General features: G+C 40.9%; 3 protein-coding genes, 1 long non-coding RNA gene and 2 pseudogenes across 10 annotated transcripts; 3 read left to right on the top strand and 3 right to left on the bottom strand.

The window, feature by feature from the left end:
* Positions 1 to 3,681: 3,681 nt before the first annotated feature.
* Positions 3,682 to 56,134, bottom strand: CDADC1 (cytidine and dCMP deaminase domain containing 1). Of its 4 annotated transcripts, none has more exons than XM_062194211.1 (10): positions 55,924 to 56,134; positions 55,120 to 55,214; positions 44,965 to 45,036; positions 39,631 to 39,808; positions 34,304 to 34,873; positions 26,333 to 26,382; positions 20,296 to 20,465; positions 17,554 to 17,743; positions 13,091 to 13,151; positions 3,682 to 5,379 (listed from the first exon to the last, which is right to left on the bottom strand). In XM_062194211.1, exons 1-10 carry the CDS (start codon positions 56,003 to 56,005, stop codon positions 5,306 to 5,308), a joined length of 1,542 nt encoding a protein of 513 aa, XP_062050195.1. In that variant the 5' UTR covers positions 56,006 to 56,134; the 3' UTR covers positions 3,682 to 5,305. The 4 variants fall into 4 exon arrangements, with proteins under 4 accessions (XP_062050195.1, XP_062050194.1, XP_062050196.1 ...); XM_062194210.1 differs by having other exon boundaries at positions 44,965 to 45,039; positions 55,924 to 56,133; XM_062194212.1 differs by lacking the exon at positions 55,924 to 56,134 and adding an exon at positions 43,268 to 43,462 and having other exon boundaries at positions 44,965 to 45,039; positions 55,120 to 55,133.
* An 8,977-nt stretch (positions 56,135 to 65,111) lies between these two features.
* LOC133762341 (uncharacterized) lies at positions 65,112 to 68,359 on the top strand. The gene is made up of 3 exons (XR_009866268.1): positions 65,112 to 65,171; positions 67,212 to 67,304; positions 68,175 to 68,359. It is a non-coding gene; the product is annotated as an uncharacterized LOC133762341 (long non-coding RNA).
* Positions 68,360 to 71,577: 3,218 nt separating this feature from the next.
* Positions 71,578 to 73,434, bottom strand: MLNR (motilin receptor). The gene is made up of 2 exons (XM_062195340.1): positions 72,570 to 73,434; positions 71,578 to 71,915 (listed from the first exon to the last, which is right to left on the bottom strand). Exons 1-2 carry the CDS (start codon positions 73,432 to 73,434, stop codon positions 71,578 to 71,580), a joined length of 1,203 nt encoding a protein of 400 aa, XP_062051324.1.
* A 5,108-nt stretch (positions 73,435 to 78,542) lies between these two features.
* FNDC3A (fibronectin type III domain containing 3A) lies at positions 78,543 to 265,732 on the bottom strand. Of its 4 annotated transcripts, none has more exons than XM_062194208.1 (26): positions 265,666 to 265,732; positions 246,735 to 246,872; positions 221,080 to 221,155; positions 171,937 to 172,013; positions 157,571 to 157,808; positions 152,805 to 153,074; positions 151,922 to 151,980; positions 136,725 to 136,882; positions 134,231 to 134,290; positions 132,645 to 132,783; positions 128,208 to 128,261; positions 126,486 to 126,610; positions 124,586 to 124,760; positions 121,891 to 121,977; positions 116,318 to 116,456; positions 114,828 to 114,896; positions 113,491 to 113,609; positions 111,459 to 111,564; positions 111,196 to 111,371; positions 103,446 to 103,559; positions 102,219 to 102,368; positions 101,829 to 102,112; positions 101,515 to 101,727; positions 91,857 to 92,023; positions 91,016 to 91,143; positions 78,543 to 81,110 (listed from the first exon to the last, which is right to left on the bottom strand). In XM_062194208.1, the coding sequence occupies exons 2-26, from the start codon at positions 246,831 to 246,833 to the stop codon at positions 80,796 to 80,798; spliced, it is 3,597 nt and encodes a 1,198-aa protein (XP_062050192.1). In that variant the 5' UTR covers positions 246,834 to 246,872; positions 265,666 to 265,732; the 3' UTR covers positions 78,543 to 80,795. The 4 variants fall into 4 exon arrangements, with proteins under 4 accessions (XP_062050192.1, XP_062050190.1, XP_062050191.1 ...); XM_062194206.1 differs by lacking the exon at positions 265,666 to 265,732 and adding an exon at positions 264,819 to 265,088; XM_062194207.1 differs by lacking the exon at positions 265,666 to 265,732 and adding an exon at positions 264,154 to 264,268.
* A 66,397-nt stretch (positions 265,733 to 332,129) lies between these two features.
* LOC133762098 (E3 ubiquitin-protein ligase FANCL-like) lies at positions 332,130 to 333,461 on the top strand (annotated as a pseudogene).
* Positions 333,462 to 484,504: 151,043 nt separating this feature from the next.
* On the top strand, positions 484,505 to 484,652 carry LOC133762591 (U2 spliceosomal RNA; annotated as a pseudogene).
* Positions 484,653 to 487,587: the final 2,935 nt, after the last annotated feature.

Below are 487,587 nucleotides of genomic sequence, written 5' to 3'. Positions count from 1 at the left end.
GGGATCACTTTTCAGTTAAGTTTCAACACTTAAGAATAACTGTGCATTAATTACAGAATTAAACCAATAGTATTAAGTAGAACAGACCAAAAAAAATACTAAGAGGGATATCGTATTAAGTTGTTCATCAACAGTCAGGGCAAGGGCTGATCAAGTCACTGCTTCTCATAGTGTCCACTTCACTTTAACAGGTTTCCTTTTTGGTGCTCGGTTAGTTGTCACCAATCAGGGAGAACATATGATATTTGTCCCTTTGGGACTGGCTTATTTCACTCAGCATAATGTTTTCCAGATTCCTCCATCTTGTTGCAAATGACCAGATTTCATTGTTTTTGACTGTTGTATAGTATTCTATAGAGTACATATCCCATAATTTCTTTATCCAGTCTACTGCTGATAGGCATTTAGGTTGATTCCATGTCTTAGCTATTGTGAATTGAGCTGCAATAAACATTAAGGTGCAGACAGCTTTTTTGTTTGCCAATTTAATTTCCTTTGGGTAAATTCCAAGGAGTGGGATGGCTGGGTTGTATGGTAGGGTTATATTCAGATTTCTGAGGAATCTCCAGATTGACTTCCATAGTGGCTTAACCAGTTTGCATTCCCACCAACAGTGGGTTAGTGTCCCTTTTCCCCCACATCCTCTCCAGCATCTATTGTTGGTAGATTTCTGAATGTGAGCCATTCTAACCAGGGTGAGGTGAAACCTCATTGTGGTTTTGATTTGCATTTCCCTGATTGCTAGTGATCCTGAACATTTTTTCATGTGCCTGTTGGCCATTTGGATTTCCTCTTTTGAAAAATGTCTCTTGAGGTCCTTGGCCCATCTCTCAAGTGGGTTGTTTGTTTTGTTGTTGTGGAGTTTCTTGATCTCTTTGTAGATTCTGGTTATTAATTCTTTATCTGTTGCATAGTTTGCAAATATTTTTTCCCATTCTGTCGGTTGCCTCTTCACTCGTCTGACTGTTTCTTTTGCAGTACAGAAACTTCTCAATTTGATGCAATTCCAATAGTTAATTTTGGCTTTGACTGCCTGTGCCTCCAGGGTCTTTTCCAGGAAGTCTTTGCCGGTGCCAGTATCTTGTAGGGTTTCTCCAGTGTTCTCTAATAAGTTGATGGTGTCGGGTCGTAGATTTAAGTCTTTAATCCATGTTGAGTGGATTTTTGTGTAAGGTATAAGGTAGGGGTCTTGCTTCATGCTTCTGCATGTGGAAATCCAGTTTTCCCAGCACCATTTATTGAATAGACTGTCCTTGTTCCAGGAATTGGTTTTAGATCCTTGATCAAATATAAGTTGGCTGTAGATGTTTGGGTTGATTTCTGGTGTTTCTATTCTGTTCCATTGGTCTATCCATCTGTTTCTGTACCAGTACCATGCTGTTTTGATTACAACTGCCCTGTAGTATGTCCTGAAATCTGGTATTGTGTTGCTTAACCCTCTATGCCACAATATCAGCCCCTTAAAAACAGTTTGCTACAGTGGAATTTGCCATGCTCAAATATCAGTACCTGACCACAAGAAACCTTGGGGCGGGGAAGGAGTGGCACGATGATACTGTGAGATAGCCCTTGGCTCTTATAGTTTTTGGTAGTTAAATACCCACTTGATGGTTTCTATGTCAGTGGCTTCCACTGTGGGGCTAATTTTGGCTTTTATGTGTGTGTGTGTGGGGGCGGCTTTCATACTGCTGGCACTGAGTGGGTAGAGGCCAGGGCTGTGGCTGATGTCCTACGATGCACATCAGAACCTTAGAACCAAAAAGAACCAAAAAACAGAAATCTAGGTTGCACCAGTGAAAGTAAATATAGGAAACGTGCAAAAGTAAGACTTTAAACCAGATCTCAAAAGAGGCTAAATTCCATATGACTAACACTCCAAGTGTTAGCAACTTAATGCTGCATATTCAGTACATGGGCATTTGTTATACCTTCATAACTTAAAATGATGGCAAAAAGATAAAACAGGCACCGGCGCTGTGGAGGAAGCTCCTGGCTCCAGATCAGCTCAGCTCCAGCCGTTATGGCCGTTTGGGGAGTGAACCAGCAGATGGAAGACCTCTCTGTCTCTACTCTCTGTAACTGTCTTTCAAATAAATAAAATAAATCTTAAAAAAAAAAAAAAAGATAAAACAGACTTGAGGAAAGCTTCCCAGGAAGTGAAGGTCCTAGATGGAGGCTCAGGCCTAAACAACAGGAGTCCAGCCTCAGTTAATGCCAGGGCTCGGAGAACTGGCACTAATGCCACCTGCTCTAGTGTGTCGCAAGCAGATCCTAAAGCAGAACTCTTCAGGCATAAAATGAGGGAGACTTATGAGTGAATGGTATTTGTTTTCAAACTCAGTAAGTGGAAGAAGAAAAATATAGAACAACCAAATAAAAGAAAATCTTCAGCAGTAATACTACAGAAATATGTAAATCTGGATCTACTTTGCATGAGAGATGTGGAGTAAACCAGGCAAATGCCTAACCCCCTCATGTCACTGTATTCTAGGGTCACTTAGGGAGTAAGCAGAGCTGTTCTTTCCAAATTATGAATTGACTACTATTGCTCAGTCTGAGAAATCAAAATTTCCACTTAAGCAAAAAACAACGTCGTCCTTAATTTCAGAGATTGCAGAGTTAAAGCTTCCTGTGCACAAATCAGCAGATTGGAGTCAATACGGCTCCATGCAGCTTCTGCACACCAGCTCGTGTGCATCCCCAGCCACCTTGCTTTCCCATTGCCGGGGTGACCGTCCAGCCCATCACCTCCTCTCGGAAGTGCATCTTATCCCTGCTGTTTACCTGGCAAACGCTCGGACCCCTTCCAGAGCCGCCTCTGCTTCTGCGAGGCCTCCATGGCTTCCCAGAGCACGTGCAACTCCCCAGATACTAGCTCTTCCTCCAGTTACTCCCACGGTGGGGGTTCTCAGCTGTGGAGGTCTCCAGATCCACCTACAGCCCCTTAGAAACCCATCTTGCTGGCCCACCCCCGGGGAGTTGGAATCAACAGGTCAGGTTGCACCCTAGCACCCACATGTCTGCCAAGTACCCAGGTGATGCTGATGCATCTGGAGCAGGGAGCAAATGCCAAGAGTCTTGTGTTGTATCACTGGGTTTCAGGCTTGTATCTTCCATCAGACCGAGCACCTTGAGATCATGGAGCATTTCTTATACTTCTTCTCCCCAGGCTCTAGCCAGCATCTAGCAGTCGTTCGTCTGATCAGCAAGTGTTCACGAATGACTGTTAAGTGCCAGGTACTGTTCTAGCACCAGGATTCAGTAAAGAAACTTTTCAAGGGTAGGCATTTGGTACAGCAGTTAGAATACTGCTTAGGACACTCACAAGCCCTAGCAGAGTGCCTGGGTTCAAGTTCCTGCTCCGCTCCTGATTCCAGCTTCCTGCTAATGCACACCCTGGGAGGCAGCAGGTGATGGTTTAAGTTCTCAGGTCTCTGTCATCCATGTGGAAGAATCAGGTTGGGTTCTGAGATCCTGGTTTCAGTTTGGCCAGTCCTTGGCTGTTGCTGGGGAATGAACCAGCAGATACAATATCTCTGTCTGTCTCTGTCTCCCTTTCAACTAAATAAAAGTAAGTAAAATTTTAAAATTTTCTCTCTCTCCTCTCTCTTTCACACACACACACACACACACGTAAAATCTCCATGCCTTCACAGAGCTTATCTTCTGGTGCTACACAGGAAACTCTCAATAATTGTTTATTGAAATTTGACCAGTTGTACAGGAAGAAAAAAATGACATTACGATGACCATTTTGATGCTGTTATGGGAATATCAACTTCCCATTTCTTCTGATATCCCATCCCAGCATCCAATATGTAAATTCATAAACATGGCAGTAGGAATATACCAGGACTTTTAGTCTCACAAAACATGTGGCATAGATAACATTAATAAAAAAAAAAAAATCTGAGAACTTAAACATATGTAGTTAAGCCATTCAGGGGCAAAAAGCAGTTTCAGTGTTTCTATATTGATAAACAGCTAAACTAGTGGTTTTCAAGTTAGCATCGGTTCTCACTGAAGTGCCACCCTCCCTTCTCCCCCTCCCCGCTCTGTGGATGGCTGTGTGTGATGATTCACCGCCCCGGGGAGCCAGTTCTACCAGCTGTTCTACCAGCAGCACCATCCAGTCAGTACTTGCATGGCCCTGTGTGTGACTCCGAGAGATGGGGAGGAGGCCCCGTTGCCCGTGTTTTGCCTTGAAAACGAAGGGGACAAAGGCAGAAGCAAACTGGCCACCTCCACTGAGCCACGAGAGCTGATTCTCACGCAGTGCCCCACCCCCCAATCCTCGGGAGGGGCACAGCATGTCCCTTCATCGTGGGATTGATTTTCTGGAAGTTTCTCAGCAAATAAAAGTGAGAGAAATCACAAAGAGCAACGCAGAAGGTAACAGAGATGACCATGCTTACTTGGAAGGCGTCAGCATCCTTGAGGTCTGCAAACGTTCTAAAAAGTCTTCCTTTGTAAGATCAAAGCCAGGGGAAGGTGCTGGGGTGGGCACACTGATTCATGGAACTTAAAAGGCTTGTTTCAATATTCCAGACTCACACGTCTCTTCTGTGTTACCATCATAACCAAATTTGGGGCTTCCTGTTAGTGCTTTCAGCAGTTGGTGAGCTTGGATGGCAGTGCTGTCTCTGATAACACTCTTCCTACTGCTACCTCGTGTCAGTGTGGTAACTGGACCCCAGTCCAACAAATCATTATGATTCTACACATCAAAAAATTTCAGAGAAATTAACGTTTTTAAAAATATCCTTTAAAAATGGAGACCAAGTAAACCAATTTGTATGAGTCAATCCCAATTAAGTAAATTCAGATTAATAGATAGCTTTGGGCATAAATATGACCTTTAGGTTAGCTATCCAATGACTCTTAAAAGGTGACCAGATTGTCACTTATTTCCCTGGGGCAGTTTACTAAGTGTTACCCTCATAATCCAAAGGAATTATTAATTCTCAAGAGGCACGTAATTCCTTGCTGAGGTGTGGCCTGCAAGCTAGCCCCTTTCAGACAGGCTAATATACCGCCAAGGGAAACAGAAATCAGCTCCTATTGGTGATTACATTGGTCTCATTAAATTATTGCTACTTCTTTTAGTGTAGCACTACAATATTCTGAAAAATACACAGAAAAATTTAGAATAAAAATATTCTCATCAACATCATTCATGTCCTCATAATAAATTAACTTCCTTAGAAAATGTCAGTTATTTACAGGATCCACCCTTATTTTCTGAAGTGAATTTCCGAAGCACAGCAGCAGACTCCTGAGGCCTCCCCGGCCGTGTGGACAGGGCTCAGTGGTTCCCGAGACACAGCTTCTTGCTCTGGTGCTGGTCCTCGTCCAGATGGCTGGCTCGCAGCACGCCATCTAGCATTTGAGAAGAAGGCCGCGTGAGGAAACCTCGGCAAACACACCCGTGCCTCCTGCAACCTCACAGGCTGGGAGAGCAACGCACGCTCAAGTTAAAGGGACGCCACTGATCTGACCTTCAAATTCTCAACTGCTCTCTCCAGGTAACTCACTTGCAGGTAACACCGGGGTTCATTCAACTGTGAACTCTAACCCATAAAATAATAAATATCCATAATATTTTTTGGTCTGGAGGAGGGCTGAAGTCCTTACTGTTAGGCTAGAGAAATCGCATGACCTACTTACCCTCCAGAGAGAAGAGGGAGGCCCTGTGGGGCAGGCAGAGCGTGGGGACTCTGCTGTTCAGCGGCTCACTCCTCTCCTGGAAGGGATGGTTTTTCTGCCTGGGCAGGTGAGGGCAAGGGGCTGGCTTCTGTTTTTAGTGACTTCATTGGCACCAGAACTGTGCATATTTAAGGTGTACAACTTGAGTTTGGACACCTGTGAAACCACCGCCAGGGTGAAGGCATGAACAGGGCCAACCCTGCAAGTTCCCTCCTGCTCCTTTGTTTCGTGGCTCTTAAGGGACCTGTCTGTCCTCCCTGCTGCTAAAGCGGCCACTTGGGACGCTCAGGCCTTCCCAAGTCGATCTGGAAAGCCTTCTCTCTCCAGCAATTTTCTTATTATGTAATATTTGCAATGAACAAAAAGAATAATGGAATACAGATGGAAGTGCTAATAAAATAAATGCTGGAGAACCTACTGCCCACAAAGAGTTAATCTTGTTTAAATGTACACCAAGTGAGCCACACTGTTGGCATGGGGGAAGACAGAAGAGCCTACTGCCCAACCTACAACCAGAACTCTACCAGCCTGCGTGTGCCTTCCCTCGTCCCATCACCTGTCACCCACTCGGAGGCAACCACCATCTGGATTTCTGTATTTATCACTCCATTGCTTCTCTAAAATAATTGCACCTGTACCTAGGTAAACAATCCATCATTTGGTTTCTTTCTGGACTTCACATAGGTACTGTGATATATTTAGTCTTCTGTAGCTTGCTTTTTTCATTAAACACTATATTTCTTTCTTTCTTTCTTTTTTTTTTTTTGACAGGCAGAGTGGACAGTGAGAGAGAGACAGAGAGAAAGGTCTTCCTTTGCCGTTGGTTCACCCTCCAATGGCCACCGCGGCTGGCGCGCTGCGGCCAGCGCACTGCGCTGATCCGATGGCAGGAGCCAGGTGCTTCTCCTGGTCTCCCATGGGGTGCAGGGCCCAAGCACTTGGGCCATCCTCCACTGCACTCCCTGGCCACAGCAGAGAGCTGGCCTGGAAGACGGGCAACCGGGACAGGATCGGTGCCCCGACCGGGACTAGAACCCGGTGTGCCGGCGCCGCAAGGCGGAGGATTAGCCTACTGAGCCGCGGCGCTGGCCTAAACACTATATTTCTAAAATTCACCCATGCTGAAGAATGTTGCTATAACTTATTATATATAATGTATAATATATGTGTATGTAGTCATCCATGTGAGAATGCACCATAACATTTTTATCCAATGTCCAAAGACAAACATTTGTATTATTTACAGTTTTTCCCTTTAGGAACAATGTTGCAATGAATTCTTTATATTTCTATTTTTTTTCAAAGGTTATTTATTTATTTGAAAGACAGTGTGGGGACTGGCTGTGGCACAGCAAGTTAAGACACTGTCTGCAATGCCAGCATCCCATATGGGTGCCGGTTCAAGACCTGATGCTCCACTTCCTATCCAGTTCCCTGCTGGATACGAAAGCAGTGGAGGATGGCCCAAGTCCTTGGGCCCCGCACCCACATGTAAGACCTGGGAGAAGCTCTGGGCTCCTGGCTTCAGCATAGCACAGCCCTAATGGTTGCAGCAATTTGGGGAGTGAACCAGTGGATGGAAGATCTCTCTCTCTCTCTCTCTCTCTCTCTCTCTCTCTCTCTCTCTCTCTCTCTCTCCCTCTCCCTCCCTCCCTCCCTCTCTGTAACTCTGCCTTTCCAATAATAAACATTTTTTTTTTTTAAAGATAGTGTGACAGACAGAAAGGGAGAGACAGAGACACAGTCATGGAGAGGCAGTTTTCATCTGCTGGTTACACTCTCTAAATGCCCACAACAGCGGGAGCTGGGTCAGGCCAAAGCCAAGAGTCAGGAACTCCATCCTTGTTTCCTACATGTTTGGCAAGAACCGAAATAATTGGGCCACCTGCCATCTCCCAGGTGCATTAGTAGGAAGCCGGATCAGAAGCAGAGGCAAGGCTCGATCTGATAAGGAGTGTGGGCATCCCAAGTGGCAGATCACCCCATTATGGCACAATGCCCACCTCTGTTTCTGTCTCATACACAACATGCCAGAGTTTCTTTAGGGCAAAGAGTTAGAAGTGCAACTGCTTGGGCATGGGGTATATGCATATTCAGCTCTACAATGATAATGTCAAATTATTTTCCAAGGTGGCTGTAAAATTTTTAGTCCACCAGCAGTATACAAAAGTTCCTAATGATTCACATCCTCACCAACTTTCATTTTGTAAATCTAGGGTATAAATCATTATTTCAGTGTGACCTTAATTTGCATTTATCTTATTTTTAATGAGTGTGATCCTCTTTTAGGTATTTATTGGATATTTATATTTCTTCTTTGTGAAACACCAGTAACTATTTTTTTCCTGCAAGGGAGCAGTAGACAGGATAGGACGACTAGAGGCTATTTTAGTAACTTTTTTTTTTACCCATTCTCTATTAGATTTCTTATTAATCTGTAGGACTTCTTTTAAAAGTCTATTTTACTTTATTTTATTATTTTATTTTATTTTAGAGGCAGACAGAGAAGAGAGAGCGAGCGAGCGAGCACTGCCATCTGCTAACTCAGCTCCCAAATGCCTATAGTGGCTGAGGCTGGGGTGGCGCCAAAGCTGAGAACCAGGAAATCAATCCAAGTCTCCTATGTGGGTAGCAGGAGCCCAACTACTGGTGTCATCACTGCTGCCTCCAGGGTCTGCGCGGGCAGAAAGCTGGAGTCAGGAATCAAACCCACATACTTTGGTGTGGGATGCAGGTGTCTGAACTAATAGTCCCTGTAGGGCTTCTTTGCATATTCTAAATTAAATTCATTGTCATGTCTGAAAAATACCATCTTCCAGTGGATGGCTTGGCTTTTCACTTTCTTTATAATGTCTTTTGGAGAACAGATGTCTTTAATTGCACTTATTCTAATTTCTTACTTTTCCCCTTTACAATCAGCGTTGTGTCCTACGTAAGTTATCCTTTTACTCCAGGTCATAAAGATCCTCTGTGTTTCTTCTAAAACTTGAAAAAAAAAATCTACCTTTTCCACTTGTCTTTAATTCATTTGGGATTGGTTTCTGTGTATTACATGATTATGAATTCAGTATCCTTTAGTTCCTATATTGGTAAAACCCATTTCCCAGCATACTACACTAAATGGTCTATTCTGTTCTATGCCTGGATGGCCCCTCTGTTAAGGATGCTAAGTGTCCCACCCTTAATGCGGCAGCACCCCACATTTAAAAGCTACACCACTTAAAATGCCAATGGCGTGCCCATTAGTAAACAGTGCCTTAGTTGATTCACTGAGATTTTAACAATAATTTTATTCCATTTCTCCAAAGTCTATCTGACTCCTCAAATTTCCCTACTCACCTTTTTAATGGCTTATTTCTTGCTCATTGTTCAACAGCATCTTTTATTACTTAAATATTTTATTTGAAATATTTTTTACTTAAATATTTTCCTCGAAAACTTCAAAACATGATGTTTCTGAGAGTCTAAATACGCTGTTTGTTTCTAATCACTCTAACTCATGGTAGCATCCTTTCTTCTGTGCCTGGGAATTTTCAATTATGATCTCCTATTTTATGATAGCCTGCAGACCCACACTGGGATTGGGTTCTTTCTGAGAGCATTTGCATTTGCTCCTGCTGGCAGTCAGCAGGTACACCTGCCCAAGGAGTTTTCCAGTTTCCTTTGAGGGCTCCCAGCTAAACGTAGGTGCCTCAGGCTTAGTCCTCTGGCCTTGCAGTACACCTCATAATTACTCTCAACATCATAGCCTGTGTGGCCATTTATTCCCCAAGGTAACGCTGCCTTTGAGTTTGCTTACAGTTGCTATTCAGATTCTAGCAAAATGTTCCTCTTATCTCTCTCCTTCTTTTCAAGAGGATGTGGGTGTCTGTATATTCCCATCACTTTCTAAGTAGCACAGTCATTGTTAAGGGCTATCTGGATTCTGACCCCATGGCATGGAAGTCAGTCATGCCACTTGCCTCCCTTCTTTTGTATCCTTGCTGTGGGCACCAAGAAGGCATGAAGTAACAAGTCCCCTGGAGTTGGACAAACTGATTGGTCAGAAGGCAGTCCCATCTACCAATAAAGCTGGAATTTCAACTTTCATCTGTCTGATTCTTAGTTTTATTTCTCACTGAATCAAAAATTGGAAAGGAATCACATACATGGTATGAGTCCAACAGATGAATCCAAAGAAACATAAAGTAGATTAGTGGGTACCTAGGGCTGGGGGAGGGGAGGATGGGCAGCAATTACGAGTATGAGGCCTCTTTCTAAGGTATTGAAGAATTTTCTGAAATTAGGTTGTGGTAATGGTTGCACAATTATAAATATATTAAAAACCATTTACTTTAAAAGTTTATGATACATGAATTATATCTCAATAAAGCTGATATATAATTGAAAAGTAGATATTTATTGATATAAAACATTTTCAAAACTGCTTACATAAACTTACTGTTCAGTAAACTATTACAAAGCAAACAAATGAGGTACTTCAAAACATTTATGGAAAAATGGAATCAAAGATAAGTTGAGGTGGGCATTTGGTCTAGTTCTCAAATATCTGTGTCCCACATTGGAGGGCCTGGGTTCAATACGTAGCTCAAGCTCCTGATTCCAGCTTAGCACTAATGCAGAACCTGAGAGGCAGTGGTGATGGCCCAAGTAGTTGGGTTCCTGCCACCCACATAGGAAACCTGATTGAGTTCTCAACTCCTAGCTCCCAATTTCAAAGCCTAACCCTGCCACTGTAGACATATGGGAAGAGAACCAGTGGATGGAAATATACTGTTACTCTCTCTCTCCAATAAATAAGCAAAAAATATTTTTAAAAAGTTTATTTTGGTACAAAAATATTTAGAAACTCATGCATATGAGGGGTCCTCAAAAAGGTAATGAAAAATGCAATTATGAAAACCCTATGCATGGATTTAAAAAATGTTTGACCAGAATAAATTTATTTTTTTACTCGACTTTTCTATGAACATTTTTAAGCACCCTTGATTGCTTAACCATCATCTAGGTCACAAAGTAAAACATTCTTAGCCAACCAGAGACATTCTTCTTGTTCCCTTTCAGTCTCAGGCTTTAGGCCACAGCATGTCTTCCTTTTCCTTAGTGATTTGGGTATAATCAATCCTGGACACAAGCCCTTTGGCCAGGGCTGGGCTGGGGCAAAGCCAGGAGCCAGAAAAAGAATCCAGGTCTCCCATGTGGGTGAGGGGAACCCATTTACTTAAGGCATCATTGTTGCCTCCCTGGGTCTGCACTGGCAGGAGGCTGAGTCAGGAGCCAGAGCCAGGAATCTAAGTGGGGCATTCCCATGTGACATGCAGGCATCTTAACAATTAAGCTAAACACCCACTCCCCTACACTCTTATTAATACCTTTTGATGAAAAGATGTTCTTAATTTGCATGTAAAGTAACTCATCTTTTTATGATTAGTCCCACTTTTTAAAGGTTTATTTACTTATTTGAAAGGCAGAGTTATATAGAGAGAAACAGAGACAGAGAGGTCTTCCATCCACTGATTCATTCCCCAAATGGCAGCAATGGCCAGGGTTGGGCCAGGCTGAAGGCAGGAGCCAAGAGCCTCTTCTAGGTCTCCCACATGGGTGCAGGGGCACAAGCACTTGGGCCATCTTTCGCAGCTTTCCCAGGTACAGTACCAGGGAACTGGAGTGGAAGTGGATTAGCTGGGACATGAACCAACACCCATATGGGATGTCAGCATTGCAGGTGTGGCTTAACCAGCTATGCCAGAACACCAGCCCCAATTAGTCCTTTTTATACCCCTTCTCTAGTAACAGGAAATCATTAGTTGGCCTCCTCAAACACTGTCATCAAATATACATTCTTTAATCATGTGCACATATTTTCTATCCTGGTTAACTTTAAAAAAAAAAAAAGATTTTTCATTTGAAAGGCAGTTACAAAACAGGGAAGAGAGAGAGAGAGAGAGAGAAACAGAGAAAGAGAGAGAGAGAATCTTTCACCCATTAGTTCACTCCTCAAATGGCCACAACAGCCCGGGCTGGCCCAGTCCAATGCCAGGAGCCAGGAACATCATCTGGGTCTCTCATGTGGATGGCAAGGGCACAAGCACTTGGGCCATCTTTTGCTGCTTTCCCAGGTACATTAGCAGGGAGCGGGATTGGAAATGGAAATGGAACTGGCTCCCATATGGAATGCCAGCATCATAGGCTGTGTCATAACTCACAGCATCACAACGCTGGCCCCAGATGGTAAATATTTAAAAAGAGGATAGTGTTCTGGTACAGTAGGTAAGTCACAACTTGCAATGCTGGCCTCCCATATTGGGGCACAGATTCAAATCTTGGCTGCTCCACTTCTGATCCCTCTCCCTGCTAAGGTGTTTGGGAAGGCAATGGATTATAGTCCAAGTGTTTGGGATCCCGCCATCCATGTGAGAAACACCAGCATTGAGTTCCTGGATCTCGGTTTTGACCTGGTCCAGACCTGGTTGTGGTGGCCATTTTGGGGAGTGAATCAGTGGATGGAAGATCTTTCTCTCTCTCTGTCACTCTGCCTTCCACATAAATAAATTTAAAAAATTTTAAAGAAAGAAGTTACACATTTTTTCTACATATTATAAACAACAAATTTACTATTTGAATAAAACAAAGTATTCAAAACAGAGAATCAAGATATTCTCATAGAAATTATTCTCAGAATTTTATTTTTATTTTTCAGTGTAATCAAATAATTGTTAATATCAAGGAAGCAGCATACTTCCATTTACCTAGAATTCAAACAATTAAGTAACATAGCTACTATTTTTAAATAATATTGTATAGCATTAACTAATGTTCAAAATTATGTACCTAAGGAATTATAAGACCTCCCAAAGATTCCATAACATCTAAAATATTCATGTTAATATGCATATAATACAGCCTTGAAGACTAGTAACATCCATTCTGTGACCAATCTGAGCAAGTGTGGCTGTACTCCACAGGAATGCATAGGTTAGGATCTTCCTTACTTGGTACTAGACTCACCTGTCTATATAGTTCTGTATATTCTATATAGTTCTCCTTTCTTACAGTGCAAGAAGCTTTTGTTATGGTACAGAGGAGTATAACTGTTTACTGTTTCATATATATTTAATTTATAAATTCAATTTATACATGATTATTTGTATTAAATTGTAGACTCATATAGGAGTAATGGTCAACCAGGACTTTCTACAGCACCTAGTTTATGGCAGATACGTAAATGTTGGTGAATAAATTGAATGGTAAAATTCTAACCTGCAAAAAGAACACATTTTATCTATTAAAACAATTTCCATCGTCTGGTCATTAAAATTCATTATCTATCCTTTCTCCTCAGTTAACAAAGTTAACCTCAAGATAGGTCATACAAAATACTTACTTTCTCTCCTTCCAGGCTCATTTTGTTCAAGACCATAAGCTCCTGATGGATTCAGTTGCCACTGTAAGATCAAAAATATCTTATTTATTTGAATGGTTCAAAAGGACTTAATAAATTGCATTTCAGCATCCTACTTTTAAATATCAAAACAGCTTTAAAACATACAAGAAAAAGGAGTTAGCATGTGTATATCAGCAAAGCCCTAATAATGCTGTCCTGAGAAGTCCTGGGATCAGAATCAATCAATACTCTCAGAGAAGGGACGTTAGAGACCCTGTCCATTCATTTTGCAGGTAAAGAAGTGGGAGACCAGAGATCGCAGTGACTGCTCCAGGTTAAACACTAACTAGAGGTGGTGACAGAATTAGAAGCTGGGTCCACGGATGCCTGGCATTGTGGAATTTCGTCACATTCTGTATCTAGGTGCTACAGAATCTTTAAATAGCTAGAGAGAGAGCCTAAGTATTAAAGAAGGAAAACACAACCAAGATCACTCTGCTTTTAAATACAGTTATAGAAGCTTTTATATTGTATCATTTTCTATCAGCCATCTGTATCTTCTCTGAGTTTCCCATCTCAGCCACTCAGAAAGAAAGGGAAGCCTGAAGGCTCACGGGTGTCATCGAGAAGACTAGAGCAGCAGAAAAGAAAAATGCAAGCGGCAGCTGCTAGCGCTCCGTTCTTGCGTGGGTTGACACTCCGTCAGCATCACTAGTGACCTAGCCACAGGGCCCTGCTAGGCCACTGTCTCCAGAGAGGCACAACCAAGTATGAACTGCCCGGGAGCCTCTTCCACAGCATGGATCAGGTCATCAGATCGACTACTCGATATCCTGAGCCTTGCGTGGGGAAGCAACCCTAGATAAACATTTTATCATGCATAGGAAGTCCTTAGAAAAAGCAAGACACCTGGAACTCTCTGGTCACTTAAAGAAACAGACAGCTAGAGCTAGCACAAGAGAGGACCTATAATGAGTGACCACACGTACACACACACACACACGCATACACACAAAACAAGATACATATGCCCTTTAAGCAGTGGAAGATGGCCTCAGTCCTTGGGCCCCTTCAGCCACATGGGAGACTTGGAAAAAGCTCCAGGCTCCTAGTTTCGAATCAGCCCAGCTCCAGCCATTGTGGCCTTTTGGGGAGTGAACCAGTGGATGGAAGACCTCTCTCTCTCTCTCTCTCTCTCTCTCTCTCTCTCTCTCTGCTTCTCTGTAACTCTGCCTTTCAAATAAATAAATAAAATCTTAAAAAAAAAAAGTCAAATCACTAAATCTATTAATTTCGGCAAGGTAAAAACTAATAGGCCGGCGCTGCAGCTCAATAGGCTAATCCTTCGCCTTGCGGCGCCAGCACACCGAGTTCTAGTCCCGGTCGGGGCGCCGGATTCTGTCCCGGTTGCCCCTCTTCCAGGCCAGCTTCTCTGCTGTGGCCAGGGAGTGCAGTGGAGGATGGCCCAGGTGCTTAGGCCCTGCACCCCATGGGAGACCAGGAGAAGCACCTGGCTCCTGCCTTCGGATCAGTGCGGTGCGCAGGCTGCAGCACGCCGGCCGTGGCAGCCATTGGAAGGTGAACCAACAGAAAAAAAGAAAGACCTTTCTCTCTGTCTCTCTCTCTCACTGTCCACTCTGCCTGTCTTAAAACAAACAAACAAACAAAACTAATAGCCCTGAATTTATATTTAAGGGTATTCATAAAAAGTTTTTTCATAATTCAAAAACTTAGAAAAAATCCAGGTGTCAAAAACGGGAATGGCTAAGTAAGTTGGGTCTATAGGTTGGAATACTGTATAATTATTGAAAATTTTTTAAGGTTTATTTATTTTGAAAGTCCAAGTGAGAGAGAGAGAAGGAGATATACACACACATACACACAGATCTTCTAACAGCTGATTCACTCCACAGGTGGCCACTACGGCCAGTGCTGGGTCAGGCTGAAGCCAGGAGCCAGGAGTTTCTTCTGGGTCTCCCACATTGGTGGCAGGGGCTCAAACATCTGGATCATTTTCCACTGCTTTCAGGGAGCAGGATCAGAAGTGGAGCAGGGGCCGACACTGTGGCGTAGTGGGTAAAGCCGCTGCCTGTAATGCTGGCATCCCACATGGATGTTCCAGCTACTCTACTTCCAATCTAGATCTATGTTATGGCTTGGGAAAGCAGTAGAAGAAGTCTCCTGCCACCTGTGTGGGAGACCCAGAAGAAATTCCTGGCTCCTGGCTTCGGATTGGCGTAGCTCCTGCTGTTGCAGCCATTGGGGGAGTGAACCAGCGGACAACCTCTCTCTCTCTCTCTCTCTCTGCCTTTCAAATAAATAAATCTCTAAAAAAATGATAAAATAAAAAACAGTAAAAATTTATAACTTACACCCACACAGAAATTGTATATTATATTATTATATTCTTAAAGGTTTAAAAATTTTTTAAAGATTTCTTTATTATTTATTTGAAAACCAGAGTTACAGAGAGGCAGAGACAGAGAGAGAGAGAGAGGTTTTCCATCTGCTGGAAAATCTAGATGGCCACAACAGCCAGAGAGCTGGGCCAATCTGAAGCCAGGAGCCAGGAGTTTCCTCTGGGTCTCCCATGTGGGTGCAGGGACCCAAGGTCTTAGGCCATTTTCTACTGCTTTCCCAGGCCATAGCAGAGGGCTGGACCAGAAGTGGAGCAGCCGATCTCAAACCGGTGTCCATATAGGATGATGGCACTGCAGGTGATACTACTCCATAGTGCCAGCCCCAAAGGTTTAAATATAAAAATAGACTATCCAGCACTTTCCCTATATATAAGTATATTCATGTACATATACACACACAGTATAGAGAAGTTCAGGCATTCCAGACTCAAACTGATGTACATAATGTGAATGTAAAGCTTAAATTTATGGACAGTTCTTCCAAAAGCTTTATTACCCACTACAAATTCTAAAATATAGATGTTACATTTAAACACCCAGATTAAATCATTAGACAAATCATAAAAAGCAACATATGATTCTGGACAGAATCCCTTTGCTATATAGGACACTACTGGAACCACTGAACCTTGTTTGGAATCTTTGGATTAATGTTCATAATGTATCAACGTTCACTTCCTGATTTTGGAGTGACCATTTGGCTCAGGGGTTAATACACTGGTTGGTATGCCATATCTCATATCAGAGTTCCTGGCTCGAGTCCCAGCTACTGGACATCTGTTCCAGTTTCCTGCTAATGCACATCCTGGGAGGCAGCAGGTGATGGCCCAACTATTTGGATCCTTACACCCACATGGGAGACTTCTGTTGGAGTTCCTGGCTCCCAGCTTCAGTCCTGATTAATCCTGGCTATTGTGGGCGTTTGGGGACTGAACCAGAGGATGGAAAATTTCTGTCACTCTGCCTTTCAAGTAAAGAGAAAAATCTAAAAATACATTTTTAAAAAGTCCTGATTTTTATAGCTCTTTTTTTAATTCATGAGAATTTTTAAAAAGACTTTTATTTTATTTATTTAAAAGGCAGAGTTACAGAGGGAGGGAGGGAGGGAGGGAGGGAGAGGGAGGAGAGAGAGAGAGAGAAAGAGAGAGAGAGAGAGAGAGATCAATCTTCCATCCACTGGTTCACTTCCCAGATGGCTGCAGGACCAGGTGCTGCAGGACCAGGCTCCTGCTGAAGCCAGGAGCCAGGAGCTTCCTCCAGGTCTCCCACATGGGTGCAGGGGCCCAAGGATTTGGGCCATCTTCCGCTGCTTTTCCAGGCACATTAGCATGGAGCTGGATTGGCAATGAAGCAGCTAGGTTTCGAACCAGCATCCACATGGGATGCCAGTGCTGCAGGCAACGGCTTAACCTGCTGTGCCACAGCATCTGCCATGGCTCTGTTGTTAAGTGGTTATTCCTTATTTGAGGAAACACAGGTGATCTGGGAGCATGTCAACTTCTGGAAACATTTTCACTGTTTTGTTTTTGTAACTTTTCTGTATGTTTGATATTGTTTCAAGATTTTTAAAATCAAGTTTTTAAAAACTTAAATAGTAAAGAAGTATAAAGTGTTAAAGTTCTGTTTTCTGTGCATTACCTCAGTATGAAATTCTATTTCCTCTCATTTTCTTTTCATAAGATGTGTGTGTGTCTGTGAATACATCTCCCCGCCTTTTCAGTAATCTTTATACTATTTTCACTCCATGTACCAGAAAGAATGAGGGACGAGGGGGATCAGAAATTTTCTTTTATCAGCCACCAGATGGCACCAAAGGGCCCATTAGCTCAAGATGTGCAAGGTCAATGTGCAACTCTATACAGATAGAAATTCTTAAGGCAGAGACCCTTGCCTAAACATTTGCAGTGAAGGAAGTGCCTACACATAAAAAATAGACTCAATAACCTGTTGAAACTTTTTAAAAGAGTGGGAGTCACTAATTTTCAATACACAAGGTTCCAGACAACATAATGGTAAGTACACTTAGGAAAAAAATTCACTTACTGTGAATTTGCTAACACCCTCAAGTTCCCCAAATCTCATATAAGAGATGTCTGCCTTCTTTTTTCCAACATCTACATCGCCTGCATAGATTTGTTTTATTCCTGCACCTTTAATTAAAGGCACACACTCATCACATGGGCACTTGGTCACAAAAATCATGCTTCTTTCTTCTGGTTTTATTTCTTGACATCTACAAAAATTTACAAAATATCAGGAAGGTAGGTACTGAAGGTTAAGATTTTAAACAAATATTTAAGCACTAAACTTTAGCTATTTTAAAATCATTTGTAACACTGAAAACATAACCATCATCAAGTCTGAATTAGTGATTGCTTAAAATATATAAACCCATAAAATGTTACAGTACAACCTGAACATAATTTTTATGAATAAAATTAATTTATCGATTCTAAGCCATTGGAAAGATGTTAAGTATCATTACAGAGTAAATGAAAAACAGAAAGGAACATATAAAAGAGAAGAGAGAGAGAAAAGAATACTTTGTGAATAAGTACAGGTTCAATATCTGTTATTTGAAATGCTTGGGGTGCTGGTGTTTGGCATAGTAGGGTAAGCCAATGGGCATCAATTTGAGACCCATCTGCTCCACTTCCGATCCAGCTCCCTGCTAATGCATCTGGGAAGGCAGTGGAGGATGGCCCAGGCACTTAGGCCCCTGAACCCATATGGGAGACCTGGAAGAAACTCGTGGCTCCTGGCTTCAGCCTGACCCCTGGGCAATTGTGGCCATTTGAGGAGTGAACCAGTGGATGGAAGATTACTCTCTCTCTCTTTCTCTTCTCCTCTCTCTATAACTCTGCCCTTCAAATAAATAAAAAGTAAATTTTGAAAAAATAAAAAGAAAAAGAAAGAAATGCTTGGGACCAGAAGTGTTCCACATTTTGAAGTTTTTTTTAGATTTTGGAATATTTGCATAGACTTTACCTGTTGATTATCTGTAATCTATAAATCTGAAATCTGAAATTTTCCAAAATCTAAAACTTTTGTTTCAGGTTGGTGTTCAAAAAGTTATTTTTATTTTGGGTTTTCAGATCAGGCATGCTCAGTACATACCTCTTTGTAATACTGAAATCAGTAGTTAAAACTAACACCTGTCTTAAGTTCCATTTATATACTAAAGTTCAAGTTCCGTTTTGAGTTACAGTTCCCTTTCTCTTCCCCAATTTTTATTTTATTTAACACTTATTTAATTTATTTAAATTAATAATTTTATTTAATTATTTTACTTAAATAATAATTTAAATAATAATTCTATTTTTTTTTTTTTTTGACAGGCAGAGTGGACAGTGAGAGAGAGAGACAGAGAGAAAGGTCTTCCTTTTTTTCCGTTGGTTCACCCTCCAATGGCCGCTGCGGCCAGCACGCTGAGGCCGGTGCACCACGCTGATCCGAAGCCAGGAGCCAGGTGCTTCCTCCTGGTCTCCCATGCAGGTGCAGGACCCAAGGACTTGGGCCATCCTCCACTGCACTCCCGGGCCACAGCAGAGAGCTGGACTGGAAGAGGAGCAACCGGGACAGAATCCTGCGCCCTGACCGGCTCTAGAACCCGGTGTTCTGGCGCCGCAGGCGGAGGATTAGCCTATTGAGCCATGGTGCTGGCTGTTAAATAATAATTCTAACAACAGCCCTTAAATGAATTTGGTTCACAATAAAGCTCATATATTCATAAATATAAATACAGAAAGTGAAGATCTTGATGTACAAAAACATGAGAGGCTAAGCAAGGCCCTAAGGACAAACTTCAAGCAGTTTCATACTGGGTAGGGTGGAAGGTTGAGGAAGGGAGGGGGAGACAGAGAGAGACAAAAGGGAGAAAAAAGACTTTGAATAAATTGGAAGGCCTGAAAAATCAATGGCAACAGCCTCAGGTCCAGCAGCACAGATCAAGCTTTACCAAGGTTATACTTCTGAAAAGATTATTACTTGGAATTTGAAAAAGAAAAAAATTACAACTAAAATAAAACTAATTTCAAAAAACCTTGCTATGTTTTAAAGTACATGTAAGGGGCCAGCGCTGCAGTGCCAGCATCCCATGTGGGCACTGGTTCGAGTCCCGGCTGCTCCACTTCCAATTCAGCTCTCTGCTATGTCCTGGGATAGCAGCAGAAGATGGCCCAAGTCCTTGGGCCCCTGCACCCGCATGGGAGACCCAGAAGAAGCTCCTGGCTCCTGGCTTCGAATTGGCTTAGCTCCAGCTGTTGCAGCTACTTGGGGAATGAACCAGTGGATGAAGACCTCTCTCTCTCTTTCTCTCTCTCTCTCTCTCTCTGTGCCTCTCCTTCTTTCTCTATGTAACTCTGACTTTCAGATAAATAAATAAATATTAAAAAAAAAAAAAAAAAAACATAGGGGTCAGTGCTGTGGTGTAGCAGGTTAACGTCCTGGCCTGAGGCGCCGGTATCCCATATGGGCACTGGTTCAAGACCCGCCTGCTCCACTTCCAATCAAGCTCTCTGCTATGGCCTGGGAAAGCAGTAGAAGATGGCCCAAGTCTTTGGGTCCCTGTGCCAGCATGTGAAACCTGGAGGAAGCTCCTGGCTTCAGATTGGCGCAGCTCTGGCCATTACACCCAATTGGGGAGTGAACCAGCGGATGGAAGACTTCTCTCTCTCTCTCTCTCTCTCTCTTTCTCACTCTCCTCTCTCTGTGTAACTCTTTCAAATAAATACATAAATCTTAAAAAGTAAAAATAAATGAAGTACATGTAAAAGGATTTCTTACCTAAATGTCAAGGCATTCTGTTCCGCGTGTATGATGTATCTGAATTTCCTTATTTCTCGGTCTTTCTGCTTGTCATCCATGTGTGGAAAGTCAGCATACTCAGATCCGACAGGAAAAGCATTGTAACCACATCCAACGAAGTACATAGCACCTGTTCCATCACAACTCCTCTATGAAAGTGAGCAAACAACCACAGTTAGTTTCAACATTCTGAAAAGGCATGTGGCAAGGTATTTTTAAAGCTTGCTGTCATAATTTGTATAATGAATTAAATTTTTTGTGACAAACTGAGCCATCAAGTAAACATGATTATCAGATCCTCCTACTGCAATGTGGTGTTGTCAAAGCTAAATTCCAAGAAGGCTGATGACTTCTTCAGTCTATAATCTCAAGGCAGTGCCGGGATTTAGCAGTTAATTAAATACTCTCCCTGCTTAATCCACAAATGGTTTCACTTGATTCTGATGACTACCCCTACACTGAATGAACATAAAGTCTTGGAGAGCAGAAACCATGTTTTACACTTCTTTTCTATCCCTTAAAGTACACGTTAGAATATTACATAAATAGCAGGTATTCAATTATGAGTTAATTTCCTATATGCTCTGTGCTATGCTACTGGCTAACAAATCAGAAATGTTAAAAATACAGTCATGCACAGCATAACAGCCTTTTGATCAATAATAGAACACACACATGGGCGCTGGCGCTGTGGCATAGAAGGTTAAGCCTCTGCCTGCAGTGCTGGCATCCCATATAGGCACTGGCCTGATTCCAGACTGCTTCACTTCTGATCCAGCTCCCTGTAAATGTGCCTGGGAAAGCAGCAGAGGATGGCCCAAGTCCTTGGGCTCCTGCACCCATGTGGGAGACCCGGCAGAAGCTTGCGGCTCCTGGCTTCAGCCTGACAGCCCCAGTGGCCATTTGGGGGGTGAACCAGTGGATAGAAACTCTCTCTCTTTCCTCTCTCTGTATCTCAAATAAACAAATAAATCTTTAAAAAAAAATAGAACACATACATGATGGTGGTCCCCTAAGTTATAACACCTAGCAACATCACAGCCACCTTGCTTTGTATAAGTATATTCTATGATGTTTTTGCCCAATGATAAAATCACCTGAAGATACATTTCTGAGAACATATCCCTGATGTTCAGTTGTACTTTGAACAGACAATCTCTGTTGCTAGGCTAAAAATGTGCTATTATGACTTACTTGGAAATGAAAAATGTACTTTTTAAACTCATTAATATTGACAGCCTCTATTATATGTATACATTATGTTATCATAGAACCTTTTACTTCAGTGGCTTTTACCCTTTTTTTTTTGTTAATGGTATATTAGTTGTTAATATGAATGTTTTTATCAATTATTAGAATGTAATATTTTATCAATGGTTTGATAATAGTGTTTATAATGGTTCAGAATATGCTATCATTCTCATTAAATTTCAATATACTGTAAGTATTCAAAAGTATTAACAAATCATTACTGTAGAATCTTTAAAAAATCAGGTTGTCATAGTAAGCCAGCAAAGGATTAAAAATAAAGTACTATCACATTAATAAGTTGTCCTGGAGCATCCAGTAGGTATCAAACATCACGCTGAGTTTCAGATGCATTGTTTCATTTGATCAATCCTCAAAACAATAGAGAAAGTACTATTATTATCCCCATTTCACAGACAAGGAAAATAAGGCCAGAGGTCATAAAGCTAGTTAGTAACATAACCAAAATTCAGGTCCAGGTTGCCTGAGCTCAAATTCATCTTTTTGTTTTTTACTTTATCATGCTGCTTGCCTAAACTAGAAATAACTAGAAACTTAAATCTACACAGAGTAGGTAAGAAGCAGATGTTAAGCCAAAGGCTGTGAGACATTCACGTAAACACAAATGAGAGTTCCAGCCACAGGCCAGATCTGTGCTCAGTGCTGCCAACGGAGCTGTAACTACACAGAGACCCTGTCCCCATGAAACTGATGAGTGTCACAGCAGGTTGTGCAGAATGCTATAGAAATTTTTGGTACAGGAACCTATTCTAGTAGGAATTAACATTTGGGGCAGAGATAACTTGCGTCAAAGGTATTTTGGTGGCCAGTACTGTGGTGTAGTGGGTTAAGCTGCCACCTGCAGCACAGGCATCCCATATGGGTGGTAATTAGAGTCCTGGCTGCTCCACTTCTGATCCAGCTCCCTGCTAAAAGCCTAGGAAAGTAGCAGAAAACAGCCCAAGTGCTTGGGCCCCTGCACCCACATGGGAGACCCAGAAGAAGCTCCTGGCTCCTGGATTTGGCCTGACTCAGCTCTGGCTGTTTGGCCATTTGGGGAGTGAACCAGCAGAGGGAAGCGCTCTCTCTCTCTCTCTTTTTTCTCCCTCCCTCTCTGTCTGATTTCTGACTTTCAAATAACTAAATACATCTTTTTTTTTTTTAAAGGGTATTTTGAAGGTAGAATCCATAGCATTAAAGTGATTTGAAGTGATAGAAGACTTCTCTCTCTCTCTCTCTCTCTCTCTCTCTCCTCTGTCTGTAACTCTACCTATCAAATTTAAATAAGTAATAAAATATTTTAAAAAAAAAACCTGATTGCAGGATGCATTTGCTAGACTGAACCTGAGGAATTTATGAAACATGAAAACCAGTTGTCGAAAGCACTTGTCATCAAATCCATTATTTTATCCAGCTATACAGCTACTGATCCCTTCATTTGTCACACTCCTAACCCATCTCCATTACTCCAAGTCCTCAAAATATCTCTTATATTAATTTCCTTGTTTTCTGTCTAACATCACTTCATTTTTTATAATGTAAATCTGGCCAAACCATTTCTTCACTTACAAGATCCTTGCAGGCCAGGCGCTGTGGCGTAGAAGTTTAATCCTCCGCCTCCAGCACCAGCATTCCATATGGGCACCGGTTCTAGTCCCGGCTGCTCCTCTTCCAATCCAGCTCTCTGCTAGGGCCTGGGAAAGCAGTAGAAGATGGCCGAAGTCTTTGGGTCCCTGTACCCACATGGGAGACCCAGAAGAATCTCTTGGCCCCTGGCTTTGGATTGGCCCAGCTCTGGCCATTGCAGCCATTTGAGGAGTGAACCAATAGATGAAAGACCTTTCTCTCTGTCTCTCCCTCTCATTGTCTGTAACTCTACCTCTCAAATAGATAAATAAAATCTTTTTATAACAAAAAATCCTTATACTACACTGTCAATACAGAAGTGGCTAGACACTTGTAGTTAGTCTGAGAGGTGTCCTAAATGTAAAATACACACAAAAGTTTGATGACAATATAAAAACAGAATATTTTATTAATAATGTTTACATTGATTACATGTTGAAATGACAATTCTTACACATTTTATGTTAAATAAAATACATCTTAAAAATAATTCATTTGTTTTATTTAATTTTTAATTTATTTGAGAGAGCCAGAGAAAGAAAAAGAACAAGAACAAGAGAGCTCCTATCCAAATGCCCACAACAGCTAGAGCAGAGTAGGAGCCAAAACTGGGAGCAGAGATTCAATCCAGGTTCTCCCAAGTGGGTGGCAGGAACTCAGTTGCTTGAGCCATTACCTCTGCCTCCCAGGGGCTACACTGGCAGGAAGCTAGAGTAAACGGCCAAAACTAGAGACAAGAGTTGAACCCAAATACTCCAGTATGGTATGCAGATGTCTTCATCCACATCTTAGCTGCTAGGTGAAATGCTCATCCCTCTTTTGACTTTTTTTTTTTTTTAATTAACTTATTTATCTGAAAGGCAAATTTACTTAAAAGTCAAATCAGGGTAGGGGGGCTGGGGAGAGACAGACATATAGGGGCAGTGGGAAATTTCATCCACTGGCTAGCCCTACAAATGCCTGAACAGCCAAGGCTGGGCCAGGCCAAAGCAAGGAGCCAGGAACTCCATCCAGGTGTCCCACACAGGTGACAGCAATGCAAGTACTCAGGCCATCATTTGCTGCCTCCCCAGTGTGTTAGCAGGAAGCTGGATCAGAAGCAGTGTCCTGGACCACCACACAGCCTGAATTCTGTTCAAGGCCTAGATTCTGGAGACCACCGTATGGCCTGAATTCTGCTGAAGGCATGCTTGGCCAGATTGCAAAGGTGATCAGTTGAGTTACGTCAATGGCGAAGGTCACTTGTCACTTGCCATGATGCTGAAGCAGCTGAGGAAATGCTGTGGGCTCCAGTAAACAGCAAGTGGGACGTTCGCCCCAGTTAATAATCAGTCCCCCTCAAGACCTCTCCCCACAGGGATTGTTCTCTTAATCCCAGCTTCCAAGCAAACAAGTCCTTGCTGTAAACACCGAAACTCCCCATTGTTCCTGTCTCACTGTGTTTTAACTCCCTCATCATGAAATCCTGTTTCCACAAAGCTGCACACTTTTTACCATTAATTGATCACATCACCATTGATAATAAATACTTGGAGTGACCAGACATCTGGGCCTCTGCTTCTACCTCTACCTTTGGCAGTAGACAGAGTGTCCCTGGTTTCCCCACATTAAAATCTTTAATCTGAGTCGGCTTCCTTAATGTGTGGGGCTTTGTCACTCTTTTGGGTTAACTTGACACCCTGCCATGCTGAGGCTGAACTTGACCCCAGGCACTCCAATGAGGGATACAGGCATGCCAAGCTACATCTCAACCCGTATGCCACAACACCTGCCCTTCTTTTTATTTTTCAAATGTGGCTCCTAGAAAATCTAAAATTATGTATGAGGGCATTTCAAAAAGTTTGTGCAAAAATGGAATTAAGAGATGAGTTCATTTTGGTGCAAAAAATTTTTGAAATCTCTATATAGTTTATTTTCATTAATATGTATTTTCCATGAATGTTTTTGAAGACCTTTCATATGTGACTTGCAATTTGTTTCTACAAGCTAGGGTAAAACAGTGTCTATAGGCTAAATTCTTTACATGGCATAAATGGTTCTCCAAGGTCCAGCCCAATTTTTTTCCCATTAGCTCTCTGGACCCCAACAAATCTGTTGCATTTTTCATATTCTCTCTCACTCCCTACCTTTGCATTTCTCCTCCTGGTCCTCTTAACTTGCTCTGACGAGCACCTATCCATTCTTCAAGATTAATTCAATGTTACTTCCTCTAAGAAGAGTAACTCTCCAAGTAGAGCAATGGTTCCTCCTCTGTGTTCTCATGTTATCAACTATAATTACATTTCTTTTTTTTTTTTTTTTTTGACAGGCAGAGTTAGACAGTGAGAGAGAGACAGAGACAGAGAGAAAGGTCTTCCTTCCATTGGTTCACCCCTCAAATGGCCGCCACAGCAAGCGTGCTGTGCCGATCCGAAGCCAGGAGCCAGGTGCTTCCTCCTGGTCTCCCATGCAGGTGCAGGGCCCAAGCACTTGGGCCATCCTCCACTGCCTTCCCGGGCCACAGCAGAGAGCTACACTGGAAGGGGAGCAGCCGGGACAGAACCAGTGCCCCAACTGGGACTAGAACCAAGAGTGCCGGCGCTGCAGGCGGAGGATTAGCCTAGTGAGCTGTGGCACCGGCCTATAAAATTACATTTCTAAACGAATCTCTGTTTTATTTCTCCATCTCCCTCATTAGGATAAGAGGCAATGAAAGCCAAAAAATGTGATTATATTCTCAGTGTTCACTTTGGCAATGTCTAACCTGTAGGCATCCAATGACTGGTTTGCTAAGTGAATGACTCTATCTAGAAAACTATAGTGGGAATTAGCAAATGTTTGTGGAACTTAACAAATGCACCATTACAAAAACATTAATCTCAACGGGCCAATAAAACACAGTGCACACTGTTATTACACACTAGAAGAGAGGAGCTTCCTGGCTCCAAACACAATGAAAAGATAAGGAAATGGAAAAGCTAACTGCCTGGTTTGGTCAGTTTATGCTGTATATCTGTGTTGATATATTGCTGTACCCCATAAAAATGTATAAGTATTACATGTTAATCAAAAACCTGGACATTTTTAATATAATGCACTGAACACTGAACAATGTTTAAACACAATCCAGGCTAAATATTTAAAGAATTACTTTCATACTCACAGATGTCCCTTCTGCCCAAATGACTGCTCCAACTCCTGTTTTGTGATCCTCTGAAAGATATATGCCACTTAATTCAGTAAAAATCAATGACCTGTTGCTTCCCAAACAATATTTTTCCAAACATAATAAAAGCATATATTAAAATATACTTCATAAATTTAGTAGCAATCCTTGACATCACTAATTCCAGAAGAGTATTAAAATGAATACTTCTGAGTATGAAATAAGGGAGCTAGGTACCCAATACCCAGACAGGGCGACTATCAACTCAGTCATACATAATGCGTACAAGAGTTCATGGAAAATGTTTATTATGAAAAAACTATGCATGGGGGCAGGTGCTGTGACACAGCGGGTTAAAGCCCTGGCCTCAAGCACCAGCATCCGATATGGGTGCCGGTTCTAGTCCTGACTGCTCCTCTTCCAATCCAGCTCTCTGCTATGGCCTGGGAAAGCCGTAGAAGATGGCCCAAGTCCTTGGGCCTCTGTACCCACGTGGGAGACCCGGAAAAAGCTCCTGGCTCCTGGCTTCAGATTGGCGCAGCTCCAGCTGTTGCAGCCATCAGGGGAGTGAACCAGCGGATGGAAGACCTTTCTCTCTGTCTCTAGCTCTCTATATAACTCTGTCTTTCAAATAAATAAAATAAATCTTTTTAAAAAATGCATGGATTTCAAAATTTTTTGAACCAGAATGGACTTATTTTTTAATTCAATTTTCCACAAACTTTTAGAAGTGACCTCAGACACAGAGACTACTAAGATGGCAGTGCTCAGAGGCAGATCACTGCAAGACTATCACTGGAATTAAGTCAACTTCATTGATTCTCCACTAACAGTTTCTAAATGACTACTTCTAACAGATGACAAAATCAGTTTTTCATTTAATGGATTTAGTATAACAACAGTTCACAACAATCAAATTTATCTTCTCTCAGCATAAAACAGTGTAACAACAGAAAATAAATTTTATGGAACTGTTCTTTCAGAAAAAGTTCAAACTTTGAGCAGTTAAAACTGGCTAAGACACCCACATCCCACATAGAAGTGCCTGAGTTTGATACTGGGCTCTGGCTCCCGATTTGAGCTTCCCATCAATGCAGATCCTGGGAGGCAGCAGTGATAGGTCAAGTAGCTGGGTCCCTGCCTCCCAAGTGGGAGACCTGGATTTAGTTCCTGGCTCTGGCCCTGGTCCAGCCCCAGCTGTTCTGGGCATTTGGGGAGTGAAGTGGTGGATGACAGCACACACACTCTCTCTCTACACTGTCTTTTTCTCTGAATGAGCAGATGGGAGTTCTCTTTCTCAAGTTAAAAAAAAAACATCTGTATGGACTTTCCCATCTACAGCTGGAAGATGCATGGGGGAAATTTTGATTTAAACAAAATGCTCTTCTTTTCCTGACCTTCCCAGTTTACCTGAGGGGAAAAAGAATGCCATGCTAGTGACATCATGCTCATTTTTAAATCAAATGGCAGAAGGTATAAACATAAAGTTTGCAGAACCAGAACTTTTGCAACAAGTAAAGCTGCACTTAAAACCAGTAGTCTGAAGGAGAAATTTTTTAAAAAAGAAACTCTCCATATTAAGGATTTACTGAAGATTCTTTTTTTCTTCTTTATAAGGATGAATTTCAAATTTCTAAAACAAAGAGGAATTATGAAAAACATAGTATTTAACAAAATCTTTTAAATAAAGATTTTCTTTCATTTTATTTTTATTTAGAAAGGCAGAGAGACAAAGATCTTCCATCTACTGGTTCTGTCCTCAAATACCTGCAATGCCCAGGAGTGGGCTAGTATGAAACCAGGAGCCAGGAGCCTAGAACTCCATCCAGGTCTCCCACAGGTGTGGCGGGCACCAAAACACTAGATTCATAACTGCTGCCCCCAAGGACAGCATTAACATCATGCTGGATCAGAAGTAGGGCCTGGACTCAAACCCAGGCAGTGCGAAATAGAATGCGGGCATCCCAGGTGGTGTCTTAATCACTGCACCAAATGCCCTCCCTGAAAATCTTGATAAGGGACTAATACAGTTAAATAGATGCGTTCGCACAGAGGAAGTAGCAGCTATCTGGAGATTAGGTGAGCCCAGTTTCACCCTATAGTTTCCTAAAAAGTTAATCCTTCCAATGACAACCTTTTTTTTTTTTTTTTTTTTTTTTTGACAGGCAGAGTGGACAGTGAGAGAGAGAGACAGAGAGAAAGGTCTTCCTTTTGCACTCCTGGGCCACAGCAGAGAGCTGGCCTGGAAGAGGGGCAACTGGGACAGAATCCGTTGCCCCAACCAGGGCTAGAACCCTGTATGCCAGTGCCGCAAGGCAGAGGATTAGCCTATTGAGCCACCGCGCCAGCCCCAATCACAACCTATTTAAAAACCTATTTTTGGCTGGCACCGCAGCTCACTTGGCTAATCCTCCGCCTGAGGCACCGGCACTCTGGGTTCTAGTCCCAGTTGCTCCTCTTCCAGTCCAGCTCTCTGCTGCAGCCCGGGAAGGCAGTGGGAGGATGGCCCAAGTGCTTGGGCCCTGCACCCGCACGGGAGACCAGGAGAAGCACCTGGCTCCTGGCTTCAGATCGGCGCAGCGCCAGCCGCAGCGGCCATTTGGGGGTGAACAAACGGAAGGAAGTTCTTTCTCTCTGTCTCTCTCTCTCACTGTCTAACTCTGCCTGTCAAAAAAAAAACCAAAAACCAAAAAACTATTTTTTCCAGTTAAACTACGAAGAAAATTTGTGCCATTATGATATTAAAAACCAGGATGTCTTATATATGTTAACTTAAAAAAAGTTACAATACCATAACAAAATCCCCCATCTCCAGTTTCAGCAAGCTCAGGTTTTCAAACTCTATCATAAAGTATTTGAATAATTTATGTTAAGCACTTTTTAATCCATGATCTCATTTTTACCCTAAAGACCAGACAGATAAAATTTCCATTTCTAGATGAGAAAACATGCAGAGAACTTCAGTGATTAAAATTGAACCCTGTACCCACTTGCCTTTCCTCCACTTCTCCCTTTGGCATTAATGATTCAGCAACAAAGATTTCCGTTTACTGGGTGCCCCCTGGGCACCACGCACCACAAAAAGGCTGAGTATTCGGTGGTGAGGGAAATGCTAGTCCCCATGGCGGTGGGGAGGACTGTGACGAGGAAACACACAGGCCATGTGTGCTCCGCTCTGAAGGACATGCCCATGTGGCTAAGGCTGGGCAGAGTATAGGATGATGGCATCCATGGGGCGGGAGCAAAAGGAATGTTGGTATAAACAAAGTTTGGTTCCTCCCTAGACTTTTAGGGTTAAGTTGACAAGGAGAGAATATTAATCAATGGCTTTATGCTAATTTCTAAGGTAACTGGCACAGGTTATAAACACAAGAATACATTAATAAAACCAAAGCTTGGATTGTGAAAACAAATTACGTATCCAACCCTTAGCAGGCCAGACAGGATGGAGAATTGTAAATCAGGCCTTTTGATGGGTTTTTGTCCCTGCCTGTTACCTGAATACCAATCTGATTGTCAATTTTTTTTTTCCTTCAAAATTGTACTTGAAAATCCCACTAAAAAACCTACTTTGGGTTTTTTCTTCTCTTGGAAGCCCCCCTCCATGCAGCTCTGGCTGGAGGCCTTTGCCTCTAATAAACCTATGTAAATCTCAAAACAAAACCAAAACCAAAGCTTCACTGTGAGTTTTAAATAACATTTGCATTACGCTAAAACAGAAAATTAAAACCTGAACTATACATATGAAGTCTGTTTTCCCTGATATCAACAACTAAGTAGTTTTCACATTATGTTCTCTTAGCCTCAGATGCCTGTTAGTTTTAGTCTGGGGACAAACTAAACTGTTGGCAGGGTGGGGTTGGGGAGGTGTGGGGATGTGATTTTTCCATCAGCTCCACTGCCCAGCCCAAGTTGGTTGCAAGAGAATACTCCTTACCAAACAGGGATACATTTTCATCCACATAAAAAGGAGTGAATTTCACTCTAGCTCCAAGGTTGGTGACAAAAGAAGTAATTTCTTATGTCTTTTTAAGGCTGTAATTTGTAGAGAAACAACTGTTTCCCATGATCTGGTCATTCAGTTTTCTCTGTAAATTCTGATGGACAGGGAGACTTATGATCACTGAGCCCAACTCCTGGGCCTCTTTGATCACAGGGAGAGAAATCCTCAGCCTGTGGGTGTGGAACCCAGGCATGGCTACCTAGCCCCAGTCCTGGGTTTATCCAGGCGTGTCCCACAGGTCACTTGAATCAGTCTCTCCAAGAGGCGGGCAGACTCAGGAGTCTGCATTTCTCATGGGCTCCCTGCCAATTCTTACTAAAATTACTAACATTTGAGAACCATGGGGTTATGAATTCAACAGTTAACTTTCGTGCCTACCACAGGCCTGCTTTCATCAACACTGTGGTCCAGAAGGGAGGCACAACCCTTGGTTTAATGAGAAAACAGGACACAAAAGTGGACCACAACTCAGTACTTAAACAAGGTGGATCACAGGTGATGCCTTACTACTCTTTCCAAGAGCCTTAACATTCTTTCACATTTTGTTATCTCCAGGCATCCTAGAAATAAAATATTAATGCACCTTTTGTGTGTCCTCTTATTCATCATTCAAAAAATGATTATTAAGCACCTACTTTTAATTTATTTTAGAACTCTGTTAGAGGTTTTAGATTTCATTTTAATCACTTTTTTTAAAATAATGAAATGAGTCAATGAAATCAAACTGAATAGTGTGGATTAAAAGTTTAAGTAATGGGGACACACTATATCAAGAGGATATACAGATGCACATATGAGTCAGCTAGCTCAGTCCCTGACATGTAGTAGGTGCATAATTAATTGTCCTTATTACTGACCATCAATGAAGAACTGTGGTCCAGAATTCCTTATCTTAAATCTCTTAGCTTTTTAACAATTTGGTGACTGTCCAAACCTGACTTAAATTGAGTTCCTTCTAGTCCTTATTCTCCATAGTGCAAATACTTATTTTACTTTACGTATATTAATGTGTTGGACTATAAGGCACTGTCCTAGATCCCAATGAGAGTGCTGTATGACAACAGTATATGCAGTCTATGCACCATTATACACTTTTTAAAACCTGAAAAATGTTGAATTCCTTTTCATCTGGTCTCAGGGGCTTCTGGATACAGGATTGTGGATTGTTTATCCTTGGATATAAAAATTTCTTTTTTTTTTAAGATTTATTTTATTTATTTGAAAGGCAGTCACAGAGAGGCAGAGAGGGAGAAAGAGAGAGAGAGAGAAACAGAGAGAGAGGCCCTCCATCTGCTGGTCCACTCCCCAAATGGCCACAATGGCCAGAGCTGAGCCAATCTGAAGCAGGTGCAGGGGCCCAAGGACCTGGGCCATCCTCCACTGCCCTCCTAGGCCACAGCAGAGTGCTGGATCAGAAATGGAGCAGCTGGGACTAGAATTAGCGCCCATATGGGATGCCGGCACCACAGGTGGCGGCTTTACCCACTATACCACAGCACCAGCTCCCTAAAAATTTCTTTTACCCATTCAACATATGCTGTGTTTAGTGCTAAGGAAAAAATGATTAAGACACAGTTTCTTCCCTGAGAGGTCACAGTGGAGTAGGAGTGTGGGACAGCCGAGTTGCATTCTCTTCAGGATTTGAGTTTCAGACCAAAACCAAAAATCATCCACAGTCAAAAAATTAACCTTGGCGGGGTTAAGCCTTTGCCTGCAGTACCAGCATCCCACTTAAGTGCTTAAGTCCTGGCTGCTTCACTTCTGATCCAGCTTCCTGCTAGTGTGCCTGGGAAAGTAGAGGAAGATGGCCCAAGTACTTTTGGGCCCTTGCACCCATGTGGGAGACTCAGAAGCTCCTGGCTCCTGGCTTCAGCCTGGCCCAGCCCCAACCATTGCAGCCATTTAGGGAGTAAACCAGTGAATGGAAGATCTCTCTTTCTCTCTCCTTCGCTCTATATTTCTGCCCTTCAATAAAAAAAAAACAATCTTTAAAAAAATTAACCTTGAAAAATCATTTAAATTGCCTATCAAGTGTATAAGCTTGGCTTTGTGTGCAGAATTCTATATAGAAATTGTGGATAAATTTGTAATTTGAAATGTAACTATATAGTAACACAGAGTACCAAATAAAGAATATGGATGTAAACTTATATCGATGCATACTGCCTCTTTTAAATACTGGACTCACAAATGGTATAATGTGGTGTTCTCCTATGAGAAGCAAGAGTTACTGAGATGAAGTAAAAGGATAGCAGATTCTTATCTCCCAGAACAGAGGCAGCTCTCTGCTGAATTCTAATTAGTGAAGGGGAATTACTAAGTTATACTTACAACAGCTGCCCCCATTTATGGTCGTGTCTCCAGAATGGTTTATAGAAAAATCCTTTACATAGCTGGCATTAGCAAAGGAACTAACGCATAACCCATGATATAAAAAACTAGGTTAAATCAGACTCGTACAAATACAGTTGTTTGGGACCATATGTAGGTACTTCCAAAAGTAATAGAATCAAAAGATATGGCTATTTTGATGTAAAAAAAAATGTATAAAATTAATGCAGTCTTTTCACAAGGGGCATTTTCTATTAAGTTTTTGGACACCCCATGTATACTTGTATAAAATCAAATTCTTTAATAAGAATTGAGTAATTATTAACCCTTGCAGAACTTTTTAAAAACATAGACCTAGCCCACACTTGGCTAGGAGCCTATCTTAACAAAGCTGGGTTAGGGGAGGAGCATCTATGGTTCATGCAAGTTTTTTTTTTTTTTTTTTGACAGGCAGAGTGGACAGTAGAGGGAGACAGAGAGAAAGGTCTTCCTTTTTGCCGTTGGTTCACCCTCCAATGGCTGCTGCGGTAGGCACGCTGCGGCCGGCGCACCACGCTGTTCCGATGGCAGGAGCCAGGTGCTTCTCCTGGTCTCCCATGCGGGTGCAGGGCCCAAGCACTTGGGCCATCCTCCACTGCACTCTCTGGCCACAGCAGAGAGCTGGCTTGGAAGAGGGGCAACCGGGACAGGATCGGTGCCCCGACCGGGACTAGAACCCGGTGTGCCGGCGCCGCAAGGCGGAGGATTAGCCTACTGAGCCGCGGCGCCGGCGGCTCATGCAAGTTTTAATGGTGGTGATGCTGCCAGTTGACAACCTCTGTTCTTCTGAATTGACTTCGACCTGTGGTCTCTTGTCAGACTATGCTTAGAACCAATGACATCTGTTGGACCTTTTCTGGTTTTCTCTTTTTCTTACTTGGGATAATTTTTAAATCTTACTATAATTCACAACGCAGACAAATATTAACTTTCCTTCTCCCCTTCTCCCCCTTATCACAAAGTTGCATTTTAAAAAGTGATGAGTCTTTGAAAAGTCTCACATCTGGGAAGATGTGAAAATACCATTCCATAATCGGAAATAGATGGATCTTCATCACTATAAATTCCCAAGTAACATTTTGTTTTCACTTAACACAATGTAATGAAGTAAAAATGTTGATTTCTCAATGAGACATAATAGCAATCAAAAGAATCTGTCACAATCAACATTCATTTACCTTGATTCTACCAGTTATTCTGAACTCATATTTTCTCAATATTTAGAAAAGTTTTTATTTAATAGAAACAAAATACTCAAGATTTAACAAAAAATGATTTTGCTTTCTTCTCTTTTGTCTTTTTGTCCAATCTTTAGAGGAGGGCTCAATGAAAAAGGAATCACACAAGCAAGGGGCTAGACACTCAGGCCCTGATTAATAGATGTTGTATTGCATTTAGGCCACAAGGAATCCTAAAACTGCTCAGAGTATCTACTCAGGGGTCTCACTAATTTCACTATATCGAACAAACAGCAAAACATCAGTATCTAAGAGCAAATGAATTCTACCACTCATGAGGTGAATACCACTTTACTTCTGAAACAAATACAACCCAAACCAATCAGCCCCAATTTATGAACTAAGCATGTAACTCACCAGTTCGATATGCCAATAACCTGGCCTGAACCATGCAGTGCCTTGCAATTTCTTGTGGTAAACTTTGATTGTGAATCTCATTAATCTGTTCTGGATTGCTACAATAAAATCCGAAGTGTTTAAAGCTGGGCACACTGGAAGCTACTGTGGCCAAAAGCAGGATAAGGTCTTTCATATTTTGCCTTAGATTGCTAAAGTATGGGTTTTCACACAGGTTCTCCAAACCTATTGTCATTAGTATTTGCTTATGCATTTCTTCATTTGAAACCAAAAATAATATTTCATATTCTTTTATTCTTTCTTGTTTACATTCAGAATAAAAGTCAGTGTTAGCATCTGGTAATGTTTTTGTAATCTTTTGAATAAAGTCACATTTATAAGAAGTCTCCTCTACAAACTGCACCATATAACACACCAAAGGTTGAAGTAGGACACACACATGGGCCCTGCTGTTGGACTTCAATCTTTCCACGGCTTTGGCATCTAACTTTGCATCTTCAGAGCTAGAAGCCTCAGTAAGCAAACTTATTTCTGGATCAGCAGGCCAATATGAAATTCGGTTAACTCCAGCTGAAATACAAAATAGGAAAGGCAGTTATCTGATATAAGATGAACTGTATGCAGTAAATCAAGAAGTTCCAACAGAATTAACGTCTTCACCTATTATACAGTATACAGCCTCAAGGATGGCAAATTACCATCCATAGGTGAAACTCGGTCCATGCCAGTTTCTGTGCAGCTTGCAAGGTGAAAATGGGTTTTATATCTTAAAAAATATATATTGCAAAAAACAAAAGAACTATTTCGTGACACAGGAAATGATAGGGAATTCAAATTTCAGTGTCTATGTATAAAGTTCTATTGGAAGACAGACAAATTCATTCACATACTCTTCGGCTGCTTTGCACGGCTGGGTTGAGTACCTATGACAGATACCAGATTTCATCTAGGAAAGACTTTGTTTTTGTTTTGTTTTGTGACTGTGCACAGAAGTCAACAGAGGAACAGCTCATGTTTTCTAGCCTTCAAAGTAGCAGATGAACTAAAAAGTTCAAGTTAGAACAAAACTTGACCAAAAGTTCAAGTTAAACAAGTTATATTTCCATCTATTCCTTGCTACTCCTGAATCACTGTAGCTTGGACTACAAAGTGATTTGGAAGACTGCAGTTATTAACAGTGTTTCCTCTGGCTGCATTTCACCTGCCCTCTGTTACAGTTCTCAACCCATTTCCCAGCCAGCAGTGAGAGTGAACCTTTCCTTTTTAGCATCTTAGTTGCTTCTAGTAATCCTGATCCAAGAAGAGGGCATGAATAATCTTTACACAAATGTTCCTGATTTAGTGGAAATGCTACAGCAGAGGTTCTTGAAGTTTTTGATCTCAGGATCCCCTTATATCCCTTAAAAATTACTAAGGATCCCAAAGAGCTTTTATTTATGTGAATTATAGATGATAGTTACCATATTGGAAAATTAAAACAAATATTTAAATTATTTATTAATTCATTACAATTAATATTGTATATCCATTATACATTACTGTGCCATAGACTGCCACTTATATGTGGTTTTGCTTTCTGATTTCAGTCACCACAGTCAACCATGCCATTGTATTATCTCACATCAGCACAAGAAGGGTTAATACAATGAAGTAAGATGTTAGAAAAATTTACCATGTACAAGGTGGTTTCAGGCATTCACTGTGAGTTCTTGAAAGTATTCCCTACTTCCTTGTGGATACGGGGGACTGCTGTAAATAACATAGCTTTATAAGAAAAAACAATGGGCTGCTGCTGTGGTGCAGTGGGTTAACACCCTGGCCTGAAGTGCCAGCATCCCATATGGGCGCTGGTTCGAGACCCGGCTACTCCACTTCTGATCCAGCTCTCTGCTGTGGCCTAGGTAAGCAGTGGAAGATGGCCCAAGTCCTTGGGCCCCTGCACCCAAGTGAGAGACCCAGAAGACCTGGCTCCTAGCTTCGGATCAGCGCAGCTCTGGCCTTTGCGGCCAAATGGGGAGTGAACCAGCAGATAGAAGACCTCTCTCTCTCTCTGCCTCTCTCTGTGTAACTCTTTCAAATAAATAAATATTCTTTTTTAAAAAAAGAAAAAAACAAAATCCTGTATCTCCTAAGACAACAAAAATTAGTGAGAGTAATGGCATTTTTTAAAATTTTTACAAATATATTTAACATTTGGCTTAACAGAAAACAGTTGGAGTCTTAGATTTCCTTCTGTTTCCAACCTTTTGTAATAGGCTGTTTTCATGTGGCCTTATACAGATATGAATTTGAAAAATAAGTACTTTAACAGCTTTTTCAAATAACTGTGAATATTCTTCTTTGACACTTCAAAAAGTTGACGTGGGACAATTTCTTAGGGGCTAGTTACTACATGAGATCTGACACCACACCATCACAAGATCTTCTGTCACACTGAAGTCCATCAGTCTGTCTAGCAATTAGAGTGACTCCTTTACTCAAGCATGGTTTGTAGCATCATGTGCTTATTGTTTGGAAATCACTGATTTACCGATTTTCAATTTATTCCCATTCATGAGCATCGCCACCAATTGCATCAAAAGAGTCTAAATGTTGGGAAACTGTCAAGCTCAGAATGATGGATATTAATTTTTAAAAACTCTCACTTTTGCTTGAAAGCCCAAATTTTATCACTGCAATAAATATTGTTAGTCGTTTCACTTCTTTTTTTTGAGAAAATGTCTGCAAAATAGCCAGACTTTAATAACCAGTTCATAGTGTTCTTTGAAAAAAGTGGATAATTCAGTTTGCAACACAAAACAACCTCATAAGTGGTTTTCCTCAAGGCAGTATTTATACTTAGTTTTGAAACTAAAGTGCTTTATATCCACATCTTCCCACAGAATATTAAAAATACGTGTACTCGAGCAGACTTGCTTTGTGAAGGACAGTTCATGAACAAGAGTCTTTCAGGCCCTGTGCAGTGGAGGAAGCTGGACAGCCACCATTTCCAGAGCTGTGGGCCATGTTTTATAGCACAATGTACACAGTCCTTTGCCTTTATTTCATAAAGTTTCATACAGAAGAGAGAAGAGAGCATGTCTTTACTTGAAAAGCTCTGGATCAAGAATTCGGGTTGGGGGGAGTGGGTTATCAAAGGATCATTTGAAATTTTCTGCAGTATTAAACTAGTGCTTAAAAAGAATAGATAATAAATTTCTAACAAAAAAAGGGCTGGGATTTAATAAAATTAACCATTCCTCCTGTTTCACTGAGGATGTTCTTATATGACATTAATTTCCTTCAAGTATAATGAGGAATACAATGTATACCAGTACAGTTTGGCATCTCTGCCTTGCTTCATGATTTGGCACCAAGAGTTTCATCACTGTTTTTGGATCATTGGTGCAAATATAGTATTATCATGGAAATGGGGTTGACCTCATGGACCATCAGGTGTCCACTGGCAGCATGCTGAGAGCCACTGGGCAGAGGGAATGCTTGCTTTGTAAATGAGGAAATAGTGACTGTAAGTGAAATCAACAGCCTGAGATTCAACTACACTCCCTTCCCAATATAACTAAATAATACATGAGCATCTGAGGTCACTGGGAATGCTTTCAGCCATCAGCTCAGGATAGAGGCTACCATCTTTATTATTCATTCTTCTCCCTGGACTCCAGAACAGACCAGTCAACAATGTTCCGGCTCTTTCACATTCTTTCCTTTCTATAGCAATGCTGCCAAATGAATCCTATGTTATATCCTGCCTCATGCAATGTGCTACTGATCAAGCTTCCAATCTCTTTATTTCTCCCGGTTCCAATTCAGTAACAACAGCAAACATAATTTCAATCATGTTACATCCTGCTCAAAACTTCAATGGCTCCACATTGTAACAGGAATTATAAGTCAGTTGAATATAAGTGGATAAAATGAATATTAAATCTGTCTGGCTAATTGGGAAAGGAGAAAAATATGTCATCACTACTTTATAACTATCTTCTCGACTGGTAACTGCAGTGGGAGAGACCATACAGTTGGACCACTATCACAGATAACTACCAGTTTGAAATATTTGTTGTAGACCAGGAGGTTTCTAGTCCCATGACCATTTCTTCTGGAAGTTCTTCCACTGACCTAAACCTAGATTTAATCATCACTCATAGGACTTTGTTGTAAATAAAAATAGCTTTTTCTAAAAACAGGTCTAGGGTCCCTGTTCTGTAAGATAAAGTCTAAAACATACAGTTTTTAAAAGTTCTCCACTAAGCCCCAATCCATCTGCTACTATCATCCAAGAACACTAACCCGAGAACTTCACTATATGCGTTTTGATGACTACATTAGTGCTGTTCCCCATGACTAGCACTACATTCTTCCTACTTTGCATCTCACTCACCAAGAACCAGCTAAGCCCCAGCCTGTCCTAACGTGACAACCTGCAAGGATCACTATTTTTCCTCTGTGATTACACATCACTTACTAGTGTATTATCACTTATTTGGTGCAAGATGATGTATTCACATTAAATTGTCATCTCGGCCACCAAGTAACAACTTGAGGGAAGAATTAGGAACTACATTAGTGTGCTTGTTTGATCTGCCATTGTGTCTATGTACAAGATAGGTTTTTAAAAATATTTATCTATTTATTTGAAAAGCAGAGTGAGAGAGAGGAAGAGAGATCTTCTGTCTGCTGGTTTGCTCCACAAATGGCCACAACAGCCACAGCTGGGCAAGGCCAAAGCCAGGAGCCAGGAACTCCATCCGGTATCCCATGTGGGTGGTAAGGACCCAAGTATGTGGGCCAGCATCCACTGCCTTCCGGGCACATTAGAAGGAAGCCCCAGGACTGATCTCAGAGAAAAGCTCTTAATCCCTAACAAAACCTTATCTGCACTTACCATTTTCAAACAAGCAAAAAAAGCAGGAAGCCATAGGACTCTGATATGGGATGCTAGCTTTGCTAATGGTGGCTTGACCTGCCACACCACAATGCCAGCCCCAAGATATTCTTTTCAACAGAAGAAAGGTATGCTTACTTAGTTGTAAAATAGAATCACAGAGGAACACAGAGGTTGATGAGTAGCCTCATAGGGCACACATGGATGGCTACACATTCAAAATCTGTGCTCTGCCTTTCAAAATGCAGGCCTTGGGAGATAGCTACCCAGCCAGGGACTATAGACTTCATGTTTTCTGATTTTTTTTCTTACCCTGTGTCACACAGTTTTCACATATTATTTTTACTTCCAAATTACCCCTGTGATATTTAAGCAATTCATCCACAAAGATTGCTCTCAGAGAAATGCTCTTAAACTCCAACAAAACCTTATCTGCACTTACCATTTACAATCATTTTCAAACAAGCAGAACATGGTTTTCTGGAAAAATAAAGATCACAGTTTTTCAGCCTTGACCCATGTTTAATAAGAGCAATTTGCCCAGCATGTAAATCTTCACTAGAACAGTGGAGACCAACAATTTTCATGTTTTTCACTACCACAAGACCAGTTCTCTTCACCTGCATCAAGATATAAGATAATAATTTATTAGTTATAACATCTAATGATACCATGAATTGCACTCAATTTATTAATAAAATGAAAGTTCTTTATCTGAACACATTTTGTGCAAAATTAACAAATTTCTCCATTAGGCATAAAATTTCTGAAAGTTCAGTGTTGACTTTGGATCAGAAGTTTTCTAAACCAAGGCTCTTACTAACCAAACAATTAAGCATGAAATTATCAAAAACTTATTCTAGCAAGAAATGAATACTTTTAACCTATTAAAGGGCAAAAACCAAATCAAGTTGCTTTCTTATGGCATCTAATCTAAGATTATATAATATTAAGCTTCAGGATGGTAAAAATGAAAAATCTGGAAAATCCTCTGATTTTAAATATGGATAAATTCAGAGAATTTACATGACTTTCTAAAAGACTCACAATGGTAAAAGGCAGCACTAAAGTAGACATCATATTAACCTAAAGTATTTAAATACTGACTAAAATAAAGATAGTTCTCACGTGTTTGGTACTATGGTAAAGCTGCCATTTAGGATGCCTATCTCCCATTCGGAGTACCTGGTGTGAGTCCTGGCTACTCCGCTTCTGATCCAGCTTCCTACCAATATGCACCCTGGGAGGTAGGAGGTGATGGCCCAAATACTTGGATATCTGCCACCGATGTGGGAGACCAGATGGAATTCCAGGTTCCTGGCTTCACCCTGGTCTCAGCCCTGGCTGTCGCAGGCATTTTTTGGGAATGAATCAGTGGACGGAAGATCTCTACCTCTTTGCCTTTCAAATAAAATGAAATAAAAAATTTTTAATAAAAAAAATTCTCAGTTTCTTTCTAAATACCAGCTGCACTAGTTCTTAGCACTGTGGCAGTTTACCCTGATGTGGTTTGAGTTCATATACTACAAATATTTGGATAAATTGTAACAACAAAAAAAGGGAAGACATACCTTTAGGTGTCAAAAGGGAAGAGAGGACTCAAAGCCAGAGCAGTGAGCTTGACTCTGTTTAGTGGAATTCTTCAAAGGGGACTGGGCCGACTCTCAGTTAAGTCCTGAGGCAGGGGACTGGCTGGGGTTCTAGAGTTCTAATGGACCTCTTTGAAGGAAGTTTTCTGTTATTTGAGCCTAAAGTGTGCCAACTTATACAAAATAGTCCATGCTATTTTCCTGACCAAAGACTCCAAGTAAGGAATGTAGACCTGATCCTTGGATCCAGGACCGATTGATACAACAATGACTGGCACCTGGGCTGAGGATGGGTTAGCCCTTAGTCCTCAACCCCTCCAAAGGGATTTTACCCTATATCAGTCCTGCAACAGAACACATCTGAAGTCATTTTAATGGTCAGACCAAAGCTCTCTTAACTAAAGTAGTCAAGTTTCAGTTCCAGTTATGAATATGAAGAAGGATACTTTGTTAAATGCCTAAAAACAAAAAATAGAGATTTCATGGAATTCCCTTTCTGAGTCAAGCAACCATTTCCTAGCTATTAGGACATTTAAGTGGAATACAAAAATCTTTCCTTTATAAAGTATAAGAACATCGATTTTAGAGTTTTATGTCCCTCAAATACAAAGTACAGGTTACCTACTTCTAGTTTTCCAGCAAGTTTGTTTAAAACAAAAATAGGCATCCCCATTAAGTTGGTAGGTACCAATGCCATCTTACTAGTTAAAGTGATCAGTTTAAGTTCATAATTGATCATAAAGATAGGACTAAGTGTCAAAGGGATTACATTAATAAGACCAGTGTCTGCTAATAATAATTGATAGAATTAAAAAGGAGAGAACGATCCAACATGGGAAGTGGGATACACATCAGACTCATAGAATGGCTAAGGCCCTAAACAGCACTCTGGCCTCAGAATCAGCCCTTAGGGCATTCATATCTGGCTAAAAACCTCATGAGGGTTTCTCAGGCATGGAAAGCCAAGGCACTGTGGCAAAAAATGACCTAAATGAAAGATCTCTGTGAGTGAGATCCCAGTGGAAAGAACGGGCCATCAAAGAAGGAGGTACCTTTCTCTGGAAGAGAGAACTTCTACTTTGATTATGGCCTTGTCTAAATAAGGTCAGAGTCTATGAACTCAAGAGGCTTCTATAGCCTTGCAGTTCATGACATGGGCCTCAGGTGATTACTGACGTCATTATAAGAGTGTCAACTGTTAAATCAACAATGGGAGTCACTGTGCACTTATTCCTCATGTAGGATCTCTGTCCTTAATGTGTTGTACTATGCGAATTAATGGGAAAACCAGGATTCAAACAGTACTTTATACTTTGTGTGTCTGTGTGGGTGCAAACTATTGAAATCTTTACTTAGTATATACTAAGTTGATCTTCTGTATATAAAGATAATTGAAAATGAAACTTAATGAAGAATGGGATGGGAGAGGGAGTAGGAGATGGGATGGTTTGCGGGTGGGAGGGTGGTTTATGGGGGGGAAAAACTGCTATAGTCCAAAAGTTGTACTTTTGAAATTTATATTTATTAAATAAAAGTTTTCTAAAAAAAAATAAAAATAGGCATCTTAGAAATTAACCAATGATACCTTATAAGATTTGGCACTACAGCTTGTGTTGTTAAGCTGATTCAACGAAACCACTGGGCTGCAACTGGATAATTTTAGCTTTAGATTTTCTAACTAGTTAAGCAGGTAGAAATAAAGCCAGAAACCTTATCCAAAAATGACTTTTAAAAATACTGTTCCTAGGCTGGCGCCGCAGCTCACTAGGCTAATCCTCCACTTTGCGGTGCCGGCACACCGGGTTCTAGTCCCGGTCGGGGCACCAATTCTGTCCCGGTTGCCCCTCTTCCAGGCCAGCTCTCTGCTGTGGCCAGAGAGTGCAGTGGAGGATGGCCCAAGTGCTTGGGCCCTGTACCCCATGGGAGACCAGGATAAGCACCTGGCTCCTGCCATCGGATCAGCGCGGTGCGCCGGCTGCAGCAGCCATTGGAGGGTGAACCAACAGCAAAAGGAAGACCTTTCTCTCTGTCTCTCTCTCACTGTCCACTCTGCCTGTCAAAAAAATAAAATAATAAAAAAAAAATACTGTTCCTAAGAAATGGAAAGCACACTTACCAAGTTATTTTTTATCAGAAAAATCTTACAGGTCAAATTTATTACTTTTTTTTGCCTAGGTTCCTTATACTTCAGAAACTTTTTTTTTTTTTCATTTTACTTCCAACTAAAGATTTTTACATCTCAAACTTAACAAAACAAAACAAAGAAAAGCCTAAGTTGCATTTCATTTTGGTACTTCCACTTACTGTACTTCCCAGAAGATTAAATCTTTTTTGAACCACTTTTCTGGATCTTAATTTTGCTTCGCTTCCCTAACATCTTGGCAAGTTGCTTAAGTAATTCTTGTCACAGGGTTTTACATTACAACATGGGCAAAAAAAGACAGCCTGTTTTGAATAAGACCTAGTATATTTACTTAAACGGTGACTCACCGTTTTCTTCATGTGTCTATCCTATGATGAACACGTTCAAATAGTCTGAAAACAAGTGTATTTCTATATTCTTATTGGGTCTCTTAGAACTAATCAGGAAATCTCCAAGAATGTATGTCACTCAGAATCATCAAGGTAAAACTTTTGAAAATACACCTGTTTGGTCTCCACTCCATACCCAGTGAGTCAGAATCTCTGAAAAACTCAAAAAATTAAAGTAACAAGAAAATGCAATGCAATATTATAAAAAAACCTAAAGTTCTTCTTTGAGCTCTAGGCTTTGATTTTACCCCACCTACTAGTTAATAGGCCAACCTGTTACTGTTTCATGAATGCTAGCTAAAGGTATGAAACTTCCGGGTCATAGACAAAGGACTTTATTATTCAGAGCACAGCAAGCAGTAGGGCATCATGCCTGCGATGGGTCCCTTCCCCTCAAGTCCCCCAGGAAGTAATGCAGATGGGCCCAGAAGGTTGTGTTACAGCAGAGAACACCGAGCTTTGGGATCCTCCTGTTCCATAACAAAGAATAAGCCAATCTGCTCTTCATCCCAGAGAAGACACTATCGCAGCCCTCAACTCTCCAGGTTGCTCACTGCAAACACAATGAGAAACGGCCCTAGTGAAGAGTAGCTAGACTTGCATATTTGGGATAACCTGCAAGATGTGTGCACGCATGTGGGAGAATCACGGAAGACTGATTCTCAAACATGTCTAGATAAACTAATATTAGGAGTCAAGAGTTAAATTTGAAAATGATTTTTTCAAAAAGCTAGGAGCATATCACAATAACTGCATTTTTTGGTTATTTTAATATTTATAGCAGAGATACACAATCTTGTAAACATGTAGATTTTTAGAAGACTATGTAAAAAACTCCCTTGGAAGTGGGAATAGAGAACTTGAGTACAGGAAGGTTTTTTTCCCTACTTTATACCATCTCCTTTCTTTAGTAACTATGGACCTAAGTATTTTTTTTTTTAAGATTTGCTTATTTATTTGAAAGGGGGAGTTACAGAGAGTTAGAGGCAGAGACAGGAGAGAGAAGTCTTCTATCCACTGGTTCACTCTCCAAATGGCCACAACGGCTGGAGCTGAGGTGATTTGAAGTCAGGAGCTAGGAGATTCTTCTGGGTTTCCCATGTGGGTGCAGGGGTCCAAGTGCTTGGGCCATTTTCTACTGTTTCCCCAGGCCACAGCAGAGATCTGGATTGGAAGTAGAACAGCCAGGACTTGAACCAGCGCCCATATGGGATGACGACATTGCAGGTGGGAGGCTTAACCTGCTACACCATAGCACCAGCTCCCTAAGTATTTTTTAATCATAAAAACTCTCCTGTTTTGGGAACAGGCATTCTGGTATAGCGGGTAAAGTCATTGCCTGCGATGCCAGCATCCCATAAGGGTGCCAGTTCAAGTTCAGCTGTTCTACTTCTGATCCAGCTTTCTGCTAATGGCTTGGGAAAAGCAGCAGAAGATGGTTCAAGTGCTTGGGCCTCTGGACCCATGTGGGAGACCTGGAAGAAGTTCCTGGCTCCCAGCTTCAGCCTGGCTCCACCTTGGCCTTTGCGGCCACTTGGGGAGTGAACCAGTGAATGAAAGACTTCTCTGTATCCCTCTCCCTCTCTCTTTCTCTGTCTCTCCCTCTGTAACACTTTCACATAAATAAATAAATAAATATTTTTTTAAAAATTCACCTGTTTTTGGTCAGTAGATACTCTGGCTGTATCTTCATTATCTCCTCTGGATCCAAGCTTTTCCTCTTCAGTCTTCTAATTAAAATCAGATTAAGGCAAAAAGTATTAGTACATATGACATAAAATTAGTTGAATAGTGCCATGTTTAAAGGCTGGTTTCTTTGGCTTTGGACAGTTCTTTCCTTTGCCTTGTTAAAAGTCTGCATTGACTTCCTACTTTGCTCAGGATCAAGTTCAGACCACCCACTGTAGTAATACAGGACTTTATAATCTGGCCCCCATGTCATTTCCCAAAACATTGAAGGGTTGGCAGTTGTGATCAGAAAATGAAATTCTGTAGTTTAAAATTACAGAATTGTGGCAGTTTTGAGCAATGGAAAAACATAGAGTGTGACCAAGACTAAGAAGAAATAAAGAGGAAAAAGGTAGATTAATTAGAATTGAGAAGATAAGGAACTATGTGGCAAAGGTATTGCACATGAGTTGTGGTAGGCAGCACAATGGCTTCCCAGTTCCTGAAGCCAGTGACTATGTATGTCACAAAGCAAGGGGAAATTAAAGTGATGGATGGAATTAAGGCTGCTAATTATCTGTTTTAAGATGGGGAGACTGTCCTGGATTATCTGGTGAGCCCCCAGTTATCACAAGGGTCATGATAAGTGGAAAAAGGAGGTAGAGAATCAGAGAGACGCATCATGAAAAAGACTCCACTGGCCATTTCTAGCTTTGAAGATAGAAGGATATAGGCAGTCTCCAGAAGCTGGAAAAGGTTAAGGAAATGGATTCTCTCCTAGGACCTCCCAGAAGAACTCAGCCCTACAGATAATTTAATTTTAGTCCAGTGAAACTTCCAGAACTGTACAATAAATTTGTGTTGTTTTAAGCCACCAACTTCATGGTAATTTGCTACAGCAGCAATAGAAAACCAACATAAGGGGGCTGGTGCTGTGGCATAGTGGGCTGGGCCTCCACCTGTGGCACCAGCATCCCATTTAGGTGCCAGTTCGTGTCCTGGCTGCTCCTCTTTCAATCCAGCTCTCTTCTATTGGCCTGGGAAAGCAGTAGAAGGTGGCCCAAGTGCTTGGGCCCCTGCACCCACTGAGAAACCTGGAAGAAGCTCCTGACTCCTGGCTTTGAATCAGCCCAGCTCTGGCCACTGCAGCCATTTGGGGAGTGAACCAGGAGATAGAAGCTCTCCCCCATCCCCAGCCTCTGCCTCTCAAATAAATAAATAAATCTTTTTTTCCCCCCCTAGGACTTCTGGCCTTGTTTTTTTTTTTTTTAACTTTTATTTAATAAATATAAATTCCCAAAGTACAGTTTATGGATTACAATGGCTTCCCCCCCCCCCATAATTTCGCTCCCACCTGCAACCCTCCCATCTCCTGCTCCCTCTCCCATTCCATTCGCATCAAGATTTTCAATTATCTTTATATACAGAAGATCAATTTAGTATAAATTAAGTAAAGATTTCAACAGTTTGCACCCACACAGAAACACAAAGTGAAAAATACTGTTTGAATACTAGTTATAGCATTAATTCACATTGTACAACACATTAAGGACAGAGATCCTACATGAGGAATAAGTGCACAGTGACTCCTGTTGTTGACTTAACAAATTGACACTATTGTTTATGGCATCAGTAATCCCCCTAGGCTCTTGTAATGAGTTGCCAAGGCTATGGAAGCCTTTTGAGTTCGCTGACTCCGATCTTATTTAGAAAAGGTCATAGCAAAGTGGAAGTTCTTTCCTCCCTTCAGAGAAAGGTACCTCCTTCTTTGATGGCCCGTTCTTTCCACACTGGGATCTCACTCGCAGAGATCTTTCATTTAGGTTTTTTTTTTTTTTTTTTTTTTTTTTTTTTTGCCAGAGTGTCTTGGCTTTCCATGCCTGAAATACTCTCATGGGCTCTTCAGCCAGATCCGCATGCCTTAAGGGCTGATTCTGAGGCCAGAGTGCTGTTTAGGGCATTTGCCATTCTATGAGTCTGCTGTGTATCCCGCTTCCCATGTTGGAGCGTTCTCTCCTTCTTAATTCTATCAGTTAGTATTAGCAGACACTAGTCTTGTTTATGTGATCCCTTTGACTCTTAGACCTATCATTATGGTCAATTGTGAACTGAAATTGATCACTTGGACTAGTGAGCTTGGACTAGTGAGATGGCATTGGTACATGCCACCTTGATGGGATTGAATTGGAATCCTCTGGCACGTTTCTAACTCTCCCATTTGGGGCAAGTCAGCTTGAGCATGTCCCAAATTGTACATCTCCTCCCTCTCTTATTCCCACTCTTATATTTAGCAGAGATCACTTTTCAGTTAAATTTTCAGTTAAATTTCTAAGATCTAGAAAAACAAATAAATAAATCTTAAAAAAAAAATGGAGGCTGGGCTGCTGAGTCAGGTACTGAAGCCAGTTTTGGATCTGATAACAAGATATCTCAAGACATAGTGCAGTTCCTTGTGAAGTTGCTTGATGGCTTGGCTTTATTGTGAGAAGGAGATAGCAGAATGTTTTGTAGAATTAAGTAGCTATAAAATGTTATTTGGCTGAGATGTGAAAGAGGCACAGTATTGTGCTAAGAAATTCCAGTGTTTCATTAGTCAGGATGTAGCCCACTCAGCCTAGAGCCATGCTTAGGGTGCCCTTAGTTATTCATACCCTTTGCATTCTGGTAAAATAAATTCAAACTTCTTCTATGAGGAGGGCCAGATAACTTTCCAAGTGCAGGTGGCTTTCTCAAGGTCAGTTTCTGGAATTCACAAAGCAAGCATTGTTTATTTGTTAGAACAGACATTTTAGTTAGTCACCGGCTCAGGAGTTTGCTTCTGTTAATCAGAATATGAAAAGAAAGCTGTATTTGGTACAATTACAGGTTGTCAGCTACTTGTATATCTAACGTCAATGAAGCAGAACTAATGATTTCATTTATTCTGATGGCACTGCTATTGTAAGGAAGCAAAATCCATATTGGAATGGAGGAAGGATGCAAAATGAAAGAGCATATTGTACTACACTTTCATAATGTTTTTTGCACAAACATGATTTTCTTTTTCATTATGCATCTCTCTGATTCTCTGCCTCCTTTTTACACTTATTTTTTTTAAATAAGACAATTTAAAAATAAATAAATAAGAGACAGAGAGAAAGGTTTTCCTTTTCCCGTTGGTTCACCCCCCAATGGCTGCTGCGGCCAGCGCGCTGCAGCCAGCGCACCAGGCTGATCCGAAGCCAGGAGCCAGGTGCTTCTCCTGGTCTCCCATGCGGGTGCAGGGCCCGAGCACTTGGGCCATCCTCCACTGCATCCCGGGCCATAGCAGAGAGCTGGCCTGAAAGAGGGGCAACCGGGACAGAATCCAGCGCCCCAACAGGGACTAGAACCCGGTGTGCTGGCACCACAGGTGGAGGATTAGCCTATTGAGCCGCGGCACCGGCCTCCTTTTTCCACTTATCATGACCCTTGTGATAACTGGGGGCTCACCAGATAATCCAGGACAGTCTCCCCATCTTAAAACAGATAATTAGCAGCCTTAATTCCATCCATCACTTTAATTTCCCCTTGCTTTGTGACATAGTCACTGGCTTCAGGGACTGGGAAGCCATTGTGCTGCCTACCACAACTCATGTGCGATACCTTTGCCACATAGTTCCTTATCTTCTCAATTCTAATTAATCTACCTTTTTCCTCTTTATTTCTTCTTAGTTTTGGCCACACTCTATGTTTTTGCATTGCTCAAAACTGCCAGGGGCTTCTCCTGTGTCTCCAGATAGGTGCAGAGGCCCAAGCACTTGGGCCCTCTTCTACTGCTTACCCGGGCCACAGCAGAGAGGGGGATTGGAAGTGAAGCAGGCGGATCTTGAATCAGCACCCATATGATATGCTGACACTGCAGGCAGCAGCTTTACTGGAACGCCACAGCGCTGGCTCCCTAACCTCACTTTTGCACTTCTTAAAAGCCCCAGATCATCTTCACTAAGCAGGACAGTAGTTCTTGAGACCCCAAGGTCTGCTACTGTCCTAATCTATCAATACATTAAACTTTCTCTTTCCTTTATCCTCAAACTTTGCATTTCTTTCTTTCTTTCTTTCTTTTTTTTTTTTTTTTTGACAGGCAGAGTGGACAGTGAGAGAGAGAGAGAGAGAGAGAGAGACAGAGAGAAAGGTCTTCCTTTGCCATTGGTTCACCCTCCAACGGCTGTCACGGCCGGCACGCTGCGGCTGGCGCACTGCGCTGATCCGATGGCAGGAGCCAGGTGCTTCTCCTGGTCTCCCATTAGATGCAGGGCCCAAGCACTTGGGCCATCCTCCACCGCACTCCCAGGCCATAGCAGAGAGCTGACCTGGAAGAGGGGCAACCGGGACAGAATCCGGCGCCCTGACCAGGACTAGAACCCGGGGTGCCGGCACCGCAAGGCAGAGGATTAGCCTGTTGAGCCACAGCGCCGGCCTGCATTTCTTATTTTGATTCAGCACTAGGGATAGGGACCAAGCTTTCGGTTACAAACCTACAAATAATTATGTTCTAAATATTTCATAAACTTTTTTTTTTTTTTTTTTGGACAGGCAGAGTGGATAGTGAGAGAGAGAGACAGAGAGAAAGGTCTTCCTTTTTGCCGTTGGTTCACCCTCCAATGGCCGCTGCGGCCGGCGCATTGTGCTGATCTGATGGCAGGAGCCAGGTGCTTCTCCTGGTCTCTCATGCGGGTGCAGGGCCCAAGGACTGGGCCATCCTCCACTGGCTTCCCGGGCCATAGCAGAGAGCTGGCCTGGAAGAGGGGCAACCGGGATAGAATCCGGCGCCCCGACCGGGACTAGAACCCGGTGTGCTGGCGCCACAAGGTGGAGGATTAGCCTGTTAAGCCACGGCGCCGGCCTCATAAACATTTTTTAATTTAAAACACATTTCCTTATAGAAACAATGTTTAAAATGATAGTCAAGCTCCAACACTAACATATGAAACCTATTTAACTCATAAGATCGCTGCTAATGTAATATTAAGGTACCCTCTGCCTAGGTGCCACTGAGTCCTTAAGCCTGCAAGTACAGACAAGACATGGAGGTCTACCCCAAACCATGGTTTGACAACTACAATCCAACCAGACATGGGTGTGGGAACAAAACTGAGAAAACACTAATATAGTGAACAATATCAGAATAAGCTTTAAGATTAGGTATAAACATGACAACCTTTCATATGTCCAAGTCAAAAATATTTCCTGGTCAGCTGGCATTCCTAAAACGTGGATTTTCTTTGTTTCCATATCCTTTGTACTCATTTCTATGTCTGTTTTTACTTTCCATTTAAAAGTCTTAAATAGAAATGGATATGTGTCAGATTTCTAAATAAGATTTTAAATAAACAGTAGCAGTTTAAGATGCTTGTGTCCTATATCAGAGTGCCTGGATTCCACTCCCGGCTCCAGTTCCTGATTCCAGTTTTCCGCCAATGCAGACCCTGAGAGCAGTGGTGATGGCTCAGTAACTGGATTCCTTCCACCCACCCATGTGGGAGAGATCTGGATTGTGTTTCTGGCTCCTGGATTCAATCTCAGCCAGGCCCTGGCAGGCCACTGCAGATACAGGGAAGGGAACCAGCAGATCAACACTCTGTCTCTTAAACAGATTACAAGTAAAATATTTAAAACAAAAGACTTATTTTTAATAAACTATAAAAACAGATCTGCTTTATTGACATTCAATATTTAAGCAGTTGATAATCTAAAAATAATCATATTCTAAATGTATTACAAATTTTTCTTGGGAATGTAAAACAAATTTGTTTATATAAATAATAATAAAAATGGCAAAGATAGGAGCCAATGTTGTAGTGTAGTGGGTAAAGAGCCACCTGCAATGCCAGCATCCTACATGTGCACTGGTTCAAGTCTTGGCTGCTCCACTTCCAATCTGGCTCTCTGCTAATAGCCTGGGAAGGCAGCTGAAGATGGCCCACATAAGAGACATGGATGAAGCTCCTGGCTTCTTGCTTCAGTCTGGCACAGTGCTGGCTGTTGTGGCCACTTGGGGAGTGAACCAGCAAAGAGAAGATCTCCCTCTCTCTGTCTATCCCTCTCTCTATGTAACTCTAGAATTTTAAACAAAATAAATCTTTAAAAAATAAATTAAGTAAACAAATGAATAATGGCAAAGTTAAAGGAACAAGATATCAAGAAAAGAGTCACTGACTCAAGGGAAAACAAGGAGTTATAAACCTGATCATTTGTTAAACAAGACACAAAGCTGTATAAAATCTTGTACTAATGTGGTTTCATAATGCTGAAATTTACTTAGCACTATTTTAATCAAAGAGCTAACTGAAAGCCTAATGAGCTATTTTTCCTGATTTCTTAATAAAGTATAAATAAACAGTAGGGCATATGTTTTTTGTGAACAAATGTCAGTAATTAGTTGGCCAATGACTTTCTACTAAAAAGTTACATTTGTAATTATTTACAGACTAAATATAACTTGTGCCTGTCAAAAAAGTACTTAATTCCAGCATATAATATACTTTTTGGGGTGTGTGTGTTTATGTGTATAAACAATTAAAATGAGATCAATCTGAATATTTTAAAAAATGAAGAGGGGCCAGAGCTGTGTTGTAGCGGGTTAAGCCACCATCTACAACGCCAGCATCCCATATGGGTGCTGGTTCATGTCCTGGCGGTTCCACTTCTGATTCAGCTCCCTGTTTATGCTCCTGGGAAAGCAGCAGAGGTTGGCTCAAGTCCTTGGGCCCTTCCACTCACCCTGGAGACCCAGAAGAAGCTCCTGACTGCTGGCTTTGGCCTGACCCAGGCCTGGAGGTTGTAGCCATTTGTGGGGTGAAACAACAGATGGAAAATCTCTCCCTCTCTCTCCCTGTAACTCTGCCTTTCAAATAAATATAAAATCTTAATAAAAAAGTTCTTCAGATTAGTATTCAATCTCTAACAAGTCCAGCTTTAAAAAAATGTACTTTTTAAAGTCTTAAATTTCTTTTAAAAATTTTATTTGTTTGAAGGGAGAGTGACAGTGAGGGAGAGACAACAGAGATCTTCCATCCACTGGTTCAGTCCCCAAATGACTATAACAGCCAGGGCTGGGCCAGACCAAAGCTAGGAGCCAGAAAGTGGGTAGCAGGGACCCAAACACCTGGGCCATCTTCTGCTGCTTTCCCAGTGTATTAGCAGGGAGCTGGATCAGAAGTAGAACAGCCAGGACACAAACTAGCGCTCATATGGGATGCTAGCATAGAAGGCAGCAGTCTGACCAACTGTGTCACAATGCTAGTCCATGTAGTTTCTAAGTACCTGCTTCTAATTTGACTAAGCCAAATTTTATATGCAAAAAAAAAAAAACCTTCCAACACCTTGGAAATCTTCCACTTTTGTAAAAGAATACTAAGCTATTACCAAGTAGAAACAATAAATGAACTTTAAAACTTCATGATGAAAATGAAGAGCTTTCTCAAAGCCATTAATAAAACAAACTTGGAGCCAGGATGGGGATAGAGAGACAATGAGAAATATAGAATAAGAATGTATAACATGTTTAATAGATTTTACTATTTATAAAATATTTAACAGAATAATTGGAGAAGAAAACTGCTCCAAGAAATATCATGAATAGTAGATTCTACTACTTCTTATAAAAATTCCTTAATACAGTGCTGATACTGACAAGATAAAAACGAAACTCCTTTGCAAGGCATAAGCTGTTTTTTTAATTAAATGATTCCTGTGTAGCCAGCACTGTGGTATAGCAGGTAAAGCTACTACTTGCGATGCTGGCATCCCAAATGGGCACTAGTTTGTGTCTGCGCTGCTCCACTTACCATCCGGCTCTCTGCTATGGCCTGGGAAAGCAGTAGAAGATGGCCCAAGTCCTTGGGCCCCTGCACCCTCGTGGGAGACCTGGAAGAAGCTCCTGGCTTTGGATTGCCCCAGCTCCAGCTGTGGAGGCTAATTGGAGAGTAAACTAGAGGATGGAAGATCTTTCTTTCTCTGTCTTTCCTTCTAACTATGAGGAAGGAAGGAAGGAAGGAAGGAAGGAAGGAAGGAAGGAAGGGAGGGGAGAGAGAAAAGAAAGAAATGATTCCTGTCTACCTCTCTGAATTATTTCCAGTTTCCTCCATCCCAAGTTCACCCTCAGATGAGGTTCAAAATTTCTCTCATTCCTCTAAGCTTTTCTATATGGAGTCCCATGGCTTGGGCAAATATCCCCTGATCCTTCACATTTCAGTACAAATATTTTCTCCCCATGTATCTTTCCTTCACATCTCCTTATAGAGCTTGGCCCTTAATCTTGGCAGCATCTCTGCTTACACTCTCTGTTCTTGGGGCTACCATCTAATTCTATCTTAATTGTTTAAATGTGTAGCTTTTTTTCCAATTAGAAAATAAAGACCATGGGCCGGCACCACGGCACAGTAGGTTAATCCTCCACCTGCAGCGCCGGCATCCCATATGGGCGCCGCTTCTAGTCCTGGCTGCTCCTTTTCTCATCCAGCTCTCTGCTGTGGCCTGGGAGGGCAGTGGAGGATGACCCAGGTCCTTGGGCCCCTGAACCCACATGGGAGACCGGGAAGAAGCACCTGGCTCCTGGCTTCGGATCAGCACAGCTCCGGCCGTTGCAGTCTATTGGGGAGTGAACCAATGGAAGGAAGTTCTTTCTCTCTGTCTCTCCCTCTCACTGTCTGTAACTCTCTCTCTCTCAAATAAATAAATAAAATCTTTGAAAAAAGAAAAGACCAGATCTTTGCTTCTTTGTATCGCTGGTGCCAAGCACACAACTTCAGCCTCTGCAAAGGAGGCATCCAACATAAAAAATAAAAATAGCGTGGTCATGAATGGCCTCCTAAAAGTATTACGGAAATTTAAGGATTTATAATCTTTCTGTGAAAAATCCAGAGCAACTTTTTAGCTGAACTACTGGCAAAGTAGAAATCATGAATCCCAAACATCTGCAGAATACAATCATAATTTTATAACAGAAAAAAAAGTTATACTTAACATAAGATTGGAAGTATCAAAATACTAACAGTGATGCTAAAATGGTGAGGAGCAATGGGTAATTTCCCTCCCACTTTTTGCCTGGCTTAAAAAAGATCTTAAATGCTTAACCTAAAACTATTTTCTGTTACTGTGACCTTAGCCCCCTATAAAAATTAACACTCTAAACTTCCAAAATTACTCAACCAAAATGGTGAGAACCTAGCACCATGCCACCACAAGTATGGATGAAAATGATGAGAACCCAGAACCTTGTTGCCCCAGGACAGGAAACAAAAGAGATACAGGATCGCTTATTCCCAATATGTTGACTTTTATGATTATGCTTACTATACATTGCTAACCTGTTTTGGTCATCTCTTATAAGATCCCCAAAAGAGACTGTTTACATGAAAAAAGAAATCAGTTACTTATTATAATTGCTGATCCTAAAGTATATATCAAGTAATAGCTAACATAGTCTCTATTCTCTATCTTCAAGCAAGTTACAGTCAGTAGGAGAGGGGAAAACTACCTAGATAAAACACCAACCATATATATTTGAGGGATAAACTGTGTAGTGTAGACAATAGTCTTATTCGTCAAACTAACATATAAATGCCATTAACACCTGATAAACATGGCACAGTGTGAGACAGTAACTATTCCATTTTTAGGTTGGAAAGACAAACTATGACAGCTATGAGATTCAAGTATCAAAATAAACCATAGGGGCTGGCACTGTGCACAGTGGGTTAGGCCGTGGCGTGCAACACCAGCTTCTCATGTGGGCGCTGGTTCAAGTCCTGGCTGCTCCACTTCCCCTCCAGCTCCTTGCTAAAGGCCTGGGAAAAGCAGCGGAAGATGGCCTACGTTTCTGGGCCTCTGCCACCCACACGGGAGACCTAGAAGAAGCTCCTGGCTCCTGGCTTCGGCCTGGCCCAGCCTGGCGTTATGTCCATCTGAGAAGTGAACCAGCAGATGGAAGATCTTGGTCTCTCTCTCCCTCTCTCTCTGTAACTCTGCCTTTCAAATAAATAAATAAATCTTTCTAAATGAATCATAAAGGCATTTCTCAAATCTCAATGCTCGCTGACTTGGGTTTTAAATGTGACAGCAACGGAAGCAATAAAATCAAAATTTAGACCACTGCTTTTCGAAGGGGAAACGAATGCTACCTGAGATTTCTGCCTTTGGGCTTCTGCTGGGAAGAGCTCCATCCAAAGACTGAGCAGCGTGAAAAGGTTGACTTTGGAAAGCCTCGGTATCTGACCTACGAGAGAGCAGACACATTACGGTTTTATTAGTGATGAAAATAGAAATTCAGCTCAACACTACGCGGGTGCTGCAGCCGTAGTTCAGCCCCTTTAGCAGGAGGAAAAGGATCAGTGGGATCAAGAGAATCAGAGCGTATATAGCAGGAAGCTTGTAGCAACCTCTCGCGGCACTTTCCAAAGTTGGGCTTGCTTTCTCCCACCCTCACCCGGTAGGAAAACTTCAGCGACTGATACACGTTGGAGCTAAGGGAACAATCCAAAGGAAGTTGTAAAAGTCCTCGCCTCTGCCGTCGTCGCGGGCCAGCTTTCTGATTAAGTATTGCTACAAGGGCAAGGGTTAGAATACGGCACAAAAATGGAGCGACCTCTCAGGGTAAAGCGGCCGAAATACGGAAACGCGCCAAGCATGACTGACGTGGAAATCGAGGGGAAAGCACGGTTTGAGGATTTCTCAGGCTCTTCAAAACCCGAGATCCCGGCTCTAGGTCTTGCGAGGAATAGGAAACGGGGCCAGAGAGCGCGACTTCAAAAGCCAGCACGGCCGAGTCGAGAGGTGCGGGTGACAGCGGCGAGGACGCGGCAACCGGAGATCCATGAGCCGCCAGGCTGGAGAAGAGGGGCGGGCAGGGGACGCGGGGCTCGCCGGCGGGAGAGGCACAGGAGAGGTGGCAGCAGGGTCCCGGGCTCTCCGTCCTGGGTACTCACCGGTCATGCTGCCAGTCTGGGTGCTGACAGACCGCCCGGGCCCCGCGCTCTCCAGATGTTGCATCTGCGCTGCTTCTTTCATCCCAAGCCTAGTGGCTTCTGCTTCCCAGGAAACCTCTCCCTGTCAGGCATGATCCTGTCCTGCGAACCACCCTGCTGGCTTCTTCCCAGCAACTGTAGAGCAACTGCCAACGCGGGCGCAGCCAGATGACGTCTCAAACTCGACCGCCCCTCCGGGCGCCTTGGGTGACGTCAGAGCGAGGCACGGACCTGGCGGGGTGATGCTGCTCTTCCCCGCTGTCCGAGTAGCTGTAGGAAGCCTATATTTGGTTGTTTGGGGTTTTTTTTTTTTTTTTGGCTTTGCCAAAAGAAGGTCATTCGGGTTGGGGTCTCAGTTGTTCAGACTGTTGGGAAGATGGCTGTATAGAGTTGAGAATTTGGGTCAGAGAGCGAAGGAGAGTTGAAATGCAGATTGTTTCTGTCCTGATCAAGGTTTCAGAGAACCAGGGCAGTGAGGCTGGTGGGAGCTGGGCGGTCCAGGATGTGTCGGTCGTCGGAGAGTGGCTGGTCCTAGGGAATTTACAAATGCCAAGGGACGCCGTAGGGCTATTCTGCCTATTATCAACAACATAAGGTATTAAGAAGTGGAACTATAGTTGGGAAAAGGGAGAGGAGGACGGAGTTAGCAAGTGGCCCCTGGAAAACCTGAACAGGCTGACGTTGAGCATTGTACTGAAGTGGCGGGTTGATTTAAAACGAAGCTGCCCCTCTTCCCCCGTGACTCAGAACTGTTTCCATCACCATCTCTGTTATCAAAATGTAGAATGCTCCCAAAGAGCAACGCCCAAAACCAGCTCTCAGACAATGAAAGCGAAAGCTGAACCTTATGAAAGTAGGTAAGTTGAGAGGATTGCAGTGTTGGTGATACGGTTGTGGTTCAGTAATATTCACGCTGCATAGTATTTCAGCAAGGACATATGCCACCCCTTACTTGAGTCTACATGGGTCATCTACAGCTTCTTGCTTGCAAATTAATGCTCTATGTATTGGTCTCCTTGTGTCCATATGCAAAAGTTGTTTTAAGGACTATATTTACAATGGCATTCTTACATCATCATTGTCACATTTACTAGATAATGCTGAAATATTTTCCAGCAGGATTATTCCCATCAATTGTTAATATTAATCATTAACAATTATTGTTATTAATGTAATTAATAATTATTAATATTAATTGTTAATGCTTGGGTCAGACTTTCAATACTTCTCAGTTTGGTTGGTGTAAAGTTGGATCTTAGAGTTTTATGTTCTCTGATTTCTACTTAGGTTGTACTTCTTGTGTGTTGATTGGCTATGTATGTTTCCTCTCCATGGCCTGTTAACAATTTTTCTACTTGGTTGTTTCTTATTTCTTACTGTTTGGTAAACATTATTTATGTATTGTGGGTATTGTTTCTTCATTGGATATATGATAAATATCTACTCATCATTTGTAACTTGCCTTTTCACTTTCTTTAAGATGTCTTGTAGGACACAATATTTTTTATTTTTAAAAATTTTCTGTTAGCAATAATTGTATATACTTACGGGCTACAGTGTTACATTTCAATACATATATACAGTATGTACTGATCAAATCAGGGTAATCAACATGTACCTTCTTTTTTTTTCTTTTTTTCTTTTTGGACAGGCAGAGTGGACAGTGAGAGAGAAACGGAAAGAAAGGTCTTCCTTTACCGTTGGTTCACCCTCCAATGGCCGCTGCGGCCGGCGCATCTCGCTGATCCGAAGGCAGGAGCCAGGTTCTTTTCCTGGTCTCCCATGCGAGTGCAGGGCCCAAGGACTTGGGCCATCCTCCTCTGCACTCCTGGGCCATAGCAGAGTGCTGGCCTGGAAGAGGGGCAACCAGGACAGAATCTGGCGCCCCGACCAGGACTAGAACCCTGTGTGCTGGTGCCGCAGGTGGAAGATTAGCCTATTGAGCTACAGCGCCGGCCAACAACATGTACCTTTACTTATTTGAAAGTCAGAGTTACACAGAGAGAGAACGAGAGATCTTCCATCACTGGTTCACTCCCCAATTGACTGCAATGGCTGGAACTGTGCTGATCCGAAGCCAGGAACTTCCTCTAGGTCTCCCACATGGGTGCTGGGGCTCAAGGACTTGGGCCATCTTTCCCAGGCCACAGCAGAGAGCTGGATGGGAAGTGAAGCAGCTGGGACTTGAACCAGCACCCATATGGGATGCCAGCACTGAAGGAGGCGGCTTTACCCGCTATGCCACAGCACCGGCCCCATTATGTACCCTTCTTTGACATTACTTTATGATTGGAGACTTAAAGATCTTTTCTTCTACTTGTTCGTAAATTATGTAGTAGGTTACTGTCGACTATAGTCACCACACTATGGTATGTAACACTAGGAATTTATTCTTTTAGTCTAACTCTGATTAGGTTCTCAAACTCCCTCCGTCTCTTCCTAAGCCTCCTAGCCTCTAATCATCCCTATTCTGTGTTCGTGCTGGTTTTTTTTTTTTTTAACATCTGCATTCAAGGGAGAACATGTGGAATTTTTCTTTCTGTGTCTGGCTTATTTCACTTAACATGATGTCGTCTGAGTCTCCCTATTTTGCTGAAAAGGATAGGATTTAATTTTTTATGGCTGCATAATATTCCATTGTGTGTATATTTATATATGTATATATACACCATATTTTATCTATTCGTGTGATGAGAGACACCTTGCTTGATCTATATGTTGGCTATGATGAGCAATGCTGCAATAAACATGCTGAAGGAGGTGTCTCTTTGACACAATGATTTCATGTTGTTTGGATGTATACAGAGTAGAGAGAGAGAAATGTTTCCCTTTTCCAAGACTTCCTCTCAGGTATTTTAGTTAAAGTGATATGTAGTTGACTATACATTGTCACAGTGGAGCTCATCTTAAAGACATCCTGTGATGGTACTTCAAAAAGTCAGTGAATAATGGCACCAAAAGATAGGTTTATTTTGGTGGAAAACCTAGAAATACATGCAAATATGGGAAATGTGTATTGTGAAAAAAAACTATGCATCTCAAAAAATTTTTACACCAAAATAAACATTTTAATTTTATTTTCCATGGACTTTTTGAAGTACCCTTGCGTGGCTGTGGATTTATTCTGAGAGGAGGAGCACGGTGGGGGCAAGAGGCACAGAGTCACCACACAGACTCTGGGAATCAGGTGAAAGTGGACCAGAGGCAAGCAGCCCACAGACTCTTTTATTTCAGTTGGTACAGCAGCTTATATAGCTGAGGCAGCCAATCCGGTCAAGGGGTGGTTTATGCCCTAACCAATCACAGCCTGTTGCCAGGCAGGCTCCATTGCCAGGTGGGTTCCAAAGCCATTCCTGAGTAACTGAGGCTCGCTTGCCGGCCATCTTGGCATGGCCTTATCATTCCACCACACCCTCGTTTCTATGGCTGGCTCTGTTGACACTGTTAGAGACTCAACTCCTGGCACTCAATTGTCCTCTCATGTGAGAAGGCAATCTACAACCGCTGTGTCTTTTGCACCCCTAGACATCAGGTGGCTACTGGTAGGTATGGTGGCCAGTGCATCCTGGAGGACAGACTTGGCCCTTATTCAGTCATTTTCAGACACAAATGTGACCATAAACCCAACACCCAGACTTTGGAAATTAAGGTTTCCTAAACAATTCTCAGAAGGCAATTCCTGGCAGCACTGAAGCCCCGAGGAAGCAGAGAAGCCTGAAACAAAATCCAGACGCCCTTCACAGAACATTCACTTTGTTGTGGAGGGCAGTACTGTCACAGAGAAATGACTTCTCAGGCATTCCGTTTATTGTCCTAAACAGTATCCTCAGAAAAGTAAACTCAGTGCCACGTAGATTAATGTGCTGCAGAGTAAGAATGTCCAGGGAGCCCCGGCAACGTCTGTGTTCTCATAAGGGGGGAAGGACTGGGGAGCCCACTTTCCTGTGCTCTCACAGGCTCACCGCCATGGGCTTCCCGATAGCAGGTGGGCAGATGCACCTGGGCAACACGGTCAATGTCCCTGATAGTGTGGTGCCCTCTGGGCTGCCAAGTTGGACCACTGGCTTCAGATGTTTTTTGAATCAGCATTCCTAGAGAGGTTCTCTAATTAGGTTTGTTAGCAATCAACAGAAGGCACTAGGAGGGACAAGGGTGAGAACAGAGAGAGCATGAGCGCTGATGGAAAAATCACATATGTGTCACACACTTATATAACAACAGTGATACAGTCACAATAACCATATTTGAATTAGCGAGGCCATTTCCTATGTTCCAGGCTCTAGTCTAAGTATTGTACATATAGTATCTCATTTCTCATTTACTTCTTCCTGCAACCTTTTTTTTTTTTGACAGGCAGAGTGGACAGTGAGAAACAGAGAGAAAGGTCTTCCTTTTTCTGTTGGTTCACCCCCAAATGGCCGCTGCTGCCGGTGTGCTGCGCCTGGCACACTGGGCTGATCTGAAGCCAGGAGCCAGGTGCTTCTCCTGGTCTCCCATGCGGGTGCAGGGCCCAAACACTTGGGCCATCCTCCACTGCACTCCTGGGCCACAGCAGAGAGCTGGACAGGAAGAGGAGCAACCAGGACAGGATCCGACGCCCCGACCAGGACTAGAACCCAGGGTGCCGGCACCGCAGGCGGAGGATTAGCCTAGTGAGCTGTGGCGCTGGCCAGCTTCCTGCAACCTTAAGATGCAGGGATTACTGTTAGCTCCACTTGTAACTTGCTCAAATAGAAATAGCTTGAGAAGGGTGGGAACGGAATATAAATATACATTATTTACTACAATCCTGAGATACAGAGTGTTATCACCATTTCACAGGTGACGAAATGTCAGGCTCTTGGGCCACCAACAGCAGCATCACTGAGGGAGCTTGTTAGAAAAGCAGAATCTGTGGTTAAGATGCCACTTCTGGGGGCAGGCATTGTGTACAGTGGGGAAAGCCTTCACCTGTGACACCAGCATCCCATATGAGTGCCGGTTCAGGTCCCAGCTGCTCTTCTTCTGATCCAGCTCCCTGCTAATGGCCTGGGAAAGCAGTGGAAGATGGCCCAGGTGTTTGGGTCCCTGCACCCTCATGAGAGACACAGATGGAGATCTAGGCTCTTGGCTTTAGCCCGGCCCATCCCAGCCCTGGCTGTTGTAGTCATTTGAGGAGTAACCGGAAAATGAAGATCTCTTTATTTTTAAAAAGAAAGCAAATGTGCTGGAGCACTTCTGAGTCAGACACTTTTTTCTTCAGTTTTATGATTTAAACACCATCAATATAGTCATGCACTGTATGTATGTTGCAAATGTTGGGTGTGTTTGTGAATGGTGCTTCCCTAACTTAGGGAGCCTGGATGCAAGCCACTACAGGAGGGGCTGGCTCTTGGGCAGGGGTACAAGTGAGGACAAGACTAGCAGCAAGGACTGGTGTTTTGGCTCAGCCGGTGAAGTTGCCACCAGCATCCTATATGGGCACCAATTTGTGTCCTGGCTGCTCCACTTTGATCCAGCTCCCTGCTAATGTGCCTGGGAAGCAGGCAATGGCAGACGGCCCAAGTGCTTGGTTCCCTGCACCCATGTGGGAGATCCAGATGTGGTTCCTGGCTCCTGGCTTCAGACTAGCCCACTGCTGGTCATTTGGAGAGTGAACCAGCATGTGGAAGATTCCTCCCCCTCCCCCACCCCCTCTTCCTTCCCTCTCCTTTCTCCTCCCTCTCCCTACCCCCTCTCCCTCCTCTTCCTCCTCCCCATCCCCTCTTTCTCCCCCTCTCCCTCTTCCTCCCCCTCCCCACCCTCTCTCCCTCTCCCTCTCTACCAAGAGACTCTGGTCTGAAACTATGATCTAACAGTACACTGCATCCCACTTGGCAGAACCCAGAAACTCCCTAGCATGATCACTCAAGCTTAAAACAGATAGGCTGCACCTGAATTAATATTAAGATTGTAATTTGTTTATTGTCAAGATTATAATTGATATTAGTTTCCCATAGGCCTTAGGTCAGCTTGACCCTAGTAACCGTGTATTCCCACTCCCCGCCTTGTGATTTTTGCCTTTATACATCCTGTTGCTTTGAGCTTCAGGGTTGAGAGTATTTTAGGACATGAGCGTGCCCTCCACCTCTGGCAATAAAGGACCAGCACATTTTATCAACGCGTGGTGCTCCTCTGTTTGCACAGGTACAACAGTATAAAGGTCTGTGACACCCTGCTATCCCAACGTGTTATAGGTTGTTGAATTATTGCAATCATGATTGGTTTAAATATTTTGCCACCCATAATGTGCTTTTTTTAAATTTTTTAATTTTTATTTTTTTTTATTTTTGACAGGCAGAGTGGACAGTGAGAGAGAGACAGAGAGAAAGGTCTTCCTTTTGCCGTTGGTTCACCCTCCAATGGCCGCCGCGGTAGCGCGCTGCGGCCGGCGCACCACGCTGTTCCGATGGCAGGAGCCAGGTGCTTCTCCTGGTCTCCCCTGGGGTGCAGAGCCCAAACACTTGGGCCATCCTCCACTGCACTCCCTGGCCACAGCAGAGAGCTGGCCTGGAAGAAGGGCAACCGGGACAGGATCGGTGCCCCGACCGGGACTAGAACCCGGTGTGCCGGCGCCGCAAGGTGGAGGATTAGCCTGTTGAGCCACGGCGCCGGCCCATAATGTGCTTTTTAAAAAATATTTATGTGGGGGCTGGTACTGTGGCGTAGTGGGCTAATCCTCTGCTTGCAGCGCCGGCATCCCATATGGGCACCAGTTCAAGTCCCAGCTGCTCCACTTGTGATCCAGCTCTCTGCTGTGGCCTGGGAAAGCAAAAGAAGATGACCCAAGTGCTTGGGCCCCTGTACCGGAAGACGCTCCTGGCTTTGGATAGGATCAGCTCTGGCTGTTGCAGCCGTTCGGAGAGTAAACCAGCAGATGGAAGACTTCTTTCTCTCTGCCTCTCTGTAACTCTGCTATTCAAACCTTTGTTAAAACACATAAATATTTTTTAAAGTGTTGTTGGTCTTATGCTTAAGTGTCTTGTCTTCCAGGTTAAACATTTTCCCTAGACTCCTAGGGCTTTCAACCCTTTGGTGAAGTATAATTGTGTAAAAATCATTTATCTGTTTCCTACCTGGATTAAAAATATATTTTAATGTTTTCAAAATTCAAAACTGCTTTAAAGTAACAGGTAAAATTCCATATGAACTTTTAAAAGATATTTTCCCCCTTAATTTGGAGGTGTTGATGATTATTTTAGGAAAGAAAGTTGTGGAGGAAGCCATAAGCATGAGAATGTATTGTAGGTTATGGAATGTTAAGAGAGATTTTCGATAAAAAGAATCTTTTAAAAAGGTTTATTTATTTATTTGAAAGGCAGAGTTACAGAGATAGTGGGAGAGAGATAAAAACACGGAGAGAGAGAGATCTTCTATCCGCTGGTTCACTCCTCGAATATGGCCTGCAACAGCCAGGGCTGGGCCAGGCTGTAGCCAGGAGCTTCTTCTGGGTCTCCCATGTAGCTGCAGGGGCCCAAACACTTGGGCCATTCTCCACTGCTTTCCCAAGCTCATTAACAGGGAGACGGATTAGAAGTGGAGCAGCCTGGACTCGAACTGGCATCCATATGGGAAGCTGGCACTGCAGGAGGCAGATTTACCCATTAAGCCACAGTGGGCCTCTTCTTAAAAGACAGTAGGATGACCTATCTCTTTGTTTCATGATGTATTTAACTGTCCTAAGTGATGGGTTCATATGCTGATGTGACATGATAATCTTTTCCATTAAGATTTTTCTGTGTTTTTTAACTGAATTAGGTAACAGATTTTTATGTATCATGGTAAAAAAGGGTTTTCATAGTACTTTAGCATTTCTTAATATTATTTGACTATTGAAACCCATTTTCAGGAATCTGTAGAAAATGCAACAAAACATTTCCAGCTGGGTGGTTTCTTTGGGAAAAAAGTCATCAAAGTGAAGCCCTCGGGCCGGCGCCGCGGCTCACTAGGCTAATCCTCCACCTTGCGGCGCCGGCACACCGGGTTCTAGTCCCGGTCGGGGCACCAATTCTGTCCCGGTTGCCCCTCTTCCAGGCCAGCTCTCTGCTGTGGCCAGGGAGTGCAGTGGAGGATGGCCCAAGTGTTTGGGCTCTGCACCCCATGGGAGACCAGGAGAAGCACCTGGCTCCTGCCATCGGATCAGCGCGGTGCGCCGGCCGCAGCGCGCTACCGCGGCGGCCATTGGAGGGTGAACCAACGGCAAAAGGAAGACCTTTCTCTCTGTCTCTCTCTCTCACTGTCCATTCTGCCTGTCAAAAATAATAATAATAAAAAAAAGTGAAGCCCACGTATTTCAAACAGCACCAATATTCACCTAATTTCCTAGGCTTAAAATGTTGGAGTTTTGACTGCCGTTTTTTGGTGGTATCCAATCAACTTCTGAGTTTTAGGAAATCAGTCACAACAGTGTTGACAGTGAGACCCGAGGTGACTTCGAGGGTCAAGTGAGCTGTTGTTGGGGCTTATCAGAGTCAAGGTTGGAGGCAGTCCTTTTCCTGGGACCTGGAGAACAGCCCGTCTTTAACTTTAATATGTACCCAATGTCCAAATCTAACCTTAGCATTTTTGCTCTTTTTCCTGTATCCTGAGTAAATGAAGAGAGGGCAGGGTGGGGGAGGGAGGTGAGAGTGGAAGGAATCAGGTAAGATAGGAGCTCCTGCAGTGATGCTCACAGTCTAGACTGACGTGGGAATCACCTGGGCAGCTGTAACAACCTCATTTGGGCATCAATGCTGCTCAAGTTGATGCACCTGAGAATCATCTGGGCATCTTGCTAAGATGCCCATTCCAATTCAGTAGGCTTGGGGTGCGGCCTGAGAATGTGCGTGTTAACAAGTTCTCCTGTGATGCAGCTGGCACTGGTCAGTACCACGTCTTCTGTAGCGTGGATCTGTCCTGGGGGTTCTCAGACCATCAGAATCATTATCACTCAGAACTTGTTGGAAAAGCCAAAACTTGGCAGTGTTGTGGTGCAGTGGGTTGACGCCCTGGCTAGAAGCCAGGGCGGCATCCCATGTGGGCACCAGTTCGAGACCTGGCTGCTCCACTTCCTGTCCAGCTCTCTGCTGTGGCCTGGGAAGGCAGTGGAGGATGGCCCAAGTCCTTGGGCCCTGCACCCATGTGGGAGACCGGGAGGAGGCTCCTGGCCCCTGGCTTCGGATCGGCGCAGCCCCGGCTGTTGTGGCCATTTGGTGAGTAAGCCATCGGATGGAAGACCTCTCTCTCTCTTGCTCTGCCTCTCTTCTCTGTGTGACTCTGACTTTCAAATAAATGAATAAATCTTAAAAAAAAAAAAAAAAGCAAAAGCTTGTGTCCCACCTCAGAGTGGCAAAATCCACAGCTCTGGGCTGAAACCAGCAATCTGTGACTTAATGCATGCTTCTGGGGACTCTGCTGCAGGTTGAGGTTTGGGAACCACTGACCTAGACAATTAAGAGTAGGGAGTGAAAAAGCCCAAGGGCTGGGCCAGTACTAGCACTGTGGCGGAGTGGGTAAAGCCGCTGCCTACAGCACCAGCATTCCATATGGACTCCAGTTTGAGTGCCAGCTGCTCCACCTCCAATCCAGCTCCCTGCTAATGCACCTGGGAGAGCAGCAGGAGATGGCCCAAGTGTTTGGGCCCCTGCACCCACTTGGGAGACCGGGAAGAAGCTCCTGGCTCCTCACTTCAGCCTGGCCAAGCCCTGGCCATTGTGGGGAGTAAACCTGCCGATGGAAGATTCTCTCTTTCTCTCCCCCCCCCCCCACTTCTCTCTCCCTCTCTGTAACTGTAAAGTGCAAATAAATAAATCTTCCAAAAAAAAAAAAAAAGCCCACAGGAAGGGCACTGCTATTGGATCTAAGGACATAGTAGTGAACCACTGATGATGGAAGTAAGACAAGAACAAAGGAAGATCAGGTTCAGCTCTGTTCCAGTCACGAACAGGTGTTACTCTCACAGGGAACATTTTAAGGACGGCATGTGTTTGCTTAAGAAAAATCCTTAGAGTGCTGGCACTGAGGCACAGCGGGTTAAGACACTACCTGCAATGCCAGCATCCCATATGAGCATGGGTTCCAGACTGGGCTACTCCATTAGCTCCCTGCTAATATGACTAGGAAAAGCAGTGAAGATGGCCCAAGTGCTTGGGCCCCTGCACCCACATGAGAGACTCAGAGTTTCTGGCTCCTGGCTACAGCCTGGACCTGGCCCCGCCCAGGCTGTTGCAGCTATTTAAGGAGTGAATCAGCACACAGAAGATCATTCTCTGTCTGTCTCTCCCTCCCTCCCTCCCTCTCTCTGTACTCTGCCTTTCAAATAAATAAATACATCTTATAAAAGGAAAAAAAACAAACCGACCACATTGTTCCATACCCCATCATCACAAGTGGCAGAAATGGTTAGAATGAGTTGACACATGCACAGCTGATGCAGATGGAAGGAAGATGTAAAACTTTCCACGAGGGGCCTGTCCGGTGGAACAGGTGCAAGAGAATGAGGTGGGAAGAAATCAAGGTCCCAAGGACAAGGAAAGGGCACTGGTATTAGCCACTGCCAACGCTGCTAACGGTAACCAGCGTCACTGCTCCACCCTACAAGTATCCCAGGCCCTGGGGATGGTAACTTGTTTCAGGAAAAGCCTGGAAATGAAAGCCCAGTGTTAAAGGCAGAAAGTGCATGAGACTGAAGAGGGCAAGCAAAGCTAAGATTACCTAGAGTGTCATGTACTCGTGGTGGGAGGGGGCCTGAAGAACAGAAGTGTGGTCTGGGGTGGTTGTGAGCCTCATGGATCCCCGTGCCACGAGACAGGAGGAAAGAGATTTGTAGAAGAGGTGGGCTGTGGCTAGCCTAAGTGCACCTGGACTTTCCCAAGAAGCATTAACATTCCAGGCATTAGCTTAGGGACAGCACAGGGCCAGCCTGGCAAGGCGAGTCTAGGAAATGATCTTCAGGAAGGGCTTATGTCATATGGTTTGGGGATGATGGTTAGGGTTACCTAAAGGGCAAAACGCGGTTATATTCAAGATGGCTGGGGTCATGCCAAGCTGAATCCTGATGTAAATGTCGGACCCCCACAGGTCTCCCAGTGCCAGCCTCTGCCACCCTGCTCTGTCTGTACTGCAGGCTACAGTTGTAGATGACATCAGGTCCTCACCTCCCACCTCTCCTCCTATTCACCCGCCCTTCCTGGGCACCATTCAGCTTTGGCTCCTCACGTGCGCCATGTCACTCTTCTGTGCTTTTATTTGAGGTTTGGAACAAAGGTCTCCATCATCTGCTTAACCAGTCCCCCTCTCTCCATCTGTGCTTCGGGGTGAAGACCCCCAGCTCTTCTCACAGCCAGGTGAGTTCAGTGCACGTTGTTCCCTGGGGAACAGATGCAAGGTGGCATAAAACACGCTGCAGGCCCTGAGGAGCATGTCTCTGCTGGTGGAGCCAGCCACCAGCCATGCAACCTGGAAAATGCCTCAAAGCTTCACACACAGCATCGCCCTCACTCAGTTCTCCTGGTCTGCCTGCCTTTTTTCAGGGGTGTGTGTGTGTGTGTGTGTGTGTCCTTATCACACAGGTGGCTGCTAATGTTTAAAAAGTGCGTGCTGCCCGGCGCCGTGGCTTAACAGGCTAATCCTCCGCCTTGCGGCGCCGGCACACCGGGTTCTAGTCCCGGTTGGGGTGCCAGATTCTATCCCGGTTGCCCCTCTCCCAGGCCAGCTCTCTGCTATGGCCCGGGAAGGCAGTGGAGGATGGCCCAGGTCCTTGGGCCCTGCACCCGCATGGGAGACCAGGAGAAGCGCCTGGCTCCTGGCTTTGGATCAGCACGATGCGCCGGCCGCAGCGGCCATTGGAGGGTGAACCAACGGCAAAGGAAGACCTTTCTCTCTGTCTCTCTCTCTCACTATCCACTCTGCCTGTCAAAAAAAAAAAAAAAAAGGATTAAAAAAAAAAAAGTGCGTGCTGTCTGAAGATGGCCTGTGTTGCCTCCTCTGCTGCTCACCCAGTGGTCACGGCTGTTTCTGTGCTCTCGGGACAGGGAATGCTGATTTTGAAGGCTGCTCAGAGTTGACCAGGGCTCTGTAACATTTTGACTTGGGAATCTTTAGAAAGTGGGCTCATGGGCCCTGAGCCATGGAGCAGTAGGTTAATCCTCTGCCTGTGGTGCCGGCATCCCATATGGGTACCGGCTCTAGTCCTGGCTGCCCCTCTTCCAATCCAGCTCTCTGCTATGGCCTTGGAAAGAAGAAGATGGCCCAAGTGCTTGAGCCCCTGCACTCTCATGGGAGACTGGGAAGAAGCACCTGGCTCCTGGCTTCAGATTGTCCCAGTTCCTGTCATTGGGGCCATCTGGGGAGTGAACCAATGGAAGGAAGACCTTTCTCTCTGTCTCTCCCTCTCACTGTCTGTAACTCTACCTATTAAATAAATAAATAAAATCTTAAAAAAAAAAGTGGGCTCACAATGACACAATCATATTACTTCCATGTTTAGGAAAACCATGTTTAAAACACAGGTCCTGCCCAACCATCAACCCTTCTGGACAAAACGCTTCTGTCCATGGCAAATGTTATGACATGTGTAAGAAGGGTCAGAACAGGGCATGTTCAAACGTTTTTAAACACTCCAACACTTTGTGCATCTCCTTGGGAATCTGGCACAGGCGGCTCTTGGATCCTAGCAGGCATTGCGCAACAGCACCTTGAACGTGTTCCACTTGTCAGAGGTGGAAATGCCCCCTGGAGAAAACAGGACCCAGTATCCCGCCTTCCCACCTGCTGTAGTCCTGTTCACTTGCGAGCTGAGTCTCAGGTTAGCCCAGAGAACAGAATTCTACATTTCACACCATAAATGCCATTCAAGGGTTGATAGATTTGGACACCGTGGCATGTGCTAATTTTCCTGGTGTCATTTGTCACTCGTGGTTGGCATTTAGCAGATGCATGGAAAATGTTTGCCATGTGACTGAATGAAACACAAACCCTTCCCCGAAGTTGGCAGCTTATCTAAGAAAAGTGGTTTGGCCGGTGGAGAGGAAAGGGGTTCTGAGACGAGTCTCTGGAAGGCCAGCATGGGCCTGGTTGGGATGGAGGAAGTGGCCAGCGCACAGCTTCCATGATACACTCCAGGGAGGGGATGGGAGGCTGAGACTAAAAACCACAACACAGTGGTCCCTTTTCAGGGAGCCCCGCCTTGGCCACCCTCAGGCCTTCCCTGGGCCTCCCCTTTATAGCCTGGTGTAGGACCAGGCCACTCTCTCTGCCAGGGCAGAAAACAACTTTGATCTTGGAACCTCTCAAATGATCTTGACCATGACCCACAGTTAAGAATGCTTTTTATTTTGTGAACCGATCAACATAACTGGAATAAAAGCTTCACAACATGATAGTTATTCTTGCTACACGTGAGGCTCTGACATTCCCTGTTCTGTTATCATTGTCCATTTCTTTCCAATAAAGAAAAATGTGACACACTACACTGATTTCACAGCCTACTAACAGGCGAGACCACACGGGACCCTCTAGGGAAGGGAAGAGTGTCCCTCCCCACGCCCACATCTGGGGACTTGCTTATGCCCAGAAATGCATGATGTAAATCCCTGTTCTCCAGAATCTGAACCCGAAAGCTCAAAGGAGAAGTCTTTTCTTCCACATCTAGTATATATGACCATCAGTGTGGTCCCCAGGGGAGAGGCCACCTCTGACAGTTCCAGAGAACTCTGTGATCAGAAAGACTGTAGCCACAGCCCCAGGTCACTGTGGTTTAGGGCTCCCAAACAAAGAAGGGGGCAGCAGCACAAGGGAGCCCCCTCCCCACTGTGAGAACCCCTACACCAGGGCTTCCCTATGTGCTTCTCACTCCATGAGGAGTTCCTGGGGAGGGAGGCTGTGGATTGGCTCTGCTATAAAATAAGTGAAGAAGGTGCTGAGCAAGCAACTTCTCTGAGCCTCTGCCACGTTACACTGTCCTGTGAGTTGTAAGGTCAGGGGGTGGGGAGATACCCAAGGGGGTGTTTTCTACCATATCTCACCACAGAACTCTTTTCACGAATAAGCCCTGTAAATCTGCTGAACACGGTGGCTCTGTGCTTCCTCCTTGGCTGGGAGAACAGGTGGATAAGAGACTGTATCACTCCTGCCCAAGTGCAGCCAGTGCCAAGGACTTGAGGTGCTTCAGCCATGTTTGGCAATCAAGGGAAAGGCGACAGAAAGCTGCCAGTATGTTGCTCACGTATTCGTCATTTGAAGTTGGAACGATTCAGAAGAAGCTGTAATGGCCTGGGACAGGAAGTAGCACAGCAACTCCGTGAGGCTACCCGAAGACCAACACGGAGTTTCCACATCGCACATGACCATGACTCCACTTCTGTGTGTTGCTGTAACATTACTGGTTATATTTTACAGCATCAGATGCTGTTCTGATATTTGTGGACTTGAGGATTCGTGAGGATCTCAGCACAAATTCCTTAGCCATTTCAACAGTCTACTGTCCTTTACCCTCGAACCTCACCAATCTGACAACCCAGCCATGGACAACGGAGCAAACTGTCTGGTCCACCTCCAGGGGACGCCATTCACATAAAGCACCCTGGGAGTGAGGCTCTTGGAAGTTGTGTGACACAGCAGTAGCTCTCTGAGAGCACATTTCTATTTCAAATGGTAAAAAACAGAGTTACAGAGACATTGATCACAATGCCCCAGCTGTTTTCTTTCGCCCCCTGACCCTGATATTTTCAGGAAGAGCAGCGTCTTGGTGTGGGAGTGGGTGAGTTCTTCAAGACCGAATTCAGACTCAGGACCTCCCCATCCTGAAATCTAAGATTCAGGCCCATCACTGGTAAAACAGGGGTGAGAACATTTGTCCCAGCATGCTGAGGCATGACAGGGCACAGCAAAGTTCTGTGGCAATGTCACTGGTAGCCATCTCGGCACCCCCAGTCCTGCAGAGGCGCTGCCCTCATGTTTCTGTGCCCAGGTTTGCCACCTCATTCAAAGCCAAGGGCACTGGGAAGGCCCCTTGGGCAGTCTAGGAGAGAAGGTGTTGCAACACAGTTGTTTATGCACAGTCCTCAAATGGGATATTGTGCCTATGCTATGATTTGCTCTGAGCCTGGAGAGAGATGGAACCCTGAACTTTGTAACTCACCTGGGCTTCCTTGGGTTTCCTTCTAAAAGTTTTTGCTGCCATATATGGGCATTAGATAACTCCTAGGATTATTAATTCTGGCTTTTGGTAGAGGCACCATCCTATTTACATCCTAAAGGTAAAAACAAAACATACCCCGATGTCAGAGGTGGCCGTGGTTAGGCATCAGCTCTTGGAGTCACTTAACTGTCCAAGGAGCAGTTGCATTTCCAAACAGGAGAAGGAAGATTGAGACAATCTTTCTGGAAACCGTGTTGTGATGTGGGATTTCATGAAGCTAAAGTGAACCGTCTTGGGAGCACACAAAAGGGAAACCAGAGCAGGTGGTGCAGTTAGATTTCCTGGCTTGATTTTTAAAAAATCATGCCGCCCATTTCTTTACCAATTTGCAATATTTCAGCTAAGTCTTCCCACTTGTTCTCCCGTAGTCTCCAGTTCCCTGCAGACCTGAAGTCCCAGGGCTGGCTTGGCTGTGCTGGCTACGCAGCCATCTTTGTGTTAGCGCTGGTCTCGGTGTAGCCAGCTGTGTCTCCGCCAGTGTCCCCTGCAGCGTCCTGCTCAGGGCCCCGGCTTCCGCACACGCCTCTGGGCCCCGCTCGGCTTTCGCGCAGCAGTCTGCGGGCCGCCGCTCTGTACTTCTTCGAGATGAGGTTGTAGAGGACTGGGTTGATGGATGCACTCAGGTAGAAAAGCTGCAGCGCAACAATGTTAAAGTACTGGGAGAAGTACATCATCCGCGAGTCTTGGGTGTTTATGTAAATGATCCTGCCAACGTGGAAAGGCAGCCAACACACTATAAAGGCCAGAACCACGACCACTGCAAAACAAGAACAGGCGCCGGAATTAGCAAGAGCACTCAAAATCAACTAAGGACCCCCTCAGACACCATCTGCGGTAATAAGGAACAGTACAATCAATTAGGCAAACATAAAGTAGCCAGATCCCTACGCCAGGAAAACCACCAGGCTGCAGACTGCAGCAATACTTGCTTCAAAACCGCATCTCAGGCTCACAAATGTGTCACCGAGGCCGGACATAAACCAGGAGCGATTTCCCCCAACGAGCCTTTTGTAGTCTCCCTTGCAGGCTCTCTGTTCGCCATCGGAAAGAACTCAGCGGCATGCCTTTCACCTTTTTGACAGCTGCAGGTGCACGGTAGCCCTCAGCAAAACAACATTCAGTAATGTCTTTGGCCTAATGCAAGGTGCCCAGTCCTATCCAGGCTACTGTCAGTGACCCGCAATGGGACTGACACCCTCCACTCACCCATCCCGGACCTCAGCGGCTGCGGAAAATGACTGCTGCAGATCGGACCTGGGTATTGGGGTTCCCCTGAGCTCCTGGGGGGCGGGGGGGACAGGAACTGGGTTTCTCTGGAAATACAGAGGTGGGGGCTGGAGTGGGAACTCGAAGGGCAGGCAGCTGGAAGAGGTGGCGCGGCCGAGCTCGGCAGGGACGCTGCTCCACTTACGCAGGACGCGGACGGTCTGCCGGTGGCCCCTCTCCCGACCCGCGGCCGCCGGGCCTCGCAGCGGGCCCCGGCCCCGCCACAGCTGCCGCGCGATGAGCCCGTAGAGGATGCTGAGGCAGAGGAAGGGCAGGAAAAAGTAGGCGGTGGTAACCCACAGCATGACGCGCAGCAAGCCCAGCTGCGCGCGGCTCGGCCGGCACTCGCGGCTGAACAGAGCCGCGGCCTCCGCTCCGGGCCCCGACGGCGGGGACGCCGCGGCGGGCGACGAGGGGGCCAGCGGCACAGTACCGTTGCGGTCCGGGGCCGCGAAGACCGCGGGGTCCTGCTCGACGCCCACCAGAAAGAAGAAGGGCCCGGCCGAAAGCAGCGCCACGGCCCAGAGCGCGGCGATGAGCGCGCGGACCCGGCGGCGGGTGACCAAGACGCGGGCGCGCAGCGGCCGGCAGATGGCCAGGTAGCGCTCCACGCTGAGCGCCGTCATGTGCAGCAGCGAGGCGTAGGTGCAGCCCTCGCCCACGTACAGCGACAGGCGGCAGAGCAGCTGTCCGAACACCCAGGGCCGCGAGCGCCACAGGCGGTACAGGTCGAAGGGCAGCCCGAGCAGGATGAGCAGGTCGGACACGGCCATGCTGCCCAGGTACAGGTTGGTGGTGGTCCGCATGTCCCGGTAGCGCCCGATCAGCAGCACGGTCACCACGTTGCCGCTCACCCCGACGGCGAACAGGCCCAGGCACACGGCCGTCACCGGCACCAGCGTGCCCAAGGGGAAGGGCGAGCAGCGGCGCTCGTCGCACGGCGGCAGCGCGGCCCACGGCGGCTCCCGCGCGTCCTCGGGGCAGTCGCTGCCGTTCCAGGGGCTGCCCATGGGCGTGCCGGGCCCCGGGAGGGTCCGGAGCCCCGCGCGTGGCCCCGCTCGGCGAGCGCTTGCTCTCCAGCCGCGCGCACCCGGACGCCTCGAGTGGCCCTTGCCCGGCAGCAACGCTGTCCGCGGGGTCCGCTCCCTGGGGCTCCGAGAGAGCGCAGTCTCCGCCCCCAGTCCGCGGCCCGCCACGCCCGGCCCGTGGTGTTCGGGGGGCGCTTCCCTCGCCAGCAGTAGGAACACCCTGCGGCCGCGGCGCGCGAGCCCTGCGCGTCCTGGGGAGCGGTTCCTGAACCCCGCAGAGGTCGGTGACTGGGCCCTGGCGCGCCGCTCTGAGGAGTCCGGACCGGGATCCTGCGAACCTCCTGGCTCCACGCCCCATTTAGACGCTGTGTGACCTTGGGTCGGTGCGGTTCTGACCCCGCCCCGGTCACTTCTGTAAATTTGCGCGTGGTGGTGGTGGGGAACTGACCAAATAATTGACTAGATCATTTCAGGGATCCCTGAAATCCACGGAAGTGATGAGCATACTTGCTTACTTTAAAGAACAAGGCTAAATACTGGTTTTTGTTTACGTGTACTCTTATTTTCCCGTGTGATGTATTGTTCTTACCAACACAATGTTTTATAAACTTAAAGACTATTTGCTAACACCCGAAAAAACGAAAATTTGGGGAAAGGGCTAAAACTGATGTAGGTGGCAGTTCACCATGGTTTGGATGTCAATAGCTGACCCCTTATTGAATACTTTAAACTGAGTGTGTGACCTGGCGCCTTCCACTTAGTCTCATGGCCTCAGCTCCTTTGGCCGTGAACAGAGTGCGTCTGCCCGGCCATCAGCAGGCAGGACTGGGATTTGGACGCTGCTGGCTCCGTGGCCGTGCCTGGGCCGCCGCCCTAGCCAGCCGCTGTTCCGTCCTGTCCCGCTGGCCTCAGCACATCTGCTCTCCACCAAGGGGGCTATGATGAAGTTCTGGGAGGGACTCCACACACAGAAAGCCCTCCCCCCAGGGACAGTCGGGGGCGGGGGGGGGGGGGGAATAGGAGGAGAACAAAGAAGGCCCATTCCCAACAGCCGGAAAAACTGCAGTGTGAGCGCAGTTCTTTCCTGAGGTGCCTGCCTGCTCTGTCACGTGTGTGCTCTTCGTTATTTGTCCTCATTACACTTTGCTAGCATGTGTACTACTGCTCTCTGTCCCACGGCTGAATTCTTTCTTGCGTGAAGACCAGGACTCTGAGCAGCAGATCCCTGGCGGGATATTGGGCGCCCGTCGCGGGGCCCTGAAGAGGACAGTGGCTTCCTCGTTCCCTCACGCAGATTCCCCTTGTTCTGGAGCCCTTCCTCACGTTGCACCTGGGCTCCTGTCTAGCTACCTTGTCACGTGGCTGAACGCCTGTCTTGCAGCGCATAAAGGCTCAGCCTCTGCTCCCTGTTCCTTTCCTTAGGGCCTAACACCTGGCTTTGGCCCAGCACTGGCTTCCCTTGCAGGGCTCTCTCCAGAGCAGGTGCCCCAGCCTGGATGGAGATGGCCCTGTCCCCTCCCTCATCGCTATGTCCACCCATCCTAAAGCCCGGCATTGAGTTTGACTTCATTAACTTCCATGGGCTCCGGCCCTTTCGCACCCAGCCACACCAGGGCTAAGCCTGCTCCCAAAGCACCGCTGTTGTCCTTGAGCGCCCTACTCCAGCCAAGGTTTTATTAGCCCAGCAGTCCCAGCACCTACCCTGCCTCATTCACTGTCCCACCCTCCACACCAGGCTTTCACGCCTCCTCCTCCTCCTCCCTACTGAAACACCCACAGGTGACCTCCTACCATGGGAGACCTGGAAGAAAGCTTCTCTCTCCTCTCACTGCCGCCCTCACCTGCCTCCCCCACTCTGCTGCGGAATGAGCCAGTAGCTTGTAGCTGCCGAGCCCGCCTTGCCCCACCTTAAGGGGATCACTATGTCAACTTTCTCCCTTGCACATCATCAGATTTTGTCTCCTCTGGAGCATTTCCATGTGTCCAGCAAAGCTTCTTAACAGTTTCTGCATTCATTGCTCCGCTTCTCCCTGTCACGATTCCTTGGCAGAGAAAATGTAGTCTCCATCTGTAGTTGATCTGATTTTCCATGGAGCTCTCAGCTGCTGGGCAGCCAGAGGAAATGAATGATCTGGCCTGAGGAAAGGACAGTCCGGTTTGACCAATTAATCAGACCCTCCAGGAAGTGTTCAGTTCTCATCGACAATGCGCCTTTTCCTGGGTTGGCTTAGGTGGAAGGGGGCGGGCAGGGAACAGGTGGCTTAAAGGTTCTTATGAAGCAGGAAGGGGTGAGGAGTGCCCTACTTCATGCTGGCTTCTGGGGTGCCAGGGCTGGCCTCTTTCATCCTGGCTGCCCTGCCAGCCTTGGAGGTAGAGGCCTCTGTCTACTCAAGGTGTGGTGCCTTTCTTTGACTCAGCCAATGCTTCAAAGGGCACCCACATCCCCCACTGGGCTCTCACAGGATGTGGATTCCTGAGTCTTTCTCATGTTGTTCATGTAGATCCAAGGCCTGAGGGTCTCCCCAGCCTGGGCTAGAGGCTCCCTAACTCCTTCCCACTCACCATGGTGACTCTGATGCAGGCTACCTGGGTTTCAAATCCACACCACCCAACCATGGTGTCGGAGTCTCTGAGTGTTCTGGATCACCCTCCATCTGTTGTATTTTTCTCTATATAGTGCATTATCAACAGGGATACTGTTGAATTTACTTAGCTATTCATTTGTTATCTCTTTTCACCTCCTAGCATTGTGTGCCAGAGTCAAGGCTTTCAGTGTGTTCATTGTGCTTTCCCTAGTCCCTGGATCAGAACCTGGTAAAAGCAAGACATTTAATAAATGTTTGTTAATTCAGGGAATGAATAGGCTTCTGCTGAATCATGGACCATTTTCTTGAGAGTTGCCAGCAGTGAACAGTGCTGATTGTAATGGGTGCCCAGTATTCATGGATAATCTGGTTCAACAGGGAAGACATACACAGAGATGGATTACCAATGGGCCTTTTCCACAACATTGCTGTATTTAAGTTTCAAGCAGGAATTGGCCCTTAGGATGTATCTGAGCCATTATTATAATGGCTTTAGAATTGCATGTTTTGGGAAGAAATTGGGACCATTCCCTGCAGATCTGACCTACTCTGTTTTCTAGTTTTCGTATAGTCACTCACCAGCTTCCTGACTTCGTATTTCATCCATGAGAGGAAGTTCTTAGACCTGGAGTATGGACATCTCTCTCTTTGGCCCCATAAGCCTTTCTCTACCCGATACTTATGTGGGCAGGAGTGGGTCTAGGTCTGGTGTGGCTATGGCCCTGTGTCCCTGGAAGCAAGAGGCTAGTATATCAATAGGCTCTTGGCCTTTGGGCTGGAGGGTTCACAGTCAGCTTTTGGCAGGTGGGATCTTAGATAAAAATAAAGCTAATACTTGCTAAGAGCAAGGTACATATATTTAATCCTGAACTACAGCACTAGTGGGTGGGAAAGGGGTTCCTATGTTACAGATAAGAAGACAAAAGCACAGAGAAGTTACCCTCATTTACTAGGGCAACCAGTAAGAGCGGTTCAGTTAACTTCTACAGTCCAGTGAGCCTCTTGGTATGTAGACCGCAGCACTACCAGTTAAAGTGCTAGGTATCATCCAGATTCTGCTCGGGAAGTGTTTTCTAGCTTATAATACAGAAGCCTCATTTTGTGGGACATGGCAAAATCATCTTAGTACATGAGATGAGCACAGCCATTACAGCACATAAATATGTGAAAGCATAACTCTGAGAGTTAGATGACCAGGATTATTGCAATCTTGGTTCTCTTGTTAACCCTTTTTTCCCCCTTTTCCTTTAGGAACATGAGAAAATGATATATCAGGATGACCTTGAGGGCATATACATTAGCTTTTTTTTTTTTTAAAAAAATTTATTTGAAAGAGTTACAGAGAGAAGGAGAGGCAGAGAGAGAGAGTCAGTCTTCCATCCACTGGTTCACTCCCCAATTGGCTGCAATGGCCAGAGCTGCACTGATCCAAAGCCAGGAGCCTCCTCTGGGTCTCCCATGCGGGTGCAGGGGCCCAAGGACTGGGGCCATCTTCTATTGCTTTCCCAGGACATAGCTGAGAGCTGGATTGGAAGTAGAGCAGCTGGGACTTGAACCAGCACCCATACAGGATGCCGGCACTGCAGGCAGCTGCTTTACCCACTACACCACAGCACCGGCCCCTTTATACATTATCTTAAAGGGGACAGTTAGGATGCAGAATTACTGCTTATGTTAAGTTTGGGGGAACTATTTTCTTTTAAAGTCTGTTTGCCTCCTTGACCAACATATACATGGATCTTCCTGCAAGGACAACTTATTCATAGTGTTGAGAAGGAGACCAACCAAGGGGATACTCAACTATGATGTGCAAAATTCATGTTTGCAATCTTCAGGGAAAAGCCAGCGGTCATATGTGCAGTTATGTCCTCTGGAGCCTGGACTCACACCTCCTGTTTGTGTGGAGTGGTGTTCTGACATCCAAAATACCTCCCCACCAGCCTAACATTTTAAAGTTTAGTGCAGCATGTGCAGGTGGGGCAGTCAGTGACTTGCTTGGCAACTCAAAAGCAATGAATGCCTGGGAGGAAGGCCAGGGGATGAAAATTTTAGTGGGGGATGAGAGGGAATGTTGAACTTTCGGGAGCTGGAGGGCAGATCCAGCAGTACCAGTACCAGTACCAAGTAAGGTTCTGGGGCCCTGGAGGCAGGAGAAAGGTGTCAGGAAATAGCTCAGAGATATAGGAAAGGTGAGGAGGGGTCAGGGATTTTCCTCACAATGGGAAGTTTACCTGGAAATCATTGTATTTTTATGCCTATAAAGGAAGCAAGATATTTAATGAATTATACAGAATCAAGTCACTGGGCTAACTAAAACTTCTGATTTCTTTGTTTAGTCCACTGTACTCTTATTCGTTTTAAGAATATGGGTTTTCTTGTGTTGATCTGAATAGTGTTGGGTAAACTGTTTAAAGCTCATTACAAGAGGGGAGAACTTAGCATTTCATTGTCTCAAACGGGCTGCAAATCATGAATGTATATGAATGCAATAAACATACCTCAAAAAAGAATGATACAACTTTTATTTTCCATGGATTTTAAAGATACTTTTGCTACATAGTTTATGTATTTTTATGAGATTATATTTCTTCATTTGTATGGAGCGCAACCTTATACAATTTCAAGATGATATGTTTGGTAGTGTATCTATATCTTTAAAAAGTTTAGAGTTTTTGGAATGTACAGTATATGAGGTAAAATCAAGATTACATTAAAAATTGTTTTCTCCTCTGCACTCATTTTGCAGTGAGGCTCAAATGGCAAGTACACTATTAAATGACATTTACTATCAAAAATAGGAATTCATTTGAATCACTATGAAAAACATAAGCCACTGTAACCTGCCACAGTGGCACATTTTACCATTTTAGACATTCAACTATATAGAAATCTCTGGGCTATTACACTCAAACTCATTTGTACTGCCAAATGTGGCACTTTTAAGAAGTTTCTAGAAAACAATCGCAATCACTGTTGTTTGGGGGAAGGTTATCACCCTATACATAAGAGATTAAATTTAAATAAAATGTAAACATACAGTATATTATAGTGACAGATCATTCTTACCACTCGGAAAGGCCAAGTTTATCCATTTCTTTTTTGAACAAAGGTTAATGTTTTTTCTACAGCACAGATTATTTGACATTAAACACTTACAATACATGCCCATTCTGTTATAAGGGAAACTCTTCAGAGATCTTCAAAGCACAAAACATACGTTCCTTTTTCAAAGACTGACAGAAGTGCTTAGTAATCACTAAAATGCTAACATCAGCAACTAAAAATTAGTGATTCTCTACCCTAAAATTCAAATAATAAATTAAAAAGCTAGTTACAGGTGTTTTACAGATAACATGTGATAAAACAAGAAATTCAGATAGTTTCATTACAAACTGTATTATTACTGGGAGTCTTTGATGTCTAGGCAAGATGTACAATGTGATACTTGACAAAATTCAACCTGATCATCCAATAACTCACAAATGCAAGCTCACAATACATTAATGAATTATGTAATTGCAAAGTGCTCTAATGCAACATTAACCACATGCAATCAACAATTTGGAACAGTATCCAAACAGACATTATACATTAAACATTAGTTTTTCAAGAAAGAAAGCAGCTTGAAGTTTACTGGTGCAAAGTAATTTTGTCTTCAAATTTGGTGCCCCAAACAAAAAAAGTTAGGTTTGATTATGAATTCTGATGGTGATGGCAGTAGTTATGGGAGAAGCAGCAAAACTTGTGGGAGTTCTTCAAAACTAGCCTGTATCAGATGGAAGGACTGAGTGTGTGCACATATATATATATATATATATATACACACACACACACATATATATATGTATTTTTACACTTGGTATGTCTAGTTTATGTATGCCATATGAATCTGAATGCCCTTATACACTTACATACAGTTTGAAGGCTCACAAAACAGAAGCTATTAGGTTTGAAATTCAGAGTTGATTTTTATTACTTTTTAAAAAATAACTATCTAAATGTCTTCTGTTTTTTTCCAGGTTCCAAGAAGAGGTACTTTTTGAGTAAACATTAAAATATTTTTAGGCCAAGTAAAAGCCTGTGCTTTCTTTATGTGACTCATCTGTGACTTCACGTGTATTTATTTGTAATGAAGAACTCCACATTTATCAAACAAGAAATTTCTTTTCTTATGCATATTCTTTCATCCAGTTTTTTTTGCTAAGCCCCTCCAGTTATTCATCATAATCCCATTTACCAAATAATTAAGACAAATGAGGAGGTAGAAATATAGCACTAGATTGCTTTCACAGCATCAGACTTTAACATTTTTTGTATAGCATGTTAGTGTAAATTCTATCCATTCCCAATTTTTCACTCGGTAATCTTTAAAACAAATAGATCAGGTTATCACTGTTAAACTCATGCTGACAGTCAAAATACTGGTTATAAATTGTTGCCTCTTACAAAGTTTATTCTATGGGAAGGCATGTCAATAAAAAAAGGAAACAAAAATGGGGAAAAAGAAGAAAAAAAAAGGAAAAAAGAAAAAAAAAAGCCCCAATCAAACACCTCCCCCCAAATTGATATTTCTCTGGCTCGTCCTCTAATAAAGTGCCAGCCTCTACCTAACAATATAAGCACTGAAAATGGCAAAAATGATGTGCTGTAGTCTCAATGCCAGTGCTAAATGCCACTGTTTTTGTAAAAGCAACACAGAAATAATTTTAGTATATGACAAAATAAAATGTAATACAGTGTTAAAAATAAAGTTATATTTCACTTGATTACAAAGTACTGAATGATAAAGGCAATCAGAATGGAAAAGAAAGCGAACAGCACCAGGATGACAGCGGCACACTGTTCGTCACTGAGTGCCCGCCGGGTCCTGGTGCTCTCCACAGAGTCCCTGTGGGCGCTGGCTGGTGGCTCAGTCCTCTGAGACATGAAGAGCACGGTGGTGCTGTAGGGGCCGACTAAGTCCTGGTGCCCCACTGGGTCTTGGCACTGGCGAATGGCACACACACGAAAGCGATATTCACAGTTGAGCTGAAGGCTGGAATACCGGAAAGTGGACTCGGGACCTTTGTAAATCTATTAATAAAATATCAGAAGGACAGGAAACAGAAAAGATGTTAGAATTAACATCTTTTAAAAGCATTTTTGACATGAAAGCAAGTGAACATCATTGGTTTTGTCTTTCAAATGACATTAAAAAAATACCTAGCCATTAAAGTACTTGTCTGTCTGCTGTATAAGAGTAAGAAAAATTAGAAAAGTTAAGGATGTGAGATCTTCCTTCACAGACGTTAAAGATGAATTAAGGAGTAAGTCATTGGAAATGTGTCCCTGAACAGCAACCTGGCTCTCAGGCTTTTCCCTCAAATATAAGTCTTTTTTTTTTTTGGTGAAATCATTCCATGAACGGAAGGATAGCATTTAATCTTACTCCCTCCATTATATCTTTGCCTAGCTGCCAATTTTCCATACAATTTCAAACATACCTGTTGAATGAAACCAATGCATAAGGCAAGCTTTAATATAGGTGTCCACAGTAAATCATTTTACAAATTTCTCAGATGAGATCATTTAGAATCACAGAGAAGGACCCTCTGCTATGTCTTAAAGGGAAATAAAAACAATGGAATTCTTTTTAAGGGAATGTGTAAGTTATTAAGATGACACATGTGGGGCTGGCATTGTGGTACAGTGGGTTAGGCTGCTACTTTGCTACACCAGCAGTGCTGGCTTAGGCCCCAGCTGAGGTCCGGCTGCTCCGCTTCTGATCCAGCTTCCTGCTAATGTGCCCAGGAAAGTAGTGGTGGATGGCCCAAGTACTTGGGCCCTTGCCACCCATGTAGGAGACCTGGATGGAATTCCAGGCTCCTGGTTTTGGCCTGGACCAGCCCCTTGCTGCCACTTGGGGAGTGAAATAGCAGATGGAAGATCTCTCTGTATCCTCCTGTGTCAGTCTGCCTTTCAGATCACATATACTGGAACTGGTCAGCCTGGGGTCTAAGCTCTCTTCTCCCAGTTCACATTCCATGAGATTTTAGACCATTACCTCAGAGCAGCAAGCATTAATAGTAATTGATTTGTAAGATAATTATGAAGATGAAGAACCGAAAGTCCTTGTTAACGCACTTACCACAGTGCCCAGCTTATATGAGTGCTATGGAAGCTATCATATCCACAAATAAGCCCCACCCCTATTACTCCAACAGAGAAAACCAAGGCTTTCACAATTAAGTGACTTCCCAATTGAGTTCCTCCAGTTAGCTGGTGGACTATGAGTCATATCAACCAACAGCTAGGTTAGCACTCTTCTTTAGCTGCCACAATTATGTCTAGGTTGTAAATCTACATTTTTACATATTGGTTTGCTCCAAAAGCAGCATGAAGATGTCCATTTCATTTTTGCTGTCTCCAGAATCTAGCATATGAGTACAGAAGGTGTTAATAAAAGGCCCCTAAATTAATGAATTGACTATCAAGTCAAAATGTGGATGCTGGGAGACATATAAAGGAACTTTAATTGAAGAAAGCCAGCCTTATGATGAATCTTAAAGAAAATGGTAAATATTAGTTCTGAGGATGCAGATAAATGTTTCAAAGGCATGGAAACGTAGTCTGGAAGATGACAAAAGGATTAACAAAACAGAAGTCTGTTTTAGGAAGCCATGTAAAACTATACACATAACAATGAGCTTAATTTATTTGGGGTTTGGTGCTGTGGCACAGTAGGCTAGGCCTCCGGCTGTGGTGCTGTAATCTGTATGGGTACTGGCTCATGTCCTAGCTGTTCCTCTTCCAATCCAGCTCTCTGCTAATGGCCTAGGAAAGCAGTAAAAGATGGCCCATGTTCTTAGACCCTTGCATTCATGTGAGAGACCTGGAAGAAGCTCCTGGCTTCGGATTGGCCCAGCTCCGGCCGTTGCAGCCATATGGGGAGTGACCCAGCAGACGGAAGACCCTTCTCTGTCTCTGTCTCTCTAGCACTCTGCCTTTTAAATAGATACATAAAATCTTTAAAAAACAGTGTGTCTGTATTATGGATATAAAAAGTGAATTTAATTATTAATATTTATTTCTTACACATTTCTGAATGAGCATGGTAATATTAGTTAGGGAAAAAGCCTCAACAAATGGCAGGAGGATGATGAGAGTTCTGGCAGAGAGAAGGAATACATTAAGTATTAGAAGTTTAGGTTTAATTCAGAAAGGGCCACTTTAGATATGTGACATTAAAACAGTGTCGAAGGAATCCTGATTACAGGACTATGTGTGAGGGATTGAAGTGAGCCAGGTGGAATAGGGGCTCTTGCTGTATTGTATACAAGTATAATAAGGTGGATCTAGAAATGATTTTAAAGTAAGAGTTGTTAGGAAAAACAATTCGTCCAAGAATTTAAATCTTGCGAAATGAGATGATATTGGAGCCTATGAGAATGATGAAATAAGGAAGAAGTTGGAAAAGAGAAGGAGGAAAGATGATGAGATCAAGTTTTCAGATGCTGGGAGGATACCAGCATCTCTAAACAGGTATACATCTTAAAGGTAACTGTAGACACAGAATTGAGGAAAACACATTAATTGCTAAAGGTAACTTAAGAAGGCTTATACATATAAGTTATTCAAATTAGCCTCAAGTTTGAGGCGAATTAGGTTAGATCTTAGAGTGTGAAATAAGAATTAAGATAAATAATACCACTTATACCTCTATCTCCATTACATATTTGGCCTTCGCAATAAAGGGAAAGTAAAAATTCTAAGTCTATATTTGGTCCCTTTGCTATGGGAACACAGATACTACTATGTATAACTAAAATCAAACAGCTCCTTACATTTGCTATGAATCAATTACTCATTTATAGATGGGGTGAGGCCAATATTAGTTAAGAGAATAGCAGCAAGAGATTAATATTTTTACTTTATATTTTAACAGAATAAATGCAGACTAAAATCTAAGCTTATGAAGTTTGTACATGCCTAGTTGGGCCAAGAACTTTGAAATAATGTCAACTACAATAGAATTTTATAGAAAAACCTTAAACGAAATTTATGAAGAGTTTCATAAGCTGGAGTTTGTCTTTATGTTAGCTTTATGACTATGTTATGGTGTGAAGAAAGAACAGTTGAGGAATGGGGACCAATAAAGGTGAATCCAATTCTTATTTGTTTGTATCTCTACCTCTATATCCTAAAAACCTACTTGGTTGGCTGGATAACTCATTAACTTCAAAATAGTCCTGTTTTCTTTCTTTCAAGGATAAGAGTGCAAGTTTCTATCAAAGGTACCCACTTTGCAAACTGTCCCTGTAGAGGAACAGATTGTTTCACTGTTGTCATTTTCTGTGTATTAACACATAACCTGATTATGTGTGAATAATATGCACAGTATTATTTATAGTGATTAAAACGAGGGGTTTCTTAAAAATTGATAGAAAATACATATTATGAAAAAACAATTCAAATTGTGTTTGCACTAAAATAAACTTACTCTTCCACAAACTTTTGAAGTCTCCTGTATAAGACAATGCTTTTAGCATACACTTTTGGACTGAGTACAGACTCAATTTAAATTTTCCCTTAGGATATATTATGTATTTCATATTTAAATATATTTATTATGACTTATAAGGCTTATGCTATCATAATTTGGTGCATATGGCCACATGTGATCTTTGTATAATTTATGGACATACTATTGTGAATAATTGTTCTCTAGTGATCAATTCAGGAAGAACAGAGAAAATCACCATAAAAAAGTACACACAGATAAAAAACCATTTAGCTCTTATCTGTGCCTTCTTCCCCTATCATTGCTGCAAATGATCTTAGAGCTTTTAGAGAAGAGGTTAAGTTTACTGTGCATATAGTCTTAAATTTAGTGTGCTTAACATCAATTTGAACTTAAAAAAACAAAAAGCCAAACAGAACTGTGAGCACCACTCCCAGATTCAAGTTGTAGGTTACTCTGAGGAACACTGTTCTTGAGAATCTGAGTTTAGGAGTTTAAGGAAGGAAGAAGTTGTACAGAATCCAATGGGCCCCAGTACAGGCAGTGTTGGTTTATTTCATCTGTCAACTTGACTGGGCTAACGGATGCTCACAGAGGTGCTGAAACATTAGCTCTGGGTGTTTCTGGAATAGACAAGCATCCAAGTCAGTAGGCTGAGTAAACAAGATACTTCTTCACCAACGTGGGTGTGCATCATCCAGTCTGTTTAGAGTCTGGGTAAGACAACAAGGTAGACAAAGTTCCCTCTCTTGAACTGGGACATCCATCTTCTCCTGCCCTTGGTCACTGGCACTGTTGGTTCTCAGATGTTGGGGTTTGGACTAGAACTATACACCACTGGCTTTCAAGCTTGCACACAGCAGAATGTGGGTATTCTTAGGATCCATGACTGAAGTAAGCCAATCCATCTTAACAAATCTATTTCTATATATCTCTATATCCTCTTGGCTCTGTTTCTGTGGAGAATGCTATTTCCTGTCATTGCCAACAGAACTCTGATTTTGGTTAGAAGTGTCAAACCCTAATCTTCCCATCCATGTACCAGGAGAAACTGGCCTCACTCTTAGCTCCAAATGTGGGTTATGGTTGGCTTAAGCCCTAGCACAGTCATTGACCTTTGAAATATGAGTGCTTTCTTTGCCCTTTTTGTGAATGAGTAGGCTCCCCCACTGCTAAGGGCAGTCACTGATGATGATGATGAGAGAAATCAAGTCTTTGATGACTGCATTAAGCTGCTGGATCACCCAATCCTGCAGCCTGCCTGCCTACCTCAGGGTTTTTCCTTAACCGAATTTACACTGTTTTTAAGACAACTCAATATAGTTTTTCTGATACATGCAACATAATGAGTTCCAACATAAAAACTGCCTTAGGTTCAAACTCCCAGGTAGAGTGGGTCTACTTTGAAAGTGGCTATTCCTCTAAATGTTCATGTAATCCAGCTATAATCACTGGAAGCATCAGTTTTTGGTTAAAACACTTACTATTTTTTTTAATGTACATATTTCTGAGAGGATTAAAGAAACAGCAGAGCTGGTGCTGTGGCATAGCGGGTAAAGCATCCCATATGGGTGCCAGTTCGAGTGCTGGCTGCTCCACTTCCAATCCAGCTTTCTGCCATGGCCTGGGAAAGCAGTAGAAGATGGCCCAAGTCCTTGGGCCCCGGCACCCATGTGGAGACCCAGAAGCTGCCTCTGGCTTCAGATTAGCCCAGCTCTGGCCGTTGTGGTCATTTGGGGTAGTGAACCAGTGGATGGAAAACCTCTCTCTCTCTCTGCTTCTCCATAACTCTGCCTTTCAAATAAACAAATCTTTATTTAAAAAAAAAAAGAGCCATTAGACATAACACTTTTGGTATAAAGTGTCTTCCTCCTAATACCTGGTAAGGTCAGCTATATAGGAAGTTAGGATGTGTATGAGACAGCAATGTTGAAAGTTAGAGAGAATGCCATTTTAGAGAATGGGAGCAAATGAAGTGCTACCAGACAAGGCATATGGTGGAAAGCAAACACCAAAGGTCTGGGCAAAGTCAGTGAAAGGTGAAACAGGGATGACGAAAGGGAAGAATGCAAAGAAACCAATTTGTTCCTAAGCTTGGTCTAAGGTCACAGGCACTTCTTATTCCTGCCAGGTTCATATGCTTCCAGTTCCCTGCCTTCCAACCTCTCCCTACTCCCCTCCTCCTTCCAGCCTCCAACCAGTAATATTATAACTTGAATAGTTTTTTTTTTTTTTAAAGATTTGTTTATTTATTTGAAAGTCAGAGTTACACAAAGAGAGAAGGAGAGGCAGAGAGAGAGAGAGGTTTTCCATCCACTGGTTCACTCCCCCAAATGACCACAACGGCCAGAGCTGGGCTAATCTGAAGCCAGAGGCAGCTTCTGGGTCTCCACGTGGGTGCAGGGGCCCAAGGACTTGGGCCATCTTCTACTGCTTTCCCAGGCCAAAGCAGAGAGCTGAATTGGAAGTGGAGCATCCAGGACTCAAACTGGTGCCCATATGGGATGCCGGCACTGCATGTGGTGGCTTTACCTGCTACATCACAGCACGGGTCCCGAACAGGTTTTTTTCATAGGCTAGATTAGAAATTCAACCACCAACTCAATAGTATTTCCCTTATTAAAAACATTAGAGTTTCTACTGCTGCAGAATAAAAACTCACTGAGACCTGGTCCCCTCCACTACATATTCCACTTTTGAGACTTACTCAAATCACACCTTAGAAGCTATGGCTCTTCTTAAGTACCCAGGCATTAACAAGACTCATTTCAATGATGCTCCTTTTAGAAAATGTTCCCAATTCTAGCTGGAGCCAATCATTCCTATTTATTTTCATTTTATTTGAAAGGGGTGGAGAGAGAGAGAAAGAGTGAGAGAGAGGGAGAGCACACAGACTTGTGAATACACTCTTTCATCTGCTGGTTTATTCCTCAAAGGTCTGCAACAGCCAGGGCAGGGCCAAGCCCAGCCAGGGCCAGGAGCCTGAAATTCAATCCGGGCTTCTCATGTGGGTGGTGGGGAGCCAAGTATCTGAGCTATCACCTGCTCCTTCCCAGAGTGCACATTAGCAGGAAGCTGGATCAGAAGCAGAGGAATTGAGACTCAAATTAGGAACTTTAATAGCAGGCAAAGTGTGACTTAATTCCTGTACCAAATGCGCACCCCAATTATTCCCCTTTTATAAAACAGGTTTTATCTTCATTATGATGCTTTGCTTACCTATGCAAAAATATCAAGATTATAAAATTTCTGCTTGCTTGCTAAATTTCTAACTGCTTTTTAAATTTTTTTTTTATTTTTAAAATTTTTTTTTGACGGGCAGAGTGGACAGTGAGAGAGAGAGAGAGACAGAGAGAAAGGTCTTCCTTTGCCATTGGTTCACCCTCCAATGACCGCCGCGGCCAGCACGCTGTGGCCGGCACACCGCGCTGATCCGAAGGCAGGAGCCAGGTGCTTATCCTGGTCTCCTATGGGGTGCAGGGTCCAAGCACTTGGGCCATCCTCCACTGCACTCCCGGGCCACAGCAGAGAGCTGGCCTGGAAGAGGGGCAACCGGGACAGAATCCGGTGCCCCTACCGGGACTAGAACCCGGTGTGCCGGTGCCGCAGGCAGAGGATTAGCCTGTTGAGCCATAGCGCCGGCCTACTAACTGCTTTCTTGAAATGTAAACAGTAACTTATTAATAAATGTAACCTCCCCCTTATTTCTAGGGTACTTCAAAGAATTTATGGAAAAATGGAATTAAAAGACAGGTTTATTTTAGTGTAAAAATTTTGAAATCCATGCGTTTTTAAAAATATATATTTTCCATGAACTTTTGGAAAATAATTCATAGTATTTACTATCTCTGTTAGGTATATAATAAATTACAAAATATAAATTCCATGGATGAAACTGAACTCTCAAAATTCCAAAACTGTAAGTTGTAGAGTTTTTATAAATATTTAAGAGACTTAAATGAGCAAGTGTAGGATGAAGTTCTAAGGGGACCAGTATTTTAAGTTTTATAGTGTGCTTACAATCTCATTTAAGTGGTAATAGGGTTAATTCAGCTTTTAAGTTGAAATTAGAATTAGTGTTGCTCTTTCATGTAGTGACATAAACTTATTAAAATTCATATACTACTCAAATGTGGGGTCCTTATTTCCTTTAAACATGTAATACAATTACATTTTCCTTAATATTAATTTTACTTCCTCCTTGGGAGGAAACCTGCTTATCTGTAAATTACATTTCAAATCTAATTATCATGTCAATTTGCAGATGGTTTAATACAGAAAAATAATCACATGCCAAACTTAATTTCTTTGGGTCTTTTTGTAGTTTCAGTTAAGATACTACATATTTCCATACTTGGCAAAACTTGAAAAAAATTGTACTGAAAATTCTTTCTATTAAGCAAAAGTTAATCTCTATTAAAACCATTATAGGGGCCAGTGCCGTGGCTCAATAGGCTAATCCTCCGCCTGCAGTGCCGGCACACCGGGTTCTAGTCCCGGTCGGGGCGCCGGATTCTGTCCTGGTTGCCCCTCTTCCAGGCCAGCTCTCTGCTGTGGCCCGGGAGTGCAGTGGAGGATGGCCCAAGTGCTTGGGCCCTGCACCCCATGGGAGACCAGGATAAGCACCTGGCTCCTGCCATCGGATCAGCGCGGTGCGCCGGCCACAGAGCACCGCCTGCAGCGGCCATTGGAGGGTGAACCAACGGCAAAAGGAAGACCTTTCTCTCTCTTTCTCTCTCACTGTCCACTCTGCCTATCAAAAAAACAAAAACAAAAACAAAACAAAACAAAACCATTATAGGGGCCAGTGCTGTGGTATATAGTAGGCTAAGCCTCTGCCTGTGGTGCCAGCATCCCAAATGGGTGCCAGTTTCTATCCTGGCTGCCCCCTTCCAATTCAGCTCCCTACTGACGGCCTGGGAGAAGATGGCCCAAGTGCTTGGCCCCTGAACTCATTGGGGAGACCCAGAGGAAGTTCCTGGCTTCAGATTAGCCCAGCTCTGGTGACAGCAGCCATTTGGGGAATGAATAGTGGAAGGAAGATCTTTCTCTGTCTCTCCCTTTGTCTGTAACTCTACCTCTCAAATAAACAAACAAAATCTTTAAAACTATTACATTAATATCAAAACAGAAGGCTGGAATAAAAAGATAATCAATAAATAAGACACAATGTAAACAAACCAGCTTAGAAGCCCCTACAAATCAAGAAGGCTGATGGAAAAAAAGGATAAAATCAGATGAAATGCTTCTAAACATTAGGCTTGAGTCTTGTTTTTATAAAAGTTTTAATGAACACTGATAACTCCTCACTCCACCTGGCTGTTACTCATCCCTTACCAGGAAAGTAACTTTGAAATCTGTCAACTAGGAAAGTGACACTTCCTCTAGGCTTTCATAATAATCTTGCCTACTGTCATATTTAGGCACTGTATTATGACCATTATTATTATTGTAGAAACTTCCTTATTCATCTTATTGGTTCTACCCTTGTCCCATTCTAGCTCCAGTCTATAGCTAAAATGACCTTGTGTCTGATTATGTGACTATCTGGTCAAAATCTTGCCCTGGCTTCTCATTTCACATAGACTAGAAGACACATTATGGCCTCTAATGCTCCACATGATTCCCTTTACCATTACTACCTGATCTCATCAACAACTTCCCTTGCCCCTTCATCCCAGTCATACCAGCCTCACTGTTATCAAACTTACCAAGCGTGCTCCTGTCTCAGGGCCTCTCCCTTCAGCACTTCCTATTCTTTTTTTTTTTTTTTTTTTTTGACAGGCAGAGTGGACAGTGAGAGAGAGAGAGACAGAGAGAGAAAGGTCTTCCTTTTGCCGTTGGTTCACCCTCCAATGGCTGCAGTGGCTGGCGCGCTGAGGCCGGCGCATCGCGCTGATCCGAAGCCAGGAGCCAGGTGCTTCTCCTGGTCTCACATGCAGGGCCCAAGCACTTGGGCCATCCTCCACTGCCTTCTCGGGCCATAGCAGAGAGCTGGACTGGAAGAGGAGCAACCGGGACAGACCCCGACCGGGACTAGAACCCGGTGTGCCGGCACCGCAGATGGAGGATTAGTCTATTGAGCCGGGGCACTAGCCACTTCCTATTCTCTTTTTACCCAGTTTTATTTTCTTTCTATTGCACTTGCACCTATTTGAAGTATTACATAGTGACCTGTTTATCTGCCTTCAATGTCTTTTCCACTAGAATGCAAGCTCCATGGAAACAAGGGCATTTTGCTCAGTGCTCTATCCTGAATGCCTGGCAGAATTCAGCGAGTACTTGTCAAATGAATGAATAATTTATTTAACTATAGTTCATGCTCAAAAGATTTTGAATCTGGAGATCTTTGGGACACAGTGTATATTGAACAAATGTTTCTGAATTAGGTAAGGACAGTCAAATCCTGCACTGGAAATACATAAAAATGAAAGAAATGCATAAATATGTATACACAGTACTATATTTTGGCACATACCTGTTTGAATTCTGAATCTTTTCCCATCATAACTTGAAGACTGTAAATAACTGGATCACCTTTCATTGGCTGTAAACACTCCCATGTAATTTCACAAGTGTGATCATTTATTTTCTCTATTTTGGGGGCTGGAAGAAACAAATATAAACAAAATCTGCTTCAACTGAGGTACAATTTGGCGCATCACAAGGATAGTTGTTTTAAACCAATCAACAAACCTTTAAAATCCAGCTATAGACTTAAAAATAAACGAAATAAAGTGAATTTTTGAAATTTCCATACAAAGTGGTTAAAATCAACAATTTATTTACAGTTAAGAGATAGGAAGGCAGATGCAGGAACAGAAAAATGACTCAATGAAACTCATCAACATTACTAGAAAGACTATTTAAATAGAGTCTTCAGACCTATAGAATTGCTTAACAAATAATTCATTCAAATGCCTGATCCATTATATTGTAATGCAAGTCTCTGGGATTAGTCCTTGGAGTACGATGAACTTTTTGGCTAAATACACAAACTGCAGTCCTTGCCAGGATAGTTTTAAAATAAGAACTCTGAAATGAATTTAAAAACATATATGCATATAAGAAATGCATGTATATGTGTTTATATACAAGACTGATTAAAAAAATCTAACTTAAGACCTTATTTTGTTTAATAGATTACCCAGCTCTTTCCCTTAAATCCAAATGAATGAGATTGTAATGACTTAAAACATTTAAATAACAAAACTATCAAATATATACTGGATATTAACTTTTATTAACAGAAAAAGCACTTTTATGAAAATATATCTAATTTATTAGCAATGAAAACAAGTTCAGGATACATAACTTACCTTTCAAGGCAGCTGGAACAGATTTTGGAGTAGTGAAAATATATTCCTGGGAGAGGGGACCTTCCCCAGCTTCATTACAAGCTTGAATACAGAATTTATAGGATGTTGACTCATTCAGTCTTTGTACTTTGTATGTATGACATGGTCCTCTGTACAGGGATACAAACCTAAAGTGAAAATAACTCTTTCATTAAATAAGCCTCAGACTACATTATGAAAACCAAAATGGTACAACTGGAGACATTTCTTAGGGATGAGTTACTCAAAAAATGTAATGGCAGGAGTGGTTTGTCACTCCAAACATATCTTTGTTTTTCAACGGATGATAAAAATCACGTAATTGGTAAAATTTTCCAATTTTGCGTTTCCTGAAAGCCTTTTGCTATATTTCATGTGCACCCACCTGTAACTATTTCTTCTTAGTTTCTGGTACTTCTTTCTCTCTCTCTCTCTCTCTTTCTCCCTTTCTCTCTCTCTCTTTTCAGGCAGAGTGGACAATGAGAGAGAGAGAGAGAGAGAGAGAGAGAGAGAGAGAGAAAGGTCTTCCTTTGCCGTTGGCTCACCCTCCAATGACCGCCGCGGCCAGCACGCTGCGCCCGGCACACCGCGTTGATCCGAAGGCAGGAGTCAGGTGCTTCTCCTGGTCTCCCATGCGGGTGCAGGGCCCAAGTACTTGGGCCATCCTCCACTGCACTCCCGGGCCACAGCAGAGAGCTGGCCTGGAAGAGGGGCAACCGGGACAGAATCCGGTGCCCCTGCCGGGACTAGAACCCAGTGTGCCGGCGCCGCAAGGCGGAGGATTAGCCTGTTGAGCCACGGCACTGGCTGGTACTGCTTTATTTCTAACTGCTGCTTTTTAATGTATATATTTTTAAATATACTCAAAATATCAACAATTTTCATTACGAATTAATTCTAACTGAAGTCTTGTTCATAGAATTTGTCATCTGTATCACAGACCTGAGCTATGAGAGTATCTGCACTTCAATCTTGCTTGCCTTCATCTGGGAAAAAGAAAATCCCTAATTCCCAGGCATAGTTTTAGCTGATTGGTGATGCTTTCTTTTTTAAAATTTTTATTAACATAAAAAGAATAATGTCATTGATACAATTCTAAGATAACCATAGTTCCCTCCTTCACTGCCTCCCCTCAACCTCCTTTTCCTTGTTCCTTTTTTACTCCTTTAATTTTTGCAGTAACATACTTTCAATTTACTTCATAATCACAGGCTTAAAGCATCAGTAACCATATCTTCAACAAGTCAAAAGCAGAAAGACCACTGTTTCACAGGAATATAGATGTTTTCTAGAGATTTACATAGCAGTATGAGAAAATAATTTCCAATAAATTTTCTACCTGAATTGTCTGACAAAAGTTTATCATCATAGATACAGATATTGCAAATATTTCATGCAAAATGCAATTAAAAGCATGAGATTATTTTGGTGCAAAAACTTTTGAAATCCATCCATAGTTCTGTCATAATATAAATTTTCCACATATTATGAAAAAGTTTTGCACTAAAAACTTTTACTTTTAATCCCATTTTCTGTGAGTTGTGGTACTCCCATGCATTTCTCCTAGTAAGTTCTCTATAAATTTTTTCCCAGGGGAGATCCAAGATGGCACATTAGGGAAGAAACTTACTGCTCTAGTCTAAGGGAAGATAGTTTAAAAAAAGTGCAGACAATTCAGTCTTAGGGAAGAGTTAAGGAGAAAAATGGCAGAGGAAACTTTATGCAAATTGGAGGGACACTGTGGAACTACGTGAAGGGTGTAGATGCATACAACTCAGGATCCCAGCAGCCCAGAGTCTCAGCACTAGCCTTAGAGAGTGAGGTAAGACCAGTAGGCAGCAGCCCAGGCCACTGGTGATAAAGTTGCAGAAGAACCTGGCATGGGCCTGGCTTGGAACCCTGAGGGGGACAGTGTACCTGCCAAACCAAGAAAAAAGAAGCATGTTTCTCTCTCCCTGATCACCCTGCACTGGCATCCTGTAACAAGCCAAGTGGGGGTGGGCGCCATTGTGGACATAGGTTAGTTAACAGCTGAGCTAGCTTGTATCTGGGCACCCAGCAACCAGCCAAGTAGAGAAGCCTGAGTCTGGCTGGGAAAACTGACAGGGGCTGGGCGCCCGTGACTATGGTAGGCTTGTGTGCTGGGACTGTGAAAACACTGTGACTACGTGGCTGGGACTTTGTGCAGTCACTGTGAGTGGCTCCACATGCTTCATGCTCCCTGATTTACTGGTGAGGGTCATTGTTGTGGGATCTGTGCTCACACCAAGGACTGCACAGATTCTCTGTATGGTTCTTGGGGCAGCACAGATGAATACTGTACCCACTGGGGTTAGCACCCAGGCACTGATCTCCTTTGGGGAGAGAATGAGTGTGAGACAATGCCAACAGAGCAGAACAAACCTCCTCTCTGATAAAAAAAAAAAAAAAAAAAAAAAAAAAAAAAAGAAGAAGAAAGAGATTTAACACACCCAACTTGGGTCACCTTGGACACTACCTTCACCCTAGAGGACAACAATACAGCACATCAAAACTTAAGGGATACAACAAAACCAGTGTTAAGAGCAAAGTTTATAGCAATTGGTGTCTACATCAAAAATTGGATTTAGGTAGGTTGTGTGTGCACCAAATAAATGAGCTATCAGTGAATCTCAAGGACCTAGAAAAACAACAGCAAACCAAACCCAGAACTAGTCAGAGTTAAGAAATAATTAAAATTAGAGAAGAAATAAACAAAATTGAAACCAAATATCTATACAAAAGATCAGCAAAATGAAAAGCAGTTTTTTTTTTAAAATAAAAAAAATTGATACACCACTGGCACAACTAATCAAAAAAAAAGAGAGAGAGAAAACCCACATTAATAAAATAGCGATGAAAAAGGAAATGTAACAACAGACACCACAGAAATAAAAAGAATCATCAGAAATTACTACAAAGACCTGTATGCCAACAAACTGGGAAACCCAGAATGGTCATATTCCTAGATACATACAACCTACCTAAATTGAGCCATGAAGACACAGAAAACCTTAACAGAACAATAATCAAGACAGAAATTGAATCATAATAAAGAGCTTCCCACAAAGAAAAGCCCAGGAACAGACGGCTTCATTGCTGAATTCTACCAGACATTTAAAGAAGAGCTGACTCCAATTCTTCTTAAGCTGTTCAACACAATTGAAAGGGAGGGAATCCTCCCAGATTCTATGAAGCCTGCCTTACCTTAATTCCTAAACCTGAAAAAGATACAACAGAGAAAGAGTACTACAGACCAATTTCCCTGATGAACACAGATGCAAAAATCCCCAAGAAAATACTAGCCAACTGAATTCAACAATACATCAGAAAGATCACTCACCCGGACCAAGTGGGATTTATCCCTGGACTGCAGGGATGGTTCAACATTCACAAATCAATGTGATACATCACATTAACAAATTGAAGAACAAAAACCGTATGACTATCTCAATAGATGCAGAGAAAGCATCTGATAAAATACAACACCCTTTCATGATGAAAACTAAGCAAATTGGGTATAGAAGGAACATTCCTCAACACAATCAAGGCAATCTATGACAAACCCACAGCCAGTGTCATATTGAATGGAAAAAAGCTGGAAGCATTCCCAGTGAGATCTGGAACCAGACAAGGATGCCCACTCTCACCATTGCTATTTAATGTAGTCCCGGAAGTTTTAGTCAGAGCCATTAGGCAAGAAAAAGAAATCAAAGGAATACAAATTGGGAAGAAGGAAGTCAAACTATCTGTATCTGCAGATGACATGCTTCTAAATATAGGGGATCCAAAAGACTCCATTAAGCGAGTTTGGTAAAGTGGCAGGATATAAAATCACACACAAAAATCAATAGCCTTTGTATACACAGACAATGCCATGGCTAAGAAAGAACTTCTAAGATCAATCTCATTCACAATAGCTACAAAAAAAACCCAGATACCCTGGAATAAATTTAACCAAGGATCTCCAAGATCTCAATGATGAGAATTACAAAACATTAAATGAAGAAATAGAAGATACAAAAAAAAAAAAAAAAAAGGGGAAAAATCTTCCATGTTCATGGATTAGAAGAATCAATATCATCAAAATGTCCATACTGCCAAAAGCAATTTACAGATTCAATGAGATAACCATCAAAATACCAAGGACATTATTTTCAGATCTAGAAAAAATTATGCTGAAATTCACATGGAAACACAGGAGACTCCAAATAGCTAACACAATCTTAAATAACAAAAACCAAGCCAGAGGCATCACAATATCAGATTTCAAGACATACTACAGGGCAGATATAATCAAAACAGCCTGGTACTGGTACAGAAAAAGATGGATAGACCAATGGAACAGAATAGAAATGCCAGAAATCAACCCATGCAACTACAACAAACTTATCTTTGATAAAGAAGCTTCCCTGGAGGAAGGACAGTCTCGTCAATAAATGGTGCTGGGAAAACTGGATTTCCACATGCAGAAGTATGAAACAAGACCTGTAACTTACATCTTATACAAAAATCCACTCAAAATGGATTAAATACCTAAATCTATGACCTGATACCATCAAATTATTGGAGAACATTCGGGAAACCCTGTAAGACATTGGCATAGGCAGAGTTCTTGGAAAAGAACCCAGAGGCACAGGCAGTGAAAGCCAAAATTGACAAGTGGGATTGTATCAAATTGAGAAGCTTCTGTGCTACAAAAGAAACATTTAGCAAAGTGAAAAGGCAACCCACAGAATGGGAGAAAATATCTGCAAACTATGCAACTGATAAAGGACTAATAATCAGAATATATAAAGAGATCAAGAAACTCAACAACAAAACAAACAACCCAGTTAAGAAATGTGCAGAGGAGTTAAAAAGGCATTTTTCAGAGAGGATATTGAAATGTCCAACAGACACATGAAAAAATGCTGATCACTAGCCATCAGGGAAATCAAATCAAAACCACAGTAAGTTTTCCCACCATCTCCATTAGAATGGCTTTCATACAGAAATCAATAAATAACAAAAGCTGGAGATGATGTGGGGAAAAAGGTACCCTAGTCCACTGTTGCTGGGAATGTTAACTGGTATAGCCACTGTGGAAGACAGTATGGAGATACCTCAGTAATCTGAATCTAGACCTGCCATATGACCCAGCCATCCCACTCCTGGGTATTTAGCAAGGGAAATGAAATCAGCATATGAAAAAGTTATCTGTACCCTCAATGTTTATTGTAGCTCAATTCTCAACAGTTAAGATATGGAATAATCCTAAATGCCCATAAGCTGAAGACTATGTAAAGAAATTATAGGATATGTACCCCATGGGATATTACTACACAGTAGTGGTAAAAAAAATGAAATCTGGTCATTTGCAACAAAATAGATGAAACTGGAAAACATCATACTTAGTGAAATAAGCCAGCCTTCAAAAGGACAAATACCACATGTTCGACCTGACCTGTGATAAGTAATATAGCACCTAAAAAGTAATCTATAGAAGTGAAATTGACACTTTGAGAAGCGGTGACTTTGAACAGCTCTTGTCTTGACTCTTGAGGAAGTTTTTTTTCTTTCCCATACTACTTGTTGAACTCTTTACCTAACAAAGGGTTAATCTTATGTGTATAAAGTTGATTGAAAATAGATCTTAGTAAAAAATAAGAATGGGAATAGTAGGGGGCCAGTGCTGCGGCACAGCAGATAAAGCTGCTGCCTGCAGTTCTGGCATCCCACATGGGCGCTGGTACAAGTCCTGGCTGTTCCACTTCCCATCCAGCTCTCTACTGTGGCCGGGGAAAGCAGTGGAAGATGGTTCAAATCCCTGGGCCCCTGCGCCCATGTGGGAGATCCAAAAGAAGCTCCTGGCTCCAGATCAGAGCAGCTCTAGCCATTGTGGCCATCTGGTGAGTGAACCAGTGGATGGAGGACCTCTCTCTCTGCCTCTCCGTAACCCTTCCTCCCTCCCTCCCTTTCTTCCACCCTCCCTTCCTTCCGTCCTCCCTCACTCTCTTTCTTTTATTTGACAGGTAGAGTAACAGACAGTGAGAGAGAGAGACAGAGAGAAAGGTCTTCCTCCCGTTGGTTCACTCCCCAAATGGCCGCTATGGCCGGCACTGTGCTAATCCAAAACCAGGAGCCAGGTGCCTCTTCCTAGTCTACCATGCAGTTGCAGGGGCCCAAGCACTTGGCCATCCTCCACTGCCCTCCCGGGCCACAGCAGTGAGCTGGATTGGAAGAGGAGCAACCAGGACTAGAACCTGGCACCCATATGGGATGCTGGCGCCACAGGCGGAGGATTAACCAAGTGAGCCATGGCGCTGGCCTAGACTCTGCCTTTCAAATAAATAAACAAATCTAAAAAAAAAAAAAAAAAGAATGGGAATAGGAGAGGAAGAAGAGGGATGGGAGAGTGGGTGGGAAGGCAGGTACAATGGGAAGAAAAACCATGTTCCTAAAGTTGCAATTATGAAATGTATGAAGTTTGTATTCCTTAAATAAAAGGTTTCTGGGAAAAAATTTTTCTCAATATTTTTGATGAGATGTTTTCAATGAAAATTTTGGCAATTGAGGAATGAATAAATTAATGCTCATATATTGCTAACAGTTTGGAAATTATAGTCAGGTTAAAAATGAAAAATTGTTTAATGATCCAAAGTAACAGTATTTCTAAGCCGCAGTAATTAGATAAGCCTTGTCTTTTAAGTTTCTGAAGTTTTAATTTTAATTATAGAGGAAAAAACCAGTCACAGAACTGTTGAAAAAAAGCTTAAAACTGAAAAACTCATGGCCAGGGAACAGTTACAGTACGTCATGAATCACAAGTGTAAACAGCTGTGAAAAATCAAAGGGAAGGAAAGCAACCAAAGATATTAAATTGATTACATTTATATTTACATTTATGACATAAAAGTTTTTAATTTGTTCATTTTTCATAGCCAAAGGCTACAAGCCGGAGTTATAGCCTACATTAATTCTTCAGATGCTAGCTGAATATTAATTAAGCTTGAAGTTCTGAAATAGAATATAACAATTTATATTTAATAGAATCTTTCTTCTATTCTTTTTTTTAAAAAAAATATTTTATTTATTTATTTGACCTACGTAGAGTTACAGACAGTGAAAGAGAGAGACAAAGAGAAAGGTCTTCCTTCCACTGGGTCACTTCCCAAATGGCTTCAACATTCGGAGCTGTGCAAATCCGAAGCCAGGAGCCAGGTGCCTCTTCCTGGACTACCATGTGGATGCAGGGGCCCAAGGACTTGGGCCATCTTCTACTGCTTTCTCAGGCCACAGCAGAGAGTCAGATTGGAAGAGGAGCAGCTGGGACTAGAACTGGCGCCCATATGGGATGCTGGCACCGCTGGCAGAGGATTAACCTACTGTAATATGTCGCCGCCCCCTTTTCTAGTCTTTTTTAAAAAATTTTTTTATTTGACAGGTAGAGTTATAGACAGTGAGACAGAGAGAGATAGAGAGAAAGGTCTTCCTCCCGTTGGTTCACTCCCCAAATGCCCATTACAGCCGGCGCTACGCCGATCCAAAGCCAGGAGCCAGGTGCCTCTTTCTAGTCTCCCAAGTGGGTGCAGGGTCCCAAGCACTTGGTCCATCCTCCACTGCCCTCCTGGGCCACAGCAGAGAGCTGGACTGGAAGAGGAGCAACCGGGACTAGAACCCAGTGCCCATATGGGATTCCGGCGCTGCAGGCAGAGGATTAACCAAATGAGCCGTGGTGCTGCCTCTTCTATTCTCTTTCAACCACATATTAATTAAACCTGTTTCCAGAAAGCCCTCCTGCGCTACTCCAAATGAAAATGTTAAAGGGGTCATTGCTGTGGTGTAGCAGGCTAAATCTCCGTCTGTGGCGCCAGCACCCCATGTGGGTGCCAGTTTGTGTCCTGGCTGCTCCTCTTCTGATCCAGCTTCCTGCTAATGACCTAGGAAAGCAATGGAAGATAGCCCAAGTGCTTGGGACCCTGCAACCATGTGAGAGACCTGGAAGAAGCTCTTGGCTCCTGGCTTTGGATCTGCTCAGCTCCGGTCATTTTGGCCTTGGGAGTGAACCAGACGATGGAATACTTCTCTCTGTCTCTAACTCTGCCTCTCAGATAAATAAATAAACTTAAAAGAAAATGCTAGAAAGGAAAGAAGGGGAAGAAGAGAATTTGAAGAATTAATTCACTTAGTAACACATATTAAAGATAAATGGTTATATGAAAAACCTGTGGCAAAGACCTATCTTCTAGAGATAAAGAGCACTGAGCACACAAAATTCTACCAAAACAAAGAGTAACATGTACACAAAGATTTTAGAAAATGATCAATATTGTTTATTTTATTTAAAGTTTTTCTGACACAGTACACAAAATTATTCCATGTTATTTATTTATTTTTTTTTGACAGGCAGAGTGGACAGTGAGAGAGAGACAGAGAGAAAGGTCTTCCTTTTGCCGTTGTTTCACCCTCCAATGGCCGCCGCGGTAGGCGCGCTGTGGCCGGCGCACTGCGCTGATCCAATGGCAGGAGCCAGGGTCTCCCATGGGGTGCAGGGCCCAAGCACTTGGGCCATCCTCCACTGCACTCCCTGGCCACAGCAGAGAGCTGGCCTGGAAGAGGGGCAACCGGGACAGGATCGGTGCCCCGACCGGGACTAGAACCCGGTGTGCCGGCGCCGCAAGGCGGAGGATTAGCCTAGTGAGCCGTGGCGCCGGCCTTCCATGTTATTTTAAATGTGCAAGTATTTCTGATAGAGTAATCATTTACAGTCACTATGAATAAATAACACCTGGCTAAGGTATAAACTTGACACACATAAAAAAACAAAGTAAATCTTAGGAAAATCTGTTTCTAGTACTCTGATTCCATCAGATATACTAATTGTCTAAGATAAATTGAGTGAAAAGTAAAAAAGTAAAATTAAAAATCTTTACAATAGAAGATTAACAGCTGTGGAGGGTATATGGCATTGCTTATATAGGATTTAAAGTGAACAAATAATCTTAAATTGGAATTTGCATAATTAATGTTACAAACATTTTGAGTAAAGGTATAATTCAAGTGCATGAAATAATTACTGGGGCAGTGTATGGCACTGGATGTAGGAAATAGTACAACATGAATATGAAAGAGGAGAGGCATGGATAACCCCTGAACAAGAGGGAGAGTAACAAAGAGCCAGGACAGTTCATTCCAGGAACTACTGAGGAGCTTGACTATAATAGTGTGCTACTGTTGTGTCAGGAATGTAGGGAAGACTGAGACATAATCCCTGCCCTCAAGGGTGGTCTCAGAGGCCTAATGCAAATCACATTTACTGTGAAACCATGTCCTGTTGGAAATAAACACTGAAGATTATTTTGTAGGCCATATTAGGTTTTGTGAAGAGAGTACATGGGTTAAAGAAAACCAAAGAATAGCTCACTAAATTTTTTCTCTCCCCATTCCACTCACAAATTATAAACTTGCAATCTACACCGTGTCTTCTGATGTTCTGAAAACATGAGACTTAAAAACACACTTAAAAATGATTTATGATAATCTTAACTATGTTTTTTGAAAACTTGCTTCTATAGCTTATAAAAATGTATATACTTGAAATCTAAGAACCTATATAAAAAAAGCAATTAAAAACACCTACCTTCCATTCTTATCCTCCATCTGAAGGTGGTACTGAACAGAATCTGTTGACAAGGTCTTTGGGGCTCCTTCTCCCCATTTCAGCTTAAGGTTCTGGTGGTTAAAGGCAACACATTCCAAACGAGGTGGATCAGGAGGGAGGGGCTTAGTTTTTAATTTTATCATATGGCTGAAAGGACCAGCTCCAAGGCTATTCAAGGCTTGAATTCGTATTCTAAGGGTCACATACACACACAAAAAATTTAGTTTTGATTATTGTATTTAAAGTTGTCTCTCTGGTCTAGGCAACAATTAACACAGTTTTTAAGAGTATACCTGTATGTTGTATCTGGTTGCAGATTGTCTATAATATAGTTTGTAACCTTTCCCACTGTCAAGGGCTGTTTATCTCCAAAGTCTATGCTGTAGGCAAGAATTTCTGAACCATGGTCACAAGGCTTTTCCCAGCTTATTGCAAGACATGTAGAAGGAGAGTAATGGGGACTTTCGACAACATCATCACTTATTTCTTGAAGACAAGTTACAATGGCAGGAACTGATGGTGGAGTCACACAGGCTACTACTTCACTGAAAGGGCCTGGACCCACGACACTCAGAGCCTAGAAATTAACAGAACTTCCAAGTTAAACAAAGACACGACCATGAAAATGCTAATGAAATACAAAACTGGAGGTGCTAAGTGGACAAGCCACTAATCACTTTTACCTGGACTCTGCAATAATAGGTAGTTGCTGGTGAAAGTCCTTTTAATTCATAACTGAGACTGGGGCCACAGTAACATATCTGCATACTTCCTTCAACTCCTCCCCATTCCAGTCGATATTCAGTGACATCAGTTCCATTACTCAAAGGAACCTTTATATTAAAAGGATAAAGATCTTAGTCTTTTTTTTTTTTTTTTTTGACAGGCAGAGTGGATAGTGAGAGAGAGAGACAGAGAGAAAGGTCTTCCTTTCTGCCACTGGTTCACCCTCCAATGGCCGCTGCGGCTGGCTCATCGTGCTGATCCGAAGCCAGGAGCCAGGTGCTTATCCTGGTCTCCCATTAGATGCAGGGCCCAAGGACTTGGGCCATCCTCCACTGCACTCCCGGGCCACAGCAGAGAGCTGGCCTGGAAGAGGCGCAACCGGGATAGAATCCAGCGCCCCAACCGGGACTAGAACCCGGTGTGCCGGCGCCGCAAGGCGGAGGATTAGCCTGTTAAGTCACGGCAGTGGCCAAGATCTTAGTCTTGATATTGATAAAATAGTTTGTGGGAAAAAATGTTCTTTACTTGAGCAAATTGAAAACTAGATTATTTTTTTAATTTCTTTAAAACATTTAAGTATAATCAAAACCCTTCTTTTTTACATTTTTATGTATTAAGACTGAATTAATGAATAAAAATTGGTCACTAATTGGTCTAAAATATAACTTTTGAATTTGAAGTAGAGGTATGACTAACAGTCATTTTATAGGGATTATTTTAAGGCAAATATACTTCAAAATAATTCCATTAAGTAATAGAAAATGTTAAACCATACAAGGACATTTTCTTTGTTAAATTCCAAAGGAAACTCAAAATGTAATTATATTAATGATTATTACTATACACAGTAAATACACTGGAGATAATAAATATAAGAAAAATAGTATTATACTAATTCCTACAAATATCTGGTGTGACATTAAGTTCACCACTGGCTGAAATATCTCTGCAGTAAGAAAAAGCTTTTGATATAATACAAGGCATATCACGAACAAGAGTTTAAATACTTGTACTGCAAATATACCTGATTCAAATGCTGCATACAGGAGAAAGAATTCCCTTTCTTACCACATCAGTTTAACTAGGATGTATTCTTTATATGAGAAGCAAAAATGAATAGTACATTATTTCATATAAACTAATCATGTATGAAAATAAATATAAATCAGTGGAAATGATGATACCTCCCAGTTCACTTGTGCACAAGTTGCAGATCTGCATGTTACTTGAGGGGGCTTGCACTGATCTGGTGGCCCAGGGGCTGTAGTTATTTCACATTTTTCTGAAAATGGTCCAAACTGGAAAAACAAACATAATCAGTGTTTCCATTTTTCACCTTTAAATGTTCACTGACTGCACAGAACTCTATGAAGAGGCACTAATGAAGTATACACGGGGTGGGGTGGGGGGAAGAGGTTCGTCAGAAAGTTTATAGACAATGTGTATTATAAAAAACCAAGGATGGACCTCAAATTTTTTTTTGCATCAGAATAAACTTATCTTTTAGTTTTTTTTTTTTTAAGGATGGCTTTTATTTATTCACTTAAAAATTTAATTTATTTATCTGAAAGGCAGAAACATGGAGAGGGCTCCCATCTGTTGTTGGTTCACTTTTCAATGCCTGCATCTGTAAAGGATTGGCTGGGACGGAGGGTGGGAGCCAGGAATACAATCCAGGTATCCCACATGTGTGGTAGGAACCCAATTATTTGAGCCATCACTGCTCCAGGTTCCACATTAGCAAGAAGCTGAAGGAGCCAGAGCCAGGTGTCAAATACAGGTACTTTCATGCAAGACATTGGCTTCTTAACCAGTAGGCTAAACACCCACTCCTAAACTTATCTTTTGATGCCATTTTTCTATAAACTTTTTGAAGAAATGAGATCTTCCCCATCTTCCAAGATTAATTTGGTTATAATATTATTCTACAAGCATTTATAGAAAGATTTAGTAACCATAGAAATGAAAGTGTGGGGAAGTTTCAGTTACTGTATTTTCTCTCTCCCCTATTTCTTTATTAACCTTTTTTTTTTTAAGATTTATTTATTTATTTGTGAGTCAAATTTAGAGAGAGAGGAGGAAACAGAGGAAGAGATCTTTCATCCACTGGTTTACTACTCAAACAACCACAATGGCTGGAGCTGGGCTGATCTGAAGCCAGGAGCCAGAAGCTTCTTCTGGATTCCTCATGTGGGTGTAGGGGCCCAAGCACTTGGACCACCTTCTACTGCTTTCCCAGGCTATTAGCAGAGAGCTGGATTGGAATACGAGCAGCTAGGACATGGAGTGGCACCCATATGGGATGCTGGTGCCACAGGTGGAGGTTAATCTACTGTGCCACAGCACTGGTTCCCTATTAATTGGTTTATTATAAGGGAAGGCCCTCCCAACAAAGAGAAGCCCAGGACCAGATGGTTTCACTGCTGAATTCTACCAGACATTTAAAGAACTAATTCCAATTCTTCTCAAGCTATTCAAAACAATTGAGAGGCAGTGAATCCTCCTGAACTCCTTCTATGAAGCCTGCATCACCTTAATTCCGAAACCTGAAGAAATGCAACTGAGTAGGATAACTTGGATCAATATCCCTGATGAATATAAATGCAAAAATCCTCAACAAAATTTTAGCTAATTGAATCCAACAATACATCAGAAAGATCATTCACCTGGACCAAGAGGGATTTATGCCCAGTATGCAGGGATGGTTCAATATTCACAAATCAATACATGTGATACATCACATTAACAAACTGAAGAACAAACACCATACGGTTATCTCAACAGATGCAGAGAAAGCATTTGATAAAATACAACAATCTTTCATGACGAAAATTTTAAGCAAATTGGGTATAGAAAGAACATTCCACAACACAATCAAGGCAATATATGATAAACCCATGGCCAGCATCCTATTGAATGGGGAAAAGTTGGAAGTATTCCCTTTAAGATCTGAAACCAGACAAGGATGTCCAGTCTCACCATTGCTATTCAGTATAGTCTTGGAAGATTTAGCCAGAGCCATTAGGCAAGAAAAAAAAAAAATCAAAGGAATACAAACTGGAAAGGAGGAAATAAAACCACCTATTTGCTGATGACATCATCCTATATATAGTGGATCTAAAAATCTCTATGAAGAGACTATTGGAACTCACAGAAGAGTTTGGTAAAATGGCAACACAGAAAAAATCAACAGCCTTTGTATTCACAATGTCATGGCTGAGAAAGAGCTTTTAAGATCAGCACCATTCACAATAGCTCCAAAAAAACACCCAAATACCTTGGAATAAATTTAATCAAGGATGTCAAAGATCTCTACAATGAAAATTGCAAAACACTAAAGAAATAGAAGACGACATTAAAAAAATGGAAAATTTTTCTAAATTCATGGATTGGAAGAATAATATCATCAAAATGTCCATAGTACCAAAACCAATTTACATAATCAATATGATCTCAATCAAAATACCAACAATATTCTTTGCAGATCTAGAAAAGATGATGCTTAAATTCACATAGAAAGACAAGAGATCCTGAATAGCTAAAGCAATCTTATACAACAAAACAAAGCCAGAGGCATCATAATATCAGATTTCGACACATACAACAGGGCAGTTATAATCAAAACAGCCTGGTGTTGGCACAAAAACAGACTTGTAGACCGGTGGAACAGAAGAGAAACTCCAGAAATCAATCCATGCATGAGGGAGCTAAAATTAATCCCTGGAGCAAGGACAGTCTCTTCAACAAATGGTGCTGGAGAAACTGGATCTCTATGTGCAGAAGTATGAAACTAGAATCCTACCTTATACCTTATACCAAAATCCACTCAAAATGAATCAAACACCTAAATCTATGACCTGATACCATCAAATTATTAGAGAACATTGGGGAAACTCTGCAAGACAATGACAAAGGCAAAGAATTCTTGGAAAAGATCCCAGAAGCACAGGCAAAGCCAAAATTGACAGTTGGGATTATATCAAGCTAAGAAGCTTCTGCACTGCAAGGGAAACACTCAGCAATGTGAAGAGGCAACCAACAAATTGGGAGAAAATATTTGCAAAGTATGCAACTGATTAAAGGCTAACATCCAGAACCTATAAAGAGATCAAGAAATTCAACAACAACAAAATAATCTGGTTAAGGAAGGGGCAAAGGACTTGAACAACCACTTGAGAAAATCAGGGTCACTAGCCATCAGGGAAATGCAAATCAAAACCACAATGAGGTTTCACCTCATCCCAGTTAGAATGGCTCTCATCTAGAAATCAACCAATGACAAATGCTGGTGAGGCTGTGGAGAAAAGGTTGGTGGGAATGTAAACTGGTGCAGCCACTGTGGAAGACAGTATGGAGACACATCAGAAATCTGAATATAGACCTACCATATGATCCAGCCATCCAACTCATAGAAATTTACCCAAACAAAAACAAATCAGCATCTGAAGGAGTTCTCTGTACCTGCATGTTCACTGCAGCACAATTCACAATAAGTAAGATACTGAATCAACCCAGATGTCCATCAACTGCTGACTGGATAAAGAAATTATGTTATATATACACTATGGAGTATTACTCAGCTGTTAAAAAAGAAATGAATTCCTATTTTGCAACAAGATGACCCCAACTAGAAACCATTATACTTAGTAAAATAAGCCAGTCCCAAAAAGAGATACATCATATGTTTTCCCTGATCCGAGGTAACTATTAATAGAGTATCTGAATGCATTGTATTTGAGTGAAATAGACATTCTGAGAATCAATGACTGCCTTTAGCCCTTGTCTCTTCCATTGAGGAACAGTGTTTTGTTTTCTTTTTCTTCATACTATTTGTTGAGTTATTTTACTTAGAGTGGGTTAACTATATGATCATTAAGTATACTGAAAACAGATCATTGTAAAAATCAAGAGTGGGAATCTGAGAGGGAGGGGAAGGAAGTGTTACAGCATGGGTGGGAAGAGCCACTATGTTACTAAATCTGTATATATCAAATATATAAAACTTGTGTTTTTTTGCAGACGATTTGATTCTTTATTTAGGGGATCCAAAGAACTCTAAGAGACTACTGGAACTCATAGAAGAGTTTGGCAAAGTAGCAGGATATAAAATCAATGCACAAAAATCAACAGCCTTTGTATACACAGGCAATGCCACGGCTGAGAAAGAACTGCTAAGATGAATCCCATTCACAATAGCCACAAAAACAATAAAATGCCTTGGAATAGACTTAACTAAGGACATTAAAGATCTCTACAATGAGAATTACAAAATCTTAAAGAAAGAAATAGAAGAGGATACCAAAATATGGAAAAATCTTCCATGCTCATGGATTGGAAGAATCAACATCATCAAAATGTCCATCCTCCCAAAAGCAATTTAAGATTCAATGCGATACCAATCAAGATACCAAAGACATTCTTCACATTCTGAAATTCATATGGAGATGCAAGAGACCTTGAATAGCGAAAGCAATTTTGTACAACAAAAATGAAGCGAGACGCATCACAATACCAGATTTCAGGACATACTACAGGGCAGTTGTAATCAAAACAGCATGGTACTGGTACAGAAACAGATGGATAGACCAATGGAACAGAACAGAAACACCAGCAATCAACCCAAACAACTACAGCCAACTTATATTTTCTCAAGGATCTAAAACCAATTCCTGGAACAAGGACAGTCTATTCAATAAATGGTGCTGGGAAAACTGGATTTCCACGTGCAGAAGCATGAAGCAAGACCCCTACCTTACACCTTGCACAAAAATCCACTCAACATGGATTAAAGACCTAAATCTACGACCCGACAACATCAACTTATTAGAGAACATTGGAGAAACCCTACAAGATACTGGCACTGGCAAAGACTTCTTGGAAAAGACCCTGGAGGCACAAAATTAACTATTGGGATTGCATCAAATTGAGAAGTTTCTGTATTGCAAAAGAAACAGTTAGGAACTGACAGAATGGGAAAAAATATTTACAAACTATGCTACAGATAAAGGATTAATAACCAAAATCTACAATGAGATCAAGAAACTCCATAACAACAAAACAAACAACCCACTTGAGAGATGGGCCAAGGACCTCAAAAGACATTTTTCAAAAGAGGAAATCCAAATGGCCAACAGACACATGAAAAAATGTTCAGGATCACTAGCAATCAGGGAAATGCAAATCAAAACCACAAGGAGGTTTCACCTCACCCCAGTTAGAATGGCTCACATACAGAAATCTACCAACAACAGATGCTGGAGAGGATGTGGGGAAAAAGGGACACTAACCCACTGTTGGTGGGAATGCAAACTGGTTAAGCCACTATGGAAGTCAGTCTGGAGATTCCTCAGAAACTTGAAAATAACCCTACCATAAAACCCAGCCATCCTACTCCTTGGAATTTACACAAAGGAAATTAAATTGGCAAACAAAAAAGCTGTCTGCACCTTAATGTTTATTGCAGCTCAATTCACAATATCTAAGACCTGGAACCAACCCAAATGCCCATCAACAGTAGACTGGATAAAGAAATTATGGGACATGTACTCTATAGAATACTATACAGCAGTCAAAAACAATGAAATCTGGTTATTTGCAACAAAATGGAGGAATCTAGAAAACATTATGCTGAGTGAAATGAGCCAGTCCCAAAGGGACAAATATCATATGTTCTCCCTGATCGGTGACAACTAACCAAGCACCAAAAAGAAAACCTTGAAGTGAAATGGACACTATGAGAAATAGAGACTTGATCAGCCCTTGCCTTGACTGTTGATGAACAACTTAATACGTTATCCCTCTTAGTATTTTTTTCTGTATGTTCTACTTAATACTATTGGTTGAACCCTGTAATTAATACACAATTGTTCTTAAGTGTTGAAACTTAACTGAAAAGTGATCCCTGTTAAATATAAGAGTGGGAATAAGACAGGGAAGAGCTTACAATTTGGGACATGCTCAAGCTGACTTGCCCCAAATGGGAGAGTTAGAAACATACCAGGGGATTCCAATTTAATCCCATCAAGGTGGCATGTACCAATGCCATCTCACTAGTCCAAGTGATCAATTTCTGTTCACAATTGATCATAATGATAGGACTAAGAGTCAAAGAGATCACATAAACAAGTCTAGTGTCTGCTAATACTAACTGATAGAATAAAAAAGGGAGAGAACGATCCAACATGGGAAGTGGGATACACAGCAGACTCATAGAATAGCAGATGTCCTAAACAGCACTCTGGCCTCAGAATCAGCCCTTAAGGCATTCGGATCCAGCTGAAAAGCCCATGAGAGTATTTCAGGCATGGAAAGCCAAGAACTGTTGCAAAAACAAACAAACAAACAAACAACCTAAATAAAAGATCTCTGCGAGTGAGATCCCAGTGGAAAGAACAGGTCATCAAAGAAGGAGGTACCTTTCTCTGAAGGGAAGAGAGAACTTCCACTTTGACTATGACCTTGTCCAAATATGATTAGAGTCAGCGAACTCAAAAGGCTTCCACAGCCTTGGCAAATCATGGCAAGAGCCTAGGGTGATTACTGATGCCATAAACAAGAGTGTCAATTTGTTAAGTCAGCAACAGGAGTCACTGTGCACTTACTCCTCATGTAGGATCTCTGTCCTTAATGTGCTATACATTGTGATTTAATGCTATTAACTAGTACTCAAACAGTATTTTTCACTTTGTGTTTCTATGTGGGTGCAAACTGTTGAAATCTTTACTTAATATATACCAAAGTGATCTTCTGTATATAAAGAGAATTGAAAATGAATCTTGATATGAATGGAAGGGGAGAGAGAGCAGGTGTGGGAGGGAAGTTATGCGAGGGGGAAGCCATCGTAATAAAAAAAAAAAACAAAACAAAACTTGTGTAACTTAAATAAAATTTAAAAAGGACAGGGAATTAGGTAAATATTAAGTCACAAAAAGAAATGATGTGAGGAGTGAAGAAAAGGGTATCAATTAAAAGGCAAGGGAAATAGTAGGCATAAAGTATATATTAAATTCTGTAATAGCTTTAGAAGGATCCAAAATATATATTCTTTGGAAATATAGAAAGCAAATATTTATTTGAGCTGATTTTGACAAATTACCATAAACCTAAAAATGTAAATTAAGACATCAGCATTAAAGATGCTAACTCAATGCATTATTGCAGCAGATGACTCATTTAAGGACTGCTAACAAAGTATGTAAGAAAAAAAAATTTTTTTTTTTGACAGGCAGAGTGGACAGTGAGAGAGAGAGACAGAGAGAAAGGTCTTCCTTTGCCGTTGGTTCACCCTCCAATGGCCGCTGCGGCTGGCGTGCTGTGCCCCGCGCACCGCGCTGATCCAATGGCAGGAGCCAGGTGCTTCTCCTGGTCTCCCATGGGGTGCAGGGCGCAAGCACTTGGGCCATCCTCCACTGCACTCCCTGGCCACAGCAGAGAGCTGGCCTGGAAGAGGGGCAACCGAGTATGTAAGAAATTTAAAAACGTGTTTACAAATACAGAACTCAGCTGGAAAGCAAGATCCAAATATTGTACAGTTTGCTAAAATCTGAAATAAAGGGAAAAAGAGACTTGTAAGTCTAGTTTTGTGATATTTTAATTACAGAATAGTTTAGAGAAACAGTATAAGGCAACTGAGGTAAGAACTGACTACTTTGTCTTTATGGAACCTGCTTTAATGCAGAGATGACACGACTCTGAGTTGAACGGAAAAACCTTTGGCTCTGGAGTCTGACAAGTCTGGTTTGTTATTTACATCTACCACTCACTGGGTGTGATTCTAGGCAAGGCTTTTCTGAGCCTGTTTCCTCAGCTGTAAAATGGAGATACTACCTATTTTATCCACTATATGGAGCCAAATGCACAAATAATAGATGTGATGCTACTTGTTAAAACAAAATACTGGTGTGACTACAATTCAATCAGTCATGGTCTTCTCACCCCCATTTTGTTAGCTGCACGCAGCCTGAAGCTGTATGTCTTTCCAGGAAGAAGATTGCTCACTGTACATTCTAATTCAGAACCTTGGTAAACTTCTCTGGATTCATCTTTTTCCACAGGAGACATTTCCACACCATAACAGGAAATGGGTGATCCACCATCAACTGGAGGGAGTCCTATGGTTGGAAATATTTATGCAGTTAAACAAGATGAATACTTTGAGCTGAAGTTTAATTGTAATTTATTACCAAAATGGAAATTACCCCATCGTAACTGTATTTCTTTTGCTTTGGGTCTACCCTGTAATCTGGGAGGGAGGCATGGGCCAGGAGGTACAGCTGGAGTCTGCACAATTAAACATTCAGAGACCTGCCAAAACAAAAGCAAAAAGAAAACAAAAATGCCCCAAACCAAATAATCAGATTGTTTTTGGTAAAAGGAAAATAACACAAAGATTGCACCAATAATTTAGAATTATAATCAACCATTAACTGAAAAGGAATAAAGTCCTAAATACATTCAAAATTCAAATCATTAAAATCAAGTTTCTTATAGGCAAATAAAGACATGTACCATGTGACTAATAAATACAAAGCAAGTTAACAGGAAAAGAATCCTAACAAACTCTTCTTTTGCTTCCCATAATTATAAAATAAACAAGACCCACAATGTCCAATACAACTTAATAGGAAATACTCTTATAAATACCACGCGCCACTGGAGCCACAACAATATTTTGATTATATCTAAAAGGGATCTACAAACATCTTACAAGGGGGGATGTTTTAACATTCTGTAAATGTTTTTAGAAGTTTAGACTCTTGACTGTACACTGTGTTTTTAACCTAACACTAATTTGTACATTAAAAAAAGATCTTTCCTTCTTTCTACCTAAAATTAATTCTAAAATCATGTAAGTTTTCCCATGTATTTTGTATCTTTCTAGGTATTTGGTACTGTTGTGTGTTTCCATGCTACATAAAGTCTTTTACATTAAAGACATTCTCTGAAAAACACTGACACAAACTCAATGTCATATTCCTTATCTATATATTATATTAAGGTTTACCTTTAATATTCTTTTTTTAATTATTATTTTTAAAAAATATTTGTTTATTTACTTGAGAGACAGAGTTTCAGATAGAGAGAGGGGAAGACAGAGAGAGAGGTTGTCCATCTGCTGGTTCACTCCCCAAATGGCAGCAATGGCTGGAGCTGGGCCAATCCAAAGCCAGGAGCCAGGAGATTCTTCTTGGTCTCCCATGTGGGCACAGGGGCCCAAGCACTTGGGCCATCTTCTACTTCTTTCCCAGGCCATCAGCAGAGAGCTGGACTGGAAGTGGAGCAGCTGCAACTTGAACCAGCATTCATATGGGATGCTTATACTATTATGTCACAGCACCGGCCCCTATTCTTTTTATTTCAAAAATTTTTTTTAACATTCTCTTCTTTTTACGCACAAATATAATATTTGGGTATTACTTTATTCAGAAAGGGACCCTACATAAACAAGAATGCTACAATGCTCTATTAGAAAAACAGAATTGGAACTGTGTTTTTTTTTTAACTGAAACAATTGGATCATAACCCCATTAGAATTCACACTCAATTTCATAATACTCATACTTTCCAAAAAATGCTTACAATTTATCTTTTATAAAGAGTACATTTATTATGCTAAATTCTATTTGAAAAATGATTATAATTGTTCCAAGAAACCATTCTTGGTTAAATTTGTTAAAACAAAAACCACTCCTATTAAAAACATACCTCTCTATAATATTAAAAATGTCTTATGTAATGGCATACTTTAAGTCTGTTTTGGTAACTGGGTCTCTCATAATAAAATAATGACTAAAATTTTCTGAAATAAGTAAATATTACAATATTAGAATCTGTTTTAAACAGTAAATAGTGTTTTATGCTCTGTACTAACATATAATTTATGGTGCAGTAAATCAGTCTGCAATTATTTTATTTCTATTTCTGCTTAGTATGGTTATTAAGCATCATCCTAAAATTTATAAAATTTTCTCCAGTAGTTTTGTATATTTGTCTTTCTAATGCTAAATACTAACCAGACAATAGCTATTTACTAAGTACTTATATGAAGTCTAAGTACCACATTAAAATACTCTGGTCACTATGAAACTAACTCCCGGGTTATAGGAATTATTTTTCTACATTTGTGGGTACATTGCAATACTCTAAATAACATCTGGAGATTCCATCCCAAGTGGCCAAACTAAGGAAAAAAAGAAAAAAAAAGAAAGAAGATCTCTACGTAAGTATTACCGCACTCTGTCCTCCATCACTGATGCAGTAAACTCGTAAACGATAGAAACAGCCTGGATTTAGTCGATCACAAAGATGTTCCCTAGTAGCACCACTGTATATCATATCCCATTTGTTTCCTGTAAAGTAAAGAATTGTGTTCAATCTGCTATAAGGTAATGTTTAACATTTTGGTGTCATGGACACAGCAGGTATCCTAGCTTCACTAAATAAGCATTTATGTAATTTGTCAGAAATAATTAAGCCTGTTTTGAGTTTCCTGGAAATGATCTAATTTTATGTGTGCAGCTTCCTAGACAAATCTGCATGGTTTTGTTAAAGTGAAATATGTAACTCTGTATAGACTTTGGCTTACATTGATGATTTGCTTTTAATTAAGCATTTTAAATGTGTTTGCTGGTCTAGTAATAATGTTACAACACATAAAGATTAGAAAGAACCAATACCATTAGAAGTTTAGCCTTAATTGAAGCAATATCCTTATTGTTTGCAGGAAGCAGCTTGCTTCATAAAAATAAAGCCCACTTAACTGTGTGATTCAAGAATAAATTTCGCTAAACATAAAGTTTATTACTAAAATTAGCTATTGGAGTTAAATTTTTTTTTTTTTTTTTGGACAGGCAGAGTGGACAGTGAGAGAGAGAAACAGAGAGAAAGGTCTTCCTTTTCCATTGGTTCACCCCACAGTGGCCGCTGTGGCCGGCGTGCTGCGGCTGGCGAACCGCGCTGATCAGAAGACAGGAGCCAGGTGCTTCTCCTGGTCTTACATGTGGGTGCAGGGCCCAAGCACTTGGGCCATCCTCCACTGCACTCCCGGGCCACAGCAGAGAGCTAGACTGGAAGAGGGGCAACCGGGACAGAATCTGGCACCCCTACCGGGACTAGAACCTGGGGTGCCGGCGCCGCAGGTGGAGGATTAACCTATTGAGCTGTGGCGCCAGCATGGAGCTAAATTTTAAAAGATAATTTTTCTGATACATCTGTGTATAAGTCTAACTGGATAAACTAACAGAAGACTTCATAGTACCTAATGACATAGTCTAGGTACGCTGAATGAGCAATGTAAAAAAATGAAAGGAAAAGAAAAAGAAAATATAAATGTAATGATATAGCTGGAGAATAGTCTTGATTCATTGTTTTTCTGGAGGTAACAATTTAAAGTGGATTGTGACAGGCAAAATCTTAACTGCTAAACAGAGGAAAAAAAGATCAAAGCCCAATGTGAAGTAAATACCTTTTTATATCAGCAAATGAAAAGCAAGAGGAAAGAAAAGATAAAATCATGAACAGTAGAAACTGATAAGGATAAATTCATCAATTTTAATATCTATTCTTACCATTAGGACCTTCTGCCATCTCCACGACATACTTATTAATGGCTGCACCTCCACTGTCTTTTGGTGGATCTACCCAAAGAAGCCAAAGTGACTATTAGGCAAAGTATATACAATAAAAAAAAAATGACAGTCTTAATAAAAAAATGTATCAAAGTCAGACTGTTTAAGAAAATAATCTGGAATGCTGTATCATTTTTATTTATTTTTAAAAATTTATTTATTTTACTTTGAAAGTCAAGTTACAGGGAGAAGGGGAAATACAAAAAGTGCGAGATATCTTCCATCTGCTGTTCACTCCCCAGATGGCCACAATGGCCAACGCTGGGCCAAGCCAAAGCCCATGGGGTTCATCTGGGCTTCCCATGTGGGTGGCAGGGGCCCAAATAATTGGGTCATCTTCTGCTGCTTTTCCTGGGCCATTAGCAGGGAGCTGGATCAGAAGTAGAGCAACCAGGACTTGATCTGGTGCCCATAAGGGATGCCAGTGTTGCAGGTAGTGGCTTTACTGGCTACCCCACAGTACTGTTCCCAAATGCTTTATTATTAATACTAGTTTTGCTCCATGCTATTGTCAGCTGCAAAATTTTCACTAACATTACCATATTTTCCCATGTTTATAAATTTGGCTCTGTATAATAATTTTTAATGGTTGCACAATATTTCATTCAGTTTAGATTTTAAGATGGTTTGAAATATTTGGGTATTTTATAAATACCATTAAGTCTTCTTATCAGTCTGAATTCTTCAGATAAGGATCAAGTTTATATGATCTTGGCTTTCCAATTAAATAGTATATAAGAGGTTCAATAAATGTTAGCTTTCAATGAACAACTGATTTTCATTTCTTCTTCTTTTTTTTTTTTTTTTGACAGGCAGAGTGGACAGTGAGAGAGAGAGACAGAGAGAAAGGTCTTCCTTTGCCGTTGGTTCACCCTCCAATGGCCGCTGCGGCTGGAGTGCTGCAGCCGGCGCACCGCGCTGATCCGAAGGCAGGAGCCAGGTGCTTCTCCTGGTCTCCCATGGGGTGCAGGGCCCAAGCACTTGGGCCATCCTCCACTGCACTCCCTGGCCACAGCAGAGAGCTGGCCTGGAAGAGGGGCAACCGGGACAGAATCCGGTGCCCCGACCGGGACTAGAACCCGGTGTGCCGGCGCCGCAAGGTGGAGGATTAGCCTAGTGAGCCGCAGCGCCGGCCGATTTTCATTTCTTCTAAAGGCCAGGATGACCCAGGTGACCAGCTACAAATTTTGCAATCTTTCAATCACACAGTGCTACTCCTGCACATAGTTTTACAGTGGATCCCCAGTTCCTCCTGGGTCTGACCTGATCTGAAGTTAGTATGTTTGAGTACATAGCTTCCACTCCCTTCAATGAATGACTCTTAAATTTCTTACTGTACTAAGTTGAGCTAACAAATTTACTCAAATGTCTTAAAAAGTACTTCATACTCAAATACAAAAGTAATAATGTATAAATAAGTAATACCTTACCCCAAGTTATTTTAAAACTGTGTGAATGTATCTTTCCTTTAACTGAAGGCTTTAAAGGTACTCCTGGCTTATCAGGGCAGGTAGTAAATTCTACTATTTCACTTGGATTACTTTTACCTTCTGAGTTGTAAGCAATCACCTGTGATAAGAGCATAGAAAAGTAAACAGTATGTTTGATACCTACTGATGACGGCCTAATGAAGAAAGCAATAAGAGACAAATAGGTATTAATAAAAAATATTTGCAGATTGTGATGGCTTGTTTGAGAATTATCTTCAACAGGGACTTGGTATATATGCAGAGTATGCAAGTATATTCCCCTTTGACACTTAATGCTGGACATACAAGTGTAAATCTAGCATTCTGATATTAAAAAACAGTAATCAGAGGAATAAGCTATAATCACAGTTCATTCTTTAGGCTTTAGGCTTACTTTATTTATTCTTTTAATAGTCTTTGGGGCTTTAGGAAGATGTCCACAATCTTTTGATCACTTTTCTTCAGAAGTTGAAGCTCAATTTCCCTTCCTTTGCATGTGAGTTGTACTTAATATACTCACACTAACAAACAGAATGTAGCAGAAATGACAGTGTGTGTGACTTCTCTATATAAAAGCCCATGTGGTGGTATGTATTTTTTTTTTTTTTGATTTATTTATTTATTTGAAAGTCAGAGTTACAAAGAGAGAGGAGAAGCAGAGTGAGAGAGAGGTCTTCTGTCTGCTGGTTCATTTCCCAATTGGCTGCAATGGCTGGAACTGTGCCAATCTGAAGTCAGCAGCCAGGAGCTTCTTCTGGGTCTCCCACACGGGTGCAGCAGTCCAAGGATCTGGGCCATCTTCTACGGCTTTCCTAGGCCATAGCAGAGAGCTGGATCGGAAGTGGAGCAGCCAGGTTTCGAACCAGCGCCCACATGGGATTCTGGTGCTTTAGGCCAGGCATTAACCCGCTGTGCCACAGTGCTGGCCCCATGTATTTTTTTTTTTTTTTTAAAGATTCATTTTACTTATTTGAAAGAGTTAGATAGAGAGGTAGAGACTTCCTAAATGACTGCAATGCCTAGAGCTGTGCTGATCTGAAGCCAGGAGTCAGGAGCTTCTTCCAGGTCTCCCACATGGGTGCAGGGGCCCAAGCACTTGGATCATTTTCTACTGTTTTCCCAGCCATAGCAGAGAGCTGGACTGGAAGTGGAGCAGCCGGGACTCCAACCAGAACCCATATGGGATACCCGCTCTGCAGGCTAGGGCTTTAATCTCTTGTGCCACAGCATTGGCCCCAGTATGCATTTTTTAAAAACAGATGTATTTATTTATTTGAAAGGCAGAATTACAGAGAAAGAAAGGGGGGGAGGGGCGGGGCAGAGAGAGAAACAGAGATAGAGACAGAATACCAGTTTACTCCCTAGATGGCAGCAACGGCCAGGGCTGGGCCAGGCCAAAGCAAGGAGCTTGTAACTCCATCCAGGACTACCACATGGGTGTCAGAGGCCTAAATACTTGGGCCATCTTCTGCTGCTTTCCCAGGCTCATTAGCACAGAGGAACAGCTGGAACCTGAACCAGTATTCTTATAGGATGCCGGTATTGCAGTCAGCCTCAGCATACCTTGCTGAACCACAATGCTGGCCCCTAAATTTTTTGCATTCTTTTAGTATTTTGATATCCTAGTATTTAGCAAACTTGGTCATATTACAAATTTATTTTATAGTAATCATATTCTATTGTTTCTTAAAAACTATAATATGATATCAAGTCATTTCCTAGGGTATATTTTAATTATTTTTGTATTGTATACTAAGAGTTCCTTAAAATATTAAAATTTTATTTTGAAAGGACTTCTTGAAAGTTGAGTTTGCAATGCTAAATCAGAAAAGAAGAATGAGACATAACAGGATTTAACAACTCAGAACCCTTCTTAGCTGGGTTCCCAGTACACAGCAGGTTTTAAATAAATGTCTAAACTCTCAAAACTTCACACAGGTATCATTTTTTTATTTCTAGGTATTTTTTTCTCTTCTAGATTAATGGTTCTCAAATTGCAGCAAACATCAGAATTACTAAAAGGTCTGTTATAACACAGACTGTTAGCTGTCTCCCCCAGACAGATTCCTTATCTACTTAGTGGTTCCAGAGAATTTACACTTCTAACAAGTTCCCCAGTGATGCTGACAGAATGGTCTGGGCATCATTTTGAGAATGTCACTGTTCTAGATCTTGTCAAGATTTTCATTTGTTTGTTATCTAATAAGCCAGTATATAACCCTTTCCTGTAATTAAATGATATGTAAAGAGGTAGTTTAGGGATATATTTTTCTTCCATTATCAACCCTGTTAATTGGGAGTACTTTTTAGATCAGTCTACTATTTCCCTGGAGATCCTATCTGTGTCTGTATCTCCCCTCCCCTGCAGTTTGAAAGTGACTTCTATGGTGAAACAGCTTCAACTGGAAATTTGGCTTGCTTACAGCAAATCAGTAATACACGTGTGTGCGTGTGTATGTGTGTGTGTGTGTGTGTGTGGGTAGTCAGTCCCTATGTGGCAATTAATATGGTGGTGCTACATGGTAGTAGAATTCTAAGAATTTTAATAAATTTAAATTACAAAGACATTAACAATTTCCTCTTTAGAAGACTTACTGGTATAACATTCATTACAGAAGCACAAATATAACTGAACATCATCCTAAGAGAAAAACAAAAATGAATGTACATACTTCTTGGGTATTTGTTAAACCTGATAAATATGAAAACTGTACTCAGAAATTAAAATGACCCAGAAGTTTTCAACAATGAAGCTAGTATAATAAAATAAGCCATAACAAATATAATTGTTGTGCACTATACTCAAATTTTCCATTATTAAATTTTTCTAAGGTTCTGAAGAAGAAATAAAATTTATCTTTGATTTTTAACAGTAAAAACTATTTACAGTAGCTTCTACCACTTATTGGAAATTATTTGACTAAATAAGCACTGGTGGGAAAATTTAAATGCTGAATTTATCAACTAACAAGTATTCTATTATGTTCTGGAGAAAACTTCTGCACAAAATTCACAAAATTTAGGCTGGCTTATCTTAACTGGATTATTAGCTAATTCCTAGCACTGCCTGCCAATAAATAGCAATATATAAGCTGATCAAGTCAAGCAGCCAATATAATACAAAGATATTACACTAGAAAAGACACAGAATTTTAGGAGTCTCCACAGTAGAAGATTCTTTAAGGCTTGCCACTGCCTCAAGTGAGCAAGAATGATATGCAATCTCCTCCCCTTTTCCTTTAAATATTTAGTGTAAAGGTCAATAGGTGGCTAAGAAAGGCAAGCATTTGTGCTGGGGATGGAGCTAGGGTGTGTGGGAGGGCCAGTTGGGTAAAGGCAAGTGTACCTCCTACTAGGAATGCAAACACCCTGAAAAAGACTTTGAGAAAAGAGTATGGGGGAAGGAAAAGGGTCAGACTCAATGCAAGTAAATATACAAATATAAATGGGGCATATTTTCTCACTGATGACAAAGATTGCTAGAAATAAGGGAAGGGTAATGGGTAGAGCTAGAAACATGACATGGGACTCCAAATCCCATCAAGTTGGCATGTACCAATGCCATCTTACTAGCTATAGCAATCAGTTTAAGTTCATAACTGATCATAAAGATAGGATTAAGTGTCAAAGGGATCACATAAACAAGACCAGTGTCTGCTAATATTAACTGATAGAATTAAAAAGGAGAGAACGATCTAACATGGTAAGCAGGATACACATCAGACTCATAGAATGGCTAAGGCCCTAAACAGCACTCTGGCCTCAAAATCAGCCCTTAAGGCATTCAGATCTGGCTAAAAACCCCATGAGGGTTTCTCAGGCATGGAAAGCCAAGGCACTGTGGCAAAAAATGACTTAAATGAAAGATCTCTGTGAGTGAGATCCCAGTGGAAAGAATGGGCCATCAAAGAGGGAGGTACCTTTCTCTGGAGGAGGAGAGAACTTCCACTTTGATTATGGCCTTCTCTAAATAAGGTTGGAGTTTGTGAGGCTTCCGTAGCCTTGGCAGTCATGACAAGGGCCTCGGGTGATTACTGACGTCATAAAAAAGAGTGTCAACTGTTAAATCAACAACAGGAGTCACTGTGTACTTACTCCCCATGTAGGATCTCTGTCCTTAATGTGTTGAACTATGCAAATTAACGGTAAAACTAGTATTCAAACAGTACTTTACACTTTATGTTTCTGTGTGGGTGCAAACTGCTGAAATCTTTATTTAGTATATACTAAGTTGATCTTCTGTATATAAAGATAATTGAAAATGAAACTTAATGAAGAATGGGATGGGAGAGGGAGTAGGAGATGGGATAGTTTGCGGGTAGGAGGGTGGTTATGGGGGGAAAAACCACTATAACCCAAAAGCTGTACTTTCAAAATTTATATTTATTAAATAAAAATAAAAAAAAGAAATAAGGGAAGGGAGAAAACTAAAATTAATCTGTGGTGTTACATTAGATTTAAAGGTATCTGTTATGAACTTGTGATTTAAAAAAGCCACATACATATGTTTATACACAAATACATAAACACACATAAATAGGTTTGTGATGTAAATAGTATAAGATTGTATATATAAATATGTAAAATATATACATAAACAAAACATATACATATAGTTCCTAGTGTTTTCCACTGGGAGGGTACCTGGGAGCAGCAAAATTCCCATAGCAATTAAGTACACTTAGCAGCCAGATTTTGACTTCTAAATACTACTAACACAAAAAAGGTCAAATGTGCTTTGAAAAATGATCAACTCCAGAGCTGAAACAGGCAAAGTACACAGTAAGACCAGAGTGTCTTATGCCAGAGAACAATAAGGGGCCATGTTAAAAGGATTCAGAAAACAGATTGTAGGGGGTCCCAAATCTGGGAATAATTTGAGCCTCACAAAATCCACACCAGTGAAATAGAACCCACGGGATAAATAGGAACCCATGAGTTCATACTGCTACAAATAAATGGTATTATACCTACTAACAAATGTAGAAGAGTAACCAAAAAATAATCACTTGGTTCTTCTAATAACAGTTAATTGATTCAGGCAAGAATTATCAGAAGGTCTTAAAACTAGTGGGTGAAAGTTTGATGCTTACATAGTATATGGTATTTAGAAAGTACTTATTATAAAAAAAAGAGAGTACCTTTATAAAGAGGAAACATGTTAGACAACACCTCCATCAACAGGCAGTTGAATAGGAAGAGGAGCAACTGGGACCAGAACCAGTGCCCAAACAGTATGTAAGCATTGCAGGCAGGGGATTAACCTACTGTGCCACAGTGTCGGCCCCTCCATGTATTTTGAAATGCTTGTTTACATTATTCAAAGAAGAGTCCCATAAAACATTAAAACTAATTTTGAACTTAAATATATAAAGTTTGAGAAGCACTGTTACACAATACAAAGTAAAACAAAACTCATTAGAAAAGATGAAGTGGATTTAAGTGTTAAAAACAAAGGATGAAACATGTATTTTGGCTTTGAAATAACAACAGCAACAAGAAAATGAAATCTTTTAAGGACTTTCAAAGCTTACCTTAAATTTATACTTTGTACTTCGTCTGAGATTTTTCACTGTGTAAGCAAGATCTTCTCCATCATATTTAGGCTTAAAACCATATCCCTGGAAAAGGAGAATAAATTCTTCATTAGATGTCCTTTGGGAATATGGGGAATAACAGACCATGGTTTCTCTTTTTCTTCCACAGTGTGCAATGTGACTAACGCTCTGTTGACTGTAATTCTCACTTAAATGCTTTTGTCAAGTGGATGGAACCAGAAATGCCACCAAGTATTTGTAGAAGGATGAAGGAGACCACTTCTCAGTAAATACAGTAACTAAGAGAAGATCATTGTGTTGAGGAAAGAATAGGAAGAGTCAGAGCCAATGGTAACTTCACCACCTGAGTAAGCTACTCCGAGAACAGGAATTTCCCACTGAGATACTGCAAGAGCTAAATAGAACTTTAACTAATTAACATATGAGTATTTAAATTGTGAATATAGCTGTGTATATGTGAATAAATGAATGGATGCTTCCACTGGCAGGTGAGAAGGTTGCTTAAGTCTGAGTCTGAGACTGCTGTTCATAGTCCCAGTGCAATTTTTAATTATTTAAAAAATTGAGATATAATTTACATAGCATAAAATTCATCATTTGAAAGTATAAAATTCGACAGTTTCTAGCATATTCACCTGGCTGTACAAATATCACCTAATCCCTAATTTCAGAATAAAGCCTGTGCTTTTTATTTAGCAGTCACTAACCCCCTTCCTCCTCTCACGAATATATTTTATCTCTATGGATTTGTCTAAATGCATATAAATAAAACCATACATGTTCTCTTTTGGGATTGGCTTCTTTTATTTAGCAAAACATTTTCACTAGTCATTCACATTATGTCATGTATCAGTACTCCACTTTTTTTTTTTACAGGTGAATGATAATCCATTGTAGAGCTATAGCCACACTGTATTTATTCATTCATTTACTGACAGACATTTGTGTTGTTTCTACTTTTTGGTTATTATGACTAATGCTGCTATGAACAATTGTGTACAAATTGTTCTATGAACATGTGCTTTATTTAATTCTGGAAATGTATCTTGGAGGAGCCAAAGCTACTTTTGACCCATACTACTTCAAAGTAGCTCTAAAAAGCTATGGAACTACATATAGAACAGAAGACACCCTAACTCTTTTTTTTTTTTTTTTTGACAGGCAGAGTGGACAGTGAGAGAGAGAGACAGACAGAAAGGTCTTCCTTTTGCCGTTGGTTCACCCTCCAATGGCCGCCGCGGTTGGCGCGCCGCGGTTGGCGCGCTGCGGCCGGCGCGCTGCGGCCGGCGCACCGCGCTGATCCGATAGCAGGAGCCAGGAGCTTCTCCTGGTCTCCCATGGGGTGCAGGGCCCAAGTACTTGGGCCATCCTCCACTGCACTCCCTGGCCACAGCAGAGAGCTGGCCTGGAAGAGGAGCATCCGGGACAGGACCGGTGCCCCGACCGGGATTAGAACCCGGTGTGCTGGCGCCGCAAGGCGGAGGATTAGCCTAGTGAGCCGCGGCGCCGGCCCGACACCCTAACTCTTGATCAGTTAGGTTGTATCTCATGAGATGAGAGACGGGTAACTAGACTCAGGCTGCACTAGATAGCTCTGTGTTGAGACTTAAAATCTGTGGCACTATGGGAAGCTGAGTAGGAACACAGTTGGAGCAGGCAGACATTATTTTTTCATCTTTTAGAGCCGCTTAGTCTAGTAGGCTGTGGTGAGATCCCTCTCACTTTATTTTTATTTTTTGACAGGCAGAGTGGATAGTGAGAGAGAGAGACAGAGAGAAAGGTCTTCCTTTTGCCGCTGGTTCATCCTCCAATGGCCGCTGCGGCCGGCGCACCGCGCTGATCCAATGGCAGGAGCCAGGTGCTTCTCCTGGTCTCCCATGCGGGTGCAGGGCCCAAGGACGTAGGCCATCCTCCACTGCCTTCCCGGGCCATAGCAGAGAGCTGGCCTGGAAGAGGGGCAACCGGGATAGAATCCGGCGCCCCAACCGGGACTAGAACCTGGTGTGCTGGCGCCGCAAGGCGGAGGATTAGCCTGTTAAGCCACGGCGCCGGCCTTGATCCCTCTCACTTTAAAACAGATGAACTGAGGTTGGCATTGTGATCCAATAGTTTAGGGTGCCATCTGTGATGATGTTGACCATATAAGTGCCTTGTCAAGTCCTGGCTACTCCACTTCCAATCCAATTTCCTGTTAATGTGCTTGGAAGGGCAGCAGAAAGCCCAAGGGATTGGGCTCCTGACAGCCACATATAAGACTCGGATAGGGTTCCAGGATCCTGGCTTCAGCCTAGTCCAGCCCTGGCCATTGCGGTCATTTGGGGAGTCAATCAGTGATGAAGATTTCACACACGCTGTCTATGTAACTCTGCCTTTCAAATAAAGAATAAGTAAATCTTCAAAAAACAGAAAGAAAAAAATATCCAAATACGTTTGAAGTGCCTTGTTCCAAGGCACAAACAAAATTACAAATTACACAAAGTCCCAACTCCTTTTTATACATCTAGCAAACAACAAAGACTGAGTTTTCCCTCACAACTAATTCCTCCGAAATTGTAACAAACCAAAGCTTCAAGGGAGTTGGGTAAGGAGCTCATTACCAGAGCAATATTTATAAGATCAGGATTAATGCCACACTCAAAATACCCTATTTAAAATATACATTTATACTTACTGAAGTTTCTTCCTCCATCTCTAAAATGTAAGAAATTCCTTCATCTGATGGTGTTCCAGAGGGCTTACTCCACTGTAAAGATAACCAAGTGACTCCAGCCTTAGTTAATACAGGACTTGCTGGCATAGAAGGGGCACAGCCTGAGGTGTAATATAACATTTCTTCACTAAAACCACTGTTGAAACAAATAGTTTTTAAGAAGCAGTGAGTAAATCATTTTTATAGCCAAAGAACAAATTTCTGATGAATTAAATTTTTTGAAAATTATATCATTTTTGCTGGTGACTTAAAATCCAAATAATATATCTTATATTTAACAACATGAATATCTTTATGGCAACCAGACTGACACCAAAAGATGAATTAAAAAGACAGTGTTGGGGGCCAGTGCTGTGGTGCAGTAGGTTAATCCTCTGCCTGCAGGTTGGCATCCCTTATGGGTGCTGGTTGTAGTCCTGGCTGCTCCTCCTCCAATCCAGCTCTCTTCTATGGCCTGGGAAAGTAGTAGATGACCCAAGTGCTTGGGACCCTGAACCTGCACGGAAGACCAGGAAGAAGCACCTGGCTCCTGGCTTTGGATCAGCACAGCTCCGGCTGTTGCGGCTATGGGGTAGTGAACCAATGTACGGAAGACCTTTCTCTGTGTCTTTCCCTCTCATTGTTTGTAACTCTGCCTCTCAAATTAATTAATTAATTAATTTAAAAAAAAGACAGTTTTGTTCAGATTTGTAAGCGGTTCACTTCTTAATTTAGCTAGTCAATTGAAAAAAATTACCTTATAGGAGAAGTATGAACACATTAGTATTTCTCTACTTATGTAAAGGTTACAACTTTTAAACACACTTTAATATAATGCCATTCATATGAAATAGAAAAATACAAATTTTTGTTGTGTAAGTAAACCTCTGTGCTCCCATAAAAGGGCAGAAGTATTTCTAGAGGATATATAATTTCAGTATTACTCTTGAAAGGTACTTGGCCTGCGGGCTGGCACTGTGGCATAGTGGGCTAAGCCTCCACCTTTGAGGCCAGCACCCCAAAGGGGTGCCAGTTCTAGTGCTAGCTGCTCCTCTTCCAATCCAGCTCTCTGCTATGGCCTGTAAAAGCAGCGGAAGATGGCCCAAGCTCTTGGGCCCATGCACCTGCATGGGAGACCCAGAAGAAGTTCCTGGCTCCTAGCTTTGGACCCAGATCCGGCTGTTGTGGCCATTTGAGGAGTGAACCAGCAGATGGAAGACCTTTCTCTCTGTCTCTCCCTCTCACTGTCTGTAACTCTACCTCTCAAATAAATAAAATCTTAAGAAAAAAAAAAAAAAAAAAGAAAGGTATTTGGACTTTCTAGCTCAAATACTTTAGATGTTTTTAGAATTCACCAGACTTTAAACAAAATACTGAAATCATATATGTTGAAAATCAATAGAAAAGCATTTTTGTCACATTAAAGATTTAATTCACATTTTAAAAGTCTTAGTAAAGGTGCTAATTTTATGCTGAAAAAGAGAGAGCGAGCAATTGAGTTTTCATCTGTTGGTTCACTACCCAAATGCGCCAAATGCCTAGCACTGGGTCAGGCCAAAGAGGGAGCTGGGAACTCAAGCTACGTCTCCTATGTGGGTGGCAGCAGCCCAATTACTTAAGCCATTATCACTGCCTCTCAGGTTCTGCATTAGCATGATGAGTCAGGAGCCAGAGCCAGGTATCATACTCAGGTATTCCCATGTAGGACATGGTTGTTTTAACACCTGTTCTTTGTTACAGATTTTGTTGGGCTGGTAACACATCTCAGCTATATCAAAAAGTGATCAAGCAAAATTGTTAGTAGATAGCCTGGATTCTGAATAATTATACAAATGAAGCTGACTGGGTAATATAACTGCATTATTTTATAAAATAATCTTACCTTGTACCATAATCATTTTTGGCTGATAGTCTGAATTTACAACCCATTGCTGGTGACAGTTTAGTAATTTTAAATTGCTTCTGTGAACCCATGTAACACTGACAAAATTCTCCATTTCCTTTTCCCTAAAATAAATGGCTGATTATTATACATCATGAACATTACTGTAAGAGATAAATTCTCATCAATTCCTTCTTGATACATACATTTTAACTAGTAACTAGTAACTACAAATCATTTTTGATACTTGTAAGTCATGGATCTTTAAAGAAGGCTAAGACACATCTTTATAAGATACAGTTCATCAAATGGAGAATTCAAACACCATACAGTAGGTATCTTTGTATAGCTTCTTGAATTAAGTACTGTGTTTTAGCCAATACTGAATCTCTGGCTGTAAGAAAACAAACTGCTTCCGGGTATGGATCTTATAATCTTTGTGGGGGACTGTAGTGGTGGAAACAGATGATTTTTGATGTGGACAACTGGCAGCTTTCCTTCACCTTTGAAAAGTCCTACACAAATACTTTAAAGTAAAGATCACTACCTATCCCCAAAGCTTCTTTAAATTAGAAACTTTGGAGATGCTACTGCTTATATTTAACACCGGAAAAGTTCTAGCAGTTCTAGAACAACCAAATTACAGAAAGAAGAGAAGAAAAATCAGGACATTTTAGGACAACAAATAACCATCAGAAAAGGATTATCTTTCTATTCCTTATTTGAGTTTTAACTGGGATGGGTGCTAAATTTTATCAAATCCTCTCATACATTTATCAACATGATATGGTTTTCTTTTTAGATTTATGCACTATTATTAATTCTTTGTCTTCTTAGCATTTCTAGAAGTTCTTGACTGTATTTCATTATTCTCTTACTATACTAATGAATCCCTAAATTATCAGTGGAATTTCTTCTATGCCATCTGGTCCTTCCTCTTCATGTGGCACAAAGAGTAGGGCAACAGAGAAGATAAGAGACAGTAAAACACTGTACTAAATAATAAAGCTCAGGATGTTTGCTGTGGTAGGCTGTATAACAGCCTCAAAGACATCCAGGTCTTAGTCCCTGAAATCCGTGAATGTTACTTTACATGGTGATATGATTGCACAACGTGACTAGGTTAAGAATTTTGAGATGATCCTGGATTATTTGAGTGGATCCTAAACGGAATTATATCAGAGGCAGAGGGAGATTTGAAGACAGAAGAGGAAGAAGGTGATGGAAGCAAATGGAGAAATGACAGTGTCTTTTAATCATGAGCCAAGTAAAGAGGACAGAGGACAGCCTACGGAAGCTGGGTAAGGCAAGGCAATAGACTCTCCTCTAGAGCCCCAGAGGGCATGGTCATGCTGACACTGATTTAGGCCCAGTGAAACCCATTCATTTTTCTGGCCTCTAAAACTGTAAGAAAATATATATTTTGTTTTAAAACGTCAGGTTTGTGTTATAGCAGCCATTTGAAATGAATATACTAATATGAAAAAAATTTTACCTCAACAAGGTAATTACCTAAGTGATAGATTTGATGGTGGTTTAGTTAAAAAACAAACAAAACATAGGGAGGATTAGTCAATGCTTCCTAAGAACACCATCAATCTACCCATTCACCACAAAAGATAATTCATACTGTTTCTTAAAGAGGAAAACACCTAATTATTGAGAAAGTATATCTGAAGATATGCATATAATTTTAACCATTTAAAGACTCAATTTACTTACCTCATCCCACTCTAAAACAAAGCTTTGGATTTTAGAACCATTGTCACTAGGTGCCTAAAACAAACACCAAAAAACAAAATGAATACAAATCAGTACTTCCATGAATGACACTATGATAATTTAATCTATACAGTCTATTTTATATGCAGATGTTTTCTATGACTAACTCCTAGAAAAATATGCACAGAAGATACAGTAATTACCATACACCCCACATTTTTAAAAAATGTAATGAAAGAAAACAAAGCCAAAGAGATGCTAAGGACATTGAACAACCTCTTTTACCATGAACTATCTTAAACTTTTATATTTTTTAAAAAATCACTTTGCCTTTCTTTCAGGGTTTTATCAGCTTTAAGCTCCTTGGTATCACTCTTATTATTTTTATTAGAACTTACTTTATAATTTAATATTGTGTAACACACCAGCGTGAAGAACTAGGATGCTGAAAAGACTCTCAGCAGGCACACGATCTGGACTGCCTGTTTACCTGAGGCAGCTGATGCTGTAATCTGCTTATCTTTAGGGGTGAAAACTGAATTCTCCTTCAACGTTTTATTTTAGTATTTACTCATCCTTGAAATCAGAATTTCAACCTTACTTCTAAGTGAATTTCTTTCTTATAATTTCAGCTCATCTCCTCTTTGCAGAACAAATGAGCACCATTGTTATTATAAATTTACATTTATAGACAATTTTAAGATTCCTCTTACACAATTTTAAGTTTTGAAACGACTCTATAGAGAAGTTCTGTGATTTTCTAGACTCTATCCAATTTTTTAATAACACTGCCAACTATGTAAACAATAATCAAGAATCAGTAAACTTTAAATAGAGTCATTTATAAAATGGAGGTTTAAATTATTGAAAACAAATTTTGTGTTTTAAAAACTGAAATTTTTATATACTTAGCATTTTCCAATTTGCTTGTTAGGTAGAGTAATAATCCACTGATTGGCATAGCAGTGGCTTTTAAAAATGAATATAGTAAGAAGGGAGCAGTAAAAGGATCCTTGGGAAACTCCAACTTACTAAACAGCAGAGAGAGAGAGAGAGAATCAAAAGAAAGAGATCACAAATCTCAGTAGGAAATATATTTCCCAAGAATCAATAACTCCAGACTGCTATAGTCTAGACGCTGAAATCTCACATTTACTTACTTTATTTTTCTTTTTTAAAAAAACTTTGGTGAGATCTTCAAAACGTCTACTTTGAAAAGCCAAGACATCCTCCAGCTGTTCTCCAGGTTCGAGGGGAAACTATTATTTGTAAAATGTTTTACCTTATTTCATTTAATCATCACAACCAAACTCTATGAAGTTCTATTATTCAAACTTTACACAAAGGAAGCAAGGGCTTCAAAGAATCCAAACAAGTAGTTCCAGATCACAAAGTCTTAAAGAGTGGAGCAGAGCTGAATTTGGTCTAATTGACCACAAAATCAGTGTTTCTACCTAGCAGGGTCTTAAGAACTGAACAGGTCAGCCTGGTATTGGCAATAATTTCTAATCTGATCACACTGGGATCACAACTTGAGCTTGTCATCATCATAAAATACTTCCCGTTCTCATCCTATATCCTACATTAACTGCCATGGGAATGCCTTTCGAGTATGTAAGGCAGCAGAGTAAAAAGATGGGGTATTCAAATTACTCAACTACTGTAAGCAAGATTTTGTTATCTTCACAATTATATAACAATAGTTATAATGCTTTCTAAGTTCCAGGCATTGTGCCATGGGCTATACAGATATAATCTGTTTAATCCTCCCAACAATTCTGATGTATCTAATATTACCCCCAGTAACAATACAATGATACTTTTCTCAAACCCTGCTGATTACCATGTGTGTGGACAGGGCTGTTTCTAGAAGCCTGAGTAGCCTGTGTGGGCAACTTGAAATGCTAACACTGTCTACATTTTGTGTAGGGGCTGTTGAGATATTGTCAAAGGTGGAAATTTCAAAATGGAATTTTATTTTTTAAAATTTTTTGTTATCTTTAGAGTTAGTGAGAAAGAGAGACAGAAAGGTCTTCCTTCTGTTGGTTCACCCCCTAAATGGCCGTTACGGCTGGAGCTACGCCGATCCGAAGCTAGGAGCCAGGTGCTTCCTCCCGGTCTCCCATGTGGGTGCAGGTGCCCAAGCACTTGGGCCATCCTCCACTGCCCTCCTGGGCCACAGCAGAGAGCTGGACTGGAAGAGGAGCAGCCGGGTCTCGAACCAGCGGCCCATATGGGATGCCAGTGACACAGGCGGAGGATTAACCAAGTGAGCCACGGCACCGGTTCCTCAAAATGGAATTTTATTTACCTTCAGAGTAAAGAGCAGTGACCTATAGAACTCTCAATCTACATGGACAGGCTGCTTCTCTAGTTGCTCTACCAAAGAAAAGGGTCTAAGCTTATTCATAAGTAAAATGCTACTGTAAGTGGCACGCTATAAAATTAGTCATAATTTTAGTCACACATGCAAATGTGTACATGTAAAGAGTTGTCCAATTTATGTACACTAGTTTTTCTTTTTAAATTTCAATTTTAATTGAAAGGCAGAGAGATATTAAAAAATCTTTTCATCTGCGCATTCATTCCCCAAATTCCTCAAGACCTGCTCTGGACCAGGCTGAAGCCAGGAGCCAGCAATTCAATCCAGTCTCCCAAGTGGGTAGAAGGGACCCAAGCACTTGAGCCGTCATCTGCCTCCCAGTGTATATCAGCATGAAGCTGGAAATTAAAGAGGCAGTGGGATTTGAACCCAGACAGTCTGATTCTGGATACAGGCATCTTAAGTGCTATACCAAACATCTGTCTCATATTTTTAAATTAGAGACCACTTAATATCTTCAGACGAAGTAGGGACTAACAAACTACTGAGCAGACAGTAAGGTCCACATTTTCAAAGGCTTTCAGAAGGAAAGTTAGTTCTGAGTTTTGCTCTTGAGGTAAGAGTAGGTAATTAAAACTAGTAGTTATAACTCAATGCAAATCTCCCTTCTAGAGAATGTTCTGAAATTTTGTGTGTGGGTGTTTCTGAACAGATCACATGGGGAAGAGAGGGCTGATGGTTATGAGGTAGAGGTCAAGGGTGCTAACATCCATGCAGAGTGTGGGACAAACAGTACAATGAGGAACTGCTCCCTTCCTTTAGGACTTCTCAATGTCCTGACAGATGTCCTTGCACATGAAATATCTGTTTATAATGATCAGGATCCAGAATTTTGGGAAAATGCAACTACTTTGTAATTTGGGAAAGATTATTTAATTTTGTTCAGAAATTTCCCCAAACTTGTATGTCATTTCACAAATGATATTTATCTATGACAATGCTGTCTGTGGTATTTGAATTACCACTTTTGTGTATGAAGCCTATCCATTACATTTTATTTTCTTATATAATTGGGCACAAATATTTTTATATTAGAATATTTATTATTCTATTAAGAATAACTTTAGGGGCTGGTGTTGTGGCGTAGTGGGTAAAGCTGCCACCTGCAGTGCCAGCATCCCATATGGACACCAATCTGAGTCCCGGCTACTCCACTTCCAATCCAGCTCTCTGCTATTGCCAGGGAAAGCAGCAGAAAACGGCCCAAGTCTTTGGGTCCCTGAACCCCCATGGGAGACCCAGAAGAAACTCCTGGCTCCTGACTTTGGATTGGCACAGCTCCAGCCATTTTGGCTATCTGGGAAGTAAATCAGTGGATGGAGAAACCTCTCTCTCTGCCTGCATCTGCCTCTCTGTAACTCTGCCTTTCAAATAAATAAATAAATAAATCTTAAAAAATAACTTTATTCTTCCTCTAAGGTATTGTTTTAATATTTTTAATTTATTTTAAAAATTTTAACTTTATTTTAATTTTACTTGAAAGGCAGAGTCAGAGAGAGACAGAGACTGACAGAGATCTTCTTCTACCTGTTGACTCACTCCCCAAATGCCACAATAGCCAGGACTGGGCCAGGCTGAAGCCAGGAGGTCAGAAATCAATCTGGGTCTCCCACATGGGTGGCAGGGATATAATAAATGAGCCATCACTTGCTGCTTTCCAGGGTGTACATGAGCAGGAGCTGGATCAGAAGTGGAATAGCTGGGACTAAAATAAGGGATGATGTTCCAAATGTTGGTTTAACCACTGTGCCAAATGCCTGCCCCTATCATATTGGGATTTTTAGAGTTTAGATTATGATTATGATTTTAGGATAAAACTAGGATATAAAGGTATCATTACAAAGTATTAAAGATAACTGTAATTATAAATCTATTTTTTGCTGTACTTATATATATATAAGAAAAAAGTGTTATTTTGTAAGAAACAAATGCCATTTAATGAATATAAAGAAAACAAAGATCTTTTTGTCTCCCCAAACAACTGAAACTTAACACTATGGTGGACAAAAAAGATATTAACGTCCAGTTGGAAATATTCTACAGAATATTCTTACCTTCCATTGCAAAGTGAGTGAATTTTTGGTCCGGTTGGCTATCCTGGGTGGATTAGGTATGTCAGGTTCACAGCTCAAGGTGGTAAAGCTTTCAGCTTCTGAAGGAGTTCCCTTTATAGAATTGTATTCTGCCTGTACTCTAGAGTGATAAAATAAAATGGTTTTACCCTTAGAATCAGAATCAGTATGTCCTACTTTGAATGGTATCATCTTTAAGCATTTTCAAGTTTGTAAGGTGCTCTCTAAATGTTCTATGAAGAAAGAACAAATATTAGAAGTAAAGGGAGGCAGAATAATAGGACAAGTGGCTTTCTTGTTTTCAACTACAACTCAAATAAATATATTTTAAATTGTGACATAACTGTATCTGTACATATATGTATTCGTTCATACATACATAAAACAAGTTTCCTGAAATAACATTCTTAACTAGCGGTGATACTCACATTTTCTGTTATATTTTATTTGTTTTTCTTTTAAATGATGACTATAACTCATCTTAAATTTATGATTCAATTATGGTTAGAATCCATAGTTTGAAAATATTAGGTTTGACAGTAGCTTGGTTTTATCCATAGGAAGTATACTTGAAGACTTAATAATTTAATAGGAATACACTCAAACCACAAGTGGTCTTAGAAATAACTGGAGTGATTAATTAAATGTATTATATTGGGCTCCTGCTTGGGAGGAGGGGCTAAATTGATCAAATTTCAGGTAATTTTACTAGAACTATACAGAGTAAAACAATATCTAAGCTACAAAATGTTGTAAATTCTGAGATTTTTAATATCTCAAATTCTTTCCAAAGCAGGATATACTAAAATCACATGAAAATAAATCTAGTACTATTTATGATTCTGCTTTATAAAATTTTCAAAAGCTGGGACAAGTTTTGAGTGCTAAATTAGATACTATGGACTTATTCAACATTCCAAATTTTAGGCCCTACCAACAGGTGATTAAAACTTCACTGTTAACAATTTTAAAAAAAAGATTTATTTGATTTAGAAGTCAGAATTACAGAAAGAGCAGGTGAGAGGGAGAGACAGAGAAGGAGAATTTTCCATCTGCTGGTTCACTCCCCAAATGGCTGCAGAGAAGAATTTTCCATCTGCTGGTTCACTCCCCAAATGGCTGCAATGGTCAGGGCTGGGCCAGGCTGAAGCTAGTAGCCAGGAGCTTCATCCAAGTTTTCCATGTGGGTGCAGGGGTCCAAGCACTTGGGTCACCTGCTGCTTTCCCAGGCACATTAGCAGGGAGCAGGATTGGAAGTGGAGCAGCTGAGACTTGAACCAGAGCTCATATGGGATACCAGCACTGCAGATGGCAGCTTAACTTGCTGTGCCATAGAACCAGCCCCTAACACAAGTTTTTTAAAGAAAACACTGAAATTATACTAACAGATAAATCCAAAGTCCATATTTTCATCCAAAATTAATATTATATTAGATTTTAAAGGAAATTATTTTAGAAACCCACAAGAGAACTCTGTAATATATTGCAAAAAAAAAAAAAAAAAAAAAAAAAATCTAAAAAAAAAAAAAAAAAAGAAACAAACAAAAAAACACGTGGGAGTTCCTTACTTTGCATGGTAATCTGTGGCTGGTTTGAGATCATTTAGAGTGACACTTGTTTCTTCTCCTCTAGGGGGAAAAGGGCAGTATTTCAATGTGTGATAAATAAAACGTTTTCAAAGGATGTGCATTATATACAATACAGTTTGTAGTATTTCATGAAATTATACTCTTCTTCCTTTACTAACTGTCACCATATTCAGTTTTCACTAAAATGAAATCTGTGCAATTGGGCTATGTGCCAAACATTAAGTACATATCTACATACTACTTTAAAACAAAAAAATGTGCTAAGCAAATCAAGTGTGTAAGTCAGACCTTTATTTTTGGAATGGAGTTAGGGAAGTTACTTAGCTTACTGAAGAAATGAAACCATTTTCAATTACTTAAAAATACATTTGCACATAAAATAATGAATAAAAGCATGTACTATTGAAAGTAAAACTACTGAAGTTTTACAAGTATTCTACTATTTCATTTTATTAGAAAATAATATGGCACCTTGTAATATTAGTTTAATGAGTAGAAAAGAAAAAAAGTGAATTGTAATTTAAAGTAAAGCGTTTCCCACAGCCATTATTCTCTTTTCAAATAGAACAGCATTCATCTTAAAAATAATCATCTGAGAAGACTACTATCTGGGAATATGGCCATAACTCAGCAGCCTATTCTCTCTTCTTTTCTTGTTTTAAATCACTGTTCCCTATTCCATTCTCTCCTTTCCACTTTATGGACTTCTTTTTCACTTTCCCTACCCCTTGTCTCCCAGGTACCCCTTCTCAAAGAAAAACCAGTAAATATGATCAGAAATAAACATGTCTCATAAATGAAAGTACACTTTAATGAACTGGGCAGTTGCTGTAGCAGCCTCAGGGAGAGACTTCACCTGGTACAGGATAAAGAAAGTGACTAATGTCCTTCTTATGCATCCTGGTAAGGTTGAAAATAGAAATAAGTCTTTCTTTTCAGCAAGCAGACATATCTAACTAGAAACAGTCACTGATAACAAAAGTAACTTTCATGTTGATGGTGCTTTATCCCCTATATACCCCTTAGGTAGGTTTACTTGTCTCATTTAAGGAAAAATGAATAAACACAAAGAAATACCAATGAAGAGGCATGGAATTTTTATAATCTTATGTAATGTGATGAGAGTAGCTGGGGCAGTTTCACTTTCCTTTCTTCTCCTTACTACTTTTTGAAAAACATACCAAGATGGTTGATGTGGCCAGTGTTCTGTGCTATGTCAACTCAAATGACTAGCCACCTCCTTTATTAAAATTATAACCAATACTTGGATTTAGTCTTTTTCCCCCATTAGAATAAACATTGTTTATATGAATAAGAACAGAGAAATAGTTTATTTTGAAACTGTCAATCATAAATGTTATAATTTTAGTCACCCTTTCTAATTCTAAAGTATTTTGGTATAATAACATTGTAAACCAAGGAAAAAGAATGTTTTCAAAATACAATTGTTAATGACAAATAAGTAACACTGGTACTATGTTCATTTTAAGACAGGACATTAACTTGTAATGTAACAAATTCAAGCCCTTAGAATTTGTAACAAATTCAAGCCCTTAGAAGCAGTAAGACTCCCAATCAAGAGTTCTCAACTTTTTTTGAAACTGTGTGTGGTCATCACATTCTGCACATTATGCTCTTATTTGCAGGATAATCTGAAACTATTTTTCACCTAAGGCGCTGATATGGACATCATCTTTTACACACAAAGTCACAAGATTCTAAGAATTTATTAAATGAGAACAAGAATGCTCTATCAGCTTGAGCATCCTAACCTCCTTCACCTCCAAATAGAAAAGTTCTGAGGCACAACATTTTGGTTTTCCCTAATGTTTAAAGTAGTGTTAGTTCTATTTTGCAATTCCACATTCAAAACTAGGAAAAATATCAGATTGCTTGAGCTACACTTACTAGTACAATTTCTTTTATATTTATAGGAACTCATTTTGTAATCTTAAAATACAACGAGCATATATACTGAAAAATGTTTAATGTGTTAGCATTTTACCCACTATATCTTCATTGTAAGATAAGACTTTTTATATTTATTTATGTTTCATTATAGTGTACTTTTACAACACTAGTAATTAATTATTAAAACATTCATGAAGCACAATTTCTCTATGGGAATTCCAACACATTGTTTTAAAGCTAGAGTCTATGGTCCTGAGTTCTGCACACTATAATTTATAATAATGCACTGAGGATATGTGAATACTAAAAACATCTATTGGCCTACAGGAAAAAAAAAAAGTTGATATGGCCAATGAAAGTGATTATTCTAAGGGAATATAAACAGAAATATGTGCCAGCTTGCATTTGGACTACTGATACTGAAATTACTGTCACTGCTCAACTTATAGGTTCAAAACAAATCTCTGAGAAAATACAACAAAATTAGTAATAAGCTGTTTATGAAAAACCATTAATTTATATAATGGATAAGAAGAAGGCACAAAGCACAAGAAATACTTACACATATACACTTTTGTATTTCCCATCTTTGCCAGAACTAGATAGCAGAATTTCATAACCATAGAGCTCTGGTGCAGGAGTCTCATCTGCTTCGCCATTAATGAAGCTGGAAGGTGGTGACCAGGTAAGTACTATTGACCTTGCCTGGATGTCTGAAGCCTGCAAGAACAACATTCAAAAGCTCTTTGAAACAAATGAATGTGTACAATGAGTAGTGAAAGAGCTACTGAGATTACAAAACTAATTAAAATAGTATCTGTATGTATTTAAATAGTATGTTTCAGAAACAGAAACCTGTCCATTTGTAGATGAGATTTAATCTGTTGTGAAAGGGTAGAGGGTTCAATAAAAGTATAAGCATGAGATCAGGTCATTCAAAACTATTCATGTAGACATCACAGTCAAAGGAAAAAATAAGAGAAAAAAACTCACTTACATATGAAAGGGTTCACTTCCACAACTTAGCATTATTATAGTAACCAAAAGACAAAAAACTTACAGGAAAAATGAGCAAGGGCATCAAAAGTCCAAAAAACCATAAAAATACATGGACAACATATGACATGATGTGTTAACGGCATTCCTAATTAAATAAATGTAAATAAATTCCAGTGTGTTGAGGTTTGAGAGAAATGGGTACTTTCTTAAATATGGATGGGAGTATGTTAGTATAATCTTTGCATAAAATAACTTGTGAATTATAATTTTAAAAAATATTTATTTATTTGTAAGTCAGAGTTACAGAGAGAGAGAGAGAGAGCGAGAGGCACACAGAGAGATCTTCCATCTACAGGTTCATTCTCCAGACAGCTGCAAGGCTGGGGCTGGGCTAGGGTAAAGCCAGGAGCCAGGAGTTTCCTCCAGGTCTCCTACGTGGGTGACAAGGGCTCAAGCACTTGAGCTATCCTCTGCTGCTTTTCTCAGGCACATCAGCAGGGAGCTGGGTAGAAATCGGAGCAGCTGGGAGAAAAACTAGCACCCATATGGGATGTTGGCATTGCAGGCAGTAACTTTTACTCGCCACACCACAACATGGACCCATCACTAAATTTTTAAATGTGTTTACTTTTTGACTCAGCAATTCAATTTCCAGGATATTATCCTGTAGATAAAGTTGTGTAAATATGCAAACATACACACTTATCAATGTTCACTGCAGTATTATTAAGGACAAAAAACTGGAAATATAGGGCATTAACTAAATAATGGTACAGCCTTCTAAGACATTATTATGAGGTTTTTAAATGAGAATGAGGGGGCTGGTGCTGTGGTGTAGAAGGTTAAGCCTCCATTGGCAGTGTCAGCATCCCATATGGGTGCTGGTTGGAGTCTCGGCTGCTCCACTTCCAATCCAGCTCCCTGCTAATGTGCCTGGGAAAGCAGTGGAGGATGGCCCATGTGGGAGATCTGAAAGAAGCTCCTGACTCCCGGCTCCTGGCTTTAGCTTGGTCCAGCCCTAGCTGTTGTGGCCACTTGGGGAGTGAACCAGTGGATGGAAGATCGCTCTTTGTAATTCTGACTTATCAATAAATTAAATGTCATTAAAAATGTATTTTTAAAAATAAAAGAGAATGAGATAGACATATATGTGATCTCTAAAGATTTCATCAATATATTAAAGCTATGCAATAGTGAATAGAAACTCCAGAAATTAATCTACACATCTACAACCAACTAATCTGACAAATGAGCTAGAATCAATCCCTGGAGCAAGGACAGTCTCTCTAACAAATGGTGCTGAGAAAATTAGACCTACATGTGCAGAAGTATCAAATAAGACCTCTACCTTACACCTTATACAAAAATCAACTCTAAATGGATCAAGGATCTAAATTTATAACCCGATAACATGAAATTACTAGACAAAAACATCAAAGAGACTCTTCAAGACACTGGCATAGGCAGAGTTCTTTGAAAATATCCCAGAAGCACAGGCAATAAAAGCAAAAAGAGACAAATGGGATTATATCAAGTTAAGAAGTAACCATATTGCAAAGGAAACACTCAACAAAGTTAAGAGGCAACTGACAGAATGGGAGAAAACATTTGCAAACTATGCAAATGATAAAGGGTTAATATCCAGGATCTATAAAGAGCTTAAGAAACTCAACAACAACAAAAGAATTAATCCAGTTAAGAAATGGGCAAAGGCCACGAATAGGTATTTTTCAAAGGATGAAATTCAAATGGCCAACATACACATGAAAAAATGCTTAGGATCACTAGCCATCAGGGAAATAGAAGTAAAAACCAAAATAAGGTTTCACCTTACCCCAGTCAGACTGGCTATCATCCAAAAATCAAAAAACAATAGATGCAGGTGAGAAAGTAGGAAAAAAGGTACCCAAATCCAATGACGGTGGGAATGTCAACTAGAACAACCATTATGAAGACAGTATAGAGATTCCTCAGAAATCTGAAAATAGATCTACTATATGACCCAGCCATCCCACTCCTGGGAATTTACTCAATCGAAATGAAATCAGCATATGAAAGAGCTATTTGTACCCTTATGTTTACTGCAGCTCAATTCACAAAAGCTAAGATCCAGAATCAATCCAGATGTCCCTCAACTGATGACTGGATGAAGAAAATGTGGTTTATACACATTATGTAATACTATTCAGCCATGAAAAAGAATAAAATGCTGTGTTTTGCAACAAAATAGATGCAACTGGAAACCATTATGCTTAGTGAAATAAGCCAGTCATCAAAAGACATATATCATGCTTTCTCTGATATGTGATAGTTAATAAGAATACAAAATATATAGGAATGTAATGGACATCTTGTGATATGACTGTCATTTTTAGCCCTTGTTTATATTTCTGTGGAATGGGAGTCTTCCTATTCTTTACTCGTAAAATATAATGGTTGGTGGAGAATTAATTCTGTGATTATAGAATAGATTAAAATTATGTCTTTGAAGCAGTGGTTAAAAATGCCACTTGGGAGGCCTGCATCTTATACTAGAGTGTAGAAGCTGAGTCCTGACCCTGCATCCAGTCTAGGTTCCTGCTAATGTGCACCTTGGGAGACAGCAGATGATGGCTCAAGCAGTTGGGTCCCTGCCATCCAGGTGAGAGACCTGGTCTGAGTTCTGGGCTCCCAGCTTTGGCCAGCCCCAGCCCTGGCTGTTGAGGGCATTTGGGGATGGAAGATCTCTATCCATCTGTCTCTTTGTATTTCAAATAAAAATGAAAACAAAAATTAAAAAAATATGTCTTAGAAAAATTAATGAAAAGAAAAGAAGGGAGGGAAGGTGGGAGATTGGGTGAGGAAGAAGGAGAGGGAGGGAAGTATGGTTATCTTCTTAGAACTATACTTATGAAATACATGGAATGTTCTCTTTATATTATAAAAAAACACATACTGTTATCATACATATAATTATTCCCTTAATGTCTCTGGATTTTATGGGATAGCCAAAGCTTTGTTAAGCTGTAAGTAAACACAACTCTGAAAATGGGTCAGTTGACAGAATTCCCTGACATCTAATATATGAAATTTATTTTATAAGGTCATGGAGGGTATTGACTACATCATCAAAAGTAGAAGCAGTAGAGAACATGTTAAGTAAGCAGGCATAAGACTTCACACCGATTTGTATGAGAATTTAGAACTCTCTTCCTCTGAGAGTTCTAGGCCTCATCTACAATATAAGGAGCTGAGGGATAAACTGTCTATCATACACAAATACAGTATTTTAAAAAGGCTTATTTTAGAATAAATTTTGACTTATATAAAAGTTGGCAACAAAGTACATGGAATTCCTGAATATCCTTCACCTAGCCTTCACTGATGTTAATATCATACATAACCGTACACTTTTAAAAAAAAATTATTTTGGATCTTCCACCTACTGGTTTACTCCCCAGATAGCTGCAATGGCCAGAGCTGGACTGATCCAAAGCCAGAGAGTAAGCACTTGGACCATCTGCTGTTGCTTTCCCAGACGGCATTAGCAGGGAGCTGGACTGGAAGTGGGGCAGTCAGGACATGAAGTGGGATGCTGGTGTTGCAGGTGGTGGCTTAACCCACTTCACCACAATGCCAGCCCCTCTAATCTCTTTTTACAGAAAAATTTTTGGTACCAACTTATTCTACTAAACATGTATTTCATTTTATTTTTTAAATTTATTTATTTATTTATTTGAAGGAGTTACACAGAGAGAGGAGAGGCAGAGAGAGAGAGAGAGAGGTTTTCCATCTGATGGTTCTCTCCCAAATGGCCACAATGGCTGGAGCTGTGCCGATCTGAAGCCAGGAGCCAGGAGCTTCCTCCAGGTCTCCCACATGAGTGCAGGGGCCCAAGGACTTGGGCCATCCTCCTCTGCCTTCCCAGGCCATAGCAGAGAGCTGGATTGGAAGTGGAGCAGCCGGTGCCTCAGGCCAGGGTGCCAGCCTGCTGAGCCACAGCGCTGGCCCTAACTAAAAATGTATTTTAAAAAAGGTATTTTATTACTTGAATATAAATGTTAAGTCACAAAAAGAGCACTTACCCTAGGGTTAGTTGTGGAAAATTTTTATGTAAATTTTAAATAAAATGTTAAAGGGATATAATTTGGTATAGAAAAGGCGAGTGATTAATATAGGAATGGGGGGTCAGGTATTGTGACACAGTGTAAGGTTAAGATACCACTTGGGTATTGGAGCTGTGGTTTAGTGGGTAAAAAGCTGCTGCCTGCAGTGCCGATATCCCATATGGTCCCGGTTCAAGTCCTGGCTGCTCCACTTCAGATTCAGCTCTCTGCTATGGCCTGGAAAAGTAGCAGAAGATGGCTCAAGTCCTTGGGCCCCTGCACCTGCATGGGAGACCTGGAAGAAGCTCCGAGCTTCTGGCTTTGGATCAGCACAGCTGCAGCCGTTGCAGCCATTTGGCAAGTGAACCAGCAGATGGAAGACTTCTCTCTATCTCTGCCTCTGCCTCTCTATAACTCTGCCTTTCAAAGAAATAAATAATAAATCTTAAAAAAAAAAAAAAAAGATACCACTTGGGATGCCCACATGCCATACTGGAGTGCCAGTCCAAATCCTAGCTTCTCTGCTTCTGATCCAGCTTCCTGCAGATGTATCCTGGGAGGCAGCAAATGATGGCTCAAATACTTGGACCCCTGATACCCACACAGGAGACCTAGATAGAGTTCTGAGTTCCTGGCTTTAGTTGGGTCCCAACCATAGCTTCTGTGGCCATTTGAGGAGTGAACCAGTAAATGAAAGACACTCATCCCCCCGCTCCCTCTCTCTTGCTCTCTGTGTCTCTCTCTGTTGTTCTTCCTTTTAAATAGATGAAAATAAATTTTAAAAAAGTATAGAAAAGAAGGAATGAATGATTCTTCCAAATCTATACCTGCAAGCTGGTTGTCCAAGGCATGTGCACGAGTATTTTAAAAAGGCCCCTAGTAATTCCACTCCCATGCAATGACAGAGTAAGTGGGAAAGAGGGAGAGATATATAGAAAAGGGAACACTGAAAGGATCATAAGAGAAAGAGGGTAATAACCTGAAAGACAAGGATAAGAATTTTGAAAAGTGATTAACAGTGTCAATTACCATAGGGAGGTCAAGGAGAATGAATGTAGCCCTGGCTTTGAAGCTGCTGCCTGATGCTGACACTTGTAAATGTAGTCTGACTATATTCTTCTGTGTTTGTATTTATGAACAAAGGTGGTTTTAGGTGAAATATAAACAACTGATAGAAAAGGGGGCATTTGACACTGAACAGAAAAGGGACAACATGCCACTTTGGATGCCTAGATCCCACACTGGAGTGTCTAGGTTTGAGTCCTGGCTCTGCTTCTAATCCAGCTTCCTGCTAATGCACACCTTGGGAGATAGCAGGCGATGCCACAAATAGTTGGATCCCACATGGGAGACCCAGAAGTTCCTGGCTGGGCAATCCCCAGCTGAGGGCATTTGGGGAGTGAACCAATGGATGGGAGATCTTCCCTCCCCCCCCCCCAAAAAAAAAAAAAAAAACTGTATAAGAACAGAGAGATGATGAACTTCTATATGGCTACTGTAAAATTCCTCTGTGAAGACTGAAGTAGTGACAGTGGGGGAGGGAAAGAGTGAATGCAGAAAAGAGCAGATCCTAGAAAGCATAGTGAAAGAACCGACAAAGCTTGGAGTTCAATTCGGTATGAGAAGAATTAATGGCAAAGAAGAAATCTCAGATGATGTGATACTATGACCCAGGGAAACTTGAATGGCTAAGTGTTTACTGATGGAAATACAGAAAGCTAACTGAAAATAAAAGGAATCTAATCTAACTTCTTCTTCATGCCGAGGTGGGGAACCTTTTCTCTGCCAAGGGCCATTTGAATGTTTATATCATTCATGGGCCATACAAAATTATCAACTTTAGGGGCTGGTGCTGTGGGCACAACAGCTTAAAGCCCCAGCCTGCAGTGCCGGCGTACCATATGGGCACCAGTTCGAGTCCCGGCTGCTCCACTTCCAATCCAGCTCTCTGCTATGGCCTGGGAAAACAGTAGAAAATGGCCCAACTCCTTGGGTTCCCGCACCTGTGTGGGAGACCCTGCTCCTGGCTTCGGATCAGCTCAGCTCTGGCTGTTGCAGTCATTTGGGGAGTGAACCAGTGGATGGAAGACTCTCTCTCTCTCTCTCTCCTGGCTCTATCTCTCACTGTAACTCTCCCTTTCAAATAAATAAAATAAATCTTTGTGGCTCATGGGCTGGACGTTTCCTACCTGTTTTAGTGGAACAAAGATAAAAGTTTACAAAAAATTCCTTTCAAATAAAATAAATCTTAAAAAAAATTGGTTTTTCTGGGGTTGCTGGCAAACATCTAAACTTGGATAGTATTCTTTAGGATGCCTCAGGAAATGCTTGAAAATACAGATTTAGAAATCATCTAAAATATATCTTCTATTAGTGTGCTACTTTATAAGTAAAAACTTGCTTTTCTATCTACCTCATTTGATTCTTACAACTACTCCCTGAAGTAGGCAAAATGGGCATAATTATTTCATTTTATCTTCACATCATATTCAGAAAAGTTAAGTGATTTTTCTGAGGTCACTCAACCAGTGACTAGGACTTTCCATTACATAATGTTCCCATCCCTAATTCATTTCCAGGAAGTAGCTGAAAAGAGATAAGACTGTGTAAAAATATGGGTGAGAACTGAAAAAGATTAGAAGCTAGTAATAGGCAAAATGAAAACAGCTGTCTTTAAAAAATGGTTAGATTATATACGGTATACTTTAATTTTTGAGGCAGAGTATGATCTTTGTCGGGTAGTGATCAAAATCACCTTTAAGAAAAGCTCTCTATCAGTTTAAATTAAGTCTAAGCTAGGAACCTAACTATTAAAATAATTCAGAAAATATATAGTATGGATTTTGACAAATATTGTAGAAGTGAGGAAAAAGAGTATATAATTTTTAAATTTCCAGAATTAATGCATAAGATATGATAATGTTTGAACATTGTATAGTTACAGGGACTAGGGAATAAGAGAATAAGTCTGAAGATAACTGAAAAGTTGAGTTTAAGGAATTTGTAATCAGCTGTAGTAACCACGAAAAGGGAAAAGGAAGGGATAATGATTTTTTTTTTTTTTTTTGACAGGCAGAGTGGATAGTGAGAGAGAGAGACAGAGAGAAAGGTCTTCCTTTTTGCCGCTGGTTCACCCTCCAATGGCCGCTGCGGCCGGCGCATTGCGCTGATCCGAAGCCAGGAGCCAGGTGCTTCCTCCTGGTCTCCCATGCGGGTGCAGGGCCCAAGGACCTGGGCCATCCTCCACTGCACTCCCGGGCCATAGCAGAGAGCTGGCCTGGAAGAGGGGCAACCGGGATAGAATCCGGCGCCCCAACTGGGACTAGAACCCGGTGTGCTGGCGCCGCAAGGCGGAGGATTAGCCTGTTAAGCCACGGCACCGGCCATGGGATAATGATTCTGAAAGAAGGTAATGTGTACAAGGCAAGATACATCTAATTTTAAGCATTATTGGAACAAAGCTGTCAAATTCTGATAGTAATGAGACTCAGAACAATTTCAAAGACAAAGATTTCCAGTATAGTTAATTATTTAAAGTATGTGAAGGTTTATAATACCATTATACTCCATTTTATGGAAGAAGAAACAACTTCAGAAAGGCTAAGTGACTATACTAAGTCATTCTATCCGAGTGTAGAGTTGAGACTCTGAGACTAGTGCATGCACCATGTTCTCTTCTATAGACTGCGCTCTAAGACTGCCCTCAGACTCCCTTCCCCTGTCTATATAATGCCTAACCACTACTTCTCCTTTAAATTTTAGTTTGATCATGTTATCTTAAGGAAATCTCCCGAACATCCCTGTCAAGGTTCAGTCCCCCTTTTATATACTGGTAGAATTCTATCTCTTTGTTGCACTCCATAGTTACTTGGCACTCCATAGTTATAATTTTATATTTATTGCAAAATGCTTACTAAATTAAACTAAGCTCTGGGGCAGGGACTGTATCTATCCTTTCCTTTATATTCTATCTTCAGCTTTGAACACACCATGTGGTACTAAGTGGTCAAATAATGAATGAATAAGGGGATGAATACATTTAATCTGGTGTTCTAAATGAACCACATTATACAAAACCAACCAAACATACAAAAACAATTAAGCAAAAAATGCTGACCTATACTTTGCAGCTCATAAGTAACTTAATCATAGTTACTCAAACTGAAAACATGGAGTAAAAACAAAGCAAAACAAAACCATCAGCATTACTTTGAATTTTATGATTCAGGGCTTATTTTACTTACATCTTCCTCATAATGCTGGATAAAATTTATTTTTTTTATTTTTTTAAAGATTTTTAAAATTTATATGAAAATCAGAAATATAGAGAAGGAGAAATAGATTTTCCATCTGCTGGTTTATTCCCCAAATGGCTGCAACAGCCAGAGCTGGACCAGGCCAAAGCCAGGAGCCAGGAGCTTCTTCCAGGTCTCCCATGTGGGTGCAGGGGCCCAAGCACTTGTGCTATCCTCCACTGCCTTCCCAGGCGCATTAGCAGGGAGCTGGATTGGAAGTGGAGCAGCCGGGACTTGAGCCAGTGCCCATGTGGGATGCCAGCACTGCAGGCAGAAGCTTAACTTTCTACACCACAGCACCAGCCTCCTTTACTTATTTACTAAAGAGGCAGACACAGAAAAGCAGATAAAGAGTGAGAGGGCTCCCCCATTCACTGGTTCATTCTCCAAATACCCTGATAGCTGGGCTTTGGCTGGGAAAAAGCCAGGAGCTGGGCACTCAGTCCAAGTATCCCACGTAGGTAGCAGGAACCCAATTATTTACTTGAGCAATCAGTGCTGCCTTCCTAGGTCTGCATCAGCCGAATCGTTAGTCAGATTGAGGTACTAAACTCAGGTACTCTAACATGGAATGTGGGCATCTTAAATACTGTCTTAACTACTGGACTAAATGCTGCCCACCCCTTTTACTGTTACAAAAGTTTAACAAATAGCTTAATATGAAAATGTACAAGATACAATTTTTGTATCATAGTAAAACAGGCTCTTTGGACAGAGCGTATGGATTTATCTCTGGGAACAGCTATTATAGATTGCTGTTCTAGGGTTTCTAAGGCAATTCTACTATTTCCTTGTATATTCCATTCCAGTATCAATTTATTACTCATTAGCTGTCATCTCTATGCATCTACCATAGATTCATAAAAAATCCCTGCAATCCTCAGACATGTCTGCACTTAACTTTTTTCTTTAAATTTATTTATTTTAAAGGCAGTTATAGAGATCCAGAGGTAGAAGCAGAGGCAGAGGCAGAGGCAGAGAGAGAGAGAGAGAGAGAAAGAGAAAGAGAGAGGGTCTTCCATCTGCTGGTTCACTCCCCAGAAGGCCGCAATAGCTGGGGCTATGATGATCTGAAGCCAGGAGCCAGAAGCTTCTAAGTCTCACACGAGGGTGCAGAGGCCTAAGAATTTGGGCCATCTTTTACTACTTTCTAGGCCATAGCAGAGAGCTGGATTGGAAGTGGAGCAGCCAGAACTCGAACTGGCACCCATATTGGATGCCAGCACTGCAGATAGTGGTTTTACCTGCTAAGGCACAGTGCTGGCCCCATCATTTAAGTTCAGTGGAAACTTTTGTCTAAATTTTTTCAACTGAGGAGGGGTGAGCTTTGCCTTCAGTGTCTAGTTGGTGGGCTCAGAGCTGCCTTGAAATGGAATTCTAAGAAATTCTCACTTTACTTTTATTTATTTAAGGATTTATTTATTTATTTGAAAGAGTTACAGAGAGAAAGGGAGAGTGAGAGCAAGAGAGAGAGAAATCTGCCATCTAATGGTCCACTCTCCAGGTGGCAGCAACAGCCAGGACTGAGGCAGGCTCAAGCCAGGATCTTCTTCTAGGTCTCCCATGAGGGTAGCAGGTGCCCAAAGCACTAGGGCCATCTTCTGCTACTTTTCCCAGGCCATTACAGGGAGCTGGATTGGAAGTGGAGCAGCAGGGACATGAACCAGTACTCATAAAGGATGCTAGTATTGTAGTAGGCAGTGGCTTTAACTGTAATGCCACAATACTGGCCTCAGAAATTTATTTTGTTTTTAAGGTTTTTATTTAATGAATACAAATTTGATATGTACAGCTTTTAGGAATACAGTGTTTCTTCCCCTCATTCCTGACCTCCTACTCCTACTCCTTCTCCCATTCCATTTTTCATTAAGATTCATTTTTACTTCACTTTATACACAGAAGACCAACTCTATACTATTTCCACTGTTTGCACCCACACAGATAACAAAGTATAAAGTACTGTTTGAAGACAGGTTTTACTGTTAATTCTCATAGTACACCTCATTAAGGACAGAGGTCCAACATGGGGAGCAAGTGCACAGTGACTCCTGTTGTTGACAGAAATTTACTTTAAAAGAGTTGTCTTAAGCTTTACTTTTTACATCTGAAAATTGTATTTTTTAAATATAACAAGTAAATGCTGCTAGCATTAACTATTATCTATCATGTCATTCAAATACCAATCTTAATAAAGCTACCAATTTCCTTTCTATGTCAATCTAGTGATAAACACTTAGACATACATGGCTGTGAGAAAGACACTACATTTCAATCCTGTTCCACTACAACTTACTAAAAACCTCACTCTTGTTTCAGTTTCCTATATGTAAAATAAAGAAAGCAGAAAATAGTACATAAAAGGGCTATTTTAAGAAATAAGGAAAACAAGGCACATGTGCATCAGAAACACTGAACAAAGGCTGACACTAGTGAACTTGTGTTAGTTATTACTATGAAATACTTTTGTGAATGTTTACATTTACATGTGTAAGCTTTATTCTTAAGAGGAAAGAAATTAAAATAAAAAAAACTAGAATATTCATATCTTATACGGAAGCTGTCAGAAAGCAGGACCATGGTAGAGCACTAGATGAGAAACAGGCTTTCTCAACCTCCCTAAAATGAGGCAAAATTATAAAATAAGCCTTTGTGTAGAGGTATAAAGAATAATCACTTTTTTTTTTTTTTGACAGGCAGAGTTAGACAGTAAGAGAGAGAGAGAAAGGTCTTCCTTTTCCATTGGTTCACCCCTAAGTGGCTGCTATGGCCAGCGCGTTGCGGCTGGCGCACAACAAAAACAACTTTTAAAGCCTGTTTTCATATATAACATGGGATAATGCATTTTTTCTAGTATAAAATATTTTACCCTGGAGGCCAGCGCCGCGGCTCACTTGGCGGCACTGGCACCCCGGGTTCTAGTCCCACTTGGGGTGCCGGATTCTGTCCCGGTTGCTCCTCTTCCAGTCCAGCTCTCTGCTGTGGCCTGGGAAGGCGGTGGAGGATGGCTCAAGTGCTTGGGCCCTGCACCTGCATGGGAGACCAGGAGGAAGCACCTGGCTCCTGGCTTTGGATCAGCGCAGTGCAGGCCGCAGTGCGCTGGCCATATAGGGGGTGAACCAATGGAAGGAAGACCTTTCTCTCTCTCTCTCTCACTAACTCTGCCTGTCAAAAAAAAAAAAAAAGAAAAACAAACAAACAAACAAACAAAACAAAAACCAAAACAAAAACCAAAACTATTTTACCCTGGAATCTTCTGGGGGTGGGAGGGTAGTTTTTGTTTCGCAAACAATGAAATAGTTTTATCAATGTTAAAAGGCCTTTTCCTTGCTGAGAATCCCTCTGGCTCCTTCCTCCATTTCCTACCCACCAGTAGCAGACAATGGCTCTTTCTATTTGATCAGCTCCTGACAATTACTCATCCCCACCCTCCCTTTCCAATTCCTTCCAAGTTTTGTACTTTTTATTACTCTTCAGTCTCAGAGGTTCTGATTGCTTTAATATAACCCCCCTCCTCAAAAATCATTTCTTCAATAATTTTTTTATCACATAGATTTTCTATGTTTGTTTTTAATTTATTGGCATATGGTTAGAATTTCCTGAATGAATGAATGACTATATAGCTCTCAAAGAGTAAGACAATGACATAGATAGATTGCTAAGGCACAGCATAGGAAGTGAAGAAAACTTGCCACAGAATAATAGTGTATCACAACATTAAAAAAAAAGTCAAAGATTAAAAAACTATGCTTTGGTGAAAGTTACACACAAGTGAACTGATGATTTAAGACTGTAAGGAAGGCCGGCGCCGTGGCTCAACAGGTTAATCCTCCGCCTTGCGGCGCCGGCACACCAGGTTCTAGTCCCGGTCAGGGCACCGGATTCTGTCCCGGTTGCCCCTCTTCCAGGCCAGCTCTCTGCTGTGGCCCAGGAGTGCAGTGGAGGATGGCCCAGGTCCTTAGGCCCTGCACCCGCATGGGAGACCAGGAGAAGCACCTGGCTCCTGGCTTCGGATCAGCGCCGTGCGCCGGCCGCAGCACGCCAGCCGCGGCGGCCATTGGAGGGTGAACCAACGGTAAAGGAAGACCTTTCTCTCTGTCTCTCTCTCACTGTCCACTCTGCCTGTCAAAAAAAATTTTTAAAAAATTAAAAAAGACTTTAAGGAATCACAAACTGTTAAGTATGATTAGGTTGAAGGAATACACAAATTTATTTTTACTTAATGTATTTATATATTGGCACAAGAGGGGCCGGTGCCATGGTGCAGTAGGTTAATCCTCTGCCTGTGGCACGGGCATCCCATATGGGCACTGGGATGGTTCAATTCCCGGCTGTTCCTCTTTGCATCCAGCTCTCTGAATGGCCTGGGACAGCAGTAGAAGATGGCCCAAGTCCTTGAGACCCTGCACCCACATGGGAGACCTGGAAGAAGCTCCTGGCTCCTGACTTCAGATCAGCTCAGTTCTGGCCATTGTGGCCATTTGGGGAGTGAACCAGCGGATGGAAGAGCTTTCTTTCTATCTCTCCCTCTCACTGTAACTCTACTTTTCAAATAAATAAATAAATAATCTTTAAAAAAATATATATTACCACAAGAGTTCACATAGTAATAATAAAGGAGGATACTTGGGATTCAGTCTTCATCACTGGTACTAATATTAGGTTGCTTTTAAAATGGAGTGAACTTATAGTTCTTACAACAAGTACAGGAAGAAAAAAACTAACTAAAGTAATTCCTGTGATATTTTGCTTCCCTTCTAGTCTTTTCCTAAAGTCATCTTAATAGACACAATAATTATGGAGTTTATTAAATAGTTTGGTTCTCCAATGTTTCTCCCTACTCCTGTCAAAAGCATCTTAGCATATTTCTGCAGTCTTATTGACAATATTTTTAAATGGCTGTATCATTTTGCCCTTAAAAATCATTACTTATTTATGCATTCTCTTAAAACTATTTAATTTCTTGTTAGTATTGATGTAACAAGCATTTTTTGTTTGTATAACTTCTTATTGAGAAATGGAGCCTCAGTTTCAGAGAAGTTTAATTCATATTTCCTTTGATTATCAGTAAAGAAGCCTCTGAGGTCTTGTTAATGGATTTAAAAAATTCAACGTGTATAACCATTTAATATATAGCAGATGTTAATTTTCCTAGGAGGATATAATCTTCACTTATGCTATTTTAGATCTATATAGCAAATTTTATGTAGCTAGCTTTGCTTCCATACCTTTTCTTTCTTGTTTTTTAAAATATTTATTTGAAAGTCAAAGTAGAAGAGAGAGACACACATAGTGAAAGAGAGAGAGAAAGAGAAAGAGAGAGAGAGAAAGATCTTCCATCTGTTGGTTCACTCCCCAGTTGGCCCCAATGGCTAGGGCTAGGCCAGGCTAAAGCCAGGAGCCAGGAACTTTACCTGGGTCTCTCACATGGGTAGCAGGGACCCAAGCACTTGGCCATCTTCCATTGCTTTTCTCATACCTTCAGCAAGGAGCTAGATCAGAAGTGGAGCAGCCAGGACACAAACTGGCACCTATATGTGATGCAGGCATCACAGGTGTAGGCTTTACCTGCTACGCAACAATGCAAGCTCCTGCCATAGTTTTTCATAATTTTCTTATTCTATCTACACTTACAAAAAACTGGGAAATACGAATTTTCTAGCTTTTCTGTTTGATTTTATTGCATTCCTTTTATTTAACACCAGAAGGAGTTAACTAGATATATTTTATATATAAATGGACTGTAAAAATCATTGATAATCAGTTTTATTTACACTGTTAGTTCTCTGCCTTTTCTGACAGTGTTTGTTTGTTATCTAGTGTGTTATTATATCCTTGTTTAAAAAATGATTCTTGGCCGGCACCGTGGCTCAACAGGCTAATCCTCCGCCTAGCGGCGCTGGCACACCGGGTTCTAGTCCTGGTCGGGGCACCGGATTCTGTCCCGGTTGCCCCTCTTCCAGGCCAGCTCTTTGCTATGGCCAGGGAGTGCAGTGGAGGGTGGCCCAAGTACTTGGGCCCTGCACCCCATGGGAGACCAGGATAAGCAACTGGCTCCTGCCTTTGGAACAGCGCGGTGCGCTGGCCGCAGCACGCCAGCCGCAGCGGCCATTGGAGGGTGAACCAACGGCAAAAGGAAGACCTTTCTCTCTGTCTCTTTCTCTCACTGTCCACTCTGCCTGCCAAAAAGTTAAAAAAAAAAAAAAAAGATTCTTGCATCAATATTCTGCTTCACTGATCAATATATCTCTCCTTATCAGATTCACAATTATTAATTTCATGTTTCTAATATATAATTTTTAAATAAAGCATGACTAAAAATACATAAAACCCAATATAAATATACTAAATATACAAGTCAAGAAAATATATGAGATACTTACCACTGGTTTGACAATGTTAGAAAGAAGTGCTTCAAATGCTTTAGTTTCTTCATCTTTTTCTAAAAAAACAAACAAATCAAAAACCACCTTAATCCCGTTCCCCTAAATATGTCATCTGAAAGTAGCTTGGTATTTGAGCCTCTTCCAGTTTTTATCTCTTTGTTCACACTTAGCAGTCTGTGGCTCTTCAGTACTCTTCTGCTCAGTTTCTATTTCCATTTTTACTGTGATTACTAATTATAATACCACTATATAGACACATCTGGAAGTTTTCTCATAGAAATTATATTTTTATTTATAGTTGTAATAGTCTTTTCTCTGGAAAGTGCTCATCTGTCAGTCTTATACCTCTTCAGTTAACTATGTTTTCATGACATGCCCTAATTGTGGTTTCCCAAAACAGGAATGTAATTGGCTTGATAATAACTTATAGTCACCACTGATCAACATGAAGCTTTAGCTTAACTCTTCTGAAACATCAGTGCTGAAAAGGACGATCAGAAATCTTAACTATATGGAGGACTTTTTTGTAAATGTTGTTAATACACAAGCTATTAAGTTGTTAAAACATTAAACTTTGTTAGTGAGGAGTGGGAATTTTTAGGAAAAGTAAGGTAGGGAAGAATTAACACAGCCTACTTCTTGACAGTTCTTCAGGTTGGAAGCATTTTAGTTTCTAGTCAGATATTATTTTCCTGCACTACTTGAAATCTCAATAAAAAAGAATTTGGGTATCAATTTAGATTCTAAAATTTCTCACATTCACAGTGTTAGGCTATGAATCAACAAATTATCTGGACCATCATGAAAAGAATATACTTTTAGTAGGTTGAATAATGATGAAAAGTATCAATGAGAACATCTGAGTATTTTAAATAGTTACCTTCTATTTCTGTATCAACTTGTGTACCACTTTTCCCTTTCCCTGACTTGTTTTTTGCTGAGCCTGTGTTTATACTACTAGCATTCTGCCCTTTTATTAACCCATTATGTTCATTTATGGGAGAAGGGCATTTTTGGGGTGATGATGGTGGACTGTTCATTTTATCTTTCTGTGTTCCTTGGCGATCCTTTAATTTTTTCTGCAAACGTTCATATGTTTTACTAGATCTTTCATCTCTGAAGTTGGATCTTCCATGTGTAGAGTGAGCATCTAGGAAGAAATAAAAAAACAAATTGATAAAGATCATTTTTTCCAAGTAAGTTTACAGCATGAAAAAAGAACAGGAACGAAATCTATCATAAAAAACTTGTCATAAAATATTTTAAAGAATAATTTTGCAAAACAAAGCTATTTCTGTGTCTCCACTAGCTGACAGAACCAAGCTTTGTGACTTGATTATAATTATATATATTTAGTACATTTACAGAGAAATTTCTTTCCTTCATCTTCTTCCAACTGACTATTACTCTCCATAGAAACAGCTTAGTGGTATGCTATGATTATTGTAGGCGAGGAATGAAGACTTCTTTTACCTTTTTGTAGCTATTACTTTTCCCATCTCTTCTAATCTCGAACATAAAATAAGTAAAAAGAAAACTGTCTGGCTAAATTTCTTTAGGATTCAAGAAAGCAAATCATCACTGAAAAAAAATTTTGAAAGTTGGCAAAAAAAAAAAAAAGGGTTAGATTGTTTAATAATGACAAAATCTACATATAAAGTGTTATGTCTTCAGATACTATAAATTCAAAGTTGGCACCTAGATGAGCGTACTCACGTCTAATAAAAGTCTCAAAGTGCACAATAAAGTCAAAATACTCAATAAACATTACTGAATCAATTGTCCCAGAGTTTATTATTTTAAATTTAAAATCTGTACTGAGAAAAACATCTTCTTAGCAGTCCCAAAAGCCTCAGTAAGGAGAGAAGTTTGCAGCAGTGCTTTGGAAAACTACTATAATAGTCTTGCAATTAATACAAGGATATATAAAATAACATTAGAATAATAAACACAGGAATTTGGGTATCTACATATCAAATAAATGTGAACCCCTAACTTCATACCATATACAAAAAATGATTCGTATGATTTAAAGACACAAATGTAACTTCTTACTATAAAACTCTTAGAAGAAAACATGAGTGGTGTATTTCCATGACTTTGCAGTAGCTTAGGCAGTAGCTTCTTAGGATATCAAAAGCACAATCAAAGAAAAAAAAAAACCTGAACTTCATCAAAATGAAAACCTTCTCTGCATCAAAGGATACCAAGAAGAAAATAAAAACACAATATAGAAGAAAATATCTGCAAATCATATACCTGATAAGGAACTTATATCCAGAATATATAAAACACTCTTACAATTCAACAATAAAAAGACAACCCAATTCAAAAAACAGGTGAAGGATGTGAACAGACATTTCTCCAAAAAACATATAGAACTGGACAATAAGCACAAGAAAAGATGTACAATGTCGGCAGTCATAAGAGAAAAGCAAATCAAAATCGTAAAAAAACTTCACAGTCAACAGGATGGCAATAATCAAAAGACAGGACAATAAGAAATTTTAGCATCGATATGGAGAAATTCGAACCTCATACACATTGCTGATATCAAATTAACATATGACCCAGCAATTCCACTCTTAGGTATATACCCAGGAGGCGAGAAAATATAATGTCAACACAAAATATCAATACACAATGTTTCCAGTAGTATTATTCATAAAAAATGAAAACAACATAAATGTCCACCAACTAATAAATAAACAAAATGTGGTACAGCAACAGTATGTAGAATTATTCAGTCAAAAAAGAATGAAGTACTGCTCCATGTGACAACACAGATGAATCTTAAAATTTTTATGTTAAAGAGAAAAAAGCTAGATACCAAAGGCAACATACAAATGAACACTTTAGTGATAGTTACATGTGAAATTCATACAGCTTATATATTTATATTAAATATGCAAAACATGCAAATCCACAGAGACAGAGAGTAGATTAAGCAATGAAAGAAAGAAGGAATTGGGGCTGACTGTGAAGAGGTACCAGGTTTCTTTTGGGGATGATAGATACGTCCTAGGAATTAAATAGTGGCACTAAATGTAGTATACAGTGCACATACAGAAAACTACTGAAATGTATGGCTTAAAGTGGTAAATTTTGTTACATGAATTATATCTTAACAAAAAAGATCAAGAACATAGAAACTAACAAATTACTATGCATTTTTAAAACATCATTATTCAAAATGCTTTTTATATTTTATCTATTACTCCACAGAAAATAATAAAGCAAATATGGGGGAAAACACAGAATATGTACTACCAGAAAGAAGAGGAACTTTATTTAATCAAACAGATCTAAAAGGGTTGAAATCTTCAGCAATTAACTAGCAGTGTGACCCTGCAGAAATTACTTAGCACTTCCAAGCCTCAGTTTCCTTATCTGTATTTTGCAGAATTTTATTTGAAGATTATGTAAGACAATACACATATGAGCATAGTGTCTAGCAAAGTTCAGGATCAATAATGGTACTGTTGACAATGAAATGTTGGCTCAGGTCCCACTCTAGAAACCCATATAAAATGTGCATGGAAAAGGGGTCAAGGGGTCAAGGGGTCACGGTGGCTAGCTACTGTTAGAAATCCAGCAATGTCAGTAATTAAGATCCAGTGGTGGGTTCTCTGGCTTACAATTTCATGATGTTATATACAAGTCAGGGTAGCTAGCTGGTGGATTTGTCTGTCTCCTGCACATTATTATAAATCACATCTGTGTATTCTAGTATATATCCCTTAATAACAATGAGTTTTAAACAATGCAAAATAGTAATAATTCTAATACCTAGTTTTTTGCTTGTAATTTTCTCAAATGCATTTAAAAAAAACTAAGTCTTAGTTAGCAGTAAACAAAATAGAAGGATGAGACTAATTTGCAGTATGAACTCTTGCTACACAAAAGTACCACCTGGGAGATTGTTAGTAAAGCAGAATCTCAAGCTCCACCCAGTTCTAGTGAATCAATCTGCATTATTGGGCAAAAGAAGTCTGAGAAATACATATGTGATATAATATATTCATTACATAAAGCTATGCTGCATAATTTAAATCTTGTATTTAGAGTTATTTCTCCCACAGATTTACTAAGCATGGGTAATAGACACTGTTAAGTACAAGGGAAACAGTGATAAACAATATAGATTCAGTTCTTAGGGGGTTTACAATCATATAATGAGGACAGAAAAATAAAAAATAAAATTGTGTTAAGGTATGTGAAAAAAATGAGTTTTCTGTGTTAGAGACTGATAAAGGGCAGAGAAGTCCCTTTAAAAGTTGAATTCTAAAGGAAAAAGGAAATTTTCTACAGAAAAGGGAGAACATTCCTGGAAAAGAGCACATCACACACAGAGGCCCTAAGACAAGAAATTAGAAGTTTGTGAAGAACTAGATTAGAGGAAGCAGTAGGACAAGGCAGTTAAGGGCAGCAGGGCAGCAGTTTGTGACAGCTAATCTTGGCCCCTAGAGTTCATGAGGCAATGTTTGGATATTTCTAGATGTTATAACTTGGGGGTGTAGGGGTGGGGAGCCCTGTGAGAACTGTGTGCTAGAGCAAACTTAGTGGGGAGAGGCCAGGGAGGTTGTTAACCATTCTACAATGCATCCTACAATGTCCTCTACAACAAAGACTTACTCATCTTGAAACTTGACTAGCAGTACATTTGAGAAACTCTGTTCCAGGGGGGAGTGTTTAGGATTTTATTCTAAATGCAATAGGAAGTCACTGAAATCTTTGAAATAGGAAAACAGTCAGACTAATATTTTCAAATGACTACCAAGACTGAGTGATTATTAGAGGCAAGAAAGGAAGAAGAAAATCAACAATACTCTGCTGCTGAGCTGCCCTGGAAAGAGCTGATGGCAGACTGGATTTGAGGAGCAGCAGAGAAGAAGGTGGTAAAAAGAAAACTGATACCAAGTGGCGTGGGGTTGAAAGAGAAGGAATCAAATTCAACCATCTGGCTTTCATTCGAGCAAACTAAATGGCGAGTGTTACCATCTACTGGGAGAAGTAGCATAGAGAGAAAGGTTATATGGGTCCAAAACTGAGCTTTGTATTAGAAATGTCTGGGTTGAAATGTATAACATATCCAAGTATAGTTATCAAAAAACAGAACAGAAGTCTGGGGTTCATAAGAGAAGTTCTGGCTGAAATATATTTTGAGAGCTGTAGTATATAGGTGGTATTTAAAGCCATGGAAAAGACTAGATTTTATTTTATGTATATGCAATAGTCTTTTCTTCCCTCAAATTTATTAATTCCTTGAGGGTAGAGATTATAGCTTTTTCTGTCATCTTAATTCCTCAAAGAACTCAGCAATTTTGTGTAGTGGCACAGTCTGCAGAATTAAACAATGACATAGCTATTCAGGCTGAAAATTTCATACTGTCTACCTCAAGACAGAGGAAAAGGCACCTTGTTTGAACACGGTTCCCTATGATGTTCTGTTTGATTTTCTATTTACTCATCTGTCTCCAAGGGTGAGCATGAGGATAATACAACAACATGGCACTTGGGCAATAGAAAATGACTGTGATATCATTACTGTTTGTTGTCTTTTTTACAGATGTGATGATAGTATCTACTACATCCAAGTGAAGAATATCCAGCTCAATCAAACATGAATAGTTTTAGCTGTCTTACCTACATCTCCATATACTTGTGAAGACTGATACTGTGGCATATACTGTGTTGCCATGTCTCCAGCTCCAGTGACTGGTGAGTACATATGGCGTGGTGGAGGGGGCATCATGGTTGGGACAGGAATGAAACCAGGAAGAGGAGGATGTGGGGAGCGGTGGATGACTGTGTGACCGCCAGGGTGAAACTCTGGGGCCTGAGGAACCACAACAACTCTTCGAACACCATTGTCTTCAATAACCTACAAAATGAACACAGGATAAAAGTGTCTTCCATAGCATACAAACAATTCTTTAAAAATGTCATAGTAAAAAAAAAAATTATGCTATTTGAAGTTAATTAAAAATCTTAAGAGAATAAACGTGAAAATATGAAACATACTCAGTACATATGCTTTATCATTGGAAAACATGAAGTAGTTTCTGTTATACAAGTCTTTATAAATCCTAAGACACTAATGAGACCAAATAATAATATGAATAATGAGCTATGCTATTAGGAATTTAGCCTGCATGTTACGTGCATTTACTGATGCAATGATTTTGGTTTAGACATAATAGGGTGAGGAATTAATTTCCTTTGTTTTATGACTGGTGGTGGGAAGAAAACAAGTTGCGGAAAGACCAAATAGAAAAAAACAAAAATAAAAACAAAACTAGATCCAGACTCCTAAAGCTCAACTATGTTATGATTCAGGTACTAAATTTTTTATGACCATGACTAGGACAGTTTAACAGTTTATTATTCTGGAGGAGACAAATACCAAATATGCTAACTTTTAGTTAAGAAAAATATCTGTGGATTTGAAACTTAGAAATTGTACATTTACAAGAAAAAAAAAGAAAAAAACTACCATGTAAAGTGATAATTAAAGGCAAATCCTGAAATTATCAGAAAGGAAAAGTTTCATTATACTTAAGGACAATCACTTTTATATATAAACATATATATGCTTGGCAGCATAGGTATACTAGAAAACACATGTATTTGGATAGGGATAAGCCCAAATTAAAAAGACTATTAAACTATCTCCATCTGTTAGGTAGGAGTCAGAAATGAGCTTGCTTATGTGTGTGTGACAAAGGCCTAAGGAGTTGACATCTAGGTCCAGCATCCTCTTGATAACCTTCCAGGTGCAGCTCAGTATCTGCACTTCAAAGTCCTGCCCCTACTACTTGATAACCATCCTTCTTCTAAGGCAGGGCAACGCCAGCCAGGCTTCCCCTGTCTGATAACTTCAGGGGAAAACTCAGAAAGGAATTTCTCGTATTTACATCCAACAAGTCCTTTGTTTGGGAGAAGAAGGAGAGGGGGAGGGAAGGCAAGACCCATCCCCTTAAAAGTTCCAACCTAAATGTAAACCTCGTATTCTTTCTCAGGTCCTGTCTGGAGAGGTGCCCATCTTTTCTTATGGATGTCCCTACCCTAATAAACCTTGCTACTTTGCTTTCTACTACTCTCTGTCTCACGCCTGAATTCTATCTTGCACAAAGACAAGGACCCATTTGCTTCTCTGGTAACACATCTACTGGAATGTGATATGACTTGTCTGAAACACATAGACTATGAGACTGGAAGACCAAATGAGTTCACTGTTTTTATATGCTAAGTCTAGAACCACAACACCATGCTTCTAGCAAAATGGATGCCTCATACCCCGATTTCCTCCCTGTTTAACTCAGTTCTGAATTTAAGTCTCAGATAAGTACACATGACCAGGGCATATCTGGAATCCCAAGAGAAGGGAATCTGGGAAGTATTTATAGCATTTCAGTTTCTAACTTACAGGAATGGCCATTAGAAGCACTTTGGGATGGATATTGAGCATGCTTAGCCACAGGATCTGTCACACTGACACTTTAACCTTTATCATTCTGATTCACAAATCTTCAAAGTCTCTCCACTTCACTCATTCAAGCTGCTTCCAACCTACCTTTGTAGTTCAATCTTTCTTCTGCACCAGATCCTGAACCCCTGACTGCAACTAGGCTGGAATACCAAAAATTTGCATTCACACTGACTTCTATATTTCTATATCTTGTACTTTTGATTAAACATTTTTTTCCTCTTCACTTTGCTCCCCCTTAATCTATAACCTATCTATCTATAATCCCTATCTATCTTTCCTAATCTAGCTCTAAGTTTATCTCTTCAACTCTAAACAAATACTTGCTTTTGAACAAAATCAATTGATAATTTAGAAGAATCACCTCAGGGACAACAAACAGCAACAAGAATAAATTAGCATGTAACAAAGTGATAAACACTGTGAGTAAAAAAGAGTGATGGGTTGCAGAATAAGAGTGTGACCAGGGTAGAACTTATTGGCAAAGTGAAATCAGCAAAGATTTGAAGAAGTAACCATGCAGAAATCTGGTTTATTACTCTGAGGAGCGCAGCAGTGGAGGCAAGACACTTTTATGTTCTGTTTAGTAAGAACAATTAACAACACCCTTATACACCAATTAGAAAGAGCCAGCAAAGAGTAAAAAAATGGTGAAGACAGAAAGTGAAAATGCTAGAGTAATGTGCTTAAACAGGCAAATGGGGGTAGGCTCCAATATTTTAATGTGGGCATTGGGTCTGAGAGGAGCAGGAAAGTTTGTCTTGGTTACAGATGAGAAAGCGGAGTTTGAGAATACAGATCAGAGACTAGAGCACATAACTAAAGATGTGGGGTTAGAAGTATGTGGAAGGTTCCTTCTGATTGTTCCTCAATGAAGTCCTCCTGAGCACCACAATCTCAGTGACCTTCCCCCTCCTGTAATTTCTACTGCATTTATTTTAAATTTATAACATTGCAGGGTTAGTTTTCCAGATTTATACATCTACCTGTATAACTCAGAAGTTTTCCAAGGGACAAATATTAAAATCCCCATAATAATGATACAGTAAGTACTACTATCTCCATTTTTCAGATAGAGATGTTAAATAACTTGCTCAGAGTCACAGAAGTAGAAAGTCGAGGAGCTGATATTTGACCTCAGGCAATCTGCTCCAGACTATGTTATTATAAACTTTGTGGGCATGGAATTCATAGATCATTTAGTGGCTTTTGTTTGTTTCATTTGGTTCAAAAAGAAATGGCTAAATTCCTCATGAAGTGAAAACCAGTTTTTTCTTGAGAAAGAACACTCAGGAGACAGCAAAATAAACTAGGAGAGGAGAAAATAAGAGGTTACTGCTTAACAGGTTCAAAGCCTCCATTTTCAGAAAAGTTTTGTGTTTGGATAGTGGTGATGGTGTTGCAATAATGTATTCAATGCCACTGAACTCTGTATTTAAAAATGTTTAAGATGATAAATTTTACTTTATGTGTATTTTATCAAAATTAACAACCCCTCACAAGGAACCCACAAAAAAACTCAGATGTAGAGGGAAATAAAAAAGAATCTAAACAAGACCAAGAGGATGTAGAATGCTACCTTCAAGTAATGATCTAAAGAGTTGTAACTTCAGAGAGAAGTCAGACTTCAAAACCACCTGCTAAGTTTCTAGAGGCCTAGCTGCTCAGAGTTGACCACCATGAAGACAATGAATTTCACCTTGACAGGGTACATGGATGGTGATGATACAAATAAAACCAGCAAGTTGTAAAAAGGGAGAAAAAAGATAAAATTCAAATTAGTCTTCAGTTAATAAAAACATAGACAACAAAATATAATTAAATGGGGCTATCGACATAGCCTGATCCTCTAACCACAGATACCACCTAAGTTCTAATTAGGCAAAGCTCTGTTTCCTTTTATTATACACAGGCATAACTGAGGAAAGGTGCAGGTTGTGTTTACTATGATATTTTATATTGTCTGTGTCTTTGCCACCAGAATATAAGCTCCATGATAAATCTGTCTTGCTTACTGCTTTCTTATCAGGACCTAGAATAGTAGTTAGCACATGGAAGATGCTGCAAAAGTATTAGTGAAAAAAAAAAAAAAAGATCAGAAATATGTCATTTCTTTCTCCCCTCTTAACACCATCGAGCTAATAGAGTTCCGTGACATCCTCAATTCCTACCATCTTTGCTTCCCCTCCACAGTTAGCAGCCTACTTCCCTAGTCTTACCCTGAACCTAGAACTACTTTTACTTAAAAATACAGTGATTTTTAACCACCGATTCAACACATACACAGTCAGTAAGTGACAATAACTTCCTTTCTCCCCAGCTCCACACTATACCTCTTCATCCTCATCTAAACCTCTAAGGCTTCTACTTTCAGGTTCCCACAGCCTCCCCTGGGAGAGATGAAGAGAAGACCGAAATCAGACCAGTTTGCAGAATTTTGGAATAATGTACTGACCTCACCCTGTGTGCTCACATGAAGGCAAAGTGAAACAGCAAGCACAGTTCAAAGGAGTAGCCTGAAACTTCCCTGAAGTACACTGGCTCTTTCCCCACATTATGAGATCTACAATCCCTCCCTGTTAGGTACCCTCTCATCACCGTAACAACCCACATTCCATAAAAAACACTGGAGGGAGACAATACAAGAAAGGTAGGAGAACGTCCTATGTTGCCTTTCTGGAGTCCCACTTCAGCTTGTTGGTAAACTTTTCTTGCTAAGTTATTAATGTCATCACTAAAATATCAAGTGTTTCTCTGTTCTGTAAGTCTCTGCTCCTAGGGCTTATAAGTTATTCTTATTTGTCAGTGAATCAAGTCACTTTGACTCTTGCCATCATTTGCTTTCTGTTTTGTTTTCTCATTTGATACCTAAGTTCAGTGGGCACGCATTTCCGCCTCTATATTATACCAATTTCTCACCTTTCCTTCCTTCTTGTTAAACTGTAATAATAAACCTCATTAACATTATACCTAAAATTAAGAGGAACAGGCCCCAGTAATGTCTATGGAAGTTATCTTTGAGTAGAATATATCACATATATATCACATATATAATCACCTTTATTGATTTCTTTTATTTCCAAATACATTCTCTATAGTGGTGACTTAAGACAAAATATGAATTAAGAGTCCTAGATTTATATTTGTATGACACATCAATAGCTAAGCAAACATAGGTCTGGCATTTGCTGCCTCAATGTTACAGTTTAATTGGATATATTTTTAAGTTATATTAAAGCCTATATTGTGTTTAAAAAATCTAGAAAACTAGTAATATCAAATAAGTGTATGCAGTTCAATAATTATTTGTAATGATGAATCACTTGGTGTATGAGTTATCTTGTGCATTCTTTATATAGTTACAAATCAAATTTATGGGAAATTTATAGTATTTTAATATTTTATTAACATGGAACACTTTTTTAAATCTTCAGAACTTAAGTTGCACAAGGAGAATATTAAATATTTTCTGTATATAATTATGGCATTATTATCACACAAATATATGTACCAGATGCCTGAAAAACTTTCCTGTGAAAATGTTGATATTATTATGTCACTTACTTCATATTTGATGTGTAGAAAGGAATAGTGGTTGATTTATGTCCATATTTTTGAAAACTTAAAAGACTATTTGGAATTCCAGAAGCCCTGGTTTATCATTCCAGAAATGATAAAATAGTCATAAATGTACTTAAAATGTTAATATTCAAAATAATAATATATATTTGCATTAAAGCTAAAACTGTTAAATGAAACAATACCCACTTTGTTAGCCTATAACTACCCAGGATGTAGAGTATTCTGGTGTTCCACTCTTACATAGAGAATATTTTCATTGCTCACTTTTTCTTTGAACTTTGTTCACACAAGCTGAAATTAAGTCGTTTTCAATAAAGCTACTGAGATATCTGCCTCTTTGGAAAAAAAAAAAAAGAATATATCACTTTGGTGTATAGACAAGGTATCTTTTATTCAAATAATTTTGTATCCTCCGAGGCTTTTTATTTCTACTTTTAAAACACAAACATACTTGAAATGTAACAATTGAAGTTGCTGGTTAAGTTTAAATAGAAAAAAAGTACTGATTATAGGTGAAATGACAATGATGCTTACAAATTGCTTAAAAATAGTCCAATAATTTTTAAAATGGGGCGTGAATGAGAAAACAACAAAAGCAACAAGTGAATAATTGTTGAAGGTGAGTTATGGGCACAAGGGAGGTTAATTATACTACCCATCCTATTTTAGTAGGCAGGCATACAGGCTAAAATCAATTAGGCTTAAGCTGGAAGACCATGCCTTCGCCACACCCCCATGTGACTTCACACTCTGATACCTTCGCCACGCCCCCACGTGACAACGGGCTCTACCTGACCATACCTGAGCGCCCATCTGCCCACAAGCCACTCCCCTTTGGAAAATATATAAAAAGGCAGGGAGTGTCCCAAAAGGCTCTGCTTTGCTGCCGGTGATGAGCGGTGAACAGCAGCTCAAGGCTCTTGCTGCACGTGGCTTTTGGCCTGCTCTCTGCTTGGTATGGATGCTACCCTAGTTCCCAGACTTTCCCCTCTTTCCAACCTGAACTAAAGCCCTCACTTTCCTAGATACCTTTCACACTAAATAAAAGCTTAAAATGTATCATGCTGCCTCGTTTATCTGTGTTGGTATTTAGAATTCTTCTCTAAATATTAGGCAAGAACCCTCTTGGGCTTACTAATATTGGGGATTTATTAGTAAGCATAATGTGAAATCGTATGGCACCCCAAATTCCGATAGCATATGTGGCATCCCAAATAGCAATTCTGGGGAACTTTAAAGAGCCACAGTTTTGTGTAGATTTTAGGGGGTCATGTCTGATTTCACTATGTTTGTACTGAGTTTGAAAATTTCCCTCAAAGAAGAAAAGCTACAGGAAAGCAACAATAATGAATATCCTAATTGAAGTTGGGCAGGATGCAGCAAACTGTCACTCAGTGGGCAGTGAAATGATACAAGCTTTACTGGAAAAAATTTAGCATGTAACCAGAGCCTTTAAAAAGTTCAAACCTGATGGAACAAGGACATAAGCCTCAGCCATTCTCCCTCACAGCCCTAAGGAGATAAACTTTGGAATGTATTCCTTGCCCTTGAATCTCAATTGGGTCTCACATGCTATTGTCTTCATACCCCACTCCCCACAGCCACCTGAAAGACCAGTTGCTCAACACTTGAAAGACCAGTTCCAGGATTCCCCTCTGCCTGCAGCCCCGTACCCCAACCCCATCCCCAGCCCTCCTAAAATATAAAAAAGCCTGGCACTGGGGTGTGCATGTGGGTAGTTGGTCACCCACCTCTATGGATTTATTTTCTCTGAATAAATTCGGTCTGGCTGTAAATTCGTGCACTCCCTCCTCTCTATTCTGTGCCTCTTTTCCTAACATTTTGGTGCCCTGTGTGAGAAGGCACCAATCTGCCACTCTTTTCCTAACAAAATCCTTTGAATTCAGTAAGTCCATTTCCAAAAATTTATCCCAAGAAAATAAAAAACAACACTAAGATTTATGTAGATATTCACTATACTTTTTATAATTGCAAAAGAAAAGTTGGAAAGAGTGTAAGTAATCATAAAGTGACAATAACAAATTGAAATATATTGATACAGCAGATTATAAGACTTACAAAACTTAAGGATTTCTTAAGTATATTTAATGGTACAAGGAAATGACCATATTAAATATAAACATTATACATAGTTAATAATGCTTATAATTTTTTGGAATCAGCCACAAGGGTAAAGGAATATACACTAAATATTTACAGAGAATACTGCATTTTATAAATTAAGTAACATTCAATGCATTTTTTCCTTTACCCTTTCAGTAGTTTTCCAGTTTTCTATGTAACCAGGATTAGAAAAAAAAAAAAACAGGCAAAATACTGATCTATTGGTTGTCTATCACTAAATATATTTTCCATATTTTGTTTGCAAGATTAATTTTTTTTACATTTAAGCGTTTGGTAGACAACTTCATTTTGCTTTCTGCATAAGATTTTACTTAGTTTTGGGTCTCCCCATGATATGGGACAAAATCTTACATAGTATTATGGCTAATAAAATTTTTTTAAAAATTAATGATTTTCCAAAAAAAAAAAAAATGATCAAGGAGTGGGCATTTGCTCCACCTGCTGCTTGGGATGTCCGTCACTGTGTTAGGTTAAGTTGCTGCATGGGACACCTGTATCTCAGTAACAATGCCTGGGTCCAAGTCATAACTCCATTTTTTTTTTTTAAGATTTATTTATTTATGTGAGAGGCAAATTACAGAAAGAGGGAGAGATAGAGAGAGGTCTTCCATCAGCTGGTTCATTCCTGAAATGACCACAACAGCTGGAGCTGGGAGGATCAGGAGGCAGGAGCTAGAAGCTTCTTCGGGGTCTCCCATGTGGGTGCAGAGGCCCAAACACTTGGGCAATCTTACACTGCTTTCCCAGGCAATAAGCAGAGGACTGGATCAGAAGAGCAGCTGGGACAATGAATCAGTGCCCATATGGGATGCTGGTGCCACAGGCAAAGGCTTAACCTACTATGTCACAGCACCAGCCCTTCTAGCTTATTAATGTACAACCTGGGAGGCAGCAAGTGATGACTCTAGTATTTGAGTCCTTGTCACCTAAGTGGGAGATCCAGATTGAGTTCCAGGCTCCTGGCTTTAGCTTGGCTTGGCCATAGCTGTGGAGGTCATAAGCAGAGAGAACAAGCGAATGGGAGAACTTGTCTTTCCCTCCTTCAGGGGAAAAAAAAAAAGACCCATTTTAATCTGATCCAACAACTAAAGCCACACATATAACCGAAATAAATCTACTTTTGCCATTTAACAATTGATGTACAGAAGTGGAAAGGGGCACCAGTGCTCTTAGGAGTGTACTCTTATGGTGGTAGGGCTATTCTGTACTTACATAACTTTTCTCTCCAATATTTATGGTCAACAGAATAAAATAATACAGTTTCTCTTTATTTTGAGTATCATGCTAAAAAGTATCAGAGCAATAAGGAACAAAGATTACAAAATAAATTATACTGCAGAATTCTTGAATAAGAATGTAAAGAAATATAACAGCATATATGGGGCTTTGCAAATTTCAAATAAGGCAAACAGAATCAATTACAAAGTAACTCAATGTCTGATATCCTGGCTATCTGATGTTCTCTGCAAAAATGGAGTTAAAATAATATGTATGTATTTTTATGTATATAAAAATGAGCTAAGTGTTTGGCTCAGAGGTTAAGATGCCCACATCTTGTACTGAAAAGCCTGGTTCAAGTCTTGGCTCTGCTGCTGATCTATCTTCCTACTCCTGCATCAGGTGATGGCTCAAGTATTAAGGTTCCTACCATTCACATGGGAGCCCAGATTGGTTTCTTGCTTCCTAGTTTTGGCCTGGCCCAGCCCTAGCTGTTGTCGGAGTTTTGGGGTGATCTAGAAGAAAGACTCCCCCCACTTTGTCTTTCAAGTAAAAAGTGAAAAAAAATACAATAATATATAATAAAAATATGAGTTATCTGAAGTGCTTCTAAACTTAATAGGGATATGAAGATGGTACAAATACCACAAATTCAAAAACTAAAATCTTCATGCATTTTTCCTATAAACACTTTGATTAAATCTCAATCTTAAATTAAGATCTATCTCTCAGAACTTTGACTTTTCTGTCCAAATATATTCTTAGCAACCACTGTTATTTCCTCAGTGACAGATCTAAGTGGTCCAAATACTGGATTTTAATTTTGCAGTCTTTCCTTGCTTGGTCAAACTTTTTTAGGAAACATTAATTTGCTGAATTATATTAGTGTGTTCTGAATTATTAGAAACATGATGTAGCAAAAATATTATTTGACCCTCATTGGTTGGCCTTAAATGACAGATACATCTAAGTAAGGAATGGAGGTGATAAAATTTGTTGTCAAAAGAAGAGATCAATATATAAAATCTAGAAGGTATCAAGATGGTAGCTATTCATGTGTATGTTACTTGGTTCCTACCAAGTTGGCACAACCTGTACTTTGTTACAATCATCTTGACTCAACTCCCAGCTTCTAAGATCTGCAAACACTGTGTTTGCTTATGTGTCAAGTATTGAACAAGGTGTCAAGTGATTAGCTGTGTCTTGAATCTGGCTCTTAATGACGAGTGTTTTCTAAGTGTTTCTAGTTAGGATGTTGGTATCCTTTGGGGCCATTATTCAGCTGACATTACCTGGGCACTTTAGATAAACTTAATTTCACATACTACTTTCTGTCTACCTTGAACCAGAACATGAGCCACATGACCAGAAACAAAAAGTTTCTTCCCAACATTCTGATCCAAACTGGCCTAAAACATTAAAGGGGAACAGGGGGGCAGTGTGGACTGTAGTCAGTCCAGCACATCTGAGATAGATGAACTGAAAAGTCTTGGAAACTACCTTTGTGGCTCCAGCAAGGAAGACAGGAGGTATAAAGACACAGAGCAAGGTAGGCCAAAAAACACCAAATAGCTGCTCTTTCCTTGGTTCACCCCAACTGAATGGATGGAAGGCGGCCTTGGTGGGTGATGTGTATTCTTAGTTGAACTGCCCATTTCCCCTTGCTTGTACTGCTCCTACTAATTCTTTCAGTTTTTCTTCATCTTCTTTAGAAGTAGCTTTTGGAACTTGCTATGACATAAGGCCACCTTGGCCTTTTCCCATATGTACTAAATTTTCTGTAGCCCATAGAAGTTTTCCTGGGCAGTCGGTGCAATAGCTCATGTGTTTCAGTTGCATAAGAATTTAGAAACTATGAGACTAATTGAAAGCCCACTGGCCTCCTTCTAGTAACTACTTCAGGTGTTTTCATTGAAAAAGATGTGGGATTCTCCTCTGTTTCCCACGTTCCTCCAGGAATAGGTGGATCCTACCCTCTGGATAGTGAGATGGTGCTTTTCAAGGATGTGCAGGAGGCAATTAAACCTTGTGTTTTCTAACATCAGGAATTGCATATGTTGTGTAATGTTGGTATGCTGGTAATGGGGGTGTTTCAATGTGATATAAAAATACAAGAACAGTTTTACATATTGTGTACTTAAATTCTTTCAATAATGATGAGACTAACTTTTTGTCTTTGGATTATGTCATGTGCTTGAAAATGATATACTTTCTAGAGATGATTTTAAGTTAAGATTGATTATAGTGCCTATTAGCCTCATATAATCCTCTCAGTAAGAATACTATCAAAGTGCCCAATTTATTTGATACCTACTTTAGAACACCTATATTTGGGTTACAGCATGAATATCAAAATAACTAAAAGGCAGCTCCTAGCCTCAAGGAAACAAAAATCCTTTACAACAAGCCTAAGTACACACAATTATAGTAGGTAGTAGGTATTATCACCAAGAAGCATACAAATAACTTGGTCTACAACCTCAAGAATAGACAATTTCAAAAGGCAGACAAAAGGGAACAAATAACATCCCCTAAATAACTGCATTAACAGATCAATGATAAAAGGAAAACACCAAGTAAACAAATAAGGCGGCGAGCAAAAATGGACACATGCTTAGAAGTATCAATAGAACAAAGGTGCAAATGCAAACTAGGAGAAAACTGTAAGGCTTTAAATGTCAAAAAATTTAGACTTCATTGAGTGGATGAGCCAACTAAAGGTTATTACCAAAATATGAAAAGATCAAGGCAGTTCTGCGGGAAAGTTATTTTAGTGGTTCTTGGTCTAAAAATACAGAAACTGGACTTAGATAACTATTTGATTTATAAATTTTTATTGAGACATTATTGACAGTCACTGTACTCAGCATTAAGAATATAAAGATGGGCAGGCGCCGCGGCTCAATAGGCTAATCCTCCACCTGCAGCGCCGGCACACCGGGTTCTAGTCCTGGTTGGGGATCCAGATTCTGTCCCGGTCACTCCTCTTCCTGTCCAGCTCTCTGCTGTGGCCCGAGAGTGCAGTGGAGGATGGCCTAAGTCCTTGGGCCCTGCACCCGCATGGGAGACCAGGAAAAGCACCTGGCTCCTGGCTTCGGATCAGCGTGGTGCGCCGGCCGCAGCGGCCACTGGAGGGTGAACCAACAGAAAAAAAAGGAAGAGCTTTCTCTCTGTCTCTCGCTGTCTACTCTGCTTGTCTATATATATATATATATATATATATATATATGAAGATGTTTAAGAGTACACAGCTCTAGTCCTGGCACATCTCTGATCTCATTCCCCACTATTATTCTGCCTTGACAACTCAGTCCAGCTGTAACATCCTCCTTGCTGTTCCCAGGCATGCTCTCATCTTAGACCTTTGCACTGGCTGTTCCTGTTCCCAGAATCCTTTCTCCCCATACAAATGCACAGTCAACACCCACTTGTACTTAAAGACTTGACTCAAATGCCACCTTCTGAATGAGGCCTATTTTAAAATGTAACTAATTCGGGGCTGGCGCTGTGGCGCAGTGGGTTAATGCCCTGGCCTGAAGTGCCAGCATCCCATATGGGCGCCAGTTCGAGACCCGGTTGCTCCACTTCCATTCCAGCTCTCTGCTATGGTCTGGAAGGCAGTGGAAGATGGCCCAAGTCCTTGGGCCCCTGCACCAGTGTGGGAGACCTGGAGGAAGCTCCTGGCTCCTGGCTTCGGACTGGTGTGGCTCCAGCCGTTGCAGCCAATTGGGGAGTGAACCATCGGATGGAAGACCTCTCTCTCTCTCTGCCTCTCCTCTCTGTGTAACTCTGACTCTCAAATAAATAAATAAATCTTTAAAAAAAAAAATGTAACCAGCTCTATTTTTTTAATATTATCAAACACATTATATAATTCATCCATTTATTATGTTTTTAAAAAGTTTATTTTTCTATATTTGAAAGGCAGAGTGACACAGGGTAAGAGAGAAATCTTTCATCTGCTGGTTCACTGCCCAAATGTCTGCGACAGCCAGTACTGGGCCAGGTCTTCCACCTGGGTCTCCTACATAAGTGGCAGGAACCCAAGTACTTGAGCTATTATTTAGGTTGTACACCAGTAGGAAGCTGAATAGGAAGCACAGCCTGGACTTGAACCAGACACTCCAATATGGGATGTGGGCACCCTAAATGGCAGCTTAACACTGTGCTACAATGCCTGACCCTTATTATGGTTTTTGTTTGCTTCTCACAAAAATGTAAACTATAGATGGACAACAGGCACTGCCTCTTTCATTCACAGATATATCCCAACATTCAAGAATGTTTAACATATATGAGTATTCAGGAACCTTGTTGAATATGGGAACTCTAAGAATTCAAAATCTTGTTAAAAAATTAATAAGCAGTGTGATAAATTCATTTAAAAAGGGACATCCATATTTATATGGATTACATATTTTTATATATACACACCACATATACACACAATGCCATGAGAGCCCCCAAAGCAGAGGTACCTAGAAAAGCTCAGGTAAAGGTGCTTCTAGAAGTTCATGATGTAATGGTCTTTATTTAAGAGAAGAAAGGGGCAATTGAGAAGCAAAATAAATAAATAAATAAATAAGGACAGTGTCATCTCAATTAAAATATGAGGTAAATTATATCAATGATGTCAAATTTTTAGAAGTCAAGTGGGATCAAGCTGAATTTGGTACACAGCAGAGAGCAGTTTCAGGATAATACAAGCAGAATGTACATCATAATAAATCAGAGTTAAATGAAAGTAAAGAAATCCCACACAAGATATTCTTTTGGAAAGATTACAAAGCACTTTCAAATATGTTATCTCATGTTATCATCTCATCTTAGAGGGCACTGAGACTCAAGGAAGTTGATTTGCCTGACGCCATGTGACCAGTAGGGGTCTGAAATAAGATATGGATCCACCAGCACTATCCTTTTGTTGTCATTTTTAAAGCGTGGTGGTGTGTTTCACAGCAGGGAATCTACCACACTCTCTTACCAACATTCTGACATAATCAGGGAGCAAATAAGAGATGGACTGAAGAAAATTTAAAAGTACAAATTCAATGATAGGAACAGAAATTGGGTGTTCCCCTAAAGAAATTTGGGGAAATGACTGAGGACTACAAAAAACCTCAGCAGTGGAAGATTCAGGACACCTGCAGATCTTGCAGTTTAATTCAGTTTGCCTGTGTATGTTATGCTTGATTCTTTAAATAAGCACTTCCCAACAGGTGTGCAGGAAAGAGTACAGGTGAGGGGTGACATTACCTTCTTGGCTCTTAGAACTGCAGGTCTACATTCTCTTTTATTTACCACATTATACCACAAAATTATCATCAGTGTCTGAGAGTCATTGTATGAATAAGGTTGAAAGCATTGTCTTGGATTTCTTCTAAACAAATTAACTAAAAGAGTCAACATAGGCACTTTTACATCTTATGTTTTCATTAGCCACATATTCAAGGGGATAAAACTCTAAAATGAATCCTCCTTTCTAATTCAATACCCAAAAACAAGGTTAAATTATGAGTACTGCCAATAAAATTTCTCCCTCCTTTCCAAATGTACTAAAATACCTGAAATAACATACCTGTGGGGCATATCCAGGAGGCACATAAATAGGAGGCACAGAACCATTTGGGGACATCATTGGAACCTGAGCTGGACCTGAATGGGTCACAGAAAAGATGCATTAATTCATGATTGCTTAGCAAGCTAAATTGAAAACCACCTCAATTACACTTTGAACACTTCATGTAAACACTTCAGCTAATGTGACTGTATTATTATGAAGAAAAATTTAGGTGATTCATCTATTATATATATATATATATTTTTTTTGACAGGCAGAGTGGATAGTGAGAGAGAGAGACAGAGAGAAAGGTCTCCTTTTTGCTGTTGGTTCACCCTCCAATGGCCGCTGCGGCTGGCACACTGCGTTGATCCGAAGCCAGGAGCCAGGTGCTTCTCCTGGTCTCCCATGCGGGTGCAGGGCCCAAGCACTTGGGCCATCCTCCACTGCCTTCCCGGGCCACAGCAGAGAGCTGGCCTGGAAGAGGGGCAACCGGGATAGAATCCGGCGCCCCAACCGGGACTAGAACCCAGTGTGCTGGCGCCGCAAGGCGGAGGATTAGCCTGTTAAGCCACGGCGCCAGCCGTGATTCATCTATTATAAATAAGGGCATCTTGTTAAGCGTACTGATTAGCCCTTATCTACACATCTATTTCTCACACTTGCCAGTGACAGTGTCATTACATGGGGAGCTTTCCTAGAGATTCTTATTTAGTATTATTACAAAAAATAATTTTTTTTGTTAACATTGAAAAGTTCTTAAAGAACAAAACTCAGCTTCCCTTATATTTCCTTTCACTTTTATAATGTTATGCTTTGCAAACAACCTTAAAAATATTATCTCCTGTTTACCTTCTCTTTTAACCTTCCTGGGAATAAAATACGCTCTTTTGGAAGGTGTGTTTCATTACTTCTAGGAACTAAAATCTTACTAACTTTAAAAAAAAGTATCCCTGCTTCAGATCCTTTCTTCTTGTAATGTTAAATTTCCATTGTACCCTCACCCATCATTTTTAAAAAAATTTTATTTATTCATTTTTTGACAGGCAGAGTTAGACAGTGAGAGAGAGAGAGAAAGGTCTTCCTTTTTCCATTGATTCACCCCCCACATGGCCGCTACCGCCAGTGCGCTGTGCCGATCCAGGAGCCAGGTGCTTCCTCCTGGTCTCACATGCGGGTGCAGGGCCCAAGCACTTGGGCCATCCTCCACTGCACTCCCGGGCCACAGCAGAGAGCTGGACTGGAAGAGGAGCAACCGGGACAGAATCCGGTGTCACAACCAGGACTAGAACCTGGGGTGCTGGCGCCACGCCGCATGTGGAGGATTAGCCCAGTGAGCAGAGGCGCTGGCATCCCATCAGTTTTTAATGACTTGAAATATTTTCAAAGGAATTATTATTTCTAAGGAAATAAAGTGCAAGAGGCTGATAAAGAATATAATGGGAAGGATCTTTTCCATATGTAAAATTTCAAATTGCCATTCAGTATTATCAATGCAGACTACTAAATTACACATAAAACATCTGGTTTGAGAACAACTTTTCAACAAAATATTCTTCCCATCTTCCCCAAATTCATGAAATCACTCAGAGTATTTAATGTTATTTTTTAGATTATTAGTTATGCATAGCTAACACTAACTTATTATGTGCCAGGTCTTTTATATATTTTTTCTTCTTATAATCATTCAGTCAAGTAAATAGCCTCACCATCCTCATTTCCCAGATGTTGAAACTGAAGTACGCAGGTTAGGTTTGCCCAAGTGGTAGAAGTGGGATTCAAAACTATGCATTTTTTAAAAGATTTATTTATATGAAAGGTAGAGCAGAGTTCCAGAGACAAAGGGAGAGACAGTTCTTCCATCTGCTGTTTCACTCCCCAAATGGCCAAAAGCCAGGAGCTTTATCCTGGTCTCCCATGTAGGTGGCAGGGGTCTGAGCACTTGGGACATCTGCTGCTGCTTTCCCAGAGCATTAGCAGGGAGTTGTAACGGAAGTGGAGAAGCCCGGACACAAACTAGCACCCTTATGGGATGCTGGTGTCATGGGCGGCAGCTTAACTGGTTACACCACAACACTGGCTATAGGTAGTTTCATTTTTAAGGATATATCACTTTAGCATATTTAATAAACATTAAAATACTACACATTACAGGTAAATGAGGTAACCAGATGATTAAGAAGTATGTTGTAATGTCTCTAAGGCAAGGGTAGGGAATGTCCAGCCCATGGGCCATTTAGGGCCCATGAAATCATTTGGGCCTAACCTTGCAAAGACAACAGGTGGGACCTGAAATTCAATAAATTTGTAACAGGCTAATTTTCAAGCTGATCATGGCCCATGAATGATGTTATAAATACCCAAATGGCCCTTGGCAGAAAAAAGGTTCCCTATCCCTGCTCTAAGGAAAATTAATCTTTGTGCTGTGTGTATTTCTTTGAAAAATATCAAAGGAAGAACATAAATCTTCCAAAATTTGAAAGCAAACATTACCTACTAATTTACTAAATAAAACTTATGAGTTGCTTTATTATCTCTGGACATTAAGGCTTCATTCAAAACTGACTTAACATCTATATTCTGGGCTCAGGAGAAATGAGAACAGTTTTAAACTAATGCTGACTTACTTTTATTAGTTAATTTACAAAAATACTGTAAATTAGCTTTCTGGGTCCTAAGAGGTGGCGTGGATATTGTTAACAATATGATACTTAGCTGAGAACCAAAATAAAATACAATGAAAATCATATTTGTAATCTTAATAAAAAGTTAACATTCACTGAGTTTTTACCATATGTGCCAGAGACTATGGTTCCCTTCATATGTTGTTAAATTTCATCCTTCTATCAAGTCATCAGAACAAGTGCCGTTGTTGTTGTTTAGCTATCAGAGGAGGAAGTTATTACTGATTATATTTAAAACTGTAGGACTACACATTTGCTTTGGATTGCTCGCCTTTTAGTAGAATTACGATTATATAAATATTATGTGGTTACAGTTTAAGTCATGCCATACTTCGGCAGCTGCTAAAAGTTCATTGCCATACTTCGACAGCTGCTAAAAGTTCATTAACTTGGTAGTACAAACTTCTACTTTATCCTTAATAACATGTAAGTATGATAATGAGCACACACACAAAAAATTTAAAATAAACCAGCAGTAAATATATTACTAGTTGCAATCCAGGAATTATAATGATTAACTCCCTTTCCTCCTGAGTAAATATTTTGCTCTAGCAAGTGCATTTTCTTATCCTGAAGTAGAACAGGTGGTACACGGTTAGATTATGTTAAAGACAACTCACCAGTACCCTAACTCCTACCTAAAATATTGGTGTGAAGTAACATTCAACACTTAACATATAAAATCTGTACTTGCAAAACACAGTAAATATAGGTATCAATGTTTAGAACTACAACGCGTACAGCACCATTTTTTTGCTATTTCTATGTCTGTAATGGCAAAACCCTAAACCCACACATAATTAAAGTTGCAAATATTTGATTTTCTTAGTTCCAAAAATACTTTTTTAATTTAGAAAGTTTTAAAATGTTAACTACAAACTGAACTACTTCTGTATGCAATGAGGGATATTTTGCCCCAAGGAAGAAGCTAAACCTGTTACAGACAGTCTCATTAAAATGCACACTTGGCACAGGAGTAGCTATGTTTAAACAACTGTGGATCACCTAACAGACCCTTCAGAATCTCTATGATTTAAGCAAAATCTACCCCAAATTATAGAGCTATTCATTATTTTTAAGGGCACATTTCCTTTTCCAAAAATCCGCAGAAGAGGAAACAACTCTATTCACTCACCCCTTGTCTTAAGAAATTTGAGAAGCTCCTTACACCAATTCTTAAAAAGCACCATCAAATAACTTAACATATTTCATCTAGTACTTGTAAGTTACATTCTTCATTTTCTTTGTTAATATACATTCACATGTAAGAGGGTTTTTTTTAAACTCCAAATTTGCTCAAGAGCTTAAATTCTTAAGATACAACGGACTGCTGACGTGCTACACATTCTCTTCTAAGCAAGCTTTCACAATGGCTTCCAAATACAATGCAAATTTTCAGATTTTAGTTTTAAAAAGAAAAAGCAAGTAAAACAAAGCCCCCGATGGAAAAGAAAGGCAGCTTAACTTTACAAAGAGCCTAATCTCTTTATAATGACATGGCAACAATTTGAAATATGTTTAAAGCAATTATATTTGGCATCTACTTTAAAAACCACATACAGCATGACTTCAGATTAATACGATTTCTATGTTTTAAAGTAAACGCAAAATGTTGAAAAACAGTCACCAATCTTACCACTCATTTTGTTTTTACAGTAGCAGCAGAGAACAAGAAAATCCAACAAGGAAACAGCGTAGTACACGTTAACAGCTTTAATTGGAGAACGGTTTCGCTTTTTTTTTTTTTTTTTGCAAAGCTGTAAGAGGAAAAGATCCTTTGACCGAGTCATGTGACAGCTATCACGTGACATGCAGTGAGCTGGGGAAAGCGAGGGGGTGGGGAAGCAAACATTCCTGCTTGCCGTTGACAGAGAATGATTCAATGATTTCTACATGTTGCTGCCCTGAATTTAATCACCTTTTAGATTTTCTTATGAACCAATTCAAAAGTTCATCCAATGTACCTTACAGAAATGCACATTTGATGTAAAATGATTCTCCGTGTTCACCTTCCTCTGTTCAATACCACGGGCATTAGCTTATTTAATATTTTATTCAGCCACCTTGCTGCCAGATTTTACTTAAGTATGGAATAAATATGAAATTTATTAATTTAAAAGATTTGGTCTGAAATGCCATTGTATAACAATCCACTCTGCATATCCAATACTTAAGAAATCGCCACTATACAGAGAATTGTGTACAGATTATAGGATAGACTGACATGTTCCTCCAAGATGGGACTTAAGTTTCAGACTGGTGTTTGTCTCTCAAAGTAATAAAGGATATTACTTTTATTATTGACTTTGCTTCCTTTTTTCTGATTTAAAAAAAAAAAAGATTTAACCTGGACATTAATATGGATGCATTTTCACTGATACGTATATTTCAAAAGACAGGCTCAGGTTTGCATTCAGAGTTCTCTCTCCAAGAACTAGAGATTGTAAAGGAGAAAGTAAATCCTTTAGGAGGTCTTTTTTTTTTTTTAAAGATTATCTTTTTTTAAAGGGCTTATTTATTGATTTGAGAGGGGATCATGTCCGATTTCAGAGTTATAGACAACAAGAGGGACAGACAGTGAGACCTTCCATCTGCTCATCACTCCCCAGACATGTCTGGAGCTGGGCCCATTTGAAGCTAGGAGCCAGGGGCTTCTTTGGGGTCTCCCACAAGGGTACAGTTGCCCAAACACTTGGGCCATCTGCTGCTGCTTTCCCAGACCATAGCAGGGAGCTGCACTGGAAAAGGAGCAGCCAGGACACAAACCGGTACTCATATGGGATGCCGGTGCTGCAGGCAGAGGCTTAGCCTACTACGCCACAGCGCTGAGCCCCTTTAGGAAGTCTTTTATTACTTTATGGTACTATGTAAGTTCAAAGGAAATTTATTAACCAGATGCCCATCACCTGTTGACTGGATAAAGAAATCATGGTATATACACACTATGGAGTACTACTCAGCTGTAAAACAAACAAACAAAAAAGTGATATCCTGTCTCTTGCAACAAGATGGATGCAACTGGAAAACATTGTATTTAGTGAAATAAGCCAATCCCAAAAAGACAGGTATCATGTTTTCCTTAATCCGGTAACTAATAGAAATGTAATGTGTAATGTATTGGAGTGAAGCAGACATTGAGATTTGATGAGTGTTTACAGCACTTGTTTTTTCCGTAGAGGAACAGTATTATTTTTTCCTCTTCATACTATTAGCTGAACTCTTTTACTTAGTGTAGGGTTAATTATTTCATCTTTAAGTAAACTGACAATAGATCTTTGTAAAAATTAAGAGTGGGAATGTGAGAGGAAGGAGGAGGAAGGGTTGGAGTGTGGGAGGGAGGGAGGGAAGTATCACTATGTTCCTAAATCTGTATATATGAAATACATGAAACTTGTATAACTTAAATAAAATAAAAAACCCAGCAAATACAAATATTCAAGCAATGACTGTGATTTATAAAAAGTTGCACAGTGGAAAGAAAACATGTTCATATCAAAAGATATGTTTTAACAACTACAATATGTATTAGCAAGGCAACTTTTTAGAAAAAAGATTTAAATGAGAGAGAGGGAGAGAGACAGAGAGAGAGAATGAATAAGAGTGTTCTATATGCTGGTTCACTCCCCAAATGGCTACAACTACAACAGCCAGGTCAGGGCCAGGCTGAGGCCAGGAGCCAGGAACTCCATCCTGGTCTCCTACATGAGGGGCAGGGGCCCAAGTACTTGGACCATCATCTGCTGTCATCCCAGGTGCATTAGCAGGAAGCTGGATCAGAAGTAGAGCATCCAGGACCAGAAACTGGTGTTCCAATATGGGATGCTGGCGGTATAACCCTCTCTGCCACAATGCTGGCCTCAGCAAACCAGTTTACTAACCTTTGAGTCTGTTTCCTTGGTAAAACTAATCCAACTCACAGCATTGTTGTGAGAATCAAGTTAGATAAATTTAAAGTCCCAAGTATACTGGTGGGCAAGCACTTAATAAATGATAGTTATTTTAAGTAAAAGTATGATCATCATATATTTTTAGAAATAATAATTATGTAGTGTGGAGTTTGTGCCAGGTGCCATTGGAAATGTTTTTACCTGTGTTATCTCACTTGCCTCATAACTGTAGCAGGGACAACTTACAGGTAAGGAAACAGAAGCAGAGAGCAGTTCAGTAACACGCCAAGGGCACACAGGAAGATCTAAAGACAAGGCTACACTTTTTACATGTAAACCATGTCAAAGACTTTGTCTTCCAAAAAGGTGGAAAAAATCTGGCAAGGGATAACAAGGAGCAATAGGGCTCAATAAATACATGCCAGACATAAAAACACAGGACTATTCTTACAAGTGGGGAAGGGCAATTAAGTTCTAAGTTCTCACTAAAGTGCAGGTCTGCCCAAAGAACAGATGAAAGTCTCCTGGTCTCTACAGAACCTGCTTGTAACCAACTCATTCTATCTGAAAAGCCAACCATGCCTCTGATCTTCAGTTCCTAAACAAAGAGCAAGCCCCTGCAGCCCCATTTGTCCTTCTGGCTCACATCTACACAACAGCTGTGTTTCCATTTCTTGACTAAAACTGATAATCTCATCAATCCTTTATTGTTTGTTCACTAGAGCATCTGCCCCATTATAAGTAAGTTCTCCCACATAGTTAACTTCTTATAGCACATCAGTTCTGGTACTGCCTTTAAATGAAAGCTGGCTGCCCCCCAGAACCCATTCTTCTACAGCCCGTTGGGGATGAGGCTTCCCATTCTCTTCTGAGGCAGGGCTAGCAGTCTTCAGACACCGCAAGGCTGCTTCCCACATCCCCATGCCTGTTTCATGTGAAAGTTTTGAGATCAAGGTATGTATGTGCATATCACCCTCTTCGCCCTTTCACTGCTGTCATGATCAATTGTCACTTTTTTATTATTTTATTTTATTTTTATTTATTTATTTTTTTATTTAATAAATGTGAATTTACAAAGTGCAACTTTTGTATTGTTGTGGCTTCCCCCCCAACCCCCAACCTCCCTCCCTCCCGTGGTCCTCCCCTCTCCCTCTCCCATCCCGCCCTTCATCGAGTTTCATTTTCAATTACCTTCATATACAGAAGATCAAATTAGTATATACTAAACAAGGATTTCAACAGGCTGCACTCACACAACTGCACAAGGTATAGGGTATTGTTCGACTAGTAGTGTTGTTTTTAAGTTTCATAGTAAAACACATTAAGGACAGAGATCCTTCGTGGGGAGCATGTACCCAGTGACTCCCGTTGTTGATTTTTTTTTTTTATTTTTTTATTTTTTGACAGGCAGAGTGGACAGTGAGAGAGAGAGAGAGACAGAGAGAAAGGTCTTCCTTTGCCGTTGGTTCACCCTCTAATGGCCGCCGCGGTAGCGCGCTGCGGCTGGCGCACCGCGCTGTTCCGATGGCAGGAGCCAGGTGCTTCTCCTGGTCTCCCATGGGGTGCAGGACCCAAGCACTTGGGCCATCCTCCACTGCACTCCCTGGCCACAGCAGAGAGCTGGCCTGGAAGAGGGGCAACCGGGACAGGACCGGTGCCCCGACCGGGACTAGAACCCGGTGTGCCGGCGCCGCAAGGCGGAGGATTAGCCTGTTGAGCCACGGCGCCGGCCCCGTTGTTGATTTAACAATTGGCACGCTTATTCATGACATCAGCAATCACCCAAGGCTCTTGCTATGAGCCATCTAGGCTATGGAAGCCCCTTGAGTTCACCAACTTTGAACTTGTTTAGTCAAGGCTGTATCACAATGGAGGTTCCTTCCTCCCTTCAGAGAAAGGCACCTCCCTCCTCGATGGCCTATTCCTTCTGCTGGGGTCTTGTTCACCAGGATCTTTCATTTAGGTTGTTTTTGCCACCGTGTCATGGATTTCCATGCCTGTGAGACTCTCATAGGCCTTTTAGCCAGATCTGAATGCTCCAAGGGTTGATTCTGAGGCCGGAGTGCTGTTTGGGGTGTTTGCCATTCTATGAGTCTGCGGTGTGTCCTGCTTTCCCCGCAGGATCATGCTCTCCCTTTTAATTCAATCATTCATTATTTGCTTACACTGGTCTTATTTGTGAAATCTCTTCGACATTTACCCTTTTTGATCAGTTATGTACTTACACTTATCACTTTACCAAGTGCGCTGGCATTGGTACATGCCTCCTTGATAAGACTGAGTTGAAATCCCCTGGCACATTTCTAGTTCCACCATTGGAGGTAAGTCCGAGTGAACATATGCCGACCTATATATCTCCTCCCTCTCTTATTCCCACTCCTATATTTAAAAGAGGTCACTTTTCTGTTAATTTTAAACGCCTAAGAATGATTGTGTATTGATTGAAGAGTTCAACTAGTGGTATTAAGTAGAACAGACAGAGGAGCAACAACAACAACAACAACAAATACTAAAAGGAATAAAATAGTAAGTTGTTCGACAACAGTCTAGACAAGGGCTGATCATGTCATTGTCTCTCATAGTGTCCATTTCAATTCAGTGGGTATCATTTTAGATGCTCATTTAGTTGCCATCGATCAGGGAGAACATATAATATACCATTCACAATAGCCACAAGAACAATAAAGTACCTTGGAATAAATTTAACAAAGGATGTCAAAGACCTCTATGATGAAAATTACAAAACACTAAAGAAAGAAATAGAAGACGACACAAAAAAATGGAAAAACCTGCCATGCTCATGGATTGGAAGAATCAATATCAACAAAATGTCCATTCTCCCAAAAGCAATTTACAAGTTCAATGCAATACCAATCAAAATACCAAAGTCATTCTTCAAAGACCTAGAAAAAATGATGCTGAAATTCATATGGAGAAATAGGAGACCGAGAATAGCTAAAGCAATCCTTTACAATAAAAACAAAGCCGGAGGCATCACAATTCCAGATTTCAAGACATACTACAGGGCAGTTATTATCAAAACAGCCTGGTACTGGTACAAAAACAGAAGGATAGACCAATAGAACAGAATAGAAACACCGGAGATCAATCCAAACATCTATAACCAACTCATATTTGACAAAGGACCTAAAACCAAGCCCTGGAACAAGGACAGCCTCTTCAACAAATGGTGCTGGGAAAACTGGATGTCCACATTTCGAAGTATGAAGCAAGACCCCTACCTTACACCTTATACAAAAATCCACTCAACATGGATCAAAGAACTAGGGATATGCCACGACACCATGAAACTAATTGAGAGCATAGGGGAAACCCTTCAAGATATTTGAACAGGCGAAGAATTCCTGGAGAAGACCCCAGAGGCACGGGTAATCAAAGATAAAATAAACAAATGGGATTACCTCAAATTGAAAAGTTTCTTTACAGCAAAGGAAACAATCAGGAAAGTGAAGAAGCAACCAACAGAATGAGAGACATTATTCACAAACTACACAACAGATAAAGGATTAACAACTAGAATCTATAAAATGATCAAGAAACACCACAGAATCAAAACAAACAACCCAATAAAAAGATGGGCCAAGGACCTTAACAGACATTTTTCAAAAGAGGAAATCCAAATGGTCAAAAACACATGAAAAAATGCTCAGGATCCCTAGCCATCAGGGAAATGCAGATCAAAACCACAATGAGGTTTCACCTCACTCCGGTTAGATTGGTTTACATACAGAAATCAACCAACAACAGATGCTAGTGAGGATGTGGGGAAAAGGTTCACTAATCCATTGTTGGTGAGAGTGCAAACTGGTAAAGCCGCTATGGAAAACAGTTTGGAGAGTCCTCAGAAACCTGAATATAGCACTACCACAGGACCCAGCCAACCCACTCCTTGCAATTTACCCAAATGGAATTAAAGGGAAGAAAAAAAGAGCCATTTGCACCTCAATATTTGTTGCAGCTCAATTTACAAGAGCTAAGACATGGAATCAACTTAAATGTCCATCAACGGATGACTGGATAAAGAAATTATGGGATATGTACTCTATGGAACACTATACAGCAGTAAAAAACAATGAAACCCGGGCATTTACAGCAAAATGGAGGAATCTGGAAAATATCATGCTGAGTGAAATAAGCCAGTCCAAAAGGGACAAATATCATATGTTCTCCCAAATATAAAATATCAATTGTCACTTTTTAAAAAAATTATTTGAGAGGGAGGGAGGGAGGGAGGAAGGGGTAGAGAGAGAAAGAGAGAAAGAGAGAGAGAGAGAGAGAGAGAGAGAGAGAGAGATATGGATCTTCCATCTGCTGGTTCACTCTCCAAATGTCCACACAGCCAGGACTGGGCCAGGTAGAAGGTAAGACCCAGGAACTCTATCTGGGTCTCATGTGGGTGGCAGAAACTCAAATTCTTGGATCATCATTAGCTGCTTTCCCAAGCTAATCAGCCAGAAGCATGATCAGAAATGAAGCAGCAAGGACTCGAACTAGGCACTACAACATGGAATGTAGATGTCCCAAGCAGCAGCTTAACCTACTGTGCCACAATAACTGTTCTCTTCTATTTTTTATAAGGATTTTATTTATTTGACAGGTAGAATTACAGACAGTGAGAGTGAGAGTGAGAGAGAGAGAGAGAGAGAGAAAGGTCTTCCTTCTGTTGGTTCACTCCCCAAATGGCCGCAACGGCCGGAGCTGCGCCGATCTGAAGCCAGGAGCTTCTTCCTGGTCTCCCATGCGGGTGCATGGCCCAAGCACTTAGGACATCCTCCACTGCCCTCCCGGGCCACAGCAGAGAGCTGGACTGGAAGAGGAGCAACCGGGACTAGAACTGGTGCCCATATGGGATGCCGGCACCACAGGTGGAGGATTAACCTAGTGTGCCATGGCGCCGGTCCCTCTCACCTATTTTTAAAAATATATTTATTTGTTTATTTGAAAGGCAGAGCAACAGGGAGAGAAGAGGAAAGAGATACGTATCTTTCGTTCAGTAGTTCAACAGCATGGACTAGGCCAGGTCAAATCCAGGAGCCAGGAACTCCATCTGGGTCGCCTATGTAGGTGGCAGGGACTCAAGTACTTGGGCTATCATCTGATGCCTCCCAGGCATGTTAGCAGGAAGCTGGATCAGAAGTGGAGGCAGGACTTGAACCCAGGCACTCTGATATGGGATAAGGGACTCCAAAGTGATGGCTTAACCTGCTATGCTACAATGCCTGCCTCAGTTCTTCATAACTGGACTTGGGCAATGAGTTCAATTTTCTGTACCCCAACTCTTACCCATCAACACAGTGAGTTTAATATCCATAGCCTAGACTTCAAATTTCTTGAACTCTTTTCTTTAATTCTGTGTTTAATAATGTGTTCAAAGACACATCCTGGAACATATTACATAGAACTCTATAATGTCATCTTTAAAACCTTAGACTTCTATGTTTCAGTGTCTTTCCACCGAATTTATCTTTCATTTCTCTGGCTTTCTTCTACAAAATTTATTTCCCCACATAATGATCTCCTTTTTCTCCTAACCCCAAACTGCTTTCATAACCTGCCTGATTTCTTTTCCCATCCTTGCCTGTCTTTCTTTCCTCTGAAAATCTCTAATTTTCATCAGATAATTACTTTCTACCTGAACTGCAGAAATCAAATCGTACTCACACTAGCATGATTATAAATTTAGTATTTCTAATCTCAACTCAGCTGTCAGCTTGAGAATTACTTCAGGAACCAATCCCTAGTCATTAACTCCTCCTCTTTCTAAGTGTGATTACTAGAGATCCTTATCACTCTTTAAGAGCCCTCTCCAACCAGACCTCAAACATCTCCACATAAAAGTGAACTCTTTCAATGTTGTTTACAAACTTTCTCAATTCTTTATTTCTAGAAGCACTGCCTCTTCACTAGAGTAAAGATATTTCTACTTCTACTCTTGATCACTTCCCTTTATTTATTTATTAAAATTAATTTCTTTTAAATTTTAGTTGCAAGGTGGTGGTGGTGGGGAGAGACTACAAACACAGGGCCAAAGTTGGGAGCTGGGAACTCCCAGTTTTGCATAGGGTGGCAAGAACTCAATTACTTGAGCTATCACCACAGCCTCCCAGGGTCTGCATGGCAGAAAGCTGCAGTCAGAAGCTGGAGTTGGAAACTGAACCCAAGCACTTTGATGTGGGACACAGGCATCTTAACCACTAGGCTACACACCTGCTTCCTCCACTCCTATTCTTTTTAAAACTGTTTATTTATTTATTTTTATTTATTTGAAAGGCAGAGTAGAGACAGAACGATCTGCCATCTGCTAGTTTGCTCCCTAAATGCCTGCAACAGTCCAGGCTGGGTCAGGCTGATGTCAGGAACCTGGAACTCCATCTAAGTCTCCCATCTGGTTGACAGGGACCCAAGTACTTGGCCATCATATGCTGCCACTCCCAGGGCACACATCAGCAGGGAAGCTGGATCCAATGTGGAGTAGGACGCAAATCCAGGCATTCCGAGATGGGCCTTCCAAGCAGTGGCTTAATTCACTGTGTTACAACTCCCACTCACACTTCTACTCTTACTCTGGGTCCTCCATTAGAACTGTGCTTCATTTTTCATTTCTTTCCTGTTCAGTATTTTCACCTTCTTCTGTTCAACTTCTTTGAACCATTCTGTTTAAACATGGATAAAGTTTCAAGCATAAATCACATCACCCCACTAATCTCACATGAAAATAACACTTTCTCTCTGTCCCTTGACATTAGCAGCTACCTCTATCAACAGGCTATTTTCTGACCTTACATTCACTTTTACATTTTTAATAAAATTATGCAATATTTGATTCATACAAAGGAAAATAATCGAGTCATTAACCATATTAAAGTGAATACCTCAAATGCACCACCTCTGCCAAAAAAAACAGACCATACCAATACCACTGTGTCCATTTGCTCTTTTCCCATCCAATCAGTTTGTGCAATTCTTGTCTCTACTATCCTGAATTCTGATTTCACTGTTAGATTTTCAAACAAAACATAAAAAACAAAACAAAACAAAAAACTTACATATCTCCAAAGTTAATTTGCTCGGCTTTGACTTTTACAAAATTTATATAGTGTGGTCTTCAGTAACTTAGTTTTTATGCATTTTATTTTTAAGATTTATCCATGTAGTTTCATATAGCTGTAGTTTCCTTACTTCCGATTATTTCTTCATATAAATAATCATAATTTATTTATTCCATCACTAACTTTTGGTCTCTTTCATTATTGTTGTTTTGTTTTGTTTGCTGTCATCTACTTACCAATCACATACTGACCACAATGTGCCAGATATGGTTCTAAGCTTTTGGGATGTATCAATAATTGAAAATGGACAACTATTTCTACACTTGTAGAGTTTACATTGGAGGAAGAAAATAACATGATGGCTAATCATATTCAAATAAATTATAAAATTTCTTTTCAGAGTGACAAATGCTATGACATAAGAAAAAGAGCAGGGAATGAGAATTTTGAATATTGAGATGGGCTGGTGTTAAGGGAAGAGACTGAGGACTACAATTTAAAATACAGAGATCAGTTTAGGTTTCATTGAGAAGCTGAAATGTGAGCAAAGACTTAAAAAGAGTGTGTAAGTCAGCCATATGGATAGCTGAAGGAAGAATAGTCTTTCTTACACACAAAGGAGCAACCATTGCAAAGGCTCGAAGGTGGAGGCATGACTGGCATGTTCAAGACACAGCAAGGACATCAGTAGCACCAGAGCAGCATGCAGAGGCGAAAAGAAGTAAGATCAGAGTGGTAAAGAGGGAAACAAGGTAGATTCTATTAGGCCTTGTAGTTCACTGTAAGGACACTGGCTTTTTAAAAATTAATTAAGTAGGCAGGTGAGGAAGATAATGAATGAACTTCTATAGGTTAGTTTACTCCCCAAATGACCACAGTGGCTTGGGTTGGACAAAACCAAAGCCAGGAGCTGGGAACTCCAGGAGCTGGTCTCCATGTGTGTAGCAGGGACCCAGTTACTTGAGCTATCATTGCTGCCTCCCAGAGTTTGCATTAGCGAGAAGCTAGAGTTAGGAGCTGGAGCCAGGAATTGAACCCAGGTACTCTAATAAGGTATGTGGATGTTTTAACTGCTAGGCTAAATGCCAACATTGGCTTTTACTTTAGAAGGAAATGGCAGCCCTTGCTGGATTTTTAGACACAAGCTCTATGCCTAGAATACTTAATCCATTTAAAACTCAAAACCAGTTATTTTTCCATATTTTCAGTAGTCCCTACAGGTTAAAAGTTCTATCTCAAAATAGAAACCTGGGAGTAATCCTAAACTCTCTCTTCTCCCCTCTCTTATTGATGAGCCAGAAGCTGGGAAAATTTTGTCTTTCAAGTATCTCCAATGCTCTTTCCCATACCATTGCTACTGCCTTAATAGTACTCAGCTCTGTTTTTTTTTTTTTTTAAGATGTATTTATTTATTTGAAAGTACACAGAGAGAAGGAGAGGCAGGAGAGAGAGAGAGAGAAAGAAAGAGAAAGAGAGAGAGAGATCTTCCATCCACTGGTTCACTCCTCAATTGGCTGCAATGGCCAGAGCTGTGCCGATCCAAAGTCAGAAGCCAGGAGCCTGGAGCCTCTTCTGGGTCTCCTATGTGGGTGCAGGGTCCCAAGGACTTGGGCCATCTTCTACTGCTATCCCAGGCTATAGCAGAGAGCTGGATTGGAAGTGGAGCAGCTAGGACTAGAACCAGCGCCCATATGGGATGCCAGCGCTTCAGGCCAGGGCTTTAACCCACTGCACCACAGCGCTGGCCCAGTACTGCAGCTCCGGCCATTGAGGCGATCTGGGGAGTGAACCAGCGGATGGAAGACCTCTCTCTCTGCCTCTCTAACTCTGCCTTTCAAATAAATAAATAAATCTTTAAAAGAGGCAATATTATAAAGGTAAAAAGCAGATGCATTTGTAAGTTTGATGACATTATTATATAATCAGACAAGAATGAGAAAATGAAAAATATGCTCATCACTGCATAATGCAATTCTAAAAATTATAATGTTCTCAGTGTATCCTCTGTGTTTAACGGAAATTGTTTGATGTAAATTCTTGAATTAACTAGGACTTTAGGAAATATAAAAGACATGCATCCCATATTTTTTAGAGATCCTAAAAGCCTCTAGTAAATGAAGGATATTATATAGAAAACAGTTCATTACTTAATAGGGAAACACACAGCATCAAAACAGAACACAACCAAAAAAATTTTCACAAAAATTCTAAATTGCTGACAGATTGAATTAATAAGTAAATACATACATATATATTTATATTATACATATATATTATACATAATATGTATAATACATATATTATACATATACATATGTATATTATACATATACTATATGTATATATAAATGTGTGTGTGTATATATATATATATATAAATAAAACAAAACAAAACAAACAAAAAAATAAGAAATGAGGCTGATCTTCGTCCTTACTAGAGTTGGGTCCTGAAAGTACTCTAGTTTGTGTGTGATTAAACATTGTGATTAAAATTAGACACCAGGGGCAGGCATTTAGCATAGCAATTAAGATGTCCCTCTATCCTATGCTGGTGTGCCTGGGTTTGAGTCCTGGCTCCACTTCTTCTTCTTCTTTTTTTTTTTTTTTTGACAGGCAGAGTGGACAGTGAGAGAGAGAGAGACAGAGAGAAAGGTCTTCCTCTTTCTGTTGGTTCACCCCCCAATGGCTGCTGTGGCTGGCGCACCGCGCTGATCTGAAGCCAGGAGCCAGGTGCTTCTCCTGGTCTCCCATGCGGGTGCAGGGCCCAAGGACTTAGGCCATCCTCCACTGCACTCCCGGGCCACAGCAGAGAGCTGGACTGGAAGAGGAGCAACCGGGACAGAATCTAGCGCCCCTACCGGGACTAGAACCCAGGATGCCGGTGCCACAGGCGGAGGATTAGTCTATTGAGCTGCGGCGCCGGTCCTGGGTCCACATCTAATTCCATCTTTCTGCTGATGCACACGCTGGGACGCAGCAGATGACAGCTAAAGTACTTGGTTCTTTGCCACCCCCTTGGGAGACCTGAATTGGGTTTCTGGCTTCTACTTTGGCCTGATCCAGCCCCAGCTGCTGAGGGTATCTTGGGAGTGAAACAGCAGATGGAGAGATCTCTGTCTTTGGGTATGCTTTTTGAATAAAAATGAAAATAAATTTAAAAAAATTTTAAAAAGTTAAAAAATTAGACACCAACAACTACACTGTCAAGCTAGTCCTTCTTCAAATCAAGTATGTCTTATACTGCCATACAGCATGACCCCCGTGATTTGACTTGAACAAAACTAAAGCAAGAATAACTCAATGATGACTTCTGCCATATACAAAATTCACCAAAGCATCAATAAATGTAATGTTAAGCAACATACCCTCTAAAATATTCACAAAATGAACAATTGGGGCAGTTATTTCAGTTTCTTGTCGAAAGGGACTATTAGCCATGAGGCAAATTTAAAGTTTGAAGAGCTGATTTTTTTTTTCTCTGCCAACAAGCAGAAAGGATCAACTATTTCTTAAGATAGCACTGAATTAATAATAATTCTGTCATTTGCATGTCTGAAAATTTAAGAGGCAGACTCAGCTCAGCAAAGACTGGTTTCACACCATTAAGATATAAAAGGGCAAGGATACGAAATGCATTCCTCTTCTCCTCCTTTACAAATTCTTACCTGATTCTTCATAAGCATAAAAAAGAAGCAGTCTAGTCTATATTATTAAATTACTTCATAAAGAAAGAATATTGCAGCTTCAACAGAGGAGGCACTTAACTTCAGAATTTTAAAAAAGTCTTTTAAATTGAATAAAATGCTGACTCTGACCATGATTATGACCCATACTATTACAGCAGTATTCAGGTACAGGTTCTGACTAAGCATTGAAGTGACGTGCTAAACTGATGCAGCTTAGACCATAACTAATATAGTCAAGCTCAAGGAATGCTACTAACCAAGTATTCTACAGGAGGGGGTCTACTGCTGGGGAGTGACTGACAACGATGTATGCAAATAATCTCAGGAAGATAAGGAGAGTGAAGGATTAGAACCTGTAATTCTGGCCTTGGACACAAATCTAACCTTGTTTATTGCCCTTTTGAAGTCTTTCTTACTTGCTTCCCGTTTTTATTCTTTTGCCTTTCAGGTGCCTTAGTCACCTTGCAGTTATGGCCACATAATTACTATTTTCATTTTCCATATTTTTCTTTATTTATGTTGTACTAAAGTATCAATTTAATACAAATTTTACTTTATATGATGCATGACAATAGGTAGTAAATGTCAGGATGCTTCCAAGGCTGGATATATTTGGGACTGACTAGGGTGGGAGGGTATCTGGATAAAGTTAAAAGATTTATACTAACCAGAGAATAAACAGTACAGATATTTTGCGTTCTAATGTAGTTATTTCCCAAACATTTAGATTTTTCTGTCAATAAAATTTAAAAACAAGTTCTGGGACTCATTAACTAGCTTTTTATTAGGGCAAGTAAACATATTAAAAGAAAATAAATTAAGCAGAGAAGGGAGTCTATTCTATATTATTAAATTACTTAATAAAGAAAGGATACTGTAACTTCAAAAGAATAGAAAGAATTTAATTTCAAATTAAAAAATAAGTCTTTTAAGTTGAACAAATTTAGCTTAATGAAAAACCACCAAACCATCCTTATTTTTCCTATTTCCCAGACTGATGAAATCTCCCTAAATCTACGAAGAAGGACCTGGGAATAATTTTAAGTGGTACAGGGATTTATCCCTCCAGGGTGGCTGATCTCTGGTGATGGGAGAAGGGGGCAAAATATCAGAGCCACATCACTGTCAATGAATTAGGGACACTTCTACAAGTAAAAGAAAGAGCTGAAAATTATTAGTTATGCAACATAGATATTTTTATTGACACTTTTTAATGTTTTAAAAACATATGCATGTATATTAAAAAGCATTTATAGGACTTCTCTTTATATTGTGAATCTTAGTATTAAATATTATAAACAATTATTTATACATATTATGTATTTTAATCTATTTATTAGCTATATCTAATTCCTTATTAGTTTTTAACAAAAATCTTTCAATATAGTTTTCCTTTTTTCACAATTTGCAATTGTATTTTATGGTTAATAAAGTTGAAGCTAATTTACCTTCAACTGACTCTTTTCTGTATTTGAAGACGATAATATTTCCATTAGGAAACTATTCTGTCTGAGGTGGCACTTGGTAAGTTGGGAATAAATTCTGCAAAGTATATTTTATTTAAATGTGTAAATATCTCAGTCCAAATATCTTCATAGGTACTATAATACTTCACATATTTTTATAGAAAACTATCAAATTGTCTTTAGTTATAACTCTTTTGAATGTTTCACCAAATTCAGACTTCTAGAAATTATTTAGGAGTCAGAGAGAGACAGAGAAAGAGAGACAGGGAGTTCCCTTCCTCTGGTTCTCTCTACAAATGCCTCCAAATGCCTGTGCTACTTCTAGCCCAGGCAGAAGCTGGGAGCTGGAAACTCAATCTAGCTCTCCCACCTGAGTTGTCGGGACCCAACTTCTTGAGCCATCGACCAACTGCCCTCTGTTATGCATTAGCAGGAAGCTGGAATCAAGAGTGGATCTAGGACTCAAAACCAGATGCTCTCATATGCAGGTGTCTTACTGGCCAAACACATACCCCTAGACCTTTGTTCCTGAGCTCATTACTGCTCAAAGAGTTAATTGCAAAATATAAAAGCACTGCCAAATAATAGTTATTCTTTATATAACAGATGACAAAATCATTCAGAATGTGGCAGAAATAAATTTAACTTCCTGTATATATTTCACATTCATCTATGTGCTCCCCAAGAGTTCCTCTAACTTGTGGCTTGGTGACACCAAGTGGCCAGTAGAGGCAGAAGCATCAAATACTTTACTACCACCAGGAAACTGAGTTAGTCTTTACCCCTTTATAACTTTGTGCTATTATCTCTACATGTTCTTCCAAAATGGGTCAGAAACTTAACTCCTAACTTGTATGTTGATGGGATCTGTAAGTGGGGGCCTCTGAGAGGAAATTAGGTCATGAGGGTGGCTTTCTATGACATTATTAATGATGTTAAGACAAGGAAAGCATGCTTGATCTTTCCCCATTTGATGCCCTTGCCATAGGATGACAAAGCAAGACCTTCATCAAATCCAGAACTTTGAATTTTAACTTCACAGACTCCACAACTATAAGAAATTTATTTTCTTCACAAGTTACCCTGTCTGCGGACTGTGTTATAGGAACACAAAACAAGCCAAGACACTAAGTGTATTCTGTTTCACTACTAAGTACTTTGTTTTTATTTTTAAGATTTATTTATTTGAAAGGCCGAGTCAGAGGGAGAAGGGAGAGAGGGAGAGAGACAGAGAGCAAGCGAGCGAGTGAGCGAGAGCGATCTTCCATATGCAGGTTCACTCCCCAAATGGCTGCAATGGCTGGAGCTGGGCTGATCTGGAGTCAGGAGCCAGGACCTTCTGGGTCTCCCATGTAGATGCAGAGGTTCAAGTACTTGGGCCATCTTCTGCTCCTTTCCCAGGTTCATTAACAGGGAGCTGAATTGGAAGTGGAGCAGCTGGGACCTGAACCAGCACCCATATGGGATGCCGGCCCCACAGGCAGCGACTTTATCTGCTATGCTGTAGTGCCTGCCCCAAACTGTTGTTCTTGACCTGCTTCTGGCAAGGATCAGGAAAATGGAGTGTTTTATTTGGTTGTCTTTAATGGAAAACTTAAAAGATGAATGAACTACTGACTAGAGGAGATTGGAAAGGTGCTAGAAATACAAAATGGTGGTCAATAAAATCTATTGCAGCTTATTTTAATGGAATTATTAATACTTTTAAAAAATTATAAATCTGAGACAAACTGGAACATAAGGCTAACCTATTCATAGGGGATGCTTATTTGTAAAGGCTTTAAAACACCTGGCAACATTTATTCACATGAGGCAAACAATTAGCATAGACCTCCAGCCTAGGAGTTTAATAAGTTGGTGAATATAATTTAAGAACTGAATGAAGCAGGAAGTTATAGGAAAAAGATAAAGGTTATTATTCAAACTTAGATGTTTAATTTACTATTATACTTAGATATTTATTATTTTTTTTAAAGTTTAGATAAAGTGAAATGTTCATATTAGGGACCAGAATTATGGAAAATTGAAACTGCCTATAATTAGATACTCTGTGCATTTAGATACATGAATGATAAACATGTTAAGTATAATTTGAAGAATTACTTTTGTTAGAATCTACCTTTAGCATCAAATAAAACTGCATATAAACAGTAAAGTTGAAGTAGGAGATGTGTTTATCAAGTACCTGTTTTATCAAGCACCTGTTTCTAAATAAGAAGCAATTTTTAGTTTTCTTGTTTAGAGAGTTGCAGAGGCTATTCTATTAACATGTATGGATGCAGCAGGTTGTGAACACTACTATTTTTAGCATCAGTCTAATGTCAACAATGATGAATCATTCTTTGTTATTCTAGTGGGAAACAGTACTGGGATTTACTGCAGCACATTAGGTTAACTATGCCTCAATAACTGAACACCCACGCGTTGACATCACACAGGCAGTGATATGGATCAATGACGCAAATCCTATCAGTATCAAACATTAAGGCCACTGAAGATGAAAATAAGTGCCCAAGTGACAAAGCAGACCAGTCATCCATCAGGCACACTGCATTAAATCAGTATTGCTAATGTTGAATATGATTGTGTGAGGCTCTCTTTTTACATAATAACTACGCTTTCACAATGTTAATTAAAGATTTCCCATATAACAGAGACTATATTTAAGTTTCCATATAGCTTCTGTGGTTTAAGGTCTGGACCTTTAAATACATGCCTTACAGTTCTACCAGCCAAATGAGTTAGTTACCTGGAAAACAGCCTCTATGGCTAGGTCCCTTAGTCAATCTTATGCAGAATATGCTACCATTTATTAAGCATTTTTATATACATGTTTTACTTGACAACATTTGGATTTTTTTTAAGTGTTATTTTTGCTTTTATTTTAATTTAGAGGCAAGGAGAGAGCGAGCAAACTGAGGGAGCATGCATACCCACATTCACTGACTGGTTCACTCCCTAAATGCCTTCAAGGGCCCCTAGCTGGGGCTGGGAGCTGGTCTCTCACATGGGTGGCAGGAACCTAGTAACTTGCTTCCTCCCAGAGTCCACCACAGCAGGAAGATGGAGTCAGAAGCAAAACTGAGTATTGAACCCTGGTACTACGATGTAGAACATAGGTGCCCTAAATGTGAATGGAAGGGGAGAGCAAGTGGGAAAGGGGAAGGTTGCGGGTGGGGGGGAAGTTATGGGGGGGGGGGAGCCTTTGTAATCCATAAGCTGTACTTTGGAAATTTATATTCATTAAATAATATATATATATATATATATATATATATATATATAAATTTAGATTTAGATCACTATACCACAGCCTTAAAATTCACTGCAATCCTAGGGTCTTCTTCCTACTATCCCCTTCTTTGGGCCTTTCAGGTGTTTGTTTTATTAAAATTTTTAGATATCAAAATATTAATGTTTTTGTGGGTTATACTGGACTGGAGAATATGGTTTATTGTGAGTAATCATATGTAACGTTTCAAAATATCATCTCTGTAAATTAAAAACAGCCACACAAAAATGGAAATCTCCTCTCCTATAACAGGGACAGAACCTTCCCTGGAAGCTTGCTTCAGAACATTCACATCCTGCTGTAGTCTCTCTTGAAAACCAGTACTACACACTCCTTTCAGTGTCTGTGCTTCTCAAAAACCATCACTTCCCAGGAGTGGAAAGCAAAAGGGAGATCAGAGCTGGAGGTATCTAGTAACTTTTTGTTCTATCAACATTAATCTGACATAGACTTAACTTGAAAACATGCCAAGGATGTTTTCCTTGCATGTGAAAGCACTTGTTTTGGTGTGTTTCTTGTGAAAATTAGTTTAAAACATTATAAAAAGCAAGGGCTTTCTCTCACCCTAAGGTATTTTTTTTAAAACTGCTGATCATCTGAAACAGTTGGAAAACAGAAAAATTGCCTACAGTTTGCCTTCATAGTTCTTTATGAGGGACTACCTTCTTTAAATCTATAGTTTTTCCACAGTAGAAGACAATGATGTTTTACAGAAAAGTTGAAAACATTTTTGTTTTCACTGACATCAACTTTCCTCAGAACACCAGATTATAAGGCCTTATATTTCTCTATATCAATTTTATATTTTGATGATCAGTTTACCCTACTCATTCCAACCTTGCCAGCATAAACCCCTACCAGCTAACATGGCTTTAAAATACAAAAACGTAAATTAAATACTTACTGTGTTGATGCAAGCTAAAGACTAAAAAGAGGTAGGATAAAATCCCACAAAGGCAAAGAAGCCTCTTCTCTCTCATTTCCTTCAGGTTCAAATATGATCAGGCTGGAAAGCACAGCCTACCTTACATAGATCATTTATGATGTGATCATTTATGTAGATATTTTAAATAGAAAAAGATGGGGACAAGGCTTTTTTTAGGCTCTTCGGTGTGGCTATGAACCACTTTGACCAGAGGTTTGAGCTCTTCCTTACAACCTTATCCCTGAGCTATCTAGATCTCTCTCCCCAAAGCAATCATTCTTAAGTCTCTGATAAATCCCTTAAGAGATATTCTATGCACAGAAAAGCAACTATATGCTTATTATTTAGTAAATACAAAAGACGATATGCTATATACATTGTCTGTATTTTAATATATTTCTGAGCTCTTTCCATACTGGCAGTGCAGCGATGCTTTACTCTCTTAATAGCTATACAGTACTACTCTGTCAGAATGTACCATAATTTACTTAGATTATTTCCTTACTGATACATATTTGTTATTCTCAACACTTTTCTATCACAAGCAATGCTGCAATGAATATCATTTTATAAATATTATTTCACATTAGTGGATAAAGTACTACAAAGTAGAACTACTGGGCCAAAAAGAATACATGGTTTTGATATACTACTAAATGTCCTCAATTTTTTTACTTATGTATATTCTCATCAACATACTCTTACCAGTAATTATTGAACTTTTAAAATATTTGCCAATCTGAAACTGTTGAAATCTTTACTTAATATATACTAAACTGATCTTCTGTATATAAAGAGAATTGAAAATGAATCTTGATGTGAATGGAAGGGAAGAGGGAGCGGGAAAGGGGAGGGTTGCGGGTGGGAGGGAAGTTATGGGGGGGAGCCATTGTAATCCATAAGCTGTACTTTGGAAATTTATATTCATTAAATAAAAGTTTAAAAAAATAAAATAAAAATATTAGCTAAAAAAATAAATAAAATATTTGCCAATCTGAAAGGTGAAAACAGTATTTCAATTGTATTCTTTTTCTTTTGAGTAAGGCTGAGTATCCATAACTAATAGAGCTACTATTTTTCCTTTTTCTGTAGTCTGTTCTAGCCCTTGCCTATTTTTATATTGGATTTGCAAGGGCTTTTTATACTTAAAATGTTAGCTCTTTGTGATAAACTGTAAATATATCTATTTCTTTTTTTAATAAGCTAGAATATTCTATTTATTTTATGTTCATTTTTTACCTAGAAACCTTTTATTTAAGGTATACAAATTCATACATTTCATAAGTACAAATTTAGGAACATAATGATTCTTCCCACCCTACCCTTCCTCCCTCTCCTATTTCTTTGTCATTTACTTTTCTTTATGCTGTTTTCCTCTGTGATGTGATATAAATTTATCCTTGGGTGTCACCAGGGTGGGTTAGGGACAAGTATCAAAACATTAGAAGTTGGAAACTACAACTTAAAGAGTATTTGAGGTTGCTGAACACGTATACTATAAAAACTAGTTTCATAAGGTGCTTATTGTAAGAAAAGAGTTTCATGTTCAAGAGTTTGAAACATGCTGCAAATGACAAATGCTTTTTGAAAATTCACAATGAATATTCTTTTTTTTTTTTTAAAGATTTATTTATTTGAAAGTCAGAGTTACACAGAGAGAGGAGAGACAGAGAGAGAGGTCTTCCATCCGATGGTTTCACTCCCCAATTGGCCCCAACAGCTGGAGCTGCGCCAATCCAAAGCCAGGAGCCAGGAGCTTCCTCTGGGTCTCCCACGTGGGTGCAGGGGCCCAAGCACTTGGGCCATCTTCTTACTGTTTTCCCAGGCCATAGCAGAGAGCTGGATCCGAAGAGGAGCAGCCAGGACTCGAACTGATGTCAGCGCTTCAGGCCAGGGCGTTAACCCACTGTGGAAACAGTGCCGACCCCCCCCCCCCCCGCCATGAATATTCTTAGCCTATGTTAAAAGCACTGGTAGAGATGGGAGTTTGGCCTAGTGGTTACGTCTGGTTAGGACACTCATATCCCATTATCAGGGTGCCTGATGTCAAGTCCTGGTTCTGCTCCCAATTACAGCTTCCTGATAATGCACACCTTGGGAGGTAGCAGGTGATGGCTCATGTAGTTGGGTCCCTGCCATCCACCATGAGGGAAAAGGATGGAGTTCCTGGCTCCTGGTCTCAGCCTGGCCCTGCCCCAGCCCTTGTGGGCATTTGGGGAGTGAACTTGCATACAGGATGCTCCCTCTCTGTGGGTCTTTACCTCTCAAATAAATAAAAAGAAATATTTTTTAAGATGTTGCCTTATATTGTTTTCTTTTACCCAACCCTTATATGTTAACATGTGTTTTGTGACTTCAATTTTCTTTTTCTTCTTAGTCTACATATCTTTTGTGAAGAACTACTATCTTAGTCTACAAATCTTTTCTGAAGAATACATCTATACTTCATGGTTTCAAATTACATGATGACAAATTCACTATTTCTATCCCAAACCTTTCTTATGAACAAGGGCAATAAAATCACAAGGTCTTTTGAATCTAACCTGCTCAGAAATAAATTTATCATCTCTCTCCTACTCAAGCTCGATTCTTTTTTCCTTCTGTATTCCTTAGCATAATGAAAGGCACTTTTTTTTTTTTTAAAAAAAAAAGATTTATTTATTTGAAAGAGCTACAGAGAGAGGAGAAACAGAGAAAAAGAGAGACACAGAGAGAGAATCTTCGATCTGCTGGTTCACTCCCCAAATGGCCACAACTGGGGCTGGGCCAGGCCAAAGCACAGAGACAGGAACTTCTTCCAAGTCCCTGATGTGAGTGACAGGGGCTCAGAGACTTGAGCCATCTTCCATAGCTTTTCCAGGCACACTAGCAGGGAACTGGATCAGAAGTGGAGTAGCCGGAACTCGAACCAGTGCCCATGTGGGATGTTGGTGCTGCAGGTGGCGTCTTAACCTGCTGTGTCACAGCACTAGCCCTGGTACTTTCTCTTTCTAACTAATCGTGAAATCTGTAAAGCATACTAGGTTCTTCCAACCTTTCACACTGAGCTCCTGGGGCATAGGCTATTACTACTGCTTTGGCTATTTCCCTGCTTAAAATCCTTCAGTGGTTCCCTGTTCCTTTCTGGATATAATCTGAAATCTTTAGTGTGGCATATAATAATTTTTTTTTAGATTTGTTTATTTATTTGAAAGATAGAGTTAAGCAGAGGCAGAGAGAGAGAGAGAGAGAGAGAGAGAGAGAGAGAGAGAGAGAGAGATCTTCCATCTACTGATTCACTCTCCAGATGGCTACAATGGGTGGAGCTGTGCTGATCTGAAGCCAGGAGCCAGGAGCTTCTTCCAGGTCTCCCATGTGAAGGTCTTCCCATGGGTGAAGGAGACCAAGCACCTGGGCCATTTTCTACCACTTTCTCTGGCCACAGCTGAAAGCTGGATCAGAAGTAGCTGGGACTCGAACTGGTGCCCATATGGGATGCCAGCACACTGCAGGTGGTGGCTTTACCTGCTATGAGCATGGGCCCCAATAATGTTTATATTGTAGCCAATATTTCCATTTTAGTCTCATTTCAGATACTGCCCACCACCATGCTCTGTCTCCCTCTCTAATCTCTGTGTGTTGTGCCTTTTCACATGCCATTTCTTCTGTTTTTAAGGTATTTATTTTTTCTGTCCTGGCTAACTTTAAGGATTTTCTTTTCCTGAAGCACTGAATGACCCACTAGGCTGTGAGACATGGCCTAGCTCTTTCAAGTAACTGTCAAGAATGAGTTATCCTTCAGGGCAGGAAAAGAGATTTAGAGTAAAATCTCTCCAGGGAAGACTATGCATTTAGCTATTGTGTTTTATGTGCATGACTAGGTTCAAAGGTGAGGGGATTCTAATGCATTAACACTAAAACTAATGTCCAAATATTGAAGCATGATGGTATTTCACTACAATGATAAAGCAATTTTCTCAAAATGTTAAAAATTGGTTTTATAGGGGCCAGCACTGTGGCATAGTGGATAAAACCACCACCTGTGATGCCAGTGTCCCATATGGGTGCCTGCTTGTGTCCTGGATACTTCATTTCCCATCCAGCTCCCTGTGAATGGCCCAGAAGAAGCAGTGGAAGATGGCCCAATTACTTGGGTCCTTGCCACCCATGTGGGAGACCTTGAATAAGTTCCTGGCTCCTGTCTTCAGCCTGGTCCAGCCCTGGCTGCTGCAGCCACTTAGGGAGTGAACCAGTGGATGGAAGACCATTCTCTCTCTCTCTCTCTCCTTCTCTAACTCTTTTAAATAAATACATAACAATCTTAAAAAATAAAGAATGAAAACTGAATTTAAATTTATTCTCCAAAAGTAAATCAGCATATTTGGTTTTTAAATTTCTTAAAAAGATTTATTTGAAAGGCAGAGTTACAGAGAAAGGGAGAGAAGGAGAGAGAGAGAGAGAGAGAGAGAGAGAGAGAGAGAGAGAGAGAGAGAAGGAATGAAAGGGAGAACTTCCATAGGCTGGTTCACTACTTAAGTGGCTGCCAACGGCTGGGGTTGGATCAGGCTTAAGTTAGACGCCTAGAACTCCATTTGGGTCTTCCACATGTTTTCCCAGGCACATTAGCAGGGAGCTGGATCAGAAGTAGAGCAAGGGGCCAGTGCTGTGACACAGTAGGCCAAGTCTCTGCTTGAGGTGCCAGCATCCCATATGGATGCTGGTTCATGTCCCGGCTGCTCTTCTTCCAATAGAGCTTTCTGCTATGGCCTGGGAATGCAGCAGAAGATGGCCAAAGTGCTTGGGCCCTTGCACCCACATGGGAGACTTGGAAGAATCTCCTGGCTCCTGGATTCGGATTGTCACAGCTCTCGGCCATTTGGGGAATGAAACAGCAGATGGAAGACTTTCTCTCTAACTCCAGCTCTCAAATAAATAAATAAAATCTTTAAAAAAAAAAAAAAAGTGGAGCAGCCAGGACTCGAACTGTAGCATATATGGGGTGCCAGCACCGCAGGTGGTGGCTTAACTGGCTGTGCCATAATGCTGGCACCTGAATCAGCATCTTTAAATAATGGCATTGTACAGGTTTTGGGATCAGAGAGGCCTATGTTAAAATTACTACTCTGGCAGAGAGTTACTTAACCCCTGAAGTCATAGAGAAAAGAACATATATATTCAAGGACACCCCCTCCCACTACCGTTACTATGTTATTTCATGACTCATGGTTCTAACAGTAACATGTTTGGATGTGTCTCAATATAAGATCATAACCAAATCTCAGACTTTTGCATATACAGAAAGGAGCTTTCTGAGAATGAAATTGTACCTAATGTTGCTGTCATGATAGAGGAAAATGAGAACTTTGAGGTTGAAGTCCAGAAAAATTAGAGAGTGATTTTTCTATTTCTACCTCATGAGGTACCAAAATTACAACCAACATGTTGTTGTACTAAGAAGGGTGTCAGAAAAAGATCAGTTTGGTTTCCTGGGACATTCTCTGCAGATGGTAGAAAGGATTTGTAAATCAGAGTATATAACTATACGGTAGCTTCTTTATAGCTTTATGTAAATATTCTTTGAACATCCTTAGCTTTACACTAGCTTTGCTTTTGGGGAAACAAAAAATTAGAAATGTGTATGCCTGGGCTAGAATGCTTAATTAGTACTTTCTTGAGTTAAAAAATGTGGAGGCAGTTAGTACAAGGCTGAACTAAGGTAAATCATTTTGATGCAGTTGTCCTATTCATCAGATCACATTGCTGAAATTACTTTTTATTTTATTTTATTTATTTATTTATTTATTTTTTAAATTTTTGACAGGCAGAGTGGATAGTGAGAGAGAGAGACAGAGAGAAAAGTCTTCCTTTGCTGTTGGTTCACCCTCCAATGGCCACCGCGGCCGGCGACCGCGCTTATCCGATGGCAGGAGCCAGGTGCTTCTCCTGGTCTCCCATGGGGTGCAGGGCCCAAGCTCTTGGGCCATCCTCCACTGCACTCCCTGGCCACAGCAGAGAGCTGGCCTGGAGAGGGGCAACCGGGACAGAATCCGGTGCCCCGACCGGGACTAGAACGTGGTGTGCCGGCGCCGCTAGGCGGAGGATTAGCCTATTGAGCCGAGGCGCCGGCCTACTTTTTATTTTTAATAAGGAAGATAACCTTTCAGACATTCTTTCATAGAGTTAAGAAAGAACAAGCAGGTTTATAGTAAGTACTTCTTCTTCCGTAATACAGCTTGGTTTATACTGACATTTTTCTTGGGCTGACAAAATCCTCAATGTCTCAGGATTTTCTTGCCTTAGATTTTTTATCTGCCCCGAGTGTCAGCATTCTTGAAGCCAGTTCTATATTATGATAGTAAATTTAGACATTTTACTTCTACCCCCTTAATTTTTAGAATATTGACAGATTAAAACCATGTACTCATTAAGCATGCTAGGTTTTATTTTAAAATTTTTAGCTTAAAAATCCACATATTTGCACCAAAATACTGTGTAAGGATGGTCCACTATTTTCCTAAAATAAGCTCAGGGTCTCAAAGTTTTTTAAAAAAAATGCTTAAATTTCATAAAGTTAATCTAAATAATTTAAAAGGGGTTAAACATAATATGATTTATATAATTTGTGTGTCAAAATTATCAAGTTTCATAGGAAGTATAAAAAGAAAAAAAATTCTGGGGCTGGTGCTGTGGCGCAGAGGATTAATGCCCTGGCCTGAAGCGCTGGCATCTTATAGGGGCACCAGTTCGAGACCTGGCTGTTCCTCTTCTGATCCAGCTCTCTGCTGTGGCCTGGGAAAGCAGAAGATGATGGCCCAAGTCCTTGGGCCCCTACACTGACGTGGGAGACCTGGAAGAAGCTCCTGGCTCCTGGCTTCAGATTGGTGCAGCTCCGGCCGTTGCAGCCAATTGGGGAGTGAACTATCAGATGGAAGGCCTCTCTCTCTGTCTCTGCCTCTCCTCTCTCTGTGTAACTCTTTCAAATAAATAAATAAATCTTTAAAAAAAAAAAAAAAAGAAAAAATTCCCCAAATCCTACCATGTATATGAAGGAAATGTACACACAAGTTATTCTCTATGCATCTGCATTCAATCAAAGTTTCTTATCTAAAAAGTTAATTGTTAATACCATTAATTACATATAATCAAATAAAGCTTTTTAATCTTCCATTTTTTTGGAGGAAAAAAAGGATGGAACAAGACTCACCCTGTGAGTGTCCTCTGATAAATATTTTCTAAACCCCTGTTATGAGCTTCCATAGCTCTCTTCCCATTATTATTTTTTTTAAAGATTTTATTTATTTTAAAGACAGAGTTACAGAGAGACAGATATAGACAGAACAGAGAGAGGTCGTCCATCTGCTGGTTCACTCCCCAGATGGCCCAAAAGGCCAGGGCAGAGCTGAGCCAATCCAAAACTAGGAGCCTCTTCCGGATCTCCCATGTGGGTACAGGGGCACAAGCACTTAGGCCATCTTCTGCTGCTTTCCCAGGCCATAGCAAAGAGCTGGACTGGCAGTGGAACAGCCTGGACTTGAATGGGTGCCCATATGGGATGGTGATGCTGTAAGCCAGGGCTTTAATCTCTGTGTCACAGCGCTGGCCCCTTCCCATTATTTCCTTCTATAATACTTTCATTGAATTCTTTAATCTTCTGTCTTTCCTAAAAGACTGTAAACTTCATGGGAGACAGGGATACAGTTTATGTTGCTTACGCTGAATCTCCAGTATTTGGGAATAGTGATTATACATATTAATAACTTGTTTAAATTGGCTGGCGTTGTGGCTCACTTGGCTAATCCTCCGCCTGTGGCACCGGCACCCTGGGTTCTAGTCCCGGTTGGGGCGCCGGATTCTGTCCCCGTTGCTCCTCTTCCAGTCCAGCTCTCTGCTGTGACCCGGGAGTGCAGTGGAGGATGGCCCAAGTGCTTGGGCCTTGCACCTGCATGGGAGACCAGGAGGAAGCACCTGGCTCCTGGCTTTGGATCAGTGCAGCGTGCCCGGCGGTAGCGGCCATTTGGGGGGTGAACCAATGGAAGGAAGACCTTTCTCTCTGTCTAACTCTGCCTGTTTAAAAAAAAACAAAAAACAAAAAACAAAAAAACAAACTTGTTTAAATAAAAGAATGGGCTTAAAATTAACCTTCAGGCCATTTTCTTATCTAGACTCAGTAACATACTCAACTCAATCTTCTACATAATCTACAACTATAGCACAACTGGGATGGGCTGTTAGCCTTGAAGTTAAGACTTCTAGGATCCCTATCAGAGTACCAAGGTTTCATAGCTGGCTCTGGCTCCTGACTCCAGCTTCCTGCTAATGTGGACCTGGGCAGACAGCCAGGGTCTTGGATTCCTGCCACCCATGTGGGAGACCTGGAATGAGCTCTAGCAGGGCCACTGGATGGGAGCTCTTATAACGTGGGCTTATAATGATGTAGGACATTAAAAGTTGCATTATTTTCAATATACTCTGTTTACCATAGCCAAATTTGTGTTAATTTTATAAACACTTTCTGGGGTCGCTGCTGTGGTGTAACAGGTAAAGCCACCGCCTGCAGTGCCGGCATCTCATATGGGCGCCGGGATGGTTTGAGTCCCGGCTGCTCCACTTCTAATCCAGCTCTCTGCTATGGCCTGGGAAGGCAGTGGAAGATGGCCCAAGTCCTTGGGCCCCTGTGCCCACGTGGGAGACCCGGAAGAAGCTCCTGGCTCCTGGCTTCAGATCGGCGCAGCTCCAGCTGTTGCAGCCAATTGGGGAGTGAACCAGCGCACAGAAGACCTCTCTCTCTCTGCCTCTCCTCTCTCTATGTAACTCTTTCAAATAAATAAATCTTTAAAAAAATAAAAAAATAAACAAAATAAACACTTTCTGTAAAATGAGTTAGAATACCCTGTGGTTACATTACAGTTTAAAGCACATTTTTTGACTCTATTAACTCTAGTAATATCATTTTCAGTAAGAAAAATATTTAAACCAACGGATGAAGACTTTCCCCACAAGACATGGGAAGGTAGTATCACATGATTTTAATTAACACTATCCCCACTTAGGATAATAAAAATTAAAGCCTTTTTCAAATATAGATGAGGAAAGAGTCTTTTTCAAACTCTAAAATGCTGAGTATTTTTAACATAAAATTTGGTATTGTTTATTCCTTAACATTCTTTTGGTAAAATCTCTCCTCAAAGGAGACAATAATTAAATGAAATAAAGCATATTCTCTCAAGCTCTAAGGAAAAATTATATTTTGCAATCGAAAACAAAAAAGATTTTGTTTGTCTCAGCATCATGCAGCATAACTTACATAAGCTAAATAGTACTTTTTAGTAAGACCAGTTTTGTGGTTTGGAGATCAATTTATAGCTAGAGTTCTTGGCTTACAGTAATTTGGTTAAAGCTCTTTAGAAATAAGACACTGTAGCTTCTAGCATGTATTTCTGAATGGCTTTGCAGTAAGCACATACAAATATTTAAGGAAGAAAGTATGTGTATTGTGGTTGAGCTATGAATAGAGCACCATCTTATGTACTTCATGACTGAGAAGTGACTGGAAAGTAATGGCTAAAAGTATGGACTGCAGCCACACCTAGCTGAGCCATTCAGTAACTGGTAACTGTGGGCAAGTTATTAACTTGTATTTTAATATCCTGTATATAAAAGGAAGATAATTTCATTTGTCTCACAAGGCTGTTGGTACAATTAAATCAGTTAATTACATGTAGTGTGCTTGTAACAATCACTGTGCTATGTACAATGATTCTTCAATAACTATGTGTCATTTATGCTGATTAAATGACAAAAGTCACAGTTGCACTCCCTTTTTCTGTTATTTGAGATTCAGTAAGGCAATTCCTTGTAATTAGGAATTAAAAAGTTCTGAAATGAAGACCATCACTAAAATATATTCCTAAAATATATTTCTAAAGTAAGTCAATAAACATGCGCTGAGTTTCTGTATGCAAAGGGCAGTTACAGATGCTATAGGGATGGGAAGGAAATCTAGCACTGAAGTAGCAGACTGAGATTATGTCATGGTTTTATACTATAATCTCTTGAGAAGGCCTTGACACCTGTACTGATTCTAAATCCCTTTGCTATCGGTAAAACTATTCTTTTGAGATCAGATAGAACTTCCTCTAAGTTCGAGATCTACCAATAACTATAAGACTTTTAAATAAGATGAACACCATAGTGGTTGGCATAATGGGTAAGCCTGCCGCCTACGGCGCTAGCATCCTTTATGGGTGCCACCGGTTCAAGTTCTTGATGCTCCACTTCCAACCCAGCTGCTATGGCCTGGGAAAGAAGTAAAAGATGACCCAAGTGCTTGGGCCCCTGCACCCAGGTGGGAAACCCCAAAGAAGCTCTTGGCTCTGGCCTGGCCTAGCCTTGGCCATTGCAGCCATTTGGGAAGTGAACCAGTGGATGGAAGATCTCTCTCTGTCTCTCCCCCACTCTCTGTAACTGTTCCTTTAAAATAAAAAAATAAAAAAAAAAAAACTTTTCTTAAAAAGATGTCATGTGAGCGGCACAATCCTAACAGACAACCAGTATATAATTACATTACTAAAGATGGACACTATGACAAAAATAGACAAATAACAACACAGAGCAATAAATTAGACATGCCAGATTGGAGAGTAAGGCCAGGTCATGTGTACAACAGAGTATTTCAGGCATGGAAAGCCAAAACACTCTGGACAAAAAAAAAAAAAAAAAAAAAAAAAAAAAAAGAGCTAAATGAAAGATCTCCATGAAATCCCAGTGGAAAGAACAGGTCATCAAAGAAGGAGGTACCTTTGTACCTTTCTCTGAAGGGAAGAGAGAACTTCCACTTTGACTATGACCTTGTCTAAATATGATCAGAGTCGGCGAACTCAAAAGGCTTCCATAGCCTTGGCAACTCATGACAAGAGCCTAGGGTGATTACTGATGCTATAAACAAGAGTGTCAATTTGTTAAGTCAGCAACAGGAGTCACTGTGCACTTACTCCTCTTGTAGGATCTCTGTCCTTAATGTGCTGTACATTGTGATTTAATGCTATAACTAGTACTCAAACAGTATTTTTCACTTTGTGTTTCTAAGTGGGTGCAAACTGTTGAAATCTTTACTTAACATATACTAAACTGATCTTCTGTATATAAAGAGAATTGAAAATGAATCTTTTTTTTTTTTTTTTGGATAGGCAGAGTGGACAGTGAGAGAGACAGAGAGAAAGGTCTTCCTTTTTGCCGTTGGTTCACCCTCCAATGGCTGCTGCAGCCGACACGCTGCGGCCGGCACACTGCGTTGATCCGAAGCCAGGAGCCAGGTGCTTCTCCTGGTCTCACATGCGGGTGCAGGGCCCAAGCACTTGGGCCATCCTCCACTGCACTCCCGGGTCACAGCAGAGAGCTGGACTGGAAGAAGGGCAACTGGGACAGAATCTGGCGCTCTGACCGGGACTAGAACCTGGTGTGCCAGCGCCGCAAGGTGGAGGATTAGCCTATTGAGCTGCGGTGCCGGCGAAAATGAATCTTGATGTGAATGGAAGGGAAGAGGGAGCGGGAGAGGGGACGGTTGCGGGTTGGAGGGAAGTTATGGGGGGGGGGGGGGAAGCCATTGTAATCCATAAGCCATAAGCTGTACTTTGGAAATTTATATTCATTAAATAAAAGTTAAAAAAAAAAAGATACTGCTTTGAAATAACCAAAAAATAAATAAATAAATAAAAAAGAATTTATGACTTGAAAATAGTCAAATTGAATTTGCCTATATTTTCCTTTTTAATGCAACTGTTGCAATTTTTTCTTAACTATGTCACATTTAACAGAGTTTCTCTTGAAAAGTAACATTTAATAGTTTACAGGGACAACCTGGGAGTATTACACAATATACACTGAATGAGTCCTAGTCATTCGATTAAACTGAAATGAGCTGAATTTATGAATGGATGAGTTCTTATAATTCATCTCCACAAGGAAGATTCATTAATGCTTCAACAGCAATTATTTTGGGCCACTCCAATGGAACTTAAGCTTTCCACTTAGAAAGGGAAGTAAAAAGGTCCAGGTTTTAAATACAATAATGTGATTTCCACCAGTATGAAAAATAAGTTACCTATGCTTTAAAGCATATTCTAAGGGTAGTTAATATTTTCTAAATAAGACACAGCTTCTCCATGGTTTAGTTCTCTAATCACAAAAAAATGTAAATAATGCTTACTCATACAGGGATTAGAATTGTAGTGTTTTGAATACTCTGGCCTCAGAATCAGCCCTTAAGGCATTCGGATCTGGCTAAAAAGCCCATGAAAGCATTTCAGGCAATGGAAAGACACTGGCAAAAAATGACCTACGTGAAAGATCTCTGTGAGTGAGATCCCAGTGGAAAGAAGGGGCCATCAAAGAAGGAGGTACTTTTCTCTGAAGGGAGGAGAGAACCTCCACTTTGATTATGGCCTTGACTAAATAATGCCGGAGTTTGTGGATTCGAGAGGCTTCCATAGCCTTGGAAGCTCATGACAAGAGCTTCGGGTGATCACTGACGTCATAAATAGTGTCAACTCTTAAATCCACAACAGGAGTCACTGTGCACTTACTCCCCATTCAGGACCTCTGCCTTTAATGAGATGTACTATGAGAATTAACGGTAAAACTAATCCTCAAACAGTACTTTATACTTTGTGTCTGTGTGGGTGCAAACTTTTGAAATCTTTACTTAGTATAGAGTTGATCTTCTGTATATAAATATAATTAAAAATGAATCTTAATGAAGAATGGGATGGGAGAGGGAGTAGGAGTTGGGACAGGAGTGGGGGTGGGAGGGTGAGTACGGGGGAAGAACGGCTAAAATCGAAAAGCTGTACCTATGAAATTTATATTTATTAAATAAATGCTTTCTTAAAAAAATAAAATGCCAGGGGCCGGCACTGTGGCGCAGTGAGTTAACGCCCTAGCCTGAAGCGCCCGCATCCCATATGGGCGCTGGTTCGAGACCCAGCTGCTCCACTTCTGATCCAGCTCTCTGCTATGGCCTGGGAAAGCAGCAGAAGATGGCCCAAGTCCTTGGGCTCTGCACCCGTGTGGGAGATTTGGAGGAAGCTCCTGACTTCTGGCTTCAGATTGGCGGAGTTCCAGCCATTGAGGCCATCTGGGGAGCGAACCAGCGGATGGAAGACTTCTCTCTCTCTCTGCCTCTTCTCTCTGTGTAACTCTTTCAAATAAATAAATAAATCTTTAAAAAAAAATAAAATGCCACTGCTTTTTGCTGTTGATTAAAAAAAAAACTGTATTGTTTTCAATGAAGTGACATAATTTCAAAAGAACTTAAAAGAATTTAGTGAAGCTCAGTCAATCTATAATAATGGAAAGTCAGGCAAAAGATAGTGGTCTTGTAAAAAAAAAAAATCTTAGAATACTCATCTCCCCATTAAAATAAATTTAACATATAATTAGTATATTAAAAAATATGTAAAAATTTGAGAGCTGGTGGGAATTTAATCTGTACTGGCCCATCCTGATTTTACACATGGGCAAAACAACAACCAGAATATAAGTAATCTATCCAAGGTTACAAGTCATAACTTTTTAAGCTTGTGAAGAGCTTTAAAAGGAATTAATTCCGGCCAGTGCTGTGGCTTAACAGGCTAATCCTCCACCTTGCGGCGCCGGCACACCAGGTTCTAGTCCCGGTCGGGGCGCCGGATTCTGTCCCGGTTGCCCCTCTTCCAGGCCAGCTCTCTGCTATGGCCCGGGAAGGCAGTGGAGGATGGCCCCAGTCCTTGGGCCCTGCACCCGCATGGGAGACTGGGAGAAGCGCCTGGCTCCTGGCTTTGGATCAGCATGATGCGTTGGCTGCAGCGGCCATTGGAGGGTGAACCAACGGAAAAAGGAAGACCTTTCTCTCTTTTTCTCACTATCCATTCTGCCTGTCCAAAAAAAAAAAAAAAAAAAAAAAAAGGAATTAATTCCAAGCATCCCCTCTAAAGAAATTAAATGTCCTCTATAATCACACCTTCAAGAGAAGAGCCAGAGTATGCAATGCCAAAGATGGATGGGGAAATATTCTCTCCTAACTCTTTTGTTTCTTTCATTCTTTTTTAAATTTATTTTTTATTTACTTGAATGCAGTTACAGAGAAGAGAGAGAGCGAGCAAGCAAGCATGTTATCCTCCATCTGCTGGTTTATTTTTCAAAGGGCTGCGATGGCCAGGGCTGGGCCAGGCCAAAGCCAGAAGCCTGGAGCTTCTTCCGAGTCTCCCATGTGGGTGCAGGGGCCCAAGTAATTGGATCATCTTCCACTGATCTCCCAAGCTCACCAGCATGGAGCTGCATTGGAAATGGAACAGCTGGATCTCAAATCAGTGCCCAAATGTGACGCCAGTGTTGCAGCCAGAGGCTTAACCTTCTAGGTCACAACATCAGGCACACAAAAGTTCCTTCTTAAAATTTGTTTTCCTACTTACCACCCATTAGTTCTAGCACTTGGGTCAACTTATTCTTAGACGTAGTGCCTTTAACAGTATGTCATGAATTCACTCACATATCACATATTATGCTATTTTTTCTTAAAAATTACTATTTCTTTTTTTTAAAATTTGAGACACAGAGTGAGAATTCCCATCTACTGGTTCATTTTTCAAATATAATAGCAAGGGTTGGAGCCAAGAGCCAGGGGCCAGGAGCCAGGAATGTAATCCAGGTTTCCCATGTGGGAAGCAGGAAATCAACCCCTTGGATTATAATTGCTGCCTTCCAGGGTCTGAATTAGCAGGAATCTGGAATCAGGGGCCTTTACTGGAAATTAAACCCAGGCACTCTGATGTGGGACAAAGAGATCTTAACTGTTAACTGCTAAGCTAAATGCCTGCTCCCTGTTCGGACATTTTATCATTGTCAGTTTAGGAAAAACGGTTATATGGGTAATATTTCATGCTTCTAATTATAATAACTGCAGCAAAAAGTTGTAGTAGTCATGATATATGAATCAACAGACATTTAACTTCCAATAAATTCCATAGCTATTTTTATTGTCAAACCCTGTCATGGGGCTGAGGTGTCTCAGATTCCAGGATATTACAGCACATCATCACTTACAGGAAAATTCTCTACTTCTTTCCCTTCCTGTTAAAGACATCTTGGGGAAGAAGGCTTCAGTAAGTCTTATGGGCATAAGGATTCAAACTGGAACACAAGAGATGGACAAGACAAGGAGCTTCAACTTCTGTAGAGCGAATATCTTAATCTGAGGCAACAGAGTTGGGGTTAATGGGATAAAGGGTTTATAAATATTTACAAAAACACTATCTATTATAGATATCAAGTCATCTGGTTGAGTCTAAAGGACTTGTGAAAAATGCTCTAAAAGATGGCAAATATAAAAGAGCTAACTGTGGGAAGGAGGATAACTATGTGATTACACTTATGATGCCAGAACACACAGAGAAAGAGAAAACAGTACTAACAGTATTCATAGGTTGGGACAATTCGTCCCTTGACAATCTCCTATAATGGCAAGAAAAATCAGAAGATAAGGTGAGTACAGAAAAGCACTGATGAATAGCAGCAGCTGAAAGGAGAAGAAAAATGGAAATAGAGGAGCTGCAGTAACTGCCCAGTAGCAACAGTGCTGGTTACTTATTGAATGGAGAACAGTAGAAGCAAGAAGGGCCAAATAAATCCCCACTGGCAGAGGAAAAAGTCCCAGTAGCAGCAACAATGATGAGAAAACATCAGCAGCTGCTGAGAAGTTGGGCTGTGTCACTTGGATCCAAAAGGCAAAGCAACGGGACCGAGATGAGTGGGGCCTGAAGCCATACTAACTCTAGCGTGTAACTCTACTCCACTCTGTATTTGATTCTAGTCTAGAAACTCTAGGATAATGTACAGTCTGGAATTTTTTTTTTTTTTTTTTTTACAGGCAGAGTGGACAGTGAGAGAGACAGAGAGAAAGGTCTTCCTTTTCCGTTGGTTCACCCTCCAATGGCCGCTGTGGCTGGCGCGCTGCACGGATCCGAAGCCAGGAACCAGGTGCTTCTCCTGGTCTCCCATGTGGGTGCAGGGCCCAAGCACTTGGGCCATCCTCCACTGCCCTCCCGGGCCATAGCAGAGACCTGGACTGGAAGAGGAGCAACCAGGACAGAACCGGCACCCCAACTGGGACTAGAACCCAGTGTGCCGGTGCTGCAGGCAGAGGATTAGCCTATTGAGCTGCAGCGGCGCCAGCTGGAATTGTTAATTAGGTTTTTGGCTTCCCCCTAAGTAAGGTAAAATTTGAGAAAACAAAGGTGATACCTCTCAGTAAAACTGAATTTACCATGCCACTTTCTTTTTAATACATAAGAGTCAAATCATAAGAAAGCAAGTCGAAATTCAGAACTTTAGGTCAAACTATCAACATCTAGGTGACAGCTATGACTCATCATGTACATATTTAACTTAAATTTTAATTTACTTTCATTTTATTTGAAAGGAGGAAAGAGGGAAAGAGTGAGCGAGTGAGCGAGCGAGAGAGGGAGAGGGAGAGAAACATCTTCTATCCACTGGTTCACTCTCAAATGTCTGCAATAGCCAGGACTGGGGCAGACTGAAGCCATGAGCCTGTAACTCAATCCAAGTCTCCCACATGTTAGCAGAGACCAACATATCAAGCCATTATCTCCTGCCTCCCAGGATGTGCATTAGCAGGAAGCTGGATGGGAAATGGAGTACCCTGGACTTGAATAAGACACTCTGATGTAAAACAGGTGTCCCAAGCAACAATTTAGCCATTATGCCACAGGCCTGCTCATATTTAAACTAACATTTCCATAAAGCTGTACAATTTTAACTGGTGCTCATGCTGAAGGCTTTGAGGCACTAAAATACCCCAAGTACAAGAAATATATTTGGGGGGGCTGGTGTTGAGGCATAGTGGGTAAAGCTGCTACCTACAACATCGGTATCCCATACAGGTGCTGGTTCAGGTCCTGGCTAATCCACTTTCAGATCCAGTTCCCTACTAATGGCCTGGAAAAAGCAGTGAAAGACGGTCCAAGTGCCTGGGCCCCTGCCACCCACATGGGACACCTGAAGAAGTTCCTGGCTCCTGGCTCTGGCCTGACCCAGTCCAGATTGTTGTGGCCATCGGGAGTGATCCAGAGGATGGAAGATCTCTCTCTCTCTGTCCCCTACCCCAACTCTTTCAAGTGAATGAATGAGTTAATTAAAAAAAGATAAATGTATTTTTGGCATAAAGTAGTTGCCACGGAAAACAAGTATACTGAAATACTTTCTTAAAATTTAGCAATTCATTTTAACATTTTGACAGAGTACATACTAAGGAAAAGGCATTATTTTAGCACAGAGAATCTGGGATGAAAAGAGACAATTTCTGCTGTTAAGGACACAAAATGGAAGATAATATTCCTTGAGTACTTTAGTTAAATAAGGTTTTATATACCAAGATAAAGACAGCATAATTGTTCCTGTCCCTGTAAAATTTAGAAGGTTAGTGGAAGTTTGTCTCCCAAGTGCTTATTTCAGCTATAATGAGTATTAATAAATTAACTAGTTGGTGTTCTGTTTATAGGTCTGCTATCAGCAATAACCATTCACTAGTTCAATTACTTCATTAAATGTGCCAGCACACAGGTATACTTGTTAAAATTTAAGACTCTCATTCAGAGTACTTTACTTTCCCTGAATTAACTAAAGAGATCTCAGTTTAATTAAGATAATTCTGAAACCAAAGACTGTTCAGCTAGAATGAATGCTGGAATGCACCTAATTGGACTTCTTTTTCTATGCAGGAATTACTTTTATAATATCCAACTAATGTATGAACACATAAGGTGATAGGACCAAACAGCAACTCCATTTTTATACAGACAGAACTACCAAACAGTTCTTCCCTGCATCAAAATCTGCTTCCTTTAGAGGTGCAGGGGACCTGCTCTCTTCCAAGTCACTACTCTCTTTTCTAGGTCAAAGATCTTCCAAATATTTCTGGTGTTTTTTTTTTTTTTTTTAATAAGAATGATTTCATTTTTCTTTTCTCTCCTGGTTACTTCTTCATTGGGACAATCATAGTTTGTCAAACTTCATCCTAAACATGTTAACAGGATACCAAAAGACAAGCATACCATCACCATCTTGTTTGAACTCACATTTCTATTTTTGTATTCTAAGATTTCGTTTTCTCTTTTGCAAATGAGATTCAACAGATGACTCATGTGTAGCTCTGGTTCTGCTAAAATAAGTAGGTTCTATTCATAGAGAGAAGCCCTTTTCTCTTGCCCTGTAATGGACACTGTCATTTGTTTTGATGTATATAATCTGAAGCTCCTTTGTGTGCTGAGGAGTCACCTTGATGTGAGGTCAAGATCATCACCCCTATAGCTGCCAATAATCCAGTGGGTAGCTATATGATTCCTGTAGCAGAAGCATCTATATTAGAAGCAGGTTCTATGGAGAATGGTTATTGATGCAATCATGGCATTGATGATGATTTCCTAATCAGACTACCACTGTGTGGATACCCTTTTTAATCTACATGGGCTCTTACACTACCAGCAATGTGTATGGTTTGATACTGATTGGATTCCTACAATCCTTATCAGACTATCCACTCACACAGATGGCCTTCTCACTCTTTGAGCTCTGATTCTCCATGCTGCATCACTCCCTTTTGTTGATAACTGCTTCTTCTTGCTTAGTTTCTTATGTCCCATACCATACCACTCATTCTTGAGGATATTCTCCTCAGCTTGTACTTTGACACCCTGCCTGGTCACGTTTCTGTGTGAATTCTCTTCTCATACTGCCTGGCCTCCGGCTCCCTCCACTAGGCTGTTCTCCTAGATGATATACTCCACATCCAAGTTGGGTCCTGATATCTCACTCAGGGAATTATGGCTTGCCTTTCCCGCTCCCACCAATGTGCTGCCTATATTGCTTTGCACCACTTAATGGCTTCAGGACTCAACTGTTAGGGAGGAAACGGAATGAAAAAAGGGACCGTCTCAGTATCATCTTAATAAACTTTTGTATTTAACAGACAAGTGTCAGTTTCAAAAAGCAACTCCTAACATTCACATCTATACAGTACCTATGCAATTAATTTTTCAAATCAAAATGTAGAACTTTATATTTATTCTTATTAAATTCCATCCTGTTAGTTTTGATCTACCATTTCAGTATGTTCTGATCTTCTTGAGCTTGGTATTTATGTAATCTTCTAAACTATCTCTGTAACTTTCTGACACATAAAACTTTCACAAGCAAGCCATTTATTTTTGGCAAAGCTGTTGACAGCCCTAGAGAACAAAGTCCTAGATAGCTCAATATGAGACAAAGCTGTAGTAATCAAATTCATTTACTCTTCCCCTTCCCATAAAGATATATGAGATCTGCAAATAAGCTTGAGGAGATAAAAAGTGCTTATTTACTCAATTTTGTATCACAGAATACTGAATCAATGAATCAATGAATGAAGAACACATATTCTCATTTTTGCTGAAATGCATTGTGGAAACCATGTTGCAAACAAATCATCATAATGTAGGTGTGGTTAATCCGTGATAAAATAATTAGGGTTTGTATATCATCTAACATGGCTGCACAATTTTTTTTTTTTTTTGACAACATAGTTAGACAGTGAGAGAGAGAGAGAGACAGAGAGAAAGGTCTTCCTTCTGTTGGTTCACCCCGATCCGAAGCCAGGAGCCAGGTGCTTCCTCCTGGTCTCCCATGTGGGTGCAGGGCCCAAGCACTTACGCCATCCTCCACCGCCTTCCCGGGCCACAGCAGAGAGCTGGACTGGAAGAGGAGCAACCAGGACAGAACCAGTGCCCCAACCGTGACAAGAATCCAGGGTGCCGGCGCTGCAAGTGGAGAATTAGCCTAGTGAGCCGTGGTGCCGGCCTATGGCTGCACAATTATAAACACTATGTCCACAGATATAAACAATGTGTTTCAAAAGGTATTATCTGGGACCGGCGCTGTGGCATAGTGGGTTAAGCCTCTACCTGCAGTGTCTGCATCCCATTTGAGTGCCAGTTCATGTCCTGGCTGCTCCTCTTCTGATCCAGCTCTCTGCTATGGCCCGGGAAAGCAGTAGAAGATGGCCCAAGTACTTGGGCCCCTACACCCACGTGGGAAACCCAGAAGAAGCTCCTGGTTTCTGGCTTCAGATTGGCCCAGCTCTGGGCACTGTGGCCATTTGGAGAATGAACCAGCAGATGGAAGACATTTCTGTCTCTTTCTCTGTCTGTAACTCTACCTCTCAAATAAATAAATCTTAATTAAAAAAAAGGTATGGTCTAATAATAATCTTTATAGCAAACTTAAGTTCTTAGATCCACAAGATGTGTATATCACACTCTTTTTCCCCTTCAGCCTTTCTCTATTTACATAAATAAGAATGTAAAAAAAGACATTGTTTAACATAATCTGATTAATGTAATAGTAAGTGGCAAAGTCTGAACTCAAATGCAAGCAACATGTGCTTAAGTATTGCCTTATTAGGTTAATAAAAATTAAACAATCATCAATATTTTGCATGACTTCTTAAAGTATATAATTTGAAAGGGCCAGAGTATATAAAAACTTCACATATGGCTGTTCTATATATTCTCTTTCCTTTTCTGTATTTCCTTTTCTATATTTTTTCTTTTCTGACATGTAGTGACATAGAATCACACCAAAGCAGAAGTGCCATGGTAATGCAAAGCTACTACACATTTAGTTTCTAATCTTATTCTTTAGCTTCATTCATTCCTGTTGAGGTGTCATAGAAAAGAAAAAGAAAGCAATATGTGAGGAGGGTTTTAAGTTAAAATTATTTGTCTATACAGACTCGATTTGCTTGACACATAGAAATTGCTCAAGAAATGTTAGTTCTTCCTCATTTAATTTAAACAGGTACTGAGCACTTTGTGTGTTAGCTGCTATGAGAGGCACCAGGGATACAGATATTTGTAAAACTTACATGCCCTCAGTTATTTCTCTATGTATATTCAGGGCTGAGAGAAAAAAAAAAAAAAAACTGAAGCAAAGACTTCACAGAACAGATGAAACAGATGGTATCTAAGAGATACCAATTTATCACCAGGAAAGCCAGCTCCTACAATAGGGATCTTAAGTGTACTATGTAATCTCCATGAAATATGCTTTTATGACCTTCCCGGTAACCCAAATTTAGAAATTCCCTATTCTGCAAACCATGCCACAGATAAAAAAGGGAAGTCTTTAGACATGTTACAGTCTATGGCTATACTACCTGGAATGCGCCCAATCTCTTCTGACATGTTACAAAGATCCACTAATATCAAACTTAAATTTTATATATTCAGTAAATTTTTACATTACTATGTACAATTTACCAGGGGAAAATGACTTAATTTTTACAGTATCTCTCATTGTACATGACAATTTGTTAACATGCTTATTGAAGCAATTCACCACAAAAACATCAAGTTGTTAGATCAGTTTCAAAATACTTACCTGTACAAAAAAATGAATTCAAGATAGTACTCTCATTTCAAAAGTGATAATGTATTTGTACTGAAGTCAGTGAATTTTAGCTTAAGATGGCAAAAAATGAGGCATGAATTCAAAGCTGGCAGTACAAACAAACCTAACCAAATAATGAGGCAGCATAAATAAACCTAACTTAAGCAGAATAGAAAACCGAAACACTTGTTAGTAAAACAGAGGACTTTAAGATATTTAATAGTGGTGGTAGTCAAGCCATTTAAAGATCTGTCTACATTTTCAAATTCATCTCCAGTCACTTCTCCCTTTTACAACTTTTTAGCAATTCCAATCTCTTAGTATTTAAGTATTCAAGTCATTCTTTCCTCCTGCTGCTTTTGAACACTGATCCCTCTGTCTAAAATGCCTTGAGAACCTATCTCCATCTGGCCAACTGCTCTTTTCCTTAAAGACAGGTCAGCTGTCACACTATCTTCAGGAAAAAATCTTTCTTTACATACCACTCTACCACAATACCCCTCCTTCTATGTTCTCCTGACACCCTATATGTATCTTTACTGTTCTTTCTACACTATTATAGCACTCAATTTTCCCATTTCTTCCCCTGCTACACTGTGTTCTTGAATGGCAGGAACTGCATCATGGTGTTCTTTGAATCCCCAGCAACTGGCACAGCACATCTCAGCAGGCACTTAGTAAATTCTCAGAAAAACTAATTTGTAACTTGTCTCTCCAGGAAATATGCAATAGTAGAAAAAGTATGATGTTGGGTTCTGCCTATCTAGCTGTAACTCAGAAACCCTGGGCTTCTAATAAAATAAAATATTTATAGATCTAAAGTTCTTTATTAACACAGTTTTTATTTCTACAAATTCTTGACAGGTAATAAAACTACTTTGAAAAAGAATGGTCTTTAATTTCAAATGCTTATTAATTTAAATCAGAGTCATCTGAATTTTTTTGTTTCACTGAAAACTTTTATTATTATCTATTTTTATTATTACAGGGCTTGTCAGAGAATATTTTGCCTAATTTGAAGACTTTAGGGCCATAAGGATCATTCTCTTAGCTTCACAGGCATATGATTTTGCTCCCTTTTGACTTTCTCTTTCTCCTTATCTGCTGCCTCCATTTCCATTCTTACTCTCACTTTTTACCTAGCTCCTGAACTCATTGGGTGTGATCCTGCCATAGACAGAAACTAGTGATTACAAAGTAGTCATTAGTCTTTTCTCATCCTGTTGTCTTCTCTTGCTCAGAATGAGGCCATACTGGTCTTTAGTCTTTACAAAGACTTCAAACCCAATCCCTTGCTCACTACTATTCCTTCCATCTAGCTCCCATCTTGTAATTGTGGGAAGACAAAAAACATAAAGAAAGAGAGAACTTTTTTGTTTTTGTTTGGTTACCTTTTTGTCCTTTCCTGGGTTTTTATAAATTCTGCTCAGTAATTTGAAACAAAATTTCCATTTTTACAATCTGTCATGAAGGGAATGGAATCTCTGTTTTCCACTGAAGCAGAGAAATGTGTTCCTGTGCAAAAATATTTTCACATGTAGTAGTCCCTACTACTAGGATACTGTTAGCACTACAAATTAGATAGGCCTTTTTAGTCTGGATTGAAAGGGACCCTTTCACATACAAAATCAATTTGATTTAGGACGAGGTGGTTTATAGGTTACAGTTAGAAATTAACTTTTGAATTATAAGTTCTTTATAATTCAGGGCATGGTTATCCAACTGTGATTACCAGTTTTTATATTTTAAGTCACACTAAAACAGTAATGATCTTCATATGCAAATACATTTGAAATCATTAATGCCATACTAGCTGAAATGTTTCCATTATAAACAAAATTTACTGAAAACAACATGAAAAGGGATGTACAAATAAACCTAGAATGTGTGCTCTATTAGAATCTTACATTCTATAAAGCACCTAGTAAAAATGTGAAATCATTTTCATGAAGACCTAATTGACAAGTAAAGACAGGCAAAGTTTGTTATACTGCTTATAAATCCTACTATATGGTTTCTTTTTAAACTATAATACATGGATTCTTCCTGTGAGTTTATAACTGCCACAAAAATGACTTAAATTAACCTAGATAAATTTCCAACTCCAAGATTTACCAGGTTTAAACACCATGCTAAGTTGTGTGTGTGTGTGTGTTTTAAGATTTAATTTATTTATTTGAGAGGCAGAGTTACAGAGAGGTAAGGTCACAAAGGTCTCCTATCTACTGGTTCACTCCCCAAATGGCTGCAATGGCCAGAGCTGGGCCGATCTGAAGCAAGGAGCCAACAGCTTCTTTTGGGTCTTCTGGGCCCAAGCACTTGGACCATCTTCTACTGCTTTCCCAGGCCATGGGCAGAGAGCTGAATTGGAAGAGGAGCAGCCAGGATACAAATCGGTGTTCACTGAGGATGCAGACCCTGCAGGCAGAGGCTTAGCCTATTATGCCTCAGTGCTGACCCCTACGCTTACCCACTCTGCCACAGCGCTGGCCCCTCTAATGGCCTCTCTTTTAAAATTAAAGCTACAACTATTAGGTAGGCACTAAACATATAGGTCAAAAAACTGAAGAGGACACAAAAATGTAAGAAATGGTATCTTCTTAAAATGCTTAGACCGTAGTTAGAATAAAGATTTCAAGTTAAACAATACAAAATTTAGATATCTTTAAAAATATACATAGAAGACTCTCTGCTGTGGCCAGGGAGTGCAGTGGAGGATGGCCCAAGTGTTTGGGCTCTGCACCCCATGGGAGACCAGGATAAGCACCTGGCTCCTGCCATCGGATCAGCGCGGTGCGCCGGCCGCAGCGCGCCTACCGCGGCGGCCATTAGAGGGTGAACCAACGGCAAAGGAAGACCTTTCTCTCTGTCTCTCTCTCTCTCTCACTGTTCACTCTGCCTGTCAAAAATTAAAAAAAATATATATATATATACATAGAAGAAATATTACAAGACAGCACATAATTATCTGGCAAATGAATGGCAAAATAACTTGTATTATGGGGTCTCACAAGAGAATGTGAATCACCTGCTATCAATAGTAACATCATAGCACTCGCCATCATCATTTATTGAGTACCTTATGTGTGCCAGGTCTGTTTTAGAGTATACACTAAGCAAATTAGTTAACTCCCATAATTATTCTATTAGGCCTACTATTATTGACAAGGATGGGAAATTTACTGGTGAGAAATGTATTTATAGAGATTAAGTAATAAGTGCAAGACTACATGGCTAGTAAGCAGCAGAGCTGAGATTTAAATTCAGGTTACTGGGGTGGGCACTGAGGCACAGTAAGTTCAGCTGCTGTTTGGGAAGCTTGTCTCTTATATAGGAGCATTATTTCCTGTCCAGGCTATTCTGGTTCCAATGCAGCTCCCTATCAATTTGCCTCAGAAGCAGCAGATGATGGATCAAGTACTCAACTATGTGTCACCCATGTAGGAGACTCTATGGAGTTCCTGGCTCCTTGATTCAGCCTGGTCCAGCCCTGCATATTGTAGACATTTAGGGGATGAACCAGCAGATGGAAGATCTTGCTCTCTTTCCTTTCCATCACTCTGTCTTTAAATAGGTAAGTAAATCAATCAATCAAAAATAAAAAAAAATTCAGATTCTTTTCTTAAAATATTTATTTGCTTATTTGAAAGCAGAGTTACAGAGAGACAGACAGAGATAGAAAGATCTTCCATCTGCCGGTTCATTCCCCAAATGGCCACAACCACTAGGGCTGGGCCAGGCCAAAGCCAGAAGCCAGGAGCCTCATTTAGGTCTCCCACGTGGGTGCATGGGCACAAGCACTTGGGCCATCTTTCGCCGCTTTCATAGGAGCATTAGCAGGGAGCTAGACAGGAAGTGGAGCAGCTGGGACTCAAACCAGCACTCATATGGGATGCCAGTGTTGCAGGTGGCAGCTTAACCTGCTTTGTGCCACTGCACCAGTCCCAGTTTCTCTACTTTTAAAGCCAGTGCTTTATTGCTTCATCTTCATATACAATGGTTCTCATCAAATGGTGACAAGTTTGCCTCCCAAAGATATTTGATGGGATCTGGAGACACTTTTGTTGACATAAAGGGGATAAGCAGAGGGGTAGGTAGAGGTCAAAGATTCTGCTAAACATCCAACAATTCACTGCATAGCCCCACAGCAAAGAATTACCCAGCCTACAAGTCAGCAGTGCTAAGGGGATGCACAGTAAAAAATGGGTACAAAGATCTGTTAAAGTAAGATCTGAGCTCAGTGTTGCAGCTATTGGTAGGGTTGTTTGGACAGGCTGGCAATGGAGGAGTAGGGGGTGAATTCTAAAATACGGCAAACAGTATCAATAATACGAGACAGGTTTAAGATTTAGTGAACAAGTCGGTTTAGAAAGAGTGAAGGAAAGGAATAGTAAAAGGGAAGTGGGAGCAAGACTAGAAAGCTGAAATGATCTTTTTCGAAAGACTAAGAACCCAGATTGGAGTCAATGAAGATTTTTTTTGAGTAGGAAAGTGACAGGAACAGTAAGGTCAGTCAAAAAAACAGGATATAGGACTAGAAAGGATGATGCTACTGCAATAGTTAAATGTAAAGGTAACTAAGGTAATGCTTGTGCTTCTACTTGGTCCTGAGAATGAAAAGGAAGAGCCCACAATCATACAGTTATACATCATCAATTTGTCTCTCTTGCCTCAATGATAATAAATTATCATTCATACCTGTAATGCACTGATACTGTCCATCTTCTCTTCGTATTGTAAATGCTTCCCCCGGATTAACTTGTACCAGTATAACCTTAAAATCAAGAGAAACAGCATTAATCAAAACAGTAAAAGAGAGGTGAGCTGTTTAACCTTAGAAATTGAGAAGGAATATGAGGATTGCACATTTATAATGTTGGCTTGTAAAAAAAGTTAATAGAGTTGAATCAAAAGTAAAGAGAACAGAAAGAAAAGATAGTGGCATCTGTCTGTCGCTTCAGACTTTCAGCTCCAAAAAGCAGGGACATACATGTTTGTCATATTTATGGAACTAGCGGTACACAGTAGACAACTCTATACGGATGGATACTATTAAAAGAATGAACAAGTAAGGTGTGAACTGGGGAAATAAGTTCAAGAGATCTATCATGCAACAAGGTGAGCATAATTCATGGCAAGCCTTGAAAACTGCTAGATTTTAAATGACTTCATCACACATAAAGTAAGTATGAAGTAATACAAAAGTTAATCGGCTTGAGTTAGCCATTCTACAATATAAGCATATTTCAAAATCTGTTGTACCCAATAAATATAAAATATTTATCAAAAATTTAATGTCAAAAAAAGGAAGATAGCGGCTTCCTTTTATTCCAAACTTTTATTGGAAAGTCAATAAACCACTTTGAAACAAAGATGAAATCAAACCACAGAATGAGTTCATCAGTTGATGGGTAATAGGATTTTCTAAAGATAAATTATAAACTGACAGGTAAAGCATGAGTTGAGCATATTTGAATTATTATGACATCTTAAGTTATAGCTGATAATGTATTAATCACATCATTTTAAGTAATTTTCTTTTTATTATTAAGGGAGTAATTACTTTTAAGACATTTGAAAAATAGAAAAAAATAGAATACTGGGTAGAAAAAGTTCCAAGGTAAACATCAATATTTTGATAAATTTCTTAAGTCTTATGTCACACAGGACTGATTACATCCTAAAGTCTAGCTTTAAGATAATGTACTCTGCATCCTTTTTCTTTTTAGTGCTAATTTAATAAAAGGCTTACAAACTCAAAATTTTCCATCCATCATAATTTCACCACTCCCTTAACATAAGGAATTGTTAGTTTTCCATTTTTCTATTATTGTTAGTAATGCCAGAGAACTTTAGTTTTTTCCTTGTAATAATTAATACTATTTCCTTATGACGGATTCCCAGAAAAGGAATTCTGATGCCTGTTGCTCAACTTCTTTTTTTTCTTTTCTTTTTTTTTCTGACAGGCAGAGTTAGACAGTGAGAGAGAGAGAGAGAAAGGTCTTCCTTCCATTGGTTCACCCCCCAAATGGTCACTATGGCCAGCACGCTGCGCTGATCCGAAGCCAGGAGCCAAGTGCTTCCTCCTGGTTTCCCACGTGGGTGCAGGGCCCAAGCACTTGGGCCATCCTCTACCGCCTTCCCAGGCCACAGCAGAGAGCTGGACTGGAAGAGGAGCAACCGGGACTAGAACCTGGTGCCCCAACCAGGACTAGAACCCAGGGTGCCGGTGCCACAGACGGAGGATTAGCCTAGCGAGCCGCAGCACCGGCAGATAAAGTTCCTTTTAAAAGGGTTAGACTATTTCATCTCCCTTCTTGTCATCTATGAGAACACCTTTTACTACATTCTCTGCAACCTCGAAAAAAAAATAGGACATTAGTGTTGTTTAAATTTGTCCTGCTTTGATTATTATTTGTTACTAGTTCTTTAGTAAATTGCTTGTTTATGTCACTTTGCCCATTTGTTCTTTTTTTTTTAAAGACTTATTTTGGGGGTCCAGCGCTGGGGCGCAGCGGGTTAAAGCCCAGGCCTGAAGTGCCAGCATCCCATATGGGTGCCGGTTCTAATCCCGGCTGCTCCTCTTCTGATCCAGCTCTCTGCTACGGCCTGGGAAAGCAGTGGAAAATGGCCCAAGTCCTTGAGCCTCTGCACCCACGTGGGAGACCCAGAAGAAGCTCCTGGCTCCTGGCTTCGGATTGACGCAGCTCCGGCCATCTGGGGTGTGAACCAGCGGATAGAAGACTTCTCTTTCTGTCTCTACCTCTCTCTGTAACTCTGTCTTTCAAATAAATAAAATACATCTTTAAAAAAAAAAAAAAAAGACTTATTTTGGGGCCAGCACTGTGGCGTGGTGAGTAAAGCCACTGTTTGCAGTGCCAGCATCCCATAAGGGTGCCGGTTCGAGTCCCAGCTGCTCTAATTCTGACCCAGCTTCCTGATAATGTGCCTGGGAAAGCAGAAGATGGCCTAAGCATTTGAGCCCCTGTACCCTTGTGGGAGACCCAGAAGAAGCTCCTGGTTTCAGCTTGGCCCAGTCTTGGCTGTTGCTGTCATTTGGGGAGTTAATCAATGGATGGAAGATCTCTTTCTGTGTCTCTCCTTCTCTCTAACTCTTTCAAATATATCTTACACACACATACACACACACACACACTTCATAAACATCTTTCTTGCTAAGGTTTACAGGAATACTTAAATCATGGCTTTTCTCCCAGGATCTTCACAAGCCTGGCTCCTTATTATAACTCCAGTATCTCAAATATCGTCTCACAGAAAACTTAACCACCTAATTGTGGGGAATATATACTCCTTACCTACTTTCTACTTTATCAATGTATTTTATATTTTGCCTAGTACTTACCACTATCTGAAATTATTTTGTGCAGTTACTTGTTAGTTTTAAAATCAAAGTTCACCAGGAAAACAAATATCTTGATGTGTTTTATAAAATTCTATGCCCCAGAGCCCAACTCATAACAGGTTCTCAACAAACTTTTGTTCAGTGAATAAAAGATGAATAGAATATGAAGCCTGAGCATTATGTGGAATTCATTCATCCATTCAACAGATATTTATTGAGGTCTTATTACATAAGAAGTTCTGTAATAGATAATGGAGACAGAATATGAAACAAGTTACTTTCATGATATGACAAAGAAAAGTTATAGGACTCAAGCTAAACCACAGTAATATCAAGTATGATTATTTTTAAAAGATTAAACTGAAAGATTATGAATAGAAATTAACACATATAAATATATAAATATACGTGTGGTTCAATTTTGGCCACCTCCAAAATACAGAATTCACTTATCTTCAACTTACCCGGATACCTACATCATTTTTACATTCATCTGACACAAATGTATGGAATTTTCCATAATCTCATTATAAATACAAGTATGATGTATGGAGCACATACAAGTTAGACAGGGAAAGATTTACAAATGACAGACTAGCTATTTCACCTGAGATAAAATATGCAAAAACTCTTTCTAGAATAATCATAAATGAATTGGTACAGCATCATAAAATCAAAATAATCTAGTCCAATGACCAGAAAAATCTTATAAACGAAGTAACCCTTGGAAATGTGACAAGTGAGAAACCTTGGTAAGTTATCTATAATTTTTGAGTCCTATCGCTGATGTCTGTACTGGCACAGGGAGATATTATGAAGCACATTTAATAAATACAATACCATAAAATAATTATGCAGTATCTTACTGGTTTTTTTTAAAAAACGAAATTCTCCAATATCTTCAAATATCACAGAAACAAATAGGTATGCTCTTAAATTCATACTTATTTACCTAAAATGTACTGTTAATCATCTTAACCCCAGTTTAAAGAATCAGAGTTCAGATATGAAATACATGAAATTTGTCCCCTTTACATAAATTTTAAAAATTAAGAAGAATCACGGTTCAAACCCATAATGTGATGCATTTTATAACATTATGATTTTTCAAAAATTTCCAATATATTTCTCTCTTCAGTATCTTGGACTTCTTAAATTTTTAGCAACAGATTTGCTGGCATGTTCAAGACCTTACTCTAACACACTACTGCAGTATATTAATCTAGCAGTTTTCCTTTGCCATTTATTAGTGCAAATGCTGGAAATGTCTAATGTCTTGTTTGAGTTATTAGTGTCAACAGTGAGTGACAAAAACAATTATTTGAGTGCCTGCCAACAGTTCAAATTCAGGCATCTTGAGCAGAGATACATAATGTCAGTGGAAATTTTAAATGTTCAGTACAAATATTTTTACTGCCTACTGAGTAACAAACATATACTTAAAATATGTTTTTGGTAAAGTTGCTACCAACAAAGGGTAGATTAGCATTTATTTATAATGACTAAGTAATGCTACACTTTGTAGACTTTTATTCTTGCATTGTGCAATGACGATACAAGGAAAAATCTATTTAAAATGCTATATTAAAAAGTAACAGTATAAAAAATGAAAATGTCATTGATTAAACCTATAAATATGCCCACTATGTACATTAATAAACAGCACACAAATTTATAAAATATAAAATTTAATGTTCTCTAAATTCCTTAATAAATAATAAAGATATTTACAATGGCTTGGAGAAATTTGGAAGAGAATAGATAAAATATAAGAATTAGTGGCCAGCATTGTGGTGTAGTGAGTAGGGCTCCTGTCTACAACGCTGGCATCCCATATTGGCGCTGTAAGCTCCCTGCTAATGCACCTGGGAAAGTAGCAAAAGATGGCTCAAGTAATTGGGTCCCTGCACCCTTGTGAGAGATGGGAAGAAGCTGACTCCTGGCTTTGGCCTGATGTGGCCCTGACCACTGCAGCCATTTGGGACGTACACCAGCAGATAGAAGAATCTCTCTCTCTCTCTTGCTCTGTCTCTTCCTTTCTTTGTGTAACTCTCTCAAATAAATATTTTTAAAAATGTAAGAATCAAATTTAAAATTATTTATTTGGGGAAGAAAAATAAATTTCAATAAAAGCAGGAAAACCAGATAAAGACATCACTGCAGTGAGGCAGGAAGAAAGAAGGTCAAGAGGGCAGAGATACCAGTGATTAGGACGCATGATTCAGGAACTCCTCTGCCTACACGGAGTGTACAGTAGAGATAGTCAGAGCTAAGTGAGACCTGAGATATCATTTGGTCCAGTACAGATTTCTTTAAAAAGTAAGCTAAGGGATAACTGGAATTATTCAAAAGGTTATTTTATGCTATACATTCAGCAAACTGTTTCCATATACGTAAAATAAACTACTCCAAAGCATGTTAACTTAAAACTCAATTTATATCAACCAGGCACTTAGAGTGAGGTAAATTCAAGTGAATATTAATAATAATAAAATCATCTGGGTATCACTTTGAAATGTCAAGTGAGTTATCAACTTTGTCTATACAAATTAACTTTATTCAAACATGAAGGTATAAGCATTTATTAGTAACATCTGCATGTATTTTTTTTATTTTTTTTTATTTTTGACAGGCAGAGTGGACAGTGAGAGAGAGAGACAGAAAGGTCTTCCTTCGCCGTTGGTTCACCCTCCAATGGCCGCCGCGGCCGCGCTGATCCGATGGCAGGAGCCAGGTGCTTCTCCTGGTCTCCCATGGGGTGCAGGGCCCAAGCACTTGGGCCATCCTCCACTGTACTCCCTGGCCACAGCAGAGAGCTGGCCTGGAAGAGGGGCAACCGGGACAGAATCCGGAGCCCCGACCGGGACTAGAACCCGGTGTGCCGGCGCCGCAAGGCGGAGGATTAGCCTGTTGAGCCATGGCGCCGGCCCTGCATGTATTTTTTTTTTAAAGGAATCAAAATGAGTGACCATTTTAAAAACATAAACACCTTGAGATAAGAAGTTATATCTTCCTATCTAAACCACTATTAGTTTTTGCTAAATCTCTCTTCAAAAATAATCTTAGATTTTAGCAATAATACAGATATAGGCACTTCAAAAATTTCATGGAAAAATGGACTTAAAAGACAAGTTTCTTTTGGTACAAAAAAGTCTGAAATCCATGCATTATTTCTTCATAATATGGCAACCTCTGTGAATGTGTAGATTTCAAAACTTTTTACACCAAAATAAACTTACCTTTTTAATTCCATTTTCCATTTAACTTTTTAACCACTCCTAAGAAATGTTTGTGGAGTTGGTGCTTGGTACAATAGGTTAAGCCTCTGCCTGTGGCACTGGCATCCCATATGAGCGCTGTTGAGTCCCAGCTGCTCCTCTTCCAATCCAGCTCCCTGCTAATGGCCTGGGAAAGCAGTGAATGCAGCCCAAGTGCTTGGGCCCCTGCACCCATGTAGGAGACCCAGAAAAAGCTCCTAGCTCCTAGCTCCAGATCGGCCCAGCTCTAGCCATTGCAGCCTTTGGGGAGTGAACAAGTGAAGACAATCTGTCTCTCAAATAAATAAATAATCTTTTTATTATTATTATTATTATTTTTTGACAGGCAGAGTGGACAGTGAGAGAGACAGAGAGAAAGGTCTTCCTCTTTCCGTTGGTTCACCCCCCAATGGCCGCTGGGGACTAGAACCCCGTGTGCAGGCGCTGCAAGTGGAGGATTAGCCTAGTCAGCCACGGCACCAGCAAATAAATAAATATTAAAAAAAAAGTTTGCTGAATTAAACACTGTTGATCTTCAAATGGCTCCTAAATCTTTTCCTCTAACATCAACACCAGAGCTTACAGACTGTTTTATGATGATGGAAGCATTCTTTATTTGTGCTGATAGGACAGCCTCTAGATACATGTGGTTATTGAGTACTTGAAACGTGATAAGAGAAAATGAAGAACTGAATATGTAATTTTAATTAGTTTAAACAGCCACATGTGGCTAACGGTTACCATAATATAAAATGTAGCTTTGGATTCCCCAAGCTTCAAAATTACAATCCAATTACTTTCTGGGTTTATTCATCTCAAGAAAGTGCAGATATCTCAATAATATTGTACCTAAGCTTGAATCTATTATGTGTATATGAGTTTCCCAACAAATTAAGATGGGAAGTGTATTTCTTCCTAACAAATTAAGATGGGAGGTGAATGTACTATCAATTTACAAATAAGTCTGTATTATCTATACATTAAAGGGTTATTAAGTTGACTTGATAACAAGAACTTTGAATTAAGCCTTATCTGCATTAGGCTGAAGATCTGCTGGCTGATGTTAACATATTTCAGCTGAAGTATAAAACAGAGATTAAGATTTGTAAGTAAAAAGAAAATCATCAAGGTAATGTTTTAAATTTGGTTTTGAGCCCTGTGAAAGATAGGAATTAAACATTAGAATACAAGTTTGATCCCAACATTTACACAAACAATTGAGATTAACCATCTATCTATTCAATTTATTTATTTGACAAATAATAAGGAACCACTATATACTAGGCAGACTTTGAGGATTTGGGAATACATAGATTAGGAAGATAGATCATTACAGCAAATTACAAGGCTATAATAGAAGACTAGAGTATAACATATGATAATCAGAAAATACTTATTTTCTGTGTAGGTTTACTTGTCTTCATAATTGTTTCAAAAGAAATAAAGTCACTGTGATAGAAAATAATATGTATACATGTTGTATAATTCCATGTTCAAATTTTACTCTATTACTTAATGGAGGTGCAATTTTTGGGTAAATTATTTAACCTCTGTAAGCCAGTGTCTTCTTTCTTAAAAGGAAATATTTGTAAGGCAGTGGTAAGATTAAGGAAAACACTAAATGGAAAATCCTAGCACAAGGCCTGACACAGAGTATGCCTTCCAAAAAAAAAAAAAAAAAAACTTAGTACTTCCATAAAAGAAGTAAGAAAATCCTTTTTTCTTGGTTTAATCATCTATACTATGTGGAATACTTCAGTTCCTAACAATGCAAGAAATATGGGGTACTATACCATATGTATAAATAAATTAGACAATGCCTACATATATGTGTATATACAGGTATGTGTAGATACATAGATGTCTGTATTTAATATATGCAACAAAGTATCTGTGTCCTCACCTATTTCAAAATGGCTTATAAATAGATCTGTTTTTCATTCTCTAATTAATCCTATCAAAAAGGGTCATACTTGCACAAGTCTACCATGTATTCTATTGAAAAAATACATACGCATGAGGGTTGGCAACAATTAAATTTTTAGTTTTGGAACAAGCTCTATTGAAAGGTCTTGATATTCAACATGTTTCTTTGGAGCAGGGCATTGTGGCATAGCAAGTAAAGCTACCACCTGCAATGCTGGCATCCCATATGGGTGCTAGTTTGTGTTCCAGCTGTTCCACTTCTGATCCAGCTCTCTGCTGGTGGCCTGGGAAAAGCAGCAGAGGATGGCCTGGATGTTTGGGTCCCTAGGCACCCATATGGGAGACCAGGAGGAATCTTCTGGCTTTGGCCTGGCTCAGCCCTGGCCATTATGTCATCTGGAGAGTGAACCAGTAAATGGAAGACCTCTCTCCCTTTGTTTCTCCCTCTCTCTCCATAGCTCTGACGTTCAATTAAATTAATAAATAAATAAATGAAACCTAAAAAAAAAAGTTTCTTGGAGCCAGTTTGTAGGCATACTGGGCAAAGCTGCTGTCTGTAATATCAGAATCTCAGATGGCACCAGTTCCTATCCTGGTGTTCCACTTCCAATCCAGCTCATTGTCAATGGCCTGGGAAAAGCAGCAGAAAATGGTCCTGGGCCCCTGCCACTCACATGGGAGACCCAGAAGAAGCTTCTGGCTCTTGGTGCAGCCTTAGCCATTGCAGCCATCTGGGGAGTGAACCATCAGATGGATGATCCCTCTCTCTGTAAGTGTCTTTCAAAACAAATAAATCTTTAAAAAATATTTCTCATTTTAAATACAATTTATTTTATTTATTTATCTCAAAATAAATAAATAAATCTTTAAAAAATATTTCTCATTTTAAATACAATTTATTTTAAATAAAAATATATGGATTTAAAATAATTAGTGTTTTATCAGTGTCAATTCAAATTTCCGGCTGTCATTTGGCTTTGCATGGCTTTCAAGCATTCTCTGTAGAGAAAGGCATTTAAATTAAGTCCAGAGTATTAAGATCACCCAAGAGGATGATTACAATATCATAGCTTACATCAAGATATCAAAATCAATTCACTGTACTCCTTAAACACAAAAGTTTATATGTTGGAGATTTAGAATTAAAATAATAGGTATTGAGACTAAACATCTCACAACATAAAAAGTAGAAGTCAAAATAAGTCACTGAACTAATCCTAAGTTTCTAAAGTTTTATGATGACAAATTACATGGATTTCAAATACTGTTAGGTTATTTCGAACTTTGTAATAAATTATCCAGGGACAAGTGTATGTATATGTATGAAAGTCATTTCAATCATATTAATAAATATGCTCAAATATAATTATTGAAAATTTTGTTTATAAAGATGGATGTTAATTCCCATAGAGTTGTATTTCTTTCAGTAGACTTATAGCAGTCTGTCACAGCTTTCCTTTTCTTATAACTTCTGAAAATCTCATTTGTAATTTCATAAAGAGTATATCTGGACTGATAATTCTTTTTTTAAAAAGATTTCTTAATTTATTTGAAAGTCAGAGTTACACAGAGAGAGGAGAGGCAGAGACAGAGAGAGAGGTCTTCATCTGCTGGTTTACTCCCCAACTGGCCGCAGCAGCCAGAGTTGTGCCGATCCGAAGCCAGGAGCCAGGAGCCTTCCCGGGGTGCCCCATGCAGGCACAGGGGCCCAAGGACTTGGGCCATCTTGTACTGCTTTCCCAGGCCACAGCAGAGAGCTAGATTGGAAGAGGAGCAACCGGGACTAGAGTCGGCGCCCATATGGGATGCTGGGACCGCAGGCGGAGGATTAACCTTCTGCGCCATGACGCCAGCCCAGACTTCACACATTTTTAAGTTAAAAATGCTAAAACAGGTGCTGGTGCCCTGGTGTAGCAGGTAAAACCACCGCCTGCAGGGCTGGCATCCCATATGGGCATTGGTTTGTGTCCCGGCTGCTCCACTTCTGATCCAGCTCTCGGCTTACGGCCTGGGAAAGCAGTAGAAGATGGCCCAAGTATTTGGGCCCCTGCACCCATGTGGGAGACCCAGAAGAGGCTCTTGGCTCCTGGCTTTGGATCGACCCAGCTCTAGCCATTGAGACTATTTGGGTAGTGAACCAGCGGATGAAAGATCTCCCTCTCTACCTGTAACTCTTTTAAACAAATACATAAACCTGAAAAAAATGCTAAAATATAACTCACTTAGCAACAAATGTAAGCTGTAGGCTAAAATAATTTCATTTATAAATAATTCATATATTTAAATTATTAGTGTCCAGTTTTGATTAGAAAGTTGATTAAGTTTATTTATTCAAAGTATTTTTCAAGATACAGATAACTCTAGGTTTATTAAAATTATTCTATAGTAAAAGCAATTAATAAATTTTAAGCTTACCTAAATCTGGCATATTTGTATCTTTTTAATTCCCTACCCGAGCTTATAGTTTTAAGAAAGTACTAGTATCTCACAAATAAGATTTAGGTATAAACTATAACATTTGATTGAAGTGGTAAATCATAAACAAGCTTATCTAGTAAAGTCACTTGTAAAACCTTAGTAATTACTTACTGTTGCTTGCATCCTCTTTAATTTTCTCATTCAACTGTTGCTAACGCAGCTACCAATGGCTGCTGAAGATTCAAGTTTCGGCTACAGATGTCCTATTTTGTTCTAGTTCACTAAGTACTGAGGTAATCTTCATTGGCAAGCTGGACCTTCGATTACCCTAGTCTGACAAGTCAAGCTTTACAAACTTAATTCTGGAAGCATTTTTATCATTTTATAGCTCTCCAGTGAAAATATATTTAGAGGTGAAATGTTAAAGGTACAATCAATGATCAGTATACTCAACAATACCTACCACAAACCTTCACTTCCTATCAAATTAGCCAATGTACAGTAAGCTTCCTGTTGTACAGGAATGTATCTAGTCACCATAGTAACCAAATCAACAAAGACCTGCAGTAGCATCTGCGAATGGATCATTTGTCAGTTAAAAATTTAGAATTCAAAAATATATTTAATTTTAAAGTCACATTTATACTTACTTTTGCTCTCTGATCTTGAGGTATTTTAGCATATTTATACTTTGTGTACTATTTGTAGATATATAATTAGGAAGCATACAGTAAACTATTTAACACCATGTATCTATTAATGCTTTAATTCTGAAATTGATTCCATAAATTTAACTTATTTATCAAAGACAGATTGGTAACATTTTGTAATAATTTATTTCAGCATGAACAATCACATTTAAATGAAACACATATTTAAAATGCAAATGGTTTTATAAAATTTTTATTGATATGATCCATGTATCATAGTATTTACACAGTGAAAGTACAGTTCAGTGGCTTCTAGAAAACACACAAAAAATTATACAACCATCTCAACAAATTTTGGGACATTTTGATTACCTCAAAAAGAACTTTTAAGACTTTCTTGACTAGATTCTTTAACATTGTTTTCAAGATTCATTCAGGTTTGTAGCTAAATAATAGTCTACTGTATGGATATACCACTTTGTTGATGAACATTTGGATTTCTTCCACTTTCTGGCTATTATAAATAATGATGTACAAATTCCCTTCCCCCTCTATTTTTATATTTTACAGCTGTATTTAGATTTTGTTATTTTTCTTTGATTCAAAGTTGACTGTTCTGTCTTTCTGTATATGTGTTTTTCAGTTAACCTAAAATATTTATTTACTGTCCTGCAATTGTTCAGAATATTCCTAAGAATCCTTTTATTTCTGTAAGAGGTTAACAACATCTCCCATTCATTCTTGATTTTAGTAATTTCAGCATTCTTTTTTCCCTGATCAATCTTCCTTAAAGGGTTGGCAGTTTCACTGATCTTTACAAAGAACCAATTTTCGGTATTTAAAATTTTCTCTATTATTTCATATATTTCCACTCTAATCTTACTAAATTTTTTCCATTCTGCTAGTTTTGTTTAGTTTGCTCATTTAGTCTACTAAAGTGGAAAGTAAGATTACTGATTGAGGCTCTTACAATTAAAAATTTTCCTCTAGGCACTGCTGTTGCTATATCCTATGAATTTTAGTGTGTTCTACTTTTTGAACTCATTTATCCTAAAGTATTTTCTAATTTCCCCTGTGAGTTATTTTTTGCCTACTGGTTTTTATGGATTGTACTTCATTTATATTATTTGTTATTTCCCCAAATTCCCTTGTTGTTGATTTTTAATCTTATTCTGCTATTTGGAGAATGTATTTTCTATTACCTCTGTCTTTTAAAAGTTACTAGTTTGTTTTATGGACTACCATATGACTTATCATGAATAATGTTCCAAGTGCACTTGAAAAGACTGTATAGTTGCTGTTGGTGGTGGAATATTAAATAGATTTATGGTAGATTTACAGTGTTGTTTATACATTCTATTTCCTTGTTGACTTTCACAATGTTCTTGTCAAAACTGAAATTGGGATATTGAAATCTCCAATTAAAACTGTTCAACTGCCTGTTTCTGCCTCCAATTCTGTCAAGTTAATTTCAGTATTTTAAGGCTCTGTTATTAGGTACATACTGACCCTTTTATCATGATAAAATGTCCTTCTCTGTCTCCAATAACAATTTTTACTTAAAGCCTTCCCCTTTCTATTGGTTACAGTTTGTATGGTGTATCTTTTACCATCTTTTAAATTTCAATCTGTTTATGTCTTGATGCAGGGGCAGGATAACTTTTTACCACCATTTGAATATTTGTAACATCATTCACAGGCCATAAAAAAATTATCAGCTTAAAATGTACTCTGCATTTTATTGAATTTTGAGTCCCACCTGTGATTGCCTTGGTAACGTCAGACCAAATGATTTCATAGGCCCATGGGTGGACATTCCCCACCCCTAAAGACAGTGTCCCTTGTAGATAGGACATTGTGGGATCACGGATTTCTAGCTATTCTGTTAGCCACTGTCTTTTCACTGTTGTGTTTAATCCATTTACAGTTAATATAATTAGTAAGGTAGGATTTACATTTGTTATTTTGTTTTAATTTTCTGTATTACATATTATTTGTACCTCAATCCCTTCATTACCAACTTGTTTGTCTTAACCATTTTCTTATACTCTAATTAAATTCTGTTGTTTAATTACATTCAAGTTATTTTATTAGTAAATACCCTGAGGATTACAATGAATCTCTCGACTTATGACATAGTTCTGATTAATAAAAATTTTATGTAAAAACTTTCCTCCCAAAAAGAACAAACAAAAAAACCCAAAAAAATAAAGAAAAAAAAAACAACAACTTTGCTCCTCTATACTCAGTTCTTTTTCCTATATTTTGTGCTATTATAAAACTATTAACATCTTCGTACATTATAAGCCAATCAAGGGTATAATTATTGATTTATGCAAATTTCTTTACTCAGAATTAAAATTAAAAATGTATTTACACTGTATTTTATATTTTATATTTACCTAGTTGCTTTTACTGATGGTCTTTATTTCTTCATAAGGATTCAGTTACTGTCTTGTGAACAACGCTACTAAACAAAAGGAGACAGTGTTGAAAAGGCATTCACTAACCATTCCAGTAAGACTTTGGTGTTGCCGTTTCTGAATTGTTTTCTTAGTATCAACTGAATCACTATTTACCCAGAATCAAGTGCTTTCAAATTATGAATTTAAATTCCTTCCATCCTCCGAAGTGACTAAGACTGGGACCATAAGACACTGATTCTGGTCTCAATTCTGTCACTCATTAACTGGCAAACTATTAGCTTTATTTTGTTTTTCCATCTGTTGTGAACTGGAAGATTTCGGGCTGGCGCCTTGGCTCACTTGGTTAATCTTCCACCTGTGGTGCCGGCATCCCACATGAGTGCCAGGTTCTAGTCCCAGTTGCTCCTCTTCCAGTCCAGCTCCCTGCTGTGGCCCAGGAGGGCAGTGAAGGATGGCCCAAGTCCTTGGGCCCCTGCACCCACATGGGAGACCAGGAAAAGCACCTGGCTCCTGTCTTCTGATCGGCGCAGCGCTGGCCATAGCGGCCATTTGGGGAGTGAACCAACGGAAGGAAGACCTTTCTGTCTCTCTCTCTCTCACTGTCTGTAACTCTACCTGTTAAATAAATTTAAAAAAAAAAAAAAGAAAGAAAAAAAATATTGGAAGATTTTTCTACACTCCTCTTCATTTATACAGTTCCACAACTTTATCACACTCATTCATTTTCTTTTTTTTTTTAACTTTTATTTAATAAATATAAATTTCTAAAGTACAGCTTATGGATTACAATGCCCCCCCATAACTTCCCTCCCATCTCCCATTCCTTCTCCCATTCCATTCACATCAAGATTAATTTTCAATTATTCTTATATACAGAAGATCAATTTAGTATATGTTAAGTAAAGATTTCAACAGTTTGCACCCACACAGAAACACAAAGTGTAAAATACTGTTTCAGTACTAGTTATAGCATTAATTCACATTGTACAACACATGAAGGACAGAGATCTGAAGCCAGGAGACAGGTGCTTCTTCCTGGTCTCCCATGCAGGTGCAGGGCCCAAGTACTTGGGCCATCCTCCACTGCCCTCCCGGACCACAGCAGAGAGCTGGACTGGAAGAGGAACAACTGGGACTAGAATCAAGAGTGCCGGCGGAGCAGGCGGAGGATTAGCCCAGTGAGCCACGGTGCTGGCCCCAGCTTTTCTTTTTTTAAAGATTTTATTTACTTGAGAGGTACAGTTAGACAGAGGGAGAGGCAGAGAGAAAGGTCTACCATGTGTTGGTTCACTCCCCAAATGGCTATAACGGCTGGAGCTGGGCTGATCTGAAGCCAGAAGCCAGGAGCTGCTTCATGGTCTCCCATGTGGGTGCAGGGGCCCCAGTGCTTAGGCCATACTGTACTGCTTTCCCAAGCCTTAGCAGAGAGCTGGATCAGAGGAGCAGCAGCTGGGACTAGAACTGGCATCCATGTGGGATGTCAGTGTCACAGTAGAGGATTAACCTACTGCCCCACAATGCCAGCCCCGACCAGTGGCTCAACAGGCTAATCCTCCGCCTTGCGGCGCCGGCACACCGGGTTCTAGTCCCGGTCGGGGCACCGATCCTGTCCCGGTTGCCCCTCTTCCAGGCCAGCTCTCTGCTGTGGCCAGGGAGTGCAGTGGAGGATGGCCCAAGTGCTTGGGCTCTGCACCCCATGGGAGACCAGGATAAGCACCTGGCTCCTGCCATCGGAACAGCGCGGTGCGCCGGCCGCAGCGCGCTACCGCGGCGGCCATTGGAGGGTGAACCAACGGCAAAAGGAAGACCTCCTTTCTCTCTGTCTCTCTCTCTCACTGTCCACTCTGCCTGTCAAAAATAAAAAAAAAAAAAAAAAAAAAAGAATACTCTTATTGTTTTACGCCAACTATAAAATTAAATTGTAGCTTAGATTCTTTGGAACTTTGTTTCCAACTGATATTTTAGGAAGCATTTTCTTTAGATCTTTTTTTTTTTTTTAAATTTTTGACAGGCAGAGTGGACAGTAGAGGGAAACAGAGAGAAAGGTCTTCCTTTTTGCCGTTGGTTCACCCTCCAATGGCCGCCGCGGTAGGCGCGCTGCGGCTGGCGCACTGCGCTGTTCTGATGGCAGGAGCCAGGTGCTTCTCCTGGTCTCCCATGGGGTACAGGGCCCAAGGACTTGGGCCATCCTCCACTGCACTCCCTGGCCACACAGCAGAGAGCTGGCCTGGAAGAGGGGCAACTGGGACAGGATCCGGGACTAGAACCTGGTGTGCCGGCGCCGCAAGGCGGAGGATTAGCCTACTGAGCCACGGCGCCGGCCTTTCTTTAGATCTTAAAATTTATTCCAAAAGTCTGATTTTTTTTACTTCTCTTAGAACAAGAAGCACTGCGATATTTTATAGAGGGAGTACTTGAATACATGTATTAAGTTTCCTCCAGACCAGCATAGCTGGATATTTATCATAAAGGTAATTTCTCTAATGTCTGTTTATAAAAAAATGTGGTAACAGGGGCCAGCGCTGTGGCATGGTGGGTAAAGCCACTACCTGCAATGCCGGCTTTCCATATTTGTCAGGCAATGCTATAGAGCAATTAGAAGAGACTAATTTGTGTTATGAAATGTATGATTGAGGGCCTGGATTAGAATAATGGAGCAGAATAATTATTGTCATGAAGGTATGAGCTATTATTTTACAGCCTCAGTAATCTTAGCCTTAAAGTTTACTAAATGTTTATAGTTTGGTGTACAAGCTATCAGATTTTTTTTTTTTTTTTTTTTTTTTAACAGGCAGAGTGGATAGTGAGAGAGAGAGACAGAGAGAAAGGTCTTCCTTTTTGCCGTTGGTTCACCCTCCAGTGGCCGCTGCGGCTAGTGCATCATGCTGATCCGAAGCCAGGAGCCAGGCGCCTCTCCTGGTCTCCCATGCAGGTGCAGGGCCCAAGGCATTGGGCCATCCTCCACTGCCTTCCCGGGCCACAGCAGAGAGCTGGCCTGGAAGAGGGGCAACCGGGATAGAATCCGGCGCCCCAATCAGGACTAGAACCCGGTGTGCTGGTGCCGTAAGGCGGAGGATTAGCCTGTTAAGCCACAGCGCCGGCCCATCAGATTTTTAAAATATATAATTAGTAAGTGATGGTTTTTTAACTAAAAAATGTAATCATGTAGCAGGAGCTGTGGCGTAGCAAGTTAAGCCTCTCCTTCGAGGCTAGCATCCCAGCTGGGCGCCAGTTAGATAGTTGGTTCACTTCTGATCCAGTATTCTGCTAATACACCTGGGAAAGCAGCAGAAGATGGCCCAAGTACTTGAGTCCCTGCACCCATGTAGAAGACCCAGAAAGAAGCTTCTGGCTCCTGACATCAGCTTGGCCTAGCCCCAGCTGTTGTGGCCATCTGGGGAGTTAAACATCAGATGGGGATCTCTTTCTGTAACTCTTTCAACTAAATAAAATACAATAAAAATGTGATCACTTCTTAAAATTATTATATCTGACTTCTGGTTATTAGTCGATGTTTTCTTATTTCTAGTCAAACCAAACACAACTTTCTTGGAGATAAAAGTAACATGTAAAGGCTAATCTCTAAAATGAACATTTTAGGATTTGTTTTTTACAGGGTGTAGATAAAGAAAAGCACCTTTATTTTCCCTTGCTCTGCTGTTTTAGTTTCTTCTACACAAAGGCTTGAATATATTGAGATAATTCTCATTCAAATATCCAAAGGGCCTGCTATACATGAAAAGCTTACTATGTAAGTAAGGAAATTCAGGGACCTGTGAAGTGGTTTATTTAATTTCTGAAGCAAAGATCTGAATCAAATGAAACATATCATCCTTTTACAAATGTTAAACCAGAAGGCTTTGAACATAGTCTTATTCCATACAAGTCATGTCTTTATATAATGTAGAAATTGATTACACTGTACAAATTTGGAAATAAGTACAGGTTGATAAATAAAAACTGTTTTTTTATTCCCAAGATTAGATGCCCACAAAAACATCTATTGGACATTAGAAAAATGTTACATTCTGTACAGAGTAAGACCTACTCTCTGATCATTTTGTATTTTTATTCCATTAAAACCCTATTTTGGATGATGCCACTGGGAATTGCAGAATATGAACTTCTGAAAATCTGCTCTTCCATAACAACAATAAGAACACAGGGGTAAATGGCCAAAATCAACTTTTTCATATCTCCGGAAATTAACTGGAGGTTTACAACAATCTGCTCAAGGAAAACAGTTGAATCCTGGGTATGGACAGTGAGTTGTGCACCATTTTAATTCACTCTATTCTCTTCTCTCTCCTCTACTCATGGTAGTCTTGAAAACCAACAGCCTCCAATTCACAGCAGCAGTGAAAACTTGCAGACAGCCACTAGAGGTGACAGAAGGACTTGGAGCTCCATAAAACTCCCATCTTTAAAGAACTGTCATTATCTGCTCTACGAGGCAGATCCCTGGAAAATCTCCATCACTGGGCTTGCTTGTCTTTCTTCAACCTGACTCAAAGCTCCCTGAGGACAAACAGCCTTCCTCCTGGTGAGTATGTCAAAAGCAATCTGGGGCACTCTGTTAACCAAGTAGTAGCTTGTGGCATTAATAACAAGTGGGAAAACAATAATCTAACCAAAACCTTGAAAGGAAAATCTGGGGAATAAGATGTCTATAGTAGGCTTTGAAAAGCTCCAGTGTGTTCAAATCAAGATGCAGTACAAAACCTAGTTTCATTTTGATATCATAGGCCTTCTCACTAGGGTGCTATATCAGAAATTAACATTCCCCACCCACCACCTGGTCACATCGAATCAAAACTCCCTCAGTACTACAAATAATCTGACTCATTCCAATGGTGTTATTATCCTTAATATTCTGATAATTTCCATATCTCTAGCTCAAACTGTATCTTTTTCTTTTTGAAAGATTTATTTATTTATTTAAAAGTCAGAGTTACACAGAGAGAGGAGAGGCAGAGAGAGAGAGAAGTTTTCCATCTGCTGGTTCATACCCCAGATGGCCGCAACCACCAGAGCTGCGCCAATCCGAAGCCAGGAGCCAGGAGCTTCTTCTGGGTCTCCCAGGCGGGTGCAGGGCCCAAAGACTTGGGCCACCTTCTACTGCTTTCCCAGGCCATAGCAGAGAGCTGGATCGGAAGTGGAGCAGCAGGGACTCAAACCATCGCCCATATGGGATGCCAGCATTATAGGTGATGGCTTTACCCACTACGCCACAGTGCTGGCCCCTATTTTTTTTTTTTTTAAATCTATTGACTTACCTATGTTTATAGTGATTACGAATATTACAGCCTTAGCTTTGTTCTGTTAAATTTTTTATTTTTAGTTTTTTAATTTTAAAGAGAGACAGATGGAGAGAGAGCTTCCAACTGCTGGTTCACTCCACAACATCAAGGGCTGGGCCCACAAAGGCAACACCTGGGCCAGACTAAGCCCAGGAACTGGGAATTCAATTCAAGACTTCTACGTGTGTGGCAGGAACCGAAGTACTTGAGCCTTCGTTTGCTGCCTCCCAGGGTGTGCTATAGCAATAAGTTGCACTAGAAATGAATTAGCTGGGACATGAACTAGGCATTCCCAGAGCAGGTATCCCAAGTGGCAACTTAGATCACTGTGCCAAACACCCACTCCTAAACTTAGCTTTGAGTCCTGGTTTTTGCCTTTTAGAAGCTATGCTACTTAACCTAGTAGTAACAAGTAAATTAACACTTAATTCTTATTTTCTATAAAATGGAAATACTAAAGCTACTTCTAAGAATTGTTAATAAGGTTAAATGAAAGAGTACATGGAAAAGACTCATTATTAGACACATGGTAAGGGCTCAAATGGTACCTGCCAGTATTTTTATTACCCTAACTTATATACCCCAAATAAGTCAAACTCAAATGAAGTTTCCCCCAAATCCTTCAAATCCCAAACTTGCTGCTACTCCTGTTTCCTTATTTTAGCAGACTCTATTTTTTCCAAATATTTGCTGTCTCTCTCTAGGGTAAGACTAGTTCCACTCCACTGATGGTAGTTTTGATCAAATGCCTTGTGTAAGTCAATGAACATGAATGGAGGTCAGCACATAGTTACCATGATACCAGCAATATCTGACAAGTAAAAATCACAAGTATGTGGCACACAACAACAGCTAACCCACGTATGACATGCAACATGGGCAATAAACCTTTCGGTAAATGACTAAGATTAAGAGGCTGTTTATTACCATAAAATAATCTCTCCTATCCTGACTGGTAAGATTTACCTTACTGAATGAATTTGTCATCCACTCAAAGAAAAAGCCTGGGGAAATTTTTATTGACCCTCACAAGTGTTATTCTATGAGTTGTTCAATAATTTTATCTCCTTGTTATTTCTCAAATTGGGTATCATTAATATGACCTTAATTTTTGCTTTCATCTATTTCTATATTTTCTTTCCCCAACTCTGCTCCTCTTAAATATTTTCATCTGCACACCAATTCTTAGCAATAACAAAGGGCCAGGCCTCATATGAGCACATCTCTCATATATCCACCAATCTAAAGTTTATAACCCCAACCACCTTATCCAGCTCATACACCAAGTAAATATTTTCCCTGCCCTAATCATCCCAAAGCCAGGTGCCAACAAGAGATCAGCTAAAGCCCAAAGCCTGCTGACAATATTAAGGCAAACCAGTCCTCAACTATTTCTTTAGCTCTTCCTTGTCTTGCAGAAATCCCAATAAAAGGGCTTGGCCCAGTCTTTTTCCTAGCTGCTGTTTCTGTCTCCTGACCAAATCCTGATGCTTCGCCTGAGGCTCTGCCAGTGTGGCACGGCATGTCCCCTTCCAGAAATGGAAGTAATAAAAACTGTCAGTGGCATTTGCCCCTGTGTTGCCTTTTGGACTCCTTCATAAATTAAAATCCTGTGGCTACAAATGAAACAATGCAAGTGACAAAGTAATAATAATATAGATATATTAATGAAATGGAGAAGTTTATCTTATAAAGAAGCTTGATAAATAGGCTGAGATTTTTAAAGATCTTGGTAACCAAATTTTAAATGTACCCAATCCTATGGAACATAAATGCATAAAATTTAGAGAAGGTAAAGAAGTACACAAGAAACCAAAATGCCTAAAATTCTATTTTTGATGGCATGATAGTTAACAGAGCTGGATGTTCCATTTGTGCTTGAATCTCATTCCTTAAAATTGACCTGGAGGTTCTAACAGGGCACCGCAAGTACCTGTGTCCATTATCAGCAAAGGGTATAATTTCAAACTAAGCATATGACTAAAAAACAAACTGGAACACTATTTTTGTTTAAGATGTACTGCATTTTTTATTTATTTGAAAGGCAGATCCAGAGAGAGAGAGAGGAGAGGAGAGAGACAGAGGAGAGATCTTCCCTCCACTGGTTTACTCCCCAGGTGGCCACAATGGCCAGGGCTGGGCTGGGCCAGAGCTAGGAGCTTCTTCCAGGTCTCCCACATGGGTGGCAGGGGCCCAAGCACTTTCCCAGATGTATCAGCAGGGAGTTGGACTGGAAGTGGCGCAGCCAGGATGTGAACTGGAGTTCCTATGGGATGCTGGTGCCATAGGAGGCAACTTAATCCATTATGGAACACTGTGGGCCCCCATATAATCCCTGTGGAAGACAGTTTGATAGTTTCTTGCCATGTGATCCAGCAATCATGTCTCTAGATATTTACTCAAATGAACTGAAATTTCTATCCTCCCAAAAACTTGCACACGAATAAATTGACTTTATTTTTAACTGTCAAAAATTGGAAATAATAAAGATAGCCTTTAATAGATGACTGGATAAACAAACTGGTACCTCCATACAATGCAGTATTGTTAATAAAAAACTATTAAGCTTCGGAAGTTGTATAGATCATATTGCTAAATGAGAGAAGCAGGCTGAAAAGGCTTACATACTGTAGGAACCCAACTACATGGCATGCCATAGAAGATAAAATTACAGTAGTGCCCCCTATTCCATAAGGGAAACATTCCAAGACTCCCAACTAGATGGTTGAAACCATGGATAGTATGAATATTATATATGCTATGTTTTTCTCTATAAATACATACCTACAAAAGTTTTTATAAAATTAAGAATAGCCAATACCACTACTACTACTAATAAAATAAAACAGAACAATTATCACAATATACTTTAATGAAATTGTCAGTGTTACTACTCTTGCCCTCTTGAACCATTATTAAACAAAGTACCTGAACACAAGCACTGTGATATTGTGATACAAATCTGATAATCAAGACAGGTACTACTAAGTAACTAATGGGTGGGTAGTAGACACAGTGTGGATATACTACACAAGGAATGATTCGTATGGCAGGACAGAGAGGGATGGTGTGAAATTTAATCACAATACTCAGAATGGCACACAATTTAAAGATTATGAACCATTTACTTCTAGAATTTTCCATTTAACATTTTTAGATCTCAGTTCATCATATGTAACTTAAACTGTAAAAAATAAAATCATGGATAAAGTGAGGATACTGTATAGACAGATAATTAAAAAACCAGCAGTGCCAGGGGGGTGGGAAAGGAGTGAAGGAGGGAGGAATATGGGAAATACAGGGGACTTTTAGGTGAATCATTTCTGTAAGACACTGAAATGGTTATATATGACATGCAATTGTCAAAGGCCATAAACTACACATCAGGAGTGAACCCTAAAATAAATTATTACTTAGTAATAATGCACCAGTATTGGTTTGTCAGTTGTACCAAAGGTGTCACACTAATGTAAGATGATGTAAGATGATAATAGGGGATGGCACTGTGGTGTAATCAGCTAAGCCTCTGCCTGTGGTGCCGGCTTCCCATATGGATGCTAGTTTGTGTTCTGGCTGCTTCTTTTCTGATCCAGTTCTCTGTTTATGGCCTGGAAAAGCAGCAGAAGATGGCCCCAGTACATGGGTCCCTGCACCCACGAGGCAGACCTGGAAGAAGCTTCTCTCTCTCTCTCTCTCTCTCTGCCTCTGGCTCTCTTTCTCTGTGTAACTCTGACTTTTAAATAAATAAATCTCTTCAAAAAAAGAGTGAACCAGCAGATGGAAAACCTTTGGCTCTGTCTCTCTCTCTGTAACTTTACCTCTCTCTCTTTTTTTTTTTTTGACAGGCAGAGTGAACAGTGAGAGAGAGAGAAAACTTTACCTCTCAAATAAATAAATAATCTTAAAAAAGCTAATAGGGAAAATTGTACAGAAATATGTAAAGACTCTACTTGTCTGCTCAATTTTTCTTTTAAATCAAAAACTGCTCTAAAAATAGTCTTAATTACAAAGGGGGAGCAGATGGGGATTCATAAGACAAAGAAAGATTTAGATGCCACTCATCACAATGAATGATAAATGACTATTACAGCTTCTCTAAAATAAACACCAGCAGTTATGCTGGGTGGGATTCTCTCTAGTATAATTCATAAACCAAAGGATTAACTTTCCATCTAATGATACAGTGGCAAATATGTTTACTGGTTAAAACCAGAAAATATTGACAAGGAAATCAGAAGAAATTTGATCCCAAGAGGTAGAACAGAAATCATATTATATAGTATAATATTCCCAAGAAAGTTAACACGAAAGACAAAATATCTGCTATCCTGAATTTTTTTTAAAGATATATTTATTTATTTGAAAGCACAGTTACAAAGAGGGAAAGGCAGAGGCAAGAGAGCACGCTCTTCCATCTGCTAATTCATTTCCCAAATGGCCACAATGGCCGGAGCTGGACTGATCCAAAACCAGGAGCTTTTTCCCAGTCTCCCACTCAGGTACAGGGATCCAAGCACTTGGGCCATCTTCTACTGCTTTCCCAAGCTATAGCAGAGAGCTGAATTAGAAATGGAACAACCAGGACTTGAACCAGCACCCATATGAGATGCCAGCACTACAGGTAGCAGCTTTACCCACTACGCTACAGTGCCAGCCCCTGAATTTTTTTTTTTAACTTTTATTTAATGAATATAAATTTCCAGTGTACAGCTTATGGATTACAATGGCTTCCCCCTCCCATAACTTCCCTCCCACCCGCAACCCTCCCCTCTCCCGCTCCCTCTCCCCTTCCATTTGCATCAAGATTCATTTTCAATTCTCAGCCCCTGAATTTTTAACATCATGTTTGTGCATGACACTTCCTCTGTCAGGAACTGTCTTTTCGTTTTTTGCTTTACCCTGGGCACCAGGTGATGTCACATCTCCACAGGCAAGCACTAACTTGGCACACCAATAAGTTCTTGAGTTAAGACAAAGAAATATCTGCTGGCCAGTTTACTGTCTTCCTATCTGTTATTCACTTTTCTTTAGTTCCTTATATTCTACCACAGCTACCTGTCTTCCTTCTCAGATTTACACTTTCGTATGTATCCTTCATCTTCCAAGTTTTCTGAGTCACTCCTTACAGTGTCTATTGATTTAAGACCAGACCAGCATATCTACTGTTTCTTGTCTTTTAAACATTTATTGAATGTGTCAATTCAGATTCAGTAAACATTTACCAAGTTCCTTCAGGTTCATTTCATGCTCACCACTTCAGCTACCCTTACCAGAGAAACATATTCAGAAAAGTTAATTTGTCTTATGTCATTTAAATCAAATTCAAATCCATCAACCAAGTACAGTGCTTTTTCCATTCATCTTCAGCTCTCTCCCTATCAAACTCTAGTGTACTTGTTTGTTATTCTACCTTCCGAAACTTTTTTTTTAACCTTACCAAAAAACCTGTCTTCCAATCTACTGGCCCTACGTGATGCTATTAAATCTTGCTCTAGGTAGGTTCTTCTATTTGCAGACCCTTTATATCTCTACACCACTACTCAAGGTATCAAGAAAATTCTGCCAACACAATCTTTTTGCAAAGAAAAGACAAATAAGATTTGAAAGGGCTTTGTGATGTCCTTTCAACACGTTGTCTTTCCGTTAACACAATATACAACTATAGCAACTACATCAATTTACTGTAATTAACTGAATAGATTCTTTAATGTATTAGACTACCAACAACTTGAGACCAGTGACCTGCAACAAATGATAACTGAAGATACTCCCAAGCATCTCATACAATAATTGCCATATTTATTATTTTTGTGAGGAAAAAAATCTTAACAGACTTACATTTGAGCAGGAAAAGCAAGTTAGTGAAATAAAGTTGCTGCTAAAAGCTATCTGAGCACATGTGAAAATTAAAACCAGGAAATATCTTTTATGCCATGTTTACACAAAACAGAAAACTCTTGAATCCAAGCCAACTGCCTTTGGATTTTCAATAGCAAAGTTAAAAAGGTAGCCCCTTATATTGTAGACAAACCATAATTGCTATTGATATTAAATTTGTAAAGTAACAAAATATGGCCCTTTTTCAAAGTTTCTTAAGAAGAATGAGTTAGAGTTAAGGAGTAAAAACTTTCTGTGAGTTTGACCACGTTACTTAGTTGTTTTGGAACGCATTTTATCTGCAAAATAAGGACAAGTGTATCAACTTCATAGGCTTGTTTAAAGAATTAAATAAGATCATAAAGGTCTTAGCACAATGTTTGCAACATAATGGGCACCCAAACTGTTCCCTCTCCTCTTTATTATCTTTTATTATGTCCTTAAGTCTTTGTTTCCTCGATACTTTAAAACCTACCACTTAGGGTAGCTGTGGAATTAAGCACACAGCCTGGAGTTTAACAGATTTGTATGGAAGCTAATTATTCCCATCCACTTACAACTACTAGGGAAGGATGAATCAGTGCAACCACAGATCTGCATTTTTTAAAGCACGGGGTTGGCAGTAAAAAACATTATCAGCTTTCCAGGAATTGTTTATTTGCTTTTGGATGGGGGAGGGGCAGTATTTTCTGGTGAGAAGAGATGGGAAGAGAAAGATGATAAGGTTTTATTATTTTATAATGTAGGTGGCCATTTAATCACATAATGAAGTCATGATTTCATAGTGACATAAAGTAATGATTTATAACAATCATTAAGGTACAAAGTTAAACTTGGTTTAAAAAAAGTCAGGGACCAGAAACTTTTAAGTAAACAAAAACAAAAAAACCTTCAGTGGCAACTAAATACACACGCAAGAAATCTGATCAATAACTAGTGAGGCATTTTAGAAGTGATTTCAAGAAGAATTCAATTATCTGATCATCTTATAAAACTCAAATAACATTTTGAGCTGGAGTTTAAAACATGAATAGGAACCCACTATTGCTAAGTCTAAATCCGTTTTAAAGTTTGCATTCTTATGAAACAAACGTATGTGTACCAGACATAAGAAATAAACATTACAGTTTCCTTACCTGCTGTGTTCCATCTGCACTTACAATAGGAGCAGACAGAAGAGAGATATCACTACTTAAAATCTGAGTTGTATCCAGAAGCGGCGGATGTTCTGCCATTATCAATAAGACATTAATATACTGGATAACTCTCCAACTCTGAAAAAGAAAAATATACAGCCATTTGTGTGTATATACTTAAAATATATTAAAATACAACACATCCAAGATCTGCCTCATTTTTTAACCTAAAAAGGTATTTTTGCCAAAGGAAATTCTACAACATTCAGTACTACCCTTTTTTCTTACAACCACCCAATTGACTGTCAAAGTCAACAATAAACTAAGATACACTAAAGCTAATACTCACATATAAGAAATTTTTATTTAAATTCTATGTATGCTATCACTTCCAACTTTACATGGGTTATTTAATTTAAGCACTGTTACTTAAATACTGGGATAGACACTAAATACAATGACTGAGGTAACTTTACAATTGCTTTTTGTATGAGCAGACCAAGGTGATTATGGAAGACCCAACCCCTCCCGCTCTTGGCATCAAATCTGTCTGTAGGAACAACAGAAGAATTATGATTTCTCATTGAATCCTACACAAAGCAAAATAGCAGAAAATTTTGCTAAGAGAACAAGCACTTTCAAGTTTTAAGCTTTCACATTACTTGTTCATGGTGGATTCATTACTTTTTCTAAGTAACATCTATATTACAAAAAAACCAAATCATTTAATAGATAAAACATCATGTATCTAAAAATAGACTCAATGTAAACATATTAGTTTACCATATACAATATCAATTAATACAACATGGGTAAATTACATTTCAAGATGCACAAACTGAGCACAATCATACACTGTATTGAATCTATACTGAAGGGTAAAATAAAGTTTTGGATACTTGCAGCATTCTACAATTCAGTAGTATAGGTTAAGATATTTTTAAGAGGTTAAATTCATGGTATTTAATTAAAAATCTTAAATCTTTGCAGAAACTCTTACACAGATTGATTTACCCTGAAAACAATTTTTCCATTTAGATATATAAAAACCACTATGAGGCTTTCAAAAATACTTAATACAGGCATCTACATTATCTTACTTAAAATCATAGTGTGTGGGGCCAGTACTGTGGCAAGCAGGTAAAGCTGCCGCCTGCAGTGCTGGCATCCCATATGGGTGCTGGTTCAAGTCCTAGCTGCTCTACTGCTGATCCAGCTCTCTGTCATGGGCTGGGAAAGCAGTAGAAGATGGCCCAAGTCCTTGGGCCCCTGCACCCATGTGGGAGACCCGGAAGAAGCTCCTGGCTCCTGGCTTTGGATCAGCGCAGCTCCAGTCGTTGTGGCCATTTGAGGAGTGAACCAGTGGATGGAAGACTCTGTCTCTCTCTCTCTCTCTCTCTGCATAACTCTGCCTTTCCAATCAATAAACAAATCCTTTTTTAAAAAATCATGGTATGGAACATTTTACATTATTTAACTGTCTCATGAAAACTCTTGCCATTTAAACAAAGTTTAAATAAATATGGGAAACTCTAACCTCTGGAAATAATCTGTATTGCTAAACTATTTAAACTTCAAAAGTATCACTGAGTCAATTGTGTCAAATAAACGCTCTGTAAAATGTACACAGAGAGCCGGCGCCGCGGCTCACTAGGCTAATCCTCCGCCTTGCGGCGCCGGCACACCGGGTTCTAGTCCCGGTCGGGGCACCGATCCTGTCCCGGTTGCCCCTCTTCCAGGCCAGCTCTCTGCTGTGGCCAGGGAGTGCAGTGGAGGATGGCCCAAGTCCTTGGGCCCTGCACCCCATGGGAGACCAGGAGAAGCACCTGGCTCCTGCCATTAGATCAGCGCGGTGCGCCGGCCGCAGTGCGCCTACCGCGGCGGCCATTGGAGGGTGAACCAACGGCAAAAGGAAGACCTTTCTGTCTCTCTCTCTCTCACTGTCCACTCTGCCTGTCAAAAAAAAAAAATGTACACAGATTTAGAAGACAAGAAAGAAAGAATGTATTATTTTTCCTCTTGTACATGACGTAATTCTGGGTAAATAGCAGTATTTCTAGGAAGCTAATTTGAGATTAACAAGAGAGACTCTGTAATTATTTTCTTCTAATTATTAAAAATAAAAAATTGAGCTATTCATTATTTTGCTGTAATACTCTATCTGTAATACTTCTACATGCTTAGCTAAAACTCCAGCCCACCATTATTACTTAATTTTTAGAACACAGTGCTGAGCACACAACCATAGTTTGGTTTGAAGAGACAGACTGAAAGCTTTATAATCAGAAATACAGGGGGGGCAGGCATTATGGCAAGGCAGGTTAAGCCACCCACATCCCATATCTGAGTGCCAGTTTGAGTCCTGGCTGGTTTATGCCCCAGTTGCTCTGCTGCTGATCCTGGTTCCTGCTATACGCTTCCTGGAAGGTATCAGATGATGGCCGAAGAGTGCCTGGGCCCTTGCCACCCATGAACAAGGCCTGGACAGAGTTCTGAGCTCCTGGTTTTGGCTTGGTCCAGCTCAAGCTGTTTTGGGCATTTGAGAAGTGAAACAGTGGATGGAAGATATTTCTCTCTTGCTCTGCCTTTTGAGCAGATGAAAATACAAATACATAAACATTAAAAAAAAAGTACAAATTTCTTCTGAACCTTCAGGTTGACACTAAAAACAGTGAGTGCCATTAGAGGTTGGGTGTGGAATTACACACTATTTTAATACTGCATTTCACTTAAGGTATTATCTTTATTTTTATTCCCTTTGAAACTACAAAACACCAAATTTTGTGCATAAACTGGTTCCTCATATGGTCACATCCATCATACAATGTGCAAACTAGTTAGTTTATTTAAGCTTGCATATTGGAAACTTCAGTCTTGCAATTCAAACATTGCATTTAATAAAATCCCTATTTCATTACTTGCATAGAAAATGCTGCCAGGTTCTTTCAATCAGTTTCTTCTAATTTTGTTATATTAATTTTCTACATTCTGGTCTTGTAACCACACCAGCCTACTGAGTTTATTATTTTTTACAATGTAATATTTGATACAAAAAAAGATACAAAAATATTTGATACAAAAAAAAGAGTAGGAATGATCTGTAGTGTTTCTTGAAGTCCAGGTAATTAACCCCTCTCCTGGTCCATTTCAAGCTACCAATACTTTAAAAATTGGCATCCAAATCCTTGATTTTTTTTTTTTAAATATGCTTGAAGGAGAGAGAGCTCCCATCGGCTGGTTCATTCCCCAAATGCCCTTTGGTAAAGCCAGGAGGGGCCACTTCTCCCATGTGGGTGACAGGGACACAACTACTTGAGCCTTCACTTTTACTTCTCAGAGTGTGCATTAGCAGGACTGGAATCAGAAGTGGAGTCAGGACTCAAAAAACTCAGGCCCCCAATATGGGTAGAGCATCCCAAGCAACATCTTAACTGTTGCATCAAACACTTGTTCCAAGTTCCCAAATTTTTAACCTAATATTGGATAAGATGATTCTAACATATCACATACATCAACAATTAACTAGGCAATAATAATGTAATAAATATTAAGATTTGGGAAATATGGGTGAAGGAAACCTAGATATCTGTATTATTTTTGCAAGTTTTGTAAGTCTGAAATTTTAATGTCAAACAAAAAAATTTAAATGGCAAATATATTGAAGATTTGACTAAAAATGGTAAAAAAAACCCACATCTAAAAGACACATAATATCTGAACTGTGGAACTGAGAAAGTCTTTAAATCTTAAGAAAAAAATGATACACTGGACAATTATATTTTAAATTATTTTAATAAATGGTTTAAGATAATGAAAAGTTAGCCATAAACTAGAAAATACATGCCATATACATACACACACACACACACACACATATATATATATAACAAAGAGCATATATTTAGAATATATTCAAGTCTTTTTTTTTTTTGACAGGCAGAGACAGTGAGAGAGAGAGAGACAGAGAGAAAGGTCTTCCTTCTGTTGGTTCACCCCCCAAAAGGCTGCTACAGCCAGGGCGCTGCGCTGATCCTAAGCCAGGAGACAGGTGCTTCCTCCTGGTCTCCCATGCAGGTGCAGGGCCCAAGCACTTGGACCATCCTCCACTGCCTTCTCGGGCCACAACAGAGAGCTGGACTGGAAGAAGAGCGACCGGGACAGAATCCGGCGCCCCAACCGGGACTAGAACCCGGGGTGCCGGTGCCCCAGGCAGAGGATTAGCCTAGTAAGCCGCAGCGCCGGCCATATATGCAAGTCTTTGTTTTTTTTTTAACTTTTATTTAATGAATATAAATTTCCAAAGTACAGCTTATGGATTACAATGGCTCCCCCCCCCATAACTTCCCTCCCACCCACCACCTTCCCCTTTCCTGCTCTCTCTCCCCTTCCATTCACATCAAGATTCATTTTCAATTCTCTTTATATACAGAAGATCAGTTCAGTATATATTAAGCAACGATTAACAGTTTGCCCCCACATAGCAACACAAAGTGAAAAATACCGTTGGAGTACTAGTTATAGCATTAAATAACAGTGTACACATATATGCAAGTCTTATACAAGACTTGCTTGTACTGAATATGCTTCCACAGAAGTGTTAAGTTCAAAAGTTCAACAGCTATATGAAAAGACTCTCGAATATTAATTATAAGAAAAAATATAATTAAAGATCATGTATTTTGGGGGGTTGGCATTGTGGCATGGCAGGTAAAGCCACAGTCTGAGATGCTGGCATCCCATATGGGCACTGGTTTGTGTCTAAGCTGATCCACTTCCCTTCCAGCTCCCTGCTAATGGCCTGGGAAAAACAGCAGAAGAGGCCCAAGAGTTTGGGCCCCTGCTACCCAAGAAGGAAACTGAATGAAGCTCCTGGCTTTGGGTTGGCCCAGGCCTGGCTGTTGCAACCATCTAGGGAGTGACCCAGCAGATGGAAATCTCTCCCTCTAACTCTTTCAAATAAATAAGTCTTTTTTTAAAAAAAAAATTATGACATATCAACAGACACTAAGATAATAAAAATGAAAAAGACTGGCAATATTATGTGGTAGTAAAGCTAAGGAGTAACTGGCAGACTCATAAGGAGTAGGAATGAAATCCCTTTGGGAAAGTTTGATATAGTCTACCAAAGTCTACAGATGCATACTCTATGACTAAGCTACAATCCAGCTATTACATTCCTAGTATACAGCAAAAAGAAATGCAGGCACACATGAACCCAAAGATAGGTACAAGAAGGTTTGCAGCAGCATTATTATTATCCCAAAACTGTAAACAACTTAAATGATCCTTTGTAAATAAAGTGTGGCTGATTAATTTAATAGACTAGATATGGCAGTGAAAATTAATGAACTAGTAATATAGGGAAAACATAAATTTCACAAATAAAATGCAAGTGGGGAAAAAAACAGAATACTGCACAATTTTAGCTTGAAAAACAGATTAAAACCAATTTATAATGTTAAAGGGCATCAGTGGTTACCCTTGGAAAGGGACAGTATAGAGGCATGAAGGCAGTTTTGTAGAGTGCTCATACTATTCTATTTCTTGATCTGGAAGGCTTACTTTCGCACAATAAGCACCACTGAATAATTCATTGAGATGTATACTGATTATATATACACTTCTTTGTGTATATTATATTTAAATAATGTTTAAAAGTTAAAATAACCACATGATATTGCAAGTGACTCAGAAAAAACTTTTCATAAATTCAATATCCTTTTGTAATAAAAACATTCAACAAATTAGGAATAGAAAGAACCCACTTCAGGGCAGGCATTTAGCCTAGTGGTTAAGATGCCCACATCCCACACTGAAGTCCCAAGCTGATTCCAGGTTCTAGCTCTCCAATTACAGCTTCCTGCCAATGTAGAACTTTGGAGGCAGTAGGTCATAGCTCAAGGAGCTGGGTTCCTGCCAGCCACGTGGGAGACCTGAACTGAGTTCCCAGCTCCCAGCTTTGGCCTAGCCCAATCCTGGCCATTGAAGGGTGGGGGACTTGAGGGCTTGAGGGAGTGAACCACTGGACAGGATCTCTGCCTGTCTCCCTCAGTCTCTCTGCTTTCTTGAATAATTTTAAAAAAAGAATATTTCAACATAATAAAGTCCATTTATGAAAAAATCACACTGAAGATCATACTCAATGGTGAAAGATCAAAAAACTTTCTTCTAAGATCAGGAACAAGGCAAGGATGCTGATTTGCATCAATTCTATGCAATACAGTAATAAAAGTTCTAGCCAAAGATTTGGGCAAAAAAATCAAATACAGGGGATTTTATATTTTATGAAAGGGATTTTATATTTTATGAAAGGAAAGCTGACATTGAACAGTAAATACCTACATACTTGCCTGACATTTTTCTTTATCATATGTATTCCTCTATCCATCCTTTTTAGGGATGCATTTTTTTTTTAAGATTTATTTATTTATTTATTTGAAAGTCAGAGTTGAGAGGGAGAGGGAGAGGGAGAGCCCACAGCAGAGAGTGGGATCAGAAGTGGAGCAGCTGGGTCTCAAACCGGCGCTCATATGGGATGCTGGCACTTCAGGCCAGGGCGTTAACCTGCTGTGCCACAGCGCTGGCCCCTAGGGATGCATTTCAAAGTTGCAAACATCTGCAACTTTCACCCCCTAAACTTGTGCATATTTTAATAACTAGTATTCAATATATGTTTAGTTCTTTTTTAAAGGTAAAATTTACATATAATGAAATGCAAAAATTTCAAGTGTGTTATTAACTGAAATTTTATTGAGAAATATGCTTGAAGGGCTGGTGCTTGGCACAATGGGTTAAAGCCCTGGCCTGCAGTGCCTGCATCCCATAGGGGCATCAGTTCGAGTCCCAGCTGCTCCCACTTCCAATCCAGCTCCCTGTCAATGCACCTGGGAAAGCAGTACAAGATGGCCCAAGTCCTCGTGTCCCTGCACCCACGTGGACCATTTAGGAAGTGAACCAGAGGGTGGAAGAACTCTATCTGCTTTTCTGCCTCCCTGTAACTCTGCCTTTCAAATAAATAATAATTTTTTTTAAAGAAATTACCTTTGGTTATTTCAGCGAATCAGGATAGTTAGGAGAGTGAGCTATACTATGTTCTCAGACTTAAGGTGCTATTTCCTATGTGTTAAAAAGAATAGAAACTTTCAATGTCTGGACAAGTGGTAGAGGAATAGGTTAAATGTATTACACACTCATCAAGGGGCCAGCGTTGTGGTGTAGCAGGTAAAGCCACAGCCTACAATGCTAGCTTCTCATATGGGCACTGCTTTGTGTACCGACTGTTCTAGTTCGCATCCAACTCTCAGCTAATGGCCTGGGATAGCAGTAGAAGATGGCCCAAACATTTAGAACCCTGCAACCTATGTGCAAGACCTAGATGAAGCTCCTGGTCCTAGCTTAGGCCTGGACCAGCACTGGCTGTTGTGGCCATCTGGTGAGTGAACCAGCAGATGGAAGATATTACTCTCTAACCACATATCAAGTACTCACAATGTGAAAATTATTCCTGACTTTTAAAATACCTTTACTGGCCAGCGCCGCGGCTCAACAGGCTAATCCTCCGCCTCGCGGCGCCGGCACACCGGGTTCTAGTCCCGGTCGGGGCCCCAATCCTGTCCCGGTTGCCCCTCTTCCAGGCCAGCTCTCTGCTGTGGCCAGGGAGTGCAGTGGAGGATGGCCCAAGTGCTTGGGCCCTGCACCCCATGGGAGACCAGGAAAAGCACCTGGCTCCTGCCATCGGATCAGCGCGGTGCGCCGGCCGCAGCGCGCCTACCGCGGCGGCCATTGGAGGGTGAACCAACGGCAAAAGGAAGACCTTTCTCTCTGTCTCTCTCTCTCACTGTCCACTCTGCCTGTAAAAAAAAAAAAAAAAAAAAAAAAAAAAAAAAAAAAAAAACCTTTACTGAGGTATAATTGACATAGGTCAGACTAGATGTTTAAAGCATAAAATTTGACAAAATTTGACACAAGAACATAACTGAGAAACCATTAACACAATTATCAGTATAATTAACCTCATTACCACCCAAAATCTACTGTCCAACTATAATCCCAGCCTTTATATTTCCATAATGACTAATGATGCTAAGCGTGTTTTTGTGTACTTATCTGCTATCCATACAGTATTTTTTGGCCAAATATCTGTTCAATTCTTTTGCGCATTTTGTGACTAGATTGTTATTTACTGAGTTTTTATAAAAATTAATTATTTGAGAGGAAGAGAGACACAGAAAGAGAAGAGTACAAGTTTCCACCTGCTAGTTTGTTCCCCACATGCCACAATGGTGAGGGGCCAAAGAAGGAAGCCTGGAACTCTATCCATGTCTGCCAGGTGAGTGACAAGAGATACAACTACTTGAGCCACCAACTGCTGCCTCCCAGGGTCTGCATTAGTGGAAAGCTGGAATCAGGAGCAAAGGATAGGACTTAAACACAGGTAAACTGATATGGGCTACCAGGATCACAATCAGTATTATAACCATTAGGCCCCTCTATTGAGTTTTGATAGGTGCTTTATATAGTCTGGATAACAATCCTTTTTGGGCAATAGATTTGGCAAAGAATTTTCTCCTAGTCTAGCATGTTTTGCAATCTCTTTCTCATGTCTTTTTAAATTACAATCAATTTCAATTTATCAATTTATTTTATGGATGGTGCTTTTGCTGCTGTATCTTAAGAAATTTTGGGGGGTCAGCACCGTAGTGTAGTACACTAAGCCTCTGCCTGAGGTGCCAGCATCCCAAATGGACACTGGTTCATGTCGTGGCTGTTCCTCTTCTGAGTCAGCTCTCTGCTATTGCCTGGGAAAGCAGCAGAAAATGGCCCAAGTGCTTGGGCCCCTGCACCTGCGTGGGAGACCCAGAGGAAGCTCCCCAAATGGCCGCAACGGCCGGAGCTAAACAGATCCAAAGCCAGGAGCCAGTGCTTCTTCCTGGTCTCCCATGCAGGTGCAGGGGCCGTCTTGAGCCATCTTCTACTGCTTTCCCAGGCCACAACAGAGAGCTGGACTGGAAGAGGTACAACTGGGACTAAAACCGGCACCCACATGGGATGCTGGCGCCACAGAGGATTAACCTAGTATGCCACGGCGCTGGCCCCTGGTTATGGTTTTCAACTCTGATAGCTTTCAGTTATAAATCACTACCAGCTTTTCTTTATAAACTATTACATTTTAGGGGCCGGCGCTGTGGCGCAGCAGGTTAACACCCTGACCTGAAGTGCCAGCATCCCATATGGGCTCTGGTTCTAGTCCCTGCTGCTCCTCTTCCGATCCAGCTCTCTGCTATGGCCTGGGAAAGCAGTAGAAGATGGCCCAAGTCCTTGGGCCCCTACACCCACGTGGGAGACCTGGAGGAAGCTTCTGGCTCCTGGCTTTGGATCGGCACAGCTCAGGCCATTGCGGCCATCTGGGGAGTGAACCAGCGGATGGAAGACCTCCCCCCTGCTGTCTTTCCTTCTCTCTTTGTGTAACTCTTTCAAATAAATAAATAAATCTTTAAAAAAAAAAAAAACTACTACATTTTAGTTTTAGCATTCTTACACTCAATTTAGTTTTTAGTTTTTGAAGAAATTTCTTTGACCCTAGAGCATACATTGATGCATATCTGCATTAATAGTATTTTTTACTTATTATTTTTACCCACATCACTAAAGTATATATATGTATATATATATATATTCATAAATGTTTGAATTTGGCTTTCTGCTCTTATTTCATCAGCCATATGCTGTTCATGAATTTATCAATTCATTTATGTGACTTAAATAAATTACAATGTATTTTCATGGTAAGTGCATTAACATTTTTACATATTGCAAAGTGGGTATTATAAAAACATATGGCAAACTGGTACTAAAAGGCAAAGATTCACACAAAGAAGCAAGAAAAGAGGTGTTTTATTTATCTATATAGAAATATCTATCTATCTCTCATCCTAGTCTGTGAATTCCTAGAGGGGAGTATGACAACCATTTTTGTAACATGTATATACCAAGAATCTATGACATTTTAATTTTTTAAAAAATACAAGAAAATGAGAATAATCAGATAGATACCTGAGTGACAATGATTAGAAATGTCTCAAAATGCTACATTAAAAATATCCTATAACAATTTTTTACTTGCCATAATAAAGGAACTATATCTTTAATACTTCTAACAGCTTATTCTAAGGGATAGGTACTATTACTTACTCCATTGCTAAATGATTTAGAAACCAAAGCTCACAGAGGTAAAGTAGCATGCCCATGTTTATATATAGACAGTGAAGGAAGAGGCCAAGAAACAAACCTATGTCTCCTAATGCAAAACAAACACTCTTTGTAATATTCTACAAATTAGGGAAGTAGTTTGAAATAATGATATAATCATAAAGTATCACAAAATAGGGACTCTCAAAAGAGAGACAGAAAAGATAATTGCTGTGGCAGGAATTGTGATGTGATTTTAATTACTAAAATTGAGAATGATTATAATAAATTCACATTTTTGAAACAGTCTGGAAGCAGCCTAAAACATGGGTAACAGGGATAGTTGCCCTTACATTTTACTCAAAATTTACTCTGTCACAAACACTGGGCTAGTTTCAGTGAGGGTCAACTAATAGATTTTAAATTGTTAGCATTTAAGGAATAATGACCTCAAATATCAGAAATAGCCAAGTCCTAACAGTAACTAAAAAAATAAAAAAGGGGGTGGCAGCACTGTGGTGTAGCAGGTAAAGCCACTGCTTGCATGCCATCATCCCATACAGGCACAGGTTCAGGTCCGGGCTGCTCTACTTCCAATCCAGCTCTCTGCTATGGCCTGGGAAAGCAGTGGAAGATAGCCCAAGTGCCTGGACCCCTTTTCCCCGCGTGGAAGACCAGGAAGAAGCTTCTGGTTTCAGATCAGTCCAGCTCCGGTGGTTGCAGTCATTTGGGGAGTGAACCAGCAGATGTAAGACTCTTTCTCTCTCCCTCTGCTTTTCAAATAAATAAATATTTTTAAAAAATAAAAAGGTACTTCATAAACTCAAACAAAAATCTCAAGAAAAAAACTAAGTAAATGACATGGCTATTTCTACAAGCTAGATCTCAAAAGTAGTTATTATCATGACATCTATTTCTATAAAAGCATATAATTCTTGTATAATTACTTAGTAAAGAAAAGTCTTGGGGCTGGTGCTGTGGTGTAACAGATAAAGGTGCCGCCTTCAAGGCCGGCATCCCATATGGGCACCGGTTTTGTGTCTTGGCTGCTCCACTTGGGATCTAGCTCTCTGCTATTGTGCCTGGGAAAAGCGCCACAAGATGGTCCAAACAGTTGGGCTCCTGCCAGCATGTGAGAGACCTAGCAGCAGCTCCTAGTTCCTGTCTTCAGCCTGGCCCAGCCCTGGCAGATGCAGCTATGCGGGGAATAAACCAGTAGAAAGATCTCTTTCTCTCTCTGTTAACTCTGACTTTTAAATAAATCTTAAAAAAAAATGAAAGAAAGAAAAGTCTTAACTTAAAATGTACTTAAACATCTGTCTAAAATCCCCTAAGTAGGAGGATTTTCTTTTCCCCACCAAAACTATGTGGCTGTAGGTTACTGAAGGTTACTAATAAAGTAACTATTCACTAGGGAAGTAGGTAATGAAAAAATCATGTAATTTAAAAAATTCTGTTCAAACACATATTAAAATGTGTATTCTGAAGAAGAAAGACAAAACGATTCCTTTCAACATTTCTGAGAGGTTTGGCTAACACAATATCTAATTTATTAGATTTAGGTAACTTTCATATCAATGTTCATTTCAAAAGTATACAGTACTCTGTATTTTTAACAACCAGATACAGGAGATCATAAGTGAGGGAGAGAGATATGGAAGTCAATTAGAAGTATAGTTTCCTCTGTAAATGGGAGTAATACCACATATGTGGCAGGCTTATGGAAGATTTTAAAAATAACCAAGTATAGGGCCTAAAATCCAATGAAATTTCAACAAGTGGATTTTTTTTTATTTTAGATACAGAAATAGTCTTCACTTGGAAAAAAAAAAAAAAGAGAACCTTTAGGAATTCAGTTTGCCTATTTTTACCCTGCTTTGGCAACAATAGCTGAAGTTGTCTAGAATATAAGATCAGAATTCTCTTGCAAAAAGGGACAAGGCATTGGATAAGGATGATGATGAAAGTTCATGGAAAGTGTTTATATATATCCTCTTTGCCAAGAAAGCAATTAAAACCTGAGTAAACTAAATGTTTACAGGAAATATACCATGTTTACAGAACTTTTCCCTTACATATTAGTATTATTACATGTAACCACTTATATGGTACTTTAATTGTCTTCATCATTTTCAACATCTCTTTGGGTCCTTACAGTACATTCTAGGAAAACAGATATTATTCTCTATTTTAACGACTTGAAAACCACGAATGATAAAAAAAAATTAACCTGAAATAATCACCTAAAAAGTGGCAAAGTTCGAACTAAGATCAAGATTTTGAGTCACTATCCAAGGTACTTTATCTCCTACTTAGGAAATGGAAATAGCTGGAATGGTGAGGATGTTTCAAGCTTGACAAAAGGAGAAGGGGAAGCATGAAGTGTTTATTTCCCCTTAAAGCAAAATTTAAAAAGTCAAATATCTTATCAAGTTTACAGATTGTGACAAATATATACTAATTTAAGACATTAATATTAGGGAAAGCTGTTTTTGGGGTAAGTGGGAACTCTTTGTACTACTCCACAACTTTTGTTTTGTAAATTTAAAACTATTCTAGGCCGGAGCTGTGGCTCAGTAGGCTAATCCTCCGCCTTGCGGTGCTGGCACACCGGGTTCTAGTCCCGGTCGGGGCACCGATCCTGTCCCGGTTGCCCCTCTTCCAGGCCATCTCTCTGCTGTGGCCAGGGAGTGCAGTGGAGGATGGCCCCCCAAGTTCTTGGGCCCTGTACCCCATGGGAGACCAGGAGAAGCACCTGGCTCCTGCCATCGGAACAGTGCGGTGCGCTGGCTGCATCCCCCAAGTTCTTGGGCCCTGTACCCCATGGGAGACCAGGAGAAGCACCTGGCTCCTGCCATCGGAACAGTGCGGTGCGCTGGCTGCATCATCTATACAGTTACAAAACATGGAATATACTAGTAATAAGTAAAAGTACAAAAGTTAACTTCAGTTTTGTGGTTTTGCTTGCTTGGTTGGTTTTAATGTGTTTAAGGGGCGAAAAGAAACACCACCGATTCTATCCAAACAGCTCCCCATCTTATACATCTTTACTTTATACAGTGCCCAATATTTACCCTGTTACAAAGAATATATTTAGCAATGTCCACCGAATAAAAGAATGCTCTTATGTTGTATTCTTGCTCCCTTGATAGCACAAAATATAGTGTAACTCCGGCCAACTGATTCATGCAGCCATACCTGAAGCACTGCAATTCACCTGTAGTGGTACATGAAGCAGTGTACGAAGGAAATAGAACTTCCTTAGACTTACACATCTATAAATTTACAAACTTAGAAGTGATATTTCATATAAACGAATTTTCAAAATAACATATTTATTCTTTAAATTGCCATATTTTATCTTACACTGATCTTAGTGGAAATGTTTGAAATTTCTAGGTTTTCCTTCCTTGCCTTCATTTGTACTTTGATGTACATATTTGTATTTTGATAATATGACTCTGATGCCTCAAACCCATCAATATAAACATCAATTATCAGGCTGTTCCATTAACATAGTGACTCTTCCGAGAGTTACTGCAGGATGTTATCCAACTGCCCCTTCTCTAAATCATCCTAAACTACTTCCTGCTCCTCTGCTCTTATTCACAGACTAACAGCACCCAAAGTCATAGCTTCTGAAATTACAGCTGTCATTCTAAAAAAATGTAAAACCAGCACAGGCAGTTAATATACTTAATCTTATACAAATTCTGCATCAAACCCCTGTGGCTATTTTCACTGCCATAAAGCCTGACTCAAAGGCTTTTCTTCTTTCACTTCCTAGTTCTAAAATCTACTCTAGACTCTTGCTAGAAGTTTGGCCACAAAATAATAAGACTAGTACTTATTTTAGCATATTTTCTTTATATTTAGTATAACATAAGGAAAACACACAGTAATAGTCACCAAACAACCATACAAACCAAATAATAGAGGAAGCTTCAACAATACGTATATAAGGACTATTACCTAGCCAATTATTAGCCAGGAGTCAATAAACTGAGAGCCCACAGACAGCTTGTTTCTGTTTGGTCCTTGAGCTAAGAATGGTTTTTATATTTTTAAAAGATAATAAACAAACAAAAATATTCAACAGAGACTGTAAATGGCCCACAAGGCCTAAAATATTTATCATCTAATACTCCACAGAAAAATTTGTCAACCCCTAACTTAAGCTACATAAGCTAGTATGTGTGAGCTATCCAGTATACACAGAACTTAAGCTATTAATATGTCAAAGTAGATGTACAGTTTTTTTCAGTGATGAGTTCCTAATGACACAGCCAAGCTGTCTTGTCTAGCCTTGCCTATTTCTCTTCTGATCCAGTCCCACAGCTTACCTAAAACCTCTACCTAACTTAAATTTTTTCTTCCTTGTAATACTTGTCCTTGGATACTCTACTACTTCCAACTCAGCCTGTCAATCTCTTAGGGAATGATTTTCTGTTTGCCACATAAATCTTTCCTAAGTTTGAAGTCTGACTTCCTCCAAATGCCTCTTAAGATTCTTCCAGCCCTCTCTGACTGCACTTCCCATTAAAGATGGCAGCACAAACTTTAACAAAACCATCTTATCTTTTTTGCTAGTTTGTTAGTCTAGTATCCCCAACTACTTTATAAAGTACTTGGAGGAGGGAACCCATTATACTGCTTTTTTATCTCCACTTCGATGTCTCATCATCCTCTGAGAAGATGCCACCTCCCAAGTGCACTTCTCTATCCTGGAGAAAAAAGTAGCCTCAGGACTGATAATCTGTGACAAGTGATGGAAAATATATCAAGATGACACCATAAAGGAAACTGATGAAAAACCATCGACTTCACTGTAAATTTAAAAAGGATAGCACAAATTGAAGACAAGCAAACCAAAATAGTGGGAGGATTGAAAGATAAGAATCAAGAGATAAAAAGATATCACTGGGCCTAAGCTGCTCCACTTCATATCCAGCTCCTTGCTAATGCACCTGAGAAAGCAGCGAAAGATGACCCAAGTCCTTGGGCCCCTGCACCCACATGGGAGACCTGGATGGTGTTCCAATGTTGCAGCCATTTGGGGAGTGAGCCAGTGGAGGGAAGCTCTCTATCCCTCCCTCCCTCCCTCTTTGTAACTCAGCCTTTCAAAAATAAATAAATCTTCCAGAGAGAGAGAGAGAGAGAGAGACAACTGAATAACACTCTGAAATGAAATTAACAAAAATATTAAGAAAATTATAAAAGCTCACAATATATGTAAAAGAGTAAAATCTGCCTTGCAATACTACTAATACTACTAATGGCAATTAATTGCCATTAATTTCCCTTTGACAAGCAGCTATTGACACTGACACACACAGGGGCCATATTTCTTGTTTTGTAATGTGATAAAGTTCAATGCAGTAGATATGCACAGTATTCTAAATCTCTGCATTTATCTATTGTGCATTTATTTGAAGTCTGCTACAGAGTGCTAAAGAAGAAGGAAAAAAGAAAAGACAGAAAGAAAATAAATAGCAATCCTTATCTTTTGCTTACCTGGCTAATAACACTGGCACTTACATGCACATCTTTACTTCACTCTCAAAGGCTCTATCTAGACTTGTTTTCTTGGGAAAATGAACCAAGAATTTTTTAAAAATCATTTTGTTAGTTTATCACACTGTATTTAAAATACAGGTAAAATATAAGGTGCACAAGTCTTGGATTATGAACATAAGCAAACATAAATGTACTTAAACAAGCATAAATAATACTCATAAGCCTAAATTTAAAATGGATAGATTATAAATTAAATGCTCTTTGCCTAAAGAAAGCCACAAAAGATGGTACAAATATTAATCACACATTCCTTTTTTTCCCTTGGTTTTTAACATAATCTCTCAGCCCTTACCTATGTCTGGTTAGGGATGATGGAAATTTTTTTTCTTAATTAGCAAAAAAAAAAAAAAAGTTCAATATCATATCATAGGCATCTGACAAAAAGTTACCCTTAAAATGCATGGCAAAACGAAATAGATCTGCTCTTAACTACTCACATGAAGAGAGGAAGTGACAACACAGATGGCACCAAAGAAATCTGTTTGTTCAAATGCATATCATTAATTTGGGAGAAGCAAATTACCCTTATAATTATGCTTGACTGAGGCCAGGGGTAATCAGGAGTTTATTTTTCCTGAGTATTCAATGATTTGCAGGATTCAGACAAAAAGGGAGAAGAGGGAATTCAGAAGCATACAGGTGGCTAAAGGTGGCCAGCCCAGAATAAAACCATTTTCTAGTTAACCTACACATGGAAAACTAAGAGATGATCCATGAAGTGAAACACAGTAAAATTTAATGATAGTATTCAAAATTCTAAATATAATATCTAATAAAACATTAACAAGATTTTTCCTGTTAAGTCACGATCTCTTTTTCCCACTAATCAGTGATATCATTATTGGTGAAAGCAAGAATCATTAGCAGGTTAAAATGCTAAAAGCAAAATTTGAGGTTGTAATTTATAAAAGACACGTCAGAAATCCTCCTTTTATCACTATTTCTGTTAGGCCCACCATCTGTCTCAGTGACATTCTATCTCAACACTTGAGAAAAATTAATTCAAAGAAGAAAATAAAGCACGCAGAGGACTCAATTCTCTTGAACATTTTTAGGCGATTTAAACAAAACTTACAAGATGGCAAGAATTACAGTTTCAGCCAATACACAAAAACTAAATATTTATCCAAACACAAGATTACAGCCCCAAAACTCATTTTGTTTCTGCCTAACATATGGCTCAAACTCCTGAGTGGCATATGTTCGGTACTGGTAACAGCACAGTGATAAAATACTATAGAAAGAGTGCAACTGTTATGTTATTTTTATAATACAGAAACACACACACTTTGGTTTCAAGAACTAAAAATACATACCTCAGTAAGATGCAAAACATTAGGCTGCTGTTTTAAAAGCCATTGGGAACACAGAACGAGGATTATACCTGCTATTCTTAGTTAACAGGTGGTCCCATATCAAGGTTTTCAAAGGAACTTACATAAAATCTCAGCCCCTCCCCCCCCAAAAAAACGAAAGAAATATCTAATTCACGATCCCTAGCACCTCCAGCAATCATTACACACACCCCCTAAAATAGCCCAAGGCTTTTCAACTCCACAGTTTAGTAAGAGAGACGATCAACGACTACGCTCATTAAAACAGCGACTGTTCTATTCGCAACTGATATAGAAAATATTTGCCCATTTTCCTTTACCTAACACATGACGTCCTCCCAAAGCCGTGTCAAAAGTTCAAAGATCCAGGTGGTTACACAGGGCGAGGGCTGCAGCTTCGCTTCCACCTCCCGACTGCACAGGTGGTTAACTCACCTGGGGAGAGGAACGGCTGGGTACTGGCAGCAGCCACACAGATCAAACACAGAAGGGCGGGTTTTCGAGGTTTTAACCCCAAGGTGAGCCGGGGGTGGAATGGGGTAGGAGGGAAACTCTCTTCAGAAAAGCGTTCAAGTTCGCCGGCCGCGGGCGGCCCAAGCCCCGCGCGGCGCGGCCAGCGCCCGGCGATCCCCTCCAGAGGGCTCCGCACCCGCCCCGCACACCCTGCGGAGCGGCGCTGCCCGCCGTGGGGAGGCGGGGGCCCCGGGGGAGGGCCGCCCGCGCCCCCGCAAGCTCGCCCCGGCGAGGCGCGGCCCCGACAGGTGCCCGACGAGCAGACGGGTCCGGCCCCCGGCACCGTGCCCCTCAGCCCGCGGGATGGGGTGGGATGGGCCGGGCCGCCCTAGAAGGGGCCGAGCCCCGCCGGGCGCCCCGGCCCTCAGCCACAGCCTAACGGTTTCCGCGGCGCCAGCTCCGGGGCGGGACGGGGCTGGGACGGCTCGGTGTCGCCCGCCTTTGGCGGAGGGAGTGCCGCCCGCGCTCTCACCTCCGAGTCACGCCGCCGTTCTGAGGCAGAGGAAGGCGGCACCCCTGGCGCCTCTTCTCCGGGTTCCTGATCGACCGCGATCTACCTCAGCGGCAGAGCCAGCTCTCGGGGCCGCCGCGGCCGCCGGCGCGCTGACTGTTGGGGGTTGTTTTCCCGGCAGTGACGGCGCCGCCTCAGCCTCGCTCTTCGCTCCCTCTCCGCGTAGCTCCCGCTTTCTGTTTCACCCGAGGGACCACGAACGCCGCCGCCGCCATGCTTACTACGGAGCCGGGAGGAGGAGCCCGGGGTCGGCGCGCCGAGTGCGGCTGCGCGAGCCCTGCCGACGGCGCCCCCGGCCGGCGGGGACCCCGCGCCCGCGCCCCGCGCCCGCCGCGGGTCTCTCCCCGGGGTGCGAGTCCCGGCGGAGCCCCGGCGCGTGGCGTCCCAGCGCCCGGAGCGCCCACCTAGCCCCGGACTCGCGGTTCCATCTGCCTCTCTCCTGAGGCCCGGCTGCGCCTGGCTCCGAGCCACACTCAGGAAACGTGTAGTTCATTGACGTTCCTAGGGCCGCTCGCTCAGTACTCAACCCGCATTCTGAAAAGGCTCCCTCTCGACACGCACCTCGTCCGCCCCTTTCCGAAAGCACCAGAATTTAACGCCGGCAGGTGCTGGTGGAGACACTCCCCCAACCCCTCCGAGGACTGCGGAGCCAACGGAAGAGGGCTCGCGGGCTCCCAATCGCGGACTTTTAGAGCCCGGGAGGGATCCCGATAGCAAGCACAAACATTTAAAAGCTTGGCTTCCGTTGAGAACGTGTGGGTTCGTTTCTTGGTCTCTGCGGCAGCCACATCGCGTGGAAACCCATTACCTTAATTTCCACAACAGCTTGAAGACTTACGAGGGACCGCGGCAGAGATTTCCTTAGACCTCAAGCAATTGGGGGCGCTGCGGCGGTGCCCGCGGGCTGCTCTAGGCTGCCTGCTCCGGCGGTTTCCACCGGAAGACCTGGGGAGGGGGAGTCCTGGGGACGGGAGTCCCACCCCAGCCACCACCGGTGCGCAGAGGGTGACAGAGGTAACCCAGCTCCGGGTCTGGCTTTCAGTTCATTAAGCGTGCGGCCTTTTTTTTTTTTTTTTTTTTTTTTAAAAAAAAAAAACAAAAAAACAACCAGCGACATGTTTTTACACCGTTTTACAGAAACCTCTGAAAGTATGTAGTTTCTACTTTCTTAAAGAACACAATGGCTAATGAAATCCTTTGTGGCCGGCTATCAGAAGCGATACCTTGGGCACACGCTGACGTCTCTGGGGAATGCTGAGGTTTATAAAATCCTGACTTGGTGCGGTTTCCGCTCCTCCGCACACCCCACCCCCCACTGCCTTGGGAATGTTCTCATCGCCTCTTCTAACATCTGTCATTTCCTCATCAGCCTCTTTATCCACTCTGATCTTGCCTCTCAACCTTTCTACTTTACTGCTTAATTTTTTCTTCTCTCTTTTCTCCTTTCTCTGGTGCCTTTTTTTTTTTTTTTTTTTTGCTATGGCCCCAGGTGATGAATGATGGGATATTTCTCTCCGTAGACAGCTAGTGAGACGTTCCTTTTCTTCGGGTCAGGAAATAGGCGCGTGACTGTGTATTAAAGGTATCTTGCGATATTTTCATAGCTCTCCACCATCAAAATTTTCTGCCCTGCAAGAAATGTTTGTTTTCCTTAACTTCCAAATTTGGCTCTCTTCCAGACAAAATTGCTGGAAAGCAGATCTTAGAATAACTGAAGTGTAATTGTATGTTGTTTTAAAATATGAGGATTTATCAGAGTGTAGGTTAGCTGGGTGGCTTCTCCATTTGGCTGCCCAGTTCTCTTTGGCCTGAGACTAGGCTAGGAATTTCCAAACTCAGCTCTAAGCTAGTAATTCCCAAAACTTCCTACTTGGGAATTTTATAAAAATACAGAATCCTATAATCCACCCTTAGGATTCTGATTTCTTTGTTCGCAGGGAAGCCAAGAAATAGCATTTTTAAAAACAATGTTTTAGTGAAGTATGTATATCCCTGGGCATTCATGCATAGGCAGAGTGAGGAAGAACAGCTATTTTATTTATTTGTTTTCTTTCCTGAGAGAGAGAAAAGAGAGAGAGAGAGCGCGAGAGCGAGCCAGCACTCTTATTTGCCGGTTCACCCCCCAAACTCTCTCAACAGCCAGGACTGGGCCATGCCCAAACCAGGAACCAAGCACTACATCCAGGTCTTCCACGTGAGTGTCAGGGACCCAATAATTTGAGCCATCAGTGCTGCATCCCAAGGTATGTATTAGCAGGAAACTAAAGTCAAGAGCAGGAGCTGGGAATTGAACCCAGACACTCTGGTGTGGATTGTAGGCATCTTAACCACTAGGCTAAAAGCCTGCTCGAAAACAGCGATTTTGAAGGGGAATTGGACATAATGCAGGATGTCTTTGAAACAGCCCTAGACACTGTGGTCAACCACATGGAAGGCTATGAGGTTGAGTTAAGCAAAGACTGGTGGAATTTATGTCCTGTGGAGAAAATTAAATGTACACATAAATGACCCTAGCATGTGCACCTGTCTAAGTTCTCTGGGAACACAGAGAGGGACGGTAAGCTATGTTGGCTTTGATCAAATCACTTCTCTCTACACAATGTTTCATTTTCCTTATCAATCAAATAAGGGCCATTTTCAACTCCCATCAATACAATACTTTGAGCACTATTTGTCCTTGAACATTTCTTGTCTCTTTGGTGCTGCATTTTCTGGACACTGCTTCTTTAATTCCTCTGCAGGCTCTTGCTTCTCTCTCTAGCTGTTAAATATAAGAGCTCAAAATTCACATTTAAGTTCTTTCTTGTTTTCTTTGTAATCTCTTGGACTAAACAACATTAGCCACCACAATGATTTTATCATCTCTCTAATGATGATTTCCATGTATTTCCCTCTTGTTGTACAAATTGTTCCCCTGCACTCCAAATTTGATACCTACTGCTTCATTGACATGTCCACATAATGTCTCAAAGTTACCAAATTTAGTCCAATAGAGTTCATGAACTCTTTGTTTTCCTTTTCCCTCATCTACCCAGTTGTTCAAATCAAGCATTTGGCAGCCATCCTTGTAGTCTCCTTCACCTTCACCTTTATTCCTCACATCTGTTGCAGCACCAACTCATGGCAATTTTATCTCTAAAATGTCTCTGGCCCACTTCTTTCCAATCACTACTGATCTAGTTTGATCTCACTGTACACAATCTGAGGCCCTGCTTTCATTTGTTGCAACAAAAATGATATTTTGAAAAGCAAATATGATTTACATAAAACTCATAAACAGCTTCCCATTGCTCTAGGATAAGACTGGAGTTTTTTTTTTTTTTTTCCTTTCTTTTTTTGCCAGGCAGAGTTAGACAGTGAGAAAGAGAGACAGAGTTACAGACAGTGAGAGAGAGACAGAGAGAAAGGTCTTCTTTCCTTTGGTTCACTCCCCTAATGGCTGCTACAGCTGGCGCTGCGCCGATCCAAAGCCAGGAGCCAGGTGCTTCCTCCTGGTCTCCCACGCGGGTGCAGGGACCCAAGCACTTGGGCCATCCTCCGCTGCCCTCTCGGGCCACAGCAGAGAGCTGGACTCAAAGAGGAGCAATGGGGACCGGTACCCAGCGCCCCAACCGGGACTAGGGTGAAGGCGGAGGATTAGCCTAATGAGCCACGGCGCCCGGCCAAGACTGGAGTTCTTAAGGTGGTCTTTCAGGCCGTGTGAGGTCTGGCCTCACTCTCTTTTTCAAGTCTCATCTTCTGTTGCTTCCTGGGCAAAAGACTTACTGGCTTCTTTGAGTTTCTTGAGTGTCTTATGACCCCAGCAGCCCCAGATTCTATATATATAATTTCTTCCCCCTTTTAACTGTCTTCTGTCTCACTTGGGCTTCAGGTTTCAGCTTGAAAGGGACATCCTTGGGAAAAGCATTTCTAGTCTCTCAGGACAATTTTAAGACCTCTTACTGGTGTCAACTTTCCTACCATCATCTACTTTTCCTTCTGATGACTTTCCACAGTTGGTATTACATTTTGGCATGTGTGAATGTATGAATACTTGGATAGTGTCTGTTGTTCCCTCTGTGAGGACAAAGACTATGTCTGTGTTGACTTGCATAGTGCCTACCACGTAGAAGGTGCCCAATTACTATTTCTTGAACAATTCAGGGCTAATCTTTGAGGTCTCTTCCAGGATTCTAGACGGTTGTTGGATAACTGATCATTTTCAAGAGTGTTTTTTTGTTTGTTTGTTTGTTTGTTTTGTATGATTACTGGGAATAGATGCGGGAATGTGTTGAGAGACAGTTCTCCTTGGTTTTTATATATCTGTACATCTTGTGAACAGCGGCACTAATAGCTTTTGTTCTAAACTGTCTCTTCAAGGATTTTTGTTTGGCAAACAGCCTTGGAAAATAGACCTAATGTCCCCCGCCAGAGCAGAGGGCACATCTGTTTACCATCCAATATAATAAAGGGAATGCTGCTTCTGAGGTAAGGCTAGAATAAGTTTTCTTGTCGCCCATTATAAAAGATTGAGGGTTTCTTAAGCTCAGGGTTCTTAACTGTGACAGGAATCTACTGCAGGTGGAACCACTCATTGCTCCAAATGAAACCTGGGTGAACATGACACTGCTGCCAGCTGCTATGCTAAAAGTAATACAGTTCTTTGACCCATCCATAAGTTATTAGTAAGTTATTAGCTGGCAAGGAAGAGGAGAATAAAAATCTCAGATCACTCACAGTTGTTTTATTTTGTTTTCAAGACTGATTTATTTATTTGAAAGGCAGAGTGACACAAAGAGAAGGCAATAACTCCATCCGCTGGTTCACTCCACAAATAGCCACATCAGCCAGGACTAGGCCAGGCCAGGAGCCCAGAGCTCCATTCGAGTCTCCCATGTGGGCTGTAGAGGCCCAATCCTCTGACCGTCCTCTGCTGCTTTCCCAGGCACATCAGCAGGGAGCTCGAACCAGTGCCCTGTTATGTGATGCTCACATTATAAGCAGCAGCCCAACCTGCTGCACAACAACAATGGCCTATGCACAGTTCTTGACAAAGTATATGGGTTGAAGAGAAAGAACAGATGAAGAAGTCAAATAGAAAGTAGAGATTTGTCTTTTAGAACGTTTTGAGGGAAAAGTTTGCTGATGAAAGGAGAGAGATGGGACAGTAGATTGGGGTAGGGGAGTTGTGCTGCTTGAATCATCCAAGTAGCACTGGGGTCCTCACTGTGAACACAAAGTGAATTCTGTTGCCATTGTTCTTTCTTTAGGTGCGAATTTGGAAGAGAAAGAAGCAGTTGACCTGGAGGGAGGTACACCAAGTAAAGCAGCCAAAAGCATTTGTTTGTCTCTGAGGAGGTGTGTGGTATGTAGGGGAGGAGAGACTGCCTTTGGAATCAGGTAAATCTGGGCTCGAATCCCAGCTCTATTACTGACTAATTGCTTGATCTTAGCAATGTTATCTGACCTTTCTGAAACCTTAGTTCCTCATCTAAACTAGGAATAAAATTCCCACTTTACAGAACTAAATAGCATAATATGTGAGAATGCCAGATATAGGCCTAATGATTAATAAATAGATGATACTATGTGATTAGCATGTCCTAGATAATTATGACCTCAGGATGTTTGGGAATTCCAGAAGCTTCCTCCACATTTCCAAGGATACTTGGGAAGAGACTTGCCCAGGGTCAACACTTGCTCTAAATTCCTGATCCTATTGCCATGCTATTACTCACTATGTATTCCCATGAATGGGACAGCTCTTTCCCTAAAATCAAAGGAAACAAGGCCCAAGATAGGAACAATCTTGAATTGTTCAAGAAATAGTAATTGGGCACCTTCTATGTGGTAGGCACTATGCAAGTCAACACAGACATAGTCTTTGTCCTCACAGAGGGAGCAATAGACATTAACTAAGTATTCATACATTGAGTGTTGGCCAGTTCCACCACAGGGAATTTCTCACTGGCTATCATTTTCCTTAGACTTCATACTGCCACTATTTTCCATGTTCCTTCACTCTAACAAGAACCTTCTCCACATTTTTCTGAATTTCTGGGTCCCCTGAACACCACTTCCTTTCAAAGCTACCAGGGACAATTGCCAAATACTTGTTAATTTACTGTTACTCAAAGCGATGTCTCTTTGTTTTCTTTCCTAACTTTTATCCAGAATAGCAATGGAGGCCTTAGCTTTATCTCAAAAATGAGAAGGTCTGTTAAAGTGATTGCCTAAACCAAATGTCCAAGAGAAGTACTTCTTAAATGTTGGCATGAATAAAAGCACCTGGGGTACTTCTTTAAGCCCTCTTCCTCACTCCAAGATTTGATTCAGGTATATGTTTTGCAAGCATTACAAGAAATTTTGGTGAGTATAGTCCGTGGGCCATACATTGAGCATCTTAGGGCAACCCTCCTCAACACCAGCCGACTTTTGCAAATGAGGTTTTTCCCTCTTGTGACCTACAGTTTAACTAGGGTACACTCAGTTGTTCAAGAAAACTGCCAATTTATGGCTAAAGTCCTTTATATTGTTCTTCTTTATAGAGAAACTAGTTGAGAAAAACCAAGAAATCCTTAGTCACAAACATGATAATCTTAGTAATCTAAATTTGTTAATGTTATTGATATACTTTCAAAGCAACGCTAGTAGAACAGTTCTTAATTCCAAAAAAGGGGAAAGACTTATCTGGTTACTGGCCAGTCTTATTGAATAGCTTCCTGATCTAAAGGGGCTATACAGTAATACACAGATTATAAGGATTTTCTCTAGGTTGAAAAAAAAGTTTCTATATCTGTCTTTTGGACTGTCAACAGCTCTTTGATGTTTTGTATGGCTTTAGGAGACTCTGATAGCCACCCTGGGTTTGAACACACTATCTATGATCATTATCAAGCATAACCAGATGACATTTGAATCAATTTTAAAGACAGAAGAAGGAGATAGGAATCTATAAGAATAAGAAGGTAGAAAATGACTTGGGTTTTAAAAAGTATCTCCCAAACTACCTGGCTTTTATTTTCTCCCCCACATAAAAAGCAAATTTCAAAACCAGAGCAATCATTTACAGAGATAACAACAAAATCTTTTTTTAAAACAATGAAATCTTAATCTAGAAAAAGTAGAAATAAAATATAGGTGTTAGCACATGGAAATTCAGATAACCTAAACTTCAATTGTGATTTGCCAAACTTAAGAAATCTCTTCCCCAAATTCAGAGGTAAAGATTTACTAAACCATATTTTTAAAACTACCAGATATATCAACCACCTATTCATGGTAGATAGAGAAAATATCTTTATACAATAAGATATTTACAATATACCATACACAAATGATATAATAAATTGCCCTTATCATTTTAAATTATATTGTAAAAATGACATAGATAGTCTTTAAATAAGGATAATGATGTACATTAATGGGAAAACCCAGGGAAGTAATTTGTAAATTAAAGGTTAAGTTTTATTTCTTATCTCTTACTTTTATCTATAAAGTTTTTAAAAGTTAAGGCACTTCTGAGCTTCCATCTTATTTTCTTTATGTATACATATAAGACATAAACCCAGTACTATTATGTTAAAAACCCAATAGCAAAAATTAATTACTGCTAATAATCGCAATTACTAAAAGAAAGCAAAAGAAGGGACCTTTACTTAAAAAATAATGAAATATGACTATCAAATAAACATTTAACTTCAAATTAGATAAGCTAATAACTTGAGACATTACAAATTTAAATGTAGCTCATTTTCCCCAGCTATAGCAGAGTAAGAATAAAGTAAAACAGGGTTGTACTAGGAGTCTCAAGAGTTCTCACACTCTTCCCCCATTCATACTCAAATCTTCTCCAGATGATTCTAAGAATCCCCAGGAATTTGCAAAGGTACACTCCAAGAATCAGTCTTCTAGAAGGCTGCATTTCATTTACTGTCTTCCTCCTCTGGTTCACTGAAGTGTTGCCGTTCGTTGCTTCCCGAGCCAACAAAGCTCTACACTGAAACTCTGCTGATATACCAAGGCTTCCTATCCCTCACTTATGCTGCCCCAATGCCTATATGAAAGCTACAGTTTTCCATGGGCATAATCTCCTTTAACTGTTGTCTTCAGCTCCCAAACTCCCATGGACATCATGGTGAAACATTGATCATATAATTTGTTTGCAGCTTTGGAACTCGGGCATGAGATCGTGAAATAGACAATTCCACTAAGCTTTTCCTCTAAGACCTGGCAATTGACCTTTCATATCTCTCTTCATTTAGGATGAATTTGTTTCTTCCTTGATAAATAGGCCTGTTCTAACCAGCTCTGGAGATCTGCCCAAACATGTTCAACTTGTAGGGCAGGAAAAAAATAAAACAAGAAATAAAAAACAGTTTAAGCTCAAGCTGTGACCCCAACTCCAAAAACAATTAGATATTTCAGATGAGGGACTTGGATGTTAATGAAATGACTTATTACATTATTTTTTTAAATAACGGCATCTATTGAACATTGATGTTATACTAGGCATCTTATTCAATGCAGAATCAGAGCAGACTCTTTTAAAGAAAGAACCTAATTGAAGTTGATAATCCAAATTCATTTAAGAGAGAAGTCTATTGCAAAAGAATCAATCAGCAGTGATATCTATGGAATACCTTTTATATTGAAGGCTGTATAAAAGGAACAAATGCCTTGACCTTAACAAATTTACTTTCTGTGTTGACTACTTATCTTTTGCTCCCAAGTGCCAAACCAACCCATTTATGCTATGCTCTGGGATGCTAGGACTTGGTCTTGAAATTACATTTCCAGACTCCCTTGCCAGCTGTCTTCCTGTTAGGTTTTGCCAACTAGAGAAGGGTTGGCAGGGAGGTAAGAGACAGGACTTGCTCTTTATTTGCAATTCCTTTTAGTGTGCTTCATTCGAAAGGTAACACGTGCAAGGAGAGCCTTGGTTTCTTTTGGCGTGCTCAGCACCAGCTGTGCCACATCCCTTATTAGCTACCAGGACCAGCCAGCTGTGCCCCTTGTTAGCATAAGCACCAACTACATGACACCACCTGTAGAGAGCTGAGTACCAACTGTGAGTGCCCACTTCTCCAAGCTCCTGGGCCTTTCTGTTGAAACTCTTGTCCCATAAAGCCCTTCAGGGAATAGCCACTTCCTAAATGCACTGTTAGTCTTCCAACACCTCAGTAAGTCTTTGGTTTCTGTTTCTGAAGTCTTAACCTGGACTTTAACAGATAAATTTTAGCCAGATAAATTAAAAATATCTAGTTAGAGAGATAATATACTCATGCAAAAAGATTCAGAGATACTTTTATGACATTTTAAATGAATAGCTTGGATACAAATTGGCATATGGGGCTTCAAAAGGATTAGCACTTGGTTGCTATTGGTTGATCAATGGCAGACACTGTGCCTTTTTTTTTTTTTTTAAGATTTATTTTATTTATTTGAAAGACAGAGTTACAGAGAGAGGTAGAGACAGAGAGAGAGATAGGTCTTACCTCTGCTGGTTCACTCCCCAGATGGCCGCAATGGCCGGAGCTGCACCGATCTGAAGCCAGGAGCCAGGAGCCTCTTCTGGGTCTCCCACACGGGTGTAGGGGCCCAAGGACTTGGGCTTTCTTCCACTGCTATCCCAGGCCACAGCAGAGAGCTGGATTGGAAGTGGAATAGCCGGGACTAGAACTGGCGCCCATATGGGATGCCAGTGCTTCAGGCCAGGGCGTTAACGTGCTGTGCCACAGCGCTGGCCCTGACATTGTACTTTTAAAATGCAACTTCTCGGCCAGCGCCGCGGCTCAATAGGCTAATCCTCCGCCTTGTGGCGCCGGCACACCGGGTTCTAGTCCCAGTCGGGGTGCTGGATTCTGTCCCAGTTGTCCCTCTTCCAGGCCAGCTCTCTGCTATGGCCCGGGAAGGCAGTGGAGGATGGCCCAAGTCCTTGGGCCCTGCACCCACATGGGAGACCAGGAGAAGCACCTGGCTCCTGCCTTCGGATCAGCACAATGCGCTGGCCGTGGCGGCCATTGGAGGGTGAACCAATGGCAAAAGAAGACCTTTCTCTCTGTCTCTTTCTCTCTCACTGTCCACTCTGCCTGTCAAAAAAAAAAGTAAAATGCAACTTCTTTAATCTTCAAATTAACATGGTGGTGAAAATTCTAATCTTCCCATTCTGGGAAGATTAAACTTATATTGTGTGTATAGAACTAAGAAAGTGGCAGAGCTACACTTCACATCTCAAACACTATCCTATTATTTAATCATTTTACTTATAATAGTTGATATTTATTATATCTCAATTATTCCATGTTAGTTCAGAAGTGGTGAGAGCTGAAGCAAAGCTTGAATAGAACAGCCAGAGGAGATCACTCTTGCAGGACAAATAGCTACAAAGGCATAAAAGTAGAGAATGCCAGGTATGGGTGGGGTGAGAAATGAGCCAGGATGAAAGTCTGTGATGGAAGACATGAAAATACAGGGTAGGAAAAGTAGTAGGCTGAGGCCAGACCAAGTAGGACTTTGGCACCTGAGGAATTTGGGAGCCATTTATTTGTAGTCAGAGGAAATGCAATGGCCAAAGTGAAAAAAGCTATTTGATACTGTTGATTAATAGCCCTCTTCATGATAGATTTGTCAAGTCAGTGTTGTTATCAAAGGCATTTTAAATAACCAGCACATTAATGCAAGACAAGAGAAAGCCTTTTTGGATTACTGCCTTCAAACCAAATAATTATTAAAGGAATATTAGCTTTGCATAAATTTCAAAATGAGCAGACATCAAACATAATTTGTCATAAGGAAAGAAACTGATTTTTACCACAGAGGAAGAAAATACTTCTTTATTACTTGCTTTAAGATAAAGTCCTAAAATAATCTCCAGGGCTATGAAAAATAAGTCCTTTATATGGAGAGGTATTATTATTTGACTAATATGTCTTTAGGGGCTAAAACAAAGAAATATTAAAATGACAAGCCAACAATACTAAATTGAGAGATGCTGATAAAGTGGTTCACCAATCAGCCTGTCAGTGGACTATTATGTTCTGTTACAAACCTCTTCTTGAAGCAATTGGGTTCAGACACATTATGGGTTAGGTAGACTTTTGTGGGCTAGCTTAAAATTTCAACTGTCATTTATAACTTTGTTTCCATGGCAAAATACCTTTGCAAGTTCTAAACACAGCAGACTTTCAAATTAACTTTTGTAATATAACCCATTTGTAACTTGGGGACTGCCTGTGCTTTGAATGTAGATTGTCTATTATAACCAGGTCTTTAACTCCACTGAATCTCAGAGGATTTCAAATTAGTTAGTACCTTTCTTTCAAATCCGATGCCTTATTTAGGAAAAGGGGATTAAAAAAAAAAAAAAAACCTGCTGTGAACCAAAAAGCAAATTCAGTGAGTTTATTCCACTAAAGGCCTGATTATAAACATTTTGTCTATAAGAAGAAACATTTTATCACTAAAAATTCAACAAATAATCTGAGTGTTTATCACATTATCAAATGGACAATAGGATTGGCTTATACTGGTTTTACATGTAGTTTACAATGCAAAGAAAAGATTTGCCTTAAAATGCCTCTCTAATACCTTGCTTAATAATGACATTTAGCTATTGTAGCTGAAATTTGTCTAGACCAGAATTGTAAAGATTGTGTAGTAATTTTCCACTCAACAGTGCACAAAAATTTGCAAGCAAAGAACTAGCTAATATGCCTGCTGTTAAAAATGGTAGCTTTTCAAGAGATCAGGAAAAGAACCTAAAACATTTGATTAGATTTTCAGGTAATTTTTTACTCTTTCAAGTAAATTTTTATTTTCTCTTTAACAAGAGAATGATTGGAATAGATACAATGAAATAAGAAATATCATTCTCTTCTATCAACTTATACTTACTGAGGTAAGCTCATTATACTAGTTAAGTTAATTAAATTCAGAGTAGATAGATTTGGGAGGTACTTTATGTATGTGAATTTCTGGTTTTTCATCAGGGAGATAAGCTAATGTAAGCTGGTGTTCTTTGCTTCTCTTACAAGCCAATTTTTTTTTTTTTTTTTTTTGACAGGCAGAGTGGACAGTGAGAGAGAGAGACAGAGAGAAAGGTCTTCCTTTTGCCGTTGGTTCACCCTCCAATGGCCGCCGCGGTAGCGCGCTGCGGCCGGCGCACCGCGCTGTTCCGATGGCAGGAGCCAGGTGCTTATCCTGGTCTCCCATGGGGTGCAGGAACCAAGGACTTGGGCCATCCTCCACTGCACTCCCTGGCCACAGCAGAGAGCTGGCCTGGAAGAGGGGCAACCGGGACAGGATCGGTGCCCTGACCGGGACTAGAACCCGGTGTGCTGGCGCCGCAAGGCGGAGGATTAGCCTAGTGAGCCGTGGCGCCGGCACAAGCCAATTTTTTTTCTTATCCATTTATCACATAACTGGCAGAAATATACATTAATACTTGACGTCAAAGAAAACTTGAAGGTCTTAAAAACAAGTTTTCAATTTGATACTCTAAGTATCAATTGAACTCTTATCCTGACAGGTTGAAAATTATTACCCTCATCTAGAGTTCACTTGGCCCTTTATTTTTTTAAAGATTTATTTTGTTTATTTGAAAGAATTACAGGGAGAGAGAGGACTTCCGTCTTCTGGTTTGCTACCCAAATGGCTGTAATGGCCAGGGCTGGGCCAGGAGCCAGGAGCTTCTTCCGGGTCTCCCATGTGTGTGCAGGGGCCCGAGCACTTGGGCCATCCCTTGCTGCTTTCCCAGGCACATTAGCTGGATGGGAAGTAGAACAGGGTGCTGGGGCTGCGAGCAGTAGCTTAACCTGCTATGCCACAACACAGACCTCCTGACCCTACATTTTCTAATTGTTTTTCAAATATACCATGTTTGGAGTCAAAACCTTGTAGCCAATATACTCATTTAGGTACATCCTGAGGGCCTTATGTGTAGTCTGTTCATTGCCCTTCAGTTCTCAAAGTTTTAATTTCTACAGTTTTCTTCATAATCCATAATGCTACTTACAAGTAATTTTTTTTTTCTTCTTGAACATGTTAAAATTCACATTTTGTTCTTTGTGTCTTTTTTTGGAGTTGGGGTAAGAAAGAAATGTAGCTTGTTTCCATTTCACCACTTTCCTGAGGTATGATTGACATACAGAAAACTACACATTTAGTGTATACAACATAATGAGTTTGGAAGTAAGTATAAACCCACATTCTATCCCTTACCTTCAATAATTTCACATTTTTTTCTATTTTTTATTCTGGGAAAATAAGGTGTTTTATATAATCTGACATGAAGTTGTTGAACTCTCTTTGATAATATGTGATAATTCTAAAAATATGCACTTGAAAGGAATGCATTTTCTCTATTTGATACATAAGGCTGTTCATATTCACTGATCAAATTTGCTAATTTTGTTGTTCAACTCTCCATTGTAAATTACTATCCATTTTGAGTTTGAGCTTTTAGTTCAAAATCTCTGAGAATGTTATTTTGTCCATTTTGCCTAGTAATCCGGTAACATGTTGTTTTATATATTTGGGGGCTATGATTTTAATACTTACATGTTGAAGATTAATATATTTTCTTGGTGGATCATTCCTGCCTAGTTTTATTCAATGTCTCTATATAATTAATACTTTTTGCTTAAAATCTACCTTTTCTAGTCTTATTTTTGCTATTACAATTTTTTTCCATTTGTCTGATTTAGCATGTATTGTTTTTCTTTCCATTTATTTTTAGTTATTCCAAGTTAGGTATATCACTTATAAACAGCATATAGTTAGACTTTACTTTTTATCCATTCTGGTAGTCTCTATGATTTTAGAAATGAGTATAATCTATTTATAATTCATTGTAATTCCTGATCTATTTAGACATATTTCTTCATTCTTAGTTGTAGTTCCTTCATATCATTTCTTTTTAACTTTCTTCCCTCCATGCTTTCTAATAGATTAAATAAAATTTTCAATGTGCTTCCCAATTTTCTCTGCTGGCTGGAAATTACATATTATTTTTCTGTTCTTTCAATGGATTCATTCATTTATTTTTCTGTCTTCTTGCTGAGCACAATTCTGGCCTATTTTCCTCTGAAGCATATGTAACTTCCCTGGTGCTCTTATTGACTATTTTTGTTACATTTGGTTACATTTAAAGTCTTAATGAACTTCTTAAATTAACATAGAAATATGTATTTATTACTTACATCTACTAACTTACGTTTACTAATGTACTTTTAGCTATTTCTGTGTCTTTTTTTTTTTTAATTATCCAGTTTTATTTGACAGGTAGAGTGATAGAGAGAGAGAGAGAGAGAGACAGAGAGAAAGGTCTTCCCTCTGTTGGTTCACCCCCCAAATGGCTGCTATGCCAATCTGAAGCCAGGAGCCAGGTGCCTCTTCCTGGTCTCCCATGCGGGTGCAGGGCCCAAGCACTTGAGCCATCCTCCACTGCCTTCCTGGGCCACAGCAGAGAGCTGGACTGGAAGAGGAACAACCGGGACTAGAACCTGGTGCCCACATGGGATGCTGGTGCCACAGGTGGAGGACTAACCAAGTGAGCCACGGCGCCAGACCCTCGGTGTCTTATTGATTCTCCCTCCATTTCTCAGTAGATTCACTTTTCTTGTAGAATGAAGCATAGATTTAATAGCTCTTTTAGTTTGTGAAAATTTTGGGATAGATCAAATGATTCCTAATCGTACCCGATCCAGATACATTTTTTTTTTTTTCTTGACAGGCAGAGTGGATAGTGAGAGAGAGACAGAGAGAAAGGTCTTCCTTTGCCGTTGGTTCACCCTCCAATGGGTGCCGCGGCTGGCGCGCTGTGACCGGTGCACCGCGCTGATCCGAAGGCAGGAGCCAGGTGCTTCTCCTGGTCTCCCATGGGGTGCAGGGCCCAAGCACTTGGGCCATCCTCCACTGCACTCCCGGGCCACAGCAGAGAGCTGGACTGGAAGAGGGGCAACCAGGACAGAATCCGGCGCCCCGACCGGGACTAGAACCCAGTGTGCCGGCGCCGCAAGGAGGAGGATTAGCCTCGTGAGTCGCAGCGCCGGCCACGATCCAGATACATTTTTTAAAATATTTTTTATTTTTTTATTTGTGTGGTAGAGTTAGAGAGAGAGAGAGAGAGAGAGAAAGGTCTTTTCATTTGCTGGTTCATTCCCCAAATGGTCTCAATGGCCGGAGCTGAGCAGGTCTGAAGCCAGGAGCCAAGAGTATCTTCTGGGGCTCCCACACAGGTGGAGAGGTCCAAGCACTTGGTCCATTTTCCACTGCTTTCCCAGGCCATAAGCTGAGAGCTGAATTGGAAGCAGAGCAGCTGGAACTCTATAACTGGCATCCACATGGGATGCTGGTGTTGCAGGCAGAGGCTTAGCCCACTATGCCACAGTGCCAGCCCACGTATTTTTTTTTTTTAAAACTATTTTCAATTTATTTGAAAAGCAGAGACAGGCATCTTCCATTTTCTGATCCACTCCCCCAGAGTCTTGCAACAGCCAGTGCTGGGCCAGGCTGAACCAAGGAGCCATCCTGGTCTCCCGTGTGGGTGGTGGGGACCTAAGTATTTGAAACATCCTCTACCATGTATGCTGCCTGCCAGGGTGTGAATTAGCAGGAAACTGGATCGGATGCAGGGGACCCAGGACATTAACCAGGCACTCTAATACAGGATCAAGGTTTCTCAAGTGGCAACTTAACCACTACATCAAATGCCTGCCTCTGCCTTCTCACATTTGCAAATGTACCACATGCTGTGGCACTGTCCCAGTTGTGGACCATTCAACTAGATAATCTCTTTGCTTGAATTCTTAATGTGGGGTCCATAGAGACCCATAGGATTTCAAAAGTCTCATAAAATTGGAAGGAAAAAACTCAAAACATATGCTTTCATGTTCAATATGACACACATGTTGCTTTGTCAAAGACTATTGTTTAGTGCTGTTTTTCAAGCCAAGCAACAATAACCCTCCCATTAATGTATCTTGGCCTATAATTTATGTATTTGCTAATAAGACTTAATAAAACACATAAAATGAAAGTACAAATTTACTTTTTTTCAATAAGTTAGCTGTATTTAAGTATTGCTTTATGTATTTTATGCATTTAAAAGCATTATAATTAGAAGTGGGTTCTGTAGGCTTTATTAAATTGCCAAAGGGGTATATCACCCCAAAACGTCTAAACTTTAAAACCTGAGGCTTCAACATTTTTGTATTGTTCTGCCTAAACTGGATGTTTGGGATAGGGCTAAATTCAGGAGTGTGATGGATCAGAACCAGAACCTTAGTGAGGGTGCATCTAAGAAGGATGTCCCAGAAGTAATCAGACATCAGCACAGCCCAGAATATAGTTAGAGTGAATTTCTGTAGAAATATAGTCTGTTACAAGACATGATGAAAGAAGCTAATAGGATGCTGCCTATGGTCTCTTGGACCCGCTGTCTCTTCTACTAGGCTAGACCCTGAGTTCTCAAACTTTGGTGTGCATATGCATTCTGAAGAATTTGCTGGGGTAAGCATTACACTTGTGGTACATATAACTTGTAGACGAAACTCTGAAGATACCTGGGTTACACTGCACAACTTTTTAAAAGGACCAGTTGTTGACTGATACACATTGCATTTGACTGCTCCATTGCCCCGAAAAGTCCTTCTTTTTCATCTCCTTGTTACACTTTTACTCATTTGTGGATTCTAGAGTACATGTAGACTCATCTATATGTGTTCTTCTCAAAACCCTCCACTCCTTCCATAGTTCTTTATTCACTTTTCAATGCACAGAGGTTTTTATGTTATGTGAAAATTGTTTATTCAAATGAAATGCCATTAGACTGAAATCTTCAAGGGTAGGGACTATTACTATCCACTGTAGGTCTCCCCCCTGCGGCCCCTTAGATGTTTGTGAACTTGAACTGAAATTGAAGAAATTCACTTTTCACTGAGAATTTTCATAGTTATTTTTTATTGTAAATAAATAAACAATATTTTGGAGATTAAGACTTAAAGTTTTCCTTATTTTATATTTTCCCCTCTTAGATGACATTTCTTGGGAATATGTACACATACACACATATATATATACACATATATATATATATACACAATACCCCATTTGATTATTGTAAGAGAGAGTTTCCTACCCAATATTCATTCTCCTCTGATTACATATAAACCACGAAATCAAACTAAACTAAAGCAAAAGCCTATATTTCATAGTCTTCCTTGCAGAAAAGGGTAATTATGTTAACCAGTTTTGAACTGTGAACAGAAGTTATTAGGTAAGAATTCTAGGACAGGGGCTGGTGTTGTGGCGCAGAGGGTTAACACCCTGGCCTGAAGCGCCAGCATCCCATCTGGGCACCAGTTCTAGTCCTGGCTGCTCCTCTTCCAACCCAGCTCTCTGTTATGGCCTGGGATAGCAGTAGAAGATGGCCCAAGTCCTTGGGCCCTTGCGCCCACGTGGGAGACCTGGAAGAAGTTCCTGGCTTCAGATTGGTATAGCTCCGGCTGTTGCGGCCATCTGGGGAGTGAACCATCGGGTGGAAGACCTCTCTCTCTCTGCCTCTCTTCACTCTGTGTAACTCTGACTTTCAAATAAGTAAATAAATCTTAAAGAAAAAAAAAGAATTCTAGAACAACCCCTTACAAGAAATATAGTTAGATACACTGATTTAAACATTTTTGTCCTTTTCCCCTTGACCGTCCTCTTCTTCCTATCAGAACATAGAGACAATGTTGGGAGCAGTCACCTTGGAACCACAAGGTAATAATGACACTGGAGTGGTTGAATGGGTAGGTGCAGGGTGCTTGGACTTGGTTTTTTTTTTTTTTTTCTTTTAAGATTTTATTTATTTATTTGTGAGAGAGAGTTACAGAGAGAGAGAAAGGCCTTTCTTCTGTTGGTTCACCCCCTAAGTAGCCTCTATGGCCAGAGCTACGCTGATTCGAAGCCAGGAGTCAGGTGCTTTTCCTGGTCTCCCACGTGGGTGCAGGCACCCAAGTACTTGGGCCATCCTCCACTGCTTTCCTGGATCACAGCAGAGCTTTGTGGACTGGAAGAAGAGCAACCGGGACTAGAACCGGTGCCCATATGGGATGCCAGCATGGCAGGCGGATTAACTAAGTGAGCCATGGCACCTGCCCCCTGGATTTGGATTAAATTGTGGAACTTCTGACCAACTCCAAATCTTCTGTTTCTGGATTCTTTATAACTAGAAGGAAACAAAACCATGTTTTTTCCCCTTCCTTTCTTCTCTCCTTTCTTTCTTTCTTTTGCTTCCTCATTTTACTCTTCTCCTCTTCTGCCTCCTTCTTTGTAACCCCACCACCTTGAGATTTCAGATTTCTGCAGGAGAATGCACACCTTCACTACTAATTACCTAGCATTATCAATGGCTAGAGTATTACAGCAAAAAACAAACTGAAAAATTGACCATTACTTAGTTGCTTATTTGACCAAAATAGGAAACAAAGTTATATTCTATATGGCTTCTCCATGACTAAGCTTATCTTCTTAAAACCTTCCCACACTAAATATAAGTTATTTGATTAGATGAAGTGAATGGCTATATATCAACTAAAATTTTTTTATGAAATAGCTGACAATTATAAGTATTTCATTAAAAGTGAGAAATCATATCTCTTTTATCTGTAAATAAACTACCATAATGATATAATATACAATATTAGAAGGGATGCTATATCTGTGTATTTATTGACAACAAAGGAACTCCATGATATACTGTCAAGTGAGAAATAGTTATGAATATGCATATTAATTTCACTTTTATAAAAATCATATATGTATATATATAACTATATATATATAAAAGTATATATACACACATATATATCTATAGAACTGTCCACAAAAATGTTTACTATAGTCTCCAATAATTAACAGTGGTGGAATTTAAGATGATTTTTACTTCATGTCTTATAATTTTATATATTGCTTGCATTTTTTTTTTGCATGACTGTGGACTATGATCTTTACAATACCAAAAAAAGTAATACTTTTTTTAAAAAAACAATAGAGTATAATAATAATAACCTTCTTATTAAAAATAAAACAATTTTCCTTGAGGACTAATTAAACTACACTTAGAGGGGTTGAAATAAAGGACAATATTTTGTCATCAGAAGGAACTTGGGCTCCTCTGGGAGTTCTGAGCTGCCAGAAGTCTTCCTGGCCCACTATGCTGCAAAAGCCACATGTAGGTACACAATTGAGCTGAGCCCAGTTTGTAGTTATCTCCATCAAGGCACCAGCCAGAAATTGGAGTTAACTTTGATCCTCCTGACTAGCCCCTTTGCCAACTAACACTGAATGATCTCTGTCAACTCTACATGGAACAGAAGAATCACCCAGTTGAGCCCTGACCATCAAAATCATGTAATAAAATTATTGTTAGCAAAAAACAGGAACACGAATTCTTACTATTCGACAACCCTCCCCCCCCCCCCCCCCCCGCCGCCCCGTACCTTTTTTTAAAACTTATTTGAAAGGCAGAGTTGTTTTCCATCTGCTGATTCACTCCCCAAATAGCTGCAATGGCTGAAGCTGGACAAATTCAAAGCCAGGAGCCAAAGAGTTTCTTATGTATTTTCCATGTGGGTGCAGGGGCCCAAGCACTTGGGCCATCTCCTGCTGATTTCCCAGGCACATTAGCAGGGAGCTGGATTGGAAGTGGAGCATCAGGAACTCAAACTGGCGCCCATATGGGATACCAACATTGCAGGTGGCAACTTCACCCGCTATGCCACAGCGCCGGCCCCTACTAGTCCTCTATTATGGGGTACTGGTTCTACCTGCCCAGATGTCCATATCTGAGGTGGTAGCTTTAGGGTAGCTCTAGTACATGGTGTCTAGAACTTGCCTGGGCCCAAAGGGGTCCCTATCAAGGGTTTTCTGTCCTGTTCTGCCTATTTTAAAGGTGGCCATCTGAAAATATTCCTAATAATTAAACACAGGAAGCCACAAAATTATCGATATGTTTAAGAAGGGATAAAACATTGATTAAAAAGTACAGGATTTAATGTCCAGTTTTGTGCTACATAATGATGTTGTAATCAATTGGGGACCACATTTTTGATACTGATCCCCATGATATTATATCACCTATTGATGTCATAGACATCTTACTTTTGCCTAACAATACATTTTTTAGAATATATCCCTGTCTTTAAGTCATGCATGCATGCATTTTTAAGAACATGTATTAAAACATAGTCATCACTGTGAAAATCACCAGGGCTAATTCACTGCTACTTCTTTGGGTTTCATGTAATGGAACTTTCTTTTTTTTTCTTTTTTTTTTTAACAGGCAGAGTGGACAGTGAGAGAGAGAGACAGAGAGAAAGGTCTTCCTTTGCCGTTGGTTCACCCTCCAATGGCTGCCGCGGTAGGCGCGCTGCGGCCGGCGCACCGCGCTGATCCTAAGGCAGGAGCCAGGTGCTTCTCCTGGTCTCCCATGGGGTGCAGGGCCCAAGCACTTGGGCCATCCTCCACTGCACTCCCGGGCCACAGCAGAGAGCTGGCCTGGAAGTGGGGCAACCGGGACAGAATCCAGTGCCCCGACCGGGACTAGAACCTGGTGTGCCGGCGCCGCAAGGCAGAGGATTAGCCTAGTGAGCCGGCCTATGTAATGGAACTTTCTACACTTCCTACAGTTCCATAGCCAACAGTAGTTTGGGAGCCACTTTGAGAAAATACAATTAAGTAAGTTATACAGCCTTCCCTCAGAGCATTTGTAATATAACTTGGGAAGGCAAATATATTCAGACAGCAAAATAACTAGTAAGACTTCATTTTATATATATATACACACACACACACACACATATATATATATATACATGTATATATATATATATATATATATTCCTTATATACATGTACAACAGGTACCGTAGGATTTCAGAGATGGGAGATATTCACTGTAGACCAATATGGCCTAGAAATATCCTGGAAAGGGTGATACCCATTTGGTCCTTGAAGGTAGAGAGGAAATGTTACAGGCACAAGATAGTGAAAATTTTGTTCCCTGTTTCAAAGGAGTTCATTGAACTAGAAATTTTTGTCTGCTATGTCCTTTAAATTTTTTTTTCCTAACCTGTCATACAGTGTTTGTCTTAGCAGCAAAATTTACATTATTTGAAGTCTTACACATACATGAAATACTGTAATTAGCTTCTCAAAGGAATAAAATGGATCAAGTAGAATGAAAAATAAATCTTTAAATTACTGATCTACAATCTATTGTGAAATATTACATTTACAAATGAAACAAGAGAAAGCTAAGATCTTTAATGATCTTTATTTTCTAAGTACTTGTTTAAATATTTCTTTCACATTTCAGTATTAGTTTCTTATCATGCCAAAAATTAGATGAGTCCCACTCAGGGAACAAGGAGCCAGGTCATTAAGCTTTTATTTATTTATTTTTAAATTCAATATCTTCTTTAGCTCCCAGCACAGGCTCTTCACATGTCATATTCTCAATCCACAGCTTTTGAATGAGTAAATATATGAATAAAGAACAAGGAAGAGTCGGAGGAAAAAAATTGCAAAAATCTGTTTAGCATGTTCTCGTAAATATTTAGGCTGCTAAAATTGAAACCAAACAATTTTAAGAATAGATGATTTTAATTTTTTTAAAAAATCAAAACACATGATTTAAATGCAACTATTTCTTGATGGATTAATTATATTTCTCTAGTTATGCTAGGGCTGTTTACAGGCTTAGAATTCCAATATTTCACTGTGACTCACCGAACACTTTAAAAACAAGGAAATAATAAGATGCCATTGTTGCAACCTATTCATGGATTAGTAATTCATTAAATTGTTTTTTCTTTGCCTTCATTATTTAAATATTTTTTCCTAGTAAAAATAGCTCCCTTTTATAATAAAGGGAAAAGAATATTAAATTTTATTGAAAAATATAGTAGCTCTCAACCAGTTACTTAGGATGATTGTGGACTACTTATTTTACATCTATTTTCCACTGCCCTTGTACTTTAACCTGTGACAATCATCCATTTAGTTGAGTTTGAGATAAGGGGCTCTCCTGCTCTGCTAGGAATAGAGTGTAATAGGTAGTTACTGTATTTAAGCCCTTTGAAGAAGAAAGGTGTTATTTAAGTATTAAGCATTGTTATGAACATCCTGCCTTTGAAAAGCTCAAAGGAAAAGACAAAAGGACCTGTCTTCATTAGTGTTTCAAATTCTACTGGGAAGGATAAATTAGTTTCAAAGCATCTAATCTGTCCCACATGCCCCCTGCTGCCCTCACCTATAGATTTGATTTCAGTCAAATCCATGTGAGGAGAGAAGATGTGAATCCAACCTCTAATTTTCCTTGTAGTTCTAATTAAAACATTTATTACAGGATATCCCTTGCCTGTTTGTTTATACACACAGCCTTGGAGGATTCAGTGTGCTTCTATGTATGAAGTTTTGACAATATTCTCATTAGCAGAGCTACTTGTCCTCCAAAATGAGTGGATAATACAAGGATATGTGGCCTTTTAGTTTGAGTCTCATAAAACATTGTGCCAAGTCATCTAACTGTGATGTGGAAGTATAGATTTGTCTGGTTATAATAGTCATTCCTGGAAGAGTCATCAAATCTATCTTTAGATATTAGTTACTAGGGTTTTTTTTTTTAATTCTTTTTCAGGGAATTAGTAACAGTATTAATACAATTGCCAATTAAATTATGGAATTAGCAGACCCTTTGAGTGAAGTCAAATATTATAACTTCTGTGCTTAATGTTCTTTGGGACCCAGACATCCCCCATAGCTATTCAATCACCTGAGCTAAAATTCCAAAGTCTTCCAGCCTTAAGCTGGCCAAAGAGCTTATGATTAAATATAATTGATATTTTGGGGGTACAAGTTAAATTTCAAAATGATGCTAAGAAGTCCCAAATAACAACTTTGAATATCTATCACATGTAAGATTCAGAAAAGAGTATGCCTAAACAGAATAGAGACTTGACTGAGACCATCATAAATTTAGACTGGATAATTAGAGGATATAATTTTTGGCTCTGTAGGATTTTTTTGAGTTCAACACTAGTTATTTTTGGTAGAAAGTAGCATTTGAATATTTCACATGAAATGGCATCACATTAAATTATGTGTTCTAAAACAAGGACCTCTTTCTTTTCATGATATTCTTTTTTAGAAGTACTGTGACATTAAAATTTTGAGTGTTTACTAAATTGGAAGTATGAAAACTCATCTTTAACTACTTGTGGAATCAAGGGATTGAAAAATCATGGTTGCTTAGAAGGTTATTTTGCGTCCATGTGTGTAAACATATAGATTTTCCTTGCCTCATTACAAGGGTAGAGTTTCAGTTAAAAATATAATTTCCTTCTGAATGAGAGCTGAAAAAGCACGGATTTCAGTTAATGCAAAAACTCATTGTGTGCTAGGATGTTTGCAGTTGTGTTGTGGCAGCCTCAGATTGAGTGTTCTCTGTATCCCTAAGGAAGGATGATCCAGAGCCTGATGGCATTATTTGGCTATCTAAGGAGCTCCTTATTTTGTGTTTCTATTGCCTGGGAGAATTGTTTTGTTTTATTTTTGTTTTTGAAAGTCAGAATTATATTACAGGGGAAGGGAGAGAGAGATTTTACATCCACTGACTTACCCCCCAGATGGCCACAATGGCCAGCACTGGGCCAGGCTGAAGCCAGGAACCAGGAACTTCTGGGTCTCCCACGTGGATGGCAGGGGTCCAGGTGTTGGGCCATCTTCCACTGCCTGGGAGCACTATCAAGATGATTGGGAAACCATCATGAGTCATTGAACTTACTTTATTGATCATATAATACAAATGTAGACTAGGTATAAGAAAATAATATCAATGTTTTATACATATAGCAGTTATAATTTAATTTGGGAAGTCCTCTAAATCTGAATATATGAAATACATGAAATTTATTCACCTTAAATAAATAAAAAGTTGTTATTAGAAAAAATTTGGGGAAGCCCAACTAAAAATAACCTGAGTTAAGGGAAACCTAATACTAACAGGCCTTCCCCTGATCTCACTCCTATACATGCGCCCTCCCATATTCTTTCTTCAGGAACAATCCTTCCAACTTCTAGCTACGGAGCATGTCAGTTGCTATTAGTTCATTTTGTGTTTCTCACTGGAAATTGTACTCTATCACAGAAAGCTGCCTTGACCAAGGAACCAACGACTGGCTGATAAAAGTGCCAGCCCCCTTATCTTTGTTTGGGGAAACTCTGGGGATCATCTTGGTTGAGGTCTCAATTACCACAGCTTTCCTCCAACTACATGCCTCACTTCCTTACAGGTATACCTCCTGACAGCATTCCCCATGTAAACTTTTTGAAATCAACACCCCATCCACTGTAATCAACACATCATCTGTCTCCATGGTCAGGGAAGCTAATTTAAGACAGGGATTGTCTTCATGTATTCCTATTGTATTGGCAGAACATGGGCTACATATATTGATCTTCTTGCCAAAAGCATTAATACCACCACCCTGACTAAGCTGCTATTCAATATCATTTTTCTTTTTTATGTAATAAAAATGAATAAAATTGTATTTATGAGGTACTATATAATATTTTGTTACATGTATACATTTTATAATGTCCGACCAGAGTAAATATGTTTTTTTTCAAACATATAGCATTTCTTTTTAGTGATAACATCCAAATCAACTCTTCCTAGTAGAGAATTGTATAGTAAATTGAAATTATGTATCTTTACCCTATTGTGCAAAAGAATCACAGAAGGTTTTTTTTTTTTTTTAAGATTCATTTATATATCTGAAGGGCAGAATCAGAGAGAGAGAAAGAGAGAGAGAAGGAGAGATTTTCTGTCCACTGGTCCATTCCCCAATGGCCACAGTGGCTGACTTCCCAGGTGCATCAGCAGGGAACTGGGTCAGAAGTGGAGCAGCTGGGACTTGAACCAGCCCTCACATGGGATGTTGGTGCTGCAGGGCAGTGGTTCCACTTGCCATACCACAGCACTAGACCCAGAACTTCTTATTTCTGCCTAACTATAACCTAGTATGCATTGATCAACCTTTACCAATCCCTCTTCCTACTTCCTCCCGCAGCCTCTGGTAACCACTATTACATTTTTAACTTCTATGAGATCACCTTTTTTTCTTTTTCCTGACTCCAAATATGAGTGAGATCATGTGACATTTGTATTTCTTTGGTTGACTTATTTTACTTAATGTAATGACCTCAGTTCCATACAGGTTGTTGCAGATAACAAGGTTCTATCAATTTTTTTATGGCTGAATAATATTCTATTTTGTATCTGTACCACATTTTCTTTATTCATTTATCAGTTGATGGGGATGAAGTTGTTTCCATTTCTTTTCTTTCTTTTTTTTTTTGACAGGCAGAGTGGACAGTGAGAGAGAGAGACGGAGAGAAAGGTCTTCCTTTTCCGTTGGTTCATCCCTCAATGGCCACTGTGGCCGGTGTGCTGTGACCGGCGCACCACGCTAATCCGAAGCCAGGAGCCAGGTGCTTCTCCTGGTCTCCCATGGGGTGCAGGGCCCAAGCACTTGGGCCATCCTCCACTGCACTCCCGGGCCACAGCAGAGAGCTGGCCTGGAAGAGAAGCAACCGGGACAGAATCCGGCGCCCCAACCGGGACTAGAACCCGGTGTGCTGGCGTCACAGGTGGAGGATTAGCCTATTGAGCCACGGCGCTGGCCTGTTTCCATTTCTTAACTATTGTATAAATTGCTGCAGTAAACATGGGAGGGCAGATGTCTCTTTAACAGATGGATTTCCATTCCAACTGGATATAAACTCAGAGATACAGAGGGATTGCTGAATCAGGTGGTTGTTCTATTTTTAGTTTTTTTGGGGAACTTCCATACTATTTTCCACGATGTACTAATTTATGTTCCTACCAACAGAGTGCAAAGATTCCCATTTCTTCACATCCTTGCCAACATTTGCCATCTTTTGTCTCTTTTTAAAAAATTTTTATTTTTTTTTTTGACAGGCAGAGTGGACAGTGAGACAGAGAGACAGAGAGAAAGGTCTTCTTTTTGCCGTTGGTTCACCCTCCAATGGCTGCCTCGGCCGGCGCACCATGCTGATCCAAAGGCAGGAGCCAGGTGCTTATCCTGGTCTCCCATGGGGTGCATAGCCCAAGCACTCCCTGGCCACAGCAGAGAGCTGGCCTGGAAGAGGGGCAACCGGGACAGAATCTGGTGCCCCGACTGGGACTAGAACCTGGTGTGCGGGCGCCACAGGTGGAGGATTAGCCTATTGAGCCGCAGCGCCAGCCACCATCTTTTGTCTTTTTCATAATAGTCACTGTTATTGGAGTGAAATGATATCTTGTGATTTGTATTTCCCAGATGATTAGTGATGTTGAGTGTTTTTTCATGGTTGTGCATTTGTATACTTTCCTTTGAGAAATGTCTGTTTAGATCTATTGCTCATTTTTTAAATAGATTTTTTTGCCTATTGAATTATTTGAGTTCTTTATATGTTCTGTTTATTAAAACCCTATGTCAGATGTATAGCTTATAAATATTTTCTCCCATTCCACAGGTTGTCTCTTAACTCTGTTTGTTGTTTCCTTTGCTGTGCAAAAGATCTTTGGTTTATTGAAATACTATTTGTCTATCTTTGCTTTTATTTCCCATGCTTTTAGTCTCTGATTCAGAAAATCCTTGCCTATCCCAATATTTAGAAAATATTCCTAAAATGTTTTCCCTATGTTTTCATCTAATAGTTTTAAAATTTCAGGACTCACATTTAGGTCTTTAATCCATTTTGAGCTGATTATGTATTTATTTATTTGAAAGGCAGAGTTCCAGAGAGACAGGGAGAGACAGAGATCTTTCACTTCCTGGTTCACTCCTCAAATATCTACAAGGGTCAGAGCTGGACCAGGCTGAAGCAAGGAGCCCAGAGCTTCTAGGTCTCCCACGTAGATGCAGGGGCCCAAGAACTTGGGCCATCCTCCAGTGCTTTTCCAAGGTCATTAGCAGGGTGCTAGATTGGAAGTGGAGCAGCTGGGACATGAATGGGTACCCATTTGGGATACCAGCATTATAGCAGGCAGCTTAACCCACTTTGATACAACACTGGCTTCTTGAGCTAATTTTTTTTAAACTTGGTAATAGATAGGGGTCTAGCTTCATTTTTCTGCTTGTGGACAATTTTCCAGGTACCATTTATTAAAAAGACTATTCTTTCTCCAATGTATGTTCTTAGCAGCTTTATCAAAGATCAGTTGGCTGTAGATGCATGGATTTACTTTTAGGGTCTCTGTTCTGTTCCATTGGTCAATGGATTTGTTTTTATACCAATATCATGCTGTTTTAATTATTGTAGCATTATAGTATATATTTAAAGTCAGGTAGTATAATGCCTCCTGCTTTGTTCTTTTAGCTCAAGAATCTTTTATGATTCTATACAAATTTTGGTGCAGTTTTTCCTAGTTTTGTGGAAAATGTCATTGGGATTTTGATAGGGATTGCAATGATCTGTACATTTCTTTGGGTAGTACACACATTTCAATGATATTGAGTGTTCTAACTCATGAACATGGAATGTCTTCCATTTCTATGTGTCTGTTTCAGTTTCTTTTATGGATGATTTATAGTTTTTATTATAGAGATCTTTTACCGCTTTGGTTAAATTTATTCCCAGGTATTTAGTCATTTCCTTAAATTCGTTCTGACAGCATATGATATGTGGGAAGGTTTACATCTTTAATTAATATATGAGTTTCTTAACAGAAAACAAGAACCCTAGAAGAAGATTGTGTACTGTGTAGGTGAGATTGAGTGAGTGATAGGAAGAGGAGAAGGTAGAAAAGATCTTATGACACCTAATAGAGAGGAGAACTTATTAATAAGGGTCCTTGAACCAACTGGTATAATATGTGTGGCTAAGCAAGGAACAGGGGATGATCCCATGAGAGCAGAGGCACCTGAAGTCAGGGATGTTAAAATGGAGAAATGGTAGGGAGTTACCTGACAATTTTTGCTTTAAGTAACCCTTAAAAAAACTACTCCAGGCCATGACTGCTCAAGAAGGTGCCCCCTTTCTTTCTGAACTCCTTTTCCACTAATTTTTGTGACAGATCTTATTTTGTCGTATATAACTATATGTTTAATAGGAGGGTATCTTTTTGCATACATGTCTTGAATGCCTTATAGTATTAACACAGACACTTGCAGGTAATAGTGATTCAATCAGCACAATTGAATGAGTGAATGGATGGAATATAAGATGGAAAAATACTGTGTTAAAAAAAAAGAGCACTGGTGATACAAAGGTCCTAAATCTGTGGTGCCTGAACCATTTAAAATGTGGAATTTAACTTTTTTTTTTTTTACAGGAAGCAATAGATAATACATTTCCATGCTGACTGAGTCCAAATGATACTGTGAGATGGCATTTATAATTCCAAGTTTCTGATGACCTAAACATCTTGTTATGAGATCATAGACTTCATGTAACATCAGTACATGTCACAGCTCAGCGAGAACAGAAAGACCTACTATAAGGTTGCAGACATTATGTAGTCCTGGAGCTGTAGGTGGCTTCTTGTGGTGCAAGGAAACAGAAACCTGCTCCTCCTGTTGAACACAAAGTCCTTCCTCATCCCAGAGAACAGAAGTGTGGACTGCAGAGAAATTCTGTGTCCAGAGCCCTACATGGCTGGAAAGATTTCGCATCCTGATGAAATAACCTGTATCCTATTATGCTTGGACAAAGTCTTGGAATGCTCCCATCTTCCCCTTAATCCCACTGACTAAAATATTCTGATGAAACATTTCTTGGAATAGCTTGAGATGAGGATAATAATCATTTCCTTTTATTACATTCCACTTTTCCAGGAAAGATAATTTCTTCTTTAATTGATGCTTATTAAGAGCATGCCACAGTTCCTCCTTCCTCCAAATCAAATACCTAACTAAAAATACTAGCATCATTTTGCATGCCTTCAAAAAGTAAAACCTGTTAAAGAAAAGGCTTAGTCTTTTGCATATGATTACCTAAAACATATACAAATGTGACTGGATATGACATTGAACCAAATAGCAATATCCTCTCTGAAAGGTTAAAGCATTTATGTTTGTAGCTTTTGCCTCACCATAACCTTTGAAGTGCACTGCAATAGCATTATTCGTTTGAAATGGGACAAGCTATTTTTTTTTAAAGATTTATCTATTTATTTGACAGTCAGAGTTACACAGAGAAAGGGGAAGCAGAGAGAAACAGAGACAAGTCTTCCATCTGCTGGTTCACTCCCAGATGGCTGCAACAGCCGAAGGTAGGCTGATCCAAAGCCAGGAGCCAGGAGCTTCTTCCAGGTCTCCCATACGGGTGCAGGGGCCCAAGCACTTGTGCCATCTTCCATTGCTTTCCCAGGCCATGGCAGAGAGCTGGATCAGAAGTGTAGCAGCTGGGACTTGAACTGTGCATGCTTTACCAACTATGCCACAGCCTCTGCCCCAAAGGGACAACCTATTTTTAAAAAGGCGTATTTAAAGTCACATCCAATAAATGAAATCTATGCTGAAAATTATTAATAATTTATAATAGTAAGAGCTTATAATAATTTATAATAGTAAGAGCTTATTTATAATAGTAAGAGCCTAGAAACATCAGTTGACCTGAAACAAATGTTACAATTTGTAGTTAGCAGAAGCAGAGAAATGACAGGAAAAGCTGGTAATGAGAGTGACTCAATATTAAAAGCAACTGCTGAAGCGTTGTGGTGTGCTGGATTAAGCCGCTGCCTGTTATCCCTTATGGAAGCGGGTTTGAGTTCCAGCTGCTCATTTTTGATCCAGCTTCCTGTTAATGCATTTGGGAAAGCAGTAGAGTTTGGCCCAAGTAATGGGGCCCTTGCACCCATGTAGGAAACCTAGATGACGCTCCTGACTTGTGGCTTTGGCTTGTCTCAGCCCTGGCCATTGCAGCCATTTGGGGAGTGAACCAATGGATGGGAAGATCTCTTTTTGTCTTTCTCTCTCTCTCTCTCTAACTCATTTTGCAAAATAAATAAATAAAATCTAAAAAACAAGCAACTTCCAGAGAAAAAGTTTGCTTCAGGAACATACATCTTATTTGATCCACGAATAAATATATGATTGAATTCCAAAGTTTTACCCAATCAAACATGATTTTGGCCTATAAAAAGTTCAATAATGTGCCTATGGAATGTATTTTTTTAAAAAAACAAAGTATCTTTCTGATGAACTGACAATATAATTCAAGTCAATAAATGGATTAATGCTTTGTTTGGAATTAGAAATATGGGTCAATTATCATTGGAGGACATATTTTAAAGATCATTTTAGTTTCAAAGACACATGTAAAGTCATTTAAAATATTTATTTTCATCTGCTTGGAAGCAGTGTCTCACACACATACTTACAGATAGACAAAGAGGGAGAGAGAGAGAGGGAGAAAAGGGAGAGAGAGAGAGGGAGAGAGGGACAGGGAGGGAGAGAGAGAGGATCCTCTGTCAGTTGGTTCCCTCCCTAAATGCCCATAACAGCTAGGACTGGGCCAGGGTGAAGCAAGGATTTCAGAACTCCACTGATGTCTCCCACATGAGTGGGAGAGGCTCAAACATTTGTGTCATCATGTGCTGCCTTCCATATGAAGAGTTAGACAGGCTAATAGGCAATTGGGCCAGTTGGAATGTGAGGAGTTATGGGCTAATAGGCAGTTACATCAGTTAACTGCACATAGTTTTATCATGAGAAAAGGCTAGACAAGACTGTAATCCCTGACTTCTGATTGGCTGTTATTCTGTTCTTCCCTTGATTCGTTAAATCTAAGTTTGGTTTTCAGAAAGGGGCCAACCTGAGCCGTTTGTGGATTAAAGAGCAGGCCCCCACAGGGCAGCTCCCCTCCTTTCTGCTGTGTCAGGTTTCTTACTTTCAATAAATCTTGCTTTGCTCTCTATCCCTGTCTGCGAGGAAATTCTTCTTTGATATGAGACAATGGTATTGGAAGATAATTTCATCTCACTACGTGGAGGTGGAGGGTAGGAAGAAAGTAGACGTGTGGTCTTTAAATAATTGAAACATAAGCTGAATATTTTTGTCTAAGCTGTAAGGAGATTTCCCATTTGACCAGCAGTGGTAAAATACATGTTGTACATGAGAACCGAGAACTGAAATGGTGATCAGGTTGCATGTCTGTAACCTGCTCTTGTTTCTCAAAGTGATGAAAAGTAAAGTCAACAAAAGGTTTATAGGTTTTTGCTATTCTTCTTCTTTTTTTTAGAAACCTCTTATTTAATGGGTATAAATTTCATAAGTACAACTTTAGGAATATAGTGATTATTCTCACCATACCCACCCTCCAACTCCTACTCCCACCCCACCTCCTACTCCTCTCCCATTCCCAGTTCCATTCTCCATTAAGATTCATTTTCGGCCGGCGCTGTGGCTCAGTAGGCCAATCCTCCACCTGCAGCGCCGGCACCCCAGGTTCTAGTCCTGGTTGGGGCGCCAGATTCTGTCCCGGTTGCTCCTCTTCCAGTCCAGCTCTCTGCTGTGGCCTGGGAGTGCAGTGGAGGATGGCCCAAGTGCTTGGGCCCTGCACCCATGGGAGACCTGGAGGAAACACCTGGCTCCTGGCTTCGGATCGGTGCAGTACGCCAGCTGTAGCGGCCATTTGGGGGGTGAACCAAAGGAAGGAAGACCTTTCTCTCTCTCTCTCACTAACTCTGCCTGTTAAAAAAAAAAAAGATTCATTTTCAGTTAACTTCATACACAGAAGACCAACTCTATACTAAGTAAGATTTCAACAATTTGAACACACACACACACAAACTGAGAACACATTTTACAGTTAATTCTCATAATACAACTCATTGAGGACAGAGGTCCTGCATGGGAAGCTAGTGCAAGCTGTTGTTGATTATTTAATAATTAACATTCTTATATATGATGCCAGTGATCACCTGAGGTTCTTGACATGAGCTGCCAAAGCTATGGAAGCCTTTTGAATCCACAATCTCTGTCAGTATTTAGATAAGGCCATAAGCAAAGTGGAAGTTTTCTCCTCCTGTCAGAGAAACGTACCTCCTTCTTTGATGGCCACTTCTTTCCACTGAGGTCTCACTCACAGAGATACTTCATGTAGGGCATTTTTTTGCCACAGTATCTTGGCTTTCCATAGTTTATGCTATTCTTTTTTTTCTTTTTTTTTTTTTTTTTTGACAGGCAGAGTGAACAGTGAGAGAGACAGAGAGAAAGGTCTTCCTTTTCCATTGGTTCACCCCTCAATGGCTCCTGTGGCTGGCGCGCTGATCCAAAGCTAGGAGCCAGGTGCTTCTCCTGGTCTCCCATAGGGAGCAGGGCCCAAGCACTTGGGCCATCCTCCACTGCACTCCCGGGCCACAGCAGAGAGCTGGCCTGGAAGAGGAGCAACCAGGACAGAATCCGGCACCCCGACCGGGACTAGAACCCGGTGTGCCGGCGCCGCAGGTGGAGGATTAGCCTAGTGAGCCGCAGCGCCAGCCAGTTTATGCTATTCTTGACAGATATTACCATAAAGTAAATAATATGACAATAAATGATTAATTGTACCTGAGTCCTTTTGCTCTTTGAATAAAATAAGGTACTGAGAAACACAGTCTGCTGCTTGGGAAGAGAAACTGGCCAAGTTTTTGACAGAAATGTCCAACCAACTGGTAAATTTGAATATTTGAGAGACTAAAGAATTACTTCCCTGAAGAATGGAGAGATCGCATTTACATCTTTACATATGTGATTATACCTGTGAAGATGATTTATCAAGTAGATAAGTATGAAACACATTCAGTAGAGCAGACTTTGAATGGTCCTGGGTGACATAAGTCAATAGTATTATGTCATTTAATTTAAAAATTTTAATCCAATGAGCAATTAAGATGGCTGTCTCCTAGAAAAGAGCTTTTATTATTTGCCCCAAATTCTCAATTTTTGCTTATGTGATTGTTCAAAGTTTATGTAAATTTAATGATAAGTAAATGAGGTTGCCTCTCTTCATTATGATCTATAAAATGCTTTCCACTGCTTATTAGTTATTTCTTGGGAATAGTTTTCTGTGTGGTTCCCTACTTTTCCTGTCTTTAATTTGATTGCTCTGGCCAGCTGTTGTGATCTGCTGCATTGTGGGGATGAGCAGAATAATTTCTTCACTGGGGTCTGAATTGAAAACAGCTTACCCATTAGGCAGAAACAAGACAAGGGTGCTATAGCAACGTGTGGGCCATTTATTAAGCACAACTGTGGTTACGGAGGGACAGCTATGGCTAAACTTTTCAGTTGCCAGTGTCACTTGCAAGGTAATAAGTTAAGAACCTTTCTTTTGAAGAGATATCTTAAATAATGATATCTCTAAATCTGTTTCATTAATTGCTTCTAATGTTCAAAACCAGACCTTTTACACTGACTTATCACTTTTTTATCTTTTCAGGTGATAATGAGATTTAAGTTTTATTTACTTATTAAATACAAGCATTGTGTATAGGATGGACTGTGCACAAGAATCTGGGAACCCAAAGATGGAAAAGCATGCCTTGAGTTGCCTCTTACAATCCCCATTTTAAATGCCATTTTGCTTGCTTTACCAGCAGACATTATAAAATGAAGAAATATGTCCGCAGAACTAATGTGACGGGATGAGGAGGGAAACCTCCCTCTCTCAAAGCAAGCCAAAGAAAACTGCAAAAAAAGTACTGTTGAATTCATAAACTTACAAATTACTGATGGAATTAGAAAGTTCTTCATTGCAAGATAATCAATAAAAGATTCTATTATTTTCCTTATACTGTATTTACTCAGAAAATCACATACATATAAAATTCTAAATCATTATCCTCTCCTAAACCTGCTCTTTCTCCCATCATCCTTAGATAATGGCAGCAGCATTGGAGAGTTCCCAAGTCACTGGCCCCAGTATCATATCAACCTTAAGTCTTGTTAAGTCACCATCTTTTGAACCTGTTGCCTCCGGCCATTGTGGTGGTTCAGGTCTTCATCATCTGCGTTCTGGACTACTGCACATACAAACAGATATTCAGGATTCAGGATTCCCTAACTTACCTCCAGGGCCTCCCTTTGATGCTCATTTTCCACATGGATTTGTGTTTTCGAAGCACAGATGTGATCATGTCCCTCCCCTGATGTAGCACCTCCATGGTTTCCTCATTGGTGATGGAGGGTGGTGCTCCACAAGCCCATCTCATTCTGTCTTCCCATCTTTGTTTCCCACCTCTACACACTCAAGCCACATAGTTTACTCTCTATACATTTTTCTCTGCCCTTCCATGCACATCCATGCCTTTCACCTGATTTTGCTTTAAGATGTTGTTCAAATATCTCAACCTCCAATTCTCTTACTCTTTTCTCCAGGCAGAGCACATTGCATTTGTCTCTGTGCTTTCAGGGCACTTGGTACATATTTCAAGTTTAGCTAGTCATGCTGCTTTTTAATTGCTTGATTACATTTTGTTTTTCTCTTATACATACTAAGGTATTTGAGGGTAGGCACCGTCTTATGTATCATTATATCTCCAGGCTCAGCACATTGACTGATCCAGAGTTGCCACTCAATAAATGATGAATGAAGAGACCAGAGTTGATATATTCCTTCAATTCATTTATTAGGTTTGCATGGGGCATGCTCCATCAGCAATGTGCTGATTATGCACCATATTGATACCAACAATATAACCAGAATTTTCTCAGTACTTTGTATTCCATGGAGGAAAGCCACTGATATACATCTAATTTGTTTGAATTCTGGAGGTGAAGTAGTATAATTCCCCAAAATACTGGATGAGAAAATTATATATGGCTCAGGAGAACAATGTATTCTTTGACATTAACCATGAAAGCTTTCAAAACAAAAATATAAATTTTTGCCTCTGGGCTGTTTTCCCTATTCTGTTTCCTTCAAGAGATCATATTTTTCATTCAGCACACATAATATTTTTAGAGGGCTCTGCTGTTAGGAAGCATTCTGCAACCCCTAGTTAACCTATTTAGATCTCAGTGTTCTTATCTGTATAATGAGGCTAATGGTACTAAGCTGTTCTCCCAGGGATGTTTGATTAAATATGCTTCTTGACATTGCACAGGGCCTGCATACATCAGCAAGGATTTTAAGAATAAAATGTTCTATATGCACAGAAAATTGTTTCATTTGGCTTTGTTTTAAAAGCAAGCACATTTCCAAGAGGGAACATTTGCACCATCAGCAAACATTTCAAAATGGATCTAAGGTAAAAATTGTTATGACTGCAGTGAATGTTTTATTTGGGGTTGATAAGATAGGCAAGTATTTCAAAACATCTCCACCCATAATTTTTAATGGGAAAAGCAAGGCTTGGTGGAATGTGAGATCATTTTTTCTATACTCAGAATACTTACTAGCTATTATAGAAGATTTTCCTAATATTTTTTTTTTTTGCTCCAGGGCAGCCCCACATTGGGTTGTTTCTTCATAGAGTGCCTTCTTTTGCCACAAGGAGGAATAGAGCCTGTAACTACTGATGCAATACCCTGCCTGGCATATTTTCCTGCCATTTCCTGTGGCAACAAGGGCTGCATTGATCTTCCTTGTAGACAGAGCTAGACTGGTTTAGGAGGGCAGGATCTCTTTTCCCACAACTTGAGTTTTTTTTTTTTTTTTAATCTATCTGACTTTTTCCTTAGTTTCTACCACTTTTACTAGTGATCAGCAGTTTGTCTCCAGCAATTGGTTTCTCCCCCAAACAGGTGGAGGGGAGAATCTGGTATAGAAAGAGGACAGCAACCAACAGGAAAAATATAAGCATTGTATAGCCTGGGGTGCTTCTGAGATGCTGAAAAAGCAGGATGACTTAGATCTTTTATAAATTATGGAATAATACTCCCCATCTCTCACAAAGTTATATTTGGTTGTTAGTGTACAGATACAAAGCTGATGTAAAGATATAGTAGCAATCCAGCCAGGGACTATAGAATATGTAATGGTTCTGAATCTAGTAACTGGGTAGACTCAAGTCCTGGTGATGTTCTTTCCTTGGAGTCCGTCTGTGTCACTTTAAGTGCAACAGAATCATTTGGCAAAAAAATTTTCAACATTAAAACTTGATTTTGGCCGGCGCCACGGCTCACTAGGCTAATCCTCCGCCTTGTGGTGCCGGCACACGGGGTTCTAGTCCCGGTCGGGGCACCGATCCTGTCCCGGTTGCCCCTCTTCCAGGCCAGCTCTCTGCTGTGGCCAGGGAGTACAGTGGAGGATGGCCCAGGTCCTTGGGCCCTGCACCCCATGGGAGACCAGGAGAAGCACCTGGCTCCTGCCATCGGATCAGCGCGGTGCGCCGGCCGCAGCGCGCTACCGCGGCGGCCATTGGAGGGTGAACCAAGGGCAAAAAGGAAGACCTTTCTCTCTGTCTCTCTCACTGTCCACTCTGCCTGTCAAAAAAACAAAACAAAACAAAACAAAACAAAAAAAAAAAACCTTGATTTTTTTTTTTATTTGACAGAGTGTTAGACAGTGAGAGAGAGAGAGAGAGAGGAAAGGTCTTCCTTCCGTTGGTTCACCCCCCAAATGGCTGCTACGGCCGGAGTTACCCGATCCGAAACCAGGAGCCAGGTGCTTCTCCTGGTTTCCCATGCGGGTGCAGAGGCCCAAGCACTTGGGCCATCCTCCACTACCCTCCCGGGCCACAGCAGAGAGCTGGACTGGAAGAGGAGTAACCGGGACTAGAACCTGGTGCCCATATGGGATGCTGGCACTGTAGGCGGAGGATTAACCAAGTGAGCCATGGCACTGGCCCCAAAACTTCATTTTTATTAGAGCATAATATACAGAAAGAACAATGCATATATTATAAATATATTGTAAGTGTAAACTAAATGGATTTTCACAAACTGAATACACTCATTAACCAGCATCATTTAGAGAGGCTTTTGGTTTTTTTTTTTTGTTTTCCTTTTTGACAGGCAGAGTGGATAGTGAGAGAGAGAGAGAGAAAGGTCTTCCTTTTTGCCGTTGGTTCACCGTCCAATGGCTGCTGCGGCCGGCGCATCTCGCTGATCCAAAGCCAGGAGCAGGTGCTTCTCCTGGTCTCCCAGGACGGGTGAGGGCCCAAGGACTTGGGCCATCCTCCACTGCCTTCCTGGGCCACAGCAGAGAGCTGGCCTGGAAGAGGGGCAACCGGGATAGAATCCAGCGCCCCAACTGGGACTAGAACCCGGTGTGCAGGCGCCGCAAGGCGGAGGATTAGCCTGTTAAGCCACGGCGCCGGCCGGCTTTTGTTTTTAAGACTCAGCTTTCAGGAATCTTTCTCAGACTCAATAAATCAAAACCTCAAAATTTGAGGCCTAAGAAATCTATATTTATTTATTTTTGCCTTGGGACCTCTTTTTTAAGTTTTATTTATTTATTTGAAAGAGTTACAGAAAGGCAGAGGCAGAAAGAGAGAGAGAGGGAGAGAGAGAGAGAGAGAGAGAGAGAGAAATGTCTTCCATCTGCTTGTTCACTCCCCAAATGGCCACAACGGCCAAAGCTGGACCGATCTGAAGCCAGGAGCTAGGAGCTTCTTCTGGGTCTCCTATGTGGCTGCAGGAGCCCAAGCATTTGGTCAATCTCCTACTGCTTTCCCAGGCCATAGCAAGGAGCTGATTCGGAAGTGGAGCAACCAGGCCTCAAACTGGCACCCATTGGGATGCCAGCACTGCAGGTATAGTGGCTTTACCTTCTATGCTACAGCATGTGCCCCAGAAATATATACTTTAAATAAATTCTTCTTGAGATTATTTTGTAGCCAGTTGGACACCAAATTGCATTTGTACTTTGGTCTATTGTGCATGCCTTGGGAAGAAACACAAAGATTAGGATTAAGTTGTGGAGTCCAGGATGAAAGTATAGGAAAGAATCCCACTGCTTTGAGAAGAGTTTCTACAATTATCTTAGGAAGGAATATATGGCAAAAATCTTCCAGTTTCCTTCTCTTTTTAAAAGATTTGTTTATTTATTTGAAAGTCAGAGTTACAGAGAGGCAGAGGGAGAGAGAGAGAGAGAGAGAGAGAGAGAGATGTCTTCCATCCACTGGTTCACTCCCCAAACAGCTGCAATGGCCAGAGCTAGACCCATCTGAAATTAGGAGCCAGTAGCTTCCTCCAGGTCTCCCACGTGTGTGCAGGGGTCCGTGGACCTGGGCCATAATTTATTGCTTCCCAGGCCACAACAGAACACTTGATCGGAAGTGGGACAGCCGGGACTCAAACCAGTGCCCATATGGGATGCTGGCACTGTGCAGCCCCCTCCAGTTGCTTTCTAATATTCATTTGTTTTTCTTACTTAGTAAAAGACCCCGATTTTCAGTGAGGCATGGAGTTATCTACACTAAATATTAATTTTGGTCTCCCTTGCAGCTAGATGTGGTTGTATAACAAAATTTTAGCAAATAGACTATAAATGGGAATGTCTGGGAAAGTTTTAAAGGGCTGAGGTATACTCTCCTGGACTTTTTCCTTCTAGTTACTGGGTGGAATATAGAAATGTAGGCTAGGGCTCAGGCAGCTGTCTTCATCTAAGAGAACAAGCACAATCCCTTAGGCATGGGGGAGCAGAACACAGCATGGAGTTTAGATGCTTCCTTAGGAAATCTTCATGGACTTCATACTACCTCTCTAATACCAGTCATGAACTTATAACACAATAACATATTTTGTGTTTTGGCTACTACTAATTTGAGTTCTAACATGACAGCCAAATCTAATCCTGATACAGAGGATTTTCCTTTATGTATATGAGAGATCTTTGAGAAGTTCATGGAAAATTCATATCATGAATAAACTATGCATGGATCCCACTTTTTAAATTTATTTTATTTTGTTTAAGGAGTACAAACTTCATGAATTTAATATATACATATTTGGGAACATGATAGTTCTTCCCCCCATCTCTCTCCCGCCTATACTCCCACCGTTCTTCCTCCTGCCTCTCCCTTTCCCATTCTTATTTTTCACAAAGATCTGTTTTCAGTTAATTTTATATTCTTAAGATTAACCCTACACTAAATAAAGAGTTCACCCAATAGCATAAAGAAAAAAGAAAAAAGAAAAAAGAACAAAAGCAAACAAACAAGAAAAGCATTGTTCCTCAATAGTCAGGACAAGGGCTCAAAATCATCGCATCTCAAGGTGTCAGTTTCGCTCCTATAGATTACCTTTTAGGTACTCTATTAATTACCACAGATCAGAGAGTCCATATGGTTTTTGTCTTTTTGTGACTGGCTTATTTCACTAAGTATATTGGTTTCCAGCTACATCCATTTTGTTGCAAATGACAGGCTTTTTCATTTTTTAACCATTGTGTAGTATTCCATAATGTATATATACCATAATTTTTTTTATCCAGTCTTCAGTTTGTGGAAGTTTGGGTTGATTCCATATCTTAGCTATTGTAAATTGAACTGAAATGAACATGGGGTACAGAACACCCTTTCATATTCTGATTTCATTTCCTTTGGACAAATTTCCAGGCCAGGAGTGTGATGACTGGGTCATATGATAATACTCATCTTTCTGAGGTATCTCCATACTGTCTTCCATAGTGGCTGTACAGTTGACATTCCCACCAACAGTGGATTAGGATACCTTTTTCCCCCATATCCTTGCCAGCATTTGTTGTTTGTTGATTTCTGTATGAAAGCCATTCTAACGGGGGTGAGGTGAAACCTCATTGTGGTTTTGATTCACATTTCCCTGATGGCTAGTGTTCCTGAGCATTTTTTCATGTGTCCGTTGGCCATTTGGATCTCCTCTTTTGAAAAATGCCTTTTTAAGTCCTTTGCCCATTTATTAACTGGGTTGTTTGTTTTGTTGTTGTTGAATTTCTTGATCTCTTTATATGTTCTGGTTATTAACCCTTTATCAGTTGCATAGTTTGCAAATAATTTCTCCCATTCTCTCTTTATCTGTCATTCTGCCTTTCAAGTAGATAAAAATGAACACATAAAACTTTAAAAAAAATGGAGTTCTATGGTTTAGGGGCACATTTAGGGTTCTGTATCCAACTCCTAGAGTAGAAGAGGTTAATTGTGTTGTCAGGTCATAAGCCAAGATTAGGAGTCTTACTAGACTCTTACTAGATTCTTACTAGAGCTCTGTGCCAGTGGGAGAACTAAGACATAGTCTAGTTATTGGGACAGAACTGAGGTAGAGGTTAGGGAAAGCATCAGAGTGCCTAGGATTTAATTCAGGTTTGCAGCAAGACCAACTCCAAAGCTCTGGTAGCCAGCGCCTGAGGTTCTCAATGCATGTATACTCTCTGCCTTATTCAGAAGCCAGACAGGGCTGAGACTAGTAAGGATGTATCATAGCCGGAGACTGCAGTGGGTAGGAGGATGATCCTTGTCTACTTGCAGGTTTCTAAGCTCTTCTGAATTTCAGTTTCCTCATCTATCAAACTGAGACTAGTAATACCTAGCTCATAGATATTCCATCATGGATTAAAGTAAAAAATTGTATGTGCAAGGAATTTTCAAATTATGATGGGTTGTATAAATGTAAATTATTAGTACTATCATGGAGAAAGATGGCAGCAATTTAACTGTGCAGAGCAAATCTCCATAGCATTTATAATGAGATGAATATAATGCATTCATTTGAAATGAAAGTGGGTAGATTTATGGAGTCAGGATATAATTAGTACATTTGTAATCTGGTCAGGAAACTTATGTTGAGATATCCTGTATTTTTATTTGAGAAAAATGCAAGTCTTTTTAAAAGATATCATATTGTCATAGCTCTGTTTACTTGTTAATCATTTTGTGGGTAGTATGGTTTATCTTAGGGAAGCTACGACCCACAACAGTGCAGTTTATAATCCACAAACACCAAGGGCAGCCATGTTGAGGGTTATTGGACAACGTGTATTGTTCAAGACAATCATTAGGGATCAAATCCAAGAGTCAGGGAGTGCTTGCTTTTCACCATAAAACAGCACTGGAGCATCTAGGTTTACAATTGCATTTGTTGTAATAAACCACATTTTTCTAGGCAACAGGTGTAGCTGACTTATATCCTAAATTGTGTGAGGCTGTGCTCTCAGGCCGGCTCTAAAGGGATTTGGAGAGATTTATGAGATTGAGTGACGGCCAAGATGATTTTTGAAATTGACTTTTTAAGATGTCATTTTGGTGAATGACAGGTTATCGTTACTAAAAAAATTATCATAATAGCAAGGAGTTTGTCTTTAAGTGGCAGTGAGGCTGTTGAGTGCAGAGAAAAGCTCATTATTTAACTAGAGATTGCTAAATTTTGGACATTCAGTGAATGTAATTGGCTCTGAACATGTGGTCTGACTTCCTCAGCCATTCAGAATCACATCTTCCTCCAGCCAAAGGCTATAGGTTTCTTCAAACAGGATTGCACACAGTTTAAAATAGAATTTGTGCTTAATTCATGTCTTTTCCAACTATTGCAATTAATTTGAAGACAAAGAGATCAGCTCTCCTTCAAGAAAGGGAGGAAGAAAAAAGAAAGCGAATTTACTCCCTGCTTGTGTACAGTGGGCTTTGCCTTCCTCCTTGTCTCCCCTTTATTGAGAATCCTGACCAGGGGTCCATGCTTGCTCCTCTCCCCTTGGTGAATTCTTTATTCTCTACCCTCTCTCATGTTCAGACTCCTCCATGCTTTCACAGAGACTGTCAACATGAACATTTTCAGGGGGAACAAGAAGCATTTTTTCTTTGATTTTTATTTGCTGTGAAGTACACTATTGTAAGACCTTTAAAGAAAACATTTTTTTTTGGGGGGGGGGAAGCCTATTTTTCTCCTTAACAGAATTGTATCTTTGTGTTAACTTTCATTGTTATTAATTCATTTGTTTATTTGACATGGATTAAAGGAATGCCTCCTATGAACTAGGATATGTTCTAAACACTGGGCCTGTAGCAGTGAACAAGCCACTTTGCCCTCAAGGGGTTTTCATTTGAATGTGAAGAGAGAGAAAGTAAACAGATAAGTAAATATGTCAGAAATTGTTAGGTTCCAAGGAGAAAAATAAAACAGGGTGAGTGTTAGGAGTGTTGGGGTTGCCTACAGAGCTGACGTTTCCTATCTTTTTCCAAACACACATGTTCTTACTCTGTACTCAGTAAAACCATGTACTCATTCCTCTGGAAACAAATGCCAAAACACAAATAAATAACAACAGCAAGAAACCAGAAACCCACTCATATCTGCATATTTGGTGCTGTGGCCTGAACTTTATTTTTTCACAGTCATAGCAATGCAACTAACACTTAACAAGAGATTTATGCTCCTTTTTTTCAAAAAAAGATTTTATTTATGTATTTGAAAGGTGGAGAGACAGAGAGAGGAGGAGTCAGGGACAGAAAGCAAGATCTTCCATCTGCTGTTTCACCTCTCAAATGGCCACAACAGTCAGGGCTGAGCCAGGCCGCAGTCAGGAGCCAGGAACTCTATTCGAGCCTCTGGCGTGGTTGGCAGGGATCCAGGTCCTTGGGTTATCACCTACTGTTTCTCAGGCACATTAGCAGGAGCAGAAGTGGGGTTGCTGGGACTCAAACCAAACTGGCACTTTGATGTGGGATGTGGATATCCCAAGCAGTGACTTAACCACCTGCATCACAACACCAGCTCCTATGCTAACTCTTGAAGAAAACTTGAGGAAATGGGTGTAGCAAGATAAGAATGTATCAAATAAGGGAAACTGGAGTGGGACACAGAAGAAAAAAATTCTTATTAAATTGTTCCCACTCCTATATCAAACTCTGAGGATATTTGGCAAGACCAGATTAGGGTAAAGAATCCCTGAGAAAAAAATAGAAACAACATTGAAAAGCAGCTTGTTATTTTAAAGTTAACAGTCTTAGCCAACTTATGCATCATTGATTGTTTATTTCTGTTCCAGATAAAGTTCCTTGATTCCCTCTTTCTTTTTCTTGTCTGTCATAGAAAACAGACAAACAGGGGCTGGTGCTCTGGTGTAGTAGGTTAAGCCTCTGCCTGTGGTGCTGGTATCCTATACAGGCACCAGTTCAGGTCCTGGCTGCTCCACTTCCAATCCAGCTCCCTGCTGATGGCCTGGGAAAGCAGTGGAAGGTGGTCCAAGTGCTTGGGCACTTGTACCCATGTAGGAGACCTGGAAGAAGCTCTGTTGAGGCCATTTGGGGAATGAACCAGCAGATGGAAGATCTCTCTCTCTCTCTCTGTAACTCTCCCTCTAAAACAAACAAACAAAAATGAACAAACAACAACAAAACCCACACACCAAAAAAAAAAAAAAATTCATAAAATGGAAGTCTTACGTAGAGATAGCCAATCCATTAGCAATGTAAGAGGTACAGAAATCTCTTAACTGAAAAGTTGAAACCAGAAATACTAAGCTCTGATTTCAGTTCTACTGAGTCTATTCCAAATTGGAAGCGAGTGACTAAATTCTCTTATCCTTTTAAAAAGACGTATACAAAGACACTTCAAAAAGTTTGTGGAAGGGTGGGCATTTGGCCTAGCAGTGAAGACACAGATTAAAGGCCTGTGTCCCATATGGGAGTACCTGGGCTTAATGCTCAGCTCTGTATCCTGACTCTGGCTTCTTATAATGCCAGCCTTGAGAGAGAGTAATGATGACTGGAAATAATTGGATCCTTTACCTACCTGGGAGACCTGGGCTGAGTTCCCATGTCCCTGTTTAACCTTGAGTTATATTGAAATATATGAAATTGCCATTTTATGGCCCAAAGATGTTCAAATACCAGCAATTTCATGTGGTATACTTTGGTCCTATAAAGTATGTTCACTATTATTAGTAGCCATCATGATTGGCTCATTCATTCAGTATTTTCAAGCTTTATTTACTTAAAAATAGATTAACATTTATATTGATGAAGACCTTTAGATGTCTTAAGGACAATCTTATACTTTATTATTTTTTCTCTTTTTAAAAAAGTTTTATTTACTTATTTTAAGGGCAGATTAAAAGAGCTAGAGGGATAGAAAGAGTTCACAACAGCCAGAAGTGAACTAGGCTAAAGCAGGGGCCCAGAACTCCATCAAGATCTCCCATATAGGGGGCAGGAACTTGAAAACCTGAGCCATCATTTGCTGTCTTCCCAGGCATACCAGCAGAAAGATGCATTGGAACCAGAGGAACTGGGACTTGAACTGACATTGTAATATGGGATTCCAGCATCCCGAGTAATGCCCCAACTTGTTGTGCCACAAAGCCCACTCCCTTTTCTCTTTTTAAATAACAGAGTTACTGATATTTAATTCACATTTTATAAAATTGATCCTTTAAAAATATTCATTGCAGTGGTTCTTATTGTGTTTACAGAGCCATGCCCTTATCTAATGTTAAAGTATTTCAGTATCTTCAAAAGAAACCCTGTGTGCATTGGCAATCAATTCCTGTTTCCCCCACATCCCAGCTCCTGGCAACTAGTAATCTACTTCCTATGTCTATGGATTTGCCCTATTGGACATTTCATGTAAATGGCAGCAGAGAATTTGTGAACTTTTGTGATGAACTTTTTTTGTGTTCAAGGTTTGTACATGTATATTAGCATTTAATTCCTTTTTGTAGCTGAAAAACATTCTGTTGGATAGGTATACCACATTTTCTTAATCTAGTCATCTGTTGATGGAAATTTGGATTGTTTCCACTTTTTGACTATTAGAGTAATGTTGCTACGAACATTTGCATACAAGTTTTATGTATATTTATATACTTTTTTTAAAAAAAGATTATTTATTTGAAAGGCAGAGTTACAGAGAGGTAGAGGCAGAGAGAAGGAGAAGTCTTCCACCCACTGGTTCGCTCCCCAAATTGTTGCAACAGCTGGAGCTGGGCTGGTCTGAAGCCAGGAGCCAGGAGCTTCTTCCAGGTCTCCTACATGGCTGCTGGGGCCCACAGACTTGGGGCATCTTCTGCTCTCCCAGGCCATAACAGAGAGCTGGATCAGAAGCGGAGCAGCTGGGACTGAAATGGAACCCATATAGGATGCCAGTGCTGCAGATGGCAGCTTTACCCGCTGCACCACAGAGCCAGGCCCTATATTTACTTTGAATTCTTTGGGAAATGGAATTGTTGGGTCATATTCTAACTATATGTTTGCTGTTTTAAGCCAAATTATTAAGTTGTCTAAGCAGCTAAAAAGTGGGTATTTCCTGGGAGAAAATGCAAGATAAACTTGGGGCATCTGTTTCAGAAAACAATGATGTGCCAAAAAAAAAAAAATGTAGAATGCAGACACAGGTGCCAAATTGAACTACGAACTACACATGGCCAAACCTGGAACAATTTGAACAAAATATGGAATAGCATGGTCTTGGATTAAAACCCAAAAAATAAAATAAATATACACTAGTTAATATTGGTACAAATAAATTATAGAATAAATAAATAAATGAAGGTGAAGAGACAAATCATCCTTAAAGAAGGCTTTCAAATAATAGTTAGTCCTTCCTCTAGGAGGTGGGGCTTAATTTCCTTCAGTGTGGGCCAGACTTAGTGACTCATTTATAAAGAATATCATATGGAAAATGGAAATCTAGTACCTTTATAGAGCAATGTGGCAGTGCTACCTTAACCAAATGATCAAGGTTACCACCACAGTTGTTCATCATGTTGTTATTGTGTATTCCCTGATCTGATGTGATGAGAAGGGTACTTCACCTATGTGGTAGTTTTCATCAAGACCCATAACCCCAATTTAACCATGAGAAAACATCATTTAAATGGCAATTGAAGCACATTCTATAAAATCTCTGACTTTGTACTCTTCAAAGGTTATGTCAAGGTTATGAAAAATAAGGAATGATTGAGAAACTGTCACAGAGCAGAGAAGATTTGGTGGTTGAATGCAGCATGGTGTTGTGAGTGATATCCAGGAATGAAAAAAGAATATTAGTGGAAAGACTGGCAAAATCAAAACAAAGTCTAGAATGTAGTTAATAGAAGTATACCAAGGAGGGTTTTGCATTTTGATGAAGGTACTACTGTAATGAAAGATGTTAACCTTAGAGCAAATTGAGTGGAGTATTCAAGAGACTCTGTACTGTCTTTGTAATTTTACTATAAATCTAAAATCACTCCAAAATAAAATTTAATAGAAAATTAAACTCATCCCATATCAGAGTACTTGGGCTCCATACTCAGTTTTTGTTCCTGATACCATCTTCTTGCCAATGCAGATTCTGGGAAGCAATGGTGGGTGATGGCTCAAGTATTTAAGTCCCTGTCACCCAGGTGGGGTACCTGGATTGAATTCTTGAGTCCTGGCTCTTGCCCTGGCCTAGACATGGCTATTGCAGGCATTTAAGGAGTGAACCAGCAAATGGGGGATGTGGGCCTCTGTCTTGAGCTGTTTCTCTCTGTCTACCCCTACCCTCTACCTGTCTCTCTTTGCCTCTCAGATGTTTTTTAAAAATCATTAAATATAACCAACATATTTAGTTGAAATATAACTATATTTGTCAAAGCAAAATTATTTAGCTAAAAAATAACTTTACTGAACATAGGAATGGCAATTCAGATAAAATAATTTGATATTAAGAATTAATGTTGAGATTTATCTGAATTTATGACCTACATGGATTAAATTTACCGGGGACTTGCTTATCTTTCTATCAAACTAAAGTTACAGGATTGGTTGGCTAAAGCAACAGCAGCTACTGCAGCAGCAAATATTTTTAGCATTTGATCCCTGGCATTGAACACTTAGGCTGTGGTTCTCTTGTCTTTTTCTATGGATTATCTTATCTCTTTTCTTAAGCAGAATCAGCATTTACTAAATTAGTGAGTTAATGTTACTCCGAAGAAGATATTAATTTACCTTGTCCTGCTTTAGCCAGGGTTGCTAAAATACACCCTACACATGCTTGCTGTTTGATCTCATTCCTAGTCCAGGACTCTGCTCTCATATAAATAGTGATACTCCCAAATCTGACATGTCTCTCTTGAATTAGCCTTGTTTTTATATATCCTCTTCCAGACATACAGTGGCTTTTCCATTCGTACTGAGATGGAAAAGATTCCAGAATCAAACTCACTATTTTCCTACCTTTTGTTCCTGTTAAAAATGTTCCCCTATCTATATTCCCTTCCTAAATTTTAGCAATTATCTATCAGTTGGGACCAAAAAAGAAACCTGAGAATCTTCTGAGTGACTTCACATGGCAACCTGCTATAGATACTGCTTGCTCAAACTCAGCCTTGCTTTTTAGGTCATGGGTTGAACTCACTGACTGCTCATTGATTTTGAACCTTGATCCTACTTGTAGTTTCTGCCCAGTGTCCCATACTACCAGGTACAATGACTGGAGTTGGAATCATCAATGTAGATATGATTGCGTAAACCAAGGGTCAACAAATATTTTCTGTAAAGGGCCAGATAGTAGATATTTTAGGCAGCCTTGTAGATCACACAATCTAATTAATCAACTATGCTTTAGTAGCACAAAGATTTATGGGTGTGACTATGTTTCAATAAAACTTTATACAAACAGGCAGTAGATCAGATTAGGCCCCTGAGCTATACTTTACCAATGACTAGTTTAAATCATAACACTGGATAAGATTGCCTATAAAGCAGAATGAGAAAGCCAAGGGACTCTGGACAGAATCCAGAAAGTCATCAGTTGAAGGAGTTGACTTGGGAAGAAAATTCAATGCAGCTGAATGAGAAAGAGCATTCAGAGAGGTTAGGAGTAAGTTAGGGTGTAGATGTACCCTAGAAGTTCAAGTAGCAATGTATCTCCAGTATTGTCAACTGCTATTAGAGAGATGTAATAGGAAGTGCTGGAATTTGGGTGAGTTTGGACATAACCATTCTGAGATGGTTTTTGTGACAGTGGATAGAAAGCTGGGTAACCTACACCAAAGGCAATCCCAGAGTCCAGGCCATTCAAGTAGGATTAAGCATAGAAGGAGGAAGGTGAAGTTCTTGAGCTAAAAAATACTTAGGGCTTGCATCAAATACACAAAATATTAGTTCTGGGATGACAGGTGTTTTGTAGTCAGCAGTGGTAGGGTTGTGAAATTAATGACCTTACATTCTAATTTTAAAATGTTGATACATGCCCTGATAAACATATGGACATTGACTTCTTTGTAAGTGAGGAAAGTGAAAATGGAAAATTTCTGGAAAACTTGATATGCATGAAACCAACCAACCAACCTGTTCCTAACTCTGTCACTCACTTCCTTCCTCAGATCCTGCTTTTGTGAGGAAAAGGGATTAATCAGACAATTTTAGAAAAATTTAATTCCATGTACTATATTAAAAAACTCTTTCCTATTATCATCATTAAGGACATGATCATATTTGTCTTATTACAATTAGCTTACAGTAACACACAAGCACTGAATTTACTTATATATGTTTTTACTTGTCTGACTATGGAAATACACTACTAATCTTCATTGTATAAAAACAGACATAATTTCACATAGTTAATGATTTTGTACATAAATCTATATATAAATTTTAGAACTAATTTTAAGAGAAAGAAAATAGTAAAGGAAATTTTATGTCACATATTTTATTCATATATATGATAATATTTTTCAGTTAAAAATACTTGGAGTGGATATCTTGTTTTTCTCTCCCTTTTCTCTCTCTGTGTCCTTATACTTTTGTGATACAGACTTGAAAGATCAACAACCTCAGAAACATCCTGAAGCTCAAATCACATAAAATGACAAAGAGAACCCCCATGACCCTGCTACCTTCTTATTCTAGGAATTCTGCTAGAGAGTTCTTGGAAAACATGAGAAGCAGATTAGCACTGCAGTTCAAGGTTTATTTGAGAGTTAGGAGCAGAGATACTGAGAGTGAGGCCTGTGCCTGCTAATTTTAACCTTTTGATCAAGGAGAGTAAGCCCAGTACTGATTGATTTCACATCATTAGTGGGGCTTTCTGACCACACCTCTCTCTTTAATTCTTTCCTGAGTGAATTTGTAATTTTCCTTTGGTTTCTGATGTTAAAACAACAGATTGTGAAGGATCAAAGACTATAATGACAAGGAGGAAGTAGCAAGTTAGTGACATCTTTTTAGAGGAGTAACTATACACAGTGTGATTACTCAGTCTTCTGAGAAGTGACTGAAGAATAAATTCCAGTATAACACATGCCAGGAGACTGTCCAAGTATCATATTTATTCATTAACTCACATTCAGCTATTAACCTTTTATTGAACATCTGCTGTACTTTATACATCTATATGCATCTATATGCATTTTACACACTATACACAAGATCTGATAAAATAAAGAGAAGTGTAGAGTCATGGATAAGAGATTGAGATGATGAGGTCAAACAGACTTGTGTTTGAAACCCTGGTTCTACCACTCACTATAGTGGGCTGAATTATGGTCCCCAAAAGATATTCCACCTGAAACCTCAGGATGTGACCTTGTTTGTAATAAGTCTTTCCAGATGTTATTAAAGTAGGTTTTTTTTTGGGATGAAGTCATCGTCATCCTGGATTAGAGTGGGCCCTCACTTCAATGATGAGGGTCTTGGCACAGAAAAGGAGAAGATGTAGACAGAGAAAAAGGCCATGTGAAGATGGAGAGAGATTGGAGTTATGCTGCTTCAAGCTGAGAAAAGCAGAGGGATGCAGGTAGTTCTCAGGAGCTAGGAGAGAGGCAGAGGAGATTCCTCCTCAGAGACTCCAAAGGGAATGAAATAGGCTGACATCTTGATTTTTGGACTTCTAGCTTCTCAGGTGGTAAGAAAATAAAATGCTGTTGTTTTGAGCTCTGTTTGTGGTAATTTGTTACAACAGCCCTAGGAAACCAATACACCAGCTGCATGACTTCAGGTTAATTAGCTTTCTCTTTATTCCATTTCTGTCTCTGCAAAATGAAGAGAATAACATTACCTGCCCATAAAGTTACTGTGAAGATTCCATGAAGTAATGTATGTCAAGTGCTGAGTATAAGATCTGCCACAATGATAAGAGTTCAGTAAATGTTAGCAGCTATTTCTAAGATATGTGTGGTACTTATGGGTCAGTTGGAATTTCTAATTTATGAGTATTGTGATTACTTAAATAATGACCTTCACTGAGTTTTACTTTTCTGTTTGGGAGATCTTTTTACTTTTCAAAAGGGAATAAGAAAGAAGATGAATTGCTTCTCCCAATATTTCTGGTTGCAAAAATCATATGGGCCCCAGAACCTTGGCCTCTCTGACAAGAACATAGTGTGTATTCCTCAAGGGGTTGCTGCATACTTGGTTAGAGCAGTTAGGACTTATATTTATTATGTACAAACTCAAATGCACTCTGCCAAACTGGGTCATTTATGTCTCTCCAAGTTTATTGGACTCCCAACAAACCTCCAGGGCAAAGATGTGGAGGGGGAAGAAAAATTAAAACAAAACAAAAACAACCTAGTTAGAATTATGCTCAGGGAACTACTTTTTCCTTCATATAGGTAGTTTTTTCACATTTTCAATAATGTGTTAAAATTTCTTCTTAAATTTATTATAGATTTTTGTTAACTTTATTCTTAAGTACTCATGCTTTGCTTTTGTAGATTTTTATATTTTCAAATTGCTTTTTCTCCCACAGAAACCTTTTATTTAAGGAGTACAAACTTCACATATTTCATAAGTACAACTTTAGAAATATAGTGATTCTTCCCACCATATCTGCCCTCCCACCAATACTCCCACCCCTCCTCCTCCTCCCCTTCTATTTCCATACTTAATTTTTACTAAGATCTATTTTCTTTCGTTTTTTTTTTTGACAGGCAGAGTGGACAGTGAGAGAGAGACACAAAGAGAAAGGTCTTCCTTTTTCCGTTGATTCAACCCCCAATGGCCGCTGTGGCCGGCGGGCTGTGGCCTACGCACCTCACTGATCCAAAGTCAGGAGCCAGTGCTTCTCCTGGTCTCCCATGCGGGTGCAGGGCCCAAGCACTTGGGCCATCCTCCACTGCACTCCCGGGCCACAGCAGAGTGCTGGCCTGGAAGAGGAGCGACCGGGACTAGAACCCGGTGTGCTGGCGCCGCAGGCAGAGGATTAGCCTATTAAGCTGTGGCGCCGGACCACTAAGATCTATTTTCAATTAACTTTATACACATAGGATTAACTCTATACTAAGTAAAGAGTTTAAATTGTATGAAAAAAAAAAACAAAACAAAACTGTTTTCAACAGATGAGATAAGAGCTGTTCAAAGTCATTATATAAAAATAAAAAACAAGTGCCCAAAATAGATCCGTGCAGTTTTTTAATTTTTAAGAAGATTTTTATTTAATGAATACAAATTTTATATGTAAAGCTTTTAGGAATATAGTGGTTCTTCCCCACATTTCCTGCCCTCCCACCCCCACTCCCATCCCACCTCCTACTCCTCCCCCATTCCATTTTTCGTTGATTCATTTTTAATTGACTTTATATACAGAAGACCAACTCTATACTAAGTAAATATTTCAACTGTTTGCACCCACACAGACACACAAAGTATAGAGTACAGTTTGAAGACAAGTTTTACTGTTAATTCTCATAGTACACCTCATTAAGGACAGAGGTCCTACATGGGACATTAGTGCACAGAGACTCCTGTTGTTGATTTAACAATTAACACTCTTATTTTTTACTTCAATGACCACCCGAGGCTCTTGGCATGAGCTGTCAAGGCTATGGAAGTCTTTTGAGTCCACAAACTCCATAGGTATTTAGACAAGGCCATAATCAAAGTGGAAGTTCTTTCCTTCCTTCAGAGAAGAGTACATCCTTCTTTGATGGTCCCTTCTTTCCACTGGGGTCTCACTCCCAGAGATCTTTCATGCAGAACAGTTTTTGCCACTATGTCTTGGCTTTCCATGCCTGAAATGCTCTCATGGAATTTTCAGCCAGATCCAAATGCCTTTGGGGTTTATTCTGAGGTCAGAGTGCTGTTTAGGGCATTTGTCATTCTATGAGTCTGCTTGTGAACTGTTTCCCATGTTGGAACTTTCTCTCCTTTTTAATTCTATCTATTATTATTACCAGACACTTGGTCTAATTTATATGATCCCTTTGACACTTAATCTTATCTATATGATCAATTCCACACTTAATATGGTCACTTTATCACATAAGATGGGATTAGTGCCACCCAGCTTAATGGGATTTGGAGTCCCATGGCAAGATTTTAGCTTCACTCTAAGGGTAAGTCTGTAGGAATGTGTGCTGATCTGTACAGCTCCTCCCTCTCTCATTCCCACTCTAATTTTTGACTGGGATTTATTTTCAATTGACTTACTACATCTATGATTAATTCTATGTTAAGTCATTACATATTAAAGTGTTAATTTCACTTTACATTTTAGGTGCTCTATTAGCTACCACTGATCAGGGAGAACATATGGTATTTTTCCTTTTGGGAGTGGCTTATTTCACTAAGTATAATGTTTTCAAGTTTCATCCATTTTTTGCAAACGACAGGATTTCATTTTTTTTTTTACCACTGTGTAGTATTCTGTGATGTACATATCCCATAATTTCTTTATCCAGTTTTCAGTTGATGGGCATTTGGGTTGATTCCATATATTAGCTATTGTGAATTGAGCTGCAATAAATACAGAGATACAGATCTCTATTTCATATGCTGATTTCATTTCCCTTGGGTAAATTCCCAGGAATGGGATGGCTGGGTCATATGGTAGGTCTACACTCAGCTTTCTGATGTATCTCCATACTATCTTCCACAGTAGCTGTATAAGTTTGCATTCCCAACAACTGTGGACTAGGTTATCTTTTTCCCCACATCCTCACCAGCATTTGTTGTTTGTTGATTTCTGTATGAAAGCCATTCTAATGGGGTGAAGTCAAACCTAATTGTGGTATTGGTTTGCATTTCCTTGATGGCTAGTGTTTCTGAGCATTTTTTCATGTGTCTGTTGGCCATTTGGATTTCCTCTTTGAATAATGTCTGTTTAAGTCCTTTGTCTTTCTTAACTGGGTTGTTTGTTTTGTTGTTGTTGAGCTTCTTGAGCTCTTTATATATTTCTGGTTATTAATCTTTTATCAGTTGCATAGTTTGCAAGTAATTTCTCCGATTCTGTTGGTTGCCTCTTCACTTTGCTAAATGTTTCTTTTATAGCACAGAAGCTTCTCAATTTGATATAATCCCATTTGTCAATTTTGTCTTTGATTTCTTGTGCCTCTGGGGTCTTTTCCAAGAACTCTTTGCCTATGCCAATGTCTTACAGGGTTTCCTCAATGTTCCCTAATAATTTGATAGTATCAGGTCATAGATTTAGGTCCTTAATCCATTTTGAATGGATTTTTTGTGTAAGATATAAGGTAAGGGTCTTGCTTTATACTTCTGCATGTGGAGATCCGGTTTTCCCAGCACTATTTGTTGAAGAGACTGTCCTTGTTCCAGGGATTGATTTTAGCTCCTTTGTCAAAGAGAAGTTGGTTGTAGATGTGTGAGTTGATTTCTGGTGTTTCTATTCTGATCAATTGGTCTATCTATCTGTTTCTGTACCAGTACTAGGTTGTTTTGGTTATAACTGCCCTGTAGTAAGTCTTGAAATCTCGTATTGTGATGCCTCCAGCTTTGTTTTTGTTGTATAAGTTTGCTTTAGTTATTTGGGGTCTGACTGTGTTTCCATATGAATTTCAGCATTTTTTTTCTATACCGGAGAAGAATGTCTATGGTATATGATTGGTATTGCATTGAATCAAATTGCTTTTTGTTTGCCAAGAAGTTTTTCTTAAAGTTAATTGTTAATGAATTTCATCAAATGCTTGTATTGCATCTGTTAAAGTGATAATATGTGTGTTTTTTTTTTTAAGATTTATTTTATGTTTTTGAAACAGAGTTACAGGGGAGATTGAGACAGAGAAAGAGGTCTTCCATCCACTGGTTCATTCCCCAAATGGCTGCAATGGCAGAGCTGAGCCAATTTTGAAAGCAGGAGCCAGGATCTTCTTCTGGGTCTCCTACATGGGTGTAGGAGCTCAAGGACTGTGCCATCTTCTGCTGCTTTCTCAGGCACATTAACAGTGAGCTGGATTGGAAGTGGAGCACCTGGATTCAAAACGGCACCCATTTGGGATACTGGTGCTGCAGGCTAAGGCTTTAACCTGCTATGCCATAGTGCTGGCCCCAATCAGTGTTCTTCTTTAATTACTTAATGTGATGAAATCCATGTCTAGATTTACTATTGTTAAATCACCTTTGAATTTCCTTTATTCATCTAATCTGAACATTGATTGATTGATTCACTCAAATAATAATATTGGCTACCCATTATGTTCCAAGCAATCCCACAATGTTGGGATATGATTGTGATCATCCTCACCATCATCATCATAATCATCAGTATGATAATAGTAATAAAACTAGAGATTAGGGGTAGGCATTTAGCCTAGCAGTTAAGATGCCAGTTAGGACACTGGTGTCCTACATCAAAGACCTGGGTTCAATACCTGGCTTTGGCTCCTGATTCCAGATTCCTACTAATACATACTCCGGGAGGCAGCCGTAATGGCTTAAGTAATTGGGTTACTGTCACCCATGTGGGAGGCATGGTTTGAGTTCCCAGCTATAAGCTTTTGCCTGGTCTAGTCCTGGTCATGGTGATTATTTGGGGGAGTAAACAAATGAATAGGAGTGTGTGCTCGCACACTCTCTGTTTCTCTCCTTCATTCTTTCTCAAAAGCAAAACAAAACATAAAAGTGAGGTCAGTACCTTCATAGAGCTTATATGCTGACATTTTGCAAACCACTGGATTCCATTTGCTAAATTTTGTTTATATTCTGCAGCTATGCCCTTTAGTAAGATTAGCTGTAACATCCCATTTTTATACTTCCCTTGACCATGTAGTTAAATACAATTGCATATGCTGGGTCATAAAGCCCAATTGGAAGAGCAATTTGCACTCATTCTGGATTTGCTTTTGAGCTTCTCTTGTTTCACTCAAAACTGACAGTTATACCATCTATTTGGTAAATGAATTGAAGTAGCTCATTGAAAACAGATATAAGTTGATTCCAAAATCCAAGAAAAGGCCCTTCAAATCTTGTGGCACTTATTTAGTGGCAGGTAGTGTAAAATGTGGTGACATGCATTTCTCCTTAGAGAGACTATCGCCACATGTTCTACATAACTGGGACTCAGAAACTTTTGCTAGGTGAATTTTCAGGGATTTATCTTCCACCTTCTTTTTGTGTTTATATCCATTCTCACTAGGTCTATGTCAATGTAATTAGCAAATCTTGTGTTTCTTCTGCCATTTTCTCCCAGTTTCTCCATGTGAGTATGCTAAAATCTGATCCTCACTATAATCTGATGGCAACAAGGGGCATTCAGGTAAGTCTTCAAGAGAACGTGTCACCTTGTAAGGCAACTCCCTCAAATGAGATTCTTATGGGGTATGTTATGCAAGGGCAGCCTCCTTCCACTCTCAAGAGAATCTCAGAGTGATGCAATGAGGGAAGGCTTAAGATTCTTTAATGTCTTCTGAAACCAAGCAGATGCTCCTATTCTAGGTTTCAAGTCTCACTCCCACTCAGTCAATGCTTAGAGCAGCTGTGAATTAAACTCAAGATTCTACAACCTGGGGTCGGTGCTGTAGTGTAATAGGTTAAGCCTCCACCTGTGGTGCTGGCATCCCATATGGGCTCCAGTTCATACCCTGGCTGCTCCTCTTCCCATCCATCTCTCTGCTAATGGCTTGGGAAAGCAGTGGAAGATGGCCGAAGTGCTTAGGCCCCTGCACTCATGGGGGAGACCTGGAAGAAACCCTTGGCTCCTGGCTTCAGTTAGTCCAATGCTGGCCATTGCAGCCATCTGGGGGAGTGGACCAGCAGATGGAAGACCTCTCTTTCTCTCTCTCAAATAAATAAATCTTAAAAAAGATTCTACAACCTGTAGAGCTAAATTTTCTGTTTAATTTTCACTCATATAGGTCCTGTGGCTGTAAAAAGAGAATATTTGAGGGTTGTCATAGAAATTCTCTGGTCGTCTGTTCCAGCAACCTAGTGTGTGAAGATCTGTGTTTGTAATTTTCATTTTGTACGTGCTCCTGTGTGCTCAGAAAAACCCATTCAATATCAAAGGCCTCGTAGTCAATACTACCTCATTAACAATCGAAGAAAGCAACCCCTTGTCTCTCCATAGTACTTCATTGGGCCGGCACTGTGGCTCAATAGGCTAATCCTCCGCCTGTGGTGCCGGCACCCAGGGTTCTAGTCCCAGTCAGGGCACCGGATTCTGTCCCGGTTGCCCCTCTTCCAGGCCAGCTCTCTGCTGTGGCCCGAGAGTGCAGTGGAGGATGGCCCAAGTTCTTGGGCCCTGCACCCCATGGGAGACCAGGAGAAGCACCTGGCTCCTGGATTCAGATCAGCGCAGTGTGCTGGCTACAGTGTGCCGGCTGTGGCGGCCATTGGAGGGTGAACCAACAACAAAGGAAGACCTTTCTCTCTGTCTCTCTCTCTTTCATTGTCCACTCTGGCTGTCAAACAAACAAACAAAACATTGACTAGGAACATCCTCATTACTTGTGATGCCAATGCATGGATCACTAGTATCCCATGATTCATTGTCAATGAGTATAGCACTGCACTCAAGACCAAGGACACAACCAATTCCAAAGTTACGTTTTTAAATGAATTTTTGTTCCTGGTACTGATCCATGTATAATCAATGTCCACTCAGGAGACAGAAATCATACAAGTTATTTTAACAGAGAGGGTTTAACATAAGAATTATTGACGGGGCCGGTGCTGTAGTGAAGCGGGTAAGTCCACCACATGCGGTGTTGGCATCCTATATGGGCACCAATTCTAGTCCTGGCTGCTCCACTTCCCATCCAGCTCTCTGCTATGGCCTGGGAAAACAGAGAAGACGGCCCAAGTCCTTGGGCCCCTGCACCAACGTGGGAGACCTGGAAGAAGCTCCTGGATCTTGGCTTCAGATTGGCACAGCTCTGGCCATTGCAGCCATCTGGGGAGTGAACCAGTGGATGGAAGACCTCTCTCTCTCTCTCTCTGTCTCTCTTTCTCTCTCTCTTTCTGCCTCTCCTTCTCTCTCTGTGTAATTCTGACTTTCAAGCAAATAAATAAATCTTTTTTTTTTTTTTAAAGAATTAGTGACTAAGTATTTGATTGCTAATTGGGTAACAGAAGGAACAAAAAGCAGGAACAGCTACTATTTCCATGGCTGGGGGATCAAAGAGAAGTAGTTAGAATTCTTAGAACTTAAAAGTTTAGAGGAGAGTTCCCAGGAAGCTGCAACTCAGACTCTGGGAAGGAGGAACAGTTTGCCTGGTGATGAAGTCTCTGAACTTGAAGCAGCCCTGTGGGCTTGTGAGCTCGAACTGCTGGCTGATTGGAGGTGGTGTCTCTCACAGGGTGTAATGAGGCTGATCCTTTGGTTGTGAAAACCTTGCAATGTGATACATCTACTGCTACAGGAAGGGGCTGTTGTTTCTAAGGAGCAGGGGTGATATTTCCAGGAACTGGGAGCAGACTGAGGAAGCATCCGAGGAAGCAAATGAGAAGCTCAGTTCACATCATTATCCTCTAGCCTGGCAGTATCCCTCCAGGAAAAAGTCTTATGGTGACGTCTAATAGGGAACCAGCTGGCAAAGCAGAAATGTGGTTTGCAGGATCCTGGTATCAGCAACTCAGAACACAGAGTAGAAGGCTGGGTTTGGAGCTGTGGGGCATCCATCCAGACCCCTGTTTGACTCTCTGCCCTCCAATTTCTTATTCCTCTAGATCTATGGAAAAGCAAAGCAATGAGACAATCAAAGAAGCATTTATTTACAAACCACTAGAAATAATTATTACCTTGGTAAGGGCAGCCATTTACTTAGAAACCCAATGGTAAAAAACAAAACTCTGAAAAGAATTGTTTACTACTTGTAAGAATTGGAATTTATATTCCAGTGATGGAAATAACGAGGCCTGGAAAAAGGTAGTATTAAATTATTTAATTCAAAGGGAAAATAACAAAGAAAAATTCAAGTTGGAATTTCATTTAAGCAAAGAATTTATTTTGTCTTTGTTACATACAGGTTTTGGCATTCTATTGATTACACATAAAATTTTGACACTTCTTGGGATAAAGCCTTTTAAAAGGCAAAATTCAAATTTAACTGATACCTCATAAATTATCAGATACTCTTTTTTTTAACTTAAGATATGAGTATTTGTTCCAATGCAGTGATTCAGAATAGACTCATGACTGATAAAGTTGGCCTTAAAAATAAGGAACAAAATATGGAAACATTTTAGTCGGGGATACGTTTTCTACAGGGCCTAATTGCAAAGATTCTCTGTAATTAAACTGTTCTGAATGTTAGCTTAAGTTTTAATAAGCTGATGTCTAGCTTTCCCATGATTGTCCTTGTTCAAAACAAATCAGACTTAAGAAAAATATTTTTTTCCAAATTGCAGTGTGTTTCAGAAGCAGATACATTTAAAATGTATTCAAGTAATAAGATGCAGAACCAACTGCTCCATGTATCCCTTAATGTATGTAGTATTTCCAAAGTAGTCTAACAGCCTCTTTCTTTATCATTGTCATCAATCATAACACAGATGGTGTTTCCTGACATCTTTCAGTCAGATTCCAGTCCTGTGCTGCAGAGGCTTCCTGTTATCAATATGGCTTTTTGGTAAATGGCTTCATTTTGCTGTTGACAAGGCTGATATAAACAAGCTGTGTAATTTACTCTGCTACCAAATAAATCACATGTGAACATTTAACTGTTCTAGCCCAATAGTCTGGCAAGTGTTTTTGTCTGCATGGAGAATATTTGACATTTAAACTCAACCCAGAAAAACAAAAACAAAAACCCAAGTTTATTCTCCCACATTTCAGCAGAGTTTTTGCGCAAGCCAAAGGTGGCTTGACTATGCCAATTAAGAGGGTTAAAGAGGCATCCTTTCTAAGAGTCTTTCTAGGCAAGCTGTTATTATTATTATTGTGTTTGATTTAGAGACAGAGAGGGAGAGAGAGAAAGGGAGGAAGAGAGCTCCCGTCGGCTTTAACCCCCAAATACTTGCAATGGCTAGGACTGGGCATAGTGAAAGCTGGGAACTAGGAACTTTATCCAGGTCTTCACGTGGGTGGCAGGGACCCAATTACTTGAGCCATCACTGCTGCCACCTAGGGTCTGGATTAGCAGGCAGATGGAGTCAGGAGCTTGGGGGTCTTAAATGACATCTTAACCACTAGGCTAAATGCCTGTCCCAACGATTGTATTCAATGACACATATAGGTTAGCAACTGGAAAGTTAGAAAATGTGCATGTGTTGATATTCCATAAGCTCAATTGTCACCTTTGGACCCCTAGTTTACTCAGTAGACATAAATGTTCTCCAGATGCATTAAAGATGTTAAAGATAAATCCATCAATGTAATAAATCACATTCTTTGTGATTTCAAAAATACCTACACAGTGGCAACGATGTGATTGATTTGACTGTAAAAGTTAAGTATTCCCACTTAATATGAGACAATTTGGTAGATTTACAGATTCCAAATCAAGAGAAGGAATTGCAGTGTCCAAAATCATCAATGTCTTAGTACTTGGTAATCAATAAGAAAGACAATTGATAAATGAGAAAGGATATGAACTGAAGTGAAAATGCAAATGGGTGCCACATACGTGAAGAGAAGGCTCAAGTTCATTAGCAATCAAAATATGAATTAAACAATGAAATACTACTTTGTATTTAATATTCTGGTAAAAATTAAGAACATAGGTCTACAAATTCTTTTTTTAATATTTATTTATTTATTTGAAAGGCAGAGTTGCAGGGAATAAAAGGGATAGACACACACACACACACAGAGAGAGAGAGAGAGAGAGAGATTCCATCTACTGGTTCACTCTCCAAATGATCGTAAGTGGCTGGAGCTGGGCCAATCTGAAACAGAGTCAGGAGCTTCTCTCAGGTCTCCCATGTGGGTGCAGGGGCCCAAGCACTTGGGCCATCCTCTGCTTCTTTCCCAGATGTACTAGCAGGAAGCTGTATCAGAAGTGGAGCAGCTGGGACCTGAACCAGCACCCCTATGGATTATCAGCACTGCAGATGGAGGCTTCATCCACTACACGACAGCACCAACTCTCCCTATCTAAGAGTAGGGAGTTAAGCGGCTAGCTGGAACTCTTACCAAGGGCCAACCCATCATTTACACACAGACCTCACCCCTTCAGTACTATTCAGAAATATTACTGCAGAAATATCCATCCTTCTCCCCCCACCAATGATTTATTTATTTATTTTGAAAGTCAAAGTTACAGAGAGTGAGAATGATCTCCCATCCACTGGTTTATTCCCCAGTTGGCTGCAATGGTCAGGGCTGGGTCAGGCCGAAGCCAGGAGCCAGGAGCTTCTTCTGGGTCTCCCATGTGGGTGGCAGGGACCTCCTTTCTTCTGAGTGAAGCATCCATATTCCACTGCTTTACCCAGGTCATTAGTAGGGGGCTAGATTAGAAGTGGAACAGCTAGGCCTTGAACTGGCGCCTAAATAGTATGCTGGCATGTCAGGCAGCAGCCTTACCCGCTATGCCACAGTGCTGGCCCCTGCATCCTTCCCTTATGTACCATCACTTTTTTTCTTCTCCATTGGATCATTCTCATTAGTGTGTAAGGTGTTGTCTACAACCCTGAAAAGATCATTCCTAATCTCCACCCCTTCCTCCAACTACCAGTGCCTTCCTTTGCTCCCATTTTCAGCAAAACTTGTTGGCAGGGTTGTCTCTATTCGCTGTGTCTACTTCCCTCTCTTTTCAGTGCTCCTGAATCCATTCCAATAAGTCTTTCACTACAGTCACTCCACCAGAACAGTTCTTTTATGGGCCATTAGTGACCCATAAATTGACCAACTCGAAGGCTCATTCTCCATCCTCATTTTACTTCTTCTTTCAGTAACATTTGAAAGCATTCTATAACTTCCTTGAAACAGCATTTGGTGGTGTCCAACAAGCTACATTCTTGGTTCCTCTATTCAACAACTCCCATTGAATGGACAAATGGGCATTGTACACTTAACAGGCACAAAACTTAACTATATCTAAACTTGATCTTTCTCTCCATCCTTCCTGCTGGTCAGGTGCCAAACATGATATCATGCTTGAGTTTTTCTTCATGGTGCATAATACATCCATTCCAACTGATACCACCTTCCAAGTGACAGACATAAACAAACCCCATATCTATCTCATTATATTCCTGGAGAAAGGTCCAAGAAAACTAGAGAATTGAGAAGATCTTATCCAGTGGAGGGAGATGGAAGTAAAGAAAGGGGGTTAGTTACTCAATGAATAAAAAAAATGAGTCTTCATTCATGTCAGAGCTAGAAGCTCAAAAAAATTTTTTTGCCCTCTGGCTAGACCAATAGAAAAAAGGCATCATCCTTTAGGGTGACAGAACCCTAACCAGAGTACCTAACTTGATGAGTGGAGCCAGGCTCAGATTTTGCATCTTTTTCTACCATTTCTGTACCCTCTTGTATTCTTTTGGCTGGGTGCCATCACATGGGGCTGAAAGCTTGAGTATACCTAGGCAAATCCCCAGTAGTGAGCAAATACCATGAGTAAAGTTTCTTTGTATTATTTCTCTCCTAAGAATACTGTACCTGAAGTGGGGAGACTTCAAGTTTAGGGTGTTGGTATGTCCAACACAGGATATAGTGATTGAAGGAAGGAAATGAGTACTTTTTTTTAATCAGCCCTGAATTTAAATAAGGATGTCAGCTACTGTTTTCTCTTGGTGTTTTTTACCATGTCTCCATTAAACTCCTTCGTTCAATGCCCTGCCACTTTAGTGAAGTCTCATAGATTTTGAACCTTTCTAAGTTTCTTATAGGACTGAACAGGTGGATCTCAACTGACAGGGACATTTCAGTGTTTACCAATGACCGTAGACCTAATGTGTGATGAGTCTCCTCTTAACTCAGTGTTCAGGAACAGGTTTCCTTGGATATCTTAGAATATTAGTGAGTATCTGACCTGAGAGCCAAAGATTTTGATGAAGACTAACCTGAGTCTTCAGTTGCAGCTTGTCCCTTGCTAACTGTATGATCTTGGGAAATTATTTAAGCACTGGAACCTCACTTTCTTCATCATGAGCATTAAATAATAATGCATGTAAATGTTCATCTCTTGGCCTAATGCGTAACAAGTATTCAAATTTTAGATGCTCTCACTGGTGTCATTATTATTACTAAAACTGCCTTGCCCATGGTAGATACTACCCATAAATCATAGTATGTATTGTACCTCAGTCTCAGGATACTTTCCAAAGCTGGATTTCAAGCAGCTACTACTAAGTGGGTGGTCTTGTCACATGGCAGTGCTTCCAGTGAGTTTTCTGCACTTATGCAAGTATGAAACATCCTATTGTAATGACAGTGGGATAGTGTGGGTCAAGCCAGGAAGGATCAGGTCTAGAAATTCACTCAGGAGAAGAGACGTCTGTTGGAATAAGAATTGGAGTCAGTCCTATGAATGGAGTATGAAATTGGAGTCAGTCCTATGAACTGAGTATGTAACCATGATCAGGGGTCAAATTAGAGGAAACAAAGAAATCTGAGAATGAAAACCAGAAAGGACTTCAAAGCTTCCTATGGCCAATAGGAGACTGAATGTCAGAGTAGAATCCAGGTCCAGAGAAAAGGGAGGAAGGTGAAATCCATACAGAGAAGCCTGGGAATGGTGACCCAAGGCTGGTGACATACAAGTGAACCCTGTGAACACTGTTAACAGTGCCCCAAGAATGACCTGACTTGGCGACAGATGTAGTCCTCTGGTCTGGTTCTTGAGCAGCCCCTGAGGACTGTGTGTTCCTCTACAACATATGGCAGGGCTGTGTTTGTGTTAATGAATTTTCTCAGAAACAAATGAAGGCAATGTATATGTAGGACAAGTGTTACCTTATCTGCTCAGATCCTTAGTTCCCAAGAGAAACCAAATACCCATTGAAACAGTTCTACTACAAGTTTCTATGGGATAGAGATGTGTTTGGGCATGTAGAGATAGATTGCTATGTGTTTTCCTATAGATTATCTACTTACAATTTGGGAATAAGTGCAATATTAGTGCAAAGATCTTAAATATTAGAATTTCAAGAACTGGGGCCAGCATTATGGTGTAGTGGGTCAGGGTGCGACCTGTCATGCGGGCATCCCATTTGAATGCCTGTTTTTTTTTTTTTAACTTTTATTTAATGAATATAAATTTCCAAAGTACAGCTTATGGATTACAATGGCTTCCCCCCACCCCCATAACTTCCCTCCCACCCGCAACCCTCCCCTTTCCCGCTCCCTCTCCCCTTCCATTCACATCAAGATTCATTTTCAATTCTCTTTATATACAGAAGATCAGTTTAGTATATATTAAGTAAAGATTTCAACAGCTTGCCCCCACATAGCAACACAAAGTGAAAAAATACTGTTGGAGTACTAGTTATAGCATTAAATAACAGTGTACAGCACATTAAAGACAGAGATCCTACATGATATTTTTTAAAAATTGATTAATTTTCTGTGCAATTGAATGCCTGTTTGAGTCCTGACTGCTCCACTTCTGATTCATCTCCTTAGCCTGGGAAAGCAGTGGAAGATGGCCCAAGTACTTGGGTCTCTGCCACAAACATAGGATACCAGGATGGAGTTGTAGGCTCCTGGCTTCCATTTCACCCTGCCCTGGCTGCTGTGGCCATTTGGGGAGTGAACCAGAGGATAGATTCCGCCCCCCCCCCCCCCATCTCTGCTTCCGCTTCTCCCTTTCTCTCTGTAACCTTGCCTTTCAAATAAAAAGAAATAAATCGTTTAAGAAATTCAAGAACTATGTAGTTTCAAATATTTTGCTCGTAGTCCTTGAATTCTAAAATTTTAAATATTCTAGATTGTTTTAAAGTCTGAAGAAGCATGAAATTCCTTTGGAAGACTCCATGCTTTGGAAATATAGTTACTGTCATTAAAAATGGTTTAAAAGAGCTCCTGAATGTTTATTTGGCAAACAAACTATTACATAATATTATTTCTTTGGAAGGATGATCACAAAGTCATGAACCATGACTTTCAAAGAAGTATTGTGAAGACAGTCTGCTCCTGTTCAGAGGACAAACTGTTTCTGTAGGTCCTCTTAGGGGCTGTCCAACTTTGTCTGTGGCCAGTTTATTGAAAATGCAGCTATGCCACATGAGGAAGAAACTTCCAACCTGTGTATCCTTGTCTACCTGCAGAAAATCCTTTCCCTTACAACTTAGACCTTTCCCTTATAAGCTGTTTATATGGTATAATAGGGTTGTCCAGCAAAACATAACACACACACACACACACACATTTCATGGAAAAATGGAATTAGAAGTAAGAATATATTTTTAAAATTTTTTCACTTGCAATTCAATTTCAATTGCAATTTTTTTAAGTGAACACTGCATATTATGAACTGAACTATGTATAGATTTAAATTTTTGGGGCATCATAGTTTTAGTGCCATTTCTCCATAAACTTTTTAAAAAATAAATTTATTTATTTGAAATGCAGAATTATGGAAAGAGAAAGAGACACAGAGAGAGGCAGAGACAGAGGCAGAGACACAGAGAGAGAGAGAGAGAGAGAGATCATCTTTGCCCTGTTTTACTCTCCAAATGGCTGCAATGACCAGGGCTAGACCAGGCCGAAGCCAGAAGCCTGAGACTCTGCCTGGGTGCAGGGACCCCAGCTCTTGGGCCATCTTCAACTGCTTTCCCAGGTGCATTAGCTGAGAGCTGGATTGGAACCAGAGCATTTGGGGTTTGAACAGACACTCATATGGGATGCTGGCATTGCAGGTAGTGGTTTAACCTGCTCTACTACAATGCTGGCCCCTGCATGAACTTTGAAGTATTTTCAGAATTATGGAAAGACTATGCATGGATTTCTACTCTATTTAACACTAAAATACACAAAATACCTTTTAGTTCCATTTGTCTGTGAACTTTTAAAAGTACCCTTGCACATAGATACATAGAGATTTGGGGGGAATTAGCTCACACAATTAGAGGGGATGAGAAATCCATGATACGCATTCTGCAAGCAGGAGAAGCAGGAAGGCTGGTGGGGGTTAGTACAGGACGAAAGCCTGAGAAATTGAGTCGCTTTGGTGTAAGTCTCAGACGCTGAAGGTCACAGAATCAGGAACTCTGATGTCTGAGGGCAAGAGACAATAATGTACCAGCTGAAGAGGAGATAGCAAATTTGTCCTTTCTTGGCCTGTTGGCTTGGTTGGTGCCTGGCCAAATTGGAGAGGGTGATCTTCTTTATTTAGTCTCCGAATGCAAATGTTCTTCTCTTCTGGAAACACCTCACAGACGCTCCCGGGGGATATTGTACTACCAGCTACCTGAGCACCACTTAGCCGAGTCAAATTGATATACAAAATTAGCTATCATACATGGCTCTTGGGAGTGGCCATAACAAGTGATTCATATGTGTCCTAGACTTGTTTGCTTTGCCCTTTCTACGTCCTGTCCTGCCTTGTAAGGGACTGAATGTGAAGGCTGTATTTTCCATGCTTTCTTGTTGTCTAGTTTCTGATTGAGTTTGGTCAATAGAAGGCAATGGTGGGAGACAGAAGAACAAAAGGGAGGAGGCCGACGCCGTGGCTCAATAGGCTAATCCTCTGCCTTGCGGCGCCAGCACACCGGGTTCTAGTCCCGGTCGGGGCGCCGGATTCTGCCCCGGTTGCCCCTCTTCCAGTCCAGCTCTCTGCTGTGGCCCGGGAAGGCAGTGGAGGATGGCCCAAGTGCTTGGGCCCTGCACCCCATGGGAGACCAGGAGAAGTACCTGGCTCCTGGCTTCGGATCAGCGCAGTGCGCCAGCCGCGGTGGCCATTGGAGGGTGAACCAACGGCAAAGGAAGACCTTTCTCTCTGTCTCTCTCTCTCTCACTGTCCACTCTGCCTGTCAAAAATTAAAAAAAAAAAAAAAGAAAAAAAAGAAAAAAAAAAAAGAACAAAAGGGAGGGAGATACAAGGATATTTCTCCCTTCTCTCTGTGTTCTGACAGCGGCTCCAGCAGTGGCTGCATCTTTCCAACTTCTATAAGACAGGCCTGGAGTGGCCCCAATTACCACTGGTCCTACACTCTGGGAACACTGGCTCCTTCCTTTACCCCGGTAGCCTAGGGTGGTGGCAACTTCCTGTTGCTACTAATTGCTGTTTGCTTCACTGTTCCCTGGTTATATTCCCAGCCTCCTTCATCATGTTAACAAATTTAATGCTTTAACTTTCCTCTGTTTTTAATTCTCTGTTTACTTGTTAGACTCTGACATAATTTTGTCTTTTAAATTTTTTTTTCTGTTTCACCAATGAAGATTAAGTGTGCAGGTGGGGCTTCCCAAGGAGGGCCAAGAGTGACATGCAAAGGGATATATCAAATTTGAGAGGAAAGGGCATATGTTTGGTGTAGTGGTTAAGAGGCAGCTTGGGATGCCTGCACCCCACACCAGAGCACCTGAGTCTGAGTATTTCCTCCTCTCTCAATTCCAGCCTTCTACTAATGTGCTGGTAGGTGATGGTTCAAGTACATGGGTCCCTGCTGCCCATGTAGAAGGCCTGGATTGAGTTCCTGGCCCTTTGCTTTGGCCTGGCCCAGTCCTGGTTGTTGTGGATATTTGGGGAGTGAACTGGCAGATAAGAGATAGCTTTCTGATTCTCCTTATCTCTATTTCTCTGACTTTCAAAGAAAATAAAGAAATAATTTTTAAATATATGTGAGAGGTTATTAGGTATACAAATAAAGGTAGGTGCTGGTGCTGTGCCATAGCAGGTAGCAGCTGCCTATGATGCTGGCATCTCATATAGGTGCCAGTTCAAGACCCAGCTGTTCCACTTCCCATACAGCTCCCTGCTGATGCACCTGGGAAAGCAGCAGAGGAAGGCCCAAGTGCTTGGGCCTCTGCCACCCATGTGGGAGACCTTGAAGAATGTTCAGGCTCCTGGTTTTGGCCTGGCATAGCACCGGGCATTTTGGCCATTTGAGGAATGAACCAGGGGGTGAAAACTCTCAAATTAACAAAACTAATCTTAAAAAAAAGGTAAAATGGTCAAGACAGCAGTTTCTTTTGTATCCCCACCCCCCAACCTCCTTTTTATCTCTATTCTTTGTCACCTCCTTTCCCAATTGAATACCTGTGCTATTCTGTCTCCATTTATTCCTCTTGTTGCTGCCCCTTTTCTCCCACACTGCATTGACCTGTCCACTTCTCTGAAGTCACCCTGGGCCCTGTCATGCAGCGATGTTAACTGATGGTGAGAATTCTGTGTAATTGGCAGCTAAGAGCAATATTTAATGGATATCATCAACTAGCCCAAAAGAGAATGCAGCACTCTCTCAACCTAATGAGCTTTATGATGGAGTTGAAGATGATTTTGGAAGTTGCTTTAAAGAGTACACAAGAGATATGTCCACTAACTCCTCTTCCCTCATTCTATTCAAGTTTTATTGAATAGATAGGGACTCTTTGTTGGAATACAGTTGTGTTTATGGGGCCTTGCTTTAGTACTATCAAGTGAAAATCAAAAGGTGCTTCTGGTAGAGTTCAAGGTGCCCTGCAGAACCATAAGATTGTTTTGAGTTTTGTGTTTTGTGGATTTCACTGTTCCATTTCTTGCTTTTTGGACACCATAGAGCTCTTTATAAAGTATTCACAGTCAGTTTTTGGCAGCATTTGAATCACTGAAGGCATTCTGGGATGTTGTGGATGAAATTGATGAGAAGACCTGAGTATTTGAGTCAGAGAAACCTACATGGAGTACAATATTGTGCAGAATTGCAGAAGGGAATAATGCTTCCCTACACATAGAGGTAGATCCAGACATCCTACTTTGATTCCTGTGCTGCTTTCTTGGTGTTGATCATGTGGGAAAACCTTTGGGAATTAAGTTGAAGAATATATATCTGTGGGATCAAAGAAGCAGTCTGTTACAAAATTTGAAAGAATTTGTATTTAGAATTTGACTTTCTGGCTCATACAATCCTGGAGAAAAAAATTTGATTTTACTATGAATTGTGGGATTTGTTTTGCCTGTCAACTTGATGGTGGCATTCCTGATCATGTATGTGATAATTCCCAGTGTAGACAAGCTTTCCTTCAAATGTGTTTATATGAGTGGTTGAAAAGGCAACTCATCAGTAGTTTTATTTTTTTTTTTTATTTTTTTTTGACAGGCAGAGTGGACAGTGAGAGAGAGAGAGACAGAGAGAAAGGTCTTCCTTTTGCCGTTGGTTCACCCTCCAATGGCCGCCGTGGTAGGCGCGCTGCAGCCAGCGCACCGCACTGATCCGATGGCAGGAGCCAGGTGCTTCTCCTGGTCTCCCATGGGGTGCAGGGCCCAAGGACTTGGGCCATCCTCCACTGCACTCCCTGGCCACAGCAGAGAGCTGGCCTGGAAGAGGGGCAACCGGGACAGGATTGGTGCCCCGACCGGGACTAGAACCTGGTGTGCCGGCGCCGCTAGGCGGAGGATTAGCCTAGTGAGCCGCGGGCCGGCCTCATCAGTAGTTTTAATATCATGTTTGGTGAATGTCCATATTATAGCAAGGCAATTACCATGAAAACATCTGGGAAGAAACCCTGAAATAAAAATGTGTTATTTTGTGAAGAGCTGGAAAATAAAAATAATCAAAAAGACTTTGTTTGGTACCTTCAGAGGAAATATAAAGCAAGACATACTAACACCAAGAGCAGAAGAATTAGGAAGCCATATTAATCCACATCTGCCTTTGTCTCTTCGCTAACAGTAAACTGGGAAATTGTAGGCCAAAGTCCTGTAGAACTTTGTATGTCTGTGACCTGAATACCAACTGTGGAAGGGTATGTATACCAGGATGAAGATCTTGACTTGCTGAATATATCTGGACTGGTATAATCTTGACAGGCTTCGTAAAAACAAGCTGAGCTTAAATAAATAGGTTTGAACAAGTGAGAAACTCCTTCCTCTATTGCAACTTTTTCATAGTTTCCTCCCCATTTCTTCTCCTCTCCACTCCTCTTCATCACTATAAAAATGTCAAAGGAAGATTCTGAGAACTATTTAGAAAGGATATAGTTTTACTTGCAAAGAAACTCACAAAAAAGTTTCTGGAAGAATCTGTTCATTGAATTAAAAAACCAAAAACAAATGATTTAAAGGAAAAAACAACAGCTTTACTAAGATTACACACATTGTGCTTAGGGTTGAAGATTGGAGAAATTCTCTCATGACTACATTATCCACAAAGTGGTCTATGATGGGAGTCACAGAGGTGTGCCATTCAGATCTCTCTCTCTTTCAATTTTTAAAATTTATATAAGGTGAAAAAATTTCATGTATTTAATACATACAGAGTCAGGAGCATAGGGATACTTCCTACTCTACCCTCCCTCCCTTCCATGCTTCCATTACTTCTTCCTTTCTTATTCTTTCTTTTAATTTTTACCATGACATACTCTCAGTTTATTTTTTAATCATAAGCCTAACCTTCCACTTAGTAGAGAATTCAACAAATAGTAACAGTGTTCCTCAATCGTAGAGACAAGGGCTGTAAATAATAATCAAATCTCAAAATGTCAATTTCTCTCATATACATTACATTTTTTTGTACTCTACTAGATATCACAGAACAGGGAAAACATGATAATTGTCTTTTGGGGCTGGCTTATCTCATAAGTAAAATGGTCTCCAGTTGTATCCGTTTTGTTGCAAAATGCAGGACTTCACTCTTTTTTATGGCTGACTAGTATTCCATAGTGTATATATACACCACATTTTATTCATTTTTTAAAAAGATTTATTTATTAAAAAAAATAAAGATTTATTTATTGATTTGAAAGACAGAGTTACAGAGAGGCAGAGGTAGAGAGATCTTCCATCTGCTAGTGCATTTCCCAAATGGCCACAAAGGCCAGAGCTGGGCCTAATTGAAGCCAGGAGCCAGGAGCTTTTTTTAGGTCTCCCATGTGGGCATGGGAGTCCAAGCACTTGGGCCATCTTCTACTGCTTTCCCAGGCCATAGCAGAGAGTTGGATTAGAAATAGAGCAGCTAGGTCTCGAACTGATGCCCATATGGGATGCCAGCACTGCAGGCAGCAGCTTTTTCCACTATACCACAGCACAGACCCCTCCACATTTTCTTTCTCCAGTCATTGTTGATGGACATTTGGGTTGATTCCATATCTTAGCTGTTGTGAATTGAGCTGCAATAAACATGGGGGGTACAGATAACTCTTTCATATGCTGATTTCATTTTGTTTGGGTAATCTCTTAGGAGTGGGATGACTGGGTCATATGGTAGATCTATTTTCAGATTTCTGAGGAATCTCCATAGTGGTTTCCACAATGGCTGTACTAGTTTACATTCCCACCAACCAAGGATTTTCCTCATATCTTCACCAGCATTTATTGTTTTTTTGATTTCTGTATGAGCACCATTCTAACTGGGGTGAATCAAAGCTCATTGTGTTTTTGATTTTCATTTCCCTGATGGCTGATTATCCTGAGCATTTTTTCATGTGTCTGCTGGCCATTTGAATTTCCTCTTCTGAAAAATGCTTGTTCAAGTCCTTTGCCCATTTCTTAACTGTATTGTTTATTTTGTTGTTGAGTTTCTTGATCTCTTTATAGATTCTGCGTATCAGTCCTTTGTCAGTTGTATAGTTTGCAAATATTTTCCCATTCTGTTGGTTGCCTCTTTGTTGAGTGTTTCCTTTGCAGTGCAAAAGAGTTTTAGCTTGATGTAATCAAATTTGTGTATTTTTGCTTTGATTGCCTGTGCTTCTGTGGTCTTTTCCACGAAGTCTTTGCCTATGCCAATGTCTTGCAGTTTCCCCAATGTTCTACTCTAGTAATTTGGTGGTATCAGGTCATAGATTTAGATTCTTGATCCATTTTGATTTGACTTTTGTGTAAGGTGTAATGTAGGGTGTTTTTTCATACCTCTGCATGTGTAGATACAATTTTCCAAGAACTATTTATTGAAGAGACTATCTTTTCTCCAGGAATTGATTTTAGCTCCTTTGTCAAAGATAAGTTGTTTGTAGATGCATGGATTGATTTCTGGCATTTCTATTCTGTTCCAACTGCCTATCCATCTGCTTTTGTACCAGTATCAGGGCTAAACTTTCCACTGGAAAAAAAATGAAACTCACAACATGTTGTTAAAAGCAAGGTTTAAGTTCTCATTTCTTTTGAGGGCTGGAACAGGATAAGGTAACCCACTCTCATTTTGGACCACTCTCAAGTCCCAGAGTGTTGATATTCCTCTGACTGTGGCTTGTGTATATATACATATGCAGAAAGCCATAGGGCATGGAGTCAGTTTTGCTTTCTGCAACTGCAACTCGGGATACCTTAGACAAGACTGTCTGCCTGCTCAAAGCTTTTGTCCTGAAGGTCTTTCAGTAGGCAGAAAAATGAGACCCTCTAAGAAGTCCACATCCTCATTCCCAAAACCTGGGAGTGTTACTTTACCTGGAACAAAAGGACCTTGCAATATGGCTAAGTTAAGTCTGTTGAGATGGGGAGGGCCTCCTGCATTATTTGTGTGGGCCCAATGTAGTCAGAAGGGTCCTTGGAAGAGGGAGAGGGGAGGGCCCAGCAGAAGACATTTGAAGGTGCTGTGCTGCTGAGTGGCAGATAGAAGTGGCCACATCCAAGAATGCAGGCCCATTTTAATGTGGAAAAGGCAAGGGAATGGATCCCCCTCTGAGTCCCTCTGCCCCTCAAGTCTCCAGGAAGAATGCAGCCCTGGAAACATCTTGATATTAGTCCAGGAAAAATGATTTTGGATTTCCAAACCCTAGAACATTTTTTAAAGTATTTTTTATTTACTTGAAAAACAGGGTGACAGGATGACAGAGAGATCTTCCATCCGCTGGTTCACTCCCCAAATGGCCACAACAACTTGGTCTGGGCCAGGTGAAAGTCAGGATCCTGGAACTCCATCCAGGTCTCCCACATGGATTTCAGTGACCCATGTACTTGGGCCATTTTCCACTGCCTTCCCAGGTGCATTAGCAGGGAGCTGGATTAGAAGTGGAGCAGCCTGGAATCCAATCAGTTCTCCCAGATGAGATGCCAGCATTGCAAGATGTGGCTTAACCTACTATGCCATAATGCCTGATCCTGACCTTCAGAACTTTAAGACAATAAATCCATGTGGTTTTTAAGCTGGTACATTTTTGGCAAGGTGTTATAGCAGCCATGAGAAATGAATATAGTCTTATTACTGATTGTAATTTTATTTTCTTGACACATCCTGACATTCAGCATCTGTCTGTGGGCTCTAAAAAAATTCATACCCAAGGTATCAGTTTGGTGTGTCTCTAGTGATCATTTCATTCATTCACTCAAATATGTCAATGTACACAGTGACCAAGAGTCTGACTCGATATTAATGTTGGGGTGGCAAGGGTTTTGGCTTGGCATATGAACTCATTGCTTGGAATTTCAGCATCCTCTATCAGAGTGTCTGAGATCTAATCCCAGTTCTGCTTCCCATGTGGTTTCCTGCTAATGTACACCGTGGAGGCAGCAGATGATGGCTTAAGTGTTTGGTTTCTTGCCACGCATGTTGAAAGACCCATAGGGAAGTTCTGGTTCATGGCCCTGGCCTGGCTCTTTCCTGGATGTTGCAGGAGTGAATCAGCAGATGGAAGATATTCTCCCTCTCTCTCTCTGTATTTTAAAAAGTTAAAGGAATAAATATGTAAACAAGTGAAAAAAAAAAAAAACAGAAAAGCATTGGAAGCCTGGCTCTTCCATTTACCAGCTCTGAACCTGAGTGGTTTCCTAACCTCCCTGGAGTTCATTTTCCCCATCTTCAAAATAGGACAATGGGCAGCAAACTACTGACCTTTTTCCACACCCATCCCACTGCCTGCTTTTACAAGTAAACTTTAATTGGAACACAGATATGGCATTTATTTTTGTGTTATGTATGGCTGCTTGCCTAGTATGTCAGAGATGAGTAGTTGTGACAAAGACTATGGCTCACAAATCACTGTCTCACCTTTTAGAGAAAAATGTGTGGGCCCCTGAAATAGGACAGTAACTCATCTCATGGCATTTTTGTGGGGATAAACAAAGCTCTCTGAAGACAGCTTGGTACATAATAGGTGCTTCATAAATGTTAGCTGTTGTTAGTTTCATTGTTAGGTAATGTGTAATTATTTGTTAACATCAACTATATGCCGGCCCTTAGGGGGTCTGCATTTCTACTTCCAGGAATCTCCTGTTCCCTCCCTAAGCTTGAACTATGGTTCTTCCCCTGGCACCTTCTGTGTCAATGCCAATGCCTACTGCCTAGTGTGGGGCAGCCTGGAGTCCAGGCCAAGGGATGCTCATTGGGAGATCGATAATAAACTCACAGCAGGTTTCATAATACTTTAAAATCTATCTTCTTTTCAGTTTTTGTTTTTACTATTACTTAATGTTCAGAGTCCTCCAACAGCTGCCCATGCCTTCAGTATCTGCATTCAATGGGAGAGATAGAGGAGTGTGCTTCCTCCATCTTACTTGGAACCTTTCTATAGCCTTTAGTATTGCAAACTTCACAGCTAAATCTTGTGAGATTATTTTTTAAAAAATGATGTGACTTGGTCCCTACCTTAAACACACTTAGTAGAAAGTAGGAGAAGCAGGGGAGATCCCCCGCGTGCCAGGATTTGGCCTTTTCTCCCTGGTGTATATGTGAGGGAGGCTGCATAGAAGGTGGATGTTCCAGACCTTCAGGCACCTCAGATATCTCAGCCGATTGGAGCCAGTGGGGCAGAGGCAGAAGCAGGGACAGAGAGAATGGGGGCAACAGACCCAGCTGAGGTTTTCTTGGGAGTACACTCGCATTGTCCAGGTACAGTACACTGAGGAATGTTTACAAGATCTAGTCTCAGGGCTAAAGGTGGTGTCCTGGAATATTGAGCTATAGGTACGTACGATCACAGGAGAAATTCATGAGATAGTAAGATGTTCTGGAGTGAGATACTGGGTGGTATAATCTTGAGAGATCTTTTTATAAACTCCAGCATGCCAGGCAGGAAAGAGGATCTGATTCTTAAAAGAGTTGGGGTACTCTAGGTGCTTCCACCCTAGAATGGAGTGGAATAAGAGGTAGGGAAAGAAGGGAAACCAAGAGAAAAGGGGCTTGTAAGAAATCCAGTCCTTTAGACAAGCCTGCCCTGGTGATGGGGTGACTGCAAACTGGAAAGATACTCAAAGAACATGGAGTATCCCAGAATGGATAATGGGAAGGAAGACAGGCGGAAACCTGCAGACCACCTATTCTAAAAAAAAAATCATTGGCCGGCGCCACGGCTCAATAGGCTAATCCTCTGCCTTGTGGCGCCAGCACACCGGGTTCTAGTCCTGGTTGGGGTGCCGGATTCTGTTCCGGTTGCTCCTCTTCCAGTCCAGCTCTCTGCTATGGCCCGGGAGTGCAGTGGAGGATGGCCCAAGTCCTTGGGCCCTGCACCCGCAAGGGAGACCAGGAGAAGCACCTGGCTCCTGGCTTCGGATCAGCGCGGTGCGCCGGCCGCGGCGGCCATTGGAGGGTGAACCAATGGTAAAAGGAAGACCTTTCTCTCTGTCTCTCTCTCACTGTCCACTCTGCCTGTCAAAAAAAAAAAAAATCATTTACATTTAAGCTCTACCATCAGAATCCTGATTTTCAAAGTGAATGTATATGGAAGGCTCTGGGGAAGCTGCTTTAAAGTGCAGATTCCTGGAAGCCGCTCTTCAGATAAATCCTCTTGGATTGAGTCCCAGAAGTCTGCGCCGTCAGACTGCCCTGACGAGGCTGATCTACAGCCCACACAATAACTCCTTCTCTCTCAGCACTGGCTAATGTATCTGAAGCACAGGTGACACTTGTCAGTGTGATCATCTGTGAGGAGCCTGTGACCACCAGGAGATGAGGACAGGAGCCACATGGGAGTGATTGTGTGTCTTTTCTGGATTGGTGAGATTTGGAGCCTGATTTTTCCCATTCTTCCCATTTCTTCCCCAGTAATTCGCATTGCCCAGGTAATTGTCCAAGGTATTGCTTATTTTGATATGTTAATAAGTACCCCAAACTCTCCTAGTCAGAGTTCTCTAGTTAAAAGCTGTATTTTGGAATGTGGTTTAGCCTGGGAGGGCCCAACAAGGTTTTTGACTCATTCCTATGGGAGAATAGAATGGCAAATAGAATAGAATAGAATGTGGCTACCTGGAATGGAAAAGAATGGACCCAAGAGAGGCTTTGGGTGGGCTGTTGTAGAGACAAACCTTACAGGCCAGCTTACACTTAGGTACAGCCAACGCAGAAGAAAGTAGAGGGTGGCACAGTCAGCCCACACAGTAGTAAACTACAGACCAAGCAGCATGTATTCTGCATCAGATTGACAATTCTCCTTGTCTTTGGGGAGGAGCTTACAACACTGGAGAGAATAAGAAATGTTATTGGACATTCCTTCATCTAAGGGAGAACTGCCTTCTAAAAAGCGGAAAACATTATTATTCTTAATGTCTGAATGGAGGAACTCCAAAGGATATTAGCCCATGTGAAGGCTTCCTGGATTTAAGACAGTAAGCATGTAAATGAATGTCTTGTCCCCCAAGAACTTCGAATGGAACCAAAAACTTTGTCTCTAATGCTGTGCTTGCTGCAGGGAATTTTTACAGTGAGTAAGAATGATAAGAATGGGAATAGGAGAGGGAGGAAGAAGAGAGGTGGAAGTGTGGGTGGGAGAGAGGGGAGGGTGGGAAGAATCACTATGTTCCTAAATTTGTATATATGAGATGCATGAAGTTTGTATGCCTTAATATGAGGCAACCTCTGATAAGTTTCCTCAAAAGCCATCAAGAGGTCAGGGCTCCCCTGTAGTCTTCACAGAGGCAGCTGGGAAAATGCCAAGCTTTTCTCTAGTGCTTCTGGGCCAAATCTGGGACAATCTGAGCCCCAAAGACAATAATACTAATAATGGATTAGATTTATCCAAAGGTCTATATTAGTGTAAATAAATCATAAAATACATAATAAATGAAGTAAAGGGGCCATTCAACCTTAAGTAGTATAGCAATGAAAACATGTAAAAGGAATGATGGAAATAGAGAAACAACTCTTTTGTGAACACCACTGAATAACTGTTCTGGGTGAGTACCATAAAGTTAGTGGTTGAAGGTACCATGAGAAACAGCTATTTGTATAGGTTTAAAATATATATCCCGTCAAGATACTCATAATTACAAAGAGAAAATAGTCCCTACATAATGAAGAAAACCAGCAGACATCCCTTCAATCAGGTGATCAAAGTTGACATCATGATATTAAGACACTTGAATATCATGAACCCCCCTGGAGTGATGCATCAAAGTTGTGCTTCTACGGTGTTTCTGCCAAAAATTCACAACCCCAATGTAATCATGTAAAAACATCAGAAAAACAATCCAAACTGAGGGGCGGTCTATAAAGTAGTGGCTACGATCTTCATAAAAGACTGAGTAACTATTCCAAATTGGAGAGAGCAGGAAACATGATGGGTAAATGAGTAGTCAGCCCTTGGTATATATGGGGAATTGGCTTCATAACCCCTTTAAGATGATAATATCTGAGGATGCTCAAGTCAGTTTTTATATAAAACAATGTAGTATTTACATATTACCTACACACACCCTCCTGTAGATCTCAAATCACCACTAGATTGCTTATAATTGCTAATACAATGTAGATGCTAAGTACATAGTTGCCATACTGTGTTATTGGAGGAAGAATGACAAGGCAAAAAAGTCCACATATATTCAGTACAAATGCATCTTTTTTCCTGAGGACTTTTTATCTGTGATTGATTGATTGAATCTGCAAATGAGGAACTTGTGAATATAGAGGGCTGACTATAACATAGCATCCTTGATTGGATATTGGACCAGGAGAAAGATGTTAGTAAAATTCAAACAAATATGACTTGTGGATGAGTTAATTTTATTGTATGAATGTTAATTTTCTTATTTAATAATTGAACTATGGTAATGTTAGATGTTAACATTAGAGGAACCTTGGAGAAAGCCTATGGAACTCCAGGTCATATGTTTGCAACTTCTTAGTAAAATAAAAATAAAATAAAAAGTTAGGAGACAAAAGAGAAAGCTCTTCTGAATTCTCTGAAGATATTCCTTTACCTTCAGATTTATGAAAGAAATAAGGCAGAATTATGCAGACAATAACAACTTGGAATATGACATTAAATAAAATTAAGCACATGTTAGGTATGGAATTCATAATTGACTAATTATAGCCTTTAGGTCTATTTTTTTAAAAAATGGGCATCGACCCCATGACTAAGAATTTAATGCTCTAATACAACTTTAAATCTGTGGAAAAGTAATTTTCAACTTACATAAGTTTGACTTATGGTAACTTTTCTAGAAATGCAATCCTCTACAAAAGTGAGAATAGTCCATAAACTAATCACATCTATCAAAGAGCCTGAAAAGATTGATAGAATCTGACTTTCAGGGAGGTATTCTTAATATCTGGATTTTCTTTTCTGATTCCATGTTACCAATGATTTAAATGGATACATTTAATTTTAGCTAAAATGTCACCCTTGTATTGATAGGCTTTGGGACATATATCATCATTCAAGAATACACTGATTTTAAATAATAGAAAGACATGGCCTAATTCAATTCTGGATTCTGAGAATAGCTTTCAATCCTAAAATCTCAGAATCAACAGGGACATTGTTTGGGCAAATTCATTACCTGAAAGGACACTTTTGTTCATTCAGAAGCCTGTATTACAGGACCAAGGAAGATGTATGAGAACATGCCTGACTCTCCAAAAGGAAATGAAGTCAGGCACAGATGCAATTCCTGTCCAATTTGGGTGATTCATGTATTCCCACCTCCCATGCTATAAAATACCCATCTATTGATTCTGGAAAGCACACAGGCCTTAATACTGAGAAGGAATGGAAATGGTGTGATAGTTAGTGTGTGCAGGTATAAGTCATTTGCAAGGACTTGGGGAGTATAAGGATTTTGTTGAAATACTTGTTAATTTTCTTTGGCAACACACCTTGAAGGCGGGTAGAAGCCAACACTTATGTCATGCTTGCTGCGTGTGAGGTTTTGTGCTAATTTCTACATTAACTCATGTAACCATCACAACAGCCCTGGAGGTAGATATTTATTATAATCTCTACTTTCCAGGTGAGCAAACGGAGGCATACAGGTAACCCAACTTGCTCAAGCAGCTAGTAACTAGCAGAGTCAGGATCCAAATCTGGGTAGTCTGACTCTGGGATTGTATGTTTTTTTTTTTTTAATTATTTTTTGAAGATTTATTTATTTATTTGTTTTAAAGGCAGATATACAGACAGAGAGAGAGAGAGAGAGAGAGAGAGAGAGAGGAAAGCCAGGAACCAGGAGCTTCTTCTGGGTCTCCCATGTGGGTACAGGGTCCCAAGCACTTGGGCCATCCTCTGCTTCTTTCCCAGGAACATTAGCAGCGAGCTGGATCAGAAGTGGAGCAGCTGTTGGCAAAATGGGATGTCGGTGCTACAGGCAGTGGCTTTATCAGCTATGCCACAGCACTGGCTCCTGGGGCTGTGTTTTTGGTCACTACACTATATTTAGGGTATATGGTGTTACTTTTTTGATGTTTTTCTGTTTCCTCTCTTCTGATCACATGCCATCAATTTTCTGTCAGTTCTGGATATACAGTAATTAAAGTCAATATTTCATAAAATCTCTGTGCAATTTAAATCTTTTCCTTCCCATTACAAGTGTATGAATTATAATGTGTCTATTTTGCAAACTGGGCATATGTGGGTCAGATAGCTAACAATGAGTAAGGCAGGAGTTGGTATCACAGAGCCACTGAGGCCAGGCTCCTATTGTTAAATAAACACTATTCTCTATGCTAATTTGGAGGACAGAGCAGATTATTATTTTCTCTCAAAATCTGCTTTTTCCTTCTTTCACATCATAAAGTTTTTGGTGACTACAAGGCCACACTATTTGGATTTCACTTCCCAGATGCCTTTGCAGCTAGGTTTGGCCAGGCAACTCTGCTTGAGCCAATGGAATGTGAGCAGAAGGGAAACCTGTGACTTCTACCCAGAAACTATTTCTCTCCTTCCTTTTTGCTAGAACAGAACTGCCACGTGGGCCTGGATTTGCTGGGCTGTGATGCCACATTTCTTCTGCTTAGGGACAAGTCAGAGTCTTTAAACAACTGCTCTCTCTACAATGCCTGAAGTGTTCTGATGACAGAAATGTATCCTGCATTCTGGCAAAGATTTTTTTTGTTGCTGTTACAGCAGTTTAACTTCTATTGTAATACTAATTGGTTCATGTACTAGAACGTTTATAGCTTTCCAAATGGTCACCTATGCTATTAGTTCAAAATAAAAGCATTCACTAGCTCAGCTGGTAGAGCAGAGGACTACAGCACCTTCCTGTGCGGTCAAAATCAAAGCATTTGGAGAACAACTGCTGCCTAGCGACATCCCAGGTCCATTCGTTTGTGAACAGAAATACTGTTATTCATTCAGCTGTGATTTTCCAATGATCAGTCTAACTTTTAAATGCATTTGTTAAAAATTTTGTGGCAGCTAGTATTTTGTGACACAGAGGAAATATGTTTATAATATTTATATCATATTGAGAAAGAGAATTCCTACTTCCCATCCATTGATTCACTCCCCAAATGCCTGCAACAGGTTCAGCTCTAGTGAGACTGAAGCTAGGAACTTGAAATGCAGTTCTGAGGCCAATGCAATGCCGGCATCCTATTTGTGTGCCGGTTCGAGTCCTGGCTGCTCCACTTCCAATCCATCTCTCTGCTATGGCCTTGGAATGTAGTGGAAGATGGCCCAAGTCCTTGGGCCCCCGTACCCCCATGAGAGATCCGGAGAAAGCTCCTGGCTCCTAGCTTCGGATTGGCCCAGCTCTGGCTGTTGCAGCCATTTGGGGAGTGAACCAGCAAATGGAAGATCTCTCTCACTGCCTTTCAAATATAAATACATCTTAAAAGAAAAAGCAAAAGAAGTGTAGTCCAGGACTCCCATGTGAGTGGCAGGAATCCCATTGCTTGAACATCACGACTACCTCCCAGGATCTCCCCTAGCAGGAAGCTGGATGAGGAACCAGAATTAGGTATTTTTTAAAGATTTATTTAAATCTTTAAATAAAGAGAAAGAGAGAGAGAGAGAGAGAAAAGAGGAGAGGAGAGAGGAGAGAGATCTTCCATCCACTCGTTCACTAGTGCCCCAAATGACTGCAATGGCTGGCACCGGGCCAATCAGAAGCCAGGAGCCAGGAGCTTCATCTGGGTCTCCCACACTGGTGCAGGGGACCAAGCATTTGGGACATCTTCCACTGACTTCCCAGGTGCATTACCAGGGAGCTAGATCACAAAGGGGCAGCAAGGACTTGAACTGGTGCTGATAAGGGATGACAACACTGCAGGTGGAAGTTTAACCTACGCCACAGCACTGGCCTCCAGAATTAGGTATAGAACCAGGTACTCCAATGTGTGATGACAACATCTTACCTGGCATCTTTTTTTTTTTTAAAGATTTATTTATTTATTTGAAAAGTAGAGTTAGAGAGAGAGAGAGAGAGAGAGAGAGAGAGGGAGAGAGGGAGACAAAGATCTTCCATCTGCTAGTTCACTCCCCAAATGGCTGTTATGACTAGGGCTGGGCCAGAACGAAGCCAGGAGCCAGGGGCTTCTTCCAGGTCTCCCACAGGGGTGCAGGGCCCAAGGACTTGGATCATCCTCTGCTGCTTCCTCAGGCCTATTAGCAGGGAGCTGGATTGGAAGTGGAGCATCTGGGACATGAACTGGCACCCATATGTGCCAAAGCACCAGCCCCTTACTTGGCATCTTAACCACTAGACTAAATGCCCACCCCCGTGATATTTTTTACGTGGAGAAAGTGCCTTATAAAATGGGGAAGTTTGATCTCTGTCTTTTATTACTATTATTGTTGTTATTATTATTATTTTGAAGGACAGATTGATTGATTCCAAGTTGACAGGGACTCTTACATATTGAACAAATATCTTCCAAATCACCATGGTCATCTTCATTCCCAGGAATGAAGAAAGACCATGTAAAAATGTGCATGCCTGTTTTGTGTGTGGTGTGTGATATGTGGTGTGTATTTTTCAGGGCTGGGCCTGGAATGAACACACATTCTGCTTATAATCCAGTGTCAAGATCTGAGTCTTAGGCCGGCGCCGCGGCTCACTAGGCTAATCCTCCACCTTGCGGCACTGGCACACCGGGTTCTAGTCCCGGTTGGGGCACCGATCCTGTCCCGGTTGCCCCTCTTCCAGGCCAGCTCTCTGCTGTGGCCAGGGAGTGCAGTGGAGGATGGCCCAAGTGCTTGGGCCCTGCACCCCATGGGAGACCAGGATAAGCACCTGGCTCCTGCCATCGGATCAGTGCGGTGCGCCGGCTGCAGCGCACTACCGCAGCGGCCATTGGAGGGTGAACCAACGGCAACAGGAAGACCTTTCTCTCTGTCTCTCTCTCACTGTCCACTCTGCCTGTCAAAAAAAAAAAAAAAAAAAAAAAGATCTGAGTCTTGCCACATGTGACTCAGTCTTAGCACACAGCCATTATTAATCTAGGGAGGTAGTACTATTGTTCATAGCTATGCATTCAGTTTAAACAGATGACTGAACAGTATGACTTTTATTTTTAATTCTTAAACTATTTTCTAGTGCAATCTTAGTGCTGCTAAAAGATAATTTATCAATTTTCCTGCCAAATTTTTTTCATAAAGAGCAGAGAATTGAAAATCACCTCTTATCTCTAATGATTCAGGACTTGGATTGGTTTTGGGTTTTTTACCTTTGTAACAATCGTATTGATTCACTTTGTTATTGGACTCTAAGTTTCATTTCTAAGAAAGTGGCACCTATTATTTATAGGTCAGGAAAAGAATTGACATTCAGTCTTGTCTCTGGGGTGAAGCTAATGAATTGCAAGATTGGTTCATGGTGAATAAATTTGTTTTGAAACCACAGAATTCAGAACTTTGATACTTTCGTTCTGTGAATCCCGGGTTGGGGTCTGTGACTCCCTGCTGTTGCCTCTTGCTTTTATAGATGACGTGGAATAAGTTCTGTGTGTACTCTTCTCCACCCCTTCCTTTCTATCCTTTTGTCAAGCAAAGGAGTAACTTGCAAAATACTGAACACAATCCAAAGAATTGTGTGAGACTTACTTCCTCTGTTGATGCCAACAACAAATTTCTTCTGATCAAGGATAAATCCCAAGTCTGTAAAACATGGCTCCCCCCCTCTCAATGTGAAATATTCTGAGGACAGAGGTGTTTTATCTATTCTGACTGTGTTATTCTGAGACTTGAAGTTCTGAATCAGGGGAGTAGGAGTGATGGGGAAATAGACTTGAAGCTTTAAGCTTGAAGGTTAAGAAAAATAAGATTATGAACAATACATTGAAATCAAATTAGCATTTCAGAGGACAGGGGTAAGAAAGGAAACCAGATTCCAAAATATATGGCTTAAACAGGAAAGTCAGTGAAATAAATAATTCAACCCTGCATCACCCATACAGTCCCAAGCTCCATCACCTATCCCTCTCCATCATTCACACGTTCTTGTTCCTGGTCCCCTCCCATCTTCTGACTCTCTTGCTTGTTCTTCTTTCTGAACTGGTTTTTCCTGGCACCATCCTCAATTACTTATACATCCTTGCCACTCTCTGAGATGGCTACAAAAATGGGATATTCTAAAAATCCATACAGGTACTCATAAATATTGGAAGCACTAAACACATGTCATTCCCTAGGTTGGGTCCTGGGTGTCTAAGGCTGAACAAGATGTAACTTCCTGCTCTCAAATAGCTAATAGCATGTTTTGTCAAACATTTCCGCTCCTTGGGATTATGAAGGGCAGAAAACATTTTTCCAGGGAGGATCAATGAAACTATCCCAAAGAAATGCATACCTGGGCCTGGATCTTCAAAGACAAGTAGGAGAGCAGGAAGGAGGAAAGGTCTTTTTGGGCAGAGGAAATGGCATGTAAGTTCATTTTTTTCTAAAAAAATTATGAACTCAGTGAACTAGATGAACATCACCAAGAATTATCAGTGAGAAAGTATTTCCTTCCTTATCTTTCATGGCCTATGTTTTCCTGATTGTCTAGAACTTGGTTAACTGGAATCTCCATCATCTGAGAACCTGGCTGAGAACTATGGGATAAGTCAGCAAAGGTCTCTGGGTAGCCAGAAGTTTTGTTGCAAAGTTCCTTACTTATTGAAGGTCTATTTGGCTTGTCAGTCAAAGCCTCTCTCTGAGCAGTGTGGACCCCATTCTAACAAAGCAAATCAGGGACAGCCACGTGGAAAGGCAGCAGGGGACGTATCAGTGTACAGGGCTTCTTCATACAGGCTTACCAGGAGTGGTAAGCAGGAATGGTTAGAAGCCTGAGGGTATAGACGAAGTCAGGAAAGCTAGGAGTGGGCTTAGAAGCTTTAATCATAGCAGCATGAGAATATGGGGAGAAAATGTAAAGAGGGTGATAGGCATTTGGGCCAGCAATCATGATAATGGGTCATTGTAAGGGAGATTAAATTAATTTCACTGTGCTTTGTCTTAGAAGGCAGTTTGTAATTAATTTGAGAAAGATTGCCACCCAGAGTAGTTGAGTTATTCTTTGGAAAGGTGCTACTTTGGATGTAGGCAAGGAGGTAGCAAGCAAGGAGCAGCTGAGGTTTGTCAGCCCGTGCTGCAGCCCACCTTCTGTGAACCACCCAAACTTGCCCCTTCCATTTCCATATTCTACCACCCTAACCTCCTTTTGAGTAGTGGGAAGCTGCAGCTTCCTCATGTTCATCACTTAGAACTGGAACCAGCTAAAAAATATCCACTACAGGCCGGCGCCGTGGCTCACTAGGCTAATCCTCCGCCTAGCGGCGCCGGCACACCGGGTTCTAGTCCCGGTCGGGGCACCGATCCTGTCCCGGTTGCCCCTCTTCCAGGCCAGCTCTCTGCTGTGGCCAGGGAGTGCAGTGGAGGATGGCCCAAGTGCTTGGGCCCTGCACCCCATGGGAGACCAGGATAAGTACCTGGCTCCTGCCATCGGATCAGTGCGGTGCGCCGGCCGCAGCGCGCTACTGCGGCGGCCATTGGAGGGTGAACCAACGGCAAAAGGAAGACCTTTCTCTCTGTCTCTCTCTCACTGTCCACTCTGCCTGTCAAAAATTAAAAAAAAAAAATATCCACTACAGTTGCAAGCTGCATCCCTGTGGTGACCTGCAGGTCATTATAACAAAATTACCACAGCTGACAGTCTTACTCCCACTATGCCCCTGATGTCATGACACTTCTGAGATTTACAAAAACAGGTTAAAGAAAGGAGTGACCCTGAAACTCTGCCCCAAACTCTGCTGTATTTGAATATTCAATTAAGCCCCACCTCAGACCACTCCCCCACCACGTCTGTAGACAAGTGGACAGCCTGAAGCTTTGTCCAACCTTGTTGAGACTTTTTAAAACTTTCATTTGACAAATATAATTTCGAAAGTACAACTTTTGGATTATAGTGGTTTTCCCCCATAACCACCCTCCCACCCTCAAACCATCCCATCTCCTACTCCCTTTCCCATTCCATTCTTCATTAAGATTAATTTTTAATTAGCTTTATATACAGAAAGTCAACTTAGTATATACTAAGTAAAGATTTCAACAGTTTGCACCCACACACACGCACAAAGTATTGACTGTTTGAGTAGTAGTTTTACCATTAATTCGCATAGTACAACACTTTAAGGACAGAGATCCTACATGGGGAGTAAGTGCACAGTGACTCCTGTTGTTGATTTAACAATTGACACTCTTACTTATGATGTCAGTAATCACCCGGGGCTCTTGTCATGAGCTGCCAAGGCTATGGAAGCCTCTTGAGTTCACCAACTCCAACCTTATTTAGATAAGGCCATAATCAAAATGGAAGTTCTCTGAGGGCAGCCTTTTCTCTCCCAAGCTTGCCCACACTCATTCCTGAGTGTGTACTTTTACTCTGCATGTAAATAAATCTTGCTTCTTTGCTGATCTGCATTTTGTCCTTGAATTCTTTCTTGCATCAAACACAACAACTCGGACCCAGCCACCCTACAACACATTAACCCCAAATAGTCTGCTCCCCAGCTGGTACTTCTTTATTTTTTTTATTTTTCATTTATTTTATTTTTTATTTTTTGACAGACAGAGTGGACAGTGAGAGAGAGAGACAGAGAGAAAGGTCTTCCTTTTGCCGTTGGTTCACCCTCCAATGGCCGCCATGGCTGGCGCACCGTGACTGGCGCACCGTGCTGATCTGAAGGCAAGAGCCAGGTGCTTCTCCTGGTCTCCCATGGGGTGCAGGGCCCAAGGACTTGGGCCATCCTCCACTGCATTCCTGGGCCATAGCAGAGAGCTGGCCTGGAAGAGGGGCAACCGGGACAGAATCCAGCGCCCCAACCGGGACTAGAACCTGGTGTGCCGGTGCTGCAAGGTGGAGGATTAGCCTGTTAAGCCACGGTGCCTGCCAGCTGGTACTTCTTTGTGAGCCTTTATGCTTTCACTGTTACTTAACCATTTGCTACTTAGATTTTATCATTCTAAAAGATTCTGTAAAAAGTATTCTTTTCATTTCCTTTACTTCTTTTTTTTTCCTTCACTTTTTTTTCTTTTTAATATTTATTTATTTATTTGAAGGACAGAGTTCCAGGGAGGCAGAGGCAAAGAGAGAGAGGCTGGTTCACTCGGCTGAAGCTGAGCTGATCTGAAGCCAGGAGCCAGGAGCCTCCTTCAGGTCTCCCACATGGGTGCAACAGTCCAAGGACTTGGGCCATCTTCTGCTTTCCCAGGCCACAGCAGAGAGCTGGATTGGAAGTGGAGTAGCCAGGTCTTGAACTGGTGCCCATATGGGATGTCAGCACTGCAGGCAGTGGCTTTACCAACTTTGCCACAGTGCCATCCCTTCTCCTTTACTACTGCTGCTACTACTACTACTACTACTACTACTACTACTACTACTTCTACTTCCTCTCCTCCTCCTCCTCCTTTTTCTCCTCCTTCCTCCTCCTCCTCCTCTCCTTCTCCTCCTCCTTCTTCTTCGATTTATTTATTTATTTGAATGTCAGAGTTACACAGAGAGAGGAGAGGCAGAGAGAGAGGTTTTCCATCTGCTGGTTCACTCCCCAGTTGGCCACAATGGCTGGAGCTGTGACGATCCCAAGCCAGGAGCCAGGAGCTTCTTCCAGGTCTCCCATACAGGTGCAGGGGCCCAAGGACTTGGGCCATCCTCCACTGCTTTCCCAGGCCATAGCAGAGAGTTGAATTGGAAGTGGGGCAGCCGGGACTCAAACTGGCACCCATATGGGATGCTGGCACTACAGGCAGCAGCTTTACTCACTATGCCACAGCACCAGCCCCCTCCTTTACTTCTTAATTCAAGTAGTTATCTAGAAGGACCAGGCAAATGTACAGGCACCAGAGCCCTTTTCCTCCCATCTGTGCCATCTGCAAGATTGAGGCAGTGGTGGATACAGTGGTGAGCAAGCCATGCTACCTGGGAGTGGCTTAATGTCCAAGGAGAAGGGTAGCCTTAAACCAGGCAAGTCTACATTTAGTTTCAGTTGAAATTTAAAACATTTTCAAAATGCTGTTTACTTTGCACCCAGCTACCATTTACTTGTAGGAAAGAGTCAGTGCTAATGTGAGATATCTCACTGGCAAACAACATCTTAAATTTGTGAATCATTGAAGCCTTGGCTTGGCCAGCTGAACAAGCTGCAGTGCAACTGATGTTTGGAGAGCTACACTTTACAGAGTGCTTTCAGCTGGATGATGCCAAGTGTCGGGAATGTGGGTGTACGAGCACTTTGCTGGCAGAAGAGGAGATTGGAAAAGACCATTCCATGGTGCAGAGGTTCTCTATTTTGGATGCTCATTAGCATGCTTGGGAACATTTACAATCTGGTGCCCAGACCCTACTCAGGCTGATTACATCCAAATCCCTGGCAGTAAAATCCAGGAGCAGTGTTTTGAAGGTAGTATACTGGTATGACTTCTAACTTAGCATCAAAAATCAGTGCTCTTAACAGCTAGCCAGCTTGGTATATGCACTGCTGGCATGATGCCCCTTCTCCCTCCCAATGCCTTGTCCCTTCCCATGGGACATGTCACCTTCATTCTTGTGCACCCCATGGTGGAGGTGGGCCAGCTGGACCAGTCTTTTGGGGTGACTTGTTTAGTGAATACACTGTTTCTATCTCCCCTAGATCAGTTCCCGGAAGGCATGGATCAGTTCTGTGTCTTCTCTTTGCTCTTCTCTACAGTGAATGCCTACCCCCGGCTGTTGTGGCCATTTGGGGAGTTAACCAGTGGATAGAAGACCTCTCCATGTCTCTCCTTCTTTTTCTGTAACTCTTTCAAATAAAAAAAGAAACTTTTTTTAAAAGGATATATTTTTAAATTAGTTGAAATGCAGTACAACAAAGAGAGAGGGAGAGACATAGAGGGATCTTCTATTCTCTGGTTCCCTGCTCAAATGGCTACAATGGCCAGGACTATGCCAGGCTGGAGCCAGAAGCCCAGAACTCCATCCTGGTCTTCCACATGGGTGGCAGTGGTCCAAGCACTTGGACAATCCTCTGTTGATTTCCCAGGCACATTAGCTGGGAGCTGGATGGGAAGCAGAGCAATAAGGACTTGAACCGGCACTCCTATATGGGAGGTTCTTGTCACAAATGGTGTCTTAGTCCACTGTGCCACAGTGCCAGCCCCTACTTAATTCTTTAAAGATACCTAATGAGAAAGCTCTAAGTAGTCTAATACTTAGATGCTTTCTCTAGATTAGCATAACTGGTTACATGAGCATTTTTAGCTGCTAACAAGGTACAGAAATCCCAAGAGTGTTAGTGGCTGCTTATATCCACTTCTTGGCCAATATTTTACCAAGTCCTGAGTTATAGCCCTGAAATAAATTCTCCCTTGTACTGCAAAATCATTATTTTTTAATCAGTAATGATGACAAAAAAACAAGAGATATGAATACTATGATTTTGTGATAAAGGTTTGAATGAAGTTAAGTGTGCCAAGCAGAGATGAGGAGAATGACCTCATGTTCGAGTCCAAAACTGCCTTAGAAATGAGTGCAAGGAGGGACTGCTCTAATGCATCCTATTATCCAGAGTCACACAATTTTTGCACAATCTTTTTCCAACAGAGTCTTTTAGCTCTTCCTCAAATAGAAATAATAACATTCTATAGATGAAACATCTATGATATAGGAAACTGAATCTAGGTATAAAATGATGTCAGTCCATTACCATTTGTTGTACTGTCCTCCTTAACTTGAAAAAAGCAAAATCAGAGTTCAAGAAAATGATGAGAAGAGAAAAAATATTTACCACACAATCAGAAAAGTCTGGTAGGGAGACGTTGCTATTCTTCTCACCATAAATGATGAGGGCATTCAGAAAAAGGGAAATTTAAGAACTGGGGGAATGGGGTAGGGGTGGAGATGGCTCTTTCATGCTTTATCTTGCTTTTAATTGATAAATACTAATTGTATATAGAGGGGTCATCAAAAGTTCACTGATAATGTGTATTATTTATAAAATTGCATGGTTTCTTCTTCTTTTTTTTTTTTTTTGCACCAAGATAAACTTACCTTTTAGTCTCACTTTTCCAAGAAGTTTTCAAATTACCTTTGTGTTTATGGGTCCAACTGGTATTTTGATACTTTGTGTAATGATCAAATCAGGGTAAATAGCATATCATTGTCATTTCTCTGAGATGGTTACATGTAAAATCCTGTCCTCTACATATTTTGAAATATGGAATATGTTATTATTTATTGGATACAGAGCTATTATCTAAATTATACAAGGAGCTCAAACTACTCAGTAAGAAGAAAACAAATAACCATATTTTAAAAATAGGCAAAGGACTCAGATGTTTCTCAAAAGAAGACATACCAGTGTCCACAAATACATGGACTAACTACTCAACATCGTCAATCCTCAGAGAAACGGAAATTAATACCACAAGGAGAAATCACCTCACACCCTAATATTGGCTATTATCAAAAACAGAAAAGAAATGAAGGGCTGGTGAAGATGTGGAGAAAAGAAAGCTCTTGGGGCCGGCGCTGTGGCGCAGTAGGTTAATTGTCCACCTGGGGCACCGACATCCCATATGGGCACTGGTTCTAGTTCTGGCTGCTCCTCTTCCAATCCAGCTCTCTGCTGTGGCCTGGGAAAGAAGTAGAAGATGGCCCAAATCCTTGGACCCCTGCACCCACATGGGACACCAGGAAGAAGCACCTGGCTCCTGGCTTCGGATCGGCACAGCTCCAGCCGTTGCAGCCACTGGGGAGTGAACCTGCAGATGGAAGGCCTTTCTCTCTGTCTTTCCCTCTCACTGTCTGTAACTCTACCTCTCAAATAAATAAATAAAATCTTAAAAAAAAGAAAGTTCTTGTACCCTGCTAGTAGGTAGTGCCATAAATTAGTGCAGTCATTTTGGGTAGCAGAGTGGAGGGTCCTCAGAACACTGGACTTGCTCTCTGATTCAGTAATCTGACTAACGAATATATAGCCACAGGAACTGAAATCAGTAGGCAGAAGAGGGTCTCCTTCTTCTCTTCTTCTCCTTCTTTCTCTTCCTTCTCCTTCCTCCTCCTTCCTTTTCCTCTTCTTCTTCCCCTTCCTCCCTTCTTTCTCCTCTGCCTCTTTCCCTTCTTCCTCCTCTTTCTCCTCCCCTTCCTGTTTTTCCCTTCTCCCTCTCCTTCTTCCCCCTCCTCTTTCTCCTTCTTCCTCCTTCTCCTTCTTCTGTTCCTACACACCCTGAAAGTGATGCCCTATGTGGAGATTCCAACCTAGGGCCACTTCCCTGCTCATCTGCATGTCCTCAGGCTCAGCCATCAATTCCCAGGTCTAGCAGGTCTGAGCAGTGTGGAAAGGCTGCTTACCACACGCCTGCTTCTGGCTTCTTTGTGCGGGGACACTCTGCTAGCAGATGCAACCAGAACCTCTGTAGCCGTGATCAGACCAGGAATCTTCTAGGCTTGCTGGATTCCCATGCTATTTTCTTTATGGATTGACCAGAGTCTCCTTTCTCACTTTCTGGATTGACTACTTTAGGGTCATGCAATTAATATTCACTTAGGAGTCTGTGAGACTCTTGTGCCAGGGACTATGGAGGGACAGAGATGAGTAAGTCTTTTAAATTTTTTAAATTTATTTTTTATTGTTTTTTGTTACTTTTTTGGTCCTTCATTACATGTAGTGGAGAGAGAAGGATGTTTGCAGAAAATTCAGTACAAGGACCTGTATAACTCACCCTCTCGCCATATGCATCCCCTTGTACCAGCCAGTAGCCTAATAGGCTTCCAGGAGGGAAAATGTTGCCCAGCAGGGACTTTGTTAGAAGAGCTTGTGCATGTGCCACATGGAGAGAGCCCCACAGTAAGGTGGTCTGAAGCCTGTTTATGTACCCTGCTGAACTGTGAGCGCCCTGTTGTGCTTATCGTTTTTATCCAGCTCTGCATGCAGTGACTGCCTATTGTGGTCAATCAGTAGTGGATGTGTGTAGATGATAGAAGAATAACCATTTAAAGGCAATTCACTATATGTCCAGAGCTCTGCATATATTATTTCATAACTCTCCAAGATAGCAACCAGTTTTTCCTTTTTTTTTCTTGCTGATGAGAAATGTGGAGCACCTGACACAGTATATGAGCAGTATATCTTTTATACATATTGGGTGCTGGCTGTGATGACTGAATAAATGTTAAGAAATTTGTCCAAGACCTTATGGTAGGATGGGATTTGAACTCACCTGGGCTGGTCTCAGATCAGGACAGACAATGCAGTTGTTCTGTCAGTTTACTCCCCTATTGCCATGTGATAAGAGATGCAGTTTGAATGAGAGACAGTCTGGAGATTTTGTTGTTGTTGTTGCATGTTACTTACAAATCAAGAGCTTGCTTTAGAAAATAAAGCATCATTTTTCCATTTATCCATTTAGTTAACCTTCTTTGAACACCTGCTATGCGCTAGGAAGCCCAGAACACGAACGGGAGAAACAGAGCGTAAGATATGATTCCTTGTTTTGAGAAATTCTCTTTCTTTCAAAGGAGATAGAAGCAATGGTCAACAGTTTTCATTCAAAGTCCCAACAGGACTATCGATCAGAGAAATCTGTGTAATCAAGAAGTTATGAGAACACAGTCCTCCTAAAATAAGTGAGATGCTAATTATGAGACTGTTTACAGAAGTATCTGAAAATAGTTTCTGATGTAAGGATTTTAGTCTATATTTTAACAATACATGTTTTTGCCAGGACATCACCTAAGATGATAGCACTGCTGTTGTTATTTTGTTCTTCACAGTGTTTTTGATTTGGAAAAAGAATTTGATGGTAACCTAATAGTACTATCTCAGCGCTTAAAATTTAAATTTTCTTGTCATCATTCCAAATACTTTCTCTCAGCACATTTATCCCTTCAAATATTTTACAGTGAGCATTTTGGAGACAGCTTCCTTTTAAATTTGGATCTTGGCACTTAAAAAGAGCAGCTGGATCGAGGGAAGTGCCACATCCCTTCCTCTTTTTTTGACCTGCCTGAGACTGCCTCATAATAACACTTCACATTGACCTTACCACATTGGGGTTTTTAAAGGGCTTTCCTATACATTATCTTAATTACTTGATGAGCCGGGGCAGAAAGTGTTCTTATTGCTATTTTCAGTAGTGCAACAAAAGTAGTATATGTGCAAGACAGCAAAAACCTAACAATACAAAAGATTATAAGATTTAAAAGAAAAGTTATTACTTCTTTTGGTCTTTCCCCACACTCCTCCTCAAGGCAGCCATTTTAGACTGTTTCTATTTTCACCCTTTCTGGCATTTATCTCTTTAATATCACAAAATATCATTATGTGGTCATTTCTTGATTTATCAGCTCTGGGTAGAAACTATTGATTCCTTTCTCTGACCTATGTAAGATTTGGCCTATTTATATTACCTTCCTCCTCTTCAAATTTTTGTAGATTATATATTTATTATGTAGTTCTTTTTTTTAAAAAAAAAGATAAAAAAGTTTATTTAAACAACAAGATGCTTGACTTGAAAGGAAAACTATCTAGGATTCATTTTTTAAGAGTGATTTACCCTTATTTAAAGACAGATTACCCTACACCTAATAGCTACCCTCAAAAAAGTTATAAAGTTGTCCTTGGTTTTATAGTGATAAATGAAAAACACTAGAATTCTCCCATCAAACAAGTTATGCAAGGACTTTTATGTTGTTGGAATTTTTTGGTTTAAAACAGTGAGAGCAAAACAACTTACTGGAATATAAAGATAAAAGATGAATGAGCATGCCACACAACAGGATATTTTCACAGTATTAGTATTTTTCCCCATTCTATTTCCATTTGATATCAATCAAAACATACCATTGGCCATTTAGGAAAAAAAAGAAAAAGAAAGAAAGAAAAGAAAAAATGAAATGCACTTATGTACCATATGCACCAATTACTTTGTGTACAATAAAGGAAGGGAAAAGTGAAAGAATTGAGAAAACTGTAATGTAGTAGTCAGGATGTGATGGACCCAAATTGCAATTTTCTAATGGAGAATGTGTTGTTGGTCTGTGAGAAGAGAGCACTAGAATACAGCAGCAGGTTCTGTTTTTAGTAGACACCGCCTGTGTGCTGCTGGAACACACCAAGTCTATCTTCATCTTCCATTTCCAACTATTGCTCACAATAGCCTTTCATTGGTTTACTGAGTGGCATATATATCTTAATCTTTTTTTTTTTTTTTTTTTTGACAGGCAGAGTGGACAGTGAGAGAGAGAGAGACAGAGAGAAAGGTCTTCCTTTTGCCGTTGGTTCACCCTCCAATGGCTGCCGCGGTAGCGCACTGCGGCCGGCGCACCGCGCTGTTCCGATGGCAGGAGCCAGGTGCTTCTCCTGGTCTCCCATGGGGTGCAGAGCCCAAACACTTGGGCCATCCTCCACTGCACTCCCTGGTCACAGCAGAGAGCTGGCCTGGAAGAGGGGCAACCGGGACAGGATCGGTGCCCCGACCGGGACTAGAACCCGGTGTGCCGGCGCCGCAAGGCGGAGGATTAGCCTGTTGAGCCACGGCGCCGGCCTATATCTTAATCTTAAACTGCACTACAGAACCATCCTGCTCCACCACCTTGAAATTAGTATGCTCATTGTTCTCAGTCTTGACTCCTTCTTGGAATTTTCATTGACCATAATGAGCACCGGAGTCTCCTCAGCTGCTGCTGAGGTAACAGGTCCACACTGAAGGAGCACACAAGCAGCCCAGAGAGCAGCAGTAGAAGCTGTTATATAATTCTTTCATTAGATGTCTTTCTATAATATTAAATAACATGGTGCCTAAATCTGTATTCCTTGATATCTCAACTTCAGAAAAATGTATATTAGTTCTGCCTATGGAAAGTGAATAATTTTTACTTATATTTCCTTCCACATTTATCTCTTTCCCCCTTACCTAATTTCTATCAACTCTACCATTACTTTTTTTTTTTCAAAGATTTACTTATTTATTTGAAAGTCAGAGTTACACACAGAGAGAAGGAGGCAGAGGGAGAGAGAGAGAGGTCCTCCGTCTGCTGGTTCACTCCCTGATTGGCCACAATGGCTAGAGCTGTGCTGATCCAAAGCCACTACCATCTGAAACCAGGTGCCAGGAGTTTCCTTTGGGTCTTCCCACTTGGGTGCTGGGGCCAGGAACTTGGGCCATCTTCTACTGCTTTCCCAGGCCATAGCAGAGAGCTGGATCAGAAGTGGAGCAGTCAGAATTTGAACCATTGCCCATATGGGATGCCAGCACGGCAGGTGGTGGCTTTACCTGCTATGCCATAGCACCAGCCCCTACCATTACTTTTATGTTGTTAAGATTTTTAACTTTTACCTTCTCTTTTATAGCTATAATTGTTACACATTTTACTTGCAAGTTGATTTTTAAAAAACTGAAACATACCTATATTCTATGATTATGAAAACAGTATTTACCATAAATCTAATTAATGATTAGTTTTGTAAAAGAGAAAATGTAGTTTTCTAAATAAACCTATATAATTCTAAGAAGAATATTTTAAATGTCAAAATTGAATGAGGTTTTTTCTCATGGAATATTAGTTGTTAAAAATTGTTACAATGTTGCAATTTACTTCACCTTGGACAAATGGTGTTCTTATACAGGTTTTATATTTTTTCCTGGACTTTTAAATTGCCTACCTTTTTTTCTTGTAGTAATGGATGCTATTGTTCTACTTCTGAGCCATTCTTTAGTTGCAATGAGCATTGGCTTCTAATAGCTCACTCCTGTCTGCTTTTCCAGAGAATTTCTCTGGGCCTAATGCAAGCTGTCTCACCAGAGATACACAAGCCTGCTACTGGCTGACTGAATGTCATGGGGTGCAATACACCAGCTTGCCTCAAAATGAAACCTGTTCTCTGATGCAATTTGTGGTCCCTAGCTTCCTGTGGAGGCAGGGTATAGCTCATGTTCAAATGAGCCACATTTTTGATTAGCTTTTTTTCTGCCTTCTATTTTTTCCCCACATCCTCCTTTTCCAAAGAGCACTTCCTCTATGAATCGCTTATAAAATAATCTCAGGCTTACGATTCTTGTTGATAAAATAACATTTATCTTTAACAAATGACTATTGTTGTCTTCAAAAAAGGCATTCATTCCGTTTGAATGCATTCGTAGAATTTTCTGACTTCTTGATGCAATTTCTAAGCAATTATTCTCTAGGTATTCTAGGCATTTAAAATCTTGATGATTCTTTAGTTACCTCACTTCTGGGTTAGATGTTCTGATCTTCGTATCACACACAGATCTTCCTCTGTCTTGGTCCATTCTTCTGTTAATAAAATGTAATGAAATTTCAAATAATTTTTACATAAAGTTGGATGGAGCAGATTTTCTGAGTTAAAACAAGTCAAAATTTATTTACATAAACTTCACAATTTGAAAATTTGGCCAACTGTAAAATTATAGCATCAAAATAGTTTGTTCTTACCTCTTTAAAGAAAATTATGCTTTCTATTTTAGTTTCCAAGTGGCTGATGTAAAAAATCCAATGACAGACTGATTCTTTTGGGGGAGATGGGTATGTGTGTGTGTATGTGTATGTGTGTGTGTGTATGAAGAATCTGTTATTCTTCCATGGAAGTTTTTAACTTTTAGTTTTTTGAAATTTCATCTATTTGGGCATTTAGTGGCTCTTCCAATCAGACAATTACAGGCCATCTTCAGCTCCAGGAAATTTTCTTGAGTTATGTCTTTAATTGTCAAAACTCCTTTATTCATTCTCTTCCTGGAATTGCTATTAGCTGCACAATGGCTCTCCTAGATTTCTCTTTCACATTTCTTAACTTTTTTTTTCTTTCTGCTTTCTGGCAGGATTTCAAAAAAAGATTTATTTATTTATTTGAAAGGTCTAGTAACAGAGAGAGGGAGAGACACAGAGAGGTCTTCTATCCACTGGTTCACTCTCCAAGTGTATGCGACAGCTGGGGCTGGGCCAGGCTGAAGCTAGAAGCCAGGGACTTCATCTGGGTCTTCCACCCAAGTGTCAGGATCCCAGTTACTTGGGCCATCATCTGCTGCCTCCCATGCACAGCAGGAAGCTGTATCACAAGCACAGAGTAGCTGGGACTTGAACAAGGCACTCTGACTTGGACTGTGGGCATCCCAAGGAGTGCCTTAACTTGCTGCACTGTAGGTCCTGCCCCAGGATTTGCTTTTGTTTATTTGACAGATAGAGTTAGACAGAGAGAGAGGCAGAGAGAAAGGTCTTCCTTCCGTTGGTTCACCCCCTAAATGGCCACTATGGCCAGAACTATCCCTATCTGAAGCCAGGAGCCAGGTGCTTCTTCCTGGTCTCCCATGCGGGTGCAGGGGCCCAAGCACTTGGGCCATCCTCCACTGCCTTCCTGGGCCACAGCAGAGAGCTGGAGTGGAAGAGGAGCAACCAGAACTAGAACTTGGCGCCCATATGGGATGCCGGTGCTGCAGGCGGAGGATTAACCAAGTGAGCCACAGCGCCGACCCCCCACCTTTTTTTTTTTTTTTAAAGATTTTATTTATTTATTTGAGAGGTAGAGTTACAGACAGTGAGAGGGAGAGACAGAGAGAAAGGCCTTCCATCTGCAGGTTCACTCCCCAGTGGCTGCAACGGCTGGAGCTGTGCCGATCCGAAGCCAGGAGCCAGGTGCTTCTTCCTGGTGTCCCATGTGGGTGCAGGGGTCCAAGGATTTGGGCCATCTTCTACTTCTTTCCCAGGCCACAGCAGAGAGCTGGATTGGAAGAGGAGCAGCCGGGACTAGAACTGGCGCCCCTATGGGATGCTAGTGCTGCAGGTGGAGGATTAACCTACTGCAGCGTGGCGCCCACCCCCAGGACTTGTTTTTAAAAAGCATTTTAGCTTTAACGGTCTTTTGGCTGCTGGATTTAACTTTTTTTTTTTTTAAATTCTCAAATCAGAGGAACCCTTGGCACTCCATTTATGTTTTTTTTTTTTTTTTTGACAGGCAGAGTGGATAGTGAGAGAGAGAGACAGAGAGAAAGGTCTTCCTTTTACCGTTGGTTCACCCTCCAGTGGCCGCCGCGGCCGGCACGCTGTGGCCGGCGCACCGCGCTGATCTGAAGGCAGGAGCCAGGTGCTTCTCCTGATCCCACGCGGGTGCAGGGCCCCAAGCACTTGGGCCATCCTCCACTGCACTCCCGGGCCATAGCAGAGAGCTGGCCTGGAAGAGGAGCAACCGGGACAGAATCTGGCGCCCTGACTAGGACTAGAACCCGGGGTGCTGGAGCCGCAGGCAGAGGATTAGCCTATTGAGCCGCGGTGCCGGCCCTCCATTTATGTTTACAAATGAAGTTAGGTTATTATTATGGGCATCTTGCATGATTTCCTCTGCTAATTCTCTCTGGGTATGTGGGGTTCATGGAGAGAGAGAAAATCTGGTGTAACTGTTTTAATAATGGATATTTAATTAATTATGCTTATTGCTGTCTTTAGCCCACTTCAACTCTCCTACCTGCTATCTCTGGGCTGGGAGCTCTCCTACATCTAATGGGGAAATAAATACAACTTCAATGCCAATCTCTGCTGTGGTTTTTTTTTTTTTTTGCTTGTTTGTTTTGTTTTGTTTTGTTTTGTTTTTTAATATGGATCCTGAGCTATGATTTCCTTCTTCAGCATGAAACCATTTCAAAGTTTTCAATACCCAGTTCTGTTGGGGAAATGTCCCTCTTCATTACCTTTACTGTGAATTTTGGGACATGTGGGAGGGGATAAGGTGTGCTTATCTTAGTCTGTCCTGCTGAACCAAAATTTGATCATTGCCTTATTCTATAGTTCCTGAAACTTGAGCGTAAGATTAAATGCCTTGCTAAGTGACTGTGAATGGTGGACCTGAAAACTAGTATTCTGGTTTTCCATCACCTAGTCCAATGCTCTTTCTGTTTCTCCTAGTTCTTTACCGCTTCGTTTCCTCCCAGTCCTTGTTTGGAATCCAGCACAGTCAAGCAGGGGTGCTTAGAAGCAGAATTTTGAGCACACGCCTTTGCTCAGTGGAGTCAGATGTAATGAATGGTCTTGTACTGATGTTTGCACTGGATGTTTTCCCTAACTCAGTGTCACTCTCATTTTCCTGTGTTTTCATGGAAATGACAGAGGTAAAAAGTTTTTCAGACTTTTTAGCTTAAAATTCAGGGTAAGCCATTTTTAGTAGCAGCTTTAAAACAAATTGGTTAACTGAGGAAAAAAGTACTTTTAAAATGTTCAAAAAAATAAATAAATAAATAAATAAAATGTTTCATTGTGACCTATGAACATCACATTTATTAGTGCCTAAGTTGGTTCCAATTTCTTTTTTTTTTTTTTTTGACAGGCAGAGTGGATAGTGAGAGAGAGAGACAGAGAGAAAGGTCTTCCTTTTTGCCATTGGTTCACCCTCCAATGGCCGCCGCGGGAGCCGCATCTCGCTGATCCGAAGCCAGGAGCCAGGTGCTTCTCGTGATCTCCCACGCGGGTGCAGGGCCCCAAGCACTTGGGCCATCCTCCACTGCCTTCCCGGGCCATAGCAGAGAGCTGGCCTGGAAGAGGGACAACCGGGACAGAATCTGGCGCCCCGACCAGGACTAGAACCTGGTGTGCTGGTGCCGCAAGGCAGAGGATTAGTCTGTTGAGTCACGGCGCCGGCCTGGTTCCAATTTCTGAAACCCCGTGCTTTGTAGGATGAAGGAAAAATATAAATTGATTTTTTTCTACTATGGAGTCAAAGCATGTGCCTCCTTTAACCTACTCACACTCACCTATGTTGCCCCTCTTTCTACCAGTTTTTGTACCTATTACTATTGTTTTTAAAAAAGAAGGAGCTAGGGGCCAGCATCCCATATGGGTGCCAGTTTGAGTTCCAGCTGCTCCTCTTCCAATCTAGCTCTCTGGGAAAGCAGTGAAGGATGGCCCAAGTCCTTGGGCCCCTGCACCTGCAAGGGAGACTGGGAAGAAGCTCCTGTCTCCTGGCTTCGGATCAGCACAGCTCTGTCCGTTGTGGCCAACTGGGGAGTGAACCAGCGGATGGAGGACCTCTCTCTCTTTCTCTCTCTCTCTCTGCCTCTCCTTCTCTCTGTGTTACTCTGCCTTTCAAATAAATAAATAAATCTTAAAATAAGAAGGAGCTGGAGCATGGAATTATGGCTGCTGTTATGTACACAGTATCTGTTAAACAAAGGAGACTAAACTGTCTTAGTTTCACTTCCAGAAGACCGTAGTCAACATATCAGGGAGACATATTATAAGTAGATGGTGGAGACTCCCTTTTAATGAGGAAATCCAGGGCAGAGAGTAAAAACTCATTCACTCAGTGACCAAATAACTATTCATTATCTCTTACTATGACCAGACGTAGTTGGACACATGGAATAAAAACTTGAATAAAATGGTAAGCAAATAAGATGTGGCCTCTTTTTTCCATGGGCCATTTAATCTACCAAGGGAGTGAGACATCACTCAGATATAGAAATATACTGTAAAATAATGAGCTAGCAGAAGTGCCACAAAGGGCACTCACAGTACCCTTGACAACTGGGAGAAAGCAGGCAGGGAAGGCTTCTTAAAGAAGGCACATCTATTATGTGTTTTTAAGGTTCCAAGAGCTGGGTGGGAGGAGATGAGCTTGTTAGGCAGAGGAAACAGAGGCATAAAGGCTCCGTTGCAGGAGAGGGCATGGCACAGACTGAGAAACGTTCAGAGGCTGGAGACACAGGCAGCAGCAGAGGATGAAGGATCTGTGAGTTTGGACATAGTGAGAAGGCGCCTAAAAGTGTCCTGACTGAAGTTGTGTTTTGAAAAATCACTCTGGGTGCACCGTGAGGCACAAACTGAAGACGGGCAAGAGAGGAGCCAGGAGGGTGGCTAGAGGGCCATGTCAGTAGCCCCTGGGAAAAACAATGGTGTTTTGGCAAAAGTGTTATAATGGACATCAGGGGAAATGGATGGATTCCAGAGGTATTAAGGAAGCGGAGTTTGCAAGTGTGGTGGTGGATTAAACACAGGGGATGGGACATGACACATCTGGACGTGAAAGGCAACTTGTCATTCACAGGTGGTTGCATGCTTGAGGACATCACCAATTCTGGGAACATTGTACTTAGGATTGGTCTGAGAATGGCTTCCATCTTGACAGTTAAAGATGAAGGCTATGATGGGAAAGATATGGAAATGAAAGAGATAGGAGTATTAAACCCAGAGTACAACAAAAGTAGAAGAGTAGTTGGAAAAGATTAGGATAGGAGAGGAATGCGAGTGATGGGGTTAAAAAGGTAGGTTGGGACTAGGTAATGTTGAGTTGTGAATGCCAAATAAATAATTTGGACTTCATTATCTAGATAGTGGGCTCAGGAGATCAAGAAGATTAAAATAAATGGAACCATGACTCCAAAGTTTCAAATCTGATGGCTTTAGGATGATAGCTATCACCAAAAATAGAGAAGACAAAAGGGCAATGTTTTTTTCTCCATAATCATAGGTGTATTAAATCAATTGAAAATAGATCCCAGTTAAAAATAAGAGTGGGAATGAGAGAAGGAGGAGCTTACACTTTGGCACACATTCCCATGGACTTACCCCTAAGAGTAAAGCTAAAAACTTGCCATGGGATTCCAAACTCCATTAAGCCAGATGGTACTAATCCCATTTTATGTGATACAGTGATCATATTAAGTGTGGAATTGATCATATAGATAGGATTAAGTGTCAAAGAGATCACATAAATAAGACCAAGTGTCTGGTAATAGCAATAGATAGATTTTTTTAAAGATTTATTTTATTTATTTGAAAGAGTTTCAGAGGGGCAGAGAGAGAGAGAGAGAGGTCGAGGTCTTCCATCCACTGGTTCACTCCCCAGATGGCTGCAATGGCTGGAGCTGTGCCGATCCGAAGCCAGGAGCCAGGAGTTTCTTCCGGGTCTCCCATGTGGGTGCAGGGTCCCAAGGACTTGGGCCATCTTCTACTGCTATCCCAGGCCATAGCAGAGAGCTGAATTGGAAGTGGAGCAGCTGGGACTAGAACCGGCACCCATATGGGATGCTGACACTTTAAGCCAGGGCTTTAACCTGCTGCACCACAGCGCCAGCCCCAAATAGAATTAAAAAGGAGAGAAAGTTCCAACATTGGAAGCAGTCCACATAGCAGACTCATAGAATGACAAATGCCCTAAACAGCACTCTGACCTCAGAATAAGCCCCTAAGGCATTTGGATCTGGCTGAAAATTCCATGAGAGCATTTCAGGCATAGAAAGCAATGACATGGTGGCAAAAACTGCTCTGCATGAAATATGAATGAGACCCCAGTGGAAAGAAGGGACCATCAAAGAAGGAGGTACCTTTCTCTGAAGGGAGGAGAGAACTTCCACTTTGCATATGGCCCTATCTAAATACTGACGGAGTTTGTGGACTCAAAAGGCTTCCATAGCCTTGGCAGCTCATGTCAAGAGCCTCGGGTAGTCACTGATGTAAAAAATAAGAGTGTTAATTGTTAAATCAACAACAAGAGTCACTGTACACTTACTCCCCATGTAGGACCTCTGTCCTTAATGATTTGTACTATGAGAAATAACTGTAAAACTTGTTCTCAATTTGTACTTTACTGTGTGTATGGGTGCAAACTGTTGAAATATTTACTTAGTATAGAGTTGGAGGTCTGTATTAATTAAAAACAAACCTCAGTGAAGAATGAGATGGGAGAGGGAGTAAGAGGTGGGCACAGGAGTAGGGGTGGGACGGCGGGAATGGGGAGAACCACTATGTTCCTAAAAGTTGTACCTATGAAATTTGTATTCATTAATTAAAAACTTTCTAAAAAACACTTATGTGTGTGTGTTTATCTGTTGGTTTATTTTATTTGAGAGTCAAAGAGACAGAAAGAGATGAATCTCCCTAGTTCACTCCCCAAATGCCTGCAACAGCTTGGAATAGGCTAGGCTGAAGCCAGGAGCTGGGAACTCAGTCTGGGTCTCCCATGTGGGTGGCAGGGACTCAAGTACATGGCATGCATTAGTTGGAAGCTGGAATCAGAAACGCAACTGAGTCTTGAGCCTGGGGAACTCTGATGTGGGATGCATGTGTTCCAAGAGCTAAGCACTTAAGCACTGCTCCAAATACCCATACCAGGACTGTGCTTCTAAGTATATAAGTTAGAGGAGCTGGTAGGCAGGACTTATAAGGAGATATAGTTATTAGGCATTTGAAAACATGACTTTTAGTTCAGGACTGGAGAGTGGCTTTGAAAGTCATTCCATTGTTAAAGCTGGGTTAGGGTAGGGATGGAGCTGATGAGATTATCAGGAATTAAATGTAAGGATTTCAGAAAATCATCCTGAAGCAAGAACCTTAGGAAGCATCTTACTCAGAGGCATCTGAAAGAAGGGTTGTTGATGATGGGTGCAGAGAAGGAGCCATCAGAGGGGCAGGAAATGAGTAAAAAGAATGTAGTGTCAGGTAAGCAGGTAGCTGAGAGTTCTAGAATAAACTAAGGAATTTGCAGTGATAAATGTTTCAAGCCTTAAGTTAACAGAGATCTGGGGACAAGCTTCCAAAGCTTGAGGCAAAGACACAGAAGGGAGGGCCAAAATGAACCATAGGTGCTCAGAGAAGGTGCTTGGGAGATGCTTGTTGAACAAAGAGGAATGGACAATGGACCAACCACTCCCTAGCTGGAAGTCCTTGGTGGTAGCCCCGTTTTATAATTGATAGCTGTGGATCTCTTACTATTAGTCATAATGTCCTAAGGGCCACAAAGTACTGCAACTGAAATGATTAATTCATTCTTTGGTCTTTTCTGATTGTTAGTATCCAGTGTAGTTATTTTAGAAACATTGAATTCACTTGTTCAGCCATGTCAGAAATCATGACTTGTGCTTCATGGCTACACAGATAACTGGTTGGCCTCCTAGTTGTGGTGTACTGGGCACACTGATGGCTGATGCTTCTTCCTTCTACCCAGATTCCTCAGGTAACACAGAGAAGAGTTAGGTACCTGGGGCCCGTGCTGTGTCATTGCGAGTAAAGCTGCTGCCTGCAGTTCCAGCATCCCATATGGGCACCGGTTCAAGTCCTGGATGCTCCACTTCCAATCTAGCTCTCTGCTATGGCTTGGGAAAGCAGTGGAAGATGTTCTAAGTCCTTCGTCCCCTGAACCTGTGTGGGAAGACCTGGAGAAAGCTCCTGGCTCCTGGCTTCAGACTGGCGCAGCCCCAGCTGTTGCAACCAATTGGAGAGTGAATCAGCGGATGGAAGACCTCTCTCTCTGCCTCTCCTCTTTCTGTGTAACTCTGATTTTCAAATAAATAAATAAATAAATAAATCTTTAAAAATAAAGTTAGGTACCTGTAGAAGAACAACATGGCTGGCAGGTAGCTTACACTCTTTTGGGTAGATTACAGGACCCAGAAGAGAACATGTGGAAGATGATGTGGGGTTGCTCTCAGATTAACAAGGATTTCATGTTGCAATTGTATCCAAAGGACAAAAGAAGGGTTTTTTGCTTGCCAGCTGATAATTTGGTAGCTGTACAGACTTACAAATGTATATATCCACCTACATAAAATATGTTTCTATCAATATTCTCAATGGAAATAAAAAGAGCATGGCTCTGCTGAACACCTTCCTACCATGCCTCAGCAGAGCACAGAGTAACAGCTGCAAGTCCCCATGGAAAGAGCAAACACAGCAGTCAGGAAGACTAGGGTCTAAATTCCTACTCTACATCTAGCAGTGTTGCTGTGGGAATGTTGTTTCATGTTTGTGTGTCTCACATTCATCATGTAAAACCAAGAGGTGGTTGGACCTATCTTTGCCTATATACGTATGACTCATGATTCTGTATTTCTGCCCAGATCTCTCTCCTGAGCTCCCTACCCATATTTCCAATTGCTTCCTGGACTCCCACCATGCAGTTATTTAACAGGCAACTCCAATTCCATCTTTCCTAAACCAAACTCATTTCCAACTCTCATCCACACAAAACAAAATGTTGCTCTTTCTGTAGGTCTCCTATGTTCGTGGATGGGCCCCTTCTCCATCCATCTACTTCCATTCAGCAGAAACTTGGAAACTTCCCTGACTTCATCTTCAGCCTCATCCCACTTTCACCACCATTCTTCTCAATGCCATCCTCTAACTACTCTCCATTTCTCCCCATCCTCACTGTCACCACACTAGTCCAAGCCACTGATAGCTTACTGTATAAACCTCTCGTGCCCTATCACTTATGCTCTTGTATCTTATACTCCAGGGTTTTTTTTTTCTTAAAAAAAGATTTATTTATTTATTTGAAAGGCAGTGTTACAGAGCGGCAGAGGCAAAGAGAGGGAGGGAGGGAGGAGGGAGAGAGAGAGAGAGAGAGAGAGAGAGAGAGAGAGAGAAAGAGAGAGAGAGAGAGAGAATGAGAATATGTTCCATCTGCTGGTTTACTCCCAAAATGGTTGCAATGTCTGGAGCTGAGCCAGTCCAAAGCCAGGATCCAGGAACTACTTCTGGGTCTCCCATATGGGTGCAGGGATCCAAGGACTTGGGCCATCCTCTACTGCCTTCCCAGGCCATAGCAGAGAGCTGGATTGGAAGTGGAGCATCTGGGACTCAAACTGGTGCCCATTTGGGACGCCAGCACTGCAGGTAGTGGCTTTACTCGCTATGCCACAGTGCTGGCCCCAATAGTTAAGTTTTACTAAGCTGCTTTTAGAACATACAACGTGCCATGAACTTGCTTTTCACTTGGCATTGAAAGGGTGGTTCTCTTTGGAATGCAGTGGCCACATCCTGTTCTTTTCCCTCTTCTGCTGAAATGCCATTTCCTTTGGGAGGCTTGTCTCATTCCCACCCTCCCCTGGATAAGGTCCCTAATCAGCAATCACACAATGCCCACTACTTCCCCTAGCATATCACTTATCAAAGTGTATTATAAAGACTTGTTCAATTGTTTATTTTCCTCTTACACATTCAGATTCTTAAACCAGGGTCTGTATCAGTCTTGCTTATTAGTGTATCCTAAGCACTATTTGAAAATAGGTATTTGTGGAAAGAACAAGCAAGGAGGGAGGTAAGGAAGAAAATGAGGGAGGGAGAGAGTGGAGGAAGGACTGATGGATGAAAAATTATCTAACAAAAGTGAAGTTGTTTCATGAAAGTGTTATAATAATGCTATGCCAGGGACAAGTGGTTTCAGAAAGAGCATCTGATGGTTTAAGGTGTATTTTCTGCTGGGGAAGGGAACAGGGAATGGAACATTCCCTGGATCATGTTGGGGAGGACCTTGTTCACCCTATATGAAGTCAAGGTGGCATGGGAAATAATTGAACATCCCTATCTCCTGTTGTTGTATGGGGGGACTCCTTAAGGCCACTGAAGTGCACTTTTGGGGAAATTGCTGAGCCTTGATTTGCTCATATATAATGAGGGGGTGGGACAAGACTGTCTCTTCCAACTCTGACATAGTATGATTTTGCTTTGTAATCTGCTCCTCTTCTTAAGACTTTCAGTCTCATTCATTTCTCTCCCTTGACACACTCACCTCCTCTTTCTAAGTGTATCAATTGGTGGTACAAATAGGGGTTGAAAAGTTTTAGGGAAGGTAGACAATAATGTATGTTACCTGTTTCATAATTCGGTCCTTGTACTATTTTTCACGGCTTTATTTGATCTTCCAGAGAATCTAGGAGTCCAGATTAGGAGTTGGTTTTTAACGTGGAGTCATTGGTCTCAGCCACATTATCTGCGGGCATTTCTATTGATTTTCTTTAAATATTTATTAATTTTTTTTATAAATTTCTTTGAAAAACAGAGTTACAGACAGAGATAGAAAGAGAGGTCTTCCATCCACTGGTTCACTCCCTAAATGTTCACAATTGCTGGCGCTGAGCCAATCTGAAGCCAGGAGCCAGGAGCTTCTTCTGGGTCTCCCATATGGGTGCAGGGGCCCAAGGACTTGGACCATCCTCTGATGCTTTCCCAGGTGCATTAGCAGGGAGCTGGATCAGAAGTGGAGGAGCTGGGACTCGAACTGGTGCCCATATGGGATGCCAGCACCTCAGGCCAGGGCTTTAACCTGCTGCACCACAGCATTGACCCCTCCATTGATTTTTTTTTTGCCAGAAATCTTGACTCTGATCAGTAACTTTAGCCAAATGGACTTATGAATATGCATAATCAGGGAAATCAGTCTGTTTTGAATTTTTCCAAGCCAAATTTCAAGGATTTTAATGAGTCCTTAGGCTTCAGTTGGAGTGAGATTGCCTGATGGTTCAGTCTTCCCAAGGAGCCTTGTGAGGACATATGTAGGAATTCCTCTCTGGAGGTTTCTAGTCATCACTCACGTCTTGGTTCAAACATCGTCTCCTCATAGAAGACTTCCTTCACATCCTTAGTTAACCCAGTCCCCAACTCAATCACTTTATCACATTACTGTGTTTCATTGTCATTGTGGTGTTTTTCTATTGCCTAAAACGACAGTGTTCATTTATTTGTTTATTCTACATCTTCACCTTCATTAAAATATAAGCTCAATGGAAGATAGGACTCTTGTTCTCTGCTATATACCCAGCAGTTAGACCAGTGCATACATAATATAGGTGCTTGAATAAATATCATAGTGAATGAGTGAATTTTGGGGATGTACAGGAGTTAACTTAATCCATATACCTAGCATCCTCAGATGCCAGGGATTTTATCTAACTGCTATAGAAAATGAGTATTTTGATAGTCTTAAGGTTTTTAACTGTGGACTAGATGAGCTCGTATGTAATCTGGTGTTCTCTATTTCCTAGCCACACTTTGTCTCTGGTATCTGGGGAATACAATCTCTGTGGAAATTATATAGGTACTCACACATCTCATTAACTACTGTAAAATTCCTGCTGTTTGAAATAAATTATTGACAACAGCAATGGTTTATTTTACTTCATTATTTTTAAGCTTTATTATTTCAAACTTCATTATTTTAAACCATTATTTTTTAAGTTTCATTATTTTTACTTCATTATTTTAATATATTTGAAAGGCAGCAAAAGAGAGACATCTTCCATCTACTGGTTTGCACTCCAGATGGCTACAAAAGTTGGGGCTGGGCCAGGCCAAAGCCGGGAGCCAGGGACTCAGTCTGAGTCTCCCACGTGGATGGCAGGGACTCAACTAATTGAGCCGTCACTGCTGCCTCCCAGGGTACCCACTACAAGGAAGCTGGGCTTGAGAGTGCAGCTGGGATGCAAACCCAAACACTCTGATATGGGGTGTAGGAGTCCCAACCAGCATCTTAACTTTCACCAAGTGCCTTCCCTGGCTTGCTTCTTAAAAAAGCTGAGTAATGCTTTCTGTAAATGAAAATTATATGAGGTAGTATTTTTGAGTAGTTACTATTACTAAGTATTTACATGCATCATCTTGTCAATTCTTAAAACAACCCTGTGAAATAAATATATTGTTATTCTCTGTATTCAGCCAATAAGTTTGCAAAAGTTTATTTTTTAAAAGATTTATTTATTTATTTGAAAGGCAGAGTTGAGAGAGAGAGAGAGAATGGGCAAGAATTCATCTTTCATCTGCTGGTTCACTCCCCAAATGGCCACAAGAACCAGGACTGGGCCAGGCTGAAGCCAGAAGCCAGGAGCTTCTTCTGAGTCTCCCACTTGGGTGCAGGGGCCCAGGCACTTGGGCTATCTTCTACTGCTTTCCCAGGCCGTAGCAGAGAGCTGGATCCAAAGTGGAGCAGCCAGGACTTGAACCAGTGCCTGTATGGGATGCTGGTGCCACAGGCAGAGGTTTAACCTATTATGCCACAGAGCTGGCCCCTGTAGTAGTTGTTTTCTAAGATAGCTGCAAAGATCCTCACCTGCTGTTAGTGCCCTCTCACACTGAATCAGAGCTGGCCAGGGTGACCAGAAGAATGTGGCAGAGGGGATGGATGGAATGTCACTTCCAAGGGAAGGTCAGAAAGGCATGGTAGCTTCTGCTTTGCTTTCTTGGATCACTCCCCTTGGGGCGAACCATTCACGTGTCATGAGAACACTCATGCAGCCCATGCATCAGCTTGTGTGAGTGAGCTTCCTTGAAAGCAAATGTCCCTGTCCCAATCTAGTCTTCAGATGACTACAGCCCCAGCCAACATCTGATTGTATCCTCCTGGGAGGTCTTGTACCAGGACACTCTAGCCAAGCCACCAGCAAATTTCTACATAAACTATGAGATGATAAAAAAAGAAGAAGAAAATATCATTGCTGTCATAATCCAAGAAGCTTATGAGGCCTCTCTGTCATGGAGAGTAATAGCTAAACTATTTCTCCAAACATCCTTGGTACCATAATGGGTGACTGAAGATTTAGAATAGCAGGTATTTCTTACATTGCAAGAATCTCTATCCAATGGCCAATATTCCAGAAAGAAAGTAACAATGGTCCAAATGGTGGGAGTTGGGTCAGTTGGATACTATTTTCAACTTCATTGTAATGTTTATTCCCTGTTTTCTTGCAATGTTCCAGTAATCCTTTTTTAAAAGAAGACTTTTAATTTTATTTACTTATTTGTTTGAAAATCAGAGAGACAGAAAGAGAGAGAAAGGAAGACAAAGAGAATCTCTCATCTGCTGGTTCACTCTCCAAAGATCCTCAATAGCCAAGGCAGGGCCAGGCCAAATCCAGGAGCCTGGAACTCATTCTGGGTCTCCCACATGGGTGACAGGGACCCAATTACTTGAATCATCACCTTCTGCCTTCCAGAGTGCACATTAGCAGGGACTTGGGATTGGGAGCAAATCTGGGACTCAAACCCAGTCACCCTGCAATATGTGATGTGAGCATCCCAAGCAGTGTCTTGACTGCTGTGCCAAATGCCCTGTTCAAAAATTATGTTTAAATTAAAACATATCCTATTGGTTTTGAAAGAAGGAGAATGGACCAAGAGTTTTTGTCTTTGAAGTAAACTATCAGTGAAAACTGAAACAAGAAATCCTGGTGCAGGAAGTGAGAACTGATTGTGTTCTGTCCTCGGTAGGATTTTGAGTCATTCATGCAGTATAGTGTCTGGAGAGTTCTAGTGAGTCATGCATTGCTAACTATGGAAGAAAAATGTATTTTCTAAAGCTGTCTGTTATTACTCATGTCTTTCAGTCGGCATCAGCAGATGCTGGTATCCTATTGACTGGTGATCTAATAGAAAGTTTCTCATAGACAGACAGGTCTGACACCATTTTCCTCTACCTCTGATAAATTTGGCACAAGTCTTTTTATTTGGCTTGCACAATGTTTGCATTAACATTGTGACTTATTTTTGGCTTAGTGTTGAAAGGATTGTTTAGTAACAAAATAGAGCATTTGGATTTGGTGGTAGCTGGGAGGAATGCTCTTATTTTATGATGAAACAACCGAACAAATGTTCTTTATAGTGATTCATTGCCCATGTGGGAAAATTCTTTTCTATATATATGTTCTCTCGTTCTCTATTGGATACATGAAACCGCTTTACCTTCAATATTTAAGTAGAATTTTCAGCAAGAGGTCTGGGAACAATATTTGTAAATTACTAAGCGAGGCTCTTCTGTAAAAGTAACCCTAGAACTGAATGTTAGAAACCACTGGGGTTCTATTCCTAACTGGGCCAGCGTTTGCATATAACCTTGAGCTATTCACATCACCTTTTTTTTCTTTTAAATTTGGGTTTTCTGTCTGAAACGGGCAGAAAATTACCTACCTATTTAGCTAAGGCAGAAACAATTTCCTGATAGGAAGATGACTCAGAGGCCTAGAGTGGCTCTGTAGCTTCTTGTCCTGGACGTTTTCAGGGAGACAGAGAGAGCCAGAAGATTGGAGACCAGATCACACAATGAGACCTTACATTTAGCAGTGGTGAAAGACTGAGTCATTGTGGGCTGGTATTTGCCAGGTACTGTGCTAGGCCCTGGGAGATGATAGTGAACCAGACACATACAAGGTCTCTGTCCTCATGATGTTGACTGGTCTGCTTTGTATGTGTTTGGCATTATTCAGAGAGAATTTCTTTTATTGGATCTGAGTCTTTTTAAAGTACAGGATTCAGAATCACTGGTCACTGAATACCACCCTTGGAGTCTTATGGGAGAGGTGTTGATATTGCATGGAGCATTGTGACAGCAAGCATGAAGAGAAGTGCAAGGTTCCCTGTTATTGTTCCAGAGCTTAACCTACAGTTCTAACGGGAGCAATAGGCTCATGTTTGATCATTCAAGATGAGATGAGAGTATGGGAAGAGATTTTAAATGTCTTACATGGATTTTCAGGCCAGCATTAATGGCCTTCCTCTCCACTACCCTCAGAAGGGACCCTTCTTACCAATATGAGGATGTTCCAACTTGCATGATGATTGATTGTGTTTTCAACAATTGAATGATGAATTTTGAACCCAGGAGCTGCTCCAGATTTTCTGCCACTGGGGCAGGTCCAGTGGTGGGATAGAGGTGGCCACATGACATCCATGTGAATTGTTCCTCCCCTTGCCACTGTGAGTGTTGCTCCTGCAAGGAGAATGTAACCACAGTTGCTGAGATCAGGGAGGTGGGGAGAGAGCTGCAGCATCACACAGTGGGTCCATCTGCTCCTGCAGATGTCAACCATCTAGGAGTTCCTAAGTCCTACACATTAGCAGCTCATTTACTCCATTATATTCCTATCCTACTTAGGATGGGTGTCCCAGCAGCCTTGAAATAGCTCTCATGATTCGTAAAGGTTTATATTTCCAGTCATCTCACATAATTTCTGCTTTGATTGAATTCTTTGCCACTCTTCTTATTACCTCCTGTGTGTGTTGTCCTCCTCCCACCCCTAGCATCAAACCATAGTAGAAACCACCAGATTCCTTCACCATCCCCCCACACTTGAACCTCGTGGATCCAAGGCAGTGGAGGTGGATACATCACAGGAAACAACTTAAAAACCCAATGCTGATTAATTCTGATCTTCAAAGTCCTCTGGCCATTCCAGCTCAAGTAAATTTTCTTTGGCTCTGTCCTCTGCAGGACTCTTTTTCATCATCTTGTTGAACTCACTTCTTGATCCCAAGGCTCAGCTGCCTTCCCATCATATTATTTTAAGGAATTTGGTTCTTCCTCACCTTTATCCTTAAACCTAGCTCTGGGTTTCATATCAGAGAGCTGGAAGAAATAACTCTTAAGCTACTCAGATAAATTCATCTGTCCTGGTACTCAATGTATCACTGCAGTCTTCCCTTTCATAGAATCAATGACCTAGGCATGGCTTCCATTAGTCTCTATATGTTAAAGGGAGCAGAAAAGTAGGAATTTGTCATCCTTCTGTGAATGATTATACCACCTCAGTGCCCCTAGGTAGGCAGAAGTGGTTTTTCATTTTTACTACACAAGGACAAGGGCAACCAGCATTTTGGAAAGCATATTACTAAGAAATCCCCAGAAATCAATGGACAGAGATTCAGTATTTAAAGATGGTGCTTTGGCTAGTTGTATGAGTAGAGACTAAAAATCTGTTGTCATGATTTCTGACATTCCAGCTAGACACATGGTATAGGACAAGAGGCAGGAGTGAGACACATAGAGGATCTCTGGGACTGAAACAGGAAGGAACCAATGTGATCTAAAACTGAGTGAACTGGAGATTGACATCAGAATCTCCTCCCTATCTTTGTTATTCATAGACATTCACATAGAAGCATCCAAAGTGAGATGTATCTTATTCTCATTGCTGAATGTGACTTTGATTGATGAATTAATTAATTTGAAAAGCAGAAAGAGGGAGAGAGAGAGAGAGAGAGAGAAAGAGGGACAGAGAGGAAGAGGGACAGAGATAGAGATTTGCCATCCACTTGTTTACTCCCTAAGTGCCTACAACCACTGGGGTTGGGAGAAGCCCAAACCAGTAGCCTGGAACTCAATCCAGGTCTTCCATGTGGGTGGCTGGGACCCAAACCATCACTTACTATCTCCCAGGAAGTATTAGTAGGAAACTCGAATTGGGAGTGTAGCTAGGACTCAAACTCAAGCACTCTTTTATGGGCTGTTGGTAGAGCAGGTGTTGTCTTGACCACTAGCCCAAACACCTACCCCTAAAAGTGACTTTAGCCATTATCAACAAATACTCCATCTTTTAACAATTGCTTATATCAACAAGCATTGTCAAAGAGAGTTAATACCAGGTAGCAATGCCCTGAGTAAAAAACCATCTTAGCTAAGCTTATTTATAAAGACACAACCTGATAGTGAGGCCTGACCTTTCTTCATAACTAGCAGTTTTTGAAAGAAAATATGAAAATATATAGCATTAAAAAACCTGTTTTCAAATCAGTGTTCCCCTTCAATTGCATATGAGAATCTTATTATTTTTCTCTTGTGTATTGTGAAAGTACTTTGGTAGAATGGAAATGTGAGGGAACTTTAAAGGATCATGGAAAAGTGAAATTAAAAGATTATTTTGGTGCAAGAAATTTTGAAATTCATGCATAGCTTCCATAGGATATGCACATCCCAAGAACCCTTCAGAGGTATAAATACTGGGGTAGTGGTTTAATCCATGGCTGTCTCCACAGGATCTTGCTGTATGGCTCTTTGCTTTCTTCCAGACAAGCAGCAGAACTTCACTTCTTTGAAAGGGCTCACCATTTTAGGTAGGTCCACCCAGGATTATTTCCTTTTTAATTAACTCAAAGTCAACAGGTTAGGAACCTGGTCATGGGTGTGGCACTCCATCATATTCACTGATCCTACACATATACAAATGAAAGGCCCAACAACAGGGCCTGTCTATCAGGGTGTGGGGGTCTTGGGAGCCATCTCAGAATTCTGCCTAACACAAATGGGGCATGTCTTTCGTCCTTCAGAACATATTAGGATAAGACAATAAATAAAAGTCAAATATCTTATTATGAGTCAAATATCAAACTATTACTAAATCTTTTTCCAGTAATGTCATCTTGTTTTTCCTTCTAAAATTAAAGATATTGTACTTTTTTCTGTATTTAATGCAGGCTTCCCCAAAACTGAACATAAGGCTATGTTATGAAAAATCAACACAACACCAACCATAATTAGAACTAATGCATCCTCAGCTTGATTTGTAAATGGGAGACTGAGAAGTTTGGGGAGTAGATAAGCTAGATTAAAGCATTCCAGCTATACACACCAAAGAATGTGGCCGTGTTAGTCTGCCTGAAGATGTAGCCAGGGTGAATGTTTAGTGCAGTAGTTAAGTTGCCTCTTGGGATGCCTGCATCCCATATTAGAATGCCTGGTCTGAATCCCTACTCTGCTGCTTCTGATCCAGCTTCTTGCTAATGCACCCAAGAGGGTCTCACAAACTCTCCTGGCTTTGATTCTCAGATAGCTGAACAACCTTCTAATTCAAATTTGGCTTTTATGGAAACACACACACAATTCACTGACCATTAGGCATGGGAACTCCAGTACTCTTCATTGTATTTTCAATGAAAAATAATGAATAGATGTTCTAGTTTATGTTTCATTTTTTGTGAGTTTGATTAACTTTAGTCAACACCGTAGGGTTCTATTGTCTGTAGGTATCTGACAGAACTGACCTGGTTATAAAGCTGAGGACTAGAGTCTAAATGAGATGACCAAGGACATTCTTATCCCCTGAGACCCTGCCTGGCTCCTGGCCCAGACAACAACTGTCTCAACTCTCTCTTTCTGCAGTGCGTTCAATTGAAAACATGCTTTGGGAAGACAATGTCAGTGACCTTAATGTTCTGAGCCAGAATCAGCTGGTGGCACAGGCTGACAACCTGAATATGTTTTTCAGCTACAATGAGCAAGTGGTTGCAGCAGTCACCACAGCAACGGTGTGGCTAGAACCCTTGGGAACTTTCAACAGAGGAATAAGGGCAGCTGTGAGAACGGCTTCAACTGGGATTAATAGTGGCTGACTTTTAGCATCAGCCTGCTGGGAATCCTTTATGTTTTTCCTGGTAAACGTAGGACACACTGTGATTGTTCTTTGACATGAAACAGTAGTCCTCTTGGCTTTTATGCAATATTTCTAGTATTTTTCCTCTTCTGTATTTCATAAATGATAAGTAAAGCCTAATAAAAAAAAAAGCCCCCAATCCAAAGGATAGGAGGCACAGGTTTGGGGAGAGAAATTGAAGAATTTATTTTAGGCGACAGAAAAATGCAAGTTTTATCTAATTTTAAATTCTGTGTCTCTAGATTTTTCATTTATAATCTACCCACAGGGCTGTACTTACCTCAAAATTGAAAGGAAGGCAAAATAAAATGCTAAGGAGGGAAGAGCAGTGCTGTTTTGAATCTATTTTTTGGAGTCAGAATTTTAAGCACTTGCTTATCGATTGCATTTAGAAATCAGTCAGAGCATCACCTGCCTGGTTGTTGACATGCAGTGAGATTGCAGTTATTATTTTAGTAAATGAGCATCAAATATGATTGACTAGTACTATAGGCATTGTGTGAATTGCTAGGACAACTTAAAGGAGGATAGGTGTGAGAATTAATGAGAAGAAAATTGAAATGTAGGATTTATTGATAGTGTTTATCACATGTAGATATAAGGGCATAAATTGAAGTGAAGTACCTAATTGGTGAAATAGACTGTGGCCTAGAGGATAGATCAAAAGGGTGACTTATTTAAGGTCCTTGTAATTTGGAGCAGATACTATTTTTTTCCTTGAAATAATTCATCCACCAAATTGTTTTCTATTATTTATTTGAAAGGCATCAAGACAGAGACAAATGGATAGAGTTCCCATCCACTGGTTCACTCTCCAAATGCTTGCAACAGCTGGGTGTGGGCCAGGGTAGGAGCCAGGATTCAAGAACTCAATCCACATTTCTGCCAAGGTGACAGGAACCCAACTGCTTGAGCCATCATTGCTGTCTCCCAGGGTCTACATAGCAAGAAGACAGAGTGAAGAGCTGGAGACCGGAATCCAACCCAAACACTCCATTGTGGAATGGAGCATCTTAACTGCTAGACTAGTCTGCTCCTAGCCACCAAATTGTAAAAAGGAAAGAAAGAATGAATAAATAAATAAATGGAGAATCATAAATAAATATTTGTGCATAATACTGAGTTAGAGTCACAGAGCTTTCTTTGCCTAGGCCTTCTCAGAGTCTTTACTATGTGTTATGGACTTAATGTTCCATATGTTAAAGCCTTCATCCCAGCATGATAGTATTTGGAGTTGGGGGGCTTTGGGAAGGTGATCAGGTTTAGATCAGGTCATGAGGGTGGAAAAACTGTCCTTAGCTAAAGCAAGAAAGGTCCCTGCCCTGGATCCATGCTTCGGGGGCTCTATTTTGGCTCTTCTCTGGCTGTGCCCCTTTCCACAGCACCACAGGGGTATTCCCACCCAGAATCCTGACTACCCCTTATATCTCAGGTGCTGGCCCTGCCTGAATTTCCAGCCCAGTTTTTCCTTCCAACGGTGGACCTCCCTGACACTCAAGCCCAGGGGTGACCAAAGTCAACTGTTTGCAAGGATTTGAGGATAGAACTTGGATGTGTAAACCGCAGTATCACACGTGAGCACATGACACTCTTATGGTATGGTCTGGAACCAAGGATGGTAAGAGAATGGGGATGGCTGCAAATAATTTCACACTCCTATACCCCCTACCTGCCACCTTCAAGTTCCAATGCAGAACGCTGTGGTGTCTGAGTCCTACACCTGGATCTGGCCTTCCAGGTTGTTATGAATGTGTACTTGGCAAAGCAGAAGGACACTTTATTTAACAGCTGTCTAGTTTGATTTAGAACTTTAAAATATTTAGACATATGATACGTGGCTTCGGTTTGTACTTCATGTAACTTCAAACCCTGAAACAGGAGAGAGCTTGATTGGTGTACCCCAGTCTGAAAAACTTGCTTGAAGTGTGACTCTTTTGGTATTTTTATACACTACTCAACTTACCTCTGGCAGCCAGAATTATCCGCACTGAATACCATGCCTTTTTGGAGGTTTTATATGTCCAAGCAGGAAGAAGGATTCCAAATTGTGGTTCTCTCTAATTCTGTTTCTCTTCTGTAAAGTGGGAGCAATATGAAAGTCCCTCTTTCATGAGGTTGTTTTGAGGATTAAATTGGGTAACGAAGTGCATTTGGCACAAGAAAATCTCTTAAATGCTAAATAATTTTTCAAATACCATCACCACCACCACCACCACCACCATCATCTCCACATTGAAAATTTGTGGTCATTAGGTAAACCATGCATGAGTCTTGATTGGCAGGTGAGAAACAGACTCATGTGGAAATGGTCCCACCAGCCTCCATCCCCCTCCAGAGTCCCTTGGGCTAGCACTACCTGGTGTCAAGGTGCAACTATGGGGAAACATCCAACAGCAACACCATCACCCTATACAGAGTGACCTAGAGCTTGATCACGTTTTGAGTTGTCAGGGGCTGAAAGAGAGCCAACAGTGCAACAAGGATGGCCTTGACACACATACTTCAGAGAAGCAAGGGCAACTCCCCAGCAAAGGGCCAGGGTGAAATTCCCTAGTCTAGACTTCAAAATGCCTGCTCATTGAGTCACTATTTTTAATAATTGTCATTAGTTAACAGAAAACATTATGTTGGGTGCCTGGGCAGAGAGTAGAGTATAGATGGAATTGGAGGAAGGAAGTTGTAGTCTAAGGAAGAAGAGAGAAAGTGTGAGTGGCCTTCAACATGCAACAGGCTCACCTAGAGGACTTCTGTGCAAGTTGCTGGGTTCTATCCCCAGAGCTTCTGAATTAGGAGGCCTCATATGGGGTCCAGAACCTGCATTTCTAACAAGTTCTCAGGTGTCGTTGATTCTGCTGGTATGGGACTACACTTGTGTAATTACTGATCTGAAATACTGGTTATTGTTTTGTTTTATTTTGTAAATTTTTACTTATTTGGAATGCAGAGAGATAGGGAGAGACAGACAGACATGTTCCATCTGCTGGTTTACTCCCCAAATGCCTGAAACTGCTGGGACTGGCCAAGGCCGAAGCCAAGAGCCTACAACTCAATCTGGGTCTCCTGTGTGGATAGCAGGGATCCAATTACTTCACCTACTACCTGATGCCCCCTAATTTGCACATTAGCAGGAAGTTGGAATTGAAGTGGAACCAGGACTGGAATTCAGGGACTCAGACCTGGGATGCAGGCGTCTCAAGTGCCATCTTAACCACAGCATCAAAGATCTGCCTGTGGGCACTGTTTTTAAATCTACATATTTGTACCATAGATAATGGTAGTTTGGAAGTGGATAGAGGGACAGCCATGTGATAAGATAAAGCTGGTATTCACCAGGGCCAGATGGATGTGGTCTACTTCCCAGCTTGGTTTAGGAATGTCTTTCAAATCTAGTGTAATCTCTGTTTGATGATTCCTGCTCAGGACACATAGTAGGAATTAAGTCAACATTCACCAAATCATGTGTTGTGTGAACAAAATTTCCAGAGAGCAGGGAATTTGCACAATCATAAAATTAATAGGCATATCTTCTGAAAAGATAATTCATTTGGAACCCCAGGAGAATGAGATGGGTTTTCCAAATTGCTGTCAGGATCTTTCTAAAGGATGAGGGACCTTGTGCAGCACACTGCAGGCTCCTAAGATAATCACACTTAAAAGGAATCACACTGTCAGCACCTTTTATAGGTTCCCTTGGGTTATCTTTATTCAAGACAGAAATTTGAAAATTGAATTTTAATGATGTTCTAACACAGAAGAGTAAGGTGTAGCAATGCCATAGAACCTAGGGCAGCTGTCCTTGCCCTACTCAATGCATAGATCTAGTCCCAATTTACCATTTAAAACAACAACCTCATTTTGCCTTAGCCGTTTTAGGGCTTAAGATAATAGAAGCCCATTTTTAATTTAGGTAATAATCTAATGCAGTTGTAGGTCAAGTGGAGGTGGTAGTGGTGGTGGCGGTGGTGGAAGTTTTTTTTTTTTTGTGTGTGTGTGTGTGCATGCTACACACATTCAGGGACTCAGGCTAAGGTAGGTTGTGCTGTCTCAATGGAAAGTTCCTAAGATTGCTTTGAATGTCAACATTCAGGCAGCAGAGGAGTGAAGAACACCAAAGGTTGTGACTGGGGGCCCCGCACTGGTGAGCATCACCTTCCTTTGGTCAGGATTTCATTGCACAGTTGCATCAATCTGCAAAGGCTGGGGTGAGCAGAAATATGGTCCCTGGCTGGACACCTACTTCTCAGAGACATCTCTATACTATAGAAAAAAAGAGCACAAGGTTTCTATGTGTGGCCAGGTATGTCTGATGTAGATGAAAACCTTCCTAAATTTGTGATTCCTGTCTCTGATGGATACACAGAATGTAATCTTTTCTTGAAAACTGAGTACAGTGCTTCTCATTGTGTGTTCTCAGTTCACCTAAACCTGTGAAGTGCTCTCAAAACAAAGGGAAACAGGACAAAATTTGTGGCCAAAAAAGTTGAGAAAATACTGTGTGTCCTGTTTTCCTCTTGGAAAGTCATGATGTGATTTAGTGTCTGAAGGGTTCTAAGAAGCTATAAAGAAACCGGTTTGTTTGAATTTAATAATACAGGACTTTTCACACTCACTTTACCACGGAATATTTTGTTTTAGCAAAATGCATTGATGTCTCATGGATCTAAGATCATTGTCACCAGTGATTGCTTTCTGCTTTAATATAGTTGCACAGCTGTTAGGGAGGAAAGGGCTTCTCTTCATTCCAAATGATCTGGACTATTATGGATTTGAGGCTCTATTTCTTTTCTTTTCTTTTTTTAGAGGTCTTCCAACTATGGGTTCACTCCCTAAATGGCTGCAATGGCTAGGTCTGGGCCAGGCTGAAGTCAGGAGCCTGGAATTCCATTCCAGTCTCCCATGTGGGTGACAGGGGCCCAAGTACTTGGATCATCTGCTGTTGCTTCTACAGGCACATAAGCAGGGAGCTGGATCAGAAGCAGAGCAGCTAGACTTCAACTGGTGCTCATTTAGGATACTGGCTGCTTAACCCACTGCACCAAAATGCCAGTCCTGGGTTTGGGGCTGTTCTGTCGTTTGTGTGTTTGCTTGTATTTTTCTATCTCTTCCGTCCATGTTGTTTTATTGGCTCTCCCTTTTTAAGGTTTCTGGTGTGTCTTCTCTTAACAGCTTCTCTTCCAGCTGGCCTTTTCCTTGGCTTGTTCTACTCTTCTTTGGGTTGCAAAAACAGCCATCAAGCTTGCTTGAATGTATTAAAAATAAACTTCTAAGGCAGTGTTTCCTTTTGAGTAAGTGACTGGATTTTGTAAAGTCTATTTTTGTAGTTCTGATTCCTGCTTACTTTCTGTTTCTTTACTCTAGAGAGAAGTGTCCTGGAAAGCTGAAATGTTTGATGCTGGGCTATGCAGGCCAGTAAACTCAGTTTCACCCCAGTAACTCAGCTGTACTCAAGATATAAATCAACCAGTCCCATTCCCCAAAGCCCTTACCATGGATTCTCCCATAATTCCAATTTCCATCAAGGGAACGCTTTCAGTTGTAAATTACATTTAATATGGGTAACTCTTTTTGTTCATCTCACATTACTTAAATGGATGGATTTTTTTTTTTAACAATCACTCTTTCACCTATCCCTCTTTATCTTTGCCAGGTGTCTCAAGAACAGTGAGGTAAATGTGTAGGGTGTATTTGTGGATAATGACTTGTAATTCCATGTTTGCTTTCTATCTGGCCTAAGTTCTCAATCAAAGGGTCAAAACCAAGTTTCAAGGGAAAGCCGAAACTAATTGTACCTGTTTTAGGTATTTAGTAATTCTTTGTTAGCTTATATGATGAAGGACATCTAACTACTGTTATACTGTTACAAAGAAAATGTCTGCAGAGTTAGAGAAACTATTTGATAGTAAGAAGGGGGAAAAACAACCAAACAACCAACCAAGCCTCCTCCCATGCCAGTGCTTCTGAGCATGAGTACGTGTTTTAGCCCCCTACACATCCCACCAGGATTTAAGAGGTTCAGATGACAGGAAGAGGAAGGAAAACTTCTGTTCTTTTTTATCAGGTATTCTTAGAAATGCCAGCTCATTTTTGTGGAGTATATATAGCACAAGTTAACAAGAAAATGAATCACTTCCAGCACTGCATGGGAACTGTGACACAGTAGTAACCCAGCTCACTTAAGTAGGTTGGGAGCCACATTTGAACTTCCCAACTGAGGGACCAAGATTACAAAGAGGGCAGACACCTCAAACAACTTTTTTCACATGGTAGAACATGTGTTTAATAGGAATATACATCATTGTTACTTTGGCCTCTGGTAATTAGCTATAAATTGTTCCCAGGACCACCTTTCAGTCGTTTTTGACATAGCCAAGTAGAGAATTTCTAAAAGTCTGGTGGGTATCAGATGGTGCCTAACCTTTGTCAAGAAGAACGAGAGTTGGACATTAAAGGTGGAGATACACTCCATTCAAAAAAGAAAACACGATTGTAATAGGGGGAAAGAGACTCCTTGGGGAATTGAACTCAATATTTTAAAATTTTATTTATTTATTTTTATTTTATTTTATTTTATTTAACTTTTATTTAATGAATATAAATTTCTAGTGTACAGCTTATGGATTACAATGGCTTCCCCCTCCCATAACTTCCCTCCCACCCGCAACCCTGCCCTCTCCCGCTCCCTCTCCCCTTCCATTTGCATCAATATTCATTTCCAATTCTCTTTATATACAGAAGATCAATTTAGTATAAAGATTTCAACAGTTTGCACCCACATAGAAACACAAAGTGAAACATACTGTTTGAGTACTAGTTATAGCATTAAATCACAATGGACAGTACATTAAGGACAGAGATCCCACATGAGGAGCAAGTGCACAGTGGCTCCTGTTGTTGACCCAACAAATTGACACTCTAGTTTATGGCACCAGTAACCACCCTAGGCTCTCGTCATGAGTTGCCAAGGCTATGGAAGCCTTCCAAGTTTTCCAACTCTGATCATATTTAGACAAGGTCATAAAAGACAGAGTGAGGATAGTAATCAATGATCCTAAGAGTGGCCTTAACCAGGTTTGAAAAATTATACAGCATTAAGTGGGGAAGAGGACCATCGGTACACACAGGTTGGGAGTAGAGCCATTGGTGGTAGAGTAGAGGTTATGATTACAAAGGAATGAGGCCCAAGTGTGCTAGACAGGGTCTAAAACAAAGGATAGAGTCATTATTAGAGGAGCTAAGAAAGGTGCTGTCTAAGCTACAATTAAGTTTTCTGATTGAGAGGCAAACAGAACCTGATAGAAGGGGCTTGATAATAATCTGGTGGGCTTTAGGCCTCGTAAGTTAAGAGGCCCAGACCTATCTATCTCTTCACATGGGGTATATCCTAAGGGAGGTGTGAACCTCCTAGGGGAAGGCACTCTGTTGACTTTCATTACTTGGCTGGCCTGGGAGGAGAGCTGGCCAGGTAAAGGCAGGGGGCATCTCTAACAAGAAATTTACAGTTCTGCCTGCAATGTTGCTGACCCTACTTGACCATACCCTCAGCTGAAGTGGTCACTTTGGAAGCTGGGCTGAGTGAAGGGCTTTTCAGCTTAGAGCCAATAAGATCTGTGGCTCTGACCTGGGCATCCTTCGACTCCAGGGCAGGTCCATTTCCAGTGATCCAACTCTTGGCAGAGCTGCCAGGGCTCTTCACAAGCTGACTTCTGCTGAAGCCCATGCTTACCACATTGAAAGCCACTGCAGTGGACTGGCCTGTTGGGTCTGCTTGAGGGCAGATCACTGTACAGATCAGCCATTAATAGGCCTGCCACCCATTGCTTCTGATGCCTAGCTTTCTTTTCCTCCTGGTTTGTGTTAAAGCAGACCAGAGGATGCAAGTCAAGGGAGTGCCCATGTCCCATCTCTAATATTCGGTGGCCTGAACTACAAGTCTATAGTCACAGGCATGTTCTGTAGTAGTTTTTCTAAGGCAGACAATGCCCATGGGGAAAATTATATTCTCACTTTAAAACTTTCTTTCCCTTTGGTCTGAAAGGGAGGTTTTTTCTACTTACTGCTTACTTCGCTTATGGCGAAGTGAATCTAGCTATGAAATTATTATTTAAGTTCTTATTTTGGCTATGCTATTACAGAAAAATGTTAGCCATCTCTTTTATTTATTTTTAAAGATTTATTTATTGGGGCCAGCGCCATTACTCAGTAGGTTAATCCTCCTCCTGTGGCACTGGCATCCCATATGGGCTCTGGTCTAATCCTGGCTGCTCCTCTTCCGATCCATTTTATTTATTTATTTGAGAGGCAGAGTTACAGAAAGGCAGAGACAGAGAGGTAGAGAGGTCTTCCATCCACTGGTTCACTCCCCAAATTGCCGCAATAGCTATAACTGAGCCGATCAGGAGCCTATAGCTTCTTCCAGGTCTCCCACATGGGTACATGGGCCCAAGGACTTGGGCCATCTTCAGCTGCTTTCCCAGGCACATTAGCTGGGAGCTGGATCAGAAGTAGAACAGCTAGGACTGAATTGGCATCCATATGGGATGCCAGCACTGCAGGTGGCGGCTTTACCTGCTTCACCACAGCACCGGTCCCCTTGAGCTCAGTTTTGAGGACAGCCTATACAAGTGGGAATTTATAGCCAAGAATCTGGGTGAGGGTCAGTGGATGGAAAATTACCAGAAGAGAACACCAGGGACAAGGAGTCTTTGGCTAATTTGACTCAACTGGATTCTTGCTGATAACAAGCCGGGGTGATCAGATGTCAAGGGTGCCAGATGAGAGATTTGATCAGACATCTGGGGAGAGGGTGGGTAAGGTGGGAGTTATTGCTAAATTAACTTAGGATTTTTCTAAAACTGGGCATTGTGGGCTGGCATTTTGACACAATGGGTTAAGCTACTGCTTGCAATACTGGTATCCTGTATGAGTGCTGGTTCTAGTCCCAGCTGCTCTGTTTCCAATTCAGCTTCCTGTTAATATGCCTAGGAAGGCAGCATAAGATGGCCCAAGTGCTTGTGTCCCTGCTGCCCATGTGTGAGACCCAGATAAAGTTCTAGGCTTCTAGCTTCAGCTTTATCTAGCCCCAACCATGGCAGCCATTTGGGAAGTGAACCAGTGAATGAAAGATCTTTCTCTTTGTGTATCCCTCTCTCCTTATATGCCTTTCAAATAAGTAAAATGAATCTTTAAAAAATAGAAATAAAGGGGCCAGCGTCGTGACATAGTAAGGTAAAGATGCTGATGCAATACCGGCATCCTGTACGGGCACTGGTTCATGTCTCATCTGCTCTACTTCCGATCCAGCTCCCAGCTTATGGCCTGGGAAAAGCAGTGAAAGATGGCCCATGTGTAGGCCCCTGTGCCTGCATGGGAGACCTGGATAAAGCTCCTGGTTTCTCATTTCAGCCTTGCCCAGTGCTGGCCATTGCAGCCATATGGGGGATGAACCAGCAGATGGAAGTCTCTCTCTTTTTGTCTCTCCCTCTCTCTAACTATGGCTTTTAAAATAAATAAATAAATCTTTTTAAAAAATAGAAATAAAAATGAAACTGGGCATTGCAAAAATGGATATGGAAATCTAAAGATTAGAGCATAGCTATGAAGTGCGCTCAGAGTTCTGACCAAAATTTGGTCAAGGAGAAAAGTTTTGTTAGCCCCTACAGTCCATCTTTCCCCAGCCACTGTTCTCTTCTCTCTAAGCCACTTTATCCATATCTGCTGACAGTCCCAGTCCCTGCATCAATCCCAAATTCAGGCAAAAGGAATTGTGAAGATGGCAGATAGATTTCAGTGGGCGTGTGCTCTGTGAGGAGTAAACCGAGTATGGGGTCTGGGCTAGTGGGACAGAAGGCATGGGGCAGAAGAAAGGACTGCAGCAAGTGTGCCCTGGACTGGAAGCAGGATTTCTGAACCCTAACATTTGTACAATTTATAGAAATATATTACCACATGAAGAGAGTGCCAGGATATTTCAAGGGCCCTGTGCAGAAGAGAGGCCCCAGAGCTTCTACTTCCTTAGCTTCCCAGACAGTTTGCCTCTGGTCAAACCCACAGGCATCCCAATACCACTCTTGTCTGACACTCATGGCCAATCATTGGTCCAGTGGATCCAAGGTATTGAATACTTTTCCTTTGTGACTAGTGCTTCTTGTGCCCATCTTCAGGAGTTCTTGGCCTATCATAATGTTTTTCTATTTCCTTTCAAGAGGTAAATTGTTTGACATTAAGATCATTTAAGATCTATAATCTGGAGCCAGCGTCGTGGTATAGCAGGTTAAGCTGTTGCCTGTGATGCTCACATCCCATATGGGTACCAGTTTGAATCCTGGTTGCTTTACTTTGAATCCACCTCCCTGCTAATGGTCCAGGAAAGCAGTGGAAAATGTGGGCCCTGACACCCATGTGAGAGACCTGATAAAAGTTGCTGGCTCCTGGATTCAGTCTGGCCCAGCTTTATCCATTATGGCCATTTGGGGAGTGAACCAGCAGAGAGAAGATTCTCTCTCTCTCTCTCTCTCCCTCTCTCCCTCCCTCCCTCCCTCTCTCCCTCTCTCCTTCTCTATTTTTTCCCTTTGTTTTTGTAACTATGACTTTCAAATAAATAAATAAATCTTAAAAGAAAAGAAAGACAAATACCACACATACATATCACATTAAAAAATCTATAATCCATCTGGAATTGATTTTTATATGGTGTGATAGCATAGCCAAGATTAACTTTTTCCCCACCTGGATGTCCAATTGACCCAGCATCATTTTCTTTAGTGGACCATCCTTTCTGTACTGCAGAGTCATTTTCATCTTTTTTTTAATTAAACTTTTATTTAATGAATATAAATTTCCAAAGTACAGCTTATGGGTTACAATGGCTTCCCCCTTCCAAAATTTCCCTCCCACCCACAACCCTCCCCTTTCCCGCTCCCTCTCCCCTTCCAATCACATCATGATTCATTTTCAATTCTCTTTATATACAGAAGATCAGTTTAGTATATATTAGGTAACGATTTCAACAGTTTGCCCCCATATAGTAACACAAAGTGAAAAAAAATACTGTTGGAGTACTAGTTATAGCATTAAATAAGAGTGTACAGTACATTAAAGACAGATCTTACATAATATATTTTAAAAAAAAAATTAGTTAATTTTCTATGCCATTTCCAATTTAACACCAGGTTTTTCCTTTTTTCATTTCCAATTATCTTTATATACAGAAGATCGATTCAGTATATAATTAGTAAAGATCTCATCAGTTTGTACCCACGCAGAAACACAAAGTGTAAAAATACTGTTTCAGTACTAGTTATAGCATCACTGCACATTAGACAACACATTAGGGACAGATCCCACATGGGACGTAAGTACACAGTGACTCCTGTTGCTGACTTAACAATTTGTTTTTTTGTTTTTGTTTTTGTTTTTTGTTGCAACCTTTTACTTTATTACTTTTTTAAAAATTTTTTTTAAATTTTATTTTTTTAACTTTTATTTAATGAATATAAATTTCCACTATACAGCTTATGGATTACAATGGCTTCCCCTTCCCATAATTTCCCTCCCACCCGCAACCCTCCCCTCTCCCGCTCCCTCTCCCCTTCCATTTGCATCAATATTCATTTCCAATTCTCTTTATATACAGAAGATCAATTTAGTATAAAGATTTCAACAGTTTGCACCCACATAGAAACACAAAGTGAAACATATTGTTTGAGTACTAGTTATAGCATTAAATCACAATGGACAGTACATTAAGGACAGAGATCCCACATGAGGAGCAAGTGCACAGTGGCTCCTGTTGTTGACCCAACAAATTGACACTCTAGTTTATGGCACCAGTAACCACCCTAGGCTGTCGTCATGAGTTGCCAAGGCTATGGAAGCCTTCCAAGTTCGCCGACTCTGATCATATTTAGACAAGGTCATAAAAGACAGAGTGAGGATAGTAATCAATGATCCTAAGAGTGGCCTTAACCAGGTTTGAACAATTATACAGCATTAAGTGGGGAAGAGGACCATCGGTACACACAGGTTGGGAGTAGAGCCATTGGTGGTAGAGTAGAGGTTATGATTACAAAGGAATGAGGCCCAAGTGTGCTAGACAGGGTCTAGAATAAAGGACAGAGTCATTATTAGAGGAGCTAAGAAAGGTGCTGTCTAAGCTACAATTAAGTTTTCTGATTGAGAGGCAAATAGAACCTGATAGAAGGGGCTTGATAATAATCTGGTGGGCTTTAGGCCTTGTAAATTCAGATGCCCAGACCTATCTATCTCTTCACATGGGGTATATCCTAAGGGAGGTGTGAACCTCCTAGGGGAAGGCACTCTGTTGACTTTCATTACTTGGCTGGCCTGGGAGGAGAGCTGGCCAGGTAAAGGCAGGGGGCATCTCTAACAAGAAATTTACAGTTCTGCCTGCAATGTTGCTGACCCTACTTGACCATCCCCTCAGCTGCAGTGGTCACTTTGGAAGTTGGGCTGAGTGAAGGGCTTTTCAGAGTGTTGTTTAGGACATCTGCCATTCTATGAGTCTGCTGTGTATCCCACTTCCCATGTTGGATCTTTCTCTCCCTTTTTGATTCTATCAGTTAGTATTAGCAGACACTTGTCTTGTTTGTGTGATCCCTTTGACTCTTAGACCTATCAGAGCCATCGAATGTGAACTGAAATTGATCACTTGGACTAGTGAGATGGCATTGGTACATGCCACATTGATGGGATTGTATTGGAATCCCCTGGCACATTTTTAACTCCACCATTTGCGGCAAGTCAGATTGTGCATGTCCCAAATTGTACATCTCCTCCCTCTCTTTTCCACTCTTAAATTTAATAGGGATCACTTTTCAGTTATTATTTAAACACCTAAGAGTAATTGTGTGTTAATTACAGAGTTCAACCACTAGTACTAGAACAACAACAACAACAACAACAAATACTAAAAAGGATAAAGTATTACATTGTACATCTAGAGTCAGGACAAGAGCTGATCAGTTCATTGTTTCTTATAGTGTCCATTTCACTTCAACAGGTTTTCCCTTTGGTGCTCAGTTGTCACCGATCAGGGAAAACAAATGATATTTGTCTCTTTGGGACTGGCTTAATTCACTCAGCATGATGTATTCCAGATTCCTCCATCTTGTTGCAAATGACTGGGTTTCATTGTTTCTTACTGCTGTATAGTATTCTATGGAGTACATGTCCCATAATTTCTTTATCCAGTCTACTGTTGATGGGCATTTGGGTTGGTTCCAGGTCTTAGCTATTGTGAATTGAGCTGCAATAAACATTAATGTGCAGACGGCTTTTTTATTAGCCAAATTAATTTCCTTTGGGTAAATTCCAAGGGGTGGGATGGCTGGGTTGTATGGTAGGGTTATGTTCAGGTTTCTGAGGAATCTCCAGACTGACTTCCATAGTGGCTTAACCAGTTTGCATTCCCACCAACAGTGGGTTAGTGTCCCTTTTTCCCCACATCCTCTCCAGCATCTGTTGTTGGTAGATTTCTGAATGTGAGCCATTCTCACCGGGGTGAGGTGAAACCTCATTGTGGTTTTGATTTGCATTTCACTGATTGCTAGTGATCTTGAACATTTTTTCATGTATCTGTTGGCCATTTGGATTTCCTCTTTGGAAAAATGTCTATTGAGGTCCTTGGCCCATCTCTTAAGTGGGTTGTTTGTTTTGTTGTTGTGGATTTTCTTGATTTCTTTGTAGATTCTGGTTATCAACCCTTTATCTGTAGTATAGTTTGCAAATATTTTTTCCCATTCTGTCGGTTGCCTCTTCACTCTCCTGACTGTTTCTTTTGCAGTACAGAAACTTCTCAATTTGATGCAATCCCAAATGTTAATTTTGTTTTTGACTGCCTGTGCTGATGGAGTATTTTCCAAGAAGTCTTTGCCTGTGCCTATATCTTGCAGGGTTTCTCCAATGCTCTCTAATAATTTGATGGTTTCAGGTCGTAGATTTAAGGCTTTAATCCATGTTGAGTGAATTTTTGTGTAAGGTGATAGGTATGGGTCTTGCTTCAAGCTTCTGCACGTGGAAATCCAATTTTCCCAGCACCATTTATTGAATAGACTGTCCTTATTCCAGGGATTAGATTTGGATCTTTGGTCAAATATAAGTTGGCTGTAGATGTTTGGATTGATTTCTGGTGTTTCTATTCTGTTCCATTGGTCTATCCATCTGTTTCTGTACCAGTACCATGCTGTTTTGATAACAACTGCCCTGTAGTATGTCCTGAAATCAGGTATTGTGATGCCACCGGCTTTGTTTTTGTTGTACAAGATTGCTTTGGCTATTTGAGGTCTTCTGTGTCTCCATATGAATTTCAGCATCATTTTTTCCAGATCTGAGAAGAATGTCTTTGGTATCTTGATTGGTATTGCATTGAATGTATAAATTGCTTTTGGGAGAATAGACATTTTGATGATATTGATTCTTCCAATCCATGAGCATGGAAGATTTCTCCATTTTTTGGTATCCTCTTCTATTTCTTTCTGTAAGGTTTTGTAGTTTTCATCATAGAGATCTTTAACGTCTTTGGTTAAGTTTATTCCAAGGTATTTGATTGTTTTTGTAGCTATTGTGAATGGGATTGATCTTAGAATTTCTTCCTCAGCTGTGGCATTGCCTGTGTATACAAAGGCTGTTGATTTTTGTGCATTGATTTTATATCCTGCTACTTTGCCAAACTCTTCGATGAGTTCCAGCAGTCTCTTAGTAGAGTTCTTTGGGTCCCCTCCCCTTGGTTTTGACAGGCAGAGTTAGACAATGAGAGAGAGAGACAGAGAGAAAGGTCTTCCTTCTGTTGGTTCACCCCCCAAATGGCCGCTACGGCCGACGCTGCGCCAATCTGAAGCCAGGAGCCAGGTGCTTCTTTCTGGTCTCCCATGCGGGTGCAGGGGCCCAAGCACTTAGGCCATCTCCCACTGCTATCCCAGACCACAGCAGAGAGCTGGACTGGAAGAGGAGCAACCGGGACTAGAACCGGCACCCATATGGGATGCCGGCGCCGCAGGCCGGCCCTCCTAGGATTTAAATTAATAGAATGCTGGAATCAGGTGCTGGAGCTCAGAATTGAACCCAGGTCCTCTGATGTGGGATGTGGGTGTCTTAACTAGTAGGCTGAATGCCTATTCTTTTATTAACTTTTTTAAGAACTAATTGTGCACCTGTTGATTTTTCTTTATTGCATATGTATTTCCTGTTTAATTAATTTATATTCTTTTCATTATTTTATTTCCTACCTTCATTTTTGTTTGCATTTGATTAGCTTGTTTTCCTTACTTTTTGAAATACAAGCTTAGAAATGCTGAATTTTGTCTTATTTTCTCACACATATACTAATGGCCATATATTTCATTCTGTCACTATATTAACCACATCCCACAAGTTTTGATAATGTTCAGAAAATTGCACCTTCAGTTTAAAATATTTTGAAATTTTTGTTTTGATTTGTTGATTTAGAAATGTATGGCTTAGTAACCAGTTGAAATTTGTTATTTTTCTTATTAATTTCTACCTTAATTTCACCTTAGATAACATATTCTGCATGATTCCAATCCTTTGAAATTTGGCAAGGTTTCATTATGATCAGTTCTTGAAATACACTTAAAAAGAATGCATATTCTGGGGCTGGCGCCATGGCTCACTTGGTTAATCTTCTGCCTGTGGCGCCGGCATCCCATATGGGTGCCGGTTCTAGTTCCGGTTGCTCCTCTTCCAGTCCAGCTCTCTGCTGTGGCCCGGGAAGGCAGTGGAGGATGGCCCAGGTGCTTAGGCCCAGGTGCTTAGGCCCCTGCACCCACTTGGGAGACCAGGAGGAAGCAACTGGCTCCTGGCTTCAGAATGGCGTAGTTCCGGCCTTAGCGGCCAATTTGGGGGTGAACCAACGGAAGGAAGACCTTTCTCTCTGTCTCTCTCTCTCATTGTCTAACTCTGCCTGTCAAATAAATTAAGAAAAAATGCATATTCTTTTTTAGTGGATGTGGTGTTCTGTTTGAGTATGTTAATTAGGTCAGTATTTTAAAAATTTATTTATTTATTTATTTGAGAGAGAGAGATGACACCCACTGGTTCTCTCCCCAGATGCCTGCAATGGCCACTCAGAACTGAAGCTGGGAGCTGGGAACTCAATTCAGGCTTCCCGTCTGGGTAACAGGAACCCAACTACTTGAGCCATTGAAGTAACACCTTCATAGTAGGGACTCCATTTTGGAGCACCTGAGACTACATCTTGAGAAAGCACTCCCCACCCCTACTGTGAGACTCTGGTCTAAAACTATGATCTAAAACACTCAGACAATGGCAGTCCATTACATCACAGTTGGCAAACTGCATCACACTTGGCAAAGCATATAACCCCCCCAGCATGATCGTTCAAGCTTAAAAACAGAAAGGCTGCCCCTGGGTTAATGATAAGATAATAATTTCTCTATGTTCTAAATATGATTTAGGCCAATACCTGGATTAATATCAAGATTATAATTGAAATATTTAAGATTGTAACTGGGATTATTAAGATTATAATTGATACTGGTTTCACATAGGCTTTGGATAGCTTGACCCCAGTAACCATGTATTCCCTGCTGATTCTAGCCAGCATGTATTCCCCCTCCCGTTTTTGTGTTTTTTACCTTTATAAACCCTGTTGCTTTGGGCTTCATGATCAAGAGTTCTTTGGGGCGTGAGCCCACTCTTGGCCTCTGGCAATAAAGGAATCCAAAATTTATCAGCATGTGGTGCTCCTCTGCCAGCACTTGCTCAGGTGTGACAGCAGCATCACTACCTCCCAGAGCTCTCAGTAGAAGGAAAATGGAAACAAGAACAGAGCCAGTAATCAAACCCAGGGATTCCCAGGTGGGAAGCAGTGTCTTAACCACAGGACTAAATGCCCACCCCAGGTCAGGATTTTTAACTGTGTTCTTTAGATCTTCTGTATCCTTACTAATTTTTGCCTGTTTTAAAAAAATCCTATTCAGCCATTGAAAGAGTCATTTTATAGTCTCTTTTTACTTCTCTTGAACTCTATGTATTTTGAAGCTATGTTATTGAGTATGTATAGGTTTTGAATTGTGATATCTTTCTGATGGATTTACCAGTTTATCACTATGAGATATCTAATTTTAACTCAAAAGTTGCTACTTGCCATAACATCTACTTTGTCTGAAAAATTCTCAGGTGTTTAATTTACAGAAAAAGGGCTAGATGCTATAAAATAGATCTTAAACAAGGATCTCTCCTGAAATTGAAATGATTGTTTTCTTCCTTTATCTTGTTTATATTTTCCCTTTTGTTTTATAGTGAGCATGTGTAATTTTTATAATGATTTTTTTAAAGTAGAAATTAAAGGACATAATAGCAGAGTAGCTCTAAGTTTCTGCTGTACATAAGAAAGCAGTTGAGGGGCTGTTTGGGAAAGAGCACGTACAGCAGGATTTCTCTGGGTTTGATCTCAGCAGTTGCTTTTCTCTCCCTGCTACGTAAATCCTGATCTATGTTTTTCTCATGTAGGTGCTTTTATTCGGGCATTTGGAGCTTTGAGAAACATAAACTGCTACCCCCATCTCTCTCTCTCTCTCTCTCTCTCTCTCTCTCTCTCTCTCTCTCTCATACACACACGTATACTTTCTCATGAAATTTTTAAATTTTAAGATTCTTTTTTTTTTTTTTTTTTTTAACTTTTATTTAATGAATATAAATTTCCAGTGTACAGCTTATGGATTACAATGGCTTCCCCCCCCCCATAACTTCCCTCCCACCCGCAACCCTCCCCCCTCCCGCTCCCTCTCCCCTTCCATTTGCATCAAGATTCATTTTCAATTCTCTTTATATACAGAAGATCAATTTAGTATAAAGATTTCAACAGTTTGCACCCACATAGAAACACAAAGTGAAACATACTGTTTGAGTACTAGTTATAGCATTAAATCACAATGTACAGCACATTAAGGACAGAGATCCCACATGAGGAGCAAGTGCACAGTGGCTCCTGTTGTTGACCCAACAAATTGACACTCTAGTTTATGGCGCCAGTAACCATCCTAGGCTGTCGTCATGAGTTGCCAAGGCTATGGAAGCCTTCCAAGTTCCCCGACTCTGATCATATTTAGACAAGGTCATAAAAGACAGAGTGAGGATAGTAACCAATGATCCTAAAAGTGGCATTTACCAGGTTTGAACAATTATACAGCATTAAGTGGGGAAGAGGACCATCAGTACACACATGTTGGGAGTAGAGCCATTGGTGGTAGAGTAGAGGTTATGATTACAAAGGAATGAGGCCCAAGTGCACTAGACAGGGCCTAGAACAAAGGACAGAGTCATTATTAGAGGAGCTAAGAAAGGTGCTGTCTAAGCTACAATTAAGTTTTCTGATTGAGAGGCAAATAGAACCTGATAGAAGGGGCTTGATAATAATCTGGTGGGCTTTAGGCCTTGTAAATTCAGAGGCCCAGACCTATCTATCTCTTCACATGGGGTATATCCTAAGGGAGGTGTGAACCTCCTAGGGGAAGGCACTCTGTTGACTTTCATTACTTGGCTGGCCTGGGAGGAGAGCTGGCCAGGTAAAGGCAGGTGGCATCTCTAACAAGAAATTTACAGTTCTGCCTGCAATGTTGCTGACCCTACTTGACCATCCCCTCAGCTGCAGTGGTCACTTTGGAAGTTGGGCTGAGTGAAGGGCTTTTCAGCTTAGAGCCAATAAGATCTGTGGCTCTGACCTGGGCATCCTTCGACTCCAGGGCAGGTCCATTTCCAGTGATCCAACTCTTGGCAGAGCTGCCAGGGCTCTTCACAAGCTGACTTCTGCTGAAGCCCAGGCTTACCTCATGGAAAGCCACTGCAGTGGACTGGCCTGTTGGGTCTCCTTGAGGGCAGATCACTGTACAGATCAGCCATTAATAGGCCTGCCACCCATTGCTTCTGATGCCGAGCTTTCTTTTCCTCCTGGTTTGTGTTAAAGCAGACCAGAGGATGCAAGTCAAGGGAGTGCCCAAGTCCCATCTCTAATCTTCGGTGGCCTGAACTACAAGTCTATAGTCACAGGCATGTTCTGTAGTAGTTTTTCTAAGGTAGACAATGCCCATGAGGAAAATTATATTCTCACTTTAAAACTTTCTTTCCCTTTGGTCTGAAAGGGAGGTTTTTTCTACTTACTGTATACTTCGCTGATGGCGTAGTGAATCTAGCTATGAGATTATTATTTGAGTTCTTATTTTGGCTATGCTATTGCAGAAAAATGTTAGCCATCTCTTTTATAAGGTCTAAAGATTAAATTGTGCATCCTACAGATTCCTTCATAATAGAATTAGTTTCCTACCTTGAAGAGAATAGAGAAATGAAAGAACAAGTTGGGCTTAGAATAGAGAAATGAGGGAGCAAGTCCTAGATCGCTTGCTGACAATAGCAATATCACATGAATACTTAGCAAACCGTTTCAACCATTAGATAACAACTTAAGAAAACATTTACCAGAAGGTCCAATGCCTTCTATAAATTTTAAGAATCATGTATTTGAAAACACCTCTTAAATATCTAACATGGTGTAGTTTGGTTAGCCAGTAAACTTAAGCACAACCATCTAAAATGTTTTTAGTTTCTTTCTACCAACAAGTCTAAAACATATGATACACAGATTCAGGTCCCACAAATTAAAATGTATCTTTGATTGATTTTAGCAGCTTAAATTTATGGACAATCTTATCTATAAGCCATTTAAAATAAAACTCTTAATAAAATTTCCCCATGTGGACATACAATATGTACACACATATAATATAGCATAATAGACCAATATAGCAATTTTAATAATAGCTTTTAAAATCTTTAACTCTTTTTATAGATTGCCAATTGATTTGAATTGCTTTTTCTTTTTAGTAACCTCAGTTAACCATACTTTCTCTCAGTTGGTACTGTTAATACATTATTGGCTTCATCTGTTTACAGAGCCATCCCAAAGTACTGAATACAATAAAAGTGGCTGGAAAAAGTCCATAGGAACCTATAGGAGGACAGCTAAACACAGTACCAACAACGCTTTAGTTTTATGAGCAGCAGATATTCAAATTTTTGAAAAAATCACATATTTAAATAGCCCATAGCTCTTAATAAAAATTCAGCTGTTTTTGAACAATTAGAATTTAACAGACATCAAGAGAACATAATAGATTACTTTAACACATTGCTTTAACAGAGCATCAGAGTTTAATTCTATGTCAAAGAGAAATTGAGCTTCCTGTGATCTTTTGCTGTGAGGTTTCCTTCCTTTACCTTCTTTCATATTGGTGACCATGTTTCTGTGTTTCTGTGTGTAACACATCTTTAAGCATCTTTTGCAGGGCAGGATGAGTGGCAACAAATTCTTTCAGTTTCTGTTTGCTATGAAAAGTCTTAATTTCACCTTCATTCACAAATGAGAGCTTTGCAGGATATAATATTCTGGGCTGGCAGTTTTTCTCTCTTAGTACCTGGGCTATGTCTCGCCATTCCCTTCTAGCTTGTAGGGTTTCTGATGAGAAGTCTGCTGTGAGTCTAATTGGAGATCCTCTAAGAGTGATCCGACGTTTCTCTCTTGCACCTTTTAGGATCTTTTCTTTATGTTTCACTGTGGTGAGTTTGATTACAACATGTCGTGGTGAGGATCTCTTTTGGTCATGTTTATTAGGGGTTCTATAAGCTTCCTGTACTAAGATGCCTCTGTCCTTCTCCAAACCTGGGAAATTTTCTGCTAGTATCTCACTGAAAATGCCTTCTAATCCTTTCTCCCTCTCCATGCCTTCAGGAACTCCTAGAACACGAATGTTGGGTTTTTTAATAGTATCCTGTAAATTCCTGACAATATTTTTTAGATTTCTAATTTCTTCTTCTTTTCTTTGGTTTGCCTGTTTCCTTTCCTGTTCTCTGTCTTCTAAGTCTGATATTCTCTCTTCTGTTTCGCCCATTCTGTTTTTAAGGCTCTCTAATGTGTTTGTCATTTGATCTATTGAACTCTTCATTTCATTATGATTTCTAGTCACTATCAGAGTTTCTTGTTCCACTAGTTGTTTCATTTCATTTTGATTCCTCCTTAATATTTCACTTTCACGAGAGAGATTTTCTATCTTGTCCATGAAGGATTTCTGTAGTTCAAGAATTTGTTTTTGAGAACTTCTTAATGTTCTTATCAATTTTTTGAGATCCGCTTCTTTCATTTCTTCGATCTCATCATCTTCATAATCTTGAATTGGGGTGTCTTTTTCATTTGGGGGCGTCATAGTTTCTTCCTTGTTCTTGTTAGCTTGGTTTTTGCGTTTGTTGTTTGGCATGTTGGAGATATTTGGTTTCTTCACTGTGGTGTTTTTTCTTGTTACACTATGGCTCTATATTAAGTGGACTGTCTGCTTTCAGTGGAGCCTTAGAGGCTTGAGATGGGTGTGGACTGAGAGCTGTGTTTGGTTCCTCAGGGTTGAGGGTGTGTCAAGGATGACACTCCCAGGTTAGGTGTGGTAAATCTCTCTTTCTTTTTTTGATTTAAAAGGGAAGTAATTCCGCACAGCTGAACGTAATTGGAGGTAGTTAGCAGGCAAATGATATACCCACAGGAGCCAGAGATCGGAAGCTCTTTCCCAAGGTCCACACAGGGAATCTCTGCTGCCCTCAGTGTGGGCTCCAATTCTCCTGCAGTCTCCCACTGGGTTGCCAAGTTAGATGCTAATCTCCTGTTATTTCACCCCTCCCCACAGAGTCAGGTTTTTCTGCTAGGCTCAGGGCTGGTGCAGACCTGAGGTCGCCCTGCTTATGACGTATGTCCAAAATGGCGCCTGCTCTGTCTTGCTCGCCTGTGAGAGGTGAGCGGAGAGAGAGAAACTTGTGTCCGTATCAGTCACTTTTTTTATTTTTTTTTCTCTCTCTTCTAGTTAGCCTGGTGAACTTTTCCCCACGGAGTTTCAAGCCTCGTTCCCTCTAGCCTCCTCTTTCTGCTTGCCTGCTGGTATCTCGGGCTATGGAGGTTCGGCTCACCTCGCGTTCCAGCGCTGGTGCGTTGAGTCTGCCGCTGGTGTCCCGAACTTGGGCTCCCACGCTCTCCACGCAGGTCCACTGTGAATCACTAGTTCCGGAAGAGTTTCCTCTGCTGTTTCATCCCCTACTCTTCCTTGACACTACAGTATCTCCACTTATATTAAACTTTCTCTCCCCCCGGACTAAGTGTGCTTCCTGCCTATTCCGCCATCTTGCCGCCTCTCCAAATTTTAAGATTCTTAAGACACTTGTGAAAGTTGACAGCCATGACAGTTGTCATGAAAAGCTACTACAACTGTTCTTTATTCGTGAATATTTCAGCATCATTTGTGTCATCTTTAGAAACTGATCCAAACAAACAGAAGTTCCCAAATGGAACACTCAATCCTTGAGAAAACATAGAGTTAAAAGTGGCAATTGAAATATATAAACAATCCTACATTTTGTGTGAGTAATGGTTTCAATATGTTTCCTGCTTACCATTTTATCAGAACTGGCATGTTCCAAGATTGGGAAAATCGTAATAACAGTCGACATTTATTGAAGACTTAAACTCTGCTAGCCACAATTCAAAGCACTTAAACTTCATAGATAATATTTGTTTAAAGATGTATTTATTTATTTGAAAGGCAGAGTTACAGAGAGGCAGAGGCAGAGAGGGAAGGAGGGAATGGGGGAGAGAGAGAGAGAGAGAGAGAGAATATCTCTGGTTTACTTTCCATCAGGTCAAAGCCAGGAGCCCATAGGTCATTCTGAGTCTCCCATGGACTCAACTACCTGAACCATCGTTGCCCTCTCCCTAGGTGTGTGCTAGCAGGAAGGAATCAGGAGCAGAGTTGGGATGGTAAAGCAGGCGCTCCAACATAGACTGCTGCTGTTCCAAGGGCATCTTAATTTTGTTTTGTTTTACAACATAATTCCACAAGAATTCTTAATAATTTAAAAAATTTTTTTATTTAATTTGAAAGACATACAGAATCTGCCATCTTCTAGTTTACTACTCAAACGCTCACCAAAGCTAGGGCTAGGCCAGGCTGAAGCCAGGAGCTCAGAATTCAATCCGAGTCACTCACACAGGTGGCAGGGACTGAGCTACTTGAGCTACCACCTGCTGCTTCCCAGAGTGCACATGAGCAGGAAGCTGGAATTGGGAGCAGAGCTGTGACTTGAAACCAGGCATTCTGATAGGAGATGTGAGCACGCCAAGTGATGTCTTAACCACTATTCAAATGCTGGCTGATCCAAAGCCCAAGTTCTTATTCAAAACCTGGTTGTTGTCGCCGATCAGGGAAAACATGAAATTTGTCTCTTTGGGACTGGCTTAATTCACTCAGCATGATGTTTTCCAGATTCCTCCATCAAAGTGAAATGGACACTATAAGAAACTATGACATGATCAGCTCTTGTCCTGGCTCTAGATGTACAATGTAATACTTTATCCTTTTTAGTATTTGTTGTTGTTGTTGTTCTAGTACTAGTGGTTGAACTCTGTAATTAACACACAATTATTCTTAGGTGTTTAAATTTTAACTGAAAAGTGATCCCTGTTAAATTTAAGAGTGGAAAAAGAGAGGGAGGAGATGTACAATTTGGGACATGCACAATCTGACTTGCCGCAAATGGTGGAGTTAGAAATGTACCAGGGGATTCCAATACAATCCCATCAAGGTGGCATGTACCAATGCCATCTCACTAGTCCAAGTGATTAATTTCAGTTCACAACCGATGGCTCTGATAGGTCTAAGAATCAAAGGGATCACACAAACAAGACAAGTGTCTGCTAATACTAACTGATAGAATCAAAAAGGGAGAGAAAGATCCAACATGGGAAGTGGGATACACAGCAGACTCATAGAATGGCAGGCGTCCTAAACAACACTCTGGCCTCAGAATCAGCCCTTAAGGCAGTCGGATCTGGCGGAAGAGCCCATGAGAGTATTGTAGGCATGGAAAGCCAAGACACCATGGAAAAGAAAAAAAAAAGAAGACCTAAATGAAAGATCTCTGTGAGTGAGATCCCAGTGGAAAGAATGGGGCCATCAAAGAAGGAAGTACCTTTCTCTGAAGGGAGGAGAGAACTTCCACTTTGACTATGACCCTATCGGAATAAGAGCAAAGTCAGCGAACTCTAAAGGCTTCCATAGCCCTGGCAACTCATGACTAGAGCCTAGGGAGATTACTGACGCCATGAACAGGAGTGTCAAATTGTTAAGTCAGCAACAGGAGTCACTGTGTACTTACATCCCATGTGGGATCTGTCCTTAATGTGTTGTCTAATGTGCAGTGATGCTATAACTAGTACTGAAACAGTATTTTTACACTTTGTGTTTCTGCGTGGGTACAAACTGATGTGATCTTTACTAATTATATACTGAATCGATCTTCTGTATATAAAGATAATTGGAAATGAAAAAAAAAAAAAAAAACCCTGGTGTTAAATTGGAAATGGCATAGAAAATTAATTAATTAAAAAAAATAGTATGTAGGATCTCTGTCTTTAATGTGCAGTACACTCTTATTTAATGCTATAACTAGTACTCCAACAGTATTTTTTTTTCAATATGTGTTGCTATATGGCAGCAAACTGTTGAAATCATTACCTAATATATACTAAACTGATCTTCTGTATATAAAGAGAATTGAAAATGAATCTTGATGTGATTGGAAGGGGAGAGGGAGCGGGAAAGGGGAGGGTTGTGGGTGGGAGGGAAGTTTTGGGATTGGGAAGCCATTGTAACCCATAGCTGTACTTTGGAAATTTATATTCATTAAATAAAAGTTTAATTAAAAAAAAAAAAAACAGATGCAGTAGCCACAGCCACCAGGCAACCCTGGCTCTGCACACTGCAATTAAACTTCCCAACACACCTAACCTGTGGAAAAAAAAACAAAACAAAAACAACCTGGTTGTACTATCAAAAGGATTGTCTGAGTAATGGAGTTTGGAACAAGAAATGGAGGAAGAAAACAAGCAATAAAGCTGAAGTCCTTTCTCATTGCTGCATAAATGGCTGCTTCCTTATATTTGGCCCCACTTGATGTCCAGAGTGCTTTTCTGCCTTGAATCTCAGCTATGGCTTCCGTTCTTTATTATTGTAGCTTCAATCTGAATCTGTCCTCTTTGGTTTGTTTTGAGCTCCTTAAAGAAAATACCTATGCTTCCCCCCAACCTGCCATCCTCTATTATCTAGTAGACAGCCTTTCATACAATAGTACTTAAAAATATTGTGCAGTTAGAAGGCAGTGTAGGAGTTCACAAGTGTTATAGTTAGAAGCCTGGCTTTGATATTTAATCCTGCTGTGTACAGGCTTTGTGGTACTAGGGAAAGGATTTATTTTTCAAAAATTAGAAGAAAATTTAACATATAGAATATGTACATATATGTAGGGTACTATGTAAATTTCATTAGATGTATACATTGTGTAATGTACAATCAGGATAAATATGTTTGTCCTTTCAACTAGTTAGCATTTCTTTATAGTGAGAGCACCCAAAATTCTACCTTCTTGGTTTTTTAAAAATAGAGAAAGATACAGTACATTAACCTTAAGTACAGTCACTCTACTATGCAAGAAAACCCCAGACCTTCTTATTCCTGTCTAACTATAAGCTAGTGCTGCCAATCAGCCTTTCCCCATCTCTCCACCTCCACTTCTCTCCCCAGCTTCTGGTAATCACAATTATATTTTTTAAAAAAGATTTTGTTTATTTATTTGAGAGGTAGAGCTACAGATAGAGAGAGGGTGAGATGGAGAAAAAGGTTTTCCATCCGCTGGTTCACTCCTCAAATGGCCACAGCAGCCGGAGTTGAGCTGATCTGAAGCCAGGAGCCAGGAGCTTCTTCAAGGACTCCCATGTGGGTGCAGGGACCCAAGCACTTGGGCCATCTTCTACTGCTTTACCAGGCCACAGCTGAGAGCTGGACGGAAGAGGAGTGGCCAGGATATAAACCAGTGCTCATGAAAGATGCCAGTGCCACAGGCAGAGACTTAGCTGACTACACCACAGCACTGGCCCCCACAATTATATTTTTAACTTCTTTGTGATCACTTATTTTTTGATCTCAATATATGAATGAGATCATAGTATCTTTGTCTTTCCATGCTTGGTTTATTTTACTCAATATATGACCTCCAGTTCCATCCACATTGTTGCCAATGACAAGATTCCATTCTTTCTTTATGGTTCAGTAATATTCCAGTATGTATTTGTACCACATTTTCTTCATCCGTTCACCCGGTGGATGGACACTTAGATTGTTTCCATTTCCTGGCTATTGTGAATAGTGCTGTGATAAACCTGGAGAGGCAGATGTCTCTTTGACAGATGAACTTTATTTGCCTTAGATATGTATACCTGGGAGTGCAATTGCTCAGTGTAGCTTTGTAATATATTTTGAAGTCAGGTATTGTAAGGCCTCCTGCTTGTTTTGTTTTGTTTTTTTTTGTTTACGATCACTTGGGCTATTTGAGGTCTTTTGTGGTGCCATACAAATTTTAGTAGTGTTTTTCCTAGTTCTTGAAAAATGTCATTGGAATTTTGATAGGATTTCTTCTAGGCAATCTAATTTGTTGTCATTTATTTGTTCGTAGTAATCTCTAACCATCTTTTATATTTCTGTGGTGTCCGTCAAAACACTTCCATTTTTATTTCTAATTCTGTATGTTTGAATCTTCTATTTTTCTTGGTTCATCTAGTAAAGAGTTTATCAATTTTGTTTATCTTTTCAAAAACCAGTTGTTTGCTTCACTGATCTGTTTTTTAATCTTTTTAGTATCTATGTCATTTATTTGTTCTCTATGTTTTTTGTTATTTCTTTCCCTCTACCAATTCTTGATTTAATTTTTTCCTTATTTTTCTAGCTCCCTGAGGTGTAGTGATCAATTGTTTATTTGAGATATTTCTGTTTTTCTTTTTTTGATTCAGGCATTGATTGCTGTAAACTTCCCTTTTAGGATTCCTTTTGTTGTATTCCATATGGTTTGGGATGTTGTGTTTCCATTTTAATTATGATCTATCTTAGAATATAATCTGTCTATCCTGTAAAATGTAGCACGTGCTATTGAGAAGAATCTATATTCAGGTATTGGATAGAATGTCACATAGATGTCTGATCTAATTGTTCTAGGGTACAATTTATACTGCTTTGCTGTTGACTTTCTGTCTGGATGATCTGCCCATTTCTACAAGTAGAGTGTTAAAGTCCACTACTTTTATTGTATTGGATTCTCTCTCTCCCTTTAGGTTTGTTTTTGCTTCACGCATTTGGGTACTCTAGTATGGGGTGCATATGTATTTACAAATATTTCCTCTTGCTTGATGGAGTCCTTTATCATCATATAATGGCCTTCTTGGTCTCTTTCTAGTTAAAATCTCTTTTATCTGATAGGAATATGATTATTCCTGTTTTCCTTCAGGTTCCATTTATATGTAATATTTTATTCCATCCTTTCACTTTCAGTCTACTTGTGCCCTTTGAGTTTAAGTGAGTTGCTTGTGAGCAGCCTGTGGGTGCTGTTTTTTAATCCACCGAGTCACTCTTTTAATCGAAGAATTTAATCCACTGACATTTAAGGTAATTATTGATAGATAAGGTCTTACTACTGACAGTTTGATATTTGTTCCATATTTTTATTGTAATTCCTTTCTTTCTCCCTCTCATAGTCTTCATCTGTGGTTAAGAGATTTTCCTAGAGTTGTACTTTAATTCCTAGCTTATTGTTTTTGCTAAGTCTGTTATAGGTTCTTGCTTTGTGGTTAACTATGAGGATTACAAAAACTTCTTTTGGCTGTTACAAACCATCTTGAAATGGTAACAACTTAACATTAACTATAAAGATAGGAAAAGACACAAAAAACAAAGAAATAAATTATTATAAAGAACTCTCTGTTTGTGTTCCATTATGCCCCACATTTTGAATTTTTAATGTTACATGTGACCTCTTTCAATATTGCCTGTCTCTTAATATTTTAATGTAGTAATTATAATTATTTAATGTTCTCACAGTAAAAATATAAGCGATACACACACGATGTTTGCAATATTAGAACATTCTGAATTTGTTTGTGTAATTACTCTTACCAGTGAATTTTCTACCTTCTAATATTTACTTCTTGCTTGTTAGCATCCCTTTCTTTCCGTTTGAAGAACCCCTTTAGCTTTTCTTATAATATAGGTTTGGTGGTGATAAATTCACTCAGCTTTGTTTGTTTGGTAATGTCTGTGTCTCCTTCATATCTGAACGATAGTTTTACTTGATACAGCATTCTTGGCTGGCAACATTTTCCTTTCCATACTGTAAACATCTCTTTCCCTTCCTCCTGGCCTGTAGTGTTTCTGCTGAGAAGTCTGCAGTCAGATGAATTGGTATCGCTTGATGTATTATTTGCTTCGTTTCTCTTGAAGCTTTCAGAGTCCTCTCTTTATCTTTAATCTTGGATAGCTTGATTATAGTATGTCTTGGGGCGGACATGGTTGGCTTGAATCTGAATGGTAACTTTTGACTTTCTTGTACCTGGATGGTTGTATCTTTCTCTAGGTTTGGGTCATTTTCTGTCATTATCTCTCTGAATATGGCATTCTCAAGTCCCACTTGAATATCAATAACTCCAATATTTGCTTTTATATGCTATCTTATATTTCCTGTTAGCTTTCTTCATTCCTCTTGATTTCTTTCTTTTTTCTTTTCCAATTGTGTATTTTCAAACAGCCTGTCTTTGAGCTCACTGATTCTTTCTTCTGTTTGATCTATACTGCTATTGATGCCTTCCAGTGCATTTTAAATTTCACTTCGTGTACTTTTCAGTTGAAGGAGTTCTTCTGGATTTTGTTTAATTATTTCCATCTCTCTATCAAATCTCTGTTAGCATATTAAATTGTTTCTCTGTGTTCTCTTGAATTTTGTTGAGTTTCCTTCAAGCTGCTATTTTGAAATCTTCATCTGAGCATTTGGAAATTGTGACTCCTAAATGGTTTGTTGCTGGCACCTTGTTTTGCTCTTTAGGTGAGATCTTGGCTTCGTGGAAGCTGCTTATGCTTGCTGGTGTAAAATGTCATGTGTGCATTGAAAGATTGGCTGAATCGAGTCGGTGAACTCAAGGGGCTTCCATAGCCTAGACAGCTCATAGCAAGAGTCTCGGGTGATTGCTGACATCACAAATAAGAGTGCCAATTGTTAAATCAACAACGGGAGTCACTGGGTACATGCTCCCCACGTAGGATCTCTGTCCTTAATGTGTTTTACTATGAAACTTAAAAACACTACTAGTCGAACAGTACCCTATACCTTGTGCGGTTGTGTGAGTGCAGCCTGTTGAAATCCTTGCTTAGTATATACTAAGTTGATCTTCAGTATATGAAGGTAATTGAAAATGAAACTCAATAAAGGGAGGGATGGGAGAGGGAGAGGGGAGGGCCACGGGAGGGAGGGAGGCTGGGGGGGGCGAAGCCAAAACAATAGAAAAGTTGCACTTAGTAAATTCACATTTATGAAATAAAAAAGAAAAGATTGGCTGAATCATCTGGCTTCATTTGTGGCTATACTTACAGAAATTCTAAGCATTTGTTTATTTTCTCTGAGCCTTTAGATACTTTCTGTAATTTTAGCACTGGACAGCACCTTAAACTGAAGTTTGCCTAGGTCTGCTGTTGATAGATTTTACTGGTTCAGTCCTACAATACTCCTCAAACTCAAATTTGTCCCAAATCCATGATTGATGTATTGTTCAGCATGCACTGGGGAAATTGCCTAAAAGGGATAGTTCACCCCTAAAAGCTTCTTCCTGGGCCTGTGATTAGATCAGACTCCTTGTCCTGTGTTCACAAATGCCACAATGCTAGATAACTTTTGGAGCTCACCGTCCACCAAGACCAGTGCAGCCTGGGGGTGGGACCAAAATTCATCGTGCTATGATTTTTCTGATACTGAGCTGGGTACACAGCCTGATGCCACTCATGACACACCTATCAGCCGCTGGTGTATAAAACTGCTCAACCAGGGTCAAAGAACTCCACTGGGCACTGAAGTAGGTCCAGAGACTGTGACTGTAGGCACTGGCCTGGGGACAGGAACTGTTAGGATCTGCTCTAATGCTGGATTTTATCAGTGTGGCACTGGGTCCCAAAACAGTCCTGTGATTCTTTGTTGTCCTTCCAAGGCTGCAGGAGGGAAGTCACACCTGGGTCTCAGAGTCACAGGACTTTTCAATGTTGCAGGTGCACACCAGGCCCACAAGAGGCTAGAGGTGATGCAGGCCAAAACGTATCTTTCTTATCAGGGTGCAGGTTTCCACCTTCATACTGGGGCAAATCCTGAGACTCTGACCACTGGCATTGGCCTGGCTTCCAATGCTTTTATGAAGGTACCTTGGTGTGTGGATAGCTGTTCACATTGGTGTGGCGAGGTGGTTGCTAGAGGCTCTTTCTAAGCTGTCATCTTGGTTCCACCTCTGGGCAAGAGATTTAACCTCTCTGATGGCCTGTGCTTCTGTCCCTGGAACACAGATGATTATTTATGATGCTAAAGCCACGTGAGTGTGAAGACTCTGAAATCTGCAGAATGCATTTTCTAAGTGTGAGGTATAGTGTGAGTGTTGCTACTGTTTCTGATGTCAGCCGCTGACATTGTGCCTTCCTTGGCCCCCCCTTGTAGCATCCCAGGGTAGGCTGACAGTTGCCTGTGCTGATTTGTTTCCCAGGCATCCAGCTGTGTTCTTCAGGTAGTAGGCGCTACTAATCAGTACTGCCCATGCTGCAAAGATAATCTGTTTCATTTAGTGGTAAGTTTTATATTCTTTCGTGTCTTCTGCCCACGTTTGCTCCAGATCCTAAGGAGATGTTAAATGAGCACAAATCTGGCTAGCTATTAAGAAGAGGAAAGAAAGTAAGGGTCTACACAGCCTGGGGAAGGTAATTGGCTCCCTCACCACTGAAAGTTAAGTGTGGTGACTCATCAAAGTCCCATGTCCTCCCCAAGTCCTTATCATCCACATTTAACCCGGTTTGCTAAATGCAGCCAAGAGCATTAAAACCTCAGGAAGCTCACATCTTCAAAAGCTTTTAGAAACTAATGAATCAAGGATTCAAGAATCTCCTCAAATTTAACATTCACTTCAAATTCAACATTCTTTTGCTTTTATTTTTTTCTTACTATGAGTTTCCTCATTTTAGAGAGAACTTTTTTTTTTCTATTCCTGAAGACTTTATTTTCCATCATCATAAATTCTCTCTAGGGTTTCTGAAGCCTTCAGACACCTATTATCGTACAAAGGTGGATATGATTTCCAGCTGTTTTCTTTTCTTTCTCTTAAAGATTCGTTCATTCAAATCAATGTGATAACTTTCCCAAAAGGGCTTTACTCAAACCTAACACAGATATATTTTGTATAAGCTCAACATTTTCTTTAGCCAATTAAAGAAGAACTATATGAACTTAGAGTCACTAAATTGTAGTTAGAAAATATGTTTAAAAAATTAAAGTTCTTTTTTGACCCAGTAACTTTATTTCTGGCAAATAATCCTGAAAAAATGGAAGAAATGGCATTTCTTGAAATAGCAAAAAGTTGGGGAAAAAAATCTATGGGAAATTGTTAAATAAATTGTTGTCAATGAATAATTTTCTGCCATAAAAGAAAGCATTTTAAAAATGAAAATATGCCTGCTGTGGACATAACCTTAAAAAATTTCCCACCAGGATTTCTCTATGCTACCTTGCTAGCAATCAGCCTATTAGAAACATTTTCAAAGACAAAAAAAAAAAAAAAAAGGAAATGAAATGAAATATGCTAGCTAACCATATTCAGTGAAAACCAAGTATAAATAGATGTGTATCGTAGGTGTCCCATGTAGAAAATACATGCATTTTTAAAAATGAAGTTACCTATCCCATCCTTGCGCGGGCTTTTTTGTCTTACTATGAGCAGGCTAGGCAGAATTGCAATGCCAGGATGCTGATGGGTTTTGTCCCCGCCCACTGATGTTAGCTGTTACGCTGTTCCTCCCCTCAGTTGTGCTTAAAAGGCCCCAGTGTGACAAATTTCTCAGGTTTTCCTCTCTTGGAGCCCCTCTCCTGATGCTGCAGCAGAAGGTCTCTGACTTTAATAAATCTTGCTTAGATCTTAGGAAGAAAGAAAGAAGGAAGAAAGGAGGGAAGGAAAGAAAGAGAAAGAGAGGAGAAAGAAAAAAGAAGAAAATATAGCATTTTTTAAAAATAGAAAGAAGTCTGGAAAGAAACCCATAAATTTATAAACTGAGGTTACCTATGGGTGATGGGAAAATATGTAACATTTACTTTTGTTTTAATTCTTTTGTGGTCTCCACATTTTCTGCAATAAGAATTTGAATTTTACAATAAAAAAGTACTTCTTTGTAACTGCTGAACTCAACATTTATAGTTATTTCACTGGCAATTTTTCACATTATGATGGAACATTGAGAGCATGTTTCTACAGCTTCAAAGAATAAAAACAAAGCAGAGCTCATTCATCTGTAACCTTCTCTGAACTCCTTCTTAGCCATTTTTATGTACTTCCTGAATTTTGTGGGTTCCTGCGATCACTTGAGTAGGCAGACAACAAAACTTTCTAGAAGAGTTTGCTAAATCCTTCAGACTCATAAATGCCTTTGGTCCTGCTAATTCCATACAGAACAGCCTGGGATTGTTGGGAGGGTGGGCGGGGAGGAAGAGTGAGCCAGTTTAGGGCAGAGTTTAGTGCAGTCACAGTTGTGAGCAAGACATAGACTTCAGTTGCCCCCAGTCTCTCACTAGCTGCTGCCTCTCTGCCCCTCCGTTTCCAAATGTGGATTAACTGACATAACTGAGGTTAGCACAATGCCTGACCCCATAGTCAGCACTCAATAAAAGTCAGCTCTTGGTGAACTTCAAAAGAAGTAGTACCCTTTCATCAACCCTGCAGGCATAAGCTGGAGCAATCCCAGCAGGTGTAGTCAGCTAGCTACCTTCTCAGGAGGAAGGAAGCAATTCACAGTCTGAGCCTTATGTGTTGTTATCAGGGCTAGGGAGAGAGGATGGGCTCAGACAGCCCCAAAAGGGCTGTGCCAGGAGAACATGAAGCTGGAAGCCACAGTCAAGGGTTGTGGGAAAGGTTTCAATCATGGAGATGCTGAGGTGGAAAGAGCTAGGTGACAGCCATCTCAGAGTAACTGAGTGGGGCATGTGGTGAGTCGCTGGAGGCACCTGTGCCTCCCAGATACCAATGGAGAAGGAGATGAGGCCTCCACTTCCCACTGCCAAGTATGACAGATGCTACCTCATGGGTTTCAACAGTTGCTCACAGGCACTCTGGGGAAAGGACACAGGGAGATGTCCATGATGACAAAAGAAAATTGCAGGATTTGCCACTTGGGGTTTGACTTGCTGAGAGATTATTTTCTAGAATAGCCTATAAAAGAGAATCCTTGTCTTGGCAGATGGGGGAATGTGAATGAGAAAGAAAATGGAGTTGCTTTGGCGTGAACAAGACTGGAGAACGAGTTTTGGAGAATCCCAGAACAGAATATCTCTGCTGCCAAGCAATACCCCAAACTAGTTGGAGGTGTTGTAGAACCCCAAAACTGGGTCCACTCACATGACACACAGAAAGTCAATCATATTGGAGTAGTAGAAGAAAGTAGGTATTTGTTCAAAGCTCAGAGCAAGCAGCTGGGCAGCTATTGCTTAATTCCTGGGTTCCCTGAGGAGTTAGGGGTGAAGGTTCGTATACATTGAAATTGGGGGTGAGAGGTGTGTGATCAGATCATGTCCAAGTTCCTGGTTGGTCAGTGGTACTTGTGACCTTCCTTTGATTGGTCAGTGACGCCGTGCACTTTAGGGAATTTATGATGGCCTGGTGGGCTCCAGTTAGTCTGGGGGTTACATGAAGGTGGCAGTTACATTCTGATCAGACCTGGAATTCTCCTATATAAATCCCTCCAGATAACACTGGCCATCAAGGTTCTTACTTATTGGAGAAGCAAATGACTCCTTATTTATTTATTTATTTTTATTTTGAAAGGCAGAGTTAGAGAGAAAAAGAGATATCTTTTATCCACTGATTCACTCCCCTAGATGGCTGCTTTCACTCCCCTAAATGGCTGCGATGGCTGTACTGGGTAGATCTGAAGCCAGGAGCCAGGAGCTTCTTCTAGGTCTCCCTCATGGGTACAGGGGCCCAAGTACTTGGGCCATCCGCTGCTTTCCCAGTTGCATTAGCAGAGAGCTGGATTGGTAGTGGAGCAGCCAGGACTTGAACTGTGCTCATATGGGATGCTGGCACCGAACCTGCAAATGATTCCTGGATTTAAGTCCCCTTAAGTCCCCTTAAGTCAGTGAATTTCTTTTGATTAAAGACAGTCAAGAACACTTTGAGCTAAGGGGGACAGACAAAAGGCTAAGACCTACTTTTTTTTAAAAGCTTTTATTTAATGAATACAATTTTCATAGGTACAGTTTTATGAAAATAGTGATTTTCCCCCCATAACCACCTTCCCTCCTCCACTCCCATCCCACCTCCTACTCCCTTTCCCATTCCATTCTTCTTTAAGATTCATTTTTAATTAACTTTATATACAGAAGACCAACTCTATGCAAAGTAAAGATTTCAATAGTTTGCACACATACACAAACACAATGTAAAAAGCACTATTTGAGAACAAGTTTTGCTGTTAATTCTCATCGTACAACTCATTAAGGACAGGGGTCCTACATGGGGAGTAAGTGCACAGTGACTTCTGCTGTTAATTTAACAATTAACACTCTTTTTTATGACCTCAGTGATCACCCAAAGCTCTTGCCATGAGCTGCTAAGGCTATGGAAGTCTTTTGTGACCACAAACTCCATTAGTATTTAGATAAGGCCATAAGCAAAGTGGAAGTTCTCTCCTCCCTTCAGAGAAAGTACATCCTTCTTTGATGGCCCCTTCTTTCCACTGGGGTCTCATTCACAGAGATCCTTCACATGGGATATTTTTGCCACAGTTTAAGACCTACTTTTACATTATAGAGGTTTGGTTTCATCCCTTTCAAAGATGTCCTGGTTATGAGGCAACCTAAGTAACAGAGGCTAAAATCAGTTCTAATTCTACAGCAGCTGCCTGGCAGATGGATACGTGGAGACATGGATGGGTGATTGGTTGGTCAGCCTAGCTGTGACGGCTCAGTCCATATGGAACGGGATGGGAAAGGACCATTTTCAGTCTGGGTTGACCTTGAACAGCCCATTCCCTTTGCTGGCACTGAAACTAAACTTCAGTGTGGTACTTTGTTAACACTGGTAAACACAGATTGTTTTTCCAATTAAAAAAGCCCCCACCCCACACCAGAGCACATGGTTCCAGATCTCATTCCACTCCCTTTTCTAGCTTCCTGCTAATGCAGACCATAGGAAGCAGTAGAGAATGGCTCAAGTACTTGCGTTCATGCCACTCATGTGGGAGGCCCAGATTGAGTTACTGGGTCCTGGCTTCAGCCTGACCAAGCTATCTGTTGCTGGTATTGAGGAGTGAACCAGCAGATGGAAGAGCTTTTTCTCTCTCTTTCAAATAAACTGAAAATAAATTGTAAAAAAAATTAAGAAAAAAGCATCCAACATCACAAGCCAGGAGAATAATCTAGGAGCAGACTGTGGTAGGCATGGTGGATAAATGGTAAAGGGGGTTGCTTTGACTTAATCTACAATAATGTCTCCTTACTCACCACCTCCTGGCTCTCCTACTACCTTTCCTTTACCTAGAACCCTCTCTCCAGATTGTAATAAAATAATCTGCACTTAATAAAAAATATCATCCTATTAGAAATTAACTTCTTTGGGCCATAAAGACTTTTCAGCTTTTACAACCCTCTGTTAAAATGCAATCACTCAAGAAAGGAGTAAAACCTGCAGCTTTGACAGCTAAAATCTTATCAGGGTCCATCAGTATCTCTGAGGGAGCATTTACTCAGCCCTCATACCTCCTCATGTATGGATTTGTTTTATGTGTTCATTTGTTTATTTGAACTCAGGTTTATGGAGGTAAAATTTGAATAAAGTTTATTATGCCTTTTCGTGTGCAGTTAGTTCCATGCTTTTGGGTAGAATGCAGCAATGGTGGAACCACCCCCTGCTGGAGCCACAGCGCATCTTTGTCTCCCTGCGCCAGTTCCCTCGGGTCTCCCTGCCCTGACACTCAGCCTTCTGCAACAGTGCTTGTGGTTTCTGGCCCTTCAGTTTCACCTTCCCCAGCTCTCACAGCTCTCACTATTTTCAAAAATAAAACACTTTTTCCCCCAAGAAAATGACTCCAAACTATCTTTGGCTCTGCTTAGAATCCAGTTTATTAACCGTCTCCCTTGAGGAGGGGCTGGACAACCTTTGCAAATGCATGTTTGGTCTCAGCAGCCAGCCAAGCATCTGGTAATTTAGAGGGAAAAGGGTGGGAACCAGTGAGACAGGGAGGAAGGAGCCAGCATGAGGGCAGAGAGGCGTGGCTTATGGGGCACTAATGGCCTTGCAAGCCTGCAGGTGGGCAAGCCGCAACACACTTTGTACCAGGGCTCTTATCTCCCACTCCTCCAAAGAGCATACTCAGATCAGAGGCGAATGGCCTCCTCTGGGGAGACTCTTTCCCTGCTTAGGTTCCTGCCTCCCCCCTTTCTGGGTGACATCAGCTCTGGATGACTCTGGAAGTGGAGGGTGAAGGGTAGAGGAGACTGGAATTGCTTCCATATTTCTGGCTTCGGTTACTGGGTAGGTGATGGTGCCAGTAATAATGGAGAAATGAATATTTATTGAGCTTCTACCATGTGCCGGGCATGCATGAGTTCCTTTCATCCTCTGATGAGCCTCTGAGCCAGGGACCCAGGAGTCCTGTTCTCCAACTGCCTCTTGCTCAGTATGAGTTACAACTGTCAGACTTTCCCTTCTTCTCCACACTGCTTTTGTTGTACTTCGGTCTCATCAACTCTGGTCTGCATGTTTGCAAGTCTATTAGGATTCTTACCACCTCCAATCTGGACTTAATTCATTCCCCTCATGGCTACCAAAATTACGTTTCCCATATGCAAATCTGATGATATTAGGCCCTGGGCTTCATTTTCCTCTGTGACTCACTTTCAGCTTCAGGATAAGATTGCCACTCTGACTCCTCATAAACAATTGTGCTCCCAGGTCCCTGATAAGGTACAAGACTCTCTTCCAACCGCCTCTGCTGTGCCCAGAAATCAGCTGTGGTCCCAGACCACCGAGCTAACTCACGTTGCTGCTCAGCCTTCCTCTCTCTCAGCTACACCCTAAGCTGCACAAGTCCTTCCTGCTCCACGTGAAGCTCTGCTATTACCGTCTCCAAGAAGTCTCTTCAGTTCCCTACCCAAAGACCTCCTTGACCTCTCCTTCGCTTGGTCTTTTCTGGAATAAACTCTGGAAGCTTCCAACACAGCTCCCACTCACGTTTATCTGCTCAGTGTGCTTATGTCTCTGGCTCGAGAGCACTCTTTCCCTTGCTCCCTGCCATGCAATTCCTAGGAAATGAAAAAGTCCTATTTAAAATTCTCATTTTCCAGAAAATAACTAACCTACAGCATGGAAGTCTGAGCCTAGAAACTTGGCTGATACTCAAGCCTGTGCTACTTCTGCTGCAGAAATGGTAGAAGCACACTGGGGAAGAAAGATGATTTTATTTGTTGTGTTTGAGTTGTCTGTGGCCATTGAGGTGACCGTGTAGTAGACCATTGAAAAGCGGAGTGCGGAGCTCAGGAAGTTTGAAGTTGGATTTTTAGTAAATAACTCTTTTTGGTAGGTCCTAAGCACATTCAATTTTGGAAGTGCCTTTCTACATCATCTACAAAATATGAAAGGATTTTATGTACAATACAGTAACAGATGGCCATAAAAGAAATTCAATCCTATTGACATTTACATGATTGGTAGCTGGTTGATTAAAGGTGTGTTCCTTTCATTTTGCAGCTCCTCTCTCTCTCTCTCTTTCTCTCTCTCATTCTTCCCTCTCATTCTATATCATTTTCCCTCTCCCTCCTTTCTTTCCTTTTCAAAAAATTTTTTGACCTTTGAAAGGATATTGTGCCTTTATTTTTTAAGATTTATTTATTTATTTTGAAAGAGTTACACAGAAAAAGAAGGAGAGGCAGAGAGAGAGAGAGAGATAGAGAGAGAGAGAGTCTTCCATCCGCTGGTTTACTTCCCAACTGGCCGCAACGGCCGGAACTGTGCTGATCTGAAGCCAGGAGCCAGAAGCTTCCTCGGGGTCCCCCATGCGGGTGCAGGGGCCCAAGGACCTGGGCCATCTTCTACTGCTTTCTCAGGCCATAACAGAGAGACAGATCAGAAGTGGAGCAGCCAGGACTCGAACTGGCACCCACATGGGATGCTGGCATGGCAAGCGGCGGCTCCACCTGCTACACCACAGCGCCGGCCCTGATACTGTGCCTTTTGTACTAATGTGGTAAAACAGCCACGTTTGTAATCGGTAGCTGCAGCCTTACCAGTGAGGAACAAAAGGTCCCTGGGAATGGGAAAGGATTATGATTTCCTGAAAGCCACCCCAGGTAAAGAGAGATTGCAAGGGAAAGTAGCTATCCTACTCTGCAAGCCCAGCTCCAAGGCAAGTCTTTTAGCTCTCCTATGTGGAAATTCTAGGGTTGCCACAGGATCTGGATAAGAGAGATTCCTTTCACAAATGGGAAGGTGGCTGAGTAAGCTCCCCAGACTGCCAGTGTGCTAAAGCGTCAAGCAGAGGAACAGGGGTCTGGGGAGAGGGCCAGGAGGCTCGCCCAGAAGCAGGGAGGTAACAACACATCCAAGGGCAGGAGGATTTCTAGGAAGAGAAGCAGTCAATAGTTAGAGGCCTAGGCAATTATGCCCTGAGATAGGCTGTTTTGAAGCCATTGGTGGGCAGAAGCCAGATTGTCTCAGGTTCACAAATGCAAGGGAACCAAGGGAGCAGAGCAAATGGGAACAAAGACTGTCAAGGGAAGGAGGGAGAGATGAGCGCAAAGCTAGATGTGCCTGGAGATGGCTCCAAGTGTCTTAGCTGAGTGCCATGGGCTGGGAGGCGGAGCAACAGCAGGCATTCATCTCTCACTGCCTGGAGTCTGGGAAGTCCAAGACTGCAGTGCTTACAGATCTGGCATCTGCCGGGGGCTCACTTCCTGCTTCCTACATGGGTCACTTGTCATGCACTGTCATACAGTGGAAGGGGTAGGGCTCTTGCTGGGGTCTCTTTCATAACAGCAGTAATTCTATTCATAGGGACCCTACCCTTCACCTCCCAAAGACCTGCCTCCAATTGTCATCACCCTAGGGAATAGGCTCCAACATCTGGATTTGGGAGATGTGACCATGGAGTCTGTGGCCTTTATTTTGCAACAGAGAAGTCAAAACATGCTGAAAGAGGCTTAGGGGAAGGAGCTGCAGGGAACGATTGAGTCACGGTCTCATTCCTAGAGAAGGCCAGTCACTTCCCTTCTCTTTCTCTCTTGCCTCATCAATTTTTTTCCATTCCGCAAAATCTTTCCCGTCAGCATAAAGACCCAGTGGAATGTCTGTAATCTAAAAATCAAACAAATATCCTTTGACTCACTTTGTACTTTCAAACCATCGCCTTCTACTTTCAAACCATCCCCCTCCATCCTCAGACACCTACCTTGGGTGACATTTCTCTGTACATTGTCTCTGATGTCTCACCTCTCATTCTCTCCTTGAATCCTCTCCATCAAGTGGTGATGGGGTAAGGGATGGGACCACCATTCTGTTAAAACTGCTGTCAAGGTCATCAAAGACTTTCTGGTGTTTGGATTTCACAGTTGACAAACAGTCTCAATTTTTCCTGAGCTGTTCCTACCATTTGATCCATGTGATCATTCTCTGCTCTTGATTCCTCTTCCCTTGGCCTCCGGGATGCTACGTTTCCTTTGTTTTTCTACTACTTCTTTGGTACTTCATTCTTCTTTTGCTGCTTCATTTTCATGACCACAATCTCTAAAGTTTGGGCAGGGGTAGTGGGCACTGTGATATTCTTGATTCTGTGGCGAGAAGGTTGGGACTGCATTCTGGATGTTGATACTAGATTCTTGAAAACACACAAAGTAGTAGCAGGGAGAATATGAAAATTGGTTTGGTTATATAGAAGCACTTATGGAGGCACTACACCTTACTCAGGGTACCCTATAGCAAATATATTGTGGTTTAGTTTTTTTTTTTTTAACTCTTTCTCTACTCAATAGACCAAAATCTTCTCAAGGTCAGGAGCTTTACTTTTTATTTTACCATCCCCAAGGGCTAGCACATTATATTTATTAAATGCTCAAGTGAGTGAATGATTCATAGCAATTAATGTGTATTACCAGGTATACCTGATTCCCACATTGCACATCAATAACTATGTAAATTGTTAGACATTAATAGATCCAGTATACACTTTGGTTATGGTCAACATGAATTTTGCAGCTGACCACATCTCTCTTTCTGCTTGGATTTCCAGGAGACTCAGAGACAAATTGTGAACAAATTTTAGTAACTGTGTAGGTCCTTATTACTTTCACATGTATAACAATCTTTCTCATCATATATATATGTATTTATATTGAATATGTAAATATATTTATATGGAGTATTTATAAGGATATTTATAAATAATTTCAAATTCTTTCTGGAACAAGGTTGGATATAAATGCATTAATTTTTTTAAGGGAAAGGATTTATTGGAGGGGAAACCCAACAGACTGGAGGGAAGGGGTGAAGAAGGAAAAGAAGGAGAAGGAGAGTGTAAGAGAGAGATCAACAGACAGAGAGAGAAAGAGAGAGATATATATAGAGAGGGCCACGTGTTCAGGAAAAGGTCCTGTTAAACCTTTGCTGGTAGGTGGGAAAGGGAAGTAGGAGCAGCGAATCCCATTGGGCTGGGGGTGGAGCTGACACCCATGGATGGGCCATGGGGTCATCTGGCTTCCAGCAATGGCGATGGGGGCTAGAGCCTAGGAAAGTGTCCAGGGCATAGATTGTGCCACAGAAAAGACTGCATTAATTTTTAAAGTAGTATTTATCAAGTTAATTTTTAAGTTTTATCTCTAAGAAACTAAGTACATATGAGCCCTACTTGACAGCAGGTTTCATTATTTTGTGTTCATTCTTTGTATGTTTGATTCTTAACAGTTTTTGTAGCTGGAAAACACAGAGGGAGTATTTGCAGGAAACCAATGACCAGAATGGCTCCTCCAAGGTTGAGGTGAACTCATGAAGTTCTATGGATTTCTAGACCTCATTCTGAACTCACAAATAGGTGACTGGCTATTTAGCAGGTTTCTGCAATGAATGACTTGTTTTGCCACATAAGGTGGATCACTTGGGTCCCTTCATGCTTCCATTTGTTTGATTAGAGGTGTAACAAATGAGGATTATTAATATGTGAGGAGAAATTGTGGTAAAATAAAACAAGGGATTCCACAAGTACCAACCCAAGGTTAGAGAGAATCCAGATAATGCAACATTAAGATTCTAAAGTTTTTATCTTATTTTGTTGATGCAACCTAGGGACCTATGTTAAAGGACTTTTTAATGGACCTAATTTTGAATCTACTCTACTAACCTTTGATATCAAGTAGATTTTGTACCTTTAGATCTATCAGTTCAAGAGGAGAGAATTCTTAGGGAAGAAGAGATGCTCTGGAAGGGATAATTCTACTGAGGCTACACAGAGCTTTCTTTGGATTCCAGTAACATCCTAGGATGACTTGCAATTGCTCCTGCTTGTCTAAAATCTGCCCAGTACACCTGAGAATACTTTATACTGACAGTAAAGAAATGTTGCTGATGTGGCCATCATAGCCAAATCCCTTGAAAAAATACCAGATCAGTGTTTCTTATGTAACTCACAACTTAACACACCATACTGGCTCTTTTATGGGAAATTAGTTTATTTCAAAAACTCCTAAAGGATCAACAACTATACAGTGCTTACATTTCAGTTTAAAACATTTGAATTCTATTCTGTAAGGTCAGAACCCAGAACAATAGCCTGATATCCTTAACTGTATAAAATAGAGACATAAGAGTATTAAAGATTAATCTCATTTTCATTACTTATCGTGGTCCATATTTTATTTATAACATTCTCTATTAAATTGTGCTAAGAATATTAAAGAAGTCCATTCTAAAGCATGTAGCTGTATGTCCCATGTATCATCCATGCTGGCTGTGGGTGGCTGAAATTGCTTCATACTTATGTATAAGCTGTATTGTTAATGGAAGGAGGATATGGGGTCAAAGACACACATATAGTGTTGGACTTGGATCATGAGATCTTCCCAAGAATTGAAATACGAAATTTAATCCTTTAGTGTTCTACAAAGAAAAAACAATATTGTTTCTAGTAAAAATATAGCCTGAATAAAATTTGAAACCGCAGCCTCCCACCATAAGGTTTCCTCCCTCCATTAAAACATGGTTTCTTATCAAAAGAAATAAACGTTGAAAAATCAATTTAGTTCTACAGATATCCTGTGGCTTCTTCCTAGATCGTATACATGATGAATCAGGGCACTTGTTTAAAAGGCATAAGATCCAAAGTCACACAAGACAAAAGGAAAAGAGTTTATTATTTCTGGTGCTGTCTTTAGTTTTTCTTCCCCCAACAGTTGGGGAAAGAGCTGTATGTCTATATCACACATAAAAGCAAAGATAGTTGGGCATACTTGCTACATTAGAGGAGCTAAGTCTAGGTTGCCTTAGAACAATTTCCAAGTGAATATGTATTCCAAAGAATACACACATGAGACTCAAGAAACAAGAGAGTGAGAAGCCACCTCATGTCCTATTTTCCTGGTGGCTAAATCTAGCCTGAATGAGCTCTTATCCCTTCTCTGTGGAATGTACTAGCATTGGAGTTGTTCTTTCCTTTTGCATTCTGCTCTCTGATTCAATGAGGGCAGAGCCCTAGGCTTGGTAACTGGCTCTAGAGAAATGTTTTGAGAGGCGACTAGTTAATGTATCAACAAAACTGACTTTCCAGGGAACACGAAAGAATATCTCCTTACAAATGACTTTGAGTTTCCTTTTCTCTCCCCTGTCACTGTTTAGAAATATGTTTAATTTATTTTAAGAAACTTTATAGTTATACACAAGTAACAATGACTTCTCAGTTCAGATTTAAGACATATCTCTCGGTCCCTGATTTTTAAAGAAAAATTAGAATCAACCCTCAGTTACCCTGGGATTAAGAATTTACTGCAGTGGTTCTCAGCCTTGTCAGGTACAAAGCGTCCCTTTGTAGGACACATATTTTGAGATCTCTTTACTATTCTGATTTGAAATGTTTAGATCATATAACCTAAGTAGCCACATAATTACACAAAAAACTGAAATACAAATTGTAATATGAAACATAAAATTTAAAGAATGCAACTTAAAATAATATGTATTTTTAAAAAGATTTATTTATTTGGGGCTGGCGCTTTGGAGTAGTGGGTACAGCTGCCACCTGCAGTGCCAGCATCCCATATGGGTGCCAGTTCGAGTCCTGGGTACTCCACTTCCAATCCAGCTCTCTGTTATGGCCTAGAAAAGCAGTAAATGGCCCAAGTCCTTGGGCCCCTGCACCCATGTGGGAGACCTGGAAGAAGCTCCTGGCTCCTGGCTTCCGATCGGCACAGCTCAGGCCGTTGTGACCAACTGGGGTGTTAAGCAGCAGATGAAAGACATCCCTTTCTCTCTCTGCTTCTCCTTCTCTCTCTGTGTAACTCTGACTTTCAAATAAATAAACAATCTTCAAAGTCATTGCATCTTGAAGTTAATTTTACTCTTAAAAAAAACCCGATTTATTTATTTATTTGAAAGGTAGAGGCAGAGAGAGAGAGAGAGAGAGAGAGAGAGAGAGGCCTGCTGGTTCACTCCCAAAATGGCCACAACAGCCGGGTTTACCACATGGGTGCAGGGGCCCAAGGACTTGGGCCATCTTCTACTGCTTTCTCCGGCCATAGCAGAGAGCTGGATTGGAAGTGGAGCAGTGGGTACTTGAACTGGTGCCCACATGGGATGCCGGCACTGCAGGTGGCGGCTCCACCCTCTACTCCACAGTGCGGGGTGGTGGTGGGGCAATAATATGTATTTCAATAGGTAAATGAACAATACTGGAAGATAAATGCTACAGATCTTCAAAACGTTTCACAGTGAGGGGAGCTACTCAGGATGAGAACCACTAAGCACTTTGCACTCTTTATTCAGCCTTGGTGGTTCAATAGTGGGCTTAGAAGTAAGATCCTTGTGACTTTGAGCAAATTACTTCTCTTCTCTGAGGCTCAGTTTCCTCCTATTTAACGAGAACTCCACTTCATAGGGATGCTATTTGTCTAACATAAAATATTACATCTAACACACCAAGTACAATGTCCTGTCCATAGTGGGGTCTCAATGAATGTTCTTTCTCCACATTCTCTTTACGAGAGAAGTCAAAGTTACTGTGAGTGTTAAGGCTTGCTTGCCCCTTTGCAAGTTTGGCCCAGTTCGGCTTAGTGTCTTTCTACCAGGGAAAGTAAGAGGCAGGACTAATTCAGAGATGGAGCTGTTAAAGAAACGACTGATCTTTACTGCTTCCCCCTTCCCTACTTTCCCAAGTAGATGAAATAAATAGGGTCAAATTCCCATTTCTTTTCTTAGGCTGGGTCTTTTCATGCCTGTGACTTGCTCACAGCCTGACTACCTGTGGCTGCAGGCAAGGGCACTTGGCAAGCTGTTGTGAAGGGTGTTGAGGGCTGCACTGTGGCTTGGAAAAGCCAGCGCGTGCCCAGCAATTTGTAGTCGCTGTGTTTTGCTGAGACAATAGTTTATGAGGGTTAGAGGAGGTGATGGCTGGGAAGGTAATGACATTTGTAGACGTGGGTGGAGCTGACGAGGAACCAGAGCAGTGGCAGGTTGTTCCTCCATTCCAAGGGGGTTTTCTTTCCCATCTCTAAAATGAATTGGCCAGTTTCTCTTTTAAGCTGGCAGCCTCCAAATAAAATCCTCTAAAATATTTTGGAGGACAAAAAAGGGCAGCTTTCTTAAGAAAGTAGCTCCCTGGCGCCACGGCTCAATAGGCTAACCCTCCACCTGCAGCGCCGGCACACCGGGTTCTAGTCCCAGTCGGGGCACCGGATTCTGTCCCGGTTGCCCCTCTTCCAGGCCAGCTCTCTGCTGTGGCCGGGGAGTGCAGTGGAGGATGGCCCAAGTGTTTGGGCCCTGCACCCGCAAGGGAGACCAGGAGAGGCACCTGGCTCCTGGCTTCAGATCAGCGCAGTGCACCGGCTGCAGCAGCCATTGGAGGGTGAACCAACGGTAAAGGAAGATCTCTCTTTCTCTCTCTCTCACTGTCCACTCTGCCTGTCAAAATAATAATAATAATAATAATAATAATAATAAAGAAAGTAGCTCAATCTATTTGCTAAGTTTGCAGACTGGGAATGCTTTGTTTGTTTGTTTTTTGTTGTCTTCAGAGCAAATTTAAAAGGTGCAGTTTTTCTTCATTTATTTAGAAATCCTTGTGAACAACGCGTTTTAGACGTCGTGTTTTCATGTTTTAGAAAGAAGAGCAGAACAGAGTCCCTGTTTTGGTAGCAAAATAAGCTCCTTGAAAAATTACCTAGAGCAGCAAAATGCCATGCCCTGTTTGATACCCTCATAAACAACCGCAATTGGATGAAAAGCCCGTGCGGAGGCGCAGGCCTCTCTGGTTACCGCCTTTTCTCGGTTTCCCTTCCCTGCTTGAGTCTCCTTTTTGATAAGAGATCAGGTAACCATGACAACACGGCTTGGTGGAAGTCCTTTCATTTTTGTGCTTTACATAATCCTGAAAATAAATCTGCTATCTGTTTGACACTTGCTTCCTTTTCTTGCAAACTTTTTTTCTTTAATCTTAGCCCAGCATAACCTGAAAGAAACTTGCCACTTCAGAGGATTTGCTGCCACCGATGTGACTTCCTATGAGGAGCGGATTGGCTCTGCATTCTCTGAGGCTCAGATTTCCGCCACAGATTCTCCCCGTACACACTTCAAACTAAATTACAGCTCTATTATCCTGTTATTGAAGACCAGCAGCACTGCAATGGCTCACCGGGGTCTTTTCTGATTTAAGATTTAACCGTCCAAGCTTTTGTCATCACAAAATGGCGGCCATGCCGTTCTGGGGGCCTCTAGGGCTCAGCTTCGGAAAGGTCAGACTGCTAGGGACAAGGTTGCTGGTAGACTGGTTGGTTCACAGTGCCTATGAAGCACTGATTTTGCACTGAAGCCAAATTTTGATGGAATAATAAGATAGCTTGACCCAATACTTTTGAAAGATTGAGACTCTAATACAATTGAATACAGGAACATTGACAATCTGCCTTTGAAATGAAAATGTGTATTGCACCCACCTGGGAATGTGAGAACTTTGAGCCATACTGAATGAATAGCTTCTGTTTTGTCCTCTCTGTGAAATGAGAGATTTGATTCCCTGCTGTAAATTCTAGACACTTCCATAGCAATGAAAGTTTCCTACACTAATGACTATGTGGGGATCAGACCAGTGGAGTGCAGCGTAGTCCCTGATTGGATAGGAAGAAAGTTATCTGCAAGGTCAGAGTCAGGCCATTTTTCTGAAAGCAGATTCAGTTCTTTCCTCACCGACTTGAATTGTGTTCAGGCAAACTGTTATTGATTGGATTTATTTCCCTAATGGTCACGCTCTGCTCTCTCTCAAGAACACTAATGTACAAGACACATGGAGCTTTCTCCCGCATGTCTGCCAATTAAGCGTTATTGAGTTTAATGAGTCTATTCAACAGCACCCAAATCTCCAGTCTTTATGCAGTCTCCTGGGAGTTGGGGCTCCTTCAAAGGACCACAGAAAAAAATGCCTACAAATTTGTTGCAGACCAATTTTATTTCTTATAAAGGATGTGTTTGACCTTCCTGGAACACATGGCAGTCCATGTGTAATCACAAGAGGTGTAATCATATCACAGTTATCCAAAATGACATCCAATTGACCAGCATTCAAAATGATAGGGGTAAGCTGCGAGCCTCCTCATTCAAGGCAGAAATTGTTACCTTCCAAAGGAAGTCCAGCAAGAGAGGGCAAAGTCTGGCCTGTTCTCTGTCTACTCAAAGGAGGGTGCCTACCCTGGGAAGCAGGAGGTGCTAGCTCAAGTCAATGGGTCCTTGCCACTCATGTGGGAGACATAGACTGTGTTCTGTTTCCTGGCTTTGGTGTGGCCCATCCCTGGCTGTGGCAGGCATTTGAGGGGTGAACCAGCAGAGGAAGATCTGTCTCTCTCTTTGTCCTTCAAATAAATAAATAAATAAAATTTCTAATTCCCACAGAGACCCTGGTCAATGGTGGCCTGGGATGAAGTGGCTTCAGTATGTCACCATCCATGCTGGACTACCTGGATGAAGAACGTCTCAGCGTCAGCACACTGGAAAGAGGGCAATGGGGGTAAAAGGTGAAGGAGGTACAGGGCACAGGTGATGGGGGAAATGATGCACAGGCCTCTCAGGATCCTGACCTACTTTACCACTAGATGACTCATATCAGATAGGCTTTGGAATCCCGATTTGGTGTGACTCATGGACACGGTGCTTACCTATCTTTCTGTCATTTTGTATCCTCACCCTGAAATGGGTTAATCCTATCCCATGGAACTGTTGTGAAGATGTATAGAGATAATGACCCTATCAAGCTCTTTGTGCAGTGCCCAGCAAACAGTAAGGGCTTAGGAAATGTTATTAGCTATCATTGTTGTGTCTGTCACTCCCCCTCCTAGGATCCGACCTTAGCATTTGCTTTACCTGACACTGAAACACTGTGGAGGAGGGGGTCTGAGGAGGAGCGGGAACTCCAAGGTGGGTCGTGAACAAACGCGTCTGGATAGGACCTGAAGCATTAAGGGCTACACAGAGCTTTATTCAGCAGCACAGATTTGACCAAGAATATTCTTTCAAATCCAAACCAGATCAATTGTGGTTTTTATTTTGTTTCGCGAATCACATCTAGCAATTTTAAAGACAGATTTCTCTGAAGGTGGTTAAGTCTTGCTTATGATAATTACTACTTGTGGATTCAAAATGTAGAGGGCGGGCTGTATTTACTTCTCTATCAACAATTACCAAGATTGTTGCCCACATCAAGGGAGGAGCAAGTCTTTTGTCTCTTGCTGTCCGGGAGGTCATCTGATCCCACTGCCCACTACAGGTACAGGGTTTTAACTGCTCAGGAAAGCGGCAGGGCCTGTGCCTTCCTTTGTTCATATTTCAATAAAGCACAATATTTTTCCTTGTTTAAAAAATGTTTAACTGGAAACCAGCTGGCTTTACAAATAGACAGTTAGCTGCAATTCCCATGAATACTCTCTATGCTGTATTTATAATCTATTTCAGCTCGCTAGTGTTGGGGGGATATTCTAGGCTCAGAAAATATGTTTACTTGCTTCAAACAAAATGTCCCAAAGCCAACTTTCAAAGTCTCTGAGAGCCATTTGTAGCAAATATATCTAATTTGGTCATTCTTTGAACTTGCTGATTTGAAATACTCCATGAGAATCCCTAGTTTTAAGCCAGCTTGGGGTTTTTATTTTGTTTTTTCAATCTTTGCAGAAATGGGAAGACCTGGGAGTCAGACGTGGGTTGTAGCGCTGGGTCTATTTCTAACTGTGACTTTGGGTGAGATGGTCATACCATTTCTTCCAGCCTTAGTTTTGTCATATGGAAAACATGCAGGATGTACAGTTATTTTTAAAAGGAGCAACTTCAGGGGGCTGGCACTGTGGCATAGTGGGCTAGGCCTCCACCTGTGGTGCCAGCATCCCATATGGGCACCAGTTCGTGTCCTGGCTGCTTGTCTTCTGAGCCAGCTCTCTGCTATGGCCTGGGAAAGCAGTAGAAGAGGGCCCAAGTGCTTGGGCTCCTGTATTTGTGTGGGAGACCTGTAAGAGGCTCCTGGCTGCTGGTTTCAGATTGGCCCAGCTCTGGCCATTGCAGCCATTTGAGGTGTGAACCAGTGGATGGAAGACCTCTCTCTGTCTCTCCCTCTCTCTGTCTGTAACTCTACCTCTCAAATAAAGAAATACAATTTTGTTTTTTTAAAAAAAGGAGCAACTTCAGGATTTTTGAGAACTGGAGCACTATGCAAACCAGGACCCCCTTATTCAAAATGCAGGGAGAAAATGCTATATAGGTAATATATAGGCAATTATTATCACATTTATAGATGTTATAGATTATTAATATAAATAATTAATATCACATTATAGGTTATAGGGAATTAATATCACAGTTTCCCCTTTCTTCTACTGTCTCGCAATTTGTCATGGTGTTGTCAAAGTTTTCTACTTAATGCCAATCTTAGTACAGGAAGATGGAAAAGTTTAAATTAGCATGAATTTTACCACTCATCTCTATATTGTGAAACCCCAGCTTTAATTACAAGTGTAAGAGCATTTTAATTCATGTGGAATCACAGATACACAATTTGTATTTCCTAGTTAGTTCTTTTTTTTTTTAAGATTTATTTATTTATTTATTTGAGAGGTAGAGTTACAGAGAGAGAGAGAGAGAGAGAGAGAGAGAAAGGTCTTCTATCTGTTGGTTCATTCTCCAAATGGCCACAATGGCTGGAGCTGGGCAGATCCGAAGCCAGGAGCCAGGAGCTTCCTGCGGGTCTCCCACGTGGGTACAGGGTCTCAAGCACTTGGGCCATCTTCCGCTGCTTTCCCAGGTGCATTAGCACAGAGCTGGATAGGAAGAGGAACAGCCAGGACTCCAACTGGCACCCACATGGGATGCTGGCACCGCAGGCAGAGGATTAACCCACTGCACCACTATGCTGGCCCCCATATTTCCTAGCTCTTACATACGGATTTCATCTTTAGAACGGTGGAAACACTGCACATAACTAACAACTGTTTTTGTTCACCTCTGGTATGCGCACGTTCTACCAATACTCTGCCTTTTCCTCACCAGTGAGGAAGGTCTGAAGGAAAAGGAGCTGTGGGTTGCTCTCTCTTCCCTTTATTTTCAGGTCATCATTTTTGAGGTAAGTGGCTGGTAAATGCAGGGAAGTAACACAAATCAGAAAGGAGATGATAGGAATGGAATAACTGGAAAAGCTGGTGACAAGCCAGGTGGCTCTCTCCTCTCTCTACATGGCCTCTCTGTGTGGTTGGCTTGAGTTTTCAACATGGAAGTTGTGGGAAAATCGGAGTTTATGTATGATGTCCAAGTCCCTCCAGACTGAGTAGAATGTCATTGCCTTCTGTCTGTGGTGAGACAAGTTCTAGTTCAAATAGAAAGTGTGGTCTCTTGGGTGCTGTCATTCTCCCTCCTCCTACCTAGCCATACAAATGCCATGCTTACCCTGGACTGGCTTTGAATCTTGCTGAAATCCAAGCCCCATGCATCACTGGAATTTTGTATTCATGGGACTAAGTACACTGCTGTATGCCAATGGGGTAGCAAGGAACTGTGGACCCTTATTGCAGATAGCTCCTCTGTGCATACACCTTCATCTTTGTCCCATTGATCTTCATTTACAAAACACAGATTCAAAGAGAAGATCATTAGGAATTTTAAGATGGACAGCAAACACTTGTCATTAATTCTAGGATGGGGTGCTTCTAAGCTTAGTGTTCTGTCTCTGCATGGGTCCCCTGACCTATGAGACCAACCCTGATCTTTAAATATCTGTATTTCACATCTTGGTCTAACTGTATCATAACCTTGTTCATCCTTGGATATGTTTTATCTTTATAGAGTGACTTTATAGAATGATGCCAACTTAGGAGTCACTGCTCTGATGATGGCATTTTAAAAATCAACTTTATTAAAATTCCCATACATAAAACTTACCACAGTAAATGAACAGTTGGAGTTTCAATAAATCACCACATTTCTGTTTTAGAAATCTTCCATCACCCTAAAACATCACCTCTTGCCTACTTGCAGTTACTTCCCATTTCTGCCCCAGACAAGGCAACTCTACTGATCGTGACCTGTTTCGACACACTGTGCCAGGGCATTTCTGGTCCTATTAGGCAATGAGCCATTCCAACACAGGGAAAAATTCCAGGAATGTTGGCTCCTTCTAGTAAGGATTCCCAAGGCATGGGGAAGAACTTGGGCCACCACTGGTTCATAAAAGTGCCTCTGTGTAGATTTTAAAAGGTGCCTCCTCCGGAAAGAGACAGCCCATGGCTTGGTAAGCAAAACCTGAACTGCCCTTAAGCCTTCATTTCCCTTCACCCTCACTTTCAACACTGAACTTGGGGCTTCTTTGCCAGACACAGGCCATAGAACTGGACCAGTGGGAAAGGAGTTAGTAATGAGAGTGGGGGAGGATAGACAAGATCCATCCCTCCATATGGAATTGGGCAACTTACTAACCTCTTGGAACCTCTGTTTCCACATGTGCACAATGAGGAGGGTGGAATTTAGCTTGCAGAGCTGTGATGGGGATGGAGTGTGGAATGAAGAGTGAGGTGAAGTCTCTAGTGCATAGTGCTTAAAACCATCAGCGGTTGTTGTTGTTATTGACTGCAAATTGTTTCTAGGCTGTTGACTCCAGCAACAGCATTCCAGGGGTTTCTGGCTCCTTCTTTAACTCTTAATTTATCAAATGTTTTCTACTGGGGACCTTGACAGACTCTACCCCCAACTCAATTTCCAATTTTAGAACAAAAATCAGCAGGTACATAGAATGTTATTTTCAAATGTCACTGTGCTACAAAAATGTTCCTTCACAGTGGTTTTGTGAGTCAGCTCTCCCTGTCTCCTTTTCCTTTTCTCTTCCCTCTCTTCCTTTTTCTCTTTCATGGAACCAGAAAGTGTGTGTGTGTGTGTGTGTGTTTGAAATGCATATAGACCTCTTTTTTAATTAAACTTTTATTTAATGAATATAAATTTTTCCGAAGTACAATTTATGGATTACAATGGCTTCCCCCCTCCCATAACTTCCCTCCCACCTGCAACCCTCTCCTTTCCCACTCCCTCTCCCCTTCCATTCACATCAAGATTCATTTTCAATTCTCTTTATATACAGAAGATCAGTTTATTATATATGCACATCATTTAATTTACCTGGGTATCAGGTATTACTGTTAAGTAGAGAAGATATTGTAATGATTTCAAAGGTTTCTTCCAGTTCTAAACCCCAGGGGTCAGTGGTCATCTCCGGGAAAGGAAGAAACCTACTCATACAAAGAAAAGCCACCATCTACTTCGATAGATTTTCTTCTCATCACCTCTTTCTACCAAATTTTTCCGAGTATTTGTAATAAATCAGTGGGTATTTTTAACTCGGACTAAATCGCGACTGTGATCTCCCAGGGGTGGAAGCATCACATCTGGGTCCTTCCCTTGCCTGGTCTTTGAACACTGACTGAAAACAACTTCCAGGTGGTACAGAGCAGAGCAGGCTCGCTGTGAAGGGAAGCGAAGGGGAGAAGAAGCAAAGGCACAGTGTCTGCTAGGGCAGATGGTGTTCCCGCACATGCTGAGGGATGGAAGTGCTGCAGTCATTCCTTATCCTTGACATCTGAGTTATAATGGGATTCGATTGAATTTAGGGCCTTTTCTAGTTAAAGAGAATAATTAATGAAAGCTTTGCCCTTTTTATGAATGACACCTCCGCTTTTGTTTTTATAATGAGAAGTGATTAAAAAAGAAAGATGACTTGTTTCTATAGAAGTGAAAGGGGCATTTAAAAAGGACTTGAGTCCACTTTTTTCTTTTATAAACTTTTTATTATGGAATACACAGAAACAGAGAGAATAACAAAATAAGACCCCAGGTACCCATCACCCATATTCAACAATTATTCCCCTGGTCAATCTTGGTTTCTTTTTCTTTCCTTTGTTTTTTTTAAAGATTTATTTAGGGGCCAGCACTGTGGCATAGCGGGTAAAGCCACCGCTTGCTGTGCTGGCATCCCGTACGGGTACCAGTTCAAGTCCCAGCTGCTCCACTTCTGATCCAGCTCTCTGCTATGGCCTAGGAAAGAAGTAGAAGATGGCCCAAGTCCTTGGGCCCCTGCACCCATCTGGGAGACCTGGAGGAAACTCCTGGCTCTTGGCTTCGGATTGGTGCGGCTCTGGCCATTGTGGCCAATTGGGGAGTGAACCAGTGGCTGGAAGACCTCTCTCCCTCTGCCTCTACATCTCCTTCTCTCTCTGTGTAACTCTTTCAAATAAATAAATAAATCCTTAAAAAAAGATTATTTATTTACTTGAAAGTAAGACTTGAACTGGTGCCCATATGGGATGCTGGCAATTTGGGACATGCTCAAGCTGACTTGGCCCAAACGGTAGAGTTAGAAACATACCAGGGGATTCCAATTCAATCCCATCAAGGTGGCTCTGAAACCCAAAACATTCCTGGTCCCAAGCACCCAAAGTGAGAGATACCCAATCTATATTACATGGGCATTTAAATTGCAACGTGACTTTTGGAGGGACACACAATAAACAGCTGTAATGTTTTAGTATTTATCTCTAAAATACAAATGCTTTTCAATAAAAATAGCTAGAATACAATTATCATGCCTAAAAAGGAAAAAGCAATAACTCCTTAATATTAGCAAGCAGTCAGTGCTAACATGTGTTCAATTATCCAACTTTTTACAATTGATTTGGGATTCAAATAAGGTCCAAATATTGCAATTTATAGATTTCTTTTGTAAGTTTCTAATCCAGTGATTCTCAAACTGTAGTCCCCAGACTTGTGTATCACTGTTCCCTGGGAATTCATTTGAAATGCAAATTCTATCATTTGTAAATCCAACTGATTCACAAACTCTGTTTGGGACTTCATAAGCAGCCCTGCAGGTGACTCCGATGCACACTGAAGTGTGAAAATCCTCATTCTCTCTTTAGCCCACCCTCTTTTCTTTGTCTCCTGTCCCAGATATATATTTGTGGAAGAAATTTATTGAATGCCTTACATAGTTTCTCATAGGCTGGATCTTGCAGATTGCTTTCCAATAATAATTTAACAATTAGTTCTTAAAGGAAATAAACAGTACCTATGTTCACTCCATGTGGATCAGTTCTTTTAGAGATTGAATAGTCAGCCTGGTAGACTGACTATTGTCAGTGTTGGGTACCGTTTGTTCTGTCAGTTTGAAAGTGTGATTAAGAGAATACCAGATTTCAGGACATACTACAGGGCAGTTGTTATCAAAACAGCATGGTACTGGTACAGAAACAGATGGATAGACCAATGGAACAGAATAGAAACACCAGAAATCAATCCAAACATCTACAGCCAACTTATATTTGATCAAGGATCCAAAACCAATCCCTGGAGTAAGGACAGTCTATTCAATAAATGGTGCTGGGAAAATTGGATTTCCATGTGCAGAATCATGAAGCAAGACCCCTACCTTTCACCTTACACAAAAATTCACTCAACATGGATTAAAGACTTAAATCTATGACCCGACACCATCAAATTATTAGAGAGCATTGGAGAAACCCTGCAAGATATAGGTACAGGCAAAGACTTCTTGGAAAAGACCCCAGAAGCACAGGCAGTCAAAGCCAAAATTAACATTTGGGATTGCATCAAATTGAGAAGTTTCTGTACTGCAAAAGAAACAGTCAGGAGAGTGAAGAGGCAACCGACAGAATGGGAAAAAATATTTGCAAACTATACTACAGATAAAGGGTTGATAACCAGAATCTACAAAGAAATCAAGAAACTCCACAACATCAAAACAACCAACCCACTTAAGAGATGGGCCAAGGACCTCAATAGACATTTTTCAAAAGAGGAAATCCAAATGGCCAACAGACACATGAAAAAATGTTCAGGATCACTAGCAATCAGAGAAATGCAAATCAAAACCACAATGAGGTTTCACCTCACCCCGGTGAGAATGGCTCACATTCAGAAATCTACCAACAATAGATGCTGGAGAGGATGTGGGGAAAAAGGGACACTAACCCACTGTTGGTGGGAATGCAAACTGGTTAAGCCACTATGGAAGTCTGTCTGGAGATTCCTCAGAAACCTGAATATAACCCTACCATACAACCCAGCCATCCCACTCCTTGGAATTTACCCAAAGGAAATTAAACTGGCAAACAAAAAAGCTGTCTGCACATTAATGTTTATTGCAGCTCAATTCACAATAGCTAAGACCTGGAACCAACCCAAATGCCCAACAACAGTAGACTGGATAAAGAAATTATGGGACATGTACTCCATAGAATACTATAAGCAGTCAAAAACAATGAAACCCGGTCATTTGCAATAAGATGGAGGAATCTGGAAAACATTATGCTGAGTGAAATAAACCAGTCCCAAAGGGACAAATATCATGTTTTCCCTGATCAGCGACAACTAACTGAGCACCAAAGGGGAAACCTGTTGAAGTGAAATGGCCACTATGAGAAACAGTGACTTGATCAGCTCTTGTCCTGACTGTTGATGTACAATGTAATACTTTATCCATTTTATTTATTTATTTTTTTTGTTCTAGTACTATTGGTTGAACTCTGTAATTAACACACAATTATTCTTAGGTGTTTAAATTTTAACTGAAAAGTGATCCCTGTTAGGAATCTGGAAAACATTATGCTGAGTGAAATAAGCCAGTCCCAAAGGGACAAATATCATATGTTCTCCCTGATCGGTGACAACTAACCGAGCACCAAAAAGGAAACCTGTTAAAGTGAAATTAACACTATGAGAAACAGTGACTTGATCAGCCCTTGCCCTGACTGTTGATGAACAACTTAATACGTTATCCCTCTTAGTATTTTTTTTTTGTTTGTTCTACTTAATACTTTTGGTCGAATACTGTAATCAATACACAGTTACTATTACGTGTTGAAACTTAACTGAGAAGTGATCACTGTTAAATATAAGAGTGGGAATAAGAGAGGGATGAGATGTGCAATTTGGGACACGCTCAAGCTGACTTGCCCCAAACGGTAGAGTTAGAAACATACCAGGGGATTCCAATTCAATCCCATCAAGGTGGCATGTGCCAATGCCATCTCACTAGTTCAAGTGATCAATTTCTGTTCACAATTGATTATAATGATAGGTCTGAGGGTCAAAGGGATCACATAAACAAGACTAGTGGCTGCAAATGCTAATGGATAGAATAAAAAAGGGAGAGAACGATCCAACATGGGAAGCGAGATACACAGCAGACTCATAGAATGGCAGATGTCCTAAAGAGCACTCTGGCCTGAGAATCAGCCCTTAAGGCATGCGGATCTGGCTGAAAAGTCCATGAGAGCATTTCAGGCATGGAAAGCCAAGACACTCTGGCAAAACGAACAAACAAACAAACAAAACCAAAACCTAAATGAAAGACCTCTGCGAGTGAGATCCCAGTGGAAAGAACAGGTCATCAAAGAAGGAGGTACCTTTCTCTGAAGGGAGGAGAGAACTTCCACTTTGACTACGACCTTGTCTAAATATGATCAGAGTTGGTGAACTCAAAAGGCTTCCATAGCTTTGGCAACTTGTGATAAGAGCCTAGGGGGATTACTGATGCCATAAACAAGAGTGTCAATTTGTTAAGTCAACAACAGGAGTCACTGTGCACTTATTCCTCATGTAGGATCTCTGTCCTAATGTGCTGTACATTGTGATTTAATGCTATAACTAGTACTCAAACAGTATTTTTCACTTTGTGTTTCTATGTGGGTGCAAACTGTTGAAATCTTTACTTAATATATGCTAAACTGATCTTCTGTATATAAAGAGAATTGAAAATGAATCTTGATGTGAATGGAAGGGGAGAGGGAGTCGGAAAGGGGAGGGTTGCAGGTGGGAGGGAAGTTATGGGGGGGGGGAAGCCATTGTAGTCCATAAGCTGTACTTTGGAAATTTATATTCATTAAATAAAATTTAAAAAGAAGAGAGAAACTTATGTGTTATTTTTTAAAGATTTTATTTATTTATTTGAGAGGTAGAGTACAGACAGTGAGAGGGAGAGACAGAGAGAAAGGTCTTCCATCCACTAGTTCACTCCCCAAATGGCCACAATGGCCAGAGCTGGGCCCATCCAAATCCAGGAGCCAGGAGCTTCTTCCAGGTCTCTCACGTGAGTGCAGGGGCCCCAGGACTTGGGCCATGTTCCACTGCTTTCCCTGGCCATAGCAGAGAGCTGGATCAGAAGTGGATCAGCCGGGACTTGAACCAGCACCCATATAGGATGCTGGCACCACTGGCAGAGGATTAACCTACTTCGCTACTGCACCGCTGCTCCAGGCCCACTTATGTATGTTTTGAAAGTATTCAAACTTTGTCTTCATTATTAGAAGTAGATATGTGAATGTCCTCTGAACTGCAGGCTCTGCCTCTGTAGATTCATTCCAGACTGAAACTTTTTAAAAAAATAATCTTGTGTCTCTACTAAACATGTGCTGACTTTGAGTAACGCAGATTACCATAATGTGGATGGGTCTTGTCCAAGTCCAGTCAGCTGTAGGCCTTGCTAGAATAAAGACTGGTTCTCCCAAGGCTGCAGTCTGCCTTTGGAGTGCAGCTCTTCCTTGGGTCTCCATCCTCCAGCCTGCCCTGCAGAGTCTGGGCTTACTGAGCCTCCACAACTGTGGGGCCAATTTCTTAAAACAACCTTCAAGCCTCTCCCATATAGGTATCTGCTCACATTATGCACACACGTGTATACACATGTGTATAGATACACACACACACATATATATATATGTATATACACAAACACACAGTATCTCAGTCTGTTTTCTGCTGCTGTTAACAGAGTACCATGGACTATGTAAAAAACTATAAGCCACAGAGATTCATTTGGCTCACTGCTCTAGAGGCTGACAAATGCAAGACTGATAGACTGCACCTGGGGAGGACCTTCCTGCTGTATCAGAACTTGGTGGGAGGCATCACATGGTGAGAGAGAGACCGGGAGTGGGGAATGGGTGGAAATGGGAGAAGGTCGTCCTTTTTAGCAGGAACTCATGACCCATGTCCCATGACCTAATCCCTTTTTTTTTTCTTTTTGGGAACTAAAGAGAGCACTGTTTTTGTTTGTTTGTTTTAAAGATTTATTTATTTATTTGAAAGAATTACAGAGAGAGAGAAGAGAGATCGATCTTCCATCCATTGGTTCATTCCCCAGGTGGCCACAGTGGCCAGGACTGGGCCAGGCTGAAGCCAGGAGCCAAAAAGCTTCATCTGGGTTTCTCGCATGGGTGCAGAGTCCCAAGCACTTGAGCCGTCTTCTATTGCTTTCCCAGGCCATTAACAGTGAGCTGGTTGGGAAGGAGAGCAACTGGGTCTGGAACCTGCGCCCATATGGGATGCTGGCATCTCAAGCAGCAGCTTTACCTGCTACACCACAGCACCAGTTCCATTTAATCATTTCTTTGAGGCCCTATCTCTTTGACCTGCCACAATGGCAATTACATTGCAATGTGCATTTTGGTGGGCTCATTCAAGCCAGAGCATGTGTATGCGTGTATGTATACATCCCATTGGTTCTGTTTCTCTGTGGAACCCTTGCACAGCGCACAAAACTTACCAGTCAGACTTACCAATGAAAGGACATTCTGCTAGGAAAATGTGGAATCCTGTGTGGTACAGTTTGTGAGTGGGGTTTGGGTATGACCAGGCCCAGTGCCTGTTTTTTGGTTTATTTTTATTTATTTGGAAGGCAGTGTATGTGTGTGTGTGTGTGTGTGTGTGTGTGAGAGAGAGAGAGAGAGAGAGAGAACGAGAGATCTTTCATCTGCTGATTCACTTCCCAAATGCCCATGAGAGGCAAGGCTGGGCCAGACCAAAGCTAGGAGCCAGGAAATCCATCCAGGTCTGGCACACGGGTGGTAAGAACCCAAGTATTTGAACCATCATCTGCTTCGTCCTGGGATATACATTAGCAGGAAGCTAGATTGGAAGCGGAGGTGGACTCAAATGTAAGCCAAGGCCTGTTTAATGTATGAGTTTTGATAGAATACACAATTCTTATGTGGTATCATTTAAGGCAATTTTCATAATTATTAAGAATGTATTTTCTTTTTTTTTTTTTTTTGACAGGCAGAGTTAGACAGTGAGAGAGAAAGACAGAGAGAAAGGTCTTCCTTCCATTGGTTCACCCCCCAAATGGCTGCTACAGCTGGCACCACGCTGATCTGAAGCCAGGAGCCAGGTGCTTCCTCCTGGTCTCCCATGCAGGTGCAGGGGCCCAAGCACTTGGGCCATCCTCCACTGCCTTCCTGGGCCACAGCAGAGAGCTGGACTGGAAGAGGAGCAACCGGGACTAGAACCGGCACCCATATGGGATGCCGGCGCCGCAGGCGGAGGATTAATCAAGTGAGCTACGGTGCTGCCCCCAAGAAGAATATATTTTCTTTGCAATCCAGCACACATGAGAAACAAAAGTTTTTTTTAAAGATTTACTTATTTATTTGAAAGTCAGGGTTACACAGAGAGAGAGGAGAGGCAGAGAGAGAGAGAGAGAGAGAGAGAGAGAGAGGTATTCCATCTGCTGGTTCACTCCCCAGTTGGCCACAACAGCCGAGCTTCACTGATCTGAAGCCAGGAGCCAGAAGCTTCTTTCTGGGTCTCCCATGCGGGTGCAAGGGCCCAAGGACTTGGGCCATCTTCTACTGCTATCCCAGGCCAAAACAGAGAGCTGGACTGGAAGTGGAGCAGCCGGGACTCGAACTAGTACTCATATGAGATGCTGGCACTGCAGACGGCAGCTTTACCCCTTACACCACATTGTTAATCTCAATAGATTGGGATTAGATTGGGATTTGCAATTGGATTAACCCTGATTTAGTTAATGGCCCCTTTCCCAAAAATGAGGGTACTTCAAAGAGTTTGTGGGGAAAAAAATGGGATTAAAAAGTAGGTTTATTTTGGTGCAAAAAAATTTTTGAAGATCATGCCTAGATTTTCATAATATACATATTCCACAAACTTTTTGAACACCCCTCCTATTGACCTGTTCTCCAGTCTGAGGTATTTGAAATTGACATTTTGCTCCCACAGTGGAAGGCCCAATGGCTCCTGCTAAAATACAGAGCAGGGCAACAGACAGCCCAGTGTCTGGAGCTGGTGTCTTCATTGGACACTTAAAGTGCTGGGAAATGTGTGCCAAAAAGTTCTAGATGTGTTCCTGGGCCCCTTGGACAGCCCAGAGTCCTCGTGCTGCTAGCTCTACATCCCAGGTGTGACTCTGTTGGCAAATTTCCTTACTTAAGTAGACCCCTCAGAGCCCTGCAAAGGATTTCAGATGGCTTACAAAGAAACATGCAGTACACCAAGCTCAAAGGGATTAAAAATATGAAGCAAAGGGAGAAAGATGGTAGGAGCGTAGGGTAGAGCCAGGAGCAAGGTGGTTGAACATAGGCTTTTCCTTTCTTGGAATTTTGGTGTGCTTAACAGAAGTCAGCCACATAGCTGCGTTAAAAGTTTCAAGGCGAGTGTGTGAAGAGAGAGGATAAACAGATTCACATCATACAAAAGATAAAAGACAAATCTACTGCTCAGACAAGTCCAGGTACTTCTGTTGTTGAGAACAGAGTGAGGTCTCCCCCAGTAGATAATTCAGGAGAAAATCCTGGCTAATGTCAACAGAAAGGTCTTTACCATTGTGCTAAACGAGGTGACAAGCATCAAAGCCACTTTTCTAGGACACTCCTCATTTAGCCCTGGGCTTAGATCAAAGTGCTGGTGAGTGGAAGCACTTCTGCAGCTGCCCACAGTGGGAAGCATGTCCAGGTGTGAGGGGCTTCGTGTGGGGTTAATTGATAAATTATCCGGTTGTTCTCAAGGGCCAGTCTGGCAGTCGGTGATGAAGTTTCATAGGTTCCTGATGAAAAGAAAACACAAGGCAATGCAGTGAGTAGTGACTTTTCCATAAAGTTAAATATGCATAAAAATTCCAATTAGGAGATACTTTCTGTGAAATCCTTATTGGGTAAAATAAGTTACCAACCTATGTCAGCAACCATCATAAAAAGCTTTTTTAATAAGTGGTTAGTAGGATAGAAAGACACACAATCCTCCAGGAATATTATTTTCCTCAGTAAGTCTTTTGATATCTCTATAACTTGTAACAATATGCTAGAAAATACACCCCCCTGGCAAATATATGGGATGTGGCTCTCTCCTGTGTTACAAATTTAATAGAAAAGTTGAATAATAATCAGCTTTAGACTAGCATTGATTTAGACAGAACTGATATACAAAGATACTTTAAAAATTTGCAGAAAAGCAGAACTAACAAATAAATTAATTTTTATGAAAAATATTCTGAAATGCACAAATATTTTCTTTTTTCTTTTTTTTTAAAGATTTATTTATTTGAAAGACAGAGTTACCAAGAGAGGTAGAGACAGAGAGAGAGGTCTTTTTTTTTTTTATAGGCAGAGTGGACAGTGAGAGAGAGACAGAGAGAAAGGTCTTCCTTTTGCCATTGGTTCACCCCCCAATGGCCGCTGTGGCTGGTGTGCTGAGGCTGGCGTACAGCGCTGATCCAAAGCCAGGAGCCAGGTGCTTTTCCTGGTCTCCCATGCGGGTGCAGGGCCCAAAGACTTGGGCTATCCTCCACTGCCTTCCCGGGCCACAGCAGAGAGCTGGCCTGGAAGAGGGGCAACCGAGACAGAATCTGGTGCCTCGACCAGGACTAGAACCTGGTGTGCCGGCGCTGCAGGTGGAGGATTAGCCTATTGAGCCATGGTACTGGCAGAGAGAGGTCTTCCATCTGATGGTTCACTTCCCAGATGGCCGCAACGACCGGAGCTGCACTGATCCGAAGCCAGGAGCCAGGAGTTTCTTCCAGGTCTCCCAGGCAGATGCAGGGGCCCAAGGACTTGGGCCATCTTCTACTGCTTTCCCAGGCCATAGCAGAGAGCTGGATTGGAAATGGGGCAGCAGGGACCCATATGGGATGCCAGCACTGCAGGCAGTGGTTTTACCTGCTACACCACAGAGCCGGCCCCTACTGTTATAAAAATTTAAGAACTGGGCAGTACAATGCCTAATTAGAAGCCAGCCCACAATCACTCTGAGTTGATCCAAGGAAGGGTGAGGCCAAGAGTGTCCCCACTAAGTTATTTTGGAAGGTCACCTAATTCACAGGCAAACAGATGAGAGAGAGTCCCAAGTTTTACCCTGCTGAGCACGTGCCAGTAATTCTAAGTTGGCGGTGTTTTAAGTAGATAGAACCAAGTGTTCATTTTGACCACTAAACAATAGTAATCAAAAACTCCACAGGAAAGCAACATGGTAATAACTTCAAAGGAAACATTTGCTTTGAGTATTTAAACTTTGTTGAATTTCTTGAAAGATTAACAAGCACATCTTGGTAAAGGTTAACAGGACCTAGTGGATGGAATTAGTATCTGTACAGAAATAGTTAACAATTACCAAGAACTGTTCTAAGAGTGTTACACACAAACCCATTTGATTCTCACAAAAACTTTATGAGGTAAGGACTGTCGTTATAATTAACCGATTTGACAGATGGTAACTGAGGCCAAGAGTCATTAAGTGTCAGCCAACTACTAAGAGATGGAACCAACTTCAGAGCCCACATAGTGAGGCTCCACTGACCTGTAATCTAAGCACAGGCCTTGACAAAGTTGGGAGGTAGCTGCCAGGAACGGTGTCTTGGTCTCGGATCAGTTAATTTGTGACCTTCTTTCTGGAAGTAATGAGATCACATGGCCCGTGTTCTTGGAAGGTCACTTTTAGCCCATCAGAATAAAACCATGTCATCCTCAGTTAAGCGGATTCTTCTTGTTCTGTTCCCTCAAATCCTTGACCTCCAACTCTGCCAGAAGCAGCATCAAGCTGTTCTGCTTCTCGTAGAAGCCGGTGTGTGTGTGTGTGGGCGCGTGTGTGTGCATGCGTGCGTGCGTGTGTGCGTGTGCATGTGTGTGCATGCGTGTGTGCGTGTGCATGCGTGTGCGTGTGTGTGCGTATGTGCGCGCGTGTGTGTGTGTGTGTGTGGCAGTGTAACTCTGGTGCTCAGACTATATTCTCATTCTGTGCCCAGAGTTTTATGGAGTTGGGCACGAGCTCATTGAGGGCAGTGGGCAGCAATCTGCACGAACATAAAAGGACATCAAAGAATTGATGGCAAATGGAATAAAAAGATAAGTTCATGTTGGTGCTCGAAATTTTGAAATCTATCCTATGAAGAATCTTCAAAAGATGCATGGGAAGCAGGCTTTTAGCTTAAGACTTTCGTCCCTGATAAGAGAGTGCCTGGGTTCCTCACTTCCAGCTTCTGACTCCAGCTTCCTGCTAATGCTGACCCTTGGAGGTAGTGGTGATGACTCAAGTGATTGGGTTTCTGCCACCCACGTAGGAGATATAGACTGTGTTCCCAGCGCTCAGCTTCAGCCTGGCCCAGCCCTGGCAGTAGTGAGCATTTGGGGAGTGGAGTTTCTCTCTCTTCCTCTCTCTCTCTTTCTCTCTCTATCACTATCCTTTTTTTAAAAGTTTTTTTTAAAGAAAAGTTCATGAAAAACACATACTATAAAAAATCTGTACATAAATTTCATTTTTTTGCTCCAAAATAAAGCTCTTCTTATTCCATTTTCCAGGGAACTATTTGAAGTATCCTCATAGATGTCTACAGTGGCCCTACTGAGAGTTCCAGTGTCTTGGTTACTAACAGATTCTAAGTAAACTGCAACCTGTCTTTTATTTTCCCCACTGGCTTTCTTCCAGGGTGATATGGAGCACCAGAGTGGTCATGCGTGCATTAGCTGTCAGCCTTCTGGGCTATCGATAGGACCAGCATGGGCTCATCATTAGTCTTCGCAGAACTTGGGCCTCTTGGTTGTGTTTCCAGCTTAGGGGCCCTCAAATCTCCCCCACAAATCCCTACTCCCGTTTTGTCACTTTTCATGGCAGTGCCTCTGATCAGCAGTAACAGGAGCTCTCCTGGCAGGGAGTCAATGGAAGTATTTACAAGTTAGGCAATCATTCTGAGAATGTTCTCACCAATTTTCCCAAGTCCAAATATTGTACTTCTAACCACAGCTCTGTGGACACAGTTTAATCCCTTGGTTTTGGGCTGCTCAGGAAAATCTGTTCTTCTATGTTCAGGAAGTTCTTTCTCAACTCAAACCCTTCACTGCTTTTGTAGCCTTTCCTTTTTTCAACCTGTAGTCTAGAGTCCTTGTTCTTTTTGTGCTCAAGATTTTTAAAATCCCCTAATTTCTCCTGGGGAAAGCAGCCTTGTTGATATAAAGTTATCTGTCCCATTATCAACATATCTACATACAATAGATTACCCACAAGAGGCCAGTGGAAGCACCTTACCATGCTATGAGAGTTATGGGGGCACAGAGGAGAAATTTGCTAGTGTCATTTTTCCTGTTCCAGACCTTGTTACTTTTGACTTGCAGAGGAAGGTTGACTATTGATGCATTGACTTATTCTACAAATGTCTGTTGGTCAAGACGTGTACTAAAGCCAGTCATAGAGTACTTGGGTCCTGCCTTTAAGGAGTTTTGGGTCCAATAGGAAAGCTGTGGCATGCATGATGTTGATAGTCATGATTATAGGTAAGAGAGAGCAATAGCTGTAAGACGTATACACTGTTGGAGTTCAGACTGCTTTGTCATTGAGAAATCAAACATGAATCAAAATAAAATAAGTAGGAATAAGACGTTCAGAGTGGGAGTGAATTTAAAGGTCAACTAGTCCATCTGACTCATTTGATAGGTGAAACAAACAGATTGAAACAAGTTTTAAAAATAAAGAAGTTTTGTAGTATCATTGTGATAAAATTGGATCTAGATCTTGGATCTCTGGATTTCTACCACTAGCCCAAAAACATGGAGACCACATATTGATAACAAATTATCAATAATCAGCAAAGTTGTTTTTAAAAGTTGAGATGGTCACATTAATTGGAATATATCATAGAAAAGATAAAGACAGAACTCTTTGGTTGTGTTTGGCATTGATTAATTTCTTGTTGGAAGAACTGCATCCAAAGAAGAGCTATGAAAATAAAAGGCTAGGAAATGAAACCATAAGAAAAATTGTAGAAACCAGAGTTATTTAGTCTGGAAAAGTATGTTAATGGATGAATTCTTTAGCTTCAGGAATTGGGAGGTCCCCAAGCAGCTGTTCTCCATCTCTCCAGAAGCAGAAAATCATAGAAAATAGACTTAACTATCAAACCAGAAGATGAAGTTGTTATTAGCCATGGTCACCACCCAATATGAAAGGCCTGTGAGACTTAACCCTCTCGTCTAACTGAAGCTTTCTTATTCCTGGATCGGCATCTTTCTTTCCCTGTCCCCCTCCTCCCCCAGCCCCAGCCTCTGGTAGCTACCACTCTACTCTCTGTGTCTATGAACGGACTTCTTTAAGATTCCACATGTCAGTGAGATCACACAGTGTTTGTCTCTCAGAGTCTGGCTTAGTTCATCTAGCATCGTGTCTTCCAGCTCCATCTGTATTGTTGCAAATAACAGGATTTCCTTCTTTTTAAAGGCTGTGTAGTATTTCCTTTTGTATATGTGCTACATTTTCTTTATCTACACATCTGTTAATGGATACTCAGGATGCTTCCATATCATGGTTATTGTGAATAATGCAGCAGTGAACATGGGAGTACAGATGTCCCTTTGACAACAGAATTTCAATTCCTAAGGATAGATATTCAAAAGTAGGGTTCCTGGACCATATGGTAATTCTACTTTTAGTTTCCTGAGGAAACTTCATAGTATTTTCCAAAACGGCTGCACTAACTTTCATTCCCACCAACAGTATAAAAGGAGTCCCTTTACTCCACATGCTTGCTAACACTTAGCATCCACATTTCTAAAAAATTATATTTTTATTATGTAAGAGAGAGAGAAAGAGAGAGGGAGAGGGAGAGAGAGAGAGATCAAGATCCCATTCACTACTTCACTCCCCAAATGCTTACCATGCTTGCAATAACTGGGACTGGGCCAGGCTGAAGTTGGAAGCCAGGAGTTCAATGCAGTTCTCTCACGTGGATGGCAGAGACCCATCTACTTGAGCCATCATCTACCACCTGCCAGGATGTGCCTGAGAAGGAAGTTGGAATTCAGGGCCAGAGCCAGGACTTAAATTAATGCACTCCCATATAGGACACTGATTTTTTAAAAAGTATTTTAATTTATTTATTTGAGAGGTAGAGTTACAGACAGTGAGAGGGAGAGAGTGAGAGAAAGGTCTTCTATTGGCTGGTCCACTCCCCAAATGGCCAAAATGGCCAGAGCCGAGCTGATTGGAAGCCAGGATCCAGGAGCTTATTCCGGGTTTCCCATTTAGGTGCAGGGGCCCAAGCACCTGAGCCATCTTCTACTGCTTTCCCAGGCCACTAGCAGAGAGCTGGATTGGAAGAGAAGCAGCTGGGACTTGAACCAGCGCCCACATGGGAATGCCAGCGCCATAACCTACTATGCTGCAGCACCGGCCCGGGGACACTGACGTTTAATGGGCTTCATAACTACAAGATGAAATTTCCCCTTCTATTTATCTTTTTATTAATAGCCACTCTAACAAAGTGTGACATGATATCTTATTGTCATTTCAATTTGCTTTTCCCTGATGAAAAAGAAACAATGGAGTGAAGAGACAGTTCATGCTTTGGGGAAAAAAATACTTGTAAACCATATGTCCAATAAGGGGCTAATATCTAATATCCATTGTTTGATTTAAAAAAAAGAGCAAAGAATCTTAAATAGACATTTGTTAAAAGAAGTGATATCATTGGCCAACAGATGCACGAAAAATTGCTCACTATCTCATTGACCTGTTCCAGGCGTCCTGTAATACTGTATGGGAGTGAGGATGGAGCACAAGACCCTTTGCGGATTCCTTCCAGGAACTGGGAAATTATTCCAACCCCAAATACTCATGCTTTATTGCTCTTATAACTTAGGGAAAACAAAAAAGATAACAATAAAATGTGGCACAACATTTTCTAGCAATTAGAAAAAGGGCAGGACCAGACAGACTTAGCTGTAAGAGGAAAGCTAATGAAGTGGATTGTTTTACAAATGGAGTCCTTTAGTGGAGGCTTTTAGGAGATTGCAAAGGAGCCCTGCTGGTCATCAAAGACTTTCCAAGGAGTTTCCAGTGCCTTCCTATTTGCACTTGCTGCTCCCCCATCCTCCAAATCATCATCCCTCATAGTAACTTTCCACTGCTGAGGAATCTCTGAATTATTGACACAAAAACGATGTAAGTGTTGGTTCTTGAACCTTGGGACAGATTTAACTGGAAAGTTGAGAATAAAATTAAAAAGCCAGATCCCATTCCAGGGATTCTGACTTAGAGGTAGAAAGTGAGGTCCAAGTATCTGTCCTTTTGCTAATATATAAAAATTTTATTTTAATTTATATATTTTAATATATAAAAATGTATTTTAAGGGGGAGAGAGAGAGAGTGAGAGAATCTTCCATTTTCTGGTTCACTCCCCAAATGCCTTCAATGGACACTCTGAGGTGGGAACCTGAAACTCCATCCAAGTTTCCATGTATGTGACAGGGACTCAAGTCCTGGAGACATCATTTGGTGCCTCCAGGAATCTGGATTAGAAGAACTGAGCACCACAATATGGGATGTGGTTGTCCCAAGTAGTGGTTATGTCAGTGTGTCAGTGTCCAGATTGGAGGATAATTGTAATATTTTTCTCACTCAGAGGTATTTTCACTTTGACAAGACCTGACTGCATCTGAGTTGGGAAATGTCTTTAATTTTTTTTCAAATTTCTTAAAGTTAAAAAATTTTTTATTGGGGCAGGATCTTTTCTGCTGGTTCACTCTCCAAATGCTGAGACCAGGTTGGCCTGGATCAGGAGCCAGTAAAGCAATCCAGGTCTCCCACATGGAGCCATCACTGCTGCTTTGCAGAGTGTGCATTAGCAGGAAGCTGGCGTCAAGAGCTGGGGCCCACCATGGAGCCGAGGTACTCTGATACGGAATGCAGGCATCTTAACAAGCATCTCAACCACTAGGCTGAAAGCCCAGCCCAGAGGGTGGGATTTCTGACACACATGGTCAGAGAAACAACTCAGGGTTTCATCCTCCAAATCATTCCATGTGGATTCTGCCCACTTTGCAGACTTGGTAGTGTCCCTGGCTTTGTTGATATTGCACTGAGTAACTCTAAGGAGAGGAGCAGAATCCAAATACTAGGACATGTGGCAGAGCCCTTGGGAAATGATGAAGAGAAACACAAGGCTCGTAGACCAGCAGATCTGCTCGTGGGGCCGTCTGCTTGACTGTGTGTGAATAACCTGCTGCTCAGTTGGAAAGAGAAACATTTGAGGTTGAGATTGCATAAAACCTAGGAGACCTGCCAGTTTTTCTCCTCCCTTGAGCCATTAAAAAAATCAGCTAAGGAAACTGAAAGACGATAAGGAGGGAGCCTGCAGAGGATATTGGATGAGGATTGTTTACAGAACCTCACGCCCGCCTCAGTCTGGTCGCACTGATCCTCTAGCCCTGGCTGACCATCCGAGCTCCTCTGGGGATCCCATGCTTCCTAAATTGGAATCCTTGAGAATTACACAGACAGGAACTCAATATTATTCTTGGAAGGATTTGATCAGTGAGAACTGGTTGTTCATTAGTAAATGTTAATAAAGCCCAAGTAACTACTACCAACCAGTGTTGGTTCCAACATCAGTGTGGCACAGCCTGAGTTGTTCTCCCACCATCTCTTCTCCCCTTCGTCTTGGGCACACACCTGCCCAACTACAGATTGGACTTCCAAACCCACTTTGTTAGAGTGGTCATGTGATTAAAATGTCCACAATGGAATGTGAGCAAATGTAGGTAACTTCAGCCTTGCCTAGCTAAAAGGAAATGGTTGTTTGAGCCCCCCCCCCCCCACTTTAAAAGATTTATTTTATCTATTTGAAAGGCAGAGTTACAGAGAGAGGCAGAGACAGAGAGAGAGGTCTTCCACCTGCTGGTTCACTCCCCAGATGATCGCAACGGCCGCAACTGCACCGATCTGAAGCCAGGAACCAGGAGCTTCCTCCGGGTCTCCCACATGAGTGCAGGGGCCCAACGACTTGGGCCATCTTCCACTGCTTTCCCAGGCCAGAGCAGAGAGCTGGATCGGAAGAGGAGCAGCAGGACTAGAACCAGTGCCTATATGGGATGCTGGTGCTCCAGGCCAAGGCTTTTACCCACTGCGCCACAGCGCCAGCCCCTGGACTCGCTTTTATTGTGAAGCAGAAGACAGGCATGCCAGTGAGAGTTGAGCATGTAGGGAGCAGAGCAATGCGGTAGAGGGACCCTGGGACCCGGAGGAATCTCATGAAGTGGAGCCCACCTGCCCACCTGCAGTGATCGCTTTGGAACTTTCCTGTAAGAAATGAACTTCCGTTTTATTTAAACTATTGTGTTGTGGGTCTCTTTGTTTCTGCTGCTGCTATTTCACCTGATTAATGCACGCGGTGACAAGATGTCACTCATGTGAGCTGGGAACAAAACTAGAATAATTTTCTCCTCCTGTACTCTCAATGCACCAGGTGTGTGGGATTTTTTTCCCTACACATCAAGCATTTGTCCAGTGCACACATGGTGTCCTACAATTTAATTCAGTTCTGACACTAACTAGAGTTGGTACAGATCCCACAGGTTAAGGGCCCAGTCCCCCAAGACTGTTGTGTGCCAGGAACCAGGAGGAAGACCAAGATATGTATTTCTTTTTTTTTTCTTTAAAGATTTTATTTATTTATTTGAGAGGTAGAATTATAGACAGTGAGAGGGAGAGACTGAAAGAGAGGTCTTCCTTCTGTTGGTTCATTCTCCAAATGGCAGCAATGGCCGGGGCTGCGCCGATCTGAACCCAGGAGCCAGGTGCTTCTTTCTTGTCTCCCATGTGGGTGCAGGGGCCCAAGGCCTTGGGCCATCTTCTATTGCTTTCCCAGGCCACAGCAGAGAGCTGGATTAGAAGAGGAGCAGCTGGGACTCGAACCAGTGCCCATACAGGATGTCGGCACCACAGGTGGAGAATTAACATACTGTGCCACGGCACTGGCCTCAAAGATATGTATTTCTTGTTATGAATCACAATACCACATCACTTTGTGAACATTTGGTCTTCTAAATGGAATTATAGTTTCATTGAAAAAAATGAACCCCTTTAAGAGTGTAAAAAAAAGTTAAAGGTCATCTTTTCCAAGAAGTCTCCCACATGGGAATCCCTTCTACAATATCCCTTCAAGAAGTCACCCAGACTTTTGTGAAGGGATTTTGTGAAGTCATTTCACCAGGAGGGCTGGTCCATGGGGCTGCTTTGTTGAAGATTTTGTACCTCCCCACCTTGAGACCAGCGCCGTAGCATATTGTTGTCAAACTAATTAGCTTGTGAAGTATCTGATTCCTCTTTCCCCAGACATGGTCTACATGACCCCCATTCGAGAAGATGATACCCGAACAAAGCACTCTGGAGTCAAATGTTTGCAAAACACTTATCCTATGCTTTCCACGAAGATGCCTTGCACTTCTTGATATTTTAAGATTCCTAAAGAATAATAGAGCAATTTGCTTAACGTAGTTTAATCCAGAGTTATTAAACATATTTGACAATGACCCACTCCACAGACACTGATTTTTTTTTCCTCAAATGATATTTACAAGTGTCAGAATCACGTAGAACTAGTGTGTTCTGTAAAACTCATTTAAGAAATGCAAATCTAATCCATGACTTGGCTTTAATTGGTCCTATTTCCTAAACCACTGAGAGGGTCAACCACAGATATCCAGACACAAGATAGAAAAATGTTGGAATTTGTTTATATTCCTTGATTATTGGAGGTTAGCCCAGTCAGTAACAAACAGGAAATGTTTTTATCTGAAAATATACTAACAACGCCAGAGACAAAGGAAATGCACACCCAAAACAGAATCCTCACCCAACCAAGTAGAAACATGGAACTAGACTTTTCTTCCCTGGTGTCCCTTTTGCAGGGTTGACTAATAGAAAATCTCATCATCATGTTGAGAACATCCTGTTTTGCCTCTGTTTAATCTCAGCCTAACTTAATAGAAAGAGCTTGGGTTTTAGAAAAAGTTAGAATTGAATTTCACTGTCCCTGAGATGTTTTGGAAGTTAGTCATTCTTACTAAGGCTCAATTTCCTCTTTTGTGAAATGAAGAAGAAAATGCCTTCTGAGACCGGCATTGTGGTGCAGCAGGTTAAGCCTCTGCCTGTGACACTGACATCCCATATGGATGCTGGTTCGCGTCCCGGCTGCACTACTTGTGATCCAGCTCCCTGCTAATGCACCTGACAATGCAACAGAAGATGGCCCAAGTGTTGGGCCTCTGCGCCCACGTGGGAGACCTGGATGAAGCTCCTTGGCTCCTATCTTCAGCCTGGCTTGGCCCTGGCCATTGCGGTCATTTGGGCAGAGAACCAGTGGATGGAAGATGTCTCTCTCTCTCCCTCTCTCTCTGTAACTCTGACTTTCAACTCTGACTTTTTTTAAAAAAAAAAAAAAAAGAAAAAGAAAAAGAAAATGCCTCGTTATGTTTGCAGGGATTGAGATATTGCTAATGAAGTCCTGAGCAAAGTACCTAGGACACGCAGGAGTCCAGTAAATGGTAGTGTTATCTGAATTTCTCTATCCTCACCTCACCCTTCCTTCCTTTCAGTGTTTATATCATTTCAGATGGACCTTACCATATATTTTACTATTATATGACATATGTCACATTATTTAAACAGATCTAAGATGTTTATTTAATATCCTTTTTAAATTAGTGGGTATACTTTTTAAAGAGTTTTTATTTTATTTATTTGAAAAGCAAAGAGATAGAGAGAATCAGAGATGGAGAGAGAGAGAGAGAGAGAGAGAGAGAGAGAGAGAATCTTCTATCTACTGGTTAATTCCCCCAAATGCCCACAACATCAGAGGCTAGGCTTAGCTGAAGCCAAGAGCTTGGAACTCAGTTTGGGTCTTCTACATGTGTGGCAGGGACCCACCTACTTGAGTCATCATCTGCTGCCTTCCAGGATGCACATTAGCAGGAAGCTGGAGTTGGAAGTGGAACTAGGATGTGAACCCAGCCACTCAGATATGGGATGCAGGCTTCCCAAGCAGCATCTTAACTGCTGTGCTAAATGCCTGCCAATAGGTATAATTTGACCATACATCTGCCTAGATGTCTTTCTCATTCTGGGGATTGTTATAGATTATGAATACTCAAGTCTTTATTCTCTGTCCACTGAAATTTTTGAGTCCCATCAATAAGGGCACTACAGTGTCTCTTACTCTAATAATTAATCAGTATTTGAAAAATATCATAGACTGAACTACATTAACATTTTCCAGCTAAATTACTTTTTCCTCTTCACTTTAAAGGGACAAAATATTATGACTATAAAATTTCATTTACTTCGTTACAACTCTGTTGTAACAGATGAGAACACTAAATAACACAAACTCAAAATTATAGTTTTGGTAACTCAAGCATTTTTTAGGAACTGAAACAGGTCAGAAGGTTAACTAAAAGTTGGAAATTAGGTTCTTCATTTTGTTCATCAGGGTTGTCAAAGGTAAGTGTGTTGCTTCTGGCTATGAACAAGTAGCTTATATTTCCTATCTCTCCATTAGAATAATTATAAAAGCTGAATAGCATTTAAAAAAAAAATCCAGCTGTTTTGAATGAATCAGAGACAACCAAGGTAACCAGGAATATAAGGCCAAGATTCCAGAGACATGCCTTGATATAAGGGCCTACTAACAATAGAACAAAAAAGGAATATCATAAGTTATTCATACTCACAGACTTAAATGCAAAAATCACATTCAAATATTTGCAAACAGGGTTTAACGTGACAAAGTTGTTTATTTATTCCAATAATGCAATATTGCTTAGCGTTAGAAAATGAATCAGTGTTATTTTCTAGTCTAATAAAATAAAAGGGAAAATTATATGATCATCTCAATAGTTGAAGGATAATTATTTAATAAAGTTCAGCACCTTAAGGAATGATAGAAATTTAGAAATAAAAAGGGACTTTATGAATCTAAATTTTAGAAGTCTTTGTATTAACCTATGGCAGATATTATACTTAATGGGAGAAATATTAAAATCTTCTCACCAGAGTGTGCAACAACACAGATATGTTCTAATCCACATTGTACTGGAGGTTGTAGGAAATGAAATTAGAAAATCAGTGTGCCGGTCGCAGCGCGCCAACCGCGGCGGCCATTGTGGGGTAAACCAACGGTAAAGGAAGACCTTTCTCTCTGTCTCTCTCTCACTGTCCACTCTGCCTGTCAAAAAAAAAAAAAAAAGAAAAAGAAAAAAAGAAAATAAACGAACATCATAAAGATTAGAAATGAAAACAGCGCTGTCATAATTTGTAGATAATATGATTGTACATGGAAAAGCCATAAAGATAACTATTACAATTAAAGAGTGAATTCAAGGTGGGTGTTTAGCCTAGCAGTTAAGACACCAGTTAGGAAGCCCGCATGGGAGTACCTGGGTTTGATTACTCCAGCTATAACTTCAGCTTCCTGTTAAAGCAGACCCTGGGGAAACAGTGATAATGGCTTAAGTAATTAGATCCTGGTCACCCAAATTGGAGATCTGGATTGACTTCCAGGCCCCTGACTTTCACTTCAGCTCAACCCCAGCCTTTGCAGGTGTTTGGGGGAGTGAACCAGCCTCTCAAATAAATAAATAAATAAATAAAGTTTAAAAAATTTTTAAAATGTTTTTAAAAGTATTTTTTGATGTTGAAAAGTTATGAATTCTTCCTAGACCGATCCATAAATTTAAGGCCATTTCTATCAAAATCCCACAGTGTGTATATGTGTGTGTATGTGTGTGTGGTGTTAATATTGGCAAGTTACTTCTAAATTTTACACTGAAAAATTCATGGCCAAAATTATTCAAGAAAACTTTGGAGACTTACACTTCCAGTAATAAAGAATTATTCAATATTAAAGTAATTAAGACAGTGTGGTATTGGTCTAAAGAGGACAAAGTAAATCAACAGAAAAAACAGAATTCAGAAATGGCCTAACATATATTATGACATTTGATATATGATGAAGATTACCACTGTAAAGCATTACAGAAGGAATAGTACCATTTTGATAAATACTGAGTCAGCTGGACATCTAGATGAAAAAATGAATATTTATTTCTACTCTACACTGTACTTTAGAACTAATTCTAGACTGATTATGGACTTAACTGTGAAGATAACAGAAATATGAAGTTGGAATATTGAAAGACGTTTTTCGTGGTATACCACAAGCATTTGGCATAAGAAAAGATAATTTAGACTTTACTAAGATTAAAAACCTTTCCTCATAAAAAAAGATGAGAGTAAAAATCAAGCCTCAGGGAGGGATATTAAAAGTTATTATTAAAAACTATTTAAAAAATAAAATTTTTTTTCTCTATTCTGGTGAATGTTCAGTGTGATCTTATCATGACTCTAACTTGCATTTCTGTGGCTCAAGCGTTTGGCCTAGCAATTAAAATGACTGCTGGGGCAACCACATCCTATATTTATGTGCCTGGGTTCATATGTCTACCAGTACGATGGTGATGTAATTATTGTAGTTTTCTTTAAAGATTTATTTATTTATTTGAAAGTCAGAATTACACAGAGAGAGAAGGAAAGGCAGAGAGAGAGAGAGAGAGAGAGAGAGAGAGATCTTCCATCCGCTGGTTCACTCCCCAATTGGCCACAACGGCCAGAGCTGTACCAATCTGAAGCCAGGAGCCAGGAGCTTCTTCTAGGTCTCCCATGTGGGTGCAAGGGCCCAAGCACTTGGACCATCTTCTACTGCTTTCCCAGGCAACAGCAGAGAGCTGGATTGGAAGAGGAGCAGCCGTGACCAGAACCGGCGCTCATAAGGGATGCTGGCGCCACAGGTGGAGGATTAACCTACTGTGCCACAGTGCCGGCCCATCTAATATGTTTTAAAGTTACATATTATAGTGTCTCTCGCTCTGTTCTTTTTGCTCAAGATCACTTTGGCTCTCTAGGGTCTTTTGTAGTTCCGCCAAATTTTAGTAGTATTTTTTTTTTCCTAGTTCTGTGAAAAATGTCATTGGTACATTGATAAGAATTGAATTAAATTTATCAATTATTATGGGTGGTATACACATTTTAATGACATTGATCCTTAAGAATATGAGCATAGGACATCTTTCCATTTCTTTGGATCTCCAATTTTTTCATTAATGATTCATAGTTTTCTTTGCAGAGATATTTCACCTTTTTGGCTAAATTTACTTCTGATATTTTTTGGTAGCTATTGGAAATGAGATTGCTTTCTTGATTTATTTTTCAGATGATTCACTACTGATTCTTTTAGATTGATTTTTGTATCCTGCAACCTTGCTGATTTTTTTTTATTAGTTTAATCTTTGATTGCATATCACACTCTCCTTTCCTGTTTGAATGCATTTTATCTCTTTCTCTTGCCTAATTGCTCTGGCTAGGACTTCCATTATTATGTTGAATAAAAGTGGTGAAAGTGGGCATCCTTGTGGTGTTCTAGATCTTAAAGAGAAAGCCTTCAGTTTTCCCTCATTCAATGTGATGTTAGTTGCTGGCTTGTTACATATGGCTTTTCTATGTTGAGGTATGTTTCTTCTATACACAGTTTGTTCAGTTTTTATCATGAAAGAATCTTGAATTTTATCAAACACCTTTTCTGCATCCATTGAGATGATCATCTGATTTTTATTTTTCATTCTGCTGATGTTGTATATCACATTTATCAGTTTTCACATATTGAACCATCCTTGCATCTCTGGGATGAATCTCACTTAATCATATTGAATAATCTTTGTAATATTCTGTTGGATTTGATTTGATAGTATTTTGTTAAAAATTCTTGCATCTATTTTTATCAAATATAGTTTTTTGTTGTTGTTATTATTACATCCTTGCCTGATTTTGGTATTAAGGTAATGCTAGTCTCATAGAATGTTTTTGGAAGAATACCTCTCCTCCTTTTCCAGTAGTTTTTGAAATAGTTTAAAAAGAATTGACGTTAATTCACACTTAAATGTTTGGTAGAATTCAGCAATGAAACCATCTGGACTTGGGCTCTGCCTTAATACAAGATTTTTAATACTGATTCAGTCTCACGACTCATTATTGGTCTCTTTAGGTACTCTATTTCATCCTGATTCAATCTGGATATTGGTGCATATGTCCAAGTATTTGTCCACTAATTTAAAGTTATCAAATTTGCTGCCACATAATTGTTCATAGTAACTTTTAATAATCCATTGTATTTCTGCAATGTCAGTTGAATGTCTCTGTTTTTATTCCTTTTTTTATACATTTCAATTTTCTTTCTTTTCTTCTTAGTAAGTCCAGCCAGGGGTTTAATTTTGCTTTTTTTTTTTTTTAAAGAATCATCTTTTTGTTTCATGTTTTCTTTTGTGTGTGTGCTTTAAAAACATATTTATCTGTTAGAAGGAGAGAGAGAGGAAAAAAATAGAGACAGAGACAGAGGTCAAGATTTTCAACCACCTCATTCACTCCCCAAATGCCAGCAACAACTAGGGCTGAATCAAGCCAAAGTCTAGAGCCTAGAACTCATTCCAGATCTCCCACCTGGTGATCTTTTTGGCTGGGAACCAAACATTTGTGCCATCATCTACTACCTTTAGGGTGTGGATTAGCAAGAAGCTATAATGGAAGTGAAGTTGGTCCAGGGATAAATTGTTTACTTGATGTCTTTATTCTTTTTTTGACATAGACAAAGTCCCTCTTAGTACTCTTTCTGATGTATTCTATAGGTTTAAGCATTTTATGTTTTCATTTTCATTCATTTCAAGAACATTTTAAGTTTCCCCCTTAATATCTTCCTTGAGCCATTGGTTGTTCAAGAGTAAATTGCTTAATTTCCATGTATCTATAGTTTTCAAAGTTTTCTTTTTATTGATTTTAGTTTTATTGCATTGTACTCAGAAAAGATACTTGATATGATTTATATTTTCTTAAATGTGTTGAGAATTTCTTTCCCATCTACTATATGATCTGATATTAAGAAGAATGTTTAGGCCAGCGCTGTGGCTTAACAGGCTAATCCTCTGCCTTGTGGCGCCGGCACCCCGGGTTCTAGTCCCTGTTGGGGCGCCGGATTCTATCCCGGTTGTCCCTCTTCCAGGCCAGCTCTCTGCTGTGGCCCAGGAGGGCAGTGGAGGATGGCCCAGGTCCTTGGGCCCTGCACCCGCATGGGAGACCAGGAGAGGTACCTGGCTCCTGGCTTCGGATCAGTGAGATGTGCCGGGCGCAGCGTGCTGGCTGCGGCGGTCATTGGAGGGTGAGCCAATGGCAAAAAGGAAGACCTTTCTCTCTGTCTCTCTCTCTCACTATCCACTCTGCCTGTCCAAAAAAAAAGAAGAGAAAAAAAAAGAGAAGAATGTTTATTCTGTAGCTGTTGGATGTCTATTAGGTCTAATTCTTCTAGGATGCAGTAACTCTACTGTTTCCCTGTTGATTTTCTGACTAGATGGTCTGTCCTTTTCTGAACATGGGGTGTTAAAAAGTTCCTTACAATTATAACAGAAGATTCTATCTCTACCTTTAGGCCTATTAACACTTGCTTTATATATTTGAGTGTCATGATATTGGTTGCGTATATGTTTATAATTATGTCCTATTACTGGATTGAACAATTTATTCTTATATAATTACTTCACTTGTCTATTTTTACAGATTTTGATTTAAAATCCATTTTATGTGATAGAAGTGTGGCTTATCCAGCTTTCCTTTGGGTTCTATTTGCATGAAACATCTTTTCACTTCTTCCACCTTATTACTTTCAGTCTATGAGGTTAAGTGAGTTTTTATGAGCAGCACATAATTGGGTCTTGTTTTTTAAATCTATTTGGACATTCTATGTCTTTTAATTGCAGAATTTAATCCACTTAGATTTATGTTATTCATAGTTAATGTTTTATTATAACCATTTTAATACTTGTTTTATATTCCCTTTGTTTCTTTCTCCCTCTGTTACAGATTTCACTTATGGTTAAGTGAATTTCTCTAGTAGTTTGCTTTGTGTCCATTCTTATTGTTCTTAGTAAGTTTATTAAAGATGTTTTACCTTGAAGCTTACAAAGCTATAGAAAAGGGCTACACTGTGGCATAGCAGGTTAAGCCACTAACTGCAGCTCCGGTATCCCATATGGGTGCCAGTTTGAATTCCTGCTGCTCCACTTCCTATTCAGTTCCCTGCTAATGTGCCTGGAAAAGCAGCAAAAGATGGCCCCTGCACCCATGTTAGAGACTCAGAAGAAGCTCTTGGCTCCTGGCTTCAGTCTGGACCGGCCCTGGCCATTCCAGCCATGTGAGGAGTGAACCAGTGGATGAAAGACCTCTGTCTCTCTCCCCTCACCCTCCCCCCGCCCCCCGTAATTCTTTCAAAATAAATCTTAAAAAAAAGTTTAAAAAAACCTATGAGAATTTGTACACAAGCTACTTTGAAATGATAGTAGCTTAGCACTTAGAAAGCAAAAAGCAGATAAGAAGCACTAATAAGGGACTCTACACTTGCACTCCATTCTTCCCCACATTTTGAATTTTGATATCCCATTTTAAGTCTTCCTTTTTTTTCAAAGATTTATTTATTTATTTGAAAGTCAGAGTTACACAGAGAATGAGAGAGAGAGAGAGAGAGAGAGAGAGAGAGAGAGAGAGGTCTTCCATCCACTGGTTTGCTCCCCAGTTGCCTGCAATGGCCAGAACTGCACTGATCTGAAGCCAGGAGCAAGGAGCTTCCTCCAGGTCTCCCATGCGGGTGCAGGGGCCCAAGGACTTGTGCCATCTTCTACTACTTTCCCAGCCATAGCAGAGAGCTGGATCAGAAGTGGAGCAGCCGGGACTCGAACCAGCACCCATATGGAATGCTGGCACTGCAGGCGGTGGCTTTACCTGCTATACCACAGCACCGGCCTCTTTTAGGTCTTCCTATGTTGCTTGTCTCTTAATATTTTAATGGAGTTGTCATTCTTTTTAATTATTTTGTGTTTTCATCTTAACACTAATGATATAGGTTATATACCATGTTTACAGAATTACAGCATTATGAATGTATAGATATTCTTTCTAGTGAATCTCCACTCTTGATATTTTCTTTTTATGTGTTAGCATTTCTTTCTTTTCTTAGCATTTTTTCTAAGACAGGTCTTGTGGTTATAAATTCTCTCAGTTTTTGTTTGGGAATGTCTTTGTCTCTCCCTCGTTTCGCAGATAGCTTTGTTGAGAGCAGTATTCTTGACTAGAAATTTTTTTTCCCTTCAGTGCTGTTAAAGTCTCATCCTATTCTCTCCTAGTCTGTAAGGTTTCTGCTGAGAAGTATACAGTCAGGTGAATAGGAATCCTTATTAATGTTTTATTTGTTTCATTTCCCTTGCAGCTTTGAGGATTCTCTTTTTCTTTAATCTTGGAGAACTTCATTTTCGTATGTCTTAGTATAGTATGAACTGGTTGTGTTGACTCTGTACTTGGATATTTGTATCTTTCTTTCTCTAGGTTTGGAAAGTTTTCTATTATTATCTCTTTGAATATGTTTTTACCCTTTGGCATTCTAAAGTCCCTCTTGAATCCAAATAACTCAAATATTTGCTCGTTTCAGGCTATCCCAAGTTTCCTGTAGCTTCTTCATTCCTCTTGACTTCTTTTTCCAGCAGTGTATTTTCAAATAGCCTGTCTTCAAGTTCACTGATTCTTTCTTGTGTTTGATTATTCTGCTGCTGATGCTTTTTATAGTATTTTTAATTTTGCTTAGTGTACTGTTCAGTTGAAATATTTCTGTTTGATTTTTAAAAATTATTTGTCACCAAATATTGGTATTGGCCTAAGCAAAATTATAATAGAACTACACAAGAAGAGAGGGGTTGAATATTTTGTGTTTTGTGGTAAAGGGAATACCTATGGAGTATTTAGAGATATTGAGGTAAATAACAAAAAGAATCAGCTACAAATATTTTAAAAGTATTTGATGCTTTTGAGGAGGGGAGCATTTACCTACTGGCTAAGATACCTACATTCCATGGTAGAGTATCAAGGATCAATTCCTGGCTCCAGCTCTTGGCTCCAGTCTCCTGCTTCTGCAGACCATTGGGGCAGAGGTGATGGCTCAAGTAACTGGGTTCCTGCCACCCACATGCGAGACCTGGATTCAGTACCTGGATCCTGGCTTGGGTCTAAACCAGTCCCAGCCATTGCAGGCATTGGGGATAATAAACCATCAGATGGGAGTCTCTCTCTCTCTCTATTTCTTTCTAAAAAAGATTTTTTTTTAAAGTATCTACCTTTGGAAAGCAAGAAAAGAGGGGCAGGTGGAAACTACTATCTTTTTTTTTTAATAACAAGTCTTATAAGAGCTATTTGACTACACTGTAGCATCTTGAATTATAATAAAAGTAGAAACTAAAACATAAGAAAATACTTAATTTTATATAATATTAAGGTGGGTAACAATCTCTCTGGATATCATTTGTGAAGTAAAGGGAAAGATCTTTCATTTTGGATGACATTTGGCCCAATAAATGTAAGTGTTAAATTACCTACTTTTAGCTTTAAAATTCGATGAGAGCTCAGGAAATAGGGTCCACATTTCACAATGGGAAGGGATAATAGTGTCATCTAGTTGGATCCCTCAGTTTCCAGGAGGAAACCCAGAGAAGCTGAATGAGTTGTGCACAGGCTCCAGCTCATTGGTGACTGAGAATACAGCAGGACATGCATCTCTAGCTCTTAATTCAGAGTCTTTTGTAAATTTTTACCGTAATGCCAGTGAGGAAGAGCCTTGTGAAAGAGACAGAACCACATAAAACCAATTCGTAGACAATTATTTCCTGTGGTAAAGCTGGATAAGTGGTTTAATTGAACTTATGTCTTCTGCCTCGCCCACCTCTGTCTTGACAGAGTTGTGTGCTTGCCTCTAATTACAGCAAAGGTTGAAGTCAAGACAGACATAGCTAACACAGACAGGAATCCATCTTTGCAATTCAGAGCATCACCAGTATCAGCTTCAGTTGTGTGTCACCAACCTTCCCTGAGGCCGTTAGTAATTTTCCAGACTACCCCTCACTTGGAGGCTGCCAATGACTCAACCCTGGGTTCTAACAGTGACACAAAGTGAGTACATAAAGCACAGGATGGTTAGCAAACAGCCTTACAGGTGCAGTTCTGCCCAGAGCACACTCTGTGTGCTGCGAACCACTTCCCTTCCCCCCAGCCAATTTGCTGCGCTTGCCTGCATGCAAACACAAGAGGGAACTCTAAGAGACCAGTTACTAAGGAGACAAAACAGGTGCTCCTGTGAGTCATCCTTTCTTTGGATGAAATCTGGGTAAATTTTCTACTCTGCAAGCTGGGTGATGATTAATTCACTTTTGACATCCATTTTAATGCATAAGGGCTGAAGAATTAATTTCAAGTGAAACTTTATTTTTTTCCATAGCCCTCAGAACTAGGATGGAAAAGGTTTAGGCAGCACACTGGCGAGTGACAGTACAGAATGACTCACTGTGGTCCTACGGGTAGGGGTTACAGGAGAATCCTGGCAATCTTTGTAGGGAGGAAGTGAGAGAGCCAGAGGCTTCCAAACAAACAGGCAGCTCAGCCTCTGCGAAAGGAAAAGTATGAGTGACAAATCAGTCACTTGGCCCTGCAGAAACAGCTGAAAAAGGGACTGGATGTTAAAGTGATCCTATCTTGTGCTAAATCCTGCAGAACAGCCAGTGCCATCCAGGCAGTCAATCCTGATAAGATAAAGAATTTGCTGAAGGGAGGAGGTACAGGGAGAGGGAAGGAAATAAGAAAGAACACTTGATTTAATTGTGACCTTCTTTCTGGGAGGCAGCAATACAATGGAAACATCATGGGTTTTGCAATCAGACTGCTGGTGATTGCAGTCCCAACAATGCCAGTGCATAGCTGTGAGACCTTAGACAAGTTAATTGATCTTTCTGAGCATTGCTAATATGTGAACAATGCCTACTTCGCGAGGTTATTGGGAAGACTCGCACACAGCAGGCATCTAATAAATTTTGAGAATCCCTTTCCTTACCCTATGACCTGTAAACATAAGGCTAAGGTAGAATATAGACTCCCAGTAAGGGAACATGAATGATCTACTTGGCCACTCAGAAAGTTTGAAGGAGTGCTAAAACCCCTAAAAGAAGTGCAGAGATCTTCCAGCCTCTGCTTAAGCACCTCCAGTAGGAGGGAATTTCTACTTGAAGAAGGAGGCCCTCTTAGCCTCTTGATAACTATTTTATTTTATTTTATTTTTGACAGGCAGAGTGGGCAGTGAGAGAGAGACAGAGAGAAAGGTCTTCCTTTTGCCGTTGGTTCACCCTCCAATGGCCACTGCGGTAGGCGTGCTGCAGCCGGCGCACCGCGCTGATCAGATGGCAGGAGCCAGGTGCTTCTCCTGGTCTCCCATGGGGTGCAGGGCCCAAGGACTTGGGCCATCCTCCACTGCACTCCCTGGCCACAGCAGAGAGCTGGCCTGGAAGAGGGGCAACTGGGACAGGATCGGTGCCCCGACCGGGACTAGAACCCGGTGTGCCGGCGCCACAAGGCGGAGGATTAGCCTAGTGAGCCGCGGCGCCGGCCAACTATTTTATTTTAAGGCTTTGCTGATTTGGCTCAATTTGAGCCCCTACAACCACCTAGAACTAATCACTTCTACGGGAACCATGATGCTTGCTTGTGATGGGAGAGCTTCCTAAGATGATACACAGCTTTCCCCATCATTCTGAAGGTTGTTTCTCCAATAGTCTGTGCAGAGACTATGCTCCAACCATCACAGTCATCTGTTTCCCTTTCCTTTATTGTGGTTAGGTAGACTCACACCAACCCAAGGTAGCAGGGCCACTCCAGTGCAGTTAGGTGGGAACAATTGTGGGTGACAGGAGTGTGAACAGAGGTGAAGACTTCCAGTTCTTGGTCAGCTCCTTATGCTGGTGGATCTGTCTTCTGCATGCCTTTCTCCCATCCTTTCACCTGCAACCTGCTTGTAGTAATTCTCCTGTTTCAACCTCGTGGAGGATGACAATGCCCTGGTGGCCAATGAAGCAACCGTGATGGAAGGGACCTGGTTCCTGAATGACAATTTCACAACCCTAATCCTAACCCTAACCCTAACTCTAACCCTAATCCTGTCAGCCTAGGACTTCACCTGCAATTGTTAGAAAAGAAAGAAGCAGGCTTCTTGTTCTTTATAAGCCACTTAAAATGGACCTAGTAGCCTAGACTTCTTGAAATACTCCTCAGAAACGGGTCCAATTATAAGGTTTTCTTTGGTTTCCCTAGAGAAGGACACTTAGCTCCCTTTTGCTGGGTATGATTGTATTTTATAAAAGAAACCCAAGACTAATTATTTGTGTGTAGTCAAATCAAATTGACTTCAAAATAATTTAAAACCCTAAAACATTTTTCCTGCGTTGCTGCTAAGCTGTATATCCTCCAAACTCTACTTGTGAAATTGTTTTTTTTTTGATGTGAGGAAAATTCCTCATATTTATCCTTATCAAACATCAACTTGATAAATTTAACCTGGCCTTCCAATATCCTTTTGTTTCCTATTCTGTCATCCATCGTCTTGACTGTTCCTCCCGACTGCTTTGGAGAGTCATGCCAGCTATAGTTTAATTTTAGCTTAATTCCACCTTTTGATGCTTTCACGAAGGAACAAAGTTATATGGACGGTAAAATGGTGCCAGAGTCCTCGGTCTGCCACTGAACAACATCGTTAGAGTCCCCTTTAGAGGCAGGTGGTAGAGGCTCACACTGGTGAGCTGCCACAAGCAGTACCTGAGGGCCAGGAATTGCACTTAGTCCAATGCCTGTCTTCTCTCTTCTGTACTGCTCATCTCCAAATGGAAGAAAGGGAACTCGTATTGTGCACAGTGGGTTGGACTGTCACCTGGTTTATATCCCAGCTGCTCTGCTTCTGATCCAGCTCCCTTCCTATATGCCTGGGAAAACAGTGGAAGATGGCCCAAGTACTTGGGTCCCTGCCACCCACGTGGGAGACCTGAATGAAGTTCCAGACTCCTGGCTTCAGCCTGGCCAGGGCTGTTGTGCCCATTTGGGGTATGAATCAATGGATGGAAGATCTCTGTAACTCTGCTTTTCAAATAAGTAAATAATTTTTTTAAAAAGGCATGAAATCCAACATATTAAAATAATTGGAAAAAAGACTCCTGCTTCTCAGTGAGTGAATTTGTTCTTTTTCATTCATAGACATATCATTGCAAATGCAGACATCTAAACAAATGTGTTGTTGTTTTAATCATCTGTCATCCAAACATGGGTGTGCTAATGAAGCAATGTAATTAAAAATTAACAATACAGGACTGGTGCCATGATGTAGTAGGTAAAGCCGCCGCCTGCAGTGCCAGCATCCCATATGGGCCCTGGTTCAAGTCCCTCCTGCTCCACTTCCGATCTGCTATGGCCTGGGAAAGCAGTAGAAGATGGCCCAAGTCCTTGGGTCCCTGCACCCATGTGGGGGACCCAGAAGAAGCTCCTGGCTCCTGGCTTCAGATTGGCCCAGCTCTGGCTATTGGGGCCCTTTGGGCAGTGAACCAGCAGATGGAAGACTCTCTCTCTGCCTCTGCCTCTGTGTAACTCCACCTTTCAAATAAATAAATATATAAATCTTAAGAAAAATCAATGCAGCATCACTGAACAGAAAAGCCCAGTTTTAGCTTATAGTAACTATTTGAGATCAGAGTACAATTGCTGAGTAAAAATAGCTCAGCTATGCCTAATTTTAGTAGAAGTGAGGGGGCTGATAATACTCACTGGAAACACTTGGAACTGGCACCTCCAAATTACCTTAAATTTCTGTACATTTCTTTTGTGAACTTGACATCAGAGCCGGCTGAACTACTGGTGTGGGAGGCAGTCTTAGGCTGGGACCTCGAGGGGGCCCTGCTAGATTCTGTACTGCCACAGCCTGGCTTCCTTCCCCTCTCCTTCAGACTCCATTATCATCTCCTGAGTTCCCTGAGATTACCGGGAAATTTCCACCCGAGTACGCCCATGACTCTCATTCTGCGTCGGCTTAGGTCAAGAAAATACACCAACAGAGGTTGCCTGATGGCCTGTGTTTTGAATCCTGTTTGGAGTGAATTCCATGTCACCAGGTTTTTAAAATTGGGACACTCCTCCCAGATGCCTCCAGCATTTGGTGCCTTCCATAAAATAAGAACTTTTCCAACAATCCCCGGCAGAGTGCAGGTGTTCGGTGGATCTGACCTCTGAACACCAGCTATTTGCTGTTACACTAATGTCTCTGCCTTACTTGGCCTCAGAGAAATAAGAATCTTAATTGATCAATGACAAACCCTTGGGAAGTGCTTTCCATTTCGGTGCCTCTCCCATGTTTATCTGCAGAACTTCTGCATGGGCTTTGTTCTGTAGTCATATTGAAACTGCATGGAGAGTAATAATGACCTGTGGTTTCCGGTGAAGCTATGCCTTTCCTCATGGACCCAGACTTCTCCCATTTTGTTTCCCATTCAGTCCCTGCATGGTTCACTCTGTTTAGGATATAATTGCAACTGTTTTTTCTATGCACGGAAAACATTTCTGCTTTGAAAGTTTATTCTTTTGGAAGTGGGCATTTGGCCTAGTGGTTAAGCCTCCAGTTGGTGTGTCCACATCTCCCATCAGAGTGCCTGGGTTCGAATCCAGGCTGTGCTCCACATTCCAGCTTCCTGCTGATGGACATGCTGGGAAGCAGGAGATGATGGTTCAAATATGTGAGTTCCCATGACTTATTTGGTAAATGTAGATCGGGTTCTCAACTCTTGGCTTCAGCCTGGCTCTAGTTGTGGCAGGCATTTGGGAAATAAACCTGTAGATGGGTGCGCTCTCTCTCTCTCAGTGTGTGTGTGTGTGTGTATGTATGTATGTATGTATGTTTGTGTCTCTGTCTCAGAAATAAATAAAATCAGTACATAAATGCATAAAGTGTATTCTGATGAGGTATGTATCCAGGCCATCATCCAGCGCTCTCCTATGTCCCCTGTCTCAGGGGATGATACTATTAGGAGTTTTTAATTAGTCTGGGATTCATCTAGTTGGGTGAATCACAAACCTGGAATCGCATCCCTACAGCAATCACCAAGCCCTGTTTGCATTTATCTCCTGAATGTCTCGTGACTGTGTCCACTTGATCTCTTGCACCCCCACACAGGTCTAAGCCACCACCACCTCCTCACTGATCTCATCACCCCCATGCAGTCCCCCTGCGTCTGTCCGGCACATTGCATCCAGAGAGGTACTTTCAAAATAAAAATCTCTTTATGCCGTTAGCTCTCTTTCTAAATCCTTGTGGTCAGCAACAGCAGGCGTGCCAGTGGAAAGTCCCTAAGCAGACATAAACACAGAATCTCTGAGTTCCACAACAAAGACACAGAGAATTCCCAAGTGCAGCCACAGCAGTTTCGTCACTAGGACTTCGGACTCCAGGGCTGGGTGAAGTGGGCTGCTATAGGGAAGCATCAGAACCTCTCATGGGGAGTGTGGGGAACAAGTACTGGAACCCCTGTGGGTCAGGGACTTTTACACTCATTGGTGTCTTGTGAACATGGTATTCTCTTGGATGCTCCAAATGCTTGTGAGGGGCCTGATGGGTGCCATAGGTCTCCTGTTTCCCACACTCAAGCCCAGTCCTGGGCTTCTTGTTTCAAGGCCTAGGGAAGCTTTCAGTGCATAGTTCTTAGGCTGAGACAAACTGTCGAGTGTGGTGCTGGGCTAGGTTATCAGGTTTCTTTACCCTGAGTGGTCACAAAGATATCCAGTTCCTTGTTCTTGCCCCCAATCCTTGCTCCTGCCCCAAGACTATTCTCTTAGCCAGGGTGCTCTTGCCTTCTCTATTCAGTTAAACACCTTCCTCTCACCTTTCTAATCTCAGGTCAAGTACCTTTCCTTCAGGAAGACATTCCTGATTTATGTATCTAATCAAATCCCATTGGCAGAGACTTCTAGAGGATTTAGTATTTCCTCCTGCCATTGGTCACCATTGCAATGCGCACCTCTGTGTGACTGCTTGACTAATACCTGTTGCTCTAGGAATAGAGGAACAAAGCCTTATTTTGTACACCACTCCTTCCCCTGTGTCCAGGCCAGCCTAGCCTGATGTGAACTCAACAAATTCAGTGAGTAAATTAAGGAACACCCTTGCATTTGTTATCAAGACAAATCATTGTGCAGTTGAAATTTCTTTTCTTTGTGGTAGAGCTTAGCATTTTGTCAACCAGAATTTATTGAGCTTTATGAGACACAATTGTTTGTTTTTATATTTTTTAAAAGTCCCGTAGTACAAGGGCTGTGACAGCTGTGCTGTGATTCTAAGGAAGACAACACATCACAAAAAGAATGATCTTTGTCTTATGAGATATGTCAGAATAAGACAGGTAACCAGAGACCAGCAAGCAAGGAATGAAATCACCCCCCAGAAATACCACAAAGGACAAGTTGGGGATGTGGCTCTGAACAGCAGCTGGAACGTTATCTTGCTTCCTCCATTAGCAAAGTTGTGCATTTTTATGAAAGTTTTTTGTTGTGTCCATGTGCAATATGGCGGGGCGACTCACCACAATAGGCCAGCACACACATTACATAATACACGCCTGGCAGGCAGCTGGAGCTGGTGTACATTTCTGTCTCCAGGGAGAGGAGGAGCGGCCCTCACCCACCAGGGTCCTGGACAGAATCAGCACTGTGGGCCTGCGGCACAGAACAGAAGACAATGGAGTCCCACTCCATTTCTGTAGACTGACGCTTGATGAAGGAAACGCCACTGTTTCACCGCTCATGTATGTGGATGCCACTTCCTTCCCCTAATGGTTGTGTAACAGGAAAAGTGATTCAAGGCGGGTTTAGGGCTGCAGCCTTCTTTATCACACGCTGACCTGGAGTCTAGCACCAAGTCACGCATGCTACAACAGGGCTTCTTGCTACAACAACGTGCCGTGTGCCACAACAGGACTTTGTTCGCTACAGAGCGCGTTGTGAAGATGATTCTGGGAAACAGGCTGATGCAGAGGTCCAGAAAAGAAGAAGGAGCCTTTGAGCCTCTCCTGGTGGGCTGCAGGGAAGTGAGGGCTCCTTTATAAATAGCAGATGACTGATGGATGGTGTGTGAGTCTCTCTGCAGAAAAACCACACATCTTCAGAGCATTCTTGTGGAGAACATGTGTCTTGTTCACTGGTAAGCTAGAAACTTAAGAAAGAAAGAGCAAAACCCTTATTATCCCAGATGTCTCCTGGAACCCAATTCTGTCTGGAAAGACAACTCGTCATTTGAACTTGCCTTACGGGGTGTGATGACGGATGACCGTCACACTTCACATTATTCAGTATTTTGCTGATTATGAAACGGATTTGAGAAATCCAAAGGTACTTCAAAACTTTCATGGAAATGTGTACTGTGAAGAAAAAAAAAACTGCAAGGATTTCAAAATATTTTTTGCACCAAAATGAATTTACTTTTTAATTCTACTTTGTCCATGAACTTTTTGAAGTGCTGGAGTGCTTTAAAAAAAAATTGGTGCCGGTGCTGTGGCCCAGTGGATTAAAACCCCAGCCTGCAGCACCAGCATCCCATATGGGCACTGGTTCGAGTCCCAGCTGCTCCACTTCTGATCCAGCTCTCTGCTATGGCCTGGGAAAGCAGCAGAAGATGGCCCAAGTCCTTGGGCCCCTGTACCCATGTGGGAGATCTGAAAGCAGCTCCTTGCTCCTGGCTTCAGATCAGCTCAGCTCTGGCCATTGCAGTCATCTGGGGAGTGAACCATCATCCGATGGAGGACTTTCTCTCTCTCTCTCTCTCTCTCTCTCTCTCTCTCTGTCTGTCTCTGTCTCTGTAACTCTGTATTTCAAATGAGGAAAATAAATCTTTAAAAAATTCCCAAACCTTTGATGATTCAGCCAAAGACTAAGAAGATCCTTTCAAAAGACGTTTATTAAATGATGATGAAGCAAGGTAAGTGGGGGTTTCAGGAGATTCGCTGAAAGCGGAAGTTTACTGGAGTGGTAACATCAAAAGGGTTAGTCATGGATTTTGACACACAAGCTAATGGGGAGGAGTTGGTGGTCATTTGTTGTGTTTGGCAGTCCAACATCCATCTCCTTTCCATGACGTCCTGGCTGCATGTGTGTCATTGTGTGTCACCGTGATGGCAGAGAGAGCACACCCTTCCTCCAGCAGGGCTGGGGCGACATTTTTCTGTGAAGGGCCATTTGGATAACTAGAACATCATCTGCAAGCCATATAAAATCATGAATTTTAAAATCAGCCTGCTATAGCTTTATTGAATTCTGAGTCCCTCTTGCAGTTGCCTTGGCAGGGTCAGCCCAGAAGGCTTCATAGGCCTTAAATGGCCCACAGGCTGGAGGTTCCCTGCCCCTCCAAGGAATCTGAAAGGAATCCATCTTCCTTATCCCTGGGGGATGGGCACATGATTTGGGCAAGCATAAGAGCTCATGAAAAACAAGTCATTGTTCCCGGGCAGAGGCAGCTGCTGAGCAACCCACCATGCCCTATGGCTTTGTTCCTGCTGCCTGGCCCTCCAAGCATCCTTGGTCCCTGCTGGTTCTAGTTGTGTAATGTCACCAGCCCCCTGGGCACTTATGTCCTACCAACACATTCCTTTGGGTTAAGACTGCTAGAGTTGGTGACTTTCTCACAAATGGTGAATTAATATGAAGAAGGCTGTTGAAATGGTATGGAAATGAGAAGTGTTCAAAGATCTATGCTCAGGAAAAGGCAGGATTTGGGTAACCCTGGGCCAGAGTAAGAGGATATTTCTGAGACAGAGTTCTAGAAGGCCGAGAGAACTGAGATGCATGAAGCTTCTTGGGTTCTGAGGGACCTCAGCATCAGACAGAAAAAATGTTATATCCCCCCCACCCCCCTCACCCCCTCAACAAGGACAAAGGACACAGAGAAAAACAGCATACTTTTCATTGTGGCAGCAATTCAGAATGACTGGAATTTTTAAAAAAAATTTTAAATTTATTTGAAAGGCAGAGTGACAGAGAGAAAGGACAGATGGAGAAAGAGATCTTGTATCTGCTGGTTCACTCCCTGAATCACTGCTCCAGGCTGAAGCCAGGAGCCAGGAACTTCCTCTGGGTCTCCCACATGGGTGGCAAGGGCCCAATCACTTGGACCATCTTCTGCTTCCCTCTGACGTGCATTAGCAGGACGCTGGATCAGAAACAGAGCAGCCCAGACTTGAACTGATGCTCTGATATGGAATGCTGGCATGGCAGGCGGTGGCTTAATCCACTGCACCACAATGCCAGCCCTTGCAATTTTTAACGGTGGAGATATACTATGGAAAATTAGATAAGTGCTATTAAGAAGAATTGGACAAGGAAACAGGATAAGTTGAGGCAACACAGACATACACAATCATAGAAAGAAGATACTCCCCAGCCCTTGCTAGGGGGAGGAAGTGGTAGAAACAGAGTGGTGGGAAGGGCGGGCTCTGCCCTGAAGGAGACTGGACTAAGGAAGCACATGCTGACTGGCAGGAGCTGAAGCTATGGAGAAGACACGATTGTTAAAGGCACTGTCTCCACGGCAGAGGGAGAGAGAGAGAGAGAGAGAGAGAGAGAGAGAGAGAGAGATTGGCTCTCTGGCTTGCCTTCCTCCTGCTCTCCAGCCTCCTAGTGCCTCCCATTGGTTGGTCCCTGCTAGAAGTCAGGTAATGGGGGACTGGAAAAGGCAGCTTGCAGGGGAGGTACATGTGAGAGCAAATAGGCAATGACCCCCACGGAGTGGAGGCACAAGCAGCCCAGCTGGAAGGGCACTGTGATCTTCCAAGGTGAGACCTGAGGGGGAGCTGAATGGCGCGGCTCCAACCTTAGCTGCCTGGGAGACACTGGTTTCATTGGTTTCCCATGATGACATGTGTATGTGCCTGGAACAACACAGATTTATCTTACAAGTCTACAGGTCATGCCTCAGAATCAACCCTTGGGACATTCGGATCTGGCTAAAAGGTCCATGAGAGTCTCACAGGCATGGAAAGCCATGACACGATGGCAAAAAAACAATCTAAATGAAAGACCCTGGTGAACAAGACCCCAGCAGAAGGAACAGGCCAGCAAGGAGAGAGGCGCCTTTCTCTGAAGGGAGGAAGGAACCTCCACTGTGACATGGCCTTGACTAAACAAGTTCAGAGTCGGTGAACTCAAGGGACTTCCATAGCCTAGACAGCTCATAGCAAGAGTCTCGGGTGATTGGTGACGTCACAAATAAGAGTGCCAATTGTTAAATCAACAACGGGAGTCACTGGGTACATGCTCCCCACGCAGGATCTCTGCCCTTAATGTGTTTTACTATGAAACTTAAAAACACTACTAGTCGAACAGTACCCTATACCTTGTGCGGTTGTGTGAATGCAGCCTGTTGAAAACCTTGCTTAGTATATACTAAGTTGATCTTCAGTATATGAAGGTAATTGAAAATGAAACTCGATGAAGGGCGGGATGGGAGAGGGAGAGGGGAGGGCCACAGGAGGGAGGGAGGTTGGGGGGGAAGCCACAACAATACAAAAGTTGCACTTTGTAAATTCACATTTATGAAATAAAAAAAAAGAAAAAAAACCAAGTCTACAGGTCAGAAGTCTAACATCAGTTCCACTAGGTTGAGGTCACGGTGTCATCAGGGCTGCTCTCTTTCACAGGCTTCAGAGGAGAATCTGTTTCCTTGCCTTCCTTAGCCTTCAGAAACCGCCTGCTCTCCCTGGTTCGTGGCTCCATCCTCAAAACACTCCGTGCTCTTGATTCTGTCATTACATCTGCTGACTCTCACCTTCTGCCTCCCTCTTATAAGGGCTGAAATTTCATCAAGCACATCTGGATAATTTCAAGATCATTAAGGTAATAATATCTGTAAGTCTTTCTTGCCACATGAGGTAAAATACTCATGGGTTCTGGGGGTTAGGACCTGAACGTCTTTGGGAAGCCACTAGTCCGCCTACCCCATGGTGAATTCGGGAGCCCAGGCAAGCTGCATGATGTTGCCTAGGCCTGGGAATAGGCAGCTAGCTTCCAGCTGTGTCTTCAGATCTTATTTGTCACAGTAAAATGGGACATGTTGCACTTCACATGTACATTGAAGTAAATGTACATGCATGGAATCAGGGCCTCTCTCATTCAGAGTGAGGTTTGTGGAGAAAACATCGTCTTTGGTCCCGACAGGCCTGTAGCAACAGTGGCAGAATCTAAGTGCAAGTCCATCCCATTTGTTGCATTTCCTCCTGTCTCTAGACCAGCTGTAGAGCTGTTACTACACTGGCTGAAAAAGATGTGAGATGAATGCCGAATCCAATTGGATTTCATTAAAAATCTAGAAGTGTGGGAGAGTAGTCTATATGACCTGAATAATAAGGAAAAAAAATCTAAAATTCAATGTGGTACAAAAGAAAATAATTTAGCCTGGGTAAGTTGAAAACTTAAAATTATCAGATGAAAGACTTGTATAAGACTGTAACTTTGCTTTTCAAAAAAGATTTATTTATTTATTTGAAAGACAAAACAACGGAGCGGGGGATAGAGACAGAGAAAAGATGTTCCATCCCCTTGTTCACTCCCCAGATGGCTGTAACATCTAAGGCTGGGCAGGCTGAAGTCAGGAGCCAGGAATTTTTTTTTTCTTGACAGGCAGTGTTAGACAGTGAGAGAGAGAGACAGTGAGAAAGGTCTTCCTTCCGTTGGTTCACCCTCCTAAATGGCCGCTACGGCTGGTGCGCTGTGCCGATCTGAAGCCAGGAGCCAGGTGCTGCCTCCTGGTCTCCCATGCAGGTGCAGGGCCCAAGGACTTAGGGCATCCTCCACTGCAGTCCCAGGCCACAGCAGAGAGCTGGACTGGAAGAGGAGCAACCGGGACAGAACTGGCGCCCCTACCGGAACTAGGACCTGGAGTGCTGGTGTGGCAGGCGGAGGATTAGCCTAGTGAGCCACGGAGCCAGCCAAGGAGCCAGGAACTTCATCCTGGTCCCCTACATGGGTGGCAGGGATCCAAGCACTTAGACCATCTACCACTGCCTTTCCAGGCACATTAGCGGGGAGCTGGATTGGAAGTGGAGCAGCTGGGACTCAAACCAGCACTCTGATAGAGGATGCTGGCATCACAAACAGCAGCTGAACCTGCTGTGACACAGTGCTATTTCCAGAATATAACTTCAAAGCAGCAGCACCCCCCCCCCCCCCGAAGAATGTGGTGTTTGATATTCTTGGTTGTCATAGAGCCTCTCCAACAAAAGTTCAGTGTGCTCTCAATGACTTGGAAAGAAAACTCATGGATTTACTCACTTCCACGCCTGCCTTCTGTCCTCAGATCTCCGATCAATAGGCAATCCCAGGCTGCCCAAGATGAAGATCCCACTGAGGTCTCTAACAGGGCAGTGCCCTCAACTCACTGCAATATGAAATAGAAGCATTGACTATGGAGATGTAAAGTATAATAAATGGTAGTGGTGATACTTATGTGTTAAGCGTGGGAATATTTAACAAACACTTGACCTTAAAAGCATATGTTGTATCTCAGAGCCATTTGATATATTAGAGAAAAATGGATGTAGCGTATAAACAGCATTACACTGTCTAAAAGAACTTAAAATTTCAATTTGTTAGGTTTGCCAAAGTTTCTAAAGTATTTCTGATTTTTATCTGTCCATTTAGGCTTCTCAAGGGCTAAAAAGAAATTGGATTATTATTTTTTAAAGATGTATTTATTTATTTATTTGAAAGTCAGAGTTACGCACAGAGAGAAGGAGAGGCAGAGAGAGAGAGAGAGAGCGAGCGAGAGAGAGAGGTCTTCCATCCGCTGGTTCACTCCACAATTGACCGCAATGGTGAGAGCTGCACCGATCAAAAGCCAGGAGCCAGGAGCTTCTTCTGGGTCTCCCACATGGGTACAGGGGCCCAAGGACTTGGGCCATCTTATACTGCTTTCCCTGGCCACATCAGAGAGCTGGATGGGAAGAGGAGCAGCTAGGACTTGAAGTAGCGCCCATTAGGGATGCTGGCACTGCAGGCAGCGGCTTTACCCACTACACCACAATGCTGCTTTAAACAATGAAGCTTTAAAACATTAAAGAGGATTTGATGAACTAACTTTGTAAATGGGATTCACTGTTACAGAGAACTATAAGAATGTTCATTGAGAATGGATCAGATACCAACAAAGACCCCTTGTTTTCACTTTATAAAATTTACCAAATTTACAAATAGCCTAATAAGATTCAAGTTGAACCTCAAGACTTGAAGTAGACAGTTTTAAATTTGCTGCTTAATCAATTAATTTAAATGTGGTAACTATAAATAATGTTTTCTGTGTATCATCTCCCTCCCATCCCAAATCAGAGTACTCATATTGGCAGCTCCAGGCCACACAGTTGGAGGTTTGGAGAAGGCTACCTCAAGCACCATCCCCTTTCCTGGAGGAGATTGCTGACATGCAGCACATTACACATCTACTCCCCAGCTGGCCTGCGTCATGATCATCATCACCTCCTCAACAAGTCATTCTGAAGCTGTCTCCTCCATATTGATTTGTTTGGTTGATTCTCTGGTTGTTTCCAAAGTTTAGTACTGAAATTCTCCACTTTCCCATTAACCTACTTTGTCACGCCTCTTAATGCACATGTGTACCACTTTGGGGGATTGGAATCGTTGTTTACATCTCGGTTTTTCTATGAAATCTGTGGTATAGGTGAGCTCATATTCATATCTTTTTTTTTTGAAGATTTATTTATTCAAAAGGCAAAGTTACAGAGAGCCAGAGGGAGAGAGAGGTCTTCCATCCACTGGTTCACTCCCCAGTTGGCCGCAATGGCTGGAGCTGTGCTGATCTGAAGCTTCTTCCGGGTCTCCCATGTGGGGTACAGTGACCCAAGGACTTGGGCCATCTTTTATCTGCTTTCCCAGGCTATAGCAGAGAGCTGCATTGGAAGTGGAGTGCCCATATGGGATGCTGACACTGCAGGTGGAGGCTTTACCTGCTATGCCACAGCGCCGGCCCCTAATTTTCATATCTTATCTCCACAGTTTTGTAACTTGCTCATGGCTTCTTTCTTGGCACCTGCTAGAGTGTTGTCTCTTTGCCCTGCCTGTCCAGTCCTTGACGCTTTGCTTTATTTGGAAGCCAATGTCTTAGGAAGTGCTTTGTGCAACTTTGTGTTGATGGCATTAGATGAAAGTTGTCTGCAAAGATGATGGCACTTGTGTATTTGGGAGTATTGTGAACAGAAATGAATTTCCACATGTTTGCAGGCACATGACAGAGTCTCTTCTAAGTTTTAATGCAGCAGGGAAAACAAATCTGGACCAAAATAGGCAGAACGAAGCTGAAAGGCATCCTATTACCTGGGCGTTAGGACAGCCAACTAATCAATCTCAGACAGCCCCGCCAGCTCACATTTTCCAGGTCATCTGTCTTATCATTCCGTTGTGTAACTCAGAACAATTTATAGCCTGCCTGTGGACGATTTGTGTTTATGTTTTTTCAGACTATGTGCTGAAAAGTTCTAATTCAGCCCATTTTGCTGAGTTCCTCATGTGTGCATGTTCCTTTTTTTTGTCTTGATTATTTTGCAGTAGGGAATTTACTATGGCTTTATAGCATCCTGTAATAGGTAGATGGTAGTCGTGATTCCACCTGAAATTGATACAAAATATGCAAATGTAGAATGAATGAGGTGGTACAAGGTGAATCTGCTTCATCTTCTACTCCATCTGGAAAAATCAGTGCATAGCATTTCCACACACCCAAGGCACTCATCTATATTACAGTGCATCTGAAAATGAATAGCCTTGTCACAGCTTTTGTTTACATATGGGAAATAAATAGTTAGAGGACCACATTAATAAAACTATCAGTCCAGCTATTTAGGATAATGTATTTTTATACAAAAAAACTTATAGTTTTGGTAAAAATTTAAGAATTATAACCAGTAAATAATCTGTAGTCTTGACAGTAAATAAATTTGTCTTTTAAAAATATCTCCAAAAACCAAATATTTTCATTTCCTATAACCTTATTATTAACTGTGGCAAAGGCTGGGTAACTTTTCACAAGTCATGCTCACTTCTTCCTTGGTTGCCTTTCCTAGCTTTCTTGCACCTGTGGGGCTGTCTGACGTGTGGCATTTGAAGGGAGTGAGAGATGTCACTACTGGCCCAAGCAGTTGAAAGTAGGGGTGCTGTAGCTCCACATTCTCTTTTCTTCCTCAGCAGGCTGATGGCAGAAGACCCAGTGGTAACAGAACTACTAGCCTGATGGAGCCTGGATCCCTGAATGGCTGTGTGGAGTGGAGCTCACTGCTGCCACTCACTGGAGTGTGATGTGAACAATAGCAACACCTATTGTGTTAAGTCACTAAGATTTTAGGGTCATTGCTGCAGTTAGTCTGCCTTAATTAAGACATTAAATAAGCTTAATACTTGCTCAGAAAAATGGTTGTGAATACTGATGAACTAGCTGACAATTCTAGGCATCCTTAATGGTTTGGGTTTTTACTTTTTTCTTTTTCTATCCTATAACAGAAACAAGAATTTAACATGGCAATGTTTAAGATCACTGCGAGACATAGGTAAAACAAATTCCTCAATTTATTGTGTAATTTTAAAAGGTGTCTTCTTGCCCTGTAATCATATGAAAATATTCTCAACATCACTAATCAATAGGAAAGTGCGAATTGAAAGCATGATGAGATACTACTTTACACTCATTAAGACACTCATTATATAAAGAAAAAAAGGTAAAACAGAAAATAACAAATGTTGGTAAGCGTGTGGAAAAATTAGAGTCCCATGAATTGTGGGTGGGAATGTAGAAAGGCAAGCCATTTAGACAGCTGTGTGTATAACAGGTCCTCACAAAATTAAATTTAGAATTACTATATTATTTACTAGAAAGGGGAAATTCAAACTGATATTTGTATACTAATGTTCATAACAGCATTACTCATAATAACTAAAATGTGAAGGAAATTCAAGCGTTCATCAATGGATGAATTGATAAACAAAATATGTATTATACATATATATACACACAATGAAATATTATGCAACGTTAAAAAGAAAGCAAATTCTGATACATGGTACAATATGGATGAAGACATATGTTAAGTGAAATAAGCCAGACCCAAAAGGGCAAATATCATATGATTCTAGTTACATGAGTTACCTAAAATAGTGAAATTTCTAGAGACAGAAAGTAAAATGGTTGTTGCCAGGGGCTAAGGGGATAGAAGAATGGAGAGTTATTATTTAGTAGATATGGAGTTTCCGGTTGTAAAGATAAATAGTTCTGAAGATGGATGATGGTGGATGGTTGCTCAGAAATGTGAATGACTTAATGTCACTGAATTGAACACTTAAGATGGCTGAATAGTAAATTGCATGCTATGTGTATGAGGGCATTTCAAAAGCTTCATGAAAAAATGGAATTCAAGGTCAAGCTTATTTGATGCAATAAATTCTGAAATCCATGCATAGCTTTTTAATAATGCACATTCTCCACAAACTTTCAAAAGACCAATTAAGTTTGTATAACTGACATTATGCTATAGATCTCACTATGCTTACTTTTTTAACTTAACATTGTTTTGGGAAGCTATGTCTATGTTGTTCTATGTACTTCCAGCACATTGATTCTGACTGCTGCTTGGTATTTCATAATAAGTGTCTATCATATTTTATTTATTCATTCTGCTAAAGATGTGCAGCTATTTTTCCTTCCACCTCCCCATCCCCCCTTCAAATGGTTCGCCAGATCTTTGTATCCTTTTCTCTGGGTTTGTACCCAAGATTGAATACAGAATTTCACTAACTTTAGCCATTTTTTCTCTCCAGAATGATGACACTGGTCTTATGCTCCCACTAACAATGCATAAGGGAAATAATTTTCTTACATTGTTGCTAACATTGGCTGTTATCTAATTTTAAATATTTACCAACCCATGTGCTATGGTTTGAGCAGGATTTAGATCCTCAAACTCATGCAATTGTTTACGCTCCAAAGTCTTATGTTAAAGGGTAATGAGTTAATATTAATGTTAATGGTTGATAGATTAAGGAGGCAGGCCTGATTCAATTATGGGGTCTAAAGGTGGGATCTGGGAAGTGATGAGGTTGGATTACATTGCTGGGGTGGTGTCCCATAATCAAAGCATGATGGCTATATAAAGAGAGACATATGGATGGGGAGGATGATCATGCTTCCTATCTCTCAGCTCTCCAGCTCACCGCATGGTCCTTCCTCTTCATGAGTTATTCATCCACCATCCTTATCAGAAATCAGACTGAAGGGGCCATCCAATCTTGCAATGTGAACCTCCAAAACCATGAGCCAAAATAAGCCTTCTTTCTTCCTAGTAACTCTTCTCTGGTATTTTAGTTAAGATGATGAGATGCTGAAGAGCATACTCTGTATTATTTAGAAATATATCTGATTTCTTTCAATTTGCATTTCTATAGTTGCTAATGAGGCTGAACATTTTCATATCCTTGTTAGGCACTCTGATTCTCCCTTCTGTGTTGCCTATTCTTATCATTTGCTCATTTTTCTATTAGGGTACCAATCTTTTTCTTATTAATTGGCAGAAGTTTCTTGAAATATTAATCTTTTGTGATTTTTGACATTGCAAATGTTTCCTCCCAATCTTTTGCCCAGTTATTTTATTTTTCTGTTGTGGTATTTGTTGAACACAAATCCCTTTTTCTAAAAAATTTTATTTAAGGTATGCAAGTTTCAGATATTTCATATCTACAGATTTAGGAACATAATGATACTTCTCACCCTAACCTCCCTCCCTCCCACGTGCTCCCTCTCCTATTTTCAGATTACTTTATACTCATAAGGTTAAACCTACGTTAAATAAAGAATTCCAAAAATAAGATGAAGAAAAAAAACACTTGGCATAAATCCTTAATGTTACTCATGCTTAAAACTTCTGGAGTCCTGCTTGGGAATCTACTTGCTTTTCAAGGTCACAGATGTCATTTCTGTTTATGAAAGTACTTCAAAAAGTTCATGGAAAGATGGAATTAAAAGAAAAGGCTTTATTTTTTAGTGCAAAATTTTAAATCCATGCATAGTTTTGTCTTAATACACATTTCCATGAACTTTTTGAAGAACCTTTGTATATTTCTACACCATCTTTAGTATGTGAGTGATTAGGGATAAACTTTATTATTCTTCATATATTAAAAAGGCCAGAATTTATCAAATTATTTTCCATTAAAAAACTGATTATATTAAATATTAAGTGGGTAAGAGAAAAAATTCCATGGTCCAATAAGTTTAGGGTAAATCTGGTTAAACAATTGTAAACAAATTTCTGTCTCACAGACCTTTTCCATCTTTAATGTGCTAATATAAATTTTAAATATTCAAGAAGGGTCCAGAGTAGGATGGGGCAAACTACCAGGCCATGGGTTAAAGGTGACCTATAGCCTGTTTTTTTTTGGACAGGCAGAGTTAGACAGTGAGAGAGAGACAGAGAGAAAGGTCTTCCTTTTCTGTTGGTTCACCCCCAAATTGGCCGCTGTGCCGATCCGAAGCCAGGAGCCAGGTGCTTCCTCCTGGTCTCCCATGTGGCTGCAGGGCCTAAGCACCTGGGCCATCCTCCACTGCCTTCCCAGGCCACAGCAGAGAGCTGGATTGGAAGAGGGGCAACCGGGACAGAATCCGGCGCCCCAACTGGGACTAGAACCCAGGGTGCCAGTGCCGCAGGTGGAGGATTAGCTAAGTGAGCCACGGCGCCAGCCCTATAGCCTGTTTTTGTACAGTTCTCACACTAAGAAAGTTTATTAAATTCTAAAAGTGCTGATAAAAAGAAGAGAAAGGGGCCTGTACTGTGGTGTAGTGGATAAAGCCATAGCCTGCAATGCCGGCATCCCATGTGGGTACTGGTTCAAGTCCTGGGTGGTCCACTTCCAATCCAGCTCTCTGCTATGGCCTGGGAAAGCAGTGGAAGATGGACCAAGTCCTTGGGCCCCTGAACCTGTGTGGGAGACCTGGAAAAACTCCTGGCTCCTGGCTTCAGATTGGCACAGTTCTGGCTGTTGCAGCCATCTGGAGAGTGAACCAACAGATGGAAGACCTCTCTCTCTGCCTCTGCCTCTCCATAACTCTGCCTTTCAAATAAATAAATAAATCTAAGAAGAAGGAGGAGGAGGAGGAGGAGAAAAGGAGACCATACATCTTAACACAAAGCCTAAAATATTTACCACCTGGATCTTTACAGAAAAAGACTGTTGACCACTAGACTATGGTGTGCAAGTTGTCCACAATACATCCATCCAGGACCCTTCTGTAGAGGAGTGGCTCACGGTGTTAGTTGTCTACAGCAGCAACACCAGGAAATGCTGACTTGGGCTGGATGGGCACGGTATTATCAAAAGCATAAATCTGATGACTTTCCAGTGGACTCGAAAGCTGTAGAGTTATGAAAATATTAAAGATTTAATTGTTATCACTGGTTACTCAATCCCAATCTTCTACCCAGTGTTGGTCCATCAGTAAAGCCCCTGCACTTTCTCTTCACTTCCACAGTGACAGAGGGGAAACACCTAGGAAACAGCCTCACACACCGCAGTTTTCCCTGTGACCATTCTGCCACCCACACCAACACCTCAGGATATTTGTGTCTCTGTTTCAGCCCACACACTCTGAACTGTAAGTACCATTTTAATTTTTCTATTGCGTCAGTGTTGCTGAAAATACGCCATTGATGACCCTTGTCTTTCATAATCGCTCTATTATTTTTTCTGAAGCTGTTTTTTCTTCAAATAGTTTTATTTAAAAATTTTTAACAGACACGAAAATTGTATGTATTTATGGGGTACTATTTGATGTTTCTAAATGTGAGCATTGTGTAACCTCCATCAAACATGGAGAAAAATCCAAAATACTATCTTCTAGTGCCTTTTTAGAGAGAAACATACAGCACATTATCTATAGCCAACCTACTTTGCAATAGAACCCCAAAACTTCATACTTCTCGCTAGCTATACCCTAGTACCTGTCAATCAATCTTTTCCCATCTCTCCCTTCCCACATTTCTCCCCAGACTCTGGAAACCATCAATATACTTTTTTTTTTTTAAAGAGTCATTTATTGGCCGGCGCCGCGGCTCACTAGGCTAATCCTCCACCTAGCGGTGCCGGCACACCGGGTTCTAGTCCCGGTCGGGGCACCGATCCTGTCCCGGTTGCCCCTCTTCCAGGCCAGCTCTCTGCTGTGGCCAGGGAGTGCAGTGGAGGATGGCCCAAGCCCTTGGGCCCTGCACCCCATGGGAGACCAGGAGAAGCACCTGGCTCTTGCCATTGGATCAGCGCGGTGCGCCGGCCGCAGCTCGCTACCGCGGCGGCCATTGGAGGGTGAGCCAACGGCAAAAGGAAGACCTTTCTCTCTGTCTCTCTCTCACTGTCCACTCTGCCTGTCAAAAATAAATAAATAAATAAAAGAGTCATTTATTTTTTGAAAGGCAGAGCTACAGAGAGGCTGGGGCTAAGAGAGATAAAGAGAGAATCTTCCATCTGCTGGTCATTCCCCAAATGACCCCAACAGATGGAGCTGTGCTCATCCAAAGCCAGGAGCTTCTTCCAAGTCTCCCACGCAGGCGCAGGGGCCCAAAAACATTGCTGTCTTCTATTGCTTTCCTAGGCCACAGCAGAGAGCTAGATCGAAAGTGGAGCAGCTGGGACTTGAACCAGCGCCCATATGGGATGACAGCAGTGCAGGCAGTGGCTTTATCCTCTATGCCACAGCACCGGCCCATCAATATACTTTTTAATATATATGCAGTTTCTGTTTTTTAAGATTTTGTCTATAAGTGAGATCATGTGAGAGATGTTTTTCTGTGCTTGGCTTACTTCACTAACATAATGATGTTCAATTCCGTCTATGTTGTTGTAAATAACAAGATTTCTTCCTTTTTGTATCTGAGTAGTATTCCAATATGTATAGGAACCTCACTTTATCCAATCATCAGTTGATAGACACCTAGGTTGTTTTCATTGCTCAGCTATTGTTAATAGTGCCGCAATCAACATGGAAGTGTAGATGTCTCTTTGATAGATTGATTTCATTTTCCTTGGATATATATACCCAGGAGTAAGATTGCTGCAACATATGGTGGCTCTGTTTTTGTCAAACCACTTCTTAAAGGATCCATCTAAGTTCATTTATGTATTTTTCAATATACTTTGAGAGAGGATAGATTTAAAAATACAGACTATGCAAATTTCCAGCAGCTACAAAAAATTATAAGATGGGGGTAATGCAGTATGAATAAAAACAATTGATCCCTCTTAAAAATAAGAGTGGGAATAAGAGAGGAAGCAGGTGTACAGTTTGGCACATGCTAACTGATCATAAAGATAGGATTAAGTGTCAAAGGGATCGCATAAATAAGACCAGTGTTTGCTAATAATAATTGATAGAATTAAAATGGAGAGAACGACCCAACATGGGAAGCGGGATACACAGCAGACTCATAGAATGACAAATGCCTTAAACAGCACTCTGACCTCAGAATCAGTCCTTAAGGCATTTGGTTCTGGCTAAAAAGCCCATGAGAGTATCTCAGGCATGGAAAGCCAAGACACTGTGGCAAAAAATGACCTAAATAAAAGATTTCTGTGAGTGAGATCCTGGCAGAAAGAAGGGACCATCAAAGAAGGAGGTACCTTTCTCTGAAGGGAGGAGAGAACTTCTACTTTGATTATGGCCTTATCTAAATAAGGTCGGAGTTTGTGAACTCAAGAGGCTTCCATAGCCTTGGCAGCTCATGACAAGAGCCTCGGGTGATTACTGACATCATAAGTAAGAGTGTCAATTGTTAAATCAACAACAGGAGTCACTGTGCACTTACTCCCCATGTAGGACCTCTGTCCTTAATGTGTTGTACTATGAGAATTAATTGTAAAACTAATCTTCAAACAGTACTTTATATTTTGTGTGTCTGTGTGAGTGCAAATTGTTGAAATTTTAACTTAATACAGAGTTGATCTTCTGTATATAAAGATAATTAAAAATGAATCTTAATGAAGAATGGGATGGAAGAGGGAGTAGGAGATGTGATGGTTTGCAGGTGGGAGGGTGGTTATAGGGGGAAAAACTGCTATAATCCAAAAGTTGTACTTTGGAAATTTATATTTATTAAATAAAAGTTTTCTATAAAAACAATTAACCAGAATATAATAGGCAGAAGTACTAAAACTTTTTATCCTATCAATTAAATCCATATGTTATGGATAGGATATTTGTATGCCCACCTCTACCAATTCATGTGCTGAAACACTAACCTCCAATGTAATGGTATTAGGAAGTGGGGAGGTAATTAGAACATGAGAGTGGATCCCTCACGAATGGGATTTGTGCCCTCATATAAGGATCCCCAGAGAGCTCTCATTCTCTTTCTACCATGCAAAGATAAAAGGAGAGGATGCCAGTTGTAGTCCTGAAGAGGGTACTCAGCAGAACTCACCTGTGCTGACACTCTGATCTCAGACCCCCCCCCCCCCACCTCCAGAACTGTGGTAAATAAATTTGTGTTCTTTACAAGTCACATAGCCTGTGATACATTGTTATAGCAGCCCAAATGGACTAAGATACCGTGTGAACACATGATATTCCTTTCACAGATGAACTTTGGAAAGAAATATGGGGAATGTGGAAATGTCTCAAAAATTGCAACCTATCTTATTAATTGATTAAAAAGAAATGTGTGTGTGTGTGTGTGTGTCTGTGTGAGAAGGGGGTTACTTGGCATGTAGGCTTAACATAGTGACTTGTTTTGGAGGAATAGAATATGGAAAGGGAAAAACAGAAATCTTGTGGTGGAGAAACCTGGTAGATATCACCTTACCCAAGGCTTACATCACGTGTGAGGTCATGCAGCTTTTATACACATTTATATATTATGTCATGGGAATGCTTCTTCACAGCTGTGGTATTTTTCCTAAAACCTATAACCATGGTCTTCTCATAAGAAAATAAACAAGCCCACCCAGATGGGGGGACATGCTGTGAAATACTATTATTCCTCAAGGTCAAGGGGATGACTAGGAAGAGGAAAAACTATGACCCTCTCAGAAAACAAGAAGATGCTAAGCACACATGACAAGTAAGTGCAATGTGGAATCCCAGACCCTGAGGTCCTAGAGCAGGAAAAGAACTTTGAGGGGAAATTGGCGAAATCCAAAGAAGATTTGGAATTTTATTAATTTTAAGGTACCGATATTTGATTTCTGAGTTTTGGAGACTGTATTCTCATTATGTGAGATGGTAACATTAGGGAAAACTGACACTGGGTGAGGAGTATACAGCTGGAGCTCTTTAGGAATCCAAAGCAGAGCGACATTAGTCAGGACAGTGCCAGGAGCACACTACACATGAGAGGGATGCCATGCTTTGACTGTTTCCTCCAGAACTCATGTTGAAGCTTAATCCTCAAACTCATGTATGGGTAGTGTTTGGAGCTGGGGCCTCTGGGAGGAGACTGGGATTGGACAAGGTCATCAATGTTGTGCTGCCATGATGAGACTGGTGACTTTACAGAAAGAGGATAAAAAACCTGAGCTGGTGTGCGTTTGCTCCCTCTCACCATGTGCTTCCTTCTGCCACACTGAAGGCCCTCACCAGCTGCCCAGGAGACATCAATGTCACACTCATGGAGTTCCCAGAACCATGAGTCAAATAAACTTCTCTTCTTTGTAAATAACCTTGTCTCAGGTGCTTTGTTACAGCAACAGAAAATGGACTACGACAAGTGTCAACACAGGTGAAAAGAGGACTGAAGGTTTCTGTTCTTGGGCCAATGCAAGTAACTTCAGGAGAGCAGGAGGTTTGGGCAAGCAGGATGGAACCATGCAGTGGACCAGGGAGGGCAATTCAGATCTGACTTTTATGTGAAATCACTGAGACATTTTCAAAGAGGAAAAGATTTTCATTGGCCAGGGAGGAGAAACTATAATTAAAAATTGTTGGCAGACACCTCAATCATTCAATAACTGGGAGATACAAATCCTGAATGAAAACAAAATTAAAGGTCATCCAATACATAAAACACACGTATGAGGAGGAGAGCAAGCATCTCTTGTATTTGCACTGTGAACTTGAACCAGTGGGTTTTGGTTATGATAAAAACAAACCTTAAGTTAGATGTGATACAGGGCCTTTGGATCAGAGAAACTCTTAAGCCTTAGAATTTGCCATAAAGGCGGATGCAGAATTTCTTACAATGAAGGAATTGTAAGACCAGGCTTGGCCGGCGCCGTGGCTCAACAGGCTAATCCTCCGCCTTGCGGTGCCAGCACACCGGGTTCTAGTCCCGGTCGGGGCACCAATTCTGTCCCGGTTGCCCCTCTTCCAGGCCAGCTCTCTGCTGTGGCCAGGGAGTGCAGTGGAGGATGGCCCAGGTGCTTGGGCCCTGCACCCCATGGGAGACCAGGAGAAGCACCTGGCTCCTGGCTTCGGATCAGCGTGGCGGCCATTGGAGGGTGAACCAAGGGCAAAAAGGAAGACCTTTCTCTCTGTCTCTCTCTCTCACTATCCACTCTGCCTGTCAAAAATAAAAAAAAAAAAAAAGACCAGGCTGAAGGGTTGGCATGCATTCTCTGTAAAATAATCCTTTACTTCAGTTCCATCCCAAATCTATGGCTCCATGATTTAAAAGACATTTTCTTAAGCTTGAGGTCATAGCTTCTTGTGAAAAGAAATCAATGAAAGTACAGGGTTCTCCCATTTAGCTTTTCATTTGTACATTCTTAGGTCAAGCAGGTGAAGGTAACACTAAGAAAAATGATAGACTGCCCTGCTTAGAGCCATGGGGAGGACAGAGAGAAATATGGCGCATGTTTCCTTTCTTGGCTGACCCTTTGGACTTGGGCCTGACCTACAGTACTCCTGCTAACCTGTAACAGCCCCACCATCTGTTGTTGCAATTGGAGTACAGTGATCTGGAGTCTGAATGTATTCTTTATTGTAGCTACTCTCAGCGATGTGTAGCATGCTTGAAGAGCAAGAGTATACTCTTAGGCAGAGAGGGAGGGGAGTCAACATTTAAAACTCAGGTCGTTTGTTAAAGCTCATGAGCATCGCTTCTCGGCCTTTTGGCTAAGATCAAGTGTAAAGCATATCATTGTTTTTTTAAGATTTATTTTATGGGGCCAGCACTGTGGCATGGCAGGTAAAGCCACTGCCTGTGGTGCTGGCATCCAATATGGGTGCGGGTTGGAGTCCTGAATTACACAGAGAGAGGAAGAGACACACATACACAGAGCTAGAGAAAGATCTTCCATCTACTGGTTCACTCCCCAAATGGCAGAAATGGCTGGATCTGGGCCAGGCTGAAGCCAAGAGTTTCATTCAGGTGTCTCACGTGGGTTCAGGGGCCCGAGGGCTGGGGCCATCTTCTGCTGCTTTCCCAGGAGCATGAAGAGAGAGCTGGATTGGAAGTGGAGCAGCCGGCACTCAAACCGTCACCCATATGGGATGCTGGCGTTGCAGTCAGCAGCTTAACCTCTTATGCTACACCACCAGTCCAGATATCATCTCTAAGTCACAGCCTCTGAGATTATTTGTTTTCGCCTCATTCAATCAAGAACTTTTCTGGTGAGGCCGGCATTGTGGTGTAATGGGTTAAGCTTGCCACCTACCATGCCAGCATCCCACATAGGCACTGGTTTGTATCCTGGCTGCTCCACTTCTGATCCAGTTCTCTGCTAATGGCCTGGAAAAAGCACCATAAAATGGCCCAAGTGTCTGGGCCCTTGCCACCCATGTGGGAGACCCAGATGAAGCTCCTGGCTCCTGATTTTGGCCTGGCCCAGCACTGGCTGTTGTGGCCATCTGGAGAGTGAACCAGCAGATGGAAGATCTCTCTCTCTCTCTCTCTCTCTCTCTCTCTCTCCTTTTCTCTGTAACTCTGACTTTCAAATAAATAGATGTCTTTAAAAGGAAAATAAAAGTAAAAGAATTGTCCTGGTAGCATCTACCTGTGGTACATTTTTTAAGAAAAAAATGTAAGACTCTCTAATCATCTCTACTTACCCAGTATTTCTGTTAACATTTCTGAGCATGTTGCTGATGACAATAGCTTTGGTTCCTATGGCTGTAGAGGGTCCTAGACTGGGTATTCTGAGTAGGAACAATTAACCTAACAGATGTGTGGGACCGGCAGAGGCCTGTGGCTCTAAGTGGCATGGCCTGACTTTTGCATTGTCACACTGAGATTTCTGTTCCTGCCAAAACAACATCCTTTGGCCACTGTAGAAGGCAGATGCTGCTGCTGCTTTGCCTCTGGTCAGAGTGCTTTCCCAGTGGCTCCCTGGCAAGCAGGCTCTACTGCCTTGACATTTTATCCTAGTGTGCAAGGGGCCGTCCATGAGGTAGAAGTGATAGGGTCAGCAAGGAGACTGCTTCCACATACTGCAACTTGGAGGAGATGGTCAAACCCTTGGCTCTTAATAAAAGCTAACAAAGTGGAAGCCAGAATCACCATGGATCTCTCCCTACTCCATCTATGATTCATAGCAATGCTTTACTAGAGAAGACTGAGGGTGGCATGGGCCATTGATCATGGACCTGGAGGGAGGTATTTCAATGCGTTGCTTCATCCGGGACTTTTTCTCCACCCAACGCCCATCCCAGATGATGTTCTTGCCTTTCTCTTCCCATTGACATCCTCATGATATCTGCAGACACTTGTGGCCCCAAGAGACTGAATTGACCATGTCACATTTATTGCAAACCAGGCAATTTGATTCCTCTGCTTCTTTTTCTAGCTGTGGGTCTTGGAGAAGTTCTCAGCTTATAAGGTTATACAAATGACCTTCAAAATGTTCATGAAGAAAGCAGGCACTTAGCCTAGTGGTTTAAGATGCCTGCATCTCACATCCAAGTACCTGAGTTTGATTCCTGACTATAGCTTTCCAACAATGAAGACCCTGGGAGGCAGTGGTGTGACTTGTTTAATTGGGTTTCCACCACCCACGAGGAGAGGCTGGATTGAGTTCCCCAGTCGTGGATCCAGCCTCAGCTCAGCTACAGCCATTGTGGGCATCTGGGAAGTAAGCCAACAGACAGGAGTCTTCTCTGAGAAAAAATTATACATATCATTGAAAATACACACTATTGGGGCTGGCGCTGTGGTGCAGAGGGTTAAAGCCCTGGCCTGCAGTGCCGGCATCCCATATCCCAGTCCTGGCTGCTCCATTTCCAATCTAGCTCCCTGCTAATGCACCTGAGAAAGCAGCAGAGGATGGCCCAAGTCCTTGGACCCCTGCTACCCACAAGGGAGACCCAAAAGAAGCTCCTGGCTCCTGGTTTTGAATTGGCTCAGCTCTGGCCATTGCATCCATTTGGGGAGTGAACCAGCAGATGGAAGACTTCTCTTTCTCTCTCTGTCTCCACCTCTCTCTGTAATTCTGTCTTTCAAATAAATAAATCTTGAAAAAAGTAAAAAAGAAAACACACACTTTAAAATTCCAACCTTTAATGAATTTTTGAAGCCCCCATATATAAAATATCTACTATGTGCCAGCACTTTCTGTTATCTTTGATACTTACAACGACTCTACAAGGCAGGTTAATTAGTCAACTTCTCATCACTATAATTGAAATACCTGAGAAAAGTTGAGAACTATTTTAGCTCATGGTTTTGAAGGTTCACAACCTGCAAAATGTCAGCCCCAATGGACTGGCTTCTGATGAGGGCCAGTGGAGTGAGCACAGTGGAAGGATCAAGTGGCAAGCCAGGGAGCACAGAGGAAGAGCAGCTGGGCTGGTGCAGGCTTATATGATAAACCCTTTTGTGAGAACTACCTTCTGAGGCTATGCCCCCTGTGGGCCAAGGACCTTCTACTAGGTTCACCTCTTACATACCATACTTGGCTCAAGTCTCCACCCTCTCCCAATAGCACCACCCTGGAGCTGAGCCTTTAACACATGAGCTTCTGCATGACACTAAAACTGATCTCCAACCAGCAGCACTGAATATTCCTTTTCTCATGTTGAAGATGAAGGATCAGAGGTTAATCTAAGGGGTTAATTCAGGTACATTGCTGGTAATTGGCACAGCCATGATTAAGACCCAAATGCCTGCTCCCTCGCACAACAGCATCTTGCATGCAGCTTGTGGGGTACACAAACACGGTGAACCATGAAGATATTTTTGGG

This window comes from Lepus europaeus, chromosome 6, assembly GCF_033115175.1.
Source record: "Lepus europaeus isolate LE1 chromosome 6, mLepTim1.pri, whole genome shotgun sequence".
NCBI classification, from domain to species: Eukaryota; Metazoa; Chordata; class Mammalia; order Lagomorpha; family Leporidae; genus Lepus; species Lepus europaeus.
This window is presented reverse-complemented; position numbering and strand designations above follow the sequence as displayed.

Excerpts from the sequence above, each read along its gene's own strand:
- CDADC1 (XM_062194210.1), bottom strand. The coding sequence starts at position 56,005 with ATGAAAGAAGCAGCGCAGATGCAACATCTGGAGAGCGCGGGGCCCGGG. Across the intron at positions 34,874-39,630 it reads TTTGAAAATGATTGTAAATG|CTGGAGTTAACCGAATTTCA; the intron begins GTAAGTGCAGAT and ends TTTGTATTTCAG. Across the intron at positions 20,466-26,332 it reads TTTGGGCAGAAGGGACATCT|AGGAGTTGTGATGGAACAGG; the intron begins GTGAGTATGAAA and ends TCACTTTCATAG.
- MLNR (XM_062195340.1), bottom strand. The coding sequence starts at position 73,434 with ATGGGCAGCCCCTGGAACGGCAGCGACTGCCCCGAGGACGCGCGGGAG. Across the intron at positions 71,916-72,569 it reads GCAGACCGTCCGCGTCCTGC|TGGTCGTGGTTCTGGCCTTT; the intron begins GTAAGTGGAGCA and ends CTTGTTTTGCAG.
- FNDC3A (XM_062194208.1), bottom strand. The coding sequence starts at position 246,833 with ATGGCAGAACATCCGCCGCTTCTGGATACAACTCAGATTTTAAGTAGT. Across the intron at positions 124,761-126,485 it reads AAAAATGATTATGGTACAAG|TGGTTTTAGTGAAGAAATGT; the intron begins GTAAGATTATTT and ends TTGTTTCAACAG. Across the intron at positions 91,144-91,856 it reads TGTTCCAGCTGCCTTGAAAG|CCCCCAAAATAGAGAAAATA; the intron begins GTAAGTTATGTA and ends TGTTTCTTCCAG.